The 576,716-nt window shown below is 47.3% G+C and overlaps 5 protein-coding genes, 3 long non-coding RNA genes, 1 other non-coding gene and 1 pseudogene across 21 annotated transcripts; 6 read left to right on the top strand and 4 right to left on the bottom strand.

The window, feature by feature from the left end:
- Positions 1-17,466: 17,466 nt before the first annotated feature.
- On the top strand, positions 17,467-17,582 carry LOC139182434 (U5 spliceosomal RNA). The gene has a single exon (XR_011566091.1). It is a non-coding gene; the product is annotated as a U5 spliceosomal RNA (small nuclear RNA).
- Positions 17,583-24,437: 6,855 nt separating this feature from the next.
- Positions 24,438-87,063, bottom strand: ARMH1 (armadillo like helical domain containing 1). 5 transcript variants are annotated; one of them, XM_070786674.1, is made up of 13 exons: positions 86,911-87,063; positions 71,645-71,768; positions 70,390-70,617; positions 62,498-62,566; positions 60,697-60,863; positions 59,329-59,525; positions 56,565-56,649; positions 25,779-25,901; positions 25,615-25,687; positions 25,335-25,464; positions 25,177-25,254; positions 24,824-24,905; positions 24,438-24,750 (listed from the first exon to the last, which is right to left on the bottom strand). In XM_070786674.1, exons 3-13 carry the CDS (start codon positions 70,593-70,595, stop codon positions 24,632-24,634), a joined length of 1,329 nt encoding a protein of 442 aa, XP_070642775.1. In that variant the 5' UTR covers positions 70,596-70,617; positions 71,645-71,768; positions 86,911-87,063; the 3' UTR covers positions 24,438-24,631. The 5 variants fall into 5 exon arrangements, with proteins under 5 accessions (XP_070642775.1, XP_019813170.2, XP_019813169.2 ...); XM_019957611.2 differs by lacking the exon at positions 86,911-87,063 and adding an exon at positions 86,754-86,904; XM_019957610.2 differs by lacking the exon at positions 86,911-87,063 and adding an exon at positions 86,725-86,904.
- LOC139182256 (uncharacterized) lies at positions 28,789-30,338 on the top strand. The gene is made up of 2 exons (XR_011565904.1): positions 28,789-29,906; positions 30,189-30,338. It is a non-coding gene; the product is annotated as an uncharacterized lncRNA (long non-coding RNA).
- On the bottom strand, positions 71,785-80,102 carry LOC139182254 (proteasome assembly chaperone 3 pseudogene; annotated as a pseudogene).
- Positions 87,064-87,133: 70 nt separating the features above from the next.
- Positions 87,134-104,011, top strand: TMEM53 (transmembrane protein 53). The gene is made up of 3 exons (XM_019957619.2): positions 87,134-87,301; positions 99,124-99,245; positions 102,472-104,011. The coding sequence occupies exons 1-3, from the start codon at positions 87,241-87,243 to the stop codon at positions 103,171-103,173; spliced, it is 885 nt and encodes a 294-aa protein (XP_019813178.1). The 5' UTR covers positions 87,134-87,240; the 3' UTR covers positions 103,174-104,011.
- A 1,721-nt stretch (positions 104,012-105,732) lies between these two features.
- On the bottom strand, positions 105,733-384,655 carry RNF220 (ring finger protein 220). 4 transcript variants are annotated; one of them, XM_070786671.1, is made up of 15 exons: positions 384,423-384,655; positions 377,329-378,064; positions 142,772-142,904; positions 133,540-133,585; positions 129,934-130,035; positions 124,703-124,745; positions 121,345-121,466; positions 120,858-120,990; positions 112,708-112,804; positions 112,416-112,502; positions 112,222-112,277; positions 112,028-112,106; positions 107,683-107,791; positions 107,462-107,536; positions 105,733-106,709 (listed from the first exon to the last, which is right to left on the bottom strand). In XM_070786671.1, exons 2-15 carry the CDS (start codon positions 377,951-377,953, stop codon positions 106,638-106,640), a joined length of 1,779 nt encoding a protein of 592 aa, XP_070642772.1. In that variant the 5' UTR covers positions 377,954-378,064; positions 384,423-384,655; the 3' UTR covers positions 105,733-106,637. The 4 variants fall into 4 exon arrangements, with proteins under 4 accessions (XP_070642772.1, XP_070642773.1, XP_070642774.1 ...); XM_070786672.1 differs by having other exon boundaries at positions 121,423-121,466; positions 384,423-384,654; XM_070786673.1 differs by lacking the exons at positions 377,329-378,064; positions 384,423-384,655 and adding an exon at positions 372,412-372,526.
- LOC139182255 (uncharacterized) lies at positions 125,075-131,458 on the top strand. Its single transcript, XR_011565903.1, has 2 exons — positions 125,075-125,660; positions 129,813-131,458. It is a non-coding gene; the product is annotated as an uncharacterized lncRNA (long non-coding RNA).
- A 48,570-nt stretch (positions 384,656-433,225) lies between the features above and the next one.
- On the top strand, positions 433,226-564,066 carry ERI3 (ERI1 exoribonuclease family member 3). 6 transcript variants are annotated; one of them, XM_019957622.2, is made up of 9 exons: positions 433,227-433,247; positions 436,035-436,110; positions 447,750-448,027; positions 467,521-467,637; positions 474,383-474,442; positions 478,647-478,738; positions 505,642-505,714; positions 539,811-539,943; positions 563,540-564,066. In XM_019957622.2, the coding sequence occupies exons 3-9, from the start codon at positions 447,773-447,775 to the stop codon at positions 563,620-563,622; spliced, it is 813 nt and encodes a 270-aa protein (XP_019813181.1). In that variant the 5' UTR covers positions 433,227-433,247; positions 436,035-436,110; positions 447,750-447,772; the 3' UTR covers positions 563,623-564,066. The 6 variants fall into 6 exon arrangements, with proteins under 6 accessions (XP_070642779.1, XP_019813181.1, XP_019813180.2 ...); XM_019957621.2 differs by lacking the exon at positions 433,227-433,247 and adding an exon at positions 433,259-433,615; XM_070786677.1 differs by lacking the exon at positions 433,227-433,247 and adding an exon at positions 433,261-433,615 and having other exon boundaries at positions 539,811-539,910.
- LOC139182257 (uncharacterized) lies at positions 548,873-554,737 on the top strand. Its single transcript, XR_011565905.1, has 2 exons — positions 548,873-554,073; positions 554,582-554,737. It is a non-coding gene; the product is annotated as an uncharacterized lncRNA (long non-coding RNA).
- Positions 564,067-564,434: 368 nt separating the features above from the next.
- Positions 564,435-573,642, bottom strand: DMAP1 (DNA methyltransferase 1 associated protein 1). Its single transcript, XM_019957620.2, has 11 exons — positions 573,515-573,642; positions 573,235-573,384; positions 572,601-572,692; positions 572,157-572,352; positions 566,528-566,686; positions 566,239-566,406; positions 565,777-565,962; positions 565,606-565,677; positions 565,233-565,305; positions 564,775-565,070; positions 564,435-564,547 (listed from the first exon to the last, which is right to left on the bottom strand). Exons 2-11 carry the CDS (start codon positions 573,337-573,339, stop codon positions 564,488-564,490), a joined length of 1,407 nt encoding a protein of 468 aa, XP_019813179.2. The 5' UTR covers positions 573,340-573,384; positions 573,515-573,642; the 3' UTR covers positions 564,435-564,487.
- Between the last annotated feature and the right edge of the window lie 3,074 nt (positions 573,643-576,716).

A 576,716-nucleotide genomic window follows, 5' to 3' on the forward strand; every position in this document is an offset into this window, starting at 1 on the left:
GACTTCAGAGTGGAGGTGTCAGTGAGCAGTTGGATAGGAAAGTTAGGAGCTCAGGGAGAGATCCAGGCCAGAGATAGAGATTTGGCAGTCATTTTAGGTAGATATATTCAGAGTCCTGGGACTAAATATGATCTAGAGAGAGAGTATAGATTGAGATGAGAAGAACCATCACGGAGCCACAGAGCATGCCAACATCTTGAGGGAGGGCAAAGGAGGAGGCAAAGGAATGAGATGAGGGTGGTTTGAAGGGATGAGGAAAACCAGGGAGTAGCAAGCAGAGGAAAGAGTGTCGGAGGAAGTAACTGGAGAGCTGCAGTGAGGACAGGCAAGATGAGGACTTGGAAATATCCTTTATATTTGCCAGCACCTAATAGGAAAAGGAGTACATCAAGGCTGTATATTGTCACCCTGCTTATTTAACTTATATGCAGAGTACATCATGAGAAACGCTGGGCTGGAAGAAACACAAGCTGGAATCAAGATTTGCTGGGAGAAATATCAGTAACCTCAGAAATGCAGAGTGACACCAGCCTTATGGCAGAAAGTGAAGAGGAACTAAAAAGCCTCTTGATGAAAGTGAAAGAGGAGAGTGAAAAAGTTGGCTTAAAGCTCAACATTCAAAAAATGAAGATCATGGCATCTGGTCCCATCACTTCATGGGAAATAGATGGGGAAACAGTGGAAACAGTGTCACACTTTATTTTTTTGGGCTCCAGCATCACTGCAGATGGTGATTGCAGCCATGAAATTAAAAGACGCTTACTCCTTGGAAGGAAAGTTATGACCAACCTAGATAGCATATTCAAAAGCAGAGACATTACTTTGCCAACAAAGGTCCATCTAGTCAAGGCCATGGTTTTTCCAGTGGTCATGTATGGATGTGAGAGTTGGACTGTGAAGAAAGCTGAGCGCCGAAGAATTGATGCTTTTCAACTGTGGTGTTGGAGAAGACTCTTGAGAGTCCCTTGGACTGCAAGGAGATCCAACCAGTCCATTCTGAAGGAGATCAGCCCTGGGATTTCTTTGGAAGGAATGATGCTAAAGCTGAAACTCCAGTACTTTGGCCACCTCATGTGAAGAGTTGACTCATTGGAAAAGACTCTGATGCTGGGAGGGATTGGGGGCAAAAGGAGAAGGGGACGACAGAGGATGAGATGGCTGGATGGCATCACCGACTCTATGGACGTGAGTTTGAGTGAACTCCTGGTGATGGACAGGGAGGCCTGGCGTGCTGCAATTCATGGGGTCGCAAAGAGTCGGACACAATTGCTCGACTAAACTGAACTGAACTGAACTGAAGGCATTGGTGACTTCGAGCAGTCTTGGTGAAGCGCTGATCGAAAATCAGACTAACGAGACAAGTTGGATATTGTTTAGGGATACATACATACGCAATAAAAGAATAAAAGTATGCTTAGGCATAATAAACACTAAGGTTCAGGAGAGAAGCTGCCTCTGGAAGAGAAAGTAAAATGATTAGACAGGGGTACTTCAACAAAATAGAAATTTTGTGTTTTTTTACATGAGTCACGAGTATACATGGTATTCATTATGTTGTTTTCTGTGCCTCCTGAATTAGGAAGGCAATGTATATTTAGACCCATCCCCAGCTTTTTTTCTTTTCCACCTGTTGGTCCAGGTAGTTGCAAACTTCCTTGCTGCTTCCCAAGGCTTTGGGGCACATGGGTTTTGCAGGTGCCCTTACTTCCAGTTCCTCAACCTTGCACAGACCTAGTGAATTTCTCCTGATCTTGCCTGGGTGATAAAACTCTAGCCCTCATAACTTGTTTCTGATTCCAATATTCTCCTATTACAGGAACCTGAAATCAAGGAATTAATATCGAGTGATTCAAAATCAATAAAAATTGCAGCAAATGCTGAGTTTTCAAAGTCAAGAATTCCTTTTGTGCCAAAAATCAATAGAGTAATCAGAGCAACAAGGGGAACTGATCAAGAAGAGTCCCATGGTATGAGAATAATGAAACCTCTAGAACTTTAGAGGTTAAAACCATTAAATTGGAGATGCTTACATATGCCAGGGTCTCCAACATATTACCGTAGACATACCACCATTATAGAAAAAGAAGCCGTCCCTTAAACTGGTAATAAAACAATTGGACTCTATAAAACTGGTATCCATGCCTGCATGCTAAGTCGCTTTAGTCGTGTCTGACTCTTTGTGATCTTATGGACTGTAGCCTGACAAGCTACTCTGTCCATGGCAAGAATACAGGAGTGGGTCCCCATACCCTCCTCCGGGGGAATCTTCCCGACTCAGGAATTGAACCCATGTCTCTCATGTCTCCTGCATTGGCAGGCAGGTTCTTTAACACTAGTGCCACCTGGGAAGCCCATAAATTGTTATGCTTAACATCAAAAAAATAACAAGATCTTTGTGAAAGGATAGAGCAATGTGTAAAAAAGAACAGACATTAAAAAAAAAAAAAAGACACCTGGAAAAGCTTTTAAAATACAGCCAGGGAAATAAAGAAACCTTTGGAACAGTATGTACTGCAGTTTCCAATTAGTGATTCAGTGATTCCAATTAGTGATTCAGTGGATGCTAGGTAAAAGGTTACTGAGTACAGGATGTTTGTCTGGTGCCAGAGCATTGCTCCACAGATTATTTGCATTAACATTTTCCAAAGGGAAAGCATACCTTTACATGGAGAAATGTGACAGTGACGATTATAAGTAAAGGATCAAACAGTGTCATCAATAGTGCAGTGCAGTTCAGTTTAGTTGCTCGGTCATGCCTGACTCTTGCCATCCCAGGGACTGCAGCACGCCAGGCCTCCCTGTCCATCACCAACTCCCAGAGCTTGCTCAAACTCCTGTCCATCGAGTCAGTGATACCATCCAGCCATCTTGATCTCTGTCATCCCCTTCTCCTTCTGCCTTCAATCTTTCCCAGCATCAGGGTCTCTTCCAATGAGTCAGTTCTTCACATCAGGTGGCCAAAGTAATGGAGTTTCAGCTTCAGTATCAGTCCTTCCAATGAATACTCAGGACTGATTTCCTTTAGGATGGACTGGTTTGCTGTCCTTGCAGTCCAAGGGACTATCAAGAGTCTTCTCCAACATCACAGTTCAAAAGCATCAATTCTTCAGCGCTCAGCTTTATGGTCTAACTCTCACAACCATACATGACTACTGGGAAAAGCATAGCTTTGACTAGATGGACCTTTGTTGTCAAAGTAACGTCTCTGGTTTTTAATATGCTGTCTAGGTTGGTCATAGCTTTTCTTTCAAGGAGCAAATGTCTTTTAATTTCACAGCTGCAGTCACCATCTGTAGTGATTTTGGATCCCAAAAAAGTAAAGTCTGTCACTGTTTTCATTGTTTCCCCATCTATTTGCCATGAAGTAATAGGACTGGATTCCATGATCTTAGTTCATTGAATGCTGAGTTTTAAGCTAGCTTTTTCACTCTCCTCTTTCACCTTCATCAAGAGGCTTTTTAGTTCTTTGCTTTCTGCCATAAGGGTGGTGTTATTTGCATATCTGAGTTATTGATATTTCTCCCTGCAATCTTGATTCCAGCTTGTGCTTCATCCAGTCCCTTGGACTGCAAGATCAACAGTCAATCCTAAAGGAAATCATACCCAAATATTCATTGGAAGGACTGATGCTGAAGGTGGAACTACAATACTTTGGCTACCTGATGTGAAGAACTGACTCATTGGAAAATACCCTGATGCTGGGAAAGATTGAAGGCAGGAGGAAAAACGGATGACAGAGGATGAGATGGCTGGATGGCATCACCGACTTGATGGACATGAGTTTGAGCAAGCTCTGGGAGTTTGTGATAGACAGGGAAGCCTGGAGTGCTACAGTCCATGAGGTGGCAAAGAGCCAGACGTGACTGAACTGAACTGACTGATTGTTAACTTAAGGTTCTGATTGTTAACTTAAGATAAGAACCAATAAGATGAAAAATCAGTTGGAACTATTGGGAATGAAAAATTTAATAGTTGAAATCCATACATGGATTGAATAGCAGAATAGTTATAGCCAAAACGAAATGATGAGCAATAAGATCAGGATGATGATTCATCCAAAAGGCATTAGGAAGGGATAAAGAAAACAAGAAAGATAGAAAACAAATGAGCTCATTGTCTGTGACATACATTGGTGGTAATCCCACAGTCATTCCCAGCCCCCTTCTCCCTTACTCCTCTCCACATTGGAGATTGAAAAAGAAGGGAACGCAATGAGGATCCTTTCCTTGTTATATCTCCTCCCCTTTTTAACTTGCCTTGTATGTGGATGTTTTGTCTGGAGCTGTGACAGCTTTCTTGTGATCATGAGGTAGGTTGCTAGTCATCAATTCAAAAAAACTCATCATACTCAGGACAACCAAGTAGGAAGGCAGCAAGAGCCCAAGAAGGTTCTTGGTGGCTGAACAGTTGAACTAATGCCAGCAACCACCTACCAATCAGATTCCTCGCTATGCAAGTACAAACAAAGCAAAACGAAACTCCACTTGTTTGTTTATGCCACCATTATTCATGTTTTCTTTAATCAGCAACTGAAAACATACCTAACTAAAGTATTCCTGACTGATGCCTTGTTCAATAATTTGGAAAAGGATTACAAAGCTGAGATTCAAAGAAATAAGAGAGGGGAAACGTTAGAAATAAGTGAAAAAGAAATTTTTAAAAGTATTTCAAAAAGCTAATTGTGGACTTACCTAATGGTCCAGTGGTGAAGAATCCGCCTGCCCACACAGGGGACACAGGTTTGATCCCTGGTCTGGGAAGATTCCACATGCCTCAGGGCTACTAAGTCCATGGGCCACACTAGAGAAAATCTGTGCACAGCAGCCAAGACCCAGCAAGGCCAAATAAAACCACAGGGTGATACTGGATAGGAAAACTGAACTTCAGGATACTGGTTACTTGTGTGACCACAGAGGCAGGGGATGGCATTGGAGAGGAGTGGTCAGGGAATAATGCTAATAGAACAAGTCAGGTTCTGTTTCTTAATTTTTGTTGGGGATATTTAGCTTTTTGTTATTATTATTATTATGCTCCAAGAATACAAGTTTAATATACTCTTTTATGTATCAAACACCTCATAATTTACAAATAGAAAAAGATTTTAAAAATGGGTGCACTTTCTGACTCCAAGAAAATAAAAAGTTATATATGGTAAGAAAGAAGTCTACTTGCCTTGGCTCGAACAGTATTGAATATTGAAATATAATCGCATCAGGATGATGGGCATGGGGATGAGGGGATGTGAGGGAGAAAACAAACTCATTGGAGAAGGCAATGGCAACCCACTCCAGTACTCTTGCCTGGAAAATCCCATGGACGGGGGAGCCTGGAGGGCTGCAGTCCATGGGGTCGCTGAGGGTTGGACACGACTGAGCGACTTCACTTTCACTTTTCACTTTCATGCATTGGAAAAGGAAATGGCAACCCACTCCAGTGTTCTTGCCTGGAGAATCCCAGGGACGGGGGAGCCTGGTGAGCTGCCGTCTTATGGGGTCGCACAGAGTCGGACATGACTGAAGTGACTTAGCAGCAGTTATCAGTAAGTGTCAAAAACAAGACAAAACGCCTAAAATGTAATGGCTTGTGCTAAACCCCAAACTGAGATTTAATTACAGTTTGGGCTCTCCCAGAACTGGAATCTTAAACCAGTCAATCAGGAATTGCCTGATCAGCATTAGTAAGGTCATCTGCCGGATAGGCCCCTGCCCTCCCCTAAAGGAAAGAAACCTTACCACAACCAACCCGATTTTTGGCCTAGTACAGCTTCCTTGTTTCTGCTCCCTTCTGCCTATAAAAGTCTTTCATCTTTTTTTTTTTTACGTCTTTCATCTTGTACAGCTCCTCCGAACTTCTTACTATTAACTACTTTGGACAGTGCTCAATTCATGAATCATTGAAAAAAACCAATAAGGTCATTAAAATTTACTCAGTTGAATTTTGTTTTTTAATATAAATCAAGAAATTATGTTTAAAATTAGTGACTTAACCAACAAGGACCTACCGTATGGCACAGGGGACTATGCTCAATATTTTGTAATAACCTATAAGGGAGAAGGGGAGAAGGCAATGGCACCCCACTCCAGTACTTTTGCCTGGAAAATCCCATAGACAGAGGGGCCTGGTGGGCTGCAGTCCATGGGGTCGCTAGAGTCGGACACGACTGAGCAACTTCACTTTCACTTTTTGCTTTCATGCATTGGAGAAGGAAATGGCAACCCACTCCAGTGTTCTTGCCTGGAGAATCCCAGGGACGGGGAAGCCTGGTGGGCTGCCGTCTTATGGGGTCGCACAGAGTCGGACACGACTGAAGCGACTTAGCAGCAGCAGCAGCATAAGGGAGAAGAATCTGAAAAAGAATGTATATTTATAACTGAGGCACTGCTGTACGCCTGAAACTAATATAACGTAAATCAAGTATATGTCAATAAAAAATTTTACATTTTTAAAAAATAAAAAACATAAACACAATTAGTGATCTAAGAGGCAACAGTATAGTCGTTATTCTGAAACACAGCCTATATCCAGCAGAAGAAATAGCTGAGAGTTGACAATAGTTGCTTCTGATAACAGAAATGGGTGTGAGGTGGGATGCAGAGAAAAAGTAACAGGTTTTGTTTGTTTGTTTGTTTTTTGATGCTATTTAGCACTATCTGCCTTCTGCTTTGAATACTGCTCATGGTGGTGGTGAAGTGAAGTGAAGTAGCTCAGTCATGTCCGACTCTTTGCGACCCCAGTGGACTGTAGCCTACCACGCTCCTCCATCCATGGAATTTTCCAGACAAGAGTACTGGAGTGGGTTGCCATTTCCTTCTCCAGGGATCTTCCCGACCCAGGGATCGAACCTGGGTCTCCCACATTGGGGGCAGACGCTTTACCATCTGAACCACCACACTTACTGCTTCTGGAGATGTTGATAGAGCCTATGAAGGGACAAGTCAAGGTGTTACAGTTTAGGACTCCTGAGAAGAAATTCAGCTCCCATTCAGCACCGCACCTTCTCTTGTTGGGGCGAGTGTGAGAAAGCAGGAGAGACTCCATCTTGAAGCCTGTCATCCATATTAAAGACAGGATATGAACTGGGCCTGAACGCTGCCCAAGAGTGAGGAAACTGTTGCTAGTGAAAACCAGGTCTCCTGGAGACTTCCCTCCCTGCAGATGACAAACGGAGATTGTAGTTGAGGTCAGGCTGCCCCTGTTAGATTAACCATGGAGACATCCCCGCTTGATGTATAATCATTGTTCCCACCCTTTAACCTTAACTGTTTGTTCTCCTAGCACCTACTTGTTGTAAAACTCAATCATATACAACAAAGAGGTTGCTAACATGTAACCAGTCATGTAGTGGGGGGGTATAAAAGTGGGCCTCTCAGAAACATCAGGGTCCTTGTTGGGAACTGATTCCCCTTGGACCCGCTGGCATAATAAACTGTTCTCCACTGTCTTGAGTGTCCTCCGAGGTGTTTTGCGACTCCAGATTCCACAACGCCCTTACACCACTCTCTTCCACTGTTTGTGTGATGATTACAGCATTTATATCTTTCTGGGCACACAAATAATTTCCTCTAGACTGTGTGATCTTTTTTTTCTTTTTACGTTTTATTGAAGTATAGTTGATTTTCGATGTGTTAATTTCTGCTGTACAGGATAGTGACTCAGTTGTATACATATATGTATGTATGTATGTTCATATTCTTTCTCATTGTGGTTTATCACAGGATAGTGAATACAGTTCCCTGTGCTATACAGTAGGACCTTGTTGTTTATTGGATTGTGTGCTCTTTGAAGACAACTCAGTTTGATTTGTCAGCCTGCCTCCTTCTTTCACTCTCCATTCTTTCTTATTGCCTGCCTCCTCTCTGCCTCTATTTCTGTCACATTTCACAGCAGTTCTGCTTGTCTGTCTATCTGTCTATCATCTTTGGCCCCCATGAGATGATTATACTCCTGGGTTCATGACATTATCATCAGTGATCTGTAGAAGTTTCTTCTTGCTATTTATTCATTTATCTGTTTAGCTTTCATTATTTCTTTTATTCTTATATCCCTCTCCCATTTGCCTTCTTCTCCCAGGCAACCAGCCCTCTTTATTTTTTTTTTATTGAAGGATAATTCCTTTACAGAATTTTGTTTTCTGTTAAACCTCAACATGAATCAGCCATAGGTATACATTTATCCCCTCCCTCCTGAACCCCCTCCCATCTCTCTCCCCATCCCACCCCTCCAGGTTGAAATCGTGTTTGAGTTTCCGTAGACATATACAGATGTGAGAGTTGGACCATAAAGAAGGCTGAGTGCTTAAAAATTTGATGCTTTCAAATTGTGATGCTGGAGGACTCTTGAGAGTCTCTTGGCCAACAAGGAGATCAAACCAATCAATCCTAAAGGAAATCAACCCTGACTATTCATTGGAAGGACTCTTGTGGAAGCTGAAGCTCCAATATTTTGGCCACCTGATGCAAAGAGCAGACTTATTGGAAAAGACCTTGATGCTGGGAAAGACTGAAGGCAAATGGAGAGGAGGTGGCAGAGGATGAGATGGTTAGATAGCATCACCAACTCAATAGACGTGAATTTGAGCAAACTCCAGGAGATAATGGAGGACAGAGGAGCTGGCATGCTCCAGTTCACGGGGTTGCAAGGAGTGAACATGACTTAAGTGACTGAACAACAACAAATTATTTATGTGCATGGATTTTTTAAGTTATGTTAATGATATTGTATGATGCATTTTATTTTTGTCACTAGACATTCTTTTTTAAAAAAAATTTGGCCACTCCTCAAGGCATGTGGGATCCTGGTTCCCCAACCAGGGATGGAACCCACGCTGCCTGCAGTGGAAGCACTGGAAGTGCTGAGTCTTAACCACTGGACTGCCCTGGAAGTCCCTAAACATTCTGTTTTTTATGCAATATGAACATCTAACACATTATTTCCAACTGGTGTATAATAGTACATTTTACCTACTAATCTCCTAGTGATGAGTATCAAATTGTCTCCAACCCCCTGCACTCACCAAGGATGCTGCAGGTAATGCTCCATGAAATAAAATTAGGTCCTTATTTCACATCATGCAGACAAAAAAAAAATTAGGTCATTTGGAAGTCAATTGTAAAAACTTTAAAACTTTTAGAAGAAAATATGAGTATATTTTTACAACATGAGGGTAGGGAAAGATTTCTTAAAATATGGAAAACTATAAAGTGAAAATTCATGAATTAAATAAACTTCTGTATGATAAACATTAAAAAACTGACAGTCTACAGGAAATAACTTGCAATATATATGAACTGTCAAAGGTTTAGTTTTCTGAATATGAAGAGTAAGAAATACCACTGAGCTATCAAGGAAGCCCTGTAAGTCAATAAGCAAAAGACAAAAACAACTTAAAAATGGATAAAAGACCAGAACAGGCAGTTCCTGGGGTGAGAAATGAATTACCAATAAATGAGACGATACTCACATGTATTTCTCTCTATGTAGGTTTCAAAAGATTACTTGTAACCTTAAGTCTCTGAGTGTTAACACACATCTTCTGGGTTGAATTATTTATCATCCCAAGTACATGATTGATCGAAACAAGAATTTTCAACCTAAAAAGTAAAAATTGATTGGAAATACATCTCTTAATGAGATGAACAAACTTTTATTTTTCAGTTGGCTTCCATAGAGGGAGACAGTTTGTCACCAGTTCTAGTCCTGTTTTTGTTTTCACAAGCAAAAGACCTAAGAAATCAGAATTCTCTGGTGGTCCATTGGTTAAGAATCAGCCTGCCAATGGAGGGAACACAGGTTCCATCCCTGGTCCAGGAAGATTCTACATGGCAACTGGCAACTAGAGATAGCCCCACAGCAACAAAACCCAGTACAGCCAAAATTAAATAAATAAATAAAAGTTAAAAAAAATCTAAGAAACCTTAGAATAAATAGATGGGGACTGGAGAGAGGTTGTTGTTGTTGTTTTTTAATATATACAGTAATGTCAGTATATGTCCCTTTGTTGGATGTCCCAGGCATTGTGGTATACTCAAACAATGGAATATTGTGCAGAAAATAAAGTGGATGAGCTGAAACTAGGTTTACAGATACCAACACAAATCTTAAAAAAAAGGAAGTTTCAGGGAATTCCCTGGCTGTCCAGTGGTTGGGGCTCCGCGCTTTCACTGCAGAGGGACTGGGTTCAATCCCTGGTCTGAGAGCTAGGATACTGCAAGCCCTGCAGCACAGCACACCACCACCAACCCTGCCCCCCACCCCCCACCCCCAGCCCCGGGGCCCCTCGCCCCACCACCAGCAAAAAAAGGAAGGAAGTTAGAGCAGGATGGGAAGGTATGATATTTATACAAATTTTAAAAACACAAGACTGATATTGTTGGTGGATGGAAGACATACCAAGTTCATAATAGTAGGTATCATGGATAGAAGGGGAGCAAAGGGGATTGGGGGGGGAACAAATGCAGGCTTCAACTGTATATAGATAAGGTTTTGGTTCTAGTTTCATTTTTACAAGAGAACATTCACACTTTGATTTATTTTAATAAGTTTAAATTCTTGAGTAGTACAGCATCACACAAATTCTGTGTTTAACGGCCTTAGCTGGAAGGTTGCCTCAGAATTTGGCAGGAACCAAGATTTCATAGGCACAAACTGTGTTTCCTCTATTTCTCTCATTCGTTGGGTTTGCCACCAGGAGTCACTGTGCTGTCTTTGCTTTGTACACACAAGGACTTCTCTGGCTTAAGGAGAATTTGGTTTCACCCTGAGCATAAACATTTTCAGTTTTCTGAAGAGCTGTGTGCTCTCTTTGATTGGAGACCATGCTTAGAGCCAGCAAAAATGGCTTTGCACAAAGCCTTCCGGACGTATTCATTTTAAAGTCCTGTTCCCAGGAGGGCTCCACAGCCTCCAAAACAGAGGAAAGGGAGCTATGTAAGGTTCTCTTTACTTTCCAAACATATCTAAAGCACACCTGAAGAAATGTTTATATCTATCAAGTCTGAGTATCAGGTATGTTTTTGTCCTCTACACTTTTCTGTGGAGTTAGAAATAGTTCGTGATGAATTTTTAAAATAATAAAGAATGAGGGCTTCTCTGATGGCTAGGTGGTAAAGAATCCACTGGCCTATGCAGGAAAGACAGGTTTGATCTCTGATCCCAGAAGATCCCACATGCCTTGGAGCAACTAAGCCTGCACACCACAAAAACAGCCTGTGCTCCAGAGCCACAGCTGTGTGCTATGACTCCTGAAGCCCTACAGTCTGTTGCCCACAACAAGCAGCTGCTGCTGCTGCTAAGTCACTTCAGTCGTGTCCGACTCTGTGTGACCCCATAGGATGGCAGCCCACCAGGCTCCCCCGTCCCTGGAATTCTCCAGACAAGAACACTGAAGTGGGTTGCCATTTCCTTCTCCAATGCAGGAAAGTGAAAAGTGAAAGTGAAGTCGCTCAGTCGTGTCCGACTCTTAGCGACCCCACGGACTGCACCCTACCAGGTTCCTGCGTCCATGGGATTCTCCAGGCAAGAGTACTGGAGTGGGGTGCCATTGCCTTCTCCAAGAAAAGTCACCAAAATGAGAAGCCTGAGCACAACTAGAGAGCAGCCTCTGCTCAACTAGAGAAAATCCCGTGCAGCAATGCAGAAAATCCAGCACAGCCAAAAATAAATAAAATTATAAAAAAGAATAAGAAGTGAGGAAGCAGAGACAAGGGGAAAAACTAAGAACTTTTTTAATACAGGAATTATTTCACCTAAGTGTAACCTGGTGTCTCTGTCATTTGAATCAACTTCAAGGTTTGTGAAGCATTGTTTAGATAATTACAAAAGGCATTAAAAAATTTAGTGTGAAAATTAACTAATTGAAAATGGTACCAGTTGATGTAAATGCATCCACAGTAAAGTGTTATTAAGCTTCTTGAGGATGAGGCTCAGTGGAAACTAATTGTTTAGAATGAAAGTTCCACTTGTTCTCCTGCGGAGGTAGAAAAGTTTGTTTTTTTAAAAAAATATTTCTGCCAGAATTTTTCTCTGAAATAAAAAATACAAAGTTTTTCTCTGTTGTGGTTGATTGCTATATTCCAAAAGGAGACTGCCGTTGGCGGATGCTGCAGGTTCGTCCTCCCCTCTCCTCCTCCCCACTTCCTGCCCCCACTTTCTTCTTCAGCTAGGAGTTGATGGAGGCTACTTGGTCTGCAGGGATGAACCGGTGGGGAGGAGACAGCTGGTGCCCTGAGGGGGACCGAGAGGAAGAAGCACAGCATGGGGATGGTCTCTGATGGGAGGAGGGCTCAGGAAGGGGCAGATGATGGGCACTGCTAGGTTGAGGATGGGAAGATACGGCAATGGCTTCTGCTTTCTCAGCAACTTCTGCTGTGAGGTCATCTGCTGAGCACCAGAGCTGGGGAGGAGGTGTGGGATGGTTTCGGTGAGAGAAGGTACATAGAGAGTGGGAAGCAGAGCCAGGTAGAGACTTGTCGAGTAATAGCAGGACCTTCATCAGAGGCCTGGCTCAGTTGTGTGATTTTTCCAGTAGTTCAGCTGTGGCAGGGTAGATACTGGAAAGGGAGGGGAATCTGAGGGTCAGAGTGATGGGAGGAGGAACTGCTGGTGAGCAATTGGGTGGAGGACCGACTCCGTAAAGATCTTCATTGTGGTGGAGTTAATACTGCACCCTCTCGCTCCCCTCTTCCTGCCACCAGGGCATCGGGATCCTTCATCTTACCTAACTGGACCTCCATCCTCATCCCCTCTCACTCCTCAACCCCCCTTATCTGTCCTGTAATTCCTCTCTCTGGGATCTTCACTCTCTCCGTCTGTACTGACTCCTTTTCAAGGGGTTTAATCATGTTTAACACTCTCCTAATATTAACAAAAGGGCTTCCCTGGTGGCTCATGCGTGTGTACTAAGGCACTTCAGTCGTGTCCAGCTCTTTGTGACCCTATGGACTGTAGCCTGTCAGGCTCCTCTATCCATGAGATTCTCCAGGCAAAAATACAGGAGTGGGTTGCCATGCCCTTCTCCAGGGGATCTTCCTGACCCATGGATTGAACCTGGGTCCTCAGCATTGCAGGCAGTTTCTTTACTACATTAGCCACCAGAGAAGCCCAGCAGTAAAGAATCTGCTTGAAATGCAGGAGATGCAGGATACACTGGTTTGATCCCTAGGTTGAGAAGGATCCCTGGAGGAGGAAATGACAACCCACTCCAGTATTCTTGCCTGGAGAATCCCCATGAACAGAGGAGCCTAGTGGGCTACAGTCCATGGGGATGCAAAGAGTCGGACACAGCTGAGTGACCAAGCCACACATAATATTAACAAAAGAGGTGGAGGGAGGCTATCTTTAATCCCAAACCCTTTCCAGCTACAGTCTCTATTTGGCTTTTTAGGGCCAATGTCTCGGAAGAGTTGCCTGCTTTCTCTACCTCCATGGCCTCCTTCAACGGCTCCCTGCCGTTGGACTTCCATCAGTGGCCCCTGTTTACACACTCTGTGGTCACCAGCGACTGCCCTGCTGTTGGATCCAATGTGAGACCAGTAGGTGGCATTTTGGGGGCTCTGAGGAACTCTGGTCCTTTATGTCTCAGGGCAGAAAAAATTCAGTGAGGCAAAACAATAGATAAGAAGTGACTTCCTATGAACAGAATAGGACTCCTGTGAAGCTTACAAGTGGGTGGGCGAGAGGCCCTGGGAACTTAGTGGGCTACAGTTTTAAAACCAAAGGAAAAGTGGGGAGGGGGAAAAAACAGCTTCTTCCTCATTCTTGAGTAGGTGTCACACTTCCATCATTAGCTCCTCCTCCAGGATGGGCAAGGGAGTTTTCTTGTCCCTACATGGTTAAGCCAGGACTGTAATGGCACTATGGAAAAATTACTTCACATCTTAGTTACAGTGAAAGTCTTTACTTTGAAATGTCACCTTTCCATAAGCTATTGTTTTTCATGTATGCAGAGAGCATGTCCTAGGGGTCAGTAACTTACTGGGCTCACTGGGCAGAATGTGGGTCTCAGGCCACCATTGTTTTATTGCTTGGGGGCATGTCTCATGCTTCTGTTCCATGATTTTGTTGCTAAGCAGGCCTGCTTGATTTCAAGGTTAAGCAAACCTGCTTTCTTAAGTGATCATTAACTTACTATGGTCTCCCAAAACCCCCTAAATTTCCCTCCCTATCCAAAACGCCCTAATGGGATTTCTGAGCTAACTAACCCTATCCCTACTAAATGAACTTTGCAGTCCCCACCTCACTTGATCACTCATCTGACGGAACTGATGGATTTCTTCTTTTCTGCTGTGATGACTATGCTTTCCACACTGCTGCTTTTCCTCTGGCCTTCCTAATTTCACTGCTTCTGCTGTACCCCTCCTTTAGGCCACTGTTCTCTAGGGACTTATTCTAGCCTTGTTTTCTCTCCTTACTTTACATTCTTTCTCCTTGAGCAGTCCTGACCATCCCCTGGTCCAGGCTGCCTTTTATTTCTCTCTGGCTTTAGTGCTCAGTCCTAAATCATTTTTCCAAACTTCTTGTCCACCATACAATCTCCATACTTTAGCCAGAATAGGTGTCCAGTGGTTCTCAACTTAGCCATCAGAATCACCTGGAAGACTGTTAAAACTCAGGTACCTGGGTCTCACCTGCATTTTCTGAATCAGTAGGTCTGAGGTGTAGCCCAGTCATTTATATTTCTAACAAATACCCAGGTATATTGGGCTTCTTAAGTGGTCCAGTGGTAAAGAATCCGTCTGTGAATGCAGGAGATACAAGAAACTCGGGTTGGATCCTTGCGTCAGGAAGAACCCCTGGAGTAGAAAATGGCAACTCGCTCCAGTATGCTTGCCTGGAAAACTCCATGGATAGAGGAGCCTTGCTGGCTGCTGTCCATGGGGTCGAAAAGAGTTGGGCACAAGTGAGTGACTGAACACACACACCCAGGTATATTAGGTGTATTTTTTAGGATGCCGTAACAAAACACCACAAACTTGGTGGCTTAGAAATTTATTGTCTGACAGCTCTGGAAGCCTCATTTAAACTAATTACATCTACAATGTTTGTACTTCAACATATGAATTTAGTGGGGGAGGGGGGATGGGACACAATTCAACTCATAAAATTGATAATACCAGATGATGCTGATGCTTCTTCAAAACACTAATTTGATCATATTATTCTCCTTTACTACTTTGGCCACGTGATGTGAAGAACTGACCCATTGGAAAAGACCCTGATGCTGGGAAAGATTGAAGGCAGGAGGCAAAGGGGATGACAGAGAATGAGATAGTTGGACGGTATCACCGACTCAGTGGACATGAGTTTGAGCAAGCTTTGGGAGTTAGTGATGGACAGGGAAGCCTGGCGTGCTGCAGTCCATGGGGTCACAAAGAGTTGGACACGACTGAGTGACTGAACTGAACTGATTCTCCTTGAAAGCTTTTCAGAGATTCCTCATTGCTCTCAAGGTAAATCCAAGGTCATGCATTGGCACTGGACCCGATCTGGTCCCTGTCACTTGGCCATTTGTCCTTTCACCATTCAGGCTCACACTGTTCAAAGTGCCTTTCTGCTGAGAACGCCCTCACCACCCTACTCCTGTGGATCCTTTCTTGCTTGGCCTATGTGTCACTAAACAGTCATCAGTGCTCATCACACACACTTGTCTCATGGGGCCTCTAGCACATGGTCTGACACAGTGCTCCTTACATTTTTGTTGCATGAATGTGTGAAAACAACTATTTTCAGTCATCTAAAAAATTCAGTTTTAATTTTTTAATTCAAGAGCAATTTTATTTGAGTATTAAAACAAAATCTAAAATAGAGACACAACAAGGATATACTGTATAACAGGGAATTACAGACATTATCTATAATCTATACTGGAGTATAATTTGGAAAAATACTGAATCAGTATGCTATACACCTGAAACTAAAATCAAATATACTTCAATAAACAAAAAAACAGGCATTCTGGTGCAGAGCCGAGCAGCAATGTGGTGCCGCTAGCACATTGGGCGCTCCAATCCCCCTCAAGGAGACCCTCAAGGAGAGGAAGAAATTCTCTTTCAAGAAGCCTTTCAAACTGAATAGCCTGTCCTTCAAGAAAAATCGGGAGGGTGAGGTGATTTGTCTCTTAACCCACACAGGAAGAGCAGGAGCAGGCAGAGATCTGGTACTTACAGCAAAGAAGGCACTGCCCAGGAAGGAAGGTTGCTGCCTCCCCTGTGAGCCAAGAGCCTGAGGTCCAAGGGGCAGAGGCTAATGCTGCCTCCAAAGGAGGAGACACAGAAGAGAAGGGCTCCAGGCCACAGAGCTATCCACTGCCTTGGGGCCCTATACCATGGAGGAAACAGAATGAATAGCTGTTTCATTCTGGGGCACGTGGGTGAGCTCCAAGCTGCAAAAGCTGTGCTGTCCTTGTGAGGTCACTGCCTGGACCCTGTGCCCTGGCTGCCTTCCTGTGCCCAGAAAGGAAGGAACTGTTGCCCCCTAGTCACATTCCCTCTCCTCCTCTCCCTCCTATGGATTCTCCCATCATCCATCTGGTCTTCCTCTTAAGGCCAGTTTAAGATGGTTCCTTGCAGTTACCCAAGTTAGGTTAGTGACGTGAAATGCTCCTAGCCTTAGCCCCACCTCCTTCCCTGTCTCCCCCAGGAAGAAGGCAGTTGCTGGTTTTCTTTCCCAATTCTTTCCAAGTAGGTTATGTTTGCTGCTCCAATCCCTGACCCAGATGTGGGGGTGCGTACACTCCCAAATCCTGAGTGTTCTGCCTTTCCTTGAGTTTTTAGACTAGGGACACCTGGGCTGAGGAGGACGCGGCCCATCTAGGTTTTTATGTGTCTTAACTGAAGTTCAGACCTCCAGTTTGTGAATCAACTGTGTCTCTTTTTCTACTTGTTAAGCAAGTATTAAACTTTGGGTTAGGGGAAGGTCTGTAACGTGAAACAATGTCTTGTCTTTTTCTTTTCTTCCCTCCCATTGTTGTCACTAACTTTTATTGGCCAAACCCCAGAGTGGTACATTTCTTTTTCCTGACTGCTAAAACCATTTTTTTCCCCCTCCCTCTTGGTTTTACTGTAACATTTGGGAAAGGAATAAATGTCCCTTAAAAAAAAGATAAAATCGAATTTTCTCGTTGGACCCCGCGTCTATACTCTTGCCCATCTGGCTTCTGCTCCGCCCCCTAGTGGTGGCTCTAGACCGAGCCACCTAATGCCTTAAATTTTAAAGCATTTCCCGGTATGCGAAGTTGGTGAGTCAACTTCATTTACATACCCACAATGCATTGCATTCAGGATCGTGCCTATTTTAAAGGCTAGATCCTTTTTTCCTTTTGATTTCTCTCCTACTTCTGAAAAATTAGGATATTTTAATAGAATTATCTGCGATGGCAAATACTTACTCGCTTTTTGGGTGGATATATAGTTACCATTGCTGGCTTAGGATTTACGGTTAACCTAGGACTGCGTGCCGGAACACCGCAGCATACTCTGGTTTCTCTTCAGATCGTATAAATCTTTCGCCTTTTACTAAAGATTTCCGTGGAGAGGAACAATTCTGAGTCTTAGACCAATTTTTTGAGGCCTTGCTTTTGCGAGGCTAATAAATTTGTTTAAAAATAGACAATAACTTCTAGATGGGGTATTGTATGACAAACTTTAATGTGTTTGAAGTTATATACACGTTTGTGTTGTTCACCTTAAGACTTGTTTATTGCTGAATAGTCATTGTGATTTATCTACGTTTCTCTTTTATGTGTTTTTTTAGTTATTTAAGTTCGAGCTTTTTTTGTGGGGGGGTGTGGTTTATCGGTTGTAGTTAGCTGTTACAAAGTGCTAGTGAGTTTTGAGAGAAGCGTTGCAAAGTATTTTTTGAAACAGAAACAGTCGCAGTGACAAACTGGCCGTTGAAGGACTGTCAGTCTTACGGCCTTATTCCCAGTGACGCGCCATGACCGCGCAGTCATGTACGACTGGAGTACGTTATTAGAGTTATTTTAAAATGTTTGTTCTGTGAGGGTCACCAAATATAAATCTGGACGGTCTTCTGTGCCTGGTACGGGGCTTGGCACAGAAAAGTCAGTCGTTCAATAGATGTTTGCTACCTGCGAAAAACCCGGTTAACCGGTTTTGTTTAGACCTTGAGTTAAAGTTCAGGCTTGGGCATACTGTTCACAAACAGTTTTCACAGGGGGATACTTGAGCATGGCAGGCAAGCAGGCAAGACCCCACCCACTCTGGGGCTGTGGTTTCTAATTAATGCACTTGGTGTACTCTTTAAGAAATCCTGGACATTCCTTGATGGTCCAGTGGCTAGGGTTCCATGCTTCCTCTGTAGGGTGTACAGGTTTGATCCGTGGTTGTGGAACTAAGGTCTTGCAAGCTGTGTGGCACAACCGGAACAAAATAAGTCCTCAAGATTATCTGTAATTTTCAGTTTTTATGCGGATCACAACAGCAAATTTAAAAAAAAAGTAATTGCTATAAATTTGAACTTTAAAAATAAGCTTATACTACATGATAGTTGGGCTTCCCCCATAGCTCAGTGGGTCAAGAATGCCTGAAATGCAGGAGACCTAGGTTCAATTTCCAGGTCAGGACCATCCCTTAGAGAAGGAAATGGCAACCCAGTCCAGTAGACTTGCCTGGAGAATCCCATGGACAGAGGAGCCTGGCAAGCTTCAGTCCATGGGGGTTGCAAGAGTTGGACCCAACTACAGGGCAAAGACTAATAGAGTTTTGCCAAGAAAATGCACTGGTCATAACAAACACCCTCTTCCAACAACACTCTATAAATGGACATCACCAGATGGTCAACACCAAAATCAGATTGATTATATTCTTTGCAGCCAAAGATGGAGAAGCTCTATACAGTCAGCAAAAACAAGACCAGGAGCTGACTGTGGCTCAGATCATGAACTCCTTGTTGCCAAATTCAGACTTAAATTGAAGAAAGTAGGGAAAACCACTAGACCTTTCAGGTATGACCTAAATCAAATCCCTTACAATTATACAGTGAAAGTGAGAAATAGATTCAAGAGATTAGATTTGATAGACAGAGTGCCTGATGAACTATGGAATGAGGTTCGTGACATTGTACAGGAGACAGGGGTCAAGACCATTCCCATAGAAAAGAAATACAAAAAAGCAAAATGGCTGTCTGGGGAGGCCTTACAAATAGCTGTGAAAAGAAGAGAAGCGAAAAGCAAAGGAGAAAAGGAAAGATATAAACATCTGAATACAGAGTTCCAAAGAATAGCAAGAAGAGATAAGAAAGCCTTCTTCAGCAATCAATGCAAAGAAATAGAGGAAAAAAACAGAATGGAAAAGACTAGGGATCTCTTCAAGAAAATCAGAGATACCAAAGGAACATTTCATGCAAAGATGAGCTCGATAAAGGACAGAAATGGTATGGACCTAACAGAAGCAGAAGATATTAAGAAGAGATGGCAAGAATACACAGAAGAACTGTACAAAAAAGATCTTCACGACCCAGATAATCACAATGGTGTCATCACTGACCTAGAGCCAGACATCCTGGAATGTGAAGTCAAGTGGGCCTTAGAAAGCATCACTACGAACAAAGCTAGTGGAGACGATGGAATTCCAGTTGAGCTATTCCAAATCCTGAAAGATGATGCTGTGAAAGTGCTGCACTCAATATGCCAGCGAATTTGGAAAACTCAGCAGTGGCCACAGGCCTGGAAAAGGTCAGTTTTCATTCCAATCCCAAAGAAAGGCAATGCCAAAGAATGCTCAAACTATCGCACAATTGCAGTCATCTCACACGCTAGTAAAGTAATGCTCAAAATTCTCCAAACCAGGCTTCAGCAATATGTGAACCGTGAACTTCCTGATGTTCAAGCTGGTTTTAGAAAAGGCAGAGGAATTGCCAACATCCGCTGGATCATAGAAAAAGCAAGAGAGTTCCAGAAAAACATCTATTTCTGCTTTATTGACTATGCCAAAGCCTTTGACTGTGTGGATCACAATAAACTGTGGAAAATTCTGAAAGAGATGGGAATACCAGACCACCTGACCTGCCTCTTGAGAAATCTGTATGCAGGTCAGGAAGCAACAATTAGAACTGGACATGGAACAACAGACTGGTTCCAAATAGGAAAAGGAGTTCGTCAAGGCTGTATATTGTCACCCCGTTTATTTAACTTCTATGCAGAGTACATATGAGAAACGCTGGACTGGAAGAAACACAAGCTGGAATCAAGATTGACGGGAGAAATAGCAATAACCTCAGATGTGCAGATGACACCACCCTTGTGGCAGAAAGTGAAGAGGAACTAAAAAGCCTCTTGATGAAAGTGAAAGTGGAGAGTGAAAAAGTTGGCTTAAAGCTCAACATTCAGAAAACTAAGATCATGGCATCCGGTCCCATCACTTCATGGGAAATAGATGGGGAAACAGTGGAAACAGTGTCAGACTTTATTTTTTTGGGCTCCAAAATCACTACAGATGGTGACTGCAGCCATGAAATTAAAAGACGCTTACTCCTTGGAAGGAAAGTTATGACCAACCTAGATAGCATATTCAAAAGCAGAGACATTCCTTTGCCAACAAAGGTTCGTCTAGTCAAGGCTATGGTTTTTCCTGTGGTCATGTATGGATGTGAGAGTTGGACTATGAAGAAGGCTGAGCGTCGAAGAATTGATGCTTTGAAGTGTGGTGTTGGAGAAGACTCTTGAGAGTCCCTTGGACTGCAAGGAGATCCAACCAGTCCATTCTGAAGGAGATCAGCCCTGGGATTTCTTTGGAAGGAATGATGCTGAAGCTGAAACTCCAGTACTTTGGCTACCTCATGAGAAGAGTTGATTCATTGGAAAAGACCCTGATGCTGGGAGGGATTGGGGGCAGGAGGAGAAGGGGACGACAGAGGATGAGATGGCTGGATGGCATCACTGACTTGATGGATGTGAGTCTCAGTGAACTCCGGGAGTTGGTGATGGAGAGGGAGGCCTCGTGTGCTGCGATTCATGGGGTCGCAAAGAGTCGGACACGACTGAGCAACTGATCTGATCTGATCTGATCTGAAGCCACTGTCACCGACCATATGACAATCAAATGCAATAGTGAAGTCATTCGTGTCTGACTCTTTGTGACCCCATGGACTGTAGCCTACAACTTCTCTCTCCATGGGATTTTCCAGGCAAGAGTACTGGAGTGGGTTGCCATTTCCTTCTCCAGGGGATCATTCCTGACCCAGGGATTGAACCCAGGTCTTCTGCCTTGCAGGCAGACGCTTTACCGTCTGAGCCACCAGGGGAGTTCCACTCAAATGCAATACATTAATACAAATCTTAACTGGATCCTGAACAAAAAACAAAATTATAGTTCTGGAGGTCAGAGGTCTAGAATTAAGGTGTTGACAGGGGTGCATTCTTTCTAGAAGCTTGGGAAGTTGGGGGAAGAATCTGTATCTTTGCCTTTAGAAAGCTGCCTTCATTCCTTGGCCTGTGCCACTTCCAGGCATTACTCTAAACCTCTTGCTTCTGTTATGCCATCTCCTAACTAACCGGGAGTTGGTGATGGACAGGGAGGCCTGGCGTGCTGCGATTCATGGGGTCGCAAAGAGTCGGACACGACTGAGCGACTGAACTGAACTGAACTGAACTCGGACCCACCTAGATAATCCAGGAGAATCTTCCCATCTCAAGATCCTTAATCACACCTGCAAAATTCCTTTTACCACATGAAGTAACACATTTACAGGTTCTTGGGAGGAGGATGTAGGTGCATTTGGAAGCCATTAGACTACCACAATAATGATACAGTAATTATTGTAGGAGGATGTCCTTATGCTTAGTAGAAACATAATGTGAAGTTTTTAGTAGTCAAATTTTTAGTTGTCACATGTCATATCTGAAGCTTCCAAATAGCCCAGTAAATAAAAGAAAGTGTGTCAAAGGGTATAGGTATTCACTGTATTATTCTTTCAACTTTTTTTGGTAATTTTGAACTTTTGAAAGTTAAAAGTTGGGGGGGGGAAATAAATGTGTATATTAATAAATTTCATGTAATGTATATTTGTTTTAGATATTTGTAGTGTACTTAAGATTTCATTTAAAAACATTCCATTGTTATTAAACTATTATACCAGAGTTTTAGATTTTTTTCCTGTATTTTTTTGATTTTCTAATTATTAAAATTTCCAAAAATTTCTGGGGTACTGTTTTTAAAATAATTCTATAGGAGGAAAGGCTATTTCAAGACTAAAAACAGTAAGAATGACTTGACACCAAAGGACAGGACATGTCTTTAAAATCGGAAATTCATTTAGCTTTAAGGAAAACATGCTGGATATTTTGTTAACTTTTCTTTCCTCTCTCTGCCCAAATAGAGGAAAGTGGAGGCTCAAAATCCCAGTTAGGCGTAAGGCTAAGCAGCCTTTGACCGACAACATCCGGGCCAGTGATGCCCTCTCGTGGCATCCTAAAGAATTACTGCCATCTGATTTCATTTCCTCTGACCTTGAGGGACAATTCCCTCACAATAACTCAGTAATTCATTCTTGTGTGCCAGGCACTATTCTCAACATTTGGGAAATATAAATAATGAAAACAAATATTCTTGCCCTACTGGAGCTTACATTCAGGTGGGGAGACTGATATGTGATATGATATAAGTGATATGAAATATACAGGTGAGTAGCAGGGGTTAGGGATTAGAGCACAGGGACTGGTAGTATGGGATGCAACTTAAAAAAAAAATAGTAACCCTCTTTGAGAAGCTGACTTTTGTGTAAAGAAAGTGAAGAAATCAGCCATGCAGATACTTGGGGTGAGAGTTCTAGGAAAAGAACCTCTCTCAAGTGTTCAGCAGAAAAGCTTGCACAAAAGTCCTAAATCATGAGCTTGTTTGTCATTTTCAAGAACCACACACTGCCAATGCAGGAGACACAGATTCAACCCCTGGTTCAGAAAGATCCCACATGCCCCTGAGCAACTAAACCTGTGTGCCACAACTATGCAGCCTATGCTCTAAGGCCTCGAAACAGCAACTACTGAGCCCATGTGCAAAAACTACTGAAGTCCTAGAGCCTGTGATCTGCAACAAGAGAAGCCACTGCAGGGAGAAGCCTCAAGATTGGAGAGTAGCCCCTGCTAAGATAATGTCTTAGGAGATAACCTTCCTTCTTGATCTTGTAAGGGGCCATGATGACCCAGGACCCACTACTTGCATTGTAGGCTTGAATGGCATTGTATACATCATTCAATTTGATCCTTCTATCTCAAAAGGAGAAGGTGATGGCACCCCACTCCAGTACTCTTGCCTGGAAAACCCCATGGACGGAGGAGCCTGGTAGGCTGCAGTCCATGGGGTCTCGAAGAGTCGGACACGACTGAGCGACTTCACATTCACTTTTCACTTTCCTGCATTGGAGAAGGAAATGGCAAACCACTCCAGTGTTCTTGCCTGGAGAATCCCAGGGATGGGGGAGCCTGGTGGGCTGCCGTCTATGGGGTAGCACAGAGTCGGACACGACTGAAGTGACTTAGCAGCAGTCTCAAAAACTTATATAACTGAGCTTTTACCTCTAACAAGCAGAACAGTTCTCAGAACTTTCTGAGAGGCTGTTTCCAGTTTATAATCCTCAGTTTGGCTAGAATAAAACTTTCCATTTCTTCTTAGATCTACTGATTAAATTTTTCGTTGACAACAAAATGAGGTGGAAATGTTTATCTGGAAAGAGAAATACGGGAGTCATTGTATATAAGTGGTATTTAAAGTGATAGAGGGACTTCCCAGGCAGTCCAGTGGTTAAGATTCCATGCTTCTACTGCAGGAGGCACGGGTTCTAACCCTGGTCAGGGAATGCCTCATGACATGGCCCCCAAAAATTTAATTAAAAATAAATACATAAATACAAGTTAAAAAAATAAAATAATGGAATCACCAGGGTATAAATATAGAGAAGAGGCTCAAGGTCAAAGTCCTGCCTCCCTCCACCTTGAGGGAAGATGGGTTGAAAAGGAGGAATCCGTAAAAATGCTTCCCAGGTGGCTCAGTGGTAAAGAATCCACCTGGGTTCAATCCCTGGGTTGGGACGATCTCCTGGAGGAGGAAATGGCAACCCTCTCCAGTATTCTTGCCTGGGTAATCCCATGGAAAGAGGAACCTGGCACAGACTACAGGTCATGGGATGGAAAAGAGTTGGACATGACTGAGCCTGCATGCATAATCAATCAGCAAAGAGAATGAACGAAAGCAACCAGAGCAGCAGGAGAGAACCCAGGTGGGTGTGGTGTCCTGGAGGTGAGAGTGCAGGGGCCATTAGGGACTGGAGGTGAGGCCCACTCCTCACACTACTTCCTTGAATCTTCTAGGAGGTTGGTGGTCCTTCCCTTCCGACCAGCTTTTTTCCTTGATGAGCAGAGGTACCCTTGTCCATCATCATAGCTCTCACTGGATCTCCCTCTGCCCTCCACACATGGACACCAGACAGACAGCAAGACTTGTTTATTGAAGACTTCCCAGCAGGCTCTCTCTCTCCCCCACTGGAGGGCAGAACCCCCAGCTTCCCACCGAGGCCAAGAGGAGTCAACAGGAGCTTGGCTGTGACTCCTCCCTTCTGCCAGGCTTCCCCGCCACACAGCCTTGGCTTCCTGGCTTGCCTCCGAGGCTCCTTTTTCCTCCTCTTACTCCTTTTCTTCCACGTCCTCCTTCCGGAAGTGTGTGACGTAGGCCACCTGATCCTCATTAGGATGCCCAAAGTAAAAGCTCATGTTGCTGTAGGAGAGGCCGCTGAGGTGCAGCACTGGAGGCAGGAGATGAGCCTGAGACTGGGTGCCGCTGCCGCTCTGGCCCAGGCCCCCTGGCTCCCCACTCACCTCTGGTGACATTGACTTTGTTGGCCGCCAAGATGTCTGCCTGAATGCTATCTATATTCATGTACAGATTCTCGGCATTGCTCTGGGGACAGAAGCAAGGGAAACCTGGCTAGATGCCAGGGCAGCCTGGACTTGGAGTTGGGTATGGGCAGAGGGAGGCTGCAGGCTGCAGTCAGGCTCTTAGCCTGACAGGATGGGCCGGAAAGGGAACGGAAGAGTGCCAGGTGGCGAAGCCCAAGCAGGGCAGTCCCTTCTGTCGCCCGCCCCAGCCAGATCTTGTGTGGGGTGTCCATGGGGGTGGGGGGAGGGCGTGAGCTGCGGCAGGCGCAGGGCCACTGTTTGGTCCCACTTACTAGGAAGAGCTTGTAGAGTTCCTCGCCCATGGTCTTGCGCACGTGCTCCTCCACCACCGGGAATAGCTGCACGAAGTACTGCGGTGGGCGGGCGGGGGTGGGGCGTGACTGCAGTGCTCGCGCGCCGTGCCCGCCCGCCGCCCCGCCTCCCCGCGCACCTCCAGCGTGAGGCTGGCCTGCCGCTGGCTGTTGCTGTGATCCGTGTTGCCCATGGCGGCCATCAGGCTGTGTATCACTCGCAGGTGCAGCATCTCCTCGGCCAGGGTCGTGTTATGGCGCGCCAGGACCCTGGGCGGGGGTGGGGTGGTTTGGGGGTGGGAGTGGGATTCGGGCTGCGGTGGTAGGGTGGGACCCTTGGGCGGCCGGAGCCCTTCCCCAGCGCGCGGGCAGCGCTTAGCCCGGCTTGCCGCATCCGCCCACCACCTGCGGCCCGCTTACCCGATGGCCTTGGCGGCCGCGGCCTGCTGCAAAAACAGCGGCAGGTGGGCGGTGAGCTCGAGGACCGACGAGTCTAGAGGAGGGGGTGGCCGTGAGACTGGGAGGAACCGGCTTCTCCCTCCTGCCCCGCCGGTGGCCACCCCCCAATCGGAGCGGATCCCTACCGCTGACGATCTGGGACTGCAGTTTGCTGGTCTCCTTGAAGGACGGTATCAGTAGCGCTACGAGGCCCTTGAGCAGCGCTGGGCACACATCGTAGTTGACCAGGTCCTTGATCAGCTCGATGGCTGGGGAAGGCAGAGGCGCTGGAGAGGCCGGCCGCTCCACTCCCCACCCCGGCAAGGAAGCACCCGCCCCCTTCTTTATCGACCTTTCGTAGCACCTGTTTCTGGCCAACAATGTGCCAGGCGTGGGGACAGCTGGCCCTGCCCTCCTGGAACTGGGGGTTAAAGAGGAGAGGGAGGAGGGGGCCGAGGTCCCCCGGGATTCACAGAAGCAGCTAGAGCGGGAAGAGGAAGGCTTTGAGGCTTAGAGGCTGAAAAAGCTGAAGGCCGCGCAGAGGCAGGGCTGCCTTCCGCCTTTGAGGAATCTAGTAGGTTTTGTGGCGGAGGGAGGGGTCGGGTCTTCAGAGGGAAACAGGATGGGGAAAGACAGGGGGTGAGAAGGCGACAGAGCAGGTGGCTGGGGATGTGTGGCAGAAAATGAGAAAAGAGACAAGGCTGACAGAAGTTTAGAGAAACTTTGAGTTTCTGACGAACCCTGGTCCAGGCCTTGTTTGCCCAGGCTCTGTGCTGAGCGCTCTCGGTATCCCGCTGCCGGTATTGGGACCGACGAGGTCCGCTTTGCACCAGCACAATTGTAATCCCCATTTTACATTTGAGGGGATGAGGCACAGAGGGGTAAAGCACTTGCCTAGGGTACCACAGCTAGGAAGTGGTGGAAAAAGGAGGGAAAGATTGGGTTAGGAAGGAGGAAGGGGACTAGACTTTATTGAGGGGATTTTCTGTAGCTACTTCCCAGTCATTCCAGCTGTAACTCAGCCTTTCGGCCAATCTGCATAGGAAGCCTACTGTGCCCCAGACCAGTTTGGTGACAAGTGCTGTAAACTGGGTCCGTGGGCTGTGGGAATACCTGGGAAGATGGCGGAGGGCGGAATATTTTTGTAAGAAGGAGGAACCAGAGGGAGACAGAGCTGGATGGTAATGCGGTGGTACACCGGATAAACACGGTGGGTGGGGTGGGGTGTGTTGGAGCTTGCGGCCGTGGAAGACAGAAATGCGCTCTCCCTCAGCTTGAGAGTCAGTGCCACCAGTCTCTCTCTTCACTTACTCCGAGGGGCAAAGTTGTTTCCCTGATTAGCTTATTTGCATATCAAAATGCAACGTTATATTATGTTTTAATAACTAAAGTTACCCGTTTTATTTTCTTGTTAGGACATCTTACCCAGTAAGAACATGGTGATGGTGATGGTTTAGTCGCTAAGTCGTGTCCGACTCTTGCGACCCTGTGGCCTGGAGCCCGCCAGGCTTCTCTGTCCGTGGGATTTTCCAGGGAAGAATACTGGAGTAGGGTGCCATTTCCTTCTCCAGGGGAATTTTCCGGACCCAGGAATGGAACCCGGGTCTCCTGCATTGCAGGCTGATTCCTGCATTGGAGGCGGATTCTTTACTGACAGTTACCAGGGAAGTAAGAACATATTTAGGGATAATTCTCTACAATGGAAGAAGGGCTTTTGTTGGTAGTGCAAAGGCACCACAGGTCATAAGGGAGTATCTGGGAGAATGAGCACTGATGGTAGAGAAATACATGCTTTCGTGGTTCACTTTCTCTTCTGGTTACCTTTTGTGTCTTAGCAAAGACTTCTGTGAAGAAGAACGATTGAGACTGGTGGTGTGATCTTTTGAGGTTTTACTTCTTTGAAGCTAAATATGTAGACTTTGTGGACTTCCTAGGTAGCTGAGTGGTAAGGAATCTCCCTGCAAAGGAGACAATTTCAGTCCCTGGGTGGGTAAGATCTCCTGGAAAAGGAAATTCTCTTGCCTGGAAAATCCCGTGGACAGAGGAGCCTGGTGGGCTACATAGTCCATGGAGTCACAAAAGAGTCGGACTCAGCAACTGAACAACAATTCCTGATGTGTAGAAATACAAGTAGGTTCTGAAAAGTAGAAGGTAGGACCAACTTGCATTAGAAGGCAGTTTCAAGTTTAAGCTGTAGGTTAGGGAATAGGCTGTCTGGTTCCCTGCCCCAGCTGTTAAGTGAGGCTTTACAGAAATTATTGGGTTTCCCTGATAGCTTAGTTGGTAAAGAATCCGCCTGCAATGCAGGAGACCCCAGTTCAATTCCTGGGTTGGGAAGATTCGCTGGAGAAGGGACAGGCTACCAACTCTAGTACTCTGGCCTGGAGAATTTCATAGACTGTATAATCCATAGGGTCGCAGAGTCAGACACAACTGAGCGACTTTTTTACTTTTCTTTTTTTTTTTACAGAAATTATATAGCATGTTTACTTGTGAACATAGGTGCAAAAATTCTTCACAAAATATTAGCAAATTGAATCCAGCAGTATGTAAAAAAGAATAACGTGCCATCTGGGAAAGCACATATATCATCTTCATAGAAAAAAAAGTTTGACAAAATTAAATCTCAATCTGATAAGAGCTATCTATAGAAAGCTATAACAAGCGTCATATCTCATAGATGAAACATTGGAAACTTTCCCTTTTGGATGAGAAATAAGGCAACCTCCCACACTTTCCTCTCCAGGAAATCTTTAGTAAAGAGTAAAAGATAAATCATCTGAAGAGAAACCAGAGTACACTTAGCTACATTTGTTTTCTTAACTGTTTTCTTAACTGATTATAACTCTCCAAGACTGGTATCTATTCCTGTACTATGGCCACTCCTCCAGGAAAATCTGTAAAAGAGAATTTTGGAAAAGATGTACTATCTTTTTCTAATCTTTGGAAGAATTTGTGTAAACCTAGAATTTTTTTTGGTGAATGTTTGATACAATTCTCTGAAGCTTCTGATCCTATGGAAAAATTAATTACTGATTAATTTTCTTTAACCATTAGAGGGCTATTTGGGTTTTCTACTTCTAAGCCTGTTTTAGTAAATTTTATTTTCTAGCTGTTTTCATCTAAATTTTCAAACATATTGAAAGAAGTTTTCATTATATCATTAAAAATCATTTTAATGAATGTACCATCTATAACGATGTCACCTTTTAAATTCTTAGTATTGATATTATGGGTTTTTTTTTTTTTGTATCAGTTCCCTTTGCCCTCATATAGCATGGAAGTAACACAGATGGATTTCATTACAAAGAGGAATCCTGATTTCAGAGAACTTAAATGCTATATAGTAGTCAGCAAGCATGCCTGCCCTTTGCTATACAGGGGGAAACTATATTTTCCAAAACTGTTTGCCAAACAAACATCCTTGAAAATGTAGTCTGGAATGAAGAGCATTAAGTATGTCATTTACAGTATATGCAGAAATGTGAAAGACCTGTCTCTATGGGAATTGTCTCCTAGGATTATTTTTCTTTTGCTAGAAGTAATCCTTTAGCAGACATACTGGCTCTGTTCCTGAATTTCCAGGGAAAGCATTCAGTCTTTCTTTATTAAGTATAATGTTAGCTGTAGATTTTTTTTTTTTTTTTCCTGGTAGATGCCTTTTATCAAGTTGGGAAGTTCTTCTCTCTCTCTTTTCCCTTTTTTTTTTTTTTGGTCATGCCATGTGGCTTGCAGGATCTTAGTTCCCTAAGCAGGGATTAAACCCAGGCCCTTGGAAATGAAAGTGTGGAGTCCTAACCACTGTCCTGCCATGGAATACCCAGGGAAGCTCTTCTCTAGTCCTATTTTTCTGAGAATTTTTAATTACAAATGAGTGTTGAATTTTGTCACATGCATTTTCTGCACTGATTGATCTAATAATGTGATTTTTCTTCGTTAGCCTGTTAACTTGGTAGATTAAATTGGTTGATTTTGGGATATTGAACCAGCCTTGCATTGTTGGAATAAACCTTACTTGGTCTCAGCCTGTTTTTCCCAATCACAGAATCAAAGAATTATCCTCTCAGGAGTAAAATTCTCAAGGATGTCTGGTGCTACCGCTTCCAGTTCTTGACAGTCTGGGGGCAGGCCTTCTGGGGCAGCCCTTTTCCCTTGTGGGCCAACCTGATTCAGAAACAGCTGGCCACTGCTTCTGCACTTTCTCTTGCATCCAGTTCTACTGAAGAAGCCCTTGCAATCCCAGCTATGCTTCACTCCAACCTCTGATTACTCAGGTATGGTTCTAATTTGGAATCAGAGACAGCAACAGTGTGGAGGGAAAGCCACCAGCACACTGAGCCTCCCTGGATTCCCCCAAACACTTTTCCACTTGGACAAAAATGAAGCCTGGGATGCCTCTGGACACTTGGCAGCTCTAGCCTAGTGCCACAATCCCCAAGTCTTTCTCACTTGTTCTTTTATTGTTTGGTCATGAAACCTTTTCTTCCTTTTTCTTGAATTAATGCTGCTTGGTTTTGGGGTCTGAATACTTGTTTCCTCCTTATATCTGACTACAGGGGCCTGGTCAGCTACAGCACAGCTCTCAGTACTAGCTGGGTACTTGTCAGGCACGAGCTGGTGGCACCTTAGTGCCAGGATGCCCTGGGAAAACTGCCTCCCTGTACCTCAGAGAGTTCTTCCTGCATCAAGAAATGATTCAGTGAACATTCAGGCTAAAAATGAATAGATGAAGATATTTCAGTGACGTTTCCCTGACCAACAATGGCATTCTCCACCCACATGGGACCAAGCACTTCAGGAGACAAACATCTGGTTCTGTCTGTTCACTTTACACCAATGCTTGAGGCTTAATTGATTATGTATCTGCTCCTTGATTATGCATGTAGATCCTTTACAAAATAAAAATTTATTCACTGAATCACTTTTTATTGAGTTTTAAATTTCACAGCTGTCACTGTTTACACCCAAAGTGGAAGTGCTAGTTCCTGCCCAAATGTCTCCTAAAGAACCACAGCCGGTTACAACTCTATACCCTGTGCTAGTTACTCATTGTATCAGACTCATTCAGAAAGCAGAAAGGAGACCTTTGGCAGCTTTGCCTGAAGCCTGTGGTGCTGACAACATCCAACTGGCCTAAATTGAAGCTGCCGTGGATTTATTCACTGGTTGATTCATTCATCTAACAAAAGACTTCTTGAGCATCTTCTCTGTGCCAGATCCCTGTGCTAGGGTTATCAGGAGGCCTAAGATACAATCCCCGCCCTCAGGGATGACAGTTTAATGGGGAGTACCAGTAAAGAAACTGGCATTTATGATGTGTTAAAAGAGCCATGGGAACAGCTGGGCTGGTGTGAGGGCATGTTGAGGGGGTGGAGAAGGTGGCAGTGAACTGGCAAGGCCATGAGGAGAAGAGCAGGAAGGAAGAATGTGGTGGGTGCCATGTTGGATAGTGTGTGCCACCCTGGTGGCCAGGCAAGCTGGGAGGTGTGGCTGGCACACAGGGTGCTAGATCATTGAGTGAGAACCAAGGCTGTGAGATGGGTGGTAGAGCTAAAACAAGCCAGCCTCAGCTTCTGGAGGCTTTGCATGCACCTACCACCCTATAGAGCAGATGTTTTCTCATCTTTCATTTCAGAGAAGACTTAAGACTTGGAAATATTGACAAGCTTGCCCCAGGTCAAATAGCTAATGAGTAGTGAAATAACTCTGTTGGATTCCAAAACTCATATTCTTCTCCATTAAACTAAGCCTCACTGCATCCTCTTTGGTGGAGAGACTGTGTGGGCACCATGAGGGAGAGATGGAGGTCAGTGTAGATGTGAGAAATACAAAGACTTGAATTACAGCAGTGGAGACAGAATGGTGAAGGGGGAGCAGATCTGAATGATACTGAGTTAGAGTTGACTGGTCTTGTTAGAAGTTGATTGAAGGTGGGAAGCAAGAGGAGATGATGATTACCCACATGTCTAGCCTGAGTTGATTGGGTGCTTGTTTTGCTAAGACTGGAACCTCAGAGAATGAAAGGTTTGGAGTAGGAATATCAGGATTCTAATTCTGAACATGGTCAGTGACATCCAAGGGGAGATGTCTAGAAGGCAAGTGAATGTGAGGGTCAGGTCCTCAGGCTCAGGAGAGAGATTTCAGCTGCACAGCAGCCAACCAGCCACTCTGACCCTCAACCACAAAACCAAAGTAATAGTGATGCCTGCCTCATCAGCTTGTTGTGAGGACTCAAGGAGGAAAGAGCTAGAGCAGTACTTAGCATATAGTCAATAACTCTATCTAAAGGCATCATTGTTGTTCAGTCTCTAAGTCATCTTGACTCTTTGGGACCCCGTGGACTGCAGCATGCCCAGCTTCCCTGTCCTTCATTATCTCCCAGAGTTGGCTTAAACTCATGTCCATTGAGTCAGTGATGCCATCCAACCATCTCATCCTCTGTTGTCCCCTTCTCCTTTTGCCTTCAATCTTTCCCAGCAGCAGGGTCTTTTCCAATGAGTCCGGTCTTCGCATCAGTTGGTCAAAGTACTGGAACTTCAGCTTCAGCATCAGTCCTTCCAGTGAATATTCAGGGTTGATTTCCTTTAGGACTGACTGGTTTGATCTCTTTGCTGTCCAAGGGACTCTTGAGAGTTTTCTCCAGCACCACAATTCGAAAGCATCAATTCTTCGGCACTCAGCTTTCTTTATGGTCCAACTCTCACATCCATACATGACTACTGGAAAAACCATAGCTTTAATTGTATGAATCTTTGTTGGCGGAGTGATGTCTCTGCTTTTTAATATGCTATCTAGGTTTGTCATAGCTTTTCTTCCAAAGAGCAGGCATCTTTTAATTTCATGGCTGCACTCACCATCCACAGTGCTTTTGGAACCCAAGAAAGTTAAATCTGTTACTGTTTCCACTTTCCCCCCATCTATTTGTGAGCTATTATTATTTCCTTCTTCTTTTTTTTTTAGGGGGCTACTCTCCCATCATACTCAAAACCCTCATGTGCATAAAATGAGACTGAAATGATTACCTTCTGACCAGGAGATATTCCCTGGAATCTAAGCTTACTGGATTGTTTTACCTTTGTATATTTGAAATGTAAATATGTACCAAAAGAACTTTGCCATGAAAAGCAACATATTTAGTATCAGCATGCTTGTAACTCACTTTAATTAAACGTTGTTGTTTTTGTTTAGTCACTATATTGTGTCCAACTCTTTTGCAACCTTTTAAAAAAGGCCCTTCTATAGCCTTCGAGGCTTCTCTGTCCATGGGATTTCCCAGGCAAGAATACTGGAGTGGGTTGCCATTTCCTGCTCCAAGAGCTATTATTTCTATCATTATACATGGTAATTAAAACCACGGGAGTGGGTGAGGTGCCACAGAACCAAAAAGAAAAGAAGAGAAGACGACCTGGGATTGACTCCTAGGAGAAAAAGAAACCAATACCTAAGGGACTGGTGGAAGAACAGGAATGTATGAAAGGCTAAGAAGTAGTGTCCAGAGAGAAAGGAGGAAGCCAGGACAGCGTGGGTCTGGGAAGGAAGGGATCAGAGTCCTCAGGGAGGAGGATGTGATCAGGAGGATTTGGAATTGAGAGCTCATGCCCAGTGAGGCTGATAAGCAGCTCTGCAGGGCCCATGCCCATTAGTTTGACAAGTAACGCATTGGGTACCTCTCAACTACAGCGCTGGCATTGACTGAGACCCAGTAAACAAAACATGCAAGGAGCATGCCACCAACGCTTGAAGGAAACTGCAGTGCAAGGGGAAGGATTCCTCCAAAGAGGAACCACAGAGCCCATAGCCTGTCAGCACCGAAAGCAAGCTCTGTGATCACCTGTCTGATAGATGCAGAAACCCAGAACAAAGACTTGCCCGGGGGATCTCAGTGAAGAGGAGACAGAGCTGTAGCAGCAGGCTTCACGTTCATGTGTCTCAGAAATGGCACTGCATCTGGGAATTGTGGCTCTGTCAGGCAGCCGTTTCCAGCGCTCTCAGCTCTGATGAAGTTAGTTTTTACAATTCTTTGCTCCTGCTGCTGCTGCTGCTGCTGCTAAGTCGCTTCAGTCGTGTCCGACTCTGTGCGACCCCATAGACGGCAGCCCACCAGGCTCCCCCGTCCCTGGGATTCTCCAGGCAAGAACACTGGAGTGGGTTGCCATTTCCTTCTCCCATGCGTGAAAGTAAAAAATGAAAGTCAAGTCTTTACTCCTACAGCTGGCGAAAACCAGTGTCCTGTCCTTTTCGTCACACCCAGGCAAGACTGCCACCTACTGGTCACACTTAAGACGTCCACCTCAGTGCCATCCATACAGAGCTTTGCTTCCCTTTCCAGTGGCGCTGCGGAATGGCTGCGCTGCGAAATGGGTAATCACTTCAGTATTCTTGCCCGGGAAATCCCACGTACCGAGGAGCCTGGTGGGCTACACTCCATGGGGTCGCAAAAAGTCGGACACGACTGAACGGAACGACTCACTAAACAGAACGACAGAACGACTTTCACTAAAATCTCGCTTACTGCAAGGTGCGGACCAAAAAGAAGTATGTCCACAAAGTTTTCAGTATGTCTCCTTTCAAGAGGTGGAGCCCAATTCTCTCCTCCCCTTGTGTGTGGGGTCAGCTTAGTGACTGCCTTCCAATGAAGAGAGTAAAACAGAAGTGACATATGCAGCTTCAGAAATTAGATTATAAAAGATACTGGAGCTTCCTCTCTGCTGTCTCTTGGATCACTTGCTCCAGGAGAAGCCAGCTGACACGTTGTCAGAACACTCAAGCAGCCCTATAGCAAGATCCACGTGGTGAAGAACAGAGGCTTCCTGCTGACAGCCAGCACTAGCTTGCCAATGAGTAAGTGAGCCATCCTGGAAGTGGGTCCTCCAGGCCTGGTCACACCTTTGGGTGATGACAGCCCAAGCTGACCGCCTGACTGCAACCATATGACACACCTTGAGCCAGAACCACTCAGTTAAGCTGCTCCCAGATTTCTGATCCACAAAAACTGGGAGATAATAAATGTTCATCTTCTTTTTTTATCTACTGGATTTTAGAGTGACTTATTATATAAGCAATAGGTAATGAATATAGATGGATTGATTTAACAGCTTTTGTGGATTTCTGCAAAGTTTGAATATAACGTCTTTCATGTTGCCTTCATGGCAGCAATTTTAAGGAATCTTCATTTGTCTTTGCCTGAGCTCTCTGAGGCTGCTGTGGCAGTGGGTAGGAGCAAGGAGGGGAGAGCTGATGAGAGAACTTGCTGGAAGTCACCATGCTATATGGCCGAGACTGCCCATCCTTGAGAGAAGAGGGGATGGGAGGGGGTTCAGCAGAGAAAGGGAGCGCAAGGGCCAGAGAAGGGGGCCAATGAAGGGTAGGAAGTGGGTATGGAGGGACAGAACTTCTGCAAACTCAGAAGTTCTGGCTCCTCCCAGTTCTCTTAGGCCCTACCAATACAACCAAGAGGAGCTGCTATACAGTTTAACTTTTTTATTTTTGACTGCCCTGGGTCTTCATTGTGGTGCTTGGGCCTCTCTAGTTTTGATGTTCGAGCTTCATTGCCCCATGGCATGTGGGATCTTAGTTCCCCAGCCAGGGATCGAACCTGTGTTCCCTGTATTGGAAGGCAGGTTCTTAACTACTGGACTACCAGGCAAGTCCTTATACTTTAAATATTTAAAGTAAACATATTTTCAGTAAGTTGGTGATTTGGTGAACTGGGCACTCAGCAAATTGGTCATCTGGCCAGTTGATTTTTGGGTAAGCATACATTTGGCAAATTAATTTACAGTGATGGGTCAGTTTCTTATTAAGTCATACATAGTAATTTTTATGATCCTAAGATAATTTATTTGTAACAGATACTAATATATTTACCCACACAGATATATATTTCAGATTCCCAACAGAATTAATTTCTCCTTCCAAAAAAGTTTGTGACTTTGACATTTCTCTTCTTCAGGGAGGGAGACCAGTGAGTGATGATTAAGTCCCCATCTGCCACTAATTCCTGGAATAGCAATCCTCCCTGGGAGGAAACTGCCATTTTTCACTTCAGAGTCATTATAAATGGAGATAAATTCCAGGCAGGACCACTTTGGAGAAGTCCCCCCTTAATTTTAATTTTGACTCTCTTAGGTTGAATGGGATCATTATTTTAAAAAATTCTAAAATCTTAATTCTATGGGGAAAAAAAATCCTCAGAAATTAGCAGATGTAGGTGTCAGAACTTTTTCCCTGGTTATTTCTATGAGAAAGTGAATAACAGATGAGAATGGACAATCAGAATCTGCTGCAGTGGGGACCAGAAAGCCATGACTTGGTCCCAGGTTTCCTCTTCTCCTCTTTGTAAGAACCTGGAAGGGCAAGGCATTCCGCACGACCTTCAAGACGGGGCTCATGGGGCTCCCTGAACCACAGCTCCTCCCGGGGCCCCTGCATGGCTGTGGGGGAGACATAATGTTACAAAATCCAGCTCAGACAGACAGACAGACATATTTCAGGAAACTGCATGAGAATATTGAGAAAGGGAAGAAAGAGGAAGAAAGAGAATCTTATCTCACCTAGACAGACATAGAGCCAGCACCACACATGTGCCCCAGGTGCCACATGTCCCACTGCAGTCGTTTTAAAACTTGGTCATAAAATTATTTGATCCTCCTCCCATCAAGAGAGAGAAGCTGCTTGCTTCCCTTGAGTCTGGGCAGGAAGTGACACTATGTGACTTATGAAGCTAGGTCAAGAAATGCTATGCAGCTTTGGTCTGGAGTGTCTTGGAAGCTTGCTCAGGCTGCCCCCTCTGGGAATCTGGCCACTGAGCTCAGAGAAGCCTAAGCCACAGAGCTACAGGGAGAGGCCACGTGAAGGTGTGCTGCAGGGCACAGGCCCAGCTCTGAGTCCCACCTTCAGGACCCAGCACAAGCCCCAGTCTGCTGGTGCAGCTCAAGGCTGGGACTAGGGCAAGGCAAGTGAGGCATCTGCCTGTGCTGCAAAATTGAAGGGAGGGGCCAAAATCCAGTAATCAAGAAAGATACTTTTTAATACAATTAAAAAATGAGAGCAAGGGGCTTCTCTGGTTGTCCAGTGGTTGAGAATCCGCCTCCCAATGCAGGGGACGAGGGGTTGATCCCTGATCAGGGAACTAAGATCCCACAAAGCTGAGGAGCACTAACTCCTCAAATTGCAACTAGAGAGGCCCACAAGCCACAATGACTGAGCCCCTGTGCTCCAGAACTTGTGCTCTGCAACAAGAGAAGCCACCACAGTGAGAAGCCTGCAAACTTCAGTGAAGACCCAGTGCAGCCAAAAAAAGAAAAAAAAAAGCAAAACAATTTATGATGAACAACCTATCAAAATGTTATATAAAAACAGAATTGGTAAGGGTTTCCCTGGTAGTACAGTGGGTGAGAGTCCACCTGCTAATGTAGGGGACACAGGTTCAATCCCCGGTCTGGGAAGATTCCACATGCTGCAGAGCAACCAAGTCCTCGTGCCACAACTACTGAGCCTGTGCTCTAGAACCCACCAGCCACAACTGCTGAAGCCTATGTGCCGAACACTTGTGCTCCAAACAAGAGAAGTCACCTCAATGAGAAGCCTGCACACTGCAACCAAGACCCCCGTTTGCTGCAACTAGAGAAAACTGCGTGCAGCAACGAAGACCCAAGCCCAACTGCAAGTGAAGTCACTCAGTCATGTCCGACTCTTTGCGACCCCATGGGCTGTAGCCTACCACGCTCCTCCATCCATGGGATTTTCCAGGCAAGAGTACTGGAGTGGATTGCCATTTCCTTCTCCAGAGGATCTTCCCGACCCAGGGATCGAACCCAGGTCTCCTGCATTGTAGGCAGACGCTTTACCGTCTGAGCCACCAGGGAAGTCCAACACAATGAAAATCCAGTGCAACCAAAAATAAAAACAAACAAACAAACAAAAAATGCAGTGTCAGTAAGAGTGCCACATGGAGCCATATTGGAGCCTAAGAGAAAAGGAAAAAGCAGTGATGGTCACTAGCTTCACTCTAGTTCCTGTTGTGGCCCCCGTTGTCTTTCAGCTGAGGCCCTGGATATCATGGAGCAGAGATAAATTATGAATCACCTTCAAATTCCTGACCTACATAATATGTGACAATAAAATAGCGATCGTTTTATGACACTAAAATTGGGGTGGCTTGTTATAAGAAGTTCAGTTCAGTTCAGTCGCTCAGTTGTGTCCGACTCTTTGTGAACCCATGAATCGCAGCACGCCAGGCCTCTTTATCCATCACCAACTCCCGGAGTTCACTCAGACTCACATCCATCGAGTCAGTGATGCCATCCAGCCATCTCATCCTCTGTCATCCCCTTCTCCTCTTGCCCCCAATCCCTCCCAGCATCAGAGTCTTTTCCAATGAGTCAACTCTTCGCATGAGGTGGCCAAAGTACTGGAGTTTCAGCTTTAGCATCATTCCTTCCAAAGAACACCCAGGACTGATCTCCTTCAGAATGGACTGGTTGGATCTCCTTGCAGTCCAAGGGACTCTCAAGAGTCTTCTCCAACACCACAGTTCAAAAGCATCAATTCTTCGGCGCTCAGCCTTCTTCACAGTCCAACTCTCACATCCATACATGACCACTGGAAAAACCATAGGCTTGACTAGACGGACCTTTGTTGGCAAAGTATTGTCTCTGCTTTTAAATATGCTATCTAGGTTGGTCATAACTTTCCTTTCAAGGACTAAGCATCTTTTAATTTCATGGCTGCAGTCCCCATCTGCAGCGATTTTGGAGCCCCCAAAAATAAAGTCAGACACTGTTTCCACTGTTTCCCCATCTATTTCCCATGAAGTGATGGGACCGGATGCCATGATCTTCGTTTTCTGAATGTTGAGATTTAAGCCAACTTTTTCACTCTCCACTTTCACTTTCATCAAGAGGCTTTTTAGTTCCTTTTCACAGTAGGTAACCAGAATACCCATCCTCTGCTTGAGAATCTTACCATTTCCTACCTTCCTTCTCCTTTTCCTCTTCTGAACCATGTGCCTTGTTCCTAAGAATGCTCAGAAAGAGTCACTTAAGACATACAGCCTCCATGTAGCCATTTAGGCTGAAAAAACTAGGTATTTCAAATTCTATTCCCTTTATCATGACTGTTAGTACAAATTAAGGTATACACAATTCAGTCATCTCAGTTTATTCAGTTCAACAAATATTTACGAGCTTACTCTTGCCAGTACCCTTTAGGCATTAGGGATACAACAGTAAACAAAGAAGATGAAGTCTCAGCTCTTCTGGAATGGACTTTCTAACAGAGGACACACAATAAACAAATAAATGAGGTCATTTTCGAAGGAGATAAATGCTATGATGTAAGATGATGGAGAAAGACCTAGAGGGATGGTGGGAAGGAATGGGGAAGCTTAGAGAGAGTGGTTGGAAGGCCTCTCTCAGAAGTGACGTCTGAGATGACACTTGAAATTTGAGAAGCTGACCATCAATTCCAGGCCTAGGGCTCTGCAAGCCATGGCAAGTATATAGTTCAGGCCAGGTGCAATGGGAAGCTAAGGAGTGATGTTGCCTAATTTATGTTTTAAAAATGATAGTGACTGTAGTAGGGGAATGGACTGCAGGGGCCCAGATTGGAAGCAGAAAGATAAACTAGGAGACAATAAGAGAGTCAAACAACACCCAGTTGGGGATGTGACTGGTGATGGAAGTAAAGTCCGATGCTGTAAAGAGCAACATTGCATAGGAACCTGGAATGTTAGGTCCATGAATCAAGGTAAACTGGAAGTGGTCAAATGGAAGATGGCAAGAGTGAACATCAACATTTTAGGAATCAGCAAACTAAAATGGACTAGAATGGGTGAATTTAACTCAGATGACCATTATATCTACTACTGTGGGCAAGAATCCCTTAGAAGAAATGGAGTAGCCATCATAGTAAACAAAAGAGTCTGAAATGCAGTACTTGGATGCAATCTCAAAAATGACAGAATGATCTCTGTTCATTTCCAAGGCAAACCATTCAATATCACAGTAATCCAAGTCGATGTCCCAACCTGAAGAAGCTGAAGATGAAGACCTACAAGACCTTCTAGAACTAACACCCAAAAAAGATGTGCTTTTCAGGAATGCAAAAGTAGGAAGTCAAGAAATACCTGGTGAAAGAAAGTGAAAAGTGAAGTCACTCAGTCATGTCCAACTCTTTGCGACCCCATGGACTGTAGCCCACCAGGCTCCTCTATCCATGAAATTTTCTAGGCAATAGCACTGGAGTGGGTTGCCATTTCCTTCTCCAGGGGATCTTCCCGACCCAGGGATCGAACCTGGGTCTCCAGCATGGGTTGCCATTTCCTTCTCTAGGGGACCTTCCCGACCCAGGGATCAAACCTGGGTCTCCAGCATGGGTTGCCATTTCCTTCTCCAGGGGATCTTCCCAACCCAGGGATCGAACCTGGGTCTCCCGCATTGCAGACAGATGCTTTATCGTCTGAGCCACCAGGGAATCCCAACCAACTCTTTGTGACCCCAAGGGGGCTATACAGTCCATGGGATTCTCCAGGCCAGAATACTGAAGTGGGTAGCAGTTCCCTTCTCCAGGGGATCTTCCCAACCCAGGGATCAAACCCAGGTCTCCTGTATTGCAGGCAGATTCTTTACCAGCTAAGCCACAAGGGAAGCCCTGAAATACTTGGAGTAACAGGCAAACTTGACCTTTGAGTACAGAATGAAGCAGGGCAAAGGCTAACAGAGTTCTGCCAAGAGAATGCACGGGTCATAGCAAACACCCTCTTCCAATAACACAAGAGAAGACTCTACACATGAAGATCACCAGATGGTCAATACTGAAATCAGATTGATTATATTCTTTGCAGTCAAAGATGGAGAAGCTCTATACAATCAGCAAAAACAAAACCAGGAGCTGACTGTGGCTCAGATCATGAACTTCTTATCGCCAAATTCAGACTTAAATTTCAGAAAGTAGGGAAAACCACTAGACCATTCAGGTATGACCTAAATCAAATCCCTTACAATTATACAGTGAAAGTGAGAAATAGATTCAAGAGATTAGATTCGATAGAGTGCCTGAAGAACTATGGACAGAGGTTCGTGACATTGTACAGGAGGCAGGGATCAAGACCATCCCCAAGAAAAAGAAATGCAAAAAGGCAAAATGGTTGTCTGAGGAGGCCTTACAAATAGCCGTGAAAAGAAGAGAAATGAAAGGCAAAGGAGAAAAGGAAAGATATATCCATTTGAATGCAGAGTTCCAAAGAATAGCAAGGAGAGATAAGAAAGCCTTCCTCAGTGATCAGTGCAAAGAAATAGAGGAAAACAATAGAATGGGAAAGACTAGAGATCTCTTCAAGAAAATTAGAGATACCAAGGGAACATTTCATGCAAAGATGGGCTTGATAAAGGACAGAAATGGCATGGACCTAACAGAAGCAGAAGATATTAAGAAGAGGTGGCAAGAATACACAGAAGAATTGTACAAAAAAGATCTTCACAACCTAGATAATTATGATGGTGTGATCACTCACCTAGAGCCAGACATCCTGGAATTCAAAGTCAAGGGGGCCTTAGGAAAAATCACTATGAACAAAGCTAGTGGAGGTGATGGAATTCCAGTTGAACTATTTCAAATCCTAAAAGATGGTGCTGTAAAAATGCTGCACTCAATATGCCAGCAAATTTGGAAAACTCAGCAGTGGCCATGCTGCTGCTGCTAAGTCGCTTCAGTCATGTCTGACTCTGTGTGACCCCATAGACGGCAGCCCACCAGGCTCCCCCGTCCCTGGGATTCTCCAGGCAAAAACATTGGAGTGGGTTGCCATTTCCTTCTCCAATGCAGGAAAGTGAAAAGTGAAAGTGAAGTCGCTCTGTTGTGCCCAACTCTTAGCGACCCCATGGACTGCAGCCTACCAGGCTCCTCCGTCCATGGGATTTTCCAGGCAAGAGTACTGGAGTGGGGTGCCATGGCCTTCTCCTATACAGTGGCCATAGGACTGGAAAAGGTCAGTTTTCATTCCAATCCCAAAGAAAGGCAATGCCAAAGAATGTTCAAACTACTGCACAATTGCACTCATCTCACACGCTAGCAAAGTAATGCTCAAAATTCCCCAAGCCAGGCTTCAACAGTACATGAACAATGAACTTACAGATGTTCAAGCTGGATTTAGAAAAGGCAGAGGAACCAGAAATCAAATTGCCAACATCTATTGGATCATCAAAAAAGCAAGAGAGTTCCTGAAGACATTTATTTGTGCTTTATTGACTGCCAAAGCCTTTGACTGTGTAGATCAAAACAAACTGTGGAAAATTCTTAAAGAGATGAGAATACCAGACCACCTGACCTGCCTCTTGAGAAATCTGTATGCAGGTCAGGAAGCAACAGTTAGAACTGGACAAGGAACAACAGACTGGTTCCAAATAGGGAAAGGAGTATGTCAAGGCTGTATATTGTCACCCTGCTTATTTAACTTATATGCAGAGTACGTCATGAGAAACGCTGGGCTGGATGAAGCACAAGCTGGAATCAAGATTGCCGGGAGAAATAGCAATAACCTCAGATATGCAGATGACACCACCATTATGCAGAAAGTGAAGAACTAAAGAGCCTTCTGATGAAAGTGAAAGATGAGAGTGAAAAAGCTGGCTTAAAAGTCAACATTTAGAAAACTAAGATCATGGCATCTGGTCCCATTGCTTCCTGGCAAATAGTGGGGAAACAATGCAAACAGTGAGAAACTTTATTTTGGGAGGCTCCAAAATCACTGCAGATGGTGACTGCAGCCATGAAGTTAAAAGATGCTTGCTCCTTGGAAGAAAAGTTATGACCAACCTAGACAGCATATTAAAAAGCAGAGACATTACTTTGCCAACAAAGGTCCGTCTAGTCAAAGCTATGGTTTTTCCAGTAGTCATGTCTGGATGTGAGAGTTGGACTACAAAGAAAGCTGAGTGCCAGAGAATTGATGCTTTTGAACTGTGGTGTTGGAGAAGACTCCCTTGGACTGCAAGGAGATCCAAACAGTCCATCCTAAACGAAATCAGTTCTGAATATTCATTGGAATGACTGATCTATAGCTGAAACTCCAATACTTTGGCCATCTGATGGCAAGATCTGACTCATTGGAAAAGACCCTGATGCTTGGAAAGATTGAAGGTGGGAGAAGGGGACAACAGAGGATGAGATGGTTGGATGGCATCACCGACTCAATGGCCAAGAGTTTGAGTAAACTCCAGGAGTTGGTGATGGACAGGGAGGCCTGGCATGCTGCAGTCCATGGGGTTGCAGAGAGTTGGACACAACTGAGCAACTGAACTGAACTGAATTGACAGAGCAAATTCCTAGGCAGGTTGAGAAGTCCAGGGTCCCCGAGGAGGAGAAAAGGGTCTGGGGCTCTCAAGGAGGAGATAGGGCTCTGGAATTCTCAAGGAGGAGGAAAGGACAGATGTTTTTTCCTATATTCCTTAGTAAGGATTATATAACAATAATGAATCCTGCTTGAGGACATGTTTCTCCTTCCGGAAAACCTTCTGACTAATCCTGTTATCTTAAAATGTATATTATGGGAGTAGGTCTAGTAAGGTCTTTACAACCTTGAGACAGTCTTTTGCTTTATTGTTATTACCAATTAAAAAGTATATAATTTTGTTGCTAAGACTAGGGATTGGGGCACTCTCCGTCCCCTTCTGATGTCTGTGTCAGAAGCTTTGTCTGTCCCTTTCTCACTTTAATAAAACTCTGCTACACAAAAGCTCTTGAGTGATTAAGCCTGGTCCCTGGTCCCAAAGTGAAATCTTCTTCTTTGGAGACCACAAATCTGACACCATTTAATGTAAATCATCATCTTGGGCACTCATCTGGGATCTTCAGAACAAGGTAAGAACACTCAGAGCTCTAGACTCTCTGCTTTCTCAGTATACACGTTTTCTGCTTTACTTTACTAACTCTACAGGGTGCCTGTGTGAATGAATGCATGCCCTGCTTGAAGCAAGTGATGAGCCCTGCTCTGCAGTTTTGCGGTGCCTCGTAATGACCAAAGGCAGCCCCAGAAAGGAGAACCCTGTCGGGGGATTAATCTGACCTGCCAATGTCAAGAGACACCCAAGGTCCCTGTGAGGGTAGCGACCAGAAATGAGTGAAGCGTGTGGACTGAACTTTCCTTTCTTGGTCACCTTTTCCTGGTCTCTTTGACCATTTCGTAATTGCTTGGGGAACTAGAACTGCTAACCTAATCTGTCGGATTAGGACTTTCAAGGGACTTGTGACCCACGCTGTTACTATGTACTTTTACCTAGGCCCCGTGTATGGAAGCGCCAGCCTTGCTAGGAGCCAAAAATTACAAGAGTACATTTGGGAGTGAGGCCAAGCTCTAGCTCCAGGAATGTCTCTCAGGCTAGAGGTCTCTCTCTTGGCTGCCTGCCTCAGGGGCCAGAGACCTAAAAGTGAGTCTTTGTTATGGCTGTGCCTCCGATCTATGTAGATAGAAGCACTGCTGGTGACCATAAGGTTTTTGAGGACACAGGTTGGGAATTGCAGGACCTGGTCAGATTGAAAGTGCAATGGGCTTCTTCCTTTGGTAGCACTAGCTCTTAGTGGACCGGAGGAGGCTCTTCAGTGGCTTTTGTCCCAACTCCTTAGATATTATTTCTGTGGAATCTGTGGGAATGAACTGGAAGGACTGACCCTAATAACTCAAGGACAAAAATAACTTTTTACTCACTGGCCAGCCCTTCACCATCTCTTTTGCTATCACTTGTACTGGTGTGGTGATGCTTGGAAGGAACATATTGGTTTTATGTTTGTACTGGTTTTATTGTGGTCAGGAATATACTCAGGGTCATGCACAGGCACTCAGGAGATGAATGTTTCCCCGAGCAGCCTTAGCTTGGGAGGCATTCTGGAAGGTTACTTTGATTGCACCCCAGGTGGCAACAGAGGTAAGCAAGGTTTTAGCGGTGAGGAACTGGACGTCAGTCAAGGATGCCATCAGGTCTACCCCTGGCGCATCTCCACCCTGTCTCGGTGGTAGAGCCAGGAGGGACGAGTGTGGTGCCTGCATTGGTAAGGGACAGACTAAGTCTGACCAGGGAAGGAGAGCTTCGGTGTAAAGTCTGTCCATTCCCCCATCTAGAGCAAGGAGGGATACCTCCAGTAGAAAGATGCACTGGTCGTTTTTTTTTTCTCTCTTACAGATGGGAGCTAACAATTCCAGCCTCACTCCTTTGAACTGTATCTTGAAAAACTGGGACAAGTTTGATCCCCAGAGTTTAAAAAAGACATGCCTGATCTTCTGTGATACTGAATGGCCATGGTATCCATTGGAGGATGGTGAATGGTGGCCGGTTGGAGGGTCTCTTAATTATAATACTATTTTACAATTAGACTTGTTCTGTAGAAAACAAGGGAAATGGATAGAGGTAGCATATATGTTGCCCTTTTTCTCTCTGCGAGACATGGCGGACTTATGTCCTAAGGGTATAGATTTGGATATGAAACCTCCAGCTCCCTCTAGTCCTCCTACTTTGCCCCCACACCCGGGGCTCCAAACTGAGCAAACTGAAAGTCAGGGAACACACCCAGGAAGGGTTGTCTTGGTCTCAGTAAAAGCCCAAACTGAGATTCAGACCGCCCATTTAGAGTTCCAAACAACCCCAAGGGCCTCACCAGCAACCTATAGCGTATCTGAGCAGAGAATTAGATGTAGTGTCACCTGGGTGGCCACTCTAAGTATAATCGTGGCAACTGCTTTATTAACACTTGAAGCTCTCAAAATAATCAATGGGTGAAATCTTACTGTACTGACTTCTCATGATGTGAGTGGAATCTTTAACTCTAAGATTAATACTTGGATGACAGATAGTAGGCTTCTTAAATATCAGTCATTGTTGTTAGAAGGACCAATAACTAAGCTCAAAGTTTGTGGAAATTTAAATCCTGCCACTTTCCTTCCTGAGAAAGAAAATGAAACACCTGATCATGATTGTTCCCAGTTTCTAACTTTAAACTATGCAGCTCAGGAAGATCTAATGGATACCCCATTAGACAATCCTGACACGGAAATATTTACAGATGGCAGTTCTTTTGTTCGGCATGGGAAGTGTAAAGCAGGTTATGCCGTGTGACGGCTGAACAGGTTTTAGAAGCAAAATCTCTCACCCAGGAAATGAGTGCCCAGCTAGTGGAGCTTGTAGCTCTGACCTGAGCTCTAGGGTTAAGCAAAGGGCAGCAAGTAAATATCTACACTGATTCTAAGTATGCTTATTTGACTTTACGGGCTCATGCTGCAATATGGAAAGAAAGACAGTTTAAAATGGCAACAGGAGAATCTGTTAAGCATTTCAGAGAGATTGAGAGACTTTTAACTGTATGTATTGTTCTAAAGAAGTAGCTGTTATCCATTGCAAAGGGCACAGCAGGGATGGGAGTAAAGTAGCCTAAGGTAATCAGCTGGCTGACTGTCAAGCCAGGAAGGTGGTGCTTTGTGAAACCCCTTCACTGCAGACGCCTTTGATCTGAACAGGTCCTGTGGAACAGGAAAAACCACAATATACTAAGGAAGAATTAAAAAGATATGAGAAAAGAGGAGCAAAGATTACCAATAAAGGATGGTTACAGTCTGAGGATGGATGATTAATAATTCCTGAAAATGCTCAATGGAAAATTCTTAAGGGTTTATACCAGAGTTTTCATTTAGGTATTGAGAGTACTTACCAGATGGCTTCTCGTTTGTTTGAAGGTAGAAGTGTAATGAAAACTTTAAAGAACATTATCAAAAGATGTGAGGTGTGTCAGAAAAATAACTCAAACACTGAAAAGCTAGCAAAATCTGGGTTACAACGAAGTGGAAAATATCCTGGAGAGGACTGGGAAATTGGTTTTACTCAAACGCCAAAAGCTAATGGGTATTCTTGCTTACAGGTTTGGGTGGATTCTTGCTTACTGGATGGATCGAGGCTTTTTCCTGTCATAGTGAACAGGCTAAGGAGGTTATAAGAATTTTAATCCATGAAATTATTTCCAGGTTTGGCCTGCCACAGAGCCTTCAGAGTGACAGTGGCTCAGCCTTTAAAGCTGCTGTAACTCAGGGGGTGTCAAAAGCTCTAGGAATAGAATATTACTTACACTGTTTCTGGAGACCCCAATCCTCAGGAAAGGTTGAAAAAGCTAATGACATTATTAAGAGACATCTGCGCAAATTAACTCAAGAGATGCAGGACAATTGGTTTAAAGCTCTACCCATAGCTTTAATGAGGGCTTGAACTGCTCCCCCAAAGGAGGAACTGTCCCCCTTTGAATGTATTTGAATGTAAGGGTCTTCTTACGCACAGACATTGTTATAGACCCTGAAGCCTTGGAATTAGCTAATTATGTAACTCAGCTCTCTGCATTTCAACAGGCATTAACGGAACTCTGGGAGGTGACTCCTGACCCAGCCTCTGAGTCAAGCCAGCCTCTCTTTGAGCCAGGAACTGAGGCCCTGATAAAAACATTGAGATTTGGGGGCCAATCCCTTGAGCCCCTCTGGGAAGGCCCTTGCCAGGTTATTCTTTCTTTTCCCACAGCAGTCAAAGTGCCAGGAATTGATTCGTGGGTACATCACACTCAAGTTAAGAGGTGGCACCCTGACCAGAACTAAGTGATGTCATTTTATGTCTTTACTTGCTATGCTCTGGCTTTGTACTTTTCAAATGGGCCTGATAATCTATGTCAGCCTGCTTCTGCTGACTGCAAAAATCCTGGGTCTGCCGTTTGATCCTCAAGACAATGACTTCCTGTCCTGGGCTTACTCCTATGCTGCATTCTACAATCGGTCTAACTGCTGGGTCTGCAGACCACTCGCCTCTTCATCAGTGGAAGGCTTCCTGTGGTGGGTTTCTCCACTTCAAGGAAAGGACTTCTTCAACTCTGCGAATACCTTCACCAACAACAATCATATGTGATGCCTCGTCTTGATCTGATGACATCTAACAATCCTAAGAGGGACTGGTTTAACATATTGTACCTTAACTATGGACATAATGTGACTTTTAATTTTGATTAAGTTTTAACTTGGCTTAATGACCGTTTTGCCTTATATCTGCAACTGTAAAACAGGGTTTGTTTCTAACTGTCTGAAAGCTTTTAAGTTACAAATGGTTATCCAGGCTCCTATGAGTGCCACGGCCACCTCCAACTATTACTTGGGGATCCTGGATCAGAGACTCTTAATATGAGGGTTAGAAGAATATGTTGCCTTAACAATTTAGGGATGGAAGGAAGTAGTTATGGAACGAAATGACGCTCCTTTCCCTTGGCAACATAATTCTCCTAAAAGAAAAGGGGGGAATGAGAGAGTCAATTCCTAGGCAGGTTGAGAAGAAGTCCAGGGTCCCCGAGGAGAAAGGGGTTTGGGGCTCTCAAGGAGGAGATAGGGGTCTGGAATTCTCAAGGAGGAGGAGAGGACAAATGTTTTTTCCTACATTCCTTAGTAAGGAGTATATAATAATAATGTATCCTGCTTGAGGACACGTTTCTCCTTCTGGAAAACTTTCTGACTAATCCTGTTATCTTAAAATATATATTATGGGAGTGGGTCTAGTAAGGTCTTTACAACCTTGAGACAGTCTTTTGCTTTATTGTAATAACCAATTAAAAAGTATATAATTTTGTTGCTAAGACTAGGGATTGGGGCACTCTCCATCCCCTTCTGATGTCTACATCAGAAGCTTTGTCTGTCCCTTTCTCACTTTAATAAAACTCTACTACACAAAACCTCTTGAGTGATCAATCCTGGTCCCTGGTCCCAAAGCGAAATTTTCTTCTTTGGTGATCACAAATCTGACACCATTCACCATAAGCTATCAACAGGATGGTGGGTTAGCCTAGGTGATCACAGTGGGAACAGAGAAGGTAAGTGGAGGCAGAGCCTTGAGGACTTGACAAGGATGGAATGGGTGGGAGGTGAGAGAAAGTCGGTCATCTGGTATCAGTCCTATACTTTTTCTTGAGCAATTGGGTTGGTGGTGGTAGCTTTTACTGAAAATAGGAGAAAGAACAAGTTTGGGGAAGAAAATAAGACAGGAGGGAAAGGGGCAGGGCACAACTTTTAAAGAATGACATGGGTGTTGAGAAAAACAGGATAGGACAAAAACTGGTTACACCCTACTAGGCCCAAGATGGTGAAAGATTCAACTTCCAGTAGACTTTGAGCTCCATTATACACTCATTGTAATACATTCAGTTCAGTTCAGTTCATTCCCTCGGTCGTATCCGACTCTTTGCGATCCCATGAACTGCAGCACGCCAGGCCTTCCTGTCCATCACCAACTCCCAGAGTTCACTCAAACTCACATCCAGCCAGTCGGTGATGCCATCCAGCCATCTCATCCTCTGTCATCCCCTTCTCCTCCTGCCCCCATTCCCTCCCAGCACCAGAGTCTTTTCCAATGAGTCAGCTCTTCGCATGAGGTGGCTAAAGTACTGGAGTTTCAGCTTTAGCATCATTCCTTCCAAAGAACACCTAGGACTGATCTCCTTTAGAATGGACTGGTTGGATCTCCTTGCAGTCCAAGGGACTCTCAAGAGTCTTCTCCAACACCACAGTTCAAAAGCATCAATTCTTCGGTGCTCAGCTTTCTTCACAGTCCAACTCTCACATCCATACATGACCACTGGAAAAACCATAGGCTTGACTAGACGGACCTTTGTTGGCAAAGTAATGTCTCAACATGCTATCTAGGTTGGCCATAACTTTCCTTCCAAGGAGTAAGAGTCTTTTAATTTCATGGCTGCAGTCACCATCTGCAGTGATTTTGGAGCCCAAAAAAATAAAGTCTGACACTGTTTCCACTGTTTCCCCATCTATTTCCTGCCGGGAGCCGGCATATTGCATGTTGAGTGCAGCACTTTGCACAGCATCATCTTTCAGGATCTGGAGTAGCTCGACTGGAATTCTGTCACTGCCGGTGGCCAGTGTGAGGAACTCCGCCCATGGCAGGGGTCATGGGGAGGGAGGCTCGGCATGCTCGGGGGCGGGATCGAGCTTCAGGAGTCCCCCTGGAAATTCTCGAGCATATACCCCCGGGACCAGGGTCTGCCTACTTTCTGCTTTGGGCTTTCGCCTGCACCTCTGACTTTACGGGGGGCTGTCCCCCGCTGCCTCTCTCTGAAAAAAGAGTTGGCTTGCAGTTTCGGTTGATAATTCCTGGGTGTGACAGTGTTTAACCTGCAAGCTCCTTTGGAAGTCCTCTAGCCTGCCTGAATAGGTTTTTCCGGCCGCATGTGATTGTTCAGAGCCTCCCAGCTGTGAGAGGCAGGAGATGTTCTAAACTGTCTAAACACAGATTCTTTTGAGTAGTTGGAAGATTGATTGGAAATTGTATTGGTGAAGGGATTTTCACTTGTTGGGCCAATGTTTGCTGCTGAGTTTCCATGTCCCTTGCCTGCTGTGTCCCTGGCAGTGTATTGATTGATATAATTGGTGTAAGTAGTGGCTTTAATGTTTGTAACCTGGGGCCCTTGAGTTGATTCTTTTTCTTGTTATAGCCCACCACACCTTTGCGCTGTGGGAATGCAACTTTGTCTAATGCTTTTGGAGGGTGGCTCCTGACCAATCACCTTTAGAGAGAGATAAGTTTTCTGAAGAAAAGGTCTTGGAATGTTGACAGGCCTCCGGGCCAGAGGATGATGCAGATCACCTAAGCTTTTGCATATGATGGGTTTGCGGGCAGAGGGCCTGGCTTGCTGCCTGACTCTACCCCTTCCCCCATTATCCTCTATGCATAGCTTGGGGTATAAAAACTACTTTGGAAAATAAAGTGTGGGCCTTGTTTGCCGAAACTTGGTCTCACCATGTCGTTCTTTCTCTTACCTTCTGGCTGAATTATTCAGCCTCTTTTCTACACTGAATTTCCTCACTGAGCTATCCTTATTTCAGCCTCTTTTCTCCACTGAATTTCCTCACTGAGCTATCCTCATTCTAGTACTCTTTATATCCTTAATTAACGTTTAATTAAGCAGTTGTTTCCTGATCTTCGCCTACGCCGTCTCTCCTTCGAATACGCTGGATCAGCCGGGGCTGGTCCCCTGCAATTTCCCATGAAGTGATGGGACTGGATGCCATGATCTTCGTTTTCTGAGTGTTGAGCTTTAAGCCAACTTTTTCACTCTCCACTTTCGCTTTCATCAAGAGGCTTTTTAGTTCCTCTTCACTTTCTGCTATCAGAGTGGTGTAATCTGCATATCTGAGGTTATTGAGATTTCTCCTGGCAATCTTGATTCCAGCTTGTGCTTCTTCCAGCCCAGCGTTTCTCATGATGTACTCTCCATATAAGTTAAATAAGCAGGGTGACAATATACAGCCTTGATGTACTCCTTTCCCTATTTGGAACCAGTCTGTTGTTCCATGTCCAGTTCTAACTGTTGCTTCCTGACCTGCATATAGGTTTCTCAAGAGGCAGGTAAGGTGGTCTGGTATTCCCATCTCTTTCAGAGTTTTCCACAGTTTATTGTGATCCACACAGTCAAAGGCTTTGGCATAGTCAATAAAGCAGATTTTGAAATAGATGTTTTTCTGGAACTCTCTTGCTTTTTCCATGATCCAGTAGATGTTGGCAATTTGATCTCTGGTTCCTCTGCCTTTTCTAAAACCAACTTGAACATCTGGAAGTTCACGATTCACATATTGCTGAAGCCTGGCTTGGAGAATTTTGAGCATTTCTTTGCTAGCACGTGAGATGAGTGCAATTGTGCGGTAGTTTGAGCATTCTTTGGCATTGCCTTTCTTTGGGATTGGAATGACCTTTTCCCGTCCTGTGGCCACTGCTGAGTTTTCCAAATTTGCTGGCATATTGAGTGCAGCACTTTCACAGCATCATCTTTCAGGATTTGAAATAGCTCAACTGGAATTCCATCACCTCCACTAGCTTTGTTCATAGTGATGCTTCCTAAGGCCCACTTGACTTCACATTCCAGGATGTCTGGCTCTAGGTCAGTGATCACACCATCGTGATTATCTTGGTCATGAAGATCTTTTTTGTACAGTTCTTCTGTGTATTCTTGCCACCTCTTCTTAATATCTTATGCTTCTGTTAGGTCCATGCCATTTCTGTCCTTTGTAATACATTAGCATATGCTAAATAATACACCCACAGGCCCCATGATAGCTCCAAGGCTGACCCTAAAAGGTCAAAAAATGGGTGGTGGCCCAATTGCTAGAAATCCTTACTCCTTCCCTCAAATAAATAATCCTCCCACTTAATAGCCTATGAAATGACCCAGCCCATAAAAACTAACCCCTCCTGCACCCAAGGGAGGCTCAAACTTTCTGAGTCTGACTGTATTCTGCCTATGGAAATCAAATCCTGCTTTCACTTTACTTTGACTCACTCTTGAATTTTTTCCTGACTCTCACTTGGTGGCCTGTCCCAGGGATTCTCCAGAGACCTAGGATATGATCATTCTCTTGTTCTCCTACAACAAAAATCAAGAGTTCTGTTTTGGCTATACATTTCAGATGTTATTAGACATTCATGGAGATTTCAGGGGAGAGATCAAGGCCAGAGGTACAGACTTGGTAGCTGAATACATAACACATTCATGTGGTGTGTAAAGCCATGGGACTAGACAAAAATCACTTTGCTGACAAAGGTCCATCTAGTCAAAGCTAGGTTTTTCCAGTAGTCACATATGGGTGTGAGAGTTGGACCATAAAGAAGGCTGAGCAACCCAAGAATTGATGCTTTCAAACTGTTGTGCTAGAGAAGACTCTTGAGAGTCCCTTGGACAGCAAGGAGATCAAACCAGTCAATCCTAAAGGAAATCAACCCTGAATATTCATTGGCAGGACTGATACTGAAGCTGAAACTCTAATATTTTGGCCATGTGATGTGAAGACCTGACTCACTGGAAAAGAACTTGATGCTGGGAAAGACTGAGGGCAGGAGGAGAAGGGGGCAACAGAGGATGAGATGGTTGGATGGCATCATTGACTCAATGAATATGAGTTTGAGCAATTTCTGGGAGATAGTGAAGGACAGGGAAACCTGGCATGCTGCAGTCCATGGGGTCGCAAAGAGTCGGACATGACTGAGAGATTGAACAACAACAAACAAAATCACACAGGGAGAAGGTGTTGCTATAGAGGTGGGACATAGGCTGACCCAACAGTCTAGTAAGAGAAATAGTAAAAACCAGCAAAGGAGACTTGGTGAAACCAGACTGCAGGAGGAAAAATCAATATTGTATCACAGAAGCTGAGAGAAGAGAGTGAGTTGTTTTTTGACCAACTGGGTCAAAAGCAACTGTGAGATCATGTAGGAAGCAAATGGAAAAATGGAGCTGGAGGGGAACTTGAAGTCAAGGAACTTGGAACTGTGCATTCCTAAACAGGATAAATTAATCTTATTTTTGGGGGGGGGGTTATGTCTTTCACATATTGTTTAATCCATAGGTTAGCAAGGAGGGACTCATTTTGAAGATGGGTGATATGCAGCCTATTTTAAAAAATATTTTAAAAATTTACCAGCTTTATTGAGGAATAATTGCCATCTACAGAGCATGTCTACATGTGAATGGAGATGAACTGCCAGAGAAAAAGGGAGGGGGCAGCTTCAGAAGAGAAGACTGAGGGAATGTGCTTCAGAGAACAAGCAGAAGTGGGGGGCCTGTGATGGGAGCAGGGACAGTCAGCTGTACAGGGAAAAAGAGAGAAGGTGGGTGGCCTGCCAGGCAGGTTGGTAGGCTTGGAGGTGGGAAGGTGGGGTTCTCAGTGTAAAAGGAGGTGAAGTCATCTCCTGGCCTCTCCATCGCAGACACCCATGGCAAAGGACAAGGGTCACCAGGCCCTCTGAGCCTCTTCACCTTCTGTTCTCAATGGGACTCTCCCTGAGAGCCCACTTCCCCTGGAGCCTCCTCAGGGAAGGATGTCCTCCCCCTACCTCCACCGACCACCACACAGCACACAGGGCAGAGAGCACAGCCTCCATACCTTCCTCCTTCCAAACTATTCCTTTTTCTCCTCCAATACAAACAAAGGCAAACAAAACCCCAGGGCTTGGTATAGTACTTGGCACACCACAAATGTTCAGTCAATACTTGTTTTTTTTTTAAAGAAGAAACCAACCCTACCCTTACAAAGGTTAGTCCCTTCAGCCATATCGTCTGTGTCCCCTGATGTTGCCGTCATCCTGGGGGCGCGGGTTGGTGGCGGGGAGTGCTCCACCTTGGCCATGCAATTTGGTGTCCTCAAACTCAGAGAAATTAATCTCTGGTCGTCCTATCCAGTCACTGCTGTTAGGGCCCCACCTAAGGCCCGTCAGACCTTCCCGCCCCCGCCCTTGGCGGAGTTGCTGTGGAAACTGAGAACTGTATGCCTGCCTGCTAAGTCGCTTAAGTCGTGTCGGACTCTTTGCGACCCCATGGACTGTAGCCCGCCAGGCTCCTCTGTCCGTGGGGATTCTCCAGGCAAGAATACTGGAGTGGGTTGCCATTTCCTTCTCCAGAGAACTGTATTCTTGCCTTTAACTTCCGCTCCACCCATCTTGTGAAAGAGTTCCCCCTAGTGGACAATCAACGCACATGCAAGCTCTGAATTCCCAGGGACACAAAGACTATTTTGAAAGCGCCTAGTAAAAAAAAGGAAGAGTAATTCTTTCATTCAACAGACGTTTCTTGTACTCTGTTATGAGTCTGGCTTATCTGAAATTATTTTTAGGTGCACAGTTTTGCTGTTATCACACCAGCAGACATCAAACCAAGAAGGCAGTCCAAAGCTTCAGGCCCCTGCGGCCTCTGACAGAATAGGTTGTTACCTAATAAAAACAGAGGGACTCAAGATGGGGTCCAGTATGGGAAGAAGGTAGGCCAGTTCAGCTCTGGAGGGCTTTATTGGAAAAACTGAAGCTAAGCCATATTTTCCATAAATTTATTCAACAAACTTATAGTGTGTACCACCCTTTTTTTGTCAGGCCCTGAGCTGGAAAAAGATGAATCAGACCCCATCCCAGGCCTGAAGCTGCTCACTAATACAGTGTGCATGGGAGGACTCCTTCTCTCATCCACTCAGCAGACATGTACCCAGGACCTAACCTACGCTGGGGACTGTGCTGAGGGTATTAGGAGCAAGCGACACGAGCTACAAGAAAACTGTTCACTGTCTATGTAAAGGGCGGTATATTCTGGAGATAACTGCTCCAGGGGAGGGAGGTGCTGGAGGGGAGAGGGGTGCAAGGTGGGAAAATGATGCAGGCTGACATTTGGATAGGGTTGAAGACAGGTCTGGAAAGGCCTCAGTGAAGAAAGCTTAAGCTGGGAAGTGATGGATGAGTGGGAGTGGTCACTTTGCCACATGGAGGTGGGGCGAGGGGAAGGAGGTCACAGAGCCACACAATCTAGTCTTCTCCAGGTTGTATGATTAAGTCTCCTGACATGATTCTACCGCCAGCTCACCCCCTTGCTCCAATGCCGGCTACAACCCTCTACTGGGCCTGATCTTGACCTAGGTGCCTCCACCACTTCACTCCCTCACCGGTGACTCCTCCCCAGCTAGGAGACTGCTCCAATTCCAACATGGCACTGCTAATCAACATAGGCTTCCATGTATCCCTGCAGGGGTCAAACAAATACAAAGTAGACAGTGCTGCTGAAGGCAAGATAAGACAGACATTCAATTTCAACACTGCTTCTGAAAAAATAATCTAGGCTGGAAGTGAACCCCAGGATCTCAGGTGCATACCTTAACTCCAGTGCCTGTATACTCTTTCTGCCCACCCCCAGGCTTCCTGGACCTGAGGGTTCAGCCTGTCCTCCTGGACACAGGTGGCCCTTCCTATCTGGCAGGCCTCCCTGTCCTGGCCTCCTTGGCTGGGCCACCTAGGTGGTCCCCAGTCATGTCCCTCCTCTCTCTTGCTGGGGCCTCTCTCCCCAGCTAGATCAGCACAGTCCATTTTGCTGTCTGAACAAAGGCCTTCCAGCTGGCCTCCAGCCTCTAGTCTCCCTGCAGTGCTGGCTCGCAATGCCATCTGGCATTCTAGGAACTCCACGATCTGGTCCTGGCCTACCTTCCTAGGTCTTCCTGGAGTGAGACCTCTACCAAACCTCCACCAAATGGCCTCCCTGCCATTCCCTAGACACATCTTGTACTTCCCCGTGTCTAGGCCTTGACACCAGGCTCCTTTCCAGAATGCTCTCCTCCTCTTTCTACCTTCCCTAATCTTCCCATCTCGAAGGCTCATCTCAAATACCACCTTCTCAGAGAATCCCTCTTTGATCTCTCCTGTTGAAAACAGAATCTCCCTTTTCTGAACCATTGTAGGAGCAGGGAAGAAAAATAATATCCTATAAACACCTGCCATGTGCTACATTTTAAAAGCACAGGCTTTGGAGTCAGACAGCTCTGGTTTGAATCTGGTTAGCTGTATAAACGTGTGTAACAGCATCCTTCATCTCTCTGTGCTTCAGTGCTTTAGCTTGAAAAACATAAAAATGCCAACCCCCACCATTCATTCATTTGAACATTTGAATATCTAATATGTGCCAGAATCTATACTCTTGTGGTTATTTTGAGAATTAAATGGAATGATGCATGGAAAGTGGCTGGCGCATAGGCGACCCCAATAAATAAAAACCTATTAATACTACCATTATTCAATCTAGTTTCTTAGAAGAACAGTCCTCAGGGTGATTTCTATTGGAGGGGATGTGCCACATAAGTCCGGGAACCAGAGCCAGCCCTGGACCCAGGAAGATTTTAACAACTGCAAGAGCATGTGGCTGATTCCTAGTGCAGAACGTGACTGTCATTTTCTGCATAACTTGCCCATCAGTACCAAGGTAGCACCTTCCGTCTGCAGAGGCTGTCTTGGACATTCAATAAGGCTCTTTGTGAATAGGAGAAAACGTCTCAGAGCCAGTCTGCCTAGTTCTCGTGGCCACCTTCGGCCATCTGGAGCAGACCCGCCCATCTCCCTTACCTTCATACTGGACTTCCAAGTGCATCGTGCAGAGCACCTTCAGCACACAGTCCACGATGCTGGGGTGTGTGGTCCCGATGATTGACTGGCAAGACAGACAGGGGAACAAGGTGGTTACTCTTTCCATCTAGTCCAACTGAGAGAAGTGAAAAGCTGACTTCCAAACAGCCAGGCGGCCTGGCTGAATGGGGAGTTGGCAGGGACAGGCGAGCAGCAGTGAGTCACGGGGCCTTGGCCCCCACACTGAAGAGGTTCATTTCTTCTGGAGAGGAGGGGTGGAGATGGGCAGCCGGAAATCTCCCGAGACTCTGCCAAGGTTGCCACTGGACCGCCTGGCTCAGGAGGCACTCAGTGGAGGCTAGCCGGCCATTGCTAGAAGTGCAGACACCAGTTGGCCATCTGGGATGGGCACAGGCCCGAGAGAAGGGAACTCATCTAAGATCCTAAGTCTCTTCTTCAGCAAGACCTCACCCAATCAGGCAGCCCCCCGCCCCGTCTGCATCTTCCACCCCTGCCTGCGCATAGGGTTCCTGTGCTTCGGCGTTAAACATCCTCACACTCACCCAGCTTCAGTGCAACTGCCCTTCAACTCTGTCTCTTCTCACTACTGCTCGCTCCCTCTTTATACCTAAGCTTCCGAGGGGAAGCCACGTCTCTGTCCTCCATGTATCCTTTGACAGGAGGCTATAATTTTTGTTTTCCTGCCATTGAATAGTCCCCCAATTCACCAAAACCTTTCCTGCTGGGCCCAGGTCTGTTGTACCCACACAATCTCTCTACTGTATTTGAGCCAGCCGATCATGTCCTGCTTCTTGAAACTCCTTTCCATTCATTTTCACAGATCTGTGCTTTTCTGTTCTCCTTCTACGGCTTCTGGTTCTTTTTCAAAGAGGCAGCATGGTATATGGGGAGAATAAGCTCTTGAGGTAGAGCTGGATTTAATAGTCACTTAGTAAATATCTTCCATGTGAGGCCTTGAATAAGTCACTGAACATCCTTCTAAGGCTTGGTTCCATCACCCGTTAAGGGGATAATAGTCCTTGTCTCCATCAGCTATTGTGAAGACTGAAAGAGACAGTGTAAGTAAAGCCCTGAGCACAGTGAAGGAGGCACTGAAAACATGGGAACTGGAAATAATAATGCTAATTAGATTTTTACTGGTCTTCTTCCTGAGCTCATCTCTCAAATGTTGGTGGTGTTCCTTCTCTTCTTACTTGGTACACTCTACCTGGGTGATCTTACTTACTTCTACTCTTTCAGATACCACTTCTCCACTCAGAAACTCCAACAAAAGGCCATCTTCATTTCGAGTCTCTCTGGAGCCTCAGACTTTAATTTCCTGCTGTCCTGTGGGCGTCTCTACTAGATGTCCCCAGCAGTGATTCCTCAGTGCAGCTAGGAATCATCATTGCCTGGGGAAACTTAAAGGCCCCCTGAAAGCTGTCAGATTCTCTGGGAGCGGGGCTCAGGATTTAGTATTGTTTGCACAAGTGACCCATCTATATCTTTGCAACCAACTTGGCCTGCTGCTCACATGGGCCCTTGGGAGCCATTGAGACCCATCAAGTTTATTGGGTAAAAACCTAACTCCTCCAAAATCAAAGCCATGTTTCCTGTTCTCTTGGTGGAATACAACTCACCCACAAAGTCCAAAACTGGTGTCTTCTTGATGGCCTTTCTTTTTTGTTTTAAGATTTTTTAAAAAATATGGACCATTTAAGAGCGATGGGTCTTCATGGATGTGGGGCTTTCTTTAGTTGTGGGCTACTTTCTTTATTTTGGGGCTACTCTTCATTGCGCTACTTGGGCTTCTCATTATGGTGGCTTGTTGCAGAGCTTGGGCTTTAGAGGGCACAGGCTTCAGTAGCTGTGGCTGTCAGGCCCTAGAGTGCTGACTCAGTAGTTATAGTACATGGGCTTACTCTCCTCGAGGCATGTGGATTCCTCATGGCTGAGGGATTGAACCTATGGCCCCTGCATTGGCAGGCGGATTCTTAACCACTGAGCCACCAGGGAACTCCCTAAAGTCTTTATTGAATTTTCTATAATCTTGTTTCTGTTTTATGTTTTGCTTTTCGGCCATGAGGCATGTGGGATCTTAGCTCACCAACTAGGGATCAAACCCCCACTCCTTGCATTGGAAGGTGAAGTCCCAACCACTGGACCACCAGAGAAGTCCCTCTTTGATCTTTTAGTTGTCTATCCGCCTGCAGCCCCTCCTGGAGCTGTACTGAGAGCTTTAGATGGTTCATCTCAAAACCTCTCTTGCAGTCATGGTGTTCCCGCCTCACTAGGCATGGTGTCTTCATGTGGTCATCACCATGCCCCAAAGCTGACCTTTCTGTATGCCAGGGCACCCAGAGGAAGGCAGGAGCCAATGGAAGAAAGGCAGTGTTCCCATGCATTGGAGATCTGGCTCCTTTCTTCACTTACATGCAGCCTACAATGGCACCCTGCTTCTTTCCCTATCAAATTGACTCCTTTAATCTTTTCTATGGTCCTTCCATCATCCTTGTTGCTTGTCTCAACCACTTTTAAGTCTGCCAGCATCTTTCTGATCCTTAAGTAAACAGGACAAATCAGTCTGCTGGGAGACACGAACTCTGCCCTGCTCTGGCCTTCTGGAAATAACGCTGATTGAACAGCAGACAGGCAGTGGGAGGTTGAGCTGTTTCTCATGCCTGTGTGGAGTGCAACTGTGGAAGGTAATTGACAGATTACTGAGTTGGAATCAGAATCACTGGAGTGTGTGGTCTGGGCTTACCTGGGCAGTCCTGAGTGTCTGCAGGGCCAGTTGCTGAGCTTTCGGGGATGCACACGGCAGCAGAGCTATCAGACCTTTGTACACTTGATTCTGGTACTTGGGATTACCGTGGATCAAAGAATCCAACAGGACCTGCACTTCTTCCTGAGTCTCTTCTGACTTGGACTTTGCTAAAAATTCTGCTATGGATCGTACACCTGAGCAAAGGAGAGAGGAGATGCCAGGTGGGAAGGGGTTTATGAAAAGTATCCTCACTTGAGGTTATATAATATGAGACAATAGGATTAAGATCTATTTAACCAGTCCTGTTCAAAGCAACATCGAGGCTCTGTTCTCATGCTGCATCACTGTTTTTTTCATCTCATGGTTATGTATCCGGAGGATTTTGTTTCAACCTAGGCATGTTAGCTTGTCAAAATCTGTTTTCAAATTTAAAATGGCTCTGCAAAATGCACAAATAAAACTTGCCTGTTTGATGGTTGTATGATAACTAACACGTAGGTAGCAGTCAGCACTAGATGTTTTAACAAATTCTACTATATTTAGTCCTGGAAACTACACTGAGAGAGAGGTGTTAGTCCCATTTTATGAATAAATACACCAAGGCTCAGAAAGACATGAGAGAAGGGCAGTGAGGGATGCACCTTAGAGAGGGGTGCGTGGAGACGGCCTCTCCCGTGCATGTCTCAAGCTGAGTGCTTGGGGAACACCCTGAAGTGACTGGGTGACTTCCTCTCCTAACTGCCCTGGAAGCTCTCTGAGGATAAGGACTGTATTTTATTTAGCTTTGTATTCCCAGCACCTTAGAGTATGCATGCGTGCTCAGTTGCTTCAGTTGTGTCCGACTCTTTGCAACCCTATGGACTATAGCCCACAGGCTCCTCTGTCCATGGGATTCTCCAGGCAAGAATAATGAGTGGATTGCCATGCCCTTCTCCAAAGGATCTTCCCAACCCTGGGATTGAACCTGCATTTCCTGTATTGCAGGTGGATTTCTTATCATTGAGCCACCAGGGAAGCCCAATTTAGTGTATACCTAGCACCATATTTAACAATTTTAGTTCAATTTTATTTCTAGAATTATTCACAAATGACTCAATAACTCTTTGCTGAATGGATGCATGAAAAAGGATATATTTGAAATGAAGTATTTCCAAAACTACCACGAAAAGATATGAGCAAATGATGAATCAGGAAAGTCATAAATCTCGGTCTTCTGGTGGTGAATATGGATGGGAGCTAAGTGAGTCCACTCTACAGAATGCTTCCTGTGCAGCCAGGTCCCTGGGGCATTTTCCTCTAGCAGTTCTGGGGGTCCCCAGGGAGATGGGGGTGGGGAGTGACACCCTCGTCCTACATGATACCCACCGTAGCTTTCACAGATGAGCTCCTTGTACTTCCTGCCGGAGTTTGCAATCACCTGAAGTAGCTTGATGGATTCCTTCTTGTCCTCCTCCTTGATCTTATTCAACGCGAGTATTTCCAAGAGTGTTAGGACCCCTCCAACCTCAAGAAACTCTATGAGGTATCGATTACTGTCCAGAGAAATAGAAAAGTAGAAATAAGACACTTGTCAAGTTCCTTGGCACTAACCTTTCTAAGGTTATGATGCTTTTGAACTATGGTGTTGGAGAAGACTCTTGAGAGTCCCTTGGACTGCAAGGAGATCCAACCAGTCCATCCTAAAGGAAATCAGTCCGGAATATTTATTGGAAGGACTGATGCTGAAGCTGAAACTCCAATACTTTGGCCACCTGATGTGAAGAACTGACTCTTTGGAAAAGACCCTGATGCCGGGAAAGATTGAAGGTAGGAGGAGAAGGGGACGACAGAGGATGAGATGGCTGGATGGCATCAGTGACTCGATGGACATGAGTTTGAGCAAGCTCTGAGATTTGGTGATGGACAGGGAAGCTTGGCATGCTGCAGTCCATGGGGTCGCAAAGAGCTGGACACGACTGAACCAAACTGAACCTTTCTAAGAGATCTCAAGGACCTTTCTTCATATAGTCCTCCTATCCAGGAAATTTTCATGGATAAAGTGATACAATAGTTAGGAAATTCTTCCTGCCAGAAGGAAATGTGAAAGTCAAATACAATGGCCATTTCCTGTGCTTGACTTTCCAACATCTGTGTCTCTTCTTGAAAAAACACCTCAACTGTCCCTTGGGGAATCACCCCTTCACCACTCATAAGCCGTGTGGTTTTTGGAGGGTGAGCAGATGACTGAACAGTATGTCATCCTGACTGTAGTAATTGATTTGGGGCCAGGTATAAGTTGGTGCAATGAGGCTCAGGATTTTCTTGGGAACCCTTGGGAAATACATGCTTTCTTTTTTTCACATGTTCTCTTAAAAATTTTTTTTTGGGGTTGCACTTCATAGCATGTGAAATCCTAGTTCCCTGACCAGGGATCAAATCTGTGCCCCCTTGCATTGGAAGTATGGAGTTCTAACCACTGGACTACCAGGGAAGTCCTACATGCTCTATTTTTGATGTGACTGAGCTAGAAGGATGCAAGTCTGGAGCGTCTGAAGACCACAGCACATGGAGGTCTATGAATATAGAGGAGAACAGAGCTGAGAAATGAAGAAAAAGCAGGAGTGACCAACTACTGATATTTTTTGGGTCCTTGGATCTAGTGAACCTGGAAATATGGATTTCCATCCTCCGGACATTTCAGTTAGGTGGGCTAATAATGTTTACATTTTCCTTGTCCAGTATGAGTTGAAAGTGAATGTTGCTCAGTCATGTCCAGCTCTTTGTGACCCCATGGACTATATAGTCCATGGAATTCTCTAGGCCAGAATACTGGTAGCCTTTCCCTCCTCCAGGGGATATTCCCAACCCAGGGATCGAACCCAGGTCTCCCTCATTGCAGGCAGATTCTTTACCATCTGAGCCATCAGGGAAGCCCAGGTCCAGTATGAGTTAGTTTCCTGTAATTCACAACCAACAGGATGCTGACTAGCAAAGTATCAATGGAGCACATGAGATGGAGAAGCAACTAGGCCAGGACCACAGGTGCGACCACCTCTGGGTCCATTTTCAGGGCTACTAGATACCCACCGATAAAAGAAAGTCAAGGTCCCATGGGGTGGGAATGCCAAGGACACCGTGAGCCCGGTAGGCCACTGAGACTCCAGAATCTCTCTAGAACAGAACTCACCTGCTTACAGCTGATAAGAAGACGCCAATGGACCTGAGCAGCTTATCTAAAGGCGAACCAGTCATGTAGCTGTATGACAAGTTAAAGAGTGAATTTCAGGGTGGTTTTCCGTCCTGTGTCTGATCCCTGATACCACCTATGGCCCAGGATGACCAAGAGCTGAACTGCGTCCTTTATCTGAGAGGGACTACTAGGTTGAAGGGACAGGTGGATGAGGGGTGCTGGCAGGCGTGTTCATGGTTCTCCAGGAAGCTCTTCTGGGGCAGTTCAACCACCCTGGCCCTGATGGGCTCTCTAGAGAGTAAGAGGCTCTGATGAATAGAAGGTGCAGGAAGAATGCTGGGGGTCAATTTCACAATCCTCCCTATGCCATGACCATTGTACCCTTGGGTCTCAGCACAGTTCATTACTTTGTACCTCATTCTTGGACTTCTCTAAAAAATAATCAGCTTCATCATTAATTTTCAATTTTGCCTTGCTCAAAGCTTTATACTGGAAGTCACTATCTTTATGAAGAATTGTGTGTCTTCCTAATAAGAACAATAGGAGATGGTGGAAAAATTAAACTCTGATTTAAAAGAACCTCAGTACTTAATGTTATTTTTTAATGTGAGCTTTTGCAAAAAGCTTCAATGTAATAAAGCACCCAGAGCACGCATCAGCTTGGATGCAAGGTATGAAATCAAGCCACAACAGAAGAGGAACCAGTCAACAATTACTAGGCTCATAACACATCACGGGCTCTTAGAACACTTAAGAAATTAGCTGAAATTATTGCAGCTCATGGAGGATGACTGAGAGCTTCCAAGACTGATAAAGGCTAATGTAATGGGTTGGAGGTAATGGTGCTTTGTTGGGAAGGGAGGGTGCATGAGGCAAATTATCTCTGCTGCACCCTGGTTCCCAGGGTGCCAATAGAAGTAGAGACAGATTGGCTCATTAGGAAAGGCTCTTTACTGCAAAAACAGTGTTTGCTCTGGAGCCAGGCTCCCCTGCCTGTTGCCATTGTAGCTGGGGCCAGGCTACCAGCTCATCACCCTGCTTCCCTGAAACCCATGCCCCCATTCCTGCCCCATGCCTCCTCAGTGCGGGCTGACCAACTTTTGACACCTTCTTTTTCCTCTGTCCCAGGCTAGCCTTATTATCATAACCACTCACTATATGTATTTCTGGTCCATTATTTCCAGCGATTAGTTCCAGAAGTTTGCCACTTCTGCCAAGCTATCAGCAGGAGCTAGCAAGTGCTAAGCATTCATTGTGTGCCAGGCCCTGTGCGAACGGCTTTGCCTGCCTGGTCTCAGTTACCCTGCAGTGGATGCTATCAGTATTTCTACTTTCTTCACAAGGAGATAACCGCAGACAGGTTATCATGACCTGTCCAAGGTCCCCAAATTCACTGATGGAACTGGTATTTGAACCTAGGCAGCCTAACTCAGAGTCTGAGTTCTTACTGTCAGGCCATCCTGCCAGACGGTCTCCTTAGATGGTGTTGGAAGTGGGACCGTGGCAGGGAGACCCTGAGGTAGAGTGGATGATGTCTGGATTTGGGGCCAGTGTCTATCTGTGTAGCTGTGCTGTGCTGTGCTTAGTCGCTCAGTCGTGTCCAAGTCTTTGCAACTCCATGGACTGTAGCCCTCCAGGCTCCTCAGTCCATGGGGATTCTCCAGGCAAGAATACTGGAATGGGTTGCCATGCCCTCCCCATCTCTGTGCCTACTAGTAAATTATTCAACCTTTTCAAGGCTCATCCTTCTAATCTATAAAATGGGTCAGTACCAATCACCTATTAGGCTTGGTGTGAGGCTCAAATGAGATATTCGTATGGTACACAAAGTTCAGTGCTTAGAGCATAAAAAGACTCAATATATGGTAACTAATCATTTTTGCCATTATAATATATACATCCTTAGTTTTACTGATCAGTTCTGGAAGTTCAAGTTTAAAAAAGGGGTTTGAAGCTAAGGTGGAAGGAGGTGGCAGTCAATTTTATAAAACATGATGATGGTATATTGATTGGTTTTCCTTCAAATCCACCATAACTAGAGGGCTGGAGAGCAGTGGGGTGGGGGTCACTGATTCAAAATACAGCATTTTGAAGAGACATTCAAAATGCTATGTGTCTTCAGCCAGTCTGTTTTCTCTGTTGTATGACAAGGCCACAAAAAGTTAGGAAATTATAAAGTTCAGGTGTAGAAACTGCATATACAACTATATATTAAAAGCGTGGTTCAGGAGTTCCCTGGTTGCCTTTTCAGTCTCTGGTCGGGAAATGAGACCCCACGAGCTGTGTAGTGTGACAAAACAAACAAACAAACACGTTGTTCATTCAATAAGCGTTGACTGAGTGTCGACTAAATGTCTGGTGCTCTGATTGATACTTAGGATATGGAGAAAAATGATACAATGCCTCAGTTAACCAGTGCAATGATTGAGGAAGAAAAGAAGAGGGCTGAAGAGAGAATTCTTGGAAACACTAACATTTAAGGGGTGGTAGAACTTCCAGATGTTCAAGCTGGATTTAGAAAAGGCAGAGGAACCAGAGATCAAGTTGGCAACATCCACTGGATCATCGAAAAAGCAAGAGAGTTCCAGAAAAACATCTACTTCTGCTTTATTGACTACGCCAAAGCCTTTGACTGTGTGGATCATAACAAACTGTGGAAAATTCTTAAAGAAATGGGTATACCAGACCACCTGACCTGCCTCCTGAGAAATCTGTATGCAGGTCAAGAAGCAACGGTTAGAACCAGACATGGAACAACAGACTGGTTCCAAATTGGGAGAAGAGTACATCAAGGCTGTATATTGTCACCCTGTTTATTTAACTTATATGAAGAATATATCATGCAAAATGCCAGGCTGGATGAAGCACAAGCTGGAGTCAAGATTGCGGTGAGAAATATCAATAACCTCAGATACGCAGATGACACCACCATTATGGCAGAAAACAAAGAGGAACTAAAGAGCTTCTTGATGAAAGTGAAAGAGGAGAGTGAAAAAGTTGACTTAAAACACAACATTCAGAAAACTAAGATCATGGCATTTGGTCCCATCACTTCATGGCAAATAGATGGGGAAGCAATGGAAACAGTGACAGACTTTATTTTGGGGGGCTCCAAAATCACTGTAGATGGTGACTGCAGCCTTGAAATTAAAAGACACTTGCTTCTTGGAAGAAAAGCTATGACCAACCTAGACAGCATATTGAAAAGTGGAGACATTACTTTGCTGACAAAGGTCTGTCTAGTCAAAGCTATGGTTTTTTCCAGTAGTCATGTATGGATGTCAGAGTTGGACTATAAAGAAAGCTGAGTGCCAAAGAATTGATGTTTTTGAACTGTGGTGTTGGAGAAGACTCTTGAGAATCCCTTGGACTGCAAGGAGATCAAACCAGTCAATCCTAAAGGAACTCAGTCCTGAATATTCATTGGAAGGACTGATGCGAAGCTGAAGCTCCAATACTTTGGCTACCTGATGCAAAGAACTGACTCAGTGGAAAAGACCTTGATGCTGGGAAAGATTGAAGCAGGAGGAGAAGGGGATGACAGAGGATGGCATCACCAACTTGATGGACATGAGTTTGAGCAAGCTCCGGGAGTTGGTGATAGACAGGGAAGCCTGGTGTGCTGCAGTCCATGGGGATTGCAAAGAGTTGGACACGACTGAGCAACTGAACTGAGGAAAGACACTGTAATGGTTACTGAGAAACAGTGATAGAAGGGAGAGGAGAGCTTTAAAAGGGGCAGTGGTCAAGCAGAGCCAGGGCTCGGGTATGAGGCGAGTGGTTCACTTTCTTTTGGTAGGTTTTTTTTTTTTTGGGCCATGCTACGTGGCTTGCAGGATCTTAGTTCCTTGAGCAGGGATTGAACCCACACCCTGGGCAGTGAAAGTGGAGAATCTTAATCTAAGTGCCAGGGAATTCCCTCAAGTATGAAATTTAAGGGCCTATCAAAAGACTCAGTGACTAAATACTATTTCCTGCACTATTAAAAAAAAAGAAAAATAATACAAATATCCACGATGAATAAAGTATTAAAGTTTTGGGACTTCCCTGGCGGTCAAGTGGTTAAGACTTCACCTTCCAATGCAGGGGATAAGGGTTCAGTCTGCGGTTGGGGAGCTAAGATCCCACATGCCTTATGGCCAAAAAAAAACAGAACATGAACAACAGAAACAGCATTGTAACAAATTCAATTAAGACTTTAAAAATGGTTCACATTTATCAATCAATCAATATCACAGTTTTAAATAAAGCTAGGATCTGACTCTGAACATGTATGACTCTGCCTTACTCGCGTCACCCTTTGGTTGAATGGAAAATGTTGTCAGGTTAGTGACAGCCTTGGTGAGGTTAGTGTCACGAGTTAAGGGGACAAAGTCAGATGGTAGTGCTGATGTTTTTCAAAACACCACTTGTGGATCACTGGCATCAGAGTCACCCAGCGTTTTTTTGACCAAGACTCCAAGGACTCACCCTCAATCTACTAAATCAAAACTTGGGGGTTGTGTGTGGGGGAGTACACTTGTTATCTGCATTTAAAACCTCTTTTATGCACATTAATGTCTAAGAACATTGGAGTTAACCCAAAGATGTATTCAGAGGATTCCCTTTGGACTGTGTCCTAGGTCTGAGTCTGATTAATAATTTTATCAATGTTTAACTGTAAAAAAAGAAAGCTGTGGTTACCTAAGCCTTTAGTTCTGCTTAGTTGCAGGTTCTCTGGTTCAATCATTCCCTTGTTCAACAAACATGTGTTAAGCACCCTTTATGTGCCAGGCATGTGCTAGGTGTTAGAAATGCAGACATGAGTAGAACAGATGTGATTCTTGCCCTTGTAGAGTTTACAATCCAGTGCGGGAAGAGAGATCAATATCTCAGTTTAAAGCACCATGAATATATTTAACAGGGGAACATAAACTAGTCTGGGACTCTGAAAAGGGCTTCCTGGGAAAGTGATGCCTGGATTGAGACCTGAATAATAGAGAGGAATTGGTCAAATAAAGAGGAGGTTTAAGGGAGAGGGTTCAGGCAAAGAGACAGATACATAAGAAAAAGGTCTGAGGACTTCCCTGGTGGTACACTGGATAAGAATCTACCGACCAAAGCACAGGACATGGGCTCAGTCCCTGATCTGGGAAGATTCATGCCGTGGAGCAACTAAGTCCCCGCACCACAACTACTGAGCTGCGCTCTAGAGCCCGTGAGGCAACTACTGAAGCCTGTGTGCCTAAAGCCTGTGCTCCACAACTAGAGAAGCTATGGCAACGAGAAGCCCGTGCACCGCAACGAAGAGTAGCCCCCGCTCACCGCAACGAAAAGGAAGCCCGTGCACAGCAACCAGGACCCAGCTCAGCCAAAGATACATAAATAATAAATAAATAAAAGAAAATGTTTGAGATGAATAATGCCATCTACCACTCAAACTACCACCGTGATGGGGACTACATCTGTCTTCGGCCCCCATCTGCTGCTGGGGCTCCTGAGCACAGGCTCCTCAAACACAACGTGTCCCCAATCAAACACATCCACTCCAAACTCATTCCTCTCCTTGTATTCTCTTCCCATGTAATGACACCCCATTCATCTAGCTTCCCAAGCCAGAGACGTGAGAGTCCTTCTGTGGGAGACAAGTGGAGGTGGCAGTTGTCTGAGATATGAAACTCAGATTCCAGAGAAATGTGGACAGGGGACACAACTGAGAGTGCTTAAACTGGAGTGATGGCAACATCCCAACAGTGGTTAGATCACTTAGGGAGAATCTGAGAGTGAGCAGAGAAGATGGCTGTGCCTAGAGTCCCGTAGAACACCGAAGTTTAAGGGGTGGCTGGAAGAAGCACAAGCTGGAGTCAAGATTGCCGGGAGAAATATCAATAACCTCAGATATGCAGGTGATACAACCCTTATAGCAGAAAGTGAAGAGGAACTAAAGAGCCTCTTGATGAAAGTGAAAGAGGAGAGTGAAAAAGTTGGCTTAAAGCTCAACATTCAGAAAACAAAGATCATGGCATCTGGTCCCATCACTTCATGGCAAATAGATGGGGAAACAGTGGAAACAGTGTCTGACTTTATTTTTGGGGGCTCCAAAATCACTGCAGATGGGGACTGCAGCCATGAAATTAAAAGACACTTACTGCTTGGAAGGAAAGTTATGACCAACCTAGATAGCATATTCAAAAGCAGAGACATTACTTTGCCAAAAGTCCGTCTAGTCAAGGCTATGGTTTTTCCAGTGGTCATGTATGGATGTGAGAGTTGGACTGTGAAGAAAGCTGAGCACAGAAGAATTGATGCTTTTGAACTGTGGTGTTGGAGAAGACTCTTGAGAGTCCCTTGGACTACAAGGAGATCCAGCCAGTCCATTCTGAAGGAGATCAGCCCTGGGATTTCTTTGGAAGGAATGATGCTAAAGCTGAAACTCAGTACTTTGGCCACCTCATGCGAAGAGCTGACTCATTGGAAAAGACTCTGATGCTGGGAGGGATTGAGGGCAGGAGGAGAAGGGGACGACAGAGGATGAGATGGCTGGATGGCATCACCGACTTGATGGACGTGAGTCTGAGTGAACTCTGGGAGTTGGTGATGGACAGGAAGGCCTGGCGTGCTGGGATTCATGGGGTCGCAAAGAGTCGGACACAACTGAGCGACTGAACTGAAGAGCAGCAGGATGGACAGAAAGAAAGGAGAAAACCAAGAGAATTGGTATCACAGAAACCACAGGAAGAGTGTGTGTGTGTGTGTGTGTGAGTGTGTATGTGTGTGTTTGGTGATGTGGTCTACAGGGCTTCTTTTTCTTTCCTTTTTTTTAATTGAGGTACAATTTACATAAACATTACATTAGTTTTAGGGAACAGTGTTTTGAGAAGTGGGAATGGTTTGTGTGACAGATGCCACTGAGAGGTCATGTATAAGGACTGAGGATGTGGTCACTGGGTTTCACAATTAGAAAAGCATTGGTAACCTTGGCAAGACCTGCATCAGTGGAGCGGAGGAGTCAGAAGTCAGACTGCAGTGGGTGGAGGAGAAAGGGAGGTGGGGAAGGTCAACAGCCTTTTCCACAGGCTTCAGCACAAAGGGCAGAAGCAAGGTGGAATATAGGTTCCAGCAAGGACTGAATTTCAGTTTTTAAGTTAGAAGAGATGTGAGCATACATAAATGCTGATGACAAAGCTGGTAAGGATGAACTTCCCTGCTGGTCCAGTGGCTAGGACTCCGTGCTCCCAGTGCAATGAGCCTGGGTTCCATCCCTGATCAGGGAACTAGATCCCACATGCCACAACTAAAGATCCCAAATGCTGTAACTAAGATCCAGTACAGCCAAATAAATTTTAAAAAATATGTATATATATTTTAAACACCTGGTAATAAGGCAAAAGTAAAGTCTATAGGAGAGAATGAATAAATCCTTGGGGAGACAGGAGGGGATTCAAGCATAGTACAGATAGAAGATTGGTCCTAGACAAAGAACACCCACTTCAGCTCTGATGGGAGCAAGAGAGGTTAGCAGAGAGAATGAGGATATATTTACAGGCTGGAAAGACAGGATGCTGAGGGAGTTCTTGACTTCGGGGATGGTATTTTGATCACTATTACATCCTGTTCTAAAATCTGAGAGATAGTCAGGGGAAGCACTCCCTCAACAGTCTTCATTCCTTTTCTTTTGCTGCTGCTGCTGCTAAGTCGCTTCAGTCGTGTCTGACTCTGTGCGACCCCAGAGATGGCAGCCCACCAGGCTCCCTCGTCCCTGAGATTCTCCAGGCAAGAACACTGGAGTGGGTTGACACTTCCTTCTCCAATGCATGAACGCGAAAAGTGAAAGTGAAGTCGCTCAGTCATGTCCGACTCCTAGCGACCCCATGGACCACCTAATTGTCTTCCTGTTCAGCAAAGGATACGTGAGTCTCAGCCAGGTGGTCAGGCGGACCAGGAACAAGCTAGCTCCCTGGGAAAACTCCTGCTCCAGCTCAGGGGCAGTCTTGCCTTGGTTGGCTTCGATGAAATTGTTGAGGATGTTACTCCTGGCGAATTTGCCAGCATTGTCCCAATCCTGTAAAAAACTCAAGAGCCGGCTGATTGCTGCCTGCTCCTTTATAGAAGTCATGATCAGTCAGTCCTGAAGCTGGCTACAGAGAAGGGAGAACAGACAGGTTACCAAAGTATTCAGAACCATGCAAGGCCTGTAGTTATTATGCTGGAGGCTTTGCTTTCCCAGCAGTCATCTGGAGGCAGGGTGAGCCTCTGTCACCCATATGGCTGTGGTGACGTTCAAAATACTCCTCTACAACTGGCCACCTGCTGCTCAAACAGGGAGGATCCAGCTATGTTGTCATGGAGTCGAGAAAATATATTTGCAGCTCTTTGGCTTCTCTGCTGGTGCCAGTGACTAAAAGGACCATAGGCTCCAGTGGATACGAAGATGCCAGAGAAAAATCTGGCCTCTCTCTGCCCGCACCTCACACAGCATCAGAGACTGGGCCTTTAGAGACTCAGCCCCCTCTTATGCCAATCAGCCAAGGTAAAACGTTACTCAATCTTATACATTGGCTTTTAGGCTAACTCTTTTAAAAACAACTTTTTTTTTTTTTTTAAGTTAGTGGGAAGAAAAAGTTCTCATTCCATAGTTGGATTAATGGGCTGTGGTTTGTAGGAGTCTGTGTCCTTGGGAGAGTGTTTTCAGTGGGGGAGGGAAGGTTTAAAATAAACCCGTTTTCCAAAAATAGTTGTGATTGAAAGTGTTATTATCCATAACAAATGTTAGTGCTGATGGGAGAGAGGCATGTGTGATTCTTTTGTCTAACAGACAAGTGAAAGTCATATTTCACATTATCATGGGGTTTTCTGTGATTTACAGAATATTTGTGAAACATTACTTGCAGGGCCATGATTGATATGGAGAGAACAGCTTGTTGGTAGGGGAGATGTGTATTTCACGAAGACGGTTCAACATGAAATTTACAGTCCCATAAAGTGCTCCTACATCTTCGCCAGAGATCTAGTTAAAAGGACTTTACAGTCTGAAACATCCTAAAATTGATTCTAAATTAACGTTTCCTCACATGTATTTGAGATATTGATGGGGCCCAGCTATCAGAATTTTATTAGGAAGCAATAATCTGAGGCCTGCTAAGACAGACATACATACACACCGACCTCCACTGCACCCCAGAGGGCAATGGGTATGTTCTCCCAGGAAGGGCGTCCACGTAGTCTCAGGGATGGAGTCAACCAAGATAGCCTGTCAGCATTAACATCCAGGTGAATAACTGTGGATCAACTGAAACACAGGAATGACCAAAACCTCTCATGGGATCAGGCATCCATCACTGTGAATGACATTACAGCCCCAAGTCTGAGAATAACTTACAGAGGCCATGGCCACCTTTAACAGCCAAATCAGCCTCAAGTAAATGGGGACGCATTGGCTGTACTAGACCCCAGGAGGGAGGGGCTGAAACACCGCCATCGGCAGGAAAACATTCGTGCCCCTCCCCTGCCGTGGATGGACCCTTTCTAGGATCAAAACTCAGAGTGCTATCAGAGATGCACCTAGCGATTCTAGAATATTGCAGGTGAGAAACTTTCAGCTGAACGCTCCATATTATGGTCCTTTAGGTTTCCTTGGATCTGTCTTCCTCTATCAGTTTCTAAATAAATAAAATAAATAAATAAAAACATTTATTTTTCATAAAAAAATGTTTGCCCCAACAATTGAGGGACATGACTCATTCCATCAATTCTCACACATGTGCAGCTATCTGGACTTGGGGAGGAGGACTCACAACATTCTCAGGACGTGTTTCCCGTCCTCCCTCCAGGGGGGACATCAGCCACCAAACCAGGGTCAGCCAGAGATGTTTGTGTTTCTTCCAGCTTCAAGGGCCAAAGCCAGAGAGAGTTCCTCCTTCTCTAAAGGAGGGCCTTCAAATCCTTGAGGAGGTGTCTGAGTTGCCTCATGGCGCTCCTGGACAGCAGGGGTGGCCGCTCCAGGGTCACCACACCTGGCACGTCTGGATCACCTTCTTCAGGGTCTTCACCACCTCCATGCTCTTGTCCTTCGTGGCCAGGGCGAGGAGAATGGCTCTGTTTTCCAACTTCTTGAAACACAAATGCCACCAGGTTGTGAAGACATGGATGAGAGGCTCATCCTTCCCGAGGAGGACTTCAGTGGTCAGCACAGGCTTGCCGATGTCACTGGTCACACTGCTGGGTTCCAGGGAGACCAGGGTACCCATCTTCCCCAACTCGCTCACCATCACCAGTATGCGACTGCTGAAGGCTGTGCAAACCACCTGGGTGGGGACTCCACACACCACTGCAGTCTTCTGTTTGGATATCACCAATGGTCTACCTTCCATAGCTAAGTCTGCTCCATGGCACCCAGTTCACCATGCTGCGTCCAGTTTCTTCTTTTTTTTTCCAAACAACAAAAGAAACTTGACAAATGGCAGCTTTTTTAATTAAAAAAAAATTTTATTGGAGGATAGTTGCTTTACAATGCTGTGTTAATTTCTGCTGTTCAGTGCAGTGAATCAATTATACATATACATATATACCCTTTTTTAAGATTTCCTTTCCATTTAGGTTACCAGTGGCTTTAACGGTTATAGTGATACAGTTGTAAGTCATACCCATGTAGTAAAGTGCTGGGCAAGCTGCTGAGGGCGGCGAGGAGAGGCATGAGGCACGGCCGTGGCCTGGAGGAGCTCCTAACCTTACGGTAGACGGGAAGAACACCGGGTTTAGAGCCAGACTGGGCTCAAGGCCTGGCTGCCCACCTGATATCTAGTAAAAAGGTATAACACTTGCCTTCCCCTTTGCCATCCTCCAGTCTCACTCCAGAGGCAACCCACTTTCAACTCGTTTGGTTATTTCTCCTGGTGCCACCTCTATACGTCCAAATAATGAGTTTATACTGCTTGCTACAGGCTGAATTCAACAGATTCATATGTTGAAGCCCTAGTTCCCAGTACCTCAGAATGTGACTCTGTTTAGAGACAGGGTCTTTATTTTTATTTATTTACTTATTTCCAAATCAGAGTTGCATTTTTTGTGGTTGTTGTTTGCTTTTTAATTTTTTATTTATTCTTTTTGGCAGCACCATGTGGCGTGCGGGATCTTAGTTCCCAGACCAGGGATTGAACCCATGTCTCCTGCAGTGGAAGCATGGAGTCTTAATCACTGGAATTAGCCACAGGGAATTCCTTAGAGAGAGCGTCTTTAAAGAGGTAACTGAGTTAATGAAGTCATCGGGGTGGGCTCTGATCCAACATAACTGGTATCCTTATAAATGGAGCTTAGGACACCAACACAGGAAGAGGGAAGACCATCTGAAGATGCCTGAAGGTGGCCATCTGCAAGCCAAGGAGAGAGGCCTTAGGAGAAGCCGATCCTGTGACACCTTGATCTTGGACACCTTTATCTGAGGTGCAGAACCGTGAGAATAAATTTCTATTGTTTAAGCAATAGAGGGCAGCCCTCACAAACTAATAATTGCTACTACCTGATTCATCAATTTTAGGCAATATTTATTTCTAATTCTGAGGAATTAGCTCTCTTACTCCACTCTAAGCCCTATTGTCCTCCCCTCATTCTCACAATATAGTTTTCCACAATTTATAGTTAATCTATATTTAGTGTTTACATTATGGATCATGTAAATAAACACTGTTCACTCAAGCTGTAAACTACTATTATGTTTTCCTTCTCTTAAATTTGGTTTTATCTGGAGGTAGTAATTGTTTATTTTTTCAACTGTTTAATTTTCTAAGTACTAGAGCTGTTTTCTTCCAAACATTTGAAACACATAGCAACAATCTTCCCAAATGCTCAGCCTCTAACTGATCAGTCCCATCTTTTCCCCAAAGACCTCTCTCTCATGAACCTCTTGTCTTTCTGTTCCAGTTTGGACTGACTGCTAAGCCTGGTACACAAATGTTGTCCTGGGATTTCCTTTTGCTAGTCTTCTCTGTCCTTCGTCCTATTTTCTGGGTCCACCTCATCTTCTTTGGTTTACTCTCTCATTTTGTTGAAGCACATTCTCCAGTAGCTTCCTAAGTAAGGAAATTTTTTCTGTGTCCTTGAAAGTCTGAAAGTATTCTGACCTCATGTCAGATTGGTTGGGTGTATGATTCCAGGTTAGCAACAAGCTTCCTTAGATTGAGCCTCCCTAGGCTTGCTGATGAGAAATCTGACATTCTGATTTCTGTGCCTTTGTCTGTGGCTTGTTTTTTCCACTCCTGATGCTTTGAAAACCATTTCTGAAATTGTATGACGATATGCTTTGGTGCTTGCCTTTTTCATTTATTATACTGAGACTTTGGTGGGCTGTTTTCAATAGGTATTGTTTCCTTCAGTTTTGAAAACAATTTTTTTTTTAGGAAGTTGATTTAAAAAACTATTTATTTGACTGCACGGGGTCTTAGTTGTGGCACACAGGATCTTTAAGTGTAGCAGGTGAACTCTTAGTTGCGGCATATGGGATCTAGTTCCCTGACCAGGGATTAAATCTGGGCCCCCTGCATTGGGTCCCAGTCACTGGATCACCATGGAAGAACCTCAAAAATTTCTTTATCAGGCAACAACTAGATTTGTCATTGAGAAACTCTTAAATGTCAGTGGAGGTTTTTTCTTTTTTTCCTATCCCCACCTGGGGTTCTCAGGGCCTCTGGAGAAGAATTTTCTACTTTCACAGGGAGGATGAGAGGGTAGGGGCGCTAAGTGCCTGGCAGTTGGCATCCTGGGGGGAAGCGTAGGGGAGGGCCTGGGGCTGTCACTATGAAGTAGACAGACCTTCCCTCCACCCCTCAGTTGTCCACCCTGTACCTCTTCCCTGCCCTTCAAACCCTGCTTGAGATCCCCGAGTATGGAAGCCTCCGGAGTTCCTCCATATGCAGCAAGGCAGTTGATAGAGTTGTTTGGCTTTGTTTTGGCTGTGCTGGGTGTTTACTGCTGCTCTCGTGTTGCGGGGGGCGGGGGGCTACTCCTGTGGTTCAAGGGCTTCTCATTGTGGTGGTTTCTCTTGTTGCAGAGCACAGGCTCTAGGGCCCTCGGGCTTCAGTAGTTGCAGTTCATAGGCTCCAGAACACGGGCTCAATAGTTGTGGTGCATGGGCTTAGTCGCTCTGAGGCATGTGGGATCTTCCCGGGTCAGGGATCTCCTGCATTGGCAGGCGGATCCTTAACCACTGGACCACCAGGAAAGTCCATAGAATTATTTGGCTTTTGAGAGCACAGCTCTGGGGCCACAGCAAAGGGCTCTGCACACGGACTCCAGCCAAGCACCTGTGTTTAACCCTGTGCCTCCAAGCTGACTTTCTGGGGTAACTCATGTTTCCCAGGCATTAAGCCTCTTGAGGTTAAACTGGGTGAACTGATTTGCTTCATGTTGGTAATCTTCCCTGGTTGGCACTTAGTCTGTAATTTCTTACAAAGTTTCTATCCAGGTAACGCTTCGCCACCTGCCTTCCAAGTATCTGTTGACTTTCATCTGCTACTGCCGCCTTTTCAGAGCTTTTGTGTTTCTTTTAATATTTCTTTAGTGTTAAATCAGTGAAGTTTTGAGAGGTAGGGGGAAGTAAAGGGGGGGCAATCATGTTCAATTAAGAGACTCCAGCCACTTATTTATTTTTGTCTCAACTTTTCTTCAAAATAAGATTTGATGGGAATTCCTTGATGGTCCAGTGATGAGGACTTGGTGCTTTTACTGCCAGGACCTGGGTTTCAATCCCAGGTCGAGGAACTAAGATCCCGCAAGCCACTCAGGGTGGCCAAGAAAAAAAAAAGAGAGATTTGATGATGATTGAAAAAACCAGTAAGTACAATTTTAAAAAGAATTAAAGAAAATAGTGGGGAAGGGGGAGAAATGTACCAATTTCAAGTTCCTATTACATCTGTAGGTTTTATGACTCCCAAATCCATCAGTTCAGTCACTCAGTCATGTCCATCTCTTTGCGACCCCATGGACTGCAGCATGACAGGCTTCCTTGTCCATCACAAACTCTCGGAGTTTACTCAAACTCATGTCCATTGAGTCGGTGATACCATCCAACCATCTCATCCTCTGTCGTCCCCTTCTCCTCCCGCCTTCAATTTTTCCCAGCATCAGGGTCTTTTCCAAAGAGTCAGTTCTTTGAATCAGGTGGCCAAAGTACTGGAGTTTCAGCTTCAGCATCAGTCCTTCCAGTGAATATTTAGGACTGATTTCCTTTAGGATGGACTGGTTGGATCTCCTTGTAGTCTAAGGGACTCTCAAGAGTCTTTTCTAACACCACAGTTCAAAAGCATCAGTTCTTCGGCGCTAAACTTTCTTTATAGTCCAACTCTCACATCCATACACGACCACTGGAAAAACCGTAGAACATGACTGAATGACCACAGACATCTTCCTTGGTAGGTTTCACACATCCTTCAATGAGCCCATCACCAAGGCCTCCCACCTGCCCCTGCGCCTGTGTTGGTCCTGTTTCAGTGTCTGTTATCACTCTCTGGTCACTCAAGAGAAGTCTTTGCTGTATTCCTCTCCCTTGCCCTCCTCATCAGAACTGTTGCCAGACTCCTGCCAATTAGACCATCGAATTCTCCCTCAGATTGTCTATCTCCATCTCCACTGCTCTGTTGTAGTTTACCCCCATCCCTCAGGGGGATCCCTGCTTCAGCCTCCTAACTGATCTTCAGGTTTACCCCATCCTAATCTCCACAGTGATGTGAAAGTCTTTTTTTTTTATCATTACAATAAAATGTGCTTTATTTTTTTATACAGTTTTAAAGGTTACCCTCCATTTACAGTTATTACAAAATATTGGCTATACTCTCCATGTAGCGATGTGAGATTCTTTTAAAAAAATGCAAATCGGGCAGATTTGCTTAAAACTCTTCAGTTGTTTCCCATTACCCTCAAGATAAAGTTTCAAACGTCTCAGGCCAAAGAACGTCTTCCATGTACATTTTTCCACAATTGAAATCTGACTCTGTCCCCAGCACCAGTCCATCCCCTACATTATGCTTCCAGTGGGAATTAAGAGGAGACTGCTGGCTTCCCCCTACTTCACACACTATTCTCTAAGGTCCTCATACTGTTTCTCTGTCACTTCCTTTCCTTTGAGGTCAGGCCTCCTGTCTTTCACCCTCTCCCTTGACCCAGGCTGATTCCCTGGCCACTCCCTCCTGCACTAAGCCCTCCTGTTTGCCCACAAGCTGCCAGGCAATTCCAACATCAACCTGTTCCATCTTCATGATTTTGGCCAGCATCATCCCTGGCACATTACGATATTCAACAAGTGTTATTTAAATTGCCATTCAACACACTGTGTTCATAATGAGCACTTTACTTTCCTAAACTCCACATAGTAATTAATTAAACAGACGTCCTGGGTGCCAGTCCTAGCCAAGCACAAGGACTGGTAGTGGTTAACATAACAAATATAGTCTTTGCTCTCAGGTGCTTGCTGACTGATGAGGCAGAGAGAAAGGCAACCAGGTGATTTTATTGAAAAGTGCAAAGTGCTCTGATGGGGTTAAACCCGTGATATGTTGGGGCTCACAGGAAAGGCACATGATCTGGACTCCAGTGACCTCTATCCAATTTGGCATTCATACTCACGGTCCACAGCCTAAACTTTGTGAATGGCCTGGGAAATCTACAACTCCAAGCTCCTTACCCTTCCACCTCTTCCCTCTGTTCTCAGGAGATCTACTTGTGGGCTCAGCAAAAAGTTATAGGCCATTAGGCAAGAATGTCCTCACAGTCTCTTCATTCTTCTCGTGTTATAGAATCCATATCCATCCTTCTCTTTTCCTTCTTTACCCCTTTACCAGAGCTCTGCACCTACCAAACCAGTCTCCTCTGGGCCATCACTCCATCCATTACTCTCTATTCCCCTGGGTCCTCAACTGGTCTCTTTAATTAGGCATTTTTCTGTTAACTTACTTAATTCTTACCAATCCTAAAATAAAAATAAGCAAAAAGAAGAAAAGAAAAATCACTTATCTCTACCTCCTGTCCCCCTCCAGTCACCTTTCTGGTTTTCTCACTTCACAGCAAAGCTTCTACACACTTTCTATCCCTCCACAGGCCATTTTCTCCTCAACTCACTACAGTTCTGTTTCTCTGCCACCCCTACCCCTACAACTTGCATTACTTCAGCCATGTCTCTGATAACCTCCTAATTGTGCAGGTCAATGAAGAGGTGCAGGTCAATCTTGGAGAAAGCAATGGCACCCCACTCCAGTACCCGTGCCTGGAAAATCCCATGGACGGAGGAGCCTGGTGGGCTGCAGTCCATGGGGTTGCTAAGAGTTGGATACGACTGAGCGACTTCACTTTCACTTTTCACTTTCATGCAACTGGAGAAGGAAATGGCAACCCACTCCAGTGTTCTTGCCTGGAGAATCCTAGGGACAGAGGAACCTGGTGGGCTGCCATCTATGGGGATGCACAGAGTGGGACACGACTGAAGCGACTTAGCAGCAGCAGCAGGTCAATCTTAGTCCTTTGCTCACCTGTCCTGTTGGGGCAACAACTAACATCACCGGCCACCTCTCCTGCTCAAAAGGCTTTCTTCCCTCATGCCTCTCCACCCCCCCATCTTCTCTTGGACAGCCCGCATCCCAGGCTGCTGCCTCTCTCTGCCCTTTCAGTCTCCAGTGCCTGTCACATTGTATGTAAATCCTCAGTAAATTGTCTCAGATGTGACTAGGAATCCTTCTGGCCCACTGCCAACCTCACTATCAGCAACTCCATTCAATGTGAAATTCAACACAGTGGCAGACAAGTGCGTCCCATCCCACAAGCCCCATCCCTCTAGAGATAACTAGGAAAGGCACAGTTCCTGCCCTAAGTGGGTAAGGTTAAGTGTGGCATAGAGCCTGTAAATAAGCAAGTTTAAGTCCAATAGTGTAGTAAGCGCTAGAATGGGGCAAGCAACAGGATACTGCAGGAATGTGAGCAAGGGACACCTAACCCAGCTGTTATGGAAGATTTCCAGAGGAGATGCCAACCAGGCTGAAAGGCATCTGCAGCTGGCAGGTGAAGAGGTGAGCAAATTGTATTCCAGGCAGAGGGAATAAAACATGTAGAGGCTCAATGGCACCCCACTCCAGTACTCTTGCCTGGAGAATCTCAGGGACGGGGGAGCCTGGTGGGCTGCCGTCTCTGGGGTCGCACAGAGTCAGACACGACTGAAGCGACTTAGTAGTAGTAGCAGCAGTAGTAGTAGTAGTAGAGACTCAAAGGTATGCAAGTTTAAGGCATATTTAATGAATTGTGAGTGGGAGGCAGTGCAGTGCAGTGGCTAGGAACACAGACACAGGAGTCGGATGATCTTCTACCTCCTGCCTGTGTTATCTCATGCAAATTACTTAACTTCTCCAGGTTTCATTTCTCTTACCTGAGAAGAGGGGATAATAAGAGTTGACTCTCATAAGGGTCAACAAATTGCCTAGCATATAGGAAACCCTTGGGCAACAGGAGGGTATTGAAGGGCTTTAAGTCCAGAATGGTGGGCTTCCCTGATGGCTCAGCGGTAAAGAATCTGCCTGTCAATGCAGGATACATGGGTTCAATCCCTGGGTTGGGAAGATCCCCTGGAGGAGGGTATGGCAACCCACTCAAGTATTGTTACCTGGGAAATTCCACGGACAGAGGAGCTGGGTGGGCTACAGTCCATGGGGTTGCAAAAGAGTCGGACATGATGTAGCAACTAAACAACAACAACAAGTCAGGGTGACAAGAAACGACTTTGTCCTAGAAATATCATCTTGACTGCAGTGCGGAAAGGTGATCAGGAGCGGGCAAGGCTAAAGGTGGGGCAGCAGTTAGGAAGCTGTTTCCATAATCTTGGCAAAAGATGCTGATGACCCTAGGGCTGGAGAGAAGTAGAAATGTCATACAGGTTGGAGCAGCAGGACCTGGTGACTGTCTGGAGTATGAAAGCTGGAAGGGTCAGGAAAGATGCCCAGTTAACCTTGCTTCCTGCTTCACAGGAAACAGAGCCCATCAGGAGCAACTCCCTTCTCTCCCTCCATTTTTTTTTTTCTTTTGGCTGTGCCACATGGCTTGTGGGATTTCAGTCCCTGGACCAAGGACTGAACCCAGGCTATGGCACTGCAGCCCGGAATCCTAATCACTAGGCCACCAGGGAACTCCCTCTCCCTCTACACTTAACCTCAGCGCACGGGCACCCAGCTTCACTGCGTGTGCTAGGTTCCTAGCATTGCATGTGATAGGCTCCTCTATCTTCAGTCTCTCCACCTCCTCTGATTTCTCTTATACTTATTCCAATCTTTGCCAACCCCAACATAAAACATAAACAAAGACTTTCCTTCAAACTTCTATACTTCCTCCCTGTTTATCTTCAGATTTCTCCCTCTGGCCTACAGGATAAAGTTTACACTCAATGTGGCATAAAATGTCCTTCAAAACTTGACCCCAGCCTAGCCTCATGAACAGTCACTCCCACATTGCAACCAGCACCGACTTCTCAACTCCCCAGGCCCTTCCAGGGCCCTCTTGTATCTCAACCCTGCTCTGCCATCAGGGAATAGCCAGGCTCCTTTCTGCCCTGACACAATTCCCCAAGACAGCTGGAGGTTCTCAGGTGTGTGGTTCTACGTATGCCAGTCTCCTGCTATGCTATAAAACTTCACCATCGCTCCCACTAGAGTGTGAGTTGCTCGAGGGCAGGGATTGGTCCTCCCTGTTTCTGTGTCCCCAGGGCCTGGCCTGGCACAAAGTAGATGTTTAATAAATGCTCGCTGGATGAATGAGTGAAGAAATCAGCTAGCTCCCGTTTAGATGGTTATGTCTGAATGTTCATGATATGTAGGTCCATAAAACTACCAACTTCTCAAAGCTGCCATGTGCAGAGTGGCAGATTCCCATCCAAGAAGGCCGGTGCAAAGTCTATGAGGCATTTTACAGTTACGACAGGAAATAGCAATGTCAGCAGCGGTGTCATCTTTGGACACTAAGGACAGGGATTCAGTGCCATGAACGGTCAGTTAAATTGTAATTGGAGTGAACTGTTCCTCTGCAAACCATAATGTTCTTTAGCTGCAGCCAAATGGCATTCAAGAAGAGGAGAAAATTTTTTTGAAATGTCAAAGAAATCATTTCCAATTTGGTGTTCACAACCAGAGACTCTAATGATCAGTGGAAATGAGAAGCAAACAAATTAGCACTAATGGAAAATGGCTTTTGGAGAAGAGGATTTAATTTATAGTCAACTGATCATGGCATGCAGCATGCAGTAAAAGTCAGTTTCACCAGCTTGATCATAAGAACCGGAGAATACCCGGAATGCCAGAGAAAAATATACGTGTGCCATCATGCTTATGAGAATCTCTCTGTAAGTGGCAGCCAATTAAAATGGTCATTATTTTACCTTGGAGAGAAAATGGTCTGAAAAAATCAAAGCACATGAAATTAAAATCTGGATTAGGAGCCCCCATCCAAATTGGTTTGTCTGTGGCCTTCTAACCTTGGCAAGGTCTTCTGCAAGGACGACAAACCTACTTTGTCTTCAACCCAGAGTGGTCTCTTTGTTTTTAATTTCCTCTCCATCTTCAGAGGTGATTAATAAATCTAGACTTATCCATAAATCATTTCTATAGGAGCCAAATGGTTCTTCTTCATGCCGGGAAACGAAAATCATAGAAACCTCAAAACCCTTGTACTAAGCCAAAGGCCCTTCACAACAAGAGAGAAGAGGTATTAAAAGTCAGAAGGTCACTAGGTCTTGTCTCTAAATAAAATTTCTCAGAGGGCTTTTTTGTCCTCCTAAATCAAAAGACATATTTCAAAAAGCAAGAAGCCTCCAGCACATGGGCTGCCAGCCTGGCTCCCTGTCCTCACAAGGCCTTGGAGACAAGGCAGCCGCTCTCTCCTGTTACTGCTGGTTCCATCTGCAGAATGGACAGAGGCCTCTCCCAGTCATACTCCTCACTCTCAGCTCCTGATTCAGAGAGAGAGAGGGAGAGATGCAGGGAGAAGACAGACACAGAGGGAGAGAGAGAAACACTCTCCTTCCAAACCTCATGCCCAGGGTGTCCTGGCCTTCACCTCCACCTTAGGGCCAAACGTACTACAATATGTCACTTTCTCCTCATAGATGTTCTTCCTTCTGCTCCCTACTCATACCCTCTTCACACATCCCTTCTGCTACCCACCAGCTCCCCACAGACTCCATATGCCCCCATCTCGTCCCCACAGTTAGCTGCCATTCCCTCCATCCTCTTTCCACAGACCATTTTCCCTATGGCTTTCCTGCACAACCCTCTGCCTTCACCAGCTGCCTATACTTACCCTCATTCTCTACCCACAGACCCCCTTTTCCTCATCCCAGACTCAATTCTGCCTCTGGCTCCGCTCTGCAGGCCTGCCCTCATGCTCTCCCCACAAAATGTAGATTATCTAGGTTCACCAGAGTCTCCTGCCCAAGTTATGCTCTACGTTTCATCCTCCTGGACCTGATTTCTTGCCTTTCCTTCCCTTCCAAACTTCTTACTCTGCCCTCAAAAACTTTTGTTCCTGATCAGCAAAGTCTCCCCCACCCTTAGCCCCTTAGCGGCTCCACACTTGCTTTGCCCACCTCCAGCCAACCCCGAAAGCTGGGTCTTCCTCAGGGCACCATTTCTGCATAGCTAACCCTGGAGAAGGCTGCTGACACTCTTACATCCCAGGAATCTCAGGGCTGGGACAGGGGCTAGGGTCTCCCTACCAAAGCCCACCTCAGTTCCTACTCTACCTGTTCTTTGTGAAAACACTTGCTACTTTAGCATCATGCCATTCAGCTGTATTGACCTTTGCCCTTCCTCCTGCTGTCATCTACAGACTACAGAACAACCTGCTATATTCATCAAGGACCTTGGTACCTGGCTCACAAGCATCCTCCTCCCTTTCCTCCCTTCAAGTTTTGCCATCACCTGGGGGAATTTCAATGGCCATATCAACATCCTGGCTGTCTTCTGTACTCCATTTTGGCACCCCACTACTGTGGCCAAACCCTGGACCTTGTCATCACTTGAAACTACTCAAACTTCATTACTCCACTTTGTGATCATAATTCTCTCATTCAACTGTTTCCAAGATCTGGGTTCTGTGACTTCACTGGGACCTCCAGCCCATAACACTTTTACACTCTCCTATGCAGTTTAGGCAGAGAAGGCAATGGCACCCCACTCCAGTACTCTTGCCTGGAAAATCCCATGGACGGAGGAGCCTGGTAGGCTGCAGACCATGGGGTTGCTAAGAGTTGGGCACGACTGAGCGACTTCACTTTCACTTTTCACTTTCCTGCATTGGAGAAGGAAATGGCAACCCACTCCAGTGTTTTTGCCTGGAGAATCCCAGGGACGGGGGAGCCTGGTGGGCTGCTGTCTGTGGAGTCGCACAGAGTCGGACACGACTGAAGCAACTTAGCAGCAGCATGCAGTTTAGGGTCTATGGTCCACCATCTCAATTACTCTTTTACCAGAATCCTCAACTTCGTCCTTTGTCCTTCCATTTTATCCACCTGATTTAAATTCAAACTGAGATCAACTCAATTCATCTTTCTGCACCCACCAGTAGATGGACAAATGTTGTTGGGGGAAAAATATATAGCACACAACCATGCAGACTGCAGCTGCAACAAATTAATGGTCTCCAACCTCAACAGAAGGACTGATGCTGAAGCTGAAACTCCAATACTTTGGCCACCTGATGCAAAGAACTGACTCATTTGAAAAGACCCTGACGCTGGGAAAGATTGAAGGCAGGAGAAAGGGACGACAGAGGATGAGATGGCTGGATGGTATCACCGACTTAATGGACATGAGTTTGAGTAAACTCTGGGAGTTGGTGATGGACAGGGAGACCTGTTGTGCTGCAGTCCATGGGGTTGCAAAGAGTTGGACATGACTGAGCGAATGAACCGAACCGAACCGAACCGAACTGAACCTCAACAGGGCTCATAACTGCCCAGAAATCTGTAGGCTAGCTCAGTCAACCTGCTTCCATTCTCCACGCAGCTATTTCAGTCTTCTTCTGCTCGTCTCAAATCTTGCACTCCATCTCCAACCTCTCTCTCCCTGGCTAATACCATGGTCCTACTACAAAGAAAAAATAGAATCCATCAAACATGAATTTTCTCAACTTCCTGCTACCAAATCTACTAATGTACTAGTCTTACATGCTTCCTTTCTGTCACAAGGCAGATATCGCTTGAAGTGAATTCTGCCACCAATGCTTTGGATCCCCAACCTTATTCTTTACCCAGGGGCGCCACTCTCTGTTATCTCCTCTGCCCTCTAATCTTCTTCCTCTTTGCTGGATCCATACTGACAGCATTTCTCCCGTATGAATAAAAACCCATCTCTCCTTCCAGCTATCACCTTCTCTCTCTTCTCCTAAAGAGCCAAACTTCTTGAAAGTAGAGTCTTCACTTCCTCACCTTCCCACTTACTTTTCAGCTCAATGTAATTTGACCTCTGCTCCTGCAGTTTCACTGAAACTGCCTTTACAACCACTTCCTTGTTTCTAAATTCAGTGAATCTTTTTAGATTTTATTTATCTTGATTAGTAATCAGCCTTTAACACTTTTCTCCTTGGTTACTGGAAAAGCATGTTCTACTACTGATTAATGAAGTACTGTAGACACTTTACCTCAATTACCTTTGCAGATTCATTCTCCTTTGCCAGAACCTCAAACACAGGTGCTTCTCAGGGTTCTGTCCTAGGCTCTCTCCTCTTCTTCCTTTAAAAATGTTTATTTCTTCAGCTGCCTGAAGAAATAAACTTTCACATGCTCAGTTGTGGCATTTGGGATCTTTAATTGCAGCATGAGAACTCTTCATCGTGGTATGTGGGATCTAGTTCCCTGACCAGGGGTCAAACCCAGGTCCCCTGCACTGGGAGCATGGAGTCTTAGCCACTGGGCCATCAAGGAAGTCCCTTCTCTTCTTTCTCTACACAGTCTCTCCGGGCAAGCCAAACAAATCAATCCAGTGTGTGGCTGCCATCTTTAAGACACTACAGACTAAATATTTTAATTTCCAATTTAGACTTATCTTGCAAACTCCAGTCAGGCATACTCAGCTGCCTCCTGGACACTTCCACTTGGATATCCCACTGGCACCTCAAACTCACCATGCCCAGAATTGACTCTTTCCTAACAACTCTCCTTTCTGTTTGCCCAAGGCAGGAAATTAGACATTCTTCACGTTTCCTACTTATCCCACATCCGACCAGTCACCAAGTCCAGTTCTAGTCCAGTTCTTTTAAACTCATAAGTCTAAGGAATCCATCCTTCTCTTCAATCCTGTTACCTCTCCATGCTTCAGGCCACCATAATCCTTTCACATGACTGAAACAACTTCCTGAACTGGTCTCCCTCCTTCTCCCAGTCTCGAATCCATTCTTTTCATTGATCTTTCTAAAACATTAATCTGATTGTTACTGTTTTGTTTAAACCTCTGCAGCCTCCCCATTGTCCTTAGGATAAAGTCTAAGCTCTGGTGCTCGGTGGCATAAAATGCATTGGAAATATTTTTCCATCAGTAAGATCTACCCATAAGCTCAGGGTTGAGTGTGGCATCAAAGACCTTCCAGAGTCTGGGCCTACCTATTCCTCCAAGATTGCTCTCCCATTAGTATCTCCTTTGGCCAGAAGATGCTCACAGTTCCTGGCACCAATCCCTCACTTTTCTCTTTGAGCCATGCAAGGACTCATGTCTCCACAAATCTTTCAAAGCCTAGCTCAAAAGCCATCTGCACTGCCATAAGTTCCCCTTCTAATTCTGAGCTCCTAAAATCCTTAGGGTCTACTCTTGTAGTATTTATCCCTCCCATAGTATTAGAGCTGGTTCATGCACGGTTTCTCTCCCTCTCCTTTTAAGAATTATGGAAGTGAAGCGAAGTGAAAGTCGCTCAGTCGTGTCCGACTCTTTGCGACCCCATGGACTGTATAGGGAATACTCCAGGCCAGAATATTGGAGTGGGTAGCCTTTCCCTTCTCCAGGAAGTCAGGGTCAAAACCAATCCTAACTAGAGTCCGCCTATGTAACAGATGGTAAGTAAATATTTTTCAAGTGCGTGGATAAATTTAAGAAAACTTTACTCCCTAACCCCTTATGTTGCGCACGAACAGGGCACTCTCTAAAGTCTTCTCCAGAAGACAGCACCTCCTTTGCATCCTACCCATCCCACCATTCAAAATAAGCCTCGACCAACTGGGTGGATCACGGGCTGGCACGCACCCCTGTGGCCGTTTTGTATGGTTTTCTACCTCCAGCCCTCGGAGCTGCGGTTGGTAGAGGTCGGTGGAAGTAGCTAGATGATGCAAGTCAAAGGGCACTGTTGTCCGTCCGGTAGGAAAAGACGCGGTAAAGAAAGGAAACCCTCCTGATCCCCAGAAAACGCAACTCTCCCACAGATCCCCTTACCTACACGGGAGGGTGGGGACTCTTCCTGACTGGCGCCTTAGCTGGCCAATACCTAATCGAGACCAAGCGAGTTAGCCAATGGCCGAGGGTCAGAGATAGAGCAGGACGGGGCATGGTTGCTAAGGCCTAGCAAGCAGGGTGCGGCGAGAGGCTCCGGGAGACCCCCGGTGGTTGCTAGGGAGAGAGGTCACAGAGCGCGGCTCAGGGATTGGGTAGCGTCGAGGGAGGTGGGTGGTGATTGGGCGGTGCCCAGGAGAGGCTTGGGTGAGGTGCAGGCGCGCGAGCGGGAGTTCCGGCCGGAGGCCCAAGCCGAGGGCCGGCTCCTTCACCATGGCTTCAGCCCAGCTGGACTACACCATCGAGATCCCGGATCAGCCCTGCCGGAGTCAGGGTATGGAACGAGGGTTGGGTCCAGTCGTGGGTAGGTGACCTAAGGAGTCCGTGGGTTGCAAGCACAGCTGTGGCCCCGCCCCTCTTGCGGCCCCGCCCTCCCGCGGCCCATCTCCTCATAGGGTCCGGCAGGTCCTTAGATTTGTCGGGTCCAGAGAGCCCCGCCCCTTAGTAAGCCCCGCCCCCAGGGCGCTTTCCCTGTCCGAGCCCCGCCCCTCTTCGGAGTCCACACGCCCCCCGCCCGCCCCCACCTCCGACCAGGTTGGGGCCCTTTTTTCTGTCTCTTTAGTTCTCAGGTCCAAGCTTTCGCTTCTTTCCCAGTAACTGAAGGCTGCCGAGGACAGGGGACATCCTGATTTCTTTGTTTGGAGTCGGGTTTCCTACTGCTGTCCTTTCTTGGCGGTTGTGCTTAGGGGGTTCCACTCGTTATATTCTATCCACTGTTTTCCCCAGGGTCCATGGAGAAGCCCAGGACACAGAACCTTCACCCTTCCCTCCTCTGCACTCTCCTTGACAGTATAGTCAGCAGAGCCGTCTCTGCTGTGAGTTAGAAGTCGGCTCAAATCCCCACTCCTCCCTTCAGTAGCTGCGTGACCGTTGGTAGGCTTCCAGCTCTTAACTTCGGTTTCCTCATCTGCACAGTTGGGGGTACCAACAGTAACCTCCCTCTGACGGTAGTTGGTTGCACAACTGAGATTGTTTGTGTAAAGGACCCAGCATAATGCTTGGCACTGAGTGAGTTTCGTGATTAGCATTATTTTCCTCCCTACAGTCATATTCGAGAAAGGAGTGTGGCAGGGCCACAGAATTAGTAGTCTGTGAGTCGGATTGGGGTTCCAGAGAATGGAAAATTTGGCCCGGATTGGGAGTGAATTATGGTAGAGGAGCCTTGTCATACAGCCCAGCTCAAGCTGCAGGTCTTGCCTGTCTTACTCCACATCATCTTCACACCTCCAGTCTTACCACCAGCTACACCTCACCTCTTCTGCCACCCCAGCCCTCTTCCCAATGCAAAGCTTTGATCTTATCACTATTCTAGCTAGAACCCTACAGTGACTTTTTTGCCCTCAGGATAAATCAAGTCCTGATTCCTTAGCATGGCATTCAAAGTCCATCATTTAACAGCCCCTGCTTACCTCTTTGTTCACTATATCCTTTCACCGTTCACTTTTGAGTTTTGTGTTTTGGCTTCCCCAAGCTGCTTGTGATTCTGCACACCCTTCCTGCTTCTCTCTGCTCCTGCTATTTCTTCTGTCTGGAATGCCTTTTCCTCTCTGCTGCCCCACTCTGCCCGCTCCCATGTTTGGTTCATCATTTAACGCTTCTCTCAGATGTTACTTCCTTCAAGAGAGCCTTCCCAGACCCCTTGCATAGCAGCTTGTGTTCCTTGGATGGGGTCTAAGAGGGGAGTGCAACCCCTAGGCTTTTGACAGAGCAGGTAGCCCCAGACCAGTTGTATTTCACTAGAGCCAGATCTGTGGCCAAGGGCTCTTGGGCTTATAGATGTAAAAATGCTTTTGAAAGTCTTGGCATCAGCGGGAGATGAAGTCAATTAATATTATTACCCTTGGGGACTTCCCTGGTGGTCCAGTGGCTAAGACTGCAGGCTCCCAATGCAGGGGCAGGGTTCGGTCCCTGGTCAGGGAACTAGATCCCGAATGCCACAACTAAAGACCTGGCACTTGCTGCAACTAAGACCTGGCACAGCCAAATAGATAAAATATTAAAAAAAAACTATTTAAAATAATTTTTTAAAAGATTATTGCCCTTGGAGCACCTTTAGTTGCAAAGGCCTGGAGCTGCTTTCTGTGTGGCCAAGAGGGCAGAAGTTTGTTCCTCAGCCCCAGTGGGCAGCCTTTGCGTTTCAGTTCTACCTCTTGCTCTTCTTTGGTTTTGGCAAGTTATTGAACCTCTCTGAGCCTCAGATTCCCTGACTGTAAAGTGGAAGTGATAAGAGCGCCTACCTCACGGCACTGAGGGTTGATGAAGTAGTGACTGACGTGGAGCAGGTATGTGTGCTCCTGTGTGTGCAGCCTGGCGCGTGCGCTCTCAGTACATTTCTTCCCCTGGTGGCTCTCCCCCTGCCTCAAGGGGCTGGGTCCTAGAATTGGAAGAAATCTCAGGGGGCCATTTTGTCCTGCATCCTTCTCCTGTCATGAGAGCTTGCTGTTAGCTCCAGACCCTTCCCTGACAGGATACTTCCTCCCACATATCCTGGCCTGTTGAAGGCAGCTGGATTGTTAGAAAGCTTCCCTTTCTTGAGCCACAGTAGGCCTTCCTGTCACATCTGCTTTCAGGTCAGCATTTGCTGTGTCCTGGTTGTGGGCTAGTTGCTGGTCTCCTCAGAAGTGACTCACACACAGACTCCCTGCAAGGACCTGTGCTTCTGGGAGGACAGTATTTAGAAGGAGGTGGTTTCACAATGATGTGGTAACTGCAGGGCTAGGAGGTCATGGTGGGTACAACACAGAGCAAGGTAGTCTGTCTTCCTCTGTTTTCAAGATGACAGCTTCATCTCTTTTCTCCAAGAAAAACACCCCCAAGGCCTTCAGCTGTTCCTCCTCTGGTGTGGTTCTAATAACCCTCTCCTTATGATTGCCTTCTGCACTGGCTTTGGTTCATCATGCCTTTCCCTCTCCAAGTGCGTACCTCAGAGCCAAACTCGAGGCTATAGGACCCCTCAGAAGGAAGTGACAGCACTGTGACCCCCTACATCTCTTTGCTTCCTGTCTGTGGAGAGCTCCCTTCCCGGCTGATGTGGCTTCACAGAGCGACAGTCTTTGGGGGTCCGGAGATTGTCTCTCTGTTGCACTTACTGTTTAAAGGTGCAGAAGTGTGTAGGACGGTCATATTTGGTTTCTGGAATTGCGTTTCCCCCATAACTGAGCTTTAGAGCCACAGAGCCTGGCACTGCTGTGAGCTGATAGAGAGGCGAGCAGCTGCTGCTGGCACATACTTAGCGGGAAGGCAGCTACAGATCTGGGGCCCTTCATCACTCAGGGTCCTTCTGCTGGAATTCCCACCAGGCAGTTATTTGTGGCTGACTGGGCCTAACAAGGATCATCTACCTGGTCCTTTGCCGAAGCTGATCCCTTGACCTGGCATTCCCCTCTTCCCACCCACTCTTCTTTGACCAGTGGTCCCCTCACCCTCCTAATGAGAGTTGGGTATTCTCTCATTTCCTTGGGGAAGGTTCTGTCCTCAGGACCCCCAGTGCAGGGATCCCTGTCGTGTTGTTTGGAGGGTTTGGCTCACTGTTGCCAGAGCCTGGCAAGGAAGATGTGCCCGAAGAGCTGAAGGGAGACATTTGGCAGTACTCCGGCCCCGCCCGAGGTGCTCTGCCATCCAGGCCAGGCTTGCATTGCCCCTCCTCCCAGCCAGAGACTGGTCAGCCAAGTCCTGCCCCAGGGCCCCTAGGGCCCCTCTGCGGCTTGCACAGGCACTTCTTAAAGGCATCCTCTTGCTCTCAGGTTCCATAAACATTTTTACAAATAATTGATTTACAAAATTAATGGGGCTGGGACAAGGGGCTCACTCTTAGCCTTCCGGGGAGTCACAGAGAAGGCAAGCGATAGGTCTGCTGTGAGCCCAGGCTTCGTTGTCAGTCTACCCTTGGGCTGAGCGCTGGCTGGGGTCGAAGAAATGAAGAGCTTGTCTTGACCCCCAGGAAGTTTCTCCCAGCGCCAGGGAAACAGTATGGGGTGGACTGTAGTTAGGACCACCATGGTGGGCTGCAGGGGTCAGTGGCTTCCTGGAGAAGAGTGGCCCAAGCTGGACCTGCAGCTGTAGATAGGGAGCAGCAGAAGGCGCAGAGCTGGAGCACTGGGGGACTGAGCGGGGCCCAGAAGAGTGTGGCCTTGGCAGGAGGCCTGGGTGTGCTTTCAGGAGCAGGGGTGAGAGAAAACCTCAAGAGCTGTCACACCGACGAGGCCTCACAGGCCCAGGTGCCGAGTTGAACTAGACTCTTCTTGTCTGTGTGAACCCCAGGGCTGCTTTTTTTTTTTCTGAGCAGAGGAGTTTTGTTCATTTTTTGAATCATGACTTCTTTTCTTTCATTCATTAATAGAAACCCTTCCTAATTTGTCTGCTTTATGCCAAGTGTCATGCTAGGCCCTGGATCTGAGCTCCAGACCTCAAGGACCCTTTGCCTGAGGTCTCTGTGGTTTCTGTTGGGCTTACACTGTTGACCATGCCCTGCTCACACGCCAGGTTCAGCAAGAACCCCTCATATGATTTTATTACTCTAGAAGGCAATGGCAAGCCACTCCAGTACTCTTGCCTAGAAAATCCCATGGATGGAGGAGCCTGGTAGGCTGCAGTCCATGGGGTCGGTAAGAGTCGAACACGACTGAGCGACTTCACTTTCACTTTCCACTTTCACGCAATGGAGAAGGAAATGGCAACCCACTCCAGTGTTCTTGCCTGGAGAATCCCAGGGATGGGGGAGCCTGGTGGGCTGCCGTCTATGGGGTCGCACAGAGTCGGACACAACTGAAGCGACTTAGCAGCAGCATGACCACCTTGTGAGATCTGGAGTACTCTTATCCCATCTTACAGATGAGGAACAGGAGCTCAACAGGAGGTAAAGTGTCTTGCCCCAAGTCATCCCAGGTTCCAACTCAGGAGCCTCACTCCAAAGCTTGTGTATGCATATTTCAGTTGCCATCAGGAAGTGCTGCCTGAAGACAGTTCCATTTCTCGGCAACAGTTAAGGACATGCATGAAGAAAGAGATGTCCATTAAAGTACTTTTATAACAGCAAAAGATTAGAAACAACACTGTGTCCAATAATGGGAGCTTGGTCACCATAAATTACGAAATATCTATAGCTGCTCTGCAGCCACTAAAAAGAATGGTGTAGAAATATATAAACCGACAGGGAGAGATGTTCACAATACATTGCTAAATGGAAGAAAGCAGATTACAAAGCGGTATGATTCCAGTTGTATAAGATATTCATTTTCTACTTTTTCTACAGTGAGCATGCATTCCTCATGAAGTAATAACTTCAATTCATTGAACTCTTCCTTTGTGCTAGGGTAAAAATGCTAAGCCCTCAGTAGTCATTTTCTTGTTTAGTCTTATGTTCTGTTATCCTCATTTCACAGTTAAGAAAATTAAACCTTAGAGAACTAGCTCAAGGTCTGTTTCATGGTTATTAGTGGCAGAGACAGAGATTTGAACCCAGATAGGGTTTATATGGTCGGTACTCCTAGATACCATGCTACTCTTCTGTACTATTATTCCAAAAGGTTAAAAAAAAAGTAAATTTAAAATGAACTAATTTGGATTAAATATAGGAACTCTAAGACTCTAGAAAGTATTTCTTGGGAGTAAAGGAAATTGAGGATCCTTTGATTCTTTGCATTTTAAGAAGAAAACATAGTTCTTTGTATTCTGAGTCCCGCTTGCTGATGAAAAGCACATATTGTTCCACAAATCCTTTTTCTTTGTCAGCCTTTTCCTTTGTCTTCCCCACATGCCCCTGGGATATACACAATCTAATTTATGCTCCAGTTTTATGACTTGAACTGTTGTACAATATAGTATGTATCTGTAATTCTGGTATTATCGGTGTCAGTGTCATTTGTTGAGAAAAGTCCAGAGGACAGAGAGCCCCTGAGATTAAATGTGGGGTACTTAAGAAGTGTCAGGCTTGAGGAGCCTTGCCAAGGAACTTCTGGGCATCCATGATCTCTTTGACTTCTTCACCACTATTGACTCTGCTGGATACCCCCCAACCTTTAAAAAAAATTTTTTTTTTAACTCTCATTGCAAAAGTGATACCAATGGATTTTTAGACTGTGAATTTAAAAAATCATGAAAAAGAAATTGCCTCTAATCCCAGGAATAATTGCTATCAATATCTGATGCTTTTTTTCTGTGCATAAGTATGTGTAGGTGTGCATATATGTATGTACATAGGATTCTGTTGTACATACTCTTTGCAACTTGCTTTTTTGCTTAATGTGTTATTATTCATTTTTAAAATAATAATATTGAGATATAATTCACATTCTGTAAAATTCACTCTTTTAAAATGTGTGATTCGTTGGTTTTTAGGATGTTCACAGGATTGTACACACAGCACTATTTAATTTCAGAACATTTTCATCATCTGCAAAAAAAACCCTGAACCATTAGCAGTCTCTCCCCATTTCCCCCTGCCTCCAGCTCCTGGCAGCCGCTCATCTGCTTTCTGCCCTATGGATCTGCCTATTCTGGACATTTTGTATAAATCATATAAATGGAATCATATAATGTATGGTCTTTGTGTCTGGCTTCTTTCACTTAACATGTTTTCAAGGTTCACCCATGTTGTAGCAGTGCTTCATTCCTTTTTATCACCAAGTAGTATTCCATTGAAAGGATATACCACCTTTTATTCACCTGTTACAGGTCATAGGTATGTGGATTGTATCTACTTTTTGGCTGTCATGAATATTGCTGCAATGAACATTCATGTACACGTTTTTGTATGGACATATGTTTTCGGTTCTCTTGGGTCTTATACCTAGGAGTAGAGGTACTGGTTCATGTGGAAACTTCTTGCCTAATGTTTTTGAGGAGCTGCCAAACAGCTTTCTAAAGTGGATGTACCTTTTTGCACGCTCACCAGCAGTATATGAGGGTTCTGAATTCTCCTTATCCTCAACACTTGGTGTTATCTGACTTTTTGATTATGGCCATCCTATGGATCCAATATACTGTCTCATTGTGGTTTTAATTTTCATTTCCCTGATGACTGTGATGTTGGACATCTTTTCATGTTCTTACTGGCCATTTATGCATCTTCTTTGGAGAAATGTCTCTTCAAATCTCTTGCCTATTTTAAAGTTGAGTTATTTGTCTTTTCATTGTTGAATTCTTATATATCCTGGATAACAAACCCTTATCAGATATATGATTTGCAAATATTTTCTCCCATTCTGTCAGTTTCCTCAGCTTTTTGATGGTATCCATTGATGTACAAAAATTTTCAATGCTGGTGAAGTCCTGGTTTGTCTGTTTTTTTCTTGTATTCCTTTTCCTTTTAGTTATGTCTAAGAAACCATTCCTTAATCTAAGGTCACAAAGATTTACTTTTACATTTTCTGCTAAGAGTCTTATAGTTTTAGCTCTTATATTTATGTCTATGATCTGCTTAAGATATTCCTGAATATTTCTGTCATAGATTAAGCATTTTTCTTTCATAGAAGTGGAATCACTAAGTCAAAGATTGCATGTTTTTGAGGCTTTTGCTACACATACCAGAATTGTTGTGATTCTTTTCTTCCTATCGTTTCCCTCCCCCTTCCTACTTGTCTCCCACTGCCCTGGTTCAGGCCTTTACTATCTATTGTTTCGCATGTTACAGTCATCTCTGACTTATTCCTAATGGCACCTTTCAGCACAGTGGATAAGCACAGTGGGATGGTGATGGTGGTGCTGTGATGGTATAGACGAGGGGCATCTAGCCCTGTCTAGTGATTTAGGGAAGTGGTGAGAAGGGGTTGGAGAGGGCATCAAGGGGAACTTCTTGGATGTCAGCAGTGAGCTGACTCAGCAGGGGGCATGGGCATTAGCAAAGCATGAACATGGATTATCAGCATCTGGGCTGGGGAGTGAGGACCGTGTGTGCAGTCCTGGAGGCAGGGGGCAATGTGGTGTGGTGGTTCAGAGGGGCATGCTGGCTCTGCCACTTCCTGGCTCTCTGTTTTTGGGGAGAGAGACTTCTTGTCTCTGTGTTTTAGTTTTCTCATCTGTAAAATGGGGATAGCAATAATAGTTAACTCCTAGGATGGTGGGGGGACCAAATGAGGCAGCATGTGTTGAGGTTCTGACTTTGGTGGCCAGTCCGTGAGGAGGAGCAGGTGGAAGAGGTCAGTGCTGGATCTGTTGATGTACAGAGAAAACCAAAGGTGCAGGTTTGGAGCTAAGTGGAAAGAGATTTGGTTAAGACTGGGGGCTTTTTTTTTTTTTACCCAGGGGGCCAGCCGGGATAATGGTGATGACCACCTGGGTTTGGAATCTAGCTCCACTGCTTATTAGTTGTGTGACTTTGACCAATTATTTATTATCTTTGTGGCTTAATTTTTCATCAGTAAAATGAGACAAGAACAGTACCTTGTTCATAGGATTGTTGTGAAGATTAAATGAATTGATATATAAAGTACTTAGGGACTTCCTTGGTGGTCCAGTGGTTAAGACTCTGTGCTCCCAATGCAGGGCGCCAGGGTTTGAACCCTGGTCAGGGAACTAGATCCCACATACTGCAACTAAGACCCAGTACAGCCAAATAAATAAATATATATATATATTTTTTAAGTGCTTAGAATAGTGTCTGACACAATTCTCTTTTTGCTGTTATTGTTTTTCTTGGTGATGGGAAAGAGGGGAAGATAGGGGTGGAAGGAGATGCGAAATTCAGAGAAGTTTATGATGGTTTAGGACTGAGGTGGGTTTGATTGCCTTTGCAGGGCTATGGTCGTCTTGGTGTAGAAATGGGAGATGGGGGCCAGTGCCTGAGTCTTCAGTGCCTGAGGGGCAGTGGTCAGAGGCTGGGAGATGTCAGCAGTGGGAAGGGGAGAGGGTGGTGACCAATGGGAGGAACATAAAAGGAGCAGGGGCTCTTACAGAGGGTGGAGGAATCACAGGATCCGGATGTGGCAATAAATAACAATAGCCATAGCAATTACTTTTATTACTCTGGAAAGGGCAATGGGTAACAAGAGAAATGCCAGCTCTTTTTCCTTGGATCCATCCTTCACTTTGCAAGCATGTGTTCATTCATTCAGCACGTTTCTGCTGAGTGCCTGGACGGGCCAGCTACAGTCCTGGACACGAGGAATGTGGCACTAAGTGTGACAAACCTGGTTCCTGCCTTCAGGGACCCTTCTGGCTGAGGGGTGACAGATGTTATTCAAATAATTGTGCAAGCCATTAATCAGTATAGATTGGATCTTGCCACTCCCCCAGTTCCAGAATCTATTCGCTCTCCACTGCTCCGGATAAAATCCTGACTCGTAAGCATGGCCTGGGGGCCTTTCAGGATCAGGCCCCCCATTCCCACTCTTAGCAGCTCTCCTGCACACTGTTGTTCCCTCATCCAGGCTTCTAGCCTCCCAGGACTGCTTGCTGTGCTCCAGAGTGACTGTAACATCTCCATCACCTTCTGCCCCTGCTCATGCCCTCTTTCTACCTGGCATGCTCCTATGGTCCTTCAAGACCAGCACAGCAAACATGTCACCATCACTCTCTCAGCCGTGGTCTCAGAGCACCTTGGACTTTTCTGGATGATAGCACTTCATGTCTAGAATCTGAATGGGTAGCGTGGCTCCAGTGGGAGGGGGTCATGACAAAGCTCCAAGTTAGGAAGGGCATGGAGAAGGGGATCCTGGGAGGAGACTGTGTTGGGGGAACGGGAGATGCCCCTGGGTAGGAGGGGCACCTCCTGGTTCAGGAGAGGCGGCCTTGAGGGCCTGGCTGGAGTTGGGGCACGAATTCCCTCCTTTTAGGAACCTTACGAAAAGCTTGGGCTCCGGTAAGAGGCAGAGTGTCCAGGGTGTCCGTATTCTGAGTTTCTTTGTGAGAGGCGTGTCTGGTGAAGTCATTCCTACCTGCGTTGGTGAATCCAAGGGTGCCAGGAAAATCTGAGGTGGAACAAAGGGGAGTTGTAGAGCCCAGCCATGGTGGGAGGGGCAGGTCAGAGAGCCAGTGGAAGTGTCTGAACTTTCCCTGTCTGGGAATGCGCCACCCCTGCTGGTCAGGGCAGTCACCAGGGGATGTGACCTCCTTCAGCCTTCTCTCTATTTGAGATGAACCCCCTAACCCTTTGCTGATATTTTGGTGGTGGTACCTGGAGGGGAGCACCATAGGAAAGTGCTGGGGGAGGGGAGTCCATACTCAGACAGTTGCATGGAAGCAGGTCTCAGAAATCCAGTGGCTGGACCTCAGATGGTCAAAGGTGGATCCAAATGGTAGCTGTTGATCACCACCCGTGAGGTGGCTGCAGCCTGAGCCTTATGGGTAGCCATCGCCAGTAAGGTTGGGCCTCTGCAGAGAAAGGCCAGTGCATGCGAACCACTGCCCTGGCCAAGGACCAGGCCAAGAAAGTTGGAGACAGTATTTTGAGTGGCCTGACTTAGAGCTGTGGAACCATCCCTCTTATTGGAGGCTGAGGTCAGTGTCAGGGGAGCCTGGGAGGGCTGGCAGGGGTCAGCATGGGACTGAGGCGCTGGCAGCTCCTGCTCCAGGCTGAATTGTAGCCCAGCCCTGGATCCCCATGGGCTTGGGCAGTTAATCTCCAAAGGCCAGAGTCACCACCACCGGAGAGCAGAAACACTGAACTTTTCAATCACATTAATTTCCACAGGAAATTGTTGTCTTCCTTTTGTCCAAAGGTTAGTGATTTATGTTTACCATCTTCTTAACTAGCCTTGAAATTTACTGTTGCCAGGTCACCACCAGCATCCATAAATCTCTGGGTGGCAGCTGAGCATAGCCAAGTGGCTTGATCCTTGGAAGAGTAAACCCTGGCCCTTTCAGGAGGGCAGATAACTGGCAACAGACAGTCCCTGAACAGAAGTCACCCCGAGGGGTGTGAGTACTTCCTTGGTGGGAAAAAATGAGAGGAGGCCTGACTGACATGGTTGCGGGGAGGCCTCCAGAAGCAGCCATGGAGGAGGCAGCTGGCTTGTGCTTCGGCACATCAGGGGACAAGATGTACTTCTGGTGGTGGACGGGGCTGGCGGCCCAGAACACCTCCAATGGGTTAGTTAGGATGGGGAGTCAGGACCGGCTTCCCAGCTCTGCACTTCCTGTGTTTCCTTAGGCAAATAGCTTAACCACTCTGTGCCTCAGTTTCCTCTTCTGTAATAATATTCCCTGTAGTGTGCTGCCTGCTGCCAAGTGGCTTCAGTCATGTCCGACTCTGTGCGACCCCATGGACTGCAGCCTACCAGGCTTCTCCGTCCATGGGATTCTCCAGGCAAGAACACTGGAGTGGATTGCCATTTCCTTCTCCCTGTAGTGTGCTATGAGGGTTAAATCTCAGTAAATACTGACTGTTATTCCTCTCTGTCAGGACAGGGTTTGGTTTGGTAGGGGTTCACTTCACCACCTACACTGCCCTATCGGTTTCTCTTTAAAACCCCCTTCTTCCATCTGTCCGTAGAATTAGAACAGGAGCCGGCCAACTTTTTTCTGTAAAGGGCTGTACCTTAGACCTTAGACTTTGTGAACTGTGTGGTCTCTGTTGCAGCTACTCATCTCTGCTGTTTCAGCTTGAAAGCAGCCATAGACATTATGTAAATGAATGAGCTGGGCTGTGTTCCAATAAAACTTTATTTGTGGGCATTTACATTTCATGATTTTTACACCACAAAATCTTCTTTTGATTTTTTTTTTCTAAAACTATTTTAGAATGTAAAAAGCACTTTTATCTTTGGCTCAAAGGTCATATGAAAACAGATCATGGGTAGAATTCAGCCCATGGCTTGTGTTAATATCTATGGTATGCTGATCCTGGGATTAGAAGGTGAAATTGCATGGAGGAAGTGTTTTTTTCATTTTTCTCACCTGGGCTGTGTCTCTGAAAGAAAAGAAAGGGGCCCTCAGGTGGCTTTTTCCAGTTACCGTGCAGTGCCATCTGAGAAGCCTGAAAGCCAGTTGAAGTGAAGGACAGAGGAAGGAGCCTCCCGGGCACCTGAGGCACAGGGGCTGGAAGGATGCCTACCTAGGCCTGGCCCCTGGCACTTCCCTGCTACCAGCTGTGGATGGGCCAATCACCCCATCCCACACCCTAACTTCACGGCTGACAGTCCTACCCTGCTTGTGTTTCAGAGAACAGCCCTGACCAAGGTGGGAAGGAGGCTGGGACTCGACTGCCTTTGGTGATTCTCTTGGGCTGGGGAGGCTGCTCTGACAAGAACCTGGCCAAGTACAGTGCCATCTATCACAAAAGGGTGAGTACTGCAGGCGTGTGGACTCCCAGTGCTCTGGGGCCCCTCTGGAGGGGCCCTCTCAGCCTTGGCTGCCCTCATCTCCAGGCTGCCGTGGAGGCTGACCACCAGTCAGGGACCAGACAGGCCTGGGAATGGCACCAGGACTGGCCTGTGAGGAAGATGCTGGGCCCGTGGGGACTTGGCAGGATTATCACTCTTTGCAGCCAACTCTGTGGCCTAGTCTGTCCCCTCCAGCCCCATGCCCTCCCCCTTTCTTCCACCCCAAGCCCCACGGTGGCAGACCATCTCCACTGTGCTCCTGGCTGAGGCATCAGCCCAGACCTCAAGCCTTTCTGGGCAGCAGGAGCCTGGGCCGGGTGTGCTGGGCATAGTGTGGACTCCTGGGGCCTCCTCCTTGTCTCACCAGGAGTTTCTGTCTTAAGGTTGAGCTTGGCACCTTCATGTTTCCAGGGTAGAAGGGTCTTCTGGAGAAGAATTCAGGCCTGAGGTTTCCTTGCATCATCTCAGGCCTCACGAGAGTTGGATATAGAGATTACGGTGATTGGAGTGAGCCTTGGGAGGGCCTCTTATGCCTGAGTACCCCTTTCACAGCTTTGGCCACTGGCCTGGCCCTGCGCTCCTCACCCAGGCCTCCCTAGGGAAGGAGGCAGTACAGACCACTCCCCAGCCCACCCCCCGAGCTGGAAGCCCTTCACTGAGGAGGAGCGGCAGTCACCTGGGAGAAGGGCCAGCTAGGGCCCCCTCCCCAAGCCTCTGTCCACTGACCCAGGTCTGCGCTGTGCCCAGGAGTGTGGTGGCCCTGGAATAGGATGGGAGTTGGAGGCCTCCCCTCAGCCAGCAAGCCTGGTGCACTGGCATCGCCTTACTCCTTAAGTAGTTTCAGCTGCTTCTGAATTCTACTCCCTGGGCGAGGCTCTTTGTCTGACTTCTCCATTAGACTAAGATCCTTGAAAGCAGGCGGAGGCCAAGAAATAGGTGAGTATGGCCAGAACAGAGGACAAAAGGAAGGGCAAGTGTGAAGAGAAGAGGCTGGGAGGGTCCTTAGGGGATTTAGGCTGGGGTGTGATGTTAGACTTGTGTTTCTCAGAGTCCTTCCCTGCCCAGTGGAGAAAGGACTCAGGAGGCCAGGGCTGGAGGCTGCAAAGTGAGATTGTTGCAGTGGCTGGAACCTTGAGGCTGGTGGTGCCGGTGGAGGGAAGTTGATGAATCAAGGGGCTTGTTAGGAGGCAGAGTGATCGGTGGATGAGAGACTGGGAGTGGGCACGGGCATAGGTGGGGTCCAGGGTAATGCCAGGCTTCCCTGCAGCCGATCCCTGGTAGAGGTGGGTGTGTCCTTTGACACAGGGAGCACTAGAAGTGACACCTTAGGCTCTGGGCTGGATGAGATTCCCCCAGGGAGTGTGTAGAGAGCAAGGAGAAGAGGCCAGGATCTGAGGAGCAGGAGATGAAGAGGATCCACAGTGGGAAGGAGGAGAGGCCACAGGAAGAGAAATAAACTCAGGGGAGCATGATTGAATCCAGAGGAAGAGAGTCTTAGGGAAATGGGCTGGTGACGAGGGAGACAGGAAGGACATTCTTGGGGTGGAAGGCACGGGGAGGAAGTGATTGAGTGGAGAGAAAAAATGATCCCAGGGAAGGCAGAGGGGTTGAGGGGGCAGGGCTGCTTGTGGGGGTCACCTGGGAAAGGAAGGGGTGCTTTTACCTTCTGGTCAGAAGGATGAGATGGGGGTAGAGAAGAAATTTTTCCAACCCCAAACTCCTAATACTTCATTATTTGGGCATCTGCAGCTAAGGGGTGTGAGATAGAGGCTGTGTTTAGTCCCAGGAGTCGCGTGTGTGTGGTGGTGGTGTGGAGTGTGTTTGTATTCATTGGCAGTGTGTGTAGGTTGAAGGTGGGTGGAAAGACATTTCACACCCCCTGGGGAGTTGGAGCAGAGCGTTTTGTGAAGTTTTCCAGAGCTGTGGGGCCAGGTGGCACCCGTGACCCCTTGCTGCAGTCTTGGGAAGAGTGGTAAGGTCCATTCACGTGATTACAGCCAGCCAGAGGGGAGGAGGTCAGGGGGCTGTGGCAGGGTAACCTCAGCTGACTGTCTTTTTTTGGCTCTGGGTCATTCAGGTACTGCGCCCATAAAATTTTCTCCTTGTTATTACTCCTGCCACCACTAATGACTGCTCTTCTTAGCTGGAACTCTGTGCCAAGTGCTGTTTGGGAGCACTGGAGATACTTTTTTTTTTCTTCAATGAATTTTACTGTAATCCCATGAGATGGATGTTGTCCCAGCTTACAGAAGGGAACACAGACTCAGAAAGATGAGTTAAATTGCTCTTCAGCTCTACTGTTTATAGATGCTGGTCCCAGGAACTGAGCCCAGAACTGTCTGACCCCAGGGCCTGCCTAACTCAGAGTCCCCTGACAAAGAGCCCTGTGTGTCTGGCACGCATTAATGGCAGAGGGTTAGGACTCAGGGTGGCTTTGGTCACCTTCTCTAACTGGCCTAGAAGGGGATCTGTGTGAGGACCTTGAGGTGTACTTTGACCCAGGCATTGAGGGATACAGAGGCCCAGAGATGTTTTAGCTATTTTAGAATTTGAGGAATAATGCGTTTACTGTACTTGGAATTTCAGGGAGAGCGAGGAGTGATCCCAGGCTTCAGAACCAGACAGGACCCTGCGAGATAGGTAGCAGTGGCCAGAGACTGAGGCCATGTGGGCCTAGCTCACGAGTGGCCTCTAGTGGTCAAGGCTGGGCCTGCAGGCTGTGTCTTGGGTGCTGGGTCTCCTGGGGGAACCTGCTTGTCCCTGGGAGGCAGGGACCGTGCAGAGCAGAGTGGCTGCAGCAGGGTGTCACCAGGCAGTGAGGCCTTGTGTGCCAGAGTTGATCAGATGAGGGTACAAGGTCGTGGGTGGGAGGGAGACAGCAGACCAGAGTGAGAAGGCTTCCTTCTGGTCAGCCCAGAGGTCTCCAAAGCAAGCTCTGGGCTCTAGGCCTCAAGGGCAGCATGAAGCAATTATTCGACAAATGGGCCTGGAGTGGCCCTTCCCCTCTGGGAGGCACCTGTGTCTAGGAGAGGTGAGCATGCACCTAGGCTGCAGCAGGGCCTGGAGGACTTCCAAGAGTATGGGCTGCGGAAGTGAGAGCTGCTGGACCCCTCTGACCTTAGCTGGTCCCCACCTCTCCTCCCTACCCCATCCCCGAGGACCAACCGGGCCTCTCTCCTCTCCCCAGGGCTGCATCGTCATCCGATACACAGCCCCCTGGCACATGGTCTTCTTCTCCGAGACCCTGGGCATCCCTTCACTTCGTGTCTTGGCCCAGAAGCTGCTTGAGCTGCTCTTTGATTACGAGGTTGAGAAGGAGCCCCTGCTCTTCCACGTCTTCAGCAACGCTGGCGTCATGCTGTACCGATATGTGCTGGAGCTCCTGCAGACCCACCAGCGCTTCTGTCACCTGCGTGTGGTGGGCACCATCTTTGACAGCGGTCCCGGTGACAGCAACCTGCTGGGGGCTCTGCGGGCGCTGGCAGTCGTCCTAGAGCACCGTCCTGCCGCGCTGCGCCTGCTGCTCCTGGTGGCCTTCACCCTGGTGGCCTTCCTGTTCCACGTCCTGCTCGCGCCACTCACTGCCCTCTTCCACACGCACTTCTATGACAGGCTGCTCGACGCAGCCTCTCGCTGGCCCGAGCTCTACCTCTACTCCAGGGCCGACGAGGTGGTCCTGGCCCGGGATGTGGAGCGCATGGTGGAGGCACGCCTGGCACACCAGGTCCTGGTACGCTCCGTGGACTTCGTGTCGTCTGCACACGTCAGCCACCTCCGCGACTACCCTACTTACTACACTACCCTCTGCATCAACTTCATGCACAGCTGTGTCCACTGCTCAGGTCCTTGCCCTCCCCACCTCACTTCTGCTCCAGAAATAAATGCCTGACTCTTCCCCACAACCTACGTCCATGGGTGGGGTCCTCTACCGGTACAGCTCCCTGCAGCTCTCGGGGTCTTTGTGGTCCTCCAGGTAGAGAATTCCCATGGGCCTCTGTCCTGGGGGACCGTGTCCGTCTGTTGACCCCAGGATCCTGGGGGCAGTAGTGCCTGTGCAGGTCTCTGCAGGAGCCTTGCTGTGCTTGTGTTTGCTAAGTGCAGCAGTCAGGCTGCTGATTCCTGTGGCATTTAGACTGTGAAGGGTTAATAAAGCTGGGGGTGGGGTGAGGCTGAGCCCCAACATTGATCTTTGATTCCTTGAATGGAAGGTGAGCTTTGCGGGGAGGTGTCAGAAGGTAGGGGAAGGCTGGGGCAGGGGCTGTGATCTGTGCTCCCAGGACCTGGAAGGGCAGGTAAAGCCCCGCCAAGCCCGGAGCACCATCCCCTAGGATCCCACTTGGCAGTTCACTCAGGCTTCTCATTGCCAGGGAGTCTGAGGTGGAAGCCATATGGGGAGCTGACAGGTGGGGGGCTCTGTCCAGGATCTACTACACTTTGCCAGGAAGCCACTGGACCCAGGGAAGTTGCAAGATGTGTGTGGAGTGGGCAGACGGTGTGGGGAGCAGGAAGATAGCAGCACCAGATGGGAGCTGGGACAAGCTGAGTCAGGAGTCCTGAAGACCAGAACCATTGGCCTTCATCTCCTTGAGGGAGACCCACTTGGATCCTCTGTAGACAGGAGTAGTGGCTTCAGCCTTAGAATTCTGTATCATCTATCATCCTATCAGTCACTGCTGCACAATACTGGCACATAGTAGGCATTCAATAAATATGTGTTGATTGATTGAGCTTACTGTGGTGATCCCTTCCCAGGTGGCGCTGGTAGTAAAGAACCCGCCTGCCAAAGCAGGAGACATGAGGCGCAGGTTTCATCCCTGGGTCGGGAAGATCCCCTAGAGGAGGGCATGGCAACCCACTTTAGTATTCTTGCCTGGAGAATCCCATGGACAGAGGAGCCTGGTGGGCTACAGTCCATAGGGTCACAAAGAGTCAGACACGACTGAAGTGACTTAGCACACTGTGGTGATCAAGGGACTTGGGGGGCAGGGATGGGCTTTGAAAGTTTGAGTCAGTGAAGGAGATGGCTGGAAGAGCTCTGGGTGGGAGCTGACCCTTGATAGTCTTGGGGCTGATGCACCTTCTGTCTCCAGAGCTCAGCTCTCCCTGCATGGCCTCAACCCTCTGGGATGGCCCCTCAACTGCTGCAGCCTGTTCCTACTCTGTGTGGCTGCATTCCTAGCCATGGCCAACAGGTGGCAGTGCTGCCTGTGCCATGAGATGGAACTCAAGGATCCCACAGCAGGGCAGGTTTCATGCCCTCACTCTGGGTTAATGTCTTCTATTAGAGAGCATTTGGCCCCCGGGGGTGAAAGTAACCAGCCATCAAGGACCTACTGAGTCCAAGGCAGGGAGAGGGGAGAGTAGAGATCCGATAGGAGCCAGCCTGATGGGAACTGGGCGTTGTCCACTTCTCTTCTAAACCCTCAACCGTCACTGGAGCTGCTCTGCTCAGGCCACATATTTTCCTAGTCTTGGGCCCCAGGATCCTTGCTTTCAGAATATTTGGTGCCATCAAGCTGGGCCTGGAGCTGTGAAGGGCCTTCACGGGACTCCAACCAGGGTGATTTGTCATCTGGGTGCACAGGTGGACAGGAACTGGCAACTGGACCTGATTCTGTCGTATTCACTACGCATCCGAGAGGAGATGGGTGTGTCTAAGATTTGGGAGGCGGGGTCTGGTGTGTGTGAGAACATGTGAAGGAAAGGCATCTGGAGTCATGAAGATACTCTGGGGTGTTGAATTTTAGCAGAATCTTCTGTCAAAACAAGCTTTCTGTGGTGGCCAAGACCTCCTCTGCAGCTCTGAGCACCTGCCCAAGCACCCAGACAGTTGCTCACTCCCTAGTACTGGTCAGCCGTGAGTATCACCGCTTGACCAAGCTCCGTCTCAAGTGGTGGCTGCCCAGCCTGTTTCCTGATTTGAGGGTCCACCTTGGATAAAGGGGGTTCTTATTGCTCGTTTATCTGTGCAGTAGCTATAGCAGGTAGTGGTCACTAGAATGGAGAGCAGACGCCGCCACAGGGGACTAAGATGGTGACTTTGGTCCCTGGATCACTTCAAAGAACTAGAAAGACACAGAGGTTTGGGGATTATGTTTTCACTTGAGCTTACAGCCTGTTCCAGCCCTAGACCAGGGGATAGAGCTTGCATCCCCTCGGTACCCCCAAGCTCTGACCTCTCCTGTGATTAATGAGCTGACGATTCTGCATCGATAAGGAATTAACCTGGAGCCCCTACCCATCAATAGTCAGGAGTCCAGGTCCTGGCCCCACCCCCCCACTCGACAAGAGCTCCAGGGCCCCTGAGCAGACTGACCCCACACTGCTTTACAAAGCCATAGCCAAGTCCTTTTCCCCACATGGCTGCCAGGAATTAACCCCTTAACTGCCTGTGTTCCTACCACCCCATCATCTTCCCCTCCCTGTACACATACACAGAAACAGCAGCTGTTTATACTGGTTTAATCCATGTCAATGTAGTTTACAAAGGGAAAGGACAAGTACCTTTGTATAGAATATACAGACACAGCATCACACCATGGGGCCCACAGGAGGGCAGGGGAGACCACACTTTTCCCAGGAAGAGCAGCTCTAATCCCAGGAAAGGTTCTCTGTGGAAGGCTGGGGAGCCAGAAGCACACTTGTCCAGCCCAGTCTTAGCCCCTGCTTCAGCTCGGTTCCCACGCCTGTGCCTCCCCCCTCCCCCAACTCCTTACCAAGAGCCCCAGGAGCTAAGACTAAGGAGAGGATCACTTCCCTTGGGGCACATGCCCCACGTCTGGGAGAAGAAATATACACCACTGAACAGCGAGCACATGGGAGAGGGAAGGGACCGGGGAGGGGTGAGGCAGGCACCCGAGGCGGATGGGCCGAGCCCCCAGCCAGCCCTCAAGGAGGCGCTGCCTCCAGGCCTTCTTAACAAAAAGAAAATCATACAACCAGAGGGAAGGAGAAAGGGCAGAGGGCGGGGAGCTGTCCCATTTATACACAACATTGTAAACATACACAGTCTATATTACATGTGCTTCAGTCTGGTGTTTGCATGTCTGTCCGTCTGGGGGCTGGATCTCAGGAGCCTTGCTTGACAATACTCCCCCCACCCCCACCTCCCTGCCCCACCCTGGGAACAGAACCCAGAACAGGTATGGTCCCCAGTCTTGGTGGGAGCCAGCAGGCAGGGCCTGGGCCTCAGCCTCCATTCTGGCTCCAGAGTCCTCTGTGTGCGTGTGTGCGTGTTCGTGTGTGTGCATGTATGTACATGGGGAACCTGTGTGCAAGTATGTACAAGGGGGCGTCTCGTCGCAGGCGGGGCAGGCTGGGCGCTTGAGGCAAGGCCTGCTTGGGGTGGCCGGCTCACAAGTAGATTCTCCGCAGGTCTCCAGGCGCTGTGATGGTGTTGCACTGGGGGCAGAGCTTCTTGGCGCCCTGCGGGGAGAAGGGGGCAGGGGCAGGCCCTCTGGTTAAACCCCGGCCACATATTTGATCGTGTGCACCCGGGCCTGCAGCCATGTCTCCCTGCACCCGTGTGTGCCGGGACTTTGGACTGGTCCTGTCCGCGAGGGCTGGGGAGACCTGGGCAGCCTCTGTGAGCAGGCAGGCACGCTCCTGTGTTGGGGGGATGCCAGGATCAAACCGCCTGGCTAGGCCCGCAGCGGGAGCCCCGGTAATGAGAACAAGGCTGGGTCCAGCTGTGGCTGCCGCGGCCCTAACGAGATTACACGCGGCCTTTGATCAGGACACAGAGCCCACGTCCGGGCCTTTTATTGCTGTCTCCGGGCGACATTTTAATGGCTGCTCCTGAGTGAAGAACAGGGGCAGGAGCAGAAGGAGCTTAGTAATGGGAGGGGGAGGGGCTGAGGCCCTGGTCCTGCTTACCCACACCCAGCCTCCTCCTGACTGGGGATCTCACTGCTATGTGTAACACGGGGCCCTCCAGGGTGGGGGCTGGGGAAGGGAGCAGAGACCCCATGGCTGGGGAGAACTGGATAAACCTGGTGTGGGGGAGGGGAGAGGCTCATGAGCTGGGGGATGAATATCCTGGATTCAGGCTGTGGTCTGTGCTTCTGCTCCGCCTGCTCCTTGCTCTTCCAACCCCCCAGGCAGGCTCAAGCATAAGCATGGACATCTGGGCAGCAACCCCAAAAGGCTACCCACTCCCAACCCCCAGACCACTTCACCAGGGTCCGTAGCCAGCACTCCTCACAGTGCACATGCCAACACTGGATGGATGTCAGGGGCATCGAGTATGAGTCCTAGGGAGAAGATGGGCAGAGAAGGGAGGGGTCACTCTGAGGTGTCCCACCCTCTGAAGGGCCCAGCTCACGGGGCAGAGACCCTCTCCAACCCCCAGGGAGCACTGAGGCCCAAGCAGGGACACGCGAGGTTCCCTTCCTCTCACCATGCAGATGAGGCATTTGTAACGGTCCCCACGAGATAGCTGCCGTTCAAGTTCCCTGACCCGAGCTTTCAGGGCCTCAAACGTAGTCACAGCTGAATCTTCGGTGATTCTGTAAGGAGGATGGCACAGTTGCGCAGGCAGCAGGCTGGCATCTCTAATTTGAACCTCCAGCCCACACCTTCCTTGGACTCCAGAACCACATGTACCCATGTCTCTTAGACCTCCCTGCTCCCCGATCCCACTCACATCCTAGATCCACAAACTCCACATTCCAGACCTGCGCCCCTCACCCGCCTTGCTCCTGCACCTCCATCCTGGTGAATTTCTAAACCAGACACCTGGGAACCATTCTCAAAACTCCTCATTCCCAGTCACCCCTGACATCCAGCTCCTCGCATCCTTGGCATCCACTCCTTTCCACGCTGCCACCCCTAGTTGAGTGCTCATGACTGCGTTACACCAACCTGGATGGTCCCTCTGCCTCCAGTCCCCATCTTTCTGGCACCTCCAATTCTGCAAGACCGACCACTTCTACTGACATTTCCAACATTTCAGCATCCACCTCAGAGTAAAGCTCTAGCAAACTCCTACAAGCTTACGAGGGCCTCTTTGGCCTGCCCCCACCAGCCACGCCTCAGCGCCCTGCCACGTGCTTTGCGTTCCATCCACGTCCAATGCCAGAGTTCTTCCACATGCTCCACCATCTTTCACTCCATTGGCTTCTCAAGTACTTTCTGCTTCTTCTGGGTCACCCCACCTCCTAACTCTCTAGTTCCATCTCATCATTCAGGCCTAGCTCCCACCTCCTCCCAGAAACATTTTCCAAGCCTCGGCCAGTACCATTGGTGGGGCTCCCCATTTTGTGCGCTTCCAGCCCCTGTGCTGGACTTCACTACAGCGGTACAACTGCAAATGCCTGTCTCCTCTGCCAGACTCACTTCCCTGAGGGCAAGATGATCACTCCACCAATGCTGACTCTGGACATCAGCCCCACTCCAGGCAGGGGAGTATAAGTAAACACCTGCTGAAGAAACAGCTGGTCTAACCCCCAGGGAGACTGAGAGATGGGGATCTGAGGAGGCCCACATAATCTAGGTCCCTGGGCTGGAGGCCTGGCCTACATCAACGGCTCCTAGCTGTTTCTTCCTTGGCATGTCAGATGTCCTGGTGGTCCTCACCTGTTGTCCAATCCCTGCACAAGCCCTGCAACTTCCTGAACTCTCTGAGCTACAATACTGAACAGGGAACAGCTCAGACAATTCTAAGGAGTGATCTTTCCCACCACTCCTAAAACAAGTCAACAGAACCCAGAGGAGCTCAGAGGGGGAGGAATGTTTCCTGGAGGAGTAGAAAAGATGGTACTGGAGATGAGCTTCAGGGAATAATGACATAATACAAATAAAAGAGCTAAAATTTATTAAACACTTACTAAATGCCAGGAATTTTACTGAGAGATTAAAAATTATTATCTTATTTACACCTCACAAAAACTCCATGGGGAGATCCTAATGCTCCCATTTTATATATGAAGGAACACTGGGAAAGACTAAAGCAAAAGGAGAAAGGGGAGGCAGAGACTTTTAGATAGCATCACTGACTCAATGGCCATGGTCTGGAAGACAGTACAGGACAGAGGAGTCCGGCACGCTAGAGTCCATGGGATGCAGAGTCGGACACAACTCAGCAAAAACAAAAGCACAGAAACATAGTAGACTACCCAAGGTTCACGCAGAGTGGGGGAGATGGGATTCAAACCCCGGCAGACTGATTCTGGAATCAACCAGTAACAGTGTGAATAGCTGTTACTCTACACTGGCTACAACCAGGAGATAGGCCTCCAGGCTGAGAAAACAGTGGGAACCAAGGGCAAGGGCCCCTGGCCCCATCTGCCTGGAAGGCTCACTTGTGGACAAGCAGAAGGTTGCTACACGGAACCCAGTGTCCAAGACAACCCCAGATGCCACAATCAGAAAGGGAAGTTTATCTTACACTCGATTTGCAGGAAGAAGTTGAGGATATTGGAGGAGGGCTGTAAAGGGTAAGAGCTAAGGTTTAGAAGGTGTATTCAGTCAGCTGAGGTAGAATCACAAGGGCGGTGTGTGTGCTAGGGCCATCTCCTAGGGGGTGGTCTGTCTTGCCAGCCTTGGGGGGCAGTGGGGCCAGAAAGCCTGAAAGCTTCCAGGCAGTCTGTCCCTGCTGGGCATAGGTGTAACAGGGGGCATGTGGAGGATGGTGGGAAACACTTAATGGGTAGCGGCAAACTCTGATCTCTGACCGTTCTGTCTTAAAGGGGCACCAGCAGGTCTCCCTGATGGCTGTATCCCTGTATCAGAGATGCTCCAGATCCATCACTCCAGCAGTCCATGGCTCTCTCTGCCTTGCCTCTCTCCAAGCAACCTGAGGAAGGCTCTGACTACAACTCCTTCTGGCACTGGTGGGTTTCCTGGGAGCATCCCTTCAGCTTTCCAGCTCTGGAAAGCCTTTACCACACTCTCCTTCTTCACACGCACTTGCACAGCTGAGTCCTCCCCCTGGCATTTTGCCCAATGCTGTATGTGCCACCCCCATCTGGATTGCTGGTATGTTCCTGGCAAGGAGACAAGGATGGGTAGCTGTGCTTCCTTCCTCTCCAAGAACCAGGCTGATCCTGTGTGGTTACTTCAATGATTGGGAAACCAAGGCCTGGAACTGGGGGCAGCCTACCCCAGAGTAGAAAACTAACTCGAAAACCCTAAACCAGAGAATGAGCTGGAGCTGGGAAGGCAAAAGCCATGAGTCCAGAAGAGCCATTTCCCACTCCCATCTCCAAGGCCACTCCATCCCCATGGTGGATCTGCTCAGCACATAACTGGCCTTTACTCTTTGCTCTAGTGAAACACCCAATCCTCCAGGCCCCCGATCCAGGGAGGTTGTGAGCTATTCCAGAGCCCCTTGAAGGCATGGGGTGGAGAATTTCTTTGGAAGAAGCCATGCAGCCTGTGTTTCTCCTTCCCCTGGATGTGAAAAAGATCCAGGACGGGAACCCATAACATATCTGGGAAAGAGAGACGTCACGGGGACTGAAGGGCCAGACCCATCAGAGATCTCTGCACATGACTGAGCCCGCCTCCAGCTCATCCCCGAGGGCTCCGCCCACTGGTGCTCGTGCTCACACAGGTGGGACAGAAAGCCCAGCTCCCCCAGCCCTCAGTGGGGTAGGACCACTGGATGGCCACTGGCTCTGGCCCCCACCTCCCCCTCCGGCGCCATCCCTGATTAATGATCTTGTCTTTCTGATTTATGAGCAGCCCCTCCAGATGAGGGTGGGCGCCCCTTACAGCCCCGCCCGCCCCGCTCAGCTGGAGTAGGAGAGAATTATTAAATAAACATCCATACGTCATTCCTCTCCCCCCAAGCTGGTTGCACCGAACCCGTGCGGCCCGCTCCGGCGCTGACACGGAGCAGCTGCGGTGATTCATGGGCAGCCGGGCCCTGCGCCGCGGCCCATACATCATGCCAGCAGCACTCGCGGCCCTGGCCGAGATAAACTGATCAACCACAACGGGCTGGAATGAATTTATGACAACACAAAATGGAGGGAAACAAATGGGAGGTGACCCTGGGCCACCGACCCGGCCCTGCACTGGCCTGCAATCCACTCTCCCGGCAGAAGGCAAGATGGAACACTGGCCCTGGAATGAAGAGGCTGCCTTTTAACCCCGGGCAACCTAGCCTTCAGAGGAGGGAGGGGCAGGTGTGAGGAGTTAGGCAATGGCCAACAGCAGCGCAGCTCCAGGCAGCCAGAACTGGACAATGCCACCTCCTGGGGCCAGGACTGGGCTGCCTGGGCTTCTGGAAAGGCAGTAAGGTGTGCTGCTGCTTTCAAATCCTGGTGGCTCCTGGGGATCCAGGCCAGGCGTGGCCCCACCTTGGGGGAAGTGCTAACGGATCTTCTTTTCCCCTGCCAGAGAATGTGGGCCAAAAACTCCTACCAGAAGTGATGAGACCCAATACTCCTGCCTAAAACCCACACTGCAAGCGCCACCCGGGACAAGAAAAATGAAACCAATTTAGCTCCCGATTAAGAAACAGAAACTGGAGATGAATCAAGTGTGCCGGCTGGGCTGGGCGGCCATACATCACATTCCCCGGGCGGAGACCCCTGCAGCAGGCAGGCCGCCTGCTCCTCCCTCCACCAAGGCTCCCGGGGCCGGGGCCTAGTGATCAATTCAGAGAGTCATGCTCAGCACCAGCTGGGCCCCACTGCCAGCTGTGTGCCAGGGCAGCAGGCCTTCCTGTTAGCGAAGGGCCCCCTCCCTCCCACTGAGCTGTGGTCCCCGGGGTTGGTCTCCCTCGGGCCACTCACTTCTCAATGTCGCTGTTCTTGCAGGTCTTCTGCATGGCCTCCTGTTTGCTGCTCTCGCCGTTGCTGGTAGATGGCATCTCTGCAGGGACAGAGAGGGGACTCACACTCTGGCCAGATGGGCAGCACAGGTGAAGGATTGGGCTTGAATCAGTCACCACCCACCTCGGCCCCTGCTAACCTGGGTCAGGACTTACCATCACTGGCCCATTTAGAGAACTCAGGTGTGATGCGTGTGCTAGGAGGGCCACCACTAGAGAAAGGAAAGAGGAAGGACAAAGTGAGCCCCGAAGGCAGGCAGGACAGCCCGGAGGGCGGGCACCGGGTGGACCCCCGCCCCAGGGCCTCCCTTCCCTTTCTCCCACCCGCCCAACCCTGTGCCCACACTTGCTTTAGGACTGCACCCCGCAGTGCCTCTCTCTCCTTGGCTTCGCCAGGCTCCTCGCCTGTGCAGGGGATGACATCGGCCTCCGTGTATCTGGCAAGGTGGTCAAGGATAATGGATCCTAGTTTGTGGTGGGCCGTGAGGGTTGAATCCCCAGGAGGGCTGCCCCTGGCCCAAGCTGAGACACTGACCCTGGGGGTTTTGGGGTGGATGAGTGACTGGAGGTGCTTGTGGCTTTCCTTATTCCCTTTGGCCTGTCCCACCAGTCCCGCCTTGTCCCGCAGTGCCCCAAGGATACTGTGGCTTCCCATATTCCAGAGTGTCATCCCCATCCACATCCAAGTCAGCGTCACTGTCCGGATTCTCCTTGCCGCTGCACATGACGAAGCCAGAGCCTGTGGGAGGCAGGGTGTGAGGAGGGCCAGGGGCCAGCAAGACAAGGCCAAGGATCCCCCTTCTGTTCCCTAAGGTAGGGGTCAGGTTTGGGGCTAGGTAAGGCCTGGCAGAAACTTGGGCTTGGGGAATAGAGAGCACTTGGGTGCTCTTGATTCTGACATTACAGTTCTTTTTCACTCTGCATACCTTAGCCTTTCCTGCACTGCCTGCTGCTCCAAGTGGTCTCTGCTCATAAACCAGCCCATTCATACATTATGTCAAGTCCTCAGGAGACACCTAGTCTAGGCCTGCTGTCCACCCGCCTTCCACATCTAAGAAGAGTAGGAAGAGGACAGACAGGTCTACAAGGCCACCCCAACCCAGGACCTGGGCATCCCGTGCCCCATGGTCCAGCCTGGCAAGTCTACCCGGGGGAGAGTAGGCTGGCAAAGGCCTGTCAGAGCCATACAGCGGAACCCTCAGCCAATGTCCTGATTTTGGCCGGCAGGTCCTTGCCAGCAAAAACACCAGGCAGCTGTTCAAATATTTGGTGTCTGAAGCGCCTGACATTAATTATTCATCCCCACCTCACTCAGCCCAGATTCCTGGACAAGTGCAGTTATAAAGGGATTAAGAAGGGACAGCCGAGGGAGGACAGGCATGCACACCTGCTTCTCAGAGGCAACCCGGCTGGGCGGAGGCAGGGCCGAGGGCGGGGCAGGCAGTGACCCCACCAAGGTGTATCTGGCACAGCAACAGGCAGACTCCCGGCCAGTAGTGGGAGGGGTGGTGGTGATGCAAGGGGCTGAGCTGCTCAATCTGCCCCAGGCCCACTCACCTGCCTTGTGTTCGGACTCCCAGAACCACCCTTCCTGATAGCCCGGGGCCAGGGACCACAAAGCAACTTCTCCCTCCCTGCCCCTGCCTTCTCCCAGTGGTTCTGGTCTCGGACCACATTGCACGAGCCAGTGCAGGATCCCTGCTGGGGACACAAAGGACTGAAAGCGACGGGATCTGGGGTGAGTGGCATCGATGCAAAGCAGCTCAGAGTTCTGCTCAATGATCTCGGAAATTTCTTGTCCATTCTTCCACTTTCAGGGTCTTACACATTCACGAAGGCAACAGGCTTGTAGTGGGTTGCCAAGCCTCTCATCTATTGCTTTGTCCTGTCGCCATAGAGTCCTGACCCTTCTTTTCCCTGCTCCAACACTGCCTGCGGCTCCTCACTGTGCCCGCAACCAATTCCTACTCTTAAGCCAGACTTGCTACACTCTGGATGCTCCCACTTCTTCACCTTCTCTCATTTCGCTCCCTAAGTCCCACATACACGGACAGACTTACTCCACCTCCAATGTCACCCTGTCTGTCTGGCTCATGCTGTCTCTCCATCTGGAATGTTCTCCATCATTCAAGCCCGTTTCAAAAGCACTTTCTCCTGATCCTTCTCTATCCTACGCCTCTGGTTTCTGGTCTCACAACGCGCCCACCCGTCCCAGAAGCAAGCAGCACCAGGGAAACAGAGAGCTAACAGGTGTTGCCCAGGCCCACCCCTGCCCGCTGTTCTCATCTGCCCTCCACATGAGGCACAAACAAACTCAAGGCAGCAGGCGGGTCAGCAGCAGGGCCATTAAGCTGAGAAAACACCAAGTTACAGCTCTGTCTCCTATTCACAGCCAAGTGTCCTGACAAGCAATTCCCACCTTGTGGGTGAGTGGCACCTCTATAAACCCTCTGACAGTTTGGGAGACAAACTCCGCCATCAATCAGAATGTAGCCATCAGGTTCACTTAGAGCCTGCGCCCCTCGAGCCCTGCCAACCCCCCTCCCCCAAGTGCACGCAGCTCAGCAGTCAGCCTCACATCTTCCGGCTTGGCCAGACCCTGCCCAGCCCTGCCTTGTGGGTGAGTGAGAAGCAAAGCCGAGAATCCTAGCACCACTCCTCAGCCCAGTATGGCTCCCATGGCAAACCTGAGAAAACGAGGCACTCCCAAAGTGCCAGGAAAAGTCCAGGCTTCTCCACACGTAAAGCAGCCCAGTGGCCGGAAGTCTTTATCTCTGCAGTCTCATTGCCTGCCAGGCCTGGACCAGGTCTCTGTAGTCTGGTGGAACACAGCTATTTTGGTTCCCAGGGCCTGTGTGTTTTCTCACGCCCCTAGGCCTTTGTACTTCCTGTTCTCTCTGCCTAGAAAGGTCTCCCTCTTGGTCTACAGAACACATTCCCGCTCATTCTGCCAGTCTGACTCGTCTCAATCATGCCTTTTATTCCTGGTACCTGCACATAGTAGTTGCTCTTTAAATACTTCCTGAATGAACTTGCTTCACCATTCTCTCAAACTTCATTGAACTCATCCTCCGCTTGGCTTGACACTGAGGACGTTGTTTCCTGATCTGATTCCCACGCTCAAGGTGCTGAGTACAGATGAGACTTCCCTAGATAATTCTACAAAGGGGCCCCTTCCGTGGTGCCCACCCAGGCTCCTGTACACTCCAAAGTCACATGTAGGACCACGTATTGTCACTGCTGCTCACCAGATTAAACCCTAAGTCTGTGATCTAAGCATCACCCAGCACAGAGCTGGCCAAGCCCACCACAGCTGCCACATAACACCCCCGAGCAGTGATGGCTAAATGCCAACGGTGCTGCTGTTAGGTGCTGGGAGCCCTGTGCCAGAGGCAGGTCCAGGCCTGATCAGCTGGTGGCCTGCAGAAACCTCTCTGGCCACAACCTCACCTCTCAGACCCCATCTCTCAAGTGGGCAACAATCTCCTTCTTCTCCAACCACACTGACAGGATGGAGAGCACGACACATCTTGTTTGCCAAGGAAAAGGCCTGCCTTTGGCCAGAGCAGCTGACTCTGACCCTGACCCCCCCCTCCAGCAGACAGATGCTGGGAGCCTCTCCCTACCCCTCAGGTGTTCAGAACAGGCTGCCACTGCCAATTTCACTCCTGTGCTGCCCCAGCCAACTCCAACCTCCTTCCCAGCACATTAAACTTTATTTTCTTAATGAAATGTCACTTGCTGACTTCTGGCAGAATCATAATAAAAAGAAACGGCCATAAAGCCATTTTATGCAGACAGGGCCCCCGCCAACCGGCCCCCCTCCCACACATACTTTGAGAAGGCTCCACAGTCATTTTATGTTCTCAGCTGCTGGAATATCCCAAGCCAGTACTCAGAAGCAAGATGGCACAGAGAACGCCTTCCCAAGCCTCTGGCTCCTGCTCTGTGAAGCTCCAGAGTAACAGGCAAGCTGCCACGCCTGCTGTTACTATCCAGAGCAGGGACTGCCTTCAGACCCCGCAAGATGACCCAAAACACTCTTCAGTCACCGGGGAGTCCCCTTGTTGTGGCTCAGACCCATGAAGGGCTGGGTGCTGTCCACAGGCAGACTAACCCTGATGATCAGTGATGCTCAGCAGTGGGGGCCTGGTCTAGGGAGGGCAGGCAGTTCAAAAAACACCTCTTCCCTCCAAGTGGATACTTAGCAATAGAGAGGGAGAGGGTTAAGTTCATAAATGATAAGCAAAGCCTAAATTTTATAAAAATGACCCATCTCTCATAAACTCATTTCTTCTTGGGTCATCGCAAAGAGAGAAGGAAAAAAAAATCAGCGTTAATTTGATCAATTGATCAGATGATCGATTGTGAAACTGGAGATGCCCACTGACTAGGGGCAGTAACGTCCTGGAACTTGAAACCACAAAAAAGGAGCCATCGATTTCCTCACCTGCTGTTCCCAACAAAACCAAAGCCCAGGGAGAAAGGCATCCTGGGGCCTCCAGAGGCCCGGTGCTCTCCAGAGGAGGGGAGAAGCGGGGGTGCGCAGCAGCAGCTTCCGGAGAGTTTTACACTGGAATTAGTTACAGATGCAGTTACGGTGTCTTGTGTAAACGCCATCGATTGGGGAGCTGACAGTCTGGGGAGCTGCGATGCGGGACAATCAATCGGCCTGCAGTGTCACCTGCCACCTCGCTGAACAGTTGACAATGCAATTATCCAGTGTGGAGGCAGGGAGTTGGCGTGTGTCAAACGCACTTAGCCACTTTCCGGGCCTCCTCGATAACGCGTTTCACTGCCTCACGTCAGGAGAGGCGCAGAGAGACAGACGCCGTTTAAAACCATTGATACTTGCTCCTTCTGCCTGTACTCCCTCTGTCCCGGCTTAACAATTGTGTTTCCAAAAGGCGATTAAATCCCCGTCAGTTGCCACAGGGGACAGAAGGTGCCCTGCTCCTTGCTCCTCCCACCAAACAAGCTCTAACTCAGGGTGGTAAGGAGGTAGAAAGCGGCAGCCTGGACACACTCCATTCCAAGACTGCCTCTGGCAGTTGGCTGTTCCAGCACCTGTCACTGACTGTACCAGGCAGCAGGGCTCCCTGGGGGACATTTTGAGAATCTGGGGCTCCCATCTTTAGGAAATCAACATGCAGAAGGAGGCAGCAGCTAAGGCCAGGCCAATTTCTCCCGGCCCTGGACTCACAATATCTCTCAACCCCTTGACCCACAATCTGGCATTGAAGTTTTACCAAGCAACAGCCAGTTAACAGATCTGCACCACAGCTGCCCCACCTTTCCTCTCCATGGCATCTCATTCCAGGCCACATGGAGCCAGTCTAAATCCAAGGCAAGTACTCAAGTAAGATGCAACCCCTAGGCGAAGATCGGGGCAGGATAGAGGCCTGGACGTCGGGTTCTCTTAGTAGCGTCCCTGTCTCTACCCTTCTACCTGTTTGATTCAAAGGGGCTCAATGCTGGATTCCAGGGACGCATTTCCTTCCAGGGCTCAAAGATTGAGCTGCAGCACCTTCCACTTCCTGTCGCCTCCTGGGAAATCTCTCCACCTGTTACCCAAATGCCCACTGCATCACTGTCACGTCACCTGAAGCCAACCGTTCCATGTCCTCTCTCCAGCCTGTGCATCCCAGAGATAATGAGCTCCAGGCTCCCCTAATCCAGCTAAGTGAACATTCACCGGCAAACAAGACAGGGGAAGGATCAAGGCTCCTATCACAAGTCTCTTGTCCGAGACCAGGAGTTGGAGATAGGCAATGAGGAAAGCCGGGCTCCTTCGTCACACACCTCCTTTGTCCCCAGGGGCTGTATAATTGGTTCCCACTGTGGCCCAACCTAGAGGCCCCTTGCTCTGCCCAGGGCTGGCATGGGGTGTCTGAAGAGCGTCTTTTCTCCGCCTAATGCTGAACTCTTTTAGGGAGATGTTGGTGAAGCACTATGGTCTATGCGCCGCCCTTTATGCAATTATAACTGAGTGGGGAGAAACAGCACCAGCAGGCTAGCAAACCCAAGGTTCAGAGAGGACAACCCGCAGCTCACGCACACAGCCCAGGGTGTCCCCTAGAACTGAGAAGACCACCACGCTTCCTAAACAAACGTTTCTTTCAAACCACTCTCTTGAAACCTTTCAGTATCTCTTCTTTTAGGCTCTTGAAAATCCACGTCTACCTGGACCTATTCCAGTCCTTACCTGTTCTGTCTGATCCTTCATTCGGTCCTATAATACCAACTCCAAGCCCTCCCAGGCCTGACCTCTCAGGGTCTCAGTAATCAAAGGTCCCATCTCCAAGGCCTATTCTCCTCAGTCAAGTGTCCCACCAAAAATCCCTGCTTGTTCATTGGCTCCACGGCACATTACATTCAAAGGAACTCATCTGCTCCACCAGACCAGCCCCCATTGGGCCTGGTGGGAAGACATGCTGAGGATGACTAAGGGGCCCTGGTCTGGGAGGAGGAACAGGTGATGATCAGATACAGGAACTTATGTGCAATTCTTCAATTCTTTCATATCTAACAAGGACAGCAATCTCTGTTCTGTCAGCACGCACAGTGCGGCTTAAATGGGCCTCGCTGCTCGCCTGCTCATCTTGCCTCTGCTCCCTCTCTCTGAAGTTGGCCGGGCAGCTTCTTCAACCGGCGTTATCACTCCCTCTAACCGGTCTTGGCAGGCAATCTAATTCCTCCTGAAAAGGTCACCGCCATTTTAACTGCCTTTCAATCACATTAAGCACGCGCTGCCCGGCTTGCGGCCCAGCCCGCCCGGCGGGCGATCAATGCGCTGCACTGACACCAGGCCGCCTGGTGGGGCCACACCCAACCCCCCAAGAGTTGGGGCCTCTCGGTCCTGGCCAAGACGGGTAGACTGACAGATGGCCAGCTTCTGCAGACAAGGTTTCAGGGGCAGAGGCGGTCAGGATCAGCCAGGGCCTCCTTTGATAGCACCCCCTACCGAGGAGCCTCAGCCTCCTCCGCTCCACTGCGCCCTGCTCTCTGCCTCGTGGCCCCTGCTGATCTCGCTGTAAAACAGCCTTTCAAGTCTGTCTGTCTTTTGACTGCACTAAGCTGTTTAAGAGGCGGCAGCAGCTTCTATCAGGAAAGCCGGAGCAATTCTCTGCAGATAAAGGCACCTCCGGCCCCTGTTCCCTCTTCAAGTCTCACTCTCATTCTCGCTCTCCAAATCGCTCAAAGAAAAACCCCGCTTTGAACTCCTCTCAGGAATTCTTGAAAGGAACAACCTCACCGTGTAAACACTCAGGGAAAACTGACACCCGCCCAGGGCTGAAGAGCCCCTCACACCCACTCTGCAAGTAGGTCCCAGGGCCTGGGAAATCCATGGTCGTATGCGCAGGCCCCATGCGGCTTCATCTTCCTAAGCCTTGTCTGGAGCCCAGAAGCCATCAGGTCCAGTTCTGGGCCAAGTAACCTGACCAAGAAGTTGCCACAGCAATGGAAGACATGAAAACCTGCAGCCACCAACAGAGCGAACCCAGAGCGGGATCCCAGAACTGGCCAGGGACACCTGTGAGTACAGTCACAGGATCCCTGGCTTTGGGGCTCTTTGGGCCTAGACACTCTAGGACAGGACCAGAGGGAAATAGCAAATGGACATTCTCTAGCTCAGTCCTCAGTTTGGTCTGATTAACCTTTCTCATTTACATTTTGCCAATGTGATAGAAGACCCGAGGCATAATGCCACACCTGGGCTTATGGCCTCTTCATGTGGCCAGTCTGCCCTGGATGGCACTGTAGGGACCACTTCTCATCACCAGCCCTAGAAGCGTAGCCCCAGTGAGGCAGAGACCCTCCTCTCAGCCGCGATATTCTCAAGGGACCAGACACAGCACTACTCCCAAGGGTGTTGCCCAGAGAACTGGAGGCAGATGGGAAGCAGATTGGCTCACTTAATGACCACAAGCTGCAGTGCCAGCTGTGCTTGTGCACAGAAAGAGCGATGAGCTAGAGGCTGGGAGGCAAGACAGCTCCCCCTTCATCCTGCCCAAGGCAGGAAGCATCAACAAGAGGACACGGATCTTGGGTTCCTACCAGTCTATTTAACCTGGTGGAGGTGGGGGACTTCCATTGGGCCAAACCATGTGTCTCCAAGGATCCAGGTGGGCAGTGGAGCTGGGGAGGTCCCTGCAGAGCCCTCTGCAGCGAGCCCAAGGGAAGCAGGAGCAGCTGGGCATAGGCCCCTCTTGCTTCAGGGCAAAGGGCGCCCAGGGAGAAGGGATGGGATCACAGCTAAAATTAGATTCACCAATGAAGCTCATGGGAGGTCAAATTTTGCCATAACTCACTCTCTCCTCTGTAACTGATTTCCCTGACGTGGGGCCGAGGAGGAGGAGGAAGAAAATCCAATGTGTTTGCCTGGAAGCCCTCGGGGCCCCCAGTGCTGGAGGTGTACAGCAGGTTGCTGGATTCTCATTTATCAGCCTTAAGAGGGATGGAGTGATAAATGCATAACCGTCCCTTTAATATTTTATGCAGGTGCTAACGCGGCTTGGCTGTCACCTTCAATGCATCACCCGAGGCGGAGAGCCCCCCTCGTCACTCCTAGCTTGCAGCCTCACAATTCCATTTCCCCACCCAAATACATCCATTTTAATATGCACATCACAGGCAGGCAGCACGGTCACAAAGAAGCCCTGCCAGCAGCAGTTCCCACGTGGCCGAATGGATGACCAGCCACCAGCCCTGGCCTCTTGGCTCCCACAGATGGCTACCCAGCAGAGGCCTGGCCGCCACAGTGCCACTGCCTAGGTGTTGGCTGCTTGTACCTCGGAAACCACCTTCCAGGAGAGTGGTGGCCCGTATCCGCTTCTGCCCGCACCACTCATACTCCTCAAAGCGGTTGCTGTTCTCATGCTCGATGTCCGCGGCATCGTCCTCAGCCATGCAGGAGCCTTCCCTCTGTGAAGAGCAGAGCAGGATCATGCGGGTCCCAGGCCGTCCCTACCTGCTCCCCAGGGCCTGCGAGGAAGGCACAGCCCAGGCCCCCAGCTGCAGTGTGCCCCACAGGCCCCCGGCTCTAGGGCTCCTTGGAAGTAAACCAATTGAGAGATCAAAGACCTGGGCTTTTTCCCGATAATTTTCCACTGGAGCCCCAGGGGAGGAGTGGGAGAGTGAAAGCAAAGGAAGAGGGCAAAGAACAGAGAAGAAGCAGCTGCTGAGACCACGTGGAGACCCCAACAGCCCAGAGATTGGAGGCAGTCAGCGGCTAGTGTCAGGGGAAGGGGGCGGGGTAGGTGGTGATGGCCCCTCTACCTTAGAAAGGCAATGCTCCACATGCCTACTCATCTCCTGCTCCGATCCTGCCAGGGGGCGGCTGCACAGGGGACATACCTGCCCTTCATCTTGCTTCCTCCGTTTCATTTTCCCAATCCGAGCTGCATGGAGAAACCAAAAACAAAGCACAGAACAGGCAGACGGTCACTGGAGCTCCCAAGGTCCCAGCGGGACTGATATCCTGACCTCCTCCCAGACATTAGCCCTCTGGCTCACGCCCAATCGCGCCCTCGTTACGCGGCACCTTCAGCTCCTCTGGGGTCTGGGCCCTGCCACAAGTGCCTGGGGAGGAGACTGGTGCTAGGCCAGCCGAGTGTCCACTCTTTGGCCACAGATGGCTCAAGCTCAACCCACAGCTGCCTACCTGCGGTGCTCAACTGAGTCCAGTGAGCAAAGATGCTCCCCTTGGCACTTACTAGCTATCTCCCCAGAAGGCCAAGAACGCAGGCTTTTTTAGAGTCAAGACACACAACTTTAGAGATCACCTCTTGGCTAGAATCCAAGGTCTCTCCAGGGGCCTGATTTGGCCAGCTGTTCACTTATCAGTTAAAACCATTTTGTTCCTGGGCCAGCAGGCACGAGGTACAGCCCTCAGTCTCCTATATAGAATCACCCCAGGGAGGATTTTTCTCAGGTCCGCTGGTCCCATTTTACAGAAGAGGAGATCGAGGCCCAGTCATAAAGGTACAGCGGGTCTAGTCAGAGAGTCCAGAATATCCTGAGAGGGTAGCCCTTACCGTGCCTACCCGAACCTGTTCCATCATTTCTAATCAGTGAAGAGGGGCTGGCAGGCCCCCGAGGCAGAGGGCTGCCTGCCATGCTGTCCCACAGGGGGCTCAATTCCAAAGTGCACACTGCAAGCCCACAGCACTGCTAATTAATGCTGAGAGATGCAATCATTTCTAATTAGCTCACTAATCCCTCTCTGCAGCCCTCCTGTCACTGAAGCAGGAAGGGGTCAAAACAAGGGACTCTGTTCCCTCTACCTCCTCCCTTGATGCAGAGCTAGCCCCTTGGAGACCAGACTGATTAGGGCGGGAGTGGAGCCAGCCAAGGAAGGAAGGGTTCCCCACTGCAAGACCAGAAAGAACTTTCTCGTGGATACTGATCCTAGTGGAAGGCTCATCAATGCAGGCTAGGGAGTGAGACACTGGTGAACAGTGATGCAGGTGACAGTTGATAAGTTACAATTTAGAGCTTCAGCTGTGTGTAAGATTTAACTGCCTTACACAAGGAAGCTCATTTTATTCTATATCTGGAAACCAGGTTGTATTAAGCATTTTTCCAGATAAAGATACTTAAAGCTCAATCAGGCAGTCGCCCAGGTAGCTAAAAAGTGGCAAAGGCTGGAGAGGAAACCATGCCTTACTCCATAGCTTCAAAGGCTCTCTTGTCCCAAGAGTGCCCCCAGCTGATCAGTATCAACAAAGACGGATCCTGTGAATGTGCTAGGGGAGCACTTGGAACCCCAGCTCCTGCCTGTTGAGGGCCTGAAGCAGGGAGTTACTCCAGAATAGAGCAGCCCTAGAAAGAGCCAAATCAACAGGAAAGCCACCATCTCACAAGGACTGAGCATGGAGTTTGGGAAGCCTTGGCCTGCAGCCTGGCCCATCTCCTCTGTTTCCGCTGCTCTCACTACAGGTGTGACCATGTTCTGGTGCCCACTTGATTTTGTGGACAAAGATCTAGACTCTTGCACCTTGACTGCCCTAACCCTTGGCATCTCAGGCTCAATCCACCTTGACACTCTAGAGCCAGGGCTGGGGTGGAGAAGGGATGCCAGGTATCAGAAAGGCATTGAGCAAGTGACCCTGAGAGTTCGAGAAGGCTGTATGGAGCCATGCTCCGGTACAAAGGTGCATCCCCTCACCTGCCTAGAGCCGGAGGGAATGCCTCTCTGGTAAGAAGGAGACGATGAGAGACACTGATAAATTGAATAAAGAGGTGAATCTCACAGGACTGTCAAGGAAACTAGGACACTGGATGCGTTGCTCGCCCAAGCCACTCGTGCCAGAAAACTCCTTGTGGTCCCAGGAAAGCACCCTGATGGACTGGGCATCACCTGGAAATTCTCAAATAAGCAAGGCAGGTTTGCTTATTTTCTTGCCATCCATCTTCTAAGTCCTGAACTAAGCTTACTAAAGCATGATAGGGAAAAGTGTGTTCCCTACCTGGAAGCTTCCACTATCAGGAAAAGTCAAAGTATTGCCAAGGAGGCAGCATGGCATGGTCCAAGCAGCACAGGCTTTGGAGGTAGGTGTGTGTTTATCGCTCAGTCTGTCCGACTCTTTGCAACCCCATGCACTATAATATAATCCATCAGGTTCCTCTGTCCATGGAATTCTCCAGGCAAGAATACTAGAGTGGGTTAACCGGTTCAAACCATGGCTCGGCTATATCCCAGCTGTGTGGTTTTCAAAAAACCACTTCACCTGTCCCAGCCTCAGTTTCCTCATCTACAAAACGAGTGTTAACACTCCCTCTCAGTTATGATAAAGACGCTTAACATGGGGCCGGCCTATGATAAATGCTCTCCTTTTCCCAATCTGGGGCTCAGCCTGGCAGCAGAAACCAAGTGGCAGGAACTGGGGATCTTGAACATCGATGGCCTTACCAGCTGGTCCAGAGACCCCCAAGCCCCTTACTGCCAACCCCCAGATATACCACACCCTAGTCAGCACAAAAAACTAGATCATCCAGTTTGTTCAGCAAACAGGAATGCTCCAGAGGTTTGAATCCAAAAAGGGCGGGGGGGGGGGCGGCTGCCAGGTAGTGCATACGCAGCGTGCTTTCAGACAAGGCCTCTAAAAGCTGTTGAGCCCACGCTGATCACCTTTGTGAAATGTGGGCTGACTGATAACTCAAAGAGCCCTGGGATGAGTTAGTTCCTGTTGCCGTGGGAACTCCAGATCTCACTGCATTGTCAAGTCTCAGCAGAGAGGCTGTATTCACACGACTGGGCACTGATTAAAAACTGGAAGAAAAACATTCTCAGCGCCCTGCCGGCTTGTACAGTGAGGTCCCAGCAGTTTGCAAATTCAAAGCGGAGCTCCCAAGTGGAATTGTGTGGCTTGTTCCTCATTCTCTGCCACTTATTGCCCCCCAGGGTTCTTCAAGGCCTAGAGAGGCTCACGCAAGAGCTGGCAACAATCACCTCCATTAAACAGATGGGGAAACTGAGGGCGGCAGCCTCAGTCGGCACATACTGAGGCGCTGTGACTGCGAGGAAACCAACGGGCCCTAACGTTGAAGAGACCCAGGCGAGCCAGGAGCTGCAGGCAGTGAGGGAGGGAGGAGGCCGGGGGTGGGGCGAAGGGAGGGGCTGTGCAAGACTCACCATTCAGTCGGGTCTGCCGGTTGGCTCGCACTCGCAAGAAGGTCTGGGAGAAAATCCCGGGCAGATGCAAAAAAGAGAAGACAGCGTCAGCGCGGCCGGGAATCCCAGCCCCCGCCCCAGCTCCGGACCCTGGTCCAGGCCTGCCCCGCCCCAAACAGCCCGTAAACAAACCTACTTCCTCCCTCCCGCCGGCCCCCCTGCTCCGCCGGCCGCTCCGGGCCCTCGGCATAGCCGCCGGGGGCTGCTCTAGCGGGCCCCGGAGGCCGCCGCGCGGTGCCGCCCCAGCCCCGGCCTCCGGCGCTCCGGGCCCCGCGGCCGCCCGGCCGGCGAGGGCGGCGATGCGGGCGGATTCCCCCCGGCTGCCCGGCGGCGGCGGCACCTCAGCTCCCAGCGGCGGCGGCGGCCATGTTGGCCTTGATCATGTGACCCGCCGCCGTCGCGCGCCGGGGGTGAAAGTTCAAGAAGTGGCGGGTGGAGGGGTGGGTCTGCCGGACCAGGACCAGGAAACAGCTGCTCGCACTCGGGCAGCAACAGGCTGAGGCCGCCCAGGGGTTCCTCCCACCGCCCGCCAAAACCAACCCGCCCCGGTTTTAGCGGCTGCGAGGTCCTCCCACCCAACTCCACGCCCCTTCCTAGCGCGGGGCTTCTTCCGTCCCGGAGCCCCGCCCGGCTCCCGCCTCCCGCGCCTCTACCCCTTTGCTGGGGAGGTGGCGTAGGACTTCCTGATCGCCGCAGGTCATGCCACCGTAAGTCCCAACTGTCCAGCCCCCAGCAGTCTGGACACTAGAGGATTCCAAACATTTCAGCTGTTTCCTGGACAACCCCTGGAGCTGCTACTGGTAACGCACACCCACGAGTTGGAACCCAGCATCCTCAAACAAGTGCTTTTCTCCAGGATTCTCAGTTCCTAACGGGATACCACCATCCACTCTGGTGTGCCCACACCAGAAACTTGAAAGTGAGTCGTCCTTGATCCCACCCTCCTTCAGTTTCTCGCGCTCAATTCTTCTCTCATCTTAAAGAGTCTACCTTTAAAGGTCTTTTAAACCTTCTTATCTCCACCTCTGTGTATCTCCTACTTACCCTTCTAGACCTGTTTGAAAAATATCATTTCCTCTCTACTTCAATCTCTACCCTCAGTATGGCTTATACAGATTTTTATCAGACCACTCCAGGGACGGGACCTCGAGTGAGTCATGAGTGAACCCAGAGCTCGGCACAGCACTTGGCAAAGGCAAGACATCCCTGTGTGTTTCTTCAGTCGCTATACCTTATCTGGGATTTACTGCTGTAGTTCATAATCTTACTGAGCTCTCTAAATTTGCAGCTGTCACCCATCTGGCTTTCTGATCTCCAGCTTTTTTCTCTGTACCCTATCCTTCACACTACATGCAGTGTGATTTCCTATCATGCAAAATTGACCCTCTTTCCTTCTTCCCCTTTAAATCTTTCAGTGGTTCTCCACTGAGATTATCTGCATACAGGTCATCTCTGATCGCCTCTGCCTGCTTCTCCAGACTCCTACCATTCCTGCTCTCTCCTTTGGCCTTCCTGACACTCAGCGTTGCAGAGCTACCTGTAGCTCTCTGAGCACTCCATACTCTGCACTCTGGGCTAGATTATTCTCCATGCACCCGTATTCCCTGCTTGGTTAACTGTTGTTCATCCTACAGGAGTCTGGGTGGGAAGACTTCACATTTCCCCCAATGTTGGGTTAGTTGCTGCTTCTTTAGTTTTCACAGTCCCTTGGCTTCACTTTGAATTTGGATATTTTGATTGTTTGGACCTGTCCCTTCTCCCTGGGAGCTCATCTCCTTGCAGTCACCCAGCGCAGGGTCTGGCATGCAGAAGAAATCCGTAGGAAGGAGAGGAGGATGTTTATGAGGGAAGTTCCTGAGCCCAACTGGAGGGCTGGGAAGCAACCTAGAATTCAGGGCCAGACAGACTCAGCCTGACTTGGTTCTTCACATATATGTGTGTTTAGAAAAGTCACTTCTCTCTAGGCCCGTTTCCTTAGCAATAAATTGGGGCAGTGAATTCTAGCTTGCACAGTTGCTATGAGGGTAAAGTGAGGTAATGGTTAAAGGGTTAGGTAACCCAGCAGGGGCTAAGTAAATGGGAATCCAAAGCAGAAACCAGTCCCCTCTGATTTCAAAGCCAAGTTTGATGATTTTTTTTAAACAACATAATTGAGCAACTACTACATGCCAGGCATTGTGTATAGATCAGGGAATTCGAGCTTCACCTTCTACCAGTTCCCCTTGTGTTTTACATTCTAACAAAACTGAGCTGCTGGTGGGTCCCCAGATACATCATTCTGTGTTACACCTGTGTCCTTTGCACATAGTGTTGCCTTGGTCGGGAATATCTTTTCTTCCGTGTCCACCAAAGTGAACTCCTGCTCATTCTGTTCAGTCATTACCTCCTCTGTGAATCTTATTCTGATTTTTCTCTTTCCACTGTGCTCTCCTAGAAACTTATTTACACTCCCATCATAGCATTTAACTGCTAGGACGCTTCAGTCGTGTCTGACTCTGTGCGACCCCATAGACGGCAGCCCACTAGGCTCCCCCGTCCCTGGGATTCTCCAGGCAAAAACACTGGAGTGGGTTGCCATTTCCTTCTCCAGTGCATGAAAGTGAAAAGGGAAAGTGAAGTCGCTCAATCGTATCCAACTCCTAGCGACCCCATGGACTGCAGCCTACCAGGCTCCTCCGTCCATGGGATTTTCCAGGCAAGAGTACTGGAGTGGGATGCCATTGCCTTCTCCGCATAGCATTTAAAGTACTTAGAAATTATCTATCTGCAAATCTAACCCCTTGAAGGCAAGGACACTGAACTGAGCATGAGTACTAGATACATGGTTGAGTAAAGGCAGGGAGTAAAGAAGGATAAGACGTTTTTGCCTTAGAGAGCACCCCCCCACCCCAATCTAATGCAAGAGTGAGTCTTATCATGATAGATAAAGTATGTTCACAACTCTTCACAGTTCCTCCTATCACAAGCTGCATTTCCTCATGCCTTGATTATGTATTAGCCCTGTGACTTGCTCTGCCAAGTGATGGGTGAGTTCTAGAGTCTAGGCCTCAAGAGGCCTTGCATCTTTGGCCTTCACCCTCTTGGCATGACACTGCCCTGAGACTGCCAAGTAAGGCAGTCAGTCTAACCTACTGGAGGATGACAGATCATATGGAAGAAAATCAACATCCCTGATCTCCCAACATGTGGTCAGGCCATTTTGGACTTTCCAGCCCAGCTAGTCCTCCAGCTGAACGAGCTTCATGAATGAGGAAAGGTCTAGTCAACCGACAGAATCATGAGAAATCAAAGTTGTCTTAAGCCACTAAATTTGGGGATGGCTTGTTATATACTTGTAGATAACGGAACGGAGAAAGCAACGGCACCCCACTCCAGTACTCTTGCCTGGAAAATCCCATGGACGGAGGAGCCTGGTGGGCTGCAGTCCATGGGGTCGCTAAGAGTCGGACACGACTGAGCGACTTCACTTTGACTTTTCACTTTCATGCATTGGAGAAGGAACTGGCAACCCACTCCAGTATTCTTGCCTGGAGAATCCCAGGGACGGGGGAGCCTGGTGGGCTGCCGTCTGTGGGGTCGCACAGAGTCAGACACGACTGAAGCAACTTAGCAGCAGTAGCAGCAGCAGATAACGGAAACATTAAATGGGTGATCACAGTATAGGGTGATCAGAGCAATGACAGGGACACGCAGGGGTCATGAGAAGAGAATGCTAGTCCAGAAAGGCTTCCTAGAGCAGAGGAGATTGGGGCAGTTTGTTGAAGAATAAATAGGATTTGATAGGGTGGGGTAAAATAATCCCATTAAAAACAGCATGTGTAAAAACACACAGAGGCAAGAAAGCAATGGCACAGCCAAAGAGTGGTTAGCATTAATCTGGTGACCATAGACCACAGGGTTCATAGAAGGCAGTATTAGGAATGGAAGCTGGAAATACAGGTTGAATCTAAATCAATGTGTATGGCCCTGGAGGCCTTGGTGCCATTCCTTAGCACACCTAGCCTGTGTCTAGCGTGCCATATCTGTGCCTGATGGTTACTCTCCCTGGCTCAGCAAATAGTGGGGCTGATGCTGTGGCTGAAGTAGACAGAAGAGCCTCCAAAGCAGGGCTCTGTTTCCCTTGGGAGTGGAATTCTCTGGGATGGAGCCCTATCTCCCTATCCCAGAATTTCCTCAAGTTGGGTCATTGCTCCATCTCGAAGCAGGATTGTCTAGGTAAGGACTGACTGCCTTTCTTAAACTAGGGGTCACAAGAGTAGGGATCCCTCCCCAGAGCTGAAACTTTGGGCTCTGTACTTTGAGTCGCATACAGAAGCATCGAACAGAGGAGGTGCCAGTGGAAGCTGGTATACAGTCTGTACGTGGTATTTCACTCACCAAGCTCTGTACCTGATGCCAGGCTGTGTCAGTGGGGAGGAAGAGGCACCCAGAGAGAAGACCTCAAATTCCAGGAAAGGCTTCCTGAGTGCCCTCAGTGACCCTGGTTCCCTGCCCGAGATGACAGGTCCCTGCCGCCTTGTTTCTTTGCATTAGTCAGGGCTGCGTTTCTCTTGTCACATCACGGCTCCCTGAGAAGCCCCACTGCCATTTAGGCACATGTTCCTTGGAGCAGGCTCTGTGTTACACCCTCTGATGGGCTCCTGCAGGTGGGGCTCTGTCTCTTCTCAGACACAAGCTTCTAGGGAAGCCCTTTCTCCTTCCCTCCACAAAGAAGGTCTGGATAAGCTGGAATGTTCCCCTTAAATCCCCTCCTGCTTTGCTGCTTGAGGATTGTATGGTTATTCCTATTCTGTTTGCCCAAGGCACTCAGAGGCAGTATTCTACCCCCACCATGCCCAACACTATGGTCTGGCAGAATTGATGGCTCAGGGGATTCTGGTTTTTGAAGTGTGAAGTCTTTAGGTGATGCTGGGCCACATCCCTGGGTCCTTGATGACACTGAACCCTAGAGGGCAGATGGCTGGGATGCTTCAGAAGAGCCTATCCAGGCCCAGATGACCTTGGCATCTCTCCCTAAAGTCTGTCTATGTAAGGCACGTTCCATGACACCTGTGCCTTCTGGTTCACTTAGGGTCATTACACACAACGGGAACCAAACACAGTTCAGTCCCCCGCCCGTCTTCTGGGGAGAGGAGGAGTTAACTGGGTTAACTCTGACAGACTCATCCAAGTGCCCAGCTTGCCCTGCTCACCTGGTATCTGTCTGAGTGGTGCAGGTCGTCGGTGGCTGACGAGTGTGGTGATGCCGTCGGAGACTCTCCTTCCCTCTTGATGGAAGCGGACAACAAGAGGGACTGAAAGAAGAAAAAGGACACATGGCCTCAGGCTGAGTGAGACCTACAGTCCATCCCCTAGGGTGTTGGGTCCTATGGCGCTTTTAGGAGAGGGGCAAAGAAAAGGAGGGCAGAGGGGTGGAGGCTACACTTGAGATTCTAAAGGCATGTGGTCAGGCCCTGGAGTCTGGTTGTGGGAGAGGATGGCTTGATCCTGGGGACGGGTGGAAGCCCCTGGAGAGGGTCCAGTCTCCTCCACCCCAACTAATCTCTGTCCCTGTGGGGCAGGCCTCCCAGGGGGCTGAGGCTATATAGGCTTTGTTTTCCCGTAGGGAGCAGAGACTCTGGGACCCTGAAGGGTTGGGGTAGAGCCACATCCCTGCCACTGTGCTTGCCCCTAATACAGGCTGGTGGCAGCCCCGCTATGGAGAAAGTAAATTAAATATTATGTATGAGTTTCCTCCATGCAGCTAGGGATGTGCGCTGGCTCCACTTCTCCCTGTGCTGTGGCGGTGATCCCAGCAAAAACCACAGCAAAAGTAATCCCCCCTGTGTCAATCCCGCATGGCCTCTTCTACATACGCCCGCAGTTTAGATTAATAAACTGTCTGCTTTAAACTTCGCGAGCTCCACAGTTCTAAATACCACATGGCACATTCAGCCTGCTCTTGCTGGCTTGTGCCAAGGCCTGTTCAGCTGCAAACTGGGGGCCTGGAGGCCTGAAAGCAATCCATACTTCCCGCGGCCCCCCCACCCTCCACCTTCTCCAGCCTGCACAGCTCTGAGCCGGAAGCATACAATTCCCTCGGAGGCCTCCCCAGCCTAGAAAACCATGCCAAATCGCCAGTGACAGCCCAAAGAAAGCAATCTGGGAAAGATGGAGCAGCCATTTATCCTTCATCTCCAACTGAGCCTTAGGATGTGACCCGCATGCGGTGGCCACGCTGCACATCCTCACGCCTGAGGGCCCTGGGAGGGGAGGGGGCAGCTGCTGGTCTGGCAGGGCTCCCTGACTCGGCCTCAGCCCAGGAGCTGGATTGGTGAGGAGGCCGGGCAGGGCCTGGGGTGGGATTCCCTGCAACTCGGAGCCCCTTCCTCACCCACCCTGGCCCAGTGGAAGGCCTAGTGAGTGCCTCAGCTCCCAGCTCAGAGAAGAGGTGGACTTTCAGGCAATGTCCTCCTCCTCTGGTCCCAAGGAGGATGCTGAGGAGGGACGACATTGTGGGGCCCCCGCCCCTCCATCAGGAGAAAGCTTGAGCTCATTTGCTTGCGCGTGCTCGCTCTCATTCTCTCTAGGTTAGAAGCCCTGAGAGGCCTCAGAATTACACCTGGGGCAAACGGAATAAAAAAAGGTCACTGGCGCTTTTTAAACATGGACCAAAAAGCAGTAAAATGTGTTTTGAAAAAAAAAATCCCAGCATTAAATCATGACTTTTTGCCTGGCTCTTCGCCTCATTAAAAGTGGCCTTTTGGAAGGTAAAATTATCATTGTAAGCGATAAGATCTTTAAGAAAATAATTCACGGCTTCTTCACCCTTTAATATGATAGCCGCCACCGGCTAATTTTTTTCTTAATGGCAACGAGGCCATCAATCTTGTCTGAGGCCCCCTCGCCCTCTCCTCCTCCTCCCTCCCTCCTTCTCCCTGTCCTCTCAGTCTCTTGCTTGAACCTTATACCTCGTGCCTCTTCCATCCATGACCTGCTTCCCTAAAGCCTGGGTCAAGGCGCAAGACAGACCCTAAAATCCTCAGCTTTGGGGGCATGAACTTACATCTAGAAGTGAGTAAGTGGTGGCCATTGCCTCCGAATCTGATTATCAATAATCCAGACGGTGGTGGTTGCAGGAATCCGCACATGTTTAAGATTTCCTGTGTAAGTATTCTGATGGGCTAGGGGTAGGTGAGTGGGTGTGCATCTGTGCATGCGGGGAACCAAGTATGAATGTGGTCTGTGTGTGTGTGCTTTGAACAGAGGCCTCACGGGGGTCAAGTCCCTAGCCCTGCCAGCCGCGCTTAGGTGTCAGGTCAGTGGTTGTGCCTGACCTGGTGACCTGTTTCCATTGAAGACTGCAGGCTGGGCTAGGCTTAGCCAGTGTGACTTCTCCCCCCACATCTTTTACCTTTAGGGCTGGGAGGGCTTTGGTTTCTTGGCCAGGGCCTGCATCTGTCCAGACCTGGGCTAGGCCCCCTGCCCCTCCTCTGTCTACCTTGCTGTGTTGAGTGCATGGAGGTGGAGTCCACTCCTTTAGACAGGCCTGCAGGGGAGACGGGCCAACCCCCTGGAAGTAATATTTTCACTCTGGCTCCTTTTCCCAAAAGTGCCCTCTCAGAGGTCACCTGTGCCTATAAGACCTCTAAATACGACAGCCTCCTTCTCCAGCCCTCCTGTTTGACATGTGACTACCCCAGACAGTTTGAGATTTTTTTTCCCTTAGGGCCCCAGGACACCATGCTCTCCTGTGCCCCTCCTTACTCATCACTGTTCCTCTTCTGCTCCTTCTGTGGCTCTGGGGCCTTCTCTTGACCCCGCCCCCACAGGAGTCCCAGACTCTGTTCTTGGCTTCTGCTCTAATTGCTCCACACACACTCACTGACTGATTTCATCCATTCTGAGGCATTCCCTGGTGGACCAGTGGTTTGGACTCTGCACTTTGACTGCCAAGGGTGCAGGTTCATCCCCTGGTTGGGGAACTAAGATCCTACAAGCCCTGTGGCATAGCCAGAAAGTAAGTTTCATCCACTCATTCCTCACTCCCTATAGAAAGGGCTGAGGATTCCTGCCTTTACAAGTCATTGTGAGAATTTATTAAGATAGGATGCCACCTGACTGAGGGGTGGGGGAAAGAGGACACTCGGTAAGGGTTTAGTCTTCCTCCCCAGGTCCCCACTCCTTCAAAACATCATCCCCCTTGAGGACACAATACCGTCTCCCTCTGTGGCCACCTATGAGAGTTCTCGGTTCGAGTCATGCCATCCTGCTGAGGCCTCTGACCCCTCTTTTGAGCCACTGTCCTTCACTCTTCCTTTCTCCATCTGATGCTTTCAAGCTTCCCTTTCATAGTGTCTGTTCAGAGAGTCAGATGGTCTCAAATGAGCCCCACATCCTCTCTGGTTCCCTGCTGCCCTCAGGACAAAGCTCATGCACTCATCCCATGGGCTGGCTTTGTAAGGCCCCGTACCAGCTGTCTTGACCTGCATGTCTATATTTTTCTTTACCTGGTGCAGCTCACCTTCCTCCTCCTGAGTCTCTCCAGACTTACAGTGTCTGGGTCCCCCACTCCCCCGGTTCATTCTTGGCTTTGACCCCATCTTGACTGGAAGAGGAGGGAGTCAGATGAGCATACTCCAGCTCCCACTCAGACTGCATGCATGTGCTCGAGTGCACAGGGCAGCCCGAGACCCCAGGCTGACGATCAAACCCTGACGACAGCTGGGGATCCAAGAGGAGCTCCTTTTTTTCAGGAACCAGTTCTGGGTGGGCCTATGTTAGGATGGGTAGGAAAAAACACACAATTGTCCACCTACCTTGGGGGTGCCTGGAGCCATGGCATCCTTCAGAAGGGAGTTCTTGCTGCCAAGAAAGAAGAGGACAGGGTGACCATTCCACTTGCTGCCCAGGGCATGCAAGAGAACAGCAAGAAGACCCCAGGGGGAGAAGACAGCCAGCGTTGCCCGGCTCGGCTCAGCCTCCATCGGGGGTTAGGGGCCAGAGTTGGCTCCCGGGCGGGGGGGACAGACACGAGGCGTGGCAGGCTGTCTTGTGGATCTGAGGGAAGGGGCTTCACCTGACCCATGCTGTCAGCCCTGAGGATTGTGCCTGTCCTGCCCCTCCCCTCCATCCCCTGTCCCCAGCCTGCACTCAGCTCCTATGGGAGGGGGGTGATGGAACTGCCATGGCTCTTGTCACTTCTCCCTCCAACATGCTGCAAACTGCGTTAGGCCAGGAATGATCTCCTCCTGATTCAATTTGTCAGCCCCAGGCCCTCCGGCATCGGGCGCGGCGGGCGGGTGGGAGCTGGGCCCTGAAATATGGTGGGTGGCTCGGAGCAGGCGGGGGCCGGGGTGGGGGAGGTGATGGATGGGCTGTGGGGGAGGCGAGGACTGTGTTTAATAACAAAATTGGTATGCAAGGCCACATCCCAGCGCTAAGCATGAGTGATCCAGAGCCACAAAGTATTACAAATCCCCGCTAAACAGATGCTGACAATGGAACAAGACGTATCAAATCAGATCCACTTCAGAAACATTAATATCCCTGTTCCTGTCCCTCCCGCCCTGCTGCCCCCTCTATGCTCACCACATCTGTGCTCACACATTCACGCACGTGCTAGCACATGCACACAAACACACGCACACACAGGCGCCGGCTGGAACACGGCAGGAGGCAGAAACAGCGCATTCCCATAGGGTTCCCATGCACATACAAGCAGTACAGGTAGAGCACACCCGAGAGATCCATACAGCACAGAAGACACAGCCAGGGCAGACACCCGGGCGCACGCAGGCCGTGTGGACACGGAACACCCACGGGGACAGGCATGACACACCTAATATGTGAGCAAAGGCATAGGCAGAGCTGGATAGAGGTTCTCCATCCAGGGCCATTTGCCGCCCAGAGGACAACTGGCAACACTTGGAGACATTTTTGATCATCATAGCTGGGAACGGGCAGTTTTCTCCTGGCATGTAGTGGGTACAGGGGATTAACCATCCTAGAGGGTACTGGATAGCCCCTCACAACAAAAAACTACCCAGCCCAAATGTTAATAGTGCTGAGGTTGAGAAACCCTGGTGTAAAGGCAGATATGCACATGTCCATTGTCTCTATAATTCTGTCAACGTGTGGTCACACCGAGGTTCAGGCATGCACACAGAGGCGCAGGCAGAGTCATGTTCCCAGGGCCGTGTCCTTAAAGACATTCACAACTGTCACCCAGGCCCGGATGAAGAGCTGCTCACATGCCCACCTTCACACAAGCATGCACAGGTACAGACACCCACGTGTGCTGCCACACGCCCAACACTCAGGCAGCCACAAATGCAGCCGTACGTGGACACACCCACAGAAGCAGACACGTACGTCATAGTGAAGGGGCCGGTAGCTTGGCAGCAGGCTGAGACTAAGATCTGAGTGTAAAAATAGCTCGTGGTGGGGGTAGGGGGGGCTGTGGGTTTGATTTCCGGTCAGGGAACTAAGATCCTGCATGGCACATGATGTGGCCAAAATATTAAAAAAAAAACAACAAAAACCAGCTGTCTGCCTGTCTGATCACACAGTGGGGGCATCACAGACAGGAAGAGACCACCAAACTGGGTTCCGTTCAGTGGCATTTTGTTCATAAGTGGTCCCCATGTTCCTGCTCCTGATCCGGGCACAAGGGATACAGAGAGGAAACTGAGCTGCCATTGAGGAACAACTAGATGTGAGTCTGTTACTTTTATCTTTCCTTCATTCCGCTAACAAATGCTGTTGTCGCCCTGCTACCAGCCCCATTCCTGGACCTACAGCGAGAGAAATGAGGCATCTACTATATGACACTGTTCCCACCAGGCCCCTGGACTGAGGTCTGAGTGTTTTCTGAGCAGAATCAGGGTGAAATGGAAGAGGCAAGACTGAACAATTGTTGTGCACCCACCACATGTGACAGGCATGGGCTAGGAGCTTCAAGCGTGTCATCTCTTTGATCTTCACAAAAACTTTAGAGTTGACTGGTGGGCTGGGTGACACCTCACTGCTCACACAGCCCAGGCAGGGTCTGGGATTTGCGTTCCTATCTGAGAGTCCAGAGTGCTGCTTTTCTGTTGGCCCCACTGCCTCCTAAAGACACTCAGGATGGAGGGCTGAGCTCTGAGTTCTTTTACTCTCTCCACTTTGGGGAGGGCCCTGCTGACTCTGAGCTTTCGTTTACTCTGCCGGTGAACAGACATGAAGACATTCAGGGCCAGGATGTCCAGCCTCTCCCTTGGCCAGTCCTCTGGATCTTTTCCTGCAATCCTCTTCATCTTCCCTCCAGTTGGACTGGTCAGACTCCTTCCCTCTCCCAGAGCAAGCACCCCCCTCCCCCCGCCCTCCCTACCTTTCCTCCAACAACCTGATTACCTCCAAGTGTGCTTGCTTCCCCCAGAGAGAGGAGTCTGGCGAGGGGCCCACCTTGGAGAGGAGAACTCTGAGCCCCGAGCCGCTGGCAGCCAGGCTCCCGCCCAGCCCATCCACTCGGCTCTGCCTTCGTCCCTCCCAGTTTCCACAGCCCGCCCCCAACGATTTCCTCCCTTCTCAGTCACTCGCTGCCTAGTGATCCATGGGTTTTAAATTATAACTGGGACCCAGGAAACGCGTTCCTAAGTACAATATTCATGGGCTGGGCTGACACTTTTAATTAAGGTGATTTACACTGAATTATCCTTGGAAATAAAGAAATGGTGTGCTGCCCGGGAATAAACCATCATCACCAGCCGCCTTTGTAAGTTACACTTCGTTTTAATCTATTTGGGGAATTGTTTATCTAGTTCATTACCCAACCAAACACCGAGGCCGGCCTTAAATAAGGCTTAAGTGGGGGTGGGGGCACTGCCATCTCCACACCCCGCCTCTCCTCTAGAGTCACCCAGCCTTCCTCTGGCTCCTTCCAGGCCCTTTAAAACACTGACTAAACCAGATCTCAGAGTGGCTGAGGAAGCCTCCAGAAAAAGGTCTCTGAGCTCAGGGCCCTCTAAGCCAAGCCTCAGTTTCAGTTCTGTGGATCTCTGAAAGAGTCCAAGGTTCTTTCCTATTTCTGGGTAGAAACTCCTGTCTGAGGGCCACAGAGAAGTTTGGGGACCACTGTCCAACCTGCCCATCAATCTCCAGCTCCCATCTATGTTCCTGCCAGTCTGTCTGACTGTCCACGTCCACACTATCACCATCCCAGAGAAAGCTCAGGGCACCCAGAGCTCTGTCTACTGTCTCCTCCTTCCCTCAGATACCTGCTTCTCTACTATTGACACCGTCCTGCCAGTCTGTCTGTCTGTCCACGTCCACACTATCACCATCCCAGAGAAAGCTCAGGGCACCCAGAGCTCTGTCTACAGTCTCCTCCTTCCCTCAGATACCTGCTTCTCTACTATTGACACCGTTCCTGTGAGTCAAGTCAGAAAGCGAAGTCAGTAAGTGCCCCACAAGTAATCAGCTAAGTTCTCTTGCTTAGTCCCCCACCAGTCTCTCACCATTCTTTCTTCTCTGTTCCCACTGCCACTGCCATTGTCCTAGGTGAGCCTCATCATCTGTCCCCTGGACCCTGCCTAACTTCCTCACTTGCTTCCTTGCTTCTACCCCCAAATTCTGCTCCATGCCACCTCCAGAGCGATTGTCCTACAGCTCAGCTCTCTGATTAAGCTTCTCCAGCTCACAGATACTCTAATTCCCCAACTCGAAGGTGACCCTCCGGCACTGAAGGCTCTCCACTATCTGTCCCCAATCTAACTTTGCTGTTCTTGGTCCAGCTAGCTGAATCCTGGGGTCAGTTGGAATGCCTGTGCAGGACTGAAAGGGGTAAAGAGAGGATGAGGTGAGGGAGTGTGTGGGGGCATTGCCTCTGATCTCGAATGTACAAGTGTTTTGAGAAGTGTGAGTGCTTTGCCAGCAGAAGTTCTGACTCTTCTTCCTGGGTCTGTCTGCCTGTGTGCCTGTGGGGGTGAGCATCCATGGGAAGTGGTTCTTTGAGGGGGTAGGTGTGAGCACATGTATCTGTGTTGGAACGAGGGAGGGTGTGTGACTGTATGTTGTCTACATACATTTGTGTTGGTGTCTGTGAAAACCAGCCAGCCCTAGTTTGGGACATTCAGTCATGTCTGACTCTTTGTGACCCCATGAACTATACAGACCATGGAATTCTCCAGGCCAGAATACTGGACTGGGTAGCTGTTCCCTTCTCCAGGGGATCTTCCCAACCCAGGGATCGAACCCATGTCTCCAGCACTGCAGGCGGACTCTTTACCAGCTGAGCCACCAGGGAAGCCCAACCAGTGTGAGCCCTTAGGTGTGTCTAAAAATAGCAGCGTGCTATGTGGGGGGCATGCTCTGTGCTGTTGGGCAGAAGCGGGCAGAGAGCGCAAACCAGGCCCACCCAGAGGAATGCCTCTGGGACTGACCCTGTGGGAGGGCGATGGAAGGAAGAGCACCCTGGCAGCAGCATCCACAGACTCAGGAGCTGGCCAGGCTGAGGGAAGGGGGTGGGGGTGGGGGCAAAGGGAGGGTGAGAGGGGGAAGGGACAGCTGGAGAGGAGAGGAGAGGAAAGAAAGGACAGAAGCCAAGAAGAGGACAGAGGGGCGGACTAGAGAGCTGGGGAGGCCACAGTGGCTGGGGACGCCCTCACCTGGGTTCTGCCCAGAACACTCTGAGCGATGCACGCACAGGCTCTGCCCTCCTGCAGGACTCGGTTTCCCTGTCTGTGAAATAACCTGGTCAAAGGCCCCTGTCAGGTCGGAACTGAGGTGGGGAAGAGGAGGGAGGGGGTCTCCGAGCCCTCCCAACCTCCTCTCCTCCCCTCCGGTCTCCCGGAGAGCGGGCAGGGGCGGGGCAAGGGCAGCCAAGGCTGGGGGCCCTCCCCGCCCACCCGGGCGCCACGGCCCTCAGCCCGGAGGGAGCTGACACGCTCCTTGGGAATTTATCACGCACCCAATTACAATGTTAATTGGCAAGTTCCTGAAATCAATTAATTCGCAAATTTTTTCCAATTAAAAATCCAGATAAATCACGAGGGCGGCGGCGGGGAGGTCCAGCCTGCAGTCCGGTGGGCGCAGCGGCCGCAGGGAGGGGGGGCGTATAGGCGAGGGGAGGGGGCGGCGGGCGCGGCTGCCCTTGAACGCCTTTGCCGGCCGGTCGGACTGTCAGCGCGCCGGGCGCGGCGGGGCCGAGACAGATAAAACCATCGACCCGTCGCCGCCAGCGCTTCGGCTTTATCGATCCGACGGGAATTTCACTTGCTGTGCAGATCCCGCTGTCCGGCTGTCAGACACCGGGTTGAGGAGGGGGGAAACGTACCAGGAGTTAGGGGGTGCTGGGCTGGGCCTGGGCACGAGGGGCACAGAAGTGGGGGACGCGTGAGCTAACGGTGAGGGCTGGGGCACCCGTGAAGGCTGGGGGGCGGGGAGCGGAGAAATGGACCGGAGCCAAAGATGTGAAAGTAGGGGACCCTCTGAGAGGCTGTGGGGCAGGAGGGATTGCCGGAGGGTCACGGGAGCGGGTGGAACACTTATGTGGGCACAAGTGGATGCCCTGGGCAGTGCGTGGATGGGGCCACAGGGGCTAGGCTGTGGTGTGGCCCCCAGTGAGGAGGCAGAAAGAGCTCGGGCCCCCACTCTCCAGACCCTTGCGCGGGGCGGGGCGGGTGTCCCTTCATCTCTGCCTCTGTTCTCAATTTCTGTTGGGAAGTCCTCCACCCAGAAGCACTCCTGCATAGCCAAGGTGTGGAACTCAACTGCAGAAGGATGTTGCTTCCCCTCTCTGTTCTAGGCTAGTCCTGGGTGTGTGTGTTGTTGAGGGGAAGGGGAGTGGTTAAAAGTGTGGGCTCTCGAGTCAGATTGCTTGGTTTTGACCCCTTTTCTTTACCACTTTACGGGCTGTGCAACCTTAGAGAAGTCACTTAACCCCTCTGTATCTCAGTTTCCTCGTCTGTAAAATGGAGTTAATAATTATTACCGCCGCCCCCCCTCCCGCAGTGGTAGGTTGGGAAGATCCCCTGGAGTAGGAAATGGCAATCTGCTCCAGTATTCCTGCCTGGGAAAATTCCATGGACAGAAGAGCCTGGTGGGCTACAGTCCATGGGGTCACAAAAAGTCAGACAGGACTGAAGGAATTTAGTGCGCGCGCACACACGCGCACACACACACCAGTGGTTGTTGTGAAGACTGAATAAATTAGTATAAAGTTCTTGGCACACAGCATTCAACAAGACTATTATTATCATCATTAGTACAGTCTTCTGTGGTAGTTTTCAGTATTCCCACAAATTCTTTGGTACTCTCCCCTTCAAGGCTTCCCTGGTAGCTCAGCTGGTAAAGAATCTGCTAGCAACGAGGGAGATCTGGGTTCTATCCCTGGGTTGGGAAGATCCCCTGGAGAAGGGAATGCTACCCACTCCAGTGTTCTGGCCTGGAGAATCCCATGGACTGTATAGTCTGTGGGGTCTCAAAGAGTCGGACACGACTGAGCAGCTTTCACCTTACTTCCCTTCAAGAGGTAGAACTTACAGTGTTTAATTCTCCTCTGTGGAGTGTGGGCTGGACTTGCTGACCTGCTTCTAGTGAGTAGAATAAAATATATTAGAAGCCATAGTGTATGACTTCCCAGACTAGATCATAAAAGGCATTGTGGCTTCCTCTCTAGCCTCTCTCTTGGATCACTTCCTCTGTGGGAAGTCAACCGCCATGTCTCAGGGAAACTGTAGCAACCCTATGGAGAGACCTGCACGTCGAGGAACTGAGGCCTCCTGCCAACAGCTGTGTGAGCGAATATCCTGGGAAGGGGTCCTGCAGCTCCAGTGGAACCTTCAGACGACTGCAGCCTTGGCTGACATCCTGGCTGCAGTCTCCCGAGAGCCTGAGCCAAAAGCCACAACCCCTCACAACTACCCAACTAAGCTGTGTCTGAATTGATGACCCCCAGAAACTGTGAAATATTAAGTTTTGCTGTTTTTAAGCCATGACGTTTGGGGAGAATTTGTAACACAGCAATAGATAAGTAGTGTTTTGGCCTTCAATTCAGCCCAGGCCTCAGCTCCCTCAGGAGGCCTTCTCTGCTCTGTGCTGGGTTCAGTACCGTCTTGTTTCTCCCACAGCTCCTGTCTATCCCACAGAGCGGTCTCCGTCCCTCAAGGTTGCTAATGCCTGGCTCTCCTTACTCCTATTATGAGCTCCTGAGGGTGGGACCATTTCTTTCTTTCTTTTTTTTAAATTGAAGTATAGTTGATTTGCAATGTTGTGCCCATACACACTGTACACAATATAGTCTGATGCACAGCACAGTGACTCAGTTATATACACACACACACACATTCTTTTTTAATATTCTTTTCCATTGTGATTTACTCCAGGAGATTGAATATAGTTCCCTGTGCTACACAGTAGGACCTTGTTGTTCAGCCATTCTAAATGTAATCGTTTGCATCTGCCAACCCCAAATCCCAGGTCCGTCCCTTTCCCTCCCTCCCCCTTGGCAACCACACACCTGCTCTCTCTGTCTGTGAGTCTGTGTCTGTTTTGTGGATAAGTTCATTTGTTCCATATTTTAGATTCCACATATAAGGGACATCATATGGTATTTGTCTTTCTCTTTCTAACTTCACTTAGTATGATAATCTCTGGGAGCCTCTGTATTGCTGCAAATGGCATTATTTTGTTCCTTTTTATGACTCAGCAGCATTCCATTGTATATATGCACCGCCTCTTCTTTATCTATTCATCTCTCGCTGGACGTTTAGGTTGCTTCCATGGTTTGCCTATTGTGAATAGCGGTGCCGTGAACCTAGGGGTGCATGTACCTTTTTGAATTATAGTTTTGTCTGGGTATATGCCCAAGAGTGGCATTGCTGGATCATATGGTAATCCTATTTTTAGTTTTCTGAGGAATTTCCATACTGTTCTCCATAGTGGCTACACCAACTTACATGGGACGATTTCTGGTTCACCTCTGGGCCCCTGCACCCTGCATGGGGGATTAGGTGAGAAGGTAGAGGAAGGAGGATCAGTCAAGTCTGCTGACTGGAACTGATCCAGGTTTTTGGACTGGGAATCGTGGGGCAGGCTATTCCCAGTGGCTGACTATTTCCCAGAGTGGCTAGAGCCCACATGCTCTTCTGTAAGAGGAGCTTGCCTCTTCTCCATCAAAAGGTGGGGTACATGTTCCCGTCCCTAAAATCTGGGTAGGTTAATACTGCCAAGAGAGTATAGCAGAAGTGAGGTTAAGTGATTTCTGAGGTTAGGTTAATAAAAGGGAATCCAGCTTCGATCTCATTGGCTGGAACATTTTGCTTTCATGCTTTCAGCTGCCACACTGTGAGCTATCCTGCTCACAGGCCACAAGGAGCAGCCATGTGTAGGTGCTTTGGTTACAGCCCCAGCTGAGGTCCCTGCTGACAGCCAACATCAACCACCAGACATGTGAATGAAGGAGCCAGGTGATCCCAGCTCCCAGCCAACAAGCCTTCCCAGCTGGGGCCCCAGACAGGGTGAAACAGACACAAGCCACCCCCTCTGTGTTCTGTCTGAATTCCTGACCCCCACAGAGTCCATGAGCATCATGAAATGGTTGCTTTAAACCCCTAAGCTTTGGGGTAATTTGTTTCTCTGCTCCTTTTGACAACCTTGGCTCTTCTGGGAGGAGGCTCCACCCAGTCCTTCAGGCAGGGACAAAGATGATGGGGTGGAGCAAGGGAGACACGCCTGAGCACATTCTCAAGGTTGTCACCTTTCACACCTTGAGATTCATAGGGGAGGTGGATGGCAACCCCAGGCTGCACTTCTCGGGAAGCTGCCAGTCCCAGTCCCTGCTTCCATCACCCTGCTCTGAGGCTCCTCCCCCTTCTTGTGCCTTTTTGAGACTTAAAGCTCACTCTCCTCATATCTCTGGAAACAGAGTAAGAAGAGAAAGGCAGCACCATTCAGCCGGAGGAGCTGAGGATTGAAAGCCAGGTGGAGAATGGCAGCAGGGTCTTGCCGCCTGTGAGAGGCTGGGACCTGGTGGCCAGAACCCTGAGTGGAGGCCTCTGGCAGGTGGCTTACCTGGCGGGCAGCTGGGCCAGCTGCTCTAGTTCTTGCTCCATATGCTCCTGTAGCTCGCTGGGCCTCAGCAGGACCTGACAGATGGGGCAAATAGGGGCCTGGCTGTCAAACAGTGCTGCTGCCTTTTTCTTACCTGGTGAGGGAAGAAGAAGAGACAGACACATAAGCTGGGCTATACGTGGAGAGAAACGCCACGTCCCAATCCTCCACCCCAAGCCTCTGCTGCCTCCTAGGGCTTCTTGGCCTGGAGGAAGGGTGAGCCTGAGGGTCTCAGAGCCCATGAACATTATTCCGCTTTGCAGCTCCAGAGGCTGTGGCCGTGCACAGCACCTCCTCAGCCAGCTGCCCTTCTCGGAAATCTATCAGGACGCAATCAATGCTCTGTGCAATCAAACCTTGATCACTTCATTTCACACGTTAGTGAAGCAGGTCTTGGTTTAATCACAGCGTCACCTGGAATATCCAGGGCCTCCTCTGTCACTCCTTTCCTTGCTGCTTTCACACTTTCCAAAGCAGGAGAAGGAAGAAAAGAGGGAGAAAAGGGATCGTTCCTGCAGTCATTCAACAAACATTGTCTGATGTCTGTGCTGAGCCAGGCCTAGTGCACAGCAGTGGGGACACAGAATATAACCAGATCTAGTCCCTGCCCTGAGGTACTCACAGTCAAGTGGGAAAGACTGAAAAGGACCAGGGTGACTGCCAGGGTAGCATTCTCTCCCAGCCCCTCTCTTTTCCCCATGCTCCTTTCCATGGCCTCTCCTCTTCTCTCTCTGCCTGTGGGACCATATTGTGTATTCTTATTGGCTCTGACTCCCACCTGTGCCCTGCCGACATCTGTTTCTCTGCCCCAGATCCCTCCCATGTTCTCCAGACCCCGATAGCCAAACACTTAATGGACATCAATGCCTGAATGTCCTACAAGAATCTCAAACTCAACCATCTAGAATTGAGTACTTGGACTTCATTGATGGTCCAGTGGTTAAGAATCCACCTGCCAAGGCAGGGGACACAGGTTTGATCCCTGGTCTGGAAAGATCCCATATGCTGGCGAGCAACCAAGCCTGTGCACCACAACTACTGAGCCCATGTGCCCTAGAGCCCAGGTGAGCAACAAGAGAAGCCACCACGATGCGAAGCCTGTGCACAACTAGAGTAGCCCCTGCTCGCCGCAAGAGAAAGTCCATGTGCGACAGCAAAGACCCAGTGCTCTTCTCAGTGAAAGACACCTGCGTTCACTTGGTCACTCAAGCCAGCAACCTTCACTTTGCCCTCGGCCCCTTCCTTGCTTTACTCCCCCTCCCACATTCATTTAACCACCAAGTCCTGTCCGTTCTGCTTCAGTATTCCTGGAATCTACATTCTCCCAGTTCAGGTCTCACTCCTCACTCGGATAACCTCACTGGCTGCTGTGAGTCTAACAGATTCTGAGCTCTTCCCTTCCAAAATGCCCTTCAAATTGTGTGCCCCCAATACACAAGCACACATGGGTCTAGCACTGGCTATGCTGACTTGGGGGGCCCCTGGGAGCCTAAACTCTGTCCCTGATGGTAACCAGAGCTCACTGTGTAGGAAGGGGCCTGAAGTTTGCCTAGTGCACTTCTCGGGATTCCTAAACTCCCACCCTTGCCACTCTGCCCAGCCAGTGCTCCCCTAGCCTTTGCTTATAGGCATAGGGTTGAGGAGCTCTATTCATCCAGAAACATCCCTGACTATCCATGTAAACTCTGATTGTAGGAAGGAAGGCTTCTTTAGCTTAAGGTCAGATCTTTCTCCCTGCTTCTTCTTTCTTCTGATGCTTGGAGAGGGTCAAAATCAGCTTTTAGAGAGATAAAGTCCACGCCAGTGATGACTAAGATGGTTGACTGGGTAGGGTTGCCAGATTAAATACAAAATGCCCAGCTGAATTTCACATAAACAATATTATTTTTAGTGTAAGTTTTCCATGGCAAAAGGGGGAAACTTAGACTAAAAATAATATTAATTGTTTATGAGAAATTCAACTGGGCATCTTGTAGCTTCCCTGATAGCTTGTTGGTAAAGAATCCACCTGCAATGCAGGAGACCCCAGTTTGATTCCTGGGTTGGGATGCTGGAAAAGGGATAAGCTACCCACTCCAGTATTCTTGGGCTTCCCTTGTGGTTTAGCTGGTAAAGAATCCACCTGCAATGCAGGAGGCCTGGGTTTGATCCCTGGGTTAGGAAGATCCCATGGAGAAGGGAAAGGCTACCCAGTCCAGTATTCTGGCCTGGAGAATTCAGGACTTTATAGGCCATGGGGTCACAAAGAGTTGGACACGACCTAGCGACTTTCACTTTAGTATGTCTCAACTATTGGCACAGGATATACTTATGTTAAAAGTTATTCATTGTTTTTCTAGAATTCAAATTTACCTGAATGTCTTATATTTTTATTTGCTAGGTCTAGCAACCCTATGTCTGAGGGAGTTCCCTATTCAGGCTGAACACAAGAACCTATCTCCCTTTGACACAAGATTATAGCTCTCCTGGATGCCCAGACTAGATCAACTGAGAGTTCAGAGGAGGGAGTGATTCATCCCAGATATGTGTTTGGAGGAGTGGAAAAAGAGAAGGCTTCACCAAAGAAACAAAATTTAACATGTGCCTAAGAAGAATTCCAGGCAGAGAATGGGAGCAAAGGGATGAATGAATGAATGAGTTGTGAGCTTCTTGTGGGCAGGACCATTCTTGCTGCTGCTAAGTCGCCTCAGTCATGTCCGACTCTGTGCGACCCCATAGACGGCAGCCCACCAGGCTCCCCCATCCCTGGGATTCTCCAGGCAAGAACACTGGAGTGGGTTTCCATATCCTTCTCCAATGCATGAAAGTGAAAAGTGAAAGTGAAGTTGCTCAGTCGTGTCCCACTCTTCGCGACCCCATGGACTACAGCCCACCAGGCTCCTCCGTCCATGGGATTTTCCAGGCAAGAGTACTGGAGTGGGGTGCCATTGCCTTCTCCAGGACCATTCTTAGTCACCTTTTAATCTATAGACAATTGAAAAAAGACTTGGCATAGATTAGATTCTCAGTGATGAAACAAAATAGTGGAGAAGACGAAGGGAAGGAGGAGAGGTAGAAATGAAGAGCTGCTTGTCCCAGAAGCCAGATGACCTTTGCAGAACTGGGATGTCTGCTCTGGAGGCTTTGTGTGTGGCAGGGTCGGGTAGGGGTGGCTCTAGTCAGTGTGGCTAGGTCTCTAGGGGGGAAGGGGTCTGCTGATCATATGCCCTGGTAGCTGTGCCCCAGATATTCAGGGAACAGCTAGCTAAAAGGCAGCTCTGAGTAAAAGAGGCAGATGTGGCCCTGGTCTAGGAGTGGGGAGGTGAGGATTCTAGACTCATTCTCTTCAGCCAGAGAATCTCAGAGGTGAGTGAGACCCTAGAAATTCTGCAAGCCATTATCTTTATTTTACAGATGGGGAAACTGAGGCTCAGAACTGGGCAGGGACCCCTGTACTTGGCTCATGATATCATTGCTTCATTTATTTATTCATTCATCAAATATTTATCAAACAATTATTCTATGTCATGTATTATTCTAGGAGAAATGGGCTCAGAGATAAAGAAAACACAGTCTTGGCCTCAAGAAGATCACAAACCAGCGAGAAAACTGGAAAAGAAAGTCAGTGACTGCAGTCTGTGCAGCCTTAGTCAGGGCTGAGGGAGGCAGGAATGGGTGCTTGTGGTGGTGGTGATGGGCGGGAGCAGGAAGGGGCCAGAGGAGGGTGGTAACGCTTGCTGGCAGGCATGGAGGGTGACTAAGGGACAATTGACAAGGCTGCTGAAATCAAGCATTGAGGTAGGGGCTGGGACAGAAGGGGGAAATGGTGAGAGACAAGAATAGAGAAAGGTTAGGATCTAGGGCATGAGATCAGAGCTGAGGTAGAGATATCAGGGTTTCAGCCCCCTCTGCCTGGGGTACCAGGTATGGTTCTTAGGGCTGCCAGAGCCCCAGTTCCTCCCTCTGCACCTGGAAGCAGGCATCAGCATTCCCATATACCTGTGCTCAGTTCATCTGCTTTCCTGCCACAGGGATCTTCTACTTTTCCGAGCTTGGCCTCAGTTTCCCTGTTGGGACAATGGGTCCTCTTCCTGGCTCCCAACTTCAGGAAGAGCAGTCACAGGGATCAGCGTAGGCACCCTGCAGCCTCCAGCCTGCATCACATCCCCGTGTTCTCAGGGGGTGCCAGCATGGAAGGTGCCAGCATGGCCATGGGCCCCCTGCTTTCCCTCCCCCACTGTGTTCCCTATAATTTTATATTGAGACCTATGGTCATGACGTGGGTTTTACTGCACTAACGACATGGCCTGCCCAGGTTTAATGACAAAATCCATACTCTGGCCCTGGGCCTGCTCCTCGTTTGCATAATTCCCAGAATACAGCTCCCTGAAGCTTTTGACCTGGGCCATTACAGTGGCCATAAAACGGGCCATAAAACCGCTGGGGATGGCCCAGAGGAGGAGGCTGTGGGCCTTTGGGGGTGGGAAGGCACTCTTCAACCCCCTACTCTTCCGAGGCATCCTCGGGCTCTCCTTCCACAATTCCCAGAATCTGGGAAGTCCGTCTCAGACTGGAGAGGCCTCCAGAAATCCTTAGTCCAACTGCCCGTCTGATGCAGGAATGCCTTCTCCAACACCGCTGCCAGCATCGCAGGTAGGCAGACCAGCCCAGCAGGGGCAGGCTGTCAGAAAGCATCTTCTCCTTGAGCATTCTTCACTCCAGCTGGTGCCCCCCTACCCCTGAGCCCACCAAAGCTCTCTGCCACAGGTGGGTCCAGGTCAGACGCGCTAGGTTGAATCCCATTCCCTCTTCAGGAAGCCTAGCTCCCCAGGGAGGTCAGGAGCCAGGCTGAGCAGCATCGTGGGGAGACGTGGGCAGCATGAGGGGCTGGGGACAGGGACTGGGATGGGCTGTCAGTGCTAAAGATGATGAATGGGGGAGGTGAGGCGGGAGGCCGGGTGTTATCGGCAGTGGATGGCGGTGCGGGCGCTCGCCGCTTCTGCTAATCCCCGGGCGCTGCCTCAGCCCTTGCACTGATAACGAGGAAATGGGACTGACAACAATTTTTAGCTGAGAGATTCTTCACCAAAATGCCAGGCGGCCGGAGGTCTGACAGCGCCTGATTGAGTGTGTGAGTGTGTCGAGGGGGAGGCGCGCGGCCCCCTCCCCTCCCATGCAAAGATGGATCGCTCATTCCGCCTCCCGTCCACATTCATTACGGCACCTACCTCCCTACACCCCATCGCCGCCACCGCCGCCGCCGCCGCCGCCGCCGCCGCAGCCTCCGCCGTGCCTGCCACCTCCACTTCTCCGCCTGCCATAGGTATCCCCCCAGTAAGAGGAGAAAGGGCGGCAGAGGGGCCTGGGCCTACCCACAGTCTCACACAAGGCACCGCAGGCTCAGGAAGCAGAAAGTCAGGGCTAAGACAGGCCCTGCCTGGAGGCGCCCTAGGGATGGGACCTCCAGAGGGTCCCTTCCCATTTCTGGGGTACCTCCCCACCAGAAAACAGCCAGGCTCCACCAGAAAGTGACTGCCTGCGGTTGTGAGTAGGGACAGGCCTGCTGAGGGGCAGCCCGCCAGAGGAGTAGTTTTTCCCTGGCCTGGGCCAGGCCGCTGCCAGTCCAGGCCTCAAGCCTTGGATCAAGGCCTCAGGTACCTGGGGTCCCAGATCAGCCCTCTGCTGCCCCCCTCTGTTGGGAACTGCGGGCCACTAGGAGCAGGCAGCTCAGGGGCTGGGCTGCTACTTCTCTGCCATCTTTCCCATCATCCACGGTGAGGCCTGGTGCAGGTCTCATTCAAAGAGAAAGCCCACCCTTCTTCGATCACTAACCCGCTTCCGGCCCTGCAACTCCCTACCCTGCAATTGCCTCTCCAGCTTGGCCCGTTTGGTTTTGTCCCAGTTCTGTTGCCTGTGGGTTCCATTCTTCCCTCTCTGCTTGTTTAAAGAGCAAACCCCAACCTCCTCATCTTTTCTCCACAGACCACAAAACGCAGAGTTTGACTGCCTGGTATCTGATTTAAGAATGGGGAGGGTTAAAATGAGGGGGAGGCTAACTCTAATGATATATGGCAATAGAGGCTGAAACTTTCAGGAGTACCTATGTGGGGCTTCCCCGGTAGTCCAGTGGTTAGGAATGTGCCTTCCAATGCAGGGCACGTGGGTTTGATCCCTGGTGGGGGAACTAAGATCCCACATACCTTGGTGCAATGAAGCCCGCCAGCCACAACTACAGAACCCACACGCTGCGAAGGATCGGTGTGTACCACAACTAAGACACGACACAGCCAAATAAATAAATAATAAAAAGAGTACGTGTGTGTATACACGTGTGTTTGTATATACACACATGTGTGACCTGCCCTTCCCCTCTTGCGGTCCCAGTAGAAGAGCTTCCACTCCACTTTCCAAAGACCAAGAGTCTTTGAGCAGGATTGCCTCTTACTAGCTGTGAGACCTTGGGCAAATCACTTAACACTTCTGAGTTTGAGATTCTTCTTGAAACAAGGATAATAATAACTTACTCAGCACCTTCATGAGGTTCTAGTTAAATCAGGGCTGTGTGCAAGAGATGAGTCACCATTATCTCTAGTAAGAAGCTGGCACAGTTTTGCTGTTTGTGTCTGTATCTACCCCATCCTGACACCAGATTGGCCTTGCTCTGTATTCAGCCTTCTTCCCTGCTATGATCAAGATTGTATACCACTCAGTAGGCACCTTGGGCCTTTCAGCTTCCATGGAGCTACTTCTTCATAGCCATCCATACCCACATTCTATTTACTTGTTTGTTTGTCAATATAACCATTCATCCATTTATCCATTATCTGCCCACTAATAACTGTTTATGGAAGGTTACTATATGTTCGGAGAAGGCAGTGGCATCCTACTCCAGTACTCTTGCCTGGAAAATCCCATGGATGGAGGAGCCTGGTAGGCTGCAGTCCATGGGGTCGCTAAGAGTCGGACACGACTGAGCGACTTCCCTTTCACTTTTCACTTTCATGCATTGGAGAAGGAAATGGCAACCCATTCCAGTGTTCTTGCCTGGAGAATCCCAGGGATGGGGGAGCCTGGTGGGCTGCCGTCTATGGGGTCGCACAGAGTCGGACACGACTGAAGTGACTTAGCAGCAGCAGTACTATATGTTAGGCTACAGGTTAATGCTGCATATATTTTATTTCATTTAATCTTCACAACAGTCTTGTGAGGTAGGTATAATCTATTTGTATCATATTGATGAGGAAAATGGAGCTCAGAACAATGAAATGACAGAGCTGGAAGGGTCAGAGCAAAGATTTAAATCTAGATCTGTCTGACTCCAAAGCCAGTGCTCTTAACCACTGCACAATACCTGGCTACCTACATACCTAGCCTATCACCTAGGTAATGATTCAATAATCATTGACAAATGTCAACAAGTACCAAGATGCGTCTGCTACAGTATGGATGCCATGCAATAATGAACACACACTCTCTGCCCTCAGGGAGGTTAGTCACTAATTGTGGATAGAGACATTCAACAAATATCCCCAGCATGGTCTTAGAACAAGGGAAGAACATGGAACTATGGGAGTAGACTATCTTTCCTGGGAGGTAAAAGAAGTGATTTATAAGCAAAGCCTTGAAGGATGAGTGGGAACCAGTTCAAGCAATGATAGTGGAGGAGTAGTGTTCTATAGTACATAGAAAACAGCATGTTTGAAGGTACAGAGATGAAGCCTAAGTGAAGAACTGAAAAGGGTTCAATGTGGCTGGAGCAGAGAGCGAGGGGCAGAGGACTGAGAGCTGATGATAGAGAGGCCAGATCCCAGAGCACTTTCCACTATATTAAGGATTTTGGCTTATTATTATTTTTTTAACATACAGTGAGAAGTCATTGAAGAGTTTTAAGTAGGGGAGTGACATCTCAGACTTTCGTCTTAAAAAGATCATTCTAACTGCAAATCAGAGAAAGTTCTAAGGGGATAAGAGCAAGTGCAGGAAGATCATCTAGGGGGTTATCTCACTAACTGAGGTGAGACATGATGGTGACCTGCTCTAGCGAGATGATATGGATGACAATGAGATGAACAGAAGCAGGTGGACTGGACATGGGGGTTCAAGGACAGAGAGGCATCAAGGGTGGCTCCAAGCTGTCTGACTTGAACAGCTGCTAGGTGGTAGACCATTCACTGACTTGTAGAACAGGAGGAAGGGCAGTAGGCTTGATAAGGAAGAAAATGATGAGCTCTATTTTAGATGAACTTAGTTTGAGGAATGGTTAAGACATACTCCGTGAAAATGCTCAGTAGGCACTGTATGTGAGCTAGAGCTAGAAGGATAGAACTGGAAATACTGACATGTAGATAAGGACTGAAATTCACCAGCACTGCATCCTCTGTGCCTTGAACAATGTCTTGCACATGGTAAATACTCAACAAGTTTTAAGAGTAGGTGAGATCACCTAGGGCGAGAGGGCACAGTAAGAAGAGGCTGAGGAATTCCAACAGGTGGAGGAAGTTTTAGTCACTGAAGACTAAAAACAGCCAAGAGGAGGATGAAAACAAGGTGATGTCATCAAAGGCAAGAAGGGAAGTGTGAGTGGGGAGCATGGTCCATAGGGTCGCATGCTGCTGAGAGGTTAAGAACACAAGGCATGCAAAGTGTCCCTTCCACCTATCAAGTCCACAGTACAACCATCTACCCCACCTCATCCAGCCAAGCCACTCTCCCCTCTCACTCATCTGCCTCCTCCTCCTCTTCTCTCCAGAAAACCGTGATTGGTGCCTCTGTGAGTGTGGGACAGGAAGAGTTAACCTGCTGACAGACGGCATTTTTTACCTTCAGTCAATATGAACAAGGCCCCAAGACTATGATTCCAAACATCTGGATTTCATCAATATGTGATCTGTCATCGTATATTGGCATTCCCCAGTCCCCGCGCCAGAGCAATGCGGCTGGTTTTATTAATACGTCAAATACATTATCCGTGTAATACACTTGTCTGGCTGGGGCCTCCCGCTGGGGCGGGGCGGCGGATTTGAATGTATGATGAATCAGTTTGCATTACATGTTCGTAAGTCATCATTTGTCAGGATTAATAGGCATCCCTGGTCGAGGGGGTGGGGGTGGGGCGGGCAGAGGAGAGACATATATTTAGCTATGGCCCATCCTTATCTGCCAGTGCCCAGGGATGGCCCTGAAAACAGCTCTGCACCCTCCTGCCCAGACCCCAGGGCAGTGGCTGGTAGTCTGGTGATATTTTTTAGCAGTTCCAGAGTCACTTGGAAGCAAAGAGGCCTATTTGTCTCTGCTTTGGGCTTGCCATGCAACCAAAAAGGGTATGGCAGGGACCATTTGCATGGACTGGCTAACTCTTGCTCATCCTTTAAGACTCTGAATTCTTTCTTCCAGGGAGCCTTTCCTGACTCCTCCAGACTGCACTAGGTGCCTCCTCTGTGTTCCCCCAGTTTCCTGTGCTACCTCTGGTCACAGTGTTACAGTTGCCTATCATGTGTCTGTCATTCTCTTTAGACTGTAAATTTCCTGTGGGCAGGGAATAACTTGTTTATTGCTATAGTCCCAGAAGATCCCCTGGAGAAGGGAATGGCAACCCACTTCAGTATTCTTGCTTGGAGAATCCCATGGACAGAGGAACCTGGAGGGCTACAAAGAGTTGGACACGACTGAGTGACTAACACTTTCGACTTTCAGTATCTTGCAGAGGGTGTAACCCAAAGTAAGATGATATTAGTAGTGTAAGTAGAAACAAATACATATTCCTTGAATGAATGAATAAATGATTGTTGACCTTGCTAAACCCCCAGAAGATGCGGATGTTAGCTGGGAGATGTTGTGGAGGTTTTATCTGGTTCCTTGCCTCTACCTTGCCCCTGGTCTGATCATCTATCTACTGTACATGATCTTCTTCACTTGCTCCTCTTCCTGCCATAGGGAAGACTCCCTCACAGCACCAGGTTGCTTACAGGTGACATATAAACTCAGGATCCACAGGGTTGACATGTTCATGCCCACATGCCCTTGCCATCTTCCCTTCCCTCTACTCTGCTGGAAGAAACCCAGATTGGTATTGCCCACTCCATATGGCCTCCTGCCAGCTCTGCTGTTGCTGCTGCTGCTAAGTCACTTCAGTCGTGTCTGATTCTGTGCGTCTGATTCATAGACGACAGCCCACCAGGCTCCCCCGTCCCTGGGATTCTCCAGGCAAGAACACTGGAGTGGGTTGCCATTTCCTTCTCCAATGCATGAAAGTGAAAAGTGAAAGTGAAGTTGCTCAGTCGTGTCCGACCCTCAGCAACCCCATGGACTGCAGCCTTCCAGGCTCCTCCGTCCATGGGATTGTCCAGGCAAGAGTACTGGAGTGGGGTGCCCTTGCCTTCTCCGCCTGCCAGCTCTAGGTTCTTGTAAAACTGGAGCCTCGCTGATGCCCTGACCCCTATTGTGATGGATGCTATTTACTGTCTATAGCAATGGAAGGGGCATGGCTCTTGGGGGGCCAGTAGCCAACATCTGCAAGACAGCCAGGTGGAGGTCAGCCTGCGGGTAGTTGAGGCTCACACTTGGGCTGGAGCCGGAGCCAAGGACTGTGGGCCAAGGCACAGTCAAGCTCACTGAGTCTTGGGGATGGACTCTAAACCCTTGACCCCATGAGCCTTTGCTCTAGCCAAGTGCACCAGCCAGCCTGTTTAGAGGCTGTCGGGGCTTCAAGGGTCACAGCTATTTCATACCACTGAACTTGGCTGCCCCAGACACAACTGCAGCCTCTCTCCTCTTAGCTAACTTCCCCTCCTCCCTTAGCTAATCACTTCCAGAAAGCGCCCTGTGCTGGGCCAGGCCTGTGGTGGGTGGGGCAGGTGGGCCTCCCAGAGTTCCCTGGGATTAGGCTTTATTATAAACTGCAGAAAAGGGCCCAGTTCAGGAAAACATCCACACATGGACATGCACAAATATCCTCTAAAATGTCTGGACACACACATGTGCACGTGAGCACTGGTACACCCAGGTGCTCAGACAAGTGTGGGTATTTGTTCCCATCTAGATAAAGGCATGCGAGCACAGGCATATATGCAAGTGTAGACTGAGTCCACCTGGACACTCCCTGGCATGTCCACACACTTCACTTCCCTCCAGCATCTTCCTTGCCATGGAGCCAAAATGTTAGGACTGGACTATGTAAAGCAAAGTAAATCCAAGTGTGCTTTACCCCCTGCTGGCTCTGACTATGGGCTTATAAAAATGAAGTGGGAACCTCCGCAGCTGTGGGCAGTAAATCCTGAACCGCCAAGGAGGCCAGTGTTACCTGCTTTCTCAGCTCACGGGGGGAAGTTGGGGCACTGATTACAAGTGCCTGCAGGGTGGGACGGGCAGCAGGCCAGCTGCTTGGCCTCAGGCACTGCCTGCTAGCCCAGTCCTGGCCAGCTGTCTCCTACAGACCTGAGGGGTGCAACCACCCAGAGCCCTGGTGGGGGCAGGGTGGAGGTGTGCAAGGGCCAAGAGAGGAAGGGAAGTAGAGGAGAAGGGCTGGGGTGGGCAGAGTGAGCAAGACAGCCACGTGCTGCTAAGGCTGAGGGGAGCCCTCGCATCTGGAGATCAATTAGCATCAATTACTGACTTCATTTAATTGTCGTCCAAGATGAATTTGTCATTTTTAGCTGGAAATTAATGGGAGACCTTCACCTCTCCCTGGCAGCAGCCGCAGAGCCAACAGCGGTCACCTCAGCCTCCTAGGAGCCCTGAATCCTGCTTGGGGTTGGGGCCAGGCGCGGGCAAACAGCAGCAGGGCTTCTGCTCCCTGGGCAAGCTCTGGCCTGCCCCCCCAGCCCAGTCAGCCTGGCCCACTGCAGCCCAGGGCCATGGTGGGGGCCGCCGGGCCTGCGGAGCAGTCCTTTGCAGCCTCTGTCTTCGGCCAGAAATTAATTTGCTGGGCTGAGCATGTTTACCTTTTCCCAGCAAAGGCGAGACAGTAAACAGCGGACCGGCGGCTGAAATTGAATTGATAACTGCATCAACGTGCCAGATAACGCCTAAAATAATACGCCGATAAGGAAATTCGATTTGATTTGCTGCTGCGCATCAGATTGGCCCCATCTGTAGCTGCCTGTAATCATTTTCAATTGCGTTGGGAAACCTTATTTGTCCTTAAATATTTCTGTCATTTTTCATTGCTGGCGACAGATCCTTGGGCAGGTGGCAGGGGTGCGCTGCCTCTGTGGGCGCGGGGCGGCGGCCCGAGGAGGAGGGGTGGCGCGGACTTGCGCGGAAGGAGGCAGGGAGCGGGCAGCCGGGCGGTGACAGCTGTTCCTCCAATCAATCACACTGTCGACAGGGAGGGACGACTGGCTGGCAGAAATTGAGTTTGCCTCACAGGGGACGATTGAGCAAATTAATAGCCCATTAGCCAAGCAGTGACCTGAGAAATGAAGGTGCAGGGGTTCTTGCTCACTCAGGCCGGCTGGGGTGGGGCAGGGCAGGAGGAGGGTTTGGGGAGGAGAGAACTGGGGAGGAGGTGTGGGAAGAGGAGGGAGGGATGCGAGGATGGGATGGGGAGAACAGATGGGCAGGACATGGACTGTGGAGTGGATGGTGCCAGAGGGCGATGTGAAGTCAGTGAGATGGGCGAGGGATGCAGAGGGGCCTAGGAGAGATGCTGGGAAGGGAGGGGGCAGAGCGGGCTCTTGACCATGTTCCTACCGTGCCCTCTGGGACTGAGTACCTTGGCAGTAAACTCCTCTGCATCCTTGCTCCCTAGATGCCTCCTTTACTTCCTCTCTTCACTTTCCTGGAAACATCACTTACATTCCCTGGTGACATCACTTCCCTGTGTCCTCTCCACCTCCAGGCTCCTCAGGCCAGGAGGTGGGGTCAGTGTCTCGCTTGGTGCCCACAGCTGCTTTCAGACCACTGCTTCTCCACCCAGTGGACCCTGAGGGCAGGTACCACCCCGCACCCCTCATGGTTCTTATCTGCCTTCTCCACATCTGCCTAGGACTTTGACACTCACCTGTTACCCAGGTGACACCTGCCCTGATCTTGTCAGCTCCTGTTGTTTTTTCCAGTATTCCACATCCTCCTGGAGGACCTTGCCAACAACCAAAATTGTTCTGTGAAAGAACTCCCTCGCCCCCAGGCCTCTCATGGCCTTGGATCCGCCCATCACACTCTCTCTCTCCTCCTCATATCTCCCCAGACCACTTACTCATGGCTTCTAGCCTGGACCCCAGGGTGCGTCACTTCAACACCCTCTTGCCAACATACTCAACCTCCTTGTTGCCTCTGCCTTCTCCACAACCCAGCTATTCTCCTCTCTGTCTCAGACACACAGGCGGCTAAACGCAGCTGGGGAGAATCACAAAACCACGCAGAGATGTGCCAATAAAAATTCACAGTTTCCAATCTCAGCACTGCTAAGCAATCCTTTTCCATGCCCTTGGTCAGCTCTGTCTCTCCTTTTCCACAGAGACAATCCAATAATATTTTATTATTTTGAGTCCCCCTCCCCACCTTCTGTCCCTCTGTCTTACTAGGTGGTCTTACTGCCTATTTCACTCAGAAATTTGAAGTCCTTAGGCATGAATTCTCTCCTTCCAGACCCAAAATTCCTTTCAGTTTCAGTGCAAGAGGTATTCAGCCTCCTGTTTTTGCTTAATCTCTTCTCCTGGACTTAGAATCCCATTCCCTGGGGAAGCTGTCCTGTTCTCCCTTCTCTCCTGCATCTTCCCCCTTCCCTTCTCATGCTTCCCTCCATCAGCACATATACCCTGTCTCCCCCATTACAACAATACCAACAGCATCCTCCCATCTCTTCCATATGGAAGCTAACGCCCTTTCCACTTTCCTTTTCACCTAAGATGCTCTGACGCTCCTTTCTCTCCCAAACACTTCTGAACTCATGGCAGTCTGGTTTTCACCCCTACCACCCTACTCTCAATCAATCTGTTCTCAGTCAGATAAATCCTCGATGGTCATCATTTGCCAAATATGATGGAACTGCAGCTATATCCATTCATTAATTTGATAAACATGTATTGTCTTCCATGTGTTAGGCATTACACCAAGGCCTAAGGAAACCATGAGCTCTGTGTCTTTATGGAGCTTGCAAGGTGGAAGTATGCAATAAACTAATTACACAAATACTGTAACACGGAAGTTGTGTCAAAGAGAGGTGAACAGGGTCACGTGAGCCTATAAAATGGAGATTTGCCCTGCTCAGAGGAATTCAGAAAGGTTTCTCTGAGGACCTGACACAAGCTGAGTTGTGATGGATAAGTAGGAGTTGAATGGATGAGGAGGGAGGGAAGTGATAACACTGATCAGATGCTTACTCTGTGCCAAGCACTGTAGTATTCCTCCCTTCCCTTCATTTTATAAATGAGGACAGAGAGGTGTAAGAAGTTCTGTAACTTGCCATGGGTACCTGGTAAGAGGTGGTGCTGGACTTTCCACTCAGGCAGTGCCATAGTGGAGCCCATGCTCTCCACCACTCTCCTTCCCCTGATGTTAGCTATCATCCTCACCATCATCTGCTTCTCTCCCTGCACTCTCTGCGTGATCGCTACTGTGGTTTAATTTCCTCCATTCGTACCTCCAGTCCTGACCTGTATATATCAGTGTGGACCAGGTTCTCTACTTGGATGTCCCACAGGCTCTTCAGCCTCCATGTGCCTGAAACGAGACTGATCTTCCTCTAGACCCGCTCTCCTCCTGCTTTTTCAATTTCAGGGTATGACACCACCATCCGCAGAACTCCCTCAATCGGCAGTCTAGACTCTTACTCTTAACTCAGGCTCCTACATGCAATAAATCAACATCGTAGCTGTTTTCACCTCCTAAGTACCCTCAAACCATCTTCTTTTCTCCATTGCCCTCGTTCAGATATCATCATCTCCAGTCTACTCTTATGTTTCCTAATGCATCTCTCTCCCCTCTAATCCATTTCTATCTCTACAGCTAGAAGGATATTCCTAAAACACAAATCAGATCCTATCATTCAGCTACTTAAGATCCTTCAGTGGCTCTCAAAGTCCACAGCATAAATCCTGAACTCCTTATCAGACAGTCTCTCTCCAGTCTCATATCCCCTCCAGCAACGCTGTGTGCTATGGCTGGGCAAGACCTAGCTCTCCACTTATTATTCTCACTGCCAATAATGCCCACAACATCCGTCTCCCCATGGGCAACCTGTAACTCCTATTAAGATCACACTCAGACAATACGTCCTTCCGGAAGCTTTCCCTGATAGGGAATTCCTCTTCTTCATGGTATATTTCTTATATGTCTACACCTCTATTGAGAGTTGGACTATACAGAAAGCTGAGTACTGAAGAATTGATGCTTTTGAACTGTGGTGTTGGAGAAGACTCTTGAGAGTCCCCTGGACTGCAAGGAGATCCAACCAGTCCATCCTAAAGGAAATCAGTCCTGGGTGTTCATTGGAAGAACTGATGTTGAAGCTAAAACTCCAATACTTTGGCCACTTGGTCACTTCACTTTGGTCAGTGAAGAGCTGACTCATTTGAAAAGACCCTGATTCTGGGAAAGATCGGGGGCAGGAGGGGAAAGGGATGACAGAGGATGAGATGGTTGGATGGCATCACCGACTCAATGGACATGAGTTTGAGTAAACTCTGGGAGTTGGTGATGGACAGGGAGGCCTGGAGTGCTGTGGTTCATGGGGTTGCAAAGAGTCGGACACAACTGAGCGACTGAACTGAACTGAACACCTCTATTATGGCACACATCGGGTAATATTGCGATTGTCTGTTTATTCAGTCTCCCCTGGTAGACCTTGAGCTTTTTGAGGGCAGGGAAATTATCTACATCCTGGTATACTCAGGACCCTGAAGAGGGTCTGGTACAGAGTGGTAATGACTGTTGAATGATTCAATGACCAAGTTAATGCAGGAGGACTTGAAGGGACAGCAGGGGGATGTCCGGAGGGGAGGAAAAGATGGGGTGGGTGGGGGTGAGAGAGGATGAAAGAGGGGAGGGAAGGCAATCGAGGTGATGTTGAAGATTCGTTCTGCTTAAATAAAGCCTGGCTTCATGGTCAAAGAGAAGCAGAAGCTGCAAGGGTTTCAGAAGGCAGAGGCTCCATAACTGCTGTCCCAGAAAAATACTAAGTGTTTGTAGACCTAGTGGGAAGAGGGTAGGCAGTAGCTACACAAACCAGCCAGCTAGGGAAATCCCATGTCTAGAAACACCGACAGACAGACACCCCCACCGGGACAGGCAGATACCTGGTGCTTCCCCATCACAGAGCCCTCTGCAGCCCCTGTGCTGGCCCACCACCCGACCCGGAACCCTGCTGCTCTCTCTCTCTCAGCAATTTCCCTACCCAAGAAAGCTCTAAGGGTTTCAATTACCGGCGCGTGGGATTTAGTGCCCTGGGCTCTCTGACTGGAGGAGATTTATTTGAAGGTTTAGTGTCGTGGAGAATTCACGTCTTCACTCCCAGGAGCCCAGCTTCCGTCCTGAGCCCCTAAATCAGGAACCAAGATGGGCTATTGTCACTTACCGCATTAGCCTCGTTAGCGGACCAGGAGGGGTGATTAATAGCAATGCACACACAGCCATCTTGCTCGCTGGCCGCTCTGCCGCTGTGCGTGACCTGGGGAGGGGCTGAGCCCGCTCCAGGATAACTAAGGAGACTGGGCTAGAGCCCCCGCCTCAGCCAGGCAGGGCAGCCCCTGTGGTCCTTCTAGAACTGGGGACAGTTCAAAGCAAACTTCGCCAGAGAGAGCCCAGCTGGAAACCTCTGGGCCTGACTCATGGAAGAGGACAGAGGGTGGGTGGGTGTCAGGGAGAGAGAAAGGGGTGGGTATGTTTATTATATGGGCTTCTCTGGTGGCTCAGACGGTAAAGAATCCACCTGCAATGTGGGAGGCCTGGGTTCGATCCCTGGGTTGGGAAGATCCCTGGAGGAGGCCATGGCAACCCACTCCAGTATTCTTGCCTGGAGAGTCCCCAGTGAACAGAGGACTCGGGCTACAGTCCATGGGGTCACAAAGAGCTGGACTTGACTGAGAGACTAAGCACAGCACACATGTTTATTTCAGTTCCCAAGTGCTCTTTGAGTGCTTGTGACGGGGGCCAGTGTGCGTGGGACACAAGGGCACACGGAGAGAGGGAGGTGTAGGGAGAGGGGTGAATGGTGCAGTTTCTATGAGAGTGGGAGTGAGACAGAGGGGTGTATCTCTGTCACGAGACAGAGAGGAATATATGTGCGAGAGGGAATGTGCTTCTAAGGAGAGAGACGGTGGGAGAGAGAAGAGTGGTTGTATGTTTTCTTCTTTCTTTTGTCTCCGCAAATTCTCCCCTCCATACACCTTCCCCTCAAACTTTTTGGAGTCAGGCTCAATTGGGTTTGGATTTCAGTTTGGGGTAATTCATGCATTTATTTATCTGTTCATTCACACCAAGTTGTTACTGAGCATCTACTAGCTTTTACCTTTCTGTGCCTCCTTTTTCTTACCTGTGAAACGGAGACTAATAGGGTGTTAATGATAGTCAGTGATGTAATTTATTAAAAAAATCTTGTGAGCACACAGAATTAGGAGCCAGGTGTGTCCTGGCACCATACCTGGCAGGGGGGTGGTCAGGAAATGGTAGTTATAGAGCTGAGGCTCTTCTGCCAATCCTGTCTCCCTCTCTCTTCTCTTTCCATCTCTCTTCTCTCTCTCTCTCTCTCTCTCTCCGTTGCCCTCTCTCAATCACAGCTGAGCCATAGTATTAATTATTAGAACCAATTGACTGTTTAGACTCTGATGTTTTAACTAATCACCACTGAAGCAGACACTGGTGGGTAATCACAATCATTTAGTTCTCAGGCAAACCCCTTCTCCGAGCTGAGAGCAAACTGGAGGGGGGCGGCCCAACAATGACCGAGGCCTGGGAATGATGGTGGGGGTGGTGACTGCTGCCCAGAAGGAGGCCCCTTTCTTGACCCTGGTGGCCCTGGCCCCCAGAGGGGGCCCTCTGAACCAGCCCGGTCCCCTGGGCCAAGTTAGCTGAGCCCTGTCCTGGAGGTGGGTTGGCTTCCTTCCCTATCTTCTTACTCCTCTGCCCTTCGGCGTTTGTCTCCCACTTTGACCTAGAATTCTGTTGTGGGAGTCTCCTCCAGTACCCACAACCCTGGACCAGAAATATTCCAGCAATGCCCCTTTTCTGAGTTGCTGTTCAATTGTAGCTCCTAACAGCCTGCTTCTAGGAAGAGTCCTTTAGACATAGGTTCAAGTCCCCCTGGGGCATCAGAGGATGCTGACTGGGGTGGGACCCTGTCCCATTTGATTGAGGACCTAAGAGAAGAGAGCAGACAAATGTGTTCTGTGTTATTGAGTGTGGGGAGAACGCCAAGGCTGTGATGTGATCTGAGATCTACATGCCTGAGGACACCTACTCACCTGTACTGCCTTCTTCACCTGCAGGCCCCAGAGCCCCAGCCTACACACAGCCCTGCTCCACCCTGAGGCCCTGGCTCAACCTACACCTGCTCCAGCCTTGCTGGGGAAGCCAGACCCCTAGAACAGGGTGGAGGCCAGGCAGGGCAGGACCATAGGGCCCAGATGTCCTGGAGGGGGTGGCCTAGATGCCCATGGCCAGTAGGTGTCGCTGTGGCTCCAGCACTGGGAGGGGGTGTCAGGCAGGGGGCTCTGGAACAGGCCTAGGGGCCAGCGGTCCTTTGACTTTTCCCACCCCTACCTCAGGCCTTCCTGCTAGGAAAGCTTCCGCATTGCTTCTCAAACTGGAAGGTGTCTGTGGAACACTTGGGAGTTCATGTTAAAATGTAAATTCTCATTCCATATCTCTGGAGCCTGTCCCAGGATTTTGCATTTCTACAGAGGTGGTGAAGCTGATGCTGCTAATCTATGGACCACCCTTTAAGGAGGAAGATCCTAATCTCCCTGGCTCCCTAGTCAGGGGATACTGACTCTGCTCCTCTCTAAAGCCGATGCTCACCCTCATTCCTATTTCCTCAGTAAAGCTCCCAGTTGTTCAGTTGCTAAGTCATGTCCAACTCTTTGTGACCCCATGGACTGCAGCATGCCAGCCTTCCCTGTCCTCCACCATCTCCTGGAGTTTGCTCAAACTCGTGTCCATTGAGTCGGTGATGCCATCCAACCATCTCATCCTCTGTCGCCCCTTACTCCTGCCTTCAATTTTTCCCAGCATCAGGATCTTTTCCAATGAGTCATCTCTTCGCATCAGGTAGCCAAAGCTCCCAGACCAGAGGCCAAAGGTGACTATTAGGATCCCCCTGCTTTTTTGGATGATGGGTTCAGCTGGATGGCATGAAGTAGATTTCTAGGGAAACTCTGAAACAAAACTTAAGCCCAATCCTCTGAGTCAACTGAGCTCAAATCCTAAACTTCAGTCTAAATTGGAATCAATCCTAATTCCCCCACATCACCCCAGTTCCCACCTTCAGAGCTAAATCTCACTGTCAACCTCAGCCAAGTTCTTGTGCCCCCTGAAGTCCAACACTTATGCTATCCCTTGCTTCAGTCTTGTCCCAAGACTGAATGTCCTCTTGGCCTCTCTGATGACCTCTGGGTCCTCTGCTGTACTTTCTTCTAGATACTGGCCTGAGCCAGGTCAGCGGGGCATTGGGATCTGGGGATATACGCCTCCATCGAGCTTGTTCAGGCCTCAGCAATGCTCGGGCATTTGCCCTAGGCAGAGAGGAAAAGCAACTCAGCAGTCCATTTGAGAACAGGCATCCCTCACTCTTCCTGGAAGGCCCCTTGCTGCTGGGGAAACGTGTTTTACCCCATGTCTTCTGCTCTAAGGACTCCATTTCCTGGATGTAGGGTAAGGAGGGAGGCATTACTTGCACTGGCCCAGCACCGACTGCAGGTGAACAGGGAGGATGTGTGTACGTGTGTGTGTGAGTGTATGGGGTGAAGTGAAGACAGTGGTGAGTGGTGGGGTAGGCAGACAAAGCACTCTCTAGGGCTTTTCTTCTAAATCAAGGTTTCTCTAAGGAACTTTCCTCTCCCCTGGCCCCATCTACTCTTTGGCCCTCCTGGGTACTCCAGAAGCAGGTTCTTGAAGGGGTGGTAGTTACCTGACATGGATCAAAGAATTTACCCCTTTCAAGTCTGACATATTGTGATTTTTAAAGTAGGAATGTAATTTTTTTTTAAAGCTGTGCTGCCAGGCTTATGTGTTCTTTTTTTTTTTGGCTTATGAGTTCTTAGTTCCCCAATCAGGAATCCACCTGGACTCCTGGCAATGAGAGTGCAGAGTCCTTGAGACAGGGAAAGGTAAAAGTATTTGTCTGTTGCTAGTAAGCTTAAACGGAGAAGGTGATGGCACCCCACTCCTGTACTCTTGCCTGGAAAATCCCATGGACGGAGGAGCCTGGTAGGCTGCAGTCCATGGGGTCGAGAAGAGTCGGACACGACTGAGCGACTGCCTTTCACTTTTCACTTTCATGCGTTGGAGAAGGAAATGGCAACCCACTCCAGTGTTCTTGCCTGGAGAATCCCAGGGACGGGGGAGCCTGGTGGGCTGCCGTCTATGGGGTCACACAGAGTCGGACACGACTGAAGTAACTCAGCAGCAGCAGCAGCAGCCAGGCTTGTGTTCTTAGTTCCCCAACCAGGGATCCATCCGGACTCCTGGCAGCGAAAGTGCAGAGTCCTTGAGACAGGGAAGGGTAAAAGTATTTGTCTGTTGCTAGTAAGCTTAAAAGTGAGACTTTTGGTTCCCATAGTGCAGTGCTGTGTTCTGTTGACTACACTAAAAACACCTGGCCAAAGTCACCCATGTGTGTGCGCTTCAGTTATGTCTGACTCTTTGCGACCCCACGGACAGTAGCCCGCCAGGCTCCTCTGTCCATGGGATTCTCCAGGCAAGAATACTGGAGTGGGTTGCCATGCCCTTCTCCAGAGGATCTTCCCAATCCAGGGATTGAACCTGTGTCTCTTATGTCTCCTGCATTGGCCAATGGCTTCTTTACCACTCAGGAGGCAAAAACTGACCAGGCAGGATGGTAGGTCCAATGGTCCCCTGGCTGCTGCTAGGGCTAATGCAAGGGAGGGAATAGGGAAAGGGGCTCGCCTCCCTTTGTTGAACTGTGGGAATGGATGTGGGGGTCTGCAGAGGGGGAGGAGACTGGGTAGGCTCTGTTCCTGAGTCTGTTCTGTGGGTTCCTTCTGGGCTTCCGTGACCCAGAGGGACAGCCAGAGGACACTTACCATGGCAGCTCTGGACCCAGTGCCCCCACCAGAAACACCTCCTCTCCCCTCACACTTGTGGCCTCCTCATCTCTTTTCACATTGGCATCCCCCTGTACCTGCGCTCTCTGCATTCTGTCCTGGTGGCTCAGTCATAGGGAGAATCCCGGGGCCAGGGCTGGGCTGAAGATAGGCAGTGAGAGTGAGGAAGGAGGCTGGGAACGTAGCACGTGAGTTCTGGTATCAGGATCAGGCAGAGCTGGTCTTGAAACCCAACTGACGCTAGTGGCTGCGCGTGCACACTTTGGTACCTTGATCCGAGTCTTCATTTCCTCCTTCCTAGAGACTGAGGATGATAACACAGGTCCCCCAGGTTGCTTTAACAAGTGAATGAGACGAGTGGGCAGAGCCTGAAGCCCAGAGACTGGCAGGTCTGGGCATGTCTTCCTGCCCTGCCTGGGAGCATCTGCGGGCATGGGAGTGCCCGGGGACAAAACTGAGCACCTGGGAGCCTTGGGAGGTTCTAGAGCCCTTCCTGGCTCTGCCCCAGGAATAGTGGTCAGTGGTCATCAGGACAACACAGGCCAGTGTCATGAGCGAGGCAGCTGCATGGGGGGTTGGGCTGGAGGTTCTGTGTAAAAAGGGCCAGAGACAGCAGGGCAGCTGGGAGGCCTGGGCAGGCACAGCCTGTTACCAGCCACGCCACGGGCCTGAGCCCTGCCACCACCAGCACACCCTGCAAAAAGTCACAGCCCAGGGCTTCCATGTGCCAGCTGTCGGTTCTGATTGTGGAGTGGGGCTGAGGGAGGACCTGGGTGAACACGGCCTCGGCTCAGGCTGGGATGCTCCAGGGAGAGTCTGCCTTCTTTCTTTCTGTCCACTGGTCTGTCCCTTCCTTTCTCTTTCTTTCCTTTCATCTTTAACACGTTTGGGAGCCAGCGCTCTGGGGGTTGTGGTGAGAAGTGTGGCTCTGCCGTCACAGCTCAGCTGGGCACAGAAAAGGCTGAAGTGAGAACGGCTAAGGAGGAGAGTGCGGTCATGGCGTGGAGGCGGGGAGGGCTTCCTGGAGGAGGGGGCGCTGGAGGTCTGGAGTGTGGGATGGCAAGAGAAGGGTGGAGCCATGACCAAGACAGAGGCTGAGAGACAGCCCAGCAGGGCCAGTGTGTGTGGCTGGAGTAGAAGGAGAATGGAGGGAATATTGGGGTCTGGGAGATAAAGGTCATTGGTGGTTTCCCTGGGCCTTTATGCTGTAGGCATTAGGGGCTAAGGTGACTTCCCTGGTGGCTCAGACGGTAAAAGCGTCTGCTCACAGTGTGGGAGACCTGGGTTCGATCCCTGAGTTGGGAAGATCCCCTGGAGAAGGAAATGGCAACCCACTCCAGTACTCTTGCCTGGAAAATCCCATGGACGGAGAAGCCTACAGTCCATGGGATTGCAAAGAGTCGGACACGACTAAGCGACTTCACTTTCACTTTACTTTCAGGGGCTAAGAGTGCAGCAGGGGTAACACGGCCTTGCCTTGTGAGAGCTGGGAGAACTTACAGACCCCTCCATATTATTGGCCCTTCTCAATGCTTGGACAGGGAACAGAGGCTGGTGACAAGAACAGTCCTTTGTGGAAGGCCATGTCTTGGCCATGTCTGTCACCACCCTGAGAGCCCTGCCTGGCCCAGCATGAAGCGGCCTGAGCCTCGCATTCCAGTGAGGGAACTGGAATTATTACTACCATTTCACTGACAGGGAAACCGAGACTCAGAGGCATCAAGCGAGATACGGGAAGCCCCACCACCAGCATGTCATGGAACAGGGAGCTGAAGAGCCCGGTTCCCAGCCAGGCCTGAGGGGCGCTCTGGTGGAGACCACTGCATGTCCGGCCAGCCCCACCGCGCCGCGTCTCACCAGCACACCGACGCTCTGGCCACACAGAGTTCTTTCTGTTCTGAAGTGGGCCATTTCCTCTCCCCTTTGGGTTTTACACATGTTGTTCCCTCTGCCTGGTAAACCTCCTTTCAGAGCTCAGCTTCAAGGTGAGCTCTTCTAGAAGCAGTGCTGTCCGAACCTTTGGACTCCATGTCCCCACAGCCTCCGGCCTCCCTTGTCACACTGCAGTTACACCTAACTGGTCTATTTTCTCAACAGGCCTGGCACAGTGAATGATGTCAGTTGAATGACTGAGCAGAGAGGGTAGCTAATGCTGGTCCCAGCCTTCCTATTCTCTGCCTCTGGTGTTAGCAGTATCCTCTCCCCACGGCCTCCTGAGTTAGCAGTACTGGGAAAGGGGCTGGGCTGCAAGAACAGAGCTGGTGCTGAGTACGGCCCTGGGTCTGCTGGGAGCAAGCCTTCCGGAGGGGCTGGTAGAGAAAGCAGAGACTCACTCAAGTTCAAGTTCAATGCAAGACCTGGCCTAAAGCTGTAATTCTTCTGGGTCACGGTGGAAGGCCCCATAGGTTTGGGTGAGCACTGAGAAAAAGTAGGGCTCCTAGGTGCTCCACTAAATGTTGGGATGAGTCATTTGAGAGGCAGACCCTGAAGGATGATACACAACTTCATGGAGAGCAGAGGATGATAAGCATGGGAGCAGTGGGGTGGGGGAGCAAAGACGGACAGAGGGAGGGACTCAGTCCCTACCTAGACTCCTTGCCCAGCAGGCCCTGGGCTGCTCACCCCACCAAGGGCATGTGTGGGTGATTGCCTAGGGGGGCTGGCCCTCCGGATGTGAAGAGTGGGATGTCATCTACTGCCTAAGGGTCCTGGCACCAGGTGCCGCCTTCCCAGCTCAGTGCTTCCCAGTGAAAATGTATTTTCTGAGGACCATGCCCTACTGTGGGGGCCAGCACCCTCATGGTCACATAGCCACACACATCTGCCCCATCATGCTTGTTCAACTCTGTTCTCATATCTGGTTTTGCCTTGGGCCCATGACCTTCACCCACTTTTCCTACAGCATTCTGCCTCCCAGCTTGCACCAGGGCCCGCAGCCTGCCCACCTATCCTTGCAGCCTTAACTTAAACCAACTGACTGTGGACACCCCTTTTCCCTGCACTGTACTCCCACCAAACCAGGAGCCCCCTGAGTGAGGGGTCAGATCTTAGAATCAACTTGTTCTTTGTAGTTCCCAGTGTGGATGTTGTTTTTAACATATCTTCCTTAAACCTGTGTCACAAGAAAAGAGGAGACAGTAATCCCTCCATCGGTGACTCTTGGGAAATGTAAATGAGATGAAGGTTGACAGACCTACACCTTTAGGAGGTGGATATTCTCATTATCTGTATTTTACAGATAAGCACACTGGGGCTCAGAGAAGCTTGATGACTTGTCCAAGGTCACACAGCAGGGAAATGGAAGGGCTGCGATTTGAATGAATGCTCCCCTAACGGTTCCACTCTCCAGCTTTGGGGGATGTGCAGTTTGGTTGGAGGTAGGGATATAGAAGTCATGTTGCAGAGTCAGGAAAGGCTTCTTTCCTGGGTTTAGAGTTAACTTGAAGCAAGCAGCCCGGCAGGATGTCAGAAAGGAGAAATGGTGGGAAGAGGCATGCCTGAAGTCAGGGGACTCTTTGGGGAGAAGACATGGCTTTGTCCTCGCCTGATGCATTCTGGGAGAGGAGGCAGCCTCAGGCACAGGAAAGGCAGTGTGAGGGCTGGTAGAGAAGTGCATGGTGGTGAGGGAGGCCTGAGATCACAGGGTCTGAAGTGGGAGAGCCATGGGAGATGGGTGGCAGAGGTGATTCCATCCAGCCCCTCTACTCTTCACACCCTGGGCCCCAAGGCAGGGATGGAGAATGCCACCTGCCACCCTCTTCACACCTGGGCTGGGGCCCGGCCCATAGGCAGCCCTAGGCTTCAGCCACCTCTACCCCCTGGCCCAGCAGCAGGCCCAGCTGGCTCACCTTCTCAATCAATACCACGCTCTTAATGGGCCCAGCCACCAGCACCAACCAGGGGCATTAAATGTTAATTATATCTATTTGGATTTGAAAAATTTTATTACTCCAGTTAATTATGGCTGGAGTCATAAAAAGGTTTCAGAGTGAAAGGGCTGCCTTATTGGGGCCACTTTCCCCAAGACAGATTGGAAAGGAAAAGAAGAAATAAAAGCATCTGGCTCAAAGGGCTGGGTGCTCCACATCCACCAGGCTGGGAGCCCTGGGCTCGGGCCCTGCATCTTCCAGCTTCAGGTGAGCCTGAAGTGTGGGGCCCAGGATACTGGAGAGGCCAATCCTGGGAGGACACACGCATGTGTGAGCATTGCTATCAATAGAGAAGGGCCCCCTGGCAGCGGAGGTTCCAGGGAAATTGCAACTCTGCTGAGATCAGCCAGGCTCTTTGAGGCCTGGGATTGCAGGCTATGCCTAGGGCTCCTCTCCAAGTGGTCCTGTTACTGGGCACTCCTCCAGCCCAGCTCCCCACCCTGGCCTGGCCCTACCCAGCCCAGTCTGATTGCTTCCTGCCAGCCCCGCTTATGATTCATGGGCCTGACCTTGGGCTATAAAGTGTTCACTTTAGCAGGAATAGAGGCAGGATTTACAGCCCTAGGGTCAGCTGTAGGCAATGACACACACAATAGCTGACTCACAAGGGTGCCCCATTCCCATCCCACACATAACTCTCCTTTGCACACACAGGTACACACACACACATTTTGACAGAGACACGTGTGCACTCCCATGCCCCAGAGCTCTCTGCCCCATGCATCCGGTAATGCGAGTTCCCTTTGTGGAGCAAGCGCTGTACGTAAGATGCTTTACAAGCATTTGTCTAATCCTTAACGTTGATCCCGTAAGGTCGGAGCTGGTGTTACTCATTTTATAGGAGAGGAAGCACATTAAGGCTCAGGCAGGTTATGTGATCTGAGCATTTGTACCTACAAGAGTACCTACAAGCTGGACAGAGAACCTCAGGCCCCAAACTGCTAGTTAGGGAAATAGTGATTCCACAGGAGAGCTGGGCTGCAGCAGCCTGGGGTGGGGTCAGAGAGGCCAGCTCATCCCCTTTCCCTCTTCCCCATCAGAGGAGCTGGAGGCTGGTTCAGAGGAAGAGGGAATATTCCAGAGGATATTAGAAGGGGGAATAAAAAACCAGGAGAGGAACACCTTAACCCAGACATGAGACTGGGATGTCACACTACATAAACTTTTTAAAACCAGAAGTAATTGGGAAATAGTGGGAGAATTTGCCCATATTGTTCAAGTTTCAACCACCCATCCAAGAAAGGGTATTTGACAGGGTGTAGTTGGTAGAGATTTGAGGAGGTGAGCATTTCAATTCGTACTTCTCAAGTTTAGCTATTCCGTGAACTATTTTTATTATTATCATTATTATTCTGTTGCTGAGACGTCCATGTACAAGGAATCCTCCCTCCCCCACCTCCTCTTCAGCTCAAATGCCATTTGCCTCTACTTGGCTCAGGCCTCAGAGTCTCTGCCTTTTCTCCCAGCGCCTCCTTCCTCTAGAGCCATCTCTCAGCCTTCAGCAGGGACTTCACCCTCACATCTGCTTCTCTGGCTCTTGTGGTGGTCCCTAGCTAGTCCTTTCTCTTCTTTTCAAACTCCTGTGTAACTTCTCTCTTAAAGTAGCCAGCCAGGGACTTCCCTAATGGTCCAGTGGTTGATAATCTGCCTTCCAATGCAGGGGACGCAGGTTTGATCCCTGGTTGGGGAACTAAGATCCTACGCACCATGGGCCAGCTGAGCCCGTGCACCACAACTAGAGAGCCGCTCTGCACAGCTGCTTAGCCTGCACGCTCTAGAGTCTGTGCTCCGCAACAAGAGAAGACTGTACTGCAACTAGAGAAAGCCTGTGCCCCCAACGAAGAGCCCACATCTGCCAGGAAGACCCAGTGCAGCCAAAAAAAAAAAAAATGACTAGGCCTTCCCTTGACCTTTTTCCCTGTCTAATTTCCTTCTGTCTTCTCATCTTCCTCTTGGAATAAGGGGCCTCGTGGGCTCCTTCTCACAGCATCCTTGGCTCTTCCTCAAGGCTCCTGCTCCGTCCTCGCCCTATCCCTCCCTCCTCTTCAGCAGACCTGACTTCAGTACCTTGTCACCTCTTCCCAGTTCCTCTGACTTGAAGCTCACTCCTGTGCTCTTTGCTCTGGGAGAATCTATCTTCTCACACTTGAGGACTTCAACTTCCCCTCCCAGACATGCCTCCAATTAGATGTCTATCCTAAACTCCATTTGAATTGTCAACTGCCCAAAGGAGGTATCTTTGTGGAGGATCTGCTCTCCCCTCAAATGAAATACTCTGTAAGTGGAAATAATTATCTTCTCTTCAAAATGGCTTCCTTTCCTCCCCTTCATTTCTATTAAATAACTATTGTTCTGATCCTCTAGCCTGTCTAAACCCAGAGCAAACTGATTCAATGAATACACTGAGCAAAGATTTTCCAGGTAATCACCATGTGCAAGCTCCAGTACTTTGGCCACCTGATGTGAAGAGCTGACTCATCGGAAAAGACCCTGATGCTAGGTAAGATTGAGGGCAAGAGGAGAAGAGGCCAACAGAGGATGAGATGGTTTGATGGCATCACTGACTCAATGGACATGGGCCTGAACAAACTCAGGGAGATAGTGAAGGACAGGGAGGTCTGGCATGCTGCAGTTCAGGGGTTGCAAAGAGTCAGATACTGCTTAGCGAATGAACAGCAACAACCATGTGCGAAACCCAGATGGCCCAGGGTGGAGTGGGTGAGGGGAAGGCAGGGAAAATAGGGAGGGAGCATGATGCCACTGGCAGCGAAGGCTCTGGATTCAGGTAGATTTTTGTCCAAAGCCTGGCCCACTCACTTGCCAGCTGTGTGCTATTGGGCAAGTTATTTATCATGACTGTAGACAGAACAGTGGCTATGAGCCTCCATGATTTACTTCATCCTCACAATGATCAATCCATTTTAGAGATCAGAAAGCCAGGTGCAGAGAGCTTAAGGAACCTGCCCAGGACCATACAACTTAGTAAGTGGCTGAGCCAAGGTATGAACCCAGGTGGACTGGCAGCCTGTACTTATGCTAAACTTAACCTCTCAGGGCCTCTGTTCTGTTCTGTTCTGCTTACTAGTGTGTCACCAGCATCCAGGAACCCATTAAGTATCTGTTGAATAGAAGAGCGCAAATGATTGACTACAATACATCTATTGGACTTGATAGTTTGCGTAGCTGCTGGACCTTGGCAAGAGCAGGGTCAGGGAGCAGCAGGGACAGATGTGCAGCTACCAGGACTTAGGGAGTGAGAGGGAGGGAAATAGAATAGATGGGTGTCAGGGTGGACCACCCTCTCCAGAACCAGAAGGCAGGAGCAAGAGTGGCACGGGGTCTAGGTAATGACTGTCATGTGTTTCTTTTTAGTGTTTGGAAGAGAGATGGGTCTACAGAGAGAGGATCATTGCTGGAGCCAGGCCTTGGAGGGGACATGAGTAAATGGGACCCCAAACACCAGGAGACGGAGCAATTCCTGCCCACCAGGGTTATTCATCTGTTGGAGGGAGAGATGGGTTAAACAGACAATGGCAACCTTACTAGGGAAGAACTGAGCTACAGAGAGCACCAGGGGCTGGGGAGCCAGGAGAAGGGAAATGCCTCCTTACAACCATCTTTGCTTAGAGCCAGTTGGCCTGGAGGGCAGGTAGGTGTCTGAGCTTCTCTCCACTGCTTTACCCCAGGAGGCTTAGTGCCAGCCCCAGAGAGAGAGGCTTGGGGGCTGGATTAGAAGTGGCTACTTCTGGCTGTGCCCAGACAAGCCAATGGAGGGACTTACACCTGAGCCCCAAGCCCCAGTCCTGATAGTATGAGCAACTGCTGAGGGCCAGCCAGCTAGGATGTGCCCAGCATCCTTTCCCCTGTCAGGGGAGTCAACTTCTATTTCCAGAGCTGGGGCCAGCTAGGGTTTCCTCAAGTGAAGCAATAAAAGAGGAAAATCAACATCCCAATGATCTTGTTTATGGTGCTAAGTAAGCTGTACAGCTTAATCCCTTCGAGGTTAATGAATTTACAACTTGCTTTGGAATTTGACAAGGGCCGTAAAAGAGGAATGCTCTGGGCAGCCCCTGCCTTAGAGGCTGCTCAGGGTTAGACTAGCCTGGCCTGGCCAGCCTAGTGAAGGAGGGAAGATTTCAGTGGTGGGTGGGTTCATGGCCAACTGTCTGGACTCTAAATTGAGTGTGTCAAAGGAGGGACCATCCATCCATGGGCCAAAGGACACTTTCTATAAGCTTGGAGCAGGCTGGACTGAGTTGGAGCTCCCAGGTCTTCAGGACCTCTGCTATTTGGGCAAGTCATTTAACCTCTCTGAGCCTCATCATAACAGCGATTATACCTTCTGCCTCTTATTGGCTTCCCTGTGGCTCAGACAGTAAAGAGTCTGCCTGCAGTGCAGGAGACCCGCATTGGATCCCTGGGTCTGAAAGATCCCCTGGAGAAAAGGAATGGGCACCCACTCCAGTATTCTTGCCTGGAGAATTCTATGGACAGAGGAGGCTGGCAGGCTACAGTCCATGGGGTCGCAAAGAGTCAGACATGACTGAGTGACTTTCATTATCACCTCCTACTGTTACTGGAAAGGATGAAAGATACCGCATGTGAAGAAATTAGCATTAGTCCTCAGTTGAGTGTTAACTATGCAATTATCATTTTATTCTGCTTATGTCATAATTTGTTTACTTGTCTATGTCTCTCACCATTTATCCATTCATTCAGAAATCCAATAAATCATTGAGAAGTTACCCTGTGTCAGACACAATTTGGCATGAGAGGCACACACCTTAAAACACACAAAAAATCAAGGGAAATCAGTGCTTGGGGAGGAGGGATGTATACGTTACTCTGAAAACACAAAGAAGGGAGTGACTCAGCTGCCTCTCTAGTCTAAGCCAGTTTGAATAATGCCTTGTACTGATGCAGCACTTGGCAGGTCATGGGATACTTTCATGTGATTAATTCTTTTGATTCTCACAACAACCCCATAATGACCACATTTTCTAAATCAAAAATTAGAGTCCAGTGTGACTGCCTGGTGTGACAGTAGGTCAAAACATTTGGAATTGGGGCAGTTTAGAAAATCTAGAACATGTTGAGTTTGGTAAGCAGAGAGGGCAGGGATGTTTAGCATCTCTATCTGAACAGTTAGGGAAATGAAGCTAAAATCGTCAGTGGGAGAACGGAAGCTTCATCTCATTCATTCACTGATCACTTTGTGAGGCCACCAAGGTCAAGGGCTGTGCTGCTTACTTCTGGGTGCACAGCATCTAACACAGAACACTGCAGAGATTAGGGCCTCAGTAAATGTGTTTCAGAGGAATAAATGAATCTTCCTGTGAACGTATATATCTGCTCCTAGTTGCAAAACTCCTCAAAAGAGATGTCAATATTCATCATCGTCTCTTGCTTCCCTCCAGTCCTCTCTTGAAAGTGCTCTTGCCAGGATGGCCAACGATGCCTGGTTTGCCAGTTCCGACGTTTAAGTCTCAGTAGTAATCCTCATCGATTCTATTGGCAGCAACTTCACTGCAGATCCTCCCTCCTTCTTAATCACTTAGATCCCTTGGCCTCCTTTATAGCACACTCTCCTGTTTTCTTCTTGCCTCACTGGACACCCCTTCTTAGTCTCCTTGCTGGAAGCCCCTCCTTTTCCCATCCTCTAAACTCAGGAGTGCAAGAATAGATTTATGAGGGGATTGCCATGGTGGTCCAGTAGTTGAGAATCTGCTTTACAATGTAGGGGACACGGGTTTGAGCCTTGATCAGGGAACTAAGATCCCACATGCCAGGGCAACTAAGCCTGCTTGCTGCAAACTACAGAACCCCTGAGCTTTTGGAGCCCAAGTATTGCAGCTAGACAGAAGTCTGTGCACTGCAACGAAAACTAAGAACTGGTGCAGCCAAATAAAGAGATAAATAAATATTTAAAAAAGAACAGATTCATGAGAAGGTGTGCAAGAGTGTAAGTGGGTCAACCCCATGTTCAGGGTCCAGGGCTCTTGGCTTATGCTGGGATGATGGTCTCTCAGGCTTCTGCTCAGGAGTATCTCTTTCCTGTTCCTCTCATTCAAGCTCACCGGCCCCCCGTTTCAGTGTTTTCAGAGTCATCTCCCTTCCTCATTCTTCTACTCTGACGCTAGACTTCCTCTGTGACCTACTGGTAACTCCCAACAAACAAGCCAAGAGCCCCAGGATCAGGCCGCTCCCATTTAGCTGGGAGGGGATCACCTCTCAAGGCGAGTGCTGAGTGTTTCGTGCAGACCTGGCCTCAGCACAGGCCACACACAGGAAGTGGAGAAGGCATGGCCGCTGGTGCTGGCTGGCTCTTCCTTGGCTACAACAATGCTGGCGCTAATAGTGCCAGGGTCTTGAACACACAGTGCCCGTTCCTGTGGACCTGGCTAGTGGGTCCACACCTACTTCACATCTGGAGATGAAATCCGAGACCAGACCAGAAAGATGCAAGTGCAGAGTAAGAAGACAGGCCTGGGCCCTTACTTGGGCAAAGAGGAATGAATAAAATACTAGGAGAGCCCAGGTTCTATCCGGGGTCCTGAAGGAAAGCTCTGGGTCCTGCCTACTGTGGTCTCCCAAGCCCCTCTCTTCCCCCACATCCTTCCCCCACTCTGTAGTCTGAGCTGTCTCTCCAGAGCCCTTCAACCCTCCTTCCCTCTGCACAGAGGATGATACTCTTAAGAAAATGCTGAGACCATGGGTCTGTCTTTCCCCTTCCCATGCACTCCAGACTCCAAGCCAAGGTTGCCCAGCTAGAGACTTCATTTTCTCTGGATCCCACCCTTCCTGACTCCTCAGGCATGTGTGAGAAGGAGCTTGGCCAAAGTGAGGATTCCCTGGCTGGCACCCTGCAGAGTCCTTTTGCTCTCTCAGGAGGGTCCCCGTGGGCTCCACCTGTCCAGCTGGCCCTGCTACAGGGGACAGGCAGCTGGGACCCGTCCTGCAGGCGTAGAGGCTGAAACAGGCTAATGAATCCTGATGGGAGAAGTGACCTTTTCCAAATGCCACATGTCATTGGATTTTATATCACACAAGGACAATGTGCCATGGGTATTAAAATCGTTTTTCCAATAGTTTTATATGTGTGTGAGTGTGGTGCACAGTCTGCATGACGAGAGGAAAATCCTAATGAAGATGTCATCAAATGAACCTTCCCTCCTCAGCCCCAGACAGCCAGTCCTCCAGGACACTTCCTCCTTTAGCCAGTTAGGCCTTAGACCTCAGCTCTTGAATACAGGTAAACCTTTCTCCAAGGAAGTTCCCCTAGCACAGTCCCTGGCTCTGGACCTGGCCTTGGCTCACTTCCTGGCCTAGGAAGTTCTATCCAACATCAGAGGAAAAGCAAGACCTGGAGAAGGCAGTCACCCACCCAATAGGCCCAGGACATGCTGGTCTTCCCCCCTGGGTCTTGTGGAGAAGTCGGAAGATGCTTTGGACAGGAAGGACACACAAATAGGGAGAGCAGGCCAGGTGGTAAGTGTGGTACTCAGAGGCTTCCAGAAGGCCAGGGGAGGCTGGACTTGGAACCGAGAACCCCAGATTATTCTGTTTAAAGCCTCGAAGTTCTCATGGTCCAGCCCATCTTTACAATGTTCCTGACAGGTGGCCTGCCTAAACACTTCCAAGGCCAGGAGACTCTAGACATTTCCAGGCACCATGTCTGCTCTGGAGACCTTCAGCTGTTTAGAAAATTCATATACAGCCTGAACTAAAATCTATTTCTTTTGAAAGTTCCACCTATTGGTCTGTATATAACTCCTCAGGTTCAGACAGAAAAAGTTTGATCTCTGTTCTACACAATAGCCTTTTGGGAATCCAAAAACATTAATAACGTTCCCTGATGTTTTCTTTTCTCTAGCTCGAGCATTTCTAGTCCATTTGATGATTCCCAATATGACCCAACTTCAAGAATCATAACCTATAGGCACTCCAGTTCTGTTCCACTGAGAATGTTCTGCCCATTTTCTATTGTCGTGGTGGGAAAGGGAAGCCTGTAATGATAAAGGGGAAAAAGCAAGCATCCAGAGTCAGAGCCCCAGGTTCAAAATCTCAGCCTTATTATTTAACAGCAATGTGAACTGAGTAAGGTACTTCACCTTTTGGAGACTTCATTTCTCTATTATAACACTAGATAGAGGGACAACTTTCCCATTGGAATAAGTTCTTCAGGAGGCCTTACAAATACCTGTGAAAAGAAAAGTGAAAAGCAAAGGAGAAAAGGAAAGATATACCCATTTGAATGCAGAGTTCCAAAGAATAGCAAGGAGAGATAAGAAAGCCTTCCTCAGTGATCAGTGCAAAGAAATAGAGGAAAACAACAGAATGGGAAAGACTAGAGATCTCTTCAAGAAAATTAGAGATACCAAGGGAACATTTCATGCAAAGATGAGCTTAATAAAGGAAAGAAACGGTATGGACTTAACAGAAGCAGAAGATATTAAGAAGAGGTGGCAAGAATGCACAGAAGAACTGTACAAAAAAGGTCTTCATGACCCAGATAATATGATGGTGTGATCACTGAGCTAGAGTCAGACATCCTGGAATGTGAAGTCAACTGGGCCTTAGAAAGCATTACTACGAACAAAGTTAGTGCAGGTGATGGAATTCCAGTTGAGCTCTTTCAAATCCTGAAAGATGATGCTGTAAAAGTGCTGCACTCAATATGCCAGCAAATTTGGAAAACTCAGCAGTGGCCACAGGACTGAAAAAGGTCAGTTTTCATTCCAATCCCAAAGAAAAGCAATGCCAAAGAATGCTCTAACTACCGCACAATTGCACTCATCTCACATGCTAGCAAAGTAATGCTCAAAATTCTCCAGGCTAGGCTTCAGCAATACGTGAACCATGAACTTCCAGATATTCAAGCTGGTTTTAGAAAAGGCAGAGGAACCAGAGATCAAATTGCCAACATCTGCTGGATCATGGAAAAAACAAGAGAGTTCCAGAAAAACATTTATTTCTGCTTTATTGACTATGCCAAAGCCTTTGACTGTGTGGATCACAATAAACTGTGGAAAATTCTTCAAGAGTTGGGAATACCAGACCACCTGACCTGCCTCTTAAGAAACCTGTATGCAGGTCAGGAAACAACAGTTAGAACTGGACATGGAACAACAGACTGGTTCCAAATAGGAAAAGGAGTACATCAAGGCTGTATATTGTCATCCTGCTTATTTAACTTATATGCAGAGTACATCATGAGAAACACTGGGCTGGATGAAGCACAAGCTGGAATCAAGATTGCCAGGAAAAATATCAATAACCTCAGATATGCAGATGACACCACCCTTATGGCAGAAAGTGAAGAGGAACTAAAAAGCCTCTTGATGAAAGTGAAAGAGGAGAGTGAAAAAGTTGTCTTAAAGCTCAACGTTCAGAAAACTAAGATCATGACATCTGGTCCCATCACTTCATGGCAAATAGATGGGGAAACAGTGGAAACAGTGGCTGACTTTATTTTTAGGGGCTCCAAAATCACTGCAGATAGTGATTGCAGCTATGAAATTAAAAGACACTTACTCCTTGGAAGGAAAGTTATGACCAACCTAGACAACATATTAAAAAGCAGAGACATTACTTTGTCAACAAAGGTCCATCTAGTCAAGGCTATGGTTTTTCCTGTGGTCATGTATGGATGTGAGAGTTGGACTATAAAGAAAGCTGAGTGCTGAAGAATTGATGCTTTTGAAGTGTGGTGTTGGAGAAGACTCTTGAGAGTCCCTTGGACTGCAAGGAGATCCAACCAGTCCATCCTAAAGGAGATCAGTCCTGGGTGTTCATTGGAAGGACTGATGTTGAAGCTGAAACTCCAATTCTTTGGCCACCTGATGCGAAGAGCTGACTCATTTGAAAAGACCCTGAAGCTGGGAAAGATTGAGGGAAGGAGGAAAAGGGGATGACAGAGGATGAGATGGTTGGATGGCATCACCATCTCAATGGATATGGGGTTGGGTGGACTCCAGGAGTTGGTGATGGACAGGAAAGCCTGGCGTGCTGTGGTTCATGGGGTCACAAAGAGTTGGACATGACTGAGCAACTGAACTGATCTTTAGGATATGGTCCAAGAACAGACCAGGATCTTAGTGGAGACCTACCCAAGCAGAGGAGGTCCACAGAGGTCCCAGGATGGGGAGAGGGGCAGAAAGAGTATACAATATCCATAAATAGGTGCTTGTCCCAGACAAGTGCCCAAGACTAACTGCCCCAAATTCTTGCAAACAGCTTCAAGCATGCAATTTGTCCCCATTCTTGCCCTTCATGCTCAAACTGAGACAAGGCTGCTTGTCTCAGTGATGAAGCCACTCCCCTTGTGGGGCCCACAGCACCAGAACTCAAGTGTGTAGGCTCAGACTAGGGCTCCCCAAGTCTGGGGAGAGATTAAGATCCAGACTTGCCTTCCTGCTGAAGCTACTAGTGCTGATTCCCATAAAGGCTCTGTTTCTTTGGCTTGCTCAGCTTTGAATCTTGGTCCAACTACTTGCTAATTGTGTGACCTTGGCCAAATTACTTAACCCTCTACACCTGTTTCTTCATTTGAACTATGCAAATAATTTACGTACCTCAGGGTCATTACAAGGCTTTTGTAATTTTAAGAGTGCAGCACTTGGAACAAAACAGGTTGGGCACATGATAAGCACTCTGTTAGCCATTACTATTATTCCACTCCCAGGACAGTTGTGAAGGTCATGGGTGCTAACTAATAGGATGTGTCATTCTTGGCCAGGTGTCAAGCTCAGTGTTCTGAGGGGGTAAGTTGATTTGTTGATCAGTGCCTAGTCTCCCACACTGGATTCAGGCCCTCAGGTTAACTTGACCAGTGCAGCGTGGAGTGGAACTATCTGTCCCCTCCATTGTTCCGGGATCCAAATGACACTAGCTACTTGGGGGGTAGCCATAATACTTGCTGGATTCTTCTGAATTTACTATCAAAAATCCTGCAGGGCTTCTTTAGCTTTGTCTCCCTTCCCTCTCCATGTACTCAAATTCAGATATTTATCCTGATTGCATTTCACCTAGCTGGAAGATTCTACCCCTTATTTCATGCGGTCAAGATCACTTGATATTCCTCCTTGGACTGTGTCTTCTGCAGGTTTCATCAACATAGTTTCAGACTTTTTTTGAGATTTTGTAGTTCAGAGCCTGCAGAGAGATGACATAGCCTCTGCCTGGCAGCTGGGTGTCTCAGTCCTCCTTGTTTACCTGGTTAGTTCATTCTCACTCCTTCAAGACCTAACTCTAATGATAACATTCCTTGAGAATCCCTGAATTAATATTTAGCTTAAAAAACATTTGTTAGAACACTTTATACCCACTCAGAAGGCTATAACCAAAAAGATAGTAACAAGTGTTGGTGGTGATGTAGAGAAACTGGAACTCTCCATTATTAGCTGGTGGGAATATAATTATCACTTGGAATATATTTAAGAGAATGGAAACCATACTTCTATGCAAAACCATGAATGCAAATATTCATATCATTATTCATCATAGTAAAAAAGTGGAACAAACCAAAAGCCTTTCAATTGATAAATGAAAGTAAATTGGATGTAGTCAAGTAGGAGATGGCAAGAGTAAGCACTGACATCTTAGGAATCAGTGAACTAAAATGGACAGGAACTGGCAAATTTAATTTAGATGACCATTATATCTACTAATGTGGGCAAGAACTCCTAAGAAGAAATGGAGTAACCCTCATAATCAATAAAAGAGTCCAAAATGTAGTAATTGGGTGCAACCTCAAAAATAACAGAATGATCTCTGTTCGTTTCCAAGGCAAACTATTTGACATCACAGGAATCCAAGTCTATGCCCCAGTCACTGACGCTGAAGAAGCTGAAGTTTATCAGTTTTATGAAGACCTACAAGACTTCCTAGAACTCACATAAAAAAAAAAGTCCTATTCATCACAGGGGAATGCAAAAGTAGGAAGTCAAGAAATACCCGGAGTAACAGGCAAGTTTGGTCTTGGAGTACAAAATGAAGCAGGGCAAAGGCTAACAGAATTCTGCCAAGAGAACACACAGGTCCTAGCAAACATGCTTTTCAACAACACAAGAGACAAGTGGCCACATGGACATCACCAAATGGTCAATATCGAAATCTGATTACATTCTTTGTAGCCAAAGATGGAGAAGCTCTATACAGTCAGCAAAAATAAGACCTGGAGCTGACTGTGGTTCAGATCATTAGCTCCTTATAGCAAAAATCAGGCTTAAACTAAAGAAAGCAGGGAAAACCACTAGGCCAGTCAGGTACAACCTAAAATCCCCTATGATTATACAGTGGAGGTGACAAATAGATTCAAGGGATTAGATCTGGTAGACAGAGTGCCTGAAGAACTATGGACAGAGGTTTGTAATACTGTACAGGAAGCAGTGACCAAAATCATCTCAAAGAAAAAGAAATGCAAGAAGGCAAAGTGGTTGTCTGAGGAGGTTTTGAAAATAGTTGAGGAAAGAAGAGAAGCAAAAAGCAAGGGAGAAAATGAAAGGTATGTCCAACTGAATGTAGAGTTCCAGAGAATAGCAAGGAGAGATAAGAAGGCCTTCTTCAATGAATGATGCAAAGAAACAGAAGAAAACAGAAGGGGAAAGACTAGAGATCTCTTCAAGAAAATTGGAGATATCAGAGGAAAATTCATGCAAATATGGGCACAACGGTCATCTGAGTTAAATTCACCCATTCCAGTCCATTTTAGTTCACTGACTCCTAAAATGTCAATGTTCACTCTTGCCATCTCGTTTGACCACTTCCAATTTACCATGATTCATGGACCTAACATTTCAGGTTTCTATGCAATATTGTTCTTTATAGCATCAGATTTTACTTCCATCATCAGTCGCATCCACAACTCAGTGTTGTTTTTGCTTTGGATCTGTCCCTTCATTCTTTAATTTCTCCACTGTTCTCCAGTAGCATATTGGGCACCTACCGACCTGGGGAGCTCATCTTTCAGTTTCCTATCTCTCTGCCTTTTCATACTGTTCATGGGGTTCTCAAGGCAAGAGTACTGAGGTGCTTTGCCACTGCCTTCTCCAGTGGACCACATTTTGTCAGAACTCTCCACTATGACCCGTCCGTCTTGGGTGGCCCTACACGCATGGCTTATAGTTTCACTGAGTTAGACAAGGCTATGGTCCATGTGATCAGTTTGATTAGTTTTCTGTGATTGTGGTTTTCATTCTGTCTGCCCTCTGATGGATATAAGGATAAGAAGCTTATGAAAGCTTCCTGATGGGAGAGACTGACTGAGGGGGAAACTGGGTCTTGTTCTGATGGGTGGGGCCATGCTCAGTAATCTTTAATCCAATTTTCTGTTGATGGGTGGGGCAGTGTTTCCTCCCTGTTGTTTGACCTGAGGCCAAACTATGGTGGAGGTAATGAAGATAGTGGCGACCTCCTTCAAAAGGTCCCATGCATGCACTGTTGCACTCAGTGCCCCCGATCCTGCAGCAGGCCACCACTGACCCACACCTCTGCTGGAGACTCCTGGATACTCAAGGGCATGTCTGGTTCATTGTGGGATCACTGCTCCTTTCTCCTGGGTCCTGGTGTACAGGACCCTGGTGTGCAGGTTTTGCTTGTGCCCTCCAAGAGTCTACTTCCCCATTCCTGTGTGTAAGTTCTGGTGACTTTGTGATGGGGTTAATGGCAATCTCCTCCAAGAGGGCTTATGCCATACCCAGGTCTGCTATACCCAGAGTCCCTGCCCCTGAGGCAGGCTACTGCTGACCTGTGCCTCCATACTCAAACACTTAAAGGCAGGTCTGGCTCAGGAAAAGGTCTGTTTTCATTCAAATCCCAAAGAAAGGCAATACCAAAGAATGTTCAAACTACTGCACAATTGCACTCATCTCACACGTTAGCAAAGTAATGCTCAAAATTCTCCAAGCCAGGCTTCAACAGTACGTGAGCTGTGAACTTCCAGATGTTCAAGCTGGATTAAGAAAAGGCAGAGGAACCAGAGATCAAATTGCCAACATCCAATGGATCATTGAAAAAGCAGAAGAGTTCCAGAAAAACATCTGCTTCTGCTTTACTGACTATGCCAAAGCCTTTGACTGTGTGGATCATAACAAACTGTGGAAAATTCTTAAAGAGATGGGAATACCAGACCACCTTACCTGCCTCCTGAGAATCTGTATGCAGGTGAAGAAGCAACAGTTAGAACCAGACATGGAGCAACAGACTGGTTCCAAATCAGGAAAGGAGTACTTCAAGGCTGTATATTGTCACCTTGCTTATTTAATTTACATGCAGAGTGCATCATGTGAAATGCTGGGCTGGATGAAGCACAAGCTGGAATCAAGATTGCCAGGAGAAATACCAATAACCTCAGATATGCAGATGACACCATCCTTATGACAGAAAGTGGAGAACTAAAGAGCCTCTTGATGAAAATGAAAGAGGAGAGTGAAAAAGTTGGCTTAAAACTCAACATTCAAAAACTAAGATCATGGCATCTGGTCCCATCACTTCATGGCAAATAGATGGGGAAACAATGAAACAGTGATAGACTTTATTTTTGGGGGCTCCAAAATCACTGCAGATAGTGACTGCAGCCATGAAATTTAAAGACGCTTGTTTCTTCGAAGAAAAGCTATGACCAACCTAGACAGCATATTCAAAAGCAGAGACATTACTTTGCCAACAAAGGTCCATCTAGTCAAAGCTATGGTTTTTCCAGTAGTCATGTTATAGATGTGAGAGTAGGACTATAAAGAAAGCTGAGTGCCAAAGAATTGATGCTTTTGAAGTGTGGTGTTGGAGAAGACTCTTGAGAGTCCCTTGGACTGCAAGGAGATCCAACCAGTCCATCCTAAAGGAAATCAGTCCTGAATATTCATTGGAAGGACTGATGCTGAAGCTGAAACTCCAATACTTTGGCTGCCTGATGTGAAGAACTGACTCATTGGAAAAGACCCTGATTCTGGGAAAGATTGAAGGCGGGAGGAGAAGGGGACGACAGAGGATGATATGGCTGGATGGCATCACTGACTCGATGGACATGAGTTTGAGTAAGCTCCAGGAGTTGGTGATGGACAGGGAAGCCTGGTGTGCTGCAGTCCATGGGATCGCAAAGAGTCAGGCATGACTGAGCAACTGAACTGAACTGAACCGATGGGCACAATAAAGGACCGAAATGGCAAGGATCTAAGAGAAGCAGAAGAGATTAAGAAGAGGTGGCAAAAATACACAGAACTGTACGAAGAGAGATCTTAATGACCCAGATAACCACGATGGTATGATCACTAAGCTAGAGCCAGACATCCTGGAGTTTGAATTTAATTGGGCCTTAAGAAGCATTACTATGAACAAAGCTAGAGGAGGTGATGGAATTCTAGTAGAGCTATTTAAAATCCTAAAGATGATGCTATTAAAGTGCTGTACTCAATATGTCAGCAAATTTGGAAAACCCAGCAATGGCCACAGGACTGGAAAAGGTCAGTCTTCATACCAGTTCCCAAGAAGGGCAGTACTAAAGAATTTCAACCTACTGGACAATTGCACTCACTTCCCATGCTAGTAAGGTTATGATCAAAATCCTTCAAGTTAGGCTTCAGCAGTACTTGAATCAAGAACTTCCAGATGTACAGACTGGGTTTAGAAAGGGCAGAAGAACCAGAGATCAAATTGCCAACATTCGCTGGATCTTAGAGAAAGCAAGGGAATTCCAGGAAAACATTTACTTCCGTTTTACTGATTACACTAAAGCCTTTGATTCTGTGAATCATAAGAAACTGTGGAAAACTCTTAATGAGATGAGACTACCAGACCATTTTACCTGTTTCCTGAGAAACCGGTATGCAAGTCAAGAAGCAACAGTTAGAACCTTATATGGAACAACTGACTAATTCAAAATTGAGAAAAGAATACGACAAGGCTGTATATTGTCACCCTGTTTATTTAACTTATATGCAGAACACATCATGTGAAATGCTGGGCTGGATGAGCTACAGGCTGGAATCAAGGTTGCTGGGAAAAATATCAACAATCTCAGATATGCAGATGATACCACTCTAATGAGGGTGAAGGAGGAGAGTGAAAAGTCTGGCTTAAGGCTTAATATTAAGAAAACTAAGATCATGGCATCCAGCCCCATCACTTCGTGGCAAACAGAAGGGGAAAAGGTGGAAGCATTGACAGATTTCCTCTTCTTGGGCTCTAAAATCACTGTGGATGGTGACTGCAGTCATGATATCAGAAGACGATTGCTTCTTGGAAGGAAAGCTATGACAAACCTAGACAATGTATTAAAAAGCAAAGACATCACTTTGCCATCAGAGGTCTGTATAGTCAAGGCTATGGTCTTTCCACTACTCATGAAAGAATGTGAGAGTTGGACCATAAAAAAGACAGAGTGCAGAAGAATTGGTGCTTTCAAACTGTGGTGCTGGAGAAGACTCTTGAGAGTCCCTTAGACAGCTGGAGATCAAACCAGTCAATCCTTAAAGAATCAGCCCTGAATACTCATTGGAAGGACTGATGCTGAAGCTGAAGCTCCAATACTTTGGCCACCTGATGTGAAGAGCCACCTCATTGGAAAAGACCTTGGTGCTGGGAAAGATTAAAGGCAGAAAGGAAGAGGGTGACAGAAGATGAGATGGTTGGATGGCATCACCAATTCAATGGACATGAACTTGGGCAAACTCTGAGAGATGGTGAGGGATAGGGAGGCCTGGCATGCTATAATCCATGGGGTTGCAAAGAGCTGGACGTGACTTGGTGATGGCACAACAACAGCAATATCCAGACAATGGGATATTAATTGGTCATGAAGAGGAATGAAGTAGTGACACATGCTCTAGCATGGATAAACTTTGAAAACATGCTATATGAAAGAAGCCAGGCATACACACACACAAAATGCATATTGAAGGATTCTGTTGTTATTCTGCTGCTATAGAGATTATCATATTAAGTGAAGTAAGCCAAAAAGAGAAAAACAAATACTGTATGATATCACTTATATGTGGAATCTAAAATATAGCACAAATGAACCTATCTACTAAAAAGAAACACTCACAGACATGGAGAACAGACTTATGGTTGCCAAGGGAGTGGGGTGGGGGAAGGGAGAGGGATGCACTGGGGCTTTGGGGTTGGTGGATGCAAGCTATTACATTTAGAATGAGTAAACAACATTACCCATAGCACAGGGAACTATATTCACTGTCCTGTGATAAACCATGGTGGAAAAGAATATTAAAAAAGACAGTATATATGTGTGTAACTGAGTCACTGTGCTGTAAGCAGAGACTGGCACAACTCTGTAAATCAACTGTACTCCAATTAAAGGAGCATGTGGGAGTATGCTGGGAGAAGGGAAAGCATGGGTTGCTGGAGTGAACATTTTCAGAGGTAATGTAGTTTATCTAAAACCTTTTATCTAAATACCTTTAAGTAGCTTTCTGTTGAATATCCAAACTTCTTGCCATAGGCTTTGAGGCCCACATATTCTGTTTGTTTGGTGTCTCTACTTCTTCTTGTACCACTTTCCCCTCTCTATGTCCTAGCTACTCTGGCCTCCTTATCAGATCTATTCTGTTCAGTTCTTCCCTTTCTCAGGGTCCTTCTTTTACGTGTGACTCTATTTCATCTATCATTCTCAACTAGAATGTTACATATACCATAGAGTCCTTTCCTGCATCATCCTACATAGAGGAGTCTCTCCTACCACATTCTTTCTTATCATGCTGTTTGTTTCCTTCATAATACTGACACTCTCTTAATTATCTGGTATGTTTTTCATTATCTGTTTCCTGCCTCTAAAGCAAAAGCTCTTTGATAAAAGGGTTTTTGCTCACCACTTTGCTGTTGAGACTAAAGTTGTTCTTTAGTCGCTAAATCATGTCCAACTCTTTTGTGACTCCATGGACTGTAGCCTGCTAGGCTCCTCTGTCCATGGGATTTCCCAGGCAAGAATACTGTAGTGGGTTGCCATTTTCTTCTCCAGGGAATCTTTCAACCCAGGGATAGAACCTGCGTCTCCTGCACTGGCAGGAGGATTCTTAATCACTGCGCCACAGTAGATGCTTAATAAAAATGTGTGAAATGAATGAATGACATCGGATCAGGGATGGACAAATATAGTAGTGGGAAAGGTCACTGCAGTTGAGGTGACCAAGACCTGAGAAGTGAGGTGCTGGGTGGCTCATCACTTCATAGGCCTTGAGATCTCTAAGATGAGGGTGGGAGATGGAATAGAGAAGACTGATACAGGTATACATATTGGAAAACAACAGAAAAGCTGGTCGATGACAAGGAGAGCCAGTGAAACATGGTCTAGCCAAATGACCAGAGTTTGAAGTGAAAGGGGATTTTATTTTTACCTGGGGATAGACTTGTGACAGTCTGGAAGTGGTGCAGGAGAAGGGAAGGAAACTGGTATCTTGGGAGAATGAATGACCTGTATAGAGCTACAGGAGAAACAGAGGGCTTCGTAGAGAGTTGAATTTCAGTTAAATTGGGAAGTAGAGGGAATATTAAGAAGCCATATTAAGAAGAATATTGGGGCTGCAGGTGGCAGAGGGGAAAAGCTGGGAGGGGAGGTGGCCACCGGTAAGGAGAGGGAGTGCACAGTGGTTTGGGGATGAAAACACTGGGGAGAAGCCTGTAGGGATGGGACCTGGTCAGTGACCAAGGAAGACTGGGATGTGAAATCTGATGGTGATGACAATCCTAGGCTTCCATGTGGAGCTTTGAGATCAAGATCACTGCAAGGCTGGACTGAGCTCGCTTTGCAGGGTAAGAGCGGGGCTATGAGAGACAGTGTCACTCAAGCTGCCCTGACCAGTCACATCCCTGCTTTATGTCCTCCCAACACCTTGCCTACACCTGTACATGCACACAGAAACTTGGCAATCACCCAACTCCTTACCCTCTCGTCAGCTCCTAGTGGCTGTCCCCACAGGTTTGCAGTCTCCATCTTTGGTCCTTTCCCAGAAGTGAGCCCAGAGCAGGGAAAGCAGAGTGAGATGAAGTGAGAAGGCTGACTGGGACGTTAGCCTGGCTCCGTTCAGCCCAGCTCCTCTGACCCAGCCCAACCCTGCCCCGTGGTCAGCACAGCAACTGTCCGGCTGAAATAACAAGTCAGGGGCCAAAAAACTGGCCAGCCCTTTTTGTTTACTCAGCTTTTTTCCCCTCCTTTTTCTCTGGACAATGCCCTGCTGGGCTGGGGCTGTCCTGCTGGGCTTGTTGCTGGAGTTCCTCCGCCAAGATGGAGCCCAGCTGCTCAGCTGTTTACAAGGCGAATCCGGTTTACACTGGGGCCCATCCTGTTCTCTCTGGGTCGGGAGCTCGAGTTAGAGCCCAGCCAGTGGCCTCTCCTAGCCCAGAGCTCCTCAATCTCTATCTCAGGCTGAGGAGCAGTAGGGCTGGGGGTCCGACTCGTCCAAGGGCCATGGATGGTGATGTTTTAAGGTAGAGTGAAGAAGAGAATAAGACCTGGCCCCACAGTCACATTTCTGCCCTTAGGAGTCCCCGAGAAAGGAGAAATGCCCAAATCTCATGGCCTCCAATTCTGTTCTTTCAAGTGGTGAACTTGTAACAACAAAGATGGCGCCCCTCCCCCCATTCTTCCTGGTAGCCAGTCTGGGAACTAATCTCGGCTTTATCTACCACCCCCCTCAAAGCTGCTTGAGGATCAAAGGGAATTATGTGTATGCAACGACTTGAAAAGCATTTGTAACTATGATGGAGTGATCTATGGCGATTCATTGAAGTCAAACAACTGATCTCCAGGGATGAAGCTCAAAACTCTAGATTGGCAGCTGTTCAAGGCAGGGCCCTCAATTTGGTCACCCTGGTGGCCCCAGGGCCCATCATGGAGCATGACACACAGTGGGGGCCCAATTATTCCATCTATTAAACAAATATTTCTCAAGAAGTTCTCAGACTAGTGGGAGAGACAGGTAATAAAAAGCCAGTGAGAGCTATGCAATGGCAGGGAGGAGAGCAGGGGGCTGAGAAAGCACAAAGGAAGCAAGAGGCCAGGGAAGGCTTCTCTGAGGCCACAGCGTCTAGGACAGAGTAAACAAATGTACTCATTAGATGAAGGAAGAATGAACTTGCAGAATCACTAGTGGCAGAGTAGGGGCAGGCTGACCTGGGTGATCTCTCTTATTCTCTTGTCCTCCCTAAATACTGAAGGGCGAGGCCTTAGGCTTTTGAGCACTGTGGCCAGTGAATGGCTGGATCTGGCTTCCCTAAGTAAATTCATTGAGTCATGTGACGTCTTAGGAAGCTTCTGTCTATGCTACCCAAGCTTCTTAAACTGGAGCATGAAAGGGTGTGAGACAGTGTACTTATGGGCTGCAGGAAGCATAGGATAAATATACATTCTCCTGGTCTTAGTACATCAACCTTCTCAATGGCAAGCAATTTAAAGCTTCATCTGGTCTGAAGCAGGAGTAGGGACAAGATGGTTTTCCCAGAAAGGAAAGCCCACGAAATGGCCTGCAGGTGAAAGAGCATTGTCCAGCTGGGAAAATCCAAGAATTACAGTACGACCAGAGGGGAGAGCAACTCTTGAGGGGACACTGAGGGATAATTCCCAAGAGGTAGGCAAGGTTACCCGATGAAGGACCTGGGAAGTCCAGTTCTTTGTCCCAAACGGGGATACATTCCTATAGAAGCAACTGCCATCTACTTTCGGTTGATTCTAAACTTTTGTTTTTATCCTTGAACTTTCTTGGGAGTATCGAACTTTTATATCCAACTGTCAGTGGATATAAACTCCTTAAACTCAAACAATCCAATAGAACTCCTCCTGATCTCCTTCCAAACTTGTTCCTGATCCTAGTTCAGGCTTCTGCCCTGGTTTGTTATGGAGGTTCTACCCACCACAATGCCCACCTTTAGCTTCTTCCCATGGATTCTCACCTCTTTTCCTCTTTCTTGCCTGTTGTCCCCATGGGACTGACCCCACGGTTTTCCTGATCTTGACATTTCCCCTCTATTTCTGTACTGAAGTATAGTTGATTCACAATGTTGTGTTAATTACTGCTGTTGAGCAAAGTGATTCCGTTATGCTGTTGTTATTTAGTTGCTAAGTCATGTCCGACTCTTTGCGACCCCATGGACTGCAGCACACCAGGCTCCCTTGTCCTTCACTGTCTCCCAGAGTTTGCTCAAACTCACATCCGTTGAGTTGGTGATGCTATCTAACCATCTTATCCTCTGTCATCCTCTTCCTCTCCTTCCTCAATCTTTCCCAGCATCAGGATCTTTTCCAATGAGTCAGCTCTTCTCATAAGGTGGCCAGAGTATTGGAGTTTCAGCTTCAGTGTCAGTTCTTCTGATGAATATTCAGGGTTGATTTCCTTCAGGACTGACTGGTTTGTTCTTCTTGCTGTCCAAGGGACTCTCAAGCATCTTCTCCAGCACCACAATTCAAAGACATCAATTCTTAGGTGCTCATCCTTCTTTATGGTCCAACTCTCACATCCGTACATAACTATTGGAAAAACCATAGCTTTGACTAGATGGACCTTTGTTGGCAAAGTGTCCCTGCTTTTTGAATACATATATAACATATATGGCTTCCTTGGTAGCTCAGCTGGTAAAGAATCCGCCTGCAATGCAGGAGACCCTGGTTCATTTGATTCCTGGGTTGGGAAGATCCTCTGGAGAAGGGATAGGCTACCCACTCCAGTATTCTTGGACTTTCCTGGTGGTTCAGCTGATAAAGAACCTGACTGTAGTGCGGGAGGCTTGGGTTCGATCCCTAGTTGGGAAGATCCCCTGGAGAAGGGAATGGCTACCCACTCCAGTATTCTGGACTGGAGAATTCCATGGACTGTATAGTCTATGGGGTTGCAAAGAGTCAGTCCTAACTGAGTGACTTTCACTTTCACTATAACATTTACATTCTTTTTCATATTCTTTTCCATCATGGTTTATCATAGAATATATATGGTTTATCATAGGATATTGAATATAGTTTCCTGTTCTACACGGTAGGACCTTGTTTATCCATTCTATATATACCAGTTTGCATCTGCTAAGCCCAAACTCACAATCCATCAGTCTCCTACCCCTCATCTCCTTGGCAACCATCAGTCTGTTCTCACTGACATCTCCTTTTTTGGTATGCAACATTCCATGTGCAGGCTCTGGACAAATCTGAACAAGCAGCTCTTCTTCTTCAAACCCCTCAATTGATCCCATGCCTTCAAGATAAACAAAATGAAGTTCAAACTCCTTAGCACCTAACTCACAGAGTTCTGCTGCTGATGCTGCTAAGTCGAGGCAGTCGTGTCCGACTCTGTGCGACCCCATAGACAGTAGCCCACCAGGCTCCTCTGTCCCTGGGATTCTCCAGGCAAGAACACTGGAGTGGGTTACCATTTCCTTCTCCAATGCGTGAAAGTGAAAAGTGAAAGTGAAGTCACTCAGTCGTGTCTGACTCTTAGTGACCTCATGGACTGTAGCCTACCAGGCTCCTCTGTCCATGGGATTTCCCAGGCAAGAATACTGGAGTAGGGTGCCATTGCCTTCTCCAACTCACAGAGTTCTAGTGAAGAGCAAATGAGATAATGCATGTAAAGCACTTGGCACACCACCTGAGGTATTTTTGGCATTCAATTAATAACAGCTATTTTTACTATTAAATAATTTAATAATTATATAATTTCTATTATGTGCTCTGCTCAGTTGCTTTAGTTGTGTCCGACTCTGTGTGACCCTATGGACTGTAGCCCTCCAGATTCCTCTGTCTGTGCGACTCTCCAGGCAGAAATACTCTCCAGGAGTGGGATGTCTTTTCTTTTTCCAGGGGATCTTCCCAACCCAGAGATCAAACCTGCATCTCTAATGTCTCCTGCACTGGCAGGCGGGTTCTTTACCGCTGGTGCCACCTGGGAAGTGCCAAATTCTGTTATAACATAAGTTCTCCCACACCCCAACCTGTGTTCTGCTGTATCTCTCTTTAGTCTCCTTTCATGATGTTCTCCCACATGCTCTCTCCCATAAGGTCCCAGAAAACTCCTTTCAGGGAAGATTCTTCCCTTTATGGTTTACTTGGTGAACTCCATATCATCCATCCTCATGAACATCTCTCCATAAGCTGAGCAACAGGACAAAAGTCTATGGACAGACATTTCTCTTGACAGCATGGTTACTTGATATTGTAGAAAAAAAGGGGTGAGAAGATTCTCCGTGGTGGTAGCCAATAGTAGAGATCAAAAACTACCCTTGTTGCAGTGAGTCACAGACATTAAGAGAGCTGGGAAATGGCTGAGACAGAGAAGATCAGCCAGGCAGGATGGCTGGCCTCGCTGCCGTGGAGGCTGGCTGGGCAGGAGGAGTTAGAAGGACCAGTAAATGAAATGTTACAATGTCCCAGGGAGAGAGTCAGTCTGTCATTTAGCTGACAAATGTTACTGAGCACTCACTTTGGACTGACGACTTAGCTGTGAAAGAGGGGCTCATTGTTTAGTGAGGAATCAGACGAGCACACAAGAATTACAGTACAGTGTGATAAATATTATAATAGTAGTGGTGGGTGCCATCGAGGCATGAATGTCAAAGGAGTCCTTTCTCTAATGAGTTTCAGGGTGACAGTCACATGCAATAAACATTCATGAGCACCTGGTCTATGCCAGGCACTGTGCTGGGTGCTGAGGGCACGGAGGATGCAAAGATGAATGAGATGACCTATGCCACCTAGTGGGAGGAGACAGTCAAAGTGAAAAATGCCACAAAGGCAGTCAAATGTCACATGTCCCCAGACCGCCTCCTCTTCCATTGAACGTGATAGGAGTCATTATCATCTAATTCCTCAAGCTAGAAACCTGTACCTTATCTCTGACTCTAAGATTTATGTTTTAGATAAAACATAAAACATCTTGTAGAGGATGGATTAGAGGGAAAGAAGACTGGAGGCAGGGAGACCAGCTGGAGGCTGATGCAGTAACTCTGTGGAGAGACGATGCCCGTGGCCTGGATTAGGCTAGGAGCCTTGCAGATGAAGAGAAGTGAGGAGATCTGAGAGCTGTTACAGAGTTGGATAAATAGAATTTGGAGATTTGGATGTGTGGGTGAGAAAGGAGGAGTCAGAAATGAATCCAGGCTTCGGGACTGGACATCTAAGATTGTGGTGGCATTTCATGAACTGGGAAGTAAAGCAGGGAGAAAAATGATACCTTCAATTCCAGACAGTCATCCCTTGGTATCCACGGCGGACTGGTTCCAAAACCCCCACGGATACCAAAATCCATATACACTCAAGTCTCTTCTGTAAAACGCTGTAAAATGGCAAAGTGCAGTAGGTCCTCAGTGTCCACAAATTCAGAGGTTGGCTAAATCAGTGGATGTGGGACCCACGGATACAGGGGACTGGCTGAATTGCACTTAAGCTATCTTTATGGGCAGGTGTCCAGTAGGCTGTTAGAAAGTGAGCTGGACCCTCAGGAGATTGATTTGGATTAAAGTTAGACTCAGAAGCCATTGGTATATTGGAGCAGTTCTTCCATGGGTGTGGTTGAGACCACCCACAGTGTGTGCAGAGAAAAGTGGAGCAGAAATTCATTCATCCACTTAGTAAATGTATTGAGCACTTACCATGTTCCAGGTACAGTTCCAGGTGCTGGAAATACAACAGTGAACATGGAACTTCCCTTCCACTGGTGGAGGTAGACAGCCAACAAAGAAGAATACAATAGGTGGCCCGAAAGGAACAAGTGCAGTGAAGAAAGGAGGGGAAAGAGATGCCCAGTGTGATGGTAGCTGGTCAGGGAAAAGCTCTCTGTAAAGTGACATTTGAGCAAAGGTGTGAATGAGCTGAGCAACAGGATCACGGGAAACTGTGGGAAGAGTGTTTCAGGTAGAGGAGCCAAGTTCAAAGACCCTGGTGGGGAATGTACTTGGAGTCTAAAGGAGCAACCAGGCTATGTGGCCAGAGCGAAGGGAACATGTACGTGAGTGGCAGGAAATGGAGGTGGAGAGAAAGCCAGGGGCCAGACCATGGGGTCCTGTGGGCCCAGATAAGGACACTGGATTCTATTCTGTGTGATAGGAAGGCCTGGCAAAGTTTACAGCAAGAGATTAATCTAATCTGATTTATGTTTTAAAGGATTACTCTGGCTTTTGTATAGAGAACAGATTGTAGGAGAGCAAGAAAGGAAGCTGGGAGGCCACTGCAGTTGTATAAGGAAGGCTGATGGTGGCCTGTGTTACCATACAAGCAACAAAGGTGATGAGAAGTGGTCTGAACGCCTTCCCATTGGCTGATATAGTGAGTGAGTAAGATTAAAAGAGGTGCTGAGAATTGTAAGTGAATTAGAAAGGAAGGAGCATCAGTTTATTCTCTGCTCGGTTAGAACTATGTGGTCTCAGCTCATTATCTGGCCATTCTATACTTCATTTCCATCAGTCTAACAAACACATATGAAGTGCCCACTCTACACACCTGTTCTAGGTGCTGGGCATTTAACAGTGAATGGCACTGACAGAGAACTTAAACTCTAGCAGCGGAGAAAACAAAGCCATTTTAAGAAGTGATAAATGTTGTCCTCCAAATCAGTCAGAGAGTGACAAGGAAAGTGATAAGTAAGAAAAGCCCCCGTGGACCCGACATTTGAGCTGAGTTGGGAGTGGGAACTACATCCCTCACTGGGGTTGCTTCCCAGCATTGCTGGGCGTTCACAGAGACAACGGGAAAAAAAGCACATTGACTAAAGCAGTTACAAATGACAGTCTTCACTTGGCTCTACTTCCCACCTCATTACCCAAAACATACACCCATCATTTCTGTTAAGACCTGAAACAAACCCATCTTCCTTCCTTTGTGCTAGGATGGCCCTCGGGGGTACCATTTTCTCCAGCCCCCATCTCGACAGCCTTCCTAGGATTATCCCAAGAACACCAGACCTTCCAGGAGCTCTTGGTACCTAGGACCACCGCCAAGTGCCATCTCACAAACCATCAGGGTGTGAGCTCCCTCTGGGGCCCAGGACAATGAAAGCAGAAAGCATGGAAGTAAATGACTGTGGAAAGAAGGGTCTAGAAAGGAATGCCCCTTCTGTCTCCCTTTCTCCTCTCCTCTCACTTCCCCATGGCCTTCCTTCTCCCCTTCTCTCTGTTCCTTCTCAGCATCCCCCATACTTTTCTGCTGGTCCAGGGTGGATGCTGCCTCTGGAGGTGATGCAAAGATCCTGGGCTCAGCCAGGGTGGGGTCTCAGCTAGCTAGCACCTAAGTCAGCAGGCTTCGTCCACGGCCCCACCCTGCCAGGCGGTGCCTCTGGCAGCAAAGTCATGGCCCTGATTCCTCTGTCTCCACGTTTAAGAACATCTCTAACTGCTCCTTGGATAGCTCAATTAGTAAAGTGAATATATTATATAAAGTCTAAAAGATTAAACTATCATCGTCAGCCCATAATTTCATGAAGAAGTCAGGGGACCGTATCCCTCTTATTAACTCTATAACAAATGTGATGAAAATGTTCAAATAGAATGTTAATGCAATGTTACGTGTAATTTTCCCAGGCGATTTTCTGCTGAAATATTTCTTTATTAATAGTAATTGAGGGTATAAATTATGAATGAGGCGATTTTCTCCTTTCAGTAGGAAAGACGTACTAATGGCAATAATTCTTTATAATAATTTTTGGGGAGAGTGGGGCGGGGAGAGAGGCTAGTCTAAAAAACAGACAAAAGCCCCTCTCCAGGGCCTCCCTTGGGGGGACAGTGCTTTTGCCACAGTCACCTCTCTCTAGCTCCACGCCCCTAGACTGCCCACAAGTAAGTCGCTGATCTTCATCAATTTTCCAAAAACCTCAAAGTCTGTTTGGAGGGCAGGAAGGAAGTTTTTGCCTTTAGTCCTAAAATGGACTAAGTTTTGAGGCCAACTTTTCTGCCTCAGAAACTGTTCTGACAACAAGAGCAAAAAGCCAGGCTCCTCTGCTGAGCTTCCAGATCCAATCAGTCTGCACCCAAACAGCTTTTATAGCATCCTAGAATATTCAAGAAGGAAGTGAAGTGAAAGTCGCTCAGTCATGTCCGACTCTTTGTGACCCCATGGACTATACAGTCCATGGAATTCTCCAGGCTAGAATAACTGGAGTGGGCAGCTGTTCCCTTCTCCAGGGATCGAACCCAGGTCTCCCACATGGCAGGCGGATTCTTTACCAGCTGAGCCACAAGGGAAGCCCAAGAATACTGGAGTGGGTAGACCTATCCCTTCTCCAGCGGATCTTCCCAACCCAGGAATGGAACCGGGGTCTCCTGCATTGCAGGCGGATTCTTTACCAACTGAGCTATCAGGGAAGCCCTCAAGAAGGAAGGGCATTCAGAAACCTTTTCATCCAATCCCCATCCCATTCCAAAAATGGAAAGAAAAAAGGGCAGAGAGGGGAGGGAGATGACTTATTCCAAGTCACAGAGTGTGTCTGCCGGAGAGTTTGAGACTCAGTCCTAGTGACCTTTCACACACCTCTCCTTGCTGGCCTCTACAGCTCCTTCCTCACGGGTCCCCAGCCTGGCCACTGTCCTCCTCATCTGTCAAGACTCAGCTCAGATGCTGGGGTACCCTTGAGTAGTGGAGTCATTGCTTATCAGTCTTAGTGACATGGCCTTGAACTCTCCCTGTCTCCAACTGTCATAGATCTGGACAGAGGTCCAGGAGGGAACAGTCCAGACAGAAACACCTTCCAAGTTCTGCAGAGTGGTTGGACTAGTGCACCTCTCCAGGCTCTTTCTCCATCCAGGGATACCCCATTTGGTACCTGCCCATTCATTTCTTCAGCAGACATGACACAAGCATCTATCATGCCAGGCACCAGGGTTACAGAGGTGAGGTTATCCAACAACAGTTAAGACGAATTCAGTGTTCTCAAGATCACAGTAGCAAAGTCAAGAACAGGTACACACATGTCTGTGTGTAAATAACACATACTATGTCATAGTACATGTTTGTTAGTATTATTGACTGTTTGAGGAACAGCCAGGCAGCCGGTCTGGCTGGAGCAGAGTGTGAGGTTGGGAGACACGGCACCTGCAGGACCTTGTGGCCACAGTAAAGATGTCACCCTGAGTGAGAGGAAAGATAAGTGGCATGGATCCGAGACGGAAAGCTGGGGAAGCCTCGGGGCTGGCTGTTACACAGTAGGATGTCTGGGGAGCACATACATGACCTTAATTTGGAGGGCAACTGCTAACAGATGGATTAGCAGAGGAGTGGCATGGGGTTACCTACCTTGGGAAAAGTGGACACTTGGACAAATCACTAGGTAGATGTGGACATTGAGGGTTAGGAGGGAATCAAGGAATTTTGGCTGTGGGGGCTGAGTGCCAATCCACTGTGGTGCCATTCACTGAGTTGGGGACACTGGAGAGGAAACAGATGGTAAGTTCAGTTTTGGATAAGTGGAATCTGAGGAGTGTGAAGGTCAAACAGGTGGGAATGTCCAGCAGTCTGACTGGAGTCTGGAGCTGCAGGGTGAGGCTGGGCCCTCCAGGCTGCTTTTACCTGGGACCTCTGGGATCTCAGGCTGGATTTCATCATCTGTTTACAAGTCTGTTCTCCCTGCTAGACTCTAGCTCCTTGGGGCAAGAGCTGGGCTGGTTAGCATTCTCACCTTCAGTCATCAGCACAAAGATATTACAGTTGATGACAGCGAGAGTGCACTGACTGAGCAAATGAACGAGGGAGTGAATCTGTCATTACTGAGTATTTGGCCCTATCCTTGTAGCAGGAGAAAAGGTACCCTTCAGTTCAAGGCTCTGTGTCCCTGTCCCAGGATCCTGCCTGTCCAGGATCCCTTAGGTCCTCCCCTTCACCTTCTTGCTGGGTCCTTGTCCCATATAGCTGGTCAGAAATGGGGTCATTGTAATATGCAAATCTTGTTTGGTTCCAAATAATACTTCCAAGACTTTTCTATGGAATCCTCCTGGTTCCCTATCCTGAGTCCACAGCAGGAGCATCCCAACCTCTTGCACTCTGGTAAGGAGCTCTGTCCCACCCACTTGATCCCATTCTAGAGAACCCAGACTTCAGGAGAGAAGTCCTGACAAGTGTCTCCTGGACACACTCCAGGCTAATTCTCTCCTAGCTCTCTCTCCTCTTCCCTTCACCATCTCTGGCTTTGTCTCCTCTTTAGACCCAAGAACCTTAGATATACTCTAGGAGTCATTGGCAGGGGCAAGAGCCTGGGCCTGTATGACCAGGCAGGCTCAGCTTTCTGCTCTCCGAAAACAATAGGAGGATGGGATGGGAAATAGAGCTACATTCGTGATGTTCTCTGAGTGGCCATAGTGACCTCTTGACCAGAGGCCACCTGGGTGACCTCCAAGGGCATCTCTATGTCTCCCCAGGCAGGGCCATGGGGCCAGGAAGCCAGGCAGAGCTCCAGAGTCCTCCGGCCTCCCTCAGGGAAATCCATCCATTAGCAGTGGCTCTCCAAATTAAGGTCATGTATGTGCTCCCCAGACCCCCTTACTGTGTAACAGCCAGCCCGGAGGCTTCCCCAGCTTTCTATCTCAGATCCATACCACTTATCTGGAGACACCCCATTCCCTCTTCAATACAGGTCATGTCTAGACAGAAAAGCTCAAGGCTAGCCCCAAGCAGCCTTGATGGCCAGGGGGAGATGGATCTAATAGTTAAGATGAAGACCCTCACCTCTGAGCCTATCATCTGGTCCCTTCCATGCTCCACAGGCCCCAGGCCTTGGAAACAGACAGGGTTAGCTGGAGACACGGAGGCATGGAGGCAGGACTGGGATCTTCATTCGTCCTGCGCCCCCCTCCCCCAGCCCCCCACTTAGTCTCGGCTCCCAGGGGCACTCTCCTCCCACCTCAGCCCCCTTCCTTGTTGAGCCAACAGCTCGATCTTGATCCCTTGAACGAGAAGGTCGACTCCAGAGGGGCCTTCTCTGAAAGCCAATGCTAATCTGGTTAGGGGCCAGGCTGGGCGCTGCACTCTCTCTGTAGAACCAAGTGCAAGTGAAAAAATGCCAATTACCAGATGACAAAAAGGGTCCCTGCCCCTGGGGAAGGGCAAGCTGGGGGGAGGGACAGGAGGGGCACAGTAACTGAACACCTTGCCGGAAATAGCTCCTATCAGTCCACTTAGGGAGCCATCAGCCCCAGCAGATTTATGGGCAGCGTGTGCCCCTCTGATAGATCGGACTATTTAAAGGCAGCCGAAGCCTCCATTTATATCAATGTGGAGCAGAGAGGGAGGGTGAGAGGCTGCGAGGTGGGGAGTGAGGAGTGGCGACGGGGGCCAGTCCCGAGGTCGCCTGTTGGCCTCAGAGAAGAGGTGAGGCTGCTGGCCCAGAAGATTGGGTCACACAGTGGGGATGGGAGTCTCTGGATCAAGTCCCACTGGCACCCAGGGAGGGGCGGGGAATGGAGGGTTCTGCAGACCTCCCATCAGCATTTCTGCCCGGGTCCTAACCCAGGCTCTGCCAGCCCCTCTAGCTAAAATGGGACGCTCGGGCTAATACTGAAGTGGAACTCTTGATTGGATTTCTCCAGCCTTGCCCCCCACCCTCCCGAGCTGCGGGGCATGCTTGCCCTCCCTGCAACCTCCCCCCTGCCTGGGCCGAGGGAGAAGGAAGGGGTAATCGCGTTAGGCTGGGGGCATTAGCCGCTGAGGAATGGCCTGCTACCTCCTGCCTGCTTGTCCCCAGCCTGCACTTCCTGGGGGCAGATTAAGCAGCTCCCATCGCTCTCTGGCTCTGCCCGGCCTTCCTCCCTAACTCCATTACTCCCTGGCTGAGGTGCTTGCCCGACCCGTGGTGGTCCCTCTGATAATTCACCTCTCAGGAAACTCTGCCTTTCTGACCTCTCACTGCCTCCTCCCTCCCTCCCATCCTCCCCCGGCCAGCTTTCCTCCAGATTTGTATCTAACTGGCCTTATCCTCTTGGCTCACTGGTGAACTGCGGTCATTCACCAACATATTCCTAGGAACAGAACAGACCACTATCTGTTGGTTTGTTGATTATGGATTCATTAGTTCCTTCACTCATTCACTGAATGCTAACTAGGCACTCTCCAATGAGGGACTGGGATTCAAAGTTCATTCAGGTATAGTCACAGGAATGGAAGAACTGAAAATCAGAGGGCAAAGAAGCAAGGGAACAGTGCGACCGAACTTGAGTGTTATAATGATCCCCCTGACCACACGTGGGCTTCCCATGTGGTACTAGTGGTAAAGAACCCGCCTGCCAATGCAGGAGACATAAGAGATGCAGGTTCGATCCCTGGTCCAGGAAGATCCCCTGGAGAGGGAAATGGCAACCCAGTCTAGTATTCTTGCCTGGAGAATCCCATGGATGGAGGAGCCTGGCAGGCTACAGTCCATAGGGTCACACAGAGTCGGACATGACTGAAGCGACTTAGCACTCACGCACTGACCACCCATGGGGTTGGAGAGCAGATTAGAGCAGATGAGAACAGAGGCAGGAAGACAAGAGAGTGATTCTCAACCTTGCCTGTGTAACAGAATTAATGGGGGAGCTTTAAAAATGCTGATGTCTGGGCCACATCAAGATCAATGAATCTGAATTTCTGGGGAAAGATCCAGGCATTAGATTTTTAAAAAATCTCCACCACAGGATTCAGACATTCAGCCAAGGTTGAAAACCTGAGTTAGAAGGCTACTGCACAGTCCAGGCAGGAGATGAACTGGAGTAGTAGTGATCTGAACAGGAGTAGCAATAACAAGGGTAGAAAGGAGAGGAAATTTGAGAACTGTTTCTCCTATAGCTGTTGTTAACACTCTGGTTGCCCATACCGACCCCTCTTAGCAGACGACCTTGATTATAACTTCAGGAAGAAACTGAGGCCATTAGGCAAAACTCTGCGGGATTAAAAGAAAAGGCCTTGAGGACAGGCACCAGTTCTGAATCTATACTAGAGTTCTCCCAGGACAAGAATCTAATAAAAGGTGAGCTAACTGAATCTAACAGGCACCTAGACTTGTGGGTCTCAGGAGAGAGATAGGAGGACACACAAACGGGGCGGGGGGCATTAGCCCTGGGGAACCCCCAAGGGGCTCGTGGAAGAAAAGGAGCACAAAACAAGACTGAAGGGCATTCAGAGAGGAGGGAAGCGGGTGGTGCAGGGCAAACAAGCCATCAGCTTTCCTGCCACGGTGTCCTAGATGCCTGACAGCTATCATCTCATTTGAACTTCACAGGAACCCTTTGAAGTAGGTGCTCTATCTCTCTTTTACAGATGGAGGTTCAGAGAGTGTAACTTGCCTTGGGTGTTATCAGACGATTCAAATTCAGGAGCTAAGATTTGCAACTGGGTCTCTCCAATCTCAGGCATCTGTGCACCAGGTCATACTACAGGAAGCAAATGGGACGCAGAACCCAGAGACGGGGCGTTTTGAGGACAAGGCAGGAATCAAAGCGTCAAGTGCAGTGGCTTCCCCTCTTCCTGTTCCTCTGGACTCCCTCCCCTGGAATGGCCTTGGGACAGGCATTGTCAGGGCTGGGAAGAAAGCACTGCCTCCCTTGAGCCCTCGGCTGCTGTGCATGGGGCCCTTTTCTCCACAATCACAGCGCCACTGCAGCCACTCCTGCAGCAGGAGGCCCACAGTGTGGGGCCCTGCTCAGCCTCAGCTCAGCCCAGTTAGAGCTTGCCCCGGGTGGACGAGCCCAGCCTGGCCTTGCCCCTGCGGATGGAGGACCTTACCAGGGAAGAAAAGGCTGCTGTCCGTCCCAGCTCACAAAATCCTTCTTATTTGGTGAGGCCCGGACCCATTGTCCCGTTCCTAGTGAAATGCTACGCATTTTCTCCCCACTCTCCTGGCTTCTTCAAGTGTAGTGTGTACCATTTTCCGGATTCCCACCTTAGCACTTCATTCATGCCTGGGAGAACTTTGATCATGTGTATTTTGATTACTTGGTAGGTGTCTGCCATTTCCAGCCCCAATCAGGCCACCTGCTGCCCAAGGGTTAGCAGCCATTGTGGGTCTTAACTGGCTCCCTGACTTCCTTCTGTGGTGACTTTGGATAAATACATACAGATAGAATGAATCAAGAAAGTGAAGCACCAGGACAAGGCTGGAAGGGGCTGTGTGGTGTGGGGAAGGGAAAGTAGGAGAAGCGAGGCCCCTCTGGATTTGATGCTCCAGCAGGGAAAGTGGTCCCAGCTTTCCAGTGACAATTTCCAGCCCTAAGAAGAAACCCTGGGGGTGTAAAGGGAGCTGGCACCTGCCTTACACGGCTTCTTTGAACTACTTGTGATCTAGGTTCCTCCAGGCACCCCCACTTGGCCTCTGTGGCTGTCTGGGACCTGCCAAGGCTGAGGCGGAGACTGAAACAGCAGCTCGGAGAGGCTGAAGGCGCTCCTATATCTTTGCTCAGGAAATGGCCTCATAAAAGTGACAGGGAGACGCACCTATGGATGCTTGTTAAAGTTTTATTACTAATCACCTCCAAAGTCAGCAAGGCAGAGGGAGGGAGCTGGGAAATGGAGTCATCAAGGCCCGGGAGCAGGTGTCAGCTGCCTGAGCAGTGGAGGTGGGGACTGCCTGGTGGGTTGAAGCAGCCACATTTCCCTGCAGCGCCCCTGACCCTCACCCGGGGTCTGCCTGGGTCAGGCACTGGCCCTGCGCTCTCCCCACTTTGTGAAATGCAGACGGCCTCTCTCAGTCCTTCGGTCACTGTATCCAGCAGGTCTTTAGCCATCCCATCCTTCCCCAGCCCACCCCTTCCTGGTGCCACCACCCCAGTCAGATGGTGCCAACTCTCATTCAGCCCATTGCAGAGATGGCCCCAAATGGGCCCGGCATTTGCTCAGCCTCTCAAGACAACCTCTCCCACTGCTGCCCAGGGGACTTTTCTTCTTTGGTGACCCCCAGAGCCTTTAGAATGGGTCTAACTAATTTCCTGGCCTACTGTGGAAATTCCTTCTGGATTTGGGCCTCTCTCTTTAACACGACTTCCCTCTTGGGAATGATTTGAATTTCCCCCAAATCCATGTTCTGTCTGCCTAGAAGTTCCTTCTCCCTGAATGCCCAATAAACATATGCTCTTTTCTAAGGATTCAGCTCAACCTTCTTCAGGACGGCTGCATTCACTGCTGCTGCTAAGTCACTTCAGTCGTGTCCGACTCTGTGCGACCCCATAGATGGCAGCCCACCAGGCTCCCCCATCCCTGGGATTCTCCAGGCAAGAACACTGGAGTGGGTTGCCATTTCCTTCTCCAATGCATGAAAGTGAAAAGTGAAAGTGAAGTCGCTCAGTTGTGTCCAACTCTTCGCGACCCCAAGGGCTGCAGCCCACCAGGCTCCTCCATCCATGGGATTTTCCAGGCAAGAGTACTGGAGTGGGGTGCCATCGCCTTCTCCGGCATTCATTGCAGTGTTTGATAATTGTCTGTTTCCTAGTCCATGTGCTTCATAGACTATAAACATATCTAGGGCAGGAGTCATGTCTGATTCATTTCTCCAGCTCCAGGAATCTAGCCTGGCATCACTGTTGGCTGGATGAGAGAATCAATGCAGAATTGTTATGCAGTTTGATCTCTACAAGGCCATATGCTACACGGGGGGCGGAGGAGGGGGGACAGCTTGGGTCTCGCTCACAGAGGTGGCCCCAGTGCTTGGGCAGTGTCTGACACGGGAAAGGAGCTCAACAAGTGTTTGTTGAACAAGTGAATGAGGATTAAATGAGATAAAGTGTGTGAAGACACTCTGAAATACTACAGATACTATTTTTATCCTTCTATTCTCACCAGTTTCGTGCCGGTGTCCTTTTTTTTTTCTTTTTATCATTATGGTCACCATCACCTCTATTCTTTGCCAAACTAATGAAGGCAAAAAAGGAATTAGAAGATATTGGAAATTCTTGGGGCAGCTTTTCCATTTTTGAAACAGTACCTGGTCCTTGAATCACACCATGATTCTTACACTATCTGAAAGTGGGGACAGGGGTGCAGCATTTTCACTCAATCAGCAACCAACTCAACCTGCCATGGAAGAAGCCCTCTGTGGGGTCAGGCTCTGTGCTAGTGCTGGGGGCACAGACCGCCCGGCAGGTTCCTGCTTGCCACAGCCTTCTTAAAGGCCATCCCACTCAGTTCTGAGCTCTGCCTGGGCTACCTGGATGGTGCTAAAGGGGAAGGAGCCGGGATCCTGGAGGGTGTGAAGCAGCCATAACTCTGTGTGGTCTGAGGGGCCCAGCCAGCCTTAGCCCTCACCCCAGGAGCAGCCCTTCCTGGAGGGAGCTCAGGGCTGATGAAGCCAAGGCAGGGGGGTGGGGAGCTCTGCCCGGGGAGGCTTTCTCCAGGGGACAGCGATGGGGCAGCTTTGGCGCACTTCCCTGTACAGGCCCAGTCTTCCTGACAAAGCACGTCACCCTCTTGCCTTCACAGTTGGCAAATGAACAGAGCCAGAGTGCTTCAGAAACTGGGCCCCTGGGCAAAGAGAGTGACACTTGATGCAGAGAAACAGGCATTCCCAAAAGTGAGCTGGAGGTGCCTCGACTCCGTGGGCCAAGTCCTCTCCATGCACCCCTCACAGAGACAGCAGTTCAGCCAGCAACCCCCTTCCTTCGGCTCTCCTCTGAGAGTCAGAGCTGTGGCCCCTCTTCTTCGTAGGCATCGCCCACCTGCTCCGGCCCCCACTCCTGCTCCTTCTGGGCCGACCTCAGGTCTCCCCCGAGAAGCCCCTGCCTTGCCTGCTGTGCAAAGCCTGATCCTGCGATGCCGCCCGCCCCACCTTCCTCCTTCCCATCTCTATATATCTGTCTAATGAACATTTCAATAAGCTGAGCACAGCTTTTTCCACTTAATAAGCAGAGTGCTGACTTCATTGCGGGTTTGCTCTTCACTTATCTGTTCGGGGCCTTAAATCATTCCTAGGAAAAAGCTTAGCAAAGGGAAACCTGGTATCCTGGCTATCGGCTGCTCCTGTCAGCACCCTGCCCTGCTGCGGCTGAGGGGCTGCCCTGCTTCCACAGAACACCACGGAAGTACAAATGAAACTCTGGACAGCCAAGGGCTGGGAGAGCTGAGGAGCGAGGGGATGCTGGAGTGTCACCACTGGAGGAAGTTCTAGAAGCAGGGTGGAGGTGGCTGAGGAGAGCTGGCCTGGGGTGTCCTGTCCCCAGCTGGGGAGGAAGGAGGGCTGGAAATCCAGCGAAGCTCTCTGAGGGAGACATTCTAAGAAACGGGAGTTTAATGAACATCTATTATGTGTCGGGCCCTGTGCTTGGTGCTGGGAGCCAAACAGCGCCCTCTGTGTTTGCCTTCCGATAGGAAAGGAAAACACAAACAAGCAATTGACCATGTTGTGTGCTGAGACCACATAACACAGTGGCAAAAAGCACACACTTGGGAGTAAGACACCCCTGTGAAAAAATTCTAGCTGTGAACTTACAAGCTATGTGATCTTGGGGCAGTTACTTAACCTCTCTGTGCCTTGGCTTCATCTGTAAAATGAGGTTAAAATACTTACCTTGTGGAGATGTTGTAAGGGTTAAACCTGATCCTCAGTATAATAAATGTATGTAAAGTACCTGGCAAAGAGCTCAATAAGCAGTAAATGCTAGGCTAACAGTACTACCATGTATGTCTATTTCCCACCCCACCCCCACCCCCACCAGCTTACTGCCGTGTCTTTGAAGGTGTAGACAAAGTCTTACACGTTTTGTGTCTGATCAGACGGACAGGGAGAAATGGAAGAGAATGCTATTTTACAGGGTGCGAGGACTCTCCCAGTAAAGCACTCCGGGCATCCAGCCAAAGGTATGACCCTGGGAGTGTATATGTATATATGGTGGGGTACGGCCCATGAGATGCTGTTTTCCAGAAGCCTCCAGGACCTAGTTGGCAGGAAGACTTCAGGGCAAAAGGGTACAGACTCAATTAAATGTGGGCAAGTGCAAGACAGTGCCTTTTGTGATAAACACATCAAAATCCCCTCTCCAGTACTGCACTCTGCATGGCCAGCCACAGTTCTGGCAAAGAACCTGGAAATTCTTCTTCATTTAGACAGTTCCCCGAGGCTGCTGGCCAGGACGAAGAGAACCGTGAATAAGACCTTAAAGTAGGAGCACACGCTGCTCAAGGTGCCCAGCTGGGGCAGTCCCACCTGCAGGGCTCCTCTGTGTCATTCTGTCCTGTCCTGGAGGAGACCCAGGGCTGCAAAATCTCCTTGGTAGGAAAGGCTAAATGACTCGCTCTCCAGTCTGCATACGTGAGGGCTGCTGGGGGACGTGCAGGAAATCACAAATAGTGTAGGGAAGGTGACTGGAGACTTACTCGTGAAATCCTGAAACCCTAGGCCAAGTGGATTTGCTTTGAAACTTGAGTACAGTTGGGGTGAACACAGGTGATTGCTGTTTTACACAGGGGCTAGTAAACTCAAGAAATTCATTAAGCCAAGCGGTGGGTCTAGCAGAAAACATAAATGAATTAAAAAGTCTCTGGACAAATTTATGAAAGACAGAGTCATAGATGTCCCTTAATCAGGGTTTGTTCAGTGAATGAAGGAATGAATATGGATGATTGTGGTTCTCAAGGCATTTCAATCCAATGCAATAAATATTCATGGAGCACCTACTCTGACAAAGCATTGTGCAGGATGTAAACCTGAACAGTTTCTATCCAGAAGCTTACACTTTTATAAGAGGATTAGAAAAAACACTGTCAACATGGGGTGGACATAGTGAGGGCTGCAAGAAAAAGTGCAGGAGGCTATGGAAGGGAGGGAGTCTGTGGGGCTTGGAATAGGGAGGAAAAAAGATTTTATGGAAAAGGTTTTATTTGAAATGGGCCTTGAAGAACAAGTTGGTTTTTAGCTAGTGGAAAGAACGTAAAGGTACCAGAAAAGAAGCAATGACAAGTCCCCGAATTTGGGGGTGGGGAATACAGGACATGTTTAGATTTAGATAATAGTACAGTGAAGAGGGTGTGGAGGACAGAGAGAGGGAGAGACAGAGGGAGAATGAGAAGTTATTTGGAAGGGAACATAGTTGGTCTTCCCTCGTAGATAAGTCAGTAAAGAATCTGCCTGCAATGCAGGAGACCCGGGTTCAATTCCTGGGTTGGGAAGATCTCCTGGAGAAGGAAATGGCAACCCACTCCAGTATTCTTGCCTAGAGAATCCCATGGACAGAGGAGCCTGGCAGGCCACAGTCCATGGGGTTGCAATAGTCGGACACGGCTGAGTGACTAAACCACCAAGCACCACCACCATAGTGACAGATGAACAGCCAAGGAAAACCTGGGCTCCCCTGTGGAGAATAAAAGCAGGGTCAGAATTCTCAAGGCAAGACCCTCAAGATCTGAAGACAATCAGGCCCTGAGATGGAAAGGGGCAGACGGGGATTCTAGTAGATCTCAAATTTGAGACTCAAAATAACTGGTAGATTTTAGAGCTAAGCAGAAAGAAGCTCCTTCTGCTCAGCCCTTAGAGAGACGCAGAGTGAGGCCCCATGGTTCCCCATTAACACTGGGATCATTGCTGCCATTTCTGGTCTTGGGGCTTCTTAGTGGGCAAGGACAGCTCAGTCATGCTCTGAGCTCCCTGAGTACTCCCTCCCTCTGGCAGAGGGGAACTTTAGTTAAAAATGAACATCAGGAACAGCCAGAAAGAGACAAGAGAGGCAAGGAGGTATCATAAATCAGCCATCTGGGGGAGTTGTAGTAAAAAGGGGGCAGGTTTAACAGAGGACAGCAGCCAAGTCCCAAGACAGAGAAAGGAGTCATTTGTTCATTCAGGTTGTCATGAACCAGCTCGTTATGGTTCATGTTTTATGTGCCAGACACTGTGCTATATCTAAGGAGACCTGTCTTTAAGAAGCTCATGGTGGGGTATGAGAGAAAAATATGTGAATAGATTATTAAAAAATGGTGTAGTGATAGAAATAAGCTCTGGGTAGAAGCACAAAGGGAATGATCAGTGACATCAGGAAGGCTTTAAGGAGGATGTCACTTGAGCTGGGTCTTGAAAGATGAGTAGGAGTTCAACAAGTAGATGAAGGGATGGAGGGAATTCTAGGCAGAGAGAAGAGTATGTATGGTCATGGAGGTAGAAATAAAAGAGTATTTGCCAAGGAAGTATTTCAGCATAACTGGAATTTAGGGTATGTGGAGAGGAGCCATAGCGGCTGAGACTAGGGAAGTAGATGGGTAGATTATAACAGGCTTTGAACGCTATATTCAGGAGTCTGGACCTGGTTCCCAGGCAAAAAGAGCCATTGAAGGACTTAAGAAAGGGGTGAGACATGGTTGGATTTGCAATTTAGAAGTATCACTCTCAAAACAGTGTGGAGGAAGAATTAAGGAATCAGAGTTGAGATTAGCTAGGAAGTTATTACAGAAATTTAGGAGGTAAGTCAGACAGAGAAAGACAAATATCATATGATATCATTTATATGTGGAATCTAAAAAACTACAAATGAACGTATTTATTAAACAGAAACAGTTTCATAGACTTTGAAAACTTGTGATTACCAAAGGGGAAAGGTGTGTGTGTGGGGAGATAAATTAGGAGTTTGGGATTAACATATACACACTATGATTATATATAAAATAGATAACCAATAAGAATCTACTGTATAATATATACCTATGGCTGATTCATGTTGAGATTTGACAGAAAACAATGAAATTCTATAAAGCAATTATCCTTCAATAAAAAAATATATTAATTAAAAAAGAACCTACTGTATAGCACAAGTAGGGAATGATCACTGAATATCAATATTCTATAATAATCTATTTGGGAAAAGAATCTGACAAAGAATGACCACAGGTACATGTATAACTGAATCACTCTGCTGTACACCTGAAAATAACACAACTTTGTAAATCAACTCTAACATAAAATAAAAATTAAAGAAAAGAAATCTAGGAGGAAGTGGTAGGACAGGTCTGAGCTAGAACAATGCAAAGAGTGAAGATAAGAGGAAGAGATCAAAAGAGAGTGAAGAGGGCATGGGGAAGGTTAGCGCAGAAGCTTTGTACCTGCTGGCTGTGAAATTCCAGTGGGGACCTAGGCTGGCTCCCCACCTGGCTGCATGCAAGGAACTGCTCTGTTACAGGGCATTGGGTGCCCTGGACCCCAGCTGTGCCTCAGATGACTTCCATGGAAAGGTCCATCTTTATGTCTCTCCATTCTTTCCTCAGCAGATTCCAAGCCCTAGATCAACATGCCCCTCCCCCCTCCACCTCCCAACCCAGCTGTTTTGGTTCTTGGGTCTAACACTGGAGCCCTTCAAGCTACACACACTGAGGATGCTCTTGGCAGGTTCTTGGCTCTTCAGAACAGGGAGATTTGTTGGGTATGACTAGCTCAGGAAATGTAATCTGAAATAGCTACCAGGGGTCCTACCCGATCTAAGATCAGGACCTGGCAGTATGCTAGGGGAGGGGGACAACAGAGGAGTGGGGACAGGTGAGAAGGATACTCCGTGCACAGTGATAGGAGTTCCTAGATTTTTGGCCTAAGTCTGTCTTCAGTGCCCACCAGGCTGCCAGAGGCCCAAATGCTGGGCTCTGCATTTTCAGAGGCCCTTGCTGTTTGTGCTGGGTGCAGCCCGAGCGGACAAGGAGACCCCGTTCTGCTCATCTCCATCCTGCCTTCCTTCTCTGTTTGCCTCTCCAGCTCTCCACATCACCCTTCCCCTTCCTGTCCTGTCCTCCAGAAGGCAACTTCTATGCACTGCCTCAACCAGCCTCCCTTGGCTTCAGAATTCCTATTGGGTTCAACACACAGGATATTGGAGGACAGAAGGAGAGAAGCAGTTGGGATAAGTAATATCCTGGCTCCTTCCTCCTTTTCTGAAGGTCACAGCTCCTAGGCAAGTCATAGTCATAGATAGAGCTTTTCCTGGGATCTGGTCAATGCTCCGTCAGGCCAAGGGGTGCTAACGGTTCCCTGCTGAGCTTCACCTTCTCACTGTAAGTAGTCCCTTCATTAACCTTTCTTCAGTTACTCCATTTGTGGACCTCTGTTCCCTGCTAGAACCTGACTACTACAACAGACATCCTCAGAGATATGACACTAGTTGGACATATATTTGCTCCAGCAAGTTCTCTTTGATCCCATCCCACTTTGTCTACCATGGGCCTTTCAGTACTATATTAATAAGAAGCTGCCTCTCCCTGCTGGGTTGATGGGCAGACTGTAGAGAATCCAAACAGAAATTTAATCCTGTGCTCTTAGGCTGGGCAGCTTCTCTTCGCTCTACCTGGATGTTCACTCCCACAGATTTGTAGAGAGTGCAATGGCTATAAAGAAGTTTAATTGAGACCCAGAGAATGTCAGGACTGGGTAGCTGTATGACTTGGCACATTCATTCATTCTTATATTCAGCAAATATTTGTGGAACACTTACCACGTTCTAGATACTATGCTAGGTGCTGTGGCTAAAACTACCAGTAAACAAAACATAACCCCAGTGCCACTGAGCACATAATTTTGTTAGAGAGACAGATGAGTAATCAAGGAATTATAATAAGATAACCTTATTAGAGGAGAAGGCAATGGCACCCCACTCCAGTACTCTTGCCTGGAAAATCCCATGGACGGAGGAGCCTGGTAGGCTGCAGTCCATGGGGTCGCTAAGAGTTGGGCACGACTGAGCGACTTCACTTTCACTTTTCACTTTCATGCATTGGAGAAAGAAATGGCAACCCACTCCAGTGTTCTTGCCTGGAGAATCCCAGGGACGGGGGAGCCTGGTGAGCTGCGGTCTATGGGGTCGCACAGAGTCGGACACGACTGAAGCGACTTAGCAGCAGCAGTAGCGGCAACCTTATTAGAGGGATGAATATGGCATGATGTGGAAATACATATAAGTGGCACTTATCCTAATCTTGGTGGGAACAGCAGAGAAGGTTTCGCAGGGCAATGAGTCTAAGCTAAGATCTGGAGGAAATCTTGGAGTTGACAGGCATGGAGGGGGAGGAGGGAACAGTATGTACAAAAACAAGGAGTTGGGACCTGGTGTCTTTGAAAACAAAAAGTAACTCAGTATGGCTGGAGTTTGTACATCAAAGGAGAGAGTGGTGAGAGATTAGGCTGGAAGGAGACAAGAGACCAGATCCTACATGGCCTTCTAGTATGTATCAAAGAGTCTAGGCTTGGTTCTGACAGCAACAGGGGATGCCGTTGGTGGTTTTTAAGTAGGGAAGGGAAATGATCAGATTCGTACTGAAGTAAGTGGCTGCAGTGTGGTGAGTGGATTGGCCAAGGCACAGTGGGAGCAGGGAGCCATCTCAGAGGCTGCTCTGATAGCCTGGATGGGGACAGGGAGAGGGACAGTGAGACTTGATAAAACCTGGACTGTGAGCGAGAGACGCTGAGAAGATGAGGGGAACAGAAGAGGCTGGAACTGCTCCCATTTCTCTCACAGGTGACTGGGAAGATGGGAAGCAGAGGAAGAGAAGGGGAACAGGTCTGGCAGGAGGTATAAGATGAATGTCATTTCTGTCCCTGAGGAGATGTTGATGTGGATGTGTCTGGGGACAGCCGGAAGGAAGCCAGGAAAATCTGGAGTTTCCATGATCACTAGCTCTGAGCCTGCTGCTGGGCTTCTTTCTCTGAGCACCCTGAGATGGTCTCGGGTGAGGTCTGTCAGAGCCACCGAGCAGCCACCATCCTTCCTGTCTCAACAAGGGCAGCCTGTCCTTTGGCGGCTCTCTGGGACCCTGGAGGGCAACAACCTCCATGGGCAGACATCAAACTAGCTCCAGCTCTGGGCCAGGCCCTTGGAGGGGGTGAAACGGAGGTGTACGGGGAGAGGAGACAAATATAAAGCTTGGCTTGTAAAATGTCAGCCTCAGGCAAGTCGGGGAGCAGAACAGAGGATTCTGAGCAGGGAAGGAACATGAGGAAACTGTAACCTTAGGGTTCGTGACCTGACGGTGATGTGCAAGGTGAACCGAGGGTAGGAATACCAATAGCACAATGGGGAGGTTGCTACAGTAACGCAGACAGTGGCTTTTTGTTTGTTGTGGTTTTTTGTTTGTTTGTTTCTGCTAATCAGCAAAGATTTAAAAATTGATAATATGGATAATCGTTTAAGAAGATGGGTATAATTATTTTCTGCTGGTGAGGCTGTGACTTGGTATAACCTCTTTTAGAATGCTATCGATATGTATCAACAACTTTTAAAAAGTTCATAACATTTGATCCAATACTTTCAAAGGTAATTATCAGAAATCCTCAAATGCATGTATGTTCAAAAATGTTCATCAGTGAAAAGAAGACACCATCCAAGTCCTCCTCATTAAAGGGAGATGGCTAAATATATTAAAATACACTAAACAATGAAATATCAGTTTTCTAGTGAATTTTATGGCATGTAAACACTTTTACTTAAGTTTCAGATCTATTTTTTAATTGAGGTAACATTAGTTTATAGCATGATATAAAGTTCATATATACAGCATTCTATTTCTATGGTTTCCATCCATCACCATGTCACTGATTCGCTTCACCCATTTTGGCCCTACACCAACTTCCCCTCCAGTAACACGATGTTCTCTGTACCTACACGTTTGTTTTTTAAACAATGAAATATTTTAACAGAATTGGAAAAGGGGGTTTGAAAGCATACTTAGTGGAATTAGAAAAATGCTCACAATGTAATGATAAGTGGAAAAATCATGATACAAATGGAATGAAGTATCCTAAATTGAATCCTGAAAGAGAAAAAGGACATCAGTAGAAAAGCAGGGGCTGTCTAGATACAGTCTGTACTTTGGTTAATAGCAGTTTAATAATTTAGTTAAATAATAATATCGCACTAGTGTTAATTTCTCAGTTTTTATAAATGTAGCATGGTGATTGAAATTGGGTGAGGGGCATATAGGAACACTCTATGCTCTTAATATGTTTTTAATGTTTCTGTAAATCTATGGCTAACATTTCTTGAGCCTTACTATGTCAGGCATTGTGTGAAGTACTTTCCTGACATTTCATTTAATCCTATCTTGCATTCATGCATGCTAAGTTGCTTCAATCATGTCTGACTCTTTGCGACCCTATGGACTGTAGTCTGCCAGGCTCCTCTGTCCATGGGATTCTCGAGGCAAGGATACTGGAATGAGGTGCCATGCCCTCCTCCAGGGGATCTTCCCAACCAGGGATTGAACCTGGGTCTCTTGCACTGCAGGCAGAGTCTTTACTGCTGAGCCACCAGGGAAGCCTCATCAGATGGTTAGTAGTGGTTATCCTGGGAGGTGGGAACATGTTTCCCCTTGCTCTTATGGGTGAGGGGTGGTTGTTGTGGGTAGGGAAAGGACAGGGTGAAGCATGAACAGGACTTGTTGTCTGATTAGGTACAGGTGATAAAGTCAGGGACTGAAGATGGCAGTAAGCTTTGCTGCCACTTCCAGAAGTATGGAAGATAGGAGATGGGACCAATTTTGGTGGGGGCTAGGGGAAGACCTGACTTCAGCCTCTGCTCTGCTGAGAGAGAGGTGACAGAGGATATCAACTGTTGCATGAACAGTCTGAGGGATGGATCTGGGCTGGCCTCAGAGTCCTGCAGCTCTGGGAATCACGGCTTAAGTATGCCATGTGACGCTAGGAGAATGCACACATTCAGGGATGGAGAGTGGGGATGAGATGAATAGGGGGCCAACCTGATCAGGGGAAGCATTACAAGGAGGGCCAAGAAGTCCCTGAGCTTCACTGAGTTGCTGCTGAAGCCACTCACCAGCTTAGGGCCAGAAGGGGTGGCTGGAACCATCATTCACAGCCTGGCTCTGTGATACCTGGGTAGAGCTCCTATGGCCTAACCTCAGGGCTGGGACAGGTGGAGCACGAATTTGGGGCAAGTCCTGGGCAGGCATGATTTTGTTCTCTGGAGAGGTTCCTATTCTGAAGGGTAGAAAAGTAACCTTTCTGCATCTTCTTAGAATCTCTGGCCTTCCCAATCTCCCCAGGCCTTATTCTTCCCATCAGCTCATCATTGCTGACAAGCCCTTAGATCCTCCCTACGCACCCAGAGGAGGAACTCTGCCCAAGTTCAAGGAACTGAATGCTTCCGGGATGCTGTGAAATCAAGGGCAGCCGCCGCACTTGGTGGCCTTACCAGTTCACGCACCTGCCCCTGGCACTGGTAGCCTACCCTGGGGGATGTCTGCCTCTCCCCAGGCATCTCCACCTGGCTTCCCATCAAAGCCGTCTCACTCAGCTCCAGTAGGAGAGGCCAGACCTGGGTCCTCTGGACTTCTTCCCTGGAGTCGTTTTGGGCCACCTCTCCAAACCCCCGAGCCTCTTGGCCTTGACAGGCCGTGGAGGGACACCAATCAGCAGTCAGGAGGGCCTAGGCCTGCACGTATGTGCTCTTCTTGATCAATTTGCTCTCCTTCTGATCTCTCTGAGCAATTGGGCCCTAGGATCTGAGGCTGTCCCAGGTTTCAGCCCTGCAGGGGACATACTGCAAACCTCTCAGCTGGCTCCAGGTCCCTGCAGAGCTGCGGGCTGAGGACAGGGCTCCTGTGGTAGCTGGAGTTCTTGCTGCTTCTCTTTGTGGAGGCTGGACAGATGGAGCCCAGGCACAAGATAAATAAACCAATTAAATCTGAGAAAACACCGTCCTGCTATTTCTCTCCAGAGCCACTGCCCACCCCGATGCAGAGTAAGGCTGGAATTGTCTGGGAGCTGAGAGGCTGGTGCGGGGACTCTCCGTGTCCCTGCCTGGAGCCCCCTCCGTCAGGCTGGCCCCTGCAGCTTGACATGTTTTCCTAACGTGGTGAACACATGCTCTCTCCGGAGGATCACTGTTTTCCCTCCAAGGCCTTTCAGTCACATGGAGGGGAGGAGTAGGAAAGGCCAGGGGTCCCCCAGCTAAGGGGCAGAGAGAGGAAGGGGTAGGGGTTGCTAGAGTGGGGAAGCAGAACTGGGAAGGATGGCAGATGAGGCTGGTCAAGGCTGGGGGAGAGAGGAAGTTCCAAGACTTCCTAAACTCACGGCTGGTGAAGCCCTCCTACCATGGGTCACTCCGGGATCAGTTTAGCAACAAGCAACACAGAAAGAGATGGTCACCCTGGGAATCCACACCTTTTGAGGACTATAGAAAAGATGTAAAGAAAAAATCCCAGTGTAGAAGAAGCTTCCTTGGGCATGCTGAGCTTCCTTTACTTAAATCTGACCTGTATTTAGCACCCCCTGGGCTTCCCAGGTGGCACTAGTGGTAAAGAACCCACCTGCCAATGCAGGAGACATGAAAGACTTGGGTTCAATCTCTGGGTCAGGAAGATCCCCTGGAGGAGGACACGGCAACCCACTCCAGTATTCCTGCCTGGAGAATCCCATGGACAGAGGAGCCTGGTGGGCTACAGTCCACGGGGTTGCAAAGAGTTGGACACAACGGAGGCAACTTAGCACAGCATGTTAGCAACCGTTCAGAGAGCATCCTAGATGGAAGGCATCGTGCTAGGTGCTGGGGCTGGTGGAACAAAGCAGATACTGCCTGGCTGGGGAAGATGTTCATATATACTAAGCATTACAAATGACATCACATCTGTTCTGCTAGAACATGATGGCATAAGCAAAGTGCTCAGTGGAAAGAAGGGCTCCACTGTATCTGGAGGGGTTGACAAATACTTCACAAAGCAGAGGACCCCTGAGCTGGGTCTCAAAGGGTGATCTAGAATGTACTGAACAGAGGCTGAATGAAGCCATCAGGGTGGGGAGCTTGGGTGAAGGAGAGCGGGCCAGGTAAAGGGAATAGTGTGTGCAGACGCTTGGCGGCCTTAGGGAGCTGGGATGTTATCCTAGGAGCAATCAAGAGTCCTTGGTGAGTTGTAGGCAGGTACTGGAGTGACATTTTAGCACGATCACGCTAGCAGTGGGGTGGAGGATGGGTGGTAGAAGACTGGATGGTGAACACCAATTGGGAGGATTTTTAGATAATATAAGTGAGACATCTGGGGACCTCAACGAAGTCAGTAGCAGGAACTAGGGACAAGGGGACATATAAAAGGGATGATCAGGAATCTAACAAGGATGCCTAGGTTTCTGGTTTAGGAGCCTGGAAGAAGAGTGATGGTGTTCACACTGAGAAATAAAGAAAAGAGAAGAAGATGTGTATGTGTGTGTGTGTGTGTTAAAGCATAATAATGGCTGTTAAAAGACAGGTTTGACCATCAAGGTGGAGATACACAGGATGTAGTGGTTTTATGAGTCCAGAGCATCTACAGCAAAGATCACTTCAAGATTTCATGACTGGGTAATTGAAAGGATGATCATGTCATCAACAGAAATAAGGACCACTGAAGGTGAATTATGATGGGGTGGGGGCTAGATGATGGATTCAATTTCGCAATGTCTGTGGGACAGAGCACTGAAGATATTCACCAGGCAGTTGGAAAAATGGGATCAGAGCAGCGAGAGGTCAGATTTGGAGCTTCATATTCAGGAGTCCTCTAAATAAAGATGAAAGCTGCAGCTGCAGGGACAGATGAGATCATCAGATTAAAGTGTGCACGGGGAGAAGAGGGTCAAAGACAGAACACTAGAAAACACCTACTTTTATTTCCGGTGGGAGGAGGGCAAAGAGCCAGAGAAGGAGATGTCTGTAAGGAGAATTAGGCACATGGTACTGGAGAGAGAGGAGGGTGTCCAAGAGGTGGCCAGCAGGTTAGCTGAAGAGATGCTGGGAAGGGAGAGGACTAAGATAGACTTGGGGATTCAGATTAATGACCTTTAAGAGAATGGATTCAATGGGGAAGTAGGATGATGGCAGCAGTGAGCCAGGGGTGGGAAGTGAGCTGGTTAAGTATAAATAAACCTTCGAGCAGCGAGACAGTGAAGGGGACAGAAGTGTAAGACGTGATGAGGGTTTAAGAGATTTTTAAATGGGGAAAACTTGGCTTGAGTGCATTTCTGTGATAGACACAAGGACCATCTCCACATTAGCCATCTCACAGGGCTGTTGGTCATGCCCCGCCCCTGTCCTGGGGCCTCCAGTATCCATAGATCCCCAGGGCCAGTGCACCGGTGACCCTGGAGGAGGGGTCCCCCCTGCAACCTGGGACACTCACCCAACACCTTGACTCTCTCTTCCCTTCTTTCTGCCCTGACTCCTCTTCCTTTCCAAAACAAACATTGATGGAACCAATTATGCGTCATCTGCTTTGGGTGGAACAACACAGGAGTTAGCACAGGCAAGAAAGGACTTCAGGGAAGACTGTTGAGGCAACCGTAGCAATGTTTGAACTGGGCGGTAGCAGGTGGGATGGATGAGAGGAGAGTGGACTTGAAGGGTATGCTGAAGACGGAGACTCCAGGGCTTCAAGATCGACTGGAAGAGGGCTGAGGGGCAGGAAGGAGCCCAGGCTGCCTTAGAAGTTCCAGCTTTGTGGTGCCAGCGGGGATCAGGAGTGATGCCCGAGGCCTCTCTTGCCTGCTCACAGCCAGGGCTGGTGCGTCAACGATTCTGAAGCAGGCACTCCATCTCGGGGTAACATGATCCTGTAACGCAGGGCTCCTCTGATGTGGGCTGCTTGCCTTTTACAGCATTAGGGGAGCAACATTTCATGGAAAATTCAATAAATCCCCCTGTACAGCCAGACGTCTGTAAACAATGGCTTCCAAATTCAATCAGGCTGGGGACCCGCAGCAGCATTTATGAGCTCTAACGTGGAATATTATATAGGGGAGTGAGTAGCAGGGGGCTGGGGGAAGGGACTTCCTGGAAGATGAAAGCTCCCGTGTGGTTCCTGCTTTCCGATGCTTAGAGTGGAGTGATTCTCCAGGTAGAAGTCCTGGCTGTGGGAACTCCTAGGCTGGGCCTGAGGCCATTGAGCTGAGGCTGTGGGCCTGGGGAGAAGGATCGGGGACTGGGCCTCTGCTACTGACTGTCACAAGGCTGAATGGTCACAGTCAGCAGGGCTGCGAGGGAGCCCCGCAATGCCCCCCACAACCTGCAGGAGACGCCCATCTGAGATGCCTGTGAGTTGTCACCACGTGCTTACTGCCTTTGTCATATGGGAAGGCCCTATAGCTTCAAACCGCTTGCTATAAACTTTCCACCTCTTTGGTCCTTTGGCCTGGTGATGATCTTCTGTCAGGTCCAGACTGCCCTTCACCTAGTGCAGAACGAGGTGGGGGCAAGGACACGGACTAGCATTTTGAGAGGTGTTCTGATGAGGGGCTGCAGCGGGCTCTGTTGGGGAGCCTTCGCGCTCTCCTCCACTCTTTAGGCCCCTTTAGATTTCTCCACTCCTCTGCCCTTCGAGCACCTCCAGACTCTCCTGGAGGTGAGACTCTCCAGACCTCCTCCTCCACCGCTGTTGCCTACGAACCGTCTGGCAGGCTTTCTCCAGCAAACCAAGGTGGGGCTTTCTGGGGCAGAGGAAACAACCAAGGCTCTGGGTCAAAATCCATTCTTGTCATTTACCAGCTATGGATCTTGGATAAGTTACTTCCTTCTCTGAATCCCAGCATCCTTATCTATCTGGGGGAATAACGTTAAATGCTTTGTAGGGTGCCTGTGAGGATGAAGTTGGACAATGACTGTCAAGTGCCTGGGGTTCCAGTGTGAAATAAGCCAGCAAAACATGCACACTAGCTTCCTTCTCCACATTTCTCCTCCTCCTCCTCTCAAACCTTCCTGTAAGAAAGGTTTTGGTGAATCACTGGGAGCTGCCCTCCCTCCAACCAAATGTACCAGATGTTCCATCAGCTCTTTGCTGGTGTCCTGAACATCTCCCAGGCTCTCTTTGTGATTCTTGTGCATGCCTGATAAAAGAGTCCAACAGGAAGAGCATCAGACATCACAAAAGGCCCTGGCCACCCTGAGAGGCACAGGTAAGAGGTGGAGGCACCTCTGGGGTGCCTTGACACTGCAATGCCTTTCTTATAGACAGAATGTAAGTTTCAGGAGGACAGGAGTTTCCACCTGCTTTGTTTATGGCCCTATTCCCAGTGCCTGGAGCTGGGCTTGACATTTGGTAAGTGTTCATTAAGTACTTCTTAAATGAATTAATTACTTCAGCTCCTCTCACCACTTTCCTCTGGTTTTTCTCTGGTCCCAGGGGGAGAACAGAGAGTCTGCCTTCCAGAAGAACAAACCACAAACCCTCCTGAAAGTCAGGAATCCTCTCTTCCCTCTAAATGTCCTTGGAATGCTGGCCAGGCTTCTCCCCATGGAGCGAGTATGGAGCAGAGTCACCACCAGAAAGGATTCTCCTTGCCACCCACTGCTGGAAACCCGGGTTTGGGGAGAAGGAGGGGAAGAGGGTGATTTTTGCAGAAGAGGTTTTGTGGAGATCCTAGGCTGGATGCAGACCTTTGGAGATGGTGCAATTCTAAGTTTTGTGAACGTGAACTGGATACACACTCCCCTCCCTTTTCAGAAGACTGTTCTATAGCCTCCCCCCACTCCTTCACCCTGCCCCAGTCAATTTAAGACACAGGGCAAAAGGGAGAAAAAGGCTGGCTACCCCCAGAACAACCTTAAGTAGCATTTTAAAGGATTAATCACACATCAGGCTCTGCGCTCAGAACTTCAGGCATCAACTCACATCAGCCTATGAGGAAGGGACAGTGTTATCCCCATTTTATCTATAAGGAACTCGAGGCTTAGAGAGGTTAAATAACATGCCAAGATCACAGAGCCGAGAAGAGGGACAGGATGACGTCCCAGGTCTGAGCGATGAACCTGCTGTTGCTTCGGAAAAAGGTGATGGAGGGCAGGCCTGGACTTGAAGGTTTCTGGGGCCCTGGCAGAGACCAAGCATTCTCCATCTGCCCCCGCTCTGTCCTTTACCCCCACCTCCTCCAGTTCACAGAGGGCAACTGAGGTCGTTTGGGAGAAGCTATTTCCTTTGGGCCCCTTGACTTCCTGCTGCTAGGCCCTCCCTAGGGAAGCGAAAGGAGGTGGGATGGGGTTCAGGGAGAGCTACTGGAGAGCTGCTGCTCCCTGGTCCCTGCTACAGATACGAGTGGGATGCTCAGCCGGGACCAGTTCCAATCAACTGGGCATACTTGCAAGACCCTGTTGGTAGTTTCGGGTTTGAGGCCACCACTTGCTCCACTGCTTCCAACTGCTCAGTAATCCTATCCAACTGGAGGGAGGAGACCCTTTAGGATCTGAGCCAGCATTGAGCTTTTGGTTGTCCATTTGGCTGGAGGCGGGGAGGGGATCCAAGGAGACAGATCCCAGGGGTGAGATCTATCTCTCCACAGCCAGACACCCAGCTTCCAGGGCTCTGGGATTTATTCCCTAGGCAGTCACACAAAACGCCTGTTTCCCCACCCCGCCCCCCCCACCCGCAAATAACTGACAGATGATGGCATGTCCCCAGCACACCCCAGCGACATCCCCACGGACACGCACACTCGGCCTCCACGTGGACTTCGGTGACTAGAGGGCTCTGTGCGCCTGCTCTCTCTCTCTCTCAACTCCCCCCAGCCTGCGCGCTCTCATTCTCCCTGCTAGCTGCTGTAAGGATCAGTCCCCAAAGAAAAATGCCCAATTTGTCATGTCATGTCCAGCTGTTAACCTCCCGTCGGTAAGCCATGGGGAAGACTTACTTTCTCCTATTTATTTATTTGCCACTTGGACAATAGAAGGCCCCAGGCCTGCTGAGTTCTCCATAATAAAGCCACCAACGATCTCCCCCCCACCCCCTCCCCTCCCCCCACCCCCATGTCAACAACACTAGCCAACCTGCAGGTGTCACTGGGCATTAACCCCGGGCTTAACTCTGGTTCTGCTGAACCAGAGGGAAGGGGGAGGGGGAGCGAGCGAAGGTGGGGGGTCTGACGGGGAGGTCTCCGCACAAAGAGGAAGGCCTGGGGATGGGCTGGCTCATAACCATCGCTCCGGAAAGCTCACTGTGCTGCGGCGGGGGGAGGGAGTGAGGGCGGGATCGACCAAATAATGCGACTCCTTCTTCCCAGCCTCCCCAGTGGTCTCCGGGTGGAGCCGGGGCCGGCGGGTGGCAGGCAACCGGGCTCACCGCACCTAGCAACACTGCCGAGAGACGGGGCCCTGCAGGAATGAGGCCCAGGGCGGCCGGCCTGAGCAGGCCTGGGAGGGGCAGGGGCAGGGCGGGAGGCTCAGACCCTCCAGCCTCGCGCCCCTACTTTCTCCAGCCCTCCCTGGCTCCTCTCTGCCGACACCCTAGACCCAGCCTGATTTGCCCAGGTGGAAGGGCTAGCGATGCCCCCAGGCTGGGCTCCCATTCCTCTGGGGATTAAGGAGAGGTTGGGGGTGGGGGTGAGTGGGCTACACTTTAGTCAGCGGCCCTTCCTTCTGTTCAGATGTCAGAGTGAGTTACGTTGGATCACACTGAAGTGCCGCCCCCACGGCCTTTCATCCGGGGTTCCCCAACCTCTCTTGCCGGGACCCTAGCTTCCCCCCTCCCCCTACCCCCGCCTGCCCCAGGACCAGCTGTGGAGCAGAAAGCCTAGATTAGGATTGTCTGGGGATGGGCTCCTCAGCTCTCCTTGCAGGGGTTCGCTACTCCTTGGTAACCACTTCTCCACTGCCAGCATCCTCCCCATCCCACCGGACAAGCTAAAATCCAGAGGCACTGGTGGGGCATTGCCCAAAGCTAGTTGCCAAGGCTCAGTTTGTAACCCACTGACTGTGTTCTCAGCGAGGCAGAAACCTTAGACTCCTGATGCCCAGATACAGATGAAAGACCTGGTCAGCTCCTGCCCACTGAGTTTTCTCCTGCATCTTTGTTAACTGTCTGCTCCACAGTAGGAGCTCACTGTTGGCTGAATTAGAATGGAAATAACTTGGAAAAGGAAAAATGCTGGTTACTGCAAAGTTGCCTCTGGCGTCCAGGGGAGTCTGCACTGGTTCCCACTCTGTTCTTGGCCAAGAGCTGCCATCATTTGTATGGAAAGTGGCTGGAGAGACTCTAGGGCCAGAAGGACCAGGTACAGAGACAGAAGTCAGAGACCATGGGGATCAGGCAAAAACAGGGTTAGGCAGGTTAGGTGGGTCAGTTAGTAAGGTTAGTTAGGTCAAGCCCATACTTTGCTGTAGTAAGAGCCCTGGTTGCCACAGTGTGGGAAGCAAAGACCACCCTCCACCCAGGGACATCAAAGGCTAAAATTTTTCTCAAGAGGGATTTCTCAAGATTTCATTTTATAAAATTACCAATCTCCAGAGAGGCTAACAGCTACAAGGTTGCAGAGTGAGGCATCCAGAATGGGAAGGCACCTGACCACCATACTGAAGATTCACCCATCACCATTCAATGTGAGAAGCTGGTGGGACCCTCTGGAGCTGTTCCACAGTGCCCTGGAATGCCCTAGAAAAGAGCAGCTTCCAGCAGGGGCACAGTGGTTACCTGTCCGGCATAGAAACGGGAAAGCTTCTGTGGTGGGTAGGAGATGGGGCTATGAAATAGATTTCTGAGGAGCCTTCCAATTAGTGCTCAGAAATTATGATTCTAAAGACATCATGATTCAATCTAAGAGGGTGCGTACAGAGGAAAAAAATCTATAGACAACCATGTGAGATGGATTTGGATTTGAATCCTGGCTCAGCTGATATTAGCTGTGTGACTTCGGGTAAGTCACTTGACTTCTCTGAAGTTTCTCTTCCATAAAAGGAAGTGCATGAGGCCAAGTCATTGGAAAAGACCCTGGAGCTGGGAAAGATTGAAGGGAGAAGGAGAAGAGGGCAACAGAGGATGGGATGGATGGATGGCATCACCGAGTCAATGGACATGAACTTGGGCCCAACAGCCACCACAAAAGGAGGATGTATTAGTGCCCCTATTCACGGCACTTGGCTCATCCATTCAAGGAGTATGGTCTTTCTCCCACCTCACTCCCGCATCACCCTCAGTTCTGGACAGAGACGCTGCCCTGGTTGCTTTGTGGGGGAGGCATACACACATTTCTTATCTGGCCTGAATAGCAGGCATTAAAATGCATTTTGTTTCACCCAGGACAATAAAGAAAAAAAAGGAAGCTTTAAGTCACTAATAAAAATCAAATGCAGGCAGTTTGCAGGAGTGATCAGCTCAGAGCTTTGCTGTTCTCTTGTTAAGGGTCTGGAGCCATAAATAACTTCCCCATAAGAAGGCAGAGCGAGGGGGAGTGAGTGAGAGGGAACGCAACAACACCAAATTTTTCATTTTTCTCCATAAATCATTTCAGCGTGCGATAATATTTGTTTTTTCTAATGAGTCTCTTGTGATCCATTCCAGGAGCTAACATCAGGGCCTGTCAGGGGGTGATGTGTGGTACAGTTCAACGCTTTACAAAAACTGCCTGCTACACAGATTTTTTTTCCTCTGTTCCTTATGCTAAGTATTCATGAAGCCCATTATTCTGTGCTCATGCTTTACAGATTCTTCCTTTCTGATCCTTCTCCTTTGGGCAGCTTCTGCCCTGCTCTCTCCTGTCTTCTTATCCTGTGGGCTTTCTTTGCTGTTGCATGGGAAGGAGATGTGGGCAGCAGGAGAGGAAGGTGGCTCGAAGGTATCCTTGGGAGGCCATGAGGATACTTTGGCCTGTGATACACATTATCACAGACTTTGAGCTTGGGTGGGAAGGGGGAGCACTCTTCAAAGTTTAATTGAAGTCAGTGTGGGAAGATGTCTTTATAGTCTGGATTTCTCATGGCCATCTGTGATGGACCCTAGCACAGTGGGCAGGACCACCTGCCAATCAACCAAACCTTCCCCACTCCACACCTCCAAGAGAGCTGGCAGGTTAAACAGAGGCCAGATTCATAAGAAAGACTGTGCATACTATGCAGAAGAGGCTGGAGGTTAGCCTATAGCAAAGGAAGTCAATGAAGGATTTTACAAAGAATAAGATTTGTATTTTCGACTCTTCTGCATGATGGAAGGCAGACTGGGAGGGGTGCAGGTTAGAGGGAGCAAGGAGTGAGATGGGAATCAGAAAATTTTGGAAGAGTTTTGCAGAGATATAGATGAAAAATAATAAAGTAGTGAATTCAGAAATGAGGGATTATTAGGAGTGCTTAGTAAGTGAGTGAGTGACGTCGCTCAGTTATGTCCGACTCTTTGCGACCCTATGGACTGTAGCAAACCACGCTCCTCTGTCCGTGGGATTTTCCAGGCAAGAGTACGGGAGTGGGTTGCCATTTCCTTCTCCAGAGGATCTTCCAAACCCAGGGATTGAACCCAGGTCTTCCACATTGTATGCAGATGCTTTACTGTCTGAGCTACCAGGGAAGTCCAAGCTTAAAGCCTTACTCAAACTTTAAGAGTGATTTTAGCATTGCCTTTTTTGTGAAATAATTTCTACCCTCTCCAGGTTGGTTCACTCATTTCTCTTGGCTCCCATAAGGCCCTTTTCATATCTCCCTTCAAGCACTCATCACACTGACATGGGATTCTTAGCTCAAGCTCCTTGAAGCTAGTGCCCATGCTAGCCAGATCCTTGTATCTTACCATCTAATATCATGCATGGCACATAGACTTACTCAGTGGTACTTACTTTGAATAAGCATACAAACAAACGGACACATAAAAAGAAGGGGAAATACAGAACCATTGGTATAAAGCAGAGGGACTTAGTGGCAGGTGAAAGAACTGGAACCACCCAAGCGACTGACAAGGAAACACTCAAAGTTAGGGAAGATCTAGGTCACGTTACGGGCTCATGGCAGGTCATAGGAATAGAGCTTTTGAAGAAGAAAGCAATGATTTTTTGGTGCCAAGCATGAAAGTAAAATTAAATAAGACAGAGACAGAAAAGTGTCCATAGGATCCGGCAACTCAGAGGTTGTAACTGAATTTGTGAAAGCAGTTTAATTGCAGTGGGGAGGGCAGAGGCCAGATCAGCCAGGTCACTTCTGGAACTGGAATTGAGAAAGTGTAGGCTTAGTCTTTCAAGAAATGCAGAGAATGCAGAGAAATGCAAGAGAATGAGAGAACTACAGGTAGCTTCAGGAGACATACAGGATCAAGGAGAGATGTTTTCAGGAAGGAGGGGACCTTTTAAAAACACTTGCAGCATAAACCAGACAGAAAAGAGAGAGAGGTCGAGGAGACACAGCAGAGAAAAAGGCAGATCCAGAGTTGGCTGGATAAATGTCCCCAGAGACTACTAGTCAGTGTTTGAAAAAGAGGTCTTCAGTGACACAGGACAGGATTTTGTCCTTTGCCCTGTTTAGCACTTTGATCAACAACTTGCAACAATATGGCTGACAAATTTACAGTGAGACAAGCTAGGGACAAGCCAACAAGATGGAATACAGAATCAGGACTCAAAAGTTACTTCCACAAGTTGGAAGGCTACTGGAATGTAACAGAAAAACCTAAGTATTCTGGCAACCCACCCCAGTATTCTTTCCTGGGAAATCCCATGGACAGAAGAGCTTGGCGGGCTATAGTCCACGGGGTCGCAAACGAGTTGGACACAACTTGGTGACTAAAAAACAATTCTACACGTAGGCTAAAAATAAATCCTCAAAGTGTAGGCTGGAGGAGTTACGCCTTGAGAAAGTTCATGGGAAGAAGACCTGGGAGTTTGGGGTGAATGTGCATCCATCAGAAGACTTCTGAAGGCCTTGGCCACATGAGCAGAGACACAGTGAGCAGAACAAAGGAGGCCAGTCACCCCACAAGCACAGTGGGAAGACTCCACTTGGACTTGGCCTTCATGTTGCTTGGGGGGCACTGGTGATGAGGGCACATTTGGTGAAGATGGAAAGATGTCTTGAAATCATGACTTGTGATCATCGCTTGGGGGAAGCTGAGGAAAGAATCATTGAGAAATGTGAGAGGAACTCTTAAGTATTTGCCACTTTATCACAGAGTCAAAAAAAAAATATATATATATATATATTTCCTCTGAAGAGACTCAAAGGGCAGACCTTTAATTCCATGGTGGGAATTAAATAAAGGCACATTTGGCTCTATATGAGGTAAAAAGTCAATGGATCCTCCTCTTTGCATGGGTTTTAGGATTCCTAAAACTGAATATAAATGTTGTGTATATGTGAATATGTATGAGGTCGTGACTTCTTTCTTTTCAACAAATTCTTTTTTATTTTTTAGATTTTTTAAAAAATACGGACCATGTTTTAAAGTCTCCATTGAATTTGTTACAATATACATTTTGTTTTATGTTTTTTGGGTTCTTGGTCATGAGGCATGTGGGGTCTTAGCTCCCTGTACATACCGGCGTGCTAAGTTGCTTCACTCGAGATTCTATGAACTATAGCCTGCCATGCTCCTCTGTCCATGGGATTGGGTCGAACCTGTACCCACTGTGAAGTCTTAACCACTGGACCACCAGGAAAGTCCCTCAACAAACTCTTAAAGGGGTCTGTGAGACACACACATACACACACATACTAACAATCACAGAAAAAGGGAAATTTTTCTTTCAAGTATGGCAACGGGAATGGAATCATGCTTCCAAAAGGAGCAGGCTTCCTATTAGTGGATATTTTCAAATAAAGGTAGAAAGACCTAGTTAAATCTGTATTAAGCTTGGAGGTCTGATTCAGGAAGAGGTTGGTTGTAGACCATGTAAAGGAAGGTATGTGTGTGTGCACGCGCACACACACACATGCAGAGGGGTAGAGAGAGAGAGAGATAAAGGAGAAGGCAAGACAGAGGTAGTGAGATAAACACTGTCATGGGCCGTTTCCATCATGTACTCACAAGAGCATAATAAAGCCCTTGTAATATACTAGAACTTGTGTGGTCCCGGGGCCTAATTTGCATACTAATTACTGAGTGCAAATGGGACCGAGGGGTAGGGGGGGAGGGGGGGAGGCATGCAGGGAGCGAGGGGCCTGGACTGTTTGCTCTGCCATTTCATATCATGCTAACAAGCTAATCCGGCGTGCAGTTAGCTCCTGATATATAACTGCTCATTAGTATTATAATAAAGTACATGAAACAACCATAAAACGTTATATACTGCACAAGTGTTGTTTTCTTGCCAATTATCTGCAGGCGGATTTATCACCACAGTTGTTTCGAATTCCCCTTGGTGAGGTTTGGGCGGAATAAAGAAAGGTGTTGGTGGTGGAGGCAGCAGAGGGGGGCCTTTTCGAGGGGCAGACCATGTGTTTTCTTAAGTAGCACTTACTGATGCGCCATTTCATGAGAGTGAAGCAAAGAGACCCCATCCTTCCCCATCTCAGCAGCTCAGGAGGAAAGCGAGGAGGAGAAAGCCCAGGCGTGCTGCAGGCCTGCAGCGCTGGGCCCCAGAGACACAGGGCCCACAGCCCTTTGGACAGCCCAGAACCTTCTGCGCACAGAAGCCTGTATCAGTTTCATGGCTGTTTTATGAGATCTTATAAATCTGTGCCACTTGCTCTCCAACCTTCCAGAGTGACCCAGTTCAAAGCAACACTTGGCCCCACTGCCTTATCCCTGAAGTGCTTACACCCTGAGTTCTAGAGAAGGCAGCCTGATTCTGGGAAGATGTTTTGGAGATCAGTGCTTCTGGCAGAGTCACCGTCTGCCTCTGTACCCTTGAAACCAAGCCCCTACTCAGTGCTCTGGGAGACGCTAAGAGAAAGTGAGGGAAGCCCCAGCTTTCCTATCCAGTCTACTGGGTCCTGGCCACACCTCTTGGGGTCACTGCTCCACCATCACCAGCAAGCACAGTTAAGGCCACCACAGTGCTGGAGTCAGGAAACAGAGAGGGCCCCCTTCTCAGTTTTTAGATTTAGGAGTCCCCTCATTCAGTAAGGGAGCAGGAAGTGGCTTCAGGGCCCTATCACCCTTCTTCACACTTTCTCCCTCCTCCCCAGACTGAAGGAAGACTTGCAGCGTGCTCACTACCTTCTCCAAGCAAGATCCCTTTTGCACGGCCTACACCCACAGCGCGTGGCTGGCTCCCAGCAGCCTCGCGGTCAGCAATGGGCCACAGGGTTGAAGGAGCTGATTCTTAAAAAGGAGTTCTCTGACTGGAAGCCTTAACCAGGCCCCGTTCAAAATCCTGGACCTATAAGGGCACATCACTCTAGCAGCTCCCTATGAGCCATGGCAGAGGGATAGGGAGTCGATTCCACCATGCTCTGTGCTGTCTCGATGGACCAGAAGACACACGTGGGTATCAGGAAATGGATGGTGACTCAGAGGCTGGAGATGTACTCCCAACTGTTATATCCCTTTAATGATGCACAGTGGATGTGCTACGTCACAAATGAAATTCAAACTTTGAACACAACTGTCCTGGACTCCTGGCTCCTTCCAAGAAACCCTAATGGTAGACAAGGCAAGGCAATACTTGTAGGAGTTCCACAAACTTCTCAGAAGCAGAGACTTCCTGACAGAAGGGTATATCAGAAGGCCCTCCTCACATGGAAGGAAGAAAATACATGAAGGTGTTCTTTTTGTACTACCCCCACCCCCATGAAGCCAGAAAACTCCATACTCCTATTAGGAGAGGACTCTGTAACTCGCCTGTAGTCATATACCATCTGAACAACTCAATTCCCCCTTGGAGTAACATCTTCCACTTGAATATGTCATCACTTTCTGTTCTAGATAGGTTCTTTGTTGTCTTAATTCTCTACACCTTTTAACTGGTTTTAGAAAAGGCAGAGGAACCAGAGATCAAATTGCCAACATCTGCTGGATCATGGAAAAAGCAAGAGTTCCAGAAAAACATCTATTTCTGCTTTATTGACTATGCCAAAGCCTTTGACTGTGTGGATCACAATAAACTGTGGAAAATTGTGAAAGAGATGGGAATACCAGACCACCTGACCTGCCTCTTGAGAAATTTGTATGCAGGTCAGGAAGCAACAGTTAGAACTGGACATGGAACAACAAACTGGTTCCAAATAGGAAAAGGAGTACGTCAGGGCTGTATATTGTCACCCTGTTTATTTAACTTATATGCAGAGTACATCATGAGAAACGCTGGGCTGGAAGAAACACAAGCTGGAATCAAGATTGCCGGGAGAAATATCAATAACCTCAGATATGCAGATGACACCACCCTTATGGCAGAAAGTGAAGAGGAACTAAAAAGCCTCTTGATGAAGGTGAAAGTGGAGAGTGAAAAAGTTGGCTTAAAGCTCAACATTCAGAAAACGAAGATCATGGCATCTGGTCCCATCACTTCATGGGAAATAGATGGGGAAACAGTGGAAACAGTGTCAGACTTTATTTTTCTGTGCTCCAAAATCACTGCAGATGGTGACTGCAGCCATGAAATTAAAAGACGCTTACTCCTTGGAAGGAAAGTTATGACCAACCTAGATAGCATATTCAAAAGCAGAGACATTACTTTGTCAACAAATGTCCGTCTAGTCAAGGCTATGGTTTTTCCAATGGTCATGTATGGATGTGAGAGTTGGACTGTGAAGAAGGCTGAGCACCGAAGAACTGATGCTTTTGAACTGTGGTGTTGGAGAAGACTCTTGAGAGTCCCTTGGACTGCAAGGAGATTCAACCAGTCCATTCTAAAGGAGATCAGCCCTGGGATTTCTTTGGAAGGAATGATGCTAAAGCTGAAACTCCAGTACTTTGGCCACCTCATGCGAAGAGTTGACTCATTGGAAAAGACTCTGATGCTGGGAGGGATTGGAGGCAGGAGGAGAAGGGGACGACAGAGGATGAGATGGCTGGATGGCATCACTGACTCGATGGACGTGAGTCTGAGTGAAGTCCAGGAGTTGTTGATGGACAGGGAGGCCTGGCGTGCTGCAATTCATGGGGTCGCCAAGAGTCGGACACGACTGAGCGACTGATCTGATCTGATCTGAATCAGATCATAAATGGTCAGAGAAGGACCACTTGACCATTTTCTAATGTCAGAAACATGCCTTGATGCATCACCAACTCTAGGTTGATGAAATGGAGGATGACAATTCTGTCCCATACACAGTTCCATGTGTTATTATTTGGTTATTCTGATAACACCTTGATGATAATGACGATGATGGCAATGATGATAAAGAAATGACCACCTCGTTGGGATTTCCAAATTGAAGGAGAGAACGGTGGGCCAAAGGGTGATTCATGTCTCTGAATTAGACTAAATGCTCTGGCAGAGTCCAATAGCGAATAAATGGTATTTGGGATTTAGGTGCAACTGTTAGGTGAAAAGAATCAAGTTCAGGCTCTTTAGCAGAGGCTACAAGAGGTTCCATGAACTGGTACTCACCTCCTTCTTCAGCCTCATCTTCTGTGCTCTGTCCCTCACCCAAATGCCCCTGCACTGCTAAGCTGAGTCTAGGCCCCCCTAACAAAGGATGCTTTCTTATACCTCTGCCTGTGTTCATTCTGATTCCTCTGCCTAGAAGGCCCATTCCCCCTTTTCCAGCCAACTCCTTACAACTTGGGCCTGGCATTATCTCCTGTAGAAGCCTTTTCTGGCATTCCACCTGATCTGATCTAGGTGACCCTTTACATGCCTATACTTCACCTCTGCCTTACTGTCAGTTGGTAGCTTTTGAACTGTTTCAGAGTAGGTGTCTTACTGGTGTCTTAAAACTCTTTGAGTCCCAGCACCTGGCATAGAGTCTGGCTGAGACCAGACTACTTAATACGTTTTTATTTATTTATTGCACATTTTGGGAGAACCAACTTGCACTGAAGCTTTCAGCTTACATGAATTCCCCAGACCAGAGGTCTCCATGGACTTTCATTTATTCTCCAGTTAACAATAACTAATTTAGCATGCATTAGGCATTCAAAGCCAGGTGGTCCCCTCCAAATCAGGGAGAAGGGGCAAACTCCCCATCTCTGTGATACTGAAAGTCCTCTACCGTATTGCCATTCACTTTCTCCTTCCTTTGAGATTAGTTCTTACAGGTGCAGGTCCAGGGACAACTCCACCATGGCTCAGTCCTATCAAACCCAGCAGGTCCGTCAGGCCTCCCCTTCCATTCCGCCAGCATGCTGGAGCTTATTCTTCCTCCCACGCCTGGGTCAGTGGGTCTTCAGGGACTGTTGAGCAGAAAGCCCCAGGCATCCGCTCTACTTTGGGCCATTCCCATTTGCAGGAAACTTAGGTATACAGCAGGCCACCTACAAATGCCTTTCACTCTGATTGCTGATGCAAGGTTTCCAGTACTGTGTCAATCACACAACAAGCACTCAGATGATACTGTCCTGTTCCTTCTTCCCCACTGAAAGACATATTTATAAAAATAATAAAAAGAACATGAGCTTTTTAGTCAACACAATTCTGCCTCTTAAAAGCTACTCAACTTTGGGAAAACTGCTTACCTCTCTGAGCTTCAGGTTTCCTATCTGTTAAAATGGAAATAATAATGCCCATCCTAGCTTTACTAAGCAATATAACATTTGATACATAATATCAATATATGCATACATCTGAAATGTCTAGCCTCTATATATAGTAGGGACTCAATAAGTTATAAAAGATAATAATAACAGTAAGTGGGAAAATTTGAATTTGAATCTAAAAACCCAACAGCATAGGAACAGGATGAAAGAGACATGATTTGGCAGTGAAAAGAGTTTGGGGTTTTAATTGATAACAAGCTCAATTTCAGTTAGCAACTAATGTGATATTCACCTGCATTCACAGGGCAGGCCTGGGCACCATCCTTTGAGAGCCCCAAATAACAATATATGTGAAGGCCTATTGTAAACCACAGCGCTTTCACACACGTTAGCCACTGTTTTGAATCAGCAGATCATTCTAATAATAACACACAGAGAGATAATCTGTATTGACTTCAGAGGGGAGGAGACAGGACTGCAAGGGAGGGTGGGAAACTCAGCACCATAGAAAGAAAGGGGGAATTGTCAGTTTGTAAAAAGGCAGCTGATAAAGACAGAGGGAGGTGATTCCTGCATGTCCCCCATGGGAAGAACCAAGAAAAGAGGGTAGAAGTTGAAGGTAATTTAGGTTGGTTATAAGATTTGGAAAGACTGATACTGAAGTTGAAGTTTCAGTACTTTGGCTGCCTGATGCGAAGAGCCGACTCATTGGAAAAGACCCTGATGCTGGGAAAGATTGAGGGCAGGTAGAGAAGGGGGCGGCAGAAGATGAGATGGTTAAATAATATCACTTACTCAATAGACATGAATTTCAGCAAACTCTGGGAGACAATGAAGGACAGGGAAGCCTGGCCTGCTGCAGCCCACAGGATAGTGAAGAGTCAGACATGACTTAGCGACTGAACAACAAAAATGATTTGGGCTCATATCAATATTTTTTTTGAATTTAAACCTTATTTAAGTATAGTTGATTTACAATGTTGTGTTAGTTTCAAATGTATAGTAAAGCGATTTAGTTATACACACATTCAATACATATATTCATTCTTTTTTAGATTCCTTTCTTGTACAGGTTATCAGATTTGGGCTCATTTTAAGAAAAGTATTTTCTAACAGAGATATCCAAATAAGGACCACATTGAAAAGTAATGAGCTCCCTCTCATAAGAGGTATTCAAGCAGAGATTGGATGATGATAATGGGTCCTAATAGACAGAATTCAAACACGGAGTTTAGGACCAGAGTTCTTCTGACCCTGAAGAGGGGCTCTATCCCTCTTGTTTTTTGTCATCAAAGGTACAAGGAAGAGTCAGAAGTCCTCACTCTCAACGGTCATCTGATATTCACTGAATATCTACTACATGCCAGGCTTTGTCTAGGTGCTGAGAAAGTAAGCAAAAATAAGGAAAAGACTTTGGCCTCTGAGCTCTCAGAGTCTCGTGGGGTTAACTGCTATGATAGAGGTCTGGGAAAGTTCTTTGGGTGCTTGACAAAAAGAATAACTAGGTGCTTGGGACAGGGAGGGTTCTTGAGCTGAGTTTGGAAGAAATACTCTTATAGCTGGAAAAGGGAAGTAAGAAAACAACAGGCAGATGGCACAAGATATGCAATGCCATGGAACTGTGCAAAAGCAGAGCGCGTTTAGGGAAGGCTGAGGCAAATGGGAAAGGGAACTGAGGAAATAGGTTGTTGTTGGGGTGTGAAGCACTTAGTGCAACTTATTCTGCTGCTGCTGCTACTGCTGCTGCTAAGTTGCTTCAGTCATGTCTGACTCTGTGCGACCCCATAGATGGCAGCCCACCAGGCTCCCCCATCCCTGGGATTCTCCAGGCAAGAACACTGGAGTGGGTTGCCATTTCCTTCTCCAATGCATGAAAGTGAAAAGTGAAGTCGCTCAGTCGTGTCTGACTCTTAGCGACCCCATGGACTGCAGCCTACCAGGCTCCTCCGTCCGTGGGATTTTCCAGGCAAAAGTACTGGAGTGGGGTGCCATTGCCTTCTCCGGGCAACTTACTGAGGACCTTAAATTTACCAGGAGGCCTGGGTGGACCCTAAGAAGAGTGACACCCGTGTCTGTAAAATGTCATTGGCAAGGGCTGTAAGAAAGGACTGAAATATTAGGAGGTTATAGAAAGTAGAGCACAAGCATGAAAGGATGATTGGTGACTATATGATCAATATTTTTAAAAGATTTTTTTTTCTGATTGTAAAAGTAATATATACTCATTGTAGATCATTTAGAAAATCAAGAGAACTCTAAAGAAGTAAACGAAGTGACCTATAAGCGTACCACCCACTAAAATATGTTGGTATAATTCCTTCCATTTTTGTCTATGCATAGTTTTTACTTAACTTTGTTTTAGAATCTCTGCTGAAATATTCTTCAAAGCCAGATTTCTCAAATGGCTGTACAATATCTCATCACATGATTGTACTATAATTTATGTAACCATTTCCTTGTTGTTGAACATTTAGCTTGTTTCCAGATTTTCCCTGTTATAAATAATACTGAAATGATTATCCTTATGCATAAATCTTTGGCTACATTTCCAATTATTTTCTTAGAGTAGATTCCAAAAAGGGAATTACTGAAAAATAATATGACTATTTTAAGACTTTTGCTATACATTACAAAACTCCTTCTAGAACAAATATATAATTTTACCAATAGTATATAAGACTATCTAATGCTATCCTTATTAAATAGGCACTGAAGTTTATAATTTTAGAAGATGCTAGTTTATATAGGCCAAATGTTTTATCATTTATTTAATTTATATTAGCTTTATTATTTTGAAGATTTTTGTATTTCTTTTTTTTTTTTTGTATTTCTTTTGTGAACTGCTTGTTCATGCCTTAATTCATTTTATGTTGAGCTATTAGTACTTTTTATTGATTTGTAAGAGCTCTTTACATATAAGGTAGGCATACGTTCTGCTATGTTTATTGTAAATTTTTGTTTCTAAAGTGGCATTTTGTCATTTGCCTTCTATGATGGGCTTTTGTTGTTGTATAGCAATTTAAAAATTTTGGTGACTTTTTCCATTGTGTTTATGCTATGAGGGTCTGATAGACAGCCTGAAGAACTATGGACTGAGGTTTGTGACATTATATAGGAGGCAGTGATCAAGACCATCTCCAAGAAAAAGAAAAGCAAAAAGGCAAAATGGTTGTCTGAGGAGGCCTTACAAATAGCTGAGAAAAGAAGAGAAGTGAAAGGCAAAGGAGAAAAGGAAAGATATACCTATCTGAATGCAGAGTTCCAAAGAATAGCAAGGGCAGATTAGAAAGCCTTCTTCAGTGATCAGTGCAAAGAAATAGAGGAAAACAATAGAATGGGAAAGACTAGAGATCTCTTCAAGAAAATCAGAGATACCAAGGGAATAGTTCATGCAAAGATGGGGACAATAAAGGACAAGAATGGTATGGACCTAACAGAAGCAAAAGATCTTAAGAAGAAGTGGCAAGAATACACAGAACTATACAAGAGCTTCATGACCCAGGTAACCACAATGGTGTGATCACTCACCTAGAGCCAGACATCCTGGAATGTGAAGTCAAGTGGGCCTTAGGAAGAAGCATCACTAATGAACAAAGATAGTGGAGGTAATGGAATTTGAGCTATTTCAAATCCTGAAAGATGATGCTGTGAAAGAGCTACACTCAATATGCCAGCAAATTTGGAAAACTCAGCAGTGGCCACAGGACTGGAAAAGGTCAGTTTTCATTCCAATCCAAAGAAGGGCAATGCCAAAGAATGTTCAAACTACCACACAATTGCGCTCATCCCACGCACTAGCAAGGTTATGCTCAAAATTCTCCAAGCTAGGCTTCAACAGTACATGAACCGTGAACTTTCAGATGTTCAAGCTGGTTTTAGAAAAGGCAGAGGAACCAAAGATCAAATTACCAACATCCATTGGATCATTGAAAAAGCAAGAGATTTCCAGAAAAACATCTACTTCTGCTTTAATGACTTCATGGGAAATAGATGGGGAAACAGTGGAAACAGTGTCAGACTTTATTTTTAGGGGCTCCAAAATCACTGCAGATAGTGATTGCAGCCAGGAAATTAAAAGACGCTTACTCCTTGGAAGGAAAGTTATGACCAACCTAGATAGCATATTCAAAAGCAGAGACATTACTTTGTCAACAAAGGTCTGTCTAGTCGAGGCTATGGTTTTTCCAGTTGTCATATATGGATGTGAGAGTTGGACTGTGAAGAAAGCTGAGCACCGAAGAATTGATGCTTTTGAACTGTGGTGTTGGAGAAGACTCTTGAGAGTCCCTTGAACTGCAAGGAGATTCAACCAGTCCATTCTAAAGGAGATCAGCCCTGGGATTTCTTTGGAAGGAATGATGCTAAAGCTGAAACTCCAGTACTTTGGCCACCTCATGCGAAGAGTTGACTCATTGGAAAAGACTCTGATGCTGGGAGGGATTGGGGGCAGGAGGAGAAGGGGACGACAGAGGATGAGATGGCTGGATGGCATCACCGACTCGATGGACGTGAGTCTGAGTGAAGTCCAGGAGTTGGTGATGGACAGGGAGGCCTGGCGTGCTGTGATTCATGGTGTCGCAAAGAGTCGGACATGACTGAGCGACTGAACTGAACTGAACTTAATGACTATGCCAAAACCTTTGACTGTGTGGATCACAATAAACTGGAAAATTCTTCAAGAGATGGGAATACCAGGCCATCTGACCTGCCTCTTGAGAAATCTGTATGCAGGTCAGGAAGCAACAGTTAGAACTGGACAAGGAACAACAGATTGGTTCCAAATCAGGAAAGGAGTACGTTAAGGCTGTATGTTGTCACCCTGCTTATTTAACTTATATGTAGAGTACATCATGTGAAATGCTGGGCTGGATGAAGCACAAGCTGGAATCAAGATTTCAGGAGAAATATCGATAACCTCAGATATGCAGATGACACCACCCTTATGGCAGAAAGTGAAGAAGAACTAAAGAGCCTCTTGATGAAAGTGAAAGAGGAAAGTAAAAAAGTTGGCTTAAAACATTCAGAAAACTAAGATCATGGCAACTGGTCCCATCACTTCATGGCAAATAGATGGGGAAACAGTGGAAACAATGAGATACTTTATTTTCTGGGGCTCCAGAATCACTGCAGACAGTGATTGCAGCCATGAAATTAAAAGACACTTGCTCCTTGGAAGAAAAACTATGACCAACCTAGACAGCATATTAAAAAGTAGAAACATTACTTTACCAAAAAAGGTCTGTCTAGTCAAAGCTATGGTTTTTCCAGTAGTCATGTATGGATGTGAGAGTTGGACTATTAAGAAAGCTGAGTGCTGAAGAATTAATGCTTTTGAACTGTGGTATTGGAGAAGACTCTTGAGAATCCCCTGGACTGCAAGGAGATTAATCCAGTCAATCCTAAAGGAAATCAGTCCTCAATATTCATTGGAAGGACTGATGCTGAAGCTGAAGCTCTAATACTTTCACCACTGGATGTGAAGAACTGATTCATTGGAAAAGACCCTTATGCTGGGAAAGATTGAAGGCAGGAGGAGAAGGGGATAACAGAGGATGAGATGGTTGGATGGCATCACTAACTTGATGGACATGAGTTTTAGCAAGGTCTGGGAGTTGGTGATGTACAGGGAAGCCTGGCATGCTGCAGTCCATGGTGTCCCAAAGAGTCAGACACAACTGAGCGACTGAACTGAACTGATGAAGATCCTTCCTTAACCAGCTGCATATTTATATGTGATACAGAACTAGTTATGGCTCTATCCTTTGCATTTAACTATTAAATTCATCTGGAATTAATTTTGATATGAAGTACAAGGCAAGGGACTTACTTCTCCATGCCTGTGTGCTCAGTCACTGCAGTCATGTTCGACTTTTTGTGACCTTATGGACTACAGCCCACCAGGCTCCTCTGTCCATCAGATTCTCCAGGCAGGAATACTGAAGTGCGTTGCCATTTCTTCCTCCAGGGGATCTTCCCGACTCAGGGATCTAACAGGCCTTTGCCCGTGTCTCCTGCATTGCAGGTGGATTCTTTACCTACTGAGCCACCTGGGATGCCCTACTTCTCTGATTCCCACCCCAATTTCTTTTCATTTTAGGTAAGAGGACAGATAAAAGGAAGGAAAGAGGAAACAATCTATGTTGAACCAGGTTTCTCTGTATGTGTGATTGGATGGTGCCTAAAGATCATTTAAAGTTGTAGACTTGAAAAAAATATATAATAGTGAATATGTTGTTTTGAATTTGTTGAGTCTGAGGTGCTCTGGGTTTACAGGGAGACAGTGAATTGGCAGTTGGAATATGGGCATGATGTTCAGGAGAGAGGCTGAGGCTGAGGTGGTAGACATGGGAGTCATCAGTGTTCACATGGTGTATGACACCACAGGCTTGGAGGAGCTTAGCTAGGTCAGACGTGTAATGTGAGAAGGGAAGCAGGGTACTCTAAGCAGCAACCCTGTTGGTGGTGGAGAAGCTAGAAAATGAGAATAAGAAGGAGTAGGTAAGAGCCAAACAAATGAGAAGCTACTGAAAAATAATCTGAAGTAGAAAGAGGTGATCACAGTTTCAGTGGGGACAGACCATGGTCTACAATGGGCTGGGTGAATTGGAAATTGGGAAGTAGAGGGGATAAGAATAAGATTGCTTTTCAACAGGTTTATCAGTAAAAAGAAAGAGGAACATGGGGACAGTAATGTGTTTGGAAGGTAACATGAAAAGAAGGTTTAAAGGGGAGATTTGAGGGTGCTCGAAGGTGGAAGGAAAGGTACTGATAGGAAGCGGGGAGTTTTAAAGTACAAGGGAAGAGGAACTTCCCCAGTGGCCCAGTGATGAAGAATCCGCCTGCCAATGCAGGGAATGAAAGTTCGATTCCTGGTCTGGGAAGATCCCACATGCTGTGGGGCAACTAAGCCCACATGCCTCAACTAGAGAGAAAGCTGCACGTCGTAATGAAGAGCCTGTGCGCCACAAAGAAATATCCTGCGAGCTGCGATTAAGACCCAACACCGCCAAAAACAAAATGAATATAAAAAACCAACACACAACGGAAGAGATGGTGCAAGATCTCAAGGGGCAGGAGTGATGGGCACAAACCGTGGGAGGACTGGCAGTGAGTGAAGCAGGGAAGGTAACCACCAGGGCCAAGGAGAGGGTCAGAGGGGAGAAAGTTGAGCCTGTTGGCCTCTATTCTCTCTGTAAAGCAAGAAATAAAGTCATCTATGGAGAATGAGGTAAACAGAGGCAAGGAAGGACATTTTTTTAGAGGGAGGAAAAGGCTTAAAACAACTGCTCTGGGAAATGAAAGAGAGACCTCATCGTGGGACAAGCCAAGGAGCTGGTGGTATGTGTTCAGGGCCTGGCTAGGTTGATACCAGGAGGACTGGTTGTATGATTTTCTTAGTCAAGCATTGCAGGCTAGAAGTGGAGGAGAAAGCAAGTGGGATATGGCTCTGGAGCTGAGAAAGGCAGATAGGTGGGGCAGAAAGGCACAGGGGTAAGGGAATTGAACGAAGAAATTCTTTCAAGAGATTAATCAAAGGGTCAAGGTTGGGTAAGAAAGGAAGTGAAGCTAGGAGAGGAATGATGGGCTTGTTAAATTAGCAACGGCCCAAGGATGGAAGGTCTAAATAAGGTCAAAAAGCAGATTCCGTGGGAGTGAGGAAGTGGAACAGATGCAAGGATAAAAGTTCTGGTTGGAAGGTGGGATTTCTGAGGTGAAGAAATTCTGGGAGATGGTCAGGTGGGAAGTGTGACCATGCTCCTATGGACTTCTGCCAGAGGAGTGAAGGAGACTGGAGTCGAGAATCCGGGATATGGATGGTCCATGTGGGTGTGGACATTCCCAAGATGGAGGCAGGAACAGGGGTGATCAGGGAGAGAGCGAGCCAAGTACCCTGCAGAGAGATGTCATCAGCAGATGACAGTGACAGAAAGACAGAGAGACCCCATAGCCTCAGAGAGCAGGAGGCTCGTGGGAGGCCGAAGAACACGTGTGGACGCACAGGTGTCACTGCTTACAATACTCAGGGGTCACAGGTACGGAGCACATTTATTAGGTCGGCCAAAGTGGGGCAGCCGCTTCAGGGCTCTGTTGGTCTGGTTTGCTGGTTGGTCCAGTCATCCATTCATTCAAACAGGGTTTGTCGAGTTGTGTCCGCTGAGCCCTGAGCACCGCGTTCGGTGTTGTGCTGAGGCTGCCTCTTCTGCAGGAATGCACCAGAGCCAGCAGCCTTTCCCCTTTTTGCCAAAGGTGGCCCCACTGTCTCTCAGCAAGCCCCCCACACCAAAGTCCTGCCACCAAAGCCAGGCAGGCCCCGACACGGCTGATGGTCGGCAGGGGGTCTTCTTGTTACAGCTTTTTCCCCAGAGATAAATAGGCCACAGTAAAAAAGACTGCTACATCCTTTCAATAAAGATTTTTTTTTTCCTTTTCCAGACAGCTTGAGAAATGTTTTAAAAGCTTCTCACATTTCCAGTGAAACCCACAGAGAAGAATTTTGCTTGTTATCAGCCCTGGAAGCCTCTGATAGACGGGTGACATTTTTTTTCTTTTTCTTTCTCTTTTTCTCTTTTCCTTTTTTTCACCAGCTGAAGAGAGAGTCACAGTGTGTTTTATAACTGGCTCTCTGCATTTCAAAAGCTCAACGAGAGCTCTCTGCTAACCCCGATAAGCCTTGGGCTCTTAGCGTCTTAAATACCTCTGACAAGCTATACATTACAGCGCTAATAATTTGCCAAATTTGCGCCCATAATATGATATCTGTAAAACGTCAAGGGCAGTAATGCGATTAGCGGTCTCAAATGAAATATCGAACATTCAGCGTTTAGGTCCTGAATAGGGGGAGAAAGGAAAGGAAATCAATTTCAAAAGCAGGAGGGAAAAAGGCGATAAGCGTGTAATAAAAATAGAGAGAGACAGTGGAGAGATGCCGGGGAAGAGAGACAGGCAGAGCAAGACTTGGGAAGAGATAGACCTGTCTTACATTCATTTTTCAGGCAGGTAAGAGATTTAAGAAACTTTTACAAATTAGTTGGAATAGGGAGCTGGGAAATAACATTTGGTCACCACGGCAACGAGGTTTGGGTGGAAGGAGGGAGGTGGGGGCTGGGAACGTTGCAAGGGGTTGGCTGAGCCTAGGGAGGGCCTTTCGCTCTCTGCCCCCAACAGCCTGCTTCCATAAAACACAGGAAGTTGAATTACAAGGAGTCTGAGGGTGGGCTCTCACCCTGCCCCCACCCACCCGAGGTGGGAGAGTCGTAATGGACTAATTATCTGGCCAGCAGAGGCGGAGGCGGCAGTCGCAGGAGTGAGGGTCCGGGCTGTCACATACCAGGCTCTAGACTAAATAACAACATCTCACACCTGCAGCTTTACGAGCCCTTTGCCGAGAGGAGCAAGCCCTCCCCTCTCCTCTGTCCCTCCAGCTTCTCCCCATGCACTTGTGGGCCCCGTTTCAGGCTGCTGCGGAGGCATAGAGGGGAGGTCAGTTAGTTGTCTCGCCCTTGCTGAAGCCATAGCCCATTTACCCCATCCTTGCAACCTGCAGGTAGCTACATGCAAAGTCCTTCTCTTGGGCCCTCCCGGTAATTGTCTAGAGCTGTCAGCAAGGCGAGGGGACGATGCCATTAACACATGCCATTCCAGAGTTCACTGGTCAGCAGGTTTATCTGCACCTGCAGTTCCCTGTCTCAACTGAGGGACTGGCTCTAGGATGAGGCTACACTGGAGCATGTGGGCAGAAATTACTAGGGGGTCCTCCTTGGCCTGTGGGGACAGCCAAGGTAGGACCCCTCCACACAGCTCTCTGCTTTGTTCCTTTCATATCTCCTCCTGATACCCTGCTTCACAGTGAGAAGCAGTTCTTTCTCAATGTGCTGTGCCTCCCCTTTCTGCACAGTTTGGTCTTGGAAGTGACCCCATAACCTTGAACCTCCCCCTTTTGCAGAGATGAGATAGAGCTGCATCAAAAGAAGAGGGAAATCCATGATGGACATAGGAGCCAGTGCCTTCTCAAGGGACTGGCGGTCAGAAGAGTAAGACCACATCCTTCCATGCTCTGAGTGCTGAGTCCTCTAGGAGGCTTCCTTGATGGCTCAGTCGGTAAAGAATCTGCCTGCAATGCAGAGACCACCTGCCAATGCAGGAGATTCAGGTTCAATCCCTGGGTCAGGGAAGATCCCCTGGAGAAGAAAATGGCTACCCATTCCAGTATTCTTGCCTGGAAAGTCCTATGGACAGAGGAGCCTGGTGGGCTACAGTCCATGAGGTCACAAGAATTGGACAAGACTTAGTGACTAAACCACCATCACTAGTCCCACTGCGGCTCCATAGGCAGTCCAAGGCTCCCAATCCCAACTGGGATGCAGGCCAGCCCACCTGGGCGAAGAGGGGCTGAGAGGTGGCAGATGGCCTGGGGTGGAAGAAACGCCATCAGGCTGCCAGGGGCTAGCCCCAGGCCCTTCCCAGGGCGGCCTGGAATGGCCATTACAGGGCCACTTCTTGCGGCACCACGAGCCATTAAAACAGGAGTGCTCAGGGAGCCATCAGCCCAGCACAGATGACTTCCCCAGATGTGGCGGAGGGCCAGGATGTGGAAGCCCCCAACCCCGACCCACAGACAAAACATTCCCGCACTAACCATCCTCGGAAACCCCACAGCCCGGAGCCCCCTCTTACAGATGCTTTCTAGACCATTTAGCAGGAGGCAGTGTTTATTTTTGAACATGTGTTCTTTTCCATCTCTCGCCTCTCTTCTCCATTACTAGTCCTTCCATACCCAAACTACCCTCTAGATGGGCTGCTGTCACTTACTGCTGCCAGGCTCTAAGGCCAGGGTGGGTAGCACTCTTTGTTTTGGCTTTGCTGTGTGTTTTAGTGTGTGCACATGGCATGTACTCACAACCACACTCACACGCACACCAGTACTTGCTCAAACCTCCTTGAGTGGAGTGTGTGTACTACACAAGCTCAGAGTTCAGGCTCTCAGAGGCTAAGTTTGTGAGCAAATCCTGAATGAGGCTGTAGGTTCCCTTCTTTTCAAAAGACACACCCTAGCCAGAGGCACCCAGGGCACTAACTTCCTGTTGGGAAGGTGAGATCAGGGATGGAAGGAGGGAATCTGTTGGCCTGGAGCTGGGACTGGACTCTGCTTGATTCTCTGTCTATGCCCGGAGCTCAGCACAGTGTTTTGCTCCATTACCCTCCCTCCACCCCCCAACTAGGGCCTCTTTTTTCTTCAGTAAAATAAAATCCCCCAGTCCTTAAGCAATCAGCTCAAATTTTGCCCCCTTCAAGAAGCCTTCCTGAACTCAAAGAGCCCAGAGTTCTTTTTCTTCTAATAAACTGGTTGAGGGGGGAACTTGAATTTACTGGGGGCCTACTGTATGCCATACCATGTTAGGCATTTTTCACATCATTCTATTTAGCTTTCAGAATGTGGATAATATTATTTATGTTTTATAGATAAGAACATAAGCTCTGAGAAATTAAGTGATTCATTGATTCAGCCAGCAGTGGTAGAGGTGAAATTTCAACTCAGGTCTGAGTCAGAAATCCCATGCCCTTTCCATCATGGGGTAGAGCTTCCCACATGGAAAAGTTCTGCAAACGTTTGTCACAGTTCATTCTAAAATGTGGTCCCCGGCAAAGAAAACCACACCCTAGGGAGAAGGAAATGGCAACCCACTCCAGTACACTTGCCTGGAAAATCCCATGTACAGAGGAGCCTGGTAGGCTACAGTTCATGGGGTCACAAAGAGTCGAACACGACTGAGCGACTTCACTATACTATATAGGGATCGTGTAAGGAGTAGACAGAGAGATGAATTTTCTTAACGAAGCCCAAGTTTGCAGCTGCCTCACTTTGTTACTGCGTATGTAGTTGATGCTTAGTTTTTCTCAGACACTCCTTCTGTTTCTTAATATGTTCCCAGACATATTAGTCTCCAGTGCTTGTTCCCTCTTCCTGGAATGCCCACCTTCTCATTCATTAACTCACTCATTTATTCATTTATTCTTTCCTTCCTTCACATAAACGTCAGTTGAGAACCTGCTCTCCTGGGAATACACTGGTCAGGAAAAAGGGACTCTTCACTGTGCATAGTCTAGTGGGGTAATGGGTGTTAATCAAGTAATGAAAAGAGATAAATATGAATCTGCAACAGTGAACCTCTGTAAGAACGATCCATGTTGTTGTCAGGGAAGGCTTACCTAAGGAAGTGATAATAGAGCAAAGATCTGCTAAAAACCGTATCTCCTACCCAACCCTCTCCTGGACCCCATCAACCTTGACTTTGCCTGGAAAACACCCTAATCTTTTCAGTCAGCTTACATATCACTTCCTTATCGAGTCCTCCTTGAGCCTCCAGACTAGGGTGGATCCCCATTGCACTCTATGGTCTTTTCTGTGGCATTTCACTTACATTTAGTTACTTGTCTAAAACATGTCATCTCAGTAGTCTGTAAACCCCATGAAGGCAGAGAACTCATTGCCCTGGTTGCCTGCTGTATGTCCAGTGTTAGGTACAGTACTTGGCATGTACTTGCTATTCAACAGACGTTTGCTGAATGCATAATCTTGCTTTCCCTTCCTGTACCGGTGCAGAAGGTTGGGATCCAAGTGCAGGAATTTACGTGTGTTACATTTCACTTTATGAGGTCATCCAATTTATTAGGACAGATCTTCCTCAACTTAAAATGTGGTTACATCTCGATAGACCCATCCTAGGTTGAAAATATCCTAAGTCAAAAATGCATTTAATACACCTACCATACTGAACATCGCTTAGCCAAACCTACCTTAAACATGCTCAGCGCACATTAGCCTACATTTGGGCAAAATCATCTTTAAAAAGGCTATTTTATAATAAAGTTTTGAGTATCTCTTGTAACTTATTGAATACTGGACTGAAAGTGAAAAACAGAAAGGTTGCCTGGGTACAGAATGGTTGTCAGTGTATCGGTTCTTTACTCTTGGAATGGCATGGCTGACTGGGAGCTGTACCTCGCTCCCAAACACTGCCCAGTTATCGGAAAGAGTATTGTACTACATATTACTGACCCAGATCAGATCACATCAGTCACTCAGTCGTGTCCGACTCTTTGCGACCCCATGAATCACAGCACGCCAGGCCTCCCTGTCCATCACCAACTCCCAGAGTTCACTGAGACTCACGTCCATCGAGTCAGTGATGTCATCCAGCCATCTCATCCTCTGTCGTCCCCTTCTCCTCCTGCCTCCAATCCCTCCCAGCATCAGAGTCTTTTCCAATGAGTCAACTCTTCGCATGAGGTGGCCAAAGTACTGGAGTTTCAGCTTTAGCATCATTCCTTCAGGAAAAGGTCAAATTCAAAATTCAAAGTATGGTTTGTACCAAATGTGTACCACTTTCCTACCGTCATTAAGTAAAAAAAAAAAACAAAAAAACATATATTACCATTGTAAGTTGGGATTATGTATAATCCCACTACACTCCAATTCATTTAATATTTATTAAGTACCTACTGTTTACCAATATTGCATAGGAACCTGGAATGTTAGGTCCATGAATCAAGGTAAATTGGAAGTGGTCAAACAGGAGATGGCAAGAGGGAACATCGACATTTTAGGAATCAGTGAACTAAAATGGACAGGAATGGGTGAATTTAATTCAGATGACCATTATATCTACTACTGTGGGCAAGGATCCCTTAGAAGAAATGGAGTAGCCCTCATAGGCAACAAAAGAGTGTGAAATGCAGTACTTGGGTGCAATCTCAAAAATGACAGAATGCTCTCAGTTCATTTCCAAGGCAAAACATTCAATATCACAGTAATCTAAGTCTATTCCCCAACCAGTAATGCTGAAGAAGCTCAAGTTGAAGGGTTCTATGAAGACCTATAAGAACTTCTAGAACTAACACCCTCAAAAGATGTCCTTTACACCATGCTAAGTCGCTTCAGTCATGTCCGAATCTGTGCGACCCCATAGATGGAAGCCCACCAGGCTCCCCTGTCCCTGGGATTCTCCAGGCAAGAACACTGGGGTGGGTTGCCATTTCCTTCTCCACCTTTACATCATAGGGGCCTGGAATGCAAAAGTTGGAAGTTAAGAGATATCCAGAGTAACAGGCAACTTTGGTCTTGGAGTATAAAATGAAGCAGAGCAAAGGCTAACAAAGTTTTGCCAAGAGAACACACTGGTCACAGCAAACACCCTCTTCCAACAACACAACTTTACACATTGACATTACCAGATGGTCAATACCAAAATCAGATTGATTATATTCTTGCAGCCAAAGATGGAGAAGCTCTATTACAGTCACCAAAAACAAGACTGTGGTTCAGATCATGAACTCTTTATTGCAAAACTCAGACTTAAGTTGAAGAAAGTAGGGAAAACCACTAGACCATTAAGGTAAGACCTAAATCAAATCCCATATTATTATACAGTGGAAGTAACAAATAGATTCAAGGGATTAGATCTGATAGACAGACTGCCTGAAGAACTATGGACGGAGGTTTGTGACACTGTGCAGGATGCAGTGGTCAAAACCATCCCCAAGAAATAGAAATGTGAAAAGGCAAAATGGATGTCTGAGGAGGTCTTACATAGAAATGTGAAAAGGCAAAATGGTTGTCGGAGGAGGTCTTACAAATAGCTCAGAAGAGAAGCTAAAGGCAAAAGAGAAAAGGAAAGATACCCATCTGAATGCAGAGTTCAAAGAATAGCAAGGAGAGATAAGAAAGCCTTCCTAAGTGAACAATGCAAAGAAATAGAGGAAAACAATAGAATGGGAAAAACTAGAGAACTCTTCAAGAAAATCAGAGATACCAAGGGAACATTTCATGCAAAGATGGGCTCAATAAAGGACAGAAATGGTATGGACCTAAAAAGAAGCATAAGATATTAAGAAGAGGTGACAAGAATACACAGAAAAACTACAAAAAAGATCTTCATGACCCAGGTAACCACGATGGTGTGATCATTCACTAGAGCCAGACATCCTGGAGTGTGAAGTCAAATGGGCCTTAGGAAGCATCACTATGCACAAAGCTAGTGCAGGTGATGGAATTCCAGTTGAGCTATTTCAAATCCTAAAAGACTATGCTGTTAAAGTGCAGGACTCAATATACCAGCAAATTTGGAAAACTCAGCAGTGGCTATAGAACTGGAAAAGGTCAGTTTTCATTCCAATCCCAAAGAAAGGCAATGCCAAAGAATGTTCAAACTACCACACAACTGCACTCATTTCAGATGTTAGGAAGGTCATGCTCAAAATCCTCCAAGCAAGGCTTCAACAGTACGTGAATTGAGAACTTCCAGAAGTTCAAGCTGATTTAGAAAAGGCAGAGGAACCAGAGATTAAATTGCCAACATCCGTTGGATCACAGAAAAAGCAAGAGAATTCCAGAAAAATATCTACTGCTGCTTCATTGACTACACTAAAGCCTTTGACTGTGTGGATCACAACAAACTGTGTGCAGAAGATTCTTCAAGAGATGGGAATACCAGACCACCTTAGGATGTCTCCTGAGAAACCTAAATGCATCTGAAGAAGCAACAATTAGAACTGAACATGGAACAACAGACTGGTTCAGATTGGGAAAAGAGTATGTCAAGGCTGTATATTATCACTCTGTTTATTTAACTTATATGCAGACTACATCATGTGAAATGCCAGGCTGGATGAATCACAAGCTGGAATCAAGATTTCTGGGAGAAATATCAATAACCTCAGATATGCAGATGACACTACCCTTATGGCAGAAAGTGAAGAGGAACTAAAGAGCCTCTTGATGAAAATTCAGTTCAGTTCAGTTGTTCAGTTGTGTCCGACTCCCCACAACCCCATGGACTGCAGCACGTCAGGCTTCCCTGTCCATCACCAACTCCCAGAGCTTGCTTGATGAAAGAGGAGAGTGAAAAAGCTGGCTTAAGACTCAACATTCAAAAAACAAAGATCATGGCATCTGGTCTCATCACTTCATAGCATATAGATGGAGAAACAATGGAAACAGTGAAAGACTTTATTTTCTTGGGCTCCAAAGTCACTGCAGATGGTAACTGCAGTCATGAAATTAAAAGACACTTGCTCCTTGGAGGAAAAGCTATGACAAACCTAGATAGCAAATTAAAAAGCAGAGACATTACTTTGCCTACAAAGGTCTGTCTAGTCAAAGCTATGGTTTTTCCAGTAGTCATGTATGGATGTGAGAGTTGGACCATAAAGAAGGCTGAATGCCAAAGAATCAATGCTTTTGAAATGTGTTGGAGAAGACTCCTGATAGTCCCTTGGACTGCAGGGAGATCAAACCAGTCAATCCTGAAGGAAATCAACCCTGAATATTCATTGGAAGGACTGATATTGAAGCTAAAGTTCCAATACTTTGGCCAATTGATGCAAAGAGCCAACTTATTTGAAAAGACCCTGATGCTGGGAAAGATAGAAGGCAGGAGGACAAGGAGACAACAGAGGACGAGATGGTTGGATGGCATCATCGACTCAATGGACTTGAATTTGAGCAAACTCTGGGAGTTGGTGATGAACAGAGAAGTCAGGTGTGCTGCAGTCCATGGGGTCTCAAAGAGTCAGACATGACTGAGCAGCTGAACGACAACTGTTTACCATGAACCGTACCAGATGTTGAGGATACAAAGAAACTTGCACAGTCAGTCCTTGAGGAGCATACAATCTAGTTTGGGAGAGAGCCGAGAACAACAGGAATTCTAAAACAGTTGTTATGGCCAGATTGATGTGGTAGCCCAGAGAACAGAATTTTTATTTTTGTCTTGGTGAGGGGAGTTGGGTAGGGAAGACTTGAACTGAGACCTGAAGTAGTGATGGTTTAGATTAAGATGGACAAGAGGCAGGGTGGAAATTTCAAGATGAGGCAAATGGCAAGTAGTTCAGTGGACTCATGAAGGTCACAGTTAAGACCAATGTAGACAGCTTCTTGCACACACACACACACACACACACACAATCTTGGACTTTGATATTTTCTTACCATCCTATTTTTTCAATCTGAAGAATGCCTTGACAGAAAATATGGTAGCTTCTGATTATATCTCCATTCATTAATTTTTCACACTTAGCCATGAGTTACTACTTCGAATGTATGTATCTGATCTTGTCCCACCACCATCATCCTTCCCGATTAAAAACTTGCCATCGTTGCCAACTGTCTCTAGAAGTCATACTCTTTATTATGGTAATTGAAACTCTTACTAGTTTTGGTCCAAGGTTATGATTCTAACTCCACTGCTTCTCTACCTACTTCACACTTGGGACTGTGAGTCAGTGACTCACATCTGTGTGTGACTTTCAGCTCCTGCTATCTTCTCCACATGGAGAAATGGAGGGATGGGGAGAAGGTCCATAGCTTGGGTGTCTCCCTACTTTCCACAGAGCACCCTGCTCCCAACACCATGATTCCTGCCTACTGAGCTGTCTGTGTACAGTCCTTGGAAGGCTTCTCTTTGCTTTTTAACCACTGGGCTTTTGCACATGCTACTTCCTCTGCTTGAAAGACTCTCTGGCATTTGGTCAGGCTATTTCCTCCATCCTTCAGGATGTGTCCAGAAGGTCTTTCTGCCTGCACCTCTAAGGCCCACAGCCCTGTGTGCTTGCTTTTACAAAGGCACCAATCACTCTGACTTGAATATCTGTTTTCTTAACCATTTCCCTCACTTGACTTTATCTGATTTATTGCCATGTTTTCAGCACCTAACATAGTGTTTGATACATACCAAGCTTTCAATAGACATTTGTTGATTGAGTGATTAAGTGAATAAATGACTAAGATTCTCATTATTCCTGAAACACACGCCTATTGACAACTGTGCCTTTTGCTGTATGTCATTCTAAAACTGAGCTCTTCATTTCTCCCCAGCTCTCCCCACTTTCCATTAACTCTGCTCCTCCTCTCCCTTCTCCATCTCAGTAAATGGTACCTCTGTCCATGAGATCATATGAAAACCTGAGAGCTTCTCAGGGCACATTTGTTGGTTCACTCATCATTTATTAAGCACCTACCCCATGCTGGGCACTTTACTAAACACTGAGGACATGGCCCTTAGTTTCACAGAGCTCACTGTCCAGTCAGGATCAAGTTTCTGCAGGCTTCTCTCCATCCCATCTCTGAAACAAACTCCAGTCTGACTGCCCAGGCTGGGTCTCACCCTCAGGAAGGTGGTATGATGGAGAAAAAAGTTCATGGGCTTTGGCTGCAGGAAGAGGTAGGTTTCAGTTAAAGCTCTTTATCCGGAACCAGTTTCACATAGTTCTCATTTTTAACAAAAAATATGCATTTTAAAATGTATTGAATGCCTGCTCTGTGCTTGGTATCATGCAAGGTTTTCATGATTCAGTGGTGAACAAAAGACAGAGGACTACCCTCTTAGGGCTTGTGCTTAGTGGAGGAGATAAGCAGTAAACAAATACATCACTATCATTTTTCATAAAGAAACAGAAAAAAGGGGGAAATCTCTTTTAAACTGGGAGGAGTTCTCTGAGGAAACAACATTTAAGGGGAGATCTAAAGGATGAGAAGGACCTAGCCATGTGAAGAAAATCAAGTACAGTGAGCTGAGTAGGATGCAAAGGCCCAGAGGTAAGGGGAGTTGAGGTAGACAGGAAACAAATGTTACTGGGTACGGACTAAGGGCCATGGATCTTAAAAAGATCATGGGTTGCCAGGTGGATTGCAAGTGGCAAGAAGGGAATAGAAGTCAAACAAGAAAACTATTTGAGTGTGATGGATGATTCAAAGTGATGGCCTGATTGAGGTGGTGGTGGAGAAGCTGGGCAGAGTGAATGTATTTGAGATACGTTTTAGAGGTCGAGTGGCTGGGACTGAGTGATGCATCAGATGTGGAGCTGGGGAAGAGGCGAAGGTCACAGAGAGTGATTCTGAATGTCCACCTTGAGCAAGTAAGTGGGTGGGGAGGTGATACGGGAAGAGTGAAGAAGGAGCAGGTTTGGTGGGAAATTATTGCAGCATTTTGGATGGAGCATCTGGTAGGCATCCATGTGCTGGTGGTGAAGTGCGGCAGGGAGCTTCAAAGAAAGGCAGAGTTACAGTGGGAATGGAGGACAGGAGAGGACTGAAAAGTGAAGTGAGGGTGAAGGAGTTCATCTGTCTCTCTGAACCACATCGTCTTAATTTAGAAAATGGCACCCACAACATGAAATGAGATCATGTAAAACCACCCGGCACATAATAACCACTCAATAAATATGGTTTCCTTTCCCTTCTCTTCCTCCCTATCTCTATTTTATTCCCATCTTCCTTTCTTTTAGTGGCTCTCAGGCTCTTTCCCTTTCTCACTCTCCCTCTGTACTGCACATAAATGTCAGAAAAATGAGCAGCATAAACTTAGAAACTGCTAAGCATATTAAGGAACCAAGGACCAGGATTAGTTGACTTAAAAGTCATGCCTTCAGACGTCCCTGGTGGTTCCGTGGTTAGGACTCCATGCTTCCAGTGCTGGGATGCAGGGGGCGTGGGCTCGATACCTGGTTGGGGAACTAAGATCACACATGCTGCATGGCATGGCCAAAAGGAAAAATGAATTCATGCTTTCAACAATCATGCTATAGCTTTTGCTTGGAATACTCTACCCTTTGCTCTTCCTCAGCTTAGCAAAATTCTCTTCCTCCCTAAATAATCCTTTCAAGCTTTGCCAACTTGAAAGGTGGAGCCTTTCCTAAGGTCTCTGGCTGATTGACGGGCTTGCTTCTTCTCAGTGGTGCAGCACCCTGCTCAGACATCTATCTTAGCACTTACAGTATAGTGAAACAATCTCTTTGGCTGGGATGTCTTCTTAGTGACCTACGAATTCCTTTAAACAGACACTGTTCTTAAACTTCTGTATCTCCAGCATTTAACTTAGTCTAGGCAGTCTATTGAAAAAAATGCTGCTTCACCAACAAGAAGGTTCTGAGTGTCCATAATTTTAAGTAGAAAGTTTAGATGAGTGAAAAAGCTGTTTGCTTATCTTTTTAGGAAGGTATACTGTTACAGCTAACATCAGGTTCAACCGGGTCAGACTAGAACGGTTTAGCATCTCATCTTCCCATCAACACACTGCACTGACTGGCAAGGCAGGTGGTACCCAGGGACACCTGCATCCAAGCCATTATTCCAGATCGCAGTGGAAGGACTGCATTTTAGGAAAATGCTTGCAATTTACAATTTTAATACTTCTATACAGAGGGAATACAGGAGGACAAGGTTACCATCTCTGTACCTAATGCCAGAAGAGGAAAACTGAGCTGCAGCCATTCCCCTAGACTCTTGGATTGTCTACAGAACTTGGAGAACTCTGAGGTTGCAAGAGAACCTTCTCACATATTGTGATTTTCTTGGATGGAATGCCAGCCAATTTTTTCTTTGTTTACAATCTCAGTTCAGTATATATAGGAAAAATAAAAGGGAAGTGACTCAAATTAAGTAGTAGGCCTGAAAGGCTTTCATCAGATATGTTACCTCAATAGAGTAGGCATTCCATAAATGTTGGTACAAAAGAATGGTTCCCAAACCCTAAATGCCTCAATTCTTCTTTGAGAACCTATATTCTGATCATAAGTAATCACATCATGCTCTTTACTTCTAGAGCACAGCAATCCTATGTATCATTTACAGAATTACCTGCTATTACCTAACTCAGTGCTGACTTCATGTACCATTCAAGAACCCTGTGTCATTCCAGAACCATCTATTGAATTATACTGGCATCACGAGACAACATCTCAGTGACCACCACAGCTCTAGAAGCACCATTCTCACTTGGTTCTAGACACTGCTGCCCTTCTCCCACCCCCAGCAATGCCCACCTAGTGTTCTGGATTCCCCTGGTGATCTTGGAACATCCTGAGTTGCCTGGGTTGAAATTCTCTTCAAACACTGAGGTAAACCAGGGGGGTCACAGAAAGCTGCCTGGCCCTGTTCCCAATACCTATACACCCCCATTCTGCACCACCCTTCAGACCTCTCCTTTCAGAATGGACTCCCACCTCCACAGCAACTCGCTGGCACAGTCCTTGCTGGGTCTCCCCTTTCTAAGTCTGTTTGTTCCTCATGACTGACCGATTCCCCAGGACTGGTTCCTGCCCAGCCCAGCTCCTAATTCTTGCATTTCTTAACCCTGCCTCCTGGCTGAACACACCAATCTTCACAACTGGAACTTGAGAGTTATTGTAGAGGTTGTGAAGGCAACTAGTGAAGGATGTACTTCAGAATTCTAAAGACACTTCCCAACCTGAGATTCTGTGATTCTGGTACTTCATCTTGAGCTCATGTTGCAAAAACATTCAATTTAGCTTTATTTGTGCATCTTGTTATTATGTTAGTCAAATGGAATTTTTTTTTTAGAAAGCTCAAAAGTAGACTGCTAGGTGACTAGACCTCATCTTAGCCCATACACTTTGTCTAAATCCAAGTAAAACAGTGAGCTGCGGTACAAGTGGCAGGCCCCAAGTAGACCATGCTACCCTGGGAATGGTCATTAGTATTAAAGAGTTGATCGGAGTTTGACTGTAGAGATTCTAGGACTGCTCACAACAAGGGATGAACACCTAATATTCTCATTGCATTGCCACCTTGGATGTCTTCCTGTCAGGTCACTTTTCTAATAAGCAATGAAGAATCAATTATCTGCCATCAACAGATGAATAAAGAAGATGTGGTACATATATGCAATGGAATATTATTACTTAGCCATTAAAAGGAATGAAATTGGATCATTTGAAGAGATGACGATGGACCTAGAGACTATCACTCAGAGTGAAGTAAATCAGTGAGAGAAAAACAAATATTGTATATTAATCATATATATGGAATTTACAAAAATGGTATAGATGATCTTATTTGCAAAGCAGAAATAGAGATGCAGATGTAGAGAACAAACATATTGATCAAGGGGGAATGTGGTGGGTGGGATGAATCGGGAGATTGGAATTGATGTATAAATACTATTGATACTATGTATAAAATAGATAACTGATGAAAACCTACTGAATAGCACTGGGAACTCCACTCGGTGCTCTGTGGCGACCAAATGGGAAGGAAATCCAGAAAAGAGGAGATATATGTATATGTACAGCTGATTCACTGTGCTGCAGAGTAGAAACCAACACAACATTGGAAAGCAACCAAACTCCAATAAAAATTAAGTAAAAAAAAATACTCAATTATCTGAATAGTCTAGTACCTGAGACAAAAGTCTGATTTATCAGCACTTAATCCTCAGGCAGTTATGATCTTCCAACCTAGCTTCTGTCTCAACAGAATTCGGGTATCCTGGGCCACTTGTGCTGGAAGCCTGCTATGTGCCAGGTGCTGTGCTGGGTGCTGGACTACGGCCTTGAACCAGAGAAAGAGAGACCTGCACTCAGAGGGCTCACATTCTGGAATGGGAATCAGACACTGAACAGGCACAATGGCCCAGTCTATTCCTTGGTCTTATTTAGGACTAAGAACTACAAGGATAAATAAATACAAGATGTTAGTTGACTGTGTTAAGACTGAACAAGTGTTGCTTTGGTGAAATTATGAAGGGTGGCCTCTTAAATTATTTGGAATAGTTCTCTTTTTTTTTCCTTCTCTTAGGCTCTTCCTGCTTCGGAATGAGAAACTTCCAAAGCTGAGCAATGTCTCCACTTGAATAAGGGAGAAAACAGAAGGTACTGACAACGCAAGGCTTAAATGCACATATACCTGTGCGACAGCTTCATGGCCAAGTGTGCACACACACACGCATACACACACAGACAGACGTGTACATGCACACAGACACACACCGGCAGAAGGCCCAGGAACCATGCCCTGGGGGGAAGAAGAGGAAGGAAAAAAATGAAATCCAAACAGTCTTTTCACCCCGAAAACATATAATTTTGTGTAAATTTTTACTTTAAACATCTCTCTTTTCCTGAGCTGTGATATGGGCCCTGTCAAAGCCAAGGCCAATTACTGCCATTAGGTTCCCATCATGTCACTACTTCTCCCCCCATCACGAAGGCCCTCGCCTCACAGGGCTATAATCTACACTCACTTTCGCTCCATCACTTTCAGAAGGAACAAAATTGTTTTGTGTGTTTTTTTTAAAAGGGCCTTTATTTGGCCCCTGTCAACTCTGAAAAGAAGGGAGAGAAAGAGAGAGAGGGGGAGAGAGAAAGCAGGAGAAAGAAAGATTGTTTAAGTGTTTAACTGTGAGATTGCCAACAGGAAGCAGGATGAGAGGCAGCCTAGTTCTCCTAAGGGTCCAGGCTTGGGGACCAGGACACTAGATCCCCCCTCCCCCTAAGGGAAAATTCTTTCTGCTCCTAGAAGGTTCTGATCTCACAGGCTTGGAAGACTCTATTTGAAGACATCATCAAAGAATAGCCTGGCTATGAATCCCCAAACCAGTTACTAAGAACATCTGCCATAGGCCCGCAAGTGGGGTAACCTTTTTGGATTCCAAAACCCCTAAGGCCTTGGCTGCAGTGGGGACAGCAGTGGGCGAGAGAAGACCCTCGCAAAGGCGGAAGGTGGTGTCAGCAGAGGGCTAAGTGAAGGCTGCTGGTTGCGGCCAGGTGGTCCCTCCCTTAGCTGAGCCAGGATGTCCTGATCCCTGACCTCTTCTCGGCAGGTTGACCTACTGCACCATGAGCAACCACGCTCACAGCTGGGAAACCCTCCCTGGGTCTCCTCCCACTGAGGGAGGCTGAGGCCCCTTGCCCACCCGAGACAGCCGCTCTTCCTGCGCTGGAGCGACAGACACCTTTCTGAAATCTGCAGTCAGTTATCACACCCCTCCTCGGCCCGGCAGGCCCAGCATGCCTCTCCACTCCCGCCGCCTTGGTCGTCACTTAGCCAAGCTAAACAGATTTAGCTCCTTTAATCTTTCCTCATTAGCTGGCAATCTGGAAAGGAAACAAATGCTCGCCCCATACAGGTTCAAGCTGTTGCTTTAACCTTGTAAAAGCGTGCAGGCGCTGGGGCTGCGGAGTCCACGGGATCATTACCATGAGAGGCCACTCCCTCTCAGCCAGCTCCCTCAGGGGGCCTTCTCCTCCTTTTGGAAACCACTTCAGGGTGTTGGCATCACCTCCCTTCCAGGCTCAAGAGCTCCACACCCAAATGTTGTGCACGCAGCTCCCAGAACAAGGCAGCTTCCTCTGGCCTCTTGGAAAAGCAGAGGGTGTTTCCCCCCAGACATGGTCATTTATTCCAATGCAGCCCCACCACACACACACACACACACACACACACACACACACACACACCAGCAGGTGCTCACGCTGGTGGGTGACTTCTCTGGGTCCCTGTGCAATTTCTCAGCCACACCCATCTATCAGCTTCTTCAGCTCCATGCAGTTTTCTCCAGATGAGAACGCCCCAGATGAGACCTTGTTAAAGAGGCTCTGATCCTCTGCTCACCAGGAGAGTGTCCCTCTCCCAGAAAGGATTCCTTGCCATTGATTTCCCCTCAGCGCCTCTTTCATTTACATACCTGCACCACCAGCGAGAACCTGAACCTGTTTTAACAACTGCCGCTTGTGGCGCACCCGTTACAGCACATCTGTTTCTCTGTTTCCAATTTGATCACTTGGTGTTATTCTGTTTGGTGTGGTTTGGCCCTTAGGGGTGTTTGTGTGTATATGTATGTACACACACAGACACACACACACACAGAGCTCAGATTCTAGTTTTCTTCCCAAGATGACAGACATCACCCACCCCCACTTCATTGTCTCTATCTCTCAGACTGACTGGGCAAACATTTTTAGGACTGTTGCACAGTGTTTCAGAAGACAGGAGTCACGTCGTTTCACTTCCCTGGGCTCCTGATGGCTCCTTTTACTTTCTATGATTTTCCAGACATAATTATAAGTGGTTCCATCAGCTCCCCGCTCAGCACGTCCCCAGAACACCAGCCTTAACACCCCATGATGGATGTCATCCAGGCTTGCTGGTTTTTCTGAGGATTCTCCTACCTGCTTTCTATCAGTAACGATTTTTGCACAGTCTGCATTTACTTCCTAATTATCCAAATTCCTTTTTGTCATTTTTCTTCTTAAAGATGGATCTAAAAAATGAGCCGAGTATCTCTGCCCTGTAGGAGGTAAGATGGATCTCCCTCTTCTCTTCATTTATTAGCCGTCTATAGGCTTGCTGGTCTTTCCCCCACCTCTCCCTTCCCCTCTCCCTCAATATACTGCTAAACATGTTTCCCTTTAACCCTTCACTAGTTCAAGCTTCTCTCCATTTCCTCTGGTTCACCCTCTTGCTCATAGTCCCAGGATCTATCCTCTGCTGCTGCCTGAAGACAATCCCTTTATTTTGCAGAAAACTAGGCAGCCTCACCCTAAGCAAATCCAGCAGGTAAGGCCTCTTCTCTTATTCCTCTTCACAACTGGCTATGGTTCTTAGCATTCTCCTTCTAGCCTTCTCCTCAGGACTCCAAAAATGGACTGCCTCTTTGAAATACAGGGGAAAATGGAAGTCGGCTGCTTGCTTTTCCTGCTTCACCTAAAAGCCCTCAATCCGCATCACCGTTCTTTCCCACCTGCTGCTCTACAAATGTCCTCTGCACCATTCACGCCTACTGACTTCCACTGTAGGGTTTTAAAGGAACTTTCTAGATGTCAAGTATTCTTGCCTGGAAAATCCCATGGATGAAGGAACCTGGTAGGCTAAAGTCAATGGGGTCGCCAAGAGTCGGACATGACTGAGCAACTTCACTTCACCTTCTAGATGTCAAAGCTATCATCAGTCCTCACCTCTAATTCTGGGAAGAGTCAGTTTTCATTTTGCTCACTTTGTCTGAGAGTTGTTGCCTTCCCCTGTTCATTCATTCATTCAGTCAGTGTGTGTTAGGTCCCCGAGTGCCGACCACCAACACTGGGAATAGAGTAGTGAACAAAGTGGCAGGATGCCTGCTCTCACTTGCTTAAGGTCCAGTGGAGGAGCGTCATTAGCACTCCTCAACTCCGTGTATGATTCTGAACCGTGACCTGCTATATCAAGGACATGCAGAGTGCTATGAGAAGGTAAAATCAGAGGACGAAATTCACTTTTGGAGGACAGAATAGGCTCCTCTGAGCAGAAAAATTCACAGAGACAGGAAAAGTGGGTAAAAACTAGATGAAGTATATTCTAAGATGCTGGAAAGGAAAGCTGGTGCATTTGATGAATGAAAGGAAAAGCAGTTTGAGTGAACATAGGCAGCGAATGGGAGAGGGCCCTGAGCTGAGGTCTGAGCATAGTGTCCTTAACTGAGCATGAAATCTTCAAGACAAGGCTTGGGAGGGCAGGTGATGCTCCACTGTGCCCTAGGAAGGTTGGGGGACAACTCATTCCCATGTCTGTTCCCAGCATCATCCTCCCCTCTTTCTCTGATGAAAGATGGGCTGGTGAAGAAGCAAGGGATACCATTGGATTTATTTCCTCTTTTGCCTCAGCTGACATGAGCAGCCTTCCTCATTTTCTCTCCTGTAAATGGGCCGCTGTATTTTGCTAACAGAAAATGCACAAGAGGCAATTTCATTAAACAATTCTATTCTGGAGTCAAGGTAAGGGTAGGAGTGGTCAGAGTCCTGGATGGGCAATTTGAAAGGGGCCCCTCGGTGATGCTGCTGTGCCATCCAAAAGATGCCTGACTTTTCAAAATTAACCTCTCTTGAGTCTCATTAGTTTCCCATCCATCCATCCCACAAACTAAGTGAGGACTCACATGAATCCTTTGAAAACTACAGACATTTCTTCAGGTGTTAATATTCATTACAGAGAGAGAAGTCTTAACACTGGAGACCCAGGAAGAGGTGAGGCCCTGAGTGAGGAAGAGAGCAGTGGAGCCTGATGGAGACCTGCTCTCAGATCCCAGGGAAGATGGAGAAGGCCATGAGATGCAGCCCTGGAGATGCGAGAAGGGTACAACCTCAATTCTTGGGTTCTGATTTCTGAAAGTTGCTCAGTCGTGTCTGACCTTGCAACCCCATGGACTATACAGTCCATGGAATTCTCCAGGCTAGAATACTGGAGTGGGTAGCCATTCCCTTCTCTGGGGGATCTTCCCAACCCAGGGATCAAACCCAGGTCTCCCACATTGTAGGCAGATTCTTATTTCTGGCTACTGTATATTCTGGTTATATTCCATACTGCCAACCAGACAGGGCTGGAGAGGCCTTTGAGAGCATCTAGGTCAGCTATCCGAAGCCAAGTCCTTCCACAGGTGTTCTTCCACGCTGTGGGGCACCCATCCCAAGAGGTGAAATGAAAAAGCAGCCCTTCTCGAGGAAAAGGGAAGATGTGTGGAGAAGGGGGGTCAGCCATTAGTGGGGTTACTAAGAGGTAGACAAGGTTCTTCCTGCTCAGCACTGAGCCTTCCCTCCACCTGGTGACCCTGAGCCGCTCTCCCCATCTCTCCCTGGGGTGTGCTCTCTGGGGATGCACACACAAACCCACTCTACACAGGTGGGACCTTGGCCAAAGACACGGAGAGTTTCTGGGGATATTCCCCAGAGGAGAGGGTCCTCTGCTTGGCCTGAGGAAACAGTCTCGCTGCTCCCCACCCCCGCCCACCCCTGCCTCAGGAAGAAAGGTCATTCCCTCCTCCTCTCTCCACAGTAGCTTTTCAAAGGTTAAATTCAACCAGCCTGCTCCACCACCCGCCTCAAGCCCACCCCCAAACAAGAGAGGAAAAGTTAATTGAAAATGCTGTTTAATTTTTCAGCTCCAGTGGATCCCACCCCAGCACAGATGGCTCCCCCAGGACTGTCTGTCCCGAGCCCATCTCCACCATCCATCGCTCCCCCCCAAGCACGGGGGCAGAGGCACAGCCAGCAGTGGCTCAAAGGGAGAAAAAAGAAGGGGGAGTGTGTGTGTGGGGGCACCTCCACACAAAAGAGCATTCTGAGCCCTTGGTTCCCTGGCCCGGAGAACAATGCCCCCGACTTGATCCTTTCATAAAGAGAGTTTCTGGTGTCAGGAGACAGCCGCCCAGCGCCCAAGCCGCCCCGCACAGGCCACTTCACTGCCCACCACCAACTGCTGTGCTGGCGGGGCTTCATTCTGCACCCCCCTCTGCGTCCAGCTGGAAGTGAGCGCAGTACCAACCCCCACCGCACTCGGGGCCTGCCCGCTACTTGTTGCCCCCTAAAGGCTCTGACAGGGCCCCAGAGAGGCCAGCCAGCTGAGATGAAAGCCTAGGACTCTAACTGGATTACCCCAACCAGCCCCAGGACTAAAGAGGCCAAGGAGCCCTAATTAAAGCCATCCCCCTGCCCCTTGCCCCCACCCCAATCACCGCAGCCTTTCTCCTTTCATCCCAGGTTCTCCACTTTGTTCAAATTTCCGCTATTGATGAGTTACTAGGCTCTGGAGAGGGGGTGAGTGGAGAGAAGAACAAATCCCCTAAGTCTCCGATGGCTTAAAGTCAGTGCTGTCAGCGTGCTGGGACTCTGCTGTCTCTTCTGTTGGAGGAACCCTAGAGAGGAAAGAAAGGGGTGGAGGCACAAGAACCAAAGAAGGGGAAGGGACTGGGGTTGGGGGGTGGAGGAGATCCTGCTGCTGGTTGCATGGTGTCCTGCCAGGTCCGGGCACAGCCGGGATGCCCACTGGGTGGAGAAAGAGCAACAGTGATCTCCTCCTCTGCAGAGAGCTCTGGGGCCGGGTGTGGTGGGGGTCTCTGCTATACTCCTCCTCCCTCTTTGTACTGCCCCCCACCAACTCTCCTCCACTAGTACCTCCTTTTCTTCCTTACCCAGAAGCAGCGTTTTGCTTTTGGCTAGAGAGCGTGAAGGCACAGCGGAGCCTCCATGATAAACCTAGTACATTTGGTTCTGGATTTGTATTCATTCATTCTCTCCTTTTGATCCTAATCATCCCACAAGGCAGGTATTTTTGCCTTCACTTTATATCTGAAACTGAGATGGCAAGATTCCAAAGACCTTCCCTTTCCACAAGTTTACTACCACCTGGCAAGTTGGTGGAAAGCTAAGAGCACAGATCTCCTGGCTCCTGCTTCAGTGCTCTCCTCACTTGAACGCTCTGAGGTCCAGAGAAGGCCCTAGTGCCCTTTCTCCTCTGAGCCTGCTCTTTGGGACAGGGGGCAGAGGTTTTACTTTTCTTGGACCATCCCAGTCTATGGGCACTGTGAGAGGCTAAGAGACGATCCTTGGGCAATGATGAAGGCCAGGAGTGCCCACCTCTGGGAAAGCAAAAGGCTGAGCCTGTGGACCCATGGCATCCTGCCTGCTGCTCCATTCCATGGCCTGTGATGACAGCCTGCTTCCATTGGACACACAGCAGGTGAGGCCAGGGGTTTTCCTGCCTGGGTGTGATGGCACCAGAAAAGGAAGAGAGTCCTAGAGGCCACTGGAGGCTGTTTCCCTGTCCCACTCTCAGGAAGTTGCTGAGTTCTCTGGCACACCTAACCCCCCCCACCCCCTCACACCCCCCACCAACAACCACTGCAGTGCTGGGCTGGACTGTCAAGTTGGTGAGGTGGGCTCATGCCAGGAACTAGCCTCCTTGTGTGAAATGAGGGGCACCCACCTCTGAGCCAAGATGCCCGGGCACTGCTTGGTGCAGGGTCCAGGCAAAAGAGCCTCCTTGTTTCTGTTTATTCTTTTGTTTTGTCTTGTTTGTTGCCCAGAGAAGAGGTAAGACAGAGGAGTGCTTTTTTAACCTAATTTTCAAACTAAGGGGGTGAGATGGGATACCTTCCAGAGGTGTCAAGGATGGGGAGAAAGATCCTACCAACCAGAGTGGGGCGGAGACTGGGCAGGGCATGGGGGGAGGGGAGCGGAGAGGATTGGAGGGAGGTCAAGGGAGAAACGAAGAAAGAGGAAAAAAGAAAAACCCAGCAGTGCGCCATGTCGCATTGTTCATGCTCAGCCCTTCAATTTGCTCTCTGCATTCTCCTGCCGTGGGGAGAATGTTACGCTGGCTTAAGGGACAAATCAGACACAAAATAAAGACCAACACTCAGCAGTAAAGCAATTATCGCAACATTTTATGCCAGGACTGTTCCTTTTGAAGGCAGCCTGGTGCTACCCGCATGTACCTTAACCCGTTCCTAATAACCATAAAGTTACCATTATTTACGGTACAAGACATTAAATAAATAATGCAAACTCAGGCAGGCAAGCAGTTGGTGCAGAGCTCGGCAAGAGGGCTTCCCCGCTGTGGGCCAGCCGCAGGGGTTAACACTGGGTGGAAAGGGCGCCCACTCACCCTGTCCAGGCTTCACTCTGCCCTCTCCCCCAGGTGCCAGGCAGGGCCAAGAGGGCACGGGGTCCAGCTGGCCAGGAGAAGAGAAGGACAGAAATTAGGTGAGGCCTGACTCTGAGCCTAACCAAGAGGGAATCCAGCCAGGACTGACAGCCGGTGGCCTTGGCCAGAGGCCTGAATCCTTGGGTGTTGTCTGGAAGGGGGTCAGGACCTGAAGGAACTCTCTTGAGAAGGTGTGGGAAAGAGGAATGAACAGATCTGAGTTCAAATCCTGCTGTTACTTCAAACCTAGGCAACCCCACACAGTGACAAACTCTCCATACTCCAGTTTCCTTATTAATAAAAGCGGAGATAACAGTTTACGGGGTGGCTATGAAATGTATGTGAAGCTAGGAGCATGCCGCTTGGCACTTCATATTTACAGAATGCTGAGTTTTCTTTCCCTCTGAAAGGAATTCTTGCTTCATTTTAATAGATCAAAAAGCGAGTCACTTGGTGAGAGCAACCTGAAATGGTGCAGAGGACACCAAATTTCCTAGCTCAAGGTGAAAGAGAAAACTGGGAGGGGTTAAAGAGGCTGGAGAGACAAATTTGAGAAAAGGAGAGATGCCAACTTCTTAAGACAAAAATGGTCATGTGATTTGGCAAAGGGATTTATTTCCAAAAAGAAACTGTCAATCTCTGCCAAGAAAGATACTGATACGAAGGAGATACAGGTACCTGAGCCCTGCCTCTGAGATATTACCTGAAAAATCAAACATGAAAGTAGGAACTTTGCTCTATCCTTCGTTTCCCTTTCCAATTCTAACCAACCCTTCATAATCCATGCCTATCCAGAAACCCCTGAGAATCAAACTTTGTTGGTGTTATTACAAGCCTGGGTTCCCGAGAGGAACTCAAAAGGACCCACCATACTGGATTGCCACAGGTACTTCTGCTAGGCTCCTGTGCTCCCATTTGGATTGCGGCATGCCGGGCCTCCCTGTCCAGCACCAGCTCCCAGAGTCTGCTCAAATTCACGTCCAACAAGTTGGTGATGCTATCCAACCATCTCATCCTCTCTCGTCCCCTTGTCCTCCTGCCTTCAATCTTTCAGCATCAGGGTCTTTTCCAATGAGTCAGTTCTTTACATCAGGTGGCCAAAGTATTAGAACTTCAGCTTCAGCGTCAGTCCTTCCAATGAACGTTAAGGACTGATTTCCTTTAGGACTGACTGGTTTAATCTCCTTGCAGTCCAAGGGACTCAAGAGTCTTCTCCAACACCACACTTCAAAAGCATCAATTCTTCAGCGCTCAGCTTTCTTTACAGTCCAACTCTCACATCCTAACATGACTACTGGAAAAACCATAGCTTTAACTTGGAGGACATTTGTCAGCAAAGTAATGTCTCTGCTTTTTAATATGCTGTTTAGGTTTGTCATAGCTTTTCTTTCAAGGAGCAAGCGTCTTTAAATTTCATGGATGTACTCACCATCTGCAGTGATTTTGGAGCCCAAGAAAAAAAATTCTGTCATTGTTTCCATTGTTTCCCCAGCCATGAAGTGATGAGACTGGATGCCATGATCTTCGTTTTTTGAATGTTGAGTTTTAAACTAACTTTAAAGACAGGTTCAGGGCTAGATTGGAATACTGGCTTGACTCCTACCCAGAGCAAGTTATTTTTGAGGAGAATCAGGACTATTTAACCAAGAGTTGCAATATTGCTCAGCATCCCTAAAACTTTAGGGAACATCAGAAACTACTACAGAACTCGTTAAAACACAAACAGCTAGGCCCTGCATATGGAGTTTCCAGTTTAGTGGGTCTGGGGTGGGTCCTGCGTGTTTGTGTTTCTAAATTCCCACGTGATGATGACACTACTAGCCCAGGGCCCAGGCTTTGAGAACACTGGCCTAGAAATCTTCCTCTGTTGGCTTCCCAGTGCCCTCTCTTCACCTAAGATCTGGCCCTGACAGATGAACTGAAGACCTTTGGGAGGAAGGGGTCGGGGGTGGTAAAAGTGGGAAGTCGGGATTATTCTTTGGCTGCAAACCAGGTAAAGAACAAAATCAGGAAAATACTTCCAGTGAAGGGCAGCATATCTATGGACATCTTCTAGCATATTAATGTGTGTGCATACAAAAATTGACACAGTCTTCTTTTTCCCTTAGACTGGATTTGGAACCCAAGTCTTTTCTTGCTTGGGGCAAATGTTCATGTCTGCAATGCTCTTCTTTTGTAAACGCTCCAAATGTACTAAAATTCAAGACAAAAATGTGAATGTAATCTTAAAACTTGGTTCACACATTTTCCCATAGAATTCTCTTGTCAAATGAAGTTAGATGTAATTTATGTTATAATATACATAATGTGACATGAAAGCGAAAGTGTTAGTCACTCAGTTGTTTCCAACTCTTTGTGGCCCCATGGACTGTAGCCTGCCAGGTTCCCTTGTTCATGGAATTCTCCAGGCAAGAATACTGAAGTGAGTTTCCATTTCCTCCTCTAGCGGATCTTCCTGACCCAGGGATCAAACCCAGGCCTCTTGCATTGCAAGCAGATTCTTTACTATCTGAGCCAATGATGTGACATGGGGCTATTATTATTATCTCATTGGATTATAATTCTTTGTGTCTTGTATGTTTTTCTATTCTAGACAGTGAGCTCTTTGAGGGCATGGACAATTCTTCTTCCCTCTGTACTGGAGGGCCTGGCATAACGTGTAACTCAAGGAATGCTTAACAAATATTTAATGAACGAATCCAACCGGTCCATTCTGAAGGAGATCAGCCCTGGGATTTCTTTGGAGGGAAAGATGCTGAAGCTGAAACTCCAGTACTTTGGCCACCTCATGCGAAGAGTTGACTTATTGGAAAAGACTCTGATGCTGGGAGGGATTAGGGGCAGGAGGAGAAGGGGATGACAGAGGATGAGATGGCTGGATGGCATCACTGACTCGATGGATGTGAGTCTGAGTGAACTCCGGGAGTTGCTGATGGACAGGGAGGCCTGGCGTGCTGCGATTTATGGGGTCGCAAAGAATCAGACACAACTGAGCGACTGAACTGAACTGAACTGAACTCACTCCTTGAGGATGAGGCCTAACAGTATGTACAGATGTTTAGTAATATCCCATACCCCAATTTTCTTTCTCTCCTTCTCAGAACCTTTTCTACTGAAGTGTTTCTAGGCTGGGGTTCAGGGATTGGTCTGGAGGTGTCATAGGCAGGTCTATAATCCATGAAGCCAAGAACACGTAATGGTTCGTTTTGGAGAACTGATCACCACAGAAGCTTTCTGCAGAACCATTCCCCAGACACAGGATCATACTTCAGCCTTAGCTAGGAGCCTTAAAATGTCTAAAATTTATGGAGGAGAAAGATCTGAAGATGTCAGTGCTTCTAAGCTGGGCAAGGCCAGGCCCCTACACCCTAACTTGAAACTGCAGATCTTCAGCCTGTTTCATGGCTATGTCTCCCCCATTCCTTCTTTTTCTCCTATTCCAAAGACTGCAATAGTTTCATATTTTTGTTATACTTTTGGGAGAGTTAGGGTGCAGAGGAGGGTCAGCAGAGGCCAAGAGCAGGAAGACAGCTGATTTTTGGCCACCAGGAGGTCCTACGCCAGCCTTGTCTCCCTTCTTAGCCAAACCTAAGCCTGCACTTGTCACAAAGTCAGTCCAGCATGGGTGTATGGGAAGGACGGGAGAGAGGGAGGGAACTTCATTCTTTGGTGGCTTAAAAAGTCAAAGGCTCTGTAAGGATGGCAAAAGGAAGAAAGCAGTCGCCTGGCTCTGCTCCTTGGTGCTTCCCTTCCCGAATCTGCAATCACCCTGATGCTTCTAGGACTGACTGGCATTCCTCAGTCTGGTCCTGGGAAGGGAGATGGGACCCTGTTCCTTCTCTGCTCCCCCATCCCAGCCTTTCTGCCTGTCTGGGTGTCCCACAGCTGATTGGCCTGCAAGCAGGACTCTATCTTCAAAACCGACCCCCCTCCCCCTCAACTTTAGTGTTAACCTTTCTCTCTCTTTCAACAAAAGCCAAACTCTTTCAAAGCCAACCTGATTGAAATTCAAAAACTTTTCAGGGCCTCTGCTCTACTCTCTACTCCTCCCCATATTGACAGCCGCTTACCAACCCACCCTCCCACCAACCTTCCAACCCCTCACCACCCCCCCAGCAATGTATAAAATAGCCGGACAAAGGGCTCTCCCACCCCCTTCCCCCAAGCACAAGACTCTCCCTTTGTATCATTGTATCACTTCAGGCTGGTGGAAAAGGAGAGCTGGCTCTGGGCTCTCCATTGTCTCCCGCCACCCCCACCCCCACTGCCTTCTGCAGCGTGGAGGCCTAAAGCTGGGCCCAGCTTAGTTGGCCAAACCAAGGGAAGTTGGGGCCTCTGTAGGGGGGGTGCTCAGGGCCACCCTCTGACAGGAGAGGAGAAAAGTCGAGTCTAGGCCTAAAGAGTGTTGGGCCCCATAGCCCCCCAGACTTGCATCATGGCCTCACGGTAGACCTAGCACAGAAGACCTTGGCTTGCTCCCTTATTTTCTTGGACACCAGATGGAGCTCCTCCCCCTTTCCTCCCTTTTTAGTGAAGATCTCCCTGCCTCTGCAGCCTCAGCAATTAGAACGGTCTGGAAGGCCCTGGGAGGGGAGGGGGCCCAGGTGGTGGTCAGGAGGCTATTAGAGAATAGAGAAAGGCAGCCTGGGGACACCTCCTGAACAGGGCTGCAGCCACTGGGGAGGAAAGACCCGAACCATTTTCAATTAATTAATTAATTCAATAAGTATTTATTGAGCAACTACCATATGCTCATTGGGGAAATGGCTGCAAACAAAATAAAGTCCCTCCTCACAGAGCTTACATTCTAGTGATCAAGGCAGACAATTAACAAATAGGATCAATACATCATATTAATATTTCAAGTATAAGTCTATATAGGTAAATAGAGCAAGAAAAGGGGCAGAGAGTGCCAGGTGGGGGTTAGGTTACGGGAGGGGGCGGGACCGGTGGGCTTGTTGTAAAGGCCTCGGGATATCATTAAAATTTAGATGGAGACCTCCATGGGGGGTGTCTGGGAAAGGAGAATCCAGCTTGAGGGAACAGCAAGAGCCCCTAAACTGTTGATGAACAGAGAGGCTGAAGCAGAGAGATCAAAGGGCAGACCCAACAGCATGAGAGAGGAGCAGGGAGGCCAGATCCTGTGGGGTCTTTTAAGCCTAGATAAGGGGTTTCAATTTTACTCTGAATGAGTAAGAAGTCAGAACTTTTGATTTGTGCTTTATCAGTAAGAGGTCCTAGGGCAAGAGTAGAAGGTGGGAGACCTTAGGAGACGGTTGTAATGATCTGGGTGAGACAGAATGGCAGCTTGCACCAGGGTACTGCGGGAGAGGTGGAGAGCAGTGGTCAGATCTGGGGTATATCCTGGTGGTAGAGCCATTAGGATTTGCTGATGGAAGGTGTGAGGGAAAGGAATCGAGGATGCGCCTACAAGGTTTGGGGCCTGGTTCGAATGGAAGACTGAAGTCACCATTTACTGAGATGGCAGAACTAAAGGCATTCATGGGAGCCAGTGCAGTTAGAAGAATCAGGAGTTCAGTGCTGGGCTTACACATTCAAGCTGCCTATTAAACTTCCAACCAGAGACGCCCAGGAAGTAACTGGGTACCTGACTGTGAAGTTCAGGGGAGAAATCTGGGCTAGAGATATACATCTGGGAGTCACTGGCATTTAGCTGGTATAAAAGCCACTGGACAATATTAGATAGAAAAGAGAAGAAATCTGTGGAACAAATTGAAGGCACAACAAAGTTTAGAGGTCAGAACCAGCAAAAGAGGAGCGAGTAGTGAGGTAGGAGAACACAGAGAGAGCGCTGTCTTGGAAACAAGTGACGCTTTACAAGGAGGGACTTGGTGGAGCATGATGTGCCCTGAGGATTAGCCGTTGGATCTGGCAAGAGGCGAAGTCACTAGTGACCTTAACAAGAGTCATTTTGGAGGAAAGATGGGGGAATATCTGACTAGCGAGGGTTCAGGTGAGAATGAAAGGAGAGGAAGTTGACAACAAGTGTAGAAACGGGGAATGGAGAAATGGCAAAGCAGCTAAAAGGAAAAAGGGGACCAATGGAAGCTTTTTAGAAAAGACGGTAGGGGCTTCCTCGGTGGTCCGGTGGCAAAGACTGCGCTCCCAATGCAGAGTGCCCAGGTTTGATCCTTGTTTCAGGAACTAGATCCTGCATGCTGCAACTAAGAGTTTGCATGCCACAAAGAAGATCCTGTGTGCCACAACTAAGACTTGGCACAGCCAAATCAATACATAAATATTAAAAATTTTTTTAAAGATGGTAGCTATCATCACGTTTGTATATTGACAGTAATGATCCAGTAGACAGAGAAAATACGACGAGATGTAAGTGGGGGAGACAATCGCTGGGACTATGTCTTTCAGGAAGTGAGAGAGACTGGGATCCGGAGTGTAAGTGGTTCTCCTTCCGGAGGAGAAGCATGACAAGTCATCCATAGCAACAGGAAAGAAAGCTCAATAATGGTCCAGACACAAAAGGGTTGGGTGGGAGAGCAGGGTGGGAGCAAGTCGAAGTTATCTTGTTTATTCCATTTTCTCAATTAAATGAGAAGCAGGAATAAAGCTGAGAGAAGGCCAGAGGTGGACTTAACCAGGGTTGGAGATTTGCAAGGACAGGCTAATGAAAGAAAGAGGGACAAGGGAACTGAGGATGTATGCAAAGGAATAAACATGAAGGTGGGTCATGGAACCTAAGCTGAGTTAGGGGAGAAGTTAGGGCATGATGGGGGTGACAGTGAGAAGCTGGTGGGATCACAGGAGTGTAGTCCCACTGGGGTTGAAATTCGGGTAACCCAGGTTTGCTGGGCTAACAACAAAGAGCTAGATGGAGAAGGAAATGGCAACCCACTCCAGTATTCTTACCTGGGAAATCCCATGGACAGGGGAGCCTGGCAGACTACAGTCCATGGGGTCGTGGAGTTGGACATGACTGAGTGACTGAGTACGCAAAAAGCCAGTAGGTGGCTGGAAGGCTGGACACTATGAAGGGGTACACTCATTGCTGGAGCTTCCCAGGTGGTGCTAGTGGTAAAGAACCTGTCTGTCAAAGCAGGAGATGCGAGAGGGGCAGATTCGATCCCTGGGTTGGGAAGATCCCCTGGAGGCGGGCATGGCAACCCACTCCAGTATGCTTGTCTGGAGAATCCCTTGGACAGAGGAGTACAGCAGGCTATACAGTCCATAAGGCTGGCTGAAGCGACTTAAACACACACACACATGCACAGTCACTGGTGATGACAAGGTTTGGGGGATGAATACTAGAACTCATGACTGAGGCAGGGCAGAGGATAAGATCACTAGGGGAAAGAAGGTCAAGGAAGCAAGAGAGCAGGATATTGGAAATGGTTTTCAAAGTGAGGTCCTTGGCCCAGTGGCATCAGTGACCCTTGGGAACTTGTTGGAAATGCTGATCTTTGGGCTGCACTCTAGACTTACACAGTCAGAACTCAGAATGCAAGGCCCAGCAAACTATGTTTTAACAAGCTCTCCTGGCTGATTCAATGATTTTAACATTTGAGAGTTTCAGTGTAGGGGATTTTTTTTTTTTTTTCAGTGTAGGGGATTTTGATGGATTACAGAGTTGAGGAGGGGTGAGAGTAGGGTCAAATTAGGGCAGTGTTTCTCAACTGTGGCTGCCCAACATTAGAATCACCCAGAGAGCTTTAAAAATCCCAGGTGTCAGGGCTGAGCTCCAGAATCCGTGAAATCATAATCTGGCAGGGAGGGGGACCTTAATGATATCAGTATTTTTAAAGTTTGTCAGGTGATGCCAATATGCAGGCAAGGTTGAGAACCACTAGATATGGGACATTCAGGGTCCCAAGGGGATGACAGTTCAGGTGATGAAGGCTTCCTGGGCATCAGGGAGCTTCTGTAGTGAGTGAAATCAACAGGGAGCATGAGACACTGGTCCTGGTAGACTCTGGGGCAGAATTTGGTGGTGAGGTTGGTTGCGCTACAGCTGAAGATGTATTCAGCTGAGAATATTTTCAGGGGCATGTGGACCTCTGGGGTATCCACTTCACACCTGCTAAGGTGTCCTTCTCTTCTAGAAATCCAGAAGAAGTGTAGTTTTGGAGGATAGCCCCATGAATGAAAAAAAAATAGGGATATGTATTGTCCACCAAATATACTCCATAATAAGTATTGGCTTCTTTTTTGGCATGCTCAGGTCTAGGGAAATAACTGCTCTGGAGGCCAAGTTAAAGGCCGGCTGATGCTCATCCACTGCTTCTAGTTAGCGAGCTCCTCGGCCAGGCCAAGCTTTTTACTGGATGGGCTTCCCTGGTGGCTCAGACGGTAAAGCGACTGCCTGCAAGGCGGGAGACCCGGGTTTGATCCCTGGGTCAGGAAGATGCCCTGGAGAAGGAAATGGCAACCCACTCCACTATTCTTGCCTGGAAAAGCCCATGGATGGAGCCTGGTAGGCTACAGTCCATGGGGTTGCAAAGAGTCGGATACGACTGAGCGACTTCACTTCGCTTCCATTTGTGTAGAAGCACAATGTATCAGTCATCTTGGACTTCAGGTCCAGTTCAGATGCCTTGGAAGTTCAGATGAGAGAAGGAACATCATTAGCTTTGGCTTTGCAGGGTCAAGAAGATCCCCTGCAGAAGGGAATGGCTACCCACTCCTGGAAAATCCCATGGACAGAGGAGCCTGGCAGGCTACAGTCCATGGGGTCACAAAAGAGTCATACAAAACTTAGTTGCTAAACAATGAGAATTTTGGAGACAACTTCTAGCAGAAAGAAAGGAGAGATGTAAAAGGGGATCCTGGGGGCAGTAATGATATGTGTTTAATAAATGTAGATAGTAAATGAAGGCAGGAGTAAGAGGAATTGTTGGACTTGGGGGGTGGGGGGATTATCAATGGTCTGGGGAGAGGGAGTGAAAATGATCATGTATTCACAAGGTTTGGCCTTTATAAAGGAAGACTGATTGGGGGAGATCATCTCATTCAATAGAACACCACCAAGACCAAAGGATTATCACGTGGTAGTGATGGGGCAATACAGCTTATCACACACAGGTGGATGCGGCAGTGCTCTACACTGGAGTCTGATCATGCACTCATGAGACCTGGCGTTTACTCAAGATTCCAGGAGATTATCCCACATAGATGGGTAAGTGTCCAAGGGCGTAAAGGGCAGATGATTTTACACGGAAAGAGCTTGATCTCTAAGTATAGGGGAGAGTACTGGTGGGGGTGGGGGTGGGGGTAGGAGGAATTATCATGGACATATGTGCCCACAACCAACAAGACCCTTAAGAAACTATCTGGGTTGTGGATAAGGGAACAATCAGAAAGAATGAGACAGACAAATGAAATGTCTCTGTTATAACAGCAGTGGTTTAGTTTAAAGGACCCTCCAGAGATGCTCCAGGTATTCTGGGCTCCAAGACCCAGAATTCATTTGAAAGGTGACACTAGTTTCCTTCTTCTCTGCATCCAGAGAAAGGGCAGACAGGCCAGAGGAAAAACTGTCCTGGCGCTCCTGCCCTTACCTCCAGGCCAGCATCACAGAGGAGGCCAGGACTCTTCACCTTTGAAGCAATAGGCAGGTGGGCAGGAGGCAGGCACCAGAGCTTTTCTGGCCATCAGGAGTTTGGAGAGGGACCGCAACAAAGTGGAGGCACCTCTTGCAGCTCTCATTGCTGTAACCGTCTGTCCCAGACGTTCCCTGTTCTCAGCATCCCCAGGTAAATATGCTTAAGTTTTAGTTTTAGCAACTTGCTAGGTGAACTAGGCTGTTTCATTGTTGGGGGGAAAGGACAAGTTAGGATAAAAGCTGGGCTCTGGGGACTCCCCTGGTGGTCCAGGGGTAAAGAATCTGCCTTGGAGGGGACACAGGTTCCAGCCCTGTTTGAGGAACTAAGGTGGGGCAACTAAGCCCGCGAGCCACAACTAGAGTCTTTGAGCTGCAGCGAAAGAGATGCTGCACATGATGCAACGGAGATGCCGAGTGCCTCCACTAAGACCCGATGCAGCCAAACAAAGAGCTGCGCTCTGGACCATCGGCCACATCACAAAACCCTGTTATACAGCAGCACCAGGGTGGACTAGAAAGCCCTGTTATCCGCAAGGTGGCAAAGGGCAAGGGTGATGTGGCAAGTCTCCCTCGCCTCCTCCAGGGCACAGAGCTTTCTTCCCTCACACCCAGCCCTGCACCTCGGGGCTGGGAGGAAGCACTGGATCATAATTTAAGCCTTCCCTTCTTTCTGCTTCCTTGGGGGCTTCCCTGGTGGCTCAGACAGTAAAGAGTCTGCCTGCAGTGCGGGAGACCCTGGTTTGATCCTTGGGTTGGGAAGATCCCCTGGAGAAGGAAATGGCAACTCACTCCAGTATTCTTGCCTGGAAAATCCCATGGATGGAGGAGCCTAGCAGGCTACAGTCTGTGGAGTCGCAAAGAGTCAGACAGGACTGAGCGACTTCACTTTCTTTCTTTCTCTCTCTTTCCACAGCCCTCCTCATCCTGCAGGATTTTAACTAAAACTAATCAGAGCAGGTTATGCATTTCAATCATTCATTCATTCTCTGACTAGACATCCCTATTCCAGGGATAGCTCACTTACTTCCACAGCTTTAGTGACTATATAAATGTTAGTGGGGCTTCCCTGGGGTCAGCAGTAAAGAGAAGGTAAAGCCTGCCAATGCAGGAGACTTGGGGTCAATCCCTGGGCTGGGAGGATCCCCTGGAAAAGGAAATGGCAACCCAGTTCAGTTTTCTTGCCTGGGAAATCCCATGGACAGAGGAGCTGGTGGGCTACAGTCCATGGGGTCCCAAGCGTTGGCCACGGCTTAGCGACTAAACAACAATAACAAATGTTAGTGACTGTCACCACCCGGGAGCCCTCTTCTGAGTTCCACCTGGTAAAACGGTACCCCTAACTTCGCCAGGATTTCCTACAAGCACCTAAAATTCCATACGTCCAAAGCTGAACTCGCTCCCTCTTCCCTTTACATTCGTCTTTCCATCTCAGTGGATGGTCCCTTTGTTCACCTTGTCACCCAGATTTTCCCAGAGCTACGTTTTATTCTCCATCCTGCAGTCATCCTGCTCCTTCTAAAACACCATTCTCATATTTCTGCCCCACTTACAACTCTTCAATGGCTTCCCACGGTCTTTAGGATTCAGTCCAAGTTTCTTAAAAGGGCTTATAAGAGCCCCACGTGACCGGTCCTCGCTTGCCTCTCCGGTGTCATCTCTTGCCATTGTCCCATTTATCCATTCACTCAGTGAACATGTACTGAGTGCTTCTTACACTCCAGACACTATTCTAAATGCTGGGACACAGAGGGGAACAAAACGGACCTCTGCCCATCTCAGAGCGCGGGCCATCATGATTTACTCTGTTCCCCTCTCACCTCTGGGCCAATATGTACAAGATTTATTCAGTTTAGAAAGTTCACTGTGTTTTTTCCACCAAAATGTGTCGCTACTCCAATCCCCTCTTGCCTACCGAACTCATCATTCAGGTCTCTTGCTCTCCAGACTAGGTTAGGAGTTTTGCTCTCCAGCAAAACTTTGTACCAGAGCAAAAAATTGCTCTCCAGCAACTTGTACCAGCCCCATCAAAGCACTTGCCATGTTTTGTTGTAACTACTTTTTAAGCTGCCTGTATTCCCATTAGACAATATATTCTTAGAAATCAATCTTTGGCATCCATCTTATCGTATACTTAAGAGCCTAGCACTGTTGAATTCAACAGATATTTAATGATCATCTGTTCTAGGCCAGGTACTGTGCAAGCCTAAAAATATTTATCTTGCCTCCCGAACTTACTTTTTTATTTCCCGTTTCTGTTAATGGTGTTACCCATTACTCCCAGCCATCTAACTTAGAAATTTTATCCTGAATTTATCATGAATCTCACTTGTCCATAAAACAAAATTTTAGTAAGTCCAATAGATTCTCCAGTTCTGTAATCTCTCTTTAGCTTATCCCCTTTTCTTTTTTTCTGTTTTTAAATTTGAATTAAAACTAAATAAAATTTAAAATTTAGTTCCCTAGCACACTGGGCACATTTCAGATGTTCAGTCACCATGTGAGGCTGTCATCTCAGTGTAGCTCTCAACCCTTAGAAGGAGAATGGTGACTGATCTTTCCTCGAGGATGGAAAAGCTTGGGTTTCTGTCCTGTGTCCCACAGCACATTCAGTCCAGAGCAGAAGGGTGTGTTGCCAGAGTGAGCCTGTAAGATCTAACGGACAGAATGGAAGACAGCTTTGAAGTCTTATGTATGTCCAACCAACAGAGAAGCAAAGCTCCGGGAGAAGACCCCTCCTATACTACAGCATCATTGCCATATACTAACAGTCTGGGGTTCAGGAAGAGCTGGGAATCTCTTTTTGCAACAGTTGAAGAGAGTCCCAGTGTAGGACAGGTGGCTCCTCAGAGTACTCCTCTTTTCTATCCTATTACTGTTTCATTCAAGTCTTCATGATATCTTTTTTAAAGACAACTTTATTGAGATACAATTTATAGGACATATAATGCTGCTGCTAAGTCGCTTCAGTCATGTCCGACTCTGTGCGACCTCATAGACGGCAGCCCACCAGGCTCCTCTGTCCATGGGATTCTCTAGGCAAGAACACTGGAGTGGGTTGCCATTTCCTCCTCCAATGCATGAAAGTGAAAAGTCAAAGTGAAGTTGCTCAGTCGTGTCTGTCTCCTAGCGACCCCATGGACTGCAGCCTACCAGGCTCCTCCGTCCATGGGATTTTCCAGGCAAGAGGGGATGATTTAGTATAGGTTTAATTCTCTCAGGGCCTTTGGCCCTAGTCCCTTCTGATATGATTAGACCCAGATATCTAACCGATTGTTGACAAAGCTGAGCCTTTTCTCTTGATGCCTTGTAACCACAACCTGCCAGAAAGTTCCAGAAATCTTCTTAGGCTCGCGAACAAGTTTCCTCTGTCTCAGCACAGAGCAAAATATCATCTACATATTGTAACACCACTGCTTCAGAGCTATTAAAGTTTTGTAGATCCCGTGACAAACTTTGTCCAAATAAGTGAGGACTGTCACGAAATCCCTGAGGCAAAACTGTCCAGGTTACATGAGAAGCTGGCTGTGTAGGGTCTTCAAAGGCAAATAGGAATTGACTTTCTTCCGCCAAAGGCACTGAATAGAAGGCATCCTTTAAATCAATTACTGAGAAATATTTGTCTCGTTCAGGAATTTCAGACAATAGAGTATAAGGATTAGGATATAATAAATCCTAATGGATATAATAAATCTATTAAAAGTATAAAATTCAATGTTTTGGGTATATTCAGAGAGTTGTGAATTTTAGAACATTTTCATCACCCCTCAAATTCCATACCTTTAAGCTGTGATCCCCCCAAACCCCCTAGTTCTCTAGTCCTAGGAGACTACTATTAATAATACACTTTCTCTTTCTATAGATGTCTGTTCTGGACAATTCACATAGATGGAATCAAACAACACATGGGCTTTGGCGTCTGTTTTCTTTTACTTAGCATAATATATTCAACTTTATCAATGCTATAGCATGTATCAATACTTCATTTCTATTTTTCCCCAGCTTTATTGAGATATAATAGACATATAACACTGTACAAGTTAAGTTGTTCAATGTGTTGATCTGATACACATGTATTGCAAAATGATTACCACAGTAGGGTTAGTTTACACCTCCATCACCTCACATAATTACCATTTCATTTTTGTGGTGACAACATTTAAAACCTATTCCCTTAGAAACTTTCCAATATATAATACAGTATTGTAAAAAAAAAAAAATACAGTATTGTAATACATGGGCTTCCCAGGTGGCTCAGTGGTAAAGAATCAGCCTGTCAATGCAGGAGATGCAGGATTTGTGGATTCAATTCCTGGTTGGGAAGATTCCTTGGAAGAGGAAATGGCAACCCACTCCAGTATTCATGCCTGAAAAATCCCATGGGCAAGGGAGCCTAATGGGCTAACTCCATGGGGTCGAGATTAGTCAGACATGACTGAGCGCACACACACACACACACACACACACGCACACATTATAATACATGATCACAATATAATATAATACAGTATTATAATACTATAATATAGTATTATGTACAATACTGTATATTATACATAATATAATAATATACTATATTATTATAATGCTGGATCATTGAAAAAGCAAGAGAGTTCCAGAAAAACATCTTTTTCTGCTTTATTGACTATGCCAAAGCCTTTGACTGTATGGATCACAATAAACTGTGGAAAATTCTTCAAGAGATGGGAATACCAGACCACCTGATCTGCCTCTTGAGAAATTTGTATGCAGGTCAGGAAGCAACAGTCAGAACTGGACATGGAACAACAGACTGGTTCCAAATAGGAAAAGGGGTTCGTCAAGGCTGTATATTGTCATCCTGTTTATTTAACTTATATGTAGAGCACATCATGAGAAATGCTGGGCTGGAAGAAACACAAGCTGGAATCAAGATTGCTGGGAGAAATAGCAATAAACTCATATGCAGATGACACCACCCTTATGGCAGAAAGTGAAGAGGAACTCAAAAGCCTCTTGATGAAAGTGAAAGTGGAGAGTGAAAAAGTTGGCTTTAAAGCTCAACATTCAGAAAACGAAGATCATGGCATCCGGTCCCACCACTTCATGGGAAATAGATGGGGAAACAGTGGAAACAGTGTCAGACTTTATTTTTCTGTGCTCCAAAATCACTACAGATGGTGACTGCAGCCATGAAATTAAAAGATGCTTACTCCTTGGAAGGAAAGTTATGACCAACCTAGATAGCATATTCAAAAGCAGAGATATTACTTTGCCAACAAAGGTTCGTCTAGTCAAGGCTATGGTTTTTCCAGGGGTCATGTATGGATGTGAGAGTTGGACTGTGAAGAAGGCTGAGTGCCGAAGAATTGATGCTTTTGAACTGTGGTGTTGGAGAAGACTCTTGAGAGTCCCTTGGACTGCAAGGAGATTCAACCAGTCCATTCTGAAGGAGATCAGCCCTGGGATTTCTTTGGAAGGAATGATGCTGAAGCTGAAACTCCAGTACTTTGGCCACCTCATGCGAAGAGTTGATTCATTGGAAAAGACCCTGATGCTGGGAGGGATTGGGGGCAGGAGGAGAAGGGGACGACAGAGGATGAGATGGCTGGATGGCATCACTGACTCGATGGATGTGAGTCTGAGTGAACTCCGGGAGTTGGTGATGGACAGGGAGGCCTGGTGTGCTGCGATTCATGGGGTCACAAAGAGTTGGACACGACTGAGCGACTGATCTGATCTGATCTAACACTATATTATAATTATATTGTATATAATATAATGGAGTATTATATATACAGTATTATAATACTGTATAATACAGTACAAATGTATGTTATACATTAGATCTCCACAATTTATTCATCTTATAACTGGAAGTTTGTACCCTTCATCCAATATTTCTTCATTTCCCCCACCCACCAACTTCTGGCAACTACCATTCTATTCTGTTTCTATGAATTTGGTTTGTTTAGATTCCACATATAAGTGATATCATACTTTTTCTGTTTGACTTAGTTCACTTAGCATCATGTTCTCAAGGTCCATTTATATTGTTACAAATGGCAGGATTTTCTTCTTTTTAAAGGACTAAGCAATACTATTTTGTATATGTACACATAACATTTTCTGTATCCATTCACCCATTGATGGACACTTAAGTTGTTTCCACGTCTTGGCTATGGTAACAGAGCTGCAATTAACATAGGAGTGCAGATATGCTTTCAAGATCCTGACTTCATTTCCTTTGGACATATCCCCAGAAGTGGGACTGAGGGATCATATGCTAATTATATTTTTAATGTTTTTTGTTGTTGTTCAATTGCTAAGTTGTGTCCAGCTCTCTGCGACACCACGCACTGCAGCACTCCAGACTGTCCCCCACTATCTCCTGAAGTTTGCTCAAATTCATGTCCGTTGAGTCAGCAATGTTATCTAACCATCTCATCCTCTGCTGCCTTTTGCCTTTAATGTCTCCCAGCATCAGGGTCTTTTCCAATGAGCTGGCTCTTTGCATCAGGCAGCCAAAGTAGTGGACTTCAGCATCAGTCTTTCCAATGAATATTCAGGGTTGATTTCCTTTTGGATTGACTGGTTGATCTCCTTGCTGTCCAAGGGATTCTTAAGAGTCTTCAGCACCACAGTTCGAAAGCATCAATTCTTCAGCACTCATGGCCGTGCTGGGTCTTAGTTGCAGCATGTGGAATCTTTTGTTGCCGAGTATGGGATTGGTTGCTCCATGGCATGTGGGATCTAGTTCCCTGACCAGGGATCAAAGCCATGTCCCCTGCATTGGAAGGTGGATTTAACCACTGGACCATCAGGAAGTCCTATTTTTAATTTTTTGAGGAACCTTCATACTTTTTTCTATAGTAGCAGCACCAATTTACATTTCCATCAGCAGGGCACAAGGTTTTCATTTTCTCCTCACCCCTACCAGCATTTGTTATCTCTTGTTTTTTTGATGATAGCCATTAAAAGGTGTTAGGTGGTATCTCTTTGTGGTTTCAATTTGCATTTCCCTGATGGTTAGTGATACTGAGCAACTTTTCATGTACTTACTGGCCATTTATATGTCTTCTTTGGAAAAATGTCTACTCAGATCTTCTACTCAATTTTTCCCCCTTTTTTGGGGGCGTGGTATACCATGCTGTGTGGCTTGTGGGATTTACTTCCCTGTCCAGGGAATGAAACTGGGCCATCGGCAGTGAAAGCATGGAGTCTCAACCACTGGACCTCTGGAAATTCCCCTCTGCTCAATTTTTAATCCATTTTTTTTTTCTATTGACTTGTGTAACTTCCTTATAAAATTTGAATATGAACCCCTTATTTAATATAGGATTTGCAAATATTTTCTCCCATTCCATAGGTTGCCTTTACATTTTGTTGATTGTTTCTTTTGCTGTGCAGAAACATTTTAGTTTGGTGTAGTTCCACTTATTTATTTTTGTTTTTGTTGCTTGTGCTTTTGTTATCATATCCAAGAAGTCATTGTCAAGATCAATGTCAGGGAGCTTTTTCTCTGTTTTCTCCTCGGAGATAATGGCAACCCACTCCAGTATTCTTGCCTGGAGAATCCCATGGATGGAGGAGCCTGGTGGGCTATAGTCCATGGGGTCGCAAAGAGTCAGACATGACTGAGTGACTTCACTTCATTCTTCAATCAATTTAGAGGTAATTTTTGTGAGTGGTGTAAGATAGGGGTCCAGTTTCATCCTTCTGTATGTGGTCATCTATTTTTCCCAGCACCATTTGTTGATGAGACTATCCTTTCTCTGATGAGTATTCTGGGATCCCTTGTAATTTTTAGTTGGCTATGTATGTTGGTGAAAGAGGACAGTGAAAAAGCTGGCTTAAAACTCAACATTAAAATACTAAGATCATGGGCTTCCCTGGTGACTCACTGGTAAAGAATCTGCCTGCTAGTGTAGGCGACACAGGTTTGATCCCTGACCCAGGAAGATCCCACAGGCCTTGGAGCAGCTGGGCCACGGCTACAGGGCCTGTGCTCTAGAGCCTGGGAGCTGCAACCAAGAGCCCACTCTCAGCAACTGCTGAAGCCCAAGTGCCCTGGAGCCTGTGCTCTGCAACTGGAGAGTAGCCCCCACTTGCCACGACCAGAGCAAAGCCCCTGCAGCAACGAAGATCCAGCACAGCCATAAATTAATTTAAAAAAATACTAAGATATTGGCGTCTGGTCCCATCACTTCATGGCAAATATAAAGGGAAAAAGTGGAAGCAGTGACAGATTTTATTTTCTTGGGCTCCAAAATCATTGTGGATGGTGACTGCAGCCATGAAGTTAAAAGACACTTGCTCCTTGGAAGGAAAGCTATGACAAACCTAGGCAGTGTATTAAAAAAGCAAAGACATCACTTTGCTGACAAAGGTCCACATTGTCAAGCCTATAGTTTTTCCAGTAGCATGTACAGATGTGGGAGTTGGACCTAAAGAATGCTGAGCACTAAAGAATTGGTGCTTTTAAACTGTGGTGCTAGAGAAGACTCTTGAGAGTCCCTTGGATCAAACCAGTCAATCCTAAAGGAAATCAACCATGAATATTCAGTGGAAGGACTGATGCTGAAGTTCCAATACTTTGGCCACCTGATGCAAAGAGCCAACTCACTGGAAAAGAACCTGATGCTGGGAAAGATTGAAGCCAAAAGGAGAAGAGGGCAACAGAGGATAATATTGTTAGATAGCATCATCAACTCAATGGACATGAATTTGAGCAAACTCCTGGAGATAGTGGAAGACAGAGGAGCCTGGTGCTGCAGTTTATGGGGTCGCCAAGAGTCAGACATGACTTGGCAACTGAACAACAACAATGTATGTGAGGGTTTATTTCTGGGCTCTCAGTTCTATTCCATGGCTCTACATGTCTATTTTTATGCCAGTACCATGCTGTTTTGATTACTATAGCTTTAGAGTACAGTTTGAAATCAGAAATTGTGGTGCCTCCAGCTTTGTTTTTTTCCCTCAGGATTATTTTGTGATTCCATGCAAATTTTAGGATTATTCTATTTCTGTGAAAAATGCAATCATTGAAATTTGATTAGTATTTGCACTGAATCTATAGATGGTTTATGGACATTTTGACAATATTAATTCTTCTGATGCATGAACATGGAATATCTTTCTATTTATTTGTGTCTTCCTCAATTTGTTTCATCAAAGTCTTACAGTTTTCAGTGTATAGATCTTTCACCTCCTCGGTTAAGGTTATTCTGATGTAGTTTATTGTTATTGATGCTATTGTGAATGGCATGGCTATTTTTCTTTATTTTTCAGATATTTATTAGTGTATTCAGTTCAGTTCACTCGCTCAGTCATGTCCAACTCTTTGCGACCCCACGAACCTCAGCATGCCAGCCCTCCCTGTCCATCACCAACTGCTGGAGTCTACCCAAACCCATGTTCATTGAGTTGGTGATGCCATCCAACCCTCTCATTCTCTCTCGTCCCCTTCTCCTCCTGTCATCTATCTTTCCCAGCATCAGGGTCTTTTCAAATGAGTCAGCTTTTTGCATCAAGTGGCCAAAGTATTGGAATGTCAGCTTCAAAAGTCCTTCCAATGAACACCCAGGACTGATTTCCTTTAGCATGGACTAGTTGAATGTCCTTGCAGTCCAAGGAACTCTTAAGAGTCTTCTCCAACACCTCAGTTCAAAAACATCAATTCTGTGCTCAGCTTTCTTTATAGTCCAACTCTCACATCCATACATGACCAAAGGAAAAACCATAGCCTTGACTAGATGGACCTTTGTTGACAAAGTAATGTCTCTGCTTTTGAATATGCTGTCTAGGTTGGTCATAACTTTCCTTCCAAAGAGTAAGCGTCTTTTAATTTCATGGCTGCAATCACCATTAGCAGTGATTTGGAGCCCAAAAAATTAAAGTCTGATACTGTTTCCACTGTTTCCCCATCTATCTGCCATGAAGTGATGGGACCAGATGCCATGATCTTAGTTTTTTGAATGTTGAGCTTTAAGCCAACTTTTTCACTCTCCTCTTTCATCAAGAGGCTCTTTAGTTCTTCTTCACCTCCTGCCATAAGGGTGGTGTCATCTGCATATCTGAGGTTACTGATATTTCTCCCGGCAATCTTGATTCCAGCTTGTGCTTCCTCCAGCCCAGCTTTCTCCTGATGTACTCTGCATATAAGTTAAATAAGCAGGGTGACAATATACAGCCTTGACATACTCCTTTTCCTATTTGGAACCAGTCTGTTGTTCCATGTCCAGTTCTAACTGTTGCTTTCTGACCTGCATATAGGTTTCTCAAGAGGCAGATCAGGTGGTCCGGTATTCCCATTTCCTTCAGAATTTTCCACAGTTTATTGTGATCCACACAGTCAAAGGCTTTGGCATAGTCAATAAAGCAGAAATAGATGTTTTTCTGGAACTCTCTTGCTTTTTCAATGATCCAGTGGATGTTGGCAATTTGATCTCTGGTTCCTCTGCCTTTTCTAAAACCAGCTGGAACATCTGGAAGTTCACGGTTCATGTATTGCTAAAGCCTGGCTTGCAGAATTTTGAGCATTACTTTACTAGCATGTTAGTGTATAGAAATATAATTGATTTCTGTATGTTGATTTTGTATCCTGCAAGTTTCTGAATGTTTTGGTTAGTTCTGGCAGTTTCTTTTTTGGCAGCATCTATATATAAAATATGATCAGTAAACAAAGACAGTTTTACTTCTTCCTTTCTAATTTGGATGCCTTTTCTGCTCTTTTCCTTATCTGATTGCTATGGCTAGGACTTCCAACACTATATTGAATAGGAACAGTGAGAATAGGCACCTTTTCCTTGTTCCTGAAAGAGGGAAAGATTTCAAGCTTTTACTGTTGAGTATGATGTTATTTGTGGGTTTGTCATATATGGCCTTTATTAGGTTGAGTAGTGCTCCCTCTATAAGAAAGTTTTCAACAGTTTTCTTTTTTATCATAAAAGTATGTTGTATTTTGTCAAGTGCTTTTTCTGCATCTATTGAGATTGTCATATGATTTTTATTTTTTATTCTATTAATATAGTGTGTCATGTTTATTGATTTGCATATGTTGAACCATCCTTGCATTCCAGAGATAAATTCCACTTGATCATGGTGTATGATTCTTTCAATGTGCTGTTGAATTCAGTTTGCTAATATTTTGTTGAGAATTTTTAGGTCTATATTCATCAGGGATATTGGCTTATAGTTTTCTTTTCTTGCTGTGTCCTTATCTGGCTTTGGTATCAGGGCAGTGCTGGCTCTTATAAGTTTGGGAGTGTTCCCCCCTCTTCACTTTTTGAGAGGAGTTTGAGAAGAATTGATATTAACTCTTCTTTAAATGTTTGGTATTTTATTGCTTTTTATGGATGAATACTATTTAGCCTACAGAAAAATCACATTTTGTTTATCTATTCATCAGGTGATGGATGGGCTTCTCTGGTGGCTCAGTGATAAAGAATCTGCCTATTGATGCAGAAGATGCAGGAGACGTGGGTTTGATCCTTGGATCAGGAAGATCCCCTAGAAGAGGAAATGGCAATCCATTCCATCCAGTATCCTTGCCTGGAGAATTCAATGGACAGAGGAGCCTGGTGGACTACAGTTCATAGGGTTGCAAAGAGTCAGACACGACTGAGTGCACACATACAGAGAGCAACGGATATTTAGATTGTTTCCATGTTTTCGTTATTATGAATAATGCTTCTATGAACATCAGTGTACAAGTTTTCGTGTGGACATGTTTTCAGTTCTCTTGATTAAATATCTAGGAGTAGAACTGCTGGATCAAATGGTAACTCTATATTTAACTTTTTTGGGGAACTGCTGGGCTCTTTCCCAAAGTGGCTGCAACATTTTATATCCCCAATAGGAGTTTATTAGTGTTCCAATTTCTCCAAATCCTCATCAATACTTGTTATTACCTGACTTTGATTATAATCTTCCTAGTGGGTAAGAAGTAGAATCTCACTGAGTTTTGTGTTGCATTTCCCTGATAACTTATGATACTGAGCATCTTTTCGTGTGTTTATTGAACATTCACATATCTTCTTTAGAGAAATATCTATTCATATCCTTGGCCCATTTTAACACTGAGTTATTCTTTTTATTATTCAGTTCACTCCTTTCTTTCCTATCTGGATGCCTTTTATTTCATTTTCTTGTCTAACTGCTCTGTATAGAACCTCAATATTGAACAGCAGTGATGAGAATGTACATCTTGCCTTGTTCTTGATCTTAGGAGGAAAGCATTCAGTGTTTCATCATCGAAGAAATTCCCTCCTATTCCTAGTTTGTTGAGTAGTTTTTATCAGGAAGGGTTGCTGAATTTTGTCATTTTTTGGGTATCTGTTGAGATGATCATGTGGTTTTGCTCTCTATTTTATAACTATGGTGTACTGCATTGATTTCTTTCATATGTTAAACCAACTTTGTATTCCCATGGTAAATCTCATTTGGTCAAGGTGCACAATCCTTTTTAGATCTTGCTGCATTTGGTTTGCTACATATTTTTTGAGGATTTTTGCACATATATTTATGAGGGATCTGTAGTTCTGTTTTCTTGTGGTGTATTTGTCTGGTATGAATAATATTGGCCTCACAGAATAATTTGGAAAGAGTTCTCTCCTCTTCTATGTTTGGTAAGAGTTTGATTGAATTCACCAGTGAAGCTATCTGGGCTTGGTTTTTTTCTTTGTGGGAAGTTTCAAATTACTAATTCACCTTCTTGTTATAGGTCTATTCAGATTTTATTTCTTTTTGAATCGCTGATGGTAGTTTACATTTTTTTCCAGAAATTTGTCCCTTTTCTCTAAGTTACCTAATTTTTTGGCACACAGTTGTTTATGGTATTCCCTTATAATGCTTTTTTATTTTTATAAGACTGGTAGTAATGTCTCCTCTTTCATTCCTAATTTTGGCAATTTGATATTCTCTCTTTCTTCAGTCTAGCTAAAGATTTCTCCATTTGTTGGTCTTTCCAAAGAGCCAACTTTTGGTTTTGTTTTTTTCTCTTTTGTTTTTCATTTCTATATTTCACTTATTTATTCTGTTAGAGTGAAAGTGTTAGTTGCTCAGTTGTGTCTGATTCTTTGCAACCCCATGGACTGTAGCCGCCAGTCTCTGTCCATGGAATTCTCTAGGCAAGAATACTGGAGTGGGTTGCCATTTCCTTTTTCAGAAGATCTTCCCCACCCTGGGATCAAACCTGGGTCTCCTGCTTTGCAGGCAGATTGTTTATTGTCTGAGCCACCAGGGAAGCCCTATAGTCTTTATTATTTCCTTCTGTCTGCTTACTTTGAGTTTTCAGACTTATTTAGTTTGCTCTTCTTTTTCTAGTTTCCTAAGTTAAAAGATTGGGTTATTGAATTGAGATATTCCTTCTTTTTAAATATAGGTGTTAATAGCTATAAACTTCCCTCTGAGCACTGCTTTAGCTGTAGCCCATAAGTGTTGATGTGATGTTATCATTTTCATTCACCTCAATTTTTAATTTCCCTTTTGATTTCTTCTTCGATCCTTCATTATTTGTCTTTAACTATCCCTAAAAAATATATCCAATATTTGCCTTTCTAGTTGATGTTGCACTTTGCTGCCTAGTCTTATGAAAAAACAGTTTAGTTTAATAAACATTTGTTGAGTACTAGTATGTTCAAGCTGAGGGCTGAGAATAAAAAATGTTAAAGACAGCTCCTGTACTGAAGTAATTCACAGTACAGTGGGAGAGATGACCCTGAAACAGACAATTATGAGTTGATAAATTCAATGACAGACTTATATTTAAAGTACAAAAGAATACAGAAAAGAAAGTGATTAGCTCTGTCTAGCAGAGTAGCTTTCACAATGGTGATAATTACTGAGCAGGGTGTCTAAGGACAAATAATAACTCTTTAGTTAGGCAAAATAATGAAAGACCACTTCCCCGGCAGTGGAAATAGTATGCGTGAAGACTTGGAGTTGTGCAACAAAGTAGGGTATTTAAGGCCACCCTTTTCCCATCCTTGGTCTATGAGATTCTGATGAAACAGATTCTACTCCTCACTCCAGGCTAACGGATTTGACCCAGACATGAGACAATCAGAACATTACATTGCTCTAGGCACAGTTATTGGTTCAGAAATGGGCACAAGTCAAAGCCATACACTGAGACTTTAACTGGGGCTTTGAGAAAAAAGACTTTTCCTTTTACATGCTGGAAAATACCTATTAGGCAGTTGAAAATCCAAGTCATGCTCATGTAGTTGAAACCAGGGAGATGGAGGAGAGCCAAGGGAGAGTGCTGACACATAGTGGGAACTCAACACATATTCACTGAATAAATGAATATATGAACAGTGTGGAGAACAGAATCCTGAGGAAAACAAGGAATTCTTAAAAGCCATCTCATGTGCCTCTGAACTCGCACAGCTTCTCAGAATTGTTCTTACGGTGTTTTACAGTTATCTTTGAAACCGCATGATCTCTTCTCTTAGGACCTAATGCTTTTCTGACCCTATTACTTGTATTATTTATGCAGTTTTATATTACCTGTCCCTACCTCTTCAGCTTCAACTTTCATCCTTCTAGCAGTATTTTAAAGCTTGCTGTACCCTGCACACACCACACACACTTGTCTTTGTTCTTCCCATATCCTACCCCCTCCTCCAGAATACTTCACTTATTGAGAACTAACCAAGCACCCATCACTTGCAAAGTGAGATCCATTAGTGGAGGGTGATATCAACTTAAGAGTGATGATTAGCACTTTTAAATGATACACAGTAGAATACAGTAAGACAGAAAATGGCAGAGCTCATTGCATGAAGGACAGATAAATATTACCTTTGTGAAACTTTTATTTCAGTTGGTGGGTGTGTACTGAGTCACACTGTAAAACATATTTCTTACTGTAAATCACAGTGTGAAAAATTAAAAGACCTAAGGCACTCCTCTTACCAAGGTGAGCAGGTTTTTGGTTTAAAATTCAAAGAATGCCCAGAGATTTCCCTCGTTTTCTCTAACTGAAATTTTGAAACTTTGTCTCCAAGTCCAAACTCTGAGGAAGGTTCATTAGAGTCCTTACTTCTGTTTCAGCAACCACATTTTATTTTAAAGAAGTCCTTTCAAATCTAACACAGCCTGGTTCATAGTAGCCTGCTGCTGTTAACTATGCTGCTTATAATATAGATAGCACTTATGAAGTACTTGCTGTTTTCTAGCCATTGTTTTAGCTCTTTTCATATACTATCTTATTTATTATACCTCACAACAACCCTAGAGGTAGGTAATATTATTACCAATTTCATTTTATAGGTTGGGGAGACTGAAGTATGTAGATATTGACTCAATTTTCCCAAGGCCACACAGCTAGGAAGTAGTAGAGCTAAGATTTTTTTATAGTAGATTTACAATGTTGTATTAATTTTGCTGTACAGCAAAGTGACTCAGTTACATATATATACAGATATATATTTATACACCCTTTTTCATATTCTTTACTATTACGGTTTATTATAGGATACTGAATATAGTTCCCTGTCCTATACAGTAGGACCTTGATGTTTATCCATTCTACAAATAATAGTTTGTATCTGCTAATCTCAAACTCCCAATCCTTTCCTCCACCAGCCCTGCCTCCCCCTTGGGAAACACAAGTCTGTTCTCTGCGTCTGTGCGTCTCTTTCTGTTTCACAGATATTACCTGACACAAATAAACATTTCTATGAAATAGAATTAAGATCTGAACCCTGCCATCTAGCTTCCCGGCCCATTCTCTTAACCACTAAGATCTCTGGCCTCCCAGGTTAGCTTTACTGTGGAACTGACGCAGATGTGGCTCATGAAACAGCTCTTCTGAAATGGCCCTGGGTATCTATTGCCCTAAGGATGCCCTCCATGCTGTGGCTCTTATCTTTCATAACCACCCATTTTGATCAAGAACAGCCTAATTTATTTGGCCCTGGATCTGTAGTTCAGTATTAATCTGCAGGTTGGTTTCAACTCTCACTAGTTCCCTTCGAAAGAGAGAAAAGGAGGAAAATGAGGCCAAATTTCATCCCAATTTTTAAAGTTATTTTTAAAAAGCAAGATGATGGGGGAAGACAGCACACATCTGTCTCTTAAAAGGAAGGATCCTCTGTCTCCTGCCCCTGATTGCCTCTGACTTTGAAGTGCTGCTCCCCGCTGGAGGCTCTGAGCTCTCTCTGCTCTGGGCGCTTTCTCAGCCCGTGGGCTCCTGTTGAAGGTGATGAGGACAAAATTGGGACAGGTCACCCCAAAGACCCCCCCTTCCTTTGTTCTGAGTGAATGCTCTCTCTTTCTGAAAATTCTCAGCTTTATCTAAGAAAGGGAAAGGGCAGACCCTCTTTCATAAGAAGAAAGGAAGAGGGTCTGAGAGACTGTTCTTTCCCTGAGTATTCAGTGAGTTACTGAATAACAGGGAGAAAAGAGTCAGAGAAAGGACAAAAAAATAAAAAAATAAAAATAAATAAAAAATAACACAGCGCAGCTCTGAGCCCCTCTCCTATCAGGTTTTACAGAGGGGCCATAGATTTTCTTCATTGCCAGCCCTGACTTATCACAGCCTTGTTTTTAATGAGGTATAATAAGGGGAACATTTTGTAACAACACGGTTCCCCTATTTTATCCCGCAAACAGCTGTGTCATGCTTGCGGCTGGAAGAATGAATCATATCTCGGCCTGCATATGCTAACTCCCATGTAATTACCCCAGCATCTTAAATAAAGCCGGCCCTAAACCTGTCGCTCACATTACAAGCAAACGGTGCAGACCTCGTAACTGGGGCCTCTATCATTACAATTAATTTATCACAGAAGCAACTGAGATTAGAGGCTAGAATTAAAACCCAGAGCATGGAGAGTCACTGCAGTGACGCTGACAAACAGGCTCTTGAGAGGCGGCTGGCTCCAGCGGCTGCCTGACTAATGCCTTTCCTGGGGAAAAGCAGCCTTAGTTGGATTTGGTTTTCTTTACATTTTTCCCCACTCAGAGATTTTACTAAAGCGATTTCCCTGTCTCCCTTGATTCAAAATGATGTTGGAAAAATTCTACCCGGTACTTAACCAGAACTCTGAGCAGGAGTCACCATTTTCTCATTCTTAAACGACCACTGTCTCTCCATGCAAACAATCCCCCTGAGACCTCCCATTTGTTTTTGTTATTAGAAAGGAATTTCTTCTGACATCAGTTTGCTTCCTTTCATGGGGCAGGAGGTTGGGGGGAGGGGGCAAAGAGCCCAGAACATTTGCTTCAAATATAAAAATGCTGTCTGCATCTCCCCAGGCAGTACTCGGCGAGGTTCCTCACCTGAACCACAGAGACAGACAATTACTTGAGTAACTGTTTCCTTAGTTCTCCCAAGGATAGTACCACGAGTATATCTAGATGGCACATTCTAGAGGCACAGGAGAGATGTCCATTTATTACTTTCAGGGTGTGTGGGGGGGTGTTGTTAGCGCATCCGTGCTCACTCTGGTTGAAGAGAGACCATCAGATGGCTCCAGCATTGTTTAGAGACCGCAGCAGGGAGCCCCCTCCCAGTCCAGAGTCAGCTCCTGTCTGCGTCTGGACGGTTCCCAGTCACCAGCCACCCACAAGCACGGGCTTCTTTCATTAGCGGGTGGCTAGTGCCTCTCCTGGCCATCCAAACCTCAAAGCTGAATTAGAATATGTAGGTCTCCAGACACTGGTGGATCTTACTATTGTCAGTGTTGTCACCAGAGCACAGCAGTCTACTCTGTCAGCTCCTCACTCTGCAGTTGAGCCCACTGTACACCCCCCCTACCCGCCCCCCACCCCCAATGTCCAGGCCTATCTCCTCTCCTTCCCGGGCACACAGCTGCACTACCTTCCCCAGCTCCCCTCGCCCTGAGATGCGATAGGACTCTGCTCGCTGGAGTGCAGGTGGAGATGCAGGCCACTTCCCCGGGGCCAGTGAAGATCCCCCGCCTGCTCCTCCAGCTCCCCTTTCTCAAGGGACCAGCTAGAACACACGGCAGAGGGTTCTGAACCCTCAGGGTTGACAAACCTGAATTCTGGCTAATAAAGCCTGTGAATGAAATGACTCAACCTCTTCCTTGGAGGCTCCTCAGTTTGTGAAGAACAAGGAAGAAGAACTCAGAGTTTAAGGCTGGGAAAGCAGATTTGGGAGACATTGCAGCACTTGGACAGGATAAGGGGCTCAGGACAGCCAAGGCCAGCTGTGAGCCCAGACGCTGAACCTGGAAGAGGCTGCTCACAGCTGTGAGGATTCCTTGGACCCTCACACACCTGACAAGTCTCATTCTGATAGGCTCTGGAAGGCTCAAGGGAAAAAAGGTAATAAAGCTAAAGTATATGAAGATGTGACTCAAATGGAATAATAATCATGTATGTGGAAGCAAACTCGAAATTATAACCTCAAACTGGAGCAAGCTGTACCACTGCTTACATTCTTTGCCCCCCACCCCCGCCCCCCACCTTGATCTGGTTCCTTGTCTTGGAGCTACTTTCTTTCATAGCTCCCTGGACCCAGTTTCAACAAACACCTTTTCAGGGTGATCTGCTTGCCCACTGGCTTGGGAATTCTTCAAGGTCAGAAGAAGGGCCTCATGCGGCTCTGTAACCCTTCAGCCAGCTCAGGACCAGGAACTCAGTCCTGGCTCAGGATCTGTTAGATGAATGGGCACCAAGCTTTGCATATGTTAATATTATGAATCTATTTTCTGACTCTCTTTACTCTAAAGTGGTGCCATGAAACTGGAGACAGTCCTCTACATACTTCCTTTCAGTTTTCTTTCTGATCAACAGCAGGTATTTGAAAACTGGGCTTCAGGCACTGAGAAAGGTAGAGAAGAGCTAACTGGCCCCAAGGAAATGAGAATCACCCCTGGAAAGGTGTATGTTAACATTATGCTTCAAATAGCCATTGGCCATGCCAAGGGCTGCACCATGAAATAGGAAGAATCCCATTTCAAATCCCCTAGAACTCAAGTACCTATGACTACTGGAACATAGCTCCTCTTCTTCCTACTGATAGACCTTTAGTTCCGTTTAAGCCATGCATTACTCACTGAGAGAAGGAATCAAAAATGCTTTGAAAAATGCAGCACATGCAGGGGAACAGATTGGCATCAGTCTGGCCTCCTTCCTCCCCTGGAAAGCCTTCCCTGCAGTACTCTCTTCCCACTCCTGCTCATGCGAGAATGGAGCATACAGAGATCTAGGTTAGACCAGCTCTGGTTCTGACTTGTAGTGTATTCTTGGTTTAGCCTCATTAAAAAAGTTACTATTGCTCACTGGAAAAATGAACTGAACTAACTTGGAACAGAAGTCAAGAGTGTGGATTCAGGGTTGGATTGACTGGGTTCAAATTTCAGCTGTGACTTATAAGTTAGTAAGAATGAGGAAAATTATGTAACCTCGTTAAGCCTCTGTTTTCTTATTTGTAAAATGGGAATTGAAAAAAAAAAAAACAAGTTCACAGAAGTATCACATGTAAACATTTGGCATGATGTCTAAGGCACCCTAGAAATGTTAGCTATCTTTGTTCCATTTCCTATCTCTGAATTAATGCCCATCTTCTCCTGTCTCCTCGTGTTACAACTGAGACAATGACCTTCTTCCCATTAGCCTAGTCATCCACAAGTACTCTGGATCTCATCCTTCCTTGACTTTTAAAACCTGCTTCATTTATCATAATCTCTTTTTCTTGTACTATCAGTCTTTTTCTTTGGATCATTTCAATCAACATATATACACGTACTGATATTTCCTATAAAAAAAAAATCCCTGACTTAAACCCACATCCTCTCCACCTGCCATCACATTTTTATGCTCTTTACAGCCAATCATCTCCAAAGTACTGTCTACGTTTGCCGTGTACCTTTTCTTACCTCCCACGAACTCTTCATTTTATGTCAATTTGTATTTGCACTGTCACTCCACTAAAATGGCTCTCATGGTTACCAATCACCCTCCATATTGCCAAATCTGGAAGACACGTCCCTTTCTCTGATCTCTCAGTAGCATTTGACAAACTCACTATTTGCTCTTTTGAAAAACACTCTCCCAAGAGACTATACTCCAGTTAAAAAAAAAAAAATACAGATCTGAAATCCATTTTGATTGAAGCCAAACTTGATTGAACCATGTTTACAATGAACTTGGATAATTTTGCTTCATTATCAGTGTATTATGTTTGCACTGAGGGTTCTGAAAATAAATTACTTGCTCAAGAGAAAAAAATAAAAACACTCCCCTTGGTTTTGCTCCTTGGTTTTACCATCTCTCTCCGTCCACTCTTTCTCAGGCTCCATTTTTCTTTTCTTCTATTAAATACTTAATGTTAGAGTTCTCCAAGGCTTGGATCTGTGCCCTCTTATTTTCTCCTTTTTATATTATTTGCCTCAGTGATTTCATCATTTTAAATCACTTTAAATAGTGAGGTGGTGTTATAAAAAAACAACAATAATAACAGAACCTCTGAAATATATGACATTGGCTTTGGAGCAGATAGTGGGCAGCAAGGAAGCTGATGTAAAAGTCAGGAATAATAGCAACTTGTAGTTTTAGTGGTAAGCATTTGGCCAAACAATAACAATCTGGAAGGCAGAAAATACATCTAATGAATCCTTAGAGTTAGAAGAGGAGATTTTATGGCAAAATACTGAAAGCGCGAGCTGGTTGCTTTAGCTACATTTGATGAGGCACTAACAAGAAAGAGAGAAACTTGAAGAGAACGGGCTAGTTTGTAAGCAGAATACCGCAGGAATAGAGAGAACCCAGAACTTATTAGATTCAAAAACAAAACTTTCTCATCTCCAGCCTCTCTAGTAAAAGATTTTCAAATTAAGATTCATCCTAGACTAAAGATCAAATCCATGGTGCTGCCGGTAGATACAGTTTCAAGGTGAATTCACAATCAAGGATCTTCGTTAAGCACTGAAAAAAAGTAAGGCAGTGTTTTTCCATCTTTCAGGTGGAAAAGAGGCTTCTAGAAAGCTTATGAGTTTGGTTCTGTAGAAGCCTGATGTACTCAAAAGAGTACCAGTAATTAGGTCTGGATAAATCATGTCTTGTATAAATTGTAGGTATGGCTTGTGGCATATAGAACTGACTAGTATCAGATATGCAGGACTCACACAGCTTGGAAGAGAGTTGTATTGGCAAGTACACTGCCAGTGCCAACAGTCTCAGACTGAGACTGTTCAACATGTTAAAAAGATCTCCAACTCCCCAAATTTCCACAGCCAGGTGGTACACTGAAAAAGCTGCCCAATCATCTGGAAAAGGCATGCTAGTCAATGTCCTCTTCAGAAATATCCAAGGGTGGTGGAAAAGGCAGGACTTTCAGACGACACAACAAAGAGCCATGGAGAACAAGGAACTGGAGATAAACACCCAGGAAACAGAACCAGGACTAATCGGGGAACATTCCCAACTCCCAGCATGGTGGGACCTGTTGACACCGGCTAGTAGAATTTCCGAGTTGCTGTGGATTGATGATTTCTATGTAATCTAGTTCTTCCCTTTTAAATGAAGAAATGTATTGCTGTTATCGTGTACCTATTCCACCACGGTATGTTGAATGGGGGAAGGGGGGATGGTATATATATTTTAGTTCTCAGGTCTTTAGATCAAGAAAAAACATAATTAGACCTAACATGATCCTTTAAGCAAGAAACAATGATTTAGATAATATTGGGGGAAGTCTTGGGATTGTGAGTGAGTGTATTTTACAGGTGAGAGGAATGTGAATAAACAAGAGGTGGGTTGTGATAGATTGGATTATTGTTCGAAACTGTTATTCCCCTGCTACCTCCATGGAGGAGTTTACTTTCCTGCTGCTTGATTTTTGACTTAATTATGAGATTATTTTGGCCAAGTATATGGAGTCAGAAATTACTCAAAACATGGCCTTGAAATATGCTTGTGTGGTTGGCCCCCCTGAGGAAAGAGTTCTCCCCAGGAAGCTGCCCTTTCTTCAGCAGAAGCTGCAGAATGAACATCCATGGATCAAACTAGAGCTCAACTTCCTGCAAGGAGCAGAGATGCCTTGCCAAGCAGAACCTAGATCAGCCAACCTATAGATACAGGAGAAATAAGTGCTACTGCTATATCCAACTGAGATGTTTGTGGTGGTTTGTTATGTAGCAATAGCTAACTGGTTCTTTCTTATTCTTCAAAACACTGATGCTTGTTTTGAAGCATCAGTTCTTTCTGATGAATCAGCACTGGTTCCTTCTCATCCTTCAAATGCAACAAGCACTTGTCTGCCTCAGGACTGTTAAAATAACCCACTCCTTTTTGAAACATTCCTTCTTTTTGAACATGCCTCCGTCAAGGTTGTATATTGTCACCCTGCTTATTTAACTTCTATGCAGAGTACATCATGAGAAACGCTGGGCTGGAAGAAGCACAAGCTGGAATCAAGATTGCCGGGAGAAACAGCAATAACCTCAGATATGCAGATAACACCACCCTTATAGCAGAAAGTGAAGAGGAACTAAAGAGCCTCTTGATGAAAGTGAAAGAGGAGAGTGAAAAAGTTGGCTTAAAGCTCAATATTCAGAAAACTAAGATCATGGCATCTGGTCCCATCACTTCATGGGAAATAGATGGGAAAACAGTGGAAACAGTGTCAGACTTTATTTTTTGGGGCTCCAAAATCACTGCAGATGGTGACTGCAGCCATGAAGTTAAAACATGCTTACTTCTTGGAAGGAAAGTTATGACCAACCTAGATAGCATATTCAGAAACAGAGACATTACTTTGCCAACAAAGGTCCAGCTAGTCAAGGCTATGGTTTTTCCAGGGGTCATGTATGGATGTGAGAGTTGGATTGTGAAGAAAGCTGAGCGCCGAAGAATTGATGCTTTTGAACTGTGGTGTTGGAGAAGACTCTTGAGAGTCCCTTGGACTACAAGGAGATCCAACAAGTGCATTCTAAAGGAGATCAGTCCTGGGTGTTCTTTGCAAGGAATGATGCTAAAGCTGAAACTCCAGTACTTTGGCCACCTCATGCGAAGCTGACTTATTGGAAAAGACTCTGATGCTGGGAGGGATTGGGGGCAGGAGGAGAAGGGGACGACAGAGGATGAGATGGCTGGATGGCATCATCAACTCGATGGACGTGAGTTTGAGTGAACTCAGGGAGTTAGTGATGGACAGGGAGGCCTGGCTGCTGCGCTTCATGGGGTCGCAAAGGGTCGGACATGACTGAGCGACTGAACTGAACTGAACTGAACTGCTCATTGCAGGTCTTAACTTCAGATCTTTATTTAAATGCATTTTTTCAGAGACTACCATTAGTAGGTCATCCAATTATTCTATATTGTTTTGCCATTTGTTTCATAATTCTCATCCTCATTTGTAACAAGAAATATTTCTGTTTCCTTATTTGTTTTCCCCCACTGTTAAGCCTGTAAAGGAAAGGACCATGTCCATTTATTCACTAACTTATTCTCAAAGTATAGGATTAAGACTGATGCACGAAAAGTGAAAGTGTTAGTCACTCAGTCATGTCCGACTCTGCAACCCCATGGGCTGTAGACTGCCAGGCTCCTCTGTCCATGGAATTCTCCTGGCAAAGATACTGGAGTGGGTTGCCATTTCCTTCTCCAGGGGATCTTCCAGATCCAGGGATTGAACCTGGGTCTCTTACATTGCAAGCAGATTCTTTACTGTTTGAGCCGCCAGGGAAGCCCCAGCATATTATCAAAAGATATGTTGGGAACACTTGGTATATGTACTCTTTGGACTACTCAGAACACAGCTTTAAAAATGAAGTCCAATGTATTTTCATTCTTCTTATTTTTAATAATAATTGTTTTGTTCCCTTCCTAATGAGCTTGCTTCCTAAGGAAGTATATTGCCTTCTTGGTTACCAAACCAACCAATCTAACTGGTGGGCTCCCTGCCCATTACTGTGTTTGGTTGCTTCTGGACAAATATTATGATTCAAGATCAAAGATGGAGGTGAGGCCATTTGCTGTTTTTGCCAAGGCCAGAGCAAGTTTTTTCACAAACTTTGGTTGGTGTATTCTATCTGCTCCCAAAATATAAACCGACCCACAAAGACAGACACATAGAGCTTGGTTCAAAGCTATGGCAGAAACCTGAGGCCCAAGGCTATCATCAGCCCAATGGCTCTAAGCCCGCACACTGGTGACTCCAACATAAACCTTTCCCAAGCCACCTCTGTGGCTTCCAGTGGTAAAGAATCTGCCTGCCAATGCAGGAGATACAGGAGATGCGGGTTTGACCCCTGGGTTGGGAAGATAATTTGGAGTAGGAAATGGCAACCCAGTCCAGTATTCTTGCTTGGAAAATTCCATGGACAGAAGAGCCTGGTGGCTGTAGTCTATGGAATCAGAGTAGGACACAATTGAGTGACTGAGCACTCACACAAGCCACCTCTAGGTTCCTCCCAGTAGCATTTGCTACCCCTGCTGCAAGGTTCCAATATCAGTTTCTGCAATATTTCTGAAACAGAGAGCCCACAGCGGATATCTTGTAAGCATGGAAGTCCTCTTGTAAGGGAGGGGAGGAGAGAAAATTTAAAGCCTTGATCCTGGTACAAATCTACCAAGCTAAGTGAATTATTTCTGGAGGTCTGGCTTTCTGGCTTCCTAACCCCAATCTTCTCCAAGTCAAGATCTTTGACCTCCAATTTCTATATTTTTCTACTTTTTCTTCTGCAAGGCTTAATATTTTATTAAATGTTAAATCTGAGTTATATGATATGTAGATATCATATCATATATTATATGAAGCAAAATAGTAAATGAACATTTATGGACCACCATCCAACTTAAGACATAGAACAGGACCACTAATAGTCATGCACTCCTTCTCAATTCCATCTTTCTATCTCCTCCATCTCACCAATGTAACCACCATCCCAGATTTTTTCTTCCTCAGATACTTATCTTTCTTTATAGCTCACCCAAAGTGTATCTTTTAAGCAGTATGTGGCTTTCTTTGGAACTTTATGAATGTATCGTACTGTATGTATTCTTCTGCAACTGGTTTTTCCTGTTGTTGTTGTTTGCTGGTGCTGCTGCTGCTGCTGAGTCGCTTCAGTCTTGTCCGACTCTGTGTGACCCCATAGATGGCAGCCCACAGGCTCTGCTTTCCCTGGGATTCTCCAGGCAAGAACACTGGAGTGGGTTGCCATTTCCTTCTCCAATGCATGAAAGTGAAAAGTGAAAGTGAAGTCGCTCAGTTGTGTCTGACTCTTCCCGACCCCAGGGGCTGCAGCCTACCAGGCTCCTCCGTCCATGGGATTTTCCAGGCAAGAGTACTGGACTGGGGTGCCATTGCCTTCTCCAGTTGTTGTTGCTTCAGATCAGATCAGATCAGATCAGTCGCTCAGTCGTGTCCGACTCTTTGTGACCCCATGAATCGCAGCACGCCAGGCCTCCCTGTCCATCAACAACTCCCGGAGTTCACTCAGACTCACGTCTATCGAGTCAGTGATGCCATCCAGCCATCTCATCCTCTGTCGTCCCCTTCTCCTCCTGCCCCTAATCCCTCCCAGCATCAGAGTCTTTTCCAGTGAGTCAACTCTTCGCATGAGGTGGCCAAAGTACTGGAGTTTCAGCTTCAGCATCATTCCTTCCAAAGAAATCCCAGGGCTGATCTCCTTCAGAATGGACTGGTTGGATCTCCTTGCAGTCCAAGGGACTCTCAAGAGTCTTCTCCAACACCACAGTTCAAAAGCATCAATTCTTTGGTGCTCAGCCTTCTTCACAGTCCAACGCTCACATCCATACATGACCACAGGAAAAACCATAGCTTTGACTAGACGAACCTTTGTTGGCAAAGTAATGTCTCTGCTTTTGAATATGCTATCTAGGTTGGTCATAACTTTCCTTCCAAGGAGTAAGCGTCTTTTAATTTCATGGCTGCAGTCACCATCTGCAGTGATTTTGGAGCCCAGAAAAATAAAGTCTGACACTGTTTCCACTGTTGCCCCATCTATTTCCCATGAAGTGATGGGACCGAATGCCATGATCTTCGTTTTCTGAATGTTGAGCTGTAAGCCAACTTTTTTACTCTCCTCTTTCACCTTCATCAAGAGGCTTTTGAGTTCCTCTTCACTTTCTGCCATAAGGGTGGTATCATCTGCATATCTGAGGTTATTGCTATTTCTCCCAGCAATCTTGATTCCAGCTTGTGTTTCTTCCAGTCCAGTGTTTCTCATGATGTACTCTGCATATAAGTTAAATAAACAGGGTGACAATATACAGCCTTGACAAACTCCTTTTCCTATTTGGAACCAGTCTGTTGTTCCATGTCCAGTTCTAACTGTTGCTTCCTGACCTGCATACAAATTTCTCAAGAGGCAGGTCAGGTGGTCTGGTATTCCCATCTCTTTCAGAACTTTCCACAGTTTATTGTGATCCACACAGTCAAAGGTTTTGGCATAGTCAATAAAACAGAAATAGATGTTTTTCTGGAACTCTCTTGCTTTTTCCATGATCCAGCGGATGTTGGCAATTTGATCTCTGGTTCCTCTGCCTTTTCTAAATCCAGCTTGAACATCAGGAAGTTCATGGTTCACATATTGCTGAAGCCTGGCTTGGAGAATTTTGAGCATTACTTTACTAGCGTGTGAGATGAGGGCAATTGTGCGGTAGTTTGAGCATTCTTTGGTACTGCCTTTCTTTGGGATTGGAATGAAAGCTGACCTTTTCCAGTCCTGTGGCCACTGTTGAGTTTTCCAAATTTGCTGGCATATTGAGTGCAGCACTTTCACAGCATCGTCTTTCAGGATTTGGAATAGCTCAACTGGAATTCTATCACCTCCACTAGCTTTGTTCATAGTGATGCTTTCTAAGGCCCACTTGACTTCACATTCCAGGATGTCTGGCTCTAGGTCAGTGTTCACACCATTGTGATTATCTGGGTCGTGAAGATCTTTTTTGTACAGTTCTTCTGTGAATTCTTGCCATCTCTTCTTAATATCTTCTGCTTCTGTTAGGTCCACACCATTTCTTCAAGAAAATCAGAGATACCAAAGGAAAATTTCATGCAAAGATGGGCTCGATAAAGGACAGAAATATTGTTGTTTAGTCGTGTTCAAATCTTTGTGACCCCATGGACTGCAGCACTCCAGGCTTCCCTGTCTTCCACTGTCTCCTGGAGTTTGCTCCAACTCATGTCCATTGAGTTGGTGATGCCATCCAACCACCTCATCCTCTGTTGTCTCCTTCTCTTCCTGCCCTCAATCTTTCCCAGCATCTGGATCTTTTCCAATCAGTCATCTCTTCACATCAGGGGGCCAAAATATTGGAGCTTCAGCTTAAGCATCAGTCCTTCCAATGAATATTCAGGATTGACTTCCTTTAGGATTGACTGGTTTGATCTCCTTGCTGTCCAAGGCACTCTCAAGAGTCTTCTCCAGCATCACAGTTTGAAAGCATCAAATTTTTGGTGCTCAGCCTTCTTTATGGTCCAACCCTCACATCTGTACATGACTGCTGGAAAAACCATAGCTTTGACCATATGGACCACTGTCAGCAAAGAGATGTCTTTGCTATTAAATATGCTGTTTAGGTTTGTCACAGCTTTTCTTCCTCAGCTTTATATTTCTAAGAGTTCTCTGTGTTGATTCATATGGTTGTAATGCTTTCATTTTCACCACTTTATAGTATTCAATTATATGAATATACCACAATTTGTTCATCCTTTCCCTGTTAATGGACATTTGGGGTTATTTACAGGCTTTGTTTTGTTGCCATTACAAACAATTCTGCTGTGGACATCTTCTATACACATCTCTTGGACTATATGAGCAAGAGTGTCTCTAGGGAATATGCCTAGGGATGGTACTGCTCAGCCATAGGATATAAACACACTCAGGTCTACAAGAATGGCACTTATAGTACGTTAGGTCAGGATTGCTGTCTGTTTTCTTCATTGTCATGTGCCCAGAATCTACAACAGTGCTCAGCACAGAGTGGGTGTCTCAATAGACATTGACTGAATAAATGCAGATAATGCTATGCTTTTCCAAAGTGATACTAACAATTTATATGCCCAACAGTTTATCATGTTCTATTTAACATTACTTTTTAGATCAACCACAAATACCTCTTCCACTGTTCCATTTGCTCACGTAGTCCACACTAGCTTTTGCATCTTCTTTCTCTTGGTTCTATAGGTAACAGACCTGGGATGGTCGCTGACTCTTGGTGAACTAGGACAAGTTTAACCACTCCAAGCCTGTTTCCTCACTTGTGAAAAATGGGGACAGTAATGCCTTTCTCTGAATGCAGAGTTTCAAAGAATAGCAAGAAGAGATAAGAAAGCCTTCTTCAGCGATCAATGCAAAGAAATAGAGGAAAACAACAGAATGGGAAAGACTAGGGATCTCTTCAAGAAAATCGGAGATACCAAAGGAACATTTCATGCAAAGATGAGCTCGATAAAGGACAGAAATGGTATGGACCTAACAGAAGCAGAAGATATTAAGAAGAGATGGCAAGAATACACAGAAGAATTGTACAAAAAAGATCTTCATGACCCAGATAATCACGATGGTGTGATCACTGACCTAGAGCCAAACATCCTGGAATGTGAAGTCAAGTGGGCCTTAGAAAGCATCACTATGAACAAAGCTAGTGGAGATGATGGAATTCCAGTTGAGCTATTCCAAATCCTGAAAGACGATGCTGTGAAAGTGCTGCACTCAATATGCCAGCAAATTTGGAAAACTCAGCAGTGGCCACAGGACTGGAAAAGGTCAGTTTTCATTCCAATCCCAAAGAAAGGCAGTGCCAAAGAATGCTCAAACTACCGCACAATTGCACTCATCTCACACGCTAGTAAAGTAATGCTCAAAATTCTCCAAGCCAGGCTTCAGCAATATGTGAACCATGAACTTCCTGATGTTCAAGCTGGATTTAGAAAAGGCAGAGGAACCAGAGATCAAATTGCCAACATCCGCTGGATCATGGAAAAAGCAAGAGAGTTCCAGAAAAACATCTATTTCTGCTTTATTGACTATGCCAAAGCTTTTGACTGTGTGGATCACAATAAACTGTGGAAAGTTCTGAAAGAGATGGGAATACCAGACCACCTGACCTGCCTCTTGAGAAATTTGTATGCAGGTCAGGAAGCAACAGTTAGAACTGGACATGGAACAACAGACTGGTTCCAAATAGGAAAAGGAGTTTGTCAAGGCTGTATATTGTCACCCTGTTTATTTAACTTATATGCAGAGTACATCATGAGAAACGCTGGACTGGAAGAAACACAAGCTGGAATCAAGATTGCTGGGAGAAATAGCAATAACCTCAGATACGCAGATGACACCACCCTTATGGCAGAAAGTGAAGAGGAACTCAAAAGCCTCTTGATGAAAGTGAAAGTGGAGAGTGAAAAAGTTGGCTTACAGCTCAACATTCAGAAAACGAAGATCATGGCATCCGGTCCCATCACTTCATGGGAAATAGATGGGAAACAGTATCAGACTTTATTTTTCTGGGCTCCAAAATCACTACAGATGGTGACTGCAGCCATGAAATTAAAAGACGCTTACTCCTTGGAAGAAAAGTTATGACCAACCTAGATAGCATATTCAAAAGCAGAGACATTACTTTGCCAACAAAGGTCCAGCTAGTCAAGGCTATGGTTTTTCCTGTGGTCATGTATGTATGTGAGAGTTGGACTGTGAAAAAGGCTGAGCGCCGAAGAATTGATGCTTTTGAACTGAGGTGTTGGAGAAGACTCTTGAGAGTCCCTTGGACTGCAAGGAGATCCAACCAGTCCATTCTGAAGGAGATCAGCCCTGGGATTTCTTTGGAAGGAATGATACTGAAGCTGAAACTCCAGTACTTTGGCCACCTCATGTGAAGAGTTGACTCATTGGAAAAGTCTCTGATGCTGGGAGGGATTGGGGGCAGGAGGAGAAGGGGACGACAGAGGATGAGATGGCTGGATGGCATCACTGACTCGATGGACGTGAGTGAACTCCGGGAGTTGGTGATGGATAGGGAGGCCTGGCGTGCTGCGATTCATGGGGTCACAAAGAGTCGGACACAACTGAGCGACTGATCTGATCTGATCTGAATGCCTTTCTCTGTAATGATTTAACCTACTCAATAATGGCACCAATAAATGATAAATCCTATTATAGAGAAACCATCTCATCCAACGCAGTGGCTGATTATCCAAAAAGTCCTGTACAGCAGAATATCATTTTAAAAAGACATATACTTACCTGGAACATTTTATTTTAACTTAAAATATATAAATGTAGATTCAGTGTCCAATTTTTTTGATGTAAGGCCAAGGCATGTGCTGCTGACTGCCTTTCCAGATCTTTCCTGCATAAATCACACGCATAATACATTGCCTACAATTCTTGGTTTTAGTTTCTTATAGTGGAACAAGAACGTAAAGAAATTAGAGTGCACATTCTTAGATTGTTGTGATATTTTTACTCAATATGTCTTACCCACACCTCTTTCAATAGCATTTTTAAAACTCAACTTAATTTTCAGCTTGACTTTCATAAAACAACAATAACAAACACCTCTTTCCAGTTTTATAGTGTTGAGTTTAGTGACATAAACAGATTTAGGAACAAGTACAGTTGAGTTTTGATAAGCACACAAGTTTGCTGGTGGGAGAAGCAGCGAGGGGCCATACTGTCTAATAGCAAAAACGAGAGGAACCGTCAAGAGAGAGTATACTGGAGACATTAGTTAGTGTGTTTTACAGAGCAGAGTGTTGGTTAACTTGGTTAGTCGGTTAGGTAGAGCTAGTGAAGAGAGCTACTCTATTATTATTCTCTGTTTCTACCATTGACCTAGTTACTTGGCCACCTCTCTCCTCAGCTGCTCCCCACTTAAGGAAAACATCTCAGGCCTGGTTCACTATCTAGATTTACTCCTAAGTCAGTAAGGGACAGAGGAAGACATGGAGTCCCCAAGGAATGGAGCCTGATGGGTTGGAGATTTTAAAAGATTCATAGGTGAAGGGTTACTCTTGACTTCTAAGAGTTCTGTGTCCCCAGTAAGTGGAGGTAAGGAACAGAGTTGGGAGGAAAGTTCCACCTTCCTACATTGTCCTTGGATGAAGAACAGTGTTGTGGCAAGGAAGAGGGCCTGACTTTAATTAGTCAGATCATCACCCTACTAGACTCCACTGAAACCAAAACAAACCAGGCAGTCCCATATGTCATAAGAATTAAAGGCATGGCTCCCACTTCCTAACGATGCTTTTACAGAAACCGTTCCACTGTAAAACTTTATGATTTGAATCTTTATAGCCGCCAGCAGAGCACATGTTCACTGCCTTAAATTATAACTTAATCACAATAGAAGCTGACTTTCCAGCCCTTTGCAGTCAAGACAAGAGAGGGCAGGGGCCTGTGGAGCAAACTCCCTCCTCTTCCTCTGCCTACCTGCCTCCTCCTGGGTTGTATAGTCTCAAGAAAGTGGAGGGACAGGAGGAAACACACACCCCACACCCAGAAGACCTAAAAGCTAGAACGTCCCAGAAAGACATAGAGACATGAATGTAGTCCTGTCTAGGACTTATATGGCTTGGTTAAGGCAAAATGAGTGCTGCCAAGAAGCAAGATAAGGAAGATAAGCGTTAGAAAGGAGAAACCAGCAGAGATTTGCAAGCATCCTAATGCCACCTCTTCATTCCACTGGGCAGATGACTTCCTTAACATTGGCTGAACACCCTCTATTGTTGGAGACTAAGTTGACAAAATGTAAACAAAAGTTAAATCCCCCCTACCTCTCCTTACTTCAATGTGGCTAAAGCATAAAGAGTCAGGAGGGGAGTGACAGAAGAGGTTGAACAGAAAGGGCCTTATGTACTACATTAACAAATTTTTATTTCATTATTTCAACAATAAGGAGTGATTAAAATTTTTGAAGTACTGTGATGAGATTGCTTTTTTTTTTCTTATGTTTTGCATTTCATCATAGTTTGTAGAGATTGCTTTTTAAAAAGACTCTGTATCCAAATAAGATATACAAACAGCCAAAAAAATGAAAAGATGCTCAATATCAATAGTCATTAGAAAAAAAGGAAATCAAAACTGCAACGAGATACAACTTTACACCCAAAAAAAACAAACAGAAAATGAAATAGCAAGTGTTGTCCAGGATGTGGAGGAATTGAAATCCTCATACTCTGCTGATGGGAATGATGGCCTTAAATGTTACAGTCACTATGGAAAATTATTTGGCCATCCAACAGAATATTAAACACAGAGTTACCATATGATCCAGCATTTTTATTCCTAGGTCTATACCCAAGAGAACTGAACATATATCCACCAAAAACCCTGGACACAAATATTCATGACAGCATTATTCATAATAGCCAAAAAGTGAACACAACCCAAATGCCCATCAAGTGATGAATGGATAAGCAAAATGTGACACATCCATATGATGGAATATTATTCAGCCATAAAAAGGAATGGAGTACTGATATATGTTACAATGTGGATGAAGCTCAGAAACATTATGCTAAGTGAAAGAAGCCAGACACAAAAGGCCATATGTTATACAACTCTATTTATGTGCAATGTCCAGAACAGACAAAACTATAAAGACAGAAAGTAGATTTGTGGTTATTGAGAGATACAGGAAGGGGGAGAACTGGGAAAAACAGGGCTTTTTTTCGGAAATACAGGGAAAACATTCTGGAATTAGATAGTAGTGATGGTTGTACAATGCTGTGAATGTACTAAAACCCACTGAGTTGTACACTTCAAGATTATTAAAATGATTAATTTTATGTTCTGTGAATTTTTGTCTTAATTTTTAAAAAAAGACTGAAGAGTAGCAAGATAAAAGCCAGAGAGACTAATTTTAAACCTATTGGCATAATCTAAGTGAGCTATGATAAGATTGAGAAAGGAAAAGCCAGTGGGATCTGATGAGGGCCTGAATTAGGATAGTAGAAGTGGGCACAGAGAGGAGAAGACGGATTCAAACACATTTAGGGGTGAAAATAATCAGATCTCCTTGCATTAGTAAGGAGTCTGGTAATTAGACTGTGATGCTACCATTAATCAGAATAGGAAATGTAAAAAGAAGAGGAGTGGGTTGAAAGGAAAAGATGATTTCTTTTTTTGGACATGGCAACTGTGAGGTGCTTACAGAATTTTCATTCATTCATTTAACAAATATTTAATAAACACCTACTGGGTGCCTGGTGGGAATATCAAATAGGCAGTTGGAGACACAGTATTTGAGTTCTAAACTGGACATTGATATTTTGGTATTAACAACAAAGAGTGGGTGTAATTGTTTAGGGAAAATGTAAAAAGGAGAAATGAAGAAGGCCGAAGATAATTCTTGAGGGTTAAGATCCCTCAGAAGAAATGAAGAAAAAGTGGTCATAAAGAGAGAAAATGCAGAATTCAAGGAAACAGAATTTTAAAAGGAAAGCAGCAATATTAGCGACACTGAAGAGAGTTCTGGTAAAACAAAGCTGAAAATATCCAGTGGGTTCAGTAATTAGGAAACCTTATTGGCCTAAAGGTGGAGTGATGGAGGTCAACAATGGACCACGATGGATTGGGGAGTGAATGGGAGATAAGGAAGTGGAGACATTTTATTTTCTCAACAAATACTTATTACATTATGTCTGCTATTTGTCAGACTGTAACAGGGAGGAAGTCCTTCTAAACAGCTTGGGAATAATGGGAAAGAGAGAAATGGGACAGTAAGTAGAGGAGGACATGGACATGAAGAAACAAAGGGAGAGATGGAGGGTACAGGAGGGTACAGTTCAAAAGTAAAAGAAGTTCAAGGTTGATGGGTTCTGACAGATAAGGTTCACGGCATGGCCACGGGACTAGGCAGTAAAGTGGAGTGGTCTTTAGAAATTAATAGGCCAAGAAGCTAGTCATGTCAGGTATTGGATCATTCCATCCCACAAACAAGGAGTTTAGAGAGTCAGACAAATGTCAGAAATAAGAAGGAATGGACAATATAATAGTCAAACAGCAAAGCTCTCAAAAAAGGGGGAATTGTGTTTATCCTTTTTTTCTTTTTCACAAATAAACAAACCTGTATATTCCACTGCCAGCTGCACAGTACACACATAAATAAATGCTGCCGACTGATGGACATGTCCTCTCAAGCATCTCGTATTTGGCATGTTAAACTGAACTCTTGAGACTTCCTCCTAAACTTAGTTGTCTTCCATTCTTTTCTGTCTGAGTGAATGGTACCAACATTTTCTCCTTAGGAAATATTAATATTACTGAAGAATTGATCCCTTTGAACTGTGGTGTTGGAGAAGATTCTCAAGTGTCCCTTGGGCAGCAAGGAGATCAAACCAGTCAATCCTAAAGGAAATCAACCCTGAATATTCATCGGAAGGACTGATGCTGAAGCTGAAGCTCCAGTACTTTGGCCACCTCATGAGAAGAGCTGACTCATTAGAAAAGACCCTGATGCTGGGAAAGATTGAGGGCAGGAGGAGAAGGGGACAACAGAGGATGAGATGGCTGGATGGCATCACTGATTCAAGGGACATGAGTTGGAGTAAACTCCAGGAGATAGTGAAGACCAGGGAAGCCTGGAGTGCTGCAGTCCATGGGGTCACAAAGTCAGACACAACTTAGTGACTGAACAACAAAATATTATTTACATGTTCCTTCCTCTCTGTCACTCTTCAGATCTAGTCCATCAAGTCTGGTCAATTTTACTTCTTAAACCTCTTTCACATTTTCCCAGATCGCTCCACCGTTAGCACTCTCATCTGAGCCACCATTGTCTCTAGTCTATTGCATCTGCTTCCTAACTCACCTGTGCCCATCTGCTTTTACTTCAATCCATTCTCCACTCAGTAGCCAGATTAATATATTTCAAAATGTGAATCTGATCAAGGCGCTAGTCCTGTTTCTCCCACCCCAAACATCTGTGAATTCTCCAATGACAGACTTCCAGCTCCCAGCCTCGCCTCATACCACATGCTCATCACCATTTCCAGTCTCTTCTGTCCTAGGCCTTGTCCTGAGCCCTCCTGAAACACACAGCCTTCACACATGCTGTTGGCCTGTCTAGCATGTTTTCCTTCCCTTTGGTGCCCAGTTGAATTCCTATTCAGCCTAATCAGCTCAGTTCAGTTCAGTTCAGTTCAGTTCAGTCGCTCAGTCGTGTCCGACTCTGCAACCCCATGAATCGCAGCACGCCAGGTCTCCCTGTCCATCACCATCTCCAGGAGTTCAGCTCAACTTTCCTAAAATCCCTGTCTGGGTCATCTCACACCCTTAGGCTTTCATAGCCTGCCACTGTTGCAATTTTACATTTGTTTGAATAAATATTTGATTAATGTCTGTCTCTATGAGGACAGGGGCTGTGCCTGACACATTGAAGAAACTCAGTAAATATTTATTGAACGAATGAATGATTTGGTAATAAGCTTGCTCAATGTTATTAAGTGGCAAATCTGGGACTGTGTCCCAAGAGACAATGCATTAGGTGGGAGGTTGAAAGATGAGCTCCAAGATCCCTTCCATTTCTGATATTTTTTTGCTTTTAGGTGAATTTCCATTATTTTCCTTCCTCTTCTTTCCCTAGGCTGACTTGCTTGGCCTTGTCAACATCCCTCCACTGGGTACCAGGAGGATTTAAAGATCCTAAAGATTGGAAAAAATTAGCTCCTTTGGATGCTAGAAACCTTTCTTTTACCAGATGCTTGAAAGAAACAACAAACAACTTTAATAACTGGTCACTTAATCTCTCCTTTAAACACATCTGGTAATAGAATTCAGTTCTTGAAGGACTTCTGATTTTTCTTTAATAATGTATGAGTTAAGCACCTTTTTCATATAACTATTGGCCATTTGTATTTCTATTATATCTTCTCCCCCTTCTTCTCCCCCACCCCCTTTTTATTTTCTGGCTGCACTTCGCAGCTTGTGGGATCTTAGTTCTCTGACCAGGGATTGAACCCAGGACCCAGAAGTAAAACTGCCAAGTTGTAACCACTGGACCTCCATGGAATTCCCCTCCCTCTTTCTTAATTTAACTGATTTATAAATTCTTTGTAGATTAAGGAAATTGGCCCTTTGCCATATTATGTTACAGATATGTTTTCCAGTTTATTTATCTTCTGATAGTGTTTCTGTCACCTAAACAATTCTGTTCTATATAGAACAAAACTTAAAAGATACAAAAGAATATACAATGAAAAATCTTCCTCTCAGCCTTGTTCTCCAGCTCAATTCCCCCTCCCTGGATGGGAGTCTTATTAACAATTTCTTACATATCTTCCCAGAGCTTGCCTGAGCAATAAGAGCACATAGGTATATCTGATTTTCTTCCCTCTGTGTACACAAAAGGTAACTCTGCACTCCGTGTTCTGCATCTTGCCTTTTCACTTACAACACAGGGTATATTGGAGACCTCTCCATATCAGTACAAAAGAGCTGGCAGATTGCCAAACTGCCCTCTGTAGAGACTGAACCTATTTACACTCCTATCAGCAGTTTATGGACCTCTTTCCACACCCTTCACCAATACATGTTAAAACTTTTTGATCTCTGCCAATCAGATTGATAAAACACGGCATATGTGTTTCTCTCAGAGTGAAGCTGAGCATCTTTTTATATAGTTAAAGTGCTTATGGCCATTTACAAATTTCTGTGGCTTCTAGACCTTTCCCCTTTTGAAGAATTAGGATCAGGAAGGATTATTGTGATTATGGGAGAAACACTCTTTAGTTCATCTAGATCAAGTAGCCTGCTTTTCCTACAGTGTAGCTTTATCTTTGTTTTTATCAGCAACACATCTGTGACTAAGACTAAATTATGGTAGAGTAGAAAGAGTTTAGGCTTTAAGGTCATACAGACTTAAAGTGCAATCCCATATTCCTTCTTTGCTTCCCTCTTTCCATACTTACTTATTGGAGTTTTACTACACATCATGCCCGGGGCAGGATGCTGGAGATTCAAAGATAAATAAAGCCCAGTTCTTGCCATCCAGAGGCTGTCAATGTAATGAAGGAGTCGGGCACGTAAACCAGTAAATGTAATGCAAAATAGATAATAATGATGATGCTGATGAGATACTGATAATAGCTGGCAGCTCTGCCGATGATGAATCAGGAAAGGAGAAAGGGGAGCAGTCAGCAGACTATAGCAGCAATTCAGGCAAGCAATTCAGTGAGAACAAATGAGAAGAATCAGATTCTAGATATAAGGGGGCAAAATAAGTAAGACAGTGATTTTGGTAAAAGCAAGGAATGAGGTTAGATTCTAGTGGACTGAAGACCAAGATATGAGGAGATCTCCTCCTTCTTTGATATCATAACTCTTCAGGTATACTACATGATCATTCACCAAACAGTCACTCCTGTACCCCTCCACCTCCATCTTCCCTGTCCCACTGATGTTGTCTTGCCCATATGGCTTGCTCTGCCCTCAAAGCAGGATGGGACGATTTTCTTACCCTTGAATTTGGACTTGGCCGTTAATGTGCTTCATCCAGTAAAATGTTGGCAGACATAAAGCAAGCAGAGGATAGAAATGTGCTTGCACGATCGGCTCCTGCCTTAGGCTCCTGCCTTTCACCATGAGAAAAGCACACCTCTGGTGGCTGGTGGCTGCTGGTTCAAGGGGATCTAAGAACGCATGGAGCAGACCTGGACTGGGGCCAAGCCCCGCTGGGCCCAGCTGAGATCCGCTGACCCTTAGTGATCCACATACCTGTGCATTCAAGAAACAAATACCCACTATCTTATGGCACTGAGTTTTGAGTAGACATGCTACTCTATGTTGTGGCAAGACTCCTGATATAGGTCTCCAACAGAGATATTGCTTTTCCAGGCTAAATATCACCACTTCCTTCAATTAGTCATCATATGCCTTCTTTCTCATTTCTGCCAGATTTCTTAGTGAGATATACCAACTGAGACCAATAAGGAGACACTCCCTGCAAAAAGACATCAAAATAGAATTCTGCAGGCCTGTGATCCTCTTCCCCCTTCTTCCCTTTGACTCTGCCTCCATTCTAGAGTCAGCCAAATGGCAAAGGAAGAAGGAATCTGTCCCAGGGGCCTGGGCTCAGAGAGACTCTGGAATTAAGAAGCTAGGTAAGGTTAAAACTCAAGCCCCATGAGTATATCAGAAAGGAGTGGTCATCAGCTCCTGGTTAATTCTGGAAATTCATTCTATAAATCAAAAAAGGAGGTCAGGTACCATCTAAAATGTTGACATGGGAACCAGTCATACACCAACTGCCTACAGCTGGGACTCCAATGATACTATTGCTTCCCATCCAAAACCACCCAAAGCCAGGAAGATGGAGGATGCAGGAGCAGATCCATGTCTTGTGGCATCTGAAGCTTCACATGTACAATTCTGAGAGCCGTCTTTGAAAAAATTACAAGGGGACTTCCCTGGTGGTCCAATGGCTAAGATTCTGTGCTCCCAATGCAGGGCGCCCGGGTTTGATCCCTCGTCAGGGAACTAGATCCCACATGCTACAACAAAGAGTTCACATGCCTCAACTAAAGATCCTACATCCTGGCGATGAAGATTGAAGATTCCACATGCCCTCAGGCCTGGCACAGTCAAATAATAAATAAATAAAAATAAATACTTTAAAATTGCAAATGTAAAATTAGGTACAAAAATGAGTATTTATATGGAATGACAAATGCTAGTGCAACAAATTATAAAATTTTAAAAGCTGAGGAAACTCATGAGCATGACAAAATTTTTTAAATAAAATTTAAAAAATAATTGTCTGTTACACCCCCTAAGTGTTTATTTCCTACTATTTTTTGACTCCCTGTGTTTTAACTCTCCATAGGGCCAACAATTTTTAAGTGTAATTTTCTGCAAAGAAAGGAGAAATATAATTCAATCTTTCATCTACCACTGTTGATCAAATTTTTTTTATTGTTGATAATTTAAAGATGTTTCCTCCAGTTTCAAAACTCCCTGTTAGTACTGTTATATAAATTTTAAAGGACTATTATGAACATCTATCAAGTTTCTCTTACATAGGAGTTGTAATATTGCAGGGCATTTCAAAATTTCCTGAATACTCTTGGACTTTATTGACACTCTTTTACCAGTTTATTATTGATGTCCTACTTACAGTGCATACTGAGTGAGTGAAGTTGAGTGAAGTCGCTCAGTCATGTCTGACTCTTTGCGACCCCATAGACTATAGCCTACCAGGCTCCTCCGTCCATGGGATTTTCCAGGCAAGAGTACTGGAGGGGGTTGCCATTTCCTTCTCCAATAGTGCATATTAGTTTTATATTATCTTCAGTGGTGTCAGTATTTTGGGGATGTGTAAAACATAAATTCACATAAGAATGCATTCAGTAGTTTAAGCCCTATAAACACAGGAATTTTAATAAACTCTATCTCATGTGATTCCCATAAAAAAGAAAACATATAATATACTTATCACTGTATACACTGCATTAAGAAATGTATTCCTAATAGGTGAGAGGTTCTGTTTTGATGAAGCATCAATAAAAACCTAAATTTCCACTTAAATTTTTCACATATGTGATGACAAGTTTCTCGATCCATACCTTTTTAAGCCTTGTTTCTCTTCCACGGCAGGGCACCCTAGGGCACATTCAGGCCCTACAAGCTCTGGCCATTTATCTTTGTGTCTTGATCCCCTGTGATTTAGCATGGTGGGCAGTAGCAGGACTCCTGAGAGACATTTCTACACTGGAATAGCCAGTAGTAAGTTAACTCTGCACAGAGGAGACTGCAAACCACATAAATAGATCCCATTAACCCAAATAAACAAGCTATATCCCCAAATCAGCTTCCCTTTAACCAGGTCTCCCAAACACCCACATTTGCTTCAAACCACTTCACAGGAAAGGAAGTATGGAGTCAGAATAGAAACAGTAATCATATTAAACTCTGATTAAGGTATCTTATTTCTGGAAAATTAAAAAAATGTGACATGTAAAAATACTGTTGGGTTTACCTGGTGGTTCAGTGGTAAAGAATCCACCTGCCAAGCAGGAGACACAAGTTCTATCCCTGAGTTGGGAAGATCCCCTGGATAAGAAATGGCAACCCACTCCAATATTTTTGCCTGGAGAATCCCATGGACATAGGAGCCTGGTGGGCTACAGTCCATGGGGTCACAAAAGAGTCAGATACGACTGAGTGATTAAAACAACAACAACAAAAATATTGCAAAGGCCTATCCTAGGAGCCAATGCAAACAAGGGGGCCTGTAAGTTTAAATTTAATTCAGTTCAGTTCAGTTCAGTACAGTTGCTCAGTCGTGTCCGACTCTTTGGGACCCCATGAATCGAAGCACGCCAGGCCTCCCTGTCCAGCACCAACTCCTGGAGTTCACTCAAACTCACGTCCATCGAGTAGGTGATGCCAGCCAGCCATCTTATCCTCTGTCATCCCCTTTTCCTCCTGCCCCTAATTCCTCCCAGCATCAGAGTGTTTTCCAATGAGTCAACTCTTTGCATGAGATGGCCAAAGTATTGGACTTTCAGCTTTAGCATCAGTCCTTCCAATGAACACCCAGGACTGATATCCTTTAGAATGGACTGGTTGGATCTCCTTGCAGTCCAAGGGACTCTCAAGAGTCTTCTCCAACACCACAGTTCAAAAGCATCAATTCTTTGGCGCTCAGCCTTCCTCACTGTCCAACTCTCACATCTATACATGACCACTGGAAAAACCATAGCCTTGACTAGACGGACCTTTGTTGGCAAAGTAATATCTCTGCTTTTGAATATGCTATCTAGGTTGGTCATAATTTTCCTTCCAAGGAGTAAGCGTCTTTTAATTTCATAGGTGCAATCACCATCTGCAGTGATTTTGGAGCCCAGAAAAATAAAGTCTGACACTGTTTCCACTTTTTCCCCATCTATTTCCCATGAAGTGATGGGACCAGATGCCATGATCTTAGTTTTCTGAATGTTGAGCTTTGAGCCAACTTTTTCACTCTCCTCTTTCACTGTCACCAAGAGGCTTTTGAGTTCCTCTTCACTTTCTGCCATAAGGGTGGTATCATCTGCATATCTGAGGTTATTGCTATTTCTCCCAGTAATCTTGATTCCAGCTTGTGCTTCTTCCAGCCCAGTGTTTCTCATGATGTACTCTGCATATAAGTTAAATAAGCAGGGTGACAATATTCAGCCTTGGCGTACTTCTCCTATTTGGAACCAGTCTGTTGTTCCATGTCCAGTTCTAACTGTTGCTTCCTGACCTGCATACAGGTTTCTCAAGAGGCAGGTCAGGTGGTCTGGTATTCCCATCTCTTTTAGAATTTTCTACAGTTTATTGTGATCCATACAGTCAAAGGCTTTGGCATAGTCAATAAAGCAGAAATAGATGTTTTTCTGGAACTCTTTTGCTTTTTTGATGATCCAGCAGATGTTGGCAATTTGATCTCTGGTTCCTCTGCCTTTTCTAGATCCAGCTTGAACATCTGGAAGTTCATGGTTCATGTATTGCTGAAGCCTGGCTTGGAGAATTTTGAGCATTACTTTACTAGTGTATGAGATGAGTGCAATTGTGCGGTAGTTTGAGCATTCTTTGGCATTGCCTTTCTTTGGGATTGGAATGAAAACTGACCTTTTCCAGTCCTGTGGCCGCTGCTGAGTTTTCCAAATTTGTTGACATATTGAGTGCAGCACTTTCACAGCATCATCTTTCAGGATTTGAAATAGCTCAACTGGAATTCCATCACCTCCACTAGCTTTGTTTGTAGTCATGCTTTCTAAGGCCCACTTGACTTCACATTCCAGGATGTCTGGCTCTAGGTTAGTGATCACACCATCGTGATTATCTTGGGCATGAAGATCTTTTTTGTACAGTTCTTCTGTGTATTCCTGCCACCGCTTTTTAATATTTTCTGCTTCTGTTAGGTCCATACCATTTCTGTCCTTTATCGAGCCCATCTTTGCATGAAATGTTCCCTTGGTATCTCTAATTTTCTTGAAGAGATCTCTCATCTTCCCCATTATGTTGTTTTCCTCTATTTCTTTGCATTGATCGCTGAGGAAGGCTTTCTTATCTTTCCTTGCTATTCTTTGGAACTCTGCATTCAGATGCTTATATCTTTCCTTTTCTCCTTTGCTTTTTGCTTCTCTTCTTTTCACAGCTATTTGTAAGGCCTCCCCAGACAGCCATTTTGCTTTTTTGCATTTCTTTTCCATGGGGATGGTCTTGATCCCTGTCTCCTGTAAAATGTCACAAACCTCTGTCCATAGTTCATCAGGCACTCTATCTATCAGATCTAGTCCCTTACATCTATTTCTCACTTCCACTGTATCATCATAAGGGATTAGCTTCATAGAAAACCCACTTTCAGGGGGATACAAAAATCTGTTTTTTATTGGTCTAGGCACCATCAGTAGACAACATTACTTGCTTTTTCCCCCATTAAGCAAACACTGATTGAATACTGATTATGTCCCAGGCACAAAGGATACAATAGTGCTCTAGTGAATACAGTCCCTACCCTCATAAGCTTCTGCTTCTGCTGAAATAGACAGCCATCAAATGAAGAACCACACTTTAGATGAATGGCACAGGAATTTTTCTTTTGTGGTTTTGACTGTTATCCCCCAACCAAACCAACTGTTGTTGTGATCTGCTGACATGAGAGAGGAAGGCTAGGCAAGCAAGGAGCCAGTCAGTGGAAAACCCCCCAGAAGCAGCTCTCCTCAGACCCCGTGGTTCTCCATGGGCTCAGAGTCTGGCCACTGGGCTCCACTCCTGCCTCAGTCTTCTCATCACCTGCAGTCAGTCTACTCTGGTTTTTCAGGTTTAGGGTCTCTGGGACCTTGAACTGGAAAAGAGTAACTCAGCAGGACTTCTTCAGTGGAAAACCCAGGTCCCAAAACTCAGCAGAAAAAACACTGGATGTTGATCTAAGGAAGATGACGAAGGACCCTGAGGTGGGAGTAGTTAGAACAGTTCACTACTTCTCACCCTAACTAAGAAGGGGAAATGAGAATTTCCTCAATGACCATCAGCATGAGCTTCTGATCTTCCACTAGATTCTGCCCTTCTTTCCTGCCCTCCGTAGAGTCAGCGTACTGACATAGCTTTTAACTTCTTTTTTCAGCCAAGCATCTTGAAATATTTCACTCTCTCTCACCTCAATACATCAGTTAACACATATGTATTGAGTACCAGGTGCCAGGCACTGTCTATTCTTACCTCACCTCTCTGTTACACTTGACACTGGTAACCATCACTTCTTGAAGCCCCCCTGCCTTGGATTCAGGCTTCCCTGCATGTCGAGATTGACTCTTTCATTGGCAGCTCCTGCTCCACCTGGCCCTTACACAGTGATGTTCCTCAGAGCTCTCAGCTCAGCCATTGCTCTTCCGTCTCAACATGTCCTTTCTGGGTTCTGTGACCTACACACACGGGCTCAAATCCCACTTATGTGTTCAGTTCAGTTCACTCCCTCAGTAATGTCTGACTCTTTCTGACCTCATGGATTGCAGCATGCCAGGCTTACCTGTCCATCACCAGCTCCTGGAGTTTACTCAAACTCATGTCCATCGAGTTGGTGATGCCATCCAACCATCTCATCCTCTGTTGCCCTCTTCTCCTCCCACCTTCAATCTTTCCTAGCATCAGGGTCTTTTCAAATGAGTCAGTTCTTCACATCAGGTGGCCAAAGGATTGCAGTTTCAGCCTCAGCATCAGTCCTTCCAAAGAATATTCAGGACTGATTTCCTTTAGGATTGATTGGTTGGATCTCCTTGAAGTCCAAGGGACTCTCAAGAGTCTTCTCCAACACCACAGTTCAAAAGCATCAATTCTTCAGCACTCAGCTTTCTCTATAGTCCAACTCTCATATCCATATATGATTACTGGAAAAACCATAGCTTCGACCAGATGGACCTTTGTTGGCAAATTAATGTCTCTGCTTTTTAAAATGCTGCCTAGGTTTGGGATAACTTTTCTTCCAAGGAGCACGCGTCTTTTAATTTCATGGCTTCAGTCACCATCTGCAGTGATTTTGGAGCCCCAAAACAAAGTCTCTCACTGTTTCCATTGTTTCCCCATCTATTTGTCATGAAGTGATGGGACTGGATGCCATGATCTTAGTTTTCTGAATGTTGAGTTTTAAGCCAACCTTTTCACTCTCATCAAGAGGCTCTTTAGTTCTTCTTGGCTTTCTGCCATAAGGGTGGTGTCATCTGCATATATGAGGTTATTGATATTTCTGCCAGCAATCTTGATTCCAGCTTGTGCTTCATCTGGCCCAGCATTTCTCATGATGTACTCTGCATATAAGTTAAATAAGCAGTAACAATATACAGCCTTGACATACTCCTTTCCTGATTTGGAACCAGTCTGTTGTTTCATGTCCAGTTCTAACTGTTGTTTCTTGACCTGCATACAGATTTCTCAGGAAGCAGGTCAGGTGGTCTGGTATTCCCATCTCTTGAAGAATTTTCCACAGTTTGTTGTGATCCATACAGTCAAAGGCTTTGGCATAGTCAATAAAGCAGAAGTAGATGTTTTTCTGGGACTCTCTTGCTTTTTTGAGGATTCAACAGATATTGGCAATTTGATCTCTGGTTCCTCTGCCTTTCTAAATTCAGCTTGAATATCTGGAAGTTCATGGTTCATATACTGTTGAAGCCTGGCTTGGAGAATTTTGAGCATTGACTTGCTAGCCTGTGAGATGAGTGCAATTGTGCGGTAGTTAGAGCATTCTTTGGCATTGACGAAATCTTTGGGATTGGAATGAAAACTGACCTTTTCCAGTCCTGTGGCCACTGCTGCATTTTCCAAATTTGCTGGCATATTGAGTGCAGCACTTTCACATCATCGTCTTTTAGGATTTGAAATAGCTCAACTGGAATTCCATCACCTCCACTAGCTTTGTTTGTAGTCATGCTTCCTAAGGCCCACTTGACTTCGAATTCCAGGATGTCTGGCTCTAGGTGAGTGATCACACCATTGTTGTTATCTGGGTCATGAATATCTCTTTTGTACAGTTCTGTGTATTCTTGCCACCTCTTCTTAACATCTTCTGCTTCTGTTAGGTCCATACCATTTCTGTCCTGTATTGAGCCCATCTTTGCATGAAATGTTCCCTTGGTATCTCTAACTCTCTTGAAGAGATCTCTAGTCTTTCCCATTTATTGTTTTCCTCTATTTCTTTGCATTGAGGAAGGCTTTCTTATCTCTCCTTGCTATTCTTTGGAACTCTGCATTCAGATGGGTATAGCTTTCCTTTTCTCCTTTGCCTTTAGCTTCTCTTCTTTTCTCAGCTATTTGTAAGGCCTCCTCAGACAACCATTTTGCCTTTTTGCATGTCTTTTTCTTGGGGATGTTCTTGTTCCCTGCCTCCTATACAATGTCATGAACCTCCATCCATAGTTCTTCATGTACTCTGTCTATCAGATCTAATCCCTTGAATCTATTTATCACTTCTATTATATAATCGTAAGACATTTGATTTAGGTCATACCTGAATGGTCTAGTGGTTGTCTCTACTTTCTTCAACTTAAGTCTGAATTTTGCAATAAGGAGTTCATGATCTGGGCCACAGTCAGCTCCCAGTCTTGTTTTTGCTGACTTTATGGAGCGTCTCCATCTTTGGCTGCAAAGAATATAATCAATCTGATTTCTGTATTGACCATCTGATGATGTGCATATGTAGAATCTTCTCTTGTGTAGTTCGAAGAGGGTGTTTGCTATGACCCATGAGGGCATGTTCTCTTGGCAAAACTCTATTAGCCTTTGCCTTACTTCACTTTGAACTCCAAGGCCAAATTTGCCTGTTACTACAGGTATCTCTTGACTTCCTACTTTTGCATTCCAGTCCCTCATGATGAAAAAGACATCTTTATTGGGTGTTAGTTCTAGAAAGTCTTGTAGGTCTTCATAGAACCATTCAACTTCAGCTTCTTCAGCATTACTGCTTGGGGTGCCGGGAGCAGGAACTCCGCCCGTGGCAAAGGTCAGAGGAAGGAGGCTCGGCATACGCAAAGGCGGGATCGAGCCTCAGGAGTCCCCCTGGAAATTCTCGAGCATCTACCCCCAAAACCAGAGTCTGCCTACTTTCTGCTTTGTGCTCTCACTTACACCTCTGACTTTACGGGGGGCTGTCCCCCACTACCTCTCTCTGAAAAAAGAGTTAACTTATAGCTCCAGTTAATAATTCCTGGGTGTGATAGTGTTTCAACCTACAAACTCCTTTGGAAATCCTCTAGCCTGCCTGAATAGGTTTTTCCGGCCACATGTGATTGCTCAGAGCCTCCCAACTATGAGAGGCATGAGATGTTCTAAACTGTCTAAATACAGATTCCTTTGAGCAGTTAAAAGATTGATTAGAAATTGTATTGGTGAAGGGTTTTTCACTTGTTGGGCCAATGTTTGCTGTTAAGTTTCCATATCCCTTACCTGCTGTGTCCCTGGCAGTGTATTGATTAATATAATTGGTGTAAGTAGTAGCTTTAATGTTTGTAACCTTGGACCCTTGAGTTAATTTTTTTTCTTGTTGTAGCCCACCACACCTTTGCCCTATAGGAATGCAACTTTATCTAATGCTTTTGGAGGGTGGCGCCTGACTTTAGAATAATCACCTTTAGAGAAAAATAAGTTTCTTAAAATGTTAACAGGCCTCCAGGCCAGAAGATGATGCAAATCACCTAAACTTTTGCATACGATAAGTTTGCAGGAAGAAAGCCTGGCTTACTGCATGACTCTACCCCTTCCCCCGTTATCCTCTATGCATAACTTAAGGTATAAAAACTACTTTGGAAAATAAAGTGCGGGCCTTGTTCACCGAAACTTGGTCTCCCCGTATTGTTCTTTCTCTCACCTTCTGGCTGAATTATTTAGCCTCTTTTCTCCACTGAATTTCCTCACTGAGCTATCCTTATTTCAGCCTCTTTTCTCCACTGAATTTCCTCACTGAGCTATCCTTATTTAACCACTCTTTATATCCTTAATTAACATTTAATTAACCAATTGTTTCCTGATTGCCAATGCTGTCTCCCCTTCGAATTCCCTGGATCCACCGGGGCTGGACCCCGGCAAGTGGCGCCCGAACAGGCTTTTTGAAGGTAGGTCCCTCAGAGCAATAGATTACATTGGATTACTGAGATATTAACACTTACATGTTACAGGTTTTATTTTTTAAAAAGTTTTATTCATTTACGGTTTTGGCTGTGCTAGGTCTTGGTTAGAGCATGCAGGCCTTTCTAGTTGTGACACAGGGCTTAGTTGCCATGTGGCATGTAGGATCTTAGTTCCTCAGCCAGGGATTGAACCTGCATCCCCTGCGTTGGAAGGCAGATTCTTAACCAATGAACTACCAGGGAAGTCCCTGTGTTGCAGATTTTAAAATCTCTCTCTACTTTTGGTCTCTGTCCTGGGTTCCAGACTTTTTACATTCAAGTTTCTGTTGGACATTTCTACCTGGGAGCTGAAAAGTCACATCAAATTCAATATATCCAATGTTTGGGAGGCTACTGGATGGGTTCTGTGTAAGGAGATGGGATAAAAGATTCTTGCAAGAAAGCAGTTAAAAGTGAGCTAAGTGATTCTAGTCAGAGATTGAGGGGTTGGGGGAAAATGTGGGAGTCAAATGCAGTGCTAGATTACCCAATGGATAAACACATTCTCAAGTCACCAGCAAAGCAAAGGGAACCCCTGCTACAATTTTGGGGAGAGAATCTGAAATTTTTTTACAAAATACCAAAATAAACACCATGGGAAAAGTCAGACTTTTATTGGACTTTCTAATGCTTATTTTACAAGTTACTATTGTTTTTATTTTAAATGTCATAGGGGAGCAGTCTCTTTTTTGATGCTTAGAAAGATTACAGGTCTGGCCTAGGCCTGGGGAGTTGATGAAATTAAAGCATAGCTATAATAGGAGCAAAGGAGAAAGGATGCAAGAAGGATAGAGGTTGTCACCCAAGAGTAGATGCTCTCTTAACTGATCTCTTCTCTACTGATCTACTGGGCTCACTGAGACTTTCCAATCCCACTGTAAAACACCCTGGTTAATGGCCACAGCACCCTGCATGGTCCTCACTCATAGGTTACCCTCTAGCATGTCCACATCTGCTTCCACGGGTTGAGTATAAGTCTTTGTGATTGTGCCAAAGTTTGTTTATGCCAATAGAAGTGGTTACTGTATTTACATAATTAAATATTATGTAAGCCAGTGGTACAAAAAGAAAGAGAATTGTTGTTCCTAACAGTGGCCACAGGACTGGAAAAGGTCAGTTTTCATTCCAATCCCAAAGAAAGGCAATGCCAAAGAATGCTCAAACTACCGCACAATTGCACTCATCTCACACACTAGTAAAGCAATGCTCAAAATTCTCCAAGCCAGGCTTCAGCAATACATGAACCATGAACTTCTAGATGTTCCAGCTGGTTTTAGAAAAGGTGGAGGAACAAGAGACCAAATTGCCAACATCCGCTGGATCATCAAAAAAGCAAGAGAGTTCCAGAAAAACATCTATTTCTGCTTTATTGACTATGCCAAAGCCTTTGACTGTGTGGATCACAATAAACTGTGGAAAATTCTAAAAGAGACGGGAATACCAGACCACCTGACCTGCCTCTAGAGAAATTTGTATGTAGGTCAGAAAGCAACAGTTAGAACTGGACATGGAACAACAGACTGGTTCCAAACAGGAAAAGGAGTACGTCAAGGCTGTATATTGTCACCCTGCTTATTTAACTTATATGCAGAGAACATCATGAGAAACGCTGGCCTGGAAGAAGCACAAGCTGGAATCAAGATTGCCGGGAGAAATAGCAATAACCTCAGATATGCAGATGACACCACCCTTATGGCAGAAAGTGAAGAGGAACTCAAAAGCCTCTTGGTGACAGTGAAAGAGGACAGTGAAAAAGTTGGCTCAAAGCTCAACATTCAGAAAACAAAGATCATGGCATCTGGTCCCATCACTTCATGGGAAATAGATGGGGAAACAGTGGAAACAGTGGCAGACTTTATTTTGGGGGGCTCCAAAATCACTGCAGATGGTGATTGCAGCCATGAAATTAAAAGACACTTACTCCTTGGAAGAAAAGTTATGACCAACCTAGATAGCATATTGAAAAGCAGAGACATTACTTAACCAACAAAGGTCTGTCTAGTCAAGGCTATGGTTTTTCCAATGGTCATGTATGGATGTGAGAGTTGGACTGTGAAGAAAGCTGAGCGCCAAAGAATTGATACTTTTGAACTGTGGTGTTGGAGAAGTCCCTTGGATTGCAAGGAGATCTAACCAGTCAATTCTGAAGAAGATCACCCCTGGGATTTCTTTGGAAGGACTGATGCTAAAGCTGAAACTCCAATACTTTGGCCACCTCATGCGAAGAGTTGACTCATTGGAAAAGATTCTGATGCTGGCAGGGATTGGGGGCAGGAGGAGAAGGGGATGATAGAGGATGAGATGGCTGGATGGCATCACTGACTTGATGGATGTAAGTCTGAATGAACTCCGGGAGTTGATGATGGACAGGGAGGCCTGGCGTGCTACGATTCATGGGGTCGCAAAGAGTCGGACATGACTGAGCGAGTGAACTGAACTGAAGAATACTGAACTAAATGCTTTGAAAAGTCCCCATAGAAGAAAGTCTTTTTAAAATTCTATTGAATTGGGTGTGGGAGAGACAACTTGAAAATAGTTAACATCTGTTGAATGTTAACTATTCAACACTACATTAGGCCTTTATGTAAAAAGGCCTATATCATTTGAGCCTCATGATAACACTCTGAAGTGAGTATTAAGGAAACTGAGGTACAAAGAAGCTAACAACTTGCCTGAGTTAGGAAGTGGTACAAGATTTGAGCCCAGCAGTCTGGTTTGGGAGACTGTGTATTAACCATTATAATATCATGTAAAAAACCTGAAAGTATCATAATCATGGACTCTGTGCTGAGGTTATTTTATAAGAAATATTTAATTTTCTATGGATGTGAGAGTTGAACTATAAAGAAGGCTAAGCACTGAAGAACTGATGCTTTCAAACTGTCGTGCTGGAGAAGACTCTTGAGAGTTCCTTGGAGAGTAAGGAGATCAAACCAGTCAAACTTAAAGAAAATCAACCCCGAATATTTGTTGGAAGGACTGATGCTAAAGCTCCAATACTTTGGCCACCTGATGCAAAGAGCTGACTCATTGGAAAGGACCTTGATGCTGGGAAAGACTGAAGGTGGGAGGAGAAAGGGGAGACAGAGGATGAGATGGTTGGATGGCATCACCAACTCAATGCACATGAATTTGAGCAAGCTCCGGGAGATAGTGAAGTACAGGGAAGCCTGGTATGCTGCAGTCCATCGGGTTGCAAAGAGTCAGCTGTGACTTAGCGACTGAACAACAAAGTTCTTGTTCTATTTTGAAGCTGAAGTCCATAGATAATTCTATATGGATGCAGTCACTCAAAAATCAGACTCTGCACTTAAGGGAACCTGAAGTGGTTGTGGATTCATATGTTCTAAATTAGAGTAAAAACTCTCCAGAAAGCAGGAATAGAAGGAACATACCTCAACATAATAAAAGCTATATATGACAAACCCACAGCAAACATTATCCTCAATGGTGAAAAGTTTAAAGCATTTCCCCTAAAGTTAGGAACAAGACAAGGGTGCCCACTTTCACCACTACTATTCAACATAGTTTTGGAAGTTTTGGCCACAGCAATCATAGCAGAAAAAGAAATAAAAGCAATCCAAATTGGAAAAGAAGGAGTAAAACTCTCACTGTTTGCAGATGACATGATCCTCTACATAGAAAACCCTAAAAACTCCAACAGAAAATTACTAGAGCTAATCAATGAATATAGTTAAGTTTCAGGATATAAAATCAACACACAGAAATCCCTTGCGTTCCTATACACTAATAATGAGAAAATAGAGAAATTAAGGAAATAATTCCATTCACCATTGCAACAAAAAGAATAAAATACTTAGGAATATATCTACCTAAAGAAACTAAAGACCTATATATAGAAACCTATAAAACACTGGTGAAAGAAATCAAAGAGGACACTAAGAGATGGAGAAATATACCATGTTCATGGATTGGAAGAATCAATATAGTGAAAATGAGTATACTACCCAAAGCAATCTATAGATTCAATGCAATCCCTATCAAGCTACCAATCGTATTTTTCACAGAGCTAGAACAAATAATTTCACAATTTGTATGGAAATACTAAAAACCTCGAATAGCCAAAGCAATCTGGAGAAAGAAGAATGGAACTGGAGGAATCAACCTGCCTGACTTCAGGCTCTACTACAAAGCCACAGTCATCAAGACAGTATGGTACTGGCACAAAGACAGATATATAGATCAATGGAACAAAATAGAAAGCCCAGAGATAAATCCACACACCTATGGACACCTTATCTTTGACAAAGGAGGCAAGAATATACAATGGATTAAAGACAATCTCTTTAACAAGTGGTGCTGGGAAAACTGGTCAACCACTTGTAAAAGACTGAAACTAGAACACTTTCTAACACCATACACAAAAGTAAACTCAAAGTGGATTAAAGATCTCAATGTAAGACCAGAAACTATAAAACTCCTAGAGGAGAACATAGGCAAAACACTCCGACATAAATCACAGCAGGATCCTCTATTACCCACCTCCCAGAATATTGGAAATAAAAGCAAAAATAAACAAATGGGACCTAATTAAAATTAAAAGCTTCTGCACAACAAAGGAAACTATAAGCAAGGTGAAAAGACAGCCTTCAGAATGGGAGAAAATAATAGCAAATGAAGCAACTGACAAACAACTAATCTCAAAATATATACAAGCAATTCCTGCAGCTCAATTCCAAAAAAATAAACGACTCAATCAAAAAATGGGCCAAAGAACTAAACAGACATTTCTCCAAAGAAGACATACAGATGCCTAACAAACACACGAAAAGATGCTCAACATCACTCATTATCAGAGAAATGTAAATCAAAACCACAATGAGGTACCATTTCATGCCAGTCAGAATGGCTGTGATCCAAAAGTCTACAAGCAATAAATGCTGGAGAGGGTGAGGAGAAAAGGGAACCCTCTTACACTGTTGGTGGGAATGCAAACTAGTACAGCCATTATGGAGAACAGCGTGGAGATTCCTTAAAAAACTGGAAATAGAACTGCCTTATGACCCAGCAATCCCACTACTGGGCATATACACCGAGGAAACCAGAATTGAAAGAGACACGTGCACCCCAATGTTCATCGTAGCACTGTTTATAATAGCCAGGACATGGAAGCAACCTAGATGTCCATCAGCAGATGAATGTATAAGAAAGCTGTGGTACATATACACAATGGAGTATTACTCAGCCATTAAAAAGAATACATTTGAATCAGTTCTAATGAGGTGGATGAAACTGGAGCCTATTATACAGAGTGAAGTAAGCCAGAAAGAAAAACACCAATACAGTATACTAACACATATATATGGAATTTAGAAAGATGGTAATGATTACCCTGTATGTGAGACAGCAAAAAAGACACAGATGTCTAGAACAGTCCTTTGGACTCTGTGGGAGAGGGAGAGGGTGGGATGATTTGGGAGAATGGCATTGAAACATGTATAATATCATATATGAAACGAATTGCCAGTCCAGGTTCAATGCATGATAATAGACGCTTGAGGCTGGTGCACTGGGACGACCCAGAGGGATGGTACAGGGAGGGAGGAGGGAGGGGGGTTCAGGATGGGGAACACATGTACACCCATGGCGGATTCATGTTGATGTATGGCAAAACCAATACAATATTGAAAAGTAATTAACCTCCAATTAAAATAAATAAATTTATATTAAAAAATAAATTAGAGTAAGATGTTGAAAACATATATATATATATATATATATAGTAATTTTTATGATTTTCCACTTTAACTGATTTTGATTAATCACCATATGAGCCATGCCAAATGAGTAGGACTTCTCTGTTTCAGAATTTAAAATTTCGGGGATGGAATAGCAATAGATGAAGAATCAGTACAGGATTCTCTAAATCCTGTAGAATTCTAGATCCTGAAGAATCTCTCTAAAACACAAATCTGAATATAACACTCTCTCGCTTAAAAACCTTTGATTTCCCCTGCTGCTGCTGCTAAGTCGTTTCAGTCATGTCCGACTCTGTGCGACCCCATAGACGGCAGCCCACCAGGCTCCCCTGTCCCTGGGATTCTCCAGGCAAGAACACTGGAGTAGGTTGCCATTTCCTTCTCCAATGCATGAAAGTGAAAAGTGAAAGTGAAGTCGCTCAGTCGTGTCCGACTCTTAGCAACCCCATGAATTGCCGCCCACCAGGCTCCTCCCTTCATGGCATTCTCCAGGCAAGAGTACTGGAGTGGGGTGCCACTGCCTTCTCCGTTGACTTCCCCTACTCTCTCCCAATTGGGAAAAAAGCCAAAATTACAAACAGGATCTTGCTTACCTTTACAATCTTATCTTCAACCCATCCACTTACTCATGTTTCTAGTGATTTGTCAATTACTTCACACTCATTCATGCTTCTGTATCTTTGCACGTGTCATTTTCCTTGCCTGGAATTCTCTTTACCACCTCCTCCAGTGAGAGGTCTTACTCATAATTATTATTCATTCATTTATTCAACACATAATTCTGAACATTGATTTGTGTGAATAATGAACCAATAAATATATTTGTGCTGTGTGTGCTCAGTTGCTCAGTCATGTTCAGCTCTTTGTGACCCCATGGGCTGTAGCCCGCCTGGCTCCTCTGTCCATGGGATTTTCCAGGTAAGAATACTGTGTTGGATTGCCATTTCCTACTCCAGGAGATCTTCCCAACCCAGGGATCAAACCAGAGTCTCCTGCATTGGCAGGCGAATTCTTTACCACTCCACCACCTGGAAAGCCCAATATATATATATATGTCTTTATTGAAATAAGTTGTTCTTTTCCTTCAAAGCATTTATTGCAATTTACTATTTTCTATTTCTCTTTGTGTTCATTTGTTTAATGCTTGAGGAAAGGAGGAAAGGAAAAAGGAAGAGGGCAAAGGAAAGCAGACATGAGCTACTACGACAGCGGCAGGAAAAAGCAACCAGTTGAGAATATTCTGAGGTATTAACTTAGGAGCAGATCTGAAGGGTAATGGGATTAACTGGGCAAAGTGGGCTGGAGGCAGGAATGGGTAGGGGAAAAGAGGTGGGTGGGAGGACATATGTTCCAGATCAAGGGAACAGTAGGTACCAAGACCCAGAGACAGAAGGAAGGGAGACAAGTTTGAGAAACTGAAAGAAGGCTGGGGTGGCAAGACGATCCAGCTCTTTTCTGTTTAGTCATTAAGTTGTATCTGACTCTTTGTGACCCCATGAACCGCAGCACCCAGCTCTTAGTAGGTTCCTAACAAATGTTACCTAAATAATGCAACGTTACCATGTCAGTTTTCACTCTACACTATTTTCTTATGTAGAACTCAGTTTTCACTCGACACTATTTTCTTATGTAGAACTCAACTCCATGGGCTTTTCGATGCTCCGAGAGGTAAACGGCCTTTCTTGTAAAGGGGGAACTGAAATCTTCCTTAATGTGCCATTGAAACCAAATAAAAATCACGTTATTTGTCCTGTTTTATTATCTTTCCTCGGAGAAGGCAATGGCACCCCACTCCAGTACTCTTGTCTGGAAAATCCCATGGATGGGGGAGCCTGGTAGGCTGCAGTCCATGGGGTCGTTCTCTTGTAATGTGTAGTAACCATACCTCATTATAGGGGCGCTGGACAAAAAATTCCACAAATTCTGCAGTGGAAATAGCTCCATTCTCTCCCAAACTAAACACCTTCAGAGATTGATGGAAACTGTCTTGGCTTGGGTTACCCAATAGCCTTTACTTGTTCTTTCCCACTGAAGGTCTTAGGGCCTTTCTTCAAATCAAGTCCTTCTTCTGGGAATATGACACTTGAGCAATATTTTCACTAGAGTCACAAGATCCCAACGATAGAAAGGTCCTTCAGGGTCATTTTAATATGCCCCTCACGCCACCCCAAAGCTTAGAAACTCTCAGGAACCTTGCTTATCATCACTTAGCTCTCTGGCTTCAGGGTGTCCAGATGAGCTCGGGTCAGCCGGGGACAGATGGTCAGGTGCTGGAGCTAGAGAACTCAGAGACATCCTTGATCTTCACTAGGTTTCCATGTTTATTCCCAAAAGTCTGTGCTATAGTCATAGCTTTCTGACTAGTTGATTCTCTGACTCTGTTGCCAGCTCCTTCCCTTGTCCCAGACTGTTAAATTAATTTTTCAAGATTCTTTTCTCCTTTCAATCTACTTACTTTTCCACATTGTTTTCAATGTTTTCATCATCTCCAGTTCATTCATTTGCAGTTCTAACAAACCTCTATTTTTTGCAATCAACTTGAAACAGCAAGCTCCTTAATTAATTAATTAAATGAGTATTTATTGGGTGCCTACCATATTTTCCACCCCACAAATCCCTCTTTCCTTTGATAATACCATGAGCCCCCCAAGACTCTGACAGCAGCCTCACTGCTTGCCCCATCTCCAGCCTCTTTCCTTTTCCCAAACCCTAATCCCCTTCCCAGATGGCGCTAGTGGTAAAGAACCCATCTGCCAATGCAGGAGACATAAGAGACTTGGGAGGCGGGCATGGCAACCCACTCCAGTATTCTTACTTGGAGGATCCCATGACAGAGGAGCCTGGCGGGCTATAGCCCATGAGGTTGCAAAGAATTGGACATGACACAGTGATTTAGCATGCACATACACAGTCCTACCACAACTGGATCAGGATCATTCTCCTTTTCCAAAGCCCATAGTGGCTCACCTATCTACTCAAATAGAACTTTGGAACCATAAGCTTTCAGGATCTGTATTAGTGTTTCCTGGCCCACCTCCCCTACCCTATTGCCCTCAAGGTTAGTGCTCTCTGTAGGCTGCCATGACTCATAATGTTACATTAAGGTATTACAGGAGTCTGAAGCACCTTAAGAGGGAGGAGATATACACACACACCCACACCCACACACACGTATGTAATTATAACTGATTTGCATTGTATGACAGAAACTAAGACAACATTGTAATGCAATTATCCTCAAATTAAATTTTTTTTTTAATTGAAAAAAAAAAGGTATTTCCAGGTAGCACACATCACTCCCCTTTTAGGCATCATGTTGTTCAAATTTCTTTTCTTCCTTTCCTTTTGATGTCTTCCTATTTATCCCATTTTCCTTCCTCCCTCCTATGATCCCCAACGGGTGTCTCAGTTCAGAAAACATAATATCACCTTGTGCAACCACTTCCCAAGCCTTGTCACTGAGGTGTCCTCCCTAGCATTTTATGTTTGAAGCATGCCCTTGCTAAGGTGAATCAGTGTCAGGAGACCAAACTCACATTCTAAAAAGAGATTTGACCAGAAACAAAGGAAAAAACAAAATAAACAAAAATCCAGTAAACAAAGAATGATAGGAAAATGATTCAGCAGTTTCTTGTACAGTCAGACAAATACTTACCATATGACCTAGAAATCCCACTCATAGGTATTTACTCAGGAAAAATAAAAACTTATGTTCACACAAAAACCTATTTGAAAATGTTTATAGTGGCTTTATTCATAATCACCCAAAACTGGAAACAACCAAATACCCTTCAACTGGTAAATAGATAACTGTAGTACAGCCATATAATGGAATACTACTCAGAAATAAAAAGAAATAAACTACTAAAATAGGAAATAGGATGCCAGAAACTGGGGATCAAAGAAAGGTTGATTGCAAAGGGAAATGAGGGAATTTCTGAGAATGGTAAATTTCTTCTGCAATTGGACTGTGTGGGTGGTTACATGGTTGTACTGATTTGTCAGAACTCATAGAACTACACACTACAAAGAGTAAGTTTTACCATATGTAAATTATACCTCAATAAATCTGACTTTAAAACAGAGAAACCTTTAGCAACCCAAATAAGAATAAAAAAAGAAAACATACAGGCAAACAATAATGAAAATAAAAGAGGGGGTTTAATTTTTGACATAAAGAAAATGTAAAAATTGTAATTTAAGTATAACTTTATACTTAAAAGATAAAAATCTACCTGAAATTGAATGACTTTCTAGGTAAATATAAATGTACAAATTGACTCAAGAAGAGATATAAAACCTGAGTAGGCCAATAACCATAGAAGAAATTGAAACGGTAGGCAAAGATACATCATTCCCCAAACCATCAGTTTCAAATAATTTATAGATTAGTTCTAGCTTCAAGACAAAAATAATTTCTGTTATTTATGTTAGTATAGAGGAAATATGGAAAACTATAACTTATTCTGCTATGTTAGCAGTTCTCAAAGTGTGGTCTAGGGATCCTGAAGGTCCCTGGAGCCCTTTCTGGGAGTTCATAAGGCAAAACTATTTCTATACCAATACTAAGATGTTTCAGTTCTTTTTTTTTACTCTCATTCTCTCATGCACATGTATAGGGGAGTTTTCTAGAGACCAATGGAATGCTATGTGATGATGTCACTGCTCTGACCATTAATAAAACATATGCTCATACGTTCTTTCTTTTCTTGGCCTGCGCTACACAGCACCCTGGATCTTAGTTCCCCAACTGGCCAGGGGTCAAGCTGTGCCCCTGCCCGCCCACAGTGGAAGCACAGTCTTAACCACTGGACTTCCAGGGAAGTCCCGGGCCCATTCTTGTGTTTTAAAATAAACAAAAGTTCTTTGAGGATCCTCAATAATTTTTAAGAGTGAAAATGGGTCCTGAGATCAAAAAGTTGGAGAACTACTATACTAAACTTATATTACTCCAATGGGAAAAATAGACAAAGGAGAAAACTATCAGTTTGCTTAAGAACATCAATGCAAATATCTTAAACTTAATTTTCCTTAAAACAAACAATTTTCACGACTAAACAAGATTTATCCAGAAATGTAAGGGATGATTCTATATTAGGAAGTCTACTAATACAATCTAATGCAATCCATTACATGAATAGATTAAGGGAGAAAAATTTCATGATCACCACACTTTAAAAAGTGATACATTTTAATGTTCATTCCTGATTTTAAGATGTGAGGAAGCAATTGAACAAAACAAGAATTTAAAAACTCTTAGCAACCCAGTAACTGAAGAAAATTTCTTTAATTTGATGAAGGGCATTCATTAGTCCCACAAAAGTCAGGAACAAGACAAAGATACCTGTTTCACTGCTATTGTTGCAACTAAACACAGCACTAGAGGTCCTAGCTGCTGGGATAAGACAGGAAAAGAAACAGGCGTATTACAAAGACAGACTTAAAACTATCACAACTTACGTGTGATTTAATTTTCAACTCAGAAAGTCTAAGAATTAACTGTAAAAATTAAAAACTAATACTAAATTTTAGTAAAAGCTTGATAGAAGATCAACACAGCAAGCACTCCTTTTCCTATAAACCAGCTATGTGTGTGTACTAAGTTGCTTTAGTTGTATCTGACTCTCTGCAACCATATGGACTGGGGATGCCAGGCTCCTCTGTCCATGGGATTCTCCAGGCAAGAGTACTGGAGTGGATTGCTATGCACTCCTCCAGGGAGGCCATAGCATAATTGATCCTGACCCAGGGATCAAACCTGGGTCTTCTGCATTGGCAGGCAGTTTCTTTACCACTGAGCCACCTGGTAGCCATCCCTAAACCAACTATAACAAAACAGAAAATGTTTAATGAAAAATATTTAAAATAGCAAGCAAATTATAAAATACTTCTGAGTAAACTCGCCAATGGGGTTTCCCAGGTGGTGTAGTGGTAAAGAATTCGCGTGCCAATGCAGGAACTGCAAAAGATGCAGGTTTGATCCCTGAGCCAGGAAGAGCTCCTGGAGTAGGAAATGGCAACCCACTCCAATATTCTTGCCTGGAAAATTCCATGGACAGAGGAGCCTGGTGGGCTACAGTCCATGGGGTTGCAAAGATTTGGACACGACTGAGAGACTGAGCACACACACAAACTGACCAATATGTTCAAAATTTATATGAAGAAACTGTAAACTTTACTGTAAGACATTCAGTAAGTCAGTCAGTTCAGCCACTCAGTCGTGTCCAACTCTTTGTGAGCCCATGAACCGCAGCATGCCAGGTCTCCCTGTCTTTCACCAACTCCCAGAGTCCACCCAAAGCCATGTCCATTGAGTCGGTGATGCCATCCAACCATCTCATCCTCTGTCGTGCCCTTCTCTTCTTGCCCCCAATCCCTCCCAGCATCAGGGTCTTTTCCATTGAGTCAGTTCTTCACATCAGGTAGCCAAAGGATTCGAGTTTCAGCTTCAGCATCAGTCCTTTCAAAGAATATTCAGGACTGATCTCCTTTAAGATTGACTGGTTAGACCTCCTTGCAGTCCAAGGGACTCTCAAGAGTCTTCTCCAACACCACAGTTCAAAAGCATCAATTCTTCGGTGCTCAGCTTTCTTCACAGTCCAACTCTCACATCCATACATGACTACTGGAAAAACCATAGCCTTGACTAGATGGGCCTTTGTTGACAAAGTAATGCCTCTGCTTTTCAATATGCTGTCTAGGTTGGTCATAACTTTCCTTCCAAGGAGTAAGCGTCTTTTAATTTCTTGGGAGAAGACAAAAATAAATGAAAACTACCTCTACCTCATGTTCTTGGATTAGACTCAAATTAAGCTATAAATTTAATGAAATTCCAATCAAAATCCTTATAAGGTATCTATGGAACCAGGAAAATTAATTCTAAAATTCATCTGGGAGGAAAAAAAAATGTATAAAAGCATTCAAGAAAATTATGAGTAAGAAAAACAATGAGACAAAGGAAAAATGATAGTAAATGTAGTTTTGGGTCCCATAATGTATAAAAACATTCTATAATGTTACAATAATGTAAACAGTTGCTTTGGTACAAAAATGGACCCAAAATTCAGGGATAAGGATAAATCCAGAACTAGACTCATGTACAACTTGACATTTCAAATCCGTTGGAAAGAAGTAGGCTAATTGTGTTGAGACAATTAGAAATTTTCTTAGGGAAAAACTAAAATTAAAATCCTTATTCACACTAATTGGCAAAAATTAATTTTAATTGTATTAAGAATCTAACTTGGATAATAAAACTAGGAAAGTATTGAGATGAAAAAGATCATATGTCTAAAATATTCTAGACTCCAGAAGCCATAGTAAAAGAGGTTGATGAATTTTACTACATATGAAAACCTTTTATATTATGTAAGACAGTGTAAATAAGGACAAACAATAGACTAAATATATATGTATATATTTGTAACCTATAACAGAGAAAGAACTAAATCACAATGTAACGATGCAAGCTTTCAAATCAATAAGAAAAAGATAACAACCTAATAGAGATCTTGGCAAATAACATTCATCGAAAGGCAACTCACAAAAGAAATACAAATGATCAATAAATATATTAAAGCATGCTCAAATTCACTAGTAACCACAGAAACACAAATCTATAAAATATAAGCATTATTTTTTACTCACTATATTTGCAAAAACTGAAGGACTGATAATATCCAGTGCTGGTGAGATGTGGGAAAATGAGTATTCCCATTCACTGTCAGAAGGTAGTCTTTGGGGAGGATAACTGAGCACACTCTAACAAAAATTTAAACTCTCATATCTTTTAACCCAGCACTTCTACTACTAGAAACTTACCTGCATAAATTATTGCACATGTCCATAGTACTTGTAATAGTAAAAAACAGGAAGCAACTGAAATGCTTCCGACAGACAAATAACTAAATAACTCATAGTAGTTACAAAATATGGAATAGGATTTAGGAGTTAAAAGAACAAGGTAATTCTATTTTGTTTTGACATGGAAAAAATTTAAAGATACATCATTAAGTGAAAAAAGCAAGAAGTATGTTTATAATTTGATCCCATTTATGTAAAGATCCATATTTTTATCTACCATAAAATATATAAATGTTCACATGTATGAGTAGGAAAAGGTCTAGAAGGCTACAAGCTAATCTGTAGACAGTATTTACCTTTATGGTGAGCAGTAAGATTAAAGAAGTCAAGTAAAAGAGACTTTTACTTTATAAGTAGTATTCTGTAATTTATTATTTTTATAATAAGCAAGTATTTCTGTTTTACCTGTAAATTTTCAAAATCAATCAAAAGAAAGAGAAAAAAAAAAAACCCTCCTGCAGTATCTACAGTAAGAGGTGATATAGGCTTAAGTGAGAGCTTTGGTTTTGAAAGGTGGAAGAAATATCTCTTTCAGGTTCTTTTGAATACACTTTATGCATTTCCATTATGAACAACCATAGAAATATGTCTGCCTCCATAAACATGGAATTCCAGCTGAGCTATTTCAAATCCTAAAAGATGATGCTATGAAAGTGCTGCACTCAACATGCCAGCAAATTTGGAAAATGCAGCAGTGGCCACAGGACTGGAAAAGGTCAGTTTTCATTCCAATCCCAAAGATTTCATTAATGCCAAAGAATGCTCTAACTACTGCACAATTGCACTCATTTCACAGGCTAGCAAGTCAATGCTCAAAATTCTCCAAGCCAGGCTTCCATAGTACATGAACCGTGAACTTCCAGATGTTCAAGCTGGATTTAGAAAAGGCAGAGAAACCAGAGATCAAATTGCCAACATACACTGGATCATCAAAAAAGCAAGAGAGCTCCAGAAAAACATCTACTTCTGCTTTATTGACTACACCAAAGCCTTTGACTGGATGGATCACAACAAACTGTGGAAAATTCTTCAAGAGATGGGAATAGCAGACCACCTGACCTGCTTCCTGAGAAATCTGTATGCGGGTCAAGAAGCAACAGTTAGAACTGGACAAGGAACAACAGATTGGTTCCAAATTGGGAAAGGAGTATGTCAAGGCTGTATGTTGTCACCTGGCTTATTTAACTTATATGCAGAGTACATCATGTGAAATGCTGGGCTGGATGAAGCACAAGCTGGAATCGAGATTGCAGGGAGAAATATCAATAACCTCAGATATACAGATGACACCACCTTTACAGCAGAAAACCAAAAACTAAAGAGCCTCATGATGTAAGTGAAAGAGGAAAGTGAAAAAGTTGGCTTAAAACTCAACATTCAGAAAACTAAGATCATGTATGGCATCCAGTCCCATCACTTCCTGGCAAATAGATGGGGAAACAGTAGAAACAGTGAGAGACTTTATTTTGAGTGGCTCCAAAATCACTGCAGATGGTGACTGAAGCCATGAAATTAAAAGACACGTGCTCCTTGGAAGAAAAGCTATAATCAACCTAGACAGCATTTTAAAAAGCAGAGACATTACTTTGCCAACAAAAGTCCATCTAGTCAAAGCTATGGTTTTTCCAGTAGTCATGTATGGATGTGAGAGTTGGATTGTAAAGAAAGCTGAGCACCGAAGAATTGATGCTTTTGAACTGTGGTGTTGGAGAAGACTCTTGAGAGTCCCTTGGACTGCAAGGAGATCCAACCAGTGAATCTTAAAGGAAATCAGTCTTGAATATTCTTTGAAAGGACTGATGCTGAAGCTGAAACTCGAATCCTTTGGCTACCTGATGCGAAGAACTGACTCATTTGAAAAGATCCTGATGCTGGGAAAGATTGAGGGTGGGAGGAGAAGGGGACGACAGAGGATGAGATGGTTGGATGGCGTGACCAACTCAATGGACATGAGTTTGAGGAAGCTCCATGAATTGGTGATGGACTGGGAAGCCTGGCGTGCTGCAGTCCATGGGGTCGCAAAGAGTCAGATACGACTGAGCGACTGAACTGAACTGATAACTAGAGACTAGTAAGTATTTATCTCTGAGTCTTTGGTGTCTAGAAATGTGTTCGGCATTCAGCAGATGTTAAGTATATGTTGAATGCATCATAATCTGAAAGATAATAAAAAGGTAGAACATACAGTTTTTGGTAACAAATCAGATGTGATGGGGTGAAGGAGAGGGTTGGAGTGGATACTGGTATCAGTACCAAATAAGGACAATAGGAAATGTGGGGGAAATTGTGACAATAGGTAACATTTAATGATTACTGTGTGCAGCCACTGTGTTAAATGCTTTGTGTCCATTATCTCGGGTTTCCCTGGTGGCTCAGTGGTAAAGAATCTGCCTGCCAATACAGGTTCGATCCCTGGGTTGGGAAGATCCCCTGGAGAAGGAAATGGCAATGCACTCCAGTATTTTGCCTGGGAAAGCCCACGGACAGAGGACCCTGGAGGACTACAGTCCTTGGGGTTACAAAAGGGTTGGACACGACTTGGCAACTAAACAAGAACAACAATCCATTATCTCACTGAATCCTAAAAAAAGCCTTATATTTCTCTCATGCAAGGGAAGAAGAGCTAAGGACTTTCCCAAGGTCACTTAGCCATTAAGTATGGGAGCTGCAGTTGAAGCCAGTGTTCCAGACTCCATGTTCAGAGTATTCCAAGGTTATACTGACTCTCCAAGGGAAAGTTAACAAAATCAGTTTGGATATGTTGTGACTGAGATTGCTGATGGGCTATTCATGAGATCAAGTGGTCCAGTGGGTTGCTGGATGTCACAAGTCTGCAGCTTTGTCAAGAGGTCAGGGCTAGAGATATGGATTAGTTTTCTACGAGAGTGGCATCTGGAAGGTCAACATTCAACAATCATTCAACAAATATTTATTGAGCTTCCACATAAGCTCCAGGCACATGTTACATCAAACACTCACTTCAAACCCATTTGATTCACAGAATGCTTATCATGTGAAAGGACTGGGATCTTGTATTTTTAATTGTTGGTTATTTTCTTATTTTTGTGTCTAATAGTCCCCATTATACTGTAAGTATCATAAAATACTAAATTTCTTTGTATTTCCCCTTGTTATAGGGCCCGAAGAATGTTTGTTGATTGAATGCTTGAGAAAACATTAGGAAATGAGCAACCATTCACAAGGACTAGCCTGTCTCATAAAACCAAATGTAGACAGAGTCTACATTTCTGTTACCAGCTAAAACTCTACAAAACCAGTCAAGTCTCAAATCAAATACAAGACTTTTCATCAATGTCATCAAGGTTAATTGTAGACATCAGAAAATGGTAATTTGGAGCAGCAGGCTGGCTGCCAGAAGACCCATGCCAGATGGTACTTCCCATGGCAAATTTATCAAAGGCTGGCCCTCAGCCTTACTGGTCCAGGTTATACTGCCTCTCCAAAGACGGAAAGTTAACAAAATCAGTTTGGGTATGTTGTGACTGAGGTTGCTGATGGCTATTCATGAGATCAAGTGGTCCAAAATTGAGAGAACCTAGGGGTGTTTCACGGAGAAGGCAATGGCACCCCACTCCAGTACACTTGCCTGGAAAATCCCATGGAGCCTGGTGGGCTGCAGTCCATGGGGTCGCTAGGAGTCGGACACCACTGAGCGACTTCACTTTGACTTTTCACTTTCATGCATTGGAGAAGGAAATGGCAATCCACTCCAGTGTTCTTGCCTGGAGAATCCCAGGGACGGGGGAGCCTGGTGTGCTGCCATCTCTGGGGTCACACAGAGTCGGACACGACTGAAGTGACTTAGCATAGCATAGCATAGGGGTGTTTCAAGGAGATCCAACCCAGTCCATTCTAAAGGAGATCAGTCCTGGGTGTTCTTTGCAAGGAATGATGCTAAAGCTGAAACTCCAGTACTTTGGCCACCTCATGTGAAGAGTTGACTCATTGGAAAAGACTCTGATGCTGGGAGGGATTGGGGGCAGGAGGAGAAGGGGACGACAGAGGATGAGATGGCTGGATGGCATCACTGACTTGATGGACGTGAGTTTGAGTGAACTCCGGGAGTTGGTGATGGACAGGGAGGCCTGGTGTGCTGCAATTCATGGGGTTGCAAAGAGTCGAACATGACTGAGAGACTGAACTGAACTGAACTGAGGGGGGCTTCTGCATGTTCACTAAGTTGTAAAAAACTGAAGATTAAAACTAGAGTACCAGTTCATTAATATATGACCAGGTATTTGCTGCCATCATCATCTCCCTGTAGCCAAGTGATGTGTAGCCAAGTGACAGCCATCTCCCAAAGTGTGTAGCCAAGTGATGTGCAAAGCAAGACTCCTAGGAGACCACGTCATAAGCCCAGAACCAGCACAAGGGGCGTTAAGTCATGAGATGAGGAGGTTTAACAGCACCAGGCTCTGAGCCCAATACAGAGGCAGCATGAAACAGGAGCAGAGCACAGACTCTGAAACCAGAGAACCCTGGACACACACAGAGCCCCTTACTTCCTAGCAGAGTGGCCATGGGCAAGTCATTCAATCTCTGCAACTTTCAGTTCTTTAAAGGTGAATGACGGTACTGACATCACAGTCTTATTGTGAGGATTCAATGGGATAAAACATAAGATACTAGGCCAGCTCCTGTCATGTGATAGGTGCTCAATAAATGGCAGCTACATATCCATCTCCATGTGTTAGGGGTTAAGGGTTCAAGTCAGCCTTGTAGAATATCCTTTGCTCTGAACAAAACAGGGCAAACAAGGCTGGGGTAGAGAAAGACCAGTAAGAAGGATGCTGCAGTAATCTGGAACACAGATACTAATGGCTTAAAACAGGGATGCAGCTACAGAGAGGCGAGGAGCCAGAAGATAAATATATATATATATATAAATTACTATATACAGACTTGAAAGATATTTAGGAGGTAGGCAGCATGCTGAGTGTTTTACATAATTATTTATAGTCCTGACAGGAATTTATAAAGTGGTCCATTCTTCAGATGAAAGTTGGAGATATTAAGCAACTAGCTGAGGATCACATGGCAGTGACTGAAGTGCAATCCAAATTATTACTGGTGCAGTTCCAAAGTCTCTCTTCTTCCTACAAATATACCTCTGTACAGATCTTGGTTCTCAACCAAGATGTCAACCATGAGGAATATAGTAATTTCTTAGTATTGAAGTTCAGAGAAATGATTGAGTTTTTAGAAAATATAATTCGGAACAGATCAAGGTCATCACTATAATAAATAAGGTCACTTTTGCTCACTTGCGTTATGATATGCTTTCTTGAAGGTGGGGAGAGAAAGTGGAAGCAGAGCTCATGGATCAGAAATTGTACATCATTGTAGGTTTGTCTATGACAGAGTGCCAGGCACATGAACTTCATCCTCTGTGTCATCTTGAAAACGGTTTTAGAAAGGAACAGGCATTCTTATTGAGCAAAGAAAGTCTTAGCTGGGCCATACAAGGTTTCATTGTAACAATGACAGCTTTTCAGACAAAAACATAAGTATTAATCAAAGGATAATCTCTTGACACTGTGTTCCTTAGATTTTCATTTTACCAGCCACACTCACATGCAAATTATAACCTACTTCAGCAACTTAATTTTTTAATTTTTATTTTTTTAAATTTATTTATTTTAATTGGAGGCTAATTACTTTACAATATTATAGTGGTTTTTGCCATACATTGACATGAATCAGCCATGGGTGTACATGTGTTCCCCATCCTGAACCCCCCCTCCCACCTCCCACCCCATCCCATCCCTCTGGGTCATCCCAGTGCACCAGCCCTGAGCACCCTGTCTCATGCATCAAAACTGGACTGGCAATCTGTTTCACATACGAATAACATACATGTTTCAATGCTATTCTTTCAGATCATCCCACCCTTGCTTTCTCCCACAGAGTCCAAAAGACTGTTCTATACATCTGTGACTCTTTTGCAGTCTTGCATATAGGGTTATCGTTACCATCTTTCTAAATTCCATATATATGCGTTAGTATACTGTATTGGTGTTTTTCTTCCTGGCTCACTTCACTCTGTATAATAGGCTCCAGTTTCATCCATCTCATTAGAACTGATTCAAAGGCATTCTTTTTTATAGCTGGGTAATATTCCATTGTGTATATGTACCACAGCTTTCTTATCCATTCGTCTGCTGATGGACATCTAGGTTGCTTCCATGTCCTGGTTATTATAAACAGTGCTGTGATGAACTTTGGGGTACATGTGTCTCTTTCAGTTCTGGTTTCCTCCGTGTGTATGCCCAGCAGTGGGATTGCTGGGTCATATGGCAGTTCTATTTCCAGTTTTTTAAGGCATCTCTACGCTGTTCTCCATAGTGGCTGTACTAGTTTGCATTCCCACCAACAGTGCAAGAGGGTTCCCTTTTCTCCACACCCTCTCCAGCATTTATTGCTTGTAGACTTTTGGATCGCAGCCATTCTGACCAGCGTGAGATGGTACCTCATTGTGGTTTTGATTTGCATTTCTCTGATAATGAATGATGTTGAGCATCTTTTCATGTGTTTGTTAGCCATCTGTATGTCTTCTTTGGAGAAATGTCTGTTTAGTTCTTTGGCCCATTTTTTGATTGGGTCATTTATTTTTCTGGAATTGAGCTGCAGGAGTCAGAAACTTAATTTTTTTAGATGAAGGACAGTATCACAAAACAGATTCAAACTCCTTTTCCATATGAACCAACAACCTAGGCTTTTTCTACTTTTACAGCTTAAATTTTTAACCGAAGCATAACATTTTACATTTCTTCTTATAAAATTTTGCTTTGAATTAGTTTGAGGTAAAATTTTCATCTTAATGAGATGAATGTAAATCAGATTCATTTCTCTGCAAATTTAATACTCATGACGTCTCTATTCCTACTTCAAATATTGCTTTAAAGCAATGGATGTTTTCAGATGTTTTTATAAATTGTTCATTCATTAGACAAGTGTCACTGCATGCCACCCAAGTGCCAGGCCCCTCAAGGAATTCACAATTTAATAAGGAAAACAGATTGACATGTACCTATAATAATTGTTATAACATGAACAACAATTTGTACTATCTACCGCCACCTGCTCTGTGCCAGACACTGTGCTAGGCCCTGAGAATGAAAAGAGAAATGAGAAATTTCTCTACATTCAGGGGTTTCCCATGCCTTTAAAGGGCTTATGGCTTATACAATCTGATGGGGGAGACAGGTACACAGACTAAACATAATGATAGAGTTTAATCTGTATACTAACCTGTATATTCTAGCCCTGCTAGAAATAATAATTGTGTGTTGAGAAGGACAAGAGATGGAGAAGTTAATGAGAGATGAGAAGGTGAGCTGGAGAGGTTTCATAAATGAAGTGACCTTTGAATTGAGTTTTAAAAACACATAGTTTTTCAAGACAGGAGTCTACCATGTCCCTCTTCTTTTTTTTTTAATTATTTTTTAATTTATTAATTTATTTTAACTGGAGAATAATTACAATATTGTGATGGTTTTTGACATACATCAACATGAATTGGCCACAGGTATACATGTGTTCCCCCCAATCCTGAACCCCCTCCCACCTCCCTCCCCACCCCATCCCCCTGGGCTGTCCCAGAACACCGGCTTTGGGTGCCCTGCTTCAAGCATCAAACTTGCACAGGTCACCTATTTTACATACAATGAGCTGACTCATTTGAAAAGACCCTGATGCTGGGAAAGATTGAGGGCAGGAGAAGGGGACACCAGAGGATGAGATGGTTGGATGACATCACCAACTCGATGGACATGGGTTTGGGTGGACTCCAGGAGTTGGTGATGGACAGGGAGGCCTGGCGTGCTGCGACTCATGGGGTTGCAAAGAGTCAGACACGACTGAGCAACTGAACTGAACTGAACTGAATGTGCATGTTTCAGTACATTCTCTCAAATCATCCCATCCTTGCCTTCTCCCACTGAGTCCAAAAGCCTGTGTCTCCTTTGCTGTCCTGCATGTAGGATCACGGGTACCGTCTTTCTAAATTCCATATATACAAGTTGATATTACTGTGTCCCTCTTTGCTTGGCAAAGTAATAAAGCTATTCTTATCTACTCCCCCCCCCAAAAAAGAGTATTCCCCAAATTAGGGGCAAAAGGAAGAAAAAGGATAACTGGTAAAGACGGATGTACAACAATTTTATGTGTTCAAGGAACTGTAAGCAATTTGGTAGAGATGGAGGTTACAGGAAAATGGGAGGGAGGAGGGGTTAGGAGGAACTGGTAGGAGCTGAGACCTGCTGGGCGGCGGGCAGATGATGGCGGGCTTTCCATGTGGTGCTGCCTGTGAGGCCATGGGGGTCACCGAAGCGTTCCAGGCATGGGAGTTATAAGAACAGGGCTTGTCTTGAAATGGAACTCTGACAGCAATGAAGAGGATGGAGTTAGAGATAAGGAGAGCAGTTAGAATATACAGAACATATCTGTAGGTTGGGAGTTCCCTGGTGGTCCAGTGGTTAGGATTTTGGGCTTTTGCTGCCATGGCCAGGGTTCAATCCCTAGTCACAGAACTGAGATCCCACAGGCTGCATGGCATGGCATATATATGTGTGTGTGTATATACACACACACACACACACACACATATATAAATATACATATTTGTAGGAGATTCTTATATGGAAATTCAATATTAAGCCTACGAGAAGAAATCAGGTTAAAGAAAACTCAACAGAAAAATGAGCAAAACTTCGAACAAGTACGTCACCCACACAAAAAATGCAATGGCCAATAAAGATATGAAAAGGTACTCTACCCAGTAACCAGGGAAATGTAAATAAGAACCACACCGAGTCATCATTATAACCAACAAGGCTGGTGTAAATGAAAAGGTCTCACAATACCAAGCACTGGTGAGAATGCGGAAAAACAAAAATTCTTATGCACAAGTTGTTAGTAGAATAAACTGGCAGAACCTCTTTGGAAAACAGTTCGATGTTAACTAATAAAATTGAAGAAGCTCTTATCTCAGAACCCATCAATTTTACATCCAGATTTCTACACTATGAAACTTATACCCTATACACCAGGGCACTTAACAGTACAAATATTAAAATATTTACAGTAGTACTTTTCATAAGAAGAAAAACTGGAAATACCTAAATGTATACCATCATTAGAATGGATACATGAATCAGGGTATATTCATACAATGGACTGTAACATAGAAATAAAAATGAATGAATTCTAGCTACATGCAATAATATGAATGAATCTTATATTCTTAATAATGAACAGAGGCATCGAGATCCAACAGTACAAAACCACAATTTTACCCATAAGCTCAGTTCAGTTGCTCAGTCGTGTCTGACTCTTTGCGACCCCATGGACTGCAGCACACCAAGCTTCCCTGTGCATCACCAACTCCCAGAGCTTGCTTAAACTCATGTCCATTGAGTCGGTGATGCCATCCAATCATCTCATCCTCTGTCATCCCCTTCTCCTCCTGCCTTCAATCTAACCCAGCATCAGGGTCTTTTCCAAACAGTGAGTTATTCACATCAGGTGGCCAAAGTATTGGAGCTTCAGCTTCAACATCAATCTTTCCAATGAATATTCAGGACTGATTACCCTTAGGATGGACTGGTTGCATCTCCTTGCAGTCCAAGGGACTCTCAAGAGTCTTCTCCAACACCACACTTCAAAAGCATCAATTCTTAGGCACTCAGCTTTCTTTATAGTCCAATTCTCACATACATATATGACTACTGGAAAAACTATAGCTTTGACTAGATGGACCTTTGTTGGCAAAGTAATGTCTCTGCTTTTTAAAATGCTGCCTAGGTTTGGGATAACTTTTCTTCCAAGGAGCACACATCTTTTAATTTCATGGCTGCAATCACCATCTGCAATGATTTTGGAGCCCAGAAAAATAAAGTCTGACACTGTTTCCACTGTTTCCCCATCTATTTGCCATGAAGTGATGGGACCAGATGCCATGATCTTAGTTTTCTGAATATTGAGCTTTAAGCCAACATTTTCACTCTTCTCTTTCACTTTCATCAAGAGGCTTTTTAGTTCTTCTTCACTTTCTGCCATAAGGGTGGTGTCATCTGTATATTTGAGGTTATTGATATTTCTCCTGGCAATCTTGATTCCAGCTTGTGCTTCATCCAGCTCGGTATTTCACATGCTGTACTCTGCATATAAGTTGAATAAGCCAGGTGACAATATACAGCCTTGACATACTCCTTTCCCGATTTGGAACCAGTCTGTTGTTCCTTGTCCAGTTCTAACTGTTGCTTCTTGATCTGCATACAGATTTATCAGGAGAAAGGTCAGGTGGTCTGGTATTCCCATCTCTTTATGAATTTTACTTTGCCAACAAAGGTCCATCTAGTCAAAGCTATGGTTTTTCCACTAGTCATGTATGGATGTGAGAGTTGGACTATAAAGAAAGCTGAACACTGAAGAATTGATCCTTTTGAACTGTGGTGTTGAAGACTCTTGACAGTCCCTTGGACTGCAAGGAAATCCAACCGGTCAATTCTAAAGGGAATCAGTCCTGAATATTCATTGGAAGGACTGATGCTGAAGCTGAAACTCCGATACTTTGGCCACCTGATGTGAAGAACTGACTCACTGGAAAATATCCTGATGCTGGGAAAGAATGAAGGTGGGAGGAGACGGGGATGACAGAGGATGAGATGGTTGGATGACATCACGGACTCGATAGACATGATTCTGAGTAAACTCTGGGAGTGGGTGATGGACAGGGAGACCTGGCGTGTGCAATCCATGGGATCGCAAAAAGCCGGACATGACTGAGCAACTGAACTGTATACAGTCAAAGGCTTTAGCATAGTCAATAAAGCAGAAGTAGATGTTTTTCTGGAACTCTCTTGCTTTTTTGATGATCCAATGGATGTTGGCATCCATTGGTTCCTCTGCCTTTTCTAAAACCAGCCTAAACATCTGGATGTTCTCGGTTCATATACTGCTGGAGCCTGGCTTGGAGAATTTTGAGCATTGATTTGCTAGCGTGTGAGATGAATGCAATTCTGTGGTAGTTTGAACATTCTTTGGCATTGCCTTTCCTTGGGATTGGAATGAAAACTGACCTTTTCCAGTCCTGTGGCCGCTGCTGAGTTTTCCAAATTTGCTGGCATATTGAGTGCAGCACTTTCACAGCCTCATCTTTTAGGATTTAAAATAGCTCAACTGGAATTCCATCGCCTTCACTAGCTTCGTTTGTAGCAATGCTTCCTAAGGCCCACTTGACTTCACATTCCAGGATGTCTGGCTCTAGGTGAGTGATCACACCATCGTGATTATCTGGGTCGTGAAGATCTTTTTTGTATAGTTCTTCTGTGTATTCTTGCCACCTCTTCTTAATATCGTCTGCTTCTGTTAGATCCATACCATTTCTGTCCTTTATTGAGCCCATCTTTGCATGAAATGTTCCCTTGGTATCTCTAATTTTCTTGAAGAGATCTCTAGTCTTTCCCATTCTATTGTTTTCCTCTGTTTCTTTGCATAGATTAGTGAAGAAGGCTTTCTTATCTCTCCTTGCTATTCTTTGGAACTCTGCATTCAAATGGGTATATCTTTCCCTTTCTCCTTTGCTTTTCACTTCTCTTCTTTTCACAGCTATTTGTAAGGCCTCCTCAGATGACCATTCTGTCTTTTTCCACTTCTTTTTCTTGTGGATGTTCTTGATCCCTGCCTCCTATACAATGTCACAAACCTCCATCCATAGTTCTTCAGGCATTCTGTCTATCGGATCTAATCCCTTGAATCTATTTGTCACTTCCACTGTATAATTGTAAGGGATTTGATTTAGGTCATACCTGAATGGTCTAGTGGTTTTCCCTACTTTCTTCAATTTAAGTCTGAATTTTGCAATAAGGTATTCATGATCTGAGCCACAGTCAGTTCCCAGTCTTGTTTTTGCTGACTGTATAGAGCTTCTCCATCTCTGACTGCAAAGAATATAATCAATCTGATTTTGGTATTGACCATCTGGTGATATCCATGTGTAGCGTCTTCTCTTGTATTGGAAGAGGGTGTTTGCTATGACCAGTGCATTCTCTTGGCAAAACTGTTAGCCATTGCCCTGCTTCATTTTGTACTCCAAGGCCAAATTTGCCTGTTACTCCAGGTGTCTCTTGACTTCCTACTTTTGCATTCCAGTCCCCTATAATGAAAAGCACATCTTTTTTGGGTGTTAGTTCTAGAAGGTCTTGTAGGTCTTCATAGAACTGTTCAACTTCAGCTTCTTCAGAGTTACTGGTGGGGGCATAGACTTGGATTACTGTGATACTGAATGGTTTGCCTTGGAAACGAATGGAGATAATTCTGTCATTTTTGAGATTGCACCCAAGTACTGCATTTCAGACTCTTTTGTTGACTATGAGGGCTACTCCACTTCTTCTAAGGAATTCTTTTCCACATTAGTATATATAATGGTCATCTGAGTTAAATTCACCCGTTCCAGTCTATTTTAGTTCACTGATTCCTAAAATCTCAATGTTCACTCTTTTCATCTCCTGTTTGACCACCTTTCATTTTACCTTGATTTGTGGACCTAACATACCATGTTCCTACACAATATTGTTCTTTACAGCATTGGACTTTACTACTATCACCAGTCACATCCACAACTGGGTGTTGTTTTCGCTTTGGCAAAAATTTTACCCATATAAATATCCAAAAGCACTAATTGTTTAGGGATAGAGACATATGTAATAAAATTATAAAGAAAAACGGAAAGGAATCATTATAAAAGTCAAGGGAGGAACTTCCCTGGAGGTCCAGTGACTCTGAGCTCTCAATGAAGGGGGCTTGGGTTCAATCCCTGGTCAGGGAACTGGATTCCACATGCTGCAACTAAGAGTTTACATGCCACAACTAAGTATCACGCATGCCACAACGAAGACTGAAGATCCCGAGTGCCACAGCTAAGACCTGGTACAGCAAATAAGTAAACAGAGTTAAAAAGAAATCAAGGGAGTGAATATCCAGGTAAGGGAGGGGTGGGCTGTGATCAAGGAGAAGGATACAAGGACTTCTAGGATGCTGGAAACGTTCTGTTTCTTGGGCTGGCTGCAGTTTCACTGAGTGTTCAATTATTTGTTTAACTGTACCCATGTTTTGTGAACCTTTCTCTAGGGAAGCTATATTTCACAATATAAAAGAAAAAGTAATGCACTTAGGAAAAAACCAAGAGGCACATTAACAATAGTATACTGCCAGATGCATTTATAAGTGAAAAGCTATTTTTGGTGAAAATTAAAAATCAGAAAAGGCTTCACATAGAAGATACCTGTGAATTGCAACATAAAGTATTCCCTGCTTTCCAACCTGGGTCCTGCAAACAAGGCTGGAGTGAATGAGGACTGTTCTGGCATCAGTGAGGTAGTGACCACAGACTACACCATTAACAATCACAGACACATCAAAGATGACAGAATGATTTCAGTTCGTTTCCAAGGCAAACCATGCAGCATCACAGTAATCCAAGTCTATGCCCCAACCACTGATGCCAAAGAAGCTGAAGTTGACCAGTTCTATGAAGACCGGTAAGACTTCTTAGAACTAACACCATAAAAAGATGTCCTATTCATCACAGGGGACTGGAATGCAAAAGTAGGAAATCAAGAGATACCTAAAGTAATAGGCAAGTTTGGCCTTAAGAGAACAAAATGAAGCAGGGGAAAGGTTACCAGAGTTTTACCAAGAGAATGCACTGGTTGTAGCAAACACCTTTTTCCAACAACACAAGAGAAGACTTTACACATGGACATCACCAGACTAGCAAACATCCTTTTCCAACAACAAAAGAGAAGACTCTACACATGGACATCACCAGATTGTCAATACCAAAATCAGACTGATTACATTCTTTGCAGCCAAAGATAGAGAAACTCTATACAGTCAGCAGAAGCAAGACCTGGAGCCAACTGTCAGATCATGAGCTCCTTATTGTAAAATTCAGGGCTCATCACTGACTCAATGGACATTAACTGGGGCAAACTCCAGGAGATAGTAAGGGACAGGGAGGTCTGGTGTGCTACACTCCATGGGGTCACAAAGAGTCGGACATGACAACTGAGCAACCACCACCATCATGCTGTAAATTTCAAGAAGTATACCCCTCAGGCACTCAGATCTGGAAATTTGCCACAAAAAAAAAGGCAACTCCAGATGAATGCCCTGATACCAGGCTCAACAAATTTGTCTGGGCCAAAGGAATAAGGAATGCCCTATACTGAAGCCATTCAGGTGTGGTTGTCTAGAAAACATACTTAGAATGAAGTTTACCACATAAACTATATACGCCGGATACAGTCAATATTGGTGAGAACTTACAACTGATTGTGAAATCAAGTTATAAAACTGAAAACAAAAAGGACTCCTTGACCTAATTCCTGTGAACTATACCATGTACTTATCTGTCTTAAAATACTTGCTACAATGTAACATATTTGACTACTTATATATCTATGTTCACAACTGTAAGTTTCTTGAAGAAAGAAGCTGCTGCTGCTGCTGCTGCTAAGTCTCTTCAGTCGTGTCCAACTCTGTGCAACCCCATAGACGGCAGCCCACCAGGCTCCGCCATCCCTGGGATTCTCCAGGCAAGAACACTGGAGTGGGTTGCCATTTCCTTCTCCAATGCGTGAAAGTGAAAAGTGAAGTCGCTCAGTCGTGCCCGACTCTTAGCGACCCCATGGACTGCAGCCCACCAGGCTCCTCCATCCTTGGGATTTTCCAGGCAAGAGTACTGGAGTGGGATGCCATTGCCTTCTCCAAGAAAGAAGCTGAGTCTTGTTTAATTGGATTCTTATGACCTACCAGTTCACAAAGCATAGTAGTTAGGGGTGTGTGTGTGTGTGTGTGTGTGTGTTCAGTCACTCAGTTGTGTCTGATTCTTTGCAACCCTATGAACTGTAGCCCGCCAGGCTCTTCTGTCCATGGGATTTCCCAGGCAAGAATATTGGAATGGTGGCCATTTCCTCCTCCAGAGGATCGTCCTGACCCAGGGGTCGAACATGCGTCTCCTCCATCTCCACAGCAGGTGGATTCTTTACTGCTGCACCATTAGGGATGTCCCTATAATAGGTACAGTACTTCATAAATTTGTGGAATGAAGAAATGCTGCTTGCTCCTCTTATAATTGTGTCTAGAGTAGTCTATGCATTATATTCAGTGGAGATCATAAACCTTCTCCATGTATTAAGTTTCCAGCTGCTACTCTGTCCTTCCCCCATAGATCTCTAATTCCTACTTTAAAGACAGAGGCCACTAGAATCTTCCTCCCCATCAATTAAAATTATTTTTTATAAAAAAGTATCAAATTTATTTCAATATCTAGTTTCATTTTTAAATTAAAGCTATTGGACAATTTTTTGCAATTTAAAATTCACTATTAGAGGTGAGGAAAACATTAATAAACTATTAACTATTGACAACAAATAAAATGATCAACCATGCATTTTAAAAAGCCATGTTTAAGAGTTAAAAGTTCCAATATACTATTTAACTGAAGGAAATATTATTTACCTCTTTATTTCTAATTATAACATCCTCATTTTGACATACCCTTCCTAGAATAACTGCTCATCTCCAAGGCTAATCCTTTATCTATCACCTTGACCGTATCTCTTGTACTTCTTCCTCAAATTTGCATCCTTCATTATTCCTGTTCTGAATGATTATACATTTAATCTTCGCCTCATTCATAATCACACCAGCTCAGACAATGCGAAGGTACCATGTTCACCCTAGAAAATACTAGATGCTGTACTTAGGGAAACAGACTAATCTAGAATTCACATACTGATGGTAATTCTCTTTAATATCCTGTCATGCATGACTTTCACAGGCTCAGAAAATCCCTGGAGTTGTGATAGCAGACTAAAAGCCTTGGTCTCCACGGCTGCTTAGGGCTGGGGCAGCCATAGCCTAACACATCTTTCAACTGCTGGATGAGATGGATTGTACTAGGGAAAGGACTTCCCCTTTAAAAAAGGGGAACCAGCACTCTTTCTTTCTAAAGATAGAACCTTGAAGTGGCCATCACAATAGGCTCTAGGGCAGGGATGAATCAAGTCACACATTATGCTATACAGAAATGCCTCTGCCAGGGTTCAGATGTGATGCTTCAAGTGGGCTGCTCTCCTTGGCAATACAGTCGTGGGTCTGAGGGTCAGGCCCTGGGGAGAGCTCCCCCTTGAATGTGGCTAATGTCAACGCTTCTCAGGAACCTGAAGGAGGTTTCCTTTCAGACTCTGAGAACAGGAGGCCAAGACTCCAGAAAACACTCTGCCTCTAAGCTCTCTCTTACACTTCCTTTCAGGTGGGGTCCCAAGCTCACCCATGATTAACATTCCCTCAACAGAAGAAGGACCATGTTGAAAAGGAGTCTGTTCTAAGTCAGAATCCCTTTTACCTTGATTGAAGAGAGAATTTGGCAGAGAGTTCTGCAATCTGTTGCAGAGATACAGGAAAAGAGCATGAGTTTTTGGCATCAGCACAAGTCTGGCTTTGAATCCCAGCTCTGCCACTAACTAGCTGCGTATTGGTCAGTGTCTTAAATACTCTGAGTCCATAAAATGGAGATATATCTACCTGAAGGGTTGTTAAGGGACTAGATCTGATAGACAAAGTGCCTGATGAACTATGGATGGAGGTTTGTGACATTGTACAGGAGGCAGGGATCAAGACCATCCCCAAGAAAAAGAAATGCAAAAAAGCAAAATGGTCATCTGAGGAGGCCTTACAAATAGCTGTGAAAAGAAGAGAAGTGAAAAACAAAGGAGAAAAGGAGATACAAGCATCTGAATGCAGAGTTCCAAAGAATAGCCAGGAGAGATAAGAAAGCCTTTCTCAGTGATCTGTGCAAAGAAATAGAGGAAAATAATAGAATGAGAAAGACTAGAATCTCTTCAAGAAAATTAGAGGTACTAAGGGAACATTTCAAGCAAAGATGGGCTCAATAAAGAACAGAAATGTTATGGACCTAACAGAAGCAGATGATATTAAGAAGAGGTGGCCAGAATACACAGAAGAACTATACAAAACAGATCTTCATGACCCAGATAATCACGATGGTGTGATCACTCACCTAGAGCCAGACATCCTGGAATGTGAAGTCAAGCGGGCCTTAGGAAGCATCACTACAAACAAAGCTAGTGTAGGTGATAGAATTCCAGTTGAGCTATTTTAAATCCTAAAAGATGAGTGTGTGAAAGTGCTGCACTCAATATGCCAGCAAATTTGGAAAATGTAGCAGTGGCCACAGGACTGGAAAAGGTTAGTTTTCATTCCAATCCCAAGGAAAGGCAATGCCAAAGAATGCTCAAACTACCACACAATTGCACTCATCTCACACACTAGTGAAATAATGCTCAAAATTCTCCAAGTCAGGCTTCAACAATACTTGAACCATGAACTTCCAGATGTTCAAGCTGGTTTTAGAAAAGGCAGAGGAACCAGAGATCAAATTGCCAACATCTGTTGGATCATCAAAAAAGCAAGAGAGTTCCAGAAAAACATCTACTTCTGCTTTATTGACTATGCCAAAGCCTTTGACTGTGTGAATCATCACAAACTGTGGAAAATTCTTCAAGAGATGTGAATACCAGACCACCTGACCTGCCTCCTGAGAAATCTGTATGCAGGTCAGGGAGCAACAGTTAGAACTGGACATGGAACAACAGACTGGTTCCAAATAGGAAAAGGAGTACGTCAAGGCTGTATATTGTTACCCTGCTTATTTAACTTATATGCAGAGTACATCATGTGAAATGCTGGGCAGGATGAAGCACAAGCTGGAATCAAGATTGCTGGGAGAAATATCAGTAACCTCAGATATGCAGATGACACTACCCTTATGGCAGAAAGCAAAGAAGAACTAAAGAGCCTCTTGATGAAAGTCAAAGAGGAGAGTGAAAAAGTTGGCTTAAAAGTCAACATTCAGAAAACGAAGATCATGGCTTCCAGTCCCATCACTTCAATGGCAAATAGATGAGGAAACAATGGAAACAGTGAGAGACTTTATTTTTTGGGCTCCAAAATCACTGCAGATGGTGATTGCAGCCATGAAATTAAAAGACGCTTGCTCCTTGGAAGAAAAGTTATGACAAACCTAGGCAGCATTTTAAAAGGCAGAGACATTACTTTGCCAACAAAGGTCCGTCTAGTCAAAGCTATGGTTTTTCCTGTAGTCATGTATGGATGTGAGAGTTGGACTATAAAGAAAACTGAACACCAAATAATTGATGCTTTTGAAGTGTGGTGTTGTAGAAGACTCTTGAGAGTCCCTTGGACTGCAAGGAGATCCAACCAGTCCATCCTAAGAGAAATCAGTTCTGAATATTCATTGGAAGGACTGATGTTGAGGCTAAAACTCCAATACTTTGGCCACCTGATGGGAAGAACTGACTCATCTGAAAAGACCCTGATGCTGGGAAAGATTGAGGGCGGGAGGAGAAGGGGACGACAGAGGATGAGATGGTTGGATGGTATCACCAACTCAATGGACATGAGTTTGAGTGAACTCCTGGAGTTGGTGATGGATAGGGAGGCCTGGCGTGCTGCAGTCCATGGGATCGCAAAGAGTCAGACACGACTGAGCAACTGAACTGAACTGAAACAGGGAAATCCCTGTTTCCCTTTCACTTCTTCCATAACAGGCTGGGAGCATCAGCCCCAATCCCAGGGTCAGCTTTGACAAAGTTCCTCCATTCTTTGCTATGTCCTCTTCATCTTTCGCCCTTCTCCTCCCTTGCACAGTATGTACCTGCTGGAATGAATTCTTTTCAGTTCCCTGAACACATAGAGCTCTTTCTTCACAGAAATAGTCCAATAGAACTTTCTATTATAATAATAATAATAATAAAAAGAACTTTCTGCAGGGATGACAAAGTTCCATATTAGGGAATTCCTTGGCAGTCCAGTGGTTAGGACTCTGCTTTCACTAACAAAGGCCTGGGTTCATTCCCTGGTTGGAGAATGAAGATCCCACAAGCACGCATATGGCAAAAAAAAAAAAAAAAAAAAACAAAGAAAGAAAAGGAAAATCTCCATATTAAAGCAGTCCACTAAAATATCCATAGCCTTGTGTGGGTAGTCAGCACTTGAATGTAACTAATGGGACCAACGAGATAAAATTTCAATCTTATTCAATTTTTAATTAATTTAAATAGCTCCATATGGCCAGTGGCTATCATAACTTAAGAGTTCTAAACTGTAAATCTTTGCATTTGTCATTTCCCCACTCTTCACCTACCTAACTTCTACTTAGTCTTAAAATTTCAAGTTGCACATCTATTCTTCCAGGATGCATATCCTAAGACCCTGGACTCAGTTCAGTTTCTTCTCTGTTACTTCCATGGCATCCTCTACACTTCTCCTATAATATCACTTATCACATTTTTAAAAATTACTGTTTTGTATTTTCCATCAGGATATAAACTTCATTGGTGTTCTTAGGCCCCTACAGATGTCTTCTCTCAGGTATGGATACTTCTTACCTTCCCTTTGAGTGGACACCATGGCACCTTAGGATTTAGACCCTTTCCAAGTTGGAAACTATTATCTTTGAGGCAATTTCTACACATTGGAAGCTTTAAGGATTAATTAGGTGTGCCTTATACCTTTCAAAGTGAAAGTGAAAGTGTTAGTCTCTCAGTCTTGGACGACTCTTTGTGACCCTGTGGACTGTAGCCCACCAGGCTCCTCTATCCATGGAATTCTCCAGGCAGGAATACTGGGGTGGGTAGCCATTCCCTTCTCCAGGGGATCTTCCCAAATCAGGGATCGAACTCAGGTTTCCTGGAATGCAGGAACACAGTCTTTACTGCCTGAGTCACCAGAGAAGCCCAAAAACGATAAGCTAAAAGTTAGAAATGAAATAGGAAAGGAATAATAAAATGCCTCATTATATATGCAAAATAAACAACAATAAAGCCCCACCAATATATCAAGACAAATGATACACTGGGAAAAAATATAAAACATAATGTATATATAAAAAAGTATTAATAAAAAGAATGCTTAAAATCAGTAAGAGAAAGATGGGCACCACAGGGATAAAAGAAATGAACAGGCAATCCAGAAAAGGAAAAAAAAACTAATCTCAAAAATATTAAAAAATGCTTAACTTCACTAGTAATTACATAAATGCAGATTAAATGAACATAATACCATTTTGCTTATTAAATTGGCAAAGATTAAAAAGTTGCATCGTAATGTATTGATAAGAGCATGAAGAAATAAGTAATCTGGCAAGAAGCACAAAAATTGACATATGCATATTTTTATCCAGCAGTCTATTTTAGGAATATATCCTCTGAAAATGACCAGGCATTTGACAGAGGTGAATTTATAAAGATGTTCTCTGTAAGTGTTGTTTATAATACTGAAAAACTGGGAACACTCTAATTAGACAATCAGAGGTTGGTTAAATAAAATACGATATATCCCTGTTAGGGAATACTGAGTAAGAGTGGTGCTATATAGATCTATATTTACCAGCATGGAGCACTATCTAAAATAAATGAAAAAGTGAAAAGAAAGTCACAAGCCAGCACGTTAATATAATTTTACTTTGATAAAAACTTTTTGTCAACTTATCTACTCATAAAGAGAATCTCAAAGGATATATGCCAAAATATAAATAGTTCTGTGAAGATGTTTCACTATCTTTCCCTGCTTAAAATCATGATAACTATCCAGTCCTCCCTAGGATTCTCTTGTGCAGGGTTTGATCTCTCACGTGGGTCGCAGAGGACCTCGGATTTATCCAGTACTAGGTGTCCTGACTGATGCAGCTATTGACTCTCTGGTCATCTGGACCTTACCTGTTTCATTCACTGCAGCATCCTCTATGTCTGTAACTGCCTAGCACATAACAGGCATCCAATAAATATCTGTTGAATTAATGCATCATATCAGAACACTAATTCTGTTAACCATAAAGCATATTTAAACATTGACAAATTAAATCCAGAATGTGTAATTCACCAAACTTAAAATAATGAAAGATTCCTAAATAAGCTTTACTCTTCATTCACCCTTACAATGCTGGGGGCAGAAATTTACTTTCTTCTATCATTGGTGTCCTTTCCCAGAAGAGTGTGAAAAGCAGTGAACAACATCTTTGTGCAAGGCCTCTCCCACACCCTTCTGATGCTAGGTATTACAATTTCTAACTCACAGATGAGAAAATGAAGGTTTGGCAGTCACTCAAGGTCACACAGTTAAAACAGGGGAAGCAGGACCTAAATCCAGGTCCATTTGTGTCCAAAATCCATCCATGGCTTTGAGAGGTGCAAAATAAGACAATGAAAAGGACACTGCAGGTTCGTGACAGCTAATGTTTGTGCTTCCTAACAAGTCACCACCACTTAGCCCTGAGCTCCCATGTCTAAGAGGTGCTTTTTCTTAACCCTTGGAGAATCCAGAGGACGATTTGTCACCAGGGTCATTAGCATTTCTCCCTGGATATCGACAGCTTGTCTTTCCTCCCTCCAACCAGTGACTGATTTCTTCAAATGCTCGCCAAATACAGCCCAAGTCACCATGGTAAACGTATTGACAGAATCATATTAAAAGCTACTGAGCATTTACAGGGTTGTAAGTTATGCAAGGGGAGGGGGGGAAAGATAAGAAAAAACACAAGGAAAGAAAACAAGTTCAATCAGCAGTGACAATTATTTATTTAGAAGCTGCTGGTTGGAACAGTTTTTTAAATATGCTTTAATTGCTAATTATGGTTTCTTCAGGAGAGGGGCCTCAGTTTGAGTTGCTTCACCTTAAAGCTAATCATTAATATTTTAGTTGCTCAGCTCAGAGACGATGTAAATGCCGAAGACCCACCCACAGCCGCATCCACGCAGATAGCATCTGCTGCTGGCTCCGAAACAGAGTCTACCCCATTGGTTTGCTACCCTAATCCCAAAGTCGGCCAGTCCACTTACTGTAAGGGAGCAGACATTTAAGTCCTTATTTCTCTAAAGATTAGGGCTGGTTCAATAAGCAAAATTCTGCTCTAAGCTACCTAGACAACTGACAATTTTTCAAAGGAATGACCTATCTTTTCTAAGTTAATTTGCACCTTTTATTGGGGGACATAAGTGTTGCCTTAGGCAAGATAGAGAATACAGAAGAGTTTGTTTCCAGCTCCTAATCCCCTGGGTGCTTCGATGTGAACCTGATAACAAATAAGGTCAGCTAGCAGGCCCAGGAGGTACTGAGGGTAAACAGGCACGATGGCTCCCGGGTCCCCGCATGGGAGTTTGTTTGGCGAAGCCCCGTCTCCCGTGTCTCTGACTTCACATGCTTCTTAAGGAGACTCTAATCCTCACAGGAGAGTTTAATCTGTGCATTTGCACGCATCTCATCAGCACCCTGCTTTGTGGAGGGCTGTTTGATGTCCCAAGGAAAAGACTTCGAAGTCTTTTAAAGCCTTTTTGATGTGAACCAGAAAATCACGTTTTGTCGAGAGTGCACTCAACTTGAACCTCAAAAGGTTCAGGACTCAGAAACCACACGGTTCAAGTGGGATTTAAACTGGGCAAAATCACTTCCTTGTCTTCCTCGGCAAGTCCTTCCCCTGGCTTTTGTGTTAACAGTTTCTGTACACTGTTGGCCCGTTCCCCCTTTTCACTTCTTTTCACTCACTCTCTTTCACACACACATGCACAGACACACATCTTGGCAAGAAAACCTTATGCAAAAGAAAGCTATATCACCCCCAAAGAAGTGGCTCTCGCCTCTCCACTGAGGACGAAAGCAGTGCCCCGCTCCACCTGTCCTCAGAGATTCTGAACGGCCACGGCTGCAGTCTCGGAGACCTGGAATGCTCCAGGTGGGACTCAAATGATTTACAGAGTCAAACAGCTATGATTACATCCTTAATAGGGGCATTTAACTAGGTACAAGACTAGAGATCCCTGTGCTCCAGGGAGCTCTTGCAGAGAAAACTGAAGGAAGCACATACCTTAGGATTTCACTGTTTCATTTGGGAATGATGTGACAGGAGACTTGACTCTTCCTAACATTAAAGAGTTTTCCAGTTGTCATGTACTGATGTAAGAGTTGGACCATAAAGAAGGCTGAGCACTGAGGAACTGATGTTTTTGACTTGTGGTGCTGGAGAAGATTTCTTCAGAGTCCCTTGGACAGCAAGGCGATCAAACCAGTCAATCCTAAAGGAAATCAACCCTGAATATTCATTGGAAGGACTGACACTGAAGCTGAAGCACCAATACTTTGGCCACCTGAGGCAAAGACTGGACTCACTGGAAAAGACCCTGACGCTGGGAAAGACTGAGGGCAAGAGGAGAAGCGGGTGACAGAGGATGAGATGGTTAGATGGCACCACTGACTCAACGGACAGAAGTTGGAGCAAATCCAGGAGAGAGTGAAGGACAGGGAAGCCTGGTGTGCTACACCAAAGAGATTGAAAATGACTTAGCAACCGAACAGCAAAATCAAAGGGAAGAACTTAGCTGAGAGGATAGTATAACCCTAACTTTATCTTTCCAGAGTTCTCTTCTTATTTTTTCTCTTTAAATTTGAAAATCCCATTACGCAAGAGCCAGTGAAAGTTTAGATTCAGGAGACAGGATCTCAACTGTGAAAAGATTCAAAGTGTTTGTAATAACCTAAGGTACCCTCAGATGCCCTGTCCTCAAGGCTGGAACTACATCAAAGCTCTGGTGACCACTGTCTCATGTCCTGCTATCCCATGTGCTGTGCTTAGTCACTCAGTCATGTCTGACTCTGAGACCCCGTGGACTGTTGCGTGGGGCCTGCCGGGCCCCTCTGTCCATGAGGATTCTCTAGGCAAGAATACTGGAGTGGGTTGCCATGCCCTCCTCCAAGAGATCTTCCCAACCCACACATCAAACCCAGGTCTCCTGCATTGCAGGTGGATTCTTTATTGTCTGAGCCATGGGGGAAGCCCAAGAACACTGGAGGTAGTCTACCCCTTCTCCAGGGATCTTCCTGATCCAGGAATCGAACCAGGGTCTCCTGCATTGCAGGCAGATTCTTTACAGCTGAGCTACCAGGGAAGCCCACTAACCATCATAGTCACTATTTATTGAGTGGTTACTGGTGAAAGTGAAAGTATCAGTCGCTCAATCCCAGGCTCCTCTGTCCATACTATTTCCCAGGCAAGAATAATGGAGTGGGCTGCCATTCCCTTCTCCACGAATCTTCCTAACCCAGGAATCGAATCTGAGTCTCCCACATTGCTGGCAGATTCTTTACTGTCTGAGCCACCGGATCAGGTACCATGCTATAAATACATTATCTCACTTAATTTGTTCAATGAAACAAAAAGATGAGTTAGCTATTCCCATTTTGCAGACATGAAAACCGAGGCTCAAAAAGTTTAAATGACCTGCCCCAGAGCAGCACAGCTAATAAGTGCTCAAGCTGTAACTAAAACCCAATCTGTTGAGCATCAAAGTCAATGTTCTTGGCTTAACATCCTGTTATGCAGCATCTGTTCTGTTGCAGTTTTGGGGTTTTTAAAGACAGTGCTTTATACATTTGTTTATTTAGTATTTATTAAGTACCTACTATGGGAAAGGCATTGTGGATATTTCAAGAACTATAAGACATGATTCCTTCCCCCTGTTCCACTGTGACTACTGCCTTTTGTCAGTAGTCCTCTTTTACTGGCACTTACCTTCCTTCAGTCGGTTATTCGCATAGCATAGCAGCCTGAGTAATCTTTTTAAATGATAAATCACAACATGGTTATTTTACTGTTTAAACACTGTGGCCTCCAGTTGCATGGCATAGGAGGCATGTATGTGGCCTCCTAGAACAAAATCCAAACTCTTTATGATCTAAAAGATTCTGAAGTCGAGCCCCTTCCCAGTTCATCTCCTTCCGTATTCCCCCAAGTTCACCCCATCCTAACCTTAAGACCTTCTCTCTGCCCTTTCAGTGAGCCAACACACTCTTCTTCCAAACACCTGTGTGATTGTCACCTGATCATCATTCATATTTCAATTTAAACATCACCTTCAGAGGTATATTAGGCATATGTGACACAGCATATAATTTTTTTATAACAAATAATCATGTCATAATCAGGCACAAACTATTTTTTGATTAATTCTTTAGTTTTAACATAAGTGATTAACAATTTTAAAAGAATGTTTTATTTTTACAGATTTTCTAGCTCAGTAAACTATTCACTAGATGAACTAAAATTTGCACAGACCAAACAAACACGTCACTGACCTCAGTTCACAGCTTGTTTCACTGTTCCAAAATTTAAACATAAGTAAAAACACCAAGTGGTCATAAAGAATTGAAATAACAATCAACATGTTTTGGTTGTTTACTGTGAATATGCTGTTCACATGCAGAATATGCAGTATGTAGGACTTGGGAATAGAAACTGCCCTGAGTGAGCTCAGATGTTGCTGAGCTGTTAGGTGCTTTCACTTGAAGCGAATCTACAGCTGTTGGGGCCCACAGTGTAACTGGAAGTTCTCCCAGTTCTTCCTTATAGAACACAATGTTTATTAAAGAATAAATAATAGAAAAGATGCAAACTTGAAACTTACATGCGTGTGTGCATGCTAAGTTGCTTCAATCCTGTCTGACTCTTTGCAACCCTGTGGACTGTGTAACCTGCCAAGCTCCTCTTTCCACGGGATTTTCTAGGCAAGAAACTGGAGTGGGTTGCCATGTCCTTCTCCAGGGGATCTTCCCGCCCCAAGGTTCAAACCTGCATCTCCTATGTCTCCTGCATTGGCAGGCAGGCTCTTTACCACTAGGGTCACTGGGAAGCCCTGAAATTTACGTATGTATGATTAAAATTTAAGAACCATGGCAATTTTTCAAAACCTAGACCAACAAAAGGTGCTTTTTGAGAGAAATATTTTATAATCAACATTGTTTAAAACTGCCAGCCTGATATTTAAAAGTAAACAAACTTTAAGTTGATTGTTGTTTTAAAATTCCTCTATAGGGTAACATAACTAAACTACTCCCCTCACAAATGCACACTTCACTATCTTATCATGATAAAAAATGCTGCAACAGGGGGAAAACCAGGTATGATGGGAATAAAAACAGGGTTAAAAAAGTATAAAAAGAACCAAAGGAGTATCACGTCCCAGAAGCCAAGGGAGGGGAGTTCCAAGAAGGATGAAGTCATCCATTGTATCCAATACTATAGAGGATCCCTCCCATGAAGCAGGTGCCAGGGCCAATGGGAGGGCCCAGAGACCTCCCTCCACTCCATGGGACGCTAAAACCAAGGCCTCCTTCCTCTGGCTGCCATGTAAACTAATTCAGAGGAAACATTTCTTATATGTGGTCTTTACCATTTCTTATCATCAGTGGCAGAAAGACAGATGTGGACACATATTGAGCCAATGGTAGGTGTGTTTTCTAGACCATAAAGCTGCAAAGAACTACCAGTGGACACTACTAGCCCTGATGGTGCATGGAGGAAAGAGACCCCACTTAGAGGATGGTGAGGGATAGAGTCTTCTGGCCTGCTCCTATGTGGCCACAGTGCCCCACATCAGGGGCAAATCTTACAGAAACAGCCGCAAACAGAGACAGTGAGGTGGGATTCCACGTACCGCTCATATCTGTTCTCTGTCCACCCCACCCTGCTCCTCTAAAGAAAGTAGCATCTGACCACCTTTAAGTCTCTTCATTTTTGAACCCCTGTCACCATATAGCTCCCAGACCAGTCTATACTTTTGGGACATTGAAACTGAAACAATCATCGGTTAAACTTTTTACAAACTAATTCAGAAAAGAAAAATTAATAAACAACAACAAGAAATTAGATACTTGCCCAGAAATTGTGACTATATATCCCATACCATTTGGCCATGAAAGAAATGGAACCAATTAGTAATTAGTTCTAGAACCAGGGGAATCATTCAATTTTATCAATTCATCTCTCCAAGATTCAATCTTTAGATGCTAGGTTATGGGTCTGTCCCATAATATAGTCTTCCAGATTGTCTTTTTAAAAATAAACCTTTAAGAATAGCTTTTAGATTTACAGAAAAATTGCAAAGATAGTACAGAGAGTTCCCAAAGTCCTCACACTCAGTTTCCCCTATTATCAACATTAACATCTTATTTTAATATGGTAATTTTTCATCATTAATGAGCCAATATCAATATACTATTATTAACTAAAGTCCATATTTTATTCAAATTTTTAGAGTTTTATTCACATTAATGAGTTTTTCCCATTAACAAGGGCTTCCCCATGGCTCAATGGTAAAGAATCCGTCTACAATGCAAGAGATGCAGGTTTGATCCCTGGGTCAGGAAGATCCCCTGGAGAAGGAAATGGCAACCCACTCCGGTATTCTTGTCTGGGAAATCCCATGGACAGAGGACAGGCCATGTGGCTGCAAGAGAGTCAGACACAACTCAGCCACTAAACAACAATGAATTTTTCTGTTCCAGTGCTTCCAAATTATCTGTTTTAAATCATAAATCAGATTTTTAAACAGTTAACATATGCACATGTTAACTGTTCAAATACTACAGAAGAACATAATCCAAGTATTACTCCTACTTTCCATCTCAGTCATATTCCTCAAAGGAGATACTGTTAATAATTTCTTTCATACTCTTTCAAGAGTTCTATATGCATATACAAAGATATATACAGAGGCTCTTCTTTTCTATACAAAGGGGTCATATACTTCTCTATACCTTGTTTTACATATAAGCACATATGGCCCTAACTCATTTTAAGAAAACACTACCTAATATTCTATTATATAGATGTATCATAATTTATTTTACCAATAAATGCATCAATGTAATTTCTGTTTTTTTTTTCAAATTACAATAAAGTACATACTTCTTTATGTACTTGACCAAATACATATAGGATAATTTCTTACTGTTGAATCTCATCAAAGGATACTTGCATTTAAAATGTTCATAGGCAAATATTGCCAAACTGCCCTCCAAAGAGACTATACCACTTGATACTCCCCCCAATGATGTGTATAGGATCCTATTTCCCCGTACTTTCATCAGTGGCTATGTTATCAAACAAGACATGTAATTCCTTGAAATGCTTCAAAATTTCCATTGTCTTCCTGCCTCCTTCTTCAATTTTTCTTTCCTTCTTTTTAGCTTTCTGGTCACTTTTTGTTTTCTTCCTGCCTCCCTCTGTGAAAACTGTCTTATATTTTTTCTACACTTGTACTCCTGATTCCCTTTCCTCACTTTACTAACAACTTCATTTTTTATGCTCACAAAGTTCCCCTAAAGTTTCTCTGCAGCTCATCATGATTCAGTAAAAAAAAAGAAAAAACAGACTCTATTCTACTCTCTCAACCTGCTGGCCATCCAGAACCAATAAGGAATGTTAATAGGGAAACTCAAAAAAATCTTTAACCTGGGTCAAAATATCAGAAGGAATAAATTCATCCTGGCATAATTCTGAGGGAAAAAACATCAAGAAGAATTCTGCATTGTTTCCTTGCTAGAACTTAATCTGTTATTTTTTTCCTACATTCCACACCTGGATTTCCTCCCTTTGAATCAACAGTTCTTAATTTTTTATTCACTACTCTTTTGTGTGTGTGTGGCGAGAATTGGAATGGAGGCAAAAGTTAAGGTGGAAGGAAAGAAAGGGAGGAAAAAAAAAATCCCAAAGCAGTTCATCAAAGCACAGGAACAAATGGGCAGGAAGGGCAGCGGGGAGGGGGCAAAGTACAGCTCGGGAAAAAGCCAACTTAAGTCCTCTAAGAAAAGTTCTATACTTTGGTTTCATCACCATTCCCTTCATTCCTGAGCTCTGAAAACAGAATCATGGGGCAGGAATGGGTTGGATGGTAGGGCAATTGGAAGACGAGTGCGAGCATCCTGTTCCTCTGACTCCACCCCCCATCTGCCCCCATCCCCAACTTCTTATCCAGCAAAGCCCTATGCACCATCAGGAATCAGCTTAATAGAATAAACCACTTAGGGCTGAGGCTCAGAGAAAGTCAAAGACCCCACAATCTCCTTGCCTATTAAGCTTCTTAGAAGTTAGAATGCTGCTAAAGAAAGTGATATTGTGGTCAAGCTACTTAGAAAGAACACAAAGATGCTAAGTTGGGAAGAGGGAGGCCAGTTTGGGGGTTTACGAGCATCAATATATCCTTAACTACAGATGATGGTGGAGACTGAAGTGGGAGCAAAAGTGGCCAGCAGTGAGAATAGGGGCTTTCAGGAGTCTTCAAGTCTTCCAGTTGAGATTGAGGAGAGGATATTTGTAACTGTACAAATGGGAGGAAAATCTGGATAGTAAATAAAGGAATATTTTTTCCTTAGGGTAAAGGGGAAATTGGGCTTCCCAGGTGGCACTGATGCTAAAGAACCCGCCTGCCAATGCAGAAGACATAGAGACGCAGGTTCGATCTCTGGATCGGGAAGATCCCCTGGAGGAGGGTGTGGCAATCCACTCCAGTATTCTTGCCTGGAGAATCGCATGGACAGAGGAGCTTGGCAGGCTATAGTCCATTGGGTTGCAAAGAATCGGCCACACTGAAGAGACTTAGCACGCCAAAGGGAAATCAATCAGTCTTAAGCTTCATGTAAGTAATTAGACAATAAGATAAATAAAGCAACCTGCAATAGTTCCTTCCTAGTTCAAATTTCCCAATGATTCTAGGCATTCTGCCACTCCCTTATCCTCTCCCCAGTAGAGCTGGCAAAGAGCCCAGGGGCTCGCTATCTCAGTGACTGGCAGGGCAGAGGCCAAGAACAAGACTAACCAGAGATTCCCTGGAGGTCCACTGGTTAAGAATCCACACTGCAATGCAGGGGACACCGGTTTGATTTCTGGTCTGGGAAAACCCCACATGCCATGGGGCAACTAAGCCCGTGTGCCACAATTACTGAAGCTCTAGCACCTATGCTCTGCAGCAAGAGACGCCATCATAATGAGAAATCCGTACACTCTGACTAGAGAGGAGCCCCTGCTGGCCGCAACTGGAGAAAGCCCACACACAGCAATGAAGATCCTGCACAGCCAAAAATTAAAAATCAAACAAACAAAACAACACTAACCAAACCTTTGATTCCAAAAGAAAGTCCTGATGGCTCACTGTCCTTTCCTGGGTAGGAGTTCTAGTTATTTCCACCCTAAGCCTTTGAGGGTAGTTAAAAAGGGGGACCATCATCAGGTGATTTTGAGCCCTCCTTGCCCTAACCCCATTTAAGTGGAGTCAAGAAGGAGGGACAACATTGTGGGTACCAGTTCCTTAATATCAATCAGGAATTTTTTTTGGCTATAGAAAGACCTGTCACAATCTGTACAAACCCATAAGAGATCAAAGCTCACCAGAATCAGTATCCCTGTAATGTTACCAAAAGCAGAGGTTAGGGGTGTGGGAGGGAAAGAGCCTGATTCAAGAGACTCCAAATCTGTGCCCAAGCCCTGGTAACAGTGATTCTAGCTAACATGTATTAAAGGCTTACTTTTCGCCAGGCCCTGTCTTAGGACTTGATTTGTATTTTATATGAACTCATTTAACCCTTATAACAACCCTAGGGGATTGATGTTGTTGTTCAGTCGCTAAGTTGTGTCCGAATCTTTGCGATGTTATGAACTACAGCACATCGGGCTCCTCTGTCTTCCACTATCTCCTCGAGCTTGTTCAAACTCACGCCCATTGAGTCGGTGATGTTATCTAACCATTTCATCCTCTGCTGCCCTCTTCTTCTGCCTTCAGTCTTTCCCAGCATCAAGTTCTTTCCCAACTAGTGGGCTCTTCGCATCAAGTGGCCAAAGTATTGGAGCTTCAGCTTCAGCATCATTCCTTCCACTGAATATTCAGGATTGATTTCCTTTAGGATTGACCGGTTTGATCTCCTTACTGTCCAAGGGACTCTCAAGAGTCTTCTCCAACACCACAGTTCAACAGCATCAGTTCTTCAGTGCTCAGCCTTCTTTATGGTCCAATTCTTTTTTTTTTTTTTTGAAGATGTCCCTGGCGTACTCACGTTCTCCCTCCAGCCCCAGCGCACTCAGAGCCTCCTCCAGCCCCGGTGGCGCGCAAGGCCCCGGGGGCCTCTCTGGGAGTCCTGGGGAGACGCTCCTGCCCACCAGGACGCCATCAGGGATTGAGGTGCTCCGAGGCTCTGGGTCGAGGCAGGCGTTTGGACTCAGCATCCTTCGGGCTGGCGTCAAGGGTCAAGCCGAGTGCCCGCCTCTTCCTAATCTATGGTCCAATTCTTAGATCCGTACATGACTACTGGAAAAACCATAGCCTTGACTATATAGACCTTTGTCAGCAAAGTGATGTCTCAGCTTTTTAATACACTATCTTGGTTTGTCACAGTTTTTCTTCCAAGGAGCAAGCGTCTTTAAAAGGGGATTGATATAGTGCCAATTCCACTTTACCCTGAGGAAACCGAGGCACAGAAGGATGAGATGTCACTGTCCTGTCTCAGGAGCTGGCTCTTCTGAATTGTGTTATCTGTAAAATGCAGAGTATCCCCAAAGCAGGGCCTGCATTGCAAGAAGCACCAGGACTCAGCAGATGCTAAAACATCTTTCCCTTCCCATCAAGGGGAACATTGGACACACTGGTTTTTGTTTTGGTTTAAATCATAACTAGTACACTCCAGGCAACACACTAGGCACTGGGAACAGAGACGACACAGTCACCACTTCACAGAACTCACAGGGTAGACAGAGTGACAAAGGCTTGCGAAGGGCCAAGCAGATTTTGCCTAAGGGCTGTTCACTACAGAAGACTTTGAGTAAGGACCCAGCCTGACATGCGTAGGTGTGGTGCTGAGAACTGTGTCCAGCACGAGTGAGCAGATTCAAGGATTCTTATTCTTATTCCCTCACAAATCTAACCCACAGACCTCCCTCTCCTGGGGTTTATCCTCCTTCTCATCGGCTCTTGAGCCAGATTGCCTGGATTTGAATCTCATCTCTGCTATTTCTTGCTGTTGTGACAATGAATATATTGCTTAAACACTGGGCCTCAGTTTCCTCATCTGTAAAATGGAAGTAACAATATTCATCCCATAGGGATTTTATTAGGATTAAATAAACGATTGGCTGTAAAGCACTGAGAATTGGGCCTGACACCTAGAAAGCACTCCAAAAGTGTTACTATTCTTATTAGGAGCAGCCTCTGTGCCTGTCTGGGCCCGCAGTCATTCCACTCGCAATAAAAAAGACTGAATTTAAACGCATCTGGTACGGTTAGTTTAAGGAGGATAGGAAGTCTCTGGGACTAAATAGAAGGAGAACAGTTCCCTTGGGAATTTGGAGGAATAACCCTGGAACTTGTTAATTAAGATCTTGTTAATGAATCTGCTTGTTAATAGTCTATTAAATAATCACACAATGAAGTTTACCGTACAAGTAAAGCCTTTTTCAAATGCTTGTTCTTTCCAATCCTCCTGGCCCAGCTCTGACTTCTAAAGCTCTCCCTTAAGGGCAAGCCCTTCCAAATCCTTCCAATCTGACAGGGGGCCTGTTCATCTCGTCCCGCTCGCCTGGAGAACAGGGCTGTTCTTGCAGCCTAGGAAAGGTCTCCAGGGCAAAGCCCTCTTCAGTTTGATTCTGCCCATCATTCCTTAGGCCCAGGGCATTATGCCTCTGAGCCAAAACATTTCCCTCCAGGAAGCAGGAACAGAGTCACTGGCCCTGGAAACCAAAAACTAAAGGCACTTTGAATCTTGTTGAGAAGAAAGGCAGAAGGTACATTCCTTTCAGTGGGAATCTGGCAAGATAAAATTCCAGTGGAGGTGTCATAGATCTGTTACAGAAAGGGGCCTGCCAACCTACGTTCGCAAAAAGTCTACACAACTTTTGTTCCAAACCTCCTAGGAAAATAAGTAGCTGTAGCCAGTGTCAGGGAGTGCAGCCTCTTCTGGAGTCAACTTCAAGGAACACTGTGTAAGAGGGCTCCCTCCAGGTCGAACACTCAGGTACTTCATAAATTATTGATACTTTGGTCTCCTATGGCCATTCTGCTCTTTAGACAGATGTTCTTGGAGGAGGAAGGTGTATATTATATATATATATATATATATACACACACACATATGTATATATATCCATAATACATTGTGTGTCATTTATATGGTTACTTTTAGAAAACCAAAACATATCTGTATTATCTTCTCTGATTCAAGATGCAACAGATGCAGGTTCCATCCCTGGGTCGCAAAGATCCCTGGAGAAGGAAATGGCAACCCACTTCAGTATCCCTGCCTAGCAAATCCCATGGACAGAGGAGCCTGATAGGCTACAGTCCATGGGGTCGCAAAGAGTCGGACACGACTGAGCGACTTAGCTTGCACACACACTTACAGTAGGGCAAGGATTGTCTGTCACCTCTCATGGTATACAATATATAGGAGCTGGGGCCTGGAGAAACGAAGCAACTTACCCAAAGTCAAACACTAGTAAATGACAAGACAGAGCATCTGTCTCTGTGATCCTGTCCTATTGCTGAGCTGTTCCCAGTGCCACTATTGCTTGTCATCACCTCCCACTTGAAAATGAGTCACGAGGTGCTCAGCCTTTGGCAGATCCTGTGTGGTTCTTCAGACTGTCAATGCATAGAGCCAGCTGGTAATGCTCAGCATAACCAGGCCAGAAAACAGAGATCCAGGGTTCACTTACTCTCACAACAAATATTTATTAAGCCAGGTGCTACACGAGGAGAAATAGTGGATAGAATCACACAAGGAGATGGACATGAATCCTTGGAGGCAGGACAATTAAGCAAATAATTACAATACAAAGTGATGAATGTTTAAGAAGCAGGAAGTATGTTGGAAAAGAACACCACCCCAAGTCCATTAGCAGGGCTGAGAGCAACCACTAGCGTACAGGTGTCTGCAGCCACCTGAACATTGAACCAGGCCCCTATTCACGGCTCATTTAACCTCCTGCCCACTGGCAGCTGCCCCCAGAAGGGTTAAAGCTTGAAGTAGAGAGCCAGCCTGCAGGTGCTGATCACCAATTCTGCCACTGCGAAATCCCTCTCACCCTTATTTCCTTACAAACTTACAAACGAGCATTTCAGCATAAGAAATAAGCATCGGGGTGGTGAGGAGAGGAGACAGAAGGCTGGCAAAAAAATACTCTCCAGCCCATTCTCAGCAGTATAACAGCAGTGGAAGATGAGCTGGCTGGAACCCAAGGAGCACTGAAGTGCACACCAGCCACCCTCACATCTGGCTAAGCACCGCCAACCCCTCCGCTGGGCTGCCTCATAATTACAATGCCGCCCAAGAAAGGGGAGGTCTGCGCCCATACCGTTAGCTGATTGCCAATTAAGGAGGAAAAGGGAAACAACCATAGGAGGAGCGAAGGCAAAGGAGGCACCCGGAGGCAGCTGGCCAGATCCATCCACAACAGGCGACTGGAGAAGGTGCCAGTGTGGGCAGACCCCAGGTCTTCACCCTTACCACCTCTGGCCCCCTGAGTTTGTTCCCTCCCCACTGCCTAGCTCTGATTCCCCTTCCTCCAAAGTCACACTCCTCTGCCAAAGCTTCCCTCTGAGTACTCTCACCCTGGAAGAGGGGTTCATAAACTTTAAGGAGAATCACCTGCTTGTTCAATATGCAGATTTCCAGGCCACAGTCCCTGTGATTCTGATTGGGAGGTCTGGTGTGGGCCCCAGGAATCTGCATTGTAAATCGTATTCACCACCACCCCAACCCCAGACCACCCCCTCCTCCTCCACACTGGCAAGTGATCAGGACGCAGGTGGTCCTTAGATCCCATTTTGAGAAAGCAGCCTTGGGGATTACTCCTTCTCCTGAGATCCCAGAGCCTTATCTGTCTGTTATTTTACATTATCGTTTCTTTTCTCCCGCGTACATGCTAACTACTCACCTTAACCATAAGGCTCTCAAGAAGAGGAAGTATCATCTCCTGATTCTTCGACTCCCCTGCAAACAGCGCCGAGCACAAGGCTCTACACACAGAGCTCAGGAAATGCTGTGGATATAGCGCCACGATGGTGATAAGAGGCCTTGGGGGAAAGAAAACCACAGCAGAGACGGCAGAGTCCCTCGGCCCCGGCTGAAAGGAACTGATGTTAGTATACCTACGCGTGCCAGGCGAGGACAACGGTTGGTTTTGCCTTCTTTCTTTCATTCTTCAATAGTCTTGGCACTACACTCCTAACCTCTGTCATGAAAGTCAAGTCTGTGCAATGCACCTCCTACAGGAAACTTTGCCAAGAAATCCTGCCAAGAATCCTGGGTGCTATGTGGCTTAGTTTAACGGCCAGGAGTACTCTGGATCTTGAGACCCATCAAGTCTCCAGGCAAGGCATGTATAGAGTCGAACAGGAACTCTAGGATAAAACTTAGGGCCCTTGGCCTACCCCCAAACATCATTAGGGTCAAGGCTGTCCTGCATTTAGCAAATATTTCCCGAGTGGCTGTCCATCCCAAGCATGGTTGTGGGTGCTCATGGTTCTCATGTCATCAGAAAGTATTTGCTAGTGATTAATCTTTAGAAAGCTATTTTACAAGAAAGATCCTATATGATGCTGAGCCTTAGAACCATATAAGCACCAAACAGACAGTCTCAAGAATGCCTGGCTATAGGATGAAATATAATAGCGATCCAAAGTCAGCTCTGAGGCCCTGGCAGAGAGAAAGCCCATTCTTACTCACCATCATGGGGGTTTCTTGCCTGGAGAATTCCATGAACAGAGGAGCCTGGCAGGTTATGTCCATGGGGTTGCAAAGAGTCGGACACAACTGAGTGACTAACATACACACACACACTCACCATTATAAGTAATGCTTGGCAGCTCTGGAGTTCTTTCTCCCACACTCAGATGCCATACTTTGTCCAGAAAAACAAACTGTCACACCTAGCCTCTTTGAGTGACCCCTGATCTTCAGATATCAGCTTATCCCATAGTTTCCCTCTAGAAAACTATCCCTGACTCATAGACAAGATTAGGTGCTCCTGATTCTAACCTCATGGAGTTTTACATTTCCTCTATTAGAGTACTTTTCACGACATCCTGCAATTGGTTGGTAAGCTTCCAGCTCCAGTAAGGCAGGGACTCTAATCAGTCTTGCCCATCATCATATCACTAGCACCCAGCACAGTGTCTGGAGGGACACAGGTATTCGGAAAATACTAATTGAATGATTAAATGAACTAATGAATGTATCATACTATCAGATGGAAACTGAACCATGCCTCCTGTACTCTGCCATAATTTTATCCACGTGTGTGAGTGTTCATTCGCTCAGTCTTGTCTCTTTGCAACCCCATGAACTGTAGCCCATTAGACTCTTCTGTCCATGGAATTTTCCAGGCAAGAACACTGGAGTGGGTTGCCATTTCCTACTCTAGGGCATCTTCCCGACCCGGGATCGAACCAGCATCTGTTGCGTCTCCTGCATTGGCAGGCAGATTTTTTTTTTTTACCACTGCACCTCCTGGAAGCCTCAGTTTTATCCACAGTGCCACCTAAAAACACCCTCGATGAGCAGCACCCTTCCTTCTGCAGTACCAGTATTTTATAGATGTGGAACAGAGACTCACAGATCGCCCCAACAGAGATTCCAGGAGGCACTTCCCATGATCTAAGAAGGACACAACATTCCAAAGTCAATGTAATGTCACCAAAAGCCTGTTAGTTACACTTGCCAGAAGCCACAGTACCAGCTGGATGGTAAGATCTCTTTCAAGTCATTCAACTTCTCAGAGACCCAGCTTCTTCATGAAGAAGATTTTGGGTCCTTCAGCAGTAGGGACTCTCTTTGAGTAAAGAAACAATAACAATAAAGAGCTACCCATACCATAACGGGAAGCTGGGAGAGGAGGGTAGCGTTTACAAGGAGTCATCTCTGCAGCTAGGAAGGGGTTAAGCACACATGTCTGTCTGGACCTCTTACCCGTAAATCAGCCTTGACTGCTGCTCAGGCTGAATGAAGCCCCACCAGGTTGGCCTGTCAGGAAGGAAGCCCATGCGTCCAGACTTTTGTTGTTCTAAGGATTTTTTTTTACATTTTACTGCTCAGGAAGGAAGCCAAAGCCTAGGCCCTAACTGCGGTCCTGCTGATTACTTACCCTCGCATGCACTGCTGCCTTTGCCTCCCTATCTACCTCTCAGACCCAACTCTTTCCTTTCCTAGAGTTCCTTCCTAACTGTGACTATGGCATTGGAGCCTAAATGCCAGACTTTTCTCCCCTTCTTTAAAAACTGAACATTAACATTCAACATTTCCCTTCTTATTTCCCATATGCCTCCAAGTCTGTGAGTAGAAAGAACTGGGGCCTAGGAGAGAGGAGAATGGGTGCTCTATGATCTATGGAGACATTCTGGCCCTCAGAGTGACTGGAACCCCTTCTCTTAAATGGAGCCATGAAGGAACTGATGGGGATTGAGGTATCGGACAACTGGCCTCCAATGGGTATTTTTGCTACATACGTATTTGACCAGAAGCCTTTTCAAGTATGAGCTGTTATATTCAAATAACAGACCCAAATCCAAGGTCCTCAGGCAGAGGGTCAGTCTTTCTCACTCCCATCCTCCTACTTCCCATCTCTCCCACTGATGGGCGGTCAGCTTCTGGTGTTCCCAAGCCCCCTGGGGCTTTCTTTCTACAAAGAGAAAAACACTGAGTTTATTTGTGTGCTCAGGGTAATGGACAGCCTTCTTTACTCCTAGGAGAATGCACACAGACACTATGGAAGAGGTCTGTCCCCGCCCAACTCTGCCCTCCCCTTCCCCTGCTAATCCCTCCCCAGCAGCACCCCCCAGCTCACTCCTGCTGCTGTATTTCTCTCCTGACCTACAAGGCCCCTTGAAGCCCCATCCTAAGCCTCCCCCAAGCAGAGACAATCCATCATGCTGTGGGACTGTGACACACACAGATGGGGGAAGGTTCACAGATTTCTCTCACATAGGCGAGAGGGGGAGAAAGTGTTTGTATAACTTAAAATCTGAGGACATATTAGAAACTCTGGGACTTTGAATTCTAATACTAGTCAAATGCCATTATAGCAAATCTGATTATATATGGCCCAAATTTCTAGCACATACAAATTCTAATGACCCATCTGTTTCAAATAATATCTGATAACACAAAATTCCAGAATAAGACAATCTGGTGAGATTTGGATTTTCTAACCTGGGCCACTAGGTTAGATATCTAGCCCTAGTTAAGTCCCTTCCTGGCTCAGAGACTCAGTTTCTTTAACTGTAATATTACCTTGTTTCTCAATAAAATGAAGGGAGAAAGAGGTCAGAGGGCCACCAGGGCTAATCCTGGTGGATGGATAATAATGCAGAGAGGTGAAGCAGCTGTTATCACAGAAAAGAGCTGAGCCTCTCTCCCTCCCCTCTTTCCACATCACCATAAGCCATGAGTGCATGAAAGGATCCTACATACATGCTAGCCATTAATGACACTGTGTTTGACTATATTGGTGCTTCTAACAAGGACGATTATACCACCAGATTGTCCTTGAAATAATAATAGTCATTATGTATTGAACACTTAATATGTGTGAGGAACTGTTCTAAGCATTATTAGTTTGCTTAATCTCATTCAGTCCTTCACAACAAGCCTTTTAGGTTGTGTAATTCCCACTTTACAGATAACAGTACTGAGGCCCAGAGAGGTTAAATAATTTGCCCAGGGTCACAGAACAAGTAAGCTAAAGGGTCATGATTTTACTCCAGAGGCTGAACTCATAGCCACTATGTTATATTGCTTCCCTACTTTTGATCTGAAACAGCTTCAAGTTGAGGCTCAAAGGGGCACACACAGCATTTATCCCTCTAACAGGTATTTATTATGCTAAGCCATTCTGATTCAGTTTAAATCAAACCCTGAAAAGTAAGATCAAGTGAGAGCAATATAGGATTAGCTAGCACCTAAATGGGAATCATATACCTGAAAATAAAGCAAAGGTCTCTCCAGAGCTGGCCCTTGCCCACTCCCTACAGCTTTCTGACTGTCTGCTGCTCTAAGATGGATGCAAAGCCATAAGTCTCAGCCTACAAATGAATTTCAGTGGAAAAAGACAACCCTCATCTGGTGAGTCACATTCAGGCTTACTGGGCTTGATTTCTCATGAGACCGTACCAAAAGGTTCCTCCTTCACATATTCAGGTCTAGACTTTCCTAAAGCTCCATGCCTGCTGAACAGAATGTACTGGACGCAGCACCACGTTTCCCCCCACCCAAAACACAACTTTCATTTCCTCTAGGTCATCTTCAATCAGAACACATTCCACAGAGAAAATTGACGGTCAAATGTCTGAATTGCCAGATGGTTGTATGTGTTTACAAAACCCACATATCACTTGTCTGTTTCCAGCTCCAGTCAGGATCCAGGTAGAAACTTTTTTTCCCTAAAATACACACAAAGCAGATCTGTATTTGTGGACTCCATGATAGGGGATGTGATGCTGTGGGAAAACATTTGGGAAGGGGATAGACTCTAATCTTAGGTTTCTAGAGTAAGGACAGAAAAGCAAATTTTAAACTATTTTTTAAGTTATGAAAGATTTTTTTAGCCAAAATAATCAACAAAATAAATCTATATTTGAGAAAAGTAATGGCACATATCTCTTGAAAAATTGCCTACCTACCTTTATCCTCATCAAATCTCAAGGCATATAAATTCTTCCTTCCTTTCCTCAAACAACTATACCTGTAGGACAGCCCAGTTTTATGGATATTATCAGTGTAAGGCTGAAGTGTGGCAAGTTGATAAAAATTTTAAAAATCAGATTATAATCACCACCATCAATTTATTCAATACTCAATTAACACTGAACCCTTTGCTGTGATTGGTACTGATTCAGTGTAAATTTTTTTTTTAACACTAGCAGTAAAATGTGATTGAGATAATAGAAAAGTCTGATCCATTGGGTAAGGCTGTAAGGGTATGAATTATTCCTATTTACTTAGCATCTACTAGATTGACTGATTTATACCACAGCCTCTCATTTCTCCAGGCCTAAACTCATAGCCCCACTTCAGGATCTTTTCCTGGAAAATGCACAACAAAGTGACTAAGTAGGTGAAAGTTCTTTTGCAGAAAATTCTCCTCCTTGCCTCAAAAAAAGAGATATTTAGAAATTTCCACCCTGGAGCACATACTTTGAGGTTCCAAAGGATAAAATCACACTCTGTTCAACCACAAATGCCACAAATTAAATGGCATTAAAAAAAAAAAAAAAAAGATGGCATTTTAGCTGCTAATAGCAATGTTATCCTTAGGTCTGCAGCTCACCCCTCTCTGTTGTTGCTGTTTAGTTGATTAGTCATGTCCGACTTTTGCGACACAGTGCACTGTAGCCCACCAGGCTCCTCTATCCATGGGATTTCCCAGGCAAGAATACTGGAGTGGGCTGCCATTTCCTTCCCTAAGGGGGTCTTCCCCACCCAGAGATGGAACCAGCCTCTCCTGCATCTCTCTTTAGGGAGGGTGAAATGGCACTGGAGAATGTAGCTTAACTGTCTGAAGGGAAGATTTGAATCCAAAAATTATTTTTAGTTTGGTGTTAAAATCCTGTGGGTTTTACAATAAAATGTATCATCACTCTGAGTCTCAAGTATTTATAAAGAGTACATTCCAACATGTATTCTGATATTTACTGACCAGATGGATGTGGTTAAAAAGAGTTAAAAATATGAAAATCCATCATAAAAATATAACTCTATTAAATGTGCTATCAGTCCAAATTCTGAGTATTTACAAAAACTAGTTCAACGTGTGCCAATATTTATTAACCAGATGGGTGAAGTTAATAAGGGTTAAAAATAAAGAAAACCAATATAAAAATATAATTCTATTTTTCAGTTTCCTCTTCCCTGCCTAATGAGGAAAGGGGGTGGGGAGGGAGAGCAACTTTTGTTATTTGGATACAATGTGTGTTTTTTGTTTTCAAACAAAAAAGGGCCACCAAATAATCAACCTGGGGCCGCTGACCGGAAGGCAGCCCCGGAAAACTTCCCGTGGGAAGAGTTCCAGAAATTGCAGGGACATTAACGAACCCCGCTGTGCTGGCTACGAGCCTCGGACGGTCAGAGGCTACGTCCACTCGCCTCGCCCGAATACCAGCCATCCTGGCGATTCACGAACCCCGGGACTTGGGAAAACATTCCCCGACTTGAAAAGCAAGACGAACGCGGAAAACATTTCGAACCTACGTGAGAAACCTCAAAGTTCTAGGGTGCCGAAGGCAACGCTAGATCCAGATGCGCGTGTGCACACACGTCCATCCTCCCGGCTCCCGCCTCCCCTAACCTCGTCCCCCAAGCCCCCTCCCCTCGCAGTGTCCCCTAGCCTCCTCACTCCGCCACCCGCCCATCTGCATCTCCCGCCGGGTCCCAGATCACCGGACCTCCGCGTGGTCGCGCCCCCTCCTAGGTTTACACCCCGCCCACTCCCTCGTTCCGACCCCATCTCTCTGCTGCTTGGACAACGTACGGGAAACCCGCCCGGGGCTCGGTTCTAAGCGCGACCTGGAGGCTCTGGGCGTGGAGGGCGGAGCGGGGGTGGGGACCCGGCGGCCCCCGGGGGCAGCGCCCGGACTTTTCCCGCAGTCCGGCCGAGCGACGGCGAGGTCACCAACATTTCTGAAACCACTTGAACGCCATCTCCGTGACGGAGGCTGGGGGAGGGGGGGTCCTTTTCAAGTGAGCCAGCGGGGCCCACTCCGTGGTCCTTCTTCCCTCCCCCGGGCCGGCCTCGCGCCTCTCCGCGCCCCCTCCCCCCAAACGATCAATTACCAGCCACCCTTCTGCCGGGAGCGGCGAGGGGCTGGCTGGCGGCCGCGAGGAAACGGCAGCCCGGATCACTTCTGCATGACAATTGATGGGAGGGAGGGCGCCGGGCGAGGAGGGAGGGCGGCTGCGGTGTCCGTTTTCTCACCATGGTGATTAGGCATTCCGGCCGTGCGAGGAGGCAGCCGCCGACCAGAGCGGCGCGGCGCGGAGCGAGGGCAGGGAAGAGAGCGGGAGCGGGAGCGAGCCCAGCCGCCCGGCGGGCGGGCGGGCCAGCGGCGCGCCGAGCCAAGCCAAGCCAGGCCAGATGGCTCTGCAGCCATCAGGGACTGCTCCCGTCCAGCCCGGCCCCACTTTAGCTGTGCAAACATTTCTTTATCCCAACAAGACAATTAAACCCAGCAGCATGAAAAGGAGTCTCCATGACTGTGTTGGGAGCGAACAACCAGAAACAACCACACACATCACAGGAGTTCTTGCCCCTCCCCTCCCCCCACCCCAGATGGGGAAGGAATAGGGACTCCGGGAGAAGCCCGGGCGCAGCTGAGCCGACAGTCGACAATCGGGCTAGATCTGGGCAGTCAGTACAGCGGGAACCATCTGACCCATCTCTGATGATGGGCACGCCCTTTCAGAGTGGTCATCTGCTCCAGCAACGATCCAGAAGTTGAGCCCGGTGACCTGAGAACTGCCCCCAAACATCCTCTCCAGCAAGAGCAATTCTCTTAAAAGCCCAGAGCAGGGTCCCTACCCACCCCAGTCCCAGAGCCCTTGGCATGTAGCCCCCTCACAACACTCCAATGATGCAGCCAGCCACCTCCTTTCAGGCTGCCCTGGGCCTATGTAGGCTCAGTTGACTTGATTTTTAGGACATAGGGTTTTCAATGATAGGTGCCTTTGGAAAGACACATCTCAGAGTACAAAATACCATCTCCTTCTCAGCGCTTTTCAAATTTGAGTGACTTTTTAAATATATTAAAGATGAGAGCAAAGCAGACCATCTTGAAACTGCTGGGAGCGTTTGGGTTCCCTGACCACAGGGAAGGGTCAAGGAAAGAGGGCCGCCTAAAGTCAGTGCCCAGTACCCACCTCTGAGGTGAGCCAGAAGGCAGGGCCCATCATGGCTCCCCAAGGGCAGTTCCGGTCCCTCTCAGCCCTCAGGGTGAATATGCATCCTGGCCAACTCCAATTTGGGCTGAGTGATAGACTGGCAGGCTGGCCAAAGACTGTGTTGCCCAGACAGGAATTGGGCCCTGGAGTGGCCTATAGAGAACAATCAGGAAATGCACATGATAAGAGCCAGAGTGCTAAGGGGGTCATAAATGTATAGATTCTAGTACAAGGCAGCAGAGAATACCTATTTTCCCTTTTGTTGTAAAGTTTCCTTAATGAGGAAATGTTTATTTTAAAAGCCTTGGGAAACATATCTGTAGTATGTAAGTATGTAAGGGCCGTTACATACTTACTTAGTATGTAAGACACACGTGGACTATTTGTAATTGGTCCATAAATTTTCGCATCATTTCCCTGGAAATGGACAAGGAGTCTTGGGTTCAGGGAATGACAATAAACAGGAGTTACCTCATTCCCCTTCCTGGGGAATCATGCATCCTCCATGAATGGCTTCTCATCAAATACTTCTCCCTTTTTCCAGGGTAAATAAGTCAGTCCTGTTGAGTAAAGCCTTCTTTTTTCCATAGAGCCCAACACCTACCTCAGGAATCACCTGTGATACCAGGTAGATGAACAGCAAAATGGAATCATCTATTAGGAGAGACAATACTTTACCCAAGGAGCTATGTTGCTTTCTACAAAAATGGGTATTTAACCACAAAAGAAATCCTTCCTATCAGTACCCAGATTGAAGGAAAGAACACGTGTGCATTACACCATGTCTGCAGGCCCCTCTTTCAAATGCTCTCAGATGTGGACATATCTGCATATGGATGCAGTGTGTGAGCAGAGGGTGGCTGCGACAGTAAAAACTGTCAGTGTTTCCATTGTAAAACTGATTTTTTCATTGACCTAAAACTCAGTCATAAAACTTCTACTCTAAGGGACACACACACCCGTACTCACCCCGCCCCCTCAACAAAACCCTAAAGCTACATGCTTATTTAGGAGATTTACTGTTGTATTTAATTATAGCTTCTCGTACATTTCATGAAAAAAAATTTCTTTATATGAAGAGAACTGAAAAATCAGTCAACTATATCAAGGATTAGCTCTAAATTTTAAGAATTACAAAGCCTAAAATACACATGGTTAATTTTTGGCAATCTGGGCAAAAGCCACAGTACCCTATCACTGTGCTCCTGAACACTTTCTGTCCTCTCTTTTCTTGCCTCCCCACCCCCTTACTGCCCCATCTGCCTCTCAAGCGCTCCCCTTGGAAGCAGTCTTGTATACTGTCACTCGATTATCTGAGAAATATTACTTATTTCAAAACGGTTCTGTAGGGAGGACCTGAAAGGCATCTAGTGGGAATAATCAGGCCTTCTAACGGCCCTTAAATATGTATTTACATAAAACAGACCATAAATATTCTGACACACGTCGGCATATGACAGGAGCCAAGAAAGCTGCAGCAGACTTGGTCACGGTGCCTCTTCGACCCTTCCCTACAGAAAAATGTTTCCCCAGCCTTCCAAAACTCAAAATCCAAAGCACAAATGTTCCCCAGGACAACCCTGTGATGGTTGCTACCCCACCCAAGAGAAGGAAAAGAGAAAGGAACGCAAATCCAGGGTTATCACAAGAGAACAGTCTCCCATGCACTTTGTACCTTTATTTCTCATTTAAGATCAGTCACAAATGCAACTCTAGATAATGTGAGTGGACAAACATTCTACACTCAGACATGCCTATAGATCTAACATTTGTGTAAGAGGAAAAAAGAGAACACAAAATATTCACTAAAGGAAGGATATTTTAAACAACAGGGGGAAGGGCTCAAATTTATATAACACTACAATTTGAAATAAAGAAGTTTCCCCACCCTTCTGATCAGAATCTCATTAATTTCAAGGTCAGAATTCCATTTCACTTTGGGAGACAGACTCATTTAATTTTTCTCCACCCAGGCGTATTCCAGTGTGAGGGATCCATCTCCATGGGGGATGACACCCCCACACAAGGCGAACCAGGCAAACAGAAGAGTTATGGCTTTGACACTCGGAGGGGAATGGATATCCGCATCTATGAGTTCTGACTCGACTAACAAGCTTCCTCCTGCTCTGGGGGTCTGATACAGGTTTGGGCTAAAAAATGGAAAAATGGAGACAAGCTGGATTTGTTAGGAGAGAAGAAAGGTTTCTTGATTTCCAGGTGTTACTTTGTGGCATGTTAGTTTTGACAGGGTTTCATTTCAACTTGTGTTTGGAGAAAAAAAGGAGCAGACTTGGTCACACCCGAAACCAGGGCAGTATTGGCCAGAGGTCAGGTTAAAGCTCGCCTTGATCACTTGCACATTGACAAATGAAAACTAAACTAAACTGAAATAGACAGACAGAACGGCAACCCGTATTCAGCAAGTATATCCCCAAAGCAGGATCACTGCGAACACACACACACACACACACACGTCAGCTGTACAGAAAGGGGGAAAGGTAGAATAGGAGCTAAAGCAAAAGACAGAGAGAACACAGAGAGATACAGCCTTCTCCCTGAAGTGGGGAGGTCTCAGGCTTACAGACGCCGACATAAAAGACACACTGGCAACATATTTCAAAACCAAAGAGCGATGGATTTACAAGGCAGGTTGATTTTATGATGACTTTTATTGAAAAGGTACGCTGGGTTTAGGCAGATGCCTTTTAGCGCAGGAAAGTTAACACAGTGCCTAATTCAAGGAGACAGCCTGAGGAAGCAGTGCCGACAGGGGAGAGAGCAGCAACGTCTCTATTACTCTCCTCGGCATCATAAAGAGAAGAGAAAAAAATGGCATTTGTGATGGTGGTTATAGAGAGGATGGGGAAGCACAAAAAGCAGAGAAGAGGGAAAGCAAACCTCAAATGTAGTTTTCTTAAGAAAATAAAATGAAGCAAATCTTAGAACAAAGGGTTGGCTGGAAAAAAACACCCCCAGTTCATAAATTCTCACCAGGCTTGAAGAAAACTGCTCTGTGGGGGTCTACCCATAGTCCAAAAGGTTCAAAACACAATTATTTTCTGATTACATGAGAAGTGAGGATGGCAGGGTTCAACATTCCTAGTCTACAAGTTCCAAGCAAAGGTTTAGCCCCAACTATTAGTGAGTGTAGCCAGAGCCCATCAAGGCCCTTGGAGAACAGGACAGAGTTGTTTCTTAAGCAGAAATTGATAACAGTTGTGAGCATCAAAAAAAACAAAACAAAAAAAAAAACAAAAAAACCCAGCAGTCACATAGACAACCTGTCTAGTTCTACAAGGGAGCCCCCGTATAAGCACCCAGCAAACCTGTTAAATCCCAAGAGAACTTGGCTTTCTAGCCTCGCGATTGCAAGGAAAACACAGCTGTTTGAAATGCTTTATGGTGATTGACGACACCTTTGTCCTTCTCTGAAAAATAGCCTGATTTGGACAAGGGCTGAGAGTTGTGAAAATAAAATCACGTGGAGTCTGCTGGATGTGGTACAATGGAAAAGCTAAAAAATAATACCGAGGTCAGAGAAACATAATGAGGAGAGCAAAGGGAAGAGGGATGGATGGGTGTCTTCAGCGCCTCCCCCACCGCCAACACACAAATTCCCTAGGAACCTATGCTTACTAATGAAATGACATTCATTCCGGTATATATACGGCACCCCCTCTCCACTCCAGAGTCCCCAGAGAATAAGCCACTCGTGCCCCGGAAGGAAGGGCAGTGCAGGCCAGCGTGCCTCCAGCTACCTTCAGAAAAACGTTTCCTACAAGAACTATCAATGCTCATTGACAAGACACAAGTAAATGTCAGCACTCCACAGATCCTGAATGGGAGAGTCAGCCCTTCCCATTACGAGGAGCATGAAAAATGCCACTGACCTGTTGAATACTACTGTAAGGCAGGGCCTACTGGGGTTAGGGGAGGGCTGCACCAAGGTACTTACATCTGTCATTCCGATCTTCTGGGCTAGATGAGGCTTCCCGATCCGAAATGAGGCCAGAGACAGCAAAAATCTTCTTCCCAGTGTCGTCAACCTTAAGTGAACCGGGGGAGCTAGATGGCAGCTGTGTCCCAAAGTCATATTCCTTGCCATCTGCATCTGAGAAGCGCAAGTGGGGAGACTCTGTGTCATGGCAGTTTTTAAGTCGCTTGGCGGGCGTGAAGGCTGACTGATAACTCTCCCGGTCCTCAGTGGAAGCAAAGGGACGGAAAGCCCCCACTCCGCTGTGATTCAGCATACTGATTGGGGTGCAATCTAGGTTTGGGGGAGCAAACTGCGGGTGGAGGTGTAGCAATGAAGGGGGAAAATCACGATTGGCAAAAGTGCCTGGCACCCCACCTTGCCGATGGTACATAGAGGCAAAGGTGTAGGAACCATTGGTGAACGGAATATGCACGTCCTTGTCTACTGAGACAGGTACACCGAAGGGTCGTGGCTGCTGACAAGGGATGGATGCATCACGGCTAGCCTCGGCCGTGGACGCCAGGACCATCAGGGCTGGAGATGCCAGCGGGTTGGGGAGGTAGGATGAGTTCTCCATCTTGAAGGCTGCCCGGTGTAAGTCCATCGGAGTCTCTTTCTATAGCCCGCGTCACACAAGAAGCAGTCTTCCCTGGGAGGGAGTGGCACCTGGGAGCAGGGCAGGGAGTATTACTGGGGCATGATCCCCTTTTAAGACCTGTGGAAACAACAAAGAGAAAAAAAGAGGGGGGAGGAAGGTCAGGGGGAGGAAAGACAAGGGAAACCCCAAGTGATCGAAACACCACCCTTCTGGCTTACAGATGCTCGGGCATGAGACACCACAGGCTTTAGGAGCCAGTGGGCAGCAGCATCAGACCATTTTCATTCAGGAAAATCAATAGACAACTTACTGTGATGTACGCGTAGCTGACTTTGGTCCCTACACGTTCCGGGTGAAATGCGCCTGAGCCCAGCAAAGGAAAAAAAAATCATAAAACCTCCAAATACGATATTCCCTGAGCAAATGAGCTTTGGAAGGCCAAGTCACCCAGTAGATGAGGTGGGGTCTCTATTTTAAAGGGCCTGTACCTGCATACACCACTCATGACAGGCCTGATGTTCAAACAGAGGCCAGGTTCTACACATAAGACCCCCCTACATTTGCATCCTCTCCTTATCTTCCCTAACAATGCTCGGAGACTGAAAAATCCCTAAATCAAGCACATTTAGATCATGAATATCTCCACGTGTTAGTTGGTACAAATTGTACATGTGGATAAATCACACACATTGGCACATACATAAACACACATCTTCATGTATCATCTAAGTCTCTTTCCAGAAAGAAGTACTATGTGAAGAAACAACAGCAGCATTATTTTTGATCCACACCCCTCTTTAATCACATAGGCTTTCTCTTTCCTGAGAAGGAACAAAACCTTCATCAATAAAGTGCCTGCCATCTCTGACAATATTTAAAAACATAATGGGTGCCTTTGGCATATGTTCCGAGGAAACGTCTGTCTTCCAGGGGCAGCCAAGAACGGATTGGTAATTTTAGTTACTAATGCACTCACTCTTAAGTAGATTTGTAAACTGCCTTGAATTTGCCATTAACATTTAGAGCAAAATGTTAACAAAATTTCTGACTTATTTTCCTCTGCTTATTGGCCCAGTCAGAGTTGATGTCCGCTGAAGGCCCTGGAACAAATTGGAGTTCAGAAAGACCTCCTTCAATTTCCCTTTTAAATTTAGGTTGTACATTTTCATAGACACTGATCCTGTTGCAAAATTTATTTTGAGTAAGGGTGGGAGAGGGCTGTAGATGAGTCAGGATAACATAAGATGAACACTAGGACTTATTAGCTTCAGAAATAGATGCTAAATAAAAACTTAATGAAACTCAAAGTGTAACCAAAAAGCACCATCTGTTACAAATTATAACCTCTAAACTAACAATCATGTTTCAAATAAAATTCGTCCCCTTCCTTAAAAAAAAAAAAAAAAAAAAAAAAAACCATCTAGATAAAGGAGTATCTTTGCTATTCCCTCAAACAGAGAGACCTCAGCTAAGCACTAGATGAATCCTCCCGGCTTAATGCAGTGCATAGAGAGTATTTCCTTCTCCCATCCTGTAGCAGACGTGTCAATGACTGTTATTAATTGGGAAGATGAGTGCACACCATCAGACTGCTTCCTCATTTGGCATCTTTCCTTATAGACATCATTGCTAAATTACCAGATTATGTATCTCACATTAACGGATTTTTCTCTCTTCCAAATTTTAAATAACTTTCCTGTCAAGTTATAGCAGTGCAGGGAATGATCTGCCAAGGACAGCCAGTTAGCCTGACAAGTCTGGGAATACTGTTCTTGGCTGTTCTCAAGTCAGATTAATGGTCATACAACATGGATGCTCTGAAAGTGGGTCCAGGGCTGTTCCAAGGGTTCTAAGCAGCTCCTCACAAAAGAAATAACGAACTACTTGTCTGTCACACAGGCAATACTACGTGAGGCAAGCTGGAGAAAAGGGCAAACATAATACATTGGGGGTGAGGGGAGGGATTTTTTCCCCCCAAAATAACCATCACCCAGAGGATTCGCCCTTCTATTTTTACTTCCTGGATCACCTCATTATGTTAAATGAGTTTCATAAATTAGTAATCTGGCGACAGCACCGGACACTCCAACAGAACACGGTGAATCACTCAAACCTGGTTATTCATTTGAAACTTCATTATACTGAAAATAAATCAACAATATTTTCCCAGGCCACATCTCTTTTACTCCACTGTGTGGGCGTTGGTCTCTGTGGGGGAAGGGGGGTGCCGGTTTTCTTTTCCTTTTTCTTTCTTCCCCCCTCTTCACATTAACAACTTGTATAGATGAGGCTTCAGCAGACCACAGTCATTATGAAAATCTATAGTTAATACACTCCCAATGTCAAAATGTCATGGGTTTAAACACAGAACCCCAAATAAGAAAACTAACTGACCCTCTTAATTAAAAAAATATGGATTGTAAGATAATCAGCTTGATGGAGCATTTGGGGGACTGTAAAGAGCCAGGCAAAGGGAAAGTAAGTAACTGTTACTTTTCTGCCTCTATGCTGATTTTTTTTAATTTAGCACTTCGTGCAAATCCAGATTAAAATAACTCCAGCTATTGATCCGAGCAGTGGAATTGACATTAATTTTAGTTCACTTCTCACTTTGCAAAGGGATCAATAGGAAGTAATAACAGCTGACATCCCTGCTGAAAGGAGGAGAAAGAAGGGCTGAAGACAGAAATCGAAAGGCAACCAAATAAATCATCAGCTACTTTTCCACGGCATCAGACAAACTCCAAACAGATTGCAAAAAGTCTTTGTTGAATTAACTAAACAAGGAGGAGGATCAATTCACGAAGCTAAATAAATTGTCTGGCAGGCAGTGAGGTTGGACGGAGGGACCAACAAATATTGAGTTTTAAAAATCTCAAATCCTTGACGTGATGGTTTTGGTTCAGGAGTGTATGTGTTGGAGTTTGTTAAATCACACATCCGACCCTGGTTTAAAGTGATTACAAAACGCCAGCTAACTGAATAATTAGTGAGATTACTAACTGCGTTGTTAAACATGCCAGAACCAAGACAAATGAAACGAAGAAGGTGACGTTTGGAATGTGAAGATGTCTGAAACTGGGCTGATGCGCAGCGCTCCTCGCTCTCCCGCGCGAACTAGCCACTTTCGCATTGAAAAACCGAAAGCCAGAGAGAAAGTCTCAGAGAGCGGGCAATCTCCCACCCCAGCCTCAGACCATCCCTGTTCAGGGTCTGGGCTTCCTGACCCGCGCCCGGGATCGGCGTAGAAGGAAGCGCCGCTGCTGCTGCTCCTGCTGCAGCCCGGAGCCAAACCCACTTGCAAATGACTGCCACAAAGAAAGCTGCAAAAGCCTCTTTCCCGGAGCCCGAGCTCTGAACGCCCACCAAACTACGACTCTGCTGGTAATTAAATCGCACACACAACCCTCCTCTGCTTATTACAACAGGTGACATTTTTGTGGTCTGAACCATTTCCAAAAGCCAAGAATTAAAATAATAGAACAAATTAAACGATATTTTCCCTTTGCATAAATAAACTTTTTAAAAAATTAACAGGCAACTTAAAAAGCAAAGAACAATGGGAAATGGGGCCAGGGTAGTGGGGGGTTGTTAAGAACTCAGGAAAGTTTTTTTTTTTTTTTTAAGTTCACAGACTGCTTCGCTGGAAGAGAATTCCCGCACACTAAATGCCCGGGGGGTATTTAGAAACACCGCTGTAGCAGAAATTTTACCGCCATCTGCACGAGCTCAGGAAGCAGAAGGCTAACCTGGTTCCACGGCTGGGGCCAACGCCTGCGGTTCAGACGTGGCTGGGTATCCGTTCCAGATTTGGACTCCGACTCAGGTCGGACTTGGCCGGAGGGTGACCATCTGGCCAGTCCAAGAGTGCGGGCCCGCGGGGCCGCGGGTGCACAGTTCGGTCGCTACATCTTCACCGGGAAAACCCAACTCTTTTAGGGAAAAGGAAGAAGTAAAGGCGAAACCTACATGAACTTAGGGCCGACGCAGAGCCGAGCCCACCAATCCTCGGCCTGACCTTTCGGTTGCCTTTGCACAAAGAATACTTTAGATCCCAACAACCTCCGCACGAAACATCTGTTTGTAACTTTGGGGAACCAGGGCTCCGGCCGGGGAAGAACCGCTAAATGCATGGGCCCTGGTGCGCGGCTGGGTCTGACCTGCGGGGCTGCAGCTCGGAGACTACCTTCCATCAGAGTGCAAGAACCTCGCCCCCTGAACAGCCCCGCCCCGCGGGTCACCCAGGTCCCGGCGCCGCGCGCCACCGCTTCGGCGGGCAGCCCCGGGGCTCCTGGACTGCGGGGCTCCTGCCTAGGCGAGCCGGCGCGGGGGCAGCCGGGCCCTCCCGGTTCCCGGACAGCGGGCCTGGGGTACGGGAGGGAGGGCTCTGCCTCTCGCGCCGCGGCCGTCCGGCCGCCGCACACGACGCGACTCGCAGAACAGGTGTGTGTCCCCGCTCGCTCAGCGCACGGCCCCGACACCGTCTGTCACCGGCGGCGCGGCGCCGCCCTGTCCTCGGCCTTTCCCCGCTCGCCCCGGACTGCGGCGAGCGAACTCAACGCCACTTTTGCCGGGTTTCCGCGGGCCGGGAGGGATCGGCACCGAAGACGCCCTCGTCGCTCTTCCTCGACGCTCTTCCTGCCTTTTCCTCCACCGCTCACTTTCCATTTGCGGGAAGAACCCCCGAGGCGGGCAGAGGAGGAGGCCGGCACCCCTGCCCAGTCTGCTCCCTCCAGCCTGACCCGCAGCTTCCTCCTGGCCTGCCCTTTTTTTCCTCTTTATTTTTCCTTTCTTTCCCCTTTGCCCACCAAGCCGAGTCTGGTTGGGGGGACGAGAGGCGAGACGTGGCTGGTGGGCATCGTGGGCAGAGAGTCTTCGCTCTGAGCTGCTCCGGGGCAGGAGGCCAGGGACCCCAGACCGCCGGCCCGGCCCCACCGGGCAGAGCTGAGCCCCACGCCGAGCGCCCCCGCCCCATACACCCGCGTCCGGTGCGACGCGCGCCCGGCTCGGGGCCCGGGCCCTGACCCTCCGCTGGAGCCGCGGCCCGGCCCGAGACAGCGCGTTCTGATCGGGAAGCGAGAGCTTTTCCCCTGCCTCCGAGCAGCCCGAGCCCCGGCTACTTCTGGGCTCCCGTCAGCCGGGGTCCACCCGCGTCTCGAGCTCTTGGAGGGGCTCCTGGAGCGGAGGACAGACCGGGCATCCCCTCAGATGGCCTCACCACCGTGGGCGGCCTCGCCCGGGGGGCCACACGGAAGCTCTCCGCCCAAGTTTGTTGTGCCCTGGAAGAAAAGGGTTTCCCTTACAAAGCACAAAGGCGAAACGCCCAGGCGGAGCCCTGAAAAGCCCTGGGTTGGGGAGGGGGCGGCCGGAGGCCCGGGAGCGCGGTGGCGGGCCATGCTCCGCGCGGACAAGGTCGCTGCGCTGCGGCTGACGAGCGCGGCTGTGGCGGCCGCAGGACTGCAGTGCCCGCCGTGCTCGCTGAAAAGTTTTGTTCTCAAGTCGGAGGAAGAGAAATTGTTACTCAGTTTAAGGCAAGTCTAAGATTAAAAATAAAACTACAAACAGAGCCACGCGCCGCTGTCTGTACCGCGGTCCTCCCACACCGCTCGGTGGAACCGCTGGGAGAGCGTCCCGGCCCGGGAAATCCCGGAGACCCCTCGCTCCATGGGTCGGGCTGCTCTGAGACCAGGCCGGCGGGCCGGGCGGAGCGCGAGTTTACCGGCTGCATTTCGAGCGGTCCACCTCTGGGCCAGCACCTGCCTCCTTCCTGCTGGCGGCGGCTCCCCCCGGCCCACCCCCACCTCCTCCACGCCCTTCACCCCCGCCCCCTCCAGGAAAGTAAGCCGAACCCCCGGGGGCCCCAGGCTTCCAGCCTCTCCCCGAGTACCCCACCCGGGCCGGCCGCGTGTTGTGTGGGGGCGGTCGAGGTCCTTTCTCATTCGGATCGCCCCTTCCCCATCCCGCCAGCCGCCTCGGGCACCCCGCTGAGTACCACCCGGCTCCGGCCCCGCCGGAAATCACCGCGGGATCCACGGGGAAGACGGGCGACAGGGCATTCCGGCGCTCGACCCAAACAAAGTGGGAATGTGGCTTATTAAAAGATGGAGAAAAAGAGTCCTGCTCCTTCCCTCACGGCCCCTGCCCCCTCACCCTCCCTGCCTGTCCAATTCCCGCGTCTGGTCCCTCCCCCTCGCACCCCCCAAATAAAACACATTAAGGAAAACTCAAGACGGAAAGTTTGAGTGAGGCAGCGCACTGAGTGCGCAGGGCACCGATACCGGGAGGCACCGTCGCGAGGATCCGAGACGCGCCAGTCCAGGTCCCAGCCCCTGCCCCTATCGCCGGGGAGCCGCCCGAATCCCTAGGAAAGCGACCCGGAAAGTTAGCCGGGTTCTTGAGACACCCGGCCGTCCTCGCACCCACCCCTCTGGTGTACGCACACGCATCCACACCCCTTTCTGGTCTCCGTACTTGCCGTGGAAATTCCTTGGAAGAACGGTCGCACTTTTCAGGACACAGAGGGAAGGAGGCTGTGAGTGTGGTGCATGAAAAGTCCCGGGTGCGCAGAGCCGGCGGAGGCAGAGGCGGCGGCGGCGGCGGCAGCAGCAGTAGGCGGCTGGCCCCGGGTTTGTGTTCGCGAGCTGCCTGGGATTGCATGTACAGATCAAGAGACTTGGTTGGTGTGAGAGAAGGAGCAGTGCTGCCTCTCAGCGCTGGCTCTAATCAGTGAATGAGCCTCCACTCTCCCAGGGACTCGGAGACACACACGCGCACGCACACACACACACACGCACACACGCGCACATTCTCTCACACTCACACACATACAGGCACTCTGAGCCCTGAATACATTAGGGCACTAAGGGACTCTGGGAAATGGAGTCCAGACCCAGGACACTCCTGGAGAACAGACCTGCTGGCCCTTGCGAAAGAGCTGGAAAGTCTTGGGGTCGCGAGAAGAGAGATCCTGCTTTTGTCACGTTTACCCCCCCACTGAAAGATCTCCGTGGATGGTTGACTGTTCTTCCTTTCTTGAACCAAATGCGACCAAGAGTAAATGGTTATCTTTAAAACGGACACCTACTGCAGCTGAATGACTCCCTCATAAACTCGGCCTTTTTCCCAGAAAAATTTTGCCTATCGCCTTGCTCCTGGAACGCTTCTCTGGGTCTTTGCCTATAAAAATAAGATAATAAATGAATATAAATAAAACTGGTACTGGCAGAGGGGATGGAGAGGGCCTAGTTTAGCACCCGTATTTGAGAATAAAAATTTTTATTGGTGTTTATATTTACAGTTCGTTCTTTTCAAATAATTTTATATCATCCTTTAATTCACCACGTACAGAAAGATAAATAGGGGAAATGGATAGAGAACTAACATTCCCTGAGTGCCTTCTAGAAGCTGAGTTATGGGACTAAATGCCTTTACATAATCTCATTTAATTCTTAGATCAATTCTGGAGATAATATCAGCACTATTTTATATACAGAAGAGGAAAGTGAGGTTGAAAGGGTTTTGTAACTTGTCCGTGGGAACATGGGTAACTAGTCTAGGATAGCAGGTAGTGAAACTCAACCAAAATCTAACCCCAGTTTATGACATCACTGCTTTCTTTTGTGGCTCAGTTTCTAAAACCACAGATTTCTCATCTCAAAAAGAAAGGGCGAGGGGTAGAATACGTACTGATAATCTGTCCTCCAAAGAACCACATGGATTACAAATTGCCTACATAAAAAACAAAGAGCCCTCACAGTCTCATTCTTGCTATTATTTCTTGGTCTCCTTTTTCCTCACAATTTCTTACACATTAAAGTAGCATCTAAATATTATGTATGTTTAATGTGTTGTATGTGTTGTTTGTGTTTAATTTTTTTAGTTAGCAACTCTTTAAATAATTTGATCAACTTAGAGCTCTATGCTTATGACTGTATCTGTCTCCACGTTGAGCCATTCATTCACACAGCAGCATTTAATGTATTAGGCACTATTCTTCCCACTAGATTAGTCTTTCCTGCTGGATTATAAGCTTCATGAAGGCAAGAACCATGTTTGTTTTATTTAGCATTATACCTCAGCATCTAACAGCGTCATTGTCTTATTTGAATAAATGAAGATATACAAGTAAAATGAACAAAATTTCTGCCTCCATTATCTAGTAGGTGGGACTAGAGTTAGAAAACAATTTGATGCGTGCTGTGATTAGGGGACCATGTAGTTTACTGGCCTCAGACAAGTTTAATAGTGAAAAGCACAATTAATCATTATGCTGGGATGGAAGGGAATCTTGAACCAAGTGGATTGAATGGTCACTCTAACTAGGTAAGATGTTTCATTCATTAATTTAGCAACCATTTATTAGGAACTTTCTTGTATAGTGTGTTGGAGAATCTATAAGCCACTTGTAGTATGAGCACTGACTACAAGAGAAAATCAGAAGTGGGGCAAAGGACTGTGGACTTATGCTACAGCTGATGAGAAACACCTAGAGGGTTTTTCAGGGGTTTGACATGATAGAATTTCTTTGTTAAGAAGAGCACTAGTTACTGTGTGAGCAGAGTAGAGTTTTGACTGGAGGTAGGGAGACCAATTAAGGAGTCTGTTAAAGGTAATTCAATTGGAATGTAATAGGGCCTGAACCAAGGCACTGGGGCTGTGGGAATGGAGATGAGGGGACAAATTACTGTGAAATCTAAAAGGTGGAATTAACAGGATTTAGCCATTTACTATTGGAGAAGGCAATGGCAACCCACTCCAGTACTCTTGTCTGGAAAATCCCATGGACTGAGGAACCTAGTAGGCTGCAGTCCATGGGGTCACTAAGAGTCGGACACAACTGATCGACTTCACTTTCACTTTTCACTTTCATGCATTGGAGAAGGAAAAGGCAACCCACTCCAGTGTTCTTGCCTGGAGAATCCCAGGGACGGGGGAGCCTGGTGGGCTGCCGTCTATGGGGTCGCACAGAGTCGGACACAACTGAAGTGACTTAGCAGCAGCAGCAGCCATTTACTATAGTTGATGAAGGCAGAAAACCCCATATAAATCCTAAATAGTATTTTATTATCATAGGGCAAGATGCTATCAGTACGTTAATGTTCGTTAGTAATAAAAGGCTTCTTCAGATGAGCTTACAGAGTTCCCATAAATCCAGGGCAGGTAGATGATACTGATAAGAAGCCCCATGTCAATCACCAAGCCAAACATTCTAATTGCTACCATATTCTACCCTCTGCACTATGATGCAAGTACTTAGGATCAGAAGAAATAATCCCTGTCTACAAAGACAATCTAAATTTAAAAATCAAATGCACAACCCCCACAAAACCATAGTACTATCATATAATGCAAAATCGAGTATGTAATACCTCACTAATTCACAGGGCATATGTCCAGCAACCTCAGCTATCCAAAACACAGTGAACCAGGAAATAAGCAAAAGGGGTCCCAGAATAGCCAAAATAAACATTACAAAGACCATGCACTAAAGTTAACACATTTTACCCCTAGGAGAATTCCTCAAGCCTTCACTCAGAGCTGATTTACTCTTTCTTAGGTACAATTCTAATAAGCTTGATTATTTGGCTTTCCCATTCACAGCTGATTAAGATTGTCAAATTAAAAGGGGGCAGCCATTAAAAAGAATGAGATAGACTTGAATATACTGACATGTAAACATACCTATTGTATTGTGGAGTGGGAAGAAAAGCCAGTCATAGAACAGTGTGCAGAATATGACTTCTTATTTGTGTATACACGAGTATACACATGCATTGACAGAAAATGACCGGAAAGGATACACAACACACTGCTAACAATGGTTATACCTAGAGATGAGTGTGGATGTGGGGCAGGGGCAAGGTGGGGCGCCAAGACGGAGGGAGGACTTTGAGTTTTTACTTGGAATGCTTCTGTTTCTGTGTCAGTGAACATATTCTTTTATAATTTTAATATCCATTAAAAGACACACAACAGGAGCCAAAGGCAGTGTTGTTAGAGGGAGCACACTGACATCAAGTCGTGACCAAAATGCAAGAAGTGAGCATAAGAACTCTCAACCCAGAAGAGGATGGAGTTATTTGGTGTGCAGGCAAGAAGTTCTATCCCATCAGTGTCCCCGGAGGATGTCATGGATTCTAAACCAGCATAAGGTTGGTGCTTTCAGGCATAAGTCATCAAGGAACACATTATGCTTAGTATATTTTACTTAAGAGAGGAGGCATGTAAAAACTTAAAAAAAATAAATTCCCACCAAAAGCAGGTTTTGATACTTTAGGAAGTAAATTTCAGTTGCCTGGAAAATAGACTTTTGTGGAACACATCACTCCCTAACGATGAGAAGGAAAGGAGATATTACTTTGTGTAAGAGCAGAGGGGATGCAGAGGAGATGGTCCACAACTCAATATTCAAAAAATATTGACTGAAGTTCTAGCAAGTGCCAGTCACTAAGGAGACAAAGATAAATTTAAAACTAGTCCCTGCCCTCAAGACGCTTACAGTGAAGCAGCAGCAGAAATGGATAGGAAAACGGTGAGCAGCACTGTGCAGTGTGAGCAGTGCTGTAACGGAAACTCTGGGTAAAAGGTGGTGGGAACACAAAAAAAGGTGGTCCGAACTCTGCCTGGCACTATTAGGAAAGGAGGCAAAATATAAGTGGATGTTCAAAAAGTAACTGTTGTATGGGACGACATTTAAACTGTGTTAAAAAATGACTCTTATGGGATGACACTTAAATCGAAATTTGAAGGGTAGGTAGAGTTTGTTGTTCAGTTGCTAAGTCGTGTCTGACTCTTTGTGACCCTATGAACTGCAGCACTCCAGGCTTCCCTATCCTTCACCATCTCCCAGAGTTTGCTCAAACTCATGTCCATTGAGTCGGTGATGCCATCCAACTGTCTCATCCTCTGCCACTCCCTTCTTTTGCCTTCAATCCTTTCCAGCATCAGGGTCTTTTCTAATGAGTCCGTTCTTCACATCAGGTGGCCAAGGTGTTGGAACTTCAGCTTCAGCATAGTCCTTCCAATGAACATTCAGGGTTGATTTCCTTAAGGACTGCCTACTTTGATCTTGCTGTTCAAGGGAATCTCAAGAGTCTTCTCCAGCACCACAAGTCAAAAGCATTAGTTCTTCAGCCCTCAGCCTTCTTTATGGTCCAACTCTGACATTTATATATGACTACTGGGAAAACCACAGCTTTGAACACATGGACCTTTGTTGGCAAAGTGATGTCTCTGCTTTTTAATATGCTGTCTAGATTTGTTATAGCTTTCTTCCCAAGAAGTAAATGTCTCAATTTCTTGGCTGCAGTCACCATGCACAGTGATTTTAGAGACCAAGAAAATAAAATCTGCTGCTGTTTGCACTTTTCCCTCATCTATTTGCCATAAAGTGATGGGACTGGATTGGAGAAGTCAATAGCAACCCACTCCAGTACTCTTGCCTGGAAAATCCCATGGATTTTGAATATTGAAGAGTGCAAAATATCACAAAAATAACACCCATGGCATTATTTGTCAAGAAACAATTTACTCATGATGGCACCTTAAAGACTGTTTGCAATGGTAAGAGTTATTAAAATCTGAGGTGGAAGTAGAACACTGCAGTTAAAAATGAGTGAAGACAAAGTCTGAGTTTGATCCTGTTTCAAAATCCCGTGGACAGAGGAGCCTGGTAAGCTGCAGTCCATGGGGTCACTAAGAGCCGGACACAACTGAGCGACTTCACTTTCAGTTTTCACTTTCATGCATTGGAGAAGGAAATGGTAACCCACTCCAGTGTTCTTGCCTGGAGAATCCCAGGGACGGGGGAGCCTGGTGGGCTGCCATCTATGGGGTCACACAGAGTCGGACACGACTGAAGCGACTTAGCAGTAGCAGAAGCAGCAGATGGGACTGGATGCCATGATCTTAGTTTTTCCAATGTTGAGTTTTAAGCCAGCTTTTCCACTCTCGTCTTTCATCATCATCAAGACGCTTTTTATTTCCTCTTCACTTTCTGCCATTTGAGTGGTTTACCTAGGGAGAAACTAAGAACAGCACTCAGGATGAGGGAATAGCATATGCTAAGCCTCAGAGACCTGAAAGTTCTTGGCACTTTAAGATACTGCATTTCAAATTTTCCACAAGAAAGAGGTAGTGTCTGAGGACAAGCTTGAAATGACTGGAAATTTACGTATCTTGTTTTATCTTTTAAAAAATCAATGGAAATTTTGCCTTCAAGTTCACAAATATATTGTGCTTTCATACACAACAATACTTTAAATTATTTATCATCTGGTAATACTGATGCCCTGTAAAGATACACCGCATTTACCCAGTACTTCCTTGTATCCGATGTATAACACTAAATGATCCCCTAGGGATTCTTGTTCCTAACTTGAAAAACAAAGGTGTATAAGACATAGGGTGCACTGGAAATGTGCAGCAACAGGTTGTGAAGGGTTTTGTTTGTCACACTAAGGAACTGGATGCTCCAGAGTCTAGCTAACTCCTATTTGTATTTCAAGACTTGGCTTAGGCACGGTCTCTTCCAGGAAGCTTGTCTACCAGTCCTCTCTCCTCTTCAACCGCTGTTAACCTAGCATCCAATGCATTTACCTATCCACTTACCACATTGTGCTGGAATTATTGATTAAATTCTCAGGCTCCTCCACTAGGCTTTGATCTGCTTAAAAGCAGTTGTTTTGCATAGTACTTAGCACAATAGATACTGGTATCTGTTGGGCTGCATTGATTTAGATCTGAGGACAAGACTTTGGAAAGAGGGACAGGATTAGGTGCTCTATACTCCCACAGAATCTTGTGCCTACTCTGTCAATGCTAATATGAGACTGTACCAATAGTGTCTGCTTACTTGTCTGTCTCTGGATCTAGACCATAAGCTTCTTGAAGGGAGGAACCGGTTGCTCACAAACACTGGATCCCAAACACTTAGTATTTGCCTGACACAGCACAGTAGGTGATGGATGAATATGCAGAATGAATGAATGAGTAGCCATTACAAATTCTCAAGACGGGGATGACAGGATCAGATCAGGGTTTATAAAAATAAGGTTGGAGGCAATTTTAAACGTAGACAATGTGTGCCAAGTCACTCTGTCATGTCTGACTCTTTGCAACGCTATGGACTGTAGCCTGCCAGGCTCCTCTGTCCATGGGGATTCTCCAAGCAAGAATACCAGAGTGGGTTGCCTGTGCCCTCCTCCAGGGTATCTTCCCTACCCAGGGATCCAACCCATGTCTCTTATGTCTCCTGCATTGGCAGGCAGGTTCTTCAGCACGAGCGCCACCTGGGAAGCAAAGAAATTAGGGAGAAATTGCAAAAGAAACAAGACATACTGGTAAAAGACTGTCTTAAGAAATGTCTTTCTAATTGGCTAACTTGATTAAATGTTTATATTTATTTTACAAGGCTGATTTCTTCCTTCTTTTAGGATTGCCAAACAGAGGATATTCAGTTTAGGAAGCCTTCTCTGACCCCAACCCCCATCACGCTGGTGCCTCCGTGTACATCTGGAGGTCACTGAGGGCAGCGATTACGTCTTATTCATCTTAGTATCTCCAATGCCTAGGACATGCCTGCTCAATAAATGTTTGCTGAATGAATGAACACATAAATTGATCTATTAGTATACTGTACTCAAGTTCCGACCAAGACACAGAGGACCTAATGATCCCCAGCGTGCAGGTTTCTGGATCCAGGAAACAGAGCAAATAAAGCAAGACTAGATACGGAGGTACACCTATTCCACAGGTAGCACAGGGTAAATTTCTCTCTCTGACCCCTCCATCCTCATTCTGAAGAATAACTCTCAATGAGTGAAAATCAATAAAAGTCATTTTAAGGGAAGTAGGTTTAGAAAAAGGCTCTGCAGGAGGAGAAAGGAGGAGGGGAACTTCAAGTTCAACCAATCTGGACTTTTTTATGAGAACTTGTAAGCTTCAAAAAACCCTTACAAAATAAAAAGTCTGCTTTTTTTTTTCCACACTCCCTTTCAAAAGGAACCCCCCTGCACACACATACAAACCAATAGTCTTTTTGAGATTCCCAGCTTTATAACCAGAAAGAAAAAAAATAAACCCACAGCAGAAATAAAAACTCCTCCATTTCTCAGAATGATATCAACAGGAAACTTTCTGAAGTGGTTGCAGACAGCTCTCAGAGATGTTCAACCAACATTGATGATGAAACTGACCCAGCAATCAATCAACAAATATTTACTGGCAGCATACTATGGATAAGGTATTAGGACAAAGTTTTAAAAGATGTCCAAAAAAAGAGACATAAGATGCACTTTCTATCCTCTGAGAAGCTTATGGATTTGTGATGTTAAGCCATAATCAAGTGAAAGTCACTGAGTAGTGTCCAACTCTTTGCGACCCCATGGATTGTACAACCCATGGAATTCTCCAGGCCAAAATACAGGAGTGGGTAGCCTTTCCCTTCTTCAGGGGATCTTCCCAACCCAGGGATTGAACCCAGGTCTCCTTCATTGTTGGCAGATTCTTTACCAGCTGAGCCGAAAGGGAAGCCCAAGTCATAATCAAAGAAAAGTTAAATAATATCCAACTCAATTGTATGCTGATAAAATTTATCGAATGAGTAACACAGGTGGACTGTCATAGGATTTTAAAGGCCAGAGAGACCATCAGGATTTCAGGTGTCCTGAAGTGTTTTGGGAGAAGGTGGGATTTAAGTAGGGCTTAAAGTAGTTAGGATTTGAATATTGAAGAGTGCAAAATATCACAAAAATAACGCCCATGGCATTTTTTGTCAAGAAACAATTTACTCATGATGGCACCTTAAAGACTGTTTGCAATGGTAAGAGTTATTAAAATCTGAGGTGGAAGTAGAACACCACAGTTAAAAATGAGTGAAGACAAAGTCTGAGTTTGATCCTGTTTCAAAATCCCATGGACAGAGGAGCCTGGTTGGCTGCAGTCCATGGGGTCACGAAGAGTCGGACACGACTGAGCGACTTCACTTTCACTTTTCATTTTCATGCATTGGAGAAGGAAATGGCAACCCACTCCAGTGTTCTTGCCTGGAGAATCCCAGGGACGGGGGAGCCTGGTGGGCTGCCGTCTATGGGGTCACACAGAGTCGGACACGACTGCAGTGACTTAGCAGCAGCAGCAGCTACCACTGTGGATTACTCTCCCGTGTGGGGAGTTACTCTTCACCATTTGTAGCAAACGAGTGCTCAGTGCCTGATAGATCCTTGCTCTCCCCTCAAGGCCGAAGTCTGTAGTCTGAAACTTCTAGGGATTGAAAAAGATTGCTTTAACTGAAAAAAAGTAAAAGAAAACAAACCTGTAGAGAACAGGTCGCCTGCTCTTTTGCTTTCACTCTGTCCAACAGAGCATTTCCCCTGCTGGTTTCCATTTGGAGTAAGACTTTAGTATCCTTATTGTTGATTTTGAGACATCCCTTCCTAAAAGTACTCTTCCTAAAGCTATTCTTACTGAAAAGTACTCTGAATCCTTCTCACCTCTACAGTCATCTCCAAACTTTTCTAAACAATAGAATGCTTCTGGTGGAAAGCAAGGAACTTTGCAGATTTCAGATTCCTGTTACTTGCATTTATTCAGCCATTGATTTAATAAATATTTATTGAGCACCTGTTTTTGAAATATGAAAAGCCAGCAAGTGGAAACAACTTCACTTCCCACCTCCTACTTGCACCTGAACCTCTCTCTCTTTGTTCTCTCCTATTGCAGAGAGAGTGGGAAGGACAAGAGCCCCCCCACCCCCGCCTTTAAAGGCTGGACCCTCACCTGTGCTTTGGAGCCCTGGCTACCTTTGGGGACCTTTTTTTTTTTTTTAACTTTACAATATTGTATTGGTTTTGCTATATATCAACATGAATCCACCACAGGTATACACGTGTTCCCCATCCTGAACCCTCCTCCCTCCCTGCTTTGGGAACCTTTGCATTGGTTTGTCTCTTTCCAATCTTCCTCTTTAGTGGTTCTTTTCCATTCAGTATTTAAATGTATTCAAGTAGCTCTCATAGGACACGAAAGACCCCCTTAGTTCTTCATCTACATGTCTCTTCAGCTCTCACTGTATTGTCTCCTCTCTCCTTCCCAAACTTACGGCAAGTGCTACCTATATACGCTGCCTCTATTTTCTCACCTCCCACTCACTCCTAGACCCACTAATCTGGATTTTGTGCCTGCCATTTCTCGAAAACTGTCCTCAGTAAGATCTTCCAGTTTCATTTTTCACGATTCCTTCTTTTAAATGCTTTCTTTCTTTGGCTTTTGTCACATCACATATTTGGGATTTTCTTCTTTCTTCTCTAGCTGCTCCCTCTTAACCATTTTTGATAGATTTTCTTTTATGCAACCATTAAATGTTTTACATATTCTGTTCTAATGCCTCTTCGCACACTGAATGTTTCCTAACGTAAATGCATCCACCTCCCTGGCTGTATCACCACTGATATACCTAAAACTGCCACATAAGTAGCTCCAGACAAACAGATCCAACTGAGCTCTCCACCTGAATATTTCGCTGGTACCTCAAACTCAGCATATCTAAACCTGGACTCATTATCTTCATTCCCAAACCTGGTCCTTCTCTGATGTTCCTTAACTCAGTCAATAACAGTGCCAGCTGTTTGGGGAACCATCCTCGATCATTTCTTCTTCACCTTTCATAACAAATCGATCACTGACTTTGTCATTATACCTTCTAGATATTTCTAAAAACCATCCTTTTCTCCATTTCTACTACCATCATCTCTAAGCTGCTGCAACAGCCTCCTTCTAGAAGGAGTGAATCTGTTTACATCACTTTCAATGCTTGAATTATGGCTGCCCATTGACCTAGGGTAAAGTTCACAGTCCTTAATAGGGTCTGCAAAGTCTTGTAAGTTCTGACTCTTGCCTGCATTTCCAATTTCATGCCATGTCCGTTTCCCCCACTCCTCGTCATATTGATCTCTTCTCAGTGTTTTAATTCATCATATTCTCTCCACCTCAAAATCTTGGTCTCTTTCCCACTCCTATTAATCTGTGCCTTTCACCTAACTTCTTTTCATCTTTACTTATTTCAGCTTAACTGTTCTGGACTTAGTTGCACAGTTGGTTAGTTCTCCTTTTATGTATTCACATGATGCCCCCCTTTTCTAATACTCCTCACTATTATACTCTCTGTCTTCCCTAATAAACAAACCTATAAGCTTCAAGAGGACAAGTGACATACCTTTCACGTTTATCAATGTATTCCATGTACATAGCATTGGTTGTTGTTCAGTTGCTAAGTCGTGTCTGACTCTTTATGACCCTATGGACTGTAGCACACCAGGCTTCCCTGTGCTTCACTGTCTCCCAGAGTTTGTTCAAGTTCATGTCCATTGAGTTGGTGATGCTATCTAACCGTCTCATCCTCTGTCACCCTCTTCTCCTTCTGCTGTCAATCTTTCCCAGCATCAGGGTCTTTTCCAGTGAGTTCACTCTTTCCATCAGGTGGCCAAAGTATTGGAGCTTCTCAAGAGTCTTCTCCAGCACCACAATTCAAAAGCATCAATTGTTCATTGCTCAGCTTTCTTTATGGTCCAACTCTCATATGACTACTGGAAAAACCATAGCCTTTGACTATACAGACCTTAGTCGGCAAAGTGATGTCTTTGCTTCTTAATACCCTGTCTAGGATGGTCACAGCTTTTCTTCCAAAGAGCAAGCCTCTTTTAATTTCATGGCTGCAGTCACCGTCCACAGTGATTTTGGAGCCCAAGAAAGGAAAATCTGTCACTGCTTCTACTTTTTGCCCTTCTATTCGACACGAGGTGATGGGACCAGATACCATGATCTTAGCTTTTTGAATGTTGAGTTTTAAGCCAGCTTTTTCTCTCTCTTCTTTCATCCTCATCAAGAGGCTCTTCAGTTCCCCTTCACTTCCTACCTTCAGAGTGGTATCATCTGCATATCTGAAGTTGTTGATATTTCTCCCAGCAATCTTGATTCCAGCTTGTGACTCATCCAGCTTGGCATTTCACATGATGTACTGTGGATATAAGTTAAATAAACAGGGTGACAATATACAGCCTTGTCGAAGTCCTTTACCAATTTTGAACCAGTCAGTTGTTCCATGTAAGGTTCTAACTGTTGCTTCTTGACCCGCGTACAGGTTTCTCAGGAGACAGGTAAGGTGAAATTCCTATCTTTTTAAGAATTTTCCACAGTCTGTTGTGATTCACACAGTCAAAGGCTTTCGAGTAGTCAATGAAGCAAACATTTCTCTGGAATTCCCTTGCTTTCTCTATGATCCACCAAATGTTGGCAATTTGATCTCTGGTTCCTCTGCCTTTTCTAAACCCAGCTTGTAAATCTGGAAGTTCTTGGGACACGTACTGCTGAAACTTTGTTTGAAGGATTTTGAACATACCCTTGGGGCTTCCTTGGTAGCTCAACTTGTAAAGAATCCGCCTGCAGTGCAGGAGACCCTGGTTCGATTCCTGGATCAGGAAGATCCCCTGCAGAAGGAAAATGGCAACCCACTCTAGTATCCTTGCCTGGAAAATCCCATGGACAGAGGAGCATGCTGGGTTACAGCCCATGGGGTAGCAAAGAGTAGGACACAACTGAGTGACTAAGCACAAAAAAAGCACGAACATAACCTTACTAGCATGGGAAATGAGCGCAGTTGTCCAGTAATTTGAAGATTTTGAAGGGCAGTGCATAGCATAGCACTTAATCTAGCAAATCATAGTTAATAAAATATTAATTCATTCATATAATAAGCCACAGGCCAACTTCATCTTTATTTCTGTAAATACTTTTTTGAAGCCCCCAAGCAGAGTTGGTAACTTCCATGTTGACATCATCACTTTACAGAAGTAAATCACTTCACTTTACACTACTTCTATTTTTGGACCTCAGATACTAAATTGCAATTGCTTATTTACATGTTTATTATTTAATGTAAGCTTCTTGTACATCGGGATTGTGTCTTATTTTTTTTTATCCTTAGTCCTTCACTTAGTCTCTGGAACAAAGTAAATGCTCATTAAGTGTTTATAGAATTGAATTTGACAAACTCTGCCAGCTGGATGGATATGAAGGAATATGGAAAGCCAAAGACAAACTCTGAACTGTGGTCTAGTCTTCAGTAGAAATGGAGAAGTTGGTAATGGAGGGTGGTTTTTAAATAAACATATGCAGTTGTTAACATAGGTATTGATAGCAGTGGTGACAGAGGGAAAAATTTACTGAGTAGGAAGGTCAGTGAAGCAATTGAGACTTGAAAGGGCAACCATGAAGATATTTCCCAGGGTAGGAAGCAGTCTGCTATAGCCAGAAGGGGGCTAATATGTCGGTTACCTTCGAATTTGTTTAGGACAGTCCCAGTTGACACCTGTTGTCCTAGCATAAAATTGATGGCTCCCTCCCCCTTATACTCTCAAAAGTGTCCAAATAAATTATATGGTCAGTCTACTAGAAGACCATGTGAATTTGGAAAAGTTGAATGAGTTCAGGAGAGGAATATTTAGGACAAGAGCATGGCAAGGGATTAGAGTGATTTCAAGTCGCAAGTAGTGAAGAAATGTACTGACCTGAAGGACATTTTTGATGAGCTAACTCTGAAATGAAATAGCTAGCTGCTCTTAAATAAGTGCTGTCACTTAACTCTTACAAAACCCCCTATAAATAGGTATTTTCATCTATATTTTGCAGTTAAAATAATTGATGCTCAGATTAAGTAACCTGCTTAAAATTTAGCGAAAACATAGCTATAAAGGAAAAATAACGAAGTATAAACAAATAATTGGAAAAAACAAGTCAAAGGCAGAACTATCTGAAAGTCACTGGAGGTGCCTTCTCTGATAACTTGCAAGCAGTTTGGGTAGAAAGGGAGAAATAAGGCATCACTTCTGGGCTCCAAAATCACTGCAGATGGTGACTGCAGCCATGAAATTAAAAGACGCTTACTCCTTGGAAGAAAAGTTATGACCAACCTAGATAGCATATTCAAAAGCAGAGACATTACTTTGCCAACAAAGATTCGTCTAGTCAAGGCTATGGTTTTTCCTGGTCATATATGGATGTGAGAGTTGGACTGTGAAGAAGGCTGAGTGCCGAAGAATTGATGCTTTTGAACTGTGGTGTTGGAGAAGACTCTTGAGAGTCCCTTGGACTGCAAGGAGATCCGACCAGTCCATTCTGAAGGAGATCAGCCCTGGGATTTCTTTGGAAGGAATGATGCTAAAGCTGAAACTCCAGAACTTTGGCCACCTCATGTGAAGAGTTGACTCATTGGAAAAGACTCTGATGCTGGGAGGGATTGGGGGCAAGAGGAGAAGGGGGCAACAGAGGATGAGATGGCTGGATGGCATCACTGACTTGATGGACGTGAGTCTCAGTGGACTCTGGGAGTTGGTGATGGACAGGGAGGCCTGGCGTGCTGCAATTCATGGGGTCACAAAGAGTTGGACACAACTGAGCGACTGATCTGATCTGATCTAATGATAGACTGACCATAGTGCAGGCCAACCACTACTACCAGGATCCTTTGCTGTAACCTGTTGAATCAGTGCCCATTATTTTCTGGAGTAGTGATCTTCATTGAAAGGCACTCTGTTTTTCCCAAGAGGGAATTAAATCCAAGAAGTAACTTCAGTAAAATTGGAAAATAGACCCTTCCATATTGGGACACTTCTGGCTTCAAAACAAGCTCTCAAGTAAATAAAAATCAAATATTCAGGGGCTGTTGCTGCTGCTGCTAAGTCGCTTCAGTTGTGTCCGACTCTGTGCAACCCCATACACAGCAGCCCACTAGGCTCCTCTGTCCCTGGGATTCTCCAGGCAAGAACACTGGAGTGGGTTGCGGCAAATGGAAGTTAATCTTAGTTAAAATGGATGTCAAATAATATATCATTGCAATGAACACGCGACCAAGAAAGGGATAACCTAAGGAGAGCCTGGAAATGAGGGTGTAGAAGTGAAAACTATTGCAAAAGTCAAACAGAAGCTAAGCAGTGGAGGAACACAATGGAGGAGTGTGTAGAAGAGCCATGCAAGACAAATGAATATAAACATTTCATGAGAATGACTTAAAGGTGCTAAGTTGGAAAAGGAGTTGACGCTTGTGATAATTTCTTCAAAGTGAGTGAAAATTGTATTTTAGCATTAAATATCCTTCAAGCATTCCCAAGAGCTAAATAAGGCACTCTTTACTATGCAATAATAGTAGTTTTGCTTTTTACTGCCTCCCTCATTGAATGATGCCTAATAAGCAATTATGCTTTAGCTCTGCAGTATCTTCTCCCACGCTTTCTTTTGAAGACTGGAAAGAGATGAAGGCAACAGCACATGTGCAGTTTGAATTTCACTTCATGGCAATCAGATTTAAGAAGCCCTTTGCAAAAATGAGTTTCATTTAAGAATGCTTTCGGTCCATCTGCTTTTCCATAGGACAACACAGACTAGTGAAAAGAACAAATACTGTGAACCAGGAAAGCAAGACACTGACTAGTCATGGAACTTCAGCAAATCGTGTATTTTATTACTCTTTTTTCCCTACCTGTATTATAGGGGGGTTTTGGTGACAAATTTTACACAGAAGTAAGGTAGGTATTATTATGGGACACCTACCAAGTATTAAGTCCATTTAAAAGTCATAAAAGCAGTTAACTAATTACACTTTCATCATTTCTTCCTTCTATTTTTTTTAACAATCTAATATTTCATTGAATAAAGACTTAGGGACCTTAAGAGACTGAAGGAATGCCAGAGGTCTAGTTAAAGTTTGATTGAAGAAGTAATTAGAATTAAATGACCCCTTCTTAAATTACATATTAGTCAAACAACAGACAAACATTTGTTCAGTGCTTGCTATGTGTCAGGACTTAGGTTGTATAGGGATGTGCTAGGAAGTACTACAGTTCATGTAATAAAAGATAATTTCCATCCCGATATCAAAACTGTTTTCCACAATGTGGAAAGTACGCATCTTAGGAATGATTGTATGTGGGTTAAAAATAAAGAGCTTCCACAGTGAGAAAATAATGGAATATACCCATAAAAAGCTCCAAGTATTGGATTCAAAAGGATCCCAGAAGTTCAGTGGAGCAAGAAGTCACAAGGAGCCTCACTGTGTATAATTCTAGCCTAGTTCTGCTAATGTATTTCCCATTGATTCTATAAGGTGTTGTAAGAAAGAACAAATTAAAAATTAAGTTTTATACTTCCCCCCTTAAATGTGACAACTTTAAGTTTTGTTAAGACTTCTAAACTGTATGACTTCTCTTGTATTGGAAATTTTAATTTAAACTCCCAATTTTTAAGTTAAAAATTAATTAGATTTTTAAAAAACCTGTTCAGTCACTCAGTCGTGTCCAACACTTTGCGATCCCATGGACTGCAGCGTGCCAGACTTCCCTGTCCATCACCAACTCCCAGAGCTTGCTCAAACTCATGTCCATCAATTCAGTGATGCCATCCAATCATCTTATCCTCTGCCATCCCCTTCTCCTCCTGCCTTCAATCTTTCCCAGCATCAGGGTCTTTTCCAATGAGTCAGTTCTTTGCATCAGGTGGCTAAAGTATTGGAGCTTCAACATCAGTCCTTCCAATGAATATTTAGGACTGGTTTCCTTTAGGATTGACTGGTTGGATCTCCTTGCAGTCCAAGGGACTCTCAAGAGTCTTCTCCAACACCACAGTTCAAAAGCATCAATTCTTTGGTGCTCAGCTTTCTTTATAGTCCAACTCTCACATCCATATGTGACTACTTGAAAAACCATAGCTTTGACTAGACTAGATGGACCTTTGTTGCCAAAATAATGTCTCTTTTTAATATGCTGTCTAGGTTGGTCATGGAGAAGGCAATGGCAACCCACTCCAGTACTCTTGTCTGGAAAATCCCATGGACGGAGGAGCCTGGTAGGCTGCAGTCCATGGGGTCGCTAGGAGTCGGACATGACTGAGTGACTTCACTTTCACTTTTCACTTTCATGCATTGGAGAAGGAAATGGCAACCCACTCCAGTGTTCTTGCCTGGAGAATCCCAGGGACGGGGGAGCCTGGTGGGCTGCCGTCTATGGGGTCGCACAGAGACGGACATGACTGAAGCAACTTAGCAGCAGCAGTAGCAACAGGTTGGTCATAGCTTTTATTCCAAGGAGCAAGCATCTTTTAATTTCATGGCTGCAGTCACCATCTGCAATGATTTTGGAGCCCAAGAAAATAAAGTCTGTTACTGTTTCCATTGTTTCCCCATTGATTTGCCATGAAGTGATGGGACCCAATGCTATGATCTTCGTTCTTTGAAAGTTGAAAATTAAAAAAAATTTTTAATTAAAAAATTAAGCAAATATATAATAAGCTAAAATAAAGAAATTGGGGGAAAATGGCCCAAATCATTTAAAATTTGAGCCTGAAAGTGTAAATATTTTAAAATAATAGTTTAGGTATAATTTCTATATGTGGAGAATGAAAATAAAGATTGTGCTATAATAGAAGTTCTAAACCTTATCTGCACATGGAAATCTAGGCTAGATTCCTGGGCCACTACCAAGTCCCTCCCTTCCATACACCCCACCCCAAGCCACAAGCACCAAGATCTCCAACCCCTGATTAAATAGGATAGCAGTGGATACTAAGCCTAAGAGTTTCATCTTCTTAGGTCCACTTTTCACCACTCCCTTCAAAGAGCCTTGAACTTCAAGCTTCTTTGCTCCCACTGCTCACCTCTGCTGCATCTGCTGTGACTAATCATATGTCTACAAGAAAACAAGTACTTGCAGAACCTTCCAGACCACAGTCAACTTTTATTAAGCCCCGTGTCCACTGTTTTCCATGGGTCAGTTGTGACCAAACCTGCCAAGCTTTGTTCCTATTTTCATAGATCAAAGACTGAAGTAGAAGTATCTGCTGCCCTCCTAAATTTGTCCTCTATGGAGTGTCATGCCTAAAATGCGCTACACTTTCTTCAGCCTAATCAAATCCCCTTCCTTTCCATGCTAAAGCTTTCCTTTCACCCTCTGGAAATTCCAAGTCCTCTATGCCTTCAGTCACTTCTCTGAATGTTTTTTCTGCTTCTTGTCTTATCTAAACCTGGCTCTCTTTTCACTACTTTCCCTGCAACTCTTCCCAGTAATGACTGCTCATATTCTCACACCTGTGTAGTGTCAGGAGAGGAGGAAACTCCTAAGTGGCACTAGAAGTCCACTGCTTCTTCACCTCTTTGTAAGAACCCTGCCACCTTCACCCTGCCTGGTCACTGCAGTCTATCTCAAATAGTGATGGGCACTTTGAAGACATAAAACTAGGTGCTTTTAGAGAGTAACTAGAGTGTGGGGACTCTTAGAGAGTCATCAGAGGAAACCTTTCTGAGGAGGTGACACTAGAATTGATATTTGTTTTTCCCTAAGAGCTACAGTTTAGGGAGGATTGGGGAAGCCTACCTACATATCTGAAGCCTGAGAACATACAGGGAGGGTGAGGGATGCTTAGCTGTTATGATGACTATTTTCTTTTTAAGAAGATATTATTTTTAATGAGGTAATAGTTGATGTACAATAGTTGATGTTTCAAGTATACAATGTTGCGTGTGTATATATATATATATATATAAGGAATTCCTCCACAATAACAGCATGGTAAATGTGTAATTATAATATGGCAAATAAAAAAGAAAAAGAAAGAAAGGAATATGGCATGCAAAAAGCAAAGAATGCACTATTGAGAAAATATAACCAGAGGAAAAGAAAATTGACCATGACTGGTTCATGCTACAAAAGAAATTTCTAAAAGCATAGAATAAGTAAAAGAATGCAAAGGTAACATGATAAAGTAACAGAATGAGATGAAAAGAGGTATTATAGAGCAGAGAAAATTAGAGACTCAATGAACACTATTGCAGAACTTATAAATTAGGTGAAAGAAGAAGAAACAACATGATTCTTGGTTTAATATTGGTGAATCAGGGAAAAAGTCAATTTTATAAAAAAAAATTGAGATATGATTTTTAAAAATATGAGAGACACATAAAGATGATACAGCTTATGGAAAATTGATGTTCTCAGAGAATGTAGCAAATTAAAAAGATATCTGTTTTAATGTATAACAGAAGACATTTCTCCTGATATGACCTATGCAGAACTGAATCTACTCAGTAAAAGGACACACTGTGTTCCAAGAAAAACCAGTTACAAACAACTAAAACCAAGATAGATCTTGATTAAATCCTTCAGCTTTAAGGAGGAAGAAGGAATTCCTCAGTCATTCAGGCAGAAAAAACAGGTCACTTAAAAGAGATCTCAGACTTTTCCACCAAATTCAATGGCTGCAAGGTTTCTAGGGAAATAAAGTGAGCCCAAGAATATCACATCTGGTCAACTTATCATTTAAGTAAACAAGCCGAAGACCGACATTTTTAAACAAGCAAGAACTTACGGAATAAAGAACATGTGATCCCTTCCTGAAAACAAAAAACAAAACAAAAACTTAAGATGAAATCAAACCCATCAAGAGATGAATGAAAATGCTGGAATAAAAGAACTAAAGGAACACGCAACATCACAAAAACAATAGAGCCATGGACTTTAGGTTCTGATGGCGGGAAAAAATGCAACCCATTCTTAGCCAAGTTGTCTTTCAAGTATAATATTAATAAAAAGTAACATTTTATTGTTGTAGCTCTTTTAAACATTTTTAAAGAAAGTGAAGTCGCTCAGTCATGTCTGACTCTTTGCCACCCCATGGACTGTGGCCTGCCAGGCTCCTCTGTCCATGGGATTTTCCAGGCAAGAATACTGGAGTGGGTTGCCATTTCCTTCTCCAGGGGATCTTCCCAACTCAGGGATTGAGCCTGGGTCTCCCACATTGCAGGCAGACGCTTTACCATCTGAGCCACCAGGGAAGCTGGCCACAAGAGCGACATCTTAATAGATACTTCCAAATGATCCTCCAAAAGTAGCTGTACCAATGGATATCCTACTAGCAGTATTTTGAGAATACCTGTTTCCCCACACCCTTGTGTTAAAGACACTATCAAATTTTCAATTAAATACCAGTGCTACACCCCTCTCATATATCTTTCAAAAATTATATATCAATCTTATGGAAGGGAAATATCACTGCTTCTTAAATTGCATTTCCTTAGTTAAAAGAGAACTTGAATCATTTTCAACTGCCTGTGAGACATATTAATATTGGATGTATTTTCTGTGACTTTCCTAATTCATATCTTTGATCATTTTTCTATTGGGTTGCCTTTTCCTTATTCATTATTAAGTTCTGTTCATATATTGTGGATCTTCATCCTTTATGTATCCTGTATATTGCAAATACGTAATCCCAGTCCATAACATCTTTCGAATTACAGTGTTTTTCTTTGTATAGAACTTGAATTTTCTTCCTTAGTTAAATGTTTGCTTTATAGTATCTACATGTTATGTCTTAGAAGGAATATATCAACTGCAAGATTTTAAAAAACGTTCTGCACTATTTTCTCATGGTCTGTAAGTTTCATCTTTTTCACTTCTATCCTTATTTAATTATCAGCTTTACGTAAACTAAGATTACCAAACTTTGATTATCATACTCACATAAACAATGGAGATGTAATTTTCCATCTTTCTCTGGAGGTACTTAGGAAGCAGAATTAGTAAACTGATGTGCTGATGGTATTCCCAGAATTAGTACAGTTGACCCTTGAACAACATGGCTTTGAACTTCATGGGTCCACTTACTTGCTGATTTTTTTCAATAGAAAACACTACACAATCCATAGTTGATTGAATCTGTGGGTGTGAATTCTCAAATATGGAAGAAACTTGTAGTTGGAGGGCCATTTATAAGTTGTGCACAGATTTTCAGCTGCGTGAAGGGTCAGTACCCATGACCACTGCATTGTTCAAGGGTTGACTATAATTAAAAGAGCGGAATTTTCACCCAGGAGGTCACAAATGAGAAAAACGATGGGTATCTTACCTAGGGAAGTAGAAGGGACAGTGGAGCAGGACCTCTCCTGGGTGGAGGAAGTAGCAGCACTGAAGACTAACGACTGAAGTGTTCAGGTTCCCCTGTGTCCAATAACTTTCTCCCATGGACTTTGCTGGATGCATTCAGCCAAAATTTATTCCTCTGCCTTTCCTCTCTTTCCTATATTGCAGACCATACTGAAGCTTCCTTTCTTTAGATGTGTTAATACCACTGATTAGAAATCAAGTAACTGTTCCCAGGGGCCTAGGAGAACTTGGGTTCCTTTCATCACCTGCTGATTAAGTTAAAGTCTCTTAAGGGCAACTTGATTTTCCTTATTTGTAAGTTTTAAGTGCTAACTAAAAGAGTTTTATCTGGGAAGAGAAGTCTAACAAAGAAAAGTCATTGAACAATACAAGATAGTACAGGACAGGCAGATAATTGTCTAGGACAAGAGAGTCATGGAAGGTATTTAGGCATGGAAATAAGTGATGAAAGTTAAGAGGAGGACTGGTTTGTTGGTCACATGAAAAGGGAAGCTGAAGTTAGGGAACAGTGGGGGACACTGAAGACAGGGAGACTAGTCAGAGAGCTGTTGCAGTAATCCAGGCAGCCCAGCTCCAAATTCTGGACCCCAGAGTCTTTGGCAAATTAGACAAATAGCATATGATATCACTTACATGTGGAATCTAAAATATGACACAAGCGAACTTATCTATGAAACGGAAACAGACTCACAGACATACAGAATAGACTTGTGGTTGCAAGGGGGAGAGGGAGGAGGGGCACAGAGGGATTGGAGTTTGGGTTTAGCAGATGCAAGCTATTATATATAGAATGGAAACACAAGGTCCTACTGTATAGCACGGGGAACTACATTCAGTATCCTGAGATAAACCATAAGGGAAAAGAGTATGAAAGACAATATGAAAAATATGTATAAATGAATCACTTTGCTATATAGCAGAAAGTAATACAACACTGAAAATCAACTATACTTCCATAAAATAAGTTTTTTAAAAGTGTCATGCTAAAATATTGTTTATCCTATTAATTTGTTAATCCTCTTAATTTGGCTTAGCAATCTCTTTCTTTGTACTGATGCCAACTATTTACCAAGGGCCGGCTTCCTGGTAGCTCAGACGGTAAAGAATCACCTGCAATGCGGGAAACCTAGGTTCAATCCCTGGGTTGGGAAGATCCCCTGGAGAAGGGAACGACTACCCACTCCAGTATTCTTGCCTGGAGAATTCCATGTACAGAGGAGCCTGGCAGGCTACAGTCCATCGGGTCACAAAGAGTCGGACACGACTGAGCAACTTTCACACTCACAATGTGAGTGACATTTAAACATTTTAATATAATCCCTAAAACAACCTTATAATGATTTATAGGTAAGCAAAGCAAAGGTCAGAAAATTTTGAGATACTTGTACAAGGTTTCATAGATAGGAAATGATAGTCAGACACTAGATAACATACCACAAATTAAGAGAAATGAAGTTTTATTACTATTCGAAAAACAATAATTATTTTTGACAAAACCTGAGCCACAGACAAGCTAAAATAGTGATCTCCAGATTTCTTAACCATGCATACTTACTAGGAAAAAAGCACACACCCCCTCAAGATATTTATTTCTAAATTACTATTCTTTGCTAATATATCAAGGTACAATAGTGGAAATTTTGTAATGATTGTGTAAACCCATATGTCACAAACTCTTCTACTTTTCTAAATAGTTTTTTAAAGTTTTTGATGATTTCTTGTCAAATTTGATAAGCTTGTAATTGTTTTTAATCTGATAATCTGACTAAGGACTCCTACTAGGAATAGAAGTGATTGCTTGGGCTTGCATTTTGGGGATATTATTTAAAAGTCATGTTTTCTTTGTAGGAATCTTTTAAAACCATCTGTCCATTCTATGAAAATGTTCAACTAAAACTAGTTAATATAATCAGCAAATCCCTTAGCTGGACACATGTTAACTGCAATAGGTCATAAGCACCCTAGTCAACTCCACGTTGTTGAATTCCCTGTCTCCCCTCAGGATACATCAGGTTCCCTACAGGACAGGTGACCAAGTGACTTATCAGAGAGGGTGCCTGTCTCAGTGTGTTTGACAAATATCAGCAAATCCCAAACTTCTTTCTTCTTTACATTAAAAATACATATAAATTATCGTTCAAACATTTTTTTCCTGACCTTTGAAGACTCAGCGATCAGAAGGTTGTCTCAAGTAACTAGGTTTTCTAGTTTGCTTTCTATATTCAATCCAGAGTCTTCCTGAAAATGAGGTTCCAGGAAGAAACATGGGTATCTGGGTCTCTCTGTTCACCTTGTAATGGGTGAGCTTACTCTGCCTGGAGCCTGGGGAGGAGGGGGGCTGGGCCCGGACATCTCAATTTTAAGGTTCCAGAGCCCAGAAGAGTCATAGCAAAACCCTAGAACTGAGCTCTGTTCCCTTGTTTTCCTGGTGACTGTAACAAGAAGACACGGAATTTCAAATGGGCCTGTTGACGATGGAGGCTTTAGTGAAAACTTGTCAGACCCTGTGTTTCACTGCAGAGGGAGATGTGGCGGGAAGTGCCCAAGATCCCCCAAGCCAGTGGGCCTGGGGCTTTCTATGACTCAACCAGGGGCCAAATTTCCTTCTGGGCTTATGTTTTCTCTATCATGTTACCGCTTTGGGTCAAGACCAGGAACCTGGGGATGAACCTATGAGTGGCGCAGAACAGGGGCAGGCCAGGGGAGCAGGGCCACCTGCCCACCGCACAGACGTTCCCCTCCACCTGCCACCTGCACTCCAAACTCTGTGATCTGAAAGGCAAGGAAATACCACATTCTCCCTACTACTCATAGGTGTAACATCTAGACCACTTAAAGGGGGTGCCAGGCAGCCCCCAGCCATTTTATGCATGTCAAACGGCTGGAGGTCTCCCATCACCTGGAGTATAGCCCTTCCCTTCCATGACCCTTTTAGAGGTGAAATTCTCTGGACTTTATCAGGAGTCTCCTTAGCACCCCATCATATATACCACTCCTAGCTTAAATCTCTACTCCCTCTCCTTACCTCCCCTTCACTTTGAATGACTTAGAAATTTACTTCCTGATATTTAGTTTGGGTGCTACAGGCATCCTAGGCCCTCCCAGATCTCTTCCCAATAAATAATAGTAGCTTCTGAAGGAGATCAGCCCTGGGATTTCTTTGGAAGGAATGATGCTAAAGCTGAAACTCCAGTACTTTGGCCACCTCATGCGAAGAGTTGATTCATTGGAAAAGACCTTGATGCTGGGAGGGATTGAGGGCAGGAGGAGAAGGGGACGACAGAGGATGAGATGGCTGGATGGCATCACTGACTCGATGGATGTGAGTCTCAGTGAACTCTGGGAGTTGGTGATGGACAGGGAGGCCTGGTGTGCTGCGATTCATGGGGTCGCAAAGAGTCGGACACAACTGAGTGACTGATCTGAACCCTTAATCAACATTTCAGTTCAGTTCAGTTGCTTAGTCGTGTCTGACTCTCTGTGGCCCCATGGACTGCAGCACACCAGGCTTCCCTGTCCATCACCATCTCCCAGAGTTGCTCAAACTCATGTCCATCAAGTCAGTGATGCCATCCAACCATCTCATCCTCTGTTGTCCCCTTCTCCTCCTGCCTTCAATCTTTCCCAACATCAGGGTCTTTTCAAATGAGTCAGTTCTTCACATCAGGTGGCCAAAGTATTGGAGTTTCAGCCTCAACATTAGTCCTTCCAATGAATATTCAGGACTGATTTCCTTGAGGACTGACTTGTTTGATCTCCTTGCAGTCCAAGGGACTCTAAAGAGTCTTCTCCAACACCACAGTTCAAAAGCATAATTTCTTCAGCACTCAGCCTTCTTCGTAGTCCAACTATCACATCCATACATGACTATTGGAAAAACCATAGCTTTGACTAGAGGGACATTTGTTGGCAAAGTAACGTCTCTGCTTTTCAATATTCTGTCTAGGGTTGTCATAGCTTTTCTTCCAAGGAGCAAGCGTTTCTTTCAAGGAACAAGTATTTCAACATTTACTATATGCTAAAGATTTCATATGGATTAACTCCTTTAATCCTCACAGCAAGTTGGGGAGATAGATACTATGGTTACCCACATTTTATAGATGAAGAAAATAATTTTATAGATGAAGAGAAGCTAAAACCCTTGCCTGAGGTCACCTAACTGCTTAATGGTGAAGCTAGACTTGAACCCAAGCAATCCAGCTCCAGAGTTCTGTTTTTAACAACTACGCTGTGAGTTAAGACACACACCATCCAGAAAATGGATGTTTTCTCAACTTGTATAAAGTATGACTGAAAGCATATTAAGAAACAGTGTTGATCTGTATCATACAAGCTATACCAATGCAGCTTCAAGGTAAGTCTCCCCAGTGATCTTCCAGCCAAACTGCCGCTGCCTCAGAGAACTTCCTTCATAGAAATTCTGGAACTGCTGCTGCAGGGCCCTACATTCTGCTCCTCCTTGAGACCCCTGATATCCCATGAACGCCTACATTGGTGGTCCGGTCTGCACTCAGTGATATTCCTTTCCACTCCTCAAGAGGACACCTGCAGTGCTCACTAGCTTAATGTTTACTCCTCCTTCTGGAAGGGAGATGAAAGCAAGCAAGGAGAGCTGGGTACACAGCCATCCATCACAGCGGCTTTTGATCTCTCTGCTCAGGAAGCAGATTTCACACCCAAGCCAACGGCAACAAGTTTTCCTAGTGAAGTTTCCTGTGTAGAATTGAATCTGTCCAGAGGTGAGTCCGCTCATGCCATGCCCCCCGAGGGCCCCGGGCTGTGGGGTGGGTGCAGGGAACCCTCTCCAAAGACAGGATGTGCAGTCAACTCCTGTAGAGGCTGGGGGCCCGCAGGCCTCACACTTTGAGTTCCTGCTACGTGCCGAGCCTATCATGTGTCTGTACCGGCAGCCACAGCCCACCCTGAAGAGAGACTTGCCGGACAGGGTGACCCCAGCTGTGGCCACAGCAGCTGCGCTTGAGCCCGTTCATTTTGATGCAGGATCAGGCAGGGGACCTGGGCGCAAGTGAAGAAACTATCTCTCTAAAGTAAAAGGGACTGGACGAAAGGATGAGGGGTCTACCAGGAGGAGATGCCAAGTGGCAGCTGGAAAAGAAGAGTCAGTGAAGGCAAGGAGGGCAGGGGACCAGCTGTGGTGGAGGCCAGACAGCTGGTTGGCCAGAGGAAACCCTTTAGGAGGTCACTCCGGGCCTGAAATACACCCTCAGCAGGGTAAGTTATTGCAACGCCCTTGCAAATATAAAGTGCTGTACAAACACTAAATCTAGAATGGCTAATAATTTTGTTATGTTAAAGCATTCATGTCAGGTAATTAATGTACTCATTGTGATCATTTAATTTTATGGCAGGTAGTGTAGGGCTGGACAGAAATAGGGCTCTTTGGCCCAGTCCTCTCATTTCTCGTTAGATAAGCCAGCAGAGTCTCCCTGATCTCCTGTGCTGAGGTCCTGCAGCAGGGCTGCTGCAGGAGGGCACAACGCCTGGACCTGGGGCTTCCTCGTTTCGTGGCTGTCCTTTTCCCTTGGCCCCTGGTGCCTAGAAGCCCTAGTGCCCCCTGGTGGTGCCTCAGGCACCACCAAGTCCTCAAAGAGAACCACAGAAACTTCTCCCTTGACGAATGGGCCTCAGAGCCACCAGATCCCATGCACAGTAAGGAGGAGCTGTCGTTGCTGTGTGGGGCTTCTTGCAGAGCTGGTGGAGCAGAAGGCTTTATAGCAGTTGGGGTACCTGGAAGGAACCAAGAGGTGCAGCAGCCATATTGCCCCAGAAAGTCCTAAAGGGAGGCCACTCAGGCTCCTGCCACAGCCCAGGCCATGAGGGTGCTCCATGGAAAGAGAGGCTTTCTTTGGTCCTTGTGTGATCTGCTGAGGACCCAGCCTGCAGCACTGATTCACCCTCCCCTCCTCTCTGTATTCCTTCTCCCTGCCCATCATCTATCTGTCTGCCTCAACATAACCTGAGTCAAGGTGACTACTTGTATTCCTTTCTCCAAACCTTATTTCTCTTTCATAAGGAGCCCTTCCTGATTAAGTAGGTCCCAGAGAAAAAACTCACCTTCCATCGGCTCTCAGTCCCAGGCCCTGTACCAGCCTGGAGCAGGGCTCAAGAGGGTGTAAGGCTAGGCTTTGTTCTGCCCTGAATGAGCCTCCAATCACAAACACGTCTACACGCACATAAATGTACAGACAGCTATCTCCACCTTGATCTTCTTATTGACCCAGGTATGCCCAGAGGTGGTGACCAGAAGGCTCCTCCAGGCTAGATATGTTAAGGCTGGCTTGGCGAGATACTGAGTAATAGCTTACAGAATCCCTGATTGAGGTCAACGTGCTCTTACTTTCTCTCTCTCTCTCTCCCCCCTCTCTCTTCCCTTCCCCATTCTCTGCTGGAAAAAGAGCTTGAGGGTGTGAGGTTGACATTACACACTGCTATATTTAAAACAGATAACCCACAAGGACCTATTGTGTAGCACAGGGGACTCTGCTCAATATTCTGTAATAACCTAAATGGGAAAAGAATGTGGAAAGGGATAGATACATGTATGTGTGTAACTGAATCACTTTGCTGTACACCTGAAACTGAGACAACATCGTTAATCAACCAAACTCCAGTGTTGGGCTTCCCTGGTGGTACAGTGGATAAGAATTCACCTGCCAAAATGCAGGGGACACAGGTTGGATCCCTGGTCCAGGAAGATCTCACATAGCACAGAGAGGCTAAGCCCGTGCACCACAACTACTGAGCCCGTGTGCTGCAACTGCTGAAGCCTATGTGCCTAGAGCCTGTGCTCCACAAGAGAAGCCATTGCAGTGAGAAGCCTGTGCATTTCAACTAGAGAGAGTAGCCCCTGCTCACCACAACTTGAGAAAGCCTGTGCCCAGCAATGAAGACCCAGGACAACCAGAAATTAATTAATTAAAAAACTACACTCCAATATAAAATAAAAAAATTTAAAAGGGTAAAGAGATAAAAACAAAATGTATATTGTATTTTAAAATGCTGTGAAGTGGGTCCCCTCCTGTGCTGTAAAGTGGATCCCTTGGTCTCATGTGGTGATTTTATACGGAATTCTATGCTAGTGGATCAAACACCCTGTTAACCTTCCCTTGGTGGTGCTACCTAAAGCCCATTAGACACAAATGACAAACTCATAACTGGAAAATGGGACTATTCCTGTCAAAGGGAATTTTTACTCCTTCTAGAATAGAAAGGGCCCCAAATAGTCAACTTGCCGCCAGTTGGCTGATGGATCTCTTCGGGAGAGGGTACCGTCCTGGGATTTAGCATTGGTCTCTGTTACTGGTAGGCTGGCCATTCTGTAGTGGCAGTAGCTAGATCAGCCTTGTAAGTAGCAGCTCGTGCTTTTGGGTCCATGCATGACTTCCCTCCATCTCTGCCATCATAGCTCCTTCATTCATGCATTCATTGTGCTGATGTTGGGGTAGCCAATGACAGAGGCTGGTAGGCATCAGTGGGCTGGTTCATCGTGCTTACTTGATGATTTGGTGCCCCTTCTATGATAAGGTACTCTCTGCTGGGCATTAACATGTGATACAAAAATCATCACACTTTGTGTTCATTCTCATAGGTCTAGTCACTGGCCACTCCCCAGACCTTCTTGTCTGTGATCTTCTAATCCTGTTCCTTCTAGGCCTTTGACCAGTCAGCCCAGTCATTAACTACCACCCATGAGTCCAGATATATTCTATCCGTGAATCACTTCTCTTTTCACACAAAGTGGATGACCAGTGCTCTGCCCATTGGGAACACTGTCCCTCAGCACTGTCTCTCAGTGCAGCCCCTGTCCATTTTCAGCTTGTCCCCTCACACTGAGTCAACCCAACCAAGAACCAAGTTAGGGCTTTTTCCTCCTACCCCCTGGTCATTCCTCCATGCAAACAGGTGTGAGCAGGGGAGAGGCACCGGTGCATCAGTGGAGTAGATGACACAGGAGTCTGGGACACCTGCTCAGCAGGTGGCTTGTGCCCTACAGTCCTGCTTGTCCTCAGTCTCACATCTGCCTCTTCCATCTGAGGATGGATTGTCACCGGGCCTGCACAGCCTTATGATTCGGTCAGTCTCAAAGTCCAGTTTTTATTAAAGAATAAAGTCATAGGACCTGGCTAGAAAAACCCATGTTGCAAGAGCTAGGGGAAGAGCAGCCTCCTAGAGAAATTTGGAAGGAATACAAGGTGGAGGTGAAGGGAGAATTAGGGTGTTTTCTATAGCACTGCTTTAATGTCCTTTACTGTTTTGATTTTGTTGACTTCAGCCCCATCAAGAGTCTATTTCTGTGTGCCACGCACACTATTCTAAGGTCTTTATATGAATTATTAATTTAATCCATCAAAACTATGAAGTAGGTATCATCATCATTATTATTATACCTATTTTTACGGAAGAGGAAACTGAGACTTACAAAGGGTAAGTGACTTCCCGAGGAGCATGGAGTTGGTGAGTAGCAGAGCAAAGTCTGAATCTCAGGACTGTGTGACTTCAAGGCCTGTATTTTATTCTTTCTACCTAATTAAAAAAACTGAATTATAGTTCACACATAGTATTATATTAGTTTCAGATGTACAATAGGGATTTAATATTTTAATACACTATGATCACTACAAAAAGTAGTCTAGTTAACCATCTGTCAACATACAATGTTGTTACAATATTATTGACTATATTCCCCATGTTGTACATTATATTCCCATGACATTTATTTTGTAGATGGAAGTTTGTACCTCTTAATCCTCTTTAAGATCCTTCCCTAACCCTATTTCACTTCTTTCCCTACCTTGCTCCTCCTGGCAACCACCAATTTGTTCTCTGTATTTATGAGTCTGTTTTGTTTTTTAGGTTTCACGTGTAAGTGGAAACCACACAATATTTGTTTTTCTCTAACTTATTTCACTTAGCATAATACTCTCCTGGTTTATCCATGTTGCTACAAATGGCAAGATTTCATTCTTTTTTTAAATGTTGGAGTAATATTCCATCGCATATATGTATCACATCTTTATCCATTTGCCTATAAATGAATACTTAGGTTGCTTCTAAATCTCAGCTATTATAAATAATGCTGCAACTAACATAGGAGTACATATATCTTTTGGAATTGGTGTTCTGGTTTTCTTTGGATAAATACCGCAAAGCAGAATTGCTGGATCTTATCAAGGCCTTTTCTTTAAATAGCCACACCATTAGCAATTCTCTTCAAGCCAGATGCCATGAGATAAAATGAAGAAAGAGGAGTGTGTGAGGGGAGGTTGAGCTTTTCTAGTATACTTGAGCTGTGCTATGCAGAAGAGCTTCAAGATTTCTTACTAATTGAGTTGGTCCTTCATCCAACAACAATCACTGAATACCCAGTTCATAGAGAATAAAAAGGAGGGAGACGTGCCTTGCCATTATACCCTTGCTACTTCCCCATGGGAAGGTTCTCCTGCAGGGGAAGGTTACTGCTCAGGACAAGAGAAGGGAGCCACCTATAGGAAGGGCTGTGTGCATCTGCTCAGGACAGCTCTGAGGGCTGGAGGAAGGAAGAGAAGGCAAACTGCTCTCCTCTCTGCTTCCAGGAGCTGCGTCTGCAGAGTCTGGGCAGAGGTGTCGACATTCTGGTTCTCAAAGTTCATTTTAATAGCCTAGTTTCAGTCTTCTCGCTTCTCAGGGATCTCTGGGCCCTGATGTCTCAGCAGCACCCTGTCCCACCTCATCACTGGAGTGATGGATTACTTTCTGTCTCCTCAGCCCTCTTTTCTGCTGGCTGCCTGGGTGCATTTTGGAGCTGCAGCAATGCCCTTGGCCCAGGTTTTTAACTTCAGCCTGGAAAGATTAACAACTAAAATAATACCTTACATTTAGTAAGCACTTACTGTGTGCCAGGCCTTGTGCCCAAAGCTCCTTGGCTGGTTTGATTGCAACCTCATGTCAACCCCATAACAGAGGTCCTGTTAGAGACAGAGCATGCAGCTGGCACATAGAACTGGCTCTGTTGGCCAGGATCCTGCCCAGACCACCTGGGCCGGCTGCTCCAGCCTCACAACATGGAGCACTCCCAGGTGAGCCCACTGGTGGATGGAGTACACCAGGCCGTAGGCAGGTTTCCCCTGGCCCCTTCCCTTCCCTGACCTGGTCTCTGGGGGGCCAGCTCTCTTTCCCTCTGCTTCCCTTGCACTTTGCCTGGCCTCGGCTCATGCTGTTCCTTCTGCCTAGAGTCCTTCTGTTCCCTTTTCTGCCTGGTAAAATCCTTATTTTCAAGCCTTGCTTTAATGTCATCCTGACCTCCCTGGCCTCCCCTGTCAGAATTAATTGCTCCCTCCTTTGTGTTGCTCAACAGCACTTATCACGGCGAACTGTAGTTACTTGTTTCACCGCTCAGCCTGGGGGAAGAGATGGCAGAGGGCCCGTCTGGTCCACCTCCTCGTCTTGGGGGCTCAAGGGCCGCCCAGTAAGTGTTTGCTGAAGCCTATTGGGATTGGGGCCGGCGATGTGAAGTTTGATGTCCCTGCGGACATCCCTGGGCCGGGCCTGGCTTCTCTCTGCCTCCCTGTTGTCAGTCTAACCTCTTTCTCCCTGGCTGGCCAAAGCCGGATTTCAGGGACTGTGACAGGACTTCCCCTTCTCTGGGCTATGTCTATCTTCCTCCCCTTCCACATGAGTCTCCTTCTTCAGGGGCCTCCTTGCCTCCCTTCTGCATCCCCTCTAGCCACCCAGCTCTCCCCATTTAGCAGCATCTGCGGATTTCATTAACTTGCTACTTAACCCCTCTCGCTCAGATCAGCTCTGAAGATGATAAATCAGGCCCCTGGCTCATCCCTGCAGCGGCCACCCTCTCCGCACCCCCTCTAACGAGGCTCTGGCTGCCCCTATTCATCACTAGCTGCCCTCTCTTTCTCCTGCAGTGTCACTCCCGTAGTCTCCCTGCCCCACGCGGACCATGTCAGTGTTGTTACAGCCCAGTCACTTTGGATTGAATTCTGGGACTGGATTTCAGGACAGACCCTGGACCACCTCAGTCCCCTGGGGGAACTGAGTCTTAGGTTCCACGGGCAATGGGGTTAGCCCAAAGGCAGCACCCAAGAGCTAAAGGGGAGGGTGGACTATGGCCCAGGAAAGGGTGGGGTGGGGTAAGGATGCACAGGCTCCCTTCCTCACCATAGGACCCTGTTCATTTGCCCATAAGAGGGGGCATCGGTGGTGTTAGAGTAGGCTTGCACGCTCCCTCCCTTACTTTCTTCCTCAAGCTCCACCATTCCCTCCCTGCCCAGATTCTCCCAAGAGCCTGCCTCTAAATCTCCTCTGTGACCCTGCTTTTCTTGCAGGCACCCACACTACCCCCATCTCCTGACCTGGGTGGTAGGGGGTGCAGAGCACCATCCCTCTGTAGTTCTCTCATCCCACTGTAGACTCTCCCCACTGTAGTTCACCCTGCAAGGTCACCTCTTCTCTGGGACTTCTCACCCTCATCTTTCTAGTTCATCTTTCTTTTTCAAAGCTCCTCTGCTTACAATCAACCTGTGATGCAACCTGTCACTGAGGTTGCCATTCTGCTCACTGGGTGGGTCACCCAGACCTCCAAGGAGTGCTAGAGCTGGCCAGCCGTGTGCTTTTTCCAGAGCTTAGCAGAAGGGCCCCTCTCTTGTAGCTCCCTTGGCTCCTTTCCTAAGCCCCACCCAAATACTCCCTCTCATTTTCCTTCCTCCATGTGAGAACCTTGCGCTCTCTCCTTTCAACCTCGGGTCTCTCCTCCTGACTTCTTTAAATTTTTTATTTATTTATTTTTGGCTATGCTGGGTCTCCACTGCTGCTCAGGCTTTTCTCTAGTTGCATTGAGCGGGGGCCACTCTTAGTTGCTGTGTGCAGGCTTCTCACTGCCGTGGCTTCTCTTGTGGCAGAGCACGGGCTCTAGGGCATTGCGCTCAAGAGTTGCGATTTCCAGGCTCTAGAACACAAGCTCTCTAGTTTTAGTGCATAGGCTTAGCTGCTCTGTGGCACGTGGGGTCTTCCCAGCCCAGGGATCAAACCCGTGTCCTTTGCATTGGCAGACAGATTTTTTTACCACTGAGTCACCAGGGAAGCCCTCCTCCAGACTTCTTTTTCCTTCCGTCCCATGCCTCCTCGCTTGTTCCCTTCTGCTATTTACAGACATAGGGTTCCAAAGTTCAGATCAGTTCAGTTCAGTTGCTCAGTCATGTCCGACTCTTTGTGACCCCATGAACTGCAACATGCCAGGCCTCCCTGTCCATCACCAACTCCTGAAGCCTACCCAAACTCATGTCTGTTGAGTTGGTGATGTCATCCAACCATCTCATCCTCTGTTGTCCCCTTCTCCTCCTGTCTTCAGTCTTTCCCAGAATCAGGGTCTTTTCCAATGAGTCAGCTCTCCACATCAGGTGGCCAAAGTATTGGAGTTTCAGCTTCAACATCAGTCCTTCCAATGAACACCCAGGACTGACCTCCTTTAGGATGGACAAGTTGGATCTCCTTGCAGTCCAAGGGACTCTCAAGAGTCTTCTCCAACACCACACTTCAAAAACATCAATTCTTCGGCACTCAGCTTTCTTTATAGTCCAAGTCTCACATCCATACATGACTACTGGAAAAACCATAGCCTTGACTAGATGGACGTTTGTTGGCAAAGTAATGTCTCTGCTTTTTAATATGCTGTCTAGGTTGGTCATAATTTTCCTTCCAAGGAGTAAGCATCTTTTAATTTCATGGCTGCAATCACCATCTGCAAAGGGACCACCCCAAATATGACAGGGGCCTAGAATTTTTGTGGTTCTAATCAGGGTGCTGCTTTGCCCTGTGCCCTTAGAGATCCCTCACTCTGAGCCCCCTTCAATCACCTCATCTGCCCTCATTCTGGCTCTCCTTTTATCCCCACTCTCACCCCCATTCTCACCTTCATTCCAGCCTTCACAGGAGACAATGTTGGAGAAGGTGGAGCATCGTGCCTGGCTCACAATAGGCTCCTGAAAAACATCAGTGAAGCCCAAATGGAGTCTCCGCATCCCAGTTCCTTACCTGCCCCTTCCCAGGTCCTCCAATGATCCCCTGTTCTACCCTGTGTTGTTAGCCCTCTTCTGGGGTGGGGGTGGGGGCAGGGTCAAAGCCACTGGATATTCACTCACTGCTTACTGCCCCCGCTCCCCCAACCACCACTAACGTGTGCTTTTTGTCAGGTGTTATTTTTACAATGTCTTCATTACCTCCTAATTGGCCAAATCTCTTTTCTTTATTTTTCTTGTTAAAGACAGATTTAAAGAACGAGTTCAGTAGCTCAGCCATTTTCAGGCCATCATTAATTTCCCGCCTTCTTATTTATTAATGGGGCAACTTCCTTGCTGGTATTTCTCGTTCCCTGGATATCTCTGTAAAAGCCTGCCTGGCTCATGCAGCCCCTGGGACCAGTGCTAACTCACTCTGACTTTGTGCTGCCCTCAGCGGCTCTGGCATTCCCTCCGCAGCCCCCTGCTCTCTCAGCCCTCTCTGGTCAAGGCCCCTCACCCACTGCCAGCGGGGAGGACAGCAGGGACTACGGTTTCATTCTTCCTGTGCATGAAGAGAACAGAGACCCCTAGTTCCTTCCTCCACCTTCTCCCCTCCACTAGGCTCCAGGTCCTACTCTAAGCTGGACACAGGCTGTCCCAGCAACTTCTCAAGACCTTTAAGAACACTCCTGCATTACAATTGCGGATTCTTTACCAACTGAGCTATCAGGGAAGCCCAAGAACAAGACAGGGGGCAGCAATGGCTTGCCCAGAGTCGCTTGGCTTCGAAGGGACTAGAACCAGGACTGGAACCCAATTTTACCACGTGACTCCACAGCTTGAGCCTTTCCTCTCTGCCAGCCTGCCTCAGGGGAGCCCATGTGAGAAGTTCAGGTTCAGGATAAGTCTTGAAACAGAGGGAGAAACCAAGGCCAGTGAGAAGGCAGCAGCACAGTGGGATGCAGAAGTCAGTGGCCTGAGGATCAGCAGGGCGGCGGTCAGCAAACTACGCTGAGGGACTGGTGTCATCCTTCTGAACCTGGCTTGGCCTCTTAGTGCTCCACACTCTCATCCTCCATGTTGGTTAGCTAAAGGACTCGTGTTCTCTTGGTGACATTATGTGGGAACAATTATCTGGGGACTCTTGCCACCCTTCTGAAGGGTGGGTCTGTGCACATGGCTCCCTTTGAGACCTTCTGGTGTTTTCTGGGTTGATGCCTTTTGATTCTGGTTCTCCAGGAGCCTCCATCTTTCCCTCCAGGTGAGGGAGTTGGCCCTGCTGCTGCCCACTAATCCCTGCCCTTGAATGGGAATGGGTAAGAGTCAGTAAGCTGTGGCTTTTGTGGGCCAACAGCTACCACTCTAGAGCCCAGGCCTGAGTCACCATATGCTGACTCTATGATGGCTCTGAAACCTTCTCTGAGTGACAGGGACTTGTGAAATGGTCCTGTTAGGACCCTCCTCAATTTTCCCATAATCAGGAATACTGTTTGTTAGCCCCTTGACTCTGAGCTCAGACTCCAGGTCAGGCCTGATCGAGCCACAGTGGCTAAGGTTGTCGCTGCCTGCACATGCAGATGAATGATCCCAAGCCAGGAAGCAGGCCTAACAGACAGTCTTGAGGCCCCTGGGGCTGCCACCAAAGGCCAAGTCATGCTCTTCTCTTTGATAGGAAAGCTCTGGGCAGGCCCTTAGAAAGTTCCAGAGAAGTGGGGAAAGAGAGAGAGAACCCAGGGGCAGAATCACCTTGCCTGACCTGAGCCTCAGCAGGCCTCCAGCTGCAGTAACTGGGAGCAGCAGCAGTGCCGAGAGGAGTCCCCTGGGGCCAAGCCCTGGAAGCCGTGTTTTTACACTAAAAGACCTTGTTTCTTGTCTCATCCTGGTCATAACCCTGCTTAATAGAGACATTAAGATGAATGATTGAAGCTGCCTCTCTCCCTGCAGCCGGAAGGAGGGGCAGCCTGGGTGACCCTGGACAGAGGGGACACAGTGGGGACGGGTGGAGGTAGGAGGGAATCCGCAAAGCCTCCCCCTCCAACGTGGAGCTGCAGCTTTGGGAGGCTGAAGCCCCCTGCCCTGTTAAGTGCTCCCAAAAGGCTGCTCATCAGCGGGGCGTCTCTGCACTGCCGGCTTCGGGAGGTGTTCTGCCTCCTCCTTCACCCAGCATCAGGGAGAGGGTGGTGCAGGCAGAAAAAGCCATCCTGGGTGGCCCGGGGATAACAAGGACTTTCACTTATATGAGCTTTCAAAAAGGCTCTGGTAAGCTCCTGTACACACAGGATCTAGTTGCTGTTTTTTAATTAATTAATTTGGCTGCGTTGGGGCTTAGTTGTGGCACACTGTATCTTCACTGAGGCACATGGACTCTCTAGTTCCTTCCACAGGCTTAGCTGTATGTGGGATCTTAGTTCCCTGACCAGGGACTGAACCCACATCCCCTGTATTGCAAGGTGGATTTTTAACTGCTGGACCACCAGAGGAGTCCCAGGATTTTGTATTTTTAAAAACAATAGCTAGCAGTTATGGGGAGCTCTCTGCTTCTTTCAGGGGCTGTGCTTTATGGGCACTGCCACCTCTGACTTTCACAACAGCCTTGCGACACAGAAAGAATTATTATCCCCAATTTACAGATGAGAAGACTGAAGCTTAGGGAGGTTAAGCCACTTGCCCAAGGTTACCCAGCTAATAAGTAGTGGAGCTGGGCGATGAACCCAGGCAGTCTGACTGCAGAGCCTGCGCTTGTAACTCTTGTCATCACATGCTGCCTCCAATTTTACAAATTGACACAGTCTGGAATTGGGAGGAGGGTTGGGGAAGACTAGGGTTTGTGTATCAGACAGGGAATTGATTTAGAGGTCAGAGACAACTGTTAGGGATAAACAGGCTCATCTCTGGATGGGGCTGCCGGGGAGGTGGGGCCCCAGGGAGCACTCCTGAGACAGGCCTCATTTACCATGTTTATGACAGGTCTGGCAGAGGGCAGCTCACAGAAAACTGCCCCTTCTTAGATGACATGGAACACTTTTGGGCAGGAAAATGTTTTGCTTTTTGTCTTCCTGAGCCCTGCACCCTCTGCATCGGATCCTTTGCTGGGTGTGGAGCACATATTCAATTAACAGCTTCTAAAAGATAGATGCTAAATAAAAGTGAAAGCCACAGCAGCCTTGAACCAGTTTTAATGAAAAGAATGCTCTGTGAGTGGATGCATTGGGGAAGGTGGGAAGTTGGACCAGAAAGATCTCACAAAGACCAGACTACTTCTTGTGTGGTCTGAGGACCAGCATCACTGGGGATCTCATGAGAAATGCAGAATCTGAGGCCTTTCCCAGGACCACAGAATCACAATTTGCATTTAACAAGATCCCCAGGTAATTGCAATGCGAGTACATTAAAGTTGGAGCAGTACCACAACACCAAACTGACTCAGTCACTGTCCTGCTTTAAAGGCTCTCTTCAGTTCAATTCAGTTGCTCAGTCGTGTCTGACTCTTTGCAACCCCATGAACCGCAGCACGCCAGGCCTCCCTGTCTATCACCAACTCCCGGAGGCCACCCAAACCCATGCCCATCGAGTCGGTGATGCCATCCAACCATCTCATCCTCTGGTGTCCCCTTCTCCTCCTGCCCTCAATCTTTCCCAGCATCAGGGTCTTTTCCAATGAGTCAGCTCTCCACATCAGGTGGCCAAAGTATTGGAGTTTCAGCTTCAACATCAGTCCTTCCAATGAACACCTAGGACTGACTTCCTTTAGGATGGACTGGTTGGATCTCCTTGCAGTCCAAGGGACTCTCAAGAGTCTTCTCCAACACCACAGTTCAAAAGCATCAATTCTTCGGCACTCAGCTTTCTTTATAGTCCAAGTCTCACATCCATACATGACCACTGGAAAAACCATAGCCTTGACTAGATGGACGTTTGTGGGCAAAGTAATGTCTCCACTTTTAAATATGCTGTCTATGTTGGTCATAACTTTCCTTCCAAGGAGTAAGCGTCTTTTAACTTCATGGCTGCAATCACCATCTGCAGTGATTTCGAGCCCCGAAAAATAAAGTCTGACACTGTTTCCACTGTTTCCCCATCTATTTGCCATCAAGTGATGGGACCAGATGCCATGATCTTAGTTTTCTGAATGTTGAGCTTTAAGTCAACTTTTTCACTCTCCTCTTTCACTTTCATCAAGAGGCTCTTTCGTTCTTCTTCACTTTCTGCCATCAGGGTAGTGTCATCTGCATATCTGAGGTTATTGATATTTCTCCCGGCAATCTTGATTCTAGCTTGTGCTTCTTCCAGCCCAGTGTTTCTCTTGATGTACTCTGCATATAAGTTTAATAAGCAGGGTGACAATATACAGCCTTGATGTACTCCTTTTCCTATTTGGAAACAGTCTGTTGTTCCATGCCCAGCTCTAACTGTTGCTTTCTGACCTGCATAAAGGTTTCTCAAGAGGCAGGTCAGGTGGTCTGGTATTCCCATCTCTTTCAGAATTTTCCACAGTTTATTGTCCACACAGTCAAAGGCTTTGGCATAGTCAATACAGCAGAAATAGATGTTTTTCTGGAACTCTCTTGCTTTTTCCATGATCCAGGAGATGTTGGCAATTTGATCTCTGGTTCCTCTGCCTTTTCTAAAACCAGCTTGAACATCTGGAAGTTCACAGTTCACGTATTGCTGAAGCCTGGCTTGGAGAATTTTGAGCATTGCTTTACTGGTGTGTGAGATGAGTGCAATTGTGCGTGGTTTGAGCATTCTTTGGCATTGCCTTTCTTTGGGATTGGAATGAAAACTGACCTTTTCCAGTCCTGTGGCCACTGCTGAGTTTTCCAAATTTGCTGGCATATTGAGTGCAGCACTTTCACAGTATCATCTTTCAGGATTTGAAATAGCTCAACTGGAATTCTATCATCTCCACAAGCTTTGTTCATAGCGATGCTTCCTAAGGCCCACTTGACTTCACATTCCAGGATGTCTGGCTCTAGGTGAGTGATCACACCATCATGATTATCTAGGTCATGAAGATCTTTTTTGTACGGTTCTTCTGTGTATTCATTCTTGCCACCTCTTCTTAATATCTTCTGCTTCTGTTAGGTCCCTACCATTTCTGTCCTTTATTGAGCCCATCTTTGCATGAAATGTTCCCTTGGTATCTCTAATTTTCTTGAAGAGATCGCTTGTCTTTCTCATTCTATTGTTTTCCTCTATTTGTTTGCATTGATCACTGAGGAAGACTTTCTTATCTCTCCTTGCTATTCTTTGGAACTCTGCATTCAGATGCATATATCTTTCCTTTTCTCCTTTGGTTTTTGCTTCTCTTCTTTTCACAGCTATTTGTAAGGCCTCCTCAGGCAGCCATTTTGCTTTTTTGCATTTTTACTGCCTTTAAAATCAAATCCAAAGACTTCAAGAAGGGTTCCTTACAAGACTACACATGAGAACTTCCCTGGTGTCCAGTGGTTAAGAACCTGCCTGCCAATGCAAAGGACATGGGTTTGATCCCTGGTCCAGGAACTAAGATTCCACATACCGCAGAGCAACTAAGCCCATGGGCCAGAGCTACTGAGAAATAACAAGAGAAGCCACCGCAGTGAGAAGCCCACACACTGCAACAAAGAGTACTGCTTCCCCCACCCCACCCCACTCTCTGCAACTAGAGAAAGCCTGTAAGCAGCAACAAAAACCCGGTGCAGGCTAAAATAAATTTAAAAAAATAAAAAAGAGAAACTACGCATGAATTTAACTCTTGCCTACTTCAAGCTCCTCTTGTACCACTTGATTTTCCATACTTTCTCCACCTGTAGTCCTTTCTTCCCATCCACACGTGGGCCATTTCTTTGCTTTGAGTCTTTGCTCATGTTATTCCCTTTGCCTGGGTTGCCCTCTTCATTTTTTTCCTCCCTGCCTCCTGGGCCTGGGAAATTTCAGTTCAACTTTTCAGACTTGACTTAAATGTCACGTGCTTGGAGAAACCTTTCCAGCTGTGACTTGTCCCTCATCTTCAGACCACTTGGGGATCTGGAAATACTTGGGGGATCAGGAAATACTTCCTGGAACAGGGCACACTTCTCTGGGAGTTCAGTCATAGAGATGGGAATGGGGAAGGTTTCCCCAGTTATAGAGAACACCACCAGTAAAGTCTCAGAGGCAGAAAAGTACGAAGTTCCTCCATAAGTAATAATCAGCTCCTTTGGCCTGGAAGACAAGGGGAGTTAAGAAGTACTAGGAATTAAGGCTGGAAGCATAGGTTGAAGCCTAAGTGTAGAGGATTTGATGCCAAGTTAAGACCAGGAAGGAGGAGCTATGAAACCACAAGGGGCTGCAGTGTAAGGATAAGGCTTCATTAGCCTGGGAAGGTAAGGGAAGGTGGCAGCTAGTAAAAGGAATTTATTCGCTACATCTTGGGGGAAAATGTAGTGGAATGGGGTCCTGATGGGTTTGGAGCTGATACTTGGCTATATCCAGTGTTGGGGAGTTAGGCAGCAACCCTGAACCCAAATATCTATTTGAATCCATTGTTTTACATTAGGCTGAAAATCCTCTTAGAGCAAAACAAATTTGAACCAAATACTTAACTGGATCAGGTATGCTGCTGCTGCTGCTCCTAAGTCGCTTCAGTTGTGTCTGACTCTGTATGACCCCATAGACGGCAGCCCACCAGGCTCCCCCATCCCTGGGATTCTCCAGGCAAGAACACTGGAGTGGGTTGCCATTTCCTTCTCCAATGCATGAAAGTGAAAAGTGAAAGGGAAGTCGCTCACTTATGTCCAACTCCTAGTGACCCCATGGGCTGCAGCCTACCAGGCTCCTCCGCCCATGGGATTTTCCAGACAAGAGTACTGGAGTGGGGTGCCATTGCCTTCTACGGGATCAGGTATATACCTGTATAAACAGATAACCCAATAGACACTCTATTGCTGGAAAAGCCAGCAGAACTCCAAAGAGAAAACTGATACAGGAGGGGGATTCTGGCAAGTGAGTGCTTCCACAGTAGGACTAAGGGCTGAAGAAGGATGGTGGCTCTGGTTCAGTATGATGGCTTTTATGAAACTCACCCTGTTTTCCTTCCTCTGGTGGTAGTAGGTGTGCAAAATGGGAAGAAAAAGGTCTGGTTAAATAAGTGGGAAGAACTGTCTCTGAAACACTTACGAGCTCAAACTACAGTGCTATGGGGTGTTATGTCCCCCTAGCTGCATGAAATATGGAGGGAGTCAACTTCTTACTTCATGAGAGAGTGCCATGCTCTCACACTGTCATGGTACCATGAGAATTGAATGCATCAAGCAGAAGCATTCCAGGTGCATCCACGGTGCTCTTAGTGACAGGGGCCAGTGCAGCACAGTAGCTTGGATGGCTCCAATGGCACAACTAGAGCTTTTTTTTAAAAGAACATTGCTGTGGCTTGGTGTTTCCACAGAAGTGGGTGAGGGCCTAGAATAAGCAAGACTGGTGACAATGTAAACTTACTGATACTACCACAAGCTGGTGTAGATGGTAGGGAGCATATGCATTGTCACAAGGCAGGCCAGGGAAGAGAGCCACCAGGGGACAGCAGTTTGTGAGTACTTTTGGGAAAAATAGAGGGAGCCTGGTCTAGAGGAGAGAAGAAACTGGCACCACTTTGAAGGGGTCAGGGTGAATGCTGGCATCTGAACAGTGATGGGAGGGTTCCAGCAGGCAACAAGAGAGAGCTGAACTTGAAGATGAGATGCAGACAAGCAAAAAATGGGAGTGCTGGTGGCTGATGACCAACTTCAAGGGAAAACTGATGAAAGAAATTTCACTCACTGAGCAACCTACCTCGTGTTGGTTGGGCACTGTTGAAGGTGCTTTCGTTGCCTTATGTTTATGTAGGTATTCCCTCCATTTTATAGTAAACAACCTTTACTTATATATCAAATAGACACACGTGGAATATAAAAATGATTCAATCACAGTCTTCATCCTTGAGGATCTCAGCATATTGTAGGCAAGAGATACAGAGACAAATCATTTTATTACAGAGTGGTCCTTAGACAAGAATAGAGGCGAGCACAAGATACACTGAAACCACAGAGAGGTCCCCCAAGTCACAGAGTAAGTATCAGAGACAAGGTTCAATTCTTGGACTGTCTGGATCCCAACCTTAGCACCACTCTGTACAGCAATAGCTGTCAGGACCCTTAGTCATAGTCTGAGCTCTGAAGAACAGTAGCTCTTTCTGCTGGCAGGAAACACTTAAGAGCAAAAGGAAGACATGAGGAATTGGGATGTGGCAGGTACAAGTGACCCAGCAACATGTTAGGCCCAGAAGAGGAGATGGTGATGAGGAGAGGAGAGGTTACCAGGTCATGAAGCCCCTCCCCTGGGACAGGATGATTCCAGAGTGTAGAGGTGGCAGTGAGTGGTTCTCCTAGGAACCAATGGGGCAAGCCAGAAAATGAAGGGTTTCAAAAATCAGCTTGGGACCGAGAGGAGGGGCCATATTGGGAATGGCAGTGAGGATGTGAGAATGAAATCAGACAATTCTTGGGCTGGAAGGAAAACCTGCCAAATTTCTAGACTCATCATTTCCTTTTCATTTCTGTAGAGCTCAGTAGGTCCTGACAGGGTGGTCTGCCTTTTGGAAAACAACTCTTTTGCTTTAAAATTTTTGCTTATTCCTAACTTCTGAGCATACATCTGGAAGAGGCCTAAATCTATTTTAGGGGTTCTTTGACTCTGACTAGTAGTTGGACAGCCTAAGCCAACCTTCCACAGTTGGGACAGCACGGTGGGCCCTATCTCAGGGGCATGTGCATCACAGTTCTCTGTGGAACAACCGGCAAGGCAGGGAGAGGTCAGAGGATTAGGGGTGGGAAGGCTAGGACTAGAGAAGGAACAGTGGAGCAGCTTGGGGAAGACAGCCTCCCTGGGCAGGTGGCTCCATTTGATTTCCAATTTAAAGGGGAGGCTTAGATAGCCAAGAAGAAAAAGGCTAATAAGAAAAATATTAAACTGCAGTGTGTGTGTCCCTAGGGACTTCCTGTTGCCATGACTGACCTCCCGGAGAGTGCCATTCGTTCCCGAGCATGGCAGCTTTATAGGCACTTGTAGGCCTGCAAAGAACACCAATTTGCTGCTGCAGTTTGTTTTGATAACTGAAACTTTCAATAAATCTATATTAAAATCAAAGGGAAAATTAACTAGGCCCCGGTGAGGGGCAGAGAGATAAGGGAGCACATTACCACCCTGGCCTCAGCCACCCCACATCCACCTCTTAGTTCAGATTCAGGTCACCAGGGAGATGAATGGCTCAGGCTCCTGGGGAACAGCCCTGGGGAAAGCAGGGCGAAGAAGGCATGGCAGGTCTAGCCCTGACTGCTCTTGGAGTGGAGAAAACTGGGGGTGAGGGGGGCAGGTGACGGGCAAGGAGGTGGTATGGTGGTGATCACAGTGGGAAGAGGAGTTGCCAGAGGGGTGGGGGAGGGGTAAGAATAATAGTAATAGCTGACACATACTCAACTCTATGTAGGATACTGTTCTAAGCATGTTTAATTCTAGTAACAAGTAGAGACTACTATTATCTACACTAGAGAGATGAAGGAACTGAGCCTCAGAGAATACGTGACTTGCCTGAGGTCACAGACAGAGCCAGGTTGCAAACCTGAGCAGGCTCTATCCAATCTCTCACTCCTTATAACTGCACTATGCTATCTCACACAGCTTACAGGGACTGAGAATGGCAGAGCAGTTTTTCTAGTTATCAAATAAGATGGTTTCAGACTCAGTCTGGGTTCTCTTAGCCGTGCCATGTTTGAGGGCTGTCATGCACTGTCCTTGGGTCCTTGAGCCCTTTAACTGATAATTAAGATCCCAACTTTGACTGTCATCTTGCTGTTTTTCCCAGTGGCTTGACAGGGCTGCAGAAGAACCCACGTGACCCTTTTTGGTTCTTGCTCTCAGTGTTCACTTTAGCTCACTTAATCCAGTAGCCAGCTGGTCTACCCATGGTGTATCTGTGCCTGTATTGGACTCAGTTCATCTGTCTCCAACAATTCACTTGCCCCATCTTTCACATCCCACCCTGGGCCTTGGCCACTTGTTTTTTGGACAGCCCAGCTGCCACTACTATCACATCATTTACTAATACATTTGATTGCCTTAGCTTCCTTCAGGAGGAGGATTAGGTTGTGATAGAGCTTCCAGTGTGCCCACTGTGCTGAGACTGCTGCTGCTGCTAAGTTGCTTCAGTCGTGTCTGACTCTGTGTGACCCCATAGACGGCAGCCCACCAGGCTCCCGTCCCTGGGATTCTCCAGGCAAGAACACTGGAGTGGGTTGCCATTTCCTTCTCCAGTGCATGAAAGTGAAAAGTGAAAGTGAAGTCACTCAGTCTTGTCTGACTCTTCACAACCCCATGGACTGTAGCCTACCAGGCTCCTCCATCCATGGGATTTCCCAGGCAAGAGTAGTGGAGTGGGTTGCCATTGCCTTCTTCGTGGTGAGACTGCAATGGCCTATTTTGATCAAGCCAGAGGCTCCTCAAGATTTGTAGTCTCAGAAGAACCACTGTGCTTTGGGGTGTGGGATCTGGTGCCCTCTGTGGCTGTGGCACCCCTTTGACTGTGTGGATCACAACAAATGTGGAAAATTCTTAAAGAGATGGTAATACCAGGCCAGTTGACCTGCCTTCTGAGAAATCTGTATGCAGGTCAAGAAGCAACAGTTAGAACCAGACATGGAACAACAGACTGGTTGCAAATCACGAAAGGAGTGCATCAAGGCTGTATATTGTCATCCTGCTTATTTAACTTACATGCAGAGTACATCATGCGAAATGCCAGGATGGATGAAGCACAAGCTGGAATCAAGATTGCTGGGAGAAATATCAATAATCTCAGATATGCAGATGACACCATGCTTATGGCAGAAAGCAAAGAACTAAAAGTGAAAGTGAAAGAGGGGAGTGAAAAAGTTGGCTTAAAACTCAACATTCAGAAAACTAAGACCATAGCATCCAGTCCCATCACTTCATGGCAAATAGATGGGGAAACAATGGAAACAGTGACAGACTTTATTTCCTTGGGCTTCAAAATCACTGCAGATGGTGACTTTAGCCATGAAATTAAAGAGATGAGAATACCAGACCACCTGACTGCCTCTTGAGAAATCTGTATGCAGGTCAGGAAGCAACAGTTAGAACTGGACATGGAACAACAGACTGGTTCCAAATGGGGAAAGCAGTACGTCAAGGCTGTATATTGTCACCCTGCTTGTTTAACTTATATGCAGAGTACATCATGAGAAACGCTGGGCTGGACGAAGCACAAGCTGGAATCAAGATTGCCGGGAGAAATATCAATAACCTCAGATATGCAGATGACACCACCCTAACGGCAGAAAGAAAAGAAGAACTGAAGAGCATCTTGATGAAAGTGAAAGAGAGGAGTGAAAAAATTGGCTTAAAGCTCAACATTCAGAAAACTAAGATCACGGCATCCAGTCCCATCACTTCATGGGAAATAGACGGGGAAACAGTGGAAACAGTGACAGACTTTTCAATTCAATTCAGTCACTCAGTTGTGTCCGACTCTTTGCAACCCCTTGAACTGCAGCACGTCAGGCCTCCCTGTCCATCACCAACTCCCGGAGTTCACTCAAACTCACGTCCATCGATTTGGTGATGCCATCCAGCCATCTCATCCTCTGTCGTCCCCTTCTCCTCCTGTCCCCAATCCCTCTCAGCATCAGAGTCTTTTCCAATGAGTCAACTCTTCGCATGAGGTGGCCAAAGTACTGGAGTTTCAGCTTTAGCATCATTCCTTGCACAGAACACCGAGGACTGATCTCCTTTATAATGGACTGGTTGGATCTCCTTGCAGTCCAAGGGACTCTCAAGAGTCTTCTTCAACACTACACTTCAAAAGCATCCGTTCTTCGGCACTCAGCTTTCTTCACAGTCCAACTCTCATATCCATACATGACTACTGGAAAAACCATGGCCTTGACTAGATGGACCTTTGTTGGCAAAGTAACGTCTCTGCTTTTGAATATGTTATCTAGGTTGGTCATAACTTTCCTTCTAAGGAGTAAGCATCTTTTAATTTCATGGCTGCAATCACCATCTGCAGTGATTTTGGAGCCCCCAAAAATAAAGTCTTGGGGGGCTCCAAAATCACTGCAGATGATGACTGCAGCCATGAAATTAAAAGACGCTTGCTCCTTGGAAAAGTTATGACCAACCTAGACAGCATATTCAAAAGCAGAGACATTACTTTGCCAACAAACGTCCATCTAGTGAAAGCTGTGGTTTTTCCAGTACTCATGTATGGATGTGAGAACTGGACTATAAAGAAAGCTGAACGCTGAAGAATTGATGCTTTTGAACTGTGGTGCTGGAGAAGACTCTTGGGAGTCCCTTGAACTGCAAGGAGATCCAACCAGTCCGTCCTAAAGGAGATCAGTCCTGGGCGTTCATTGGAAGGACTGATGTTGAAGCTGGAACTCCAGTACTTTGGCCACCTGATAAGAAGAGCTGACTCACTGGAAAAGACCCTGATGCTGGGAAAGATTGAGTGCAGGAGGAGAAGGGGACGACAGAGGATGAGGTGGTTGGATGGCATCACAGACGTGATGGATATGAGTTTGAGTTGGCTCGGGGAGATGGTGATGGACAGGGAAGTCTGGCGTGCTGCAGTCCATGGGGTCGCAATGAGTCAGACACGACTGAGTGACTCAACTGAACTGTGGCTGCTTGAGTGGTGGAGTAATACAACCTTCCTTTCCTGTCTGAGAAGTGATGGTTTTACATGGTCTGTAGGACAAAACGACTGACTAGTTGTGCTTTCTTTCAACCTTTGGTCATATTTATATTTTCTTTCCCCCCTTGCTTGCCTCAATTCCATTCTCCCCTGACTCTTGCAGTCCTGGATTTCTACTTCCCAGTGAAATCTTACAACATAAGCCTTGCTTCAGGCTCTGTTTTCTAGGGAACTACAACACAGCCAAGGTGGAGTAGTGGTAAAGAATCCATCTGCCAATGCTGGAGACACAAGAGACATGGGTTTGAGCTCTGGGTTGGGAAGATCCCCTGGAGCAGGAAATGGCAACTCACTCCAGTATTTTTGCCTGGAAAATTCCATGGGCAGAAGAGCTTGACAGGCTACAGTCCATGGGGTTGGGTTGTAATGAGTTGGACATTACTGAGGGTGTGTGCATGTGCACATGCACACACACACACACACACACACACACACACACACACAACTCAGCCAAAGGCTTGAGGGAGCCAAATGTTAGCTTAGGCAACAGTATAAGGCACCAAGTTTACTTAAACTATCCTATTATTTGGGTGCATTTTGCCTGGTCCATGTCCAAAAAAAGCTTACAATTTGGCGAGGCCCTGGAAGTTATCCAGATGCGCTCTAGAGCACCAAGGTGGAAAGAACACATTTTGGGGCAGTCGAGGGGATCATGGAAGTCTCCATGGAGAATCCTGGGGCTGGGCACTAAGGACAATCTCCAATCCTCATACAGTATGTTTACTTCATTCTTACAGCCAAGAAGGCTGGCTATGACCTATTCTCAGACTAGACTTAGGATATAACAAAGCCAGAGGCAAGAGAGGCCATACTAGGGCCTCTTACTGGTCTAATTTTATTTATCTATTTAACTATTTGTTTATTGTCTGCTCTTCCTCTCCCTCTTCTTCCCTAATATAAAAGCTCCTTGAGGATACAGATTTTGTGTGACTTACTCACCAATGAATACTCAGCAAAAGAAACAGTGCCTGACACTTATCAGAGGCACTGTATAATAAAACATGTTGACTGGTCTAATCAACTGGGATTAACATCTAGATAACATTAATGAGAGGAAAGTGAAAGTTGCTCCGTCGTGTCCTACTCTTTGCAACCCCATGAGCTATAGCGTCCATGGAATTCTCCAGGCCAGAATATTGGGTATACTGGGAGTGGGTAGCCTTTTCCTTCTCTATGAGATCTTCCCAACCCAGGGATTGAACCCAGGTCTCCTGTGTTGCAGGTGGATTCTTTACCAGCTGAGCCACCAGAGAAGCCTTTAATGGGAGGAGGAAGACCCAGTTCCAGCTCCAAAAATCAGGGGATAGGTAGATGTACTTCCACTTTACTGACCTTGGGTTAGGAGACACAGGTCTCTGCTGATACTTATTTCCTGATTTATTCACAAACATTTAGTGTATGCCTGCTTTATGTCTGGAACTGTGCTGGGTATTACTTCACAGCATAAACAATACGCAAATAATGCCTATGTTAAAGGAGTTTACAGCCCTGGGGGAGAGACAAGAAAAAAACAGACAATTATAAAACCATGCCATAAATTCTGTAGGTGCAGAGCAGAATCGCCTAATCCACCATGTGGGATTAAGGTAGGCATTCCCTGATATGGGGATTACCAGGTTTTCCCAGCTCAGGTGGAAACCATATTATGTTAAGGTCAGATCTCATGGAGGTTGTAAGGCCCAGAAATGACATCATTTTCTTAAGTGAATATATTCAGATGGCAGACAGAGGGCTTGGTGACTGAAATTGGGCTCAGAAGACGGTTCCTGGTTGAGTGGGAGGCTGTCAAAGCCATCAGTGGCTTGGCCAAGGCTGGGATTCCACAGCTCAGAACCTGGTACTCTTGAATTCCCAGAGAGGCATAACCAAGATGAAGAAATACATCTCTGGCTTTGGCCAGAGTTTCTTGCAGTTGACTGAAGTAATTGACTGTGGAAATTCTCTGTAGCTGAGGCCAGAATCCCTTTAACTCTTAAGTTCCCTGCAGAGCTGATCTGACCAACTCAGGTCCCTCTTCCTTGGGAAGGCCCTTCAGAAATCTAACCATTTTCTTCTCCGCCTTAAATCCCCCTCCTCTCAGGTCTTCCCCATGCTCACATCAGAGAGGTAATGATAATAATGACTTGTTGAATGAACGACTCATGAGGTGATATCTAAGTACAACATGTCACCTTATGAACCTATACTCACCTCATGAGCATATTGGATGGTGGGAAAATGGAAGTGGGTTACCTGGGTCGTTCTAGGCCTCAAAAAGTTCCGTTTTTTTAAAAAATTTCTTTCACAGCTCTGAAATGAGGCCCCTTCACTTTCTTCTAAATACGTGCAATATCAAAACTACAAGTCCCACAAGGCCTGCCTAAGGGAGTCACCATCTTGGCACACCTTAGCGCGCATGTCGGCGGGAGAGCTAGCCTTCGGGGAGAAGAAGCCCCGCCCTCCTGCAGCCCATTGGTCGGAGGAGCCGGCGGCGGGCTCAGCGGTTGGCCACCGCGCCCGCCCGTCCGCCGCGTCGGCCGGGGTCAGAGTGCGCGGAGGTGAGTCGGTGTGTTGTGGACTCGTGGTGCTGGCTGCCGCTGTTGAGGCGGCCGGGAACGGGCGGTGGGGAGCGGGCGGAGCTGGCCCTGCCTCTGCCTGGCCGGCGCCGCAGTCGGCGCGGGCCGCGCCCGCCGCCGTAAACTGTCCTGAGCTTCTGCTCAGGCCGAGGGAGACGTCGGGGCCTGCACCTGGAGGGAGCCTGCCGCGCTGGCCCCGAGGAGGGGGCGTTGCCATGGCGACAGCCTCTCCCGCTGCTGACGGGGGGCGGGGGCGGCCCTGGGAAGGAGGGCTGGTCTCCTGGCCCCCTGCTCCTCCGCTTACAATCCCTTGGACTTGGATGGGCCCGAGTTGGGGGCAACATCCCGGGGTGGGTGATGCGGCGAGGCCCCCCAGATTGGGCCCTGGTAATGCATGCGGGGTGAGGGTCGCGGCGCGCAGTTTGGGCAGCCTGGGGTGCTGGCCCATGTGCTCACCCTGGATGCATATGGTCTACTGAAAAACGTTCAGGCAGAGAGGGAGAGGGACAGGGCTTTGCAGGACAGGCTGAGTGAGGTGATTAAGCATGCTGACTTCTTACCTGGGGTTCCTTAGGAGAAAAAGAGGTTTGATCAAATAGGATAGAAAACTAACAAGGAGGTGGTAGATAGAACATCCCCTTTACCCCCTCTCCGACACACATACGCGCAGACACGCTAGGTTAGCAGTTTACGTCTTTGCAAATCTGTATCCGTGGTAGTAGTTATGGTGGAAAGAGTGAATAAAGGGCCTAACTTGGCTAGCTTCCTGTTTGCTTTTCCTGCAAATGCTCCAGCAACAGGTGTTTTCTTAAAAAGTCATGAACTTGGATTGGGGCTTGACTGCAAAGTCTTGCAAAATATAACTGCGTCTTGTTGACTTGAAAAATGCTGAACATGGCTCCTCGCTTGAATTCTGTCCTTAGGGCTGGATTTTGCAAACTGGTACTACCCATCATTGCCTCTGCTATAGGTTTCTGGTATTAGTTCTTGTCAGACATTTTATCAGCCTTCCAGCTGAAGGGCAAAAAAACAGGAATCCCATTGGCTAAAGACTGTACACTGTTTGAACTATAGTAGGTTGTGATTGGCTGAATGATTTTTGATTGTAGAGTTTCTACCAGAAATTGGCTTCATCAAATTCTGCTTTATTTGGACTTTATCATACACAGCATGCCTTGTTTTGGTGGGTTCATGCCTGGAGCTTAAGTATATTATACCTGAATTCCCTACCATTTAAAAGCCAATTTATAAACAGGGACTTGGAGTGTGACTCCACTAATGTGTGTGTCTGTGATCTTGGTTAGAAACCCACTTGGCTGCCTCTCCTTAGAGAGGTGGGGGTTGGGGGAAGGTAGCTGCCGGGAAGTGATTGATAAGGTTTCCTTTATGGATTCTGTGGTGCTTCACTGGAGCTCAGAGCACTTTGGCAACTTAAGCACTCCAAATTAAAAGCTCATTAACTATTCCTGCCCAAAGATCCTGTAAATAATCGGCTAGCTAGGTCACAGAGCTTGGCTGAGAGCTCTCCTTGCAACTTGAAATTTCCAAATAAAAGTGCTTTTATTCCCTTTCATTTTGAAAAGTGTTTTCTTTGTGGTGGGGTAAGTTGGCGAGTGGCATTTTCCTAGGGGATCTAAGTAGAATAAAGTGTTAAATGTGTAGAGTGGTAGACAGGAGTAGATTGGTTCCAAACCTAGGTGTTTGTTTGTGCAAGTGTGTTGCTTGCTGGCTTACAAGGGCACCTCTCCAATTTCTAGTCTTTTGGAAGATGTGATTAGTAAAAGGTGTAAGATTTATGTGCTATGAAGAGAAAGTATGGAAGATCTGGATTAAGTGATAAATATGATAGGTATCCATTGATGATTTGACTTGGGATTTGGTTACCTTGACTTAGAACTTGAGGCAGACCTGCATGTATTCTGCAAGTGTTACCTGCTCTTTGTGGCCCATTTGCGATACAGGCTGTGGTTTTGCGGCAGTCAGTGCTTGCTCCAGTCCCTGCTTCAGTTTCTGAGTTATGAATATTGTCAGCTGTTATCAGTGTCCCCTCCTTGACTAGACTAGGATTCTGGATTATCCAGAGAGCCACCGCTTCATGGCCATTTTTCTCAGTCCAGGCTCAGATATTTTAAATATTTAGTGTCTCTAGGAGATAAACCTTCTTTGGAAGAAAAATATGCCACTGGAGAAAATGAAATTCATCATTCCAAAAATATATATGTTGACCATTGAAAAATGCAAGAGTTAAGGAGACCAACTCCCCACACAGTTGAAAAATCTGCTTATAACTTTTGACTTCTCCAAATTTAACTACTGATAGCTTTGACTGGAAGCCTTACTGATAACATAAGCAGTTGATTAACACATATTTTGTTTGTTATATGTATATATATTTGCATTTAACACATTCATGACATCTTATTTTTTTGTTAAAATTTTTGGCATGTCTAGGCTGCTTGGCTTATCTGCAAGTTTTTAAATATTGTCAGGCATCTTCAAAAAAGTGTCCAGTATATTTATTGAAAAACACCCTAACATAGGAAGTAGGCCCACACAGTTCAAACCTCTGTTGTTCAGAGGTCAACTGTAGCTTCTGAAAACTCTGTACTGGTACTGTGCTTCTACATAGATAACTGTTATCCCAAAGTAGTTTGAGTTTAGGAGTTTGAAGTATACTGTGGTCTCAAGTTGTTTCAAACAGCAGCCCCCTGGGGATATGATCATTTATATTGAAATAGACTTGTTGCAGAGATGTGTATTTATCCACAGCATTGGGGCTTTCCAGCTCTCACTGAACCTTCAGCATCCCCAGCGGCCAGTCTTGGCATCTTCGAAGTAAGGAGAGGTGAGAAATCTTATTGCATGGTCACGTTTCGGCTTGATGTCTTCCTGATGAGTATTTGGGCTTGGGGGGAAGGGAGTGGGGACTGGTGCACACTTTTACTTTTCTGTAGTTTTTTCTGACAAAATACCATATGCTGAAAGATGACTGAAACTTATGCAAAGTTTATGAACTGGTGAGAGTTGGAGGTGGGGTATCCAGGCTTTCAAGTTCTGCCGTGATTTCTTTGTGGACATTGCACAAACACCTACTTGAAGTTCAGGAATGTTGAATAGAGCTGGAATAATTCTTTGTCCTAAGAAATACACATCTTAAGACATTAGGAAGGATCATCTTTATTTGTTTTTTTATAAATGCATTTTACCAAGGCCTTTGAGATGTTGGTTTAATTTGGGTTGTGGATCACCTCTGGGTAGATGGTTAGTTCCAGCCTATTTCCATTTTATGAGGATTTTTGGGGCTGGCTAAAAAGTTATACTCTGTTGATTGATATCCAGGATTCAGAGGCTGTTTGTTGAATAACTGAGGTCCAGGCATTTTGCTTGGTGTTGGGCTTGTGAACAAGACAACTGGTATCTCTGTCCCTAAAGAGCCTACATGGGAGAGACAGATAGTAAAGAAGCAGTTACGAGACCTCAGAGGGCTGTAACAGGGTAAGTATATGTGCTCTGAGAGGACTTAGAGGAGCTTCAACCCAGACTGGTGGATTCAGGGAAGGCTTTACAGAGGAAGTAACCTACTCAGCTAGAATGAAGATGTGAAGAATTAAGCGTAAAGGTCAGAGCTTTCTTGAGTTTGAGAAGCTGAAGTTCAGTGTGATCGAAACACACAGAACTCAGTGGGCAGGGAATAGGAGAATATGGTAAGAAATGAAGGAGAGGTAAGCAGAAGCCAGGACCTTATCAACTCTTAGGATTAAGTAGTGGGTAGGAAAGAAAGATTAGGTCAGCAAACTTTCTGTATAGGACCAGGTAGTAAATAGTTAGCCTTTATGGGTCCATGTCACAGTGGTTTACTCTGTTGCTATAGCACAAAAGCAGCCATAGTATGAAAATGAATGAGCATGGCTGTGTTCCAGTAAAACTTTCTAAAAACAGGTGGCAGCTGGATTTGGCCTGTGAACCAACCACTAGATCAGACCATCATAAAAGTAGTGAGAAGCCATTGAAAAGTTTTAAGCAGCAGCCTAATACTACATTTGTGTTTTGGAAAGTTTGCTTTGATTTCAATGTTCAATGTTAAGAATAGATTGGGATAGGCAGAGAGACCAGTAAGGAGGCTGTGGCAGTTACATATGGGTGACATTTTATATTTTTGCTACTGAGGCAATGTTTTGAGAACTAAAGATTGAGTACACCTGAATCTTTGCATCGATGTGTATGCTGTCCTCTTTATTAATTTTCGGATTATCTACTTGAGCTTAAAGGATATCTACCTGAGAAATTGTTGGCAATACCAGCTATTTCACAGACTAGAAAAGATGGGTGGGAAGGACAGGTTGGTGTGGAATGCATGAGAAGTTTTGGGAAACTTTTCTATTGAAAAAAGTGGGAAATGTAGCCTGGGAGAGATTTTAGTCTTTGGTCTCATAGCTTAATGTCAATTACTTTGAACTTTCTGAACTGTATACACAGAGGGGGATCCATGTTCCTAAGCTTCCCAGGATATTGTCTTATTCTTTACATGTCCTACTCAGTCTCTCCTTTGTTTGCTTGTAGGAAACCGGTGACCTTTCTCTGGTTTTTTTGAGAATGTCTCCTAGTTGAGTATGACGGTATGTGTCAGGTAAAGGGACCAAATAAAGTATTTGTTGAGTGTCTGATGAATTGTCTTCCTCCTCCTACAAGCTCTGGTGTGCATTGCTGGGGGGAAGCCTGTAGGTTTCTGATAGCAGTGCTTATGTGACTTTGGGCAAGTGACTGACTTCTTTAAGTTTAGCTTTCATGTCTGTAAAATGGAAGGTTGGTTAAGGATTTGATGAGATGTAAAACTCCTAGCACGGTGTCCTTAACTTTTGTTATTAATAGTATTTTACACAGTTTTTTAAAAAAGCAGCTAGCAATCGGGTGACTTGGCCTTTGGCTTAGTACATTTGGGGTCCTCACAATTGTCATCATGGCCATGTAATGAAAATGCAGCCCCTGGTGGAGGCAGCCAGCAGACAGGAGTAAATTATAATTAAGGCAAGACGCTGCTTTTCACAATGAAAAATTTTCAGACAATAGGAGTCCCATGCAGAATTCCAGAACTTTTCTTTGGGGTGGCCCGTTAGCCCCAACACCATCAGTGAAGTGAACTGGGTGAGCAGCTACCTGAGAGAAATTCATCAAAGTGTGACCAGTCATTTCTCCCAGTCTGTCAGGGCCATTTATTAGTGTTGCCACCCTTGTGGCCCTTCGTCTTTGTAAAGTGCTTCTTGAATGTTTTTTTTTTTTTTAATTACTTTTCACCACCCCTCTGGGAAGTGGGTCAGGTGGTCAGCATTATTGTCCTTGCTACACAAGTGAGGAAACTGAGGCCCAGGATGGTTGAGTGTGCTATCAGCTGGAGAGGTTGCCTCCCGATGAAATTGTGTGAGTTTATTGCTGTGATTTCTCTTCCTTTGAGTAAGAGGTGTACAGTTGATGCAGAACCGTGGTCTGCTGCATGCCTTGTCCACATCTGCTCGTCTTGATCTGTGTCCGTTTATTCGCTTGGTCCTGTTGGGTTTTAATTGATGACTGCTAGGAACAGGCCTGCTGGGAAGCAGATTCCCTTTGGGCCATTGTTTTTAGACCAGCCCCCTTTGGGGACATTCTTGGGGGAGCCTTGGGTGACGAGAGATTGCTTTGATATGTTCAAAATTGTGCCTCGTGCCCCACAGCTACAGGTAAAATCAAAAGGCAGATAATTTATGGGAGTGTCAGAGCTGGCCGCTGGCACCTCAGGAGGCCATTAGTATGCCTGTTCAGACCCTCTGTGTCCTTGCCATTGATTCCTCTTTGCATGAGCTTGACTTGGGAAGCTGTAGATCTGTGGGTAGTGATTGGATGTGACAGTCCAAACACCGGTCCCTAAATTAATCCTTTTAATAGTATTCCTGCACCAAGGCAGTGCTGGCTCACTCTCTCTAACTGGGGAGGACAGAATTGGTGGGGGGTGGAGGGGCAGGAAGAAGAGAGAAAGAAAAGAAGCTTTTCCTGGTTCTTAGGCCCTGCTCTGTTCTGACATGTTCCAGTTCCAGAGCAGATAACATCGTAAGTCGTTCAAATGTTGCCTCCCACTTACTTTGTGCCTGGCCCTGTGCTGAGAGTACAGAAATGAATAAAACATGGTCCTTGCCCTTAAGGATCTAGGTCTAGTTCAGTGTTCCTCACACTTTGTAGAACTCATATACTTCTTAGATGGAGAAAAACTATGCTTTACTTTAATGCTACTTGGAATTTTAAAATGGTTTCAATGGTCCAACTTAAGTACTTTTTACACACACATATGTAACATATACCCCTACACCTATCTTCTAGTATTCTCACCTGATGAAACTCCCTGAAAGTTCTCATCTCCCTGAAAATGACTGGTAAGAGGAGAATCAGGTAACTAAAATCTTACAGTATAGTGAGATGAAAGTTAGGAAGTAGGAATAAACTGTGCTGCTGGATCTTTTAAGCAATCAACTTTCTGATGAGGTGTCAGCGAAAGTTACTAAAAGGGGGAGATTTGAGCTGGGTTTTGAAGAAGGAGCAGTAATTTGCCTGATGAAAATGGAAGTACATTTCAAAACAGAGGGAGCAGCAATTGCCAAGGCACAGATTTGTAAAAGGAAACGTCACATTAAGGGGCCTGAGCACGAGCTGGTTGTCACCGTGCTTCCTGCCAGTTTCTTTGCTCTGTGAGATGGGCAGATTTGCTCCTGTGGAACTGGGTTGAGGAGAGGTTTTGAGCTCGTTGTGCTGCAGTTGTTCTAATCCAAGACAGTGCTTCCTGTTTCCGCTTCTGTACCCAGGGCTGCAATTTGTTTTTCTTCTTAGAAACAAATCTGGGTGATTTGGACAGACTTAATTATTGCTTATGGTTGAGTTTCTTTTAGTTAAAGTCATATCTTAGCTCAGAAGAAAAACTACAGTTGATAGGCATTGTTAGCCCCATGGCTGATGGGAGAATCAGCCAAGTGGAGACTGTGGGCCCTCAAATGTAGGAGAGGAGAACAGAGCCCTGAAGAGCTGAGTGCATCTCAGCCTTAGTGTTCTCGTGTGTGAAATGGGAATGCTGTTACCTATTTTGCTTGATGGTTGGGGGGCTTAAATGAGATGAAATATGCAGATTAACCACTGTAGTGCCTGGCTTATAGTAGATTTTCAGAAAATAGTAGTTTCCTTTTCTCTTTCTCCTGTGTTAACAATAATTCCCTTTAACTGAGATCGTACTATTGTGTAAAGCACTTTGTACATATTATATGATCTAATTTAATCTTTATGAGATAGGCATTATTGTTGTAGCTATTATTACAAAGAACATGTGGTGGAGTTGGGATTTGAACCAGTGTTTGTCGCATACCAGCATTTTTAACAGCTACTTGTTTCTATTCCAGTTCTCCATCTTGGAAGCAGAGAAGTAGCCAGTTCTGGGAACCTCCCATCTGGGGTCAGATACTGTTCTACGAGTGTGGGAGGAGCTTAAAGGGATGAGGATACCATACCATACCCTGCCCTTTCTCCATTTCTATTCTGTTTATGGTGTGTTAGGAAATGAGCCTTTGCCCCCTTTTCTGTGCCACGGGGCACAGCTGACATGCAGGTCTTTGCAAAGAGAGGTTTCTCAGCTTTGGCCCCTTCGAGGAGTTGGCCCAAGTCACTGGATGTGGCTGAGGGTTAGCAAACAGCAGGCAAATCACAAACAGGCACTTCTTTTTTCTATGCTGTCTTGAGTGGCTGAGATGGGCTAATTGAAGGGGAGAGGGAGCCTCCTATGGCTCGTGATGTTGCCGTCAGAGTTTTGTGTTCCTGAAGGTCTTTAGCGACTTTAGCTCTGATGATAGTTTGGGTTTAGCAGCTGCTTCCGATGTTGGACAGATTCTCCCTAGCCTTGTCGTGGAGCTGAAGTAGCTAAAGCTCCAGGCCAGGAGGGTGGTGGGTTGTACAGAGGAGGAGGGTGTTTTGTTTGAGATGAGGACCCAGCTTTAGAGTTCCTGCTTCCATTCTGCTTTGGGGCCATCAGGAAGTCATGTAGAGGTTCCAGGCTTTTGTAGGTCTGTCAAGCTTTGTTGCACCTTTAGCAGACTAGGCCGAGCCCTCAGGCTTCTGGCCTCCACTGTGAGACTGCAGAAGAGCTGAGGGGACAAGTGCTGGGGCCTGCTGCTTGTGTTGGGGCAGTGGCCGGAGGCTCTGAGCTGGGAGTTGGGAGTCCCAGCTTCTCTTCTTACCCTTACTTGCTCTGTGAACCTTGGACTGTTCTTTTCTCTTTCTGGGGCTCATTTTCCCTGACTGACTGGACTGTGTCTCCTCTTAGGTTTTCTTGCACCTTTGACAGTCTGTGATTTTCACAGAAAGTGCTCCAGCAGTAAGAATGCATTCATTAGACTGAACATTATGACTCTCGAAGGCATGCGGTTTATTTATATTTTTCCCAGGTTATTTTTAGCTACTTGAGGCAGGGCCTGTGACTGATGAGTTGCAGACAGGTGTTACTGTGTTCTTGAGGATGCCTCTGTGGCTCAGGTGCCTGAGTACTTGTGCTGCTGCAGGTCAGATTGGGGCAGGGACTTGCCCTGAAACTCGGTGCTGGGCATGCTGCAGCTGTCCCACGTGCTTCCAGTCACCTGGGCCCAGAACCTGCCTCAGTGCCCTGGGGTTTCTCTGGAATGCACCTCTGCCTCCCAGTCTGGCTCCCCCACCCCACCCACCAACGTGTGGCTTGTAGAATCTTAATTCCCTGACCAGGGATTGAACCCAGGCCCACAGCAGTGAAAGCCCTAAGTGCTAACCACTGGACCACCAGGGAACTCCCCAGTCTGGCTTTTTATGGAATGGGTTGAGTTCAGGGATGGTACAAACCCATACCCTCCCCAGAGATATCCCAAGTGGATGGGGAGGTGGGGTGGGAGTGGACCCCATATTTCATGATGGGCTTCTCTTCTTTTCTCTCCCCCAGGCTCCCCTGGCCTGCATGTGGATATTAAAGGATGGCCCCCTCCTTTCGCCCTTCCTTCCCCCTCCAGTAATGGAAGGCTATAAAATGTCTATTTACCCAAGACACCAGAATGACTCCTCTGTGGTTCCACTAATCTGGTGATTTGGTGCTTCTCTGGTCTCTCAGGTAAATACGGATCGAGGCTTTTTATAAAGGCATATTATTTCCCTCATTAAATGTGTGTTTTGGCACATGCGTTATTTACCTGACCGACAGTAATGGCTGCAGAGGAGCCATTGTGTCTGTTGTGTAAATACTCTACCCAGAGACGGTCCTCCAGGGGCTGTGGCGCGGGCCTGCGCCTCCGAATCGGGCTGTTTTCCCCTCCCCTGCCCCACCGGGAGGCTGGTCCCTTTATTTTGAGGAGAGAGAATCATTCATTTTCCTCTTTGCCATAGGCTACTTACTACCTTTAATTTGCTAGGAGAAGGAAATGGGTGTCAGAGTAAATGTGTGTAAATCTTGGTCTCAGGTGAAAGCTGGTGTGCAAATAGATATACAGAGAACATAAACGGTTCCTTTTGAGTTCCGCCTGTCAACTAGATTCTCATAGTCCCGGTTGATGATATAGGTTATCGACTTATATTCTGCAGACTTGTGACTGAAGTATAAAGACATCAACAGAAAGGGGAAATCCCTAAGATGTCAGAAGGTAGACAGGCAGGTGGGGTGCCTCTGCAGGGAGTGCAGGGGTGTTTCCGGAGCAGATGCCAGCAGTGGCAGGAGTGCCCAGTGAGGGGGCACTGGGCGGGGGCACTTAGGATGGAGACTGTGCATTGAGGGCTGGCTTTTGCCAGCCTCCGGGCAGCCTACCTTCTGTAGGCAGTACGGGATTATGGCTCCTTCATGTACCGTTCCCTGTTGCACTTTTTTTTTTTTTATTTTAATAACATTGCATGTGGCTTAAATTTTTTTTTTTAAAGTTTGAAATAGGCCAGATTTATATAAAGTTAGAAGTACAGTACAAAGAATTTTTTTTTCCTGGACTGTTGAGTTGCCTACCTAACATTCCATCACCCTAAATACTTTGCATGTATTTCCTACGTGCAAGGACACTCTCCTACCAAACCATAGCACAGCCATCAAAATTAACATTGATATGTTGCCTCCATTTAATCCTCAAACCCCATTCAAGTTTTGCCAGTTGTCCCAATAATGATCTTTGTAGCAAAATGATCCAGTTCAAAATCATGCATTGCATTTAGTTACCAGGTCTGTTTAATCTCTTGTAGACTTTTCGCAGTAAAATTTCCTTGATAGTCATGACTTTGATACTTTCGAAGATTACCGGCTGGTTATTTTGTAGATTGTCTCCCACTTAGGGTTTGTCTGGTATTTTCTCATGATTAGATTCAGGTTATGCATCTAATGCAGGAGACCCTGGTTCGATTCCTGGGTGGGGAAGATCCACTGGAGAAAGATTAGGCTACCCACTCCAGTATTCTTGGGCTTCCCTTGTGGCTCAGCTGGTAAAGAATCCGCCTGCAATGCGGGTGACCTGGATTCGCTCCCCGGGTTGGGAAGATCCCTTGGAGAAGGGAAAGGCTACCCACTCCAGGATTCTGGCCTGGAGAATTCCATGGACTGTACAGTCTATGGGGTCGCAAAGAGTCAAGCAGCCCTATGAATCACGTCATAGGCATGATTGAGCGACTTGCACTTCATTTCATGCGTCTTTGATAGAAATATCACAGAAATGATGCTTTGATTTTCTCATTGCATCCTATCATGTGATGCATGATTTTGATTAATCCCCTTATTGATGTTCATTTTGCTCACTGGATTGGGGAGATGTCTGCTAGGCTTCTGCACTGTAAACTTACTCCCTGTTAATAAGCATTCTGTGGGTAGATACTTTGGAACTATGTGAATTCCCTTGCCAAAGTTTAACTTTTAAAATTATTCATTCATTTATTTTTATCTTAAGGCCTCATGGTTTCCTTTTTTTATTCAGTGCATAATAATCCATTAATATTATTTACTTGCCAGTGGGAGCCCCTTCATGCTGGCTTCTGCATCCTTTGAGTATCTCCCTGCTTTCTGGCACAACAAGATGTTCTAAGCTCATCTTGTGCTTTCTCTGCTGTAGCCCTGGAATTGGCCATTTTCTCCAAAGAGTGTTGTTTCTCCCTGGCCCTTCAGTAAACAGAGCTAGAAAATATGTATGCTGCTGCTGCTGCTAAGTCGCTTCAGTTGTGTCCGACTCTGTGCGACCCCATAGATGGCAGCCCACCAGGCTCCCCCTGTCCCTGGGATTCTCCAGGCAAGACACTGGAGTGGGTTGCCATTTCCTTCTCCAGTTCATGAAAGTGAAAAGTGAAGGTGAAGTTGCTCAGTCGTGTCCGACTCCTAGCGACCCCGTGGACTGCAGCCCACCAGGCCCCTCCGTCCATGGGATTTTATGTATACATGTGTCTATATATTTGTGTGTAGATATATACTCATCCTCACATTTACACCTAGCTTTATTTTTATAGCATATATGTCAGAAACCTTGAGTTCAACTCCAATTCCAGTTGAAGATATTTTCAGTTCCACTTTGATATACGGATGTTTTTCCCTTTGCATATGAACAGTGAGAAGCCTGGTCCCATTACCCTTAATGCAATCCCCTTTTGGATCAGTCCCTCTGTATGTAACTAATCTTCCTTTGTTGCCACTGCCCTTTCCCCTCTTGGGTGTTTCTTTTACCTGCCTGTGGCTCCCACATCAGGCTTCTCTCCCCTGTCTCCCAGTGGATGCCCTTCGTACCCGACTAGGGCTGTGGTGCGCTGCATCACACCTTCCTTTCTCTTTATGAATGCTGATACCTACCCCCACCCCCCAATGCACATTCTCTTCTGTTCCTCCCACTGCAGCTGATGGAGACTTCTACTTCCCTCTTCCACAATTAATGGCTCTAAAGCTATTAGACTGAATTTTGTAGGAAGAGAAGAGCTGCCTTCTTTTTCTTGACTTGAGTTGAACTCGATTTTTAGAAGTAAGGGAAGTATGGAACCCAGTGACTGCACACATGTGGAGGCCTGGTCTAAAATTTTTTTAAATTTTTCAAAATTATTTTTTTATTGGGGTATAGTTGTTTTACACTGTTGTGTTAGTTTCTGCTAAATAGCAGAAAAGTGAATCAGCTATATGTATACATAGATTCCCTTTTTTTTGAATTTCCTTCAAAGACTTTTTACAAGAGAGAAGCTTTGTGATGTGGGTGAAATCAGTTGAGAAAGGAAGCGCTGGCCATTGTGAGGACCTCTGGCTCTCAATGTGTTGTCCATGGCAGGGGATAGGGCATGTATAGCATATGGTATGGGAGGTCTAGAGCAGTCAGGGGATGCAGAAGACGTTGATGCTACTCTGAGATTGCCTTATGCATTGGGTTTATAGGCTCCAAGTATGGGGGTCCTGGGTTGGCCAGGTGTGCATAACCCAACAGAATGATAGTAATAATGGTAAGCTAATACTTACTGAGCCCTTTGTGCCAAACCCTGCTCTCATTTCACTCTCATTTAAGGAGTAGGAGCTGCTATTGTCATTTTACAGGTGAGGAATTGAACAGAACTTGCCCAAGGTGCCATGGGCAAGCAAATAAGTGGTGAAACCAGGATTCAAACCCAGAAGTGCTCCTTAATCACGATGCTTAATTGCCTGCAGTATTGGGCAAGTTGGGTCTGATTGGCCATAAACACTTTACGTAGTATATATACAGTGGAAAACATTAAAACTTTCAAAAGTACTTATACATGGCCTGACTTTGAGGACCTAGAGAAGAGTTCTAAGGCACTGAGGGACTTTGAATCCAAACTAGAATGTATAATCTGAGCAGACTGGTGTCTCCCATGTCAGCAAGGGTTCTAGTACTGTTCAGGAGTGGGTGACGTGGAGAGTTATTTTGGATTCCAGCTTTCAAAGGAGTGTTGGCCTGTTTGCCTTTCCAAGGGATTCCGTAATGAAACTCAAGCCAGCCTTTGTCTAAGCCAGGCTCCGGATCTGGGCTGCGGGATCGGGCTGTGTTTTTGGAGAGGCTGTGAAGCCACGGTGAAAACAAGCACTGTGCTTGTGCTGGGATCGTGAAGAACTTAAAATACTTTCCAGTCCTAGTTCTGCATGGGCTCTCACTATGGGAATAGGCAAATTGTGGACCCACACCAGCATATAAATACACAGGCAAGTTATTGTAGGTCCGTTTGTGTGTCACAGGAGAGCCGGGATGAGAAGTAATACTTGGCATTGTCCGTGTTCACTCAGGTGGTAGTAACATCGTTGCCTTGAGGGTGCGCTGGACTTCTGGCTGCTGACCGCCTCCGAGCTACAGCAGGGAGCGAGTGCCCACTGCAGTCTTTCAGAGACAAGCTTTTGGATCTGTCAGAATGGGGCTTCAGAAAGCTTAAACTGTGGCTGTTTCCATATTGAGCAGCAAGATTTCTTGTTTTACTTTGAGGATTAAAGTTGAGGGAATTTGAGTATTGGGTATGAAATGGGAAAAACACAAAATTTCTGCTTTATTCCTCTTTTTTTTTTTTTTTTAAGGAAGCTTGAGTTATTTGTGAGTAAAACTTAGGCTTTGATTTTTATATTTTGTTAGCCCTCTAAGGAGCAGACAATCTGCAAATTTAAAGGGCAAACTTGAAAAGTGATTTGGATTTTTTTTTTTTTTTTGCACATGTTCACTCAGCAAACTTTACTAGATTTTTAGCAATGCTCCCATTACTGCCACATCTGGGTTTTCTCTTTTTCTTCCCTATTTAAAAAAGTCCTGCAGTCATTCAAGGCCTCTAGTAGAGAGTCTAAAGGCAGGGGTGGGAAAGGGCTGAGGCTGTTGCCAGCTGTGCTCTGCAGGCGTCATTCATTCCCCCAGGTGCCACTTACTGTCTGGGGGCTGGGGAGTCACCAGACTATGGTGAGCAAGCTCCCTGTGATGACTCCGCCTGCTTTCCAATTGGAAGAAGGGAGGCAGGCATATGGAGATGGCAAGATACAGAAAGGAATGCCAGGGGCAAGTGGCTCGGACTGTAGCTGAGGACAGAATCCTGGGCATTTTCTGCTGTTTGTCTGAGTCTACTTAGCGCCCAGGACTGGTGCAATGGGGTCACCCCGGGTTACTTTGGGAAACTTAGCTTTAGTGTTAACTGTTGCCACCTGAGACGTGACCACAGCATTTTTGTCTCTCCTCTCTTTTGAACTTCAGAGCTCCAGTTAAAGATCAAGGCCAGAGCTGCATCTTGTTTTGAGATGGTCTGGGAGACTCAGAGCTGTCATAATGCTGTGGGGGCCAATGTTTAGGGTCTTGAGCTTCAGTCATGAATACTGGGATTTAGAAAAGGGGCACAGAAACTCTGGGGAGTGGTTCATGTTGTCTGAATATTCCTGAAGACTAGATGGAACAGGGCCACGGTGGGAGGGAGTAACCCAGACTCTGTTCTTTTTTTTTTTTCTCTTTCTTTTCCTTTCTTTTTTTTTTTTTTTAACTTTCCTCCCCTAAGTTTTAGATGCTTCTGGATGTTCAATGCTAGCACCTTTACAGACTGGAGCAGCTCGATTTTCTTCATATTTGCTTTCAAGAGCAAGAAAAGTGCTGGGCTCTCACTTGTTCTCTCCTTGTGGTGTTCCGGAGTTCTGCTCCATATCCACCAGAAAGCTGGCGGCCCACAGCTTTGGCGCATCCATGGCGGCAATGATGTCCTTCCCTCCCCAGAGGTATCACTACTTTTTAGTGCTGGACTTTGAGGCCACGTGTGACAAGCCACAGATTCATCCTCAGGTAACTGTTGCATCATTGCTTCAGCAAAGGTGGGGTGGGCAAGGAGGGAGGGAGGAGAGACTGGCTTTCTGGGACGCAGAGGCACTTTCTCTTGTCTTCTTAGCTTTTAGCTACACATCTGGAGTTCCTGCCTAAGAAGCAAGACTTGCCTCAGGCATCCTAGGGCGAGGCAGACCTGAGAGGCCTCTGGAGGCAACTGGGCACACTGTTTCTCTCTGGTCTCAGCCTTTGAGAATCAAATATTTCCTTCTGTCCCATCCTTCCTCTCTCCTTTCCCTCCCCTCCTTCCTTCTGCTGCTGCTGCTGCATGTTGTAAGGAATACTGTGTTAGTCAGCCTCCAAGATGGCTCCCAGTGATCCTTGCCTCCCAATATTCCCACCTGTGGTAGTTCCCCTTCCACACTGAATCAGAGCTAGCCCTGTAGAGTCAGTGGGGCAGCACGGAAGACACTGTGTGACTTCTGAGGCTCAGTCATGAAAAGCATCGCAGCCCACCTTGCTCTTTCGGATCAATTGCTCTGGAAGAAGCCAGCCACCATGCTTTGAGGACACTCAGGCAGCCCTGGGGAGAGGTGCATGTGTACAGGAACTGAGACTGATAGCTAAAAGCCAGTACCAACTCGCTAGTGATGTTTCCTGGCCCTGTCTCGAAGTGAATCTGCCAGCCCCAGTCAAGCCTTCAGATAGCTACAACCCCGTGGACATCTGACTTTAACCTCAGGAGAGACCCTGAGTCTGACTGACCAGCCGAGCCACTCCTGAATCCCTGGCTCATAAAAACTGTGAGAGAATAAATGATTATTGATGTTTTAAGCCACTAAGTTTTGGGATGATTTGTTACACAGCATTTGACAACTCAACCATTGTTGCACTGTTGGAAAGGAACATTTCTTGCTTTTTTTTCTTAATTACCAGCTGTGTTCAGGGATCTTTTACCTTTTAAGGCAGTGCTGCTAGGAAGCTTGGATTAGCAGCAAGAGACTGGTGCACCCGTGATACTGGAGTGCTTGGTGTTTGCTTTGGGGGTGTGCCTGGGGGTTGATATGGCAGCTCATCATAGTGTGGGGGTCCTGGGTGTGCCTGACTCTAGAACTGTAACCCTTCCCTGTAGGACTGGATTATCAGGTGTGTAATTTGGGGCTGTGTAGACATGTTGGTCTGGGAGTAGCTTTTAGTAGTTAGAGGAAGACAAGAGGATGGTAGGAGCCCTGCACAGGTGGACTGGGTTCATTTCTCATGGTTGGTTTCTTCCCAGGAAAGGCTTCTATCTTTAGATGGGAGATTATTTTCCAGAAAGCAGGTACCACAACGCTTTTACCTTCCCCTACTCCTCTCTTTCCTATTCTCCCTTAAGCTAGTGGTCTACTTTGGGAAAGGACTGAAAGCAGGTGTGCTGAGGCTTGAGAAGACAGGAGCTGTATGAGGAGAGCGTCCTAGGGAAAGGAACTTTGCGTGAAAGGGAGGACGGCCTGGGAGCTGCCTGAGCCACTTATTTTCTCAGCCTCTTGCTCCTACCCACGCTGTAGAGTCATCCTCTCCACCTCCCCAACCTACTGGAGATTCTGTGATGGGTGTGCTTGGGTGGTGGGTGGAAGTCTTGGTTACATAGATTCTCTGGAGTTGAGAATCAGGGAGCCATACCCCAATATGCCATATTATCTCCCTTGCTGATGATTTCAGTCACTGAGTAAGCCCAAGCAGGACCTGAGTCTAAAAATCTAACACATCCCTATTGCACAGGATTCAGCCCTCTTCTGAAGCCTCACGGTTGCTGGGTACCTTCTTGATGACATTTCCTGCTTTCTGCTTCCTGACACCTGCCTGTGTATGTTTGTTTCCGAACTTTTCAGTTAGATTATATGGTGAGATAATGATGTAGCTTTGTTCTCTTGTCCTCCAGAGGGTTCTGCCAATGTTATTGAAGATGAAGCTTGATTCATGTCTCAGTTTGGTTTGTCAATATTACCTTTCATTTCTCTTTCAAGGACATTGTTCTTTTAATTTTTTGTTCTTTTTATTAATTTATTGCAGTGCTGAAAATGTAATGCAGTGCAGACTTAAATCACTTGTATCACCAACTTCCTTCCCAAGAAGGAAGAAACCTTCTGGACCCAGTTTGAGGTTGGGCTTCCTGTTGTTCACCAGGATCTGAGCCTGATTAAAGATTATCTCCAGAGTCAATGAACCCTGATGATGTGATTCCAGGGGCACTTAAGGAATTGGCTGTCCTGGTTCATTATTAGCAAAGCATTAGTTGTTGCTGTAGAGAACTCAGGAAGAAGCATTTGCTGTCTTGCTTATCTTTAAAAGGCGAATACGAATGATCTTGGAAATGATAGACCCGTTAGTTTACTGTGATTCCAGAGAAGATACTTGACCTGATTGTCAGATAATCAATCAACAAACAGCTAGAAGAGCATAGGGTACTGAGTAGTAACCTACATGGGTTTGTGAAGAAGAGCAAATCCTGTCAGATCAATCTAACTTCTTGCTGTGACATAGTGATGGATTTGAGTGGATCTAGGGCAAGTGATAAATGTAATGCATCTCTACTTCATTAGGTCTCTACAATGCTGTGATCAACAGGTAGGAAGGTGAGTTTGGGGCCAGACAGCTCTGTTGTTGAACCAGACCGCTCTCAGGAAGGGGATGGGTGGCCCAGAGTGACTGAGACTTACTGTTATTGGCAACGTATAGCCCTCCTCTCTCTCTGAAAACAAACAAACAAAATCTGCCCTAAAGTTTGCAGGTGGTGGAGTCCTGACAGGATTCAGAGAAAGTTGGAAGGTGGATTGGAAAATCCCAGCGTTAACTGGGATTGTCGGTCCCAGATAACGCTGTGTCCTTCCACTGAACTCTTCACAGGTCAGGTTCTCATTATAGCCTCTACATTGTTAGGTCTTTTGGTCAACATGGCTAGTGAAGGAATTGGAGAGAAGCTTAGGATAAAAGGAACAAGAATCATTAAAGGCACAAAAATTAAGACTTAGAAAAAAAAATTTAATATACTTTTAGTGACTGATTTTTTTGTCCAAACTGGGAAGGAGTTGTTCCAAGGAGAATGATAATGACTTGCTCGTTATTTTAATAAAAACCAAAAAAGAATTTGAATGGGAGCAGAAAAGATTGAGATTTGGGATGAGTGTCTGCTTCTAGACATGACAGTGAAAGAACCTGAATATGTTGTACAGGTTTGGTCAGCTCTCCCTAGTGGCTTGGTGACTGTCCACCTGCAGAGATATTTCATGGACAAGGTCTGCATGTCTCCTGGGGATGCATTTGGACTGTGAATCAGAACCACCCCAGCTCCTCTCCTGCCTGGCTCCCAAGAGTTGAACTCTTTGAGAATGGTTGAACGCAGTGCACTTCTGATTCTTCTGGGAGTGTATCATATCCCTCATTTGTGTAGGAGGCAGGAACGAGTTTTGGGCCAGGATCTCTCTGGAGTCTTGGCGTGGGTTTCATTTCTCTCATCTGTGTCTGCCATTCAGAAGTCCCTGAGTCAGCTTGTAGGGACTATCCAACAGGATTGCCACCATACAAACGGACAGGCACAGACTCAGTTGTACTCAACAATACTGATTGTAAATGTGGTAAAACATCTGGTATTTTCCATTTGTCATAATTTTTGCTGTTTACTTTTGTACTTTGTTCAGATTGCTGAAACTGGAATGGTTGGTTTGCCAGTAACAGGCTTTCACCTTTCTGGTATTTGCACTCATTTTGTTTTATGTGTTTTGATTCAGATTGACATGATAGGTATAGGTTGAATATGAGACTATTTTTCATTTGAAAATATTTTTTCACGTGATTTAGGTGGATTACCATGTTTTAGAGACTCTGAATGTGAGGTGTACAATTCCTTTCTTGCCTCAGGAATTGTTTCTTGACATGAAAGTGGGTTTTTATCTGGTTGAGAATCGTGACTGCCTTGTCCTCAATCAGCGAGAGTTCACGTTGCTCATTTTGGTGTGGCTGTGCGTCAGATGACGACGGCTGTGACCCTGAAGCCCGGGGAGCAGCCTGAAAGCTTTGGTGGGAACTTTAATTGTGCCACTTTTAACCTGGGGGCAAGTCCTCTCACCACCTCAGTGTTCAGAAAAGCCCGAAGCAGATGTAAGTGAGGGAAATGAGGTGTAGGCCACAAAACGTGGGGAGGAGGAAGTAACCTGGGCCCTCCGGATGGCCAGGGAGGGGTAGCCCAGGGCTCCGATCTGGGAGCACACGTTCCGGCTGCCCCCTCCCCTCCCTCCCTGAGTTTGTCCATCAGGCTCGGTCAGGCCCCGAGGTGCAGTCTTTTCCTCGCTGCTCCGCGGCAGCCCCACTGACTGTTTTCCTTCCCATCTGTATTCAAGTGCCCATATCTTGGAGAAAAATGACCTTTGGGGTTGAGGTTTTCTAGTGTTTGCTCTTTGTCCACAGGGGCCTTTTTTTTTTTTTTTTTTTTAAGGAAACCTTGAAGAGATTCCATCTGCATTTTGAGTTAGAACTATGAGTAAAGGCATTTCTTTTTTATAGAAAGTTGTCCAGATGCTGGGGTATTTGGGGAGGGCAGGGTTGATGGTGATGGGGGAGGGTTGATGGTGACAGGAGAAGGGATAATATAGAAGAGGGGCATTTGGTGGATTTTTGGTGTGATTTGAAGCTGACTCCTCATTATTAGTCTTGTGAAAGAGACATTTTGGAAAACTTCACAGGAAATTGATTGCTATCCCTACAAATCACACTGTATTGGTCTCCTCCTCCATTTGAGGCTGAGCAGCAGGAGGCTGCCTCTAGCCCTCCCACCGCCCCCCCCCCCCACCGCCCCCCCCCCCACCCACCTGATACACACACATTGCTGTTGCTCTGTATTCCGCTTCTTCCCTTCTCTGCGCCTGGTTCCTGCACTTTGCAAGTGGATGGAAAGGTCATTCCCTAGAGAAAGAACTCACCCCTTCCTTGCCTTTCACTCGTCCTGGTCCAGGTTCCTCCAAGTGGGAGGGGTCGGGTCAGGCTCTTTAGCAGGAGGGCCCAGTTGCTGGGTTGCGGTCCACCTGCCCATGGCCCCAGTCAGCCAGCCTCCTTTTTCTGTAAAGACAGGCGAAGGCGCTGATGCTGTTCTATTCTTCTAAACTGGGAAATGAAATGCAAAACCGACGTTAATGTAACATTATGGTTGAGATTAAATGCACCAAAATCAGGAAATTCAAAGTTATGCTTCCCACAGCAACTATAACTCAGCCTCATCTGGCGTGTGTAGTATTTTGTGTTAGTGAGGATGGTGTTATATGTTAAGACATTAAAGTTAACACCATAAGCAGAGCACAAAATGCTTGAGGGGGCTGAGTTATGATGACTGTGTGAGCCGTAAGTGTTCTTGCATAGGCTCTCAACTCCTGGAATAATTTTTCCCCTGCCCATCAGACCAATTATTGCCTTTCTTCTTAGTTATATGTCTGCTTTAGCACATCTCTTCTTCCAGGGTCACTATAAATGAATTCCTCTATTGGTGGCCAGTGATGGGTGGGAATGGCAGCCCACTAGGCCCTTTTGTCCTTTTTGTTGCTGCTTCCATAAATGTGGTGCCTCCCCTGCCCCCTCCCCAGGCCCCCCCTCCACAGGCTGCAGTTTCCTGGTGGTCCCTCATCGGGATGGGCCTCCCAAGGCTCTCACTGTGGCTCCTCACTAGTGCTCCCTGAATGGGAACAAGCATTTGCTGTGTCCGGGTCCGGGCCCTGTTGAAACTTCAAGTGAAAGCCGAACGGCCCTTCTTTATTCGGAGCAGACATAGCAATGTAAAAGTAAAATATACATCTCGGGAGCTGAGCACTGGTGCACGGTGGCGCTCTCTTGTGTGTTTGGCGTAGCAGAGGTACATCGAAGTGGGTTTATTTGCACTATTCAGTCTGCTTCTCTACCTTCCCCAGGGTTTATACCTTTAACCTGCCATAGTGTGTAGTTAGGCTCTGGAGTTGCCTGGGGGTGGGACCAGGAACTTTCCTTGGGAAGAAGCACTGGGTCACTGGTAACAAAATCAACCACGTAACTTAGTGCAAATCAGGAGACATTTCCCCCAGCCTGTTATTATCTGGTGGCCTCTCCAGGGCTGAGACAGCTCTTGGAATGCAGATTTTGTTAGACACTGGGCTAAGGTTGGTGGTGGGGAAGAGCTCTAAAGAATGGGGCCATTGATGAATGGTGAATGGAATCAGGGATTGTAAACTACCAGTGACACTGAGCTGCCTTTTAAGGTTTTTGTTGGACATGACAAAACTAACCAAGTCCGTAAAAGAATAGGGAGGACCTCATGGTAACCACCTTAGAGGCAATGAAAAAGCCTCTTTTTACTCTGGATAAAAACTTCAACCTCTATGTTAGATGCCAGGATATAAAAACGAGAAATGGTCCCTACCCTCCAAGGGGCTCATAGTCAAGGAACATGATAACCACCATCGCCTGGGTGAGTACTTGGCACAGTGGGCGCACAGAGCAGGGGAACGGTCAGCCCTGCTTCTGGAGGGGTCTCATAGCTCCCCATTAAGGAAAGTCAGGAGGTCAGAAGTGCCAGGTGGACCCGAGGGCTCTCAGAACTGCTGTAGCAGGAACAAAAGAAGGTGCTCACAGAATGCACCAGGACCAACTGACCAAAGTCTGACAAAACTGAGCTGGATTGCAAGCTTGCTTGTGTGGTAGTTGAAAATGAGGGAGAGGGAGAATGAAGACTTTGAACTGGCAATTTTTTTTTTTTTTTCTGTGCCACGTGGCTTGCGGGATCTTTCAGGCCCCAACCAGGGATTGAACCCAGGCCCTGAAAGCATTGAGTCCTAACCACTGGACCACCAAGGAAGTCTCAGAACCCAGCCAGTGATTTCAGCATTTGGCTAGTATGATTGTCTGTATCATTAATATGGTATTTTTCACATTCAAGAACATCAGTGAGACTATGAAAGCTAAAAAGGTTTAAGAGAATTTTATGCAATAAAAGTGTGAGAGGCAGAAGGGTGAGGGTCAAATAGAAATATGTGAGCTAAGGCCCTGAGGCATTGTCAGGGAGCTGCCCTAGAAGGTGGCACTGGTCTGGGCTGTGAGGTCTCTAGGGAGAGGCAAGGGCTAGGGGACGACATCACCCCCGACCCCCTGCTCCTAGTACTGGCAGTTTGGATCTGAATCTGCTAGGCATCCCATGGGAAGACCTCCTTCCATAAACTGGGGAGGTTTATACCCTTCAAACAGATAAATGGCTAGCTGACTTAACACTGAGAACAGAAGGAAGGAGGGAAGGATTAATGAAGAGGCAGGAGGAGAGAAATGACTCGCTATAGACTGGAGAGGGTGGAAGGTGGGGACAAAATGAGCTGTCCGTCTGAGCAGCAGCAACAGGTAACAGCCACAGAAAGAAAGCCGGTGCTTTGGGAAGGGGGAGGGGCGTGAAATCCTGAGGAGCATTTAGGGTTGGTCTCGGGCTTCCCTTCACCTCTCCCTGCCCCCGTCCTGTCTTGTTTCTCCTCTCGCTGGTTACATTTCGTATTTTGTAGACGGGAATCAGTTGTCTGACATGAGGAAAACTGATACTAGGAGATGCTTCCTTCATCTCTGTGTCTTGTTGGGAAAAAGGATCCTGCATCATTTTGATTAAGATGCTTTGGAATGATTATTTTTTATCCCCTTATCCTAGGTGTTCACAATACTTAAAAAGGCCCCACAGTCATACATTTATGTGATGAGTTTTGAGCTCTAGCTGTGAAAATTGAGTCATTGCCTAAAAGCCTGGAACAAGAGTGTTCCCAGATTGACATTAGCCAACCGCACCCCCCACCCCCGCCCCCCAGGCTGGCAGGTCTGCAGCAGAAGGGTGAGCAGGCTAGGACAGGCACAGATGGTTTGTGTGTGTGGAGTGCAGCCATGGGCAAAGCCTGGTTAGGTACTGGGAGAATCAGGAGGGAGGAGGACTCTGGAGGGGAAGTCAAGTGTTATGGAAGCTCTTCATCTGAAGTAAAACTGCCTTGGAATGGGCTTGTTTAGACCCTGACCCTCCTGTCTAGTCAAGGCTATGGTTTTTCCAGCAGTCATGTATGGATGTGAGAGTTGGACTATAAAGAAAGCTGAGCGCCGAAGAATTGATGCTTTTGAACTGTGGTGTTGGAGAAGACTCTTGAGAGTCCCTTGGACTGCAAGGAGATCCAACCAGTCCATCCTAAAGGAGATCAGTCTTAGGTGTTCATTGGAAGGACTGATGTTGAAGCTGAAACTCCAATACTTTGGCCACCTGATTCGAAGAACTGACTCATTGGAAAAGACCCTGATGCTGGGAAAGATTGAGGGGAGGAGGAGAAGGGGACGACAGAGGATGAGATGGTTCGATGGCATCACTGACTTGATGGACATGGGTTTGGGTGGCCTCCAGGAGTTGGTGATGGACAGGGAGGCCTGATGTGCTGCGGTTCATGGGGTTGCAAAGAGTCGGACACGACTGAGCAACTGAACTGAAGTGTCTGTAGTGGCCAGTAGGAGATCTTGGTCCATGGTAGTAAATGTCTGTTGTGTGAGTTCCACTGTTCCAGTGCCCTGGTCAGTGTCTAGTCCAGGGGAGGCCCTTCCAGCCAAGGACTTGTCTGAAGGCTAACTACTAGCAGAGGCTCTCACTGGGAGGTGCTGGTGTTGCTGAAAGGAAAGGAAGTGCAGAGTCCACAGTAAGGTTGATAAAGTAAAATCGGCGAGCCAGGAAAGGAAGTGTGAATGTTGAGTGGAAGAGAAGAAACAGAAGTAGATGTCATTAGCCAGTGTTCAAGGGAATGGAAGGGAAGGTGTTCCAAGGGGTTAAATATGGGCAGAGGGAAACTGGTTAGAAGCTATTACTTGAAAGTGGGTTAGTGGGTTGGACTAAGGTGGTGATGGTGGGAATGGAGAAGAGTTATGTGTTGTAGCCCTTAGATCTGCTGGGAAAGAAACAAGCTTGAGAACCATGCTCTTTAGTAGCTCATAGCTTTTTGGGGGTACTGGTGGGCTCTGGTTGTCAGTGGTGCTAAGAGATTTGGTGAGGAGTGGAGAGTGGAAACCTGCGGTGGTTATAAATGGAGTGCTCTGCACTGAAGGCCTGTGTCAGGGACGCCTGACGTAGTGAGCTTAGTGGTGATGCAGGCAGTTACTTTACTCCTCTGGTATCTGATGAACTGTTTGACCGTGTCCTTTGGGAATTAGATGGTGATGGTGGATAGGACGATAATTGGCTGAAAAGCTTGGAATCTTGCTCTACCAATGTGATAAACTGAGGGCCATGGCTTGAAATTGCAGTGTCTGAAATGGAGTTCAGGGAATCTGTATTGATCACAGTCTGTGCTCCCCGCCTCTCCCCAGCACTAGCAAGTATGAACGAGAAACCAACTGATCACCCGAAAGGAATTGGTAGTTGGGGATGGAGGAGGCGGGGACTGATGACTGGGAGGAAGCATGCAATTTTGATAAGGTCTGCTTTCACTAGAGAGGTAAGGTGACCAGAGAAACAATGCCAGGGGCAGGCCTTGGTTCATGGTATGGTGTGGTGTCTCCAGCTTGGGGCCTCAGGCTATTGTAGGAATTGCTGTGATCCTGCTTTACCTCTGTGGCCAGTGTTAGGCTTAATCAGGACCAGGGGTATAAAGAAAGCTCCTGGCTGATGTCTATAATGAGAGGTCTTCCTTGGAGAGGTATCCAGTCCCACTTTCTGATTCATTTGTGTAGAAGGAAAATGTTTTTCTGGAGAGAGTAGTATGATGAGTGCTCTGTGGGGAGCTGATGCCTGGGTCTTGATCACATTCTTGAACGGAGCAGGCATTGCCTTGGCAGGAGGACCTCTTGCAAGCTTCCTAACAGAAATGTGTCAACTTGCTCTACACAGTTCTGGGATGTGACATGTCAGCTTTTCCATTGTGGATCTCTGCAGCCAGGAGAATGAAATGTCTGATGGCAGAAGCCAGGAGTGCTTGGCGGAGTGCTTGGCAGATATAAAGGGTCACCTGAGGGGGTTGAAAGTGGGCCGAGCAAGGGTTTATTCTAAGAGCCAAGAACCGTGGGCTCTGATGTTCTTTTGTCAATGTCTCTGTGATAAGGACTTAGTCACACAGATATTCTAGACTATACCTTGGCTAAAATGTGGTCTGAGAACCAGTGGCATCCCCAGCCCCTGGGATCTTGTTAGAAAGACGGAGTATCAGGCCCTTGTTGTTCAGTCACTTGTTGTTCAAGTCATGTCTGACTCTCTTGTGACCCCCATGGACTGTAACCCACCAGGCTCCTCTGTCCATGGGGTTTTCCAGGCAAGAATACTGGAGGGGGTTGCCATTTTATTCTCCAGGGAATCTTCCTGGACCAGGGATCGAACCCGTGCCACCTACACTGGTAGGTGGATTCTTTACCACCGAGCCCCCTGGGAAGCCCGTTATCAGGCCCAGCATTAGATAGAATGTAGTTTGACAAGATGTCAGGTAATTCGAAGTCTGAGAAACACTGCTCTACTCCTCTAGTGGTTCTCAAACTTCAACAAGTCTCAGAATTACCTGGAAGCTTTTTAAAACGTAGATTGCTGGGCCCACCCTCAGGGTTTCTGATTCAGAAAGTCTGGATTGGAGGCCAGAAACTTGCATTTCTCATAAATTCCCAGGAGATGGGAATTTATGCTGCCTGTAAGGGACTGTGCTTTTAAGTCACTGAACACCTTAGCTTTCTCGTCTATAAAATAGGGCAGTGATGCCTGCCTTATGGAGATGTGGATTCCTATGAGCCAGTGTGCGAGAGAAGTGTTCCGGCAGTGTGGACAAGATGTCAGTCTGTGTCGCTTGCTTACTGGTCAGTGATTTTGAAAATCTGCCGTCATGGCAGCACAGCTGTTTCCCTGGCCTTGCATCTGGCTGTCGGGCACACACAGAGAGCAGGGGATCTATGAAGCTCCCCTGGGGGATGCTGTCTTCTGTGAAGAGACTAGCGGGCCCTGGGACTGTGAGTGGGGATTACTGTGCAAGGCTTCCTGAAGCCCAACTGGCCTCTCTGGGCTTCTCTCCTAGTTGCCTGGCCAGAGCCCACTTTCTGCCTGAGTGGGCCTGGTCTGTCTTGATCACCTGTTACTCAGCCCCACCTCTTCACTCCTGGCTAGTGGGTCTTCAGTGCAATATTTTCATTGATTGGAAAAAAAGGACTTTGTCAAACCAAGCCTCTGATTCATCTTTTGTGTTACATAACTTTCCCCACCCTATGGGGGGATTAACTGAACAGGCTTTGGCTGCAGCGTGTGCCCTGGTGCCAGAATGTGGACGCTCAACCTCCCCTCAAAGTGAGGCGAACTGAGGCAGAGGCTGTTCTGTGAGGAGCAGTATAGCAGAGTGCTGAGGAGCACGGACTCCAGAAACGGACCCTCTGGATCTGAGCCTGGTGTCCGCCACCATTGTGTGGTGCAGTGTGACCTGCCTTGAGTGAGTTACTTGTACTTGGTATGCCTCAGTTGGCATTACTGGCAAAATGGGATTAATGATAGTACCAATCTTATAGGATTATTGGGAGGATAAAATATAAGAGCTTAGAACTGTGCCTGGCATGTAATAGCTATATGTGTCAGCTCTTGTTAGGAGAATTACTGCTAATGTTATTTTGACTCATGGCCTCATAGTAAGCTATTGGGGTACAGCAGGTGGCTGGGAGGCCGGCCCTCCTTCTCTGGGGAGCATAAAGCGAGCCTGCAGGTCCTCTATCAACATGTAGACGGAGCCACAGCACTATCCAAAGAGGTTTTTTCCCTCCATTAGAATGGTAAGTTGAATTTGGCGCCCTTCCACTTCCATGCCCTCCTGGACTGCTGCCCCTGGGGGACCTCTCCTGCACACAACCTGAGATTTGTTTAAATTAATTCCCTGACAAATGTAGGTATACAGGTAGCTGCAAAGAAATAATTTGGTGGTTTGCTGCCCGGAAGGGTCAGCTTCACAGAGGCCACTAACATCAGAAGTTATTTACAATTGAGTATCTGAAGATGTTTGAACTGAGGCTGATTCAGAGTCATGTGTGTGTAGACACCAGCTTGTACACCCCTGGGTGAGGATGTAGTTTCTAAGATCTTTGGTCTCCTTCATTTATTGGTATTATATACTTTTAAAAATTCAGATTTCAGTAAAATCTGAATTATAATTCAGTTTGCACCCCCTCCCCCCTGTAAAGAACAGCAGTCTCTATTTTCAGCCTCTTTTCTATATTTTAATTGCTTTGGGGTCTATGGGAATGGGTGAAGACGGACGTGTAGGTGAAAAATCAGCCTTGTACAGCTTCAATTTTTTACCCTTCCTTGTCCTGAAACTTCGAGCATCAGCTCTCATCTGTCAAAGTGTAAATCAGCAATTAAAACCCAAACAGCCAAATGCCAAAGATGACCTGAAGCACAAAGCAACTGACAAACAAGTCCGGACAAATCGACGGGTAATTTATAAGCTTTGCCCTAAAATCTAATTATTTGGCAATTCGAATTTGCAGCCAGCCAGGGCTCGGCAATAAATTTAACCCGCCATAAATTATTTAGGAGCAGGCTGTGGTGTAAATCAAAACCACGAGTGTTTGTTTAAGAAATAAGCTCCTTGTGCATAAAATGTCTTTTTTTTCCCCCCAAAGGAGAAACTGTTAAGTCAACTACCGTCCCTTCGTTACCCAGCACAGCCTGCAGTTCTCCCTTCTCCCTCTCAACTTCCCCTCTTCCCTGTGGTCAAGAGGCTCCTTGATCCCTTGGAGAAAGGTCTTGCCTTTGCATGAAACTTTTATCCAAAAATCTCTGTCTGGATAAAATTCATGTTTTCACTAGGTACGACTTTTTCTGCCTTGTCGTGTGATGATGTTGCTTTTGGATTTTGTCAAACCTTTCTCTGCAGGACTGCACACGTTTTGGACTTTGAATCAGTGGGTGGAGAGAAGGCATAGATTAGTTGTAAACTGAGGGAATGCCAGTTCCTAGATTGAGAAGGGGGAGCCATGAAAAATGACCTGCTCGTTTCAGAGAGGACCATAGAAAGATTGGCTCAGGGCAAAGAAGAATCTGTGCTTTGGAGAAAAGGTCTGTAAGAATGCCACACTATTAAACCCTCTGTCCCACTGTCAAAAAATGCCTAACCCAAAGTCCTTCTGCTTAAAATCCTTTTGTTGTTGTATCTTTGAATATAATCTTATCACTGCAGACACTTTAGCTTAAGGGAGTTTGAATACCCTGAAAGTAACCTATACATTTATTTCTTATAAGCTACTGATTGTGGGTATGAAATTTCATGTGAAGTTTCATTTGAAATGCTGTTGCAGTTTTGTCTTCAGTTTATTAAGAGAATCACTGGGGTTCCTACTCAAGCAATTAGAAAGTAGCTGCATTTGAAATCTTTGCTCCAACTGAAACTTCTACTCAAAAAGATAAAAGAATATTTGCTTGGTGCTTCCTTTTTATCTCTCTGTCTTCCTTCCCCTTTTAAAAAATACTTACAGCTGGCATTTTATTGAGTGAGACAGCAGATACAATAGGTTTGGAACCATGGGTACCTTGAGAAATCCAAGTTCTAAGGCTTTTGTGCTTAGTTGTCAAGATGTGGCTGGTTCCCATCCATCATCAGCAGACCAGCTTTTGGGGTTGTGGTGCTCTGCCCTTGGACAACCTAGTAGCGCAGGTAGCGGTGGATGGTGTAGGGTGACCAGCTGTCCTAATTTTAGCAGATTACTGCTCCAGGAATCTGTGGTCCCAGGCACACAGAAACTGGGACGTTGGTGGTTTGTAGCAGTTGAGGGAGGCTGGGAGATGAGAGGCAGGGGATCTGGTAGAAAGTTCTTTGCAGCCTGGCTCTGCCACCTCCCATCTTGTCACCTCTGGTCCTATGGAGAACTCTGTGAAAACAGAATTTTCCTGTTAGAGGCACGCTCTTGGCTTCTCTCTTGCCATTTATCAGCCCCTTTATGTGTTTATTTACCAAAAGCTGAGAGTGGGGTCTGTGTGCTGGAGCAGACCTGGGTGCTAGAGATGCAGACTGAAGGCTCGTAGTTCTCACCCTCCCTGAGCACGGAGCCCAGCACTGTGTGTGTCCCTGCAGCTGTACTGGAGGCTTTTCAGTTGGAATCCTGCAGGACTTTCTGCCTGGATGGTTCACGTTCACTGCTCTTATAACTCAAGAACAGTCTTTCTTCTTAGGAGATAGAGCACTGAGCTCCTTAAAGACAGTCTTTCAGACTAAAAGAATCAGATCTTTCTTGACCCTTCAGATTTTGAGAGCTATTAGTCCTACTGTCTTTCAGAGAAGGCAGTGGCACCCCACTCCAGTACTCTTGCCTGGAAAATCCCATGCACAGAAGGGCATGGTAGGCTGCAGTCCATGGGGTCGCTAGGAGTCAGACACGACTGAGCGACTTCACTTTATTTTTTCACTTTCATGCATTGGAAAAGGAAATGGCAATCCACTCCAGTGTTCTTGCCTGGAGAATCCCAGGGACGGGGGAGCCTGGTGTGCTGCCGCCTATGGGGTCACACAGAGTCGGACACGACTGAAGTGACTTAGCAGCAGCAGCAGCAGCAGTCCTACTGTCTTTAAGTCTCATTTTCCCCATTTGGAGTCCCAGCTCTGTCCCTAACTAGCAGTGCAACCTTGAGCAAGTGACAACTGCTTTTGGGGTCTTAGTTGTCCTGTAAAATAGGCCTAATAAGGATTCCCATTTCATGAGTTGTTAGGTAGATTCAATGTCGTCATTCCTGTTGCCCATTTAGCAGAGCGTCTGCCACCTCTGTTGTTGTTCAGTCACTCAGTCGTGTCCGACTCTTTGCAACCCCGTGGACTGCAGCTTCCCTGTCCTTCACCATCTCCTAGAGCTTGTTCAAACTCATGTCAATTGAGTCACTGATATCATCCAACCATCTCATCCTCTGTTGTCCCCTTGTCCTCCTGCCTTCAATCTTTCCAAGCATCAGGGTCTTTTCTAATGAGTTTGTTCTTCCCATCAGATGGCCAAAGTATTGGAGCTTCAGCTTCAGCATCAGTCCTTCCAGTGAATATTCAGGACTGATTTCCTTTAGGATTGACTGGTTGGATCTCCTTGCAGTCCTAGGGACTCTCAAGCGTCTTCTCCAACACCACAGTTCAAAAGCATCAGTTCTTCAGCACTCAGCTTTCTTTATGGTTCTACTGTCATATCCACACATGACTACTGGAAAAACCGTAGCTTTGACTAGAAGGACCTTTGTCGCCAATGTAATGTCTCTGCTTTTTAATGTGCTGTCTAGGTTTGTCATAGCTTTTCTTCCAAGAAGCAAGCATCTTTTAATTTCATGGCTGCAGTCACCATCTGCAGTGATTTTGAAGCCCAAGAAAATACAGTCTGTCACTGTTTCCATTGTTTCCCCATTGATTTGCCATGAAGTGATGGGACTGGATGCATGATCTTCGTTTTTTGAATGTGGACTTTTAAGTCAGCTTTTTCACTCTCCTCTTTCACCTTCATCAAGAGGCTCTTTAGTTCTTTTTCACTTTCTGCCATAAGGGTGGTGTCATCTGCATATCTGAGGTTATTGATATTTCTCCCGGCAATCTTGATTCCAGCTTGTGCTCATCCAGCCCAGCATTTTGCATGATGTATTCTGCATGGAAGTTAAATAAGCCAGGTGACAATATACAGCCTTGGCTTACTCCTTCCCAATTTGGAACCAGTCTCTTGTTCCATGGCCAGTTCTAACTGTCTGCCATATAGTAAGCAATAAATGGAAAGAATGAAATGATTCCATGTTGTGTTTGTCTCTGAAGGTGTTGGGGCCAGCTCCTCACTACCCCTTGCCCAGGCTCCCAGCACTTCGGAGAGAGGAGACACATCGCATTGTATTTGCCTTTGTGTCTATACCCAGCCCCTGCCTGGTAAATAGCAGGTGCTTAATAGTATTGGTTTATGACCTGATGATGATGACAATATGACTCACCTTCCAGGATTAAAAAGGGTAAGATGAGAAAATGTATTTGAAAACGTATAATAAAGAGCATAACCCTGGGTATGTTGCTCCATTAAAATACTTCTTGTAGTGCATTGTTCATCATTTGCTTTTTTGCTCTCTGGTTCATGTACTTCTCCAAAGCAGACCACATCTTATCTCTAAATCACACTACCACACCTGACCAGGGTCCTGTACAGAGTAGATGCTCATGTAGTTTGATTGGATGCAGACATCATACAGAAGTAAGGGATTGTGAAATTACTATTAGGGCTGGAAAAGAGGGCTGTTAAATACAAACCAGTTCTTCTTTCCTTCATGGTGCTGCCTTTACACAAGCAGACACTCAACTGTTCCTTTTTAAAAAACTTTGTCCAAGGGGAATGAGGAAATTGAGGGAGGGCAAAGGAGGAAAGGCAGAATAACAGGTTCATGATCCGAACAGCTACCCCTAGAAGTTGGCACTTAGGGACATCTTCATAAGCTTTGGGTGGGATGAATGTGATCAGCCTATAGCTTTGGGGTTCCCTCCCTGATCATTATCAGCTGAAGACTTGTGAAGTGGTTGGCCTACCGCAGGTGTACAGGCTGCAGAGTTTTGTCAGCTGGTACAGACTGGGGCTCCTCTTCCATGAATGGGCTGTTGAGAACAGTGCTTTGAGGTTCTGGGCTTGTCTGGGCAATATGGAAAGGTTAGAAGTAGCTAAGTGAGGTCCTTTTTGTTCTAACTCCCCAAAGGGTCTTCTATCAGAAGTTCCTCTTTTGCATCTTCCATGACTCAAAAGAATATGCCAGTGTGTAAGGTCCTTGTTACAGTAGCTGAGGGTGGTGCTGAGGTAAGACTCCTGCAAAGTCATGTTCTGAGATTGGCCTTGTTCTTGGTCTTGGAGAGAAGGCTTGGCTGATGGCCAAACAACGTTGGAGAGGCGTTTAGGATAGGTCCAATCTGCTGCATGCTGGCCCGCAGACATTTCAGAGGGGTTACCTCTCTTCATACAGAGCCAAGGCTGACTTGTTCCCCCTCTCTGGGAGGGTGATTTTGAGTGTGAGCACTTAGGTTGGCTCCATTTCCCCAGGGGTGAGGAAGCCAGTGGCAGGAAGGATTGAGCTGTAGTAGGGAAACCCAAAGGCCAAGTGTTAAGAGTATCTACTGGGAATGCTGACTCGGTCCTGGTCAGAGCGGGAGCTGAAGCGCTTAGTATTTTACAATAAATACTAATAAAATTCTAGATCTATAATAACATTTCAGATCTCTAAAACAAACCATCTGCTTGTAAAAAAGTGGAAAGAGATCAACTTTAAGCCATAAATTCTTGGTAATAGAGGGGTTTTTTTCTATTTATGTTTGATAGATATTTTTGTTTCCAGAGGAATGTCAACTCCTAATTTCATAATGTATCATGGGCTTAAGAAAATTGAATTTAATAAAAGCCAGAGATGAATGGCATCCTTAAAGGTCCCAACACTTGTCTTTATTAGCAGGACAAACTGCAGGTCTCCAAACACTGCTTCTCTCCAAATGAAAGTTTAAATGAAAAGTACAGTTGTGTCACAGGTTAAATTTCATTGTGGGCCCAGCTAACATTGTTAGTGAGGAGCTGGCTGTATTTGTTTCCTTAGACACCAGGGCTGCCAAACCCACCAGGCTGTGGAGGTCTTTCCATTGGGGAAGTGTTTCTTCTACTTAGTGGCAGAGGAAGGATATATCAGAAACGAGCCTAACTCAGATGAGCCCCACCTCAGAGTTAGAGCTTGGATTACTAGGTATCTGATTTTTCAAGGGGATTGGTGTGTACTTTGTGTGTGTGTGTTTTGTTTTTCAGAGCCAAGCTCTCCTCTCTGGCCTACCTTGTGGTACTCTGGGAGGAGAGGCACCACTCAGTTTAAGCAGCAGCCTGGGCCTCCTCTCTGCCCCGTCTCTGCCTCAGTCTTAGTTTTTCCACCCTTCCTGTCTCTAGGGGCTCCTGACAGCTTCCCCATCCTTGGGGCAGCCCAGGGAGCTCAGGCAGCCAGAAGCTTTGAATTTCTCTGTCATGAAATCTGGCTGCCTTGGTTTGGTCTTCAGTCCTGCTGTGATCTGTTGGATAAAGATGCTTGAAAAACGAATCCCATAGAGCAGGTGTGTTTGGTGGGGAGACACCAGGCTGCCCTGGAATATCAGGGAGACAGGCCATTTCTCCTTCCGTTTCCCCACTCATCCATTTCCTGAATGCAGTCAGGTGTCAGCGGCTTCTGTGTTGTGTCTCTGGGCTGTCCCTGGAGAGAACCAATTTGCCTTGATTTTAGTGATGCTGGAAAGGTCCTCAGCAGAATGGGTGACCTGGGGAAAGGATGCCACTGGAGCTGACTGCGGGGGCCACTGAGTGGGCAAAGCCCCGCTCCTGTCTCTGCAGTGGAGGCCTCTTTCACATGCTAATTTTACTTGGAGGATTTTCCTTTTATTTATTTTTTTTATTATTTCCTATTTGTCTCTTCCAGATGTTTTCAGGGCAGTTTTTTTTTGTGTGTGTGTTGTAAACTAATTCCATTCATGTTTTAAAAATTTATGAAAGCACTAATAAAAATGTCAAAGTGGTAAAAATGTTAGCTTTTCCTCTGCTTTGATTAAATTTTGCAAACTGTTTTTGAATATTAAAAAGCAATAATTTTTTTTATTCTCTCTCCTGGCTTCCCCTCGTCTCTCCGGCGCGTGCGTGCTCTCTCCGGCCCTCTGCCCCCACTCTGGCATGTTCCTCCCTTCCCAGGAGCGATGTATGAAGCAGGCTGCACAGTCGGCATGCTGCAAGCCTGTTTGCACACCAGGACCTTGGTGCTGTGCATCTCTATTAAATAACGGAGACAAATTAATCTTAGAGACACCAAACAAATTGTCACTCCTCCTCGTTCTCTTCCATTACGTTCCCGCGGACTGGGAAGGGCTGGCTAAGCGATTGGGCTGGGCGGGGGGATGCTGATGGGTGGATGTGCTGCCTGAGAGAAAGGTGGGAGGCACTAGCTCTTAATACTGTTATTCAGGTTTCTCCTTCTCTTCAGTATCGTCTTTGGTTCCTTTGACTTTATTTATTGCCTATCTCTCTCTCTTTTTTTTTTCTTTTTGTAAAAGCTAACGAAACTCATTGGCTCTGTTTAAACTTCATGCACAGAGGTCTGTGCATTAGTCTGATGGCTGGTTATCTATGTGGCTGGAGACTTAGGCCCCTTCCAGGGAAGGGACCCAAGCAGGAGGAAGGGGGTTCTCCTTTTAGAGGCTGGAGTGAGCAGACCCCTGCTGGAGAACCAGGGGTGGGGGAAACCGGGCCAGATGCTCCCACTGTCTCCTTCCCCTTCCCAGAGACAGTGAGGGTGGAGTGTGTGTCGGGTCCCTGGAACCTGTGAGAATGTTAACTGTGGGAGGGTCAAGATTATAACTGAGCTGGCATCTTCTCACTCAAAGTCTTCAGTTTGACCTGGCAGGAGCTAATTAGTCCAAAACACTCCCCCATTCTTGATTCAGAGTTCTTTGAGATGGTTAGTTTAGAAAAAAACAACTGATTCTTCCTTTTCTGTGCCTTTGCCATTCCAGGAAATCATCGAGTTCCCCATCCTGAAGCTAAATGGCCGGACCATGGAGATTGAGTCTACCTTTCACATGTATGTCCAGCCCGTAGTCCATCCACAGCTTACTCCCTTCTGTACAGAGGTAAGGGCCCTGGCTAGCGGCAGGCGCTGCTGGGACAGGAGCTTGGGGATCGTTGGTGCTCTATACTGGCTGCTGAGGGAAAGCATAGGTCTTCTCAGTGGTTAAGGCAGGTACACATTGGGCCCAGCAGTTGGCTTTTTACAAAGTCTGCCACTCCCCTTGGATCACTGTGGTCATCGGGGAACCCAGGGAGAGTAGTGATTCACTCTTCCCGGTTTCCCTGACACTTTCCCTTCCTCATCATCCCAACCTTTCCTGGTAAACCAGGAACTTGGAGTCTAGGAGTGGGGTGGTACCTCTGGGGTTCAGCTTCTTTTCAGTTCCATTTCCCCCTAGGGTCCTTGGCAGGAGGTGAAGATTTCAGCTTCTTGGTTATGTTGAGGCTTTCTTAGCTGTCTGGTGATGATTTTCTGTCCTTGAATGAAGTGGTGCTCTGTGAAGCATTGATGGAATTTGTGGGAAGCACAGCGCTATCACTAAGGAAAGAGATGGGCAGTCCAGGTGGGGAATGAGGACAGCCTGGCCAAGGCGGAGATGTCTTTATCCTTATCCTAGGCTGCTTCTGTACTTGGGCACCTTGCCAAGAGGTTAGTGTGGCCCCATTTTATGGATTTTGAAACTGGGACTGAGATCTTGGCGCTTGCTAGGGGCTCAGAAGAACCATTGGCAGAGAGGAGGCGCCCTGGAAGAGTTTGACTCTCAGGACTGTATGAAGAAGCCTTCTGTGGCTGCTTTTCCCTGTGCTGCATCGTGTTACGTGCTCTGTGCTGGGGTGGTAGAATCATGGGCCAAGAGTGTGTGGTAGCAGAGATCCTGGGAAAACGTGAAAGCAAGGAGCTCAAACCAGTCAATCCTAAAGAAAATCAACCCTGAATATTCATTGGAAGGACTGATGCTGAAGCTGAAGCTCCAATCCTTTGGCCACCTGATGTGAAAAACTGACTCATTTGAAAAGAAGCTGATGCTGGGAAAAGATTGAGGGCAAGAGGAGAAGAGGGCAGCAGAGGATGAGATAGCATCACTAACTCAATGGACCTGAGTTTGAGCAAACTCTGGGAGATAATGAAGGATGGGGAAGCCCAGCATGCTGCAGGTCATGGGGTTGCAAGGAGTTGGACATGATTTTGCGACTGAACAACTAGCATTTGGGGTGAGAGTACGTTAGAGACTTGGTGCCATCATCCAGGGACCTGCTTTCTCCATATGAGTGAATCAGGAGGACAGAAGTTCTCAAGTAATCCCCAAACAATCCCTTTGGTGTGGTGGGGTTTGGGGAAGTGCCTGCCTGTGCTGGTTGGGGAGCTCAATGGTCTCTGATACTGACTTAGCCCAGATATGAGGTCTTGGGCTCCTGGCCTTGATGCCAGTGCCCCAGGTGGGCCTTTTGTTGTAGGTATCCTTCTGCCAAGGAGTCTAGTCTCTCAAGCCTTTTGTTGTTCCAACCAATGATGATGCGGCTCTTGTTTCCACTGGGACACCTTTTCTCCCCTCATTCCCCTGGGAATTACCTGTACCACTAGGGGGCGCTAGTCTGTCCTGTTTCCCTCTTTGGGAAAAAATCGTCACTTTAATGATGATGAAAATCCCCTTCCTTATGGGAAGGGAAGGGAAGACTTTCCTGAAACTAGCCAGGTTCTTGAGCCCTCCACTGGCCTGAAAGTGTAGTGTCCCCTTATCTTTTCCTTCCTCCTTTCTGTGTGCGGCCTCCCCCTTGGGGCCTCCAGTTCCAGCTCACTGCCTGACGTCGACAGGCAGGCCTAAATTGGGGGAAGCTGGTACTTGTTTAGGGATGGGATGGAGCATTGCTGGAGCTCAGCTCTGGGCAGGAGTGGATGCTTGAGGATATTGGGAAACAGGGGTTTTTCAGAGCAAAGTTGGTACTGCTTCTCTTTTGAGGGAGAGGAGAAGGGATTGCAAGACTCTGATGAGAAATGTTTCTTTTTTCTGGAAAGTCTCACCGAAGGACACGCATACATAATTTGGAGGGTAGCAGGCTTGGTGGTATTGGATCCTCCTTATGAAGCCTGCTCTGAAGCGAGGCTGTGACTGTGCTGTAGGCATGGATTCTGCCATCCTCTCTCAGGCTCCCAGAGCTCAGAACTCCCCCTGGCCTGGTCCCTGCTTTTTCATCCAGCCTCAGATCTCCCTGCTTCATCTCCCCCTCACTTTTCTCAGTCCGCCTCTACACGCGATGGTCCTTCTGCCTGTGTACCCGCCTGCCCTCCTGCTTGTCCTCCAGCACTCTGCTCAGGGTCACCTTCTCTGGGAAACCTTCACTGAGCCCAGGCTGGGCCGTGCTCAACCCGGCATAGCACAGTCAGATACATTATACTGCAGTCATTTGTCCATCTCCCCACTAGACTGTGAGCTCCTTGATGGCAGAAACCAGATGTGATCCCTGACGGTCCTATCCTTAGGGCCTGGCACCAAGTAAAAATCCATGTTCCTCAAGTGGCTGGTGTCAAGGAGTTTTTCTACCACAGCCTGCCTCCCCGCAAAGTAGCTGTACTGCTCACTGCTCTTTTGAGTAAGTAACGTCTTCTTTGGAAAACCTCAGGTCATCTAGATATCGCCCTGTCTAGATGGACTATAATGCCAAGGGAGGCACGGACACAGAATGGGGCCGTCCTTCTGCGACCTCATCCAGTCTGGCAGAATGTGCCTTTGTGGACGGGGCGGGGGGCAGTGAGATCATTCCAGCCACAAGGAATCTTTCACTGGTAAGGCTGAGGAACAACCCCAAACCTCCAGACTTTTCTAAGCAGGTCCTCCGGGAGGATTTTCTCTCTTGGACCAGAAGTTTTGTTTTTAAGAACCCTGGCCATGTGTGTGCATGCACAAGCACATGCTTGTGTTAGGAGAGAGACAGGCTCCGTGCTGGACAGCCAGAAGAGGGGTTCTGCCTTGAGTGAATCTGCAGCCCGCATGCAGACACTCTCACTGCTCTGAGTGATGAACATGTCATTAGCCTTCTTGAGGTCCTTTCTTAGTCCCAGTTGAGAGGCTTCCTGGAGATGTTCTGACAGAAACAGGATGGGGGTGTGTTTTCTTCCTTCTCAAGCCCTTTCCTACCACCTCTAGAATCCACTCCAGCTCATTACATCTCTGCCTGTAGCAGCTGGGCTGCTGCACAGTCCCTGACCACGTGCAGTCCTTTTTGTTATTGTTGTCACTGTGGGAAAAAAAAACAAACTAGGAAAAAATACCCATTTTGCTAAATGCCAGTAAAGGGCTTTGTCTTGCACCTGTACTTGTAAAGGGTGAGATTTATTGGTCTCTTTGTCTGAGGAGAAAGAGTGGGTCTGATTATCAGATTGCACACCAGAGACAAGTGCTTATGTAATCAACAAACTGTCTTGGTGTCAGAATACGATTGTGCTGGAGATAAACTGTGAAGGGAGAAAGCACTGGATGCTGACATGCTATTGGCAGCGAGCATCCAGGGCTGCGTTCTGTAGTTGCCCGTATTTACGAACGAGGAAGCCCACTCGTCCCCAGACTGAGCTCTGGTGCGGGTAGGGGATCTCAGTCACCAGTCACGTTATCAGTCAGGGTCAGAAGCCCCTTGCCTTGTGGTTTCTGAGTCTGGGGAAGCGGGAGTTAATCTGTAATCCCTCAGTGAAAGGAGCCACAGAGCACACATTAATCCTTCCTCTCACCTCTCCTGCTTTAAGTGGTTAAGGTCTCTGAGCTCTGTTTAGCCTGTGAGCCCTGGTTCTCAGCTTAATAAATACTTGGCTTTGCTCTAGTACCTTTCATTGTGAGGATGTGAAAGCTTTTTACAAACATATATTAACCCAAGTGGGAATGGACTTAAACAGCAGCGTGAAAGATTTAGGTTAGGCCTAAGGTATCACTTCCCAGTAGTATTTTATTATATTTTCTGTCTTCCTCACAGTTTCTGGTATGTCTTATAGGTTGTCGGTATCAGGTATGGGGATTGACTTCTTAAATTTCACCCTCCACCATCTTCATCGAGTGTCTTGACAGAGCTGATCAGATGTGGTCCATTGTTGGGAGGCGTTAATGCAGGGGAGTGAGGCCTGTTCCTGGAAGGATCTCAAGCCCCTGTGTCTCTGGGGGTTGAGTTCAAGTCCCTTAGCTATAAGCTGTAAGCCATGCTTTGGACCACAGGCGGTTTGGGAAGCATGGAGAGAGGGAGGAAGCCAAGCTCACTAGGCTCCTCCCAGGCTGATGATTCTAGGATTGCTGACCACTGCGGGGGAGTGTGAGAAAGCCCTAGAATCCTGGAGGCCATCTGCACCTCTGCACCCCATGGTGACAGGAGGCGGGCCTAGTCTTTGGTGAGAGATCCCGCAGGTCAGCGCCTCGGTTGTTGTTTTCGATGTAGTACTTTTCCTGGGACCTAGGGCAGGTGCTGACCTCAGTCCCATTTCCAAGGAGCGAGGGTTCTTGGCAAGGATGCTGTTGGTCTCCTGTGTAAGAGGGAGTTTCTGGAAGTCCTTCAGAATTCATCTGAGTGACACTTGGTGGGAGCCAAGAGGAGGAGACCTAACCTTGCCCCAGGAAACTCAGACTGGACACGAGACTGTGCAGACCCTGGGGCTTTCCCTGACAAGTGGCTGTGCGCCCTCTTTTCCAGGATTGTCCTGATCCAAAGCCCCAGCGCCAGGTTTGGGGATGTGACTCAGCCCTAGGAGAACCTAGCAGGAGAGAAGCTGGGCGAGAAAGGGCAGTAGTGGGCGCAACCAGTCATCTGGCTGTGGGACCTGGAGTTGGCAACAGGCCTGGTCCAGACCTTGCCAAGACAAAACACAGGGCCCTGCCTGCTCAGTGTGGCTCTGGGTGCTGACTGGATTGGGCCAGGACTGGGCTGCCAAGAAGAACTCAGATTCCACAGTGGCAGGGTTGTCATGCCTTTCTTCACTGCTGGATCCCTGCCTGCTTGAGTGGGGCCCAGCCCCTCCAGGAGTAGATGCTGACTGAAGGAAAGGAGAAGCCTCAGTGCTCCATGATGAAAGCCACAAACCTGGGGCTCTTCCCCATCCCCACCCGAGCCCTCAAGGGACCACCTTTTCTTTTCTTTGGCTCAGGCCCTCCCTCTACTGGGCAGTCCTTTGGTCTTCCAAGCAAGGAAAGGGTGTGGAAGTGCCAGCCGGGTGGGCATGCTGTGGGTTAAAGCCTCGCGAAACAACAGTGTAGTTAATCTTTCTAATTTATTTTCCTTTTAGACCATGGGAAGTCTGTAGGCAGCAGCTGTTACCCAATTAAAATACAGATTAATATAAAAACAGTTTCTGGAATATAAAATAGAGTGGCTGTGTCCTTACACTTCCTTAAAATACCACCTAATAATGACTTGATGAACTACAGAAACCCACCTAGAGGAACTCAGCGTTCTTAAAATGAAAATTTCTTCCCTAAAAGGTGTGTATTACCATTCCGTGTAAGTCGCTATGAGAAAATAACCTTCCCTCTTAGAGCCAGCGGTTTGTGTGAGTTGGGTATTTGGTATTCATTACACATAATTATAGTTTAATTGGAGTTTAATCCCCACCCCCCACACTTAAAAAAAAAGAGAAGTTTCCAATCAGGCCTGAGATGCTACTCTTGTCTGGAAGTGGCCGGGGGCATGCCGGCCATGGTGATTTCCAGCTGGGTCCATGTCTGTGCAGGGGCCTCCTGCTGCAGGCCCTGCAGGCAGCCTCTCTAGTCTGTACTTGAGGGATATTTTCCACTTCAAAATAAAGCAGACCAAAGCACCAAGCTGGTTTGAACCTAGGCCTGACCTGGGTGGAGCAGAGGCCCTTGAGTGAGAAATCCTCTAGGCTAGGTTTGTGGGCTTTTTCCTCTGCTGAAGGTGCCAGTTTCCTGCTTGCCCAGCCGGTATCGAGGGCCCAGGTATGCAGGGTGAAGGGTGGATGCCTGGGGGGCCCCCTGGCCCTTCACTGGTCAGAGGGGGAAGTGCTGGACACCGAGGCTCAGAGAAAGGGGGACTTGGAACTAGAGGTCCTGGTCCCATGTGGGGGCATTCCCTGAGTTCTGCAGGAACTCCTGAGGAGCCTGGAGGTGAATTTACTTGGGCTTCCCAGGTAGCTCAGCTGCTAAAGAATCTGCCTGCAGTGCAGGAGACCCTGGTTTGATTCCCCGGTCAGCAGGTTCCCCTGGAGAAGGCATAGGCTACCCACTCTAGTATTCTTGGGCTTCCTTGGTGACTCAGACGGTAAAGAACTCACCTGCAATGTGGGAAACCTGGGTTCAATCCCTGGGTTGGAAAGATCCCTCAGCCTACATGAAAACTAAAGCCTTGATAGCTTCCCTGATGGCTCAGCTGGTAAAGAATCTGCCTGCAATGTGGGAGACCTGGATTTGATCCCTGGGTTGGGAAGATTTCCTGGAGGAGGGCATGGCAGCCCACTCCAGTATTCTTGCCTGGAGAATCCCCATGACAGAGGAGCCTGGCGGACTACTAGCACAGTAATTCGGGAGGAGTTATTGCACCTACTGAATACAAAAGATGTGTAAAGTCGTATTTTCTGCAAAATGAAAGCTGAAAACAGGTCTGAGACCCAGCCCATGCTCCCTATGTGGATATGTACCCGCATCTCGGGGCAGGAAGTTGTGGGGGTACGTGATCCCCAAGGCTTCTGCCAGGTTTGGAGCCTACAGCTGTGCAGGTCAGAGGCTTTTACTGTAGAAGGAGGAAAACAGAAAAGACTCCAGTCCAGCTTTGAGTTCCTGCATCCCCAGTTTCCACCCATAGGCTATTTCTCTTTCCTTTCAGCTCACCGGGATTATTCAAGCCATGGTGGATGGTCAGCCAAGCCTGCAGCAAGTGCTGGAGGTAGGTTGAGTGACCTTTAATTCCTGACCTCTGACCCCTTCCTGCCACCTTCCTCTCCCTCCCCTCCTGAGAATGTAGCCATGTAATTTGACTATGATTATGGCTTGATTAGAATAACATTTGCTGTCACATCAGTGACATGCTGTTGAGAGTATTGAACCATTGATCTGTCATCTCCAGCTGTTCCTGTCAGGGTTACTGACAAGATGTCCGCGCGCCCCGGGAGTCAGTGGAGGCCCCGCCTGCTCGCAGCCCGAGGCTGTTGCTGGCCGGTGGCTCCAGTGACTCGGGCAGCCTGCGCTGGGAGCAGGGGAGCCGAGCTGCGGCACTGCGGGCGGCCCCGGGGACTGGAGGTGTTTTTGTTTAGCTTTAGTGTTGGCTTCTTGTGGCATGTGAGCACTTCATTAACTCACCCAGAACTCCCCATTGATGGCTTTTGTTTGCTGTCAGCTCCTCCAGGAGGTGCGGCCGGCCCGCCTGCCCCACTGCAGCTTGCCGCTGGATGCATTGTGCCTGTCAGGGGTGCGGAGGCTGCACTGGGTAATGATTCCTAATCAGAATAATTACAACAATTGCCTATGTGAGGAAAATCAAATTAAAGGCTTTAGAACCCTTGGCAGAGACCACACTTCTGGGATATTCTCCTTGGGGAGCTGGAAAAGGTTAAGACGCTGCTTCTCGTGCTCCAGCCTAGGGAATCGGGAAGCCGTGCTTGGCCTCAGCTCATCTCCCACCCCCGCTGGCCTGGAGTTTGCAGAGAGGGAGAGAGCCCCCCTCCCCTTCCTTCTCTAGGGGGAGGGGAGAGGCGAAAAAGCCTGTGGATCGCATTAGGTGCTTTATTTATCCTTAAGAGCAACACGCCCAAAGCTGTGCCCCATCGCAGGAGCAAGCCGTGTGTCTGGGAGGACAGCAGAGCACACCTACGCTGGAGGGAGTAGGGTGGTGGCAGGGAGAGGGAGGACGATCTTTTTCTTGAGCCCAGAGGGCCTGTCGCATGGAGGAGAGAAATGCAGACTGAGTTTCCTGGGGCTCCTCAGGGTGGAACTAGGGCCAGAGAGACAGGTCTAGGCTCACCCAGTGGCCGAATATGTTCCTGGTCCCAGGGAGCATGCAGACCCAGGTTCTATGGCTGGTCAGGCTCTTGAAGGGTTGGGAGAAGATGAGCCCTGAAGTGTCTCCCAGCCCCACTGACCCTCTTCTTGGGTGGGGAGATTCACCCCTATGACTAAGGGGTCTCCTCAGCCTGGACTGCTCTGTCCAAGACCAGACTCAAGGAGAAAGAGGGGACCCTTCCATCCCTGTCTTCCAGCCAGCATCCCAGAGCGAGGCCAGGGGACAGGCAGCTTTTCCCTGGAGTGTCTCTGGCTGGGATCTTGGGAGGAAGATGCTTTTTCTGGGCCAGCACCAAACCAGGGCTGTTGAGGTTATGGAGTTTTCTCCTGACTGGTGCTGGTTGAGGGGGAGGTTGGTCTTCAGGAGGCTTCCTCCTTTTGACCCCGAGCCAACCCTGAAACAGGGTGCTCAGAGGAGTCTGAGTCTCACCCAGTCTCAGTGTACTTTGTGGGTGAAGAGGGGAGATTGCTGGCATTGAGGGAGTCTCTGGGGGCTCGAGGAGACCAGACTGGGCTCTGCTTTTTCCCATGAGTCCTGAGCTGGTTAAAGAGCTGAGGAGCTAGTTCTCATCCTAACCAAGGCCTTGAGCAGATGGCCAGATGGGTGTTTGTTCAACACATTTGTTCTTAGCCGGTCTCAGACTGGGCTCCTCCACACCTTCAGTAGCCGGGAAGGCTGGCTACTGCGGGTTGTCTTGGTGGTCCCTCCAGCCATCTCTCCATTCAAACAGAGAAGGGAAGGAAAAGGACAGGCTTGATTCCAAACACATGACTTCCCTGGACAGCCTTGTAGCAGAAGCTGCTCACTGAATACCTGCTGCATGAGTGAATGGCCTTGGCCCTAAGCTTCCAAGGAGCAGTGAGTGCTTCCCATGGTAGAGGCCTGGTCTTGCTGGGCGTTGCCTCCTGACAGTCCTGTCCTGTCCTGCTCTCTTTTCCAGGACCACTGTGCAGGAGTTGGGGCGTTGGGGAGCCCCCTAGCAGGTGGGGCACTTACCTTGGGGATTTAAGGCCAGTGAACCGGAGCGAGATTAGCTGACTTAGGGAGCTCCAGGTTTGCCTTACCTCTTTTCTTATGTAATGTCTACCTAATTTTCTTTAGGTGACCCTAGGGAAAGGATGCATGTGTGCATGCATGTGTGTGTGTGCGTGTGTGTCCGTGCAAGGGCTGGGGCCAGAGTGGCCCAGGAGACACACATTCAGCAGTGGAACGTCCAGAATTTAGCTGCCGGGGAGACCCTTGCACTGAAGAGGATGCTCTGGGGTGCAGACTGTGAAGAGGGTCTGCAGAGTCTGGCCCTGATGTCCCAGGAGGTAGGGCTGCCGTAGCCATGAAACTGCATGGGACCATCGGCCCTGCTCCAGGACTGCTTCAGCTGGGCCAGACCTCCAGCATCTCTGAGGATCCAGGAAGCCCAGGGTTATCATGGGCTCTCCATTATCTGCTGCATACACAAGGCCTTCACAGTCTGGCCTCCCCCAGCCTCATTTCCTGCCCTTCCTTTCAGTCACTACAGAACTCCAGTCACATTACTTCTTACTCATATCTCAATCAAGAGATCGAGAAGGGACTGTGCTGGGTTAGGGATTAGGACAGTGAATAAGACACCTTAACAGCCCCTGCCTTCATGGTGCTGATAGTCTGGTGGGAAAGGCAGAATTTAAACAGACAATGTTGCTCAGACGCAGAATGTCTGTGCCTTTGCCTCCTGTCCTGTGTTCCAAGCTGTCAGGCAAACTCAGCCACCCAGCCACTAGTTCAGTCATCTTTATGCAGCCTTTCTGATGCCTTTCCCCGTGAAAGCTGGGGCTGGCCTCCACCTCTTCTTGATCCGATGGCATCCTGGGTGCTTCTCCATTGATGCCTCTGTTGCATTGTATTAAGATGATCTGTCTTCCTCCCCTTCCCAGCCTGCTGTCTATTTTTAGGTAGGCACTTAATCCATTATCACATATAATTCACAAAACAACCTTGTAAGGTTAGTCATCCTACCTCGTTTTATAGATGAAGGAAACTGAAGTTCAGAGGGGTTAAATGACTTTTAAATGACTTCTCATCAGTGACACAGCCAGGATATAGAAGAGCCAAGGTTAGAACCCAGATGTGTCTGATTTTTCAATCCCGAGTTTCTAACGACCGTGCGATATAGCCTTTAAAAATAATCCCCCTGTGTGAGTGGCACAGCGGTGTGATCTGCTGCACTCTTGCCCCATGCCTGGGATCTTCTGAAAAGTAGGCACTGCTTCGTGAATTCTTTATGATAATTCTCTCGTTATATACTGATTTTAATATTTGTACTTGCAGTGTGAGTGCAAATAATAAAATGGATCCAAGGGATGAAGGGGAAGAAAGACTTAAAATGTCTTTAGGAGCAGTTTCTTTCCCTGTCTAGGAATTGAGCTCAGCCTTCAAAAGATTCTGCTGAATTTGAATCCCCAACCAGGAGGAGAAAAATACAGATTCTGGGACCAGTTGATGAACTTCTAGCGACTGGAGCAGGCTGTGCTTTCCCAGTTGTCAGAATAGGGCTACAGCCCGGCAGAGGAGCCTCTTCTGCTAGCCTCTTGGGGAAAGTTAACTTGACCTTCGTTTGGAGAATAAGTAAATTAATACATTTGGTTAGTAAACATTTGGTGGGAGGGTGGAATGACTAAACAAGCAAACGATCCTATGGAGTTCCCTGCTTGGGGGCCTCTTCCAGCCTGTTCTCATGGTCCAGGCCAACCTGTGTCTGTGCTAGGCAGTACCTTTGTTTGAGGACCAGAGGTATTTGGACTGACCTACTGGCTTCTGTCCTTATCCTGTCCAGGGTGGGCTGCCAGGCACCGGGAGAGTGGAGGGGCACCCTGCCCCCCACCACCCCTCTAGCACTTGGGCTTGTGGGATCTGCCTGCAGGGATCATCCTGCCAGGGCCTCCATAGTTCTGAGCCAAGGCTGAGAGCCCAGAGTGGAGCTGTGGTAGGATAAGATTACAGTTTTCTCCTGCTCTGATTACAAGCAGCTTATCTGCGTTTCACTGTTGTGGCTCTTCAGAGACTCAGGGAAAAAAAAAATGGAAAATCTCATCTGTTCTTGTTGTGTACTTTTCAGAGGGTCGATGAGTGGATGGCGAAGGAAGGCCTCTTAGATCCAAACGTCAAGTCAATTTTTGTCACCTGTGGAGACTGGGACTTAAAAGTCATGTGAGTATGAGCAGGACTCCTTTGCTGACAGGGCTTGGAACCTGCGGGACCAGGTTTTGCCTTTTACAGTCTCAAATGTCCAAACCTACAGGGCAGCTGGGTCAGGCAGTCTTGGATCTGGGGGCTGGCTGGGCAGAACGAGGGCTGGGAGCTCGGCCTTCTGCCTCTGGATGGACCTTTCCAGCCCTGCTGTTGCCTTCTTACCTGTGCTAGGAGAGCTCTTCCTATTGTGGGCTACACGTTACTGCCCTGAAAGAAAGGAGTTAAAAGAGGGTCTTTAATTTTCTTCTAAACCAGGTACATAGTATTTACTCTTCTAAATGCTTTAGAAATAGTAACTCATTTACTAACCCTTGGGACTCTTATTATTCCTATTTTATAGATGAAGACATTCAGGCGCAGAGAGGTTAAGTATCTTGCCCAGGGACACACAGAGCCAGAATTAAGACCCAGGCAACCTGGCTCCAAGGTCCATCTTCCTAACCATGATGCTATGTTAGGCTCTCATGTGGGATGCGAGGCCCTGATGATCCCACAGAGAGCCCAGGGTGGGGATGGGAGAGGGATGCTGCTGCCGGGTCACCAGCCTCCTCTTTTCCTCCCTTGTCCCCACTGCTTTTTCTCCTTTGTCTCCTGGTCTTGTCCCAGTTCTGGAAGACAGAGCTGGTTCCTTTGCTGGGTTGACACTTCGGCCTCTTGTCTACCCTCATGGATACCTGGCTTCAGAAAGTCCCCAGGGAACGAAAGCAGGGTGGAGGTTGGGTGGTAGGGGGGCGCTGTGTGCTGAGCACTGATAGGATCCATACCTCTGTGTTCTTTGTGACTGAAGGCAGCAACGAGCATTCTGTGTGTGTATGTGTGTGAGTTTTTGAGCATAGGATGGGGTATTGGTGGGGGTGGGGAGGCATGGCTCTGGAGTGACATTTCCTTCCAATTCAGGCATTATTTTCTCACCAAGATCCTTTTTATGCCTTTTGCTGGGCATTGAGGTGAAGTTCTGCACCCGGGTGGCTGTCTAGCCTGCTATTGGACCCAACCCTCTAGGTGAGGCGGGAGGAAGAGCAGGCCCAGGTCACATACTCGCCCGCACACCTGTCTCCCCCAGGCCTGAGAACATGTGTGTGCACTGACTGCGTACCACACGCTCCAGAGCTCCCCGTGACACTCATTGTTGGGGAACTTACAGGGGCTGTGCCTGGAGGCAGAGCTGAGTCAGGGGACGGTTCCGAGGAGAGGGTGAGGAGGAAGAATGCTGTTGCTCTGGTTTACAGCGTTCCATATCCTGAGCAGCTCTGAGCACTCAAGTGAGAAGGGACTCCTGGGGAGGGAGCTCCAACACAGGAGACGGTATCCGGGGTGGAGCAGGGTACAGGCTGACACCCAGGGTTCTAGGGCTCGTGTGGCCCAGGCCAGAGGCCTGGTTTCTCTAGTTAGCTGAGACTCCTGCTCTCCCAGTGGCTTTCTCTCTTTGGTGTGTTCATGTCCCAAACACCCAATTTCAGCATCTTCTGTGATAGGGGTGAATGGCGTGTGCTTATATGCGTATGTGAGAGCTTTCCTGCCCATGATGTTGGGGACTATCTGGCTGGGCCTCCAAAGCTTGGGGTCGGTTTCTCCATGACAAGGAGAGGGGATGGCTGGCATTAGAAGCCTTGGCATGGCGGGCCCTGGACAAATCTTGGTGACTTAGGAGGCTGCTTTGCATCTTGATGGAACTGTTGTCATCAATAAGAGGGATCGGGCTGGGGAGTCAGAGCACATGTGAAAGGAAAATCAGATGTTAATGAGCACAGTTTCTGGGTTACTCTTTTCCTTTACCTCCTGGAGAGAATCTGTTTCACTTTTTTATTTTAATTACTAAGGGAGTGAGGGAATAAAGGAAAAAAAGAAAACGTGAAAATGACAGCTAACATCAGTTTCAAGAACTACGTTTTATGTTTCTGATCTTATTTCTTAGTTGATATTTCTATTATAACATTACTACTCTATGATGCCAAAAGAATTTCATTAAACGGAAGAAATTAGATCAGTTGGGAGATGAAGGAAAAACAACCAGTTAGATTGGCAGAATCTTAAAATCCATAACTTGTTTAGGCACGGAAGGTTGAAGTGTGTTCCCCCAGCATAAGTGCCAGGGCCTCTGAGAAGGCAAACAAATAGAGACACCGTCTCTGCTCTCGAGGTAGCTCATGGTACAAGCAAGGAGCAAGGGTATAAAAAGGAAGGGAAAAGAGTGATGCATGTATAACAAATCAGGAATAAGAAATTAAGGCACCAGATACAAACAATACACCCTTTTGAAAGTGGCAGTGACTGTGATAAAGTACAATTTTTAAACATGTTAATGAGCACATGCCATGTGTCTCTCTGTCTCCTACCTGTCTTCTTGGGTAGGAGGTGGTGTCTCTCTTTTATAGGTGAGAAAACAAAGGCAAATTAAAACCTGACGCTCAAATTGGTAGACCCAGCTAGGCAGAATGGAATTCTTAAGGCCACATGGCTTCCAGAAGAGATGACTGGGGCAGACTTTGGCGGCTGGTTTGGGTCTGGCTCGTGAAGGCCCGCCAAGCTCTGGAAGCGAGAGTGCAGGGAGGAGTCAGATGTCTGGTGGCAGGGGCGGGGGGAGGAGAGCTCTGTGGCCGCCTTTTCGAAGCAGGATTCCCGTAACCGCTGGGAAGGCTCTTAATTAAATGTGTAACAAAATAAAAACAGCCAGAGAGGAAACCTAAGCAGCTCTGCGTGACGGCGCACAGCTTCTCCATGTTCCGGAGCCTCTTGTCAGATGGCTCTCGTCAGAAGCATCACCTTCTCTCATGCCTGGTAAAGCCTGCTGATGAGCCTGACAAGGGTGGTGGTAAACTGACCTAACAACTTGTTAGTATGTGGCTCACTTCTTGTTTTGACATCTATTTTCAAATTTAAGTCTAAGGAACTCAGCAAATATTTTCATTTCCCACTCTAGTCTCTCCGAGCCACGCTCCCTCTTGTTGCCGCTCCCCCCGCCCCCTGCCCCCAGCAGCCTCCCTCTCCCTGCAGCCAGCTGCACATCACTTTCGTTGGAAAGGGCCTGATTAGTGTGGTGCTGAGAAATGGGGACTGAAGTGGCAGTGGAAATCCCACTGGAGAAAAGAAATCTCCCCCCATCCTGACAAATTAATTTTGTGTCCATCTTTTGTCAGCCTGAATGGGGTGATACTCAGGTTTATGTGGGCTTTGAAGCTGTCGTCACAGATTCCGCTCAGGTGGGTTTTAATACAGTGGGTGCAGATTTCATTTTCCTTCTAAACGTTTTTAAGAAACGACACTTGTGGTTTTGGCTCTTGGTCGGCTTGCCTTCCCTACCTGACCTGCCTTTCCATTGCCTTACCTGTTGTTTCCTGAAGCTCCTTGTAGAGTTTAGTGTTCTTTCACAGTGTTCTCTCTCCTCTGCTTATCCAGGCTCTGTATTGTCTCTGTAAAGGGCGTCTGTCTTTGGCATGGTGGGAGGATAGGGAAGATGCAGTGAGGATGGACATCTGCACAGGCGCTGCCTTTGAGGAGCTTACCTTTTCACCTGTAGTTTGGAGACATGGGTTTGCCAGCTGAACGGCCAGAAGACCCAGTCAGGAGGCATTCTAGGCACAGGTGCTTAGAAGCTAGGCCACAGGGTTTCGCAGTGGCTTGTGGGTTTAAGAAGAGGAGCAGATCAGGAGGACTTGGGTTTGCGGAGTGGGCTGGGGGATAAGAAGAGCTGATATGAGGGTGGACCTGGTCCTCCGTGCCTCAGGGGAAGAGGCCCTTTGGAGGAGAGGGTCAGGATGATCAGATCCTGCTGTGGAGGAGCAGGATCCAGGGGTCCACTCCGGGTCTGCCGGGAGTGACCTCATGCAGCTTCCCCTTAGCTTGGGAGCAGGGCGTTTTCCTGCTGTTGGAGGCCAAATGTGTGAGTGCAGGGCTGTCATTTGACTTAGGTGTTTCCCCTGCTCTCCTTGTGCACTTCGCATACCACACCCCTCTGTTGGTCTGTGCAGATGTGGACCAGAAAGTCTGGAGATCAAAAGATATTTAACATTAACATAAGTTTGTGTGAGACCATCTGAACTAATATTTTGCAACGAAAAACTCAGCCACCTGGGTAGCAAACAGTTTGAAAAAATAATGATAATTTATAAGAATGGCAACTAGGGGAGAGCTCTTAATACTAGGCTGTCTAGCTAAAGAAAATGAGATCTATTTCAGTTACTTCCATACTCGGACATGAAATTTTTTGTATTATTTTGTTCTTAATCCATCATGAAGAAGACCCAGTCAGGAGGCAGGTGGAAGCACCTCTGTGAAGTCACTCCTGAATTCACACTCCTTTTTTTTTTTTTTTCCAGATGATTGAAACCATTCTAGACTACATGGCTCTCCCTTCTTGTTTCAAGTACAGACAAACATTGTCTCTGAAAAAAAAAAGATACTTGCTCAAATTATCCTACTTACTGTTTGTTTTGGGAATACATACTCAACGGGGACTTGGGCTTCCCAGGTGGCACTTGTGGTAAAGAACTCACGTGCCAATGCAGGAGACAAGAGATGTGGGTTTGATCCCTGGGTCAGGAAGATCCCCTGGAGGAGAGCATGGCAACCCTCTCCAGTATTTTCGCCTGGAGAACCCCATGGGCAGAGGAGCCTGGTGGGCTACAGTTCATAGTACAGTTGAAGCGACTTAGTGCGCACGAGTACACACACACACACACACACACACACACACACACACACACTCTGTCTCAACAGGGACTGCTGAGGGTCACGCAGCCAGGACGATGGGAGAGCAGAGAGTGCTGTCTCCTGGAGAGAGGTCCCATGGCAGAGGAAGCACATGCCGGGGAGGACTCTGTGGGGTACACAGTACCTCGCGGGATGTGTAGGTGGCGTCTGAAAGGCTTGCTGGGGGTCCTCCTGGACCCTCTTGGCATCTCTCCTCAGCCTACTTCCTCCTTCTTGAAGCACTCTTCATTTCTACTTATGTCTCCTGTTTCTCTGACTTTTTCCTTCCTTTTCCTATGATTCTTTTTTCCTTTTCTCTTAAATTTGGTGTTTCTTAACTACTGGCATTTCTTTGATCTCTCTCCTAGCTGTCTTTTTTTTGTATCCTACACACTCACACTTATGGGAGTGATCTCATCTATTTCTCAGCCTCAGCTATTCTCTGTATGCTGTCTTCTCATCTTTTCCTCTATATGAGAAATGGAACCAACATGCAGCAGTGATCCCACTGGAGAAAAGGAATCTGTTCCCTTTGCCATCTGAACTCTGAGCCTTCATATCCAGCTCCTCTTCTCTATCTTACCTAGATACCCTTAAAGCTTGTGCTTAGTTGCTTAGTCGTGTCTGACTATTTGCGACCCCATCAACTGTAATCTGCCAGGCTCCTCTGTCCATGGGCTTTTTCAGGCAAGAATACTGGAGTGGGTTGCCATTCTCTCCTCCAGGGAATCTTCCCGACCCAGGGATCAAACCCACGTCTCCTCTATTGCAGGTGGACTCTTTACCTGCTGAGCTATCAAGGAAGCCTTAAAACTTAAAGCTCAGGTGCTATTTTTTCTCCCAACACCTTGTCTTTCAGCATTTTCTTGAATAATGACTCACTGGTACCATCTACTCAGTAGTTCTGTCAGAAAACTGAAAATCTTCCTTGGTTCCCCCCTCTAGCCATAACCAGTTAATTGCCAGACCCTATGATCCTTTCTCCCAGAGGTTTCTCACAGTTGTTGCCGCCTTTCCAAACCCACTACCCCTGCCCTAGTTCAGGTCACCCTGTTCTTCTTGGATTCCTACGAATGTCTTCTTGCTCGTTGGTCTCTCCAGCTGTTCTGTTTCTTATATTTCTTTCTCCTAATTGTAGCAGATTACATCATACCCACTTAACACCCTTCAAGGCTTCCCCTTGTCCTCTAGGCAAAGTCACACTGATTATTGAAGGTTTCAAGGCTCTTGTTTATTTCTCTAGCCTCATCTGTTGATGCTCTCTATGTACTCAGGCTCCCCCTACCCCTAGCCAGGTGCTCTAACTGGCCAGTTCCTAAGGATCCCTCCTAACATCTTTTTTTAGGTGCCTTCCTGTACGTTCCTGGAGTACATGTACTTATTCTTACATGAAATTGCGTTGTAGCTGCCTAGACTTGTCTGTCTCTTTCCCTAGATTGTGTGCACCATTATAACCCCAGGACAATGCCTGACATGTAGTAATTGTTCAATAAATGTGTGTTGAATAAATGACAACTAAGGCATGGAGTGGGCCTGTAGGATCCCTGCCCGGGAAGAATGGCAGCGGGTGGTGGTGAGTGGATTCAGGGAGAAGGGAATGGAAGAAAAAATCTCAGATCCTCCTGCCCCAGACTGAGTGTGAGGGGGTAGAGGACTGCACTGCTCATGCCAAGAAGCTCCTGGGTTCCCCTGCCAGCACTGGATGTTGGGCCCTGCAGGGGGGTACTGGGTGAGATGGTGCAAGGGCCTGGGTGAGGGGGACAGGGCTCGGTCCTAGGAGCAATGTGAAGGGCTTTCTCTGAGACATTTGTGTCCCCAGGACTGAGGGCTAGAACTGATCTGGAAAAGTGACATCAGATAATAAAGATAGCCAACATTTATTGACTACTTACTACATACCAGGAGTCCTGCTGTGCTATTTATGTGTTATCTCATTTAATCCTTACTGCAATCCTATGAAATAAATTATTTTTTAACACATGAGGGAGGAAACTGGGGCACTGAGAGGTAAGTAAGTTGTCAAGGGCACACAGCCACTTTGTAGCAGGGATTTGAACTCTGGAAGCTGGCATGTTTGACCGCTTGGGTATCTGACCATCTGCTTCTGTCTTCCAGCATGGCTTTGGGCTTGGTGGGAGTGCCCTTCCTCCTCCCCTTTGTTTGCGCTGAGTGACAGAGCCTTGGGATGTTCTCTGACACCCTAGGCTTCTGGTACCTGGCTGGTGTTGGTTGGAGGGCTGGACCGTTGTGTTCGTTTTGCTCTGGGAACGTGGTTGGCCAGGAGATGTGGTGGGGGATGGCTTGGGGCTGTCTGAGAGGCTGCTTGCTGATCTACAAATGAGTGGATCCTCAGATCATTGCCAATATTACTTTGGAAACCTCTGTTCTATAGTATCCTTGGAAGCACATGGGGCATCTCATCGAGTCTCTAAGCTCGCGAGAACCTTGTCCATGGGTTTGCCAGTTGGTCCCAGCACGGAGCTGTATCACCTTTGATTAGCAGCCTGTTGGGGGGAGGGGCTCGAGTCAGAACTCCCTGGCAGTCCTGACTTGTCTCATTTCCTGATACTTTTATCTGTCACTGCAAGCGCTTGGGCTCCCCTCCTGAACTAATTAAGTTTGCATGTGTTTAGACACATTGCCAAATAGGGCTTAGCAAAGCGGAACTGAGCTACATCTCTTTCTGAGTAGGGAAGGAAGGATATATGAATGCTCCACCACGAGGGCCAGGGAAAGCGTGGACGACACGGAGCCTGTGTGTACAGATGATAGGCATTCTGCCCTGGCCTCCCTGGGACACAGCAGGTCTGCAAAGCAGCCTTCTGATTGGCTGGCAGCAGCAGCTGAGGGCCCACCCTCCATCTTTCTAAGTGAACTGGGTGTTCTCAGAGGGCCGAGGATGGAGGATAGGCTCTGAAGTAGGATTTTTCTCCCAAGCATAAGCAAAACTGAACAGCAAGTTTAATGCGACTTGTAGGGTAAGTTTCGAGGCCTGTGTGCTGTTTGCTGCCAGCCTGAACCTACCCAGCTCCATGGCCTAAAACCACCTGTGTGGCTAGCAGAGGGCTGTGAGAAGTACGTTGGAAACATGGGGCACGTTTTCCTTTTTGCCTTGAAGACCCCAGGCCACTTTGCTCAGTCTCAGGATCGCTGTGGGGGAGAGAAGAAGTGTTGCTCAGGATCCCCCCACCCTGGAGGTGAGGTTCAGCCTAAGGGGTCAGTGCGGTGCGGTGTTGCCCACATGTTTCCACGTTAGACTGATGCCTGCCTTTTCCCGAGTGCTGGGTAGCCCGAGGTCTGAGATGGGCACACATACTTGGGTCCTGCCTACACAGCTGCAGACGTGGGGCCTTCCCATGTTGTGGACTCCTCCTCTGAGGTAGGGAGTGAGGGTATTTCCCATAGAAAGCAAGAGAAACAGCTGATTGCCATGGTCAGCGCTTTGATATAGCTGTGAAGCCCCTGGGTCAGCTTCCTGGCCACGAAGAGGCTCTCGGTAAGGCGAGATCAGCTCAGAGTCAGGCCAGGCTTGCACTGCACACCATGTGTGTGGGTGGGCTGGGGAGGGGCTTCTGGAGGTTGTATAGGAATTCTGGGCCTTTGAGCTGCAGCCTGAGCCCAGAGCGAACAAGAACCAGACCTTCTGCCCTCCCTTTAGTTTCCCTAGAGCCCTCTCGTCAGCAGAGGTGCATTGGGTTAGCCCCAAGAAGGCAGCTTGCGTTGATGGGGTCATGTTTCAGCTGCAGCTAATCCAAGTCACTCGATATAAATCTCTCCCTGCTGCCTCCCCACTCCCTCCCATCCCCAACCCACAGACAGGGAAATGAATCCTGGCCCTCGCCCTGAATACATCATGGCAGGCCTGCCTCTAATGAGAGAGGGCCATTCATTGTGGGGTGAAGCTCCCTGCAGAGCCTGGGATGCCATTAATTAAAGAAGAGCCACCTGAAGCCAGTCGTGCGGCGCAGCCTGCCACGCTCAGATGGAGTGGTGGTGGGGTAGCCTCGTTAGCCTGACAACTCCTCGGGACCAGGGTTCCTGGGTGCTGGGGAGCGAGGGGTGCCCCGCCTCCACCTGAGAGCTCCGGCCTCTGGAGCCAGCCTTTTCACAGATGTGGGCAAACCCCTTCCTGCACCTGTCCTGGGGCCAGGACCTGGCAGGAAAGGGGCTGCTGACGATGGGCTCGGCTAAGGATTACCCATCTCCAGCGTGTGGGCCTCGGGACAGGAGCAGGTTTCTGTGAAGTCCAAGCAGGCTCCTGGCTCCCAGCTGGCGCTCCTCCCCACCCTTCTCCACGTGGTCCTGGAGCTGCGGGTTGGCAGGCCATGCAGCCTGCAGCCTTCCCTCAGAGCCTGAGTCCAGGGAAGGACTGGAGGGACCTTCGGCCTGCAGGGACACTCGGGGAGAAAGAAGCTCTTCCATCAGGTCTGCGGGCACAGCCCCTCCCGGGCAGATGGCGCCTCTGGTATTCCAGTTTCTGGGCATTTCTAGGCTGCAGGGTGGGGCTCCAGTGGCAGACTCATCTCCTCTCCCCCTGGGAAGGTGTCGGAGGGTCTTAAGCACTTCAGTGGTTGTGGGAATCCCTGGAGTGGGAGTTCTGCTCAGTTAAAACCCTGATAAAAGACGGAGGTGTTTATGTAGTGGCTGGCCAGGCGCTGAGATGTTTCTGGTGGTGGGAGCCTGCTGTGGCGCTGCTGACTAGACGACTCTTTATTGCTTCATTGGTCCTGAGGTGAGTGTGGCTGCCAGGTGTCTGGTCCCCAATCTGATGGATAGAGTGCCCCTCGACCATCCTTGAGGGTCTTACCGCCTCCTTGCTGGCAGGAGGGGCCGTAGGCACTTGGACCTTGACCATCACCTAGAGCTGGAGTGGATCAGCTGGTCTCTGCCTGGCTTGTCAGGAAGACAGATGGTTTCTGTGTCTGTGGCTCTTCTGGGCAGTGTCTGGAAGTCTGGTTCTGTGCTCCGTGGAAGAACCTGAGAGGCTCCTTCAGAGAGCCTCAGAACCAGCAGGGCATGGCTTGACCAGGGTGCCGGCTCTACTTCTGTGGAGTCTGCGTGGTCTGGAATAGAGGCTCCCCCTGAGACTCAGGTGGCACTGCTTTGTGTTTTGAAAAGTTTTGGACCTTCACAGGCCTTGGCCATTAGTTTGGGTCCTTCTGTCCTCTGGCAGGGGCTTCCCAGATGGCGCTAGTGGTAAAGAACCTGCCTGCCAATGCAGGAGATGTAAGAGACGCAGGTTCAATCCCTGGATTGGGAAGATCCTCTGGAGGCGGGCATGGAAACCCATGCCAGTATTCTTGCCTGGAGAATCCCATGGACAGAGGAGCCTGGCAGGCTACCGTCCATAGCGTCGCATGGAGTTGGACATGACTGAAGTGATGTCCTCTGGAAAATAGAGAGTGAAAAATGGGGGCTTGTGTCCTGAACTCCAGGGAGAACTGAACTTCCACTGTTGATGCTAGAAAATATTTTTGTATGGGTGAGATACTTTTCGCGTGACTCTTGAGACCCAACTTAAAAAAATTTTTTTTTATTGTGGTTTCCCCAGCAGTCCAGTGGTTAAGACTCCACACTTTCAACACAGAGGGCTCAGGTTTGATCCCTAGTTGGGGAACTAAGATCCCACATGCCGTGTGGTACAGCCAGAAAAAGGAAAACCAAAAAAATGTTATCTTTTTAGAAATGGAAGTATGAAATAGGTACAGTAGGGTACATCCTGTATACAAGTGTGAAATGGTCAGCTCAGTATATTGTTATACATGTACACACTTGTGTGCCACCCAAGTCAAGGTGAACTTTTTGCATCATCCCAGAAAGTTTCCTCGTGCCCCTCTCCTGTCAGTAATGCCTACCCTCTTCTAGGTAACCACTACTCTGACTTCCGTTACTTTGGGCTCATTTTCTTCTTTTTGGCTTTCATATACATGGACTCATACAAGATATACTCTCTTGAGTCTGACTTCCTTTGCTCAGTGTAATATACAAGAGATTCATCCGTGTCATCGTTGGTTGTTCAACCTATGTATTGCTGGGTAGGATTCCATTGTATTACTATACTGCAGTTGGTTTTTTTGTTGGACTATATACCTTCTTTTGGTCTTTTCGTTCATGTTTACCAAATGAGTATGTGAAGGTTCAGTCTAATACGAGCATCTGCCTAGTCCTGTCAGCTTGTACTAATCTCCCTCGTCCTTTTCAACCTAATTCCAGCCCCTTAGACGTGTGGTCTTCCCTGTGTCTTGTGGAGTCTGCACTGGCCTTCCCTCTTTTCTGAACCCCCAATGAGAGAGGCTGACCCCAGGGCTGTGGAAATGGCCTTTGAGCCCTAGTCACCCATTTATTTATTCTTTTGACAGATATTTATCGAGTGTCCGTGATATGTCTATACTGTTCCAGGTACTGAGGACTTAGCAGTGAACAAAGAGATAAACCTTCTGAACGTCCTGCCTTCGGGGGGCTTTCATTTCAGTGCATGCAGCCAGCACTGCCCTGTCTTTTGGACGCTGATGCCAGGAGACTTGGAGTCTTGTCTAGACTCCTTTGTCCCTGGGATTCTGTAGGAGCTGAGTGGCAGTGGCCGTTGCCACCTTGACAGGGCCTCTCTCAGACTTTTGTGGGCTTTCGTCTTCCTTTTTTGCTGCTACTACTGCTTGGCAGTGAAAGGGTTTCTCAAGATTGGCGCCTCCTTCCACTATCCTGGAGTCTGATTCCCTCTGTGAGAGGAGAGAATTAATCTCCAACTTTCCATGCCTGTAAGGTGAGTGACCTCTGTTTTGTCAGCGCTCGCCAGTCTGTCCTCTAATTCCCAGCCCGGGTAATGTAGACATTACTTTGTGTTAAAGCAAACCACCAGCAGCTCTCTGGAGAAGGCAGTGGCACCCCACTCCAGTACTCTTGCCTGGAAAATCCCATGGACGGAGGGGCCTGGGGTGCTGCAGTCCATGGGGTCACTAGGAGTCAGACACGACTGAGCGACTTCACTTTCACTTTTCACTTTCATGCATTGGAGAAGGAAATGGCAACCCACTCCAGTGTTCTTGCCTGGAGAATCCCAGGGACGGGGAGCCTGGTGGGCTGCCGTCTCTGGGGTTGCACAGTCGGACACGACTGAAGCAACTTAGCAGCAGCAGCAGCTCTCTTAGTGCGGATTCTGTCCTGATCTAGGCAGCTCAGAGAGGATCTCCTCACAGGTGCTCAGGCACCTGAGCATCTTTAGTCCTGAATGGTGTTTGGCAGGTTCAAGGAGGGAGGATGCCCTTCCACTGTGTATTCCCTAACCACCATCCATGCCAGCTGCTTCTGAAATTGGTCACTGTGATCAGGCTCCTGAGAGCACAGAGGAGGCTGTGAACACCCCAGTGAGGAGGAAGTCAGGAAGCAGAGGGCTGGGAAGGTGTGGGCCAGGGAACCCAAAGCTGCCGCTGGCAGAGTGGCCCATGCCTGAATGATCTGTAGACTCTGGGGGCTTAGCTCTGTCGGGCTTTGGGAAGGGCGCCTATGAGCAGGTGGGATAAATTCTCTATCCCTGGCTAACGGGTGACACGACTCAGACTTGATAGTTCTGTAAAACTGTTTCTTCCAAAGCCTGCAAGGATGTTGGTTTGGGGAAGAAAGCCAGCCAGCCCAGAGAGTCCCGGGAGCCTGACAGGCCTTTTTCTCTGCGATTCTTTCTTGCAGGCAGCCCGAGGCAGCCTGTCTCTTTGTTAACAGAGTGACAGCAATGTGACACCATGGAAATAATTACTAACAAATCACGGTGCTGACTGCAAACAGCTCTCTGTCTTCAGAGGCATGTCAGGGTGCATTAGAGCAGGACTGGAGGAGCGGCACGTGGGGGCTGAGGCGCAGCCTGTGCTCAGACGCTCTCCTCTTCTTCCCCCACCCTGACCCCTTGCTGCTTTGTCTGACTTTCCTGCTCATGGCCTTAACCCACTAAGTCAGCCAAGGGACCCACTGGATAAGTAAGTGGCATATGGCTTCCTCTGGGCAGGTAGCTGGGACTCCCATCTTTGCTAGGGAACACCTGGGTGTGATGGGATGGTTAGATAGCGTCACCGACTCAACGGACGTGAATTTGAGCAAACTGGGAGATAGTGGAGGGCAGAGAAGCCTGGCGTGCTACAGTCCATGGGGTCGCAAAGAGTTGGACACAACTTAGCGACTGAGCAATGACAGCCTGAGTAGTGATGAGATCCAGGAGTTTTTCTGTTATGGGGCCCCCGGAAGGGTAGAAGGGTGCTCCATTTTTGATGACTGTCTACCAGTTGGGACCAGCTTCACCTGCTGGTGGTTTTGGTGTGATGGAGAGTATTCATGCTAGCTGGACCCATAGTCTGGGAGAAGCTTTACATCTCAGTATTGGCTCTGCTCCCTTCCCCCACAGCCCTGGATTCTTCTTCAATTGCCATAGTCAATTTTGGGTAAGTCGACTTTGTCCATTCCCTCTTGGTTAGCAGAGTGATTGCTCTGACTGTCAGGGCTGTAAATAATGTTCTTGGTGTGTGTGGCTGGAGGCAGCCGTGTGGGGTGGGGAAAGGAGTGGAAGGAGGAGCAGCACTCCGCTGGCTCCCTCGCTGGCCCCCCTCCCCTCTCATACAATATTTATCCAGGGATGGGAGTCAGATGCAGCGACCTCAGGGTCACCCAGTTAAATAGCTTCTGAACCTCCCTGCATTCTAATTGCTGCAGTTGTCCTTTGCTCTGGAGACTTCTCCTCCCCATTGTCTGCTGAGGCACACGCTAATGGCTCTCCTCCTGGCCCTGCTGGGAGGCAGATGTGGGCTGGGGGGGTGTGGAGGGAGGGAGAGTGCTCACTGCTGCCTCCTTTTCCCCGGGGAGGAGGGAATCTGGGGCCTATTAACAAGTGGCTTCAGCATGGAGGAACACGGTCCCCTGCCTTCCTGCTGCCGCCTCCCCAGAGCTGGCTGGAGGAGACCCAGGAGGCGGGCCTGGTTGATGGGCCAAGGGGTTTTGCCCATTTCCAGTCCGATAAGCAGAACTGTGGGACTCGTGACTCCTGGAGGGCACAATCCATGGGGTCGCAGAGAGTCGGACACTACTGAGCACGCACACGAGCGCCTCCTCTATATAAGGGCAGGCCCTTGAGTACTTGGCTGAGGAGCATCATCCTGTGTTTCAGTGGTCCTGCTTCTGTGGCTTGGAGACTTCTAATGAGTGGTATTTCCTATTGGAATATACTCCATTTTGCCCATAGATTGGCCAGATGCAAAAGCCTCCTTGGTCTCTGGTTGGTTTAGATGATTGATGATGGTAGCAGGTGTGCTGCAGTTGGTGATTTAAGAGTGGCACATGCCATGCGTCTTCACTGGGACCTTCCTGTAAATGTCAGTTACCACCCATGGCAGTTCTTGTCTTCCGAGGAAGACTGTTGGAAACTACCATTGAAGACACTAGCCACTGTGTGTCCTGGAAGAATATTCCAGCAGGAGCCTAAAGTGAGCCCCTGTAGAGTTGCTCTAGGCCCAGTAAGGACTGTGCTGGGAACTCTGGGGACCACCAGTGATCGGGACAGAAGGAGCAGCACGTGCAAAACCAGTTGTAGGCTAAGTAATAAGTAAGGTAGAGCTTGAGAGCAAACACTACAAAGATACACAGTGAATGAACCCAGAGCAGCACAGTGGAGGTCGAATGGGTAGTATTTTTAGCAGGAAACTTTAAAAAAAATAAATGTTAAAGAAAGCCCAATATTACAAAATATATAAAAGTTGAGCTGTTCTTTTTGAAGCTGGAGCAAGACCCTGCCCATTCTTCCTCTTCCCACCCTCACCAGTCCACAAAGTAGCTTCATGTCCCTCCTAGAACCCTAGAGCTCGGGGGAGCACAGTTGAAAATGCCCACCAGAAGTGTGACTCTGTCGGCTAGGTTACACATTCTGAAGGAGTCAGGGGAGCCGGGATCAGGGCAGAGGAGATCAGCGGGGTTCGGGGAACAGCTGTGTCCTTGAAGCAGAGGTCAGGCTGCCTGCTGCATCCCGAATGCTTGCAGGATGCTCTCTGTGGAGCCTCCAGAGGGCATTGTAGGCCAGGCAAAGGGCCAAGGGCCCAGGCAAAGGGTCAAGATGGCGATAGGCCAGATGGAGACTCTAGTGGGGGATGAGTGAGGTATCTTGGAGACCGCTCAAACTGCTACAGAGCGCCTGAGCCGAAAAAGCAAATAGCTCACCATCCGAGACACTGACCAGAGTGCGCTGGAAACCTCCCAGCACCTGCCCACCCTCCTCCCCCAACCCTACTCCCTGCTGCCTACTGGGGCCTCTGCCATTCCACCTGCCCAAGTCCTGGCAGCCACTCCAGCACTTCTCGCAGCCACACAGGTGGGCACCGTGCCCTTTCCCTGGAAGAACAGCAGCAGGAGAGGCTCTGGAGAGGTGCCCGTCTTATCCTTTCACTGGAGAGGGGCTGGCGAGATACACAGTATTTGATTTCGTGGCGTTTTTGTGGCACTGGGGAAGCGCGTGTTATATGTTCCACAGGGTGTCTGTGGCTCTTATGTGCTGTGTGTGGTTATTTATATGGGCTCCACGAGGGAGAAATGGGAATAGAGATAGGCGGCAAGTGGGCCGGAAAGCCGTGGCGCAGGGAGGTGCACTACACACATGCAGAAGCTTTTGGAACATCTGCTTGCCTGTGGGGATTTGAGGTTGGTTTTCTCTGGGAGGATGGGCAGCTTGGCCTACGGGGCGTCCCTCTGCACCCGCCTGTGTTCTGGTTTCTGTTTGGGAACTCTCCAGAGCAGCATGTCTGGGAACACTTCCAGCTGTGCTGCCAGACCCAGACGCAGGTGACGGCCTTTAGTCTGTACCATAGGGAAACCAAGAGGAAATTAAATGTCATTTGCCCCCTGCACAGCAGGTCAGTGCCAGATCAGACACTGCTGATCAGAGCTGTATGGAGGGCACCCAAGGGAAGGCTTCTGCCTGCAGCCATGCCCTCTGAGCCGTGGAGACTCCCAGGTGATGGCCTGGCTCATGCCCAGTGCTTGCTTTGCCAGGCTGGGTTCACCCTGGCCCGGGGCCCAGCCCTGTGCTACATGGCAGCTGTGGCCCCTGCCAGCCAGAGGTGCATGTGTCTCTGGGGGAGGGAGTGGAGGGGCAGGGCAGGGCAGGGCCTGGTAGTTGAGGGCACTCAGGAGCCAGTGAGTGGTCAGCCCCTCCTCAGAGAGGTGTGTGGTACTGTGGAAAGAGCAGGGCCTTTAGAAGTGAAGGAGACCTGGGTTTGAGTGTTGGCTCCACTGCCTGTGTTGTAGGATCTTGGGAAAGTCACATGACTCCCTCCGCCTCCATTCCTCATCTGTAAAATGGAGAGCACAATAAGCTCTGGCTCCTGACATCCGTGGCCGAAGTAGCTTCCTCTTGGGACTTACTGGCGCTCCGGTTTCCTCACCCCACTTCTCCTAGATCTGGAACAATCTAGGAGCCCTTGCTCCTGGGCTCAAGTGAAGTGAGCTGGCTGAAGTTGCTGGGACGTGGAGCAGGGAGGGAATGAGTCTGGCCGACTGGTACTCTCCCTGCACCAGGCTTTTCTTCTTGTCCATCCCAAGGCCGTTAAGAGATGAATACGGTTGATGGTGGTCACCTCCTGTTGAGGGGCTCAGCTGGCTCGCTCCAACTTCACACTTGCACTCCCCTTCCTCTTTCGGAAGACCTCAGGCCCTCTCCCTCCTTTGACCTGAGTCTTAGTGGCGGGCATAGTTCTCGGTTCTGCAGTGGCATTTATTCACAGGGCTTTAGGAAGAGACGTTTTAATACTGTGAGAGTTCTCCCTAGAAAACTCCCCACCCCACCCCCACCCCCATCTAAGGCATGGCTGCTGGTGGTGAAATTCATTAGTGTTCCCTGACAGGCAGTGGCGACAGAGGCGCACGCTGTCTGCTTCCCGCTCCCTCGCTCCCGTGCTCCTGCTTCACGCACACTGATATTTAAAGCTGATGGGCTGCTTATAGACTTCTTGTACCATGACAAGTTTGGGGAGGGGGGTGGGGGAGGAAGAGACAGACAAGGAGCCAGCTGTCACGCTGGTATTTCAAACAGTACTCTCTCCTGACCCTTTGCAGGCTCCGGCAAGTGTATCATCTTTCTGAAGCCTGTGGTTGGAATTGTAACCTGCAGCCGTCCCAGAGGATGGGGGCAAGTGTGGGGGCCAAGGGGGCCGAGAAGTCAGCAGTGCATCCTCCCAGGGCTGTGGGCAAGCAGAGAAGAGTGGAGGGACAGGGAGAGAGAGAGAGTGTGTGTGTGTGTTAGAGCAGAGGGGATTGAAGCTGAATCTTTGTGAGTGCTCCCCAGCATTGCCCTCCCATCCCTGGAAATGGGATGGCCTTCTCGCAGTAGTCTCTCCTGGAGTGATCATTAGCTTCATGCTATGGTTATCTCCTAGGTGGTCCTGAAAGCTCTGCATCTCTATGAATCACAGTTGCTTGGCCTCTGCCCCCTGAGGGTCCTGGATCTCAGTGATACTTGTAAATATGTGGTTTCAATTGAGGGAGAAAGTTCTCCCGCTTTGTGTGTAAACTGGAACCTTGGCTTTTGTTGCCGCCTATGTGCATGCTGAATTTTTAGATTTGGACAGTGAGTACCAAGGTGCCTTCTTACCCACAAGTCCTCCCCTCATCCCCAAGCTTCCTGGAATTCATTCTGGCAGCTGTTGAGTGGTTTTGGATTTCCCTGACTGTCATCCCCAGAAAACTTCCCCAGGAGCCTTTTCCTGACCAAGGCACTGTCTCTCAATGCAGGCGGCTTGGAAGCGTCTCCAAAGGCAGTTGCAGGTTTGGTCTCAGCTGACCTCCTTACAGCCAGGACCCCTTCTGTAAGTGCTTATTTATGAAGTGTTTCCCTTGGCTGGCTCCTTTAACCTGCACAGAGTGGGTCATGGAGGTGAAATAACTTGCCCGAGGACGCATGGTCACTTGACCAAGTTTTCTCCTAGTGCGGCAGAACCACAGACCTGGTCCTTTCCCCCATCAGGGGCCCTTCTAGCTCCAGGGTCTGCAGTGGGGGACGTGATTGGGGAGCAGAAGTGACTCCTCCACTCCCTGCTTTCTTAGCCTTGTCAATGCTGTCAGTACTCTGTTGGCTTCCTCACTTTCAGCACAGCTGTGTGTGTGTGTATACACTCATGTTGGCTTCCTCACTTTCAACACAGCTCTCTGTGTGTGTTTGTGAGAGACAGAGAGGGGTTACTCACTTCCAGCACAGAGCTGTGTGTGTGTGTGTGTGTGTGTGTGAGAGAGAGAGAGAGAGAGGTGGGGGGGTTACTAACTTTCAGCACAGCTCTGTGTGTGTGTGTGGTGGGGGGGCGGGGGTTACTAACTCAGCATGGAGCTCTGTGTGTGGGGGGAGGAGGTTGGGGAGGGGCATTGTTACTTTCAGCACAGAGCTGGGTGTGTGTGTTTGTGTGTGTGAGTGAGAGAGACAGACAGACAGAGGGGCTACTGGCCATCCCTGGTGGAGGGTGGGGCCAGAATGTCTTTTCTCTCTGTAGACTGAAGTGTATTCTTGTTGTTTTGTTTAATTAATTCATTTTGTTTTTGCCTGGGTCTTCACCGCTGTGCGGGCTTTTCTTTGGTTGTGCTTTGCTCACCAGCAGGGGCTACTCTCTAGTTGCAGTGTGCAGGCTTCTCACTGCAGTGGTTTCTCCTGTGAGCACGGGCTGTAGGGTGCTTGGGCTTCAGTGGTTGTGGCTCCTGACTCCAGAACACAGGCTCGGTAGTTGTGGCGTATGGGCTTAGTTGTTCCATGGTGTGTGGAATCTTCCCGGACTAGGGATCGAACCTATGTCTCCTGCATTGGCAGGCGGATTCTTTACCACTGAGCCACCAGGGAAGCCCTGAAGCGTGTTCTTGAACTGGCCAGGGTCATCTTTGATGTGCTCACCTCCTACACCCTTGCTGCCCCTCTCCTTCCCCCACACCCCACACATTATCCTGTAGGTTTCTAGGCGTTGCTGGCGCAAGGCATTGCTTTCCTCTCCCTTCCTGTCCTTGCCTGGCCGGGAGTGGCTGGGCTGTGTCTTCGACCACGGTGTGTCTCTCAGGTGAGATGGAGACTGGCCGGCTTTGATAAGTACGAGGCTCGAGCATTAATTTTTTATACATCAGCAGAGGCCAAGTGAGTGAATTCAATTATGAGTCTCCTTCTCTCCCCCCTCCTTGCTGCAGTGTGGTGGTTCTGAGCAGAGACTAAGGAACCTGTTGAAATGAGAAACCCTTATTTCCTGGTTTGACCCTCTCACTAATTCGGGTTAAATTGCTACGTGATTGCAGTGGTGCCACATTGTGCCTGCCTCTGTTTGTCTAAGAGGATGCAGTGGGGGCGGAAGCACCAATTTGTGCAGAGATAAAAGGTGTCATGGGCAGATAACTAAGGTCCCAGCCCCATGCCTACTCTCACTGTAGCTCGGCTGGCTCTGTGGGAAGCCGGCCTCCCCACACAGGGAAGGAAGCCCAGCCTTCCTTGCTTCCTTCTCTCCCCCTGATCATATTTTACCTCGATGCCACAGCATAATGATGCCCTGTGTAGTGGGGGAGGAGATAGGCACCTCTGGCTGACAGCCCTTCCTGATAACCAAATTCTAACCCATCCATCACCAGCTACTCTCCTCAACTTGAGGAAAAGTGATCATGAAAGGTGGGCCGTTTATCACCCGGGGTCTGTTTATCTCCTCTGGGTGGGGAAACGGGAACAGGAGAGACAAAGAGCTGCGTCCCCAGTGAAGTGCTGCCTGGGCTCCGGTAGCCTGCCTGAGCTGGATGCAGACGCGTGTCGTGCTGACTGTGGGGCTCTGATTGGGACTCCCAGACTGGGACCCAGGGGAAGGGGACCTTCCCCGAGGCTCAGCCTCGGTGGGACTTGGAGACAGGCCTAGGAGATGCGTTCCGAGGTGCAGGACAGCCAGTGACAGTGACAGCATCTGTGGGAAGGTTTGCATCAGAATGAGCAAGAGTGGAGCCCTTCATGGAAACAAGCCCCACACCCCTCATATGTGATCCCTCAAAAGGAGCTCCCTCTCTGACCGGTCGGCTGGGTGTGCCGCTTCCGCTTTCCCCAGGCTCGCCTTCCGTGCCTCTGTGCTCTGAGATGACTTTAAAGAAGATAGGGCCTTTCTCCCAGCTCTTCACCTCTGCACCTCCACACACCCCCTTTTCTGCATATCAGGTGGAACAAAACAGTTTGCCCTTGCAGGTGAGCGATAATGTGCTTTTGGGTACGAGAAATGACAGCCTACATCACTCCGAGATCCGGGTCCCACAGCCTTTCCAGAGAAGCAGAGAGGGGTCAAATATAGCCCTTAGAGTCAGCTGACTTCCTCCTCGTAAAGGCTTGAGAGTGACCTGCACGTCCCTAAGACTTGCAGAGAAGGAAACCCAGAAGGAAGAGTGTCCACGATCTCTGCCAGCACTGCTGGCTGCTCTCTGGCTGGTCCTGGCTCTTGGTGTCTGCCAGTCTGTGTGTCAGACCTCCATGGATGCTGCTGGCCCCCTCCACTGAAGCCTAGCAGTTCTAGCAGAGCCCCCCAGCTCTGTGTCACCCAGTCTTCAAAGCTGAGCTCTTGCTAACAATGGCTTCATCCCGCCCATACCCATTAGCGAGGGTGGTGTTCCCTTAATGAGCCAGTCCCCTGCCTTGGCTGGCGCCGAGCTGGTCACACCTGTTTGCCATCAGGGCCGTCTGGGCCTAGCCCAAGTGTGGGGCTGCAGGTGGTGGGGCTCCCTTTGCTCTGTGCTATATGCTTATTGAGGGGGCTGTTTCTTATACCCTTATTCCTCCCATGCTCTTCTTTCTAAGTAGGAGAGGGCTTTCTTTGCATTCTGTCATTTAGCCGCAGTAGTAAGGGAACTTGAGGAGTACCCCATCTTTTCTGACTTCCCCCTGGATGGAGTAGCAGGGAGCCAGTCAGGCCTCAGAGGGAAAGGTTTCATGGTCTGTTCTGATGACCCTGGGGGCCAGTGTGATAAGAGATGAGCCCCATGGTAAACACCAAAGGCGGAGCCCCTCTCTGGCCCTAGGCCCCATAGTATTTGGAAAGCAATCATATCCCTTGGTTTAGAGCCCACAGGCAGGACTAGGGTGGGGGGCTTCCTTAAAGAGGGCCCCTTGCATTCATGAGGCTGAAGGAAGTTTTGATTTGGTTGAAAAAAAATTCCCATTCCTTTTTATGGCCTGGACATAATTGGCTCTTTTCTATTGGCCATCAGTGATGTCATTCCGACCCTCATAAAGAAGGGGAAATCACACCTGTGGACTTGGTGCATAAAATTTCATTGGGCAGCAGTAATAAGCATGGCCAGATGATGTTTGGGCAGTTGAGGAGCTCTGTGCCCAGTGATCCCAGCTGCATGGAGGCCTGGGCACCATAAACCTGCCTGCACGTTCATGCCCGTAGGCTAGTCCAGGGCCCACTGCCAGTGGCTCTTCCTGGGATCAGTGTCTGGGAGAACTCATAGCATTCAAGCCCTTTGTGCCAGGGGCACTTTCACCTTTTTCTTTTCCAAATTAGTGGCACTGCATGCCCACTAGTACCCTCTGACAGTAGCCTTATACTCATGAGAACTGTGGACCCAGAAGTGACCTTGAGCACCAACCACTGTGATACCTCCCGTCTGAAACCCAGACCTTGCCTTCCCAGGGACTTGTAAAGACTACGTCTACATGATTGATGCCTTGTGTAGTCAGAAGGCTTAGATCCCATTTCTGGTTCTGCCCTTGGCTTCTTGTCTGATCAAGCAAATCCTTTTTCTTCTCTGGGCATCAGTTTCCTCTTTTATGAAGGAATGACAACTCCTCTAACCTACCCTTCCTCATGGGGTTTCTCTTGGTGCTCTCTGAGCTGGGCTAGGGTTCTGTCATGGAAATGTGTAGCTAGCTGTCTTCCCACGAGGCACCTGAGAGTTCAAGTTCTGGCATGTAGCTCTGTGTTTCTTGTGAAGACGGGCCTGGGTCCTGCTACACCTGTAGCAGACGTACTGCTTGCGTCTTGAAGTCACAGAGCTAGGACCTTCCATCAGCTGGAGGACTTGACAACTGGACTGCCTGTGAACCTACAAATGGCAGGTATACCCACAAGTGACTGTACAAGCCCCGAGTGAGGGTGATGGTCCCGCCGCGCTCTGCTTCAGTCAGCCAAGGGGCCCAGGCAGCAGTCCAGATGCTGCCGAGCCATATCTGAAGCTGAGTCTTCAGCCTGACAATCTGTCTAGTCTGTCCTCCTTCAAGAGAACCAGGCAGGATCCTGTGAGACACTTCCTGCCTGGGTAGAGGACACTCTCTGTCTGACAGCCGACAGTTGACATCTGCCCTTGAAATCCTGCTGAAGAGGGAGCCCTTCCTCTCCCAGGGCCAGCCACAGCCAAGAGCACTCCTGGCCTGGGTCAACTAGATGAACCAGAGGGTGCTGGGGGAGTGTGATAGGTGACCCCGGACCTTTGCCTTTTCCCGGCCAGTCCCCTGATGTGTTCCTTTGCAGATTCTGCTGCTTCTGGTGGCCCCCTTTACGCACAGGCCTTAAATGTGATGTTTTAAAAGTAGCTGACCTGAGCAAGCATTTTCACAAACACCAAGGATAGGAACATGAAAGAAAAATTGAAGGGAATAAGAAAATTACTCAAACATTACAGTTCTGTGTCTTAGGCAACCTCATTCTAGTTCCTAAAGCTACCTTTTGTCTTTCAGAATCTTGCCTCATTTCCTTCTAGTCTTGGTCATTGATTCTCACATGGAGACGTCCTACCTGGATACCCCTTCATCCTCTTGGTCTCAGCCAGGCTTTCCCTCCCAGGAAATTGACTGGTTGTCGTTAGTGTCACTGTGTCATCTGGGTGTGGAGAGGAACCTTCCCCATGGTAAGGTATTTCAGGTCTTAGAAAAGTAAATGCTTACTCTACTACTAGCCTAAAACATAGGCATTGACTCCCACTTCAGTTCAGTTCAGTCGCTCAGTCGTGTCCGACTCTTTGTGACCCCATGAATCGAAGCACGCCAGGCCTCCCTGCCCATCACCAACTCCGGAGTTCACCCAAACTCATGTGCATCGAGTCGGTGATGCCATCCAGCCATCTCATCCTCTGTCGTCCCCTTCTCCTCCTTCCCCCAATCCCTCTCAGCATCAGGGTCTTTTCCAATGAGTCAACTCTTCGCATAAGGTGGCCACAGTACTGGAGTTTCAGCCTCAGCATCAGTCCTTCCAATGAACACCCAGAACTGATCTCCTTTAGAATGGACTGGTTGGATCTCCTTGCAGTCCAAGGGACTCTCAAGAGTCTTCTCCAACACCACAGTTCAAGAGCATCAATTCTTTGGTGCTCAGCTTTCTTCACAGTCCAACTCTCACATCCATACATGACCACCGGAAAAACCATAGCCTTGACTAGACGGACCTTTGTTGGCAAAGTAATGTCTCTGCTTTTGAATATGCTATCTAGGTTGGTCATAACTTTCCTTCCAAGGAGTAAGCGTCTTAAATTCATGGCTGCAATTACCATCTGCAGTGATTTTGGAGCCCCAAAAAATAAAGTCTGACACTGTTTCCACTGTTTCCCTATCTATTTCCCATGAAGTGACGGGACCGGATGCCATGATCTTAGTTTTCTGAATGTTGAGCTTTAAGCCAACTTTTTCACTCTCCTCTTTCACTTTCATCAACAGGCCTTTTAGTTCCTCTTCACTTTCTGCCATAAGGATGGTGTCATCTGCATATCTGAGGTTATTGCTATTTGTCCCGGCAATCTTGATTCCAGCTTGTGCTTCTTCCAGCCCAGCATTTCTCATGATGTACTCTGCATATAAGTTAAATAAGCAGGGTGACAATATACAGCCTTGACGTACTCCTTTTCCTATTTGGAACCAGTCTGTTGTTCCATGTCAAGTTCTAACTGTTGCTTCCTGACTTGCATACAGGTTTCTCAAGAGGCAGGTCAGGTGGTTGGGTATTCCCATCTCTTTCAGAATTTTCCACAGTTTATTGTGATCCACACAGTCAAAGCCTTTGGCATAGTCAATAAAACAGAAAAAGCTAGTGTCTATCAAATAGTTGAAGAGTAATGGAGGGAAGGTTGACTGCCCTAACACTTCCTAGGGTAGAAACAGTCATTACAACTAGATTCTTGTTGCCAAACCTCCTAAAGAGGGAGTGTCTGCTTGTGATCTCCACTTTATTTCTTCTCACCCTTCAACATGTCACCTGCTGCCTTCTGTCCCTACCAGCCCACTGATGCCAAATTCATTGGGTTATTCTCAGCTCTCTCTTACTTGACTGCTTTATGGCATTTGACATTAATGACTTGCTTTGTAGGCTCAAAAATCAATGATTCCAGAAACGGTAAGCTTGCTTTTGTTATCCTTTAGGTTGACCACAGGTGATCTGAAGTCTGAAGTCTGAAGTATAGTCACTCAGTCATGTCTGACTCTTTGTGACCCTATGGACTGTAGCCCGCTAGGCTTCTCTGTCCATGGAATTCTCCGGACAGGAATACCGAAAAGTGAAAGTGAAGTCGCTCAGTCGTGTCCAATTCTTTGTGACCCCATGGACTGTAATCTGTAGACCGTAACCAGGTTCCACCATCCATGGGATTTTCCAGGCAAGAACACTGGAGTGGGTTGCCATTTCCTTCTCCTGGACATCTTCCTGACCCAGGAATTGAACCCGGGTCTCCTGCATTGTAGGCAGACGCTTTTACCATTTGAGCCACCAGGGAAGCCACCAAGAGTACTGGAGTGGGTTGCTGTTCCCTTCTCTAGGGGATCTTCCTGACCCAGGGAGTGAACCCAGGTCTCTTGCATTGCAGGTGGATTCTTTACCATCTCAGCCACCAGGGAGGCCCCAGGTGATGTGACATGGGGTCCAAAGAGCATGTGTTACCTTGGCTCTCTGATACTAGGAGCCTTGCCCTCTGGGCATGGAGGTGGATTGGGTGAGTCCTGCCTCATGGCATGTTATCTCGAAGGAGCTGAGGCTATGTGACCTGGAGAAGGGAACTTAGAGGGAAGCTCCCTAGGCTCACACATCTTGAGAGGTTCTGCAAGGAAGAGATGCAAGTCTCATTCTCTGTAGTTTCTAAAGAGTTTCTAAAGTTTCCACCCTCAGACTTGTGGGTGGAAATTACAAAAGACAGGTTAAAGTTTAGCATTAAGGAAGGATGTTCTGTTAATTGGAGGAGTCCACAGTTAGAGCCGACTGCTGTGTGTATTATGAGTTCCTTGTCTCTGGTGTTGATCTGGTACAGGTGGCCTCATTTCATTTTAGCTCAGTAAAGCTTGGTGGTCATTGTCATTGGTGACAGTCACTTAGTTGTGTCCGACTCTTTGCGACCCCATGGACTATACAGTCCGTGGAATTCTCCAGGCCAGAATACTGGAGTGGGTAGCCTTTCCTTTCTCTGGGGAATCTTGCCAACCCAGGGGTTGAACCCAGGTCTCCCACACTGCAGGCAGATTCTTTACTAGCTGAGCCACAAGGGAAGAATACTGGAGTGGGTAGCTTATCCTTTCTCCAGCGGATCTTCCTGACCCAGGAATCGAACCGGGGTTTCCTGCATCGCAGGCAGATTCTTTACTGACTGAGCTTTGTGAGACATTAACCTGGGTGCTCTGCTCCTCTCATTCCATAGTCTTCCTGGGTAATCTTGTCTGCTTTCGTGGCTTTAATTTTACTTAAATTACATGAGTGATTCAGCAGTTTATATCTCCAGGCCAGATCTCTCTTCAAAACTGGATATCCATCTGCCTCTTAGACATCATTCCACTGCCAAATGTCTCCTAGGGCTCTCAAACTCAACAGGTACTGAGTGCTTAGTGGGCGTCAGGTATACCTCTCAAATTGCATTCCCAAACTGAAGCCTCCATCCGGTGGGCTAGTAGAGGGAAGGTAGTGGGATGATGCCTGGTCTAGGGAGATACTGTATGAAGAGAATTTAAAGACAGTAATGAAATTGACTAAATGCTGGTTGGTTTCATCTGCATTGTCACATATGCTCTCTGCACCCCTAACTGTCTCAGTAAGAAGCACAAAGCTGGTCTAGCCACATGCCTCTGGATTGGGTTCTACCACTTTCTCTCATTCGCTCACCAAGATTTCCTTTATATCTCTTTTTTTCTGTTGCTTGCTCACTGTCTCTATGGCTACTGTCTAGTCTCCTGGCTACTACTTGGCTTTTGTAGTGTATTGTTTTTGTTGCCCCCAGAACTATCTTTGCAAATCACAACTCTTCAAAGACTCTCTATTGCCTGTGGCCAAGCTCCTCTTAGCAGGAAAACTATGATCTTCCCCAGCTGATATTTCTTGTATCTTCTTCCATCCTTCCATGTACCCCAATGCTTTAACTTAAGGCTTTTAATCTACCATTCTGCTGAACAAACTGTGAGTCCCTCGTGCACAGGAGTTAAGTTTTACTTTTTGAGTCCTGAGTGCCTGACTCTTATTAAACATCAGTGTTTAATAAGTATTTGTTTGAATGGATTTGTGTAGGCAAAATGGCATCATCAGCTAGAAGGGGAGAGTTTATAAATTATAATTTAAAGAAAAATCAAGAACAGACTCTCGATTTACATTCTGACATCTTTTTATCTCTCTCTTCGCTATCACAGAAAGCTATTGTTAGAGACTTAAATGTGAGGCAAAGGCCCTGCCCAGCAGTCTCTAAATCATGTGCTCTTTTTTCTCTCTCCTCCTGTCTCTGTAACAAAATGACAACACCCTGTTGCACTGGAAAGAACACAGGCTTTTGAATGAGCCAGACCTGGGTTCAGTTCTTGACACTATCGTGTTTTAGCTGTGGGGACTTGGGTAGCCTCTCTGACTCTTGTTTTCTCATCTATAAAGTGTACAGATCTACCACCTGCCAGCATCACTCTGAATTAATGTGAAAATGTAAGTAAGAAACTTAGCAATATCCTAGGCCATCAGAAAGCAGTGTGTCTGATATTATTTTGAATAGAGTCTCCAGGTTCTCACATTTGGATCTGAGGGCTGCATCTGGAGCCTGGTGTCCAGGGTGCTGAAGGTGGGGTGCCTTTCTTGGGTGGGGTAGGACGCATGGTTGGTGGGTTGTTAGCCTTTTGGGGGTCTCCCTGTCTTATAGACTCTGTTGGATTTCCTGTCTTAAGACCCTGTACCTGCGACATGGGTTGCTCAACTTGTTCTCTCCTCCCTCTCTTTCTTCAGGCTCCCAGGACAGTGCCAGTACTTGGGCTTGCCAGTAGCAGATTACTTCAAGCAGTGGATTAACCTGAAAAAGGTACTGTATCTGAGCCCCTCTCCACGTGTCCTCAAGTTCTCCTGTGCCTCAGATGCCATCCCTCTTGCTTTCTTTCCTCATTTCTGTTCTTTTCATCTTGTTGTTCTCTTTTCTTTTCTTTTCTCAATACTCCTTCCTCCTCCCTAGCTGATATGAAAGGTTGTGGTTATTTCTGAGAGTGGGGAGCTGCTTAAGGGACCAGGCTGCTGGGTGGAGTTTGACACCACCCTCCTTGGTGTCCCCTGGATGTGCAGAAAAGTCCCGATTAAGGGGAGTTTCCAGTTCTTGCTCTGAGCTCCCGCTCTGGGCTGAGCTGCATTCCTCTAGGAGGGAAGTGCCAGGAGTGATCATGAGTGTGACCTCTGACCCTCCTGACTGGCCCTGGTATCTCCTTCTGGTGGTGAGGTGGAGTTGGTCCAGGCTGGCTTTGGTTCTGCCTACCCCTAGCCGAGCCTGCTCATGTGAGAAGGGCTGTGGACAGTAGTACCCACTTCCCTTTGAGCATGGGGGAGGCTGGCACTCACCTAGCCCCAAGCACATGGGGAGTGGGCGCTGAGGCTGTGGGCCAGGAGGGACCCCGTGCAGCTAGGAAAGTGGGCCCTGGCAGATAATGAATCACCCAGAAAGCTGTACTTTTCCTAGTGTGTGCTGTGCTTCCTAGGTAAGCAGAAGAAGGGAGGTGTAGGAATAGACTTCTCAGATTCCTGCTGTCTTAGGATCCTGGCTGTGGGAGGCCCAGGCCACTCGGGAGACTTTACTCCCATGAATCCCTGTGATGGAAGGGTAAAAGACCAGGGGCAGCCCCAGGAACCTGTGCCATTGGCCAGCTCAGTGACTCCCAGGAAGCTCAGAGGAGAGAGAACACACCAGGAGTCAGAATAGTGATTCCCCGGGGGTGGTGGGGAGAGGAGTGCTCAGAGAAGGAGAGATCTTAGAGGGCCAGGCCCTCTGGTATTGTATGAACAATTGTATTGAATTGTATTGAATGAACTGGGCATTCTCGGAAGGTGGGATCTGGATCTGGGGAGAGGGGACTTGTGTGTAGGGGGAGCAGCATTCTTTGGTGTGTGGGGGTGCTGGAGGTGAGCGAGCGTTTGGAGGAGCAGTGGAAGACAGCCACCCTGGGCTTTGTTCCGTAGGTCTCGGGCTGCTGTCTGTGGCAGTGTGTGTGAGCTCCTTTGCTGTCCTCTGGTGTGCGGGTCCTTTGCCCTCTGGCTAGTCTGTGTTTGGACCCCTCCCCACCTGTCCTGCTGATCTGTTGCAGCTGAACAATAGCTTCCTACTGCCTCCCAGCTGGGGCTGAGGAGGCCAGGCTCTGTCCTGCCTCTGGGCCTGGTCGTGAGGCCTTCTGTCCGTCTGAAGCACCCCCAGTCATCTTCATCAGGCATATTCCCTCTCCTTGATGATTCGGCTCAGGTCTCACCTGGGCTGAGAAGCTCAGAAGTTGATTTCTTGCCTTAAGGCCTTGACACTCTGGATATCCGTGATCTTTGAGTCCATGTGTTTCCTTGCGGGTGTGTCCCTCCAAAGTGCAGAGACTGAGTTTGTTTCCTCTCTGTGTCCCCGCTGGCCAGATCAAGGCTAGGTGCAGAGTGTATGCCCAGTGAGCAATTGCTAGCTGGCTGACTGATCCTTGAGAGCTGGCTCCAGAGAGGGCCTCTCACGCGGGCCTTGGCAGGGCTATGCGTGCGGGTGTGGCCAGGCCTGTGCGCCTGGAAGAGACGGCATGCCAGCTGTCAGAGTGCATCTGAGGCTACTTGCTGGTCTCTGCAAATGCAATGTGAAGGGCCGGCCAGGCGAGGCGGGCGCTGACCATGAACAATTGCTCTGTGAAGTTCACTAGACTTTTTGGTGTATGGATAGCTCCCTGCCTCTAGGTTCCTTGGCAGAGAGGCAGGAAACCAGCCGACCCGTGTGATAACATTGCCACTCGGGACTACCTTGGTGCTGCTGGCGGTGGAGGAAGCTGTGCTGAGCCTATTCAGCTTGGTTCTCTGCCAGACTATGCTGAGTCGTAGAAGGGGAAATGGGTACTAGGGGAAACGGAGGACTCTGTGATCACCTCCTGGGAGGTAGACCGCATAGGTCTAAGAAAAACCAGGGGTCTCACCCCTTCCTTTCTGCTCTCCAGCCACACTGTGTTCTAGCTGTGCTTGAGGTGATCCAACTGTAGTCCTTTTCAGCCATTCAAGACAGGGAGGCTGCAGGACCCTGGAGATCCAGGCACATGGCGATCTTTCTGACCTTTATACTGTGTGACTTGTGCAGGTTGCACAGGGATTTCTGCACCCTTAAAAAGAGTAATGAGAAAAGCTAAGCCAGAGAAGCCATTGCCAGGGTTGTGGGAATACCACGTAAAAGCCTCACTCCTCTTTCCCCACATGGCACCCAGGCCCTGGCTGTCTGGGCTTCTCTCCCATCCTTAACCTTACTTTGTGCTGCCCCCTTCCCTTCCTTTCCTCTCCTCAGTGCCCCAGGAGGGCTCTGCCCCATGAAAAGAATGGGGAGGCTCCAGGCCTGCTTGGCCCCCTAGACCTGCTGAGTGAGCAGGCAACTGGGACTGAGGTCTCTGTCCGCACTTGACTAAGGCCTCCAGTCTGAGCAGAGGCAGAATGTGGTCTTTCAGTTGCCCTCTCCTGTCCATAGGTGGCATGGGTGGTCTCAGGGAAGGGCAACTCTTCCAGGGCCAAGCCTCCACTTCTCCCGCCTCCACTTACTTTCCCTGTAGCAGAGAGGAGCGAACTAGTGTTTGCTGACATTTGGAATGTCATTGAATGATCTATGCTCTTATTGAACTGTCAGCTTAGAGAGAACTTGGGGCCCTGCTTCCAGCAGCCTCCAGGTCAGAGCTGTCACTGAGGGGCCAGAAGAGTGTATACACACATGCGCGTGCACATAGATATACACACGTGTATCATGTGAATGAGTACACTCACGTACCCAAAACTATGCATGTATCCATACTTGAATACATGTGTACACACCTATTCACGTGCAGAAACATTAAAATATATACACGTGTGTTTATATGTACATATTCATAAACTGTAAAGGCACATGCACATATATAAACATACACATCTGCATAAATAAGCAAAATATTCTTGAGTGCCTTTTGTGTTCCAGATACTGTGCTGGGCCCTGGGGATATAACAGAAAATATGTATGTTAAATAAACAATTTCAATTGTGTTATAATACCAAAAAGTTCAGAGTCGTAGGATCATATCACAAGGGATATGATAGGATATCATAGGATAATATCACCTGACTTAGTGGGATAAGGGGGAGGAAGGGGGCCTAAGCTGAGACCTGGGGGATGAGCAGAAATCGACTGCGCAAAGGAGACCACATATGGCAAGGCTTTGGGTGAAGAGAAGCCTGGCAGCTTCATGGAGTTAGAATGTAAGTTCCATGAGGGTGGAGAATGTTTGTCTCTTGTGTTCCCTCTTCCGTCCTCGTCACTCTGGATAGTCCCTGGCACACAGTAGATGTGTAATCATTATTTGCTGGACAAATGACCGTCTGAAGCACATGAATGTGGGGCAGAGAGAAGGCTGACCTGAACTGAAATGAGGGGAGGCAGCACCTTGTAGACCAGACTTTAGGTTTTGATCTTTGTCCTTAGGGTGAGGGGACATGATTGAAGATAGGAGAGGAATCATCTGATTTGCGTTTGGAAAAAAAACCTCTCAGGCTGCAGTGTAGAGACAGCTAGTAGAAACAGGGGGCCAGTAATAGAGCTGTAGTTGGCGTGTTGGGATGGGCAGATCATTGTGTGGGCGACATGGCTGAACTCGCAGCATCTCCAGCCCCTGTTTGTTGGATGCCAGGAGAGTGCCCTTTCTCCAATTCACTGTGACAACTGAAAATGCCAACCCCCCCCACCCCCCGCCCACTAAACAAACATACATTTCCAGTGGCCTGGATGAAGCTGGAGTGGGGAGGTACTGTACCTACTTGAGAACCATGAAATTAGACCATTGCTTAGTTCAGGTGGAAGACGATAGTTACTGGGATTGAAGTGACAGCAATGGAAATGTAGAGAAATGGACTGAGTCTGGAGTATTAAATGGTACAGTCAGTTCTCCTGTGGTGAAACATACGCCTCCCTGCAGATCACCATGCTGTGGAAAGCTGTGCAGTAAAAATGGGCTTAGGAGCACAGTCCTCACAAACTTCATCAGTGGTACATGAAAAGAGATGGGAATCTAATTTAAAAAATGTAATAAAATAAAAACTATGGGTAGTATGACTTTACATGCATTAAATGATTAAGAAATACACAAATACTACAATAACTATGGTATTTTTACCTTGAAGAAAACTTGAAGTTTGCGTGGAAATGAGCATGAGAAGGGTTGCAGCTTGTGAGTTACTATGAAGTGGCAGAACGAGAGTTCTCTGAAACCAGAGATTGTAACCAGATGGGTGTGGCTTGTAGCACAAGTGGTGGTCCAGGTAGCTGGTATGTGTTTGGGATGTGTGCATTTTGTATGTTCTTGCACAGCTCTGTTCAGCTGGGTGTAGTTTCCTGAGTTTATCTTATATTGTTTCTGGACAGAGTCTCACATAAATGCACAGTGTGTGTTATGCTGAATCGTCCCCTAATACTCCAGTTGAAGTGGAACAAGCTTGCTTTTTCAAAATCAGTGTTAGAGCAGAACTAACTGTAAAATAGATGGGAAATGGTGACCGATTGGCTGTGAGGGTTGAGGATGAAGGAGGAAACCATCATGACTCCAAGGTTTATGATTTGAGCAACTGGGAGAATTGGAATGAATTTACTGAGATAATGGAAGAAGTGTAGACGTTGGAAGAGGAGGCGAATTCAGTGTGGGACATGTTGAGTTAGATGCCATTGAGGCATTCTGGTGAAGCTTTTGAGAAGGTATTTGAATATATAGTCCTGGGGCTCAGGGATAAGGTCTGGATAAGAGATGCAGATTTGGGGGCATTATTGGTGTGCGAGTGATAATTGAAGCCATGGAATGGAGTGATTAAGATGAGAAGAAAAGAGAGCCTAGTACAGAACACTGGGAAATATCAGTGTTTGATACATAGAGGAGGGAGAGTCAGAACTAGAGGCAGAGGGGGAGTGGTCACTAGTGGTAATAATGTTTCTCAATTAATGGTTGTATTTTGCGTGCTAGACCTGGCAGTGTCCAGTGTAGTTGCCACTAGTCACCTATAGCAATCGAATACTTGAAATGTAGCTAATATGATTGGTGAACAAATTTTAAATTTTATTTAATTTTAATTAAAAATAAGTTGAAAACTTTCAAGAAGAACTTTTAAGTATGTTTAGAACTGGATTGGTAAATCTGTATTTTCAACTGTTAATTGTTTAAAATCTAAATACAGTTGAAGTATTTCTGATGAAGATTTAGCATCTCAATTGAGATGTGTTGTAAGTGTAAATTACACACTTGGTATGAGAAAATACAGAATACTTCTTTAATAATTTTTTATGCTGAGTCCGTATTGAAATGATAATCTTTGGATATACAAAGTTAAATAAAATATATTCTTACAATTAATTTCATTTGTTTTTTTTTTACTTGAGCTGGGCATTCAATTCCTAGCTTGCTTATAGAGCTCACGTTATGTCTGTGTTGGACAGTGCTGTGCCGAGTGCTGTGTGCTCACGTACCTACATTATCTAATTCTCACAACTCTGTACGGTAGTTACTGTCATTTTTTGCATTTTAAGGTTGAGATAACTGAGGCACAGAGTGATGACGAAACCTGCTCAGCATCTCAGTCTGGTACATGACCAAGTTAGAACTTAAATTTGGTTTTGCCTGCATCTGTGCCGAAGAGAATAAACAGAGTGAAAAAAGACAGTGAAAGGATGGCAGAAGAGGAGGTAGGTCAGGAGAGGGTGAGATCACAGAGACCAAAGAAAAAGAGTATCTTCTGGAAAAAAAAGGATCGGTCAGTTCAAAGGGGGCCACGTGATGTAAAGACTGAAATGCAAGTGCCAGACCTGGGCTCGAGGACCTTGGCGACCCTGGTGACACCTCTTGATGGAATGATAGGGATGGGTCAAAATTGGAGCAAACTGGGGAGTAAATGAGATAAGAGAAGTTTGAATTTTTTCAGAAATGTAGCTTTGAAGGAGGGAAGGGGAGGATAAGAGCTGTGGTGGGGCAGCTGTGGAATCGAGGCAAGTTTTGTGTTTTAAGATGGAAGATGTATGTTCTCATTTGTGTATTAGAGAAGAAAGGTTGAAATCTAGGAGTGAGGGAGGTCTCTAAGAACGTGACAGGAGAAGGGATGGAAAACCCAGTCTCTTGACACTGACTGTCTTCGGGGGAAGGCTGCTCTTCCACTGTGATGGGGGGAGGAGAAGTGCAGACAGGTGCAAATAGGCTTGTGGATTTGGTGATGACAAGAGTGAGTTTCCCTCTAATGGCTTTTGCTTTTCTCTGTGAAATAGATCAGTTGTTTGCTAATAATGAATAGGGGAGGGCTGGGAAGGTTGGCAGAAAGTTGAAAAGGATTGCTATAGTTGTAGTAAAGAATAGCAGTGTGAGCTTTACTTGAGAAGTTCAGTGGGATTTATAGGCAGTGTTGAGGGTCCAGTTGATGTTGGTGACACTAATTCACAACGGAACCTCTCTGTTCAGCGGTGTGGCTTTTCTTTAGCAGAGCTCAGCTGCCTGGCTGTGCGCATGCAGAAAGCAGACATTTAGATTCATCCACAGGAGAGTGATTCCCAAGGGGTGTGATGAAAGCAACAGTTGAAGATTTTGTCAAGACAGTGGTTGCCAGGATGGACTGTGGAGTTTAAGCTGGATGTTGAAGGAAGAGAAGACAGCAGGGGACCTGACAGATATGGAAAAAGTAGATAGGTCCCAAGAAGATGAGGGACAGGTAAAAACCAGTATAGTGGAGCATTCCAGATGGAAGAATAAGAGACTGTGGTTGGAAAGCGGCACGTCTGAATCAGTGATTTCAGAGATGGGGTGCTTCTAGGTGTTGGCAGGCTCCGAGTTGTGCCCAAAGGGGCGGGCGGCTAAGATTAGGTGGAGGAGAATGTTACTGTAAATAAGAGGTCAAGAAATGGGTAGGTCCCAAAGGATGTGAATATGTGTATATATACATATGCATACATAATATGTATATGTTCACTGCAGGACACATAGGTATAAATGTATGTATAAGTGCATGCCTGCACAATAAGCACTTCATGTATGGTCAGACCACGCCATGCAAGTGTATGCATATACATTCACAAATGGTCTGGAATTCCCTCTGATGCCTGGGCCTGTTTGGATGGGCTTTGGGGGAAGCTGGCAGGCAGCCTTAGGAGGATTCTGAGTCAGTCCTGGCAGACAGGGCTCAGACAGTCCTGCTGAGAAGTTGTAGGGTTGGAGGTCACCTAGAATTTGACAGACTCAGATGAAGCAGGTTGTGAAGGTTGCTGCTCCACTTGCCCTCTGCCATCTGTGCTATACACCCTGCCACAGTGCTGGGTGCCCTGAAGGGGATGGGGTTGGGCCAGCTCTGAAAGAGGGAGAGGAGGCCTTCTTGGGTCCCTGCACGAAGCATTTCTGTCTCCCCCCTCCCCTGGGAGTGGACAGCAGGAGAAACTGCTGAAGGGAGGGTTGGTGTCTACGATTGAGTACGACTTTTCCTGACCTTGGAGCATTCAGAGTCCCAATCAGCGCAGTAATAAATTAAGGGCTTATGGAGGAATAAATTCTCGGCTTTAATGAAGTTCTTCGCTGGGGGCCATAGGCAGGTCAGCAGGTCGGGATGGTGCAGATTGGGAGGCTCCAATGAGCGGGCTGAGCTAGCTGGGAAGCCGTCAGGACTGAAAGGGTCTGGAACTCTGCCGGTCAGGTCGCTTTTTTGGTGCTGTGGTGAGAGAGCTGCTCCAGTAATAGGCAGCCTGACAGAGGCTGGGATTTTGTATACAGTGGTGGCCGCCTGGTGCCTGCTGCAGAGCCCCTTTTTGGGGTGATTTGGAAAAAACAGTAACAAAACAAAAACAGAAACCAAGAGAGGCGTGAAGATGTAGGGCCCCTGCCGGGTGTTTTGTCTTATTTTGGAGGGAGGAGGGCTCACACCGAGATGGATGCTTCTGGACCACTCAGCGGTCAGGACCAGACAGGTAGGGGCTGTGGCCCAGGTCTTCCGCATCATCCATCCGAAGTACAGAGCACTGTCTGTGGGGTGTTGACAGCGTCACACAGGCCACTGTCTTAAGGGGAACTAGCTCTGCGGCCAGGTAGATGAAGGCCTCTAGCAGCAAGAACAGGACACAAAGCACCAGGTGGAAGTTTGGGAGAGGCAGGGGCACAGGCAGGGACAAGGAGAGGCCCGGTGGGAGAGCAGCCTGGAGCATTTGCCACGGGGTTCGAAGCTGAAGCCCTGGGAGGGGTCAGCTTGGAGGCTGGAGGCTTTGGATTGAAGAGCTGAAACTGGAACCTGGGCTTCAAGACTCCACGTCCTGAGCTTTCCTCCTTTCATCCCATCCTCTGTGACATCACCCCTTGGGAATGAGCTCTTGGGACGAAGCCCAGAGGTGGCAGAGGAACCAGTGCTGTGTTTGGAGTCGGGGCAGCTGGAGCTGGAGAGGCTGTCTTCTTTCTTCGCATCTCCCTGCCCCCATGGCGTAGTGCCCTGCCTGGGCTTTTCCTTTAAATATGTCTTAACAGCTGTCTGAACTCTGAAATTTCTTTCACTCCTTCCTTCGCCTTGTTAACATGTGTTGCCTTTGGGGTAATCAGGGAAAAAATATTATGTCCTTTTACAATTACCGGGTTTTGGAATATTAAAATGTCTCGCTGCATCGGCACTGTTATTTTGATTGGTATTCTAACCTTTGACTAGCCCATAAAGCGCGCCGCTCCTGAAGCCAATATTGCAGGACTGAAATTTAATTCCGGAATGATTCCAGATAATAGGGAGACAGATAATATATGCATGAAGGATATTATGTTTGGACTAACTGCAGCAGGGCCAAGGCTGGGGAGCTGAATAATAGCCCAGAGTGAGTTATAATCTGTGGGACAGAAATGCCTTACTGTCAGGGCCAGGAGAGGAACTCTTAAATCAAAGACCCAGGAAAGGGTGCGATTGCAGTGTGTGTGTTTTGACAGGAAGAGCACCAGAGCCAAGAGGGTGGTAGGTATGGGAGGCCCATCCCTCCTCTTGAGCATGGTACCCAAGGCCTGGAAGATGCAGCTCATGGCAGCATCCCTGTCTTCATAGCTCCTGTCCTCTAACATTCCAGCCGTATCAGACTTCTTGCTGCTCTTCCAGTAGGCAGGACACTTTCACTTCCCTTTGCTCATTCTGTTCCCATTGCTTACATTCCTTTTCCTTTTTAGAGTGTTGGGAAAACTCCTGTTTATCCTTCAAAACCCTCTTCTGTGAAACCTTCTCTGATGCCACCCCAATTCTGGTTCAGTTCAGTTCAGTCGCTCAGTCGTGTCCAACTCTTTGCAACCCCGTGGACTGTAGCACGCCAGGCTTCCCTGTCCATCACCGAGTCCCGGAGCTTGCTCAAACTCATGTCTCTCGAGTTGGTGATGCCATCCAACCATCTCATCCTCTGTTTCCCCGTCTCCTCCTGCCTTCAGTCTTTCCCGGGATCAGGGTCTTTTCCAATGAGTCAGCTCTTCACATCAAGTGGCCAAAGTATTGGAGTTTCAGCTTCAACATCAGTCCTTCCAATGAATATTCAGGACTGATTTCCTTCAGGATGGATTGGTTGGATCTTCTTGCAGTCCAAGGGACTCTAAAGAGTCTTCTCCAACACCACAGATCAAAGCATCGATTCTTTGGCACTCAGCTTTCTTTATAATCCAACTCTCACATCTATAGATGAGTACTGGAAAAACCATAGCTTTGACTAGATGGATCTTTGTTGGCAAAGTAATGTCTCTGCTTTTTAATATGCTGTCTAGGTTGGTTATAGCTTTTCTTCCAAGGAGCACGCGCCTTTTAATTTCATGGCTGCAGTCACCATCTGCAGTGATTTTGGAGCCAAAGAAAATAAAGTCTGTCACTGTTTCCACTGTTTCCCCATCTATTTGCCATGAGGTGATGGGACCGGATGCCATGATCTTAGTTTTCTGAATGTTGAGTTTTAAGCCGACTTTTTCACTCTCCTCTTTCACTTTCACCGATTCTGGTAGACATAGTTAATCACCTCCTTCTCTGGAGGGCTTCAGTACTTTGTAATGAGTATATCACATGATCTTGTAATCATCTGCTTACATGTTTGTCTTTTCTACTAGACTATGAGCTCCTCGAGGCCTACTTACCACCCATCTCTGTGTGTCCAGTGCTCAGCACTGGACCTGGTACGCACTAGGTGTCAACAAGCACTCATTGAACCCACACTGAATATTAACACCAGACTAATGAGCTCCAGAGTCCAGATGCCCATTCTTCTGCCAGATTTCCCAGACAAACAGAGAAGTTAAGCAATTTGCCTAAGGGCACACAGCCAGGAAGAGAGAAAGCTAGGATTAGAACCCACATAGGTATTGGTCTTTTCCCTACCATGTCTCCTCGGCAGATGGGCAAGGGGAAGGAGTTGGAGGCCAGGATAGAAAAGGCAGAAGCTCACTTCCCTGACTCCGCCCTTCCTTCCTTCCCTCCCTAGCTCAGGACTTGGGTCCTCTTTGCTGGAGACTACACTACTTCTTAATACTCATGGGACTCAAGACCTGGAAAGGATTGTGCCTCCTGTTTATGTTAATGACCTTTAGACAGTTCTTCCACGCAAAAGGCACTTCTGTGTTGTGAGTTTGTGACTGAGGATCAAGAAAGTACCTGAGAAAAGTACTAAGTGTGGTTTTGGAGCGCTCTTAGGGAGGTAGGCAGACAGAGCACATGGGGCTCTTAGTAATGTTGGAAAACTTCACAGACATTGCTTTTGGTCTTTCAATGGCACCCCACTCCAGTACCCTTGCCTGGAAAATCCCATGGGCGGAGGAGCCTGATAGGCTGCAGTCCATGGGGTCGCTAAGACTGAACGACTTCACTTTCACTTTTCATTTTCATGCATTGGAAAAGGAAATGGCAACCCACTCCAGTATTCTTGCCTGGAGAATCCCAGGGAAAGAGGAGCCTAGTGGGCTGCCATCTGTGGGGTCACACAGAGTTGGACACGACTAAAGCGACATAGCAGTAGCAGCAGCAGCAGTGATAAAATTGCATAATGAAAAAAGCTGCAGTGAATTTGGTTGGCTTTTAAAGGAGCTTGTATTTTCTTAATTACAGTGCTAGCTGCATCATCCTAGACAAATGGTGTGGCCATAGCTGACACTTACCCTTCACTTAGTGTTCAGGTGATACTTGATGCCTACACTGGGCCCTGTGGATGTGGCTCAGACCAGAGGCCACTGGCGCAAGAGAAAGAGCTTCAGAGCCAGGTGAGTCTGGCTCAAACCAGATGATACTACTGCCAACCAGCTGTGTGATCTGGGGCAAGTTCCTTAACCTCTCTGACTATGAGAGATACCAGTATCCGACACACAGACTCTGCAGTCCAGTAGGCGTGGTTTAGAATCTTGACTCTGCCCACTTACTAGCTGTGAGATTTTAGGAAAGTCACTTCATTTCTTTCAGCCTCAGTATCATCCTCTGTAAAACAGTAAGAACATTACCCACTCTGAGAGTTGTCCTGGGCATGAGGTGATAGCTCACGCCTCTGCTCCCCGCTTGCCCTCACACAGAGCACCAGAGACAAGGCACCTAGGCTACGAGGGGCAAAGAGACAGGAGTTCAAGGTAGACATACAAGCCTTTGTGGGCAGGAGGTAGGAAAGAGGGGTTCCTCCAGCAAAATTCAAGTGAGCCCAGGGAGGAGGAGCCGAATGCCATCCTCGGACTGACTGACCCTCAGCTGACGCCAAGGGACAGAGTCTGTCATCTCATGTCCTGGATTCCAGCTGCCACCAGCGTGCTTGGCTGTTCGTGGGTACAGAGTCGCATTTACCTTCGGGCAGTTCCTGGCTCTGCCACCTCGCTGTGCTGTGACCTTGGACAAGCTATTTACCTTCTCAGTCCTTGCTTTCCTCACTTGTAGAGTTAATTAATAATAACAAATAGGTGCCGCTCTAAATGCTTTTTATAAATCAACTCAGTCCTCAAACAGCTCTGAGTTAAGTGCTATTAGCCAATTTCCAGATGAGGAAACTGAGGTACAGCAGTTAGGTACCTTCCATAGGATTTAGCAGCCAGTGAGTGATGGAGTTACGCACCTGAATCTAGGCAGGCGACTCCGGGGACCACACTCAAAACTGATTTGCCCTGTTGCCTCCAGTGCACACCAGTGTTTCCCCTGGGGTGTGGGAGAGGCAGTCAGCCAAGCCTCACTGAGGAGACTCGAGGTGAGCCTTGGAAGGCACAAGAGTTTTCAGGAGTCAGAATGGGACCCATGTGAGCAGAGGCCTGGAGGGAAGGAGCTTGCTGCACTTGGGAACTACAAACAGTAGTTTTCAAGTGTTTTAAGCTACGATGTGGGCCAGCCGTGGGTATGCCTTTTAGTGGAGGAGAAAGCAAGTGAGCACAGAAGGAACCATCTCCCGTGGTCTAGGGTGGAGCCGGCCTCAGCCGCCCTCTAATAGTGGGGCGGTCGCTCCAGGAAGCTGCCGAGTTTACGTGCAGGTGAGGGAAGAGCCTGTGGGCCTGGATGGCAGCGGGGAGGAGGCCACTCGGCCTTGTCGCATTATTGGCTGTGAACAGTCTGAGACTGCTTGGCCAGACGACCCCAGAATCCTTACGGTAACACGTAGGAAAGTACAGAGTGAAGAATCAGTTAGGTGCTGTTTGTCAAGGTTCTAGACAAGTGCTGGTACGTGGCATGGGGTCGGGCAGTGCAGCACAGCCTCAACCAGGGAGCCAGCCTGCCTTGCTCTGCATCCCTGGTGGGTGTGGCCATGAGGGGGAAGGGAGAGGAGTCAGCTCAGGGCAGCTGGGATCCTTCCTTCCTCTGTGAGGTTCCCCTGCAGCTGCTACAAGTCGACCTCCAGCTGGGGGTGGCCTGCAGTGCCTTCCATGGCAGGTCTTCACCCTGAGGCCTGCCCCCGGTCTGTGTGCCTCTCGCTGGCTGCTGCTCAGAGTCAGTGTCCTGTCAAATGACACAGTGTCTCGGTCCTGGTCCCTGAGCCTCCTTTGTCTTTCTTTTGTGTCTTTGAGGAAGTGAATTCCGAGCCCATTCTGGAGTAGGGGAGAGTGGGGAGCTGTCCTGGGTGTGTTTGGAGACTGGATCTGAACCTTGGCATCCAGACTGCAGAGCCTGTACTCTCACCCTTGGGCCAGAGGCTAGTCCATGCCTCTTGGCTACTGTGTGTGGTTTGGTCTGTCCGTGTGCAGGACCGTAAGCCACTTGAGGGAAGGGACCAGGTCTGCTGCTTCTCGGAGTCCACCTGGTGAGGTGAGCAGAGGGGATGTCAGGAGGCTTGTAGAGGCATAGATACTGTGGAAGAGGTGGGCTCATCAGAGTTCACTGTGAAGTCTGAGAAGCCAAGGGCACCCTTAGTTACTCTGCCTTCTCACAGGTTCATTCCTTTTTTCTTTGCTCCCTTCCTTCTTATATTGTTGTTGTTGCTGCTTTGGACCCTGGAAACTGGGAGGACTTGCAAAAAAGGGGAGAAAAAGGCACAGAGACTTCCTTGAACGCAGGAGGCACAGCCCTGTCTCCCAGCTGCTGTTTTACCCTGCAGTCCACTCTGGAAAGGCAGGTGTGGTCACGTCTGTTAGTATCAGTAATAGAGTCCCAGCAGGAGCCAGGCTCTGTGCTCCACGCGCTTCGTACATGTAGTCCTCACAGCTACTCCCCAAGACAGGGCCATTGTCCCTATTTTGTGGGTGCTGAAGTAGAGACTCAGAGACATGAAGAAGTTTGCTCAAAGTCACATGACCAGGATGTTAATCCAGGTTCTCTCCTTCCATGACTTTCTTCTTGTGACTAGTCCCATAGCAGATATTACGTGAAGGCAGTTCCTCTGGTCTGGCCTGGGCTGAAGGCCTGGGCAAACACACACGGGCCCTTCCTAATTGTATGGCCAATGAGGCAGTGGTTGGGGAAGGACAGAGTTTGGCCTCATGCTCCAGATCTCTTGGGCATGACATCTATTTAATGGGAATCTGTGTGTCAGAGAGTGAGCACATGTGTACTTGCACATCTATATGTGACTAAAGATGTGGATCTTGTATTTCTCCTTGTGGGGAGGCTCGTGTGTGTATACTCAACTGTGTGTATGTGCCCTCGAGTGGGAATACAGGGGAGGGTGTGGGTATGGGCCTTGTGGTCTGACTCCACCTGGAGCTGTGCAGATGCAGCCCTTGTCTCTAGAGGACAGCATGGTGCAATACAAAGAACCCTGGACTGAATTCGAAGCTGGAGGATAAAGACGTGGGCTCTAGCGTTGGGTCTCGTGCCCTTTCTGAGGCCTCAGTGTCCTCATCTAACAAATAAGGAAGCTGAGCAAGGTGATCTTTCTCTTTTCCCTTTGCCATCCTGAGATCATTTATGGGACCTGAGGTTTCCTCCTTTTTGCTCCCAGCAAAAAATGTGACAGATACAAGGAAGGCAAGAGAAGCCCCTCTTTGACTCATACTTACTTTGAACTCTAGCCTTGGGGCTACTGCTGTATCCTATTGGGGAAAACTGAGGGTCCAGGAAGGGCAAGGTATTGCCTGGCATTAGGTCAGGAGAGCTGGGGACTCAGACGTTGGAAGGAGTTTGGATGGCTGGTCATCCCAGAGTTTGGGGTGACCTGGACTGGAGCTTAATGCTACCGAGGCTTTGGGCAGCTTCTCCATGAGAATATGGGGTGAGGAGAAGCTTGTCACCCTGCTTCTATAGGAGGTGGCAGGAGGGGCCTCTCAGTACGCTAAAGGCAGGGTGCAGCCCAGGCCCTTCCTCTGGCCTGTGATCCTTGGCAGACAAGGAGTGATGGCCAGATAGACACCAGGAAAAGTAGCTGGGTTGGGTTCACGTTCATATGTGACTGTGCTGGGTTAACCCAAGGCCCTTCCGTGAGCTCACCTGGCCTGCTGTCAGCTCCCTTTGAGGGAAGAGTGGTATAGGATTGGGTGCTTAAGTTTTCCCCAGCCTACTCAGGGCTGATCTGTGTGGCTCCTAGAGTCTGTTTCAATCTTCAAGTTGGATTGGAGCGGGGTTTTGCCTCTTCTGTTTCATTAATTAGCCATTCATTCCCTGAAAGTTTGAATTTGATTGACTGGATCACTAGAGGAAGAATGAGTGTTGGTGGACTCTCAGTGCAGCTGCCTCAGCCCTGGTGAGGGCTTCTGTCTCTGTTGGTTGTTTTTCAATCAGCCTAGACCTAAGCCTCAGGTAGCAAGTGACCTGCGCTCTGCCTGGGCCAGCTCATCTCAATTAACACCTCACTTACCACCTTTCTTCAACACAGCCCTGTGCCTCAGGGCATGTAGACTCAGAGATGAATCAGGCCTGCTCTCCACCTGTACAGAGTTCCGGATCTAGGAGGGAAGATGGACGGGTCAAGGCAGATGGGGGAAATACAGTAGAGGTAGTAAATGAAGTAAAAGGAATGTGTGTATGGTGTGTGTGAGTGTATTTTTAAAAACTTATTTGAATCCAGCTCTGTACTGAGTTGGCGTTTACAGGAGAAAGAGCCCATGTAATCACTCCTGTGCGCTCAGACGTCCCCTTGCCTATGCAGCTCAGGAAGCTCGGGGCTCCCTGCAGGAGCGAGCCCCTGCTGCAGCCAGGCCTGGGTCCTCGTCAAGGGTCTTAGAGCAGGGCCCGCTCTAGACCCTTGGCTATCTGACTTGGAAGAGAGGAGCGGCCTTCCTGGGGAGATGAGGTCCAAGCTAGCTGCTCAGGAAGTGCTTGTGTGTGGGTGTGGGCAGGTGTGTCTGAGCATGCACAGGTGTGAGGCCAAGTATGCACACGGCAGCAGCCAGTGGTCTGTCCTCTGCACCACCACCAGGTCTGCTGGTGCTAGGCCTGGGCTTGGCACCTACGTGGCTGCAAGCAGGAGGGCGGGCTGCAGGCAGATCCCAGGGCAGCCCTGCGGCCTCCCCAGTGGAGTGTTTGCTGTGCCTAATTACCCGGCAGTTGTTTAACTATGCAAGCTGCATGCCTGCCTTTATTGCGCTGTGATTGCCGAGCTGCCTATGGGGAGTGTCATAAAAAGATATAAAATGCCCATTATCTGTCTGACGCCCTCCTCCTGGACTGTGGGTGTTTGTGTTTTATTTTATTTTTATGGCTCGAGGGAAGCTCTGCAGGAAGGAGAGGGAGGGAAAGAAAGGGAGGGGAGGGGAGAGGCCTGAGGGCTGGGAGATGGAGGAGCCCCCTTCCTACTGTGGTCAGCCATGAACTGAAGGGCCCTCCCAACCAGAGGGGAGGTATGGAAATGGCAGCTGTCCAGGGGCAGGACAGGGTGCTCAGGAGAAAAGGACTAGATCTTCCTCTCCTCCTCCCTCCTCCACCTGCAAGTCCTGAGCTTCTGTTCCCACCCTACCTGTGCTTGGCTTCCTGTGAAGAGGCTTGCTGCTGCGGGTGCAGGGGGGTCTGCAGAGGGTTCTGAGAATGTGCTGTGGGAACAGTCTCATTCCTGCTCAGTCCTTTACTAACTTGGACAACTCGGATTGCCTCCTGGCTTTCTGAGCACCATGGCTGATTTGGGGATAAATACCATGGGCATCACCCTCTGCTCCTTCCACCCTTATAGCTTCAGCTTATCTTTTCTCGCCAACCACAGTGAAGTATTCAGGCCACGCCTCTCCAAGAATCACTGGGTCTCAGGAAAACCTCCTGGACCAGGAGAGGAAAGGAAATTAACATTGACTTCAGCACCTGCCCTATGCCACACAGAACCTGTGTAAGGCAGTAAGACAGAAGAGATCAGAGATCAGACAGGGTCCCTACCCTTGAAGAGCTCACTGTGTGTAACCAGAGTCCCAGCTTCACAGTAGGTATTCAATAAACGTTTGGCAAATGGGATTGAATTCAACATACCCATCCATTCATTCATTTTCATTCAGTAGATGGCTGTTGAGCACCTACTAGGTCAGGCACTCTGCCAAGCACTGGGGATAAAATAGTGAGCAAAATAGCAAATTCCCAGCACATGCTGGTTATTTGAGTGTATTTGAAGAAGAATTGAAGAATTTTAAATCCTGGATATCTGACTCCAAAAACATGTCCGTGCAACTTGGACGTGTTATTTCTCCTACCTGAACCATCAGACCCCAAGCTATCCTGTACTTATCACCTAACTTCTCTGCTTGAGAAAGCTTGGTGTCTCCTGAATAAAGTACAAGCTCCCTGGCCCCTGAATGTACCTCTCCAGTAATACCAAGAATGTCTATGTGACTGTCCACTTCTAGGCCTTATTCACATTGGCTGCATCTGCACGGGATGTCCCTTCCTTCATTCCTGCCTTGGTGAGCTCCTGCTGACCCTTCACGACCTAACTCTATCCTCTGTGTTTCTTGGTATCTTCACAGGGTTTTGCAACCATCATCATTTAAATTTAGAACATTTTGTCACCCCTAAAACACTAGCAGTCAGTTCCCATTCCCCCTCAAACACCCCAGTCCTAAGCAACCACTGATCTACTTTCATCTCTATAAATTTGCCTATTCTTGCAATTCTGGAAATTTCTTAAATGTAGCCTTTTGTTTCTGGCTTCTTTCACTTAGCATAATTTTCAATGGTCATCCGTGTTGCACCATGAATCAGCTCTTCATTTCTTTTTATTGTGAATAATATATTCCATTGTATGAATATACCTCATTTTATTTATGTGCTCATCAGTTGATGGACATTTAAGCTGTTTCCACCTTATGGCTATTAAATAATGCTGCTATGAACATTTGTGTGCAGGTTTGTTTCATTGCTTTTGTTTTGCAGACAGAAAGACACTTGTCTGTCTTTCTCAGTAGATTGTGAGCTCCTAAGAGTAAGGGTCACTTCTCTACTGTTCCCTGATGTATCCCCGACATTCAGCCCATGGTTCAGTTCAGTTCAGTCGGTCAGTCGTGTCCGACTCTTTGCTACCCCATGAATCGCAGCACGCCAGGCCTCCCTGTCCATCACCAACTCCCGGAGTTCACTCAGACTCACGTCCATCGAGTCAGTGATGCCATCCAGCCATCTCATCCTCTTTCGTCCCCTTCTCCTCCTGCCCCCAATCCCTCCCAGCATCAGAGTCTTTTCCAATGAGTCAACTCTTCGCATGAGGTGGCCAAAGTACAGCCCAAGGTTAGCACTCAGTAAATGTCAGAAAGTGAATACATCATGCTTTCTAATTCTCTTTCCTCCTGAGAATGAAATAGCAAATTGTGAGGACCTGTTTTAATCCCATAACCCACTCTGCCCGGGTATAACTCGCATCTGCCACCCACGCTGAAGCATAAGTTGATGTGTCATGTCCTGGACCATGCCATTTTCACTCCACCGTTGGCCTTTCTGGTGTAGATCCTTTATGCAACAACAGGTGATCTGAGAAATTGAGTTGCCCCCATGATGGCAGATACAGCGTCTGGCTGACTTTGACCTTGAGGCAGAGACCAACTCCATCCTCCCCTTCCCTCCCCTCTTCTCCTGAGGGGCCCTGCCCTGCTTTATATGGAGGGCTGACTCTGTGGAAGTACCCCGGAGTGTGGGGCTGGGTGGCCTCCTGGCTCCAGGCCAGGCCGGCTTTGTGACTTCCAGATGCCCGGACCTCTGAGCAGGAGAGGCTACCCCTGCCATTCCAGTCAGGAGCCCATGTGAACTGAATGTGTAGAAGAAAAAGGAGTTTCTGGAACCAAGAGCCTCTGAGAGATTAGTAAAACCAATATTTCTCTTTTCTTTGCACTTACTCACCCTAATAGTTTGAGCCCATAATTAGAATTGGGCTTTATTAGGCTAATTAGGAGGTAGGAGTGATGGCAGGAGGGCATGTGGAGATGTATCAGCATGGTGGGCAGTAAATCTAGGGCTTTAATAGGTCTGTTCCGTGATCGGGTGGTCGGGAAGGCTGGCGGGGCGGCTGGCCCCCTCCCTCCCGTCCTCTACTCCCATCACGCCTTGAAGTGGCCTTCACACTTTGCCGTGCTTGTCCTCGATACTGGCAGTGGCGCTGGGATATGGGGGCTCCGGAGGGAGGGAGGAGGCCCCACCCGGAGCTTCATTGCCTATGCACGCGCCGTCCAGCCTGGCGGCATGATTACCTTGCTGAGAAATCCGTCCAGGCGCAGGGCTGCTGATAGCAATCATTGATTAAGAGGGTAATTGTCCTGAAAATTCAGATTGATCAGAAGGCAGAAATGATAACTTGTGTAACTGTGTTTAAAGCCACGTCCTGTCAATAGAAGAGACTGAGATGTATCACGCCAAGAGGGGGGCAGAACGGATGGGTGTGTGCAGGCGGCCGGGCGCTGCCATCCTTCTCTCAGGGCTGAGCAGGATGTTTCTTGTCAGTAACCTGGACTATTGGAGATTCAATCACTTTTATCTCCCCCTCTCTCTCAATCCAAATGCCTTTTCATATTAGGAAATTAGAATCGGCCCTGCTCATGCAAGATTTATTAGCTCTGCTGAGCAGTCGCACCGAAGAGTAAATGATTTTGCTTTGCTGGAGCTTTTTACACATTAGGACCCAACTTCTTCCCTGCTCTGTGCCCCCGGCTGCCTTGGAGAGTGGGCTCTAGAACCAGGTACTCAGGGAAAGAGCTTTTCAAGTCTGGTTTGAGGGGAGAGTATCACTCGGGTCTGGCTTCTTGACTTGCTGGAGACCCTGTTGTGTCTGGCTGACTTTTCTTCTGTCTGACCACTGGCAGGTCCTTTACTGGGGGTGAAGGTTGACTCTCTGCTGCAGGGGATTCACTCCTGAGTTGGATGGCTGCAGGGAGGCCCTGGTTTGTGTGTTAGGTAAAGACAAAGGATAGAGGGGCCACCGTGACGTCTCTTCCCAGGGCCAGAACTGTCCCACTCTTGGGGGGGACAGCTCTCTTGAGCCCCTGGGGGAGCTGGTTAGAGCAAGTTTAGGGGTGTCTGGGCCTGCTGGCTGCTTGTGTCTTGAAGGCTGCAGGCTTGACTGGCTGAGGCTCCCTGGTCTGCCAGCACTCTGGGCTCTTAGGGAAGGAAGGGCCTGAGCTCCATGCTTCTGGAACTCTGCTGTGACCTTGGCCCTGGAGGCCTCATGGGCCTGTGTGCCAGCTGGACCTAGCTTGCCCTGGAGCCCAGGGTACTACTCGTGCGCTAGGTGGGTTATAGGGTTACCGAGACAATCATTCTCTCTCCTTCTTGCCCTCCCTCTTCAGTCCTTTGGTCAGTTGGACTCTTGGACAAACAGTAGTCACGGTCATTCTTCCGGGTTTCCCTGCTATAGGACTCTGATCCTGGAGGCCAGGTGGAGCAGGTAACAGTGTGAACAGTCCTTCTCATGTGGGGCTGAGGGAAGGTCAGCAGAACTGGAGTTTTGGTGAATGGGATTTGATCCCAAGGAGTACCCTCTTACCTACATTGCTCTCTAACTTGTCCCTATGAAGCCTTCTTTTCTCCAGACTTTCCCCAAGCAGAGATATAATGGTCAAGCCCGGAAGTTGGGACTGGAGGCAATGTGGTCCCCATAGTGAGTGGTGGGAGTAGGTAGCAGCCATTTTGACCCTAAAGGAAGACTGTGATTGGGGCAGAGGGTAGAGGGAGGCTTTTTGGAGGAAAGTATCTGACAGGTGTCTGCAAGATATTCCCTAGGAGGAACCTACTTCTAAAGAGATCACTAGGCTACCAGCTTTCTACTGTGGGACTAGTCTGGGTCTTTCCTGTCCACCATCAGGCTCCATCCTTGGAGAAGACTTGACTTTCATGGAAGACTCCTCCTACTAGGCTGGATTGGGCAGGACAGGCCTGCCTTCTGCATGTATGCCGCCCTACCTCCCGTCATGAGGGTGTGCTGAGACAGTGGTCCAGGGAGCTTGACTGATCCCTGTCCAGTCTGATGGACTGGGAAGTGAGTCATGCATATGGAGGGCTTCTGTCCCCCTGCCTCGGAGCGAAGCTTGCCAGTTGGATGGGAATATTTTTTCAGTCCAAAGGGCGGCTTGAGCCTTGTTTGGCTTAGTCTCCTGCCAGGGCTACTTTGGGCAAAGTTGAGGATGATTGGAAGCGCCACGGGCACCTTGTTCCTGGGACTAGAGAACTCAAAGGACAGACTCCTAGTGGAGTGAAGGCAACAGGTTAGTGTGAATTATAGTGTAATGTGAACGGTGTTGTGTTCCAGAGCCCAGAGCAAGGGAGTGCCTGAATCCTCTTGGAAGAGCTCAGCCAGGCATCCAGAGGGCCTTTGCACTTGTCCGAGAGGAGGGTGGGGACTGTACTGTGGAGACCAGTCTGGGCGCGCACATGGGCAGGGAGAGCAAGAAGTGTCACAGGCCCCGTGTGTTAGTGTGGGCCACACCTTGTTGTTTTGCAAGCTTCAGGGGTGCCCACTTTGACCATCTAGCTGAGCTGCTAGCAGCTGGGGCCTTGAATTTGCCCAGCTAGAGCCTTAGGTTGGAGAGAGATGCAGGACAGAGCCCTGGGCCCCGGCTCTGCTCTGCTCTGTTCTCTCCCCTCTTCTGCCTTAGGAGCAGGAAAGGGGCAGGGGTTTGGGCTTTAGGCCAGCTCGCTCCGCCCCTTGCTAAGCCCCTGCCCAGCCCCAGCCCTGCCACCAGGGGCCAGATTGGTTCCCTGGGCCTGGTAGGGAGGCTGGGAGGAGACCAGGAAGCCAGAAGACTCATTTTCACTGGAATTTGACCTAAAGCAGGGATTGGAAGGGAAGAAAAGAATTTGAACAAAAGTGCAGGCAGGAAGGAACTGTTAACGAGCCTTTCTTTCTCTTCGGGGACAGAGCGCCGCGCATAGCGGGGCGCAGCCACGCTCTCCTCTCGGTTCTCTGAGACCGTTGCAGTCTCTGGCCGCTGCCTGCTCTGGCCCGCTCTCCTTTTTTCCCCTCTCCTCTTTCTCGGCTCTCTCTATTATGGGGACTTGCTCCAGCTCTTTCTCTCTCTTCTGTCTCTCCTTTTGTTCTCTCTTTGTCTATTTATCACACTGTGAAGGTTGAAAGAGATGTTATTAATCTGGGAGAATGAAGGCAGGATTAGTGGTATGAATCGGATTTTGAGAGGTGTAATGATAGAAAGACTCGCTCGGCTGGCGGCCTGCGTGAGCTTGATAAATGGGGAGCACTCCAGACTGACTCGCGCCTTCCTCCGCGCTGTGCGCCCTGCCCGCTGGGGCGTGCCGCGCTCTCAGATCTGCCAGCCAGCCCACCCCGCTCCTACCTGAACCGGAGCAAAAAGCCAAGGGTAAAGCAGACACAAATATCTCCCATCGCACTTGGAGACATCATTGCTTTCAGCACCCTTTTCAAGTGGAGGCCTGTCGAGTTCTCAAAGGGCTGTGGGCAGAGGGAGTGGGGACCCAGACTTCCGCCTGCTTCTTCGGCCTGTGCCAGTGGAGCTTCCCTCCTGCCCCCGAAATGGATATCAGGGGTTGAAAGTGATGAGACAGTCTCTCGACCAGTCAAGTAAGGGCACTAGACCATACGCAATAGGTAATTAAGCAAAGTGCTGTTGGGAGAACTGTGGTATGAACTGTGGAGGTCAGGGTGGGTCGTAGAGGTGGGGGGAAGAGAAATCAGGAAAGGCTCCCTGAAGGTGGTGTCCTGGCAGGGTGCAAGAAGGCTTGGAGAGGGTAGAAGTTCGACTTGGAGAGGGTAGAAGAAGGCTAGTGTTTCAAGTGGGAAAATAGTATGAGCAAAGATGTGGGAACAGAAATAAGCCTGACTCTTATGGGAGCCTGAAGAACCAACTGGTGAATTTCAGACCAGCAATGGACCTAAGAAAACAGGTAATTAAGCTCCTCTCCCCGCATTTTCTTTAGTTTTTACAGTATAGCTGATTTACAGTGTTGTATTAGTTTCAGGGGTTAAGCAGAGTGATTCAGCTATATGTGTATATATGTAATTTTTTTTCAGATTCTTTCCCATTATGGGTCATTACAAGGAATTGAATATAGTCCCCTGTGCTATACAGTAGGTCCTTGTTGTTTATCTCTCTTATATATAGTAGTGTATATCAAATTCCTAATTTATCCCTCCCCGCCACCACCCTCCAGCCCCTTGTTTTCCAAAGAGGAAACAGCCTGGGGACTGGAGTTGCCATTTCGGGAAATGATTTTCTGTTCAAGTCCTGTTGCTTGTTTTAAAGGTGCTCCGTCCCCCATCCTTGGATGATACAGTGAGCTTGTCCGTCTTCTCCTCAGTGGCTTTGCTCACAGCCTTTCAGCCTTCATCTTTGCAACAGGAAGATCCTGGCTTAGGTTCGCTGCTGCTCAGGGCCCTCCTGCCACCCCTGCCCCCCGCCCAGGCTGCAGTCTATGTCGGGAGTGTAGTCTCCCCACCCACCCTGGCTGGTGCAGTGAGGAGAGGATCCAGGGACAGCGCTCCCTGTGCTGAGCTCCAGATGCCTCCGACGGGCCTGAGCACTGTCCTCCTTTCTGTCTCTACCTCAATTCTCTCTAATCACTCCATATCACTGTGATCATGCATTTCCTGGCATCTGTTTCCCTGCAAAGGACTGTGGGTTCCATGAGGACAGGGTTTATAAGGGATTCGGTTGAGTTGCCAGGGTCTGGCAGGCCTTCAGTGAATGTGTGAATCTTACAATGAATGAATGAGGTCATTTGCTCATGCAGGTTCTTTCTCTCCTTCTAGATTAAAAAAAATGGTCCCTGGTTCCCAGGCCTGTCTACCCTTAGGAATAGGGAGGGTTAGATGTGCCAAGGAACTAACTTTTGGTGTTGTTGGAGCACCTAAGATGGCATAGCATGGCAGTGGCAGACACTTTGATGGCTTCCCATCACCTTAGGAAACAGTACGGAACCCTCATCGTGTCCTCTGAGGCCCCGGCATCTTCTGCTTTCTTCAGTAGCCTCATTTCATGCTGGCTGTCTGTGCTCCAGGGACACTAGCCTTGACTTGGTTCTTTCTAAGTGCTGTTTGCCTAGAGGCCTTAGCACTAGTCTTTCCCCTGTCACCTCCCCGTCACTCAGTTTCTGTTGAGTGTCCTCAGAGTTCCCCATCTAGGTCAGGTTCCCCTCTTCTGTCCTGTAAGCAGCCTGCCTTTCTTCTTTGAGTCCTTCTGAAAGCTATGACTTAGTGCTTATATATGTTGCTGTTTATTTAACATGGGCTCTCTCCAATAGGCTGGAAGCTTTCTGGGGACAGCACTGTGTCTATATTGCTAGCTTCCCAGGTGGAACAGTGGTAAGGAATCCACCTACCAATGCAGGAGGTGCAAGAGACGCAGGTTCAATCCCTAAGTCAGGAAGATCCCCTAGAGTAGGAAATGGCAACTGACTCCAGTGTTCTTGCCTGGAAAGTTCTGTGGACAGAGGAGCCTGGCGGGCTACAGCCTGTGGGGTCACAAAGAGTCGGATATGACTGAGCACTCACTCACTCAACATGTGGTCTGGCATATAACAGACTCTCAGTAGTGTTTGTCATGACTAAGTCAGTGTGACCTAGAAGTCTTTACTGCTTCATCCTATCCCATCTGGGTTAAGTGAAGGTGGAGATAACAGGAGAGCAGAGGCCAGGATGTTGGGTGTGCCCAGAGAGCCTTAGCTCTAGAGACAAGACACTGCTGTTCAGCCTTCCTAGTTTTCCATCCAGACATCAGAGGAAGAAGGGCCTTGTTGGCCCTAAAGGCTTATTCTCTACCTGGGTGATCTTACCGAGTCCTGCAGATTCCTGCACCATCCCTGTGCTTTCCAAGGACTTTCTTGAACTGAGCTCCTGGCCTGCATGTCCACCTTCCACAGGCACATCACCTTGGATGTCACATTGAAGGCCATCTTAGTCCTTCTTGGTTATTCCCCTCCAAGGCTGGTTTCTCCCTTGGGGCTCTTGTCGGATCTCAGTCCCCTACCCTGTGTGAGTCGACATGTATCTCCTTCCAGCTTGGAAGCTCCTTGGAGTCAGTGGCCTATCGTGGTTGATCTCTAGCACTGGGCACAGAGCTTGGCACGTGGATTTGCTCATGAGGTGTGTGTTACATGAACACGCCAGCAGAGAGAGAGGGCGGTCTGGGAGGAAGGTGGAAGCACTTTTTCCGTTTTCTGCATGCACAGGGAAGAAGGGAAGGTGTGTGTGCTGGGTGCCAGCATGTGCATGCCTTCCGTGTGAGGGCTGGGTGGCCGTGGTGGTGGTGGTGTCCCATGCCTGATGAAGGATTATATTTTAATTTGGAGAGCACTTTAGAAACTTAGAGTTCTTTGCCTAAGTGCTGACTGCTATTAGTGTCTCTTTTTTATTAGGAAAAAGGACATGATTTTTCTCTTTCATCTTCAGGCCTGTCTGACTTCTGAGCGTCAAACTTAGCAAAATGCCTGCCCCTCACTGAGGACTAGTTACATGCCAAGTTCAAAGCTTTGGACTTGAAACACAAAATTCTGCTTTGCAGACTGGTTTCTGACACCCCTGAGGGGATTAGTCCTGACAGCTCAGTATCAGGAAGGGGGTGGGAGAGACAGGGTCATTTGACACAGTTCAGGCTGCAATCCCAAGCCCCTCCCCTCTCCATATAGGCCTGGGTGGGAGGACATAAGAACTTGGACCATTTGTGGGGCATAGGGGAACAACTCCAGTGGTCATCAGAAACCTGCTTATCATGCAGTACTCAGGGCCAGACTTCAGAGAGGGAACTGGGGAGGAATGGCCCGTGGAAGAACTGGATCTGCCCAGCTCAAGGATGACAGGACCAAAAGGCAGAGACATCACAGCTGTTGGACTTGGTGATGTTAAGAGCTGCCAACACAAAGGGCTAGGGCGGAGGGAAGAATTCTGGCGCAGGAGGTCGTGAGGCAATCGCTTGCCTTGGGCCCTACCAGCACCTTTGGGGGCCTTGCTGGTCTGAAGGAAAGGTCACACCCCTCCCCAAGGAGAAGATCTGGTCCCACAGTGGCTTGGAGGTCTGGAAGGCCCAGCTGCCTTATAGTTGGGCCTCTCTGTGTGGCCTCTGCCCCAGGCTCTTGCCTGAGCAGCTACAGGACAGATAGCACCCAGGTCTCAGTCTGGCCTATGTCTGCCAGCCCTGGATGCTGAAGGCTCTGCCCATGGCTCTGGTCCTGAGAGGCGGAAGCTTTGGCCCATCTTGCTAGTGCCCTGCAGTTCCCATCTCCTAATCGGGTCCTAATCTGGGGGAGCTAGGGCGGGGGTGTGGTGGGGGGGAGTACGTTGAGCCTTCTGCCTTAACTGAATTTCCATACCTCCTGTTGTTAATTATAGAGATGTAATAATGCGATTAGTGCACGATTAAAAAAAATCCCTGATATGATTACCATGGATTTAATATCACATGATATATCATTATATCGTTATGCAGTGACAGATGTAATTGAAATACACTTATTGGAGCCGGGGGTGGTGTTTCATTCAATCCTCAGCACCCCGGGGAGGATAGGGCTGGCTCCAAAGAAGCAATGGGAGAGAAAATTGTAATGAAAACAAAGAAAACCCACAATGTGGCTTTCTCCCTGGGCAGCTGGCTCAGGCTGACCTGCTGCCTTGACTTGGTGGCATGTGGGGCCCCAGACAGGCCAGCCTCTTCTCTGGGGGCTCAGGCAGCAGGGCTTATGCTCCTTACCTGCTTCTCTCCCCAGAAGCCTCAGTGTCCCCAAGTCCTCTCTGACTCAGCAGAGAAGCAAGGGCTCTGGAAACATGAGGGAGATCGCTCCACCTAAAAATAGACTCAGGACCCAAGGGATCAAACTGAGCCGGCAGCTGTCTTCCAAATAACTGTGGGTCCTGGACCTGTAGCACAGCTCCTGCCTTTGCCATGGTGGTGGTCCCATGTACTCGAGGCAGCTGTCCTGTTGTTCGGCAGTGAGCAGGAAGGTTAAGTACACAGAGAAGATAATTATCCCACTCAGGTTCTGTTGATGGACAGAGGCAGCAGCAGCTCTGGTGCCCCTGAAGTGTGTCGGTAGCCAGGGAACACTGAACACACAGAACTACCAGCTGGGGGTAGGAAGGAAGGTCTTGTGTCACCTGATGGGAGTGTCCTTCCTTTTGCTCCTATAGCTGTGTTGCCCAGGTCTCTGCTGGCCTGAAGAATGGACTCAAGGCTATCCATAAGCCCAAAGAGTTCAGAAAAGGAGGAGACAAAAGTAGTCTCTCCTTCTTTCCTAACCCAGGTAGCTGAGCCCTCAGTTCCAAGGACGGCTGGGGACGGGGCGGAATTGCTCTTCTTCTAGGCGAGATCAACCATGGTTCCTGAAGGAAATGGAATAGGACTGGCAGGAGCAGCCTCTCCGAAAACCAGGCCTGGCAGAGTTACGCCCTTCCCCCAGTGGAGACCATTCAGAGAGAGCAGATACAGTCCCACCCCAAGAGACTCCCAACATCATGGGGTAACAGATGTGTAAACAAATCTAATATTCCAGGTGCTACTCAGAGTCGGGGTGTGTTTAAGGAAGGGAAGAGTCAGGAAGGCTTGGTAAAGAAATGTACTTTTTTATGTATATACATTAAATTTTTTTTTTCTGAATTTTTGTCTGTGCTGAGTCTTCATTGCTGTGCACGTATTTTCTCGAGTTGCAGCGAGCAGAGGCCACTCGCTAGTTGTGGTGTGCAGGCTTCTTGTGGTGGTGGCTTCTCTTGTGGTTCGCAGGCTTAGTTGCCCTGCAGCAAGTGGAGTCTTTCCAGAGCAGGGATTGAACCCGTGTCCCCTGCATTGGCAGGTGGATTCTTAACCACTGGACCACCAGGGAAGTTGAAGGAAGGTACTTTTGAACTGAATGCTGAAAGAAGAGTATGTGTTCATTAGGGATAAAAACTGGGAGAAGGCAGAGGGCACCCTAGATAGGCTAAGGAGTTGCTCAAGTAGAGTCTTAGGGGGCATAAAGCAGCAATCCCAGGACTTGAGGAGAAGTAAGGAAGGAGAAGGGAGCAAGGCTGACCCCCTGCATCTCTGGTAGGCCAGGTGGATGGTAAGAGTTTTCACTGGGATTGAGGAGCCCAGGAGAGGGAACACTTTGGAGAGGAGATGTTGAAATGGGTTTTAACCCTATTGAAAATGAATTTCCTGAATGGACTCCAGGTGGAAATGCCAAGTGGGCAATAGAAGATATCTGTTTGACACTTAAATAGTGGCAAAGAATAATTGATTTGAACGTTGGACAGGTGCAGACCAGGGAGTTGAGGAAATCACACAGGGAGAGTGGTAGAGCACAGACAGAAACAGGAAGGGAGCATGCAGGAGCCACACATGACCAGATGAGACTACAGGAGACTGTGAGGAAAGACATCAGAGCAGGGGAAAACTCAGAAGAGTTTGGGTGGAGCAGCTGGAGGCTGGCTGGGCACCTCTCTCTCTCCATCAAGTCCCATGGCTTCTCCACATGGTGTCTCCTCCTGGACTGATTTGGGCTTCCTCACAGCATGGCTGCCTTGGAGCAGTCTGACCTCTTACAGACAGCTCAAGGGTCAGGGAAAGTGTTCTAGCAAATGAGGAGGAAGCTGCCTTGGCATTTCTGAAATAGCTTTGCGATCACACAGCATTACTTGTGCATTACTCTTTTGGTTGAAGTTATAACAGAAGCTCACCCCTTTCCAAAGGGGTATAGACTCCCCTCTTGACGGCAGGTTTATCAGAGTCATATCAGAAGTAGAGCATATGTGAGATTGAAGATAATGTTAACCGTCACTGGAAAACACAGTCTGCCGTAATCGGTGTTAAGCTGAACCTGGAAAAAGGACGAATAGCATTCTCAAAGACAGCCTGCATTTTGCGTGATGGCAAAGAATATTTGGGGGTGGCAGTGGGACTGGGTGTTCCTGAGTGATCTCAGGTATACCTGAGAAAGAACTGTCATCCCGTCTTATAGTACAGGAAGTTGAGGCTCAGAGGTTCAATGACTCATCCAAAGTTATGATGTGCTTTAAAAAAAAAAGTGTTTGTAATTGGGGGATAATTGCTTTATAATGTTGTGTTGGTTTCTGCCATACCTCAACATGAATCAGCCATAGGTATACACATGTCCCCTCTCTTGAACCTGCCTGCCACCTCCCACCCCATCTCACCCCTCTAGGTTATCACCAAAGTTACACTGCTAATAACTGGCGGAATTGGGAACCAACTTCTGAATGCACTCTTTCCATGAGGCCTGGGCTGCTGGGTACACCATCCTCATGTATCTCTGCAGCCTTGGTGTTTGGTTTACCAACTATCGACATGTTGTCCGGTTAAAGAAAAGATTAGAGAGTAGTTCTGTCTGTCAGACTTCCTCCCCTGGATCCTCCAGAGTATCACCTCCCTGTCTTTGTCTGTTGGGTGTTTATGGGAAATGCAGGTGATTTGATTTGTTTCCTTGTCTTGGGAAATGGCCCTTCTGCCATAGGCCACCCCTCAGGGTGACCTTGCGGGGAGGCTGGATGGCTCAGATGTGCCGCTGCCAGCTTTCAAGTTCTGGGTTTTCTGCAAGTTTGTGCTTCTCTTTGTGGTCTGAGCTGGGTTCTATCCCCAGCCACTGCCCTGCCCATGCTGTGTCCATCTGACTCTCAGGGCCCTGGTGGGTGGCGAACCAGTGGGCAGAGCCACCCTAGCAGCTGTCAATGTCTCTTCTTTCCTCTTTGAAGGATCTGATGCTGCTGCCGATGAGGGCTACTTCATCTATTAAACCCAATACACTTGTCGCAGCTGCTAAGCCCCCGTAAGCCGCCGGGCGCCGTGTTTGTGATGGGACTGACAGTGCATGGAGGAGGCTGATTATACACGATTCCATTTCGCGGGCCCAGCAATGTAATTTCACAGGGCGATCAGCGTTTGCATGTAATAGCAGGCTGTGCTGAGGTGTCAGAATATTAAAGGCGCTAATGGCAAAGCTCCCTGTTACACAGGGGGCCACCCGCCGCGCCTACAGCAGGGCTGCGCGGCAGGCCCGTCGCAGATGGCTGGCCACTAAGCTAATGGGGCAGCAGCCAAGGCGGGCAGAGCCGCGAGAGGGGAGAGCCAGCCGGGAACAGCTCGGCACCTGCTTCCCTGCGCATGGAAATTACAGCAGCTCAGGGGAAGGGAAGTGTGCATGCTTGCCTGGCACAGGGCTGGGGTGGGTGGCTTGGGAGGCCCAGCATCTTTCACCCTGACTCTGCCTGCCCTGGAGAGGACTCCTCAGTCATCCTTCCCCCTGCCCCACCCTCTGGCCTGGAACCCTCAGCTGGGCAGGTGGGCCCTACTAGCTAGAAGAGGTGCAGCTGGAGAAGTGGCATCCAGAGAATTGGGAACCAGCATGGGACAGGGGCTCGGGCACAGGCTCTGGCTTTCAAATATCTGCCCAGCCCTGATCAGGGTCAGAAAGCTTTTGGGTCCCTTACCCCATGCCCCACAGATTGGCAGAAGAGAGAGAGGGAGTGGGGATAGGAAGCAGGCAGGAGTAAAGGGGGGCGGTAGATGGTACTCGGGCCCCTTGACTGATGCCAGCACTGCACAGCACCTCAAGACATCTCCACGTTGGCCACCCCAGCCCTTGCCTGGTGCCATCCAGCTCGCTCCTGTCACCCACCTTTGTCCTTGCTGTGTCGTCTTTCCAGTGCCTCCAGTACCGCTCCCTTCAGGAAGCTCTCCTGGTCACCTCCAGCATGGGCCTGTCTGTCTCCGGTGTCCTTGTGGGCAACCCACAGGGTTCACCGTCCCTGATCCTCCTGCTCTGGTGGCTCTCTGGTGCAAGCCTTGACCCCTCAGCCAGAACCTCTGAGACACAGCCCACATCACCTTGCCCTGAGCTGGGCTCCTGCGAAGGCTCTGCTAAGATTCACAGATGCATGTAATCTCTGAGGGAGGGCGTCGGGAGGGGCGTAGGGAATGGAAAGATGGGCTGAGTCACCCGAGGGAGAATTTGGTGCCTGTGTGAGTGTGTACTCGTGCTCAACGGTGTGTGTATCTGGGGAGGGGTAGGGACTTTAGCAGTGAGTGCCAGGGGTAGTAGGCCTGAAGGTACAGGCCCAGAAGGGCAGCAGGAGCAAGATCCAGAACATGCCAATAGAAGCTTAGGTGGCAGAAGAACCCTGTGTTCTCTGCTGTCTGCTAGCTGTGCCCAAGGGGTGCCCGAGATAGTAGAAGCTGGGGGGAGCTGTGGTGCTGTGCCCTGGGACTGTGCCTCGGGGGGGATCCACGAGGCAGGCGGTCATGTCCGAAGGTTCGGCTCTGCAGAGGCACGTGGCAGTACCTGGAGGAGGCCTGCCAGGGTTCTCTAGCATGGGGAGAGCCCAGGCTGAAGGAGAGCAGTTTTAATTAACCGTTTTTAATATCATTTTGGACTCTGGCTGCTACGTGAAGGCCCCGCTGGAAGCAGCATTTGTAAAAATTAAATCCCTCTTATTAGGAGCTTGGCAGACCCATGTGCACACGCCTTCCCTGCCCCCGCCCGCGCCCCCGAAGGAAGTGCTGGCTGAGGCCATGCCACGGCAGCAATTGGTTAGCCCGCCTTATCTGGGAATAGGAGACCGTGGGGCATGCCACTGGCGGCCGCAGCAGAGACGCCAATTCATCTTGCCCTGGCTCTGACAAGCTAGACTGCCCTTCCTGAAAGGCATTCGTCAGGCGGGACCGGGCTGCCGCCTTGCCTGGCACTCCTTCTTCCCCACTGTGGGCCCCGGCTTGCCCTGGACCAGCCAGGCCCTCCTGGGCTCTGCTGCCCCTTCACTTTCCAGTCTGCAGAAGATCTTAGGGAGTCATCATTATAATAATAATCTAATCACGGTGATGCGTTGGGGCAGGCGCCTAATGTTATCTGAAGTGGTCTTCCCGCTTAGCGGCGATAAGGCTCAGGATGACGCGCAGATAACGCCAAGCTGCCCTGTCCCCGAGCCGCACGCAGAGCAGAGGGGCCTCCGCAGCCCTGCCGCCCGCCCGCTGCTTTAAGCCGGGAAGCGGCAGCACCTGCTAATGCAAGTGTTTAATATTTGATGGGCTGGGATAAAGCAGGATCACCTTCGAATTGAATTGAGTGTCAGCCGAGAATCTATTACTGAAATTCGGGTGTGATTTGACAGCAAAGTAGACGGTGTTATTCTTCACTAGTTACCGCAATCTTCTCCCCGACATCACTTAAATATTTTTTTCTTTGCTTGAGTAAACACACATTATCCTTCTTTTTTCCCCCTTCCTTCCCTTTTTCCTTTTTAGACGGGGGGGAAAAAAAAGAAAGAAAACCCATCCAGCTCGCCTTCTCCAGGCTGATAGAGTAGATTGTTATTTCTTTATTTGTCCTATTAAATGGAATTTCTGATCGTTTAATCCGGCCTTTGTAAGTGATTTTAAAGTACTTGAAAGGCGGCCCACCACTGCTCTCTGGCCCACTGCGCTCCAGCCGCGGCCCTGACCATGCTCAGCAGTTCCCCCAGCTGTGCACCGCCCACCGGCTGTTCTGCCTGCTGCCTGCATCCCAGCTCTGCCCTGGCTCCGAGCCAGCGTCCTCTCCCCTGTCCTTGAGGCTCGCGCTCAACCCCCGATTTGTGGGTACAGCTGTGGCCTGGGGAAGCGTGGGAGGGCGGGCTGGGAAATCGGGCGGTGGCTGGTACCTCTGTGGTCAAGCAGAGTGGCTCTGGAGGGAGCTGAGGTTGAGGTGCACTCTTTCCTAGCCTCCCAGGGCCCACAGGGCTGACACTTGATTCCTGCAGCTGGGAGGGAATCAAGATCCCCAAGATCTTCCTGCAGCCCTCTGCTCAGCCCCTTGGTCCTGGCACAGCTTGCGTGTTCAACCTCCTGTGCTCTGCTTCTGACCCCGTGCTGGGCACTCTTCCGCTGGGAGGCAGTCTGTGGTGGGACGGGGACTTCCCTGGCCCAGTGGTGGACGGGAGCTCTGTGGTGCCTGCCTGCCCATGGCTAACAGTCACCTTAGTTCCACCAGTGGACTTACCATCCAACTTCTGGGAACTTACCCAAACATCATTTGCAATGATCACTGTCTTAACCACCCTGTCACCTTCTTGCCACTGGGAGAAGGACAGCCTGGTGCTGGGGATTTCTTGGGAGAAGACATGGGTACTGTTTGAAGGGTCAGCTGGCTATGCAAGCCCACTGATAGAAGCCTGGGACTTGCTGGCAGGCTGAATAGGAATTAAATCCCTGTTGGGCCACTTAATAGCATTCTGACCCTTATAAGTCTCTTCTTTCTGGGCCTCAGTTTCCTCATCTGTGATACCTGGTTGTCATGCCTGTATGGGATGTGAGAGGAAGTGCTCACCCTGCTTGATGTGTGCCCCCCCACCGTGGAGGAGGTGGGTGGTGGCCTGGGGACAGAGGGGGGCAATGAAGTGCTGGGGGCTGAACAGATCGATGCCCCCAGCGCTTGCTTCCCCAACCCCAGGAAAACAATTAAGTACAGATCGATGGGTGGCCGCTTTGAATATGCATAAGTGAGCACTTGACCTTCAGCGAGATCTGCTTCCCACCACACACACACACACACACACACACACACAAACACACACTCTTCTGCGCTCCCCTCACAGCGCTTGAGTCGGCCAGGTGACCTTACCCCTCTTCAGTTGAGGCCCATATGGCTCTCAGCTCCACAGTCTGGCCTACCTCCAGGTCAAAAGCACCTTGACCACAGGCATTTGGCTGGCCCCCTCGTCTCTTGCTTCAGTTTTCCTGTCTTTGGAGTGAAGTCTGAATATACTGATCTCCAAGTCCCTCCCACCACCAGTCTTTGTGACCAGTAATACCCAACAGAGGGTCAGAGACTCTGGATGGGGGGCTGGGGGGTTGCATGATGAAGGGGATGCCTGGTGGGAGGAGGAGTCTTAAGAAGGAGGATCTTAATAAATGGGAGCTCTAGAGAGGAGCTTGGTGAGGGGCACCTCATGAGGGCTGGGGACCTCTGATGGGGAGACACCCAGGAGAGAGGGAGCTCTGAAGGTGGAAAGGGTTTTCTGGAGGGACTCTGGTGGAAGGGGGACCCAGCAAGTAGGGAGGACTCTCATGAAGTAGCGTGATGAGAGTAAGCCCTTGCTAGGAAGACATGGGGGCTGGGGGTGTTGGTGAGTGATGGGGTTGGGTCAGGGCCTCTGGTAACCACTCTTGCCTCCTGTCTTCCAGGCTTACAGCTTCGCCATGGGCTGCTGGCCCAAGAATGGACTTCTAGACATGAACAAGGGCCTCAGCCTGCAACACATAGGCCGGCCCCACAGCGGCATTGGTCAGTCCCTCCACACATCCCCCTGTCAGCTTGGTCAGTCCCCTGCCCACACCCCCCAGTCCCCTGGCACACAGAGGGGTTCTGGGGCTCATTTAGTGCTCCAGCAGGGTGCTCTCTGTAGCTGGGGGGAGCGGGGAAGGAGGGGTGGAGTGAGGGGAGAGTGGAACCTGACCGCTGGAAAGAGTCTCTCAAAACAACTTTCAGGAGGAGGCTGGGGTCTGGGCTTTGGGTGGATCACAGGTGGCCTTGGATTCAGACCAAGGGATCCCACCCTGGGTTGCATCTCTGGTGGGTGATGTCCTCAGAGGGGTGGGCACATGTCAGCTTACCCACCCCCTGTGGAGCTGGAGAAGGCTGTTTAATATTGTTTCAAGTCTGTGGCCACTAAACTGGGCGATCAATGGGAGTTAAGGAGATGAATTATTTAAACCTCACCAGCTTTTAATTAGTCGGGGTCCTTCTGACCGATGGCTCCGTCCACAGGGTATTGAACTCCCCCGTAGGAGCAGCAGCCTCCATTGAGTGGTGCCTGGGCTGGGAGGGGCCACTTGGGGTACCAGATGGGGGTGCCTCCTCAGGGGGATTGCTCTGTGGGAGGGGGCTGGTTCTAGGCACTGGAGGCTCTGCTGGCTTCTTATATATCATTGTGGATGTGTGTCTGTGAGGGAGTGAATGGCACCTTAAGCCGCATGTCTCTGTGTGTGTGTCTGGGAGTTTGTATGTGTCCCTGTAATGTGTCTTTTTGAGGGATGTGTGTATGGGTAAAGGTGTTCTGTGTACACCTGCTGAGGGCACCTGTCTCTGTGGAAGCAACCATCAGCCTGTGTGTATATCCATCAGAAAATGTGTTTGTTCATTTCTGTGCATCTTATTTGGTGTGTGTGTCTGCACACGTGTGCATGCAAATATTTTCAAGCAGGGTACTTGACAGGCGTAGACTTTGTTCCAAGCTAGGAGGAACAGGGGTGTTCCTGGGTGATGTTACGCATTAGCAGAGCCTGCGTACCTTTGTGGAGGTATGACAGGGAAGGGGACCGGCAAGATACACTGAAAGGTGTCCAGTCACCTGCTGCAGACTGGCCTCTCATCCTTTCCGCAGACACTGCAGGTGCCTGCTAGGGCTGGGCGTGCTGAGCGGATGGTCCTGTCCTCAGGGAGCTCCTGGGAGGAGGCAGAGACTGAACTGGGCAGTCTCCACCCAGGGTGCTCAGGGTTGGGATAGAAACACCTGGGCTGCCCCAAGGACGGTTTCCCTGCCCTCAGTTGCCAAGGGCTTCTTCTTCTTCATTTACATTTCATTACTTGAGGATGCCCGCATATCATTTTTATTGGCTCTCAAGGTTCTCTTGGGGTCCCGGGGGAAAGAGGAAGTGGCCATCGGGCCTGGGGAATTGGGAGTCCCCCACAACTGCTGTTCCCTCCCATAGGAGCTGTTTTATACAGCCTAGAGGAGACCCCAAACCTATCATGCCGATGGGCCTTCGGAGTCAGCAGGAAGTTTCCTAGAGAAGATGAGACTTGAGTCAGGGGATCCCTGAAGGATGAATAGGAGTTTGCTAGGCAGACAGTTGGGGGAAGGGTTTCAACTTTGGGGAGGCCGTCTGTATACCAAAGCGCGCAGGCAGGAGGAAGCCTGTTGTGATGAGAGGACAATTTTGGACATCTGCAAGTAGTTTCCTGTGACTGGAATGGAACATTTGGGTTAGGGATGAAATGGCTAGAAGATAAATGGGGAAATAAGGCAGCCTTGAATGCCAGGTCAGAGGATGTGGCTTTTTGTGAGGTTTTAAGGAGACAGGAAGTCCGTGAGTGAGATAAAGACAGGATCAGAGCTCTGGTCCAGAATCAGTGAGGCAGTCGGGCGCTACACACACTGGTTCTGAGTAGGTGCTCGACGGACGCTCTGGTGGATGGACAGACGGCGAGCGAGTGATGAGTCAGGGCCAGGGTGCTGGGGAAGGGAGGGGCCAGAGAACCTGGGCCCAGGGAAAGAAGAGCAGCCCGAAACGGAGGGGCTGGCAGGACTGGGGTAATTCACCCCACACAGCCTTGAGCGGGGCACCCTGCTTCTGTGTATCTGTCCTGGGGATGTTTCTGAGAGGAAGGGGTGCTTTGTTCCCATCTTTGCTGCCTCCTGGGACTCACTGATGTCGTTCTTGTCTGTTCACCCATGTTGGCTCTAGGTGGGGACCCTTGAAGTATTCCCTCCTTCTTCAGAGAAGAAGGTGTTTCCCTCTGGGTGGGCCCCAGGGGACCACCCAAGGCTCTGGCTGATGACAGCGAAGTCAGGGCTTTGGAGCTACCAGCAGTTCAGGCCCTGTGACCTTAGACCAGAGGCAGTGCCACCTGCCTCCCTGGGCTGTTGGGAATGGCTGGTGCAGTCTGGGCGCACAGTGGGTGCTCCAGGAGCTGCCTCCTCTGTTGCTCTGCCCAGGGCATGGGGGGCTCCTGGCATTTGATCCTTGTACTCGTGAATGAAGGGGGCTGCCCTGCCAGCTGCTGGCTGGCTCTGAGGAGTGGGTGAGGGTGCTTGGAAGGAAGGGAGGATGCAGGGCATTAATTGGGCTGGGAGAGGCGGGGAGGGGAGGTGCAGATTTTGAGCGGTGAGGTTAATGGCCCTCGCGCCAAAGAGACAGCTTTAATGAGCTTCAGCTGGTGGTGCCCTGAGTTACTGTGCGTGCTAAAAGGGTCGCACTGTAAGAGTTTGATGTGGACTGTTTCCCAGCCCTGGGGTCAAGGGTCAGCTCCTGTCACTGGCCACTCAGGCTGGTCCTCAGTGACATGGTGCTAATTAACTGTGTGAGGAGCTGCCAGCCCCAAGTGGGGAGTGGTATGTATCTTGCTGGGGGGTGAGGCAGCCTTGGTGACTCTGGGTAAGGGCTCTGCAGGTCCCGTAGATTAGCCGTCTCCAGGGGCTGCTGGCTTCTCCGGCAATGCCTTGGGTTGGGGGGAGTGGCAGGGTGTGCTGAGCTCCGATGACCCTGGCCCCTGGAGGAATCTCCTGAGTCTCCTTTTAAGGTATGGGTGGCAGGGGAGGGCTGTGGGGCTTACCTGGCGGGGACTCCTGCTGGGCACTGGGGTGGTGGAGGTGCTGACAGAGTAAGGGGGCAGGTGTGCTGGAGGTTTGGCCGGCCAGGCAGGACAGGGACCTTGGCTGTGGAAGGGAGGGGCCCGCTGGGATAGATGTGCATGGCTGGGCTGTTTGAGGGGGAGCCATAGGGTGTTTGGGTAGAATGACCTGGTCAGAGCTGGTTCCAGTCAGTGCCATCTGAGAGTCTGTGTAGAAAGGACTAGCAATGAGAAATCACGGAAGGGGAGGCCACAGGGCAATCAGTGGAGGGGGCAATGGGGAGGGTAGGTGAGGGATGCATGCAGTAAGGTATGTGGGAGGTGGTGGTTAATTCAGGGCCGACCAGCTGGCCATGGGCATGGGGAAGGAGGTGGTGAACGGCAACCTTGCACCTGCTGTGTCTCAGGAGCTGTGGTAGGTGCTAAACCTGCACTGGTCCTGCCCCACTGAGCTCCGTCACCAGGATGGGGAGAGGGCTTGGCCCTGGGGACTGCAGTAGGGGGAGCATCAGGGATGGAACGCCTGCCAGAGAGGGGACTCAGTGGCTGTCAGTGTGGCCTCGTGGTCAGGGAGAGACACTTCTTCCTGGGGGAGTGGATTCAGCCTCAGGACCCCGGGGAGCAGGGTGACATGGAGGAGTTTGCAGGTGAGGGGGACTACACATTTGCAGAACTGCTGACTGGCTGTGTCAGTGGGCTCCGTTAGCGTTCTTGACTTGGGCAGCCTCCACGGGGGACTGCTGAGTGGGCCTCCTTTCATATCAGCAAGTGGTCAGCACAGCACATTCACATTATTTGGGGCGCTTTGTATTAACTCATTTAGGTTTCATACAGTCTGATGAAGGCAGCCATCGTCATCCCCATTTTACAGATTGAGGGGCTGAGGCTCAGATGAGTAACTTACTTGCAGTCACACAGGCAGTCAGACAAAGGAGCCAGGATTCACTCTTAGGACCATCTGAGCACAAAGTCTGCATTCTTACCACCGTGCTGAATTAGGAGCACTTTTTTGGTGTTGGGCTTTGTGCCGCCAGCAGAGACAGTGAGGAAGAAAACAAGCTTACATTTGGCATTTCTCTCAGTGTCACATAAAACCCACAGGTCTTGGCAAAGCTTCGGTAGCAGCAGGTGAGGAAGAAAGGGGAAGGGGGCGTGGCCACCCTGGCACAGTCGCCCTGGGAGCCAGGGCCCCACCCCTTGGTTTCCAGCCTCCTCCTAACCCGACAGCCCTACACAGTGATTTCTGTTTGCCTTCCATCCAGGAGATCCTGCGCTTCTTCTAGGGGCCACCCCTCTGGGGGTCTTGCCTAGCCCTCCCAGTGTGAGCGCACAGAAGACATCCCTAGGCCCCAGTTAGAGGTAATGATCAGGCCCTACATACTTGACCTCCCTAAGGGCATGGCCTGGGCCTCCTTCCCTTCTTTCTTGTTGGAAATCCATACAGGAAACCTCAGTAAAATCTCCCGTTGTTGGGACATGGAGGCCCCGCAGACTGCTGGCGTCACAGGTGGGGCGAACAATCGAAACCTTCCCTGGTGCCCAGCTGGGTGGTCCTGTCCTGGCTGCTTAGCTCCTCTGCCCAGGGACCAGGGATTCCACAGGCTCCAGGTGAGATGGGATGGCAAGTCACCGGGTGAGCCCTCTCAGGAGCTTGCTGCCCAGCACAGTTTGGCAAGAGAGCTGGGCTGGCAGGTGGCTGGGTGGGGCCCAGCCCTGGGGGGCAGTGCCAGCCTGTAGGCTCCCCTGATGGAGTGGGGTGTCTATCAGAGTCCAGTCAGAGCGCATTAGCTCTGTGACACAGATCTCATTAGCGCCCGTGAGAGATGTCACTGCAGGAGAATCGTCGGTTCGGGGAGATGCTTGTACCAAAAGGAAGAAAGGACAGTGACAGCCTTTTCTCTGCCGCCTCCGCCGCCAAGCTCCCTGGGCCGCCCGCCCTCCTCCTCGTTGGGGGGTGGGGGGGTGGGGGTGCTGGCTAATGAGCTCGTCTGCAGTACAGCTCTGCCTTCCCCTCCTTGAAGTTCCCCGGTCCCTCTGAAGACCTCGGGCCCGGGATTAGCACACACCAAACGCCAGCACCCGCCCCCACCTTGCCCAGCAGGGAGTTCCTTCTGATCACCCTGCTCCTGCTACGGGCGAGGGAAAGAGGTGGGGCTGGGACAGAGCCATTGGTGGAGGGGTCACTCCTGGAAGGCTCCAGCCCCTTTTCCTCCCTTGACAGAATGACCATGTCCACTTCTCTACAGTGGGCTCTTCCTTCCCAGAGTTCCCATCTTCTCCCCCCTCTCCCCACCCCATGACATGTCCTACATCTCAGAACGTGGGGACTCTGGCCAAGGACCCAGCAGGGAGGATGTAGATCTGACCTGGGACTTGCTGGCTGAGCTAGAGGGCTTCAGAATCAGCCAGAGCCCAGTCTGGGCTTCTTCGGATGACCTGAGGGTGGTGAAGTGTTGAGGTGAGGCCTCTGCGACCTGATAGACCTGTTCCTGGCCCTCCTGGAGAGGCAGAGGGGTGTGTCGACCCCACTCCTGGCTTTGGCCATCCTCAGGGCAGGGAGGCTGGGAGGGGAGAAGTCAGCACAGCTCCCTTATGAGGAGCGGGGAGAGACAGCTGGAGTGTGTGTTTCCTCAGCACTACCACCCCCCTTCCCCCTCTCCCCTGACCCCGTCCAGTTCTTTCTAGAGTGTCCCAGAGAAAATGATGAGCCAGGGGTGGTGGCTGACCACGAGAAGGGACATGTCTCTAGGCATCCACAGGGCCTCCACTGGGCTGCCTGCATAGTGCTCAGGGCTGTTCACACCTTCCTCCCTGGACTGGTGCACTCGGAGCCCAGGAACATCTGAGGAACTGGCCCTTGCCAGATACAAGAGATGGAGAAATGGATGGATGGATGGATGGAGTGGTGGATAGGTGGAGGAGGTTCTGGCGTCTGTCTGTGTGTGTTGTGTGTGTATGATGCACTGGGAAGTACAATCTTTGTTTCCCTACCTCCCTAGCCCCAGGCCCGGCTTGGCCTCCCCTTGTCTCTCTCTGTATCTCCTGTCAAACCATCGCTGACGTAAATGACAAAGAAATCAGAAAGACAGATCAATGCCGGCCAAATTAGCACTTGCAGATAGACTGTGCGGGGATGTCAGCGCCCTGACCCCTGGTGATCTTGCAGCCTCCGCTGCTGATATTATGCAAATTGCATCCATCTGGCAGGACCTGCGTGCTGGCTGCTCCTACTCAGAGGAGTAATGGGCTGGGGTGGGCGGGAGTGTCGGAGCAAGAGTCGTGGAGTGAGTGTGTACATGTGTGAGCATGTGCTTGAGTGTGTGCGAGGGCGTGCGGTGCCCACCAAGCACTGGGCGGTGATGGAGTGATTGACAGGGCAGATAAGGGGCTGCATTGGATTCCTTTGGGCTGGGGGATTAGGAGCAGCCACAGATGGGAGATAACCGGACTTCATTTCAGTTTATTTTTCTCCTTATCCCCTCTCCCCACCTTCACTCCCCGAAAAACACAATCTCTGTAGTTTGCGTTTCCATCAATGTATGCAAGTCATTACCACTGGTGTAAGGTGAGAGACAATGTCAAGGCCCAGGCCAGTCCAGCCCTTCCCCCAGTCCCGTATAGGTCTGGTACCTTGAGAACGAATACCTAGAGTGACCCAGAGAGCCTGCACTCCCGTGGTGTTCCTAGCACCCCTCCTCCCAAGCCCTCAGTACTCAAGGGACGATCTCTGTCTCATGGACCAGCCCTGCTAACCTGCCTCATCTGACCTCAATGCCACCTGACAGTCCTTAAGCTGGGCCCCTGCCCTCCCACCTGACACTGCTGTGTGACATCCCTGCCCCCAAATTGTGGCTCCAGCATCGGAGCTCCTGCCCCTGGTATCAGCTGGGTCCCCTGGGAGCTGCTCTTTTTTTTTCCTCCAGGGCTCTGAACCCTTCCTCACAGCTCTTTCTGTCCCTGACATTTTTGACCCAGCTGGGCAAAGTGAGGCCTGTGGAGAAGGGAATTTGTCCTGGTCCGAATCCACCGTCCCCACCTGTATCCTTTCATAAGATTTGCTGGTGCCGGCTATAGTAGAGAGGACTCTACACCTATTACCTCAGTGAATCCTCAAGCCCTGTGAGATTGGGGCTGTCACCTATATCGTATTTAAGGAAGCTGAGGAAAGCTGTCACACACCCAGGGCAGCAGAGCAAGGAGGTGGGAGAGCTGGGGTTCAAACACACGTCTCTCTAGGGTCAGAGCTCTTCACCACCCAGCTCCCCTGCCTCCCTGCCGTGCCACCAGCCCCAGACGCTCACACAGTGCTGTGCCTGGATCTGCTTAAGGGAACCATCCATGCACAGTAGGCCGACAAAGTCCTTCAGCTCCTGGCCTCTGAATGCAGACCCTGGCCCACAGCAGACCCCCTGCCAGGCTAAACCAGCCCCAAGGGGACGGGATTCAAACACAGCTCACCCTCAGGAGCTATGTGTCTGAGACAGTCGGGCTGTAACAAGAAGGACACACAGAGGACAGAATGCACACAGCGGCTGAGCCAGCCCAGGGACGTGTCACAGCACGTGGCCTCCGGGGCCCCGCTGCTCAGGGAGAGGTGCTGAGCCGCTCAGGCCAGCCAGCTGTGGCCGAGGGTACAGGTGTCCCAGGAGCCCCTCCAAAACTGGGTCCCTGCTGTACCCTCCCACCAGGCAGGGTTGGGAGCTGGGAGTGCTGGGGACATGTCCGGGGACACGTGTGCAAGGGGAGCTTGTCCTAATGAGGAGAACATGGCTGCTAGTTAGGCGAGGGGCGGGCGGGGAGCCGCAGAGCTGATTGAAGGCAGGGGCAGGGGTCAGACAATTAGGCCCAGATCCGGCCGTTTGATGTGAGTTCTGAGGCCTCAAAGCCTCCCTTCAGCCCGCTCCCTCCACTCCCTCCTCTCCCTCCTCTTTCCTTTCTTCTTCTGCCCAAAGGCAGGAAGGATGGAAACGCTTACTCTCACTGTTACTATTATTAAACTCTGCGGCAAGCCAGCCAGACCCCAGGACTCTTGCCCACAGGGGGCACCCCAGGACCCCTCAGGAGGCTCCTTGGGCCCTGGGGGGTGCAAATCTGGCCAGAAGCCAAGGCCAGCTGGCGGACTAGGACGAGCTGAGCCCCAGGGCAGGGTCACCCGCCGCCTCTCTTGCTTCTGGCTGACTGGAAAAGGTCGCCCAGTGGGGAATTTGGTCCTGGGGCCCACTTAGACCATCACCTCCTGCAGCCTCCTGGTTCTTTCCTGTACTGCCCTGGGGGCTTGGGGCTCAGGGCATGGATCATTCATCTTCATACTCCATCACAGAAATCATCATCTGTAGCCCCACACCTTGCCCCAAAGATGAAGATGCAGAGTCGTGTGGCTCCACAGTGCTGTCATACTCATACACCAAAGAACCCCACCCTCGTATGGCCACACGTACCATCACAGGGTCCCGTACACCCACAGGGTCTTGTGCAAAAGCCCTGACTGTGGCGGCAGGGCCCTGGGAACTAAGCCCCTCCCCTGGGGTGGCTGGGAATAGTCTGACCTTGTGTCTGGGGTGGGTGGGTATCGGGCCCTTCCAGTCCCCCATCCTAGGTAATAAGCCTTGAGAGCTGGTACTGACCAGAGAGCGGGAGGAAGCCGGACTGAGGGGAGGGGGGGGAGAGGGAGGTGGGAGCAGAGATAAATGTTAGCTCATTTCTTCCGTAATTAGTTACTCCCTCATCCCCGCGTTGTAATTGTGAACAAGCTGTAATGTTTAATTAGTCTGTAAATGAAACCCCAATTTCATAATGGCCTGGCTGACAGGGCTAAGTGAGCAGGGGGGTAGGCGGAGGGGAGGTAATAGGGAGGGCCTGCGGCGCGGGGCGGGGGGTGGGCGTGGAGGTGCGGGCTCGCGGTCTCACCTCCTCTTCTCAGCCCCAGCCTGGCTCTGGTTGGGGAGGCTCTGAGACTGATGGCATCCTTGCCGTCCCGCCTGTAACATCCTCTCCTCAGGCCTGCCTTAGCAAGAGAGGGAATTCTGAAGGGTTCCTGACATCCTTCTCCCTCCCTCCCTTCCCTTCTATTCTCTGGTTGGCATACCACAGTCACAGCCCAACCTAGATGCCTCTGGTTGGAGAAACGGACTGGGGGGCGGGGGGCCCAGACCCAGTGACCCCAACAAAGATGATGCCTCCTCCCTCGGTCCAACCTTCCCCCTCCCCAAGTCATCCTTCTAAGAGACCCTCGCTTGCTGGCACCTGGACCTCAGGATATGGCCCAAGACCTCAAGGAGCCAGTGATTGACATAGATAGGCTCCGCCCCCTCCAGTGCGGCGGCTAAAGGGAATCAGCCTCCGCTCACGGCTGACACCCCAGGCCAGACGCAGCTCTCGGTAGGTATCTCCGCAGACTGCGATGAACCGGAGCTGCCGCAGGGGGGAGCCACCGGCCCCTCCGCGGCCTCATCGGTTTCTCCTGTCTCCCCCACAACATCCTCATCGTCTGCACGCGCCCCCGCCCTGCCTGCTGCAGCCATAAATCTCAATTTACGAGGGCGGCTCTGGTGGGGGAGGGAGGCAGCGCTGCTAATGACGGCTCCTCAGCCGGATTTTTCATGTTGCACAGTCATAAATTTTTAAGAACAGCATGGGCAGCACGTTAGCGAGTTATCGAGGCTGCCTCCATGCTGGCTGCCTAGCTCCAAGAAAACAGAGACTGAGGGGGATAGAGGAGGCGTTTGGGTCAGGGGTGAGGCTGGGTCAAGCAGGCAGGCTAGCCTGAGCCTTCTCACAGCGTGGGTAATGCTGCCAGAGCAGCCCCTAGTTAGGACAGGCACATGGGGTGAAATCAGGCCAGGCATACGGGCACCCAGGCCCTGGCGTTGGGAGCTGCTGATGGATGCCACTGCTCCATGACTTGACACCGTGATGTACGGAGAGCCTGGAGACATATGGATTTTCAAAGTGGCCACTTGGAATAGAATTAAAGCCCCCAACCATGTGCACTGTGAGGTCTTTGCCCTGGCAGAGCTACATTTGGCTCATAAACAAGGTCCCTTTTAGGATTGCTCTCAAGATTGGGGGTCCCTGGAGTCACTAAGGGAGATTCCCGGGGGAAATCCCTCCATAGAAGGGGCAGATCTATGGACCTGCCAGGAGCCTGGAGCCATGCTGACCTCATTCTGATTATACCCATCATTTCAGGTTTTGTGGTCCTGGGTAAGTCATTCACCTTCCAGGGCCTCTGTTTCTTCCTCTTTAAAGTAGGATTGATGATGGTTCCTACCTGTGAGGCTTACCATGAAAGTATTGTACCACCCTGACTATGAGTTAGCTCGTTTATCTATATAAATCTCTGGGAAACTTTTGAGGGGAGTGTCTGGGGAAAGATCTTTGTGGGAGATGGTGAGCATTCACTTTTGTGCAGTGATTCATTCAGAAGGTGTTTGCTGGGGTCTTCTGGGTGCCCAGTCTGGTGCTGAGTTTTCAGAGATGAGGCCACTTCCTTCCTGGGAGGTGATGTGAGCATGGTGGCTGAGGCCAGTCAGTGTTCCCAGCCCTGGCCTGCCACACCTAAGCTTCCGGGCATTCAGAGGCCCGCACTGGCCGCCTCAGTCCTCCAGACCAAATGCTCACCTGAATCTCCTGATCTGTGCAGTTGAAGGCTTATAGTCTTGATCACTTGTCCAGTGCCACGGGCACAAAGGGCAAGCGGTTCAGACACTGCTCAAGTCAGCAGAGGTGGTGTGAGCGTGTGCTTGTATCCAGGTGTTGGGAGGACTCGGTGCTAGTCTCCTGCGACAAATGCTGGTCACTTAGGGAGAGGCGCATACCCAGGCTGGGCCTTGTTGATGTAGGGGCCCCTTCTGAAGCCTCTCTCCTCATGCCCCCTGTACCGCAGCACACAGCGCCCTCCCTCATTCTCTGGAAACTGCCATGCCTTCATTCACCTCAGGGCTTTCCCACCTGGCTTTATTTTCCTTGGGAGCCCCCATTCCCACCCTTAGCCTAATTCAGTCTGCTCGGACACGACTGAGCGACTTCACTTTCACTTTTCACTTTCATGCATTGGAGAAGGAAATGGCAACCCACTCCAGTGTTCTTGCCTAGAGAATCCCAGGGACGGGGGAGCCTGGTGGGCTGTCGTCTATGGGGTCGCACAGAGTCGGACACGACTGAAGCGACTTTGCAGCAGCATCCTTCGGAGCCCAGCTCAGTTTGCTGTTCAACGAAGAGTCCTTGACTCCTAGCCTCGGTCAAGTCCCCTCCCCTGCAGTCATAGTCCTCGTTAAGAAGTTGTTAAATGCCCCCTTCTCCCCCTCCCCCGAACTAGATGGAAAGTTCCCTGAGGGCAGGAATTTATGTCTCTTTTGTTCAGCTTGTGTCCCCAAAGCATAACATAGTGTCTGATTCCTGTGGGTAGATAGTGGATAAAATGTGTTGTTTTGAATTGAGTTAAACTGTGCTGAGACAGCTCAGGCCCACCCCTGGGTGCCAGGGCAGGGGGAGGGGGCTAGGGAAGTGCCTGGAGCTGAGGTGGTTCCCATTAGTCCTCATGATTAATTCACAGCCACACTGTGATGGAGTGGGCTTGTCCCCAGTCAGCGCCTCCGCTGGGGCCCACCTGTTAGCGACAAACAAACAAAGGGGATAAATAATGCATTGGGAGCTGAGCCAGGCAAGGCGGCGGTATTGAAATTAATAGGGATTAGCTGAGCAGCTTGAGGATGAAATATTTACCAGGTGGGACTGGGCTTAGGGAGGGCAGCCCCCCCTCCCAGAGTCCCCAGGCTTAGTCAGGCCCTTCTCCAGGGCATCACTGGCAGGGACTGTGGAGCCCCAACACTGCTCCTTCTGCCCCTAGAAGTCTTGATTCAGGACGGGCTGGCCAGGTCAATGAGAGCTCAGGTCCCAATCTGTCTCCTGGCACAGGAGATCTTGGGGAAATAAAGATACTCGAATGAGTGGAGGTGGGGAAGGAGCTGAAGCTGCCAGCACATGGGAACCTGGGGCAGGATTGGGGCTGGGGCCTGTCTGGGCTGCAGGCGGCAGGTATCAGGGCTAGAGTAGGCTCATGTGATCTTGTCCCCCCATCCTTCCCTCTTACTTTTCCTCCAGTCCTTCCTTTCCTCCACTTATTACGTATTTACTGAGGGCTTCTGTGGAGATAACAGGAGTGCCCTCAAGGGATTTGTGGTCCAGCAGGGGGTGACAGAGGCAGTCACATGGAGGAACAGTGGGTGCTGTGGGAACACACAGAAGGGGTTCCTAATGTCAACATGGGGGTGCAGGCAAGGACCTCAGGAAACCGCAGCAAACTTCTGTCCCTCAGGATGGCTGAGCAGTGGAAGAGCTTCCCAGGCAGAAGGAAGAGCATGTGGAAAAGCCAAGAGGGAGAAGAGGCTGAATTCCACAGTCCGACAGGAGTGTGGGAAAGATGAGGCCCGAGAGGGACCCTGGGTAGATCCCTGGAACTGAGTGTGGGAGTTTGGATACTGTCCTTAGAGCAATGAGGCTTTGTTGAAAGTGGTGGTGGTGGTGGGTGTCTGTTGTTTGAATTATGAACTCTTAAAACTTTTTACTTGGAACTGGTTTTCTGTTGGCAGAAGCTTTTCTTACCCAGCTTTCCCTAGTGTTAGCCTCTTGCCCAGTCACAGTGCAACCATCAGCACCAGGCCGTTAGCATCGGTCCCTTACTGCTTACTAAACAAAAGGCCTTATTTCAGTTTCACGACATTTCCACTGATGTCCTTTCTGTTCCAGGAGCATTGAAGGGGTTTAAGAGGGAGTGAAATGACCGGATTTGTGGCTTAGAAGGACACCATGGAGGAGGAGGTGGACAGGGGGCAGTGATGTCACCTGGTCGAGAGAGGTTGACGCCTGGACCAAGAGAAGAGTAGTAGGTGTGCAGGTTGAGAAACTATTAGAAGATAGGTGGTAAGTAAAGCTTAGGGGCAGGTACGTTTGCTGAGGGAGAGTGCAGAGAGTCAAAAGGGAAGAAGGCCAGTGACCGGGTAAGGAGAAAAGGCAGCATGGACGGGGGTGCTGGAGGAGGGGAGGGGAGAAAGGGTGGTGTCACTGAAACCCAGAGAAGAGTCTCAAGGCCTGAGTCAGCCCACTGAAGCTATATCACAGAGAAAGGGGGTTACTCACAATGTAAGACCCCTGAAAAGCAGTCAGGGTAGACTCTAGAAGCCAGGTAGAGTTGGGGAGAGGGTGGGCTTCAGAAGTAACCTCAGGACAGTTCCTCTGCTGTATCAAGATGAAAGGCAAAGACCGGCCCAGGTGCAGGGGGCTGGCTTCTGTGTTTCCTGTGAAGCAGGGGACAAGATTGCGTGGGTGAGGCAGTCAGGGGTGATGTTGGGGGTAGGGGTTAGAGAGTTGTAGAAAGTAGAGAAAACGTGAAATTGTCACTAAGGAAAAAAAGAGCGTGCACACTGATCAGGCACATAGAAAATGGGGTGGCGTTTATACACCCAGGTGAGGTTGATGACTGATTTTATGAGTCACATGAACCTGTAAGGTTACTATTTTCTCTAGTCACACTCAGCCCAGATGTAAGCTGAAAGAAGGCAGAGTTTGGTTTTTCCAGGCGAGGGTGATAGGAGGAAAAGGGAGCAAGAGAGTTGAAACTACGGGCAAGAAAGGACTGAGATGATGGACTGTGGAATCCAGGCTCCAAAATGGGATGTATCAGTTACGTTGCCTGGACCAAAACTACTTGGTATGTACCCAATAGCCACTGACCTTCTTCCTCATTAAATAGAGCCCCTGGATAATTAGGGGCAACATGGTGTACCCAGGTAAATGCTACTTTTTTTTAAGTTTCTCACGCAACTAGATGTTTGTATCTCTGAGTTCTGGCTAGTGAGATAAAGAGAAAAGTGTGTGGGACTGAACACACTGAACACACTTGTCCCTTTCAGGAGCAATACTGAAAGGGAAATGACTAAGCTGGAAAGTACGTTAGTCTTGCTTTTTTCCTTCTTCCTCTTTCCTAAAATGTGGATGTGATGGTTGGAGCATCAGCAGCCATTTTGGACCATGAGATAATCTATGAATTGGAAGTGACATTGCTAAGAAGGGCAGGGGAGAAAGAAGAAACCATGAGTGAGTCTGTTGACTTTGTGTTGCTGTGGGACTTTAAAAATTCTACTTAAATTGCACGTCACATACATTAAAATCCTTTCTCAGTAAAGTTGTATTTTCTTCCCTCTGTTTTCTCCTGGGTTCCCATCTAAGCTTGACTTTTTTTAGCCTTTATGGTAACATGGCCTGTATCCTGAGATATAGCAGGAAAACAGTTTGAGCAAATATTTTAAGAGAACAGGGGTTACCAATTCCCTAGCCTCATAGTGCCCTTGCTGCCCTTGCCTCCCCTGATTTATTTTCTCACTCTCTTTCCTGCTTTTACATTCTGTATCAGTTACTATGCTTTTGGCTATAAGAAAAAGAAAACCCAGTTTAAATCTTAAACAATAAGAGGGTTTATTACGTCACCAGAGAGGTAAGGTTATCGTAGGGTTGGTTCATTTAGCATCTCAGCAGTGTCATCAAGGACCCAGGTTTGTTTTGTTTTTTTTCATTTTTTTTCATTTTTCTGTTCTTTTATCTTCAGCATGTTCTTCACAGACTAACTGCCCTCAAGGCTGGGAGATGGCTTCTTTGGTCCCAGACATGATGTACAGACATGAAAACATCCAGCCAGAATATAAAGGACTATTTCCCCCGCATGCTTCTCTTCTTAAGAGTCAATAAATTTTCCTTGAAGGTCTTTCAGCAAACTTACCATCATATCCCAGTAGCAAGAATGCTTGGCCGCTCCTAAACCCATGACTGGCAAGGGGTTAGGATCCCCACAAATGGCTCAGACCCTGGGGGTTCCCCCTGGGTCAGTGAAGGGAGTGGGTCAGCAGGCTCCATTAGCTATGCAGAGAGGGAGTGGCTGTTGGATAACCAGTCAACAGTGAACAGAGGAGAAAGGTGGAGACCAGGAGGGGGATGTACCTGGAGAGATGAGGGATCGAAATGGTTTTGAGGTTCCAGTGAGGGGAAAGAAAAAGTGTATTACTGTCAGTAACTAGGGATGTATGAATTTAGTATTTCAAAGGAAGAACAGTGGAGGAGGTTAACAAGGTGCAGGGTGTGACTGTGGAAATGGGTGAAAATAAGACGTAATGGAGATGGTTGTTCCTGCCGACAGCAAACACTAAGAAGCTGGCAGCAAGGTTCTCAAACGACAGGATGCAGAGGCCGTGACAGGCAGGGCTCCCGGGAGGGAGGTGGCCATGGTCTGTGTTGATAGTGCATGCTCACAGGACAGACCTCAGATAGGCTGCTGGCCGTGGGTCTGGGGCATGCAGACAAGCCTAACCTCTCTGTATCCTGGGTGTCCATTTTGGAAAGAATCTGCCCTCATTGGTCAGGCCATTCTGGAAGGAGGTGAAGCCCCATCACCTTCCCAGTGGAGCCACTCCAGGGCCCCCAGAAGACAGTTCCACAGGAGACCCCTAGGGACAGGCCAAGGTGGGAGCTTGGTTGGGGCAGAAGAGGCTGCCAGGCATGGTGGGTGTGCTCCGCAGTTCTTAGTGGCCACTTCTTCCCTGCTCCCCTCCCACGCCAGATCCTCTTCACTTGGCCTTAGGTTATCAAGCACTTTTAGCCCTGGCGTCCAGAGCCAAGAGGAAGGTGAGGCTTCCTGGCCCCTCTACCCCAGTGGGGTCTTGGCCGGGGACGAGTAGGGGGAGGCCGGCACCCGTTGTAATGGCCAGAGCAGCCGCCCTGTTACTACGGTGTATTTCACTTTTAATTCTGACATATAATGTAATGATCTTTTTTAAGGCCCGATGATATTATCTGCCTGACTAGATTATTGAGTCTTCATCATCTCCAGATAAATTTATGGCCAGGACGAGGCTCAGGATTTATCATCAGTCAATAGAGCTCGATACTCTAACAAGGCGTGTAATAAGATATACATATTTAATGATCCAAGGGGAGGAGCGCTAATGGGAGCCCAGAGTGACTGGTCCACGGGGCTGGGGCCCTGCCCTGGGGCTGCGGTAGCTGGAGGGGCATGGATGTAGTCTCTGCCCCGTGGTCCCCAACTCAGGACTGCCTCAGTCTCCTCCTGTCAAGACCCTGAGGGAGAGAAAGACAGGGAAAGGATGAGGCGACAGGGATAGTGTCAGAGCTGAGCCCGGAGGGTGTACACACGCCCCAGTGGGAACTCCTCTCCCTGCTTCCAGGCCTTGGAGGGCTTTGGGGTGTCCTTAGACCTGCATGCCTGGGCCCCTGAGCATTAGGGCGGGCCCACACAGGGAGGGAGTGCCGGGGCTGCGTGCCCAGTCCGCGCTGATGGTGACGGATGGTTTTTCATTACAGCCTCTCAGGTCCTGCCCGCGCCCTGTGTGGAAATTCTATTTATTCCCTAATTTGTAAAAATTCCCTCTTTATCTGATCCCAATCAGGGCGGGGTAATTGGCTCTCTGGGGCAGCGGCTGGGGTCCTTGATGAAGAGCTATGTGGATGTACCCGGCCCGGCCCCCGCCCGGCCCGCCACCAGGGCCCACAATTAATAATGATTTGCAAATGGCAGACAAGCAATAACACAGAAAGATGTGGCGTCCGCGCTGCCTCTTCATTTCCTCCCCTCGCATATATAAATGGCCACAGAACAAAAACCCAGCACTATAAATTCTGGAATTAGTTATTCACCGGGATAAATGGGGCCTGGAGCCACCCGCCCCTCTCTCCCGCCACCCTTCTTGCCTACTTTGCCCAGTCCGGGTCTGTCCCCAGGTGTGTTCCTGAGCCTGGCCCCTGACTCAGTCCCCCAGCTTCCTCCTAGACCGCCCTCTACCATGCCAGCTCCCCTTCCTGTGTGGCCTAGAATCGGGAGAGGACACTTGGGTCCGCAGCGTCCTCAGCTTCCACCTGTTTTCATTGACGTCTCTGGCTGCCCGATGGGGCTCCTGTCCCCGTACTGCACTGGGGTTTGAATGGAGTTGACGTGTCCTGCCAGGCCTGGGAGCCTGGACCCAGGTTAGTCTTGGGTGCCTTTGGCATTTGGGACCTGTCCAGTCATCTGCCTGGCCAAGTCTGAGTCAGGCTCCTGGTGGCCACATGTCAGTGGCCTATAAGTGATTCTGCTTACTGGTCAGGCTGTCTTGGGCTGTTGGCACAGGCATTTCCAGGCACTGTGCCCTCTCGGCCAGGCGCATCCTCTCCCCGCCCCCCAAGTGGCTGCGAGCTGGCGGGTAATGGGCGTGTAATGGCCTCATTTCCATGCCCGGCCTCCAGGAGCGGCGGTAAGTGTTTGATTGCCTTAATTTCCAAACACATCATTATCCCAGCTTTACCAGCGCTTAATAAACACTTTATGAGGATTTTTTTAAAAACATCTTCGGTCTGCATACTTCTCTGAAGTGATAAACTCTAATTAAGTCTAATATTTAAAAATATGGTAATGGTGAGTTGTTTGAATAAGTGGACTGCATTTCTGTAATTTCATTATTACGTAAAACACGCTAATTATTTGGAGCGCGCTTATTACGGAGAGAGAAATCGCCTGCTAATCAAGATGAAATTGCCTTTTCCCCTTATTGTGGAACCACCGTCATCCTTCACCATCAGCCCTGTGGCACCTCCAGGCACCTCGGTGGGGTGGAGGGGGGTTGTGCGGGGGGCGGGGGCTGGCTGGAAGAAGGGGTCACTTTGGAGTTGAGGCTAAGAGGGCCCTGTCTGGGGGGAGGGGAGGGAGCTGCAGGAGCCCTGCTGGTGGGGAGAAGGGAATCTGTGTCTGGGGTGGGGCGTTTCCGGAGGGCCAAGGTCACCCTGTCTGTGGGTCCAGGGGACTGTGTGGGCTGCGTCTGGGACAAGGAATGGGAGTTGGGGGATAGCAGAGTATTTCTGTTGGAATAACAATATTATCATTGGATACTATTGGAATAACACTACCAATACTACTACTAATAACTAACCCAGCCACTGTTTTAAGCACTTCACAAATAAAAACTCATTTCATCTTTTTAACAACCCTTTGAGGGAAGTAGTTGCTATAATTATTATTATTCCCATTTTAGAGAAGAATCTGAAACACAGGTTAAATAAAGTACAGTAATCTGCTCGTGTTCACACAGTTGTCCAGTGATGGAGTTTGGATTCGAATCCAGAATCTAGGGATACACAGGGGCCCTCTGCTGGCTTAGTCCTGATTCCCTGCCTTGGCCTCCTGTCTTCTGAGCTCCCATTTGCTGCTGTGCCCTGAACTGCGCCCAGCCATAGCTTGAGATGCTGCCCCCAGCACTGAGTAGCCGATTTAGCAATAAAAACATAGGATGCCAGTTAAATTAGGGTTTCAGATAAACAGCGAATAACTTCTTAGAGTAAGTGTGTTCCACGTGGGGCTGGGAACGAATTTGCTCTGGCAGTCCCTCTGACCCTTTGTGCTCAGGCATGCTGCGGCCAAGACATCCTAGCAGAAGGAGGCGGAGACGGGATGAGGTTCTAGAATGTTGACGTGCGCCAGGTTCTTGCCATCTTCCTTGTCATGGTTCCTGCTTCTCGCACTGTTCTCTCGTGGTCATCTCGTGGGTCCCTGCTTTGTGTGCTCCAGCCCCGTTCCTCGCTGGCTCCAGGAGATCACTATACAGTGTGTTGCCATGCTGAGCATTTTAGGCAGGGGACCTCAGGTTGTGTCTGAGGTCCTTTAGGCCTCACAGCCTCCTCAGGTCAGCAGCTTGTCACCGTTCTGCTCCAGGTGTCCTCTCAGGATGATTTGCCTCTTTGGTCATTTCAGGTTCGTTCTCTTTCCTGGTCTGACAGATCCACGTATGGAAATTGTATATATTTACAGTGATGGGGGATCATTCAAAAGTGTGGGGCAGGTGTGGACAGTTCAGTCAGTGGTGACAAGACAGCTGGCTATCCACTAGGGGAAAAAGCAAATTAGATCTTCTACTCACCACATACAAAAATAAATTCCAGGCAGACTAAAAAGTCAAAGTTTTTATAAACAGAGTATTAGATGAAAATATATGATAGTTCATTAGGTCTTGCTCATTCTATTTCCTGAAAATCTCTTGCCTCCATCCGCTTCTCCACATGACCATTATCTCTCCACCTTCATCTCCACCATCACTGGCCTGTTCTGGGCCAGTATTTCTGACCTGGACCAGAAATACATAGTACAGTCTGCTAGCTGGCATCTCTGCCTTCTGGGTTAACCCCTCCAGTCCTCAAAAGATAATTCTGAAACTCAGATTGGAGCCTATCATGCTCCTCAAACATGTGTATTCACCATCATTCCCAGAATGAAGAAATTAAAGCTCCTTAGTTTGGCATCTGGGGCTCTGCAGGAGTTCCTCTGGCCAGCCAGTGCTGACCTCGCCACTCCCCTGTCTCCTCTACATCACCTCCACCCACCATCTGCTCATCTTAAATTTGGGGGAACACTCCACATTTCCCATATGAAAGTGTTCCTGTGCTGTTCACTATGCTGAGAACACCTCCCCGCCTTGCTGGCTAGCCTCCTCTGCATTTTTTATTTACTCCTCCCAGGAATCCTCTCCTGATCCTTTGTGCCTGCTTTTCTCACAGCATCGTTCACGCTGCACCACTTGTAGCTGCAGTCTCTGAAGCTCCTCGAGGGCAGGGAGCTGCAGGGTCTGCAGGCTGTGGCCCAGCATGGGCCTGTGCACCTGGCACCCAGGAGGTGTCAGTGTATTTGCTGAATGAATGAGTGTATGAATAGATGGCCCTCCAAGAGCTTCCTGGGGCCCCTTCCCTCCTGAGGGTGGCCTGGCCTAGGCTCCGCATCCTGTCCTCTTTCAGGTCCCAGACAAGGGCACCAGCTGGAGCGTGTCAGCCGCAGGGAGCTGCCCTGTGTAAATTCTCACAGGCTGTCCTGAGCGGTCTGAGCCGCCCTCCACTAGCAGCTACCTTGCCAAGCAGGTGTTTGACTACCCTTGGGCCCAGCCAGCAAGCTCATCCTGTTAAGTGCTGACCCCACTCACCTTTGCGGGATGTAGGCAACTAGCCCCCACCCCCATTACAGCCTTGGCAATATAAAAACATTAAGAATTAATGCCAACATTAAAAATATTAATGCCCCCCAAAAGATGAGGGCAGTCTTGTCAAAAGTTGATGATCCTGTAGGAACATAAAAACAGGTTAGTCTTCTAGAATTTGGAGGTGAGGAAGACCTACTCTTAGAGGCCTCTGCTGTGGGCACAAGGCTCCCTGCTCTTGACCCCCCAGAACAGCCTCAGGCTGTTCCCAGTTGCTCAGTGATGGGCCACAAGATGGGACTGCTGACCCAGGGCTTCAAGCCGAGGACTTCCTGGGAGGCCATGTTGTTATCAGGCTCACCGGGAGCTCGATCTGACTTACTATTAAAAGCCCAGATTTGTGTCTGTGCTGATCAGTGGAGTACTGACTCTTAGGTCAGCTTCCAGGGGTGGAAGCCCAAAACTGCAGTAGTACTGACCTGCTGAATGAGCCCAGTCTGGGTCTCTCTTCATTATGATAGACCAGCTGCAACAAGTTAGACTCTGGAACCCCTGGTGGATGAAGTCAGTAGTCAGAGTTTGTGCCATGAGTGATAAGTGGTTTTTCCAAGTGTGCTGGCCCCTATGTCACCTATGCCACAGATTGTACAGTACACACCTTCTCACCACTGGACCATCCTGAAAACTAGCATCCTTACCTACCCGTCAAGAAGAGAGGAGATATTCCAAACATAAAGCACGTGCAGGCATGTGGCGGTTTCACTCGCTCATTCCTCACATAACACTCAGGTGGCACCTCTTATCATAACCCCGGTGAACCTGAAGTTTGGGGAGACTTGGCAGTTGCCGCAGGGCAACAGCCAACGGGCGAAGTTAAGACTAGAAACAGGTCTATCTGACTCCAAAACCTACTTTGTCATTTTCAGAAAACAGTAAGTGGCCCCTTGAGGCTGGAATCCGGGGGTTGAGGGTAGAGAGTGGCAGGGGTGAGACCAGAGATAGCAGGGATCCAGTTTTGCAGGATCCCTTTAACCTTGAAGTCGTAATGAGTGTGCAGACTTGAGGGCAGGGAAGCCACTGAAGAGATTTAAGGAGAAAAGAACGTGATCAGATTTGTGTGAAAAAGATCACTTTGGCTGTGAGAGAATGGATTAAAAGGGGAGAAAGAGAAGCTGCTGTTGGAAGAGCAGATGCTGGGCTCTGGACTGGGAGGTGGTGCCAGAGTGAAGGGAAGAAGAGGAGACAGGACGACGACAAAGCCTTCAGTTCATGCTTGATTGGACTGGGGGAGAAGGCAGGATGCCAGGCTTGAATCGGGCTTCTTCTGGGACATTTTGGGGTGCCATTCACTGTGGTGGAGAACACGGGAGAGTGAAGGAGCGGGGGGGAGGAAACGAGCTCACTGCTGGCCGTTTTGAGTTTGTGTGTGAATCTAGGAGGAGATGTCCCTGGGGTATCTGCATCTGTGGTCTGGAGCTCAGGAGGCAGTTTCCAGAAGTAGCTGGAGCTCAGGATGTGGATGAACCCCTCCAGGGTGTAGAGTGAGGAGAGGTCAGGGCTGAGACTAGGGTGCGTGGACCTTCACCCAGCCCCAGACCAGGCACAGGTGGGAGGTCAGCGCTCGCCCACTGGATGGCTGGTGGCCTGGGGGGAGGGGCTGGGCACCTTCACTTGGGCCAGGGGAGGCAGATTGAGTGATTTGTCCAGCAACGAGGGAGGAGCCAGATGAAGTCAATAGAAAACTAATTTTCTTTTCTGCTGGAAGAAATGAGGTGTGTGGCCGCTGGGTAATTGCAGATAACGAGGGGACTTATTCTTAATATGCACAGTGGCCGTGGTCCCCAGAGTGTCAGAGACAGGAAGGACTGGAGGTGCCCTGACAAGGCCAGATTTACTTGGGAAGAAAATCATCCTATCAACAGTACCATCACAGCTCCTCGACCCTGTCGTTAAGGCCCTTCTGTCCTGCTCCCACACCCACCCCTCCTGCACAGCCGTTCCTGCCCCATTCCCCTTCGACTGCCTGGCTCCTCCTGTCGCAGCCCCCTCCCTCCACCCTCTACCCCCACAGCCTAGGCGTACACTAAGGGAGACAAATGACGGGGCGGCAGCTGAGCGGGGTGCGTGTCCGGCCCATAAACCGCAAGGATGGGTCACGTCTGGAGTTGCCATGGCCGCCACTACCCACCCATCTGTCTTCGCACTGTTCTGCCTCAGACTAGCCTTCACGGCTTCCCAAATGCCTGGGGTCTCATGTCTGTGCCCACATCCACCCCAGCTGGTTACCTTCATTTTGAGCTCTGAGAAACAGGACTATGTGTGACTTGTCTGCTCCGTGCAGGGTCTGCAGAGCTGGGGTCCAACTGATGGCATGAGGCTTGGTGACCGGACTTGCCCCGCTCCCACAGGCATCCTCGCTCTGGCCGGTCCCCTTTCCTAGTCTAAGATCCTGGCAAGGAGAGGCTGGGAGCTCACTGGAAGGGGTTGGTCCTTGACCTATGCAGGGCCTCCTGACCTCACCTTGACCTTACCACCCCCCACACCTGATTATGACATCGATGTACAATACTTCTGCAGTCCTAGCATCGATCTGGTAAGAGCTGTGGCAGCTGAGGTCCCGGTTGTGGTATAGGAGCCACCTATGGGATGTGCGAGGGGGGTGGTGAAGGGAGTCCTGGTCCATGACCATGACACTGAGGCTCCACGAGTACCTGTGCCTGTGGCTACCTGCGTCTGGGGTCTGGGATGGCTTTCACCATGGAGTTTCTCATAGGAATCAATACTGAAGACTGCTGCCAGCATCTGGCAGGCGCAGATGTCTTTAATCTGAGATACTGCCAGAGTGAGGGTCTGAAGCCTGCCTGGGAAGGAGAGCAAGCTTGGGCTGAGCTCCACGGGCACGTCTGGTAGAAGGCTGCTGGCCAGGGCATGAGAGGACCACAGACCTGGCCTTTCTCTTCTGGCTGGGGCTGCACAGAACCAGGCACCCAGGCAGCTGCTGCTGGAGCATGTGAGCCTGGGGCCCCAACTGGAAGTGCCAAGGCTTGTGCCTTGTCACCAGTGATTATGTCCTGGGCCACATCTCCCACACACACGGAAGTGCCGGCAAAGTCACCCTGGCCGTGGGTGTGATGAATGGCCGCACAGTAATGAAATGGAGACATCAAGGCGGGTGGCGGGAAGACGGAGTGTGGCGGACGGGCCGTCCCCACGCGGCGGCAACAAGAAGGATCGCCCAGCGGCCGGGGGCCGTCAAGGGAGAAATTACACATTTACTCTGCCTTTTTCTTACTGCGACGGCGCCCATACATCACCACTGGGGCCGGGCGGGACATGCCGGCCAATTTCCAGCATGAATTATGGGACTGAGAGGCCCTGAGACCAGGCTTCCTGCCGACCCAACCTGAAGCTGGAGATGCTGCCACCTGGGTATAGGACCCCCCTGGTTTAGAGCCTTTGGCTCCTGAATCTGATCCTTCTTCCCACGACACCCGTTTAGGAGCACTTGTGGGCCCACAGGGGAAGGATCTGGGGCCCACCTAACTGTCTCCTCTCCCTCCTTTCAGATGACTGCAAGAACATTGCCAACATCATGAAGACACTCGCGTATCGAGGCTTTATCTTCAAGCAGACGTCAAAGCCGTTCTGACTGGCCGAGGATGGGATGGGGCAGGACAGGGTAGCTGCTTGGCCCAGCCCAGAACCTTCCTCTCCCTCACCAGAGGGGCAAAGGGAGAGTGGCACAGCTCTGCATCCAGAGTGTCCCCCAGCCCGCCCTGTGGGCTTCTGCCCTGGGTAAGGCCTGGCTACTTGGCCCCTCTGGAACAGACACTTTGTGCCCCCTACCCCCACCTCTCAACCTCAGCCCAGTATCAGCCCCTCCCACTGTGGGCCTGGGCTGGGGGACCTCCTCCTCACCGCCTCCTCCCAATACACAGGCTTCTGCTGGGGCCACCAAGCCCCCCTGTGCCCCCTCCCATCTGTAGTGCATGGTGTGTGGTGCCCCCAGGGCTCCAGGACAGATCAGGCCCCACCTTGTGTCTGCCCCCGTCCCTGCTGTGAACGTGCCACTGAATAAAGTCGGGGAAATGAGGCCCTGGGTGTGTGTGTGTGTGTGTGTGTGTGGACCAAGTGGTGCCAGGCTGCCCTGTGCTCAAGGCCACCAGTAGAGATGGCATCAGTGGAGCACCTGAGACTCTTTCTGAATATGCACAGGGCTGCGGGGACTGTCTGAGCACGAGGCTGTGTTAGAAGGCAGCTGGGATGTATAGTCGTTGCTATGTACAAACCAAACCAAGTGTAGAACGACGCGTGTTCCCGGATACAGGAGTTGGGGGAGCCGGTCAGTGGTTAAAGGGCTGCCAAGGGCCTCAGCGTAGGCAAGCCCCAGTGCCACCCCTCCTGGCCACCCTCCCAGCCAGGGGCATCAGAAGCGGTGAGAAGGAAAAGGAGGCAGCCCAGTCCATCTCAGCAGCTCTATTTACACAGCAGCGTCCCACACCCCGTGGGGCCTCTCATGGCTTCTTGGCTTTCTTCACAGAAGAGGAGCTGGAGGCCGATTCTCGCCGCTTCCTCTGAGGAGACACAAGGTGCCGAGATCAATGGCTGGACTCGGGCTTGGTGCACGTGTTTCCTGCTCTGCGTCAGGAAGGTGACGCCCACTGGCCACCCACTCATTCTGAGAACCCCTCAGAGCGATGATCCCGTTTCGGGCGCTAGAGGGGGTGGGGCCCGTGCATGCACGTGCGTGTGCTCACTAGCAGGGCCAGCTGGAGCTCTCCTGGTCAGTCCAGCCTCTTACCGAATTGGGCGTGAGGGGTGCGCCCACCACATCGATGATGGCGTCCTTGCTGGGGTCAGAGCCAAGACCGGGTTCAGACACCGCTGGCTCAGGTGGGGCGGGGGCCGGGCCCGACGCCGGGGTGGTGGGGCCGCCCAGCACGCCAGCCCGGGCCAGCGCCTCGTGCCGGTGCCGCAGCATCTGCAGTTCATACTCGCAGTTGGCGCAGGCCTGCTTGAGCTCGTAGAGCAGCACCAGGTCACTCCGCAGCTCATTGAACATGTGCACCAGCTCCTCCGTGGGCGTTGGGCTCAGCTCTGTGGGCGGGCAGGAGGCACGGTGGTGGGAGGCCAGCAGCAAGAACTGCCCCCTACCGCCTGGCCTTCATCCACAACCTCGCCTGGGGGGGGAGGTGGGGGAGGGCGGAGGCCCCTTCTGGTGGGAAGGTCCATCCTGAGGGGCCCAGCCTCCACACTCACCCACACCCAGCTCCAGCAGCATCTGTTCCAGGGCCTTGATCTTCTTCTGTCCCACAGAGCTGGGCAGCTTCATCTGCAATGACCCAGGCAGCTCAGCTCAAGCGGGACCCTCTCCCGACAAGTGGTTTAGAATGAAGGGGACAAAAGGAATTGGGTCGGGGTGGGGAGGGCTAGAAGAGAAGTTAACCCCTAGAGGCAACTCTGGGTCACAGAAGGAAACAACCAGTGAGTAGAACAGGCTGAAAACTGAGCTCAGCCTGGCGTCCCCTTGAGATCCTGGTGTGTCCGCCTCCACCTGCTCCAGGCCCCTGGCCCACAGCGCTCAGGCTATAAAGCTGAGGCCCAGACACAGAGAAGAAGGTGATTCACGTACCCGCTGGCTCCGCAGCGTGACGCCCGCAGACTTGAAATCTGGGAATTTGATGCCTGCCGTCTCAGGAACAGCCTGGGGAGGAGCAGTTATGGAGACCAGGATGTCACTGGGAGAGGGCCCAGTGTTAGTCCCAGCCCCCCACCCTAAGCTGGGCTGGCTTAGTCTCCACACCGGCTTCTCAGCCTCCTTTTTCTGGGGCAGCTTCTTCTTGGGGGCCTTGCGTTCCGTGCGCCGCTGCTCGGCAGTGGTGTCTGCCGCTGTGATCAGCTTCTGCAGGTCCTGGCTGCGCTTCTCCCGCTCCTTCTTCCGGGCCTCGATCTTGCGCAGCTCCTGCAGCAAGTACTCCTCCTCCGCCACCTGGGAAAGAGAGACGCTGAGAGGAGCATGAAACTCAAGCGGCAGCGACAGACAGAGGGAGACGGGGGGGTTGGGGTGGGGGGGGGTGCTGGGCTGTCTGTGAGGGACTCTGAGCAGCAGGGGGTCGTGAGCGCTATAGCAGGGAGGGTGGCTAGTGAAGGGTGGGATTGGATGGGGTCGGAGCGGGGGCAGTAGGGGAGCCGAGGGCGTGGAGGGTGGAGGCGGTGGTTGGGGGTCTCAGGGCTTGGAGAAGAGTCTGTGGGACTCGAGGCTGACCTGCTCTGGGGTCCGGTTATAGAGACGCTCCAGCTGTTCCTTCCGCCGTCGCTCGTGCCCAGCATCAAATACTGGTATCTTGAGGTCTGTGCCTGGCACGGCCCGCACGTTGGCAAGCTTGGCACAGATGTGGTAGTACCGCTCCTTCAAGTCCTCCACAGAACGCTTCTAAGGACGACATGGAGAGAGAGACAAACGCTCAGAGGTGTGTGAAATGGCAGGCATGAAGCTAGTGGCCTGCCGGGCCCGAGGGTTGGGCACACATGCAAATAACAAGGCACCAGCTCACCTTGAACTGCTGGTGGTCATACCGGTCATGGATAACGACAAAACGTAGATCAAAGCGGCGGCTGAGGTCAAAGAGGTGGTCGGTCTCTGCCTTTGTCCAAGCGTCGTCGTGAAGGTAGAGCTGGTACTCCTGCTCTGAGTACACGGGCACCTGCACTGTCTACAGGCGGGCGGGGAGGGGGATGGGCACGCCCGGTCACGGCACGTCGCACAGGCTGCAGCCCCGTGACCACAGTCCCTCCTGTTCACTGCCCATGCCTGCACTGGACAAAAGCAGATCCTCTGCCTGGGACCCTGCACAGGACCCCTGGAAATGATGTTTCCAGAGCAAGGAAAGAAACTGACGGCTTGACCAAAGGCCCTGGCAGGCTCCAGGACTGTCGCCCACCTCTGGATCCACTCCAGGAGACCAACTGCACAAAACACACGCTCCTGACCCCATGGTTAAGGTGAGGGGCCCACGGGTAAGCGTGTCTGTGGAGTCCAAGGTTGTCAACTTGGAGTAGGGCAGACGGCTAAGTTCAGAGAAAGGTCCAGGAGCCCCTAGCAGGGAACACTTGTCTGAAGCACTCCTGCCACCCAGTGGTGACAGGGAGACTTGCAGCTCCCCAAGTCGGCCAAGGTTTCATCTCTATAGAAAAGGCACCTGAATCCTACCCCCCACATAAACCCCCATCCCAACCCCCATGCCCTGTCCTCCAGACCTCCCTCAGGGAAACAGCACCACTATGGGCTGGGTCTGTCAGTCAGAGACCCCAGGAAGGAGACAGTGCTAGGCGGAACCAGGGAAGTTTCTCCATCAAACGACACTGGCTCTCAAAACCCTCATGTCCCGCAGCCTCTTGGACATTTCCTACTGGAGGTCCTCCATACATCTCAATGAGTGTGTTCAGGTGGTGCATGTTAACCAGGTTCACTGGGGTGACCATTTCACAGTATATACAGATACGGGATCATTACCTTCTAAACTGAAGCTAATATATAACAGTTATACCTCAATAAAAAATTCAGTATGTTCAGTACTGAGCTCATTGTGCTCCCTCAAACTTCTATCTCCTCCAGTTCAGATCTCAATGTTGGCATCACCCAAGCAAGAACCCTAGGAGGCATCTTTAATTCCTACCTTTACCCTTGAACCCCTGCTGCTGCTAAGCTGCTTCAGTTGTGTCCGACTCTGTGCGACCCCAGAGACGGCTCCTCTTTCCCAAATCTGTGTCTTTTACCTCCCAATTCTCCACTGCCATGCCCGTGTCCAGACCATCACTACCCCCTTGCCTGGATAGAGATACAGCCTCCCCACTGGTCTCTCTGCCTCCATTTAATCCTCTTTGGGCAATTCTCCATCTGCAGCCAAGATGTGACCTCTCTGACACTGCTCAAGGGCAGCCTTTAGACCAGTGCTGCTGCAAACCTGGTCTACAGTAAGTACAGAAACGAGAGTAAGCATTTAGAAAGCTTTACAACAATCTTATAGCATCATCTGCTGCTAAATAATTGAGAAGAAACATGGACTGATATTTTGTCTTTTCTTACAATTTTACTATCTTTAGTAGTCTCTGATGAATTGGGAAATGTTTTAAAATGTCCTTTATCACAGATAATTTGAACAGCACTGTTCTAGAATATATAACTGATGTTACCCAACCATCCCTTATGAAACCCCTCAAAGGCTCCCTGATACTTTGAAAGTGCCTTCTAGATAATCTGTAAACTTGCCAAGAGCAAGGGTTGTCTGGATCACTTCCTACCTTCTAGGCTCAGCACAGGACCTGCACACTGTAGGTATCAATGAATATTTATTGAATCAATCAGTGAACACATGGTAAGTGACCTGGCCTCCCTCTGCAACCACTGTCCTTCATGGACCCTAAGTTCCAGCTGAGAGACTAGCAGTTACTGGAATATACCAGGCTCTCCCCCTCAGCCTTTGTTGTTCTTGCCCCAAATGCCTTCTCACTTCCACATTCCTTCTACCTAGATAACTTCTCATCCTTTGGATCTCTCTGCAGTTGGTTAAGTACCCCTCCTATGCATTTTAATTCCATTTAACTAAAAAAATATATACTCAGGAACAGTGTAGCTGGTCCTGTTCTCAAGAAGCTCATGGTCAGGGAGTTCCCTGGTGGTCCAAAGGCTAGGAGTTGGCACTTTGACTGCTGGGGCCCAGGCTTGAATCCTGGTTGGGGAAGTAAGATCCCACAAGCCACATGGCGCAGCCAATAAAAATAAAAAGAAGTTCACAGTCAAGCAAGAGAGATCAGCAAATATTTATTAATATCGTGGGTCTGCTAGACCTATGCTAGGGACACAGTGCTGAGTAAGATGGGCCTTACCTTCTCAGAGCTCACAGTCCAGCTGCAAAACTAATTTAGTACAGTGAGGCAAAACTGATGACAAAGGTATGCCTAGGGTGTAATGAGTGACACCTGATTCAGCCTGGGACAAGGGTTGACAGGGAAGAGATAAATGAGGTCTGGTTCAGCCTTAAGGTTAAGTATAATAGAAGTGAACTGGTGAGGGAATGCAGTGGAGAGAATCCTAAGCAGGGGGACCACGTAAACAGTGATGAGAGAGAAATGGCCTGAAGCATCAGGACACATTAGGGGAACAAGAAAAGGGCAAGACAGGGAAAGGCCTAAGAGAGCCTGGAGAGTCAGCAGAGGGGAGCTGCTGCAGGCCTATCCGCCCGCTAAGGAGTCTGGAATTCATCCTGTAGGTGATGGGAGCCAGAAAGTTAGTTTTAAAGAGAGGAGTGAGATCATGATTCTCTTCTACATAGACCACCCTGGCAACAGTGAAGACAGAGGGGGTGAAATATGAACTTAGGAGACCACCTGGCAGGTTTAAGAAATAATCCAGGTAGGAAGTGAAGAGGCCTGAAATAAAGCAGCAGAAGGTAAAGAAAAGGGCACACACTTGAGAGGCTTTAAACATCCCAGGTTGTGACAACTGGCCGTAAGAGGTGAGGGAAGATGCTGTCACAGGTAACTCTTGTGTTGCTGGCTTGAGCTGGGGAGCCACAGACTGAAAGCACGACCCCAGGAATGAGCAGCGTTGGTAGGAAGATGCTTAGTTTCCTTTACTGTGGCTTCATTCTCCACCCATAACCACCACAAGCTTTCTAAAACTCAAATGTGATCCTGACACCATTCTACTTAAAACCTACTAGTGGCTCCCCAAAGACAGCGCAAAGCCCATTCCTGAGCCTGGCTACCCAGCCCTGCCTGACCCAGCCCTGCTAGCCTCTCAGGCCTCTTCTCCCTTGTTCCGTCCTGGACTTCAGGCTTCGTCAACAGGGAAATGCCCACAGCATCCCATACACATGACTGATTTTTCATTTATGTCTTTGCTAACGATGACTCCTCTGCCTGAACAAGTCACTGTACTCTTTCCTACTATTACCTGGTGACATCCTTCAAGAGTCAATTCAATACCTAATGACCCAGAATCCTGTGCCTGGGCAGATACCTGGAGAAAACTCTAATTTCAAAGACACATGCACCCCTATGCTCACAGCAGCACTATTCACAACAACCAAGACGTGGAAGCAACCTGAATGCCCACTGACAGTGAACGGATAAAGAAAACCGGTATATATACACAATGCAATACTGCTCAGCCATAAAAAAGAATGAAATGATGCCATTTGCAGCAACATAGATGCAACTAGAGAAGTCAGACAGAGAAAGACAAGTATCATATGATATCACTTATATGTGCAATCCAAATATGATACACATGAACTTGTTCACAAAACAGAAACAGACTCACATACACAGGAAACACATTTATGGTTCCCAAATGGGGATGGGGGAGGGATAAATTAGGAAACTGGGGATTAGCAGATACAAACTACTATATACAAAACAGATAAAAAAGGTCCTATTGCATAACATAGGGAACTATATCCAATTAACTTGTTATAATCTAAAACGGAAAAGAATAAGAAAAATTTTATATTTATATATATGTGTGTGTGTGTATGTGTATGTATACACACACATAGTTTAGTCGCTAAGTCATATCCAATTCTTGCAACCCCATGGACTGTAGCCCACCAGGCTCCTCTGTGCATGGAATTTCTCAGGCAAGAATACTGGAATGGGTTGCCATTTCCTTCTCCAGGGGATCTTCCCAGGCCAGGGATCGAACTTACATCTCCTGCACTGGCACGTGGATTCTTTACCACTGAGCTACAAGGGAAGTCCTGGCATGGAGCAGTATTTACGAAATATAAAATGAACACTCTTTTGTCTTCACCTTGAATTGTCTCATCCAACCTTTCCTCCCCCACCTCAAACCTCTTACCTCTTGGATATCCCTTTTCAATCTTACATCTCCAGCCTCTCCCTCCATTGGACCTGAAGGGCCTAAAGATGGTGGTGAGGTGGAGAAAATTTGGGGGTGTGGGGGAGAATGACGGGTCACACCTGGACATGCTGAGTCTGAAAGGCCTGTGAGCCATTGGGGGGAACGTGTCCAGGTGCAAGCGGATGTACTAGCTGAGGGGAAAGAAGTCAGGACTTGGGAGTCCAGCTACAAGCCCCCTGGGCTTTCAGGCTCAAAGATTAGGCTGCTCTAAGCTGCAGGGACTGGGGTCCATATTGTGTAGTGGCTTAAACAATGGCCTAGGGAATCTTAGCCTAGCCCAGCTCTGTTTCTCCCTGGTTGGGTGAGTCTGGGTATGGCCCTGCTCCATCTGAGCCTCAGTCATCTAGAACAGAGAAAAATCAGTGTGGACTAGGGTGCTGGTACAGAGAATGAAGAACATAGGCAGATGTCATTTATATAGAAACCATCAGCAGGACTCATGACGAGATGTATCACTGAGGTCTAGCTCAAATCCCAGCTTCTCAGAGAGGCCCTCCCTGACCACCCTACCTAAATTAGGCCTCCTCTACATCTACAAGTTCCCTCTTTATCTCATTTCATATCCTGGTTTCATTGATCAGTCCTATCTGAAAGAATCCAACTTATTTGTTTCCACGTTTGTTGTACGTCTTCCCTACTTTCTTTGTTCTGTTGTTGACTGAAATAATATGAGTGCTAAAGGAGGACTAGTTAAGGATGAGTCCCAAATTTCTGGTTTGGGTAACTGGGTGGATGGTGGTGTCATTCACTGATGTGGGGAACAGGTTTACGGGTGGGGAGCAGAGGGAAGGTGGTAAGTTCTGCTAACGGAAATCCACTTGATCTGAAGTACCTGTGGAGCCTTTAGGGAGAGAGGTAAGCAAATGACTGGATATATGGGAACTGCTGCTCTGGACTGGAGATATTAAGTTGGGGTTAGTGGCAGAGAGAGGGTAACTGAGGTCATGGTGTAAATGAGGCACACTAGGGAGAAAGTAGAGAGTGAGCAGAGTAGAGCACCTAGGACATTGCTCTGAAGAACAGCAACAATTGAAAGGCCAAGGCAGCTCACCAAAAATCAGAGCAGAGCTAGGAGAGGACCAGACTCCACGGGCAGAGAAGACCCTGCAGGCATGTGTCCCAAGGACTGAGTGGGCAAACATGGTCGAGACCTGGTTTGAGAGTGCCTCTGGAGCCAACCAGGAGACTGGAGAGCTCAGGCATGTGGCTCAGAGCAGGTAGGCACAACCCTGGCCTATGTCCCCATGGTGGTGGCTCACCTTATTGAACCTGGCGAAGGGGTAGTCCTTGCCCTCCTCTGCTGCCCTTCGCCAGTGGAAGAACATGGCTCCATCCTTGCGGGCTGGGTTGGTGAATGGCATCCACTTCCAGGGCCGTACCTTCTTAGAGCCCAACTTGGCCTTCACTGTGCGGTAGCCTTGGCCAGTGTCACTGGGTAGCAGTGGGGGCGCGTCCCTGGGAGCAGGTTTAAGGAGGTGAGAAATTACAGAGTCAGAAGGTGTGGAGAGAGCCTTTGGATCCAGGCTGCTGATCTACCCTAGAGCAAGGAAGTCATGGCCTGGAGTGAGACAGCCACGCTCCTGCATCCTAGTGGGCAAGCAAGAGCCCTGAGTGAGGAGGAAACTGGCTGGGAAAATCAGGAGTTAGGGACAGGCAGGTTGGTCAGGGGCCTAAGCCTGGGGCCCTGGGGTTCTAATACTTGCTTCTTGTCAGAGTAGAGCAGTGCATAGACCTCCCGGTGCATGCCCTCGGGCCTCTTGAAGGTCAGTGTCTCCGAGGACTTCTTGGACTTTTTCTGGGGAGGGAAACCACAGGAGAGAAACCACAGCCTAAACTCCCTTTCCTGAAAATTCTTTAGCCCAGCTCAATCCCTGAACAAACCAGCACCTACAGGTAGAGCGACACACTTTCACACTGTGACACGTCATGACACACTACGAAGGCACAGAAACCCACTCCAGGGGCGCCTGGGTACGAGTGGGTCATTCCCCACCACACCGCTAACCTCAGAGCCCGACCTGGCAGAGGAGAAGACATTTCTCCCTTATCTCAGCACGGTCACCCCGACTTGATGCCCCTCCCCCAAATATCCCACACAAGTGTCACTCTCCAGGTCCTCTCCTATACGCGTCACACTTTCTTGGTCCCCACCACTTTCCACGGGTGTCCCCCTCCTCCGTCCCACCTCACCACGGTGACACATGCTCTCCATGCCGTTGTGTCATATCTTTTACCGCCCGTCTCACTCGTGCGGCACCCCATCTCTCCTCGAGCCCTCTTCTGTGTCACTCCTCACCACTTCACTCCCGCTACCCAACTCCCAGGCACCACTGCTACCTTGTCCGGATTGATAATGTCCTTCTTGCTGATGGTCCCAGAGGCTGCGTCTCCCTCTGGACCCCCGAGTTCTAGAATGTCCCGGACATCCGCGCCTGTAGCCATCGCGCCCAAAGGATGGGGGAGCGCCCCGAGGTCAAGGGTCAGTGCCTGAAGAGGGACCAGGCTCAGATCAGGAGGCGGAGCCACTTCAGCCCCAAGTGGGGGCGGGGTGAGGAGGCGGGCCGCGAGAACGAGACTGGCCCAGGGTCAGGTCGGGATCCCACCAGTGTCCCGCCACCTGAGTCTCCCTAACGGCCCCAGGTGTCTCCTAAGTCTCAGCGCCTCCACATCTAAGCTTCCCGGCTGCGGCCCAGCGGCTCCACTATCTCCTGAAAGCCGCGGACAGAAACTTCCGGTCGTGCGCGTTAGAAACGTGGCCGACTGGAACGCTTCCGGTCTGTGCTAAGCGCAAAGCAAGCCGGCTGGCAACCCAGTATGAAAATTACTGACCGCGCAGAGCCTGTCACCCACCTTGCCTCCCAGGAACTCGCCGGTTTCTTGGACTGCCTGGGGTTCTGGCATTTTCCCTCGGCGTTGGCATTTCCCTCTGCGTTGCGCCATCGCGCAATGAAAAGAGAGTGCACAGCTTTGTGACCTTGGGAGTCGCTTAATTTCTCTGCACTCGTTTCTTCAAAGTGGAAACTGTAATGGTACCTGCGTAAACGAAGTGCCAATAATCCATGTAAAACATTAACACGGTGCCTTTTTCCATTAAACGAATTAGTGGTGTTAATTGCCTTTGTTCATTTAGTGCTAAGTACGTACCAGACACTGTGCTGAGCGTTGAAGAGATCAACCAGACAAGGCAGAGCTTGCCAGGGTGGCTGCCAAGATGGTGTGAGGTGTGGACCCTCACTTGCACCTCCTCTGATTGGGTTGTCTGTGGATCGGGATCCCGTGGGACTTTACTGGAGCCCAGCTTTCTGAAACTTCACTTGTCTGGGAGCTAGCTGCATTAGTGTGGGTTCCAAAGAGGTTCAAGAGCACAGCCCCGAGCAGGTAGCAACTGGAAGAAGTATCCCACAAGGGAAGAAACTTGCTGATCTTCTTGGAGAGAGAGAGAGAATCGAAGAACAGAAGGTCCTGAGGAAGGGCAAAGGGACAGGGGAAGCAGCTCCTAACTTCAGCCTCTGCAAAATAGCCTGCAGACATGGAAGACCCTGGGCATTGGGCATGGGAGATGGAGTGGAGCTTGTAAGGCAGGGGTCCCCAACCACCAGAATCTACTGCCTGATGATCTGAGTTGGACCTGATGTAATAATAATAGAAATAAAGTGCACAATACATGTAATGTGCTTGAAGCATCCAGAAACCACCCCCACCCCCAATCAGTGCAAAATTTGTCTTCCATGAAACAAGTCTCTGGTGCAGAAATGCTTGGGGACTGCTGTTGTAAGGTATTAAGGAGACCAGACCCCAAGCCAGGGGCTTGTCAAAACTCTAGGACGAGCAGATAGCCCACACAAGTGAGCTATCAATGTTGTATCCTGTTCTGACTTGCGTAGGGAGAGGGGTAGGGAAAAATTGCTGCTGCAGCCACAAACCTAGCTAGATCCCAAAAGTTTGGAGAACTGGGCCTAGAGATATAAACCTTGCCCTGCTTCTGAGGCCTAATTCCTGAGTGAATGCTCTGAGCTCTAATCAGTTTCCAGGGGAAGCCAGGGTCTTGCAACAGCAAATGCCCACAGGGTAAAGGAACAGTCCTTGGAGCCGGAAGTGGACAAAGCAGTGGGAAAGGGTCCTGCACCTCAGCCTCAAACACTTGATTCTGCTTGTAATCAGTGTTGCATGATTATTTGTTTAAGATATATCTCTCCTGATAGAATAATTCCTGTGAGGACAAGGATGTGGTATACCAATGTGTGTCCGTGATAGGTGTTATTCTAGGCTTTGGGAATTCGCTGGGTGAATGAGATACAAATATTTCCCAACAGGGCTCATATCTAGCATATGAACAATAAAATAGATAGTGTAAGTTTCATAGGGACAAGAGCTATGAAAAACATTAAATAGGGTAATAGGATAGGGGACTAAATGTAGTGTGGTCAGGAAAAGTTTCTCAGGGAGCTGAAATCTGAGCTGAGGTTTAAATGATGAAATCAGCCACAAAATACCTGGGGAAGGAGTGTTGCAGACATGAGGAATAACAAATGCAAAGTGTTCCTTCCTAAAATGGAAGGAACACTGTATGTTGAAGGGACATAAAGAAAAGAGGCTGGTGTGGTGGTCGTTGGGTAAGGAGGGGAAGAATAGGAAGACTTAAGATCAGAGGTAGGCACTAGGGGCCACAGTTTGGGTTTTATCCTAAGAGGAATCATTTATCTTTCTGTCTTGGAAATGGCCAGGTTTCTTCCCTTTTCTTGGAATGCCGCCTTAGCTGCTGTCATTAGGAAATCCCTCAGAATGATTGGTCCAGAGCTTCTCATTCCTTGGGGAAACTGAGTCCAGGATTGGGGAAAAGGGAACGAGAGAGGGATGCCTCTCTCTTGACCCTTCTGGGAGCCACTGCCACACTTCCTGTATCACACTGCAGGTGACAGTGGACCTCTCTGCCAGGCCCGAGGGGAGCTTACTCTGTGGTGCCCACCCAGCTGACCCTCCCCAGAAACCCAGCATCACTTCTGAAGAGACTCTTGCAATGCAGTGTTCTATTGAGGGGCCTGGGAGAGGGATTTCAGGTTGGGGTGCTCTGGGGCTGCAGAGTCAACTTTAACAGAGTTTTCATTCAACCCTGAGAGCCATATGAAGCCACTGAAGGGTATGGGGCGGGGGGGTGCGTCATGGGGAGGAGAGTTGGGAAGAAGGTTGAAAACAGTCAGATTCATCTTTAAGAAAGATCACTGGTGGCTTGCTGGTGCAGGGAGCTGGAGACAGGAGAACAAGGTGGGAGGCAGTGGTAGGGTCAACTGGAACTAGGAACTGATGGGATGTGGATGTAGGAGGCAGAATAAAAAGGGATCCTAGAGGCCCATCCCTCTTCAGCCTGTCTGTTGACAGCTCAGCTAGAAAATAGTAGACTGGCGCCTCCGAGGGTCTGGCCTGGCTCAGTCCTTCCTTCCCTCCTCTCTCTTCTCTCTCTCTCATCCACCCCTCCCCCTCCTCCCCCTCCTCCCCTCTCCTCACCAAGACCATGCACTCCGTAAGTGTGGCAGTGGATTTTCTCATCCTCTGGGCTCTCCCAGCAAGTGGTCATGTGTCCTGTTTTCAGGGGCTTCTTAGAAACTGTGGGGAAGGGAAGATGGTGTGTTCGTGCTGTGATCAAGATCCGGAGCCACTCCATCTGCCCTGGTCTTGCTCAGGCGAATTACGAAGGACGTTTTCCAACTAATAGGACAAATTTCCCACGTTTTGAAATGGGCAAAGAACATGATTAGGAAATTCACACAAGTGCAACAGCCAATAACCATACAGATAAGCATTCCATCTTACTGGGATTCAAA

The sequence above is a fragment of the Bos indicus genome, chromosome 3, assembly GCF_029378745.1.
Source record: "Bos indicus isolate NIAB-ARS_2022 breed Sahiwal x Tharparkar chromosome 3, NIAB-ARS_B.indTharparkar_mat_pri_1.0, whole genome shotgun sequence".
Classification (NCBI taxonomy): Eukaryota; Metazoa; Chordata; class Mammalia; order Artiodactyla; family Bovidae; genus Bos; species Bos indicus.

Excerpts from the sequence above, each read along its gene's own strand:
- ARMH1 (XM_070786674.1), bottom strand. The coding sequence starts at position 70,595 with ATGACTTCTATAAAGGAGCAGGCAGCAATCAGCCGGCTCTTGAGTTTT. Across the intron at positions 62,567-70,389 it reads ACCACCTGGCTGAGACTCAC|CTACATGACTGGTTCGCCTT; the intron begins GTATCCTTTGCT and ends CTTGTCATACAG. Across the intron at positions 59,526-60,696 it reads GCTCATCTGTGAAAGCTACG|GTGTACGATCCATAGCAGAA; the intron begins GTGGGTATCATG and ends TCCTTTGCTCAG.
- TMEM53 (XM_019957619.2), top strand. The coding sequence starts at position 87,241 with ATGGCTTCAGCCCAGCTGGACTACACCATCGAGATCCCGGATCAGCCC. Across the intron at positions 87,302-99,123 it reads TCAGCCCTGCCGGAGTCAGG|AGAACAGCCCTGACCAAGGT; the intron begins GTATGGAACGAG and ends CTTGTGTTTCAG. Across the intron at positions 99,246-102,471 it reads GTGCCATCTATCACAAAAGG|GGCTGCATCGTCATCCGATA; the intron begins GTGAGTACTGCA and ends TCCTCTCCCCAG.
- RNF220 (XM_070786671.1), bottom strand. The coding sequence starts at position 377,953 with ATGGACTTACACCGGGCAGCCTTCAAGATGGAGAACTCATCCTACCTC. Across the intron at positions 112,107-112,221 it reads CTCTAAATGGGCCAGTGATG|AGATGCCATCTACCAGCAAC; the intron begins GTAAGTCCTGAC and ends CTGTCCCTGCAG. Across the intron at positions 106,710-107,461 it reads AGTGCTGGCTACGGACCCTG|GGCGCCAAGAAGCTCTGCCC; the intron begins GTGAAGTGGTCT and ends TTCTCCCCGCAG.
- ERI3 (XM_019957621.2), top strand. The coding sequence starts at position 433,481 with ATGGCGACAGCCTCTCCCGCTGCTGACGGGGGGCGGGGGCGGCCCTGG. Across the intron at positions 433,616-436,034 it reads GTTGGGGGCAACATCCCGGG|CATTGGGGCTTTCCAGCTCT; the intron begins GTGGGTGATGCG and ends ATTTATCCACAG. Across the intron at positions 467,638-474,382 it reads TTACTCCCTTCTGTACAGAG|CTCACCGGGATTATTCAAGC; the intron begins GTAAGGGCCCTG and ends CTTTCCTTTCAG.
- DMAP1 (XM_019957620.2), bottom strand. The coding sequence starts at position 573,339 with ATGGCTACAGGCGCGGATGTCCGGGACATTCTAGAACTCGGGGGTCCA. Across the intron at positions 566,687-572,156 it reads CCTTCGCCAGGTTCAATAAG|ACAGTGCAGGTGCCCGTGTA; the intron begins GTGAGCCACCAC and ends GCCCGCCTGTAG. Across the intron at positions 564,548-564,774 it reads CACCCCTCACGCCCAATTCG|AGGAAGCGGCGAGAATCGGC; the intron begins GTAAGAGGCTGG and ends GTGTCTCCTCAG.